This window comes from Heloderma suspectum, chromosome 5 (assembly GCF_057233095.1).
Source record: "Heloderma suspectum isolate Gila_16-S chromosome 5, 16-S_ref, whole genome shotgun sequence".
NCBI classification, from domain to species: Eukaryota; Metazoa; Chordata; class Lepidosauria; order Squamata; family Helodermatidae; genus Heloderma; species Heloderma suspectum.
This window is the reverse complement of record NC_139462.1, coordinates 96,995,913-97,514,530: the sequence shown is the minus strand read 5'-3', so window position 1 is coordinate 97,514,530 and position 518,618 is coordinate 96,995,913. Positions and strand designations below refer to the sequence as shown.

Below are 518,618 nucleotides of genomic sequence, written 5' to 3'. Positions count from 1 at the left end.
AGTGGTGTAAAAAATTATGTATGGTTTGGAGTAAGTTGATAGGGAGACATTTTTCTCCCTTTCTCATAATACTAGAACCCAGGGTTATCCAATGAAGCTGAATGATCAGAGATTTTGGACAGATAAAAGGAAGTACTTATTCATACAGAGCATAATTAAACTATGGAATTCACAAACACATAAGAAGAGCCATGCTGGATCAAACCAAGGGTCCATCTAGTCCAGCATTCTGTTCACACAGTGGCCAACCAGCTGTTGACCAAGAACCCAGAAGCATGACACGAGTGCAACAGCACCCTCCTGCCCATGTTCCCCAGCAGCTGGTGTACATGGGCATTATGCCTCAGGTACTGGAGGTAGCACATAGCCCTCAACCCTAATAGCCATTGATAGATTTCTCCTCCAGGAATTTGTCTAACCCCCTTTTAAACCCATCTAAGTTGGTGGCCATCACTACATCTTGTGGTAGCGAATTCCATAGTTTAACTATGCGCTGTGTGACGAAGTACTTCATTTTATCTGTCCTGAATCTCCCACAAATCAGCTTCATGGGGTTCTAGTATTATGTGAGAGAGAGAGAGAAAAAAAAGTCTCCCTATCCACATTTTCCACACCATGCATAATTTTGTAAACAAGATGTAGTGATGGTTACCATCCTGGATGACTTTAAAAGGGGGTTAGGTAAATTAATGGAGAATAAGACTATCAATGGCCACTACTCACCGTGGCTATATAGATAGCAGTATGCCTCTATGTACCGGTTGCTGGGGAACACAAGTGGGTGGGTGCTATGCATTTATGTCCTGTTGGGCTTCCCCTAGACATATGATTGGCCACAGTGGGCCTATTCACATGTGCAGGGGCAGAGGGTGGTTAGGGTAATTATGAGGGGGGTAGTGAAACCACAACACATGGACCCATCACAAGACTGGGAACCACACAGTGCTGTCTGATTCTGCTAAACTGCCCCCCGCCTCCGTTGTTACTGGACAATCTTACCTGAGCGGTTTGTGCACAACCCAACTTCCTCCGTGGTGTGAACAGGCTCCTGGCAGCCACTCCATCAACCTGAATGGCTGCATGACCATAGAGAAAGTTGGCAGCAGCTAGAGCATCACCTGTAGTAGCGGAAGCTCTAGCTGGCAGACTATGGTCACGGCATGGAAGTCCTCTAGACCCCATTTTAACAACCAGGGAGCCCGACAGATGACATGGTAAGCCTCCCTGGGGCCCCTTAACTCTTTTGCAAGGGGTGGTTACCCAGGGTGGCTTAGTAACCACACAGAATATGGTTTTCTCCCCCCACATGACATGCTTAGCAAAAAAACCCTAACCACCATAGGTTAGTGTTACGTGTGAAAAGGGCCAGTGTGAACAATATAGTGGATTAGACAGGCTTTTGGTCTGATCTATCATTTATTTATTTATTGCATTTATACCCCGCCTTTCTTCCTCTCGCAAGGAACCCAAGGCGGCTTACATTATCCTCCTCCTCTCCATTTTATCCTCACAACAACAACCCTGTGAGGTGGGTTGGGCTGAGAGTCTGTGACTGGCCCAAAGTCACCCAGTGAGCTTTCATGGCCAAGTGGGGACTAGAACCCAGATCTCCCAGCTCCTAGTCCAACACTCTTGCCACTACACCACACTGGCTCTCTCAGCTATCATGGCTTTTCTTATGTTCTCATGATCTTGTATTCTGATGATATGATGTATTCACAGGGTATATATATTAAGAACAACTAAACCCTGGAGGGGCTACATAAGCTGGCTGGCTGAGGTGGCCTGGGAGAGCCAGGGCCTGCAGGAGAAGCCACCACCACCACCACCACCACTACTGGGGAAGAGGCGTGCTTGCTGCTGCTGGGCCTGCTGCTGCCGCCGCCGCCACCAGGCCTTCCCTGTGGACTCCTGCCTGGCATTTTTAAGGGGGTTTTAATTGTTTTGTTTGTTTGTTTTATTTTGTTGGGGGGGATTTTGTTGTGTTTTTAGGGGTGGGTAGCCTGCCTGATAGGCGGGAGCGAGGGGGCATGTGTCCACCTGATGGAGGCAGTGGGGGGAGTGTTGGGGGCCAGAACATACCGAGGCTGGGCGGCAGGCGCTGGCGGAGCGCTAGGGGCAGGCCATGCCAGGTAAGGGGAACAAGGGAGAGATGTGTAGTATCTGTCCCCTGCTCCGGGCCTGTCCAGAGCCAAAGGATGGCTGGGGGAGGCATGACCCCATCTTCTGGCCTTCGTTTGCTGCTCTGCAATGCCAGGTCTGTTACCCAGAAAACCTCCCTCATCCATGACATGATCCTGGATGAGGGTGCAGACCTGGCATGTATTACGGAGACCTGGCTGGCCAAGGCTGCTGCTCCAACCCTTGCAGCCATGTGTCCAGCTGGATTTTCGTATGCACAGCAGCCGAGGGCTGGGGATCGGGGAGGGGGAGTGGCTGTTATCTACCGAGAGTCCTTGGTCTTCACCAGACCCCCTCTCCGGGAGACCAAGGTTGCTGAGTGCATGTACTGGAGGTTGGGCCCGAAGGGCAGTCTGGGGATTCTGCTCGTGTACCGTCCACCCCGCTGCACGACTGACTCCCTGGCCGAGGTGCTTGAGGTGGTCTCTGATGTGCGTGTACAGTCCCCTAACTTACTGGTGTTGGGGGACTTCAACGTACATTCGGAGGCCATCCTCACAGGAGCACCTCGGGACTTCATGGAGACCATGGCCTCCTGTGAGCTGCACCATATTCTAAGTGGGCCCACCCATGTAGCCGGTCATGCACTAGACCTTGTGTTTGTTTCTGGAGAAGCGGGGAGTGATCTGGAAGTCGGGGGTATATCCACCACCCCCTTGTCATGGTCAGATCACTATCTGGTGATGTTGGACTTCTCGGTTCCACAACCCCTCCGCAGGGGTGGAGGACCCATTAAAATGGTCCGCCCCAGGCGTCTTATGGATCCAAATGGATTCCTGAACGCGCTTGGGGATTCTCTGGGGCATGCCAACGGCCACTCGGTCGAGACCCTGGTGGGTGGCTGGAATGCCACAATCACTGGGGCATTAGATCGGGTGGCTCCGAAACGCCCTCTCCCCCTGAACAGGGCTCGGACTGCACCATGGTTCAATCCGCGGTTACGAGCTCTGAAACAGGAGGTGAGACGGCTAGAGCGCCGGTGGCGGAAGTCTCGCTCCAAAGACGATCAGACACGGGCTAGAGCTGTATCTTCAGCCTATCACGTGGCGGTGAAGGCAGCAAAAAAGGAATATTATGCTGCCTCCATCGCGTCTGCAGAGTGCTGCCCCAGGAGGCTGTTCCAAGTGGTCCGGAGCCTGGTCGGTCCTGTGGCTCCGGAACCACTGGAGCATTCTAAGGCCTCCTGTGAGGCTTTGGCAAGGCACTTTGCAGATAAAATTGATCAGATTAGGTGTGTTACTCTGCACACTGTGGATACAGTTAGTGAGCAAGAGGCGGCCTGTGGCAAACCGGTTTTGTGGGATCGGTTCCAGCTTCTTCCTCCTGATGAAGTGGACAAGGTGCTTTCATCTGTAAGGCCGACCACCTGCTTACTTGATCCTTGCCCATCTTGGCTCATTATGAGCTGCAGAGAGAGACTGGGTGAGGGGATCAAGGCGGCGGTGAACGCCTCCCTTGAGGAGGGAGTGATGCCATCAGCCCTCAAGGAGGCAGTGATAAGACCGCTCTTAAAGAAGCCCTCCTTGGATCCTCAAGTTCTGAACAACTTTCGCCCAGTCTCAAATCTGCCATTTTTGGGCAAGGTGATTGAGCGGGTGGTGGCGGTGCAGTTGAAGGCACACTTGGAAGAAACTAATTATCTAGACCCATTTCAGTCGGGCTTCAGGCCTGGGCATGGGACAGAAATGGCCTTGGTCGCCTTGGTGGATGATATGAGGAGGGCTCTGGATAGGGGTGAATGCTCCTTCCTTGTTCTCCTTGACCTCTCAGCAGCTTTTGATACCGTTGACCACGGTATCCTCCTGGACTGCCTGGAGGGGTTGGGCATTGGAGACACCGTATTGCGGTTGTTCTGGTCCTTCCTCTCCGGCAAGTACCAGAGGGTAGCACTGCGAGAGGAGGTTTCGGACCCGTGGCCACTTACTTGTGGGGTGCCACAGAGTTCCATCCTCTCCCCGATGCTATTTAACATCTATGTGAAGCCACTGGGGGCTATCATCAGGAGGTTTGGGGTGCAGTGTCATCAATATGCGGATGACTCGCAGCTCTACCTCTCATTCAAATCTTCACCAAGGTTGGCCGTAGAATCCCTGTCCAAATGTCTGGAGACGGTGAGTGGCTGGATGGGGAGAAATAAGCTGAAGCTGAACCCTGACAAGACCGAGGTACTTTTGGTGGGAGACAAGAGGAGGCTGGGGGATGTTGACCTGGTGTTGAATGGGGTACGGCTACCCTTGAAAGACCAGGTCCGCAGCCTGGGGGTCATTTTGGACTCCCAGCTGTCCATGGAGGCTCAGGTGTCAGCTGTGAGCCGGACAGCGCTGTATCAACTCCATCTGATACGGCGGCTGCGCCCCTTCCTTCCTGACCATCTGCTCCCATCGGTAGTACATGCCCTGGTCTCCTCTCGTTTAGACTACTGTAATGCGCTCTACGTGGGGTTACCCTTGAAGACGGTTCGGAAGCTGCAGCTGGTACAGAACACGGCGGCTCGCCTGATTAAAGGCAGCCGCCGGCGAGATCACATCACTCCAGTGCTGAAGGAGTTGCACTGGTTACCAGTTGTTTTCCGGGCCAAATTCAAGGTGTTGGTTTTGACCTTTAAAACCCTATATGGTTCCGGCCCAGCCTATCTTAAGGAGCGCCTCCAGCAACACCAGACAGGCCGCTTAACAAGATCAGCCTCGGATGGCCTTCTCTCTGTCCCATCAGCCAGGACAGCTAGACTGGTGGGGACGAGGGAGAGGGCCTTCTCTGTGGTGGCCCCCACTCTGTGGAACTCCCTCCCTAGGGAACTCCGTCATGCCCCCTCTTTAATGAGCTTCCGTCGTGCATTAAAAACGTGGTTGTTCAGGCAGGCATTTGGGGTGGGTTAGGGTATTTTTTTAAAAAAAAAATTATGGTAAAATTTTATTGTTTTAAATTGTTTTATGGTGGGTTGTACATCGCCCAGAGTGGCTGGGTGACCAGTCAGATGGGCGATTAATAAATTTAATAAATAAATAAACAAACAAACAAACAAACAAACAATGAGAGCTGTAATCCTATCAATATTTCCCTGGGAGCAAGATCCATTAAACACAGTAAAAGTAAACATGCACAAGATGACACAGCAATTCTGCTATATAAACCCACAATTTCCTGCATATATTCCACATATGCAGTGACATATGCTTGCTATATGAATCAAGATTCCCAACATTTTAAAAGCATTGTATCATGATATAATATCATAGCCTTGTTATTTTGTTACTTTAACCACTTCTGTAGTAATATTTCAGTCACAGTGTACAGAACCAAAAGGGTTAATAGTAATTCTGCTGAGTCTAAATACTCAGGGGAAGCGCTCGATGACATCAGCAATGTTACGCATCCCAGCTAACCTCATGTCCCTTGGCAATATTGTTATAATTTATTACTAGCAAGACAGGAGCAATTAAGGGCAGTGCAATGTATTTCTAAGGGAACAAAGGAGCGGGAAAGGTTAGTCATAGCTCTCAGCAGTGAGGTCAGGAAGGAGCCATCTGCAATACACTGCTGTACTGAGCTAATATGTCAGGCAGCACACTGAATCCAGCAGCCATATAGTTAGGGTGAATAGATGCAAAGGGCAGACTCTTTCACTACTTTTGGCTGTTACGTAGAAAAAGGAATTTTGGCTAGCACAGTTTGTCCTCTAAGGCAAATAAAACTGCACCTGCTGAAATTCCCCCTTCTGCTCGATTATTAAAGCTATAGGAGCTTTGTCCTCCTTTACATCTGGTCATCCTAAACTATGCAATGCAGTCTGTAGAAAGCTCTCATTTTACAGTCATGTGAAAAAGAAAGTACACCCTCTTTGAGTTCTGTGGTTTCATGTATCAGGACATAAAAATCATCTGGTCCTTAGCAGGTCTTAAAATTAGGTAAATACAACCTCAGGTTCTCCATTTTGGCTTTATTTCTGTAAAATAAATAATGACACGGTGTAATATGTCATGTGTTGTTGTTCATCTGAGTTTGTATTTACCTAATTTTAAGATCTGCTAAGGACCAGGTAATTTTTATTATATCCTGATACATAAAACCATAGAACTCAAAGAGGGTGTACTTTCTTTTTCACATGACTGTATATCCTTCATGCACCTTACTGTTTTGCTTGTACACATAGTGTATAGAAATCTAATGTTCTGCTGGTGCAGAAGTCAAACTAGTAAGGGTCCAAAAGAACCCGAAGCAATACCTTCGTTGGACTTTCTCTGCTTTGTACAGCATAGGTTGTCCTGACCAACAGCCCAGATTATCATAGGCTTAATTCTTCTATTTGACAGTTTAGGGCTCTGAACTCGGAGGCAACTGCCTATCCAATGCAGGGCAGAAGAAGCACAGAGGGGATCATTCCCTCTGCACTTCTCCTGCCTTGCATTTGTGGCTAGACAGCTGATTTCGGCTGTTTAGCCGCAGGAAGGCAGAGCGTGGGAGGAGGCTGCCAGATGACACATAGGATGTGTTGTACCAGCATTTCCGCTGTCCCCGCCCCGGAATGTCCCCCGAATGCCCCATTTTGGCTGCTCCATGCTCCTCTTCCACGTGCGGAGCACAGGACCGTTCCATGCTGCCAGGCAACATGGAAAGGGGGGAAGGTCGGTTCTCCAGGAACCAACCTCAGACTGTGGGCTCCGAGATCGGTTCCTGGAAAAACCACATATCCTATGGCTGTCTAGCCGCTGACTAGTGGCCATAGGATCACTCCCTTAATCTGTTAGGGCTACTTGGACTTTTTGACAGCTATTTGGTTCCTGTCTGAGGAAGGATTGGTGTGTCAATTTGAGACAGTAATATGTTCTGATGGCACTTCAGTGATGTTTTGCTATAACTGTAGTTCAGTGATAGGTTAAATGTTTTCTCCAGAATACTATAGTGTTTTGATTATGCCTCTGCATTCCTGCCCATTTTTACTACATATGTGAATTAGAACAGAGGTTATCAATCTGTCTTCATATAGTAAAGGCAGAGGGGGAGACCCAACTTTTTTAGGAGCAACCACTTCCCTTTATAAGAACATAAGAAGAGCCATGCTGGATCAGATCAAGGGTCCATCTAGTCCAGCATTCTGCTCACACAGTGGCCAACCAGCTGTCGACCAGGAACCCACAAGCAGGGCATAAGCGCAACAGCACCCTCTTAACTATGTTCCCCAACAACTGGTTTACATAGGCTCACTGCCTCTGGTACTGGAGGTAGCACATAGCCATCAAGGCTAGTAGCCATTGATAGCCTTTTCCTCCAGGAATATGTCCAACCCTGTTTTAAAGCCATCCAAATTGGTGGCCATCACGAGATCCTTTGGTAGCAAGTTCCATGGTTTAACTATGCACTGTGTAAAGTCCTTCCTTTTATCTGTCCTGGATCTCCCACCAATCAGCTTCATAGGATAACCCTGGGTTCTAGTATGCTCAATTATGTGCTCCAGAGTACGCTCAGTCGTGTTCACTTCGAGTCTTACATCATTTGCACTCTAGCCAATGTCCAGCCTGTTTCATCGACCGCAGCTCCCCAGTATACCAAGGAGCAGAATGGGCTCTACAGTGCTGGAGAGGGCACTCAAGTGCAATCAAGTCGATAGCCCTCCACATCTCACTGTTCCATAGTGAGACTAGGGTCTCGGCTGGATCACCAGCTCTGTCCACTAGAAAATCTCCAAGAGTGTTCAGAAATCCATTGGATTCCATCAGTCTCCTGGGGCAGACCATCTGAACGAGTCCCCCACTCCTGCAGGAGGGAAGTAGTGCCATGAGTCAAATCTCACCAGGAAATCATCTGATCATGACAATGGGATTACTTGGACCCCCCCCCCATATTTTTTTTCAGACTACCCATCTCATAACTTTGAGCAAAAACCAAATCAAGGATATGCCCTGCTTCATGTGTTGGGCTGGTGACAAACTGAAACGGCCCCATGGTTGTCATGGAGGCCATGAAGTCCCCAGCTGGAACCTCAGCATGGAAGATTAAGTCACCCAGAACCACCATCCTGGGCTCCTCCAACACCACATTTGAAACCGCTTCTGCCAGCTGGGTCAGGGAGGCTGCTAGGTAACAGGGTGGGCGGTACACCAGCAGCATCCCCAATCTGTCTCTATGGCCCAACACCAGATGCAACGCCTCAAGGCCTGCTCCAAGGTGGAGTGGTTTCCTGGCGATGGACGTTGTATAAACCACAGTGACTCCCCCCCCCCAGCCCTCCAGCCTATGTTGGTGCTGCACTGAGTACCCAGGTGGGTAGAGGTGAGTCAGGTAATACGTAAAGTCATCTTTAATATAGAAACTATTTTTTTTCTCAAGTTCAATCTTTAAAGTAATAAATAAGCAAACACATAACAACAACTTTCTCTAAGGATGACAATATTACTGGTCCCTGCAACTATATAATTGTACTCCAAACTACATAAATAGTTTAATATAACATCTAGCTTATAATGGTCATTTTATTATAACTTCCGGTCATTTTCTTATTGCAAACTTTGCAAACACTGCATGTTTTCTGTCTCAATTAAAAAAAAACAACTCTTACTAACTTCCGTCTATCACTTTCCATATTATGTACATGTATACTTTTAGAATGGAAGCAACAGAGGGAGCTATTGCTTTACTCTTACAATCTCTTTCAACATTTTTGGTTAAGTAACACAAGATGCTTTGTTTTATTCTTTCAGAGACTGGACACTCTAATTTAATGTTGCAGGTTTTTCTCAGGTTAAAACTTCATCAGAATAATGTGGCCATTTTTTAAATTTCTGTAGTAGCATCAGAATTAATCCTCTCCTAGAAGCTTATTTCTAATCTCAAATGAGGAGGGAGCTTTGTCCAACCCCTTGAATTACAGCTGAAAGTCCTGACTTCGCTCCCATCTGGGTGTGTTTCCTTTCAACTTCAAGGTGGTGGTGTACAGAGGCCAACTGCCAAAACAGTTATCCTTGCTCCAATATTTCTGGCCCTGACTGTACATCCTGGACTTGTTGCAAACTGAAAGGAGGCGGTGTATGGCCTTGCAGAAGCAGAAGTGGGGAACAATGGAGGGCTGGAGAGGAGCAATGAGGAGCCTTGAAGATGAGGGGGTCAAGAGGGAAAAATTAGGGCTGGCCCCAGACATTTTGCTGCCTGAGGCCCAGCAGCAAATGGCACATGCGGCAAACAATCCCACAAACACCTCTCCCTATCCCTGGCAGTAAAAATACAATTACAGCAGAATAAATAGCTAACAATTTGCTGCCTTTTCATTATGCCCAAAATCTTCTGCCTGAGGCAGACACTTCACTCTGCCTAATGATCGGGCTGGCCCTGGTAGTAATGTAGAAGTTAATGGGAAGGAAAAATGACAAGGGGTGATAACGGAGTGCTTTGGGACATACAGTAGGGAAAAGAAAGGTCTGCCTGGATAGAGTTTTGATACTGGTGTGTGTTTGTCTTTGTGTATATGTATGAAAGGTTGGCCCCATCTCTGCAAATCTGTTTTTGGAAGTTCATGGCATTCCCTGAATTTCAAAGTCCCAGTCTTAACAGGACTTTTGAAAGGCAAAATAATAACTGCTGTGCTTTGGACTAAACACATTTCCCTAAATTAAAAAGACACCTGTATTTTCTTGCCATTCTTCAGTGCTACATCCTATGCTTGGAACTGGATCATCACCATCCATCAATTCATGCCCCCTTCCTTGCCTGTAAATCTCTGCTTGAGACCTGCTGCTTCTTCAAGGGCTTTGCTGAATTTCTTTGAGACAAGAGTCATCAAGGCTCAGCTCCAAAGCCTGTTTTCAATGCCAAGTTCCATGCAAGGACATAAAAAGAGAGTTGCTTTGAGCATGTGCAAAGCATTTTTCACTCATCGTTAACTACAAAAATTTGCACACACGTGGGATTTGATTAAATAACCTTGGGGAAAAGACATGTTGCCTTCCATAGGACTGAGTCATTATTAGTGTGTGTGTGTGTGTGTGTGTGTGAGAGAGAGAGAGAGAGAGAGTGTTAGAGTTTACCAAAAAAAGGGGGGGGGGAGAATATACAAGAGATAAACAGATATTCCTATAAAATTATTATGCATTCAATTTCATCTAATGGCTTGAGCCATTCTTATTTCATAAATTAAGCATAGATGTCACTTTATCTGCACAGTCTTCGCCCAGTTTACCCTCCCCTCCTTGCCATTCCTCTGCCAAATCCTGCCTTGCCTTTGCCCTGTTCATCATCTGCACATATAAACCCTGAAGAGTGCCTCAGGGCCAACTGAAGTGTGACCACAACAGTTCTAAGTGTCAAAAGAGAGGCTGGGGTCTGATTTTAACAGAAAAAGGGCTCACAGGTGAGGAATTCCCAACTTCTCCCCTGCCTAAACCTTACCTACCCGCTGCCACCATTCCCAAGCATTTTTCTCCAAGCTGACGTTGCTTCTTGTAGAGCTCAACTTAGCACTTGGGTAGAGAAACTTGTAAAGAGGAACTTTGCCCCCTCTTTCTTCACAACTGGGGTAGTTTTGTGTTTAAATGCATGGAACTACCACTACCGTTATGTCTAGTTTTCCCTCCTGCACCATTGGCTTTTGGTAACAAGTCAAAGTGCGGATGATTATTTATAAAGTGTAAATGGATTTAGACCTGGGTCCCTGAAGGATTGTCTTCTGCTACGCGAGCCAGCCTGAATTCTGCAGTCATCATCCGAGACCCTCCTCCATGCGCCCCACCCTCTGAGGTTAGATGAATGGTGACCAGTTCTAGTGCCCTGTCTGTGCAATGCCCTCCCACCCTGGCACCCACTTTGATGTCATTTCTGTTCCAAAGATGTCTTCATTTGCCCAGGTATTTTAGCATGCATTGTAACCTTGTTCTGATCCTTGTCCTACGACAATGGAATCAATTACCTAGGGAGGCAGTGGGCTCTCCCACACTGGAGGCATTCAAGACGAGGCTGGACAGCCATCTGTCGGGGATGCTCTGACTTGGATTCCTGCATTGAGCAGGGGGTTGGACTCGATGGCCTTGTAGGCCCCTTCCAACCCTACTATTCTATGATTCTATGGTTTTGTCTGTTCTGCAGAATATTTCTAAGTTTGTTTTCATTGCTTCTTCTATTTTTTGTAGTACTTGATATTTTTACTGTGTTGTTGTTTTTTGTATGCCACCCTGAGAGTTGTTTTTTTTACTGCAGGGCAACACAGAAAATTTCAAACTAAATAAAGAAATGTATGGAATAGTAGGACTAGCAGACTACTGTAAAGCCCAGACAGAATAGTTTAGTATGGTTCTGCACAACCTGTGACCCATCAAGCTGAATGCAGCCCACCTGCCATGTATGGTGGTGCAATAAACCTCCTGTTTTTCTCTTTCCCTGGGACTGCAAAAATAGGGGGTTTCTCAGGCATCTGGCAGGTCACAGCTGGTGGGCTGTATTCAGCTTGGTGGATCACATTTGTGCAGGCCTGTCTTAGTACCCTATAAGGAAGAAATTGAGATGCCCCTTTATCATATTGATTGCACAGTTTTGAATGAAACCACCAGGAGAATCTTTGTGAGTGAATAACTGGATCACAAGCTGCGGGTCCTAGGTACAATGTGTCTTGCAAGCTACACCTGCTGAAATTCCCTCTTCTGCACAACTGCTAAAGTGGCAGGATACCTGTCCTCTTTTTCACCTGGACACCCTAAATTTAGCCCAGGCCTGCCTCAACAAAATGAATGCAGCCTATGGGAGAAACCAAAGGTTTATCAAGCCCCTAGTGGGCCACTGTACATGACTGATGGTAAACTTGATAGGTCACAAGTTGTGCAGGTCTGATATAGCCTAGTGAACAAATGACGGATAACACTTGGAGCATATAGACCAGGGGTGAGGAATGTGTGGTCCTCCAGATGTTGTTGGACTCCAACTCCCATCAGCTCCAGCCAGCATGGCAAATGGTCAAGGACTATGGGAGCTGTAATCCAACAGCAGTGCCCAAGGTTCCCCTCATATATATCCCTCATATAGATCAAAAGTTGGTCCTAGGCAGTAACAGCATTCTACTGATGCTGTTACTGATGCGTGAATAAAATTTCTGGAAACTACTGTGTAACCTTATAATTGTGGATCAACTATTAAAGGTAGCAGATAAAATACATTGTGACATTATGGGCCTGACAGAGTCCTGTGCCCAAAGAAATCAGTGGGCATGTGGCCATGGATATAAATGGGAAAGCACTATCAATTGAAACTGACAATACAGACTGTGGAACATTGGGTCCTGAGTCACTCTGTTCTCATTTGCTGATTAATGGTAACATTACAAAACAAAAAATAAAAAATCAGGAAACAGTTGAATACGTGACAGTAATTTTTAGTAGCTGCATATGGATAGAGAGCCAACAGCGTGTTGGGGACTGGGTAGTAAGGTATTAGAACAGAATTCCTCCCCTGAATATATTGTGATCTGATTTTAAATAAAAGAACCACAAAAAAAGAGAAGAGAGTACTGTGAATAAAGTGCTCTGTTATTATTCATGGTATTAGTTAGATGCATAATTTTTCTCAGCATGTCTCCCCTTCACTCTCTTTCCACCACTTTTAGTATAGGTTAAAGCCCAAACTATATGTTACACCTCATTCTTGTTTAACAATCTCCCAATGCTTTTTTTTTTTTTAATGAACAGAAGATATGAGAGGTGGCAAATTTGATCAGGGGAGTGCGTGTGCAGGACGAGAAGTACTGAACCATTTTCCCTCTGACCATTTCCCCATTCAACCCTTCTCCCGGCAGGTTTTTCACTCATGTGGGAGAGGAGTTTTCTATTTCCACAAATGGAAAAGCAGCTCAGGGGAGGATTTAGAGTGGGAAAACTGTTGGAGGGTTAGGGATTAAACAGCCCCTCCCCTCCCACTGCTGTCAGAATCTCCATCTGCTGCTTCACATTAAAAATAAAACTAAAAGTCAGCAAACTGTTACACACATTTGCCATGTAACATCTAATCTGGCCTCACAGTTAGAGCTGATTAAGTTCAGAAACATATCTCTAGGGAAGCAAATAAAGGGCAATGTCCTATCTACAAGTACACTGGGTGAGATGAAATTAAGGAGGAACTTGACAAGAGAATGCAGTAATTCTAGGCCATAAATCTTTGTTGAAAAATCCGCCCACGGTCAAAATGCTCTCAATCTCCATCATCAGAAAAAGAGTAAGTTATGTGCAGGGCCAAGTATGGATGTTCTTTACTGTTCTGTAGCATTTCTGCAAACCACCTGGAGCTCATGGACTACCACTGGTCCAGGGACCACGCAAACCTCTGCACTACACCAACTCTTGATCTACTATACAAATACTCCTCCAGCAGCAGATGGCAAAGAATTTCTCTTCCCAGTGTCACCTACCATGGTGCATAGGACTCCATTACCCAGTGACAGTAAGGAACAATGGAAGGACAGAGAGGCTTGGCTTGATGCTATTAGGACAAGAAATCAATGCTAATAATCGAAATGAATGAATGAATGAGGAGGCAGTAAAAGCCTGGGGTTATTGGTCTGAGCAACAGCTGGAAAGGGTCAAGGGAGTAGTGGGTTCAGGGTTTGATTAGCAGCAATACCCTGCCAGAGGCCTTGGGCTTAGGGCTTCTCCACATGGAACTTTTATCCTGTGATTGAGCTTGGTTACTCACGGAAGTTCGTGGGTCCTTTACATGATGTCATCAACCTCCAGCACCTCTCCTGTGGTTTCCGACCATTTCCACGGCTTAATTTGAAACGGAAATAATAAGCTAATACAAAGAAGCGGTTTGAATCGGTTTAAATTTGTCCATGTAAAGAGGAAGTGGTGCTATAACAACAGTGCCATCTAGTGGCTGTATAATGAAACATATAGGACTTGCTGATAAAGGGGGGAAAGGGAAGAGCATGTATAGGGCCATCTTAATCCCACAAAGAATCCAGAAGGAGAAGCCCTGGTAAAATCGCAGGATAAACAGCCTCTGTGTGGAGAAGCCCTTAGTAATGGGCATGGTGATAGGAATGGAGAATAACTTGATGATCCCAATATATAGACGGTAGTTGGCATATGGAACTGTGAGATTGCTGAGGATTTTTAAAAAGCAATGTGCCAGATGGGATGGAACAGGAGAAGGAGCTGCAAGATCCAATAACTTCATAATGCAGGAGGAACACTATTTTAATATCGGTACTAAAAAAACACACATGCACGTGCACTACAATGCAGGTGGGGAGAGATGGCCAGAGTAAGTGTCTTCAGTTAAGAGAGATCTCCAAGCTATGCAGAAACAATTGTCAAAAAATTGAAAAATGTGGAATATGGGTGCAAATGCATGCTGCCCTCATGCTGCCAGGAAACTCTGGCAGCATAGAGCAGTGCACAAATGCAAGCCCTTGGCTTGCTGGCAGTTACGGAAAGCCTGCTGCTTGCTTTCCTCCATCCTCAAACCCAAGGTAAGGGAATTGGTGTTGGAGAGTGTGTGCGGCCTCTGAGCCAAACATCCTCCCCAATAGGGTTGCTGTGAGGGCAACCACCTAAGGGTGCATGAGCTCTGAGGCCACTTCCCTCCCCAACATTAGGGATTTCTCTATACACCCTAGCAAAATCCTCCTCAATGGCTTTGGGAGCAAAGGGGAAAGTGAGCAAGGTTTCCCCCACTTTGACCCAGTGCCACTGCAGGAGCAAGGCTTGAATGTCTTGAGCTGAGGCAATGAAGGGAGTTTGCAGTGTTCATCTCCTGAGCTCAAGATAAGCTTCTGGGATTACTTTGGGCCAAAGTTGTGTGGGGGTGGGGTGGGGGGAGGAACAATTTCCCACATATGCTTCAGCTCCTTAAGGGGGGGGGGGCAGGGGCTGGACATAGCAAACTATGTAGCGCCTTCTCTCCTTGAAACAGTTAGTACCTCCTTACTGGGCTCCAGAGACAGGCACCACTGCAGCCTCTATGCTTCAACCAGGCTGCATAGAACTGAGTTCTGGTGCAACCCCTCCGCTCGAGCTGTATGCTTCTTAGCTCAAGCAGAGAGTCTTCAGTGGCTGCTCCTGAAACAAGCTTCATAGAACTGGGAAGCAAGGGTGGAGAGGGAGGGTAAAAGGAAGAAATATTTTCTCTTTGCTCTGTCTTTTCCAGGGTCGGCATCAAGGGTAGGTATGGTTGGGCACCTGCCAAGGGCCCACACCCCAGTAGGGGTCCACTGACAAGAGGCCCCTGGACTTACTCCTCCTCTTCACCATTGCAATCTGCTTGTTCACCTGCCTCCCGCTCTGGCCCAGACAAGAGTGGTGATGGAAAGCAGGAACAGTAGATGCCACTGCCTACTTGCTCACTGGTTTTCTGCCTGTCAAGCAAGCAAATAGTAGCAATGATGAGAAAGAAGATGAGGAGCAATAGCAGCTGGTGACGATGGCTGTGAGAAGGTAGGCTTACTAAAGGAGGAGGCCCACTGAGAGTTTCTTGCCCAAAGGCCCTCAGAAACCTGGATCTGGCACTCGTCTTTTCCTCTTTTGTAAAAGAAAAAAAGAAAAGAAAAAGTGAGGGTCCCCACTTGTACCAACATCTAGATCTGGAGCAGCCAACATGGCCAGTTAGCTTATAGAAAAACTCCAAGTCAATATGGGAGAAGAGAGAGAAAGAAGAGAAAATAAAAGGCCCCAATTTCAGGGGAAGGGGTGTCTACTATCCTAGTGCCACAAAAGTATTGTCCTCTCACCAACCACTGACTAGGCTGCACACATCTTCTGCATTTAATTGCACTGTAGCCACCCCCACCCCCCAAAAGTGAATTAATAAGTAAATACAGCTCCAACTGCATTGTGGCATTCTTTTTCCAGAATAGAGTACTCAAACGTTACTTTTAAAAGAAACAGAATCCACAGAAATTAGATTAAGTCTTGTGGCTGCAGCTTGTCTTAGAGAAGAGGGCATCCAAAAGGCTACAAGGTCATTATTTTCCCAGCCATTATGTCTGTGTTTCATGTCCTCTGTCTGGATAGCAGACTGAGTGACAGGAGCAAGTCTCTCCCTACCCACACCAATCTCCAGTGAATCCTATGATAAATTGTTGTAAGAAAGAATTACTTTTGTTAAAAAAGAGCGTTTTTCTATGTCCAGATGTTCAGTGATGCAGATGAGAAGGTAATACTATATGTTTCCCATTTACTTCTGCGAAATAAAGAAAATAGTAAATGTGGATTAGATTTAAGAGCAGCCAAAATCTGACCTCCATTCGAGAAAATGGTGTCACCAGGATCAGGGGTTACGTTTAGCTTCCGCTCTTACAAGGCTGTAATGTTAGATGCATTATACACATTTACCTGGGATTAAGTCCCATTGAACTAAATGGGGTTTATCTCTGAATAGATGATTGCACAGTTAGTCTCAAACTGATCCCTTCACTGTCTGCAAATAAATAAATAAATAAATATAAATGGCTGTTCTTCAGTTATAAGAGGAAAAATAACATCCTTGAAAGATGGACTGATATTTAAGGTTTTTAATATTCTTGTTTTCTTCTTGCGTTTTTTTAAAAATTAAGATATATTATTTTAAATTGTAATCTGCCCTGATGTCTTTTTAGCAAATAAGGTGGTATAGAAATGTTAATGATAAAACATATTTTGCCTCTTTCCTTCACCTTTAACTGGACATCCTTAAATGGGATGGGGGACATAATTTTCAATCTGCATTTATGAAACACCTGTTGCCATAAGTATTATATATTCAGGGTACTTCCAGACAAGACTTTTAAGGTGCCATTGCCCTGCTTCATTCATGAAACTTTACAGGAGGGTCCAGATGTTGTCATCTGTCACTTCTAACCCTCCCATATTTTCCCACCACTTCTTTTATCCTTTCTCTTACCACAGAAAATCTGTTAGGACGTAATCCTATGCATGTTTAGACAGAAAAAAAGTCCTACTTGTTGTAGGCTTTTTTTCTCTATAAACATGCATAGGATTGTGCCCTTAATGAGAAAAAGATGGAATAGCTGCAGAGTGCCTTCTAATTAGTAGTACTAGGAGCCCTCTGTCGGGAAGCACCCTCAGACACAATATTCCCATCTGGTCTACTATAATCCTAGTAGACAGCAGCTACTGAAGTTAAAACAGATCAAAATCTGCAGCTTTGACAAATAAGTTTATTAATTAAAAACCTATCTTCTTGAGTCTGATGTGTCATTTTTATTAAACCTTCCTCAACATCAAAAGGCTGAAAGTGATAAACTGACAAGGGATGTTGATTCGTTAACACACAGTCACCATTTATCACCAAGGTTTTTCTGTTGGTTTCTATAGACTGGACACCAATACAATATTTATAGTAATTTCTCACATTGTTGTCTGTGAAGATGGGATACAAATCAAGTTGATTTATGAAAGCAATAAACACTCACAAGGAGCTCCCCAAATTATTTTCAGCAAAATCCATACACTTTATTTTCCTTCCCAGTATAAGAAGTGAACATACAATAATAAACTGCATTCTGTTGAAGAGAGCTAGGCTAAAGCCAGTGTGTTATAGTGGGTGGACTTGAATCTGAGAGACTTGTGTTGATGTCCTACCTCCTGTGTTGATGTCCTGGATTGACTTTCCTTGGAATGTCACCATCTCTCAACCTCAATGACCTAATTACAGAATGGAAATAACAGTGACTACCTCAACAGGTGAATTGTGGGGGTGAGCACCATGAAGTGCTTTGCAAACTCGAAGTAGTGGTTCTTTTCTCTCTCTCTCTCTCTCTCTCACTTTTGTTCACTGGTGATGTTGCTTTTGATCCTAGGCAGCCTACACATCTCTCTCATCATCTAATTTAGTTTACTCTGATTGTCATTCCTTTGCCTTACTTGGTCTTCCAAAGTTACATTCTGCAGTTAATAAGTCAGTCATTCTACAATTATGTCTTTCTTTCAGGGTCTTTTTCTTTTCTTGATCTCACAGAAACCTGGACTTCCCCCCACCCCGCAGCTGATACTGCTACAACAGCTGCTCTTTCATACGGTTGATCAACTGTTTCCTATTTCCATCTATGCTGCAGTTGTAGTGGGGTGAGCCTTCCCTTCTAATTTTCCTGCCAATTTCAAGTTATTTCTTTTCCCTCTTCTCATCCCTTCTCTGAAATTCCCACTCTTAATGTCTTTGCTACTTTTAATATATGCATTGCTGTGATTTATTGTCCCCCTGGTTCTTGTTTATCGGTCCTTTATGATTTTGAGACTTGGCTTATCTTTTTTCTTTCTCCTCTTCCTACTCTTATTCTTGGTCATTTTAATATCCATACTGGCTCACATTCTTAACCATATGTACAGCATTTTCTCTCTTGCGTTGTTCTGCTTTAAACTTCTCATCTCATACGCCCGCTTAGTCTGCTGGTCACGTATTAGACCTGTTATCTCTTTTCAATGCTTTGTCTCTAATTTTGATTATATTCTTTTTCCTGTTTCAGATCATTATCTTGTTTGCTTCAGAGCTTTTCTACATGAGGCATTTATTGTGCACTCATGACTGTAAACAAGGTTATTTAGATGGCATTGAGATCCTCTAGTTTCTTTTGTTTTTTAAGAGTACTTTCCCAGGGTTTTTTGGAGTGGAAAAAATAGGGTATTATTTCTGAAAGCGAAATAATTGTGTATTTGTGCTACTTGTGTATTTGTGCTATTCCACTATAGCACAGCACCACTTAGAGGTTATGTAGCAGAAAAGTAGGGAAATAAAAGCTCTTTGTATAGAGCTTGAGTCTCAGTTCTGCAACAAAACTGAAAGTAGACAGTGATTGACAGCTTCATGTAGAAAAGCTTTTAGCCTCTTGCATTACATTTTTTTTCCTCCATGAGTTGGCAAGCCTTTTTGAGATCTTCATTTTGTTATATTCTGATTTGTTCTTTGCTTCCCTTCTCATTAAACTTTTAAAATCTCTCTAGAACCTGTTGCTACCTCTTTTTATTCTGTGCTTTCTCACATGTTAAGCGCCTCTGTTCCCCTTTATTTTCATTTCCTTCATCCCACTCTTCCTCAGCCTTGATTGTCTCTCTTCTTATGCTGTTTTCATGCCTGCACCTGAGCTGGTTTCTAGTGAAAATCTCATCTTGTTTGATTTTGCCATTATTAATCCATGTTTTCTTCCTAGTCATCTTGTTTACATCTTACTAAGAAATTAGTATCTTAAGGTGCAATCCTATGCATGTTTAGACAGAAATAAGTCCTGCAACTCCCAGCATCCCCCAGGGGATGCTGGGAGTTGTAGGATTTATTTTTGTCTAAATATGCATAGGATTCTGCCTTTATTCAATCTTCCTCTTCTTGGCCTCAATTTTTTTTGCTACTTTTAGTTCTCCTATTTGATAAGAACCCAGGGCTTATGAAAAATCCAGCATGATATTCCATGGCAGGTTCTTAACATCACAGGGTTCAAAACAATATAGGAAATCATGAATCGACCAGGTGAGAAAGTGTTTTGGGCAGTTAATACAATTGTTCTCAGCAAAGACTCTGCAACTTCTCCCCCAGCTTAAATATAGAGGAGGGGCTGCTAAAGCCTCCCCTCTGATTATTTGTCCTGATTGGAGTCTAGCCCATAAGCCAGCAGTATGTCAGAGAAATCCATATGGGGGGTGAAATTTGCCAAGCTTTCAGCAGCTCAGCCTCCCAGACTTCAGCTCAGTTTCTTGCAAGCTGGCCCAACTCAGTCTGCACCAGACCAGTTGGGCCAGCTCATGGATTTTCCTTTCCCCCTCCATAAAAGACATTTGTGCAAATTGCAGCCACAAATGGCATAATTTGCACAAAATGTGGCTGTAATTTGCTTAATTTGTGCAAATTGTGGCCATAATTTATGCAAATTACAGCTGTAATTTGCACAAATCATGCTATTTGCTGCCACAATTTGTGCAAATGTCTTTTTACAAAAAAACCCAACCCTCTAAGAAATGTTCCTGGATTCTGGGAAAAACCCACATAGCTCAGCTCTCAATGCAAGCTGAGTCGGGCGGGCAATGGGGATCCATTGGGCCTCCAAAGGGCCAGATTTTCAAACAATGGACATCTCTAGCAATACATTAAATAAGGCATTTCTATTCTTTCTACAGACCCTTCAGTTCCCAAGAAACAGGTTTGAAACCGTTCTTTCTTTAGCCCAGTGTCCCCCTGCCTGCTTAATTCCCACAGAGAGGTTATCAGGCTTCTTAGCTGTAGACATGTCGTTCAAGGTTGCAACTTGCAGCTGGTCAGGAGTGGTCAGCTCCTTTGACCTACTCCCCTCTTTGAAACCAGGCAGTTTTATGCTCTCATCATTCTGACATTCCCCAGCCTAAGCAGGCCCAAACCAGATGAGAAACTAGGCAGAGCTAGACTCTCAGGCCCTGTGATTCTCATGACAGAACTGGGTTCTAAATTATCCCTGTCTAGTTCTTAATCAGATTCTGACTCTAAACTATAGGGCCCACAGTAGTGCCTGGGCTAATCTTGACAGTGAGGTAGGTTAGGCTGGGAGTCAGTGACTGGCCCAAAGTCACCCAGGGAGTGTCATGGCTGAATGGGACTAGAACCCAGATCTCTTTAGTCCTAGTCCAACACTCTAGCCATTACGCCAAACTGGCTTCCTCTTGTTGATTCTTTATCTGTAATATTTCTAAAATTAATATTTTTATCTATTAATTGTACTAAAATCCTTATCCAGATTTTCATTCTATCTTGTGTTGATAGAACCACATATTATTGTAATGTTTATAAAGCTATTCTCAATCCTTCGGTTTGTTTTATTTTGTTTTCATTGTGCTTTAATCATGTTTCGCCTCCCAGGTTTCTCTTCACTGGTTTCCTCTGTCATTTCTTATTAAGTTTAAACGTCTTCTCCTGGCCTTTACATCTCTTCATGTTCATGTTCCTTAGTTGCTTTTTCTCTATTCTCCTCTTTCGTCTTGTTCATTTTCTAGTGTTCATCTTCTTATTAAGCCTCTACTCCGTTGTGCTATCTCTCGTCTCTCTGCCTTTGCTCTTGACCCCTTATGCATGGAACTCTAGATATATGGCTGAATTCACTTTAAAGACATATTAAAACTAATATTTCGCTCTCAGTTAAAATTTTAACTGTTTTTTACTCTATCTCAGGTAGTGGAAAGGTTTCCCTTTACCTTCCAAGTCTCTCCTTTTATCTTATGTTGTCTAGCTTTATAGCCTGTGGATATGTAGGTACTTGTTCATTGTTTTTGCATTGCTCCGATGTATGCGTGGGTGTGTTTGTGTACACATTTGTGCTCTCTCTCTCTGTGGGTCAAATTATCATTTTAGGGTGAAAGAGAGAGAAATTCTACTCACAAGTTCCCTCCCATTCTTTTCATAGGGGTTTTGCCCTCAAGCTGTAAATATCTTTGTAACTAATAGAGCTTCGAAGAGAGCTTCGGCTATTGGGCAGTATAGAAATAAATAAATAAATAAATAAATAAATACCTACAAGATCTAAGTGCAGAACATATTGGATTCTTAAATTCCAGCACAAGCTGAGACTTTTAAAGTTTACCTGAGCAGAAAGTGGTACTGCAGAATACAATCAAAGAGCTGTATCCCATTTTACAGAGTAGACACATTGAAATAAATGGAACTTGAGTTAGCCTAACATTGGATGCAACCCACTAAATACAACCCAAACACGGCTTACAACTCACTTTGTCATGGTGATAGCAGTAAAGACCTCTTCTTTGTTACCACAACATCTGCTTAATGCCATTTATTATAGAACTTTATTTGGTAGTTGGGGGGTTAGTCAACCCAGGGTGCTACTGGAGACCTCTTCCAGAGCTACTGCGATGTGTTTGCTATGCACTTTGCAGATAAAATTGCTCACATCCAGTCTGACTTAGATACTACTTTTGACACAGATCTGGGGCAGAGGTGTCTAAGACCAAGGTCACTTGGATAAGTTTTGTTACATTGTTACCTGGTGATGCATAGACAGGGTGCTGAGAGAGATGTGTCCTACATCCTAATTGTTCAACCCTTGCCCTTCCTGGCTTATTAGCTCTAAAAGGGGAAAGATGATGATTCTTGTTCAGTTCAATTTGCTCCTTTTACAGAGGGCAATCTTACATTTATACTTGAAGAAGCAGTGGTGCAGTCACTGTTCTGGGAGGAAGAGAGACTACAGAAACCTGGAGTGGCATCGTCTATTTGTTTCTGGCAGTTTTCCCTCTCTCCTAAGGCTAGCTGTTTCATAGAATCGTAGATTCTTGAGGGACCTCAAAGTCTAATCTAATCTAGTCTAATCCTCTCTTAATGGAGGAAATCGACTACTATAGCATCCCTAATAAATGGCCCTCCATCCTCTGCTTTAAATCTTCTAATAAAGAAGACTCCACCACCTTCTGAGGCACTCATTTTCTCTGTCAAATAGCTCATACTGGCAAGATGTTCTCTCTAATGTTTAGTCCAAATCCTTTTTATTGTAATGTGGACTTGTTGGTTCGAATCCTACTATAAGGAGCAACAGAAAACCAATTTGCCCCATTTGGGCAAATTTGGCAGGCCTTCAGATATTTGAAGATGGCTAGCATATTGCCTATTAATAATCTCTTCTCCAGGCTAAACGTACCCAACACCTTCAACCTTTCCTCACAGGACTTTTTTTCTGGGCCCCTCAGCAACTTTGGCCCAATCTACATGTCCAATTTAGTGTGGAGTGACAGCACATCAGAGTCGTTCATGACAGATGATGCTGTCGCCAATCTGCAGCAACCCCTCAGCTTCCCTCTGGAAAAGGCGCAGTTATGGAGAGTCCTTTTAGTCCTTCTTTTTTCCTAAACGTAGCTCCCATGCGGTTCCACTGCAGTGTGCCCCCTCCTCCTGCATTATCCTGGGCGTGCCTATTTCTGTGACCTGGCTGTGACCTAGTCAAGGCGTGGGGGCACCCCTCCCATTTCCTCTTTTTTCCCATTATCAGTAGGGCTGCTTTCCCAATCACAATGTCTAGCCTCTTTTTCCCATTCACAGTATCGCAGTTGTGCTGTTTCAGGCATTCACAATAGCGGAGTAGCCGCTCTCCCCATTCAAAGTATGGAGCCTGTATTTCCCATTCAGAATAGCACAGGAGCTCTGTTTCAAGCATTCACAATAGCGGAGTAGCCGCTCTCCCCATTCAAAGTATGGAGCCTGTATTTCCCATTCAGAATAGCACAGGAGCTCTGTTTCAGGCATTCACAATAGCGGAGTAGCCGCTCTCCCCATTCAAAGTATGGAGCCTGTATTTCCCATTCAGAATAGCACAGGAGCTCTGTTTCAAGCATTCACAATATCCCAGTGGTGGATGAGAGCGGAGAGGTAAACTACAGAGGCTTAATTCAGCACTTCCATTAAACTTCCCTGAACAGGGGAGTGTAGACAGGGGTGGGGAACAAGCCTCTCTCATTTGCTGAGCAGCACCTATGGGGCTGATGACATTCAGTTCTACTCCCTGGACTCTGCCTACCCAACCCTGAAGTTTCAAGTGCTGTGTGACCTGGGAAACCAGGCTTTTAGGTAGTGTATACTCTGCTTTTCTTGCTTCATGTGCCACTGATGGACCAAAGTGACTTCATTAAAATCTGGATATAACCACAAAATGCTTCTTATTCCTTTTCCATGTAGAGTGGGCCATTGTTACCCTTCTCTGGACACACTTCAAGTTTACTAAGTGAAAAACATCGACCAGGGCTAAAAATGTTAAATGGCATTGCAGTGGGCCTACAAGTCAATGCTTTTGGATCAGATTGGACTTATAGGCTGTCAAACAATACTGCTATAAGATCAAGTACATTTGATTTATATACATTTTTGTACTAATTTACTGATTAAGAATTTAGTACCTTTTTTGTGAACCGCCCAGAGAGCTTTGGCTATTGGGTGGTATAGAAATGAAATAAATAAAATAAATAGATAAATACTCAGATTGTTACAGTGATTATTAAGTCATCACATAGCTTTGTTCTTCAGGTTGCATCACTTTCACCAACGTTCTGTTAATCTGCTTGCTAATTTATTAATGTACTATCATGGCTGAACTGTTTTCTTCAACTTAACATTTTCCTTACAAAAAGCCCAACTGAAAATAACAAGGCTGGAAATGGGAAGAAGGAATTTAAGGAAAACTTTTCCCATTAAAATTCAGTGTAAATGAGTTCTCCTATAGCTAATTCTACAGAATATGGGTGTGTAAATATCTGTAATGGCAGGCTGCATTTTATTAGCTACACTTATAGATAAAAGGGGCTGTACTCCTTATCAGACTAAAGGAACTGAACATGTTTAGTCTAAAGAAAGAAAGATTAAGTGGCAGTGAGCAGCAGACGGGTCAACAATACTTATACATCTAAAAGATTGCTGGAAAGAAATGAAAGAGCAATTTTTCATTGTTTCTTCTGAGGATAGGGCACATAACAGTAGTTTTAAACTGCAGAAAGATAGGGAGGCTTAGATAAAGCCAGGATGATCTGATGTCTGCAATCAAGCATGGCTATTTGCATCTTCCACACTAGATCTTAAGGCTGTTTTCCTATATTATATGCAGCAAATCTGAGTGCCACGAAACGGACACGAAGCAGTGACGTACAGCTAATCCCGACTCACTGGAAAGTGTGGTCATATGAAACACCCGGTTTGCAAACATCTGTTGGTGGTATTCAAATATAACATTTTGGGGTATGAACTTAAGTCATATTAAATGTTCACCCAAAAAACATGACGTATGAAGAGGCCCTGAGGTTACATCTTACATAGCAAAAATCACTCGCTAGGTCCTGAAGATGTGCTGCCATTGATACCAAGGGCACAGAAAGATAGCAGAATCAGTAGGGCACAATTGCCCTCACTGATCTCTAGACTAAGATTTTGATCAAAGCCACAAGTTTCATATGCCTGAAGTGTATACTCAAAATGTAACATGTGAAATTACTAGCAGCAATCTACTAGCACCAATACTGGTGTTGTCCAGACGTGCCTCAGCTTTTCAGAGCACCACTTGCTCAACAATCTCCAAAAACAGAAAGCTGGTAACTGGCTGAAGTATGTATGTATGTATGTATTTATTTATTTATTTCCTTACTTATTTGGATGGACCAAACAACTTTAGACTTGAAGTTGTTTGGTATCTTTCAAATTCAACAATACACCAACCAGTATAGGATCTAGGATAGACCCTCAAATCTAGCCTCAAGACTTTTCATTTGCCCCCAAAGCATAGGTACTAATCCCAAGGATGTTCCCTCACACCTACCATCCAAGCCCACCATCATCACTCTCTGCTTAGCATGGCAATACCAACCGAAACCAGAATACTACTTTGACCCTTCAATTGTTGTTGTTCAGTCGTTAAGTCGTGTCCAACTCTTCGTGACCGCATGGACCATAGCACGCCAGGCCTTCCTGTCCTCCGCTCTCTCCCAGAGTGTGCTCAGGTTCATATTCATTGCATCGGTGATGTTTTCTAGCCATCTCATCCTCTGCCGTCCACTTCTCCTTTTGCCTTCAATCTTTCCCAGCATCAGGGTCTTTTCCAGTGACTTTTCTTTTCGCATTAGGTGGCCAAAATATTTGAGCTTCAGCTTCAGGATCTGTCCTTCCAATGAGCAGTCAGGGTTGATTTCCTTTAGGATGGATTGATTTGACCTCCTTGCAGTCCAGGGGACTCGTAAGAGTCTTCCCCAGCACCACAGTTCGAAAGCATCAATTCTTCGGCACTCAGCCTTCCTTGTAGTCCAGCTCTCACAGCCATACATTACTACTGGGAAAACCATAGCTTTGATTATATGGACCTTTGTCAGCAAGGTAATGTCTCTGCTTCTTACTATGCTGTCTAGGTTTGCCATAGCTTTCCTCCCAAGGAGCAAGCGTCTTTTAATTTCATGGCTACAGTCACCGTCTGCGGTGATCTTGGAGCCCAAGAAAATAAAATCTGTCACTGCTTCCATTTCTTCCCCTTCTATATGCCAGGACGTGATGGGGCCAGATACCATGATCTTAGTTTTTTTAATGTTGAGTTTCAAACCAGCTTTTGCACTCTCCACTTTCACCCTCAACAAAAGGCTCTTTAGATCTTATTCGCTTTCTGCCATTAAGGTGGTATCGTCTGCATATCGGAGGTTGTTGATAATTCTCCCGGCAATCTTAATTCTGACCTGTGATTCATCCAACCTGGCGTTTCTCATGATGTACTCTGCATATAAGTTAAATAAGCAGGGCGACAATATACCGCAATTTTGAACCACTCGGTTGTTCCATGTCTGGTTCTTACTGTTGCTTCTTGACCCCCGTACAGGTTTCTCAGGAGACAGGTAAGGTGGTCTGGTACCCCCATCTCTTTAAGAATTTGCCAGAGTTTGTTGTGATCCACACAATCAAAGGCTTTAGCATAGTCAATGAAGCAGAAATAGGCGTTTTTCTGGAATTCTCTTGCTTTCTCCATGATCCAGCAAATGTTGGCGATTTGATCTCTAGTTCCTCTGCCTCTTCAAAACCCAGCTTGTACTTCCGGTAGTTCTTGGTTCACATACTGCTGAAGCCTAGCTTGTAGGATTTTGAGCATAACCTTGCTGGCATGTGAAATGAGCGCAATTGTATAGTACATTGAACACTCTTTGGCGTTGCCCTTCTTTGGAATTGGAATGTAAACTGACCTTTTCCAGTCTTGTGGCCACTGTTGAGTGTTCCAAATTTGTTGGCATATTGAGTGCAGCACTTTAACAGCATCATCTTTTAGGATTTTAAATAGCTCAGCTGGAATACTGTCATCTCCGCTAGCTTTGTTGTTAGGAATGCTTCCTAAGGCCCACTTGACTTCACTCTCTAGGATGTCCGGCTCAAGTTCAGTGACCGCACTATCATGGCTATCAGGGACATTCAGATCTTTCCTGTATAGTTCTTCTGTGTATTCTTTCCACCTCTTCTTAATCTCATCTGCTTCTGTTAGGTCCCTGCCTTCTTTGTCCTTTATCATGCCCGTCTTTGCACAAAATGTTCCCTTGAGATCTCCGATTTTCTTGAAGAGTTCTCTAGTCTTTCCCATTATTATTATTGTTATTATTATTAAATTTATTAATCGCCCATCTGGCTGGTCACCCAGCCACTCTGGGCGATGTACAACATACAATAAAACAGTTTAAAACAATAAAGTTCTACAGTAAAACATTTTCTAAAATACCCTAACCCACCCCAAATGCCTGCCTGAACAACCACGTTTTTAATGCACGGCGGAAGCTCATTAAAGAGGAGGCATGGCGGAGTTCCCTAGGGAGGGAGTTCCACAGAGTGGGGGCCACCACAGAAAAGGCCCTCTCCCTCGTCCCCACCAGTCTAGTTGTCCTGGCTGATGGGACAGAGAGAAGGCCATCCGAGGCCGATCTTGTTAAGCGGCCTATCTGGTGCTGCTGGAGGCGCTCCTTAAGATAGGCTGGGCCAGAACCATATAGGGTTTTAAAGGTCAAAACCAACACCTTGAATTTGGCCCGGAAAACAACTGGTAACCAGTGCAACTCCTTCAGCACTGGAGTGATGTGATCTCGCCGGCGGCTGCCTTTAATCAGGCGAGCCGCCGCATTCTGTACCAGCTGCAGCTTCCGAACCGTCTTCAAAGGTAACCCCACGTAGAGCGCATTACAATAGTCTAAACAAGAGGAGACCAGGGCATGTACTACCGATGGAAGCAGATGGTCGGGAAGGAAGGGGCGCAGCCGCTGCATCAGATGGAGTTGATGCAGCGCTGTCCGGCTCACAGCTGACACCTGAGCCTTCATGGACAGCTGGGAGTCCAAAATGACCCCCAGGCTGCAGACCTGGTCTTTCAAGGGTAGCCATACCCCATTCAACACCAGGTCAACATCCCCCAGCCTCCTCTTGTCTCCCACCAAAAGTACCTCGGTCTTGTCAGGGTTCAATTTCAGCTTATTCCTCCCCATCCAGCCACTCACCGTCTCCAGACATTTGGACAGGGATTCTACGGCCAACCTTGGTGAAGATTTGAATGAGAGGTAGAGCTGCGAGTCATCCGCATATTGATGACACTGCACCCCAAACCTCCTGATGATAGCCCCCAGCGGCTTCACATAGATATTAAATAGCATTGGGGAGAGGATGGAACCCTGTGGCACCGCAAAAATGAGTGAGTGGCCACAGGTCCAAAACCTCCTCTCCCAGTGCTACCCTCTGGTACCTGCCGGAGAGGAAGGACTGGAACCACCGCAATACGGTGTCTCCAATGCCCAACCCCTCCAGGTGGTCCAGGAGGATACCGTGGTCAACAGTATCAAAACCCGCTAAGAGGTCGAGGAGAACAAGGAAGGAGCATTCACCCCTATCCAGAGCCCTCTTCATATCATCTACCAAGACGACCAAGGCCGTTTCTGTCCCATGCCCAAGCCTGAAGCCCGTTCTGTTGTTTTCCTCGATTTCTTTGCATTGTTCATTTAAGAAGGCCTTCTTCTCTCTCCTTGCTGTTCTCTGGAACTCTGCATTCAGTTGGATATATCTTCCCCTTTCTCCCTTGCTTTTCGCTTCCCTTCTTTCCTCAGCTACTTGTAAAGCCTCATCAGACAGCCACTTTGCTTTCTTGCATTTCTTTTTCTTTGGGATGGATTGAGTTGCTGCCTCCTGAACAATGTTATGGACCTCCGTCCATAGTTCCTCAGGCACTCTGTCTATCAGGTCTAATCCCTGAAATCTATTCATCACCTCCACTGTATATTCATAAGGGATATGATTTAGGTCATACCTGAATGGTTTAGTGGTTTTCCCTACGTTCTTCAATTTAAGCTGGAATTTTGCAAGAAGCAGCTCATGATCTGAGCCACAGTCAGCTCCAGGTCTTGTTTTTACTGACTGTATAGAGCTTCTCCATCTTTGGCTGCAAAGGACATAATCCATCTGATTTCGATATTGACCATCTGGTGATGTCCATGTGTAGGGTCGCCTCTTGTGCTGTTGGAAAAGAGTGTTTGCTATGATCAGCGTGTTCTCTTGGCAAAACTCGATTAGCCTTTGTCCTGCTTCATTTTGTACACCAAGGCCATGCTTGCCTGTTATCCGGGTTATTTCTTGACTTCCCACTTTAGCATTCCAATCCCCTATGATGAAGAGGACATCTTTTTTTGGTGTTAGTTCTAGAAGGTGTTGTAGGTCTTCATAGAACCGATCAACCTCAGCTTCTTCGGCCTCAGTGGTTGGGGCATAGACTTGAATTACTGTGATGTTGAATGGTTTGCCTTGGATTCGTACTGAGATCATTCTATCATTTTTGAGATTGTACCCCAGTACTGCTTTTCCCACCCGTTTATTGACTATGAGTGCTCCTCCATTTCTTCTAAGGGATTCTTGCCCACAGTAGTAGAGATAATGGTCACCTGAATTAAATTCGCCCATGCCTGTCCATTTTAGTTCGCTGATTCCCAAGATGTTGATGTTCAATCTTGCCATCTCATGTTTGACCACCTCCAGCTTACCTTGATTCATTGACCTTACATTCCAGGTTCCTAAACAATATTGTTCTTTACAGCATCGGATTTTCTTTTCACCACCAGACACATCCACAGCTGAGTGTCCTCTCGGCTTTGGCCCAGCCGCTTCACTCTTTCTGGCCCTACTTGGAAATACCCTCTGCTCTTCCCCAGTAGTATATTGGACACCTTCTGACCTGAGGGGCTCATCTTCCGGCGTCATCTCTTTTAGCCTTGTGATACATTCCGTGGGGGTTTCTTGGCAAGAATCCTGGAGTGGGTTGCCATTTCCTTCTCCAGTGGACCACATTTTGTCAGAACTCTCCGTCATGACCTGTCCGTCTTGGGTGGCCCTGCACGGCATAGCTTATGGCTTCACTGAGCTACGCAAGCCCCTTTGCCACAATAAGGCAGTTATCCATGAAGGGGGACCCTTCAATACGTCAACATTTTATTCTGTTTTATACCAGTAGCAATTGCATTACAATTCCATCTCCTTATCCTATCTTCTAGGACTGACCCTACCATTGGGCAGAGTGAGGCAGCTGCTTCAGGTGGCACATACTTGGGAACAGGGAGTGATGACAAAGCATTGGGGGACAGAGCTGTGTGTGCCACACAGCCCCTAACTAGTCTGCTGCCCTCCAATTGCCCTCAGGTTCCTACTTGTGTGGAAACAGCAATGTACAAAACTGGGCCTTATGTGTCCCTGCTTCTACCACTCCTTGACCACCACCCTTCTGTAGCCATTTCAAAAATTGGGAAGCAAAGGGCTTATATTACATAGTTAACTTCTATGTAAATAAGCAGCCACTGACTATATGTAACTCATGCTTCAGTGATCAACTGAAAGGTAAGTTGCAGTAAGTTTCAGCTGATTGGCTACAGCTACACCAGGTTGCTTACTTTTTCACAAACAAATGCATAAAAGACCAGGCAACCTGGATGTTCTTTTGAAGGTATTATTAGTAGAGCACAGTATAATTCTAAAAAATTAGTGTCAGATATTTATAGGATTTTAACTGGCTATGGATATGCAAAGAGCAATCCTGAAGACCTTAAAACAATTTAGGAAGAAGATATTGGTAAGCAAATCTGAGGAAACACGGGTGACAGTGTGGAACCAGAAACCATTACAATTAGTCTCTGCACTTGGAAGGGAATCAGCACTTAAATGAATTCATAGGTGGCATATTACACCAGTAAAACTTTTATGAATAGCGGACACACATCCACTGGAATTCTGGAGAGGGTGCAGCTGTAAAGGTACCTACTACCACATTTGGTGCTTGTGTCCCCTAGCGGAGACCTTTTGGGATACATCTTTAAATAAATTTTGGTTAATTACAGAACAGATTCCCAAAGATCCCAAAATAGCCTTGTTGGGCATTTTTGAAGAAGAGCATAAAGCAATATAGCGTAAGAATGTAATTTTGTTCCTATTAGTGGCAGCAAGATTAGTTTTTGCAAGACACTGAAAAAATAATACTGTAATTTCAATTGAAAGGTTTGGCACATAGCCATTGCTGAGAAGCTAACTTACCAACGTATGCTTTTAAAATAACAAATAAAGGAGCAATCCTATGGCCACTAGACAGTGTCTAGATGGCCATAGGATTTTTCAGTTTCTGGGAACTGACTTCGGAGCCAGGGCTCTGAGCTCAGTTCCCAGAAACCTCACTCCCCACCCCCTCCCCCACCGCCTCATAGGCAGCACGATTTGTCCCCATCTCTGTGCTCATAAGCACGGTGTGGAGCAGGTCAAGAGGGGGTGTTCTCAGGGGCAGGGAAAAGACTGTGGAAGTGTCAGTATGATGCTTCCGATGTGCTGTCCAGCCTCTCTCACCCCTGCTCCAAGGTCCTCAGCTAGGCAGCCAAAATCAGCCGTCTAGCTGCAAATGCAGGGTGGCCAGTGCACAGAGGAAAGGATTCCCTCTGTGCTCTGCCTGCCCTGCATTGGATAGTCGGCCGCCTCCAAGTTCGGAGGCGGCCAATTATCCCCATAGCATTGCGCCCTAAGCCCAGATGCATTTTACATGATTTGGCATCCTTTTATTTCTTTCATGAATGTATCAGAAAACAAGTCTATACCACTGCCATTTATGCACAAATCCGGAAAATTTAATCATTGGTTTGATTCTTACTGGTAATTTGAGTGTACTTGTACTGTGTGTTTTAGTTGTTCTGTTGTAGTTATTTTATTGTGGAAATTTGTAACAGAAAAATGAGAACTATAATGATATGTAAGCTACTTCCTGTTCTTTTGTAGATTCAAAGACTCACAAATAAAGTGTTTAAAATTAAAAAAGAAAGAAAGCTGGAGTTCCCAATTTCCACCCCAGGAGTGCTACAGTATCACCCCAAATCTACCCATCCATTAGCCTTTTAGGCTGCATTCTCTCCCACCCACTGCCAGCAGTTTGATTCTATAACAACTCACTCTTGGGGCCATACATATCATCTGGGAATTAGTGTTTTAAAACTCCCCTCCAGGGGCATCCAAATAAACTCTGAATTGTGAAAAAAAGGAGATAGAAGTTGTTTTTAAAAGAAAAAGCACAGGGTCCCTAGTAATAATACATGGACCAGGACCCAAGCAGCCCCATAGCCTGAGCATTAAGCATTATGGGTTTTCTATTTTCATTAATAAAGATTGTTGTCATTCTTTTTACTTAAGTGAGATTAGGAACACTGTTATTTTGCTACTGTTATGCTAATACGTTTAAATATAAGACAATGACTGTAATCCGCAAACCCCTTAAGCCTATATACTTGCAGTATATACTTGCAGTTTAGCCAGAGGATAATAATTCCTTTGCACAATAGATATGTCATTGTTACTCACTTTATTGTGGGGAACACTGACAACTTTCCTCCAAGTAGAGATTCTGTTTGAGAAATATCATCATAACTTCCCAGCAACCACACCACAATATGTTGCTGGTTGGAACACAATCTTCTCCCCAACTCAGCAAGCACAAAATTCCATGTTGCCTTTGACATGTGGGAGATGACTACATGACTCGACAGATCATGCCTGCACCATGAATGAAGACCAGTGACATCATAAATCCACATCATATTATTGTGGCTTATTTAATTTTTCATTCCTAGGCACAGGAATGTAGGAAGCTGCCTTAACCCAAGTTAGTCCACTGAGCCATTTAGCTCAGTGTTTATATTGGGATGGGGAACCTTCCCCCTACCCACAAGGCCACATCCCCTTTGGGGAAATCTGTTGGAGGCTGCATCCTAGTGGTGGGTGGAGCTGGAGCCAAAACTGGGTTGGGCCAAAGCTACCCCACACTCTCTTTCACATACTCATCTATTGATGCCCCCATCTATCCCACTATCTCTCTCTTCCTCCTATTCTCCCTTTCTCTCTTCCCCTTTTTTCTTTCTCTCTTCCCCCCTCTCTCCACTCTCTCCATCCCTTAGCAGCTGCCTTCCCTCCTCCCCTCCACACGACAATAAGGCTTCCATTGATGCTAATGCAAGCTTTTCAAAAAGCCTAATTGCTTTTATATTAGGGGCTGGCCATTTTCTGCAGGGTTGCAATGCATGGGGAGACGGGGCTTAACCCCTCCCCAGCTGCTACCCCTCTGAACGCCCCCCCCCCAATGCAGTCTTTTGGCTTTAAAAAAGAAGACGCTTACATTGGTATCAATGGAAGACTTAAATAACCCTAACAGCTGGGAGGAGGAGGGGGTGCCATGGGCTGGCTGGGGAAGCCAAAGGGCTGCATTTGGCCTGTAGGCTGGAGGTTTCCCACCCCTCATCTACAGTGATTGGCAAGGTTTCAGACAGGAGACCTGAATGCCTGGGATTGAATCCTGGGATTGTGCATGCAAAGCATATGCTCAGTCACTGAATACTCCTCCATCTCCAAGGTGGCTGATAGGAACATGGTCAAACAAGCTGCCTTGTACGAGCTCAGACTATTGGACCACCTAGCCCAGTATTGCCTACCACTCTGACTGCCACCAGCATACCAGGATCTCAAGCACAAAGTCTTTCCCCTTATCTGATCTGTTGCCTGCTGACTTAACTGAAGATGCCAGGGATTCAACCTGGGGTCAGTGTGCATGCAAAGCAAGGACGTGCTCTACCATTATGCCATGCCTCTCCCCACCCCCTCCATTCTTCAGTCCAAGTGCGGGAGGAAGCACTCATCCGAATCTATGTTGTAAGCTCTTAATGTGTTTTATGCTTAGGGCTGTAGTGCCATACGTTTCTTCAAAAAGACAATTGTGCGATCCATTGTAACAGACAGGGGTTGGGATATAGCCTTGCTGCAGAAGAATCATGTTTGACACTTTTTCCCTGTACACAAGGACATCTTTTGATGGTGTGCATGCACAAAAGGCTAAGAATAATATAAATATTAATATTAAAACAAATGTTTTCAAAATAACATGCAGTCTTTCCAGGCTGGGGTGGGGAAGTAGCATTGCTGGTGCTCAGAATGTTTTGTTTGTTTTTAAAGAGCTACAAGAATCCCTGTGCTTAGCTGATATAGCAGGTAAATGCTCATCCTTAAACAATAAATTAAAAATAAACGGCTTTAATACGATCACAAAATGCTAAGGGCAGAAGTGTGTGTATTTGTGTATGAGAGAGAGAGAGAGAGAATGTGTATGTGTGTGTGTGTGTGTGTGATCACTTGTGTCTATGTGCACAATTCACTACGCAGTTCTTCTGCATGCTAAGTGCTCTTGCAGAGAGCTACTATACATTTCAATGCGACTTGCACATGCTCATGACATTTCTCACTGCTATTGTGACACTATCTGAAGGAATTATTACACTTTCTGCAAGTATAAAATACTGCCATTGGGAGTACTGGAGGAATGCAATATCCCTGTGACGGAAGAGCTGCCTATGCACGAATGCCCTAGAACAAATAAATAATTGGAATTGCTGTCAGATTTTGCCTAAAATAAAATCTGAAGACATTTGAAGGTTCTTGCTTGGGCACGATGTCTGCTTGAAAGAGTCTCCATGTGCTAAATTTTGCGGAGGCACTTGGTTGCCATCGCATTTTGCCTATGTAGATTCGGAAGCAGTTGCTGATGCAAAGCATCTGAAGTCTTTCAAGGGAAGCAACACTCTTCTGTTCTCTTTTTCTTAACCACTCTAGGCCATATTTCTCAGGAGGTTTCACATATCCTTAACTAACAACCATGGATTTGGTTGTTTTTTAAATTTTGAACATAAAATAAACTGTAGAAATAAAATGCACTAGGAAAGACATGGCGCAGGCGCCTGCCCTTTCCGCCGAAGGCGCGCAACAAACGTACTTACTGACCCTGTGAAACGCGCATGGGTGGTCCAGCGCGAGAAATCCCCCGACAGGCAGCCAAGGGCTGCTCATTTGGCGTACAATGAGATGTGGTGGTGGCGGGTGGCTCGCTGGCTGACGGAAGGAGATGGAGAGGCACTAGCTGAGGAGGCGCCCGAGGGTGCCTGCTGGACGTGGCGTCGCTGCAGTCCAACGCCTGACTGACTGACAGCCTCCTCAGCCTCTTCCCTGCTCGCTTGTCTGTCTGTCTGTCTGTCTGTCCCCACCTGGCGGGGCTCGCCCGGCTTCTCCGGCGCTCGGGACTGGGAGGGTTGGCGGAAGGGAGCTGCCAGCGGCAGACGGACTGACTTGAAGCTCGGCGTCTGAGCGAGGCGGACGCACGCACAGAGCGCCTCTGGCTATGGACCGCTCCTGGGAGGAGAATGGCACGAGTAGCCTCTTCCCGTACCCGGAGCGCGGGAATATCGTCGCCGCCGCCAGCCCCACAGGCGGCGCGAGCCCCAGCCCGGCTCTGCCGACGGGGGCGCCCAGCTTCTCGCCCCACGAAGGCAGGAGCAGCCCGCCGTTCTGGGACAGCCGCCTGAACCAGGGGCTGAGCGTCTTCGTGGGGCTGGCCTTGTGCGTGACCATGCTGGGCTTGGGCTGCACGGTGGAGCTGAGCCAGCTGGGCGCGCAGCTGAGGCGGCCCCTGGGCTTGCTGCTGGCGCTGCTCTGCCAGTTCGGGCTCATGCCCCTCGTGGCCTTCCTGCTGGCGCTCGTCTTCGCCCTCGACGAGGTGGCCGCCGTGGCCGTCCTGCTCTGCGGCTGCTGCCCCGGAGGGAACCTCTCCAACATCATGTCCCTTCTGGTCAACGGCGACATGAACCTCAGGTATCCGCGGGGCGGGAACGGAGGGCGAAAAGCGGGGGGGGGGGAGGCGGGAGAGGTCTGGGAAGGAGAAGCCAGAGGCCGCCCAGGGATCTCATTGAGGGTGGGCGCGAGTCAGCGGCACGGTGGTGGGAAGGCGCCAAAGGGGCCGGCCAGCGCCCTCCCTCGGACACGAGCGCGGAATTACACACGCGGCAGGCTGGAGACAAGACCCTCCTCTGAGGGCATTTCCCCTACCTCGGGAAGGGGAACGGGACGAAAGAGAAACTGGCTATCTCCGACGGAAGCCAGTGTTTATTGGCTCTTTCAGCGTCACATCTAAGGTTGCCTTTTTTCCCTCGTAGAGCTCCGGCACCTTTCACAGCGGCGTGACAGGCAGACATTCAACAGGTGTAGCGCGCCCACCAGAACTGACGGAAGATACATCTTGCAGAATATCTGCCGAGCACGCAGCTGCTAATGAGCTGCTTGTCTACTAGGTGAAAAATAAATTAAAAGGTGGCAAGCCTGGCTCCAGAAAGAGCATGTGCTAGGGGGATTATCGTGAAAGAGCTGCCTTTCTTTCATATTAAGAGCTTTCCCCATCACTGCAGCGCTAGCTTGGGAAAGCCACACGTGTTGAACGCCGCCTGCCTGTTAGGCACTTATGAAAGGCACAGGTGCTCTGCCAGGAATCACCCATAACCCCAAGCATTAATTTTTGTGAACCGCCCAGAGAGCTTAGGCTATTGGGTGGTATAGAGATATAACAACAACAGAGAAAGTTTCCATGCAGGATTGAGCCCTGACATCTTCCGCCTCCCATAACAGGCATAGCTATGTGGTAGGTTGGAGGCGAAGCCAAATACCTCCACACACACTTCGAGAAGCCTCCCTCCTTCACATATTACATCTTTTTGTGAGCCACCAGTGCAATTCTCTACCGCAAGATGCAGTGATGGCCACCAATTTGGAGGGTGTTAAAAGGGGACAAATTCATGGAGGATAAAGCTACTAGTCCTGATGGCTATATACTACCTCCAACGTCAGAGGCAGTGTGCTTATGTATACCAGTTGCTGGAGAACATGAGCGGAAGGGTGCTCTCTATTGCTCTCATGTCCTGCTTGTGGGCTTCCCACAGGCATCTGGTTGGCCAGTGCGTGAACAGAATGCTGGACTAGATAGACCTTTGGTCTGATCCAGCGTGGCTCTTCTTCTGTTCTTATGTCCTCTGACTCTCTTTTCTGAGACTCTCAAGCCTGCAAAAAGGGGAAAGAGCTATCTTAAATATCTTTTTGTGCGGGGAGGGGGGGCTTGACTGTCGTCAGACACACCCTGCAGGAGCAGCAGTGCCTAAAAAATGTGCAGGGACCCATGGAGGCGGGGATGGGAGGGAATGATTGTTGAGGAGGCAGGCGTGGGAGAAAAGGGAGAGTGTGAGGAGGAGAGATAATGTGTCCAAATGGAGTCTGCACTGAGGAGATGACGAGGGACATCTCATCATACTATGCATAAGGGTTCCCTCCACTTGCAAAATGACCCAGTGCTGCCCTCCCCAAACATGCGTGCACACACACACACACACACATGCTGGGTATGGGAGAGTGGGGGTGAAGAGTCTGCACAAAATGTAACAGCCAGGAGAAAGGCATAGCAATAGGGAAAGAGCCTGAGAAAAACTACAAGATCAAGGAGGAAAGAGTCTGGACTCTGGAAACAAAATTAAAAGCGGCAGACTTCTGCATCCCAAAGTGATGGCTAAGTCAAATCAAGGGGTGGGAATCGCTCTCCGAGCTGCCCAAACGTGTGAGGGAAACAGAGCGAGCTTCGGCAGTACACACGCCCTGGAGACCCTGGTGTTTTCTGTCGTCCCGGCAGCATCATCATGACCACATCATCCACCTTGCTTGCTTTGGTCTTGATGCCTCTTTGCCTGTGGATCTACAGCCGTGCTTGGATCAACACGCCTCTAGTGCGCCTCCTGCCCCTGGGCGCCGTCACCCTGACCTTATGCAGCACGCTGCTCCCCATCAGCCTCGGCATTTTCATCCGCTACAGGTATACGAGGGTGGCAGACATTCTGCTGAAGGTAAGTTCTGCCCCTGATGCCACTGGTCCTCTCTACCCATACTCCCAAGCCATGTCCATTTAGACAAGCTGAACCCCCTACTGGTTGCCTCTGGAGAAGATGGGGTGGGGACACAAAGGACAACAATTCTAAGGCGCAGCCTTTGCCATTGATAACACAGTTGGTACAGTTCTCCAGAGCATTTGCATTTCTAACCAGCTCTCTTAATTCCACATACTATTAAATGGGCATAGCTATTAGGTGTGCAAGCCACAGTAAAACCCACTTGTATTACAGGTGCAGCGCCTCCATGCAGAGGATGCCAACAGGGCTCAACAGAGGCCTGTTTCCCCCTGCCTCCAGTATCAGAGGCAGTACGCCTATGTACACCAGTTGCTAGAGAACTTGGGCACGAGAGTGCTGTTGCACTCTGGTCCTGCTTGTGGGTTTCCCACTGTGTGAACAGAAAGCTGGATTAGATGGACCCTGGGTCTGATCCAGCTCTTATGTCCTTATGCCTACATGCACAGGCATGTCTGAAGACAGTGTGACAAGGGAAATAGGAGTTTGCATGCCCTTTCTATACCCCATCCAGTCACTCCAATGGGGCAATGGCAGCTCATGTGCCCTGAATGCACAAGGTCACTTTGCATTCTTTGCCAAGTGTAACTGAAAGTCACCAGCTATATTTGCTGTTCGGTCCTTAGCATCTCCAGAGAAAGAGCCCTATATGAGGTCTGGCAAAGCCACTGCCAGAGTAGGCAATGCTGGGCTAGATGGACCAACGGTTTGTCTGAATACAAGGCAGCTTCATCAGCATTCATGTAACTGCAACAGATGTTCGTGAACCACACTATTTATTTGCAATTTAATCTTGAACATAATCAAGAGAGGTCCTTTACACCTTGCTGAGAATTGTGCCTCTGCTCCTTAACACTGTCACCACCAACTCCAGTGGCAGCTGGTGCCAATTGGGGCTGGTGGGGCAGAGGGCAGGGCGGCTAACAGTAGGCATGTCTCCAGTAACAATAGAGGGAGCTAGGGTAGCATCACCTAGAAATTTGTGCACATACACACACTCGTATATAAGTGTGTGACTGACACAGCTACAGAAAACAGCAGTTAATCATGTGTAAATAGGATTTTCAGAAGCGTTTAAAGACCTGCTTCCTGATATGTAATCAAGATCTTTGTTGTGCAGTTCTCCCTCAACCCTGAAAAAAAATGAGCTGAGTGTTCTGTAAGAAACTTGCAGCCCAATCCTATGCAGTGCAAGACAGTGTGAGTAAGCTCCACTGAATAAAATGCATAGAATTGTATTAATAATCACAACTAATTCATACCTCATCAGTATAATTAATAATTACATACAGTGACAATAGAGAAGCCAGCAAATATTACCTGCAGGAACAGAGCAATTTTCCCACATGCAGCCCAATCCTGTGCATGTTTACTTGCGTCCTGCTGAATGCAGTCGGGCTTGCTCACAAAAATATGTATATTTGATTCTCCACTTTTTCTACTGCTCTTGCGCCTTTAACAGCAGCCTGACATACAGGAATTTAAACAGGTGAAGGTCTTCATGGCATAGCTATATTAATGGTGGGGAAAACAGCTTTCAGTTTGAGCTTCTGCATACGTGCTTAAAATGGGGCTTACATCTAAATGCACAGGACTGCAGCACTTAACTGGCTTATTTTTTTGCACATCAGTCTACTGCTAAACTCACAGGAGCAGAACTGTTAAAAGAAGTCAGAAATCCTGCTTCCACCATGAAGTGTAGAAAGATGTTGTGTAGTCTAATAAAGTCAAACATTTGTTAGGGTTTTCAGCTTTCTCTGAAATGGAGATCCCACAAAGTTTTGCAGCCTGCTCCAGGCATCAAAATTATCATTCCATAAAGCTGTAACAAAATGGTGGCAAAAAACCATTTCACAGGAGGGAAACGAATGAGGCTCATAGACCAGTTATTTGTCCAAAAAACAGAGTGCAAGGCAACAAAGCAGTTCCCAGATAGCAAGCCCCATTTCACCCCTTCCTCTTAAAAAGTAATTCTGATTAATATCCTTATTATAATTACTTCATTTCATACTTCTTTCCCCTCAAACCAGGTTCTTCTTTTAATTGGTTTAAACGTAAGAATTCTTTTTCTCCCTCTCTCTCCTTCTCATCTCCATCCCCAAACCAGGTTCTTTTCATCAGTTTAAAAAAAAACGAAAAAAGAATCTTATAAGATCCCCACATCTAGGATCTTATTTTAATCAGAGAGAAAATAAGAATCCCCCCCAAAACCAGGTTCTTCTTTTATCCAGTTTACAAATAAGAAACTTCTGCTCTGCTAAGCTGTCTCTGAGCACTGCTCTCTCCCTCCAATGCACTTAGGCAGGACTCAGTTGCATGTGTTCTGGTCCAGCCATATATTTACTTAATGTTAGTCCTATGCAGACACACTGAAATGAATAGGACTAACTTAAGTCTCATTCATTTCTATGGACCTACTCTATAGAGGCCTAACACTGAATACTACTCCTTACATTTTTCCTGCATATTTGTCTCATCCTTTATATGTCCCAGGATAAAATATACAAAACTCAGGAAGCAATCCTATGGCCGCCAGACAGTGGCTAGACGGCCACAGGATATCTGGTTTTCTGGGAATCGACCTTCGAGCCCACGCTCCAAGGTCGGTTCCTGGAGAACCGACCTCCCCCCAATTCCACGCCGCCTCGGAGGCAGCGTAGAACAGCCCCATCCTCTGCAGTCGTAAGAGGAGTGTGGATCGGCTGAAAAGGGGTGTTCCATGGTGGGGAGGGTGGTGGTGTGGGGTATCCAATGTCTCATACAGCAGCCTCCTCCCCCACTCAGCCTTCCCATGGCTAGACAGCCGCAATCGGCTGTCTAGCTGAAAATGCAGGGCAGGAGAAGTGTGGAGTAAAAGATCACCTCCATGCTTCTCCTGCCCTGCATTGGGATAGGTGGTCACCTCTAAATTCAGAGGCAGCTGCCTATCTGAATAGGATTGCGCCCTCAGGTTGTATCCTATGTCAGTCTAACTTAAGTCCCATTCATTTCAATAGGTCTACTCTAAATAGGACTAACATTGGATACCACCCTCAGCATTTTAAGGGTTTGAATACCAGCTAGTTTTTATTTCTAGTAGTTTATCTCTGCTTTAGATAAATAGATCAAATGTGTTATCTACAATACATTTTTTTCCAGTAATCTAAATACATTTTCCCATGGAGTATTATTGTATTACCTAATAATATAACTTAATGAAGGCTGCTATCAGCAAGAATTTTTTTTCTGAATAGTTTCTTGGCCCCACTGCAGTCTATAGGGCTATTCCAGATGCAGAAATTATAAAGATTCAATATGGGGAAGCAGTGAAAGGTAAAGGTTAACCTGTTTGACTTCTGCCTGTCAAAGTGGCAGAACCCCTGCTGTATAAAAAGTGGCAACCCTAAATATGACAGATTCTGCTACCTTGACAACATACCAAATTTTATTAGAATATGCTTGAAACAAAACAAATGTCTTATGCTGCATTTGCCTTTATCCAGAAACAAAGCCTGCTGAAGGCCATGATCTAATACATAGCAGAATGTTGTGCTTGAGGAAATAGGTGCAGGGATTTCTATAGTGGCTCCCTCACATTTTGAATTAAGGCAAGTAGCTACAAGGAGGAGGACTGATGTTTACTTTTTAAAACTCCGCCTTGTTTAAGGAGGCCTGACAAGCCTGCTCACTTCTTTTCAGGGGCTAGTGAAGACCTTCCCGGTTTTATCTTGGTTGATTAATGCTGTTTTAAACTATTTTAGCTGGTTATAGTTTATATTGTATGTTTTAATGATGCTATAAGCTGCCACGAGAGCCCTTTTAGGTCTAGAAGGTGGTGGTGGGGTATATAAACAAACAGACATACACTTGCTGTAATCTACAAACCACTGGTAGTATGGAACTCTCTACCGTCAGTGTGACCACTGTAGAGCAGATGTTTTAAAGGCTGTAACCTCAAGGCTGTCACAGAACACAGATCTTTCATAGGATACAGATGGTAAAGATTCAGTTTATTAACAACACCTGTCATAACAAATTTTAAAAATGCAACTTAACCATTATAAAAAAAGACTGGAAAAGCAATGGCAATTAATACAGTAATCAACTATGTTATTATTAGAGCATCTTTGACATTGGATTGGTGTTACATGAACAAGCCTTTGGCTTGTACGCTCCCTGCTCCTCATACCTTTCTTGTGTGCTTTGTTTTAATCAGTTTGTCACTAAATCCAAACTGGCAAGTTGTGGTTTGCGCAGTCCCTCCACACCAGGATCCAGATTTAGTCATAGAGCAGACTTATTAAAGTCAATGAGACTCAGTGGTCTGCTCTAAGTATGACTAAATCTGAATCCAACCCTAGGTTTGCAAACCATGGTTTCATGATTTGGAGGAATCACACAAACTATAGTTTGCCAGGTCAAATAACTATGGTGCCCACAAAACCCATTCACGGCTGCAGGAAGCATCCATGTGTATAGAATAATTTTGCTATTAAGCCTATTAGCCTTGGCTGTGATCATCAAACACATACCATTTGTTGAAATAATACCACCACACATGGAGAGATCAATCCTATGGCCCCTCGGCAGCATCTGGGTGGCCATAAGGTACTTTGGATTCCTGGATTCAAGGTCAGAGATAGTGCTCCGACCTCAGAGCCAGGAATCCGTGGTCTCCGCCCTCCCCCCCCCCAGCTGATGCGGAAATAACTGCACAGGCTGCCTCTCTGAGGTCCCAGAAGTGACCTCTCAGAGGGGGTAGAGGGGGTGTTCCAGTGGGCAGGGAGGAGAGGGGACTGTAGAAGCCAGGATACGAGCTATCCCGAAGCTTCTACAGCCTCCTTCCCTCCCCCTCTGATGTGCCCCAGCTGGATTGGCAAAAAAGCCTGTCTAACTAAAATGCAGAATGGGAGGAGCGGTGGAGGTGAAAATTGCCTCTGCTGTTCCTTCTACTCTTCACTGGATGCTTGTAAGCCTCTGAGTTTGGAAGCTTAAAAGCATTGGGTGCAGAAATATTAGGATCGTGCCCTAATACGCTTACTAAATGGGGCAAAGTTATGTGTCTTTTTAATGGTTTCCCCACTTTTCTTGGTGCTGATAATACACTTTAAATAGCCTGTCTGATTATGATCGATACAGTTAAGTGCAGCAGTCCTCCAAACATCAACTCCTTTCTCATCCTTCTTTCATTGCTAGGTTTCCTTGTGGTCTCTCCTGCTGACCTTGGTGATCCTTTTCATTCTCACGGGTACGATGCTGGGTCCTGAACTGCTGGCTACTATCCCTGCCACTGTTTACGTGGTAGCTGTGCTGATGCCCTTGGCAGGCTATGGCTGTGGCTATGGCATAGCAACATTATTTCACTTGCCACCCCACTGCAAGAGGACAGTGTCACTAGAGACTGGCTGCCAGAACGTACAGCTCTGTACTGCTATACTCAAGCTGACTTTCCCCCCACAGCTCATTGGGAGCATGTACATGTTTCCCTTGCTCTATGCCCTCTTCCAAGCAGCAGAAGCTGGTTTGTTTGTATTGGCCTACAAGATGTATGGCAAGGATTTCTATAAGCAAGAACCCTTAGGAAGGGAAGAAGAAGAAGATACAGACATTTCTTACAAGAAACTCAAGGAAGAGGAAGTGGCTGATACTTCCTATGGCACAGTGATTGCTGAGGGTCATGGTTCAGTGCTCATGGAACCCACACAGACCGCCCTCTAGAGGGAAGGAAGGCCTGGATGGGAAATCCCATTTTAGCAAACTGGTCAGCCAAAGCAAAGGGGGTAGGGCAAAACGCAACAATGCCAAGCAGTTGCTGTACATGGTTTGTATCCAATGTTAGTCTTACTTAGAGTAGACCCATTAAAATGAATGGGACTTGCATTAGCTACAACCCCATGGTTTGTAGCCGTGCCAATGTTTTCCTCCACAAAAAAGAAGTCATCTGTGATCATCTGCCCAGATGTGCCATCACCATAAACATGACACAACGTACCCTGAAATGCATGCAAGAAGCAAGGCTGTACATTGAAAAGAGGGATTCTCTAAGGTAATTTTGAAGACTGGTGTGGAAGGGAGGGAAGATAAGGAGAGCAAGGGGGAAACGCAGATTGTATTTGTCAAGTGTAACCAAATGTCACCAACCACACATTTACAGTTTAAAAAACAAAGTTGTGTATCTTGCATGTCATGCAGCTTCTATGTTGAACTAATGTTGTGTATACTTATCAGTGATTAAATTTCTTCTTATGATACCAAGCCTTTAACAGGACGTATGAGAGATTGTCTGCTTCATTTAGTTGAGATCAGAGCTGCCACTCCTTTCACAGAAGGAAGAGGAATGCAGCTTCTCTTTCCCTTCAGAAACCCTCTTTCAGTCCAGTGGTTTAAAAAACAACAAAGTAATAAAAGGATCCCTGGTATTATTAACTCTTTTACAGTAGATGTTGGAGAGGGAGTCTTAGCAAATGAAGACTCATTTGGACCACTATGGTCCACTGCTCCATACTGTCTACACCACTGGTCCGTATTGTCTACACTACTCTAACTAGCAGCAACTCTCCAAGACAGGGGTCTTTCACAGCCCTGCTGCCTTAAAAGAGATCTTTTAACTAGAGATGCCAGGAATTGAATCTGCTGCTATTTGCATGCAAAGTATTCACTCTCCCACTGAGTGTGGCACTTGTTATCCCATTCCTACAGGTTGTGGGGCTTGCTTGAAAATCAAATCTAGGATTTATTGTTCACTAAGGCTGTAATCCCAAGCATATTTATCAAGAAGTTAGTTCCACTGCTCTCACAGGGATTTACTTTACATAACAGTGCAATCATATCCGTGTTTACTCAGAAGTAAATCCCATTGTTTCTAATGGAGCTTATTCCCAGGTAAGTGTGAACAGGACGGCAGACTACATATGTTTAGGATAGGGCTAAATGAGAGTATAATGCCTTTAGACCTTTTCTAATATGGTTAAATATTACTGAAGTCTGAAGACAAGTTTATAGGGCCACTACAAAAGCAAAACTAGAACCAAAATAAATCATTTGTGGTATTTGGCCTAGCAGTGGAATCAAGAAACCACATACTCGGTACACTTAAACTAATGTTAAAGGCAGTGATTTCAAAGTAACTTATTTCCACTTACAGCCAGACCCTATGAATATTTACTCAGAAGTAAGTTCAACTCTGTCCAATGGTTCCTACTTCCATGGAAGTGTGCCTAGGATTGCACCTAGGCCATTTACCTCCCTCTTTCAATGCATGTTTATGGACGCTATGGGACTTTGAATGCATGGTAGTTAATCCACATGACTCATTTTCTGTCTATTATGTACAATTATTTAGCTGTGGCATAAGAACCCAGTAGGATCCTCTGCATGTTTACTCAGAAGTAAATCCTACTGTGTTCAGTGGTGTTTACTGCCTAGGAAGGCTGCAGTGCTATGTACACGCACTTGGGAGAAAGCTCCATTAAACTGTTAGTGGGATTGATGGAAGAGTAAACATCTCTTGGACCCCGCTGTACGTGTGCATAGGATTGCAGCTCCGCAGACCAGTCCTGTGCGTGTTTATTCGGACGAAAATCATCCTCAACACAGCGAGGCGTACTCCGTGCTGAATGCGCATAGGATTGTAAACCTAGGCCTGTTGCACCAAGAGGACCGCGCAGCTGTGCTGAGTGCCTCGTTTGGGAAGAGGGCGGCTTAGTTAGCACGGCCGCCCAGCGGGATATTTAAGCAGCTTCCGCGAAGGGCCGAGCCCGGGGCGCGCATTATGGCTACCTTGGTAGACGAAGCCATGGAGAGCTACGTGTATCCCTCCTACAACCCCTATTCCTACCGCTACCAGCCGCCCAAAGGCAAAGGAGGGCCGGGGCCTTGGCGGCAGCGGGGCGGCTACTTCTCCGGCTATGGTGAGACGGCGGCGGTAGCGGCCGCGGCCGCGGAATACTTCGACAACTACCAGCGGGCGCAGCTGAAAGCCATCCTGTCGCAGGTGAACCCCAACCTGACGCCGCGCTTGCGGAAGGCCAACACCAAGGAGGTGGGCGTGCAGGTCAACCCGCGCCAAGACGCCTCGGTGCAGTGCTCGCTCGGGCCGCGGCCGCTGCGCCGTCGAGCGGCCAGCGCGGAGCAGGAGCAAGGCAGCCCGGTCACCGGCAGCATCCGGCCCGTGCGCTTCCCCAGGACCATCGCCGTCTACTCGCCGGTGGCCTCGCGCCGCCTCACCACTTTCCTCGAGGAGCCGGAGCCTCAAGAGCCGCTGGCCTCGCAGCAGCAGGACGTCGACGAAGAAGCGGCCGCTGCCGTCCGCGCCACCTGGGAGAAACCCGAGGAGAGTCCCGCCGAGGAGCAGCGGCGGCCCCAGAAGGAAGAGCGCGAGGAGCCGTGCCCGGCGCCCGAGGGCGAGGAAGAGCCGCCCGCCAAGCCTCAGGAAGAAGCGCCGCCAGCGGAGAAGCGGGAAGCTGAGGGCGAGCCGCGAGCCGCTGCAAAATCTGCGGCGCACCAGCAGCCTCAGGAGGAATCCGTGCAGAACAAGGCCCGCGTGCGCTTCCAGGTGGGTCCCTTGGCGGTGGCTATGCAAGGCCGCGGCGGAGGGGGCTGTCTCTGCTCTTTCCCCACGCTCAGTTCTTGAGATGGCTTCCTCCCTTAAAAGCGGAGGCTGGCTTTATGTTTAGGCTGCCCTTTAAGCAAATTCTCTTTCAGCGTGGCGTACAGGAACATAAAGTAAACCCAAAATAACAGCATGCCCAACTTGACATAAACATTCAGCGGAGTGGGTAAAAGCTAATCAGTCTGGCTGTTTCTGACCTGTGCTACTGTTCAAGCCCTTCCTCTTCTAGGGCACAATGTGTTGTGTTAGACCAGTGTTTCCCAGACTTCTGATAGCTGAAGCTAACATGCATATTTCTTGCACCCAGAAACTTGGGTTCGAGAGCACATAAGTACTAAACAATAAGTCGACTCCAACCTGGCGCCCCCCAGAGGTGTTGGACTAGAACTCCCATCAATGCACTTACTGGCCGAAGTAATGTGAGTTGTAGTCCAACACATCTGGAGGATGTTAGGTTGGGGTAGGCTGGGATAAGTTCTGTGCAGCTGCATGTATCTCACCTCTGATGTTGGAGGCTGTGAGTTTGAGCAAAAAATAGGACGGACGGGTTACTTAACCTCTTCCCCTCTGGCTTAGAATAACTTTCCCAAACCCCACAGATGGAAGGTAACACCTCCCCAGCCCCCCAGATGTATAAGGCTGAATGTAATGTTAGGTTTAGTATTCAAGGCAAGAAATAGGCGCACCCTATATTTTGGCGTGAGTTGCTGATTTCAGTGTGATCCTTAACTGGATGGAGGTAATTGATTTGTGCAGAGAATCAATGGGTAGATTTTTGAATTGGGTGTAATTGAATAATTAAGCATCTGATTCAAAGAGGCAGGGAAAATATCTGACCAGAAGGAGACAAGGCTTGCTATTGTAGATCATGTTGTGTTTTCCAGAAGAGCCGTTCAGGTCTTATAGGTTGTTGGCTTAGCAAACCTTTAGGTTGGTTTCCACAATGCAGTGTGTGGTTATGTGTATGCATGTGTAATAAGGAACACAGCAGCTCGGTTAATAAAAAGAATCCCCTCATAATTCTAGGTGACTGGTTCCTGAGCACAAGGCATTATTGCGTACAGATAAAGTGGATTAGATGGATTTTGTAGCGCTGTGGGGTTGGAGGGAGGCCCTCAAAACCACTGGGCCCATTCTCCCCATCCCAAAGCATAGGCCCTGCCTCAAATCATAGCTGCATCCCCACCACCCCCTCTGCTGTGGATTGACCCACAATATCCTGAGCATGTGTGGGTCAAATGGTGAACTGAAATACCCCATGGCGGTAATTTGTTTTCAGCCTCTGTACCCTGCCCTTCTATGTCTATGGTAACAATAAGGGTGGCTAACAATAGTTAATCAAAACAGTACAAAATACATAAAACACAGCTCAAGGAATCAACATGGCAGAAGACTCCTGTTATTAAAAGGCAGCATCCAGAAAGCCTGCTGAAATAGAGTAGCCTTTGCGGCTGGCGTTCCAGTCGGTGGCAATGGAGACAAGCAGACCTCTCTGGGGAAGCCGCAGAGGTGGATCATATAGCTTCAGCAGGTTTTGTGTGGACGAAAGTGATATGCTGACCCTAGCCCATATAGAGCTTCATTCAGCACTTTGAATTGAAAGCAGAATTCGTTATCCATGTAGATAGGACAGAACTGGAATAATATGCCTTGACCTCCTAGCTGTATTCAGAATCCTGGCAGCTGTATTTTGTACAAATTAAAGATTCAGAAACTTCAGGCAGCCCCATGTAAAGTTAATTACAGTAATTAAACTAGAGGTGAATAGGGCATGAATGACTGAGACTAGGTCTGGTTGAATTGATACAGGGAGAATGTTTGGTTCACCAGACTGTATTGTTATGAAGCTGACTATTGTGGAAAAGAGAATTGCTCAAGGTCGCACCCCCTCACCCCTACCCTGAGCCTTCTGATGAAAAAATAGTCTGGCTGGAGAAAAGTTTTCGGGGGGGGGGGGGGCGGTGTCAGCAGGTGGCTGGCTAGTTCTGTACAAAAAATAGAATATAATGGGCAGATACACCCCCATCCAGTAAGCAACCTCTCTAGGGGAAAAATGCTTTGGATTGAGGTTTAAAGTGCCAATCATTTTGGAGCTTGGCTGGTTCCTGCAGGAAAGCTGCTGCCACTTGCTCTAAGCCTTAGAGCACAGGCAGTGCTTACAACAGGCTGTTGCCTTAATGTTTGTGCTCTCTAGTTCCTAGAGCAGAAGTATGGCTATTACCACTGCAAGGACTGCAATATCCGTTGGGAGAGTGCCTATGTATGGTGTGTGCAGGGCACAAACAAGGTAGGTATTGTGCCAGAGGTGGTGGAGAGGGGTATTCTAGTACCTTGGTAAGGTGTTGCCTTCATTCTCTCTCCCCCTCCACAGGTTTACTTTAGGCAGTTCTGTCGAACTTGCCAGAAATCCTACAATCCCTACCGTGTGGAAGATATTACCTGCCAAGTAAGCAATTACTCTTAGGAGGCCATGTAAGGCAGAGGTGGGCACAAGGTCTGTTGGGATCTACTGGTAGCTCTGGATGATATGCAGTAGATCTGGAGGGGTTTCTGACTCCCAATTGTTTAAAAGCAACAGCATAGACTCCCCCTCCTAGACTAAGCTGCTAAAATGAAGGATGCTTGCATGGGCAGTCTGTAGTGGTGCAGACCATTCTGTCACCTCGTACTGCTGCTTGTGTAGACCAAGGGTTAGGTTCCAGACACACCTATTTTTTTCCCCATGGGGCAGCCTTAAAATTGGAATCGCTGTTAACTCTTCTGTGTATTTTGAAAGACGTAAACTGTACTTCCATACTTATAAAGAAGGGCTGCAATCTAGAGTCTTCCAGTAATTGAAGGCAATGCTTGAATTTGTTCCAACAAATCATAGTAAACTAGTCTGCAGCAAAAAGTGTTACATGTACAGAATGTGGGGATCCCAGGCCCTACGTTCACTCCTGAAGCATTTGTATCTGTTGAATTTATATACAATTCCCATACAGAATTTTTCCGTTTCTGTGATTGCTTTTGTGTGTCTGTTTCAGAGTTGCAAGCAGACAAGGTGCATGTGTCCTGTGAAACTGCGCCATGTAGATCCCAAGAGACCCCATCGTCAGGATCTGTGTGGAAGATGCAAAGGCAAACGTCTCTCTTGTGACAGTACATTCAGTTTCAAATATATTATTTGAAAAAGATGATAGTGAAAGAATCCTCAGTATAAAAGTGCAAGTAGCAGAGATTTTGTTTGGAAGTAGCAGGCTGCAGCAATTGAAAGCCTGCCAATAAAGCTGTGGTAAAGCAATTGCAAATCATAATGCAACCTAATGTCTACCTCATTTCTTGTAATCGTATTAAGGGGGAGGGAATCTGCTTGGCATACTGTGGCAGAACTATATTTTATTTTGGTATGGAACAACTACTCGAACAGCAAGTTCGGTAATCTAAATTCTTTTTTACAGGGTGGGGAATTAAGCCTATTTAAAACTGTCCTATCCACATAGGTGGGATGGATAATGGGTGGGCAGTCTTCTTGCTTATTAACTTCTTGCTATGGAAAACTGCTTATGTAGAAACCAATGCAGCCTAAGTGATCCAAAACTGGGAAATGCAGCGGTACACTAAAGTTTCACAGTGACAATTGCCCTATGTAGGCAAGCAAAGTTATAGAACATGGTTTTGTTTGTGAAAATCTTAGGCTTAAATCCATCACAAAGCTGCCTCCTTTCCATAGCAGTTAACACCCATTGCCTAATGCTAGAAGCTGTATGTCAGAGCTGTACTGTCTCTTAGATGTGTCCAGCTGTAGTGTATGCTTGAATGTGTTGATTAAAACTAGGCAATTATCCAGGATCTAAGTTGTACGCGTAACTGGATACTGGTAGTTTTAATGAGTACACTGTTTCAAAAGCATGCCTGTTTAAAGGAATAATCATGTAGGTGAGTGGTAGGATAAGTTGAATGGCTGGCCATCATCCCAAATTTTGAGATGTTCAGTTTTTTTTGTCCTGAGCCAAGATGGTGAATGTCATGTATCTAAATATACCTGACACATTTCTTGAGTAAATGTCTCCGTGTACATATAAATAAAGTGATCGTGGTAATTCATCATTTACTTCATTTACGTTAACTTTTTCCTCTGCCTAAGATTATATAAATACTAAACCTAAATAGTCCACTTCAAGTATTCAAAAGTCTTCATAGAATTACTGCAGTAATCCTTACAGGTAGCCCTTGCCCACCCAGGGAATAGTGGCTTGCCTAACGCCACTTACAGTGCAAACCTATATGTGTCTGCTCAAAAGTAAGTCCCGTTGATTCTAATGGGGCTTACTCTCAGGTAAGTGAGCACAGGATTTCGGCCTTAATGTATTTGTGATTGAGGTGGGAATTGAAATGTTGACTTTTGGTACACCTTCTTGGCTATTAATCTGTACCAGCTTTTACGTGTAAGCACATTGCCTGAGGAAATAAAAAATAAGATACATAGTATATCCAGTGGTTAGTAAGATGAGGCTTCAGTGCTTGACAGACTTGTGTTCTCCTGTATGGCAAGCATAATTAACTACATGAAATGAACAAGTATGCTTCATTCACATGTCTTGCAGGAGTTTTGGGGTGGGGAGAGTACGTAAGCCCAGGAATCAGTAACTGATTATGTGGTCTTCCAATCTACACCTCACAGCCAGGACCAGTTTAAGAACAGCTAGGCAAATTTGGTACATAACGGAGTCTTGCTAAAATAACTATCCTGCAACCATGGTGCCAGCTAGATCTAGGTCCAGTTTGGATGTAATGGGAAATGGAAGCCATTAGTTTTAGTAATGTGGCCAACTACAATATTATGAGACACCTTGAAAATCTTACCTTTGAACTGCCTTAATGACAAAATAATTCCCATGCCTTTTATACAACTATTAGATCTGAACCAGGTCACTATATAGACATAGAAAAATGTTAAACCATGGTTTCCCATTACAACAACGTGCCATGGTGAGTCTTGGGCTTGCATGTTCCCTGTTTTCCAAGTATGAGAAGAAGTTTTAAAGCTTCAGTTTGTAGGAAGCTGTAGTTGGTTGCAACCAGAAGCTTTGAACTTTCTAGGAGGGGGAGCATATGAGCCTGAGGCTCACCATAGCACATTCTCATATGAAAACCTATTGCTATTTGCTATTGCAAATACATAGGCTGCTACATAGATGTAGGGTAATTGTTTGATGGGAGGTTAGGGGATTATTTTTTGTAATTGACAGCTCAAAAGTAAGATTTCTAAGGAGTCTGACAATAGACAGTAGGTAATCACATTATTAGAACTGACTACATGTTCCTCTGTTGCAATGATTTTAAATAGTATTCAGTGTTGTCTTGAACTTTTGTCACTTCAAACTTGTTTTGCTTTCTAGTATCCACTGCTTTAACTGAGGAACTTCCGAAGTTTCAGATATTAGTATCTTGAAATGTTTTAGTGACTGCTTACTTCTGGGTTAGACCTGACATGATAGTTAGATAATAGGCTGTAGCATTAACCAGGCACGATACTGATTTTTGTATTTGACTGCCCATTCCTTTGAATCCATGTGTTGCCCTAACCTGTCCCCTTCTACCCTTTACGGTACTGAAACCCATCCCTTCTGTAGTGTTGACTGTAGCCCGTGGCCTGCCTGTTTCAGCCTTTATCGTTGTAACTCCAGGCCTTATGACTAGTCATAAGAACATAAGTGCCATGCTGGATCAGACCAAGGGTCCATCTAGTCTAACATTTTGTTCACACAGTAGCTAACCACCTGTTGACCAGGAATCCACAAGCAGGACACGGGTGCATCAGCACCCTCCCACCCATGTTCCCCAGCAACTGGAGCACATAGGCATAATGCCTCTGATAGTGGAAGGAGCATATAGCCATTGATAGCCTTCTCCAGGAATTTGTCTAACCCTCTTTTATAGCCATCCAAAGCGGGGGCTATCATAGCATCTTGTGGTGGCGAATTCCATAGTTTAACTATGTGCTGTGTGAAGTACTTTGTTTTATCTGTCCTGACTCAGCAATCAGCTTCATAGGTTTGCACTGGGTTCTAGTATTATGAGGGAGAAACATTTTTCCCTATCCACATTCTCCACACCATGCATAGTTTTGTAGACCTCTAACATGTCTCCCCTTACCCTCCTTCTTTCCAAGGTAAACAATCCCAGTTGTTGTAACCTTCTCTCATAGGGGAGGTGTTCCAGTCCCTTGATCATTTTAGTTGCCCTTCTCTGCACTTTTTCCAGCTCCACAGTATCTTAGGTGTGGTGATCAGAACTGTACACAGTATTCCAAGTGTGGTCGCACCATAAATTTGTATAAAGGCAGTAGGATATTGGCATTCTTAATTCCTAATGATGCCTAACATGGAGTTTGCCATTTTTACAGCAGCTGCACATGGGATTGACACTTTCATCGAACTGTCCATCACAACCTCCAGATCTCTTCCTTGGTCGGTCAGGTCCCAGATCTCTTTCTTGGTATAGCTCAGATCCCATCAGGTTATATTTGAAATTGGGATTTTTTTGCCCCGATGTGCATCACTTTACACTTGCTTATATTGAACCATATTTGGCATTTGGATGCTCGCTCTCCCAGTTTGGAGAGATCCATTTGGAGCTCCTCACAATCTCTTTTTGTTTTGACCACCTTAAATAATTTGGTGTCACTGGAAAACGTGGCCACTTCACTGCTCACTCCTAACTCCAAATCGTTTATGAATAAATTGAAAAGCATTAGTCCCAATACAGATCCCTGTAGGACCCTGCTATTTACTTCCCTCCACTGGGAGAATTTACCATTTATTCCTGCTCTCTGCTTTTTGTTCTTTAACCAGTTACTCATCCATAAGAGGTCTTCTCCTCTTATCCCTTAACTGCTACGTTTGTTCAGGAGTCTTTAGTGAGGGACTTTATCAAAAGCCTTTCGGAAGTCCAAGTAAACAATGTCTCCTGGATCCCCTCTGTACATGTTTTTTGAGACTCTCAAAGAACTCAAAGGTTAGTGAGACAGAACTTACCTTTACGGAAGCCATGTTGATTCTTTTTCAGCAGGGCTTGTCCTATGTGCTTACTAATTTATCTTTAATAATGCTTTCAGCCAATTTACCTGGAACAGACATTAAGGCAACCAGCCTGTCTTCTCTAACTTGTTGCTTTCCAGATGTTTTGGACTTCAGTTCTCATTAGTCCCAACCAGCATGGCCAATGGTCAGGAATGCTGCAAGTTGAAGTCCAAAGCATCTGGAGGGCATTAAGTTGGGGAAAGCTGGACTAGTTGATCCCTGTACTTGCCTCTGTCCAAGGTTGTACTGCTACAGTGGCAGAAATCTGCTATTGTGGTGGTTATCTGGATGAAAGTTTGCAGTACTTCAGCTCCCTTTAAAAAGTGCATCTCCATTTGTATCCGCTGTAAGTTGTGGAGGTGTTCCTTGACTTACCGTTTTTTTTTCCAGTTTAGGACTACTTTTTTAACTGTTCTATGCTAACCTGTTTCCACCGTTTTTATTGTGTTGTCCCTTATTGTGAGGCTACCCCCAAGTTTTTTTTAAAAAAATACTACTTAACCTGCTTGTGTCCAGCTGTTGCTTGGTCCACTAGTTCCTGGAAAAAAAGAAGGAAAATATCAGGTTGCTTTGCCATAAGATGGCTGGAGCATGTCTGTAGTAAGGAAATGTAATAAAGAAAATTCCATAGATCCAAGATAGCAGTACCGAACAGCAGGAGGCTGGGGGCAGGGGCAAGCACGAGTCAGGTGTCATCCAGAAGACTATATTTGTATTGAGAAATGGCCACGGGTTGCTAGTGGGAAGCCAGTGAGAGCTCTTAGGTGGTTTGCTCTTTTCTCCATCTGCTGCCTCTCCCCACTAGAGTGGAGCACACTGAAGGTGCCTCAGAATATCTGTCGTAGATTTTAAAACGCAAAGATATAATTTATGTTGCTTTTTTGTCAAATGTATTTTTTTAAAAACCTGACTCCTGACCTCATCATGGGGCTAAGTGATAAGTTGTGATGCAGCTGGACAGACTTCAGTGTGTGGGTTTTGTTTAACAAATGGCTTTTCTTCAGGATAAAAATATTTTGCAATTTGCTACATGTTAAAAGCACATTCCATCTCACAGGGAGGGGTCTAGCTACCCATTACAGAAATTACAAGCAAATGTAATGGAAAGCTGGTATGTTTTTTCCTTTCCAGGCAAGCAACTTCTGAAGCAGACCACTGTGAGAAGGTGATGTGGGAGAGTGCTTAATTTTTGTCTCCCTTACCTGTGAGGCTTCAAATTGAAGGGTGAACATAGTTGGGTGTGTGTGTGTGTGTGTGTGTGTGTGTGTGTGTACTTTGAAGAAGCATAGGGAAGGAAAATGTTCTCTACTATGCTGCTGATTCTCTACTGAATTGTCATTTGAAAGTAGCATTTAACACAAGCCAAACTTTTCCAAATGCAAGAGACAATTTTGCGTGTACACAGACACATTCAAAATGTAGTCCCACTCAAAAAGCCCAGGGCTTGGGGTAGTTGTCCATCCTATACATAATACACATGACAAGGTTTTTGAAAGGATTCATATCTTTATCAGCACCTGTTCCTGGCTCTACATAACGAGTTAACTGTGGAAGAAAAGTATCTCCTGGATTCCAAGACTTTTGGGTTAGCACCTCTCATTGGTGAACAGGCAGTGTCCAATAAAATCCCTCTTCCCCAGACCAGACTGGCAAAAAGCAAGTTAATCCCCAGGCCCCCTCAGGGAGATCAATGAAGGAAAAAATCCAACTTCTCAGCATAAACCTAGTGCTAAGTGTAAAAGAAGAAAAGTAAGTCCATGAGTGACTAGAGGACAGGGAGGAGGTCCTGGCTACCACCCCCACATGTACGGTGAGGCATAAGCCTGGGGAAAGAATAGCCAGTCTTCCTGATTGCAAGGGTCAGTGGAATACCTTCCACAAGATACAGAAAACAGGAATTTGCAGTAAGATAGTTCCCCTTCTCCTGTATCTTCTGGAAGCCATACCAAGACCTATGGGATGTAACAGAGCAGTCGCTGCAACCCTTTTCTGTCAAAGGTAACATCAGCAGAGGGGCAAAAACTCAACCTTATAAGAGCCATTCAAGCATTCTGAACCTGAATAGGGCAAACGCATGAGGAGTGCTCCAGCCCTACCGCCCCCCCCCCCCACAGCATGTTTGTAGCGCTCAACTTGTGGAGGGTGAGTGTCCAGCTGGGGAGCCTCCTGTATCTGCAGAGACTCTTCAAGCAAGCCAGAATGTAGATTTTTCAGTGTTCTGGTTCAGGTGGAGAGCCTCCTTGGATATGGGAAGCTCTTCAGACTGTCACCCTCCATGAGTTGAAGGTGACAAACATGGCAAGGAAGAGGGGTAGGACTAGAACAGTCCTCACACATTTGCCTTAGGTTCAGAATGCCTGAATAGGGCTATAGTGTCTATAGTGCCTAAGTGGCTGCCCTGCTAATCTCCATGATGGTGTTAGCCCTAAAGCCATGGTGGGTAACATGTGACCCACCATGAATGCCCCCAATTCCGCCCCATGCATGCTGACACCTCTGCTACATAGTGTGTGAGGAGAGTCATCCCTGTGTGCTGTCTTTCCCAACATGATCCCTGACAAGAGGGTGAGGGCAAAGCCTCTCCTAGCAATTTGGGGGCAGGGGCAGAAAGTGTGTGTTCATATGTATGCATGTGCAGCTCCTGGCTGCTTGCCACTTGTGGCCATACAAACTGCCTATCCATGCCCTAAAGGCTGCTGTAGTTGCTACCCACTGAGGAAATGAGCTTCCAGAGGGGATTTACCTAGGGACTGATAGGCCAGAACTATATATTGGAGGCAGAAACTTCCCTACTCAGAGAACTATCCTGACTGCATACAAACAAGGCTTTTGACTTGCAAACTGGGGATGTCTGATCTAGATCAAAGTAAGAGCCCTCCAAATTTCCAACTTATGCCAGCCTTTTTTCCTGCGGATGTGCAGGACATACAGGCTTAGGACAAAAGGAGAGCAAGGAAATCTGCTCTCCATGAAAAACAGGAAAAGTCTGTTTGAAGAGCCACTTTGTCCTAATGAAAGACAGAGGTAGGAATCAGAAGATATTGCCCCCAGCTCTGAAATTTGTATAGCTAAGCTTATGGCCGCCAGGAATATCATTTTAAGACTCTTGAGTGGGCATGCGGCCAGCAAGTTCAAGAGGACGGGGGTGAGTGCTATGAGGTCCTGAAGCACCAAATTTAAATTCCAAGTTGGAAAGCTGTGAATGGTAAACAGGTTAAAAAGAACTGCTCCCATAAGGAACCTCCAAGCGTTGAGGGTGACTGGAGGGGGAGCCTCTGTCTCTACACCCCACAACAATGTTCAGGGCTATGACCTGATGCTCAAGACTGGTTTGACTCAACATTAGCAATCACCCACCCCCTGAATTCTCCTGAGAAAATACACGAAGTAGCAGATAGGAGTTTTTATTTTACCAAGCCCTCCCCAAATCAAAAACACAAAAATGAGGCTGATAGATGTAAAAACTATAACACACCACTAAAAACTAAATATACCCTTGTAAAATATTAAATAATTAAGAACACCATCTACAGTACCACAAAGCTTTCAAAATAATTAAATTTTATCAGGGTCAAAAAATACAGTGATTATGAATGTGCCATGTCTAGTTAACAAGTTTTGAAAAGTAACAGAACTTCTGTCAGCAGTCCAATGGTATGCACAGTGCCTTCAATTAATGCATTTCAGCATAATTACACATCTAGTAGGGTCCATCTCACCAAGGAAAAAAAGGCCTCGCTAAGAGATTCATGTCTACATTCTACACTCTGGGTAGGAGAGATGAAAAAAAAAAAAATACAGGGCAATTGTTTAACAGGAATCATGGGACTACATTCATACTTTTTGTGTCTATAAAAATGTTTTGGTTTCAACAGAATCCAGTTAATTTTGTGCTACAGACTTTGACATGGAGTTCTAAAGTATACTGTAGTTTGGTAGTTGGTCCCCCCCTTCTACAGTTTGAAATTACTTAGCTTTAAATATGAGTTATAAAGATACATGTGAGTTTACATCTTCTCTTGAACTTTGTAGAATACACAGATGTATTCTATTAACAGCCAGTATTCTTGCCCCCTCAATTAGCTTTATACACTATTATCATGTAACAGTGCATTGCACAATTGTACAAGAAAAATACTGGACTTTACATTATACAATTTCTAGAATATGTACAGAATAAAATAAGTTAACTTTTCTAGTGGGTTGCTGAAGGACAATATATATCTTCAATATTCATTTTAAAGTCTCTGCAGGCAGCTACTTTTTGGTTAGTCGTAATCAATATTTGTAATAAGCACTGATCAGAGAACTGAGCAGCATTCCAAACAAGTTAGCGATATATTATTTCTTTTTCAAAACTGGACAATTCCAGTTTAAAATATTATTAAATGCCATAACATTTACAGACTAGGAGTTAGAGCTAAAAATATATTCCCCCCCAAATAATCTTGCAGTGCTTTTTTAGGCATGCTCAGACCATATCAAACATCCATACCTTCAAAATGCAATTGTCAGATATTCATTCATTCCTACTTTCACACGTAATTCACCATTAAAGACAAAAGTAGAGTAAATAGTAAATACAACATTGATAAATCAATGAGTTTTGCAGTCCTTCCTACTCCAGGATGAAAGGAAGTTCCTCATGACATTGCCAACTGTATAAATCGGGCATTATCTGATGATTATTTACTTCTTGAAAGCCAAAAAGCTTCACAGGTCTTCAGCCAAAATAACCAACCTTGATTTTAGCCTCATTTTACCTGCTATAAATTGTCTCAGCATGAAGAGGCCATTATTGCAACAACTCTTACATTTCTGCTTTTGAAGAAAATAATGCATTTGTAGGCATTGCTTTTAGCCCTTTTCCTCTAATCCAATTTTGTAAATGGTTATTAAAAAAAGGTGTTCACGCTGCCCATACAGCTACTGTGTAAGAAAACTCTTAAGATGACAACAACTCCATGAGTTTTCAAGACCGTTGCTCCTGAACTACATAGTTTGCTCCCAGAAAAGTTCTTCACTGGTCATCACAGGTATGGTTTCTGCCAGAGAGAGCAAGTTTCAACAGATATGAAAGGTGCTTGATAATACTAAGACCACTTCAGTTCTTTTCTGTGGTATAGCAGTTCAAAGTCCAGTGCTCAAACTTCTCACAGCTGTATGCTTTGCAAGAAGCTGATAAGACTGCACCATGCGCAGTGACTCCCGGATTTCTAAATTCAGTTCCATTAGTTTTGAGCTGGCTTCTGACATATCTTGTTTTGAGCCAACTACTGCAAAACTGCCAGTTTGGCCCAGGGTCTGATGACGGAAATATACGTGCAACAGTGTTTGTATTGGATCATCTTCAGAGTTGCCAAATATATCATTGGGCCAAATACACCTGGGAACACAGAAATTATACATTTAATGCTTGTCTCTTAACAACACCCCCCAGGTTGATCATTTTTACATTTTCATATGTACATTTACATTTACATCATTTACATTTATGTAGGTTAAGATATTCTAAGTTGAACTGTGTAAGTTTTCACATTAGCTGTAAGGCAGGGATGGGGAATGTGTGGTCCTCCATATGTTGTTGGACTGCAACTCCCATCATCCCTTGTCATTGGCTATGCTAGCTTGGGCCAATGGGAGTTGCAGGCCAACAATATCTGGAGGGCCCCACGTTCCCCATCCTTGTTCTAAGATCTCATGTTTACTTAATCATACTGTATTTTATAAAACTGGAAACATCTTTAATATTACATGTATTGTAAGCTACTGCATAAAGGTCCCTCTCATTTTTATCAATTTCAAACTGAAAACGTTCACAGTTCTTGCTTCACTGTACCTGAAAGCTTTGACCTGTGCTATAGCAGACATAAAGCCTTTATTCCTCAAGGTTTCAATAACAGAGTGAATGGCAGTCTCAGTGCTGGCCTGGGAAGCTTCTGTGATTTCCATTTCTTCAGTACCGCTGTCAGAAGCCAACTCGGCTTCCTTCAGAAAGGCTTCTAGCTGTGCAAGCTCCTCTGACATGTTTATTACCTAAAACAAAATAAGATGACCTGAAGTTTTTGTACTAAATGTAATCTTTTCAGGCAATTTAAGCATTAAGGACAGAGAGTTATTTCTCTTTATGATCTGCTTAAGAGGACACTAGAGACAAGGGTGCTATAATCTCTATTCACATGCTCATGAATAAAGTACTGCAAGTGTTCACAGTGAATACTTTGAACTTTTGATATGCATACATCTGAAAGTTTGACACCAATAAAAACATAAGTGGGTGAGGGGTTGAGAAAGTACACTGCAAATTGGTTATGTACCATTAGCGATAGACTAGAAGGCAGAGTACAACATGCGCATAATGGACATCCATGTTTTTTGTGAATGTATTTAACTCTATAAGAGAGCAATCCTACCTCCAATTCCCTCCGCGCTTCAGCTGCCCTGCATTTGCAGCTAGACAGCTGATTTCAGCTGTCTAGCTGTGGGAAGGCAGAGAGAGAGAAGTGGCTGCTGGATGACACATTGGATGTGTCATATTGGCATTTCTGCCTTCCCCACCCCGGAACGCCCTGTTTTCGCTGCTCTGCGCTCCTCTTCCGAGCACGGAGCCATTCCGAGCTGCCTGCAAGGCAGCATGGGGGATGGGGGTTGGTTCTCAGGGAACTGACCTTGGAGCATGGGCTCCAAGGTCAGTTCCTAGAAACCGACATACCCTAGGGCTGTCTAGCCACTGAGTAGTGGCCATAGGATTGCTCCTTAAATCACATTATTTACCCACTTACAGTGATATCTTACAACAAAAATCAAATTTCCAATTTGAAGTTGTGTACCTCTAACAAAAGTAACTAGTACAAACATAATGGTATTTTCTTTACCTCTGCCTCTTTTTTAACTATATCTACTTGGCTGATAAGTTTGCAGTAGGCTTGGAACAGAAGTAGCAACTGGAAATGCAACTTGTATAGTCTCCGACACAACTCTAACTCCTGTAAATGAAAAACAAAGTAATTAACTTAAATGCACTGTGTAGTAGTCATGTACATCACACACAGCTTGTCTAGTGCAGAATTTGCAATATATAAAATAGTTATTTGCTTACTGCAGAGAAGGAAATGTTAAAATTTACAAGCGAATATAGTAACAAGCTGATGAAAGGAAGATGAAAGCTGCAGTCAAGTCTAGATTTATAATTAAAAATAAAAAGTGGCACTGCCCCTGCAGGTTATATATAAGCTTTACCTTTTAAGAAGGGCAATTGTAATTTCAACAAAGAAAAGAGAAAGGGTTTCTTATGACATTTTAGAAATGCTGTGGTCTAGCAGGGATGAAATTGCTTCTATTCCTTTTGGTGATGTCAATTTTAATTCCAGACCACATATCAGAAGATAGCGTTTGCATACAAGCATGTTGTTTCTTCCCATAGATACATTTATGAAAATATATATTCTTTTATATATTCTTTTTAGTTATACTGCAGTGTGACACTTTAAAAAGCAATGCATTCATGAACAGAACTGTATTATTACTTTTCTGCATGTTTTCACATATAAATGTATCCGAGATGGTTGTTAATATTGTTTTAGAGTAAAGAAGCAAAGCAAATGATAATGTAATCACTTACTATTAACTACAGGATTCTACCATCTAAAAAGGGCTGGCAATTCAGGGGTTAAGACTACACATACGTGAAGCAAACACTATTTCCAGAATAATCTATAATGAGACACTGCTATATCACAAATGGACGAGAGACAAAAATGGAAGCCAGATTGCTTACTGGCATGGTTAGGTATTCGATAAATTAAGAGCCATCACTTACTGCTAGAATTTCCAAATGCTAAGCAAGAAGGTGTGCGGGTCACAAAAATACAAAAAGGAAAAAAGATCAAGAATTAGTATAGAAGTTCATTTTAAAGGGGGTCTTAGATGTCCCAGATAAAACTAAAGGAAGAATAACTTCCAAAGAAAGCTTCAATGCATGTGTAAAAATACTTATCAGAGCTCAAGGGTGGGAATATTGGTAGAAATACTGCTTGTTTTTCTATCATGCAATATAACCAAGTTATATAGTGCAAAGCAGCAGGTATTTGTAAAATTCTGACAGTGAACATCAAAGGATGATGGGAGGTACAGAGCTGCAAGCATCTATTCATTAAGACGATAGAAAATAAACTTCATGCATTTTAAGGCATTATAAACTTGAAGCTTCACGCAACCAATTGTTCCCTCAATTAGCAGACTAGAGCGTGCACTGATGCGCTGGGAACCAAAATGGAGTGGGAAGGTGGAGGACAGGAGAGGGTTTCTACAAGATAGCAAGCACCTATCCTTGCAGAAAAGTACTGGGGAGTGACCCCCCTCCTTTCCCCTGAAACACCAAACACAGTGGAGGTGGAGGGCAATGCACGTGAGCTGTGTTTTCAGTTGGCCAGAGCTGGGAATTGGTCTGAATAAAAGAAAGCAACTTGCTTGGGCCCTAAGTAGGGAGCCAGGGGGAGGCTGGGCTTGGAGGATGTGTACCACAGGGCAAGCGTCTTCCAAATCAAACATATCCCCCTCCAAAGGCTCCTTTAAACTGCGGGGGGGGGGGGCGTTCTCTGCTGACTAATGGACTGCAGGGATGTGCTGGTGGAATTTACCTTGGAGGATGCATTTATTAGGGGCCAATTACTCCATTCGTGACTTATTTTCTTGTAAATATGTAGAGCTTGCTCCTATTGAAAACTCTAGCTCTTCTTGTCATGTGTTGTATAGATTGGCACTTTAGTTGCAGATTTGTACCACAGCAGCTAAGACATCTATGCTAATCAGCCTCGAAACACAACTCTACTCCACTATTATACTTTTTTGGCAGTGCAGTTGTGTTGCAATATTAGTCAGAAAGGGCTGCTCTCATAACCATTTTGTGCTAAAAAGCACAAGCAGCCTCACCCCCTTTTGCACTCCTTCTTTGCATTACAAAGAAGCTTTCCCTCCCACAGGGGCACAGGATCAGGATCAGACATACCAGTTTCCTAATAAACATTTTGCAAATAGTGTTTTTGGAAGGGGGGGGTAGAGGAACCAAAACTTTTCAGAATGCAGACTCTTTAACATACATATATGAATGATACCCTGTTTGTGGAGACCATGATACAAATTAGTAGATGACTATTTAAACTTTTAACACTAGATTGTCACTAGCTCCTACATTGTCCAAGCCTGGGAGAAAGGACAGGCAGAAGGCCTCACAGGGAGGAGGCTTCAAGGTTTAACCTTTCTTCCCCTTTTGTCTCCCAATCCTTTAATAAAGGAAAGGGAAGGAAAAACTAGAAGGAATAAAGTTAAAATTTCAAAAATGGCTTTAGAATGCTGAAATAAAGCCTGAGTAGCCCTACAAAAACCTTGCTTGCTTCCTGTTCAAAAGATAGGGCAATCGTCCCACTGGTTGCATCAGAAGATCGAACCTGCCTTCTGATCAGGAAGTGGTGCTGACCCATATGCAAGATTTGTCCCCTGAACATCTTGGACCATCTGTTTTCTATTAAGTCTGCTTATGCAAAAGGACTCAAACAGCTCCCACAGTGGTGCTATACATGCACATCTCAGTTTTTATCAAACCAGTTTTAAATCAAATCAATCATTTACTACCATGACAATAGCAAGCATTTAATTGAAACGTTTTCTCCTGCTTTTGTATACTTAGTACTATTGCACTATCTGGTATTTAGTAGTATTAAAGCCTTACTGAAGATCTTCCTATAGTGCTTTCATACACATATCAGTTCCACGAACTACAGTTGTTTTGTACTGGATAGCCTTTTCCAAATATAAGAGACAAGATTTTCATCACTCCAGTAATTGTTTTAAATGTACCCTTTGAGACAAGTCATAGGTATGTACCCAGAACTAATTAGATTAGATCCAGCATAGCTCCTGGGCCAGACAGTAATTTATCTGATGAGCAGAGATGCAGAATACCAATTCTCTTGCTTGCCACAGGAGCTGCATAAAAGGCAAGCACGTGTCGGTGTGCAGATGTTATCTGTTCTCCTTATCTGTTCAGTGTTATTAAGCCCAGACCCAGAGCCTGGGCCCTCACTTTAATAAAAAGGAGAATCCATTATTCTCGGGCCAGTAATTCATAAAGCTCTACATTTCCCCACAGATAGTTGTGATAATTGAAATGAAAAATTTTACAAGTAATCTTTAATCTACCTGGGAATAGCAATACTACTTTTTCAGCACTCATGGGTTTCATATTAATATATGACATAAAATGGATCCAGTGACTGGAAGCAGATACCTACCTGAGCATCTGTGGTGGTTCCATGAATACCATCATCGGTACCAAATGTCCTTTTGCAGTCTTTTAGCCACTACAAAATAAAACAGAAGCAAGTTAAAAGCGCAACTAGTGATGGCAGCAAAAGCCTGAAAAATGGAGAAAATGTATTTCACATGTATCACAGAATTACAATAAATATAGCCTATTGATTTAAAGGACATATTTGGAAACTGTCTGAGATCCTTATTCATGGGAGTGAGGGAAGGATATATTTAAAACAGGTCTTTTTCTATGCAGTGTTAAATGCATTTTGAAATATAATTTGAAGTTATAATGAAGGAAATAAGGTCACTGGTAGTACAATACACCATATACCATCAAAGAAATAAAAATTGCTACACACAGAGAGATGCACACTGTATATATAGACAGACAATCAAGCCAAAATTCAGCCATTCAATAGAAGAGAATGAAGAACATGTTTAATTCTCCTATATAAATCAAAAGGTTTTAACTCTAGCTGGATCATGCCCTAAATGAACAGAATGCATACTTAATCTTATGAGTTTTATTGGATGCTGTAATGACCTTTCTTTTACCTTTGTACACTAGAGAGAAGAAAAATGTAATTTCCCATCAGCTCAATTTAATAAGGACTACTTAGTGAATTAACTAGGGCTATGTACTTATCTGGAGAACAACTGGAATTTTCTAAACACTGTGGTGTCAGTTTCAATTAGTGGCATAGATCCCAATGCACATTTTCATATCTGTCCCCCACCCCACCCCTTTTAGCTGACAGTATCCATCAATAATGTGGCAGGCTCAATAAGAATGAATTGCATGAAATAGAACACAGGGCATGATTGCTCATGTGCAGAGGATCCCAAGAGGGCTCAAAAGGCCACTGTTTTTTTTCTTGCCCTGTTGTGCATGTCCAGGAAGCACAATGGGATATTAGGGGAAAATGGGAGGTCTAAGACATTCTCTGCTAACATTACTGTTACATTTCCTGTGCATGAACAAGTGTAGACAGAGGAGGAGGAGGAAAACAGGCTTCTATGAGCCCTATCAGGATCCTCCACACCCACTGTACCTGTGGTACACATGGATCATGCCTATCGTATCTTCTCATATTCCCTTATATTTACCCTCATGAAGATTCCTTTATGCATTTGTCAGTATACAAATGGAAGAGATGTATACCTTTTCCATATAATGTAGGCAATGATTCATTCTTATCCATTTTCATATTAGTTACTATTGCTCACTGAAGACAAATGCAAAGAGAAATTCATAATATATGGGAGAAGTAAGGATCTTAGAATACAACACAAAAGAGCCCAAGGAAAAACATATTCTTTGTCTTAGGCATACTTTAGACAAAAAGCACAGGGCCAATAAAAATAAGACAACTTGAAGCTGACCCTAAGAGTCAGACAGGATTCCCTGACACAGCAGATTCCTACAGGCATATTAGATTTTGTATCACCTGCTCCACTCCTGAATGTTAGGTTCAGTTTGAGAGCTTGTACAATAGGGGGCAAGGAGCTCTGGGCTCAATCTTAGCCCGTCTAAGTAAGAGATAGAAATATGAGGGGGTGAGCAACAGTACCAGCCAGGATTCAATTTCCTTCTGCAGCATAATGTATCAGAATACAATATTGCCTGTTTACTGGCTGCAATCCAAAACACTGTTTGTCCATGCTGAAATGCACATGCAAGTCTTCAGTAAGTGAGCTTTGCTATAGTCTTCAGTGCTGGGAGCAGAGGTGTATATGTATTTGTATATGCGTGTACACACACACACACACACACACACACACGGGATGCATGTACAGATCTGCACAACATGACAGGAGTTCTTGGCATATATTGTAGTTCCATCTACACATCTGTCTTCCTAGCTGTGTAAACAGTTCAGTCTTAACCACCTGGGAAAGTAGTTCAGTCTCTGCTCAGACAGCCATCTGTCAGGGAAGCTGTAGCTGCATCCTGCATTGCAGAACCTGTGTTGAGCAGGGGGTTAGACTAGAATCTAGTCTCTAGATAATTTCTAAGGTCCCTTTCAACTTTATGATTCTATGTTTCATAGAACTAATATCTCAATTTTAAATACTTTCCTGGCAATACTTTCATCCTGTTATAACAATTATAGTTTGGGTATTAATTGTTCTGTCTGGATTACTTTCCCCTTCATGGATCACTGCCTTGTTGTGGCGAAGGGGCTTGCATAACTCAGTGAAGCCATAAGCAATGCCGTGCAGGGCCACCCAAGACGGACAGGTCATGGCAGAGAGTTCTGACAAAATGTGGTCCACTGGACAAAGAAATGGCAATCCACTCCAGTATTCTTGCCAAGAAAACCCCATGGAACGTATCACAAGGCTAAAAGAGATGACGCCGGAAGATGAGCCCCTCAGGTCGGAAGGTGTCCAATATACTACTGGGGAAGAGCAGAGGGAATTTCCAAGTAGCGCCAGAAAGAGTGAAGAGGCTGGGCCAAAGCCGAAAGGACACTCAGCTGTGGATGTGTCTGGTGGTGAAAAGAAAATCCGATGCTGTAAAGAACAATATTGTTTAGGAACCTGGAATGTAAGGTCAGTGAATCAAGGTAAGCTGGAGGTGGTCAAACATGAGATGGCAAGATTGAACATTGACATCTTGGGAATCAGCGAACTAAAATGGACAGGCATGGGCAAATTTAATTCAGGTGACCATCATATCTACTACTGTGGGCAAGAATCCCTTAGAAGAAAAGGAGTAGCACTCATAGACAATAAAAGGGTGGGAAAAGCAGTACTGGGGTACAATCTCAAAAACGACAGAATGATCTCAGTACGAACCCAAGGCAAACCATTCAACATCACAGTAATTCAAGTCTATGCCCCAACCACTGAGGCCGAAGAAGCTGAGGTTGATCGGTTCTATGAAGACCTACAACACCTTCTAGAACGAACACCAACAAAAGATGTCCTCTTCATCATAGGGGATTGGAATGCTAAAGTAGGAAGTCAAGAAATCCCCGGGATAACAGGCAAGCATGGCCTTGGTGTACAAAATGAAGCAGGACAAAGGCTAATAGAGTTTTGCCAAGAGAACACGCTGATCATAGCAAACACTCTTTTCCAACAGCACAAGAGGTGACTCTACACATGGACATCACCAGATGGTCAATATCGAAATCAGATTGATTATGTACTTTGCAGCCAAAGATGGAGAAGCTCTATACAGTCAGTCAAAACAAGATCTGGAGCTGACTGTGGCTCAGATCATGAGCTTCTTATTGCAAAATTTCGGCTTAAATTGAAGAATGTAGGGAAAACCACTAAACCATTCAGGTATGACCTAAATCATATCCCTGATGAATATACAGTGGAGGTGAGGAATAGATTTCAGGGATTAGACCTGATAGACAGAATGCCTGAGGAACTATGGACGGAGGTCCGTAACATTGTTCAGGAGGCAGCAACAAAATCCATCCCAAAGAAAAAGAAATGCAAGAAAGCAAAGTGGCTGTTTGATGAGGCTTTACAAGTAGCTGAGGAAAGAAGGGAAGCGAAAAACAAGGGAGAAGGGGGAAGATATATCCAACTGAATGCAGAGTTCCAGAGAATAGCAAGGAGAGAGAAGAAGGCCTTCTTAAATGAACAATGCAAAGGAATCGAGGAAAACAACAGAATGGGAAAGACTAGAGATCTCTTCAAGAAAATCAGAGATCTCAAGGGAACGTTTTCTGCAAAGACGGGCATGATAAAGGACAAAGAAGGCAGGGACCTAACAGAAGCAGATGAGATTAAGAAGAGGTGGAAAGAATACACAGAAGAACTATACAGGAAGGATCTGAATGTCCCTGATAGCCATGATAGTGCGGTCACTGAACTTGAGCTGGACATCCTAGAGAGTGAAGTCAAGTGGGCCTTAGGAAGCATTCCTAACAACAAAGCTAGCGGAGATGACAGTCTTCCAGCTGAGCTATTTAAAATCCTAAAAGATGATGCTGTTAAAGTGCTGCACTCAATATGCCAACAAATTTGGAACACTCAACAGTGGCCACAAGACTGGAAAAGGTCAGTTTACATTCCTATTCCAAAGAAGGGCAACGCCAAAGAGTGTTCAAACTACCGTACAATTGCGCTCATTTCACATGCCAGCAAGGTTATGCTCAAAATCCTACAAGCTAGGCTTCAACAGCATGTGAACCGAGAACTACCGGAAGTACAAGCTGGGTTTCGAGGAGGCAGAGAGGAACTAGAGATCAAATCGCCAACATTCGCTGGATCATGGAGAAAGCAAGAGAATCCCAGAAAAACGTCTATTTCTGCTTCAGTGACTACGCTAAAGCCTTTGATTGTGTGGATCACAACAAACTGTGGCAAATTCTGAAAGAGATGGGGGTACCAGACCACCTTACCTGTCTCCTGAGAAACCTGTACGAGGGCCAAGAAGCAACAGTAAGAACCAGACATGGAACAACCAATTGGTTCAAAACTGGGAAAGGAGTACGACAAGGCTGCATATTATCGCCCTGCTTATTTAACTTATATGTAGAATACATCATGAGAAACGCCGGGTTGGATGACTCACAGGTCAGAATTAAGATTGCCAGGAGAATTATTAACAACCTCAGATATGCAGACGATATCACCCTAATGGCAGAAAGCAAAGAAGATCTAAAGAGCCTCTTGTTGAGGGTGAAAGAGGAGAGTGCAAAAGCTGGTTTGAAACTCAACATTAGAAAAACTAAGATCATGACATCTGGCCCCATTACTTCCTGGCATATGGGAGGGGAAGAAATGGAAGCAGTGACAGATTTTATTTTCTTGGGCTCCAAGATCACCGCAGATGGTGACTGTAGCCATGAAATTAAAAGACGCTTGCTCCTTGGGAGGAAAGCTATGGCAAACCTAGACAGCATAGTAAGAAGCAGAGACATCACCTTGCCAACAAAGGTCCATCTAATCAAAGCTATGGTTTTCCCAGTAGTAACGTATGGCTGTGAGAGCTGGACTACAAGGAAGGCTGAGAGCTGAAGCATTGATGCTTTCGAACTGTGATGCTGGAGGAGAGTGGACTGCAAGGAGTCAAATCAGTCAATCCTAAAGGAAATCAACCCTGAGTGCTCATTGGAAGGACAGATCCTGAAGCTCAAATATTTTGGCCACCTAATGCGAAAAGAAAAGTCACTGGAAAAGACCCTGATGCTGGGAAAGATTGAAGGCAAAAGGAGAAGGGAATGGTAGAGGATGAGATTGCTAGACAGCATCACCGATGCAATGAATATGAACTTGAGCACACTCCAGGAGAGAGCGAAGGACAGGAAGGCCTGGCATGCTATGGTCCATGGGGCCACGACTTAACAACTGAGCAACAACTGGATTACTTTATGCATAGCTATTATTGCAGAATATCTATATATTTTTTATACACAAGAGTTTGGTGGCTGCTGGTAGCTTTAATGACCTGTCATCCTAGTGCTACAGCAGCTCTCAAAATGAATTTTCTGTAGTTATGCTGTAAAGATTGCCTAGGGATCTATTCTTGTATTCAGCCTGTTTTTCATCACAGTATTTGTGAGTGATTGGGGCAGGGCAAGGGTTTAAGTGGGTCACAGGAGTATTTTGAAGCAACTGAAAGTCTTCAGCAGTTTTGAATTAATGTCACTGTTTCCATCCAGAAAAATGCAATGTTTTGTTCTGAATACAAAACCTGTGTGTTCTACCTTTGATATCTCCATTGTATTAGAATTATTGGCTCTTATGAAAATTTTTTCAATAAAACTCACTGTTTCCCTTCAGCACTGCTACTTTTAAAAAGTCTTATGAGATATGATAAGTAAAAGAGACTCAAAATCGTTAGTCATAAAACAATAAAAGGAAATCTTCTATTTATTATTCCTAAACTATTTTTCACATTTTCATCTGATCCAAGCCAGTTTGAATAAATGAGGACAGACTGAGTATTAGAGTAGAGTCAGTTTCACTGGTTCTATTAAGCAGTCAGTTTTCCACCCAAGACCTAGTGGCCATCATACTAGTCCTTGATGTGGAGTCCCCTACCTGAATGTCACATGACCTCTGACCCCCTACCTCAACTTACACAAAATGGTAGGATAGCTGAATCATAGAATCATAGGTTGGAAGGGGCCTACAAAACCATTGAGTCCAACCCCCTGCTCAGTGCAGGAAGCCTAATTCCCAGGCGGTCCCCCATCTGAGTACCAGGACTGACCCTGCTTAGCTTCCGAAATCAGACGAAATCAGGCACATCCAGCCCTTTAAGAGAACATATTTTTTCCTCATTCAATACAGTGAAATGTTGTGCAATACTATACACTTACCTGCTCTGCTGCCTCTCTTTTAGCATTGTAAGTATCCAGATGTTCTTGAAGCTCTAGAACACTGAACTTCAAAGTTTCTAGTAAACCATAGGACATCAACTGCAATATAAAAATAGTATTCAAGGTCCATACTAATTACATAACCATGTATACATTTACAATTTTGTTACTGAATACCTTCAGCATCTAAGATCTAGGTAGATACTGAATGTCTAATACCTTGGCAGGACTCCAAGGGATAAGGAAGTTGCTAACATTACTAATTTGATGGCAGTCCTTCACCCTGATCTTTGTCCAAACCAATACCCATAACAGTGACAAGAACACATTTCTGCTAGAAATAGTTATCTGAATGGCACATGACAAATAAGACTGAGCTCTTGCATCACAATATTAACATGGCTGCAAATTCTTGCATGAAAACACTTAACTGTACCATTAAGACAGGCTTGTTTGTCAATAGCTTAAGCACAACTGCTAAAGAATTCTGTATTGGATAATGGGCAAAATAATTATGAAACACAAATACAGAAGCCATAGCTACCAGGGACATTGGTACACTATTTTTCAACCTTTGTTCAATTGTTTGCACAAGCTGGGTAGGTTTATTAAAGTCATTTGTTATCAAATGCAACTTGATCTGCAGTCATTGTACTACTTAGCAAAGACATAGCCATCATCATTCTGAAGATTATTAGAGGGAACGCAGCTTCATTCAGCACCAAGGATCAAAGGAAAAAGTATCAGGAGCTGGAGGTGATTATGTACAATAATTTGTGAATCATTTTCATGAACATGGGCGCCACACTTGCTTTCTACAATAGTCTTATGGAGATAACTTTATCCTCAGATGTGATCAACTTGAGTCAGTTCTAGGAAGATCCAAGACTTAAAAATCATGACAGCCAAAATAATTATTTCGGGGCAGCACACAAAATTATTTCAAATTATTTTACAAGTACTGTACCAAGGCAATTTTTGCTTACATCATTCCTGCTGTTTCTGAAACTCACAGGTGAGTGCCAGTCCTTATGTAATGAAAAAGGCACCATCCATGCACAAGAGAGAAATATTAGCAGGCTTGGGAGAACCCCAAGGTTTGTAGGAGTACATTTTTTAGAAGAAAAATATCTTAAGGAGGGGGCAAAAACAATGAGGACTGTGTGTGCTCGGTGGCTTCAGAATGATAACTCACTGTTGGGGGAGAAATAGAAAACCAGTTGGAAGAAGGAATGGAATGGAGTATTGTGGAGGAAGCTGTGGCTGAATGGCTGGAATGAACAGGATCACCCCACATGGCAACACTTGGTTGCAGATCCCACTTGTGAGAATTATTCCTCTTAAGTTCTGGCTGAATAAATTTACTCTGCTGAACCATAAAGTACTTGTAAAATATGGATAATGAATACAATGTAATGGGAAGCATATAGGCAGTAAATACAATTTGATATTATTCTATGCATACTGGGCATCACTGGAGTTGTATGCATATATATATAATCAGTTTAAAACTAACGGAACTGATGACTTATCTTTTAACCCTCAAAGGTTATTAAGATAGCTGACACAGCCCTGGACATTTGAAAGGAAAACTGCCCTCTGACTTGGAGAAATCAGAAAGAATTTAGGAGGTTACTGAATTTTAGAAGTTCCGAGTCATGATGAGCCAGTATAAAAAGATCTATATACTGAAGCTAACAAGATTTTTTTTATTTGACTGATTCTTTCCACATTCTGAAATACAGAACATTTTGTACCTTGCTCATAAGAGTCACTAGACAGACAAAAGTTCAATTTGTGTAAATAAATATGAGATATTACCGTTTCTGCATCCACAAAAACTGTTGGGCATTCTGAACACATCATCATAACATCCAATGAACTTTTAAATTTTGTTCCAATTCGTTGTAGATTCTCACCAAGAAAACTGACTGATTCATGGGTTATAGCCCTGAACCTCCTTTGAATGGTCTAAACACAGTAAAAGCAAGGAAAAAATTACTTAGCTTTTACATCCTTTTGTGTAGATTCGTTGACATTTATTTTTGGCTTGGCAGACAACATTGCTAAATAGGAAGGAGAGCCAGAGTTTTTACATTTTTGTGTGTGTGGAGCAAATGAACAGAGAGATCCTTAGAAAAATTCAAACTATATAAACCACTTCTGGCAAGCGTGGACTCCCAAGCATGCACACAGCTCCCCTCCCCTTATGAGAAATCACATATAAGACCAAATTTTTATTTTTCCTGTGCTGCTGGGGATGCTGATGGGATAGACAAATGCACTGTCTTCCTAGGGTAAGGTAAACAGTGAGTTTCACCAAAAATACCTTCTGAAGCATTCTTCTGCTAAATACTGCATCAGCAGAAGGGAACAAATCAATATAGCAACAGTTCCAGATAGTGGCCTTAGAAATGAATAGTCAACTCTTATAAACAGAGGCATGGAGGAACTGTGCTTTAAGGGTAAAATCCAACCGAAGTCCTACTTAAGAGTAGACCCACTGAAATGAATGGAACTTAGGTTAATCATGACTAACTTAAGTCCTGTTCATTCCAATGGGTCTATTCTAAGTAGTGCTTTGTTTGGATTTTTCCCTAAACCTCATAAGACCCATTTATGAAGTCCCTCAGCCACCTGGCAAGACACTATGTGGAAATCCTCACAACTGCCCCTCTGGAGATGGCTAGGTAAAACAAGTAGCTTTCTTCCAGAGGAATCCTGAAGAGGAGCAATTTAACATTTCTTACAAGATGTCTGATACACACAATGTTTTGATGCTACATATTTGAAAACAAAATTTGTGAATGGAGAGGGTGTTATTTGATCATTACCTGAAATAACCTAGAGAACACGTGAAATGTATAGACAGCAGAAGATCCATCTGTGTCTGTCAGCATCTGATTAACATGGCAGCGCCAAGCCTCCTCTTCATCATCGTATGCCTGCGGTTGGAAAGCTGCCAATATAGCAGAAAGAAATGGGGAAGGTGGTGGAGATGTCTGTACTTCTGGAAAGCCATCCTGTTCTTCATCTTGACTGTAAATAAGGGGAATGTAAGCATGCTGTAAATGCTATTTCAGAGCTTTTGGATAATTACTCTCACCTTAACTATACAAGTTACATTGTGCAAGACAGTTTTACATTCTAAAACTGGTATGCAGTTCAATTTTAATTAAAATTTAGATCAGTGTAAAGCAAGGAGCAGGTTAAAGTTTTGCCAACAAAGATATCTAAACCTTCAAACAACGAACACTTTTTACAAATTATTTAACATAAAAAGGATTCACAAAAGGAACATTTGTCTTTTACCTCATGTCTACAGAGATCTTGATAAAGTTACAATAAACTCATTAGAGTAAATCTGATGTCCAGTTTCAGAACACACTGCACTTTTTCCAAGCCTTATTTATATATTGTAGAATATATTGTACAGATGTATTGTTTCCCAATTTTTGTTATATATTATTTTCTTTCCATTGCCTCTCAAGTCAGAGTCACACAAAGCCATTAATTCTAGCTTTTCCCCAGTTTCCAGGGGAGTGGTAACATAGTGGAACATGACTTTAAAAGGATTTTAAAAAATGTTTTGTGTGTGTCTCTTGCAAGTACTCAAATAGTGTGCTCTAGCATCACCCACAATTATGTTTTCATAGATCATAGATCATCATAGATCACAGAATCATAGGGTTGGAAGGGGCCTACAAGATGTGAGTCAGGGGCATGTTTTTGGGGTGTGATATGGTTGAGGGTTTGAAGTAATACATGCATACATTATAGCTACAGAAATTGAATGCATTTTTTCATGCTGTAGGCTAGTTTTTCAATTTAGATACATTTGTGGGAACAAACCTTCAGTACTTCTGTTAGGGGCATGGCAGAGTTCCCTAGGGAGGGAGTTCCACAGAGTGGGGGCCACCACAGAAAAGGCCCTCTCCCTCGTCCCCACCAGTCTAGCTGTCCTGGCTGATGGGACAGAGAGAAGGCCATCCGAGGCTGATCTTGTTAAGCAGCCTGTCTGGTGTTGCTGGAGGCGCTCCTTAAGATCAGCCTTACTATCGTTTGCATTATTCAAATACTTGAAATACCCATTATCTACCATTGCTGCATTATTATTTGTATCAAACAACTGGATGTGGGGGCATCGTGGTAAACCCCCACCTCCATCCGAATTCACTGGATTTCCAATGACGCTGGAAGTGATCAGTTGGACTCAGACTCAAATTGCAACTTTAATTTTGACTTGAATGTAGTTGCTAATAGCAGTGCTTTTTGCATTTTCCACATTCAGGTTAAGGTATTTTTAAACCCAAGATCCTTTTAAATGAACAGACATATTCCACTGTAAGTTAAAGTGACCCCAAAGCAACACTGAAAGTAGAGGCCCAGAAGTCCACTGGCAGCCACTGGCCAGGTACACCTTTGTCAAAGATGCTGGTCTCTTTCTAAGTCAATAACAAGTGAGTGGAGAGAAAATATGTATACTTGACTTCAAATCAAATACATTTTACCTAGACAAACCAGAGAAGTCAGCTTCTTCTTCTTCACATCTTTCATCTAGCTCCTTCAAAGCAAGGGTAACATCATCTTCACAGATTGATTCGGTGTAGCTTTCAGTAGCAGGATGCTCTGGAATTTCAGGAGCCTCTTCCAATTCTAAGGGATCTTGGCATATCAAGGATTCTTGCTGTTCTTGCAATGCAAATGATCCAGTATCTTCACTAGCAGTACTAATTTGTTCATCCTTTATAGGTGAACTGCCATCCTGGAAAGAAAGCAGCATATTTTTACAACTCATATGGAAGGAATGTGTGTATATCAAATACTGTAAGGAACAGGGGTCCAAAATCACAAAATGTGTTTTACATCATCTAATTTAGATTGTCAGAATTTCTTAAATCCCACAATATTGTTTCTCTGTCTAAAAGAAAGTAACATAGCATGTTCCCACTTCAAACAACCTTTTTCTGTTCATCTTCAATATTTAAATTTTCTAAAATATTTGTGAATATAGTTTGTTCTGAAAAAAAATATTCTCCCCCCCCTCCCTCACACACACACACACACACACACACACACACTTTACATTCTCAAGATGACAGGCAGGTCCAATCTAAGAGGTCCTCTTCAGGGAGATAGGCCATCCTTCCTTCCCAGATTGGACTGGAAAAGCAAGTTGCCACTCAGCCCAGAACTCCTAAATAGGAGAATATAGGACGCGAAAAATGCAAAAGGTGCTAACTATAATCCAGTGAGAACATAAACAATGAACAAGAGGGACAGGAGGAACTGACCCAGAGCAGTGCCTTTCCCTTCAGCTTCTCTGAAGGTGCCACAGTGGCACCCTCAAACCAAAAGGAAATGCGAAAAGGGTATCAGAACACCTGTAGTGGGGTAGGAGGGTGGGTTGTATGATAGCACATATGACCATTTGAAAAACTACAGTTACAGGTACGCAGTCTGTCCTTCTTCGTGGTGTCTGTGCATCACACATATGGGTAACTTACCAAGGAGTGAACAGGTGGTCAAGTCAGTACTGAGGAGACCAGTGCCTGTCCAAATGAAGTGTCCCTTCTTATCCAAACATTAAGGCAATAGTGTTTAATGAATGTCAGGCTGTGAGCAGGTGCAGCCTTGCATACATCTTGAAGAGGGATACCTCTGGAGAAAGCCACTGACTCCAATTCAGATGAATTTGACTGATAGCCCTCTGGGTCAGAATCCAATCTGATGGTCCTGTTGGTGCCTTCTGAGTAGCTATGGCGGTCAGGACCAAAGCTATTGAGTGTGGTTCTGAGGATGATTGGACAGAGACTACAGGAGTCACTGGATGTGCTGAGGTCAGTGTGACTAGTGCCTGTGGTGCCAAGATGATCAGTTCAGATGCCACAGGCCAGACAATGTAGCTATGAATGGGTGGGCCCTATGCATAGGCACTGATTTCAGGTTTGCCAACCTTCTGTAAAAAAAGAATAGGGTGTTTCCTGTAGTAGCTGGGTGGAGAATCTCTCCTTCAAGGTGACCGCCTATCCCAGGAACAAGAGGGCAATTGAGAGCATCGACCCCTACGCAGATCATCCTTCTATGCAGGACGATCTGCACAGAGCATCCCGAATAGTATGATTCTGTCAAGTCTCTCCTGGAATCCAGTGAGCGACAGTAATGAGGAAATACAGTGCTGGTCATAATGCTTGGGAGCCCTAGTTACAAACTAGGGGGAGGCAAAGAGTCCCTTATTTCTCCCTCTGATGTGGAGCCTGTAATAGAGGCCTCATCTGAGACCACATGAGACTCACACAGCAATCTCTGCACCACTGGAATGGACAAGAGTAATAATAGTGGTGCTCGGGGGAGTTGGGGCAGTTCTGATTGAGGTACAGCCCTATCCTCTTGCAGGATAGGAGATGGCATGGGTGTGACAAAATACAAATCCCACTCTGCTGTCCTAGACTTCTTCATCTTGGACTCGCTAGCCTGATCCACTGAAGAATGCTTGGACTTCACCCTTTTCGTAATGGACCGACCCGGTGTAGGATCAGGCGCCTGATGGCTGGATCCAGAGGGTTCTATAGTTGCTTGGTCAGACTGCATTATAGGAACTGATGGTTGGGATAGATCTGCTGAGGAAGGTAGTGAAGCTGATGAAGTTGCCAGGGCCATTGTAAGTTACAGTTCTGAGCAAATCAAGAGTGACTGTGACCCCAATTCTTCACCGAAACTGCTACCTGCAAGTCTCACTCCCAGAGTGCTGCATGAAAGCGTGAGGAGCGATTACATCATGCTTGTCTGGTAAAACCTTGGCAATGTGTGCACGACTATACCGCCTGGTCTTCTCCCAAACATAAGAGGTATGGATTGTGTTCATCCATCCTTATGAGATACAAAAAAGCCGCTTTCTTCCTAATGTCAACAGTCCTGTCTATGTATAAACAGAGTGCCCTACACAGGCTTTTTTCCTGGAGATGGACCAGCTTGGGGCAAAATGAAGACAGAGCCACCACCTATTAATGATAAAATCATAGAATCATAGAATAGTAGGGTTGGAAGGGGCCTACAAGGCCATCGAGTCCAACCCCCTGCTCAGTGCAGGAATCCAAGTCAGAGCATCCCTGACAGATGGCTGTCCAGCCTCATCTTGAATGCCTCCAGTGTGGGAGAGCCCACCACCTCCCTAGGTCATTGGTTCCATTGTCGTAGTGCTCTAACAGTCAGGAAGTTTCTCCTGATGTTCAGCCGGAATCTGGCTTCCTGTAACTTGAGCCCATTATTCCATGTCCTGCACTCTGGGATGATCGAGAAGACATCTTGGCCTTCCTCTCTGTGACAACCTTTCAAGGACTTGAAGAGCGCTATCATATCTCCCCTCAGTCTTCTCTTCTCAAGGCTAAACATGCCCAGTTCTTCCAGTATCTCTTCATAGGGCTTTGTTTCCAGTCCCCTGATCATCTTTGTTGCCCTCCTCTGAACCCTCTCCAGTTTGTCTGCATCCTTCTTAAAGTGTGGTGCCCAGAACTGGACACAGTACTCCAGATGAGACCTAACCAGTGCTGAGTAGAGGGGAACTAGTACTTCCCAGGATTTGGAAGCTATGCTTCTATTAATCCAGCCCCAAACAGCATTTGCCTTTTTTGCAGCCACATCACATTGTTGGCTCATATTCAGCTTGTGATCGACAACAATTCCAAGACACTTCTCGCTTGTAGTGTTGTTGAGCCACGTATCCCCCATCTTATAACTGTGCATGTGGTTTCTTTTTTCCATCTGGCTGAAGTGGTGGCCGGTAGAAATTCTGCAGCTTACACAGTGGTCTTAAGAGTCAGGATCTCAAGAGGATGAGTGGCCAGAAGTTCAAAGGGAGAAACTATAAGGGCCAGTTCAAATTCCACATGGGAATTCTATGAAGCATTGGAGGGTTGATGAGTGCCACCCCCTCAGAAACCTCTTCACATGGGGCTGGCTAGCAGAAGACCCCCACCCCTGCATTCTGGGATGCTGTTCAGTGCCACAACCTGGTGTTTATGAATACTGGTACAGAGCCCTTTCAGCAGGCCTATATGAAGGAACTCCAGGACTCCTGACAAGTCATTCTTCCCAAGCTCTGACACCAGAAAAAAAGGCTTCCAGGTGTTGCTGCACACTCAGCTCAGAAGAAGCAGAGGGAATGCATACAACAGCCACATGGGCCATGAACAGGTCAGAGTGTCTATGGCTGCCTCTGGATAGGGATGTATTGCTAGGAACTAAGCCATCTGGGTGTTTTATGGTGTGGCAAAGAGGTCCATCATCGGCTGCCCAAAGTGCTTCACTAGTTACATGAACAACTGAGGGTGAAGTTTCAGCTCTGTAACCTGAATTGTCTACCTGCTCAACCAGTCCACAATGTTGTTGACCATCCTGGCTAGGTGAACCACTGAGAACAAAAGGAGATGCATCTCTGCCCAGGACAGAATTTTGAAGGCTTCTCTATTTAGTCTTCCTGATCTTGTGCCCCCTTCACCCGCTTGTTTATGTATGCTTTGGCAGACATGTTGTCTGTCCTTATGAGCACATGGCTGCTGATGATCTGTTCCTTGAAGTGCCCTCAATTTTATGGCTTTGGTTCCAGCAAGTTGATGCTGAGCAGTCATTCTTGTAGAGACCATAGGCCCCGAGTGTCCCAGTCCTCCAGATGGGCTCCCATCACAGCAGGCTGGCATTTGTAGTCATCACAGTCCTGACATGGATTACTAGACTGACACTCCTGGTGAGCCTCTGGAAAGTCAGCCATCACGCCTGAAATGCTTGGAGAGCTTGAGGGAGAGACACTGGTAGGCACAAGTTGTTGGCTGTCACCTCCTAATACAGAAGAAGCATTCTCTGAAGTTCCTTGCTGTGTAGGCATGCCCAGGTCACCAGGTCCTGACAGGACACCAGGAGTCCCATCAAATGAGCCAACAACTGCAGATCAGTCAGCACTGTCCCCTGCACAGAGTGAATGGCAAAGAGTGTGCTATGCTCCTGTTCCTCTATGAGAAATGTCCTGAACTGGCTTGTGTCCAAGACCACTCCCAGATGTTCCAGGGACTAAGAGGGAAACAATGAGCCTTTTTTCCAGGATGAGCCTTTTCTCCAGGTTCACTATTGGCATCCACGCACTCCAGGGTTACCTCAACTTGCTCCAGCCCCTTCTTCCAGGAGGAAGATTTGATGAGGATGTCACTGAGGTAGGGGCAGAGATACCCCTCATTCTCAGATGAGCCACAAAGGCTACCAGTACCTAAGTGAAGACGCTGTGGGCTCAAGTTGGGCCAAACAGCATCATCCTGTACTGGAAGTGTCTTTCTCCACAGACAAACTACAGGAATCTCCACGTGTCCATCCACAGGGTTGGATGGGCATGTGCAGATTGGCTTCCCAGGGGTCCAGTGATGCTAGGAAGTCCTGCACCAAGATAGCTGCTGAGATGGACTTGAGCGATTCCATCTTGAAGTGGTTGTGGACAAGAAATTTGTTGAGCTATTTCCAGTCCAGGATCACTCTTACCTTCCCATTGTTTTGGGGAACCAAGAATAGAATAGATGCTAGAGGAACTGGCTCAGTCGCCCTGATTTTCAACAGATGACTGATTTTCCCCACGATGGCCTGGTGTTTGAAGAGCTTTTTGAACCTGGGGGAGTTGAAAAACCTGTCCCTGGGACAGAAGGCAAACTCCAGGGCATAGCCCAGAACCACCATCTCTCTGACCTAAGCATCCATTGTGCTCTTTACCCAAATCTGAGCATAGTTGAGGAGGCTATTCCCAATCCTTTGACATGGGCTCCTGGCATCAGGGCAAGGGAAGCTTCTTGGTATCCTTGGTGAAGCTAGATAACATTCTGCCACCAATAGCCTTGGGCCATAACCACTTGGGTCTGTACCCTCCAGAGGATATGGGGTTGTGCTGAATACCTGGTAAATGAAAATGCTGATAAATTCTAGGCTTTTTGTCATCTTTTTTTGATGTGAGTAGAACTTGGGTTTTATCCCTGGTTTTTATGAATACCTTGTTCAGGTCCAAACAGCTTGGAGCCAGAAAAAACTGCCAGCCTAGCTTGGTGACCAAGGTCCATCTCCAATATTCTTAGCCATAAATTCTTCCTAGCCATGACATCTGCTGCAATGGCCCTGGATTTCGGCTGAATGGCATGTAGTGAGGAATCAGCTAGCAAGGCTGCAGAAAAAGCAATTTTCTTAAGCTCATCTTAAATGGCCTTGGATGCGCTTGGTAATCCTACCAGCTTCTCTGACCAAAGATTGACAGTTCTGACAAAGATAAAGTGAGTGAGGCTCTGAAGGACATAGTGGAACCCTTGAATGCTCTGTACAGAATGGCTTCCACCCTCTTATCATAGAAGTCCTTAGGGCTACCCTCATTCTTGGTGGGGATGATAGCGGAGGAGGCCAGTGCAGCCAGTGGGGCATCCACCATGGCTACCTGAAGTGTCTCCATAAGCATTACTCCTCTGGCAAGGAGTAAAGCTTGTTTGGCACTTGGAGCGAAGCTTTGCCTTTTGCCAGGTTGGTCCATTTGCTCGTCTGCAGCCTCTCCATGAACTCAGGTACGCAGAGTTGTTTGGAAGGTCCCTGAGGAATTACAACCTTAGGCCCTTTTGGTGCAGGTTCCACTAAAGGGGTGGCTTTGTCACTGTTGTCGTCCAGATTTAAGGTGCAGATAGCCTTGGTAAGCAGTGTGGGAAACAATTCTAAAAAGAAGAGCCTCTCCTGATTGGATATGACAGAATCTAAATTTTCCTCCAAAAGTTCCCCACCTTCTGTCTCTTCAGACTCCACCAAGACATCAGATGATAGGAAGGGGGAACTTTGTTCCTTCTGTTTGGACCAATCTGCACCCTCCTTGCTACCCTGGGTTGACAGCTGATGGGGAGGGGATGCTGGCTGGCCCCCCTGCTGGTCCCCCTTTTGGCCAGCTTTCTTCCTTAGAAGTGAAGACTGTAGGGAAGGGATGGGCAACATCAGGAGGTCCAGGGGCCATTTTCATCCTATGAGCCACAGTCTACAGGACTCCCCCCCAAAATGGGAGGGGGAAGCAAAATAACTGCTGGATTGCCACTGAAATGCACCACCAATCTGCCCTCCTGTGGCAATGGAATGCCAAAAGGGCCAAATTGCAAACAAGGTAAATTTGTCCCTTTACGCACTCTACAGCCACTATGGATGCCAAATGTTTTTGTTAATTTTTCTGTTAATGTTCAGGGGGGGGCAACAGAGGATAGTGTGGGATACATGGGCCACATGTTGTCCACCCCTGCTGCAGAGGAACACCCCTTGGAAGAGGAGAAGGAGGGATGCCTGCATTCCTGCTTGCCTTTCCTAGGGCTAGCCCTTCCCTTGGATGAGTGGCTGTGTCTCTTTTCCCCCTCTTATAGGTCTTACACGCTCCCCACCCAGGACAGTGAATGGCTGGGCCTCTTGCCCTTCCTCAGACATGGCATCATGTTCTTTATTAATTATGCCACAATTTATCTGATGCAGGTGATGAAATTGGGGTGGCTCTGATCACCACTCAGGTCTGGCGCTCCTTGAGATAAATGAGGGGATGACCACCTTCTAGATTCACCCCTGCCAGTCTGCCTATTGGTCCACTGTTCCATGCAAGGTTGCCTCAGAGGGGCCTTCTCCTAGCAATGCTGATGCCTCCTCATGATCCCCTATAATTGCCCTCCTGGAGTCCTGCTGCTCCCGCTGTGATATCCAAGGGCTGCTTATGGATGCGCCTCACCTTTGTCACAGTTAAGGGAAAGCTAGAGGCTGGTGTGTGTGTGTGGGCAGGCACTGGATCGACTCCAGCATCGCCAGCCCCTGGAGGAGAGGGGTGCTACTTGTTCAGGTGCTTTGTGCACTGAAAAGAAGCACAAGGCCCAATGGCCTGGCTTCCTCCTGCTTGGGGAGAGTGAGGGCAGCGCATCAATTCTCCAGGCACGTTGTACACCAAACAAAAGACAAGGCCCTAGCTCCTTTGCTGTTGGGGACAGCATGGATGGGGCACCAATAGTCCAGGTGGTTTCTGTGCTGATGAAAAGAGAAGGCTCAACAGCTTGGCTTCCTCCTGCATAGAGAGGGCTTGGGGTCTGGCCAAAAATCACTGGCGCATAGCAACTGGAGGTCCACCTACCTGGTTAGGGTGGCATGGACTCCATATTCCCTGGTTCTTCAGTGGCAGCTGTAGGGAATGTGCGCTGGTCTGCTGGTGGGAGGTGAGGGGACCCCTTCCTCACAGAAAACCACTACAGTACCCTAAGTTGCAGACCCTATTCAGCTGATGCTAGGCAGGACTGGTCTGGGAAGGCAGGGTAGCCCTTCACTCTGCAGGGGACCTTTCGGACTGAACCCTACCTGTTGTCCAGGGTGGAAGGAACTAACACAAAAGTCTTGGAATACCCTCCAGAAGACACAGGAGAACCACCCTTTAGTCTCAGTATTAAGATCCAAGCTCCCCTGACCAGCGGCAAAGGCTTCAGTGATGACCGCCATTATTGTCTGCACTCCCAACATGTGTTAATGGCTTCTATTGTCTTTATACAGAGTCAACATTTCAAAAAGGTATGTGTAATTCTACCAAGCAGCATATATAAATTATGGATATCCCTTATAAAAACAGCACTCTCACACTCATGGCAATTCTAAAATCATTGGCCACAATACAATGGGGCACTTACGCCACCACTGATTTTCTTACAACACCCCAATTCTGTTGCGCAGGTGGACCACTCCACTTTCACAATGGAGATTTAGCATTTCCAGGATAACCCGAAAGGAGTAGAAACACTTGTTTCTGGAAGGAGGCAGATTGATGGAGTTCATATAAGGGAGCTCTGCTGACCCACCTCTTTCCAGAAAGTCAGGTTACTTACCTGTAACTGGAGTTCTTCCAGTGGTCATCTGTGCAACCCCTCCCCCACCATCCCACTGTGCATACTCCAGTGGGGTTCTCGCTCAATCCCTCAGTTCCAAGGAGACCGCCAATTGTGGCCCCTTAAGACCGAAGAATCTCAGTACCAAACCAATATAATCTTGACACCGAAACGGGTATGGTGGGTGGGTTGTGTGAATGCACTGATGACCACTCAAAGAACTCCAGTTAGAGGTAAGCAACCTGACTTTCTTCTTCATGGTCTCTGTGCACCACACATATGGGCGAATAACAAGCTTACGTACACAGAACTGGGTCAGTGTCCTCATCGAAGAACCTCTGACAGCACCATCGGGCTAAAGGAGCAGTCCTTTCGGGCCTGAATGTCGAGACAATAATGCTTGACAAATGTGGAAGGAGTGGCCCAGGTTGCAGTCCGACATACATCCGGTATCGACACCCCTCTCTGAAAAGCCACCGACATTGCTTCACTCTGGTTGAGTGGGCCCTCACTGGACCAGGTAACTCCAATCCCTGTAGTTCATAGTAGAGCTTAATAACTTGAACTATCCAGGATGCTAAATGCTGGGATGAACCTGGGAGTCTCTTCTTAGATCCCCCATAACAGACAAACAATCACTGAGATTGACAAAATGATTCCGTCCTCGCTTTATAGAATGATAGAGCTCTATGAACATCCAATATGTGCAGCGTCTTCTTGAATGCCGTTGCGGGTGAGGAGAACAGGCAGGGAGCACAATATCCTGAGCCAAGTGAAAACCTGAAATGACTTTCGGTAGGAAAGCAATATCGGGACAAAGTACAACTTTGTCCCTCTGAAATCGTAGGTAAGGACAGTCCACTCGCAGGGCACATGGCTCTCCAGAGCGCTGTGCTGACGTGATGGCTACTAAGAAAGCCACCTTTAGTGAGAGAAGATGCAAATCTGCAGTAGCAAGTGGCTCAAATGTTTGGTGAGCGCACGTAGTACAACAGACATACTCCATGTCAGTACCAGAGGTTTAACACGAGGAACAAGATTTCTAATTCCCCTCATAAACTGACAGATCAAAGGATGCGAGGAAACCGAGGAAACATTGTAAACAAGCTGGGAAGCCAAAATGGCTGCAAGGTAAACCTTCAAAGAAGAACTTCGGAGTCCTTGCTCATGAAGCAAAAATAAAAATTTCAGAATATCCTGTATACTAAAATGGGCAGGATCAAAGTCATTGTCCCTGGCGAAAAGTGTAAAAAGCGTCCATTTACTGGCATAGGATTTCCTTGTAGCAGGTTTCCTAGCTGCCTCCAGAACAGACTGTGGAGTGATGAAGGTAAGTCTATCCAGTCTACCACCGGATTCTCCATGCCGTGAGGCATAAGGTCGGTTAGTCTGGATGTGACACCTTGTCTTTGTCCCTGGACAATAGTGCTGGTGTCGATGGGAGTCGAAGGTAATCCCCTCTGGACTGCCAGAGGAGCTTGGCAAATCAAGGCTGCCTGGGCCACCACAGTGCGATCAGGATGCCCTCTGCACCATCTTTCTCCAGTTTCGCAACCACTTGTGTGAGAAGAGGAAAGGGTGGAAACATGTACAGGAGATCTCCCCTCCAATTCCTGGCAAAAGCATCCCTGAGAGACCTTGCACTTCTGCCCGCACAGCTGTAGAAATGAAGGCATGCTGCATTCTCCTCTGATGTGAAGAGGTCCAAGGATGGGCAACCCCACTGGCAGAACATGCGATTGCGGATGCTCGGATTGATCTCCCATTCATGAGAGAGTGGGAAAGAGCAGCCCAGATAGTTGGCCAAGATGTTGTCTTTGCCTGCAATATGGATCGCCGTAAAGGTGATGTCCCGTGCAATGCACCATTCAAAGATTTGTATTGTCAGTCGAATCAATGGCATCAAATGAGTCCCACCTTGTTGGTTTAGGTGGAATACCACCGTGGTGTTGTCTGACGTGATTTGGATGCAACGACCACGAAGGACTACTTCAAAAGCCCTCAAGACTTTGTTGACTGCAAGCAGCTCCAGGACATTGATGTGGCTGTCTGCCTCTGCCTTCGACCAGAACCCTTGCACTTTGAAGTGAGTGCAGTGAGTGCCCCAGCCTGACATCGAGGTGTCTGTTGTGACTGTCAACATCGGTGTGGGAAGTTGAAAAGGCAGATCCCTTAAGAGGTTGGATGACACAGTCCACCACCAAAGGGAAGCCTGGACCGCAGGGGTAAGGTGTAGTCTGACTCTCCAGGAGTCTTGCCGCAGGTCAAATGCCCTGATAAACCAGTTTTGCAATGTCTTCATGCGAAGGCAAGCATACGGGACCACTGCAGTTGTAGCCACCTTCAGTCCTACTAGTTTCTGTACCATGTATACTCTTATGGTACAGCAAGCCAGAACATCTGACACAAGTTGCATTAGCACCTGTGCTCAATCCCGAGGAAGAAATGCACAACCTACTTGGGAATTTATGAAGGCTCTGATAAACTGGACAACTTGGGATGGCACTAAGAATGATTTTTCCATGTTCACAAACAAACTGAGATCTCCTAACAGTTCCAGCGTAATTTGGATGCTTTCCAGCAGTCGGATCCTTGATTGAGCAACTAGAAGCCAATTGTCAATGTAAGGATAGATCTGGACCCCTCGAAGCCTGAGCACACACCCCAATGGGCACACACCACAGCCATGAATTTTATGAATACCCGTGGAGCTGTAGTGAGCCTGAACAGCAACACCTTGAACTGGTAGACAAGACCGCCAACTGAGAAGTGGAGAAAGCGCTGGCTGAACTCCTCTACTGCGATATGAAAGTACATGTCTTTCAAATCAATGGTCGTGAACCAATCTCCCATCTGTAGCAAGGGTAGAATCGAAGTCAATGTGGTCATTCTGAACTTTCTGGGTGGATTGAACAGATTGATCCCTCTGAGATCCAGAATTGGGCAAAGTCCGCCATACTTTCTGGGCACTGCAAAATATTGAGAGTAGAAGCCCTCGTTCAGCCTATCAGAGGGACCAGTTTGATTGCTCCCTTCAAAAGGAGCTTGTCTACCTCTTCATGTAGTGGGGACGACGGCGATGTGATGCCTGAGAAGGGGGGAAGTGCGTCAAACTCGATTCTCTAACCTCTACCAATAATAGCAAGGACCCACAAGTCCATTGTTATTTTCTGCCATGATGGAAAAAAGGCTGCAAGGCAGGAGTGGAAAGGGGGAAGATGATCCCAGGAGAGAGGCGGTTCCAGGGGACAGTCAAAGGCATTGCTTCTTCATAAAGTCAGGCCCCTTATGAGAAGACTAGAAACGTGATGTCGAAGCAAACTGGCATTTCTGTTGGAAACCTTGTTGCTGTTGCACTGCTCAATCCTGATGAGGTCAAGATTGAATGAAAGCTGTCGATACCAGTGGCGTTGTCTAAATCGTGTTGGAGCCTGCAAGAGACCCATCTTCCTTGCTGTATTCTTCGCCTTTTGAATAGTGTCCATGGCCTCGTCGGTTTTGGAGTTAAATAAACCCTCACCATCAAAAGGGCGGTCTTCGATACGGGAACGTGCCTCTTGTGCAAGGCCTGCCAACCTCAACCAGGCATGTCTGCAAAGCGTGATAGCCCCTACCATAGCCTTGGCATCACAATCAGCTTGGTGTCTGGCAGTGTTAATTTGTTGTCTTGCTACCTTCATGGCCTCTGCCTGAAAAACTGTCACCAGTTCATGTTGATCATTCAGTAGGTAGTCGCAGAGAAAGCCAACCTTTTCCCATAGAAAAAGCTGGTACCAAGCCATAGTTGCTTGACAATTTGTAACCTGTAGTCCAAGGGAAGCAGAGGAGTAGATACGCCTTCCCATCAAATCTAGTCTCCTGCCTTCCTTGTCTACCAGGGAAGAATGCACCCAATGAGACCTGCCCTGTGACAACTCCACAATGACTTAATTGGGTGGCAGATGGGTGAATAAAACCTTTGCATCCTTCTCTGGAATTCTATACATGGTCTCCAGCCGTTTAGAGGTCAGAATCATGGAGGATGGAGCCTTCCAAGAGAGCTGTACCGTCTGTAATAGAGTCGGGAGAAATGGAATGGCAAGCAGAGTGGTTGGGTCAGTGTGGACGACATCAAACACTGGGTCCTTAACTCTCTCCATGGGCTGTTGAGTCTCAAGACCGAGTGACTGGGCCATTCTAGAAACTTTTTCTGCAAAATGACCCATATCCTCTTGAAGGCAACGATGGGTCCTGGGAGCCCACAGCAACATCGGGTGACAACAGCGACAACAGAATGGATGAGACCGAAGCAGAGTCAGACTGATAATTTGCCCTTGGGGAGCAGGAAGACATTCGCTGAGTATCCTGGTCAGCAGGCTTTGGGGACTCAGCCTGGGGTAGCAGTGAAGGAGCTTTTTCTCCGTCTATGCTCTCCATAACTAATGTTTCCAGAGCCAATTGGTGAGACGACCGTAAGGGACACCTCGTAGCAAGTGCCAGCAATGCAGCTCAGGACGCCCGTACCAGTGGGGGCAGTGGCATAACCATCTCTTGCGGCAGTGGCTGAGCTGAAGCTGCTGACAGATAGGTGTCGCGGTCGCGTCAATAATCACTGGAGTAAGCGTAATGATCATAAGGATACTGATGAGGTCGATAATAGTTCCAATCATCCCACCCGTAACTACGTGGCAGAGGAAGAGGCCAATCTGACCCTCTTTCCCAATCCAAGTGAGGGGAACAAGACCTGTCTCTGTACCAAGGCTGCGGAAACTCTGGTGGCTCGTCACCCCTTCGGGAGTAGGCGGAGTAAGACGAACATGGGGAAAAATCTCCACGTTGAGTATGCATTTGGTTGAACCCGACCTAGCCTTGATCCCAAGTCAGTGTCGAGTCTCTAAGCAACTCTTCTGTCATGGAAGGCATTGGTGGTACCGTGGTTGATACTGAAGGTGCTGAAACCACTGGAATCGGCAAATCTACCATCAGAGGTGGCTCCAGCAGCTGAGCTGTGGTTCCAGGTCAGGATATTTTTAGACTCCTTCCCCTTCTTCTTTCTCTTCCTGACTTTGGATGAGTGAGAAGATCTCGCTTTTTTCGACAACTTTTTGGCGAGAGAAACTGCCAAGGAGCGGCCCAGGGTTGGAGGGTCAGAACGGCCCACAGTTAGACCCGGAGATGACTAGGCAGGCAAATTTGCTGACTTCTCAGGAACCTCTTTTTGAGGGGCCTTATCTGCGCCCTTGGGCCGACTCTTCAGCTGATCTGAAACCGACGCCATAGGCTGTTTAGGGGTGTCCGCCGCTTTCAGAGTCTTTTCCCACAGGATCGCTTTAAGTCTATTCGTGCAATTTTTTCTCACCTGCTTACTAAACAACATACAATGATGACAGGTCTCCATGATATGACCTTCACCCAGGCAGAGAAGGCACAACGAGTGTCCATTCATGGGAGGCAATTTTGCCCCACAATGCACGCACTTTCAGAAAGGGGCCCTAATGGCCATATGCCCAAAGGGGCCACGCGATCGATGATCGCAAGACTGAAATAAAATTGTTACCAAAAACGAGAAAATAGTTAAAGGCAGAAAAACTAGAGAAAGAAGAGAGAAAGCCAGAAAAAAAAATATAATTTCTCCTCAGCCAAAGCCTAATGAGAAGTCCCTTCGACCGAGTGCTACCACAATGGCGGTCAACAAAGAACTGAGGGATTGAGCAGGAACCCCACTGGAGTATGTGCAGTGGGATGGTGGGGGAGGGGTTCCTGCCAAAATTCCTCAGCTATAGAAATTTCCCGAATTGAGGCTCCAGGCAGGCGCAGAGTCCATATGTGTGATACACAGAGACCACGAAGAAGAAACAAGCGTTTCCATTCCTTTCGGGGCTTCCTCTGGGAAGCGCTAAATCTCCCTTGCGTAAGTGGTGGGTCCTGCTTGTGCAATGGAACTGACAGGACCCACTGCTTGTGGAAGGGAATAGGCAAGCTGGAAATGAATCAGTGAGAGTATAACCGCTCCATTGAATTCTAGCCATTGTACTTATCGCATAGACCAATTCAAGAAGAAAGAGACCCTGAATAACCAAGGATTAAAGGTCTGTGAAGGATTCCACAAAAGACACTGTATACTTTAGACTTTCAAGGAAATGGTACTGCTCATCATGCAAAGCAGTGAAATTAAAGCTCCCAAACTATAGCTCTGTGGGAGTCTCTAGCTCTTCATTCTTCTTCTCTGGGTTTTGTGCTACTGCTGTGCTGCCATCTATTTTTATCCTACTTGCTGCAGCTCTCACTCATGTCCCCATCTGGCCAGTTCATCTGGCTAAGCAGAAGGAGGAATAAGTTCTTTACAACTACTGGAAACAGCAGGATGAAAGGTCCTATCATCTTTGGGTTAACTGAAGATGCCAAGCAAAAGGCACTTTTATCCATTTCATCTGACCCCTTAAAATGGTTAGCATAAGCTTAAGTCATGATGGTGGTGCTCAGAAGCCACAGCAACTGATTATTTAGCGCTCCCTACAGCGCTGACCTATATGGCTCTGAATGTTCTCCCCCTCCGCCCTCCCAAAAGGAAAAGGAATGTCTAGCTCACTGTTCTTTCTAATACAAACGTTACACCATTCCCCACCTCCCAGTAAATTAGAGATGAACTGCTTTGTTATCTTTACAGTTATTACACAAAAATGTATGTTTGCAATAGCAAACATGTACATAAAATACTCACTGTTTTTTAATCAGCTACTAGCTGGGAGTCTGGCTTACTCCATATAGGCATTTCCATTTTTTAAAAATGCCACTAGCATATAGAGGGCCTATTCAAAAGGAGTGACTGAATCAACCAGTTGCTAACACAGCTGGCCTGAGGTTCACATTCCAATCAAATCACCAATCAAATGCAAAGCAAAATGTGGGGGCGAGGGCAGGGGAGAGACGGCAGGAAGGGAAATATCATAGGAAGGTAATTACTATACCCAGGAAACCATCTTGCTTATTAGATTATTGTTCTGCACCACAAAATATTATTAGCACTTCAAAAATATTTTTCACCTGTAGTGAATATATTCAGCCCATCAAGGAAATGATCAGTTTGCAGAAAGCATTTTCATTCCTTTAGGCTACCACAACAGGTTAGAAATACTAAAGTTAAATTACATAATCAGTGTAACAGATGAATATTCACATGGAAAGGAAGTAAAAAGCTACTATACAGTGCTAGAAAGAGCCCAAATCAGCCATGCGCCAGCCCACATTGCTCCCCACCTCAGGCAGCTGGTTGCTAGCATTATCTAGAGGGGAAACTTCCAAACTTGGAGTCTCAGCTCTGATTTGAAGCACCTCTTCCATTCCAACACTGCTAGTGGAGTCTTGAGACTGCAGTAATGACCCTGCATGATCTAATACTGTGTCATCAACAGCCGAGTCACTGTTTAGCTAAGGAGACAAAAAAGCAAATAAGCATTAGCAGGTAACACCCACCATATACTCATGCATATAACAAAGCAAGATGCAGACAAAATTTTATACTACCTATGCATTCAGTCCCCACCTTCTGTAGATATGCCATGTTTAAAATGTATGTCAAAAACTAGAAACTTTTTCTTATCAATTTACATGGATAAAGGATATGGGATTGACTAGTTAATCAGATGCATTTTTTCAACATATCCCCTTTTGATCCGCACATATGGGGAGGATGCTCCAGCCTGTGCTGCTCCTCTAGCACCACTTCACAGGACTAACAGAGAGCGGTGTGAGACCAGTTCAATATATGCTATTCCCATGACTGGCTTCTTAACATAGGCTCTCTGTTTCTTGGGCCAGACTGAAAGGTGTTTGCATTCTTTCAGGATACCTCCCTTCTTCCTAGTTGCTCATGACAAGCATTGCATTCTGTGTAAGCTGCTGTTGTCTGGAGGTGCACTATGCTGTTGTCTGGAAGTGTACTGATGTTTCCCAAACTTCAAAATAGATATATCGTGGGGCTTCACATCACTGAGCTCACTGGAGACCTATTCTTCAATCTGAGGCATGTGCCATTTTCCCTGTACAGCTACAAATAAAGTCAGTGTCACCACCTGTGTCCTGCAGCAGGATCCCAGATTTCATATGAGCAAAAAGTGTTGAATCCTTTGGAGTACTGCTTTTCTCATTCTTTGTGTACTATATTTTAACAGTGACCCAGTTTGCATATAATGACAATTCCTGAGCTGTTTAACACAGCAATTGTTGGGGCCAAGCAGCAATGAGCAAGCAGGCTGCCTCCCGTGCAGTTGTTGCTTCTGCAACAACTTAGGAACACCCCCATTCCTGGGTTGTTATTGTGATGTCTGAACTCAGGAATCTGGACTGTTTAGGGGTTAAACAACCCAGAGATAACTCAACAACAAACCATGGGTGATTTTGTGGGGTAAGCTCTGGATTGTTTAACCTCTAAACAACCCAGAGATCTGGGTTTAGACATCACAATAATAACCCAGGATGTTCCCAGGTGGTTGATTGAAAGTGGAAGTGAAGAGCATGTGGGAGGCAGTGTGCTCACTTATTGCTACTCAGCCCCGACAATTCCTTGGTTAAACAACCCAGGAATTCTTTTTACGCGTGAACTGAGTCAACGTGAAATAATTGCCAAACACAACCTTCTAATTTGTCAGTAAAATGATGTGTTAAGTGACTTTTACAGAAATAGCAAACTAGTAAATTTTCTAGGCTGCAAATTCCTTGTAGTCTCAGCTAGCCAAGTCAGAATGTAAAATTTGTGATTAAGAATTCAGCAATTTAATGAACTTATTTGAGTTAAATGTATTTTACCACATTCCATTACTTTCATTTGTATCTTTCAATTTAGTTTTCAGATCTTATTCTACATGAAACTCTTCTATAGCCAATAATGATTTCTGCTGATATGGAAATGATGCAAAGCCACTTAGCAATATCAATGACTTGAGTATGGGCAATGTTCAGTATAATGTTGACAGTGTTTTAAAACATACACATACCCAACCAGAAATACACATTTGTATGGTATTGTCCAAACCACATTGTGCCATTTCTTTTTACACTAGATGCCATCTGCTGACAATGTCTGTGCAATTGTTATTGACAATTTATGCCAGCACTCAGTGGATCACAGCCATTAGTGATTCAGGGAACTATGACGACAGCAGAAAGCTGCACACTTACTGCTGTACTAAAAACCCCATACCTTGCACTTCCTTTCTGGAGAAAAGAAACAGAAAACTCTGGATAATTATGCAGTTGGCAATTCCATTAAAGTAAAGGTACAATTCCATTAAAGAGACCCCTGATCTTTATCTGAGAACAATAAATCTTTTACCATCTGTGTTCGTGATAATATTTGACTTGCAGTCAAGGCTTCTTCTTCTGAGGATTCATCAGTATCTTCCTGATTGGTTAAGTTCAAGCTGGGGGTGCTACCAGAATATTGATATTCTTGGAGTGATGGGGTGTCTCCCTTATCAATACTGTCCAGGGAGCGCCGGCGGACTCCCCAGTTGAAGTTGTCCATGCTTTCACCCTGCAATAAAGAGAAAGTTTATTCTAAAGCTCTCAGAATATACATAATACTGAAATGAACACAGCAAAACAAAGCCACACAAATACAGAATTTCTTGGGAGCAGAGTTTCAATCAGCCCTTCAAGTTAATTGGATATTTAAATTCAGTTAATGTGGTTTGTATTCAAAGGTTTAAGTGCATGGCAAAAACAATTTCCTTACTGTTCTCTTTTTCACATACGTCATGTTCGGAACTATTTCAGTGTATAATAGTCTATAACCGTATATCCTTAGCAGTACAAAATATGGGACTACCAAGCACAGACAGACAAATACACCACAGATGACAACAGATGAAACAAGCCACTGCACCAGGCTGCAACTTACCTGCAGCTCCTGGTTCGCAAAAAGAAAAACACACATAATTAGAACGAGGACAAACACTTAAAAATACTTTATAACGGAAAGCGTTTTCTATTCTGTATGCTTGCCAACAGTAGGAGACTGATTCAAGCTCTGGAAAAGCTTTTGCCACCACCACCACCACCCATTTATTTTTTCTCAGTGTTTTGGTAAAATTGGTTAAAAAAAACATTATGAGACAAACACTTAAAACGAGATGGCTATGGCACATTTTCTCAGTGTAACATATATTAAAACAAATTTAATTGCTTGAGGATAACACAGATGAAATCTTAAATTGACTTTATCTACATTTACTTAAGAAAACACAGAATGCATAAATTTGATTCACAGTGCAGGAAAGCATAAATGCTTTAGCCACTCAGCAACAGTAAGAACCAGACATGGAACAACCGAGTGGTTCAAAATTGGGAAAGGAGTACGACAAAGCTGCATATTGTCACCCTGCTTATTTAACTTATATGCAGAGTACATCATGAGAAATGCCGGGTTGGATGAATCAGAGGTCGGAATTAAGATTGCTGGGAGAATTATCAATAACCTCCAATATGCAGACGATACCACCCTAATGGCAGAAAGCGAAGAGGATCTCAAGAGCCTCTTGTTGAGGGTGAAAGAGGAGAGTGCAAAAGCTGGTTTGAAACTCAACATTAACAAAACGAAGATCATGGCATCTGGCCCTATCACTTCCTGGCATATAGAAGGGGAAGAAATGGAAGCAGTGACAGATTTTACTTTCTTGGGCTCCAAGATCACCGCAGACGGTGACTGTAGCCATGAAATTAAAAGACGCTTGCTCCTTGGGAGGAAACCTATGGCAAACCTAGACAGCATAGTAAGAAGCAGAGACATCACCTTGCCGACAAAGGTCCGTCTAATCAAAGCTATGGTTTTCCCAGTAGTAATGTATGGCTGTGAGAGGTGGACTATAAGGAAGGCTGAGCGCCGAAGAATTGATGCTTTCGAACTGTGGTGCTGGAGAAGACTCTTACGAGTCCCCTGGACTGCAAGGAGGTCAAATCAGTCCATCCTAAAGGAAATCAAGCCTGAGTGCTCATTGGAAGGACAGATCCTGAAGCTGAAGCTCCAATATTTTGGCCACCTAATGCGAAGAGAAAACTCTCTGGAAAAGACCCTGATGCTGGGAAAGACTGAAGGCAAAAGGAGAAGGGGACGGCAGCGGATGAGATGGCTAGATAGCTTCACCGATGCAATGAATATGAACTTGAGCATGCTCCGGGAGAGAGCGCAGGACAGGAAGGCCTGGCGTGCTATGGTCCATGGGGTCACGACGAGTCGGACACGACTGAACGACTGAACAACAAGAAACACGAACGTATTTCCTGATGCCTGTTTGCATTCCTCGGTTGACTTTATGAAGGAAAAAACATTTGATTATTTTTGTGGAGACCCTAGCCAGCTGATAAACTTAAGTCCTCAGTTATTGCACCCTGCCTACATGCCTACGCAGAACACATCATGCGACGTGCTGGGCTTGATGAAGCCAAGGCTGCAGTTAAAATCGCTGGAAGAAACATTAACAGATATGCAGATGATACCACTTTGATGGCTGAAAGCGAGGAGGAGCTGAGGAACCTCATGACGAAGGTGAAAGAAGAAAGTGCAAAAGCTGGGTTGCAGTTAAACCCAAGATTATGGCAACCAGCTTGATTGATCACTGGCAAATAGAGGGAGAAAATGTGGAGGCAGTAACAGACTTTGTCTTTCTAGGTGCAAAGATTACTGCAGACGCTGACTGCAGCCAGGAAATCAGAAGACGTTTACTTCTTGGGAGGACAGCAATGACAAATCTTGATAAAATAGTGAAGAACAGAGATATCACACTGACAACAAAGGTCTGCATAGTTAAAGCAATGGTATTCCCCGTAGTAACCTATGGCTGCGAGAGCTGGACCATAAGGAAGGCTGAGCGAAGGAAGATAGATGCTTTTGAACTGTGGTCCTGGAGGAAAATTCTGAGAGTGCCTTGGACTGCAAGAAGATCAAACCAGTCCATACTCCAGGAAATAAAGCCAGACTGCTCACTTGAGGGAATGATATGAAAGGCAAAACTGAAGTACTTTGGCCACATAATGAGAAGACAGGATACCCTGGAGAAGATGCTGATGCTAGGGAAAGTGAAAGGCAAAAGGAAGAGGGGCTGACCAAGGGCAAGGTGGATGGATGATATTCTGGAGGTGACGGACTCAACCTTGGGGGAGCTGGGGGTGGCAAGAGCTGATAGGAAGCTCTGGCGTGGGCTGGTCCATGAAGTCACAAAGAGTTGGAAGCGACTAACCGAAAAAACAACAAACTACATGCTGGGGCACAGTGTGCACTCCACCAAAATCATTCCTAGATTCAAAATCTGAATGGTTTATAGATTAGTGCTTGCAAGGCATTTAAGAAAGATCTTTTTTGAAATACATTGGAAGGCCATCCACCAGCAAGGACTGGTCCTGTCCTATACTATTGTTGTTATAATAATATTATTAAGAGGCATAACTTTTTTTTTCCCAGACTGCATTTTTCTTTCAAAGATTTTGAGACTGCTGAAGATTTGAAGTTCTAGGCATGAAGTCCTTATCAGTCTATGCACTGATAACATTCAGCCCTGCGCTTCAAATACAGAGTGGTGGGGTGGCTTCTGTTCACCCAGTGCTGGAGGTGGCAATGCTGGCTCCCAGCTTGCTTCTGAATAGTTTCCCATTGATCTACCATTCCCAAGTTACATACTTCCATAGTTTGAGTAACTCTGTTTTATCTAATGAGCTCAATTATCCTACACAACTGCTCAACTGCTACAACATGTGTTTAATCAGCTGAAGTAAGAGGTACATATATGAAAGAAAATGAAAATATCTTCCAAAGCTACTGAAATATATATGCAGGTTGTATGTTTGCAACATTTTCCCCTTTAAAGTGGCTTATTTAAAAAGCGAGAAAAATAATAATTTTTATGAAATTCATTAAACTAAACTAAGTCCTCACTTTTCCTTCAGGAGTCAATGTTAAGAATGCAGCGAGGTAGTGAGAGTTTCACCTTGTATCTAAGCTTTGGGACACTTACACGAAGGCCATTTCCCATGTTCTCTCTGATTTAGGGCTCCATTGCCTTCACTAGAGCTTTGTTGTATGCTTAAACAGGAGCTCCCTCACTGATTTCAGTACTGTGGTGGCTTTAGGCATGCATCCCTGCCCACAGATGTGGAATTACCCCCAATCCTGAAATAAACAGGTAAGATGCACTTTCATGGGAATTGTATACTCAAACTGGAGAGTCCATAGAGTTGGCTGAACTCAAAGCACATAACTTCTTTGACTAAAATGTAATAGAGGAAGGGGTTATATAATCCATTTGAAGCCAAGGCAGGGGTCCTACCAAATTGCTTTGATTACCCATAGGATCCATGTATATAATTTTTTCTTAGGTTACAGTTTTAGAAGAGCTAATTGTTTACAGGATAATTTACAGGCGCATATCTGTAATTTAAAGGTGTGGTGGGGTAGCAGCCCTTTACCAGGGCTATATGTATTCTATGATCAGACTATACAAATGCAGGAATAGCTAATGGGCACCAAACAAAGCAACCCCATCTCTATTAGAAACAGAATTATACAAATAAACAAATATATACTATTTTGCTTATTTTTGCTTAATTTAGAGATCACAGGATTCTTGTTTTTCTGGGACAATACTGATTGATGGCAACTGATTTTTCTTGCAGAATATACATAGCTTTCCTCTTAATCTCCCAATAAGCTCATAATATTTTTATACTAGCTCCTTCTAGAAACATTATGCATAATAAGGTACAATTATAAAAAGACAATCTGAGTTCTCTTTTTTCTGTTTCTGCTTTTGGTCCAACTATTTAACATTTAAATAAAATGTGGCATGACTTTGGTCCCTGGATATGATTTCCATGCACTGCAATTATATATTGTATACCAGAACAGTTAAATAGTACTACTTGAAAACAGGGGAAAATGCAGATAAAGACGACAAATGCAGCATGAAACCAGAACACAATGTGAATGGCTAAAGGTCAAAACAGTTCCAACATAAACCTCGTGCCAAGATATTACAGAATATGATGATATAACACTGCATTTCATTTAAAATGTTCAATGGTATGAGACTTGCTCAGGCTTTGATGTTATCAAAGGCTATACTTTATGCTCTGTGTACAGTTTCATTAGAAACTGTTGCCTACATTTGCAGTTATCTCACCAACTACAAAATATTGACATTATGTTCCTTATTATGAGAATCAGTGTGGAACTGACAAAAACTCAAATAATGCTCCAATAAAGCCCACTGATACTCCCATATCAAAAAGAAATACTAACTCATCTTCCTTCCACGTATTCCAGAAAAATGTAAATGGAGCAGCAACTGTGATACAAATACTTCATGGTATGCCAAAGAGCACAATATGAACTCTTGGAGAAGCTGTTCTTCCAAGAGCAGCGCTTCAGCTTGGTTATGGGTTTGCATTTGCTGGATTTTCCCAAGGTTTTGATTAACCACAGTACTGGCCTATAGCAAACGAGAGTGACTGAGGCCTCTAAACTTTTCTTCACTTGAAGGATAGCCTTACGGAAAGGTCTAAAAGTGGAAGTGCCATTGTACAGACTTACCTCTGCATCTTCCAACTCAACATCTAAAAAGTCAAAGTCTTTAAAAACTCCAAACTGTTGTTCACTGGTGTTGTCTTCTACAGCCACTTCCTCTTCCTGAATTACTTCCTCTGTTGCTGAAATAAGACTAGTTTGTTGGTCCCCAACTTCCAAGTCTTCATTAGAAGAAAACACAACCTAGAAAGGCCATCAATTATAGAAAAACATGATTTTAATTAGAGTACCAATAAAAATATTTGATTGATGTTGCATCTCAAAGATGGGGGTAAGCTGAGGCAACCTATAATTGTATTAGTCACCACGAAGATGTGGAACAATTTGTTTTATCCCACAAAAGCTTCCCAGTCACAAGTTAAAATAACACTGGGTATAATCATTCACTATCTTCATAATGAATTTTAGTTTGCTTGATGAACACCACACTTCCTTCTGGAATCTACAACTACTTACAGATGGATTCTTGGGGAGACCTGATTCCGGACCACACAGAGAAAGAACATTCATTAGCTTCTCCCTGGTTCTTCGCTGGGAAAAAAAAAATCAAGTCACTCACCAGAGACCAAATGTTTTTGACACTAGCATCTTTGATTTTGCCAAATAGCTAATATTCCCTAATATTTAAATCATGCTTGCTGTTATTAGGGATGGATGAATCTGTCAATTTCAGTTTCTGTCAGTTTCTCATTTTTCCAATCTTAAATCCGGTTACTTCTGAACTTTAATCATTTTTTCTTATGTTTGCAAGAAAATATGTAAGCATTTTTGTGTTCATTTCTTGTAATACATACATTTTTGTACATAAAAATATTGCCTAGTACACACATTTTTGCAAGCAATTTTCTGAATATAATGCAATGTTGAATATTATTTTTGTGAACCATCCAGAGAGCTTCAGCTATTGAGCAGTATAGAAATGTAATAAATACAAAAAATAATATACCCATTTTTGTGTGCACGTTTCCCAAATATGTGCATTCTTGTGCACTTTTTTTTGATTGCAGAAACTAAATTACAAAATTTAGAGAAGTGCAAATATCAAAGGATAACAGTTTTGGTTTTCATATTGGTTCAAAAGTGCAAAATTAAGTAGTTCGCATTAAAATGAGAATGAAACAAATTTCTCGCCCATTCCTAGTTGTTACCAATGCATGTTACTTTTGTTACAGAAGATGCTTTCCATATTTTCAAGACATATTGAGATATGATGTTATCAGGTAAAGCACCTGGGATAACTGTGGCCTCTTCCAGCTGACAGGTACCAAGGCATTAGAATTCGATCCTGAGGAAGTTGAAGAAGTACTCCTTGTAACAGCAATGACTTTGGGCTTTCCATTTCTGCCAGCTGCACTGTGCTGATCACCATACTTGTTCCCAATAATTGGTGTCTACAAAATGAAGACATTTTAGTTTATACTTCAAATTCTTTAGTACAAATTCTTCAGTTCAGCATTTCAGCAAGACTGTGTGGGGGCCATCAGTAGGTGGCAGATAAATATGAGAGAGAGATAAAAGTATGTTTAAGCAACTTAAATAGGCAGGAAAAAAGAGCAGCTTCAACATGGGATAAAATTATTCACTAACCACTGAAGTTATAAATGGAAAGATTAGAAGCCAAGCAATGCAGGAGTTTATCGTCTAAGAAAAATGTAAATTTCCCCCTCAATCTGTATGAACAGCATGTTTAAAGAGCTAGCTCTCCTTTTTCAGCATTACCGGACATTGATTAGGACCCAAAGAACCATGCAGTTGCTTCTGCATGTCCAAGGGAGGCTTGTATTTCTTCTATAGTTGCTCCCCATACAATATTACAAATGGCATTTGAAAGAAAATATCCCAGATCCTTCAATGTATTTAAAGAAGGTCTTTGAATCCTGCCCACTGTCATTTCATTTCATTTGTTACTTTTCTATACTGCTCAATAGTCAAAGCTCTCTGGGCAGTTTACAACAGTTAAAACATTAAAAAATGCAATATTGTACATAATATAACATCCATTTACCTTATACCATATACCATATAATAACATATAAACACACAGCACTCACACACACCATATATGAACAACATAATTCAGATTTAGCCTGACATTTCTGGATAAGTAAAATATCTGGGAGGTAGGCCATACAATATTTGTTTGTTTTTACAAAACACAACCCAACACAGAAACACAAGCATGGAAAATCTTATACTTCAGTTAAGATGTCCTTACCTCTGATATGTCAAAATGAAAATCTAAGGTCTTTCCAGGTAGTTCTTTGGAGACATTATTAAAAATTTTTGTGAATGAAATTTCAGGAGAGCTTATATCACCACAGTAAGACTTTGGAATATCATTAGGTACAACAAGACTTGCTGATCGAGACACCACCAGTTTCAAAATATTAAGTGCTTCCTTCCAGTATGGACTCTAATAGGGGTAGGAAAAAGGACATACATACTACCATTAAAGCCAATAAAAAGAACGAAAAGAAATTGATCAACCTCAAAAAGGATTTTCATTTTAAATATAAACCTGATCTGCATTTGACAGCAACAGTTTTGGGAAACTGTTAAAAGTACAATGATATTTTTAAAAAGACTGTATTTATGAAACAGGTCAAAAGACTTTAGCACATATGAAAAATGTGATGTTGAGATTCTTTAAATATGGGGATTTGCCATCTACTGCTGGAAAGGTTGACCAGTATCAATTGTGCATGCTATCGTGTTTAGCATTGTGCATGCCACTGTGTTAGAATTCAAGCAGCTTTCCTACAGTCATTTTAGAAACATCCAGTTTAATTAAACAGTCAGTTCACAACATGACAGCTGACTTAAGTGGATTTTTGGTAGAATTGCTGCTTCAGTTGCCTTAGTGTGGTTTTTAAATGAATATAATAGTTCTACATGGGGTCAGATTCCAAGTTCTCTATGAGTAATCAGGACAAGAGGCGAACGCAATAGGAAGAATCTTGGCTAAGTGCATTCTTAATCTGTTGTGATGAGCTGCAAAACAGCAAATACAGCCAATTGACAGGTCAGTAAAGGGAAAGAGTGGGAGAAGCAAAAATCATACAGTGAGGGGGGGAAAAATAAAAGACAAAAAAGAAACACAGCAGGACTTGCTTTTAAGTTGTTGGAAGATTGTAGAATTTTACCTGATTGCAAAGACTTAAATTTCAGACAGAAAAAAGTGATAATTAACTAAATCCTTTTATCACAGCATGCCTTATCATAACAAGATTTTTTTAAATGACCTGTCACATTTTGTGAGCATTCAGACTGACAAATCTCAGCTTAATAAGCCAAAATACAAATGAGCATTTTTGCCCACACTTGTAGCCCCCTTCATATAAACTGTAATTAAATTGGGAAGTCTCTAACCAGCTTTGGAACAAGAATATTAAATTTAACTTCAAACTGTAGTTACGATCCACACTCTCTCTGTTTCTCAGAGGTGTAAATCCAGAACTGGCTCAATATTAACCAATCGTATCAAAAACATTATTCAGTGTTCTTTAAATCATGAATATAAATTAAGCACATATATTTTTCCTTCTTCCCAAGAACAGATGATGTCCTGATATTTCTTGTCCCATTTAAACAACTTTCACTTTAATGTCACCAATATGCAGATTACCAACCTTTTATGTAGCCATGGTATTGATTAAAAACGTAGCCAATGAGGCAAAAACCCTTAGGATTCCATAAAAAAGGTTAGAGGTCAAGAGAACAGATGGCAGGCTATGAGACTATATTGGCTACACTGATCATCTACTTCGCTTAATGTCTCCTGACACAAGTACAATAACTTAAGTGCATATCTATCAATTGCAAAAATGTACTGAGATGGACACTAACATTTTTTCCTGCTTAATTAGGATTAAGACATTTTTTGTACTGTGGTTCAAAGGTAAAAAATAAAATCAGAACTTGGTGGTTTGAAATAATTGTATGCTCCAGGCTTTCAGAAAAACTTTCTGCAAAAAGCCTATGTATCTTCCAAGGATTATACTTTCTATGAACTATCTCGAAACCCATGTTCCTAAATGTAAAACAATGAATGAGTTACCAGGGGCACAATGCGTATATGTGCACAATCTTGCAAAGCAATACACTCAGGTTTCATCATAAGAATACCAATAGCTATATCTATGTGAGAAATGGCAGAATACAGCAAATAATTCAAGCATGCTATTAACTGCAAAGTCTCTTTTATGACCAAGTAAGCTTTGGAGGTGGGGAGTGGGGAATGCATGATTTGTGTTTATGCGTAATTCCTTTTCCAGAGCTTTGCTGTAACAGCTAATGGTTTATCTCTTACAGCAAAGAACTGCACAGATAAAATTCAATGCTGCACCCATGTGTCTTCAGTATTTATTTGTACTGTCTATCAGATGGCTTAAAGTACATATGTAATATTACTACATGAGATGTTTGTGGAACTAAATAAAATTAATAAAATACGAACATTAATAAAACTGGATGCCCCACTATTTATGAAACTGATACTAGAAAATTCTGCTTATCATTGTTGGTCTAGGTAAGCTCAAAATATCATTATACTTCTCTCAATGAAAATATATAGTTACACAGCATTTTCCGATTAGGCACTTCAAAATACTCACCTGAACATATTTACCAATGACCTTTATGATTTCCAGATTGAACTGTTTCACCGGTGCTGTAGATAGGTCAATGTGACTCAAAAGGCTGTAAATGATTTGCAGTAAAGATTGCTGCATGCTGGATATCCCTTTCTCTAACAGCTAAAAAAAAATGTATAAAACCAGATTTAATCTATTGGCTTCAAAGTAGCAGAAACTGGCATTAAATGTGGCTTTGTTATGTGGTATGAAAGCTGGGGATAAGTCTCATTGACGATAGATAGATAGATAGATAGATAGATAATCAAATCAAATCGAACACAAACAGAAAGCTACTGAACAAAAGCTGTATTCTCTAACCCAATATTTTTAAAGTGCTTAAAATGGGAACTCATGGACTTCACACATAGTGAAAAATCTGTGTGCTTAAGATTGTCTTCCTATAGCAGAGATCCATGTGTCCCTGATTGATACATTACATTAGAGGGTGGGTTTGGAAGCTTCTCAACTTTACAAATAGGTATTAAAAGTGAAGTAGGTTTCCAGACAAAGGCAGGGGGAAGAGGATGAGGAAATAGTAATTCTACTTGGTGTACCATGTAGACAGAAGGGCCCTATCTCTTTCCAAATCATGGAAGTTGGGAAGGGAGGGAACAAATTAGTTCAATCAACAACATGGATCATGATGGAGGCGCAGCCTAGTCTCTTGTACTTGGAGAAAATCCCCTACCAATCCTATTTAACAGTATTTAAGTATGAGAGAGCAAAATGCTAAGCTTTAAGTGAAAAATAGTATACCATGACTGAAAAAGACACTTAAAATTATGTAGAATGAAAGACTATTTTATTACCTCTGCTAGGTATGTTACAAGATTAAAGGTTGTTTCTGAGAAGGAATCGTGCAAATATCTACACACTACATTTATCCAGTTAGAGCAGTCTCTGGAATAACTGTGTGTGCTGTATAAACTCATCATATGAGCCAAATTAGCAAGAGTTGAGGACTTCTCCTCTGCACAAACCTATGAGACACAACAAAACACAAAATATTTGTTATCTGAATACCTGCTGAATTTTTTATTTAAAAAGTCACTGACTTTATAATAAAGTTATGTTTAGTAAAACTGAGGACATTACTATGCAAAACTATCTGCTGTGCAGTAATATTGTTGGACGACTAAGTCATAAAGGCTACTTCTAGGTTTATATCCAATGAAGTGGCATTAGAAACATCTCAAAGATATTAGCATGAGTTTACACAGCAGCATCAATAATTAAATCATTAATGTACACATCATCTCGAATAAACCAATAGTCATGACACTGGAGTCCAGCAGTGACATGAACATGACTCAGATGCCGAAAAACCAGTAGTGCCAACAGAAGCTCCAGGCCCAAACATCACTGTGCAACTAGAGACCCCCGAACCCAAGACCTCCAAGCTCAGACTAACATTTGTGGCCCCTTCAGCGCTGGGCCAGCAGGCCCTTCTCCAAGAGCTCTACATTCCATGGAGCCAATGTGCCAATGCTGGCTATGTGCCCAGCATGGTCTCTTGGAGAGATGGAGGAGTGCTAGGCCCCAGGCCAGAGGGTTGCCCCTTTAAGGCTTCCATTTTGTGGGAAGGTGTGGAGTCTGTGAGGAGGCCTCTGGACTGAAGCATAAAAGGGCCCAGTCTGTGTTCAGACCTTGTCAGAGCAAGCTGCTCACTAAGACCTCTCCTGGGTGCTGTAACATTGGGCCTGCCTTGCATTGAGCCCCTGCTCAGACCAGAACATGACACCAGTTGAGTGCATTTCAGTTTAGATATTTGCTTAGTGTGCCCACATCCCCTACAAATGGTTTTTGAATGCTCGCCTTGTATGTTACATCCAAAGCCTGCTTGTGCAATTTCTCTTCCTCAAAAGAAAGTGCGGGTTGAGAAATTGTGCAAATAGGGCCTCTGTGCGAGCAGATATTGGCATGGAGTGCCTGGTTCATTCATTATATCACCTGCATGATGGAAGACAGGAGGGTGCTACTCCTCCACAGCATGACGAACAGATTACCATTGGAACCAGGGTTACTTTCAATACCACAAAGCAGCCTGAACTACTGTAGTTGCATTTCTAAAATTGAGCTGCACTTAAAAAAAACACTTATCTACAGTAATTCAATTTCCCAATTTGTTGTATTTGTTCATGGTGTTGTAATATTTGCAGGAAGTTTGATTATCTAACATTTTTGTTATCTGAAAAATAAAAATGATCTTCAGAAACCAAATTAATTACACCTTGGCTCTTCATTTAATGTGGTTTCCCACCAGTTCAACCTTCCCCTCACTTCCCTGTGACAAGCAGGTCTGTGTACCTCAGGAGTACTTTCTTATTATAAAATGCATTTTAAAGTTAACTGATTGGATCCAGACTTAGTCATACTTAAGAGTGAACCCACTGAAATCCATAGGACTTACATCAGTCATGACAATGGGTCTACTCAAAGAATGAGTAAGTCTGGATCTATATCTTTATATAATGACTGGGTACACACAACATGACAACCCGCCATGGGCAGCCAGCCTTGGTGGGTTGTTGTGTTTTCTGAACCCGACATGTTTTCTACAGGGCGGCTTATTTTTCATCAACAAGCCATGCTGAAAATGCATAGCTTGTTGTAGGGTTGTTTGTGCCCATGATGGGTTGTTGTGTTCTCCAAACCCAGGAGAGCGATTTCTATCAAGGGTTGCCAGGATCAGCTACAGAGCTGCTTGGCAAAAAATCCCATGCTGCTCTTCACGATCTCATCAGTGAGCCTCCCTTGCCAGTTACTGTCTCTCCACTGATGCCCAAATGGCACTGTAGAAGAACCGTCACTTGTTTGCCACCCTTAAAAAAACAACACACAAATTGGTGCATCAAAATTATGCAGATCGGGTTGTGATTTTTATTTATTTATAGCTGTCTGATATGTGGGGTCTTGCCTGGTCTAATTTCCTTGTATGTTTCAGCTGTCAACAGGAGCAGGAAGTGGAGTAGGTAACATGCAAGGAAATGGACAAGGTGAGGCTGCATATATAGTCTAATTTGCACAGCGTTGCGAAGGACCGGTGGAGAAATAACAGTAAGAAATGGAAGGACCCAGCAGTGCAATTCAGAAGCATCTAAAATGAGGGGAAAAGGCAAATGGAGTAAGTGCACCAAAGGGGGGGGGGGGAATCTCTCTCCCTCTTGGCAATGTAATCCTCTCGCTTTCAAGTGTTGAATTGATACCTGTCAGTGTCCTCCCATTCTATGCTTCCCCAAGTCTCCAGCAAGTCCAGAAAGGGAAGATACAATTTCAAGAAGAAACAGAATAGCTTTTTAACTAGATATCTGACTTGAGAAAACTACAGATATTAAGGCTACGAATATTAAAACAACTATTAATGAAAGATTTTGATTGAACTTGTTCAGGTCCATGGAGTAAGTGAGCTATATATCAAATTCTTATTCTTCAGAATCCAGAATAATCTCTCAATGTATGGGATGAGTAATGTCGCATTAGTTAAAACAGTTCTTTAAATCAAGGTTCCACCACTGCCCTCACTATGGAAGCTAAAAGTCAATTTCTGAACGATTTCAGGTTACTACATACCTTTGCTATTTTGTCAGCTGTTTCTTTACAGAACTGGGTTGGGTTATCAAAATGTTGGATTAGATGAGGCAATAAACACAAGATGTTAAGAGGAAACCCTGCACAGAAAGATATGAAGCAGAATTTATCCATACACAAACAATTTTCCAGTGTTTTCTGACCACTTACTCCAAGCAGTGCTGTCTGGAAATGCTATTTTATTTAAAAACAACACAAAATCTATGGAATCACGACATTACCACAATGCCTTTGCTCTGCATCTCTTCCAAGAACTCTTTTCTTACAGTGCTTCATGACTTTTTCAAGTCAGTTTTACACAGTTCCTCAATTCTAAAATTTACAATTCATTAATTTCACAATTCAGTAAGCATGGCTACATATGCTACATTTTAAAAGTATACCTGATAATTGGGAAGGATCCACTAATGTATGCTTGGAGACAGTGATGAGTTTGCTAAGTAAATGAACTGTCATTTCCTGTGTAGAAACTGAGGTAAAACCTTTCAGGAACAGCTGCTGAAGGCCTGGAAAGTTACTCCATCTTAATTTACTCTGCATCTTTTCAATCTTCTCCCTACTCTCAGATTTATCCAGAGGCAAATGAACAAGAAGTTTGTTGAGCAGCCTGAGGGCCAAGAGGTATTCATATTCATAATCTGATTCTAGCAAAGATGCTGCAATCCAGAATATGGTAGCCATCAGGTTCACAGGATCAGTAGTGGGCTGCACATCGTGCATTCCTCCCTCTTTCAGGGAGGAAAGGCTTCTAGTCCTTGCTAAGCTGCTGGCATGATTTATCCTTCCATCCATTATATCCAGTGTGTTGCTCCTCCGCCGATCATTCTTCCGATCACCTATAAAACTCAGTCTCAAAGAGTTGCTTCTCATGTTGCTATAATAGCCTAAAAAATTGCCACTGCTAATGGGACTTGTGCTTAGGTTTATCTGACCAGTGCTTTTCCTGTTAGCTGCATATTTGTTTCCCATTAATGGATCATAGTATGAAGCACTGAAATGAAAAGAGAATATGGCAGGTAAAAGTCATATTCCATGCACAAAGACATTGAAGAGGGTTAATTCTGATAACATCCTTTAAGTTCAGATACTTGAACAGTACAGTGCAACTTAAATGTTTGCTCCCAACACGCTAAACACCAGCAGGTCCAACATGAACTTAACACATGCAGGAAAAGGGGGAAAAAAACTTTCTTCAGAGCCCTGTTGTTCAGTGGCACTTCAGACACCTTTCTGTTTAGAGGGTTGGCTCCAGTGATCCCCATGCATGAGCAGAAGGCACTTCCACATGTGCAGGGGACTGGGGGTGGAGTTCTATATTAATTTTTTCCCCAGATTCCAGCCCACTGTACCATATCACACCCTGCTATGGATAGTCTCTTGACCTTCTGGAATGATTTTTTAAGACTGTGTGGCAAGATTTAAGTATTTATATCCTTCCTTTTGTAAGCCGTCCTCACAAGGCGGCTTACAAAATAAACACTAAAACAATTCATTATGTAATCTACAAACAGCATTTAATGTAAGGTAAAAAGGTAAAGGTAAAGGTGTCCCCAACCAGTCGTGTCCGACGTAGGGTGTGGTGCTCATCTCCATTTCTAAGCCGAAGAGCCAGCACTGTCCGAAGACGCTTCCGTGGTCATGTGGCTGGCATGACTGAACACTGAGGTGCACGGAACGCTGTTACATTTCCCGCCGAAGCGGTACCTATTTATCTACTTGCAGTTTCTTGCTTTCGAACTGCATTTAGGGCAGCATTAAAAAAATTTAGAAAAGTCATGGCAATTTTTAAAAAAATGTACTCAGGATCCATTAAAACAAACCCAAAGAGGAGTTTGATGAAGTTCTTAGGGAACAGAGTTCAAAAGATGTGGGCCACCACTGAAAAGACCTGGTGGGGAATCAGTTTCTGTTTTACAAATGTGACTGGATACACTCTGAATGCCTAAGGCTGCATTTTATGCACACTTACTTGAGAGCAAGCCCCACTGAAAATAATGTGGCTTACTTCTGAAGAGACATCTTGCACTGTAAATCCCACATTTAGGAATTCTGAGATTGCGGTTTATGTGTATCAATTAAGCTAACTTCAGATGGTTTTTGCACACTTTGGAATATTTTGGCCAGCAGAAGGGAAGGCAGAATGTGTAGCAGGGAACTGTACACAGCAGAGAAACCCAGTTTCCCAAACCACAGATGCTTGGGTCAAAGGTTCCTTTCATTTTTTAACCTCCAAGTTAGGGTGGCCAGGTGAAAGAGAACATAGGGCTGCATCTAACAGTTGTGTAGAAGAGGGAATTTGCATGGCATGCTGAAACTCCTTCTTCTACACAGGAGCCCTGTCTTCTTTTTCATTTAGCCACTTTTTTCAGCTTCACTTTGCAAGCATGACAATTAGGAACTTCAGGGCCCATATATTCCCTTCTCCAAAGATTACAAAATGCGTTTTCTCAGCCTAGACACTGCATGAAGCATATCAAATACACACTAAAACTAGCATAAATTCTTACTGGGAAAGTGCAGTGAGAAGATCATAATGCTTCATGGTGTCTGCCAGTGTATCAACGGCCGACTCCAAAGTAAGAAGTAGTTCTATGACAAAACCCTGTAGGGGGAAAACACACAACAACGGGATTTAAAATTTGAACAGAAAATTAGAGCAGGGGCTGAGGGAACGAACCAAAGTTGGAGCTCCTATGCACACAAAGTATGCACTCTACTACCAAATTACACTGCTTCCTTTCCAAGAGACTGAGATGGCACAGGTTCTCAATTTTTGGTAATCGCTGTTTTCCTTTAAAAGTAATAGGTTAAACAACCACTACAATGTTTTGTCACCGAGAGGTGAATCAACTTGGCACATACACAGTCCAGCTCCCATCCATTTAGGATGAACAGCACACCCTTTGACTTATAGTGTCATGTTTGTGCGTGAAAGAAACCTAGCCATTGTACCCAGGGCTGCTTCACATGAGATTTTCCTATATAGAGAATCTCTGTGTAGGGGAAAAACTACACCTGTATAGGTATACTCAAGTCTTCCAAGACATTATCACACTAAGAATACATATACAAATGTAAGCAAAGAGTGCACAAGAGAAAAAGTTGATGCATTACATTTTATAACTGTTCCAAAAAACAAAATGTGAATACCTGAGCTTCTTCTCCTGCATCTCCAACAGTTTCTACAAGCCTGGACAGAATGTCAGAAAGTGTGGCAGCAGAAAGAGGTTGCTTCAGTGCTCTGAAAATCTGAAAGGATCTCCCAGCATAATGTCGAGAAGAGCAAGAAAGTGCAGTTTGCAGAGCAACTTCACTAAGATGGTGCTCCAGCTGAAATCCAACTGCAAATAAAGTGAATATCCATGAGCATGGATTGAGGACTGAGATCAAGAAAGGTTTAGTATTTTAAACAGTAATGCTTTAAAATTAACTAGCTGTGTTACTGTACACGTTTATTTCAACAGAAATTATTATAAGCATACTGGACATGTCATTATTTTTCTCTCTAGTGCTGCTCCTGAATGAATCTGCCTGGTGCTTAAGTTCTTTGGAGGTCCTTCTCTGCACTCAGAGGTTAGCTTGGGAGCAACCAGTCTTTTTCACTGGTGGTACACCCTTCCGAAATAACTTAAGGAGAGCTCATCACTTGGCATATACTATGTTTTCGTTTAGGCACTAGATTAGCATTATTTTATTTGCCCAAGCTTTTAATGAACAATGATAGTGATTTTATTATTGCTTCTGAAGTTTTACTGTTTCACTTCTTTATTTTTAAATTTTGTTTGTGCTGTTTTATAATAATTTTATGTCGTTTCTATTTTACTGTTCTGTACAGTTAAATAAAGCCTACATACAGTTCCTGTCTTCATCCCTGGGTCCTGGGGCAAAATCTAATATAGGTTTGCAACATGTGCTAACTGGAAGAAAATTGGATCAATAGAAACATGCATATTTTCTTTTTCAGGAGATGTACAGTATTTTTCCCTCTAGAAACTTTTCTTTATTGAAATTGTACCATATTCTAAAGATTTTAAAGCATACCTGAACTTGACTGTTTAAATACCGAAACAACGTGCTTTAGAAATACAGTTAACTGCTCAGCACTCTTTATGCTTGGATTCTTTGCTGAAACATCTTCATGGTTCCAAAGTGGTCCTCGTTTCCTAGGAGCAGCAAAGTAGCAAACTTGAAACTTATGTCAGATATAATAAGGACAAATGCCTTTAAACCTGGTTCCCTACCTATGTGATACATTAAGAGAAAGGACATTTAACTACAGTTAAGTTTTCTCTAATAAATTAAAGTGGCTGTTATGCTGAAGATATTTAAGTCTCCTGGCCAGAAATGGTACTGCTACATTTCTAAACAGCAGCTGACATACTATTGGTACTAGCAATGTTTATTAATGTTTTCGACATTAAAGAGACAATATGAATAGAACTGTAAGACTGCAAAGAGGAAAATACATACCACAGTTAAAGTTGCAAAATTGTACACTATGAGAGGCTTTACTTATGGAAGTTGCTTTCTAATAACTTAGTGTCTTTCTAACAACATTAGCTTTCAAGTCCTAGGAGACACAAGATGGACAGCTAACTGATCAATGCTCAGTGTAAGAGCTTTAAAGAATGATGATGATGATGACGACGACGACGACGATGACAATGATGTACCGACTAAGAATTCAGATGTCAAATTGGGGGTGGGTATCTTCTTTAGCGACAAAATCGTACTGGAAGATCATATAGCTACATTTGCTTAAAATTTTACATGACTGTGACTGGCACTGAAAATGCAGCTACTGGTGGATGTTTCACATTTGTGCAATTTCCATGCAAGAACTGACAGACTATCATATTTTGAAAATGCTCATATTTTCAAACAGTCAAGTAAGAGCACCCAAGTTTTAAATGTTACCTTGATGTAATAAACTCCATAAGTGATTTCATTTTTTCATCTTGCTCTCCTGAAATGTCAACTTCACTGAGGATGGTGCTGTGCATATGAGAAATGGCAGCACTGGTATTTCCTAAGCTGATGCTAGAAGAGGTAGAACTTGAACTGAGCCCTGAGTCTGTCATTGGGGAGGGCTGGTGATCTGGTATAAAATCATTAACACCTAATTGCACAAAAACATCATTACTTCCCATCCATAAAACAAAATCTTATAAGAAGTTATAAGGTATGGCAATCCAGATTTATTTTATTAAAAGATGTGACGAGTATAATTTAGTATAAAATGTTAACCACAAAACAAACATTTCAATGAGATCAGCCATTCTGAATGATCGCACTGTATGGTTAAGTGCTGCCATCTGCTGAAAAATGATACAAAATGCCCATGCATCACAAAAGTGCTTCAGATTGATATTTCTTTATGCATGCGGCATAAATCAAAGTTATGAGCGTGCAAGAAAACATGTCCAATAAAACCAAGAATTCCATTTTAACAATTATGTAGCACACTGCATCTCTTCCTATATTCTGTGCAGAGTGATTAAGTCCTGCAATACTTTGTGTTAAAAATCAACACTAAATATTATTGAAAATCTAGCACCCAAAATAAATCATCCAGAGAAAATGTCACTTTCAGTCTAACCCACCTCAAAGGGTTGTTGTGAGATAAAAGAGGTGGGGGCTAGAGCTATATACCACTGGTCCTTAGAGGAAGAGTGGGATACAAATATATATTTTTAAAATCCCACTAGGTTTGCCTTTGTAACTCTTTGGATCCTGGTCTAAGTTATAAACTCAAAATAATAACTTTGTGGCTTTCTAGATGGTCACTGAATATTAATCTTAATCAATTATTTACTAAAGTAACATGTCTCCATAAACCATTAGGTTATATTTTTGATCAGGTTTGTTACGGAGGGTGTAATCCTATGTCCTTAGACAGCAGCTGGGGGACATAGGATTTCCCCGGTTCTGGGCCCCAAGGTTGGAACCAGGGCTGTGACCTTGGAGCCCAGAAACCACTCTCCCCACCTCCTTGAAGTCAGTGCAGTTCTCTGGGTGCCAGCTATGTCTCCACGCTCGGAAACAGAGTGCGGAGACAGGGGAAAGGGGGCAGTCCCAGGGGCGGGGAGGAGATCGCAAAAGCATCCTATGCGCTGTGCGGCTTCCCTCCCTCCCACTCCAAAGCTCCCCAGCTAGGCAGGCGAAATCACCTGTCTAGCCAAAAAGACAGGGCGGCTGGAGCACGGAGGCAAGGATAGCCTCCGAACTCCAGCTGCCCTGCATTAGACAGTCATCAGCCTCTGAGTTCAGAGGCTGACAGCTACCTTCATAGGATTGCTCCCTGAAACATTAATTAGGTATTGACTAATGTAGCTTTATCAATTTATTCAAAGAGATACAATGTTTACTAACATTGTGAAACTGCTTTTATTTTCAATGGTTAAAAGTATATGTTGTTATGGACAGTGTAACATTTTACATCCCATTACACAATATTGCTTTCTTTCTTTAGAAAATGTTTAGTTAATTAGAAATATTTCTAAAGTACCTGTAAAGATGTAATCCAAATGTGCTGTTTGTTTGACAGTGAGCACCCGGGGTTCATTAAACTCCCTGTTCCTGAGAAGGATAGAAGCCACAGACTGGACATTACTGTTAGAGCCCATCACTATCAATAAATGCAGTAAGAGGCATTTACAGTGTTCATATACTTCTGGATGATGGTGGTCAAGTCCTAGAAGCAATAAATGTAATGTTAGATATAGTACAGCCATGATGATAATATCCCATATGGTCTATAGTATTATTGTCACTGAATTCAAAATGTACTATATGGACAGACCAGAGGTTTGCTATTTGGACAAAAAAGCAGGGGGAAAATGTGCTCTTTCATTCCCTATTCAGTATTGTAATATATTAACTTCCTTCCCGACCATCTGCTCCCATAGGTAGTACATGCCCTGGTCTCCTCTCGTTTAGACTACTGTAATGCGCTCTACGTGGGGTTACCCTTGAAGACGGTTCGGAAACTGCAGCTGGTACAGAACGCGGCGGCTCACCTGATTAAAGGCAGCCGCCGGCGAGATCACATCACTCCAGTGCTGAAGGAGTTGCACTGGTTACCAGTTGTTTTCCGGGCCAAATTCAAGGTGTTGGTTTTGACCTTTAAAACCCTATATGGTTCCGGCCCAGCCTATCTTAAGGAGCGCCTCCAGCAGCACCAGACAGGCCGCTTAACAAGATCAGCCTCGGATGGCCTTCTCTCTGTCCCATCAGCCAGGACAGCTAGACTGGTGAGGACGAGGGAGAGGGCCTTTTCTGTGGTGGCCCCCACTCTGTGGAACTCCCTCCCTAGGGAACTCAGTCATGCCCCCTCTTTAATGAGCTTCCGTTGTGCATTAAAAACGCTGTTGTTCAGGCAGGCATTTGGGGTGGGTTAGGGTATTTTAGAAAATGTTTTTATTGTAGAATTTTATTGTTTTAAACTGTTTTTATTGTATGTTGTACATCGCCCAGAGTGGCTGGGTGACCAGCCAGATGGGCGATTAATAAATTTAATAATAAATACATAGGGGTTTTACATAGGTATTTTCATACTTCATAATGTATTGTGTTATTTTTGAGTTTTTCTTGAATATATTATTCCATGTGATCCTAGTTTTCTATATTACTGTAGAGCTGGGAATTTATTACCTGTTTTCCAAAACTGGGTTTATTTTAATGCAGTCAAGCTACCTCCTTGGCACTAAACCTTAAGAAGGTAAGACCATAAAATAGTATAATAACTACATTGCCTCCCAATTTTAATAAAAACATAGTTACCTATAAAAACCGCATGAAGCAAGAGGTGCAGGTAGCTTCCCCAGTCAACTTTCACACTGTGGTCAATTATCAAGTCAGTCAATAGAATCACTGCTATGTTACACCTACAAGCAAAACAATTAGTACTGGTAAAGAAAACAAAATACTGCAGCAGTGATTGTTTTTTAAAGATGTGATATTTTTGAAGAAAACTTTGTGAGTATTCTAGTTACATAATTATTTATTTTAGAATTACCACCAGCCAAAACAAATCTGATTCTCTTAAGATTGATTGATAAAAATATTAGTGATGACGACACAGGTGATGTTTGAAGATATTTAAGATACACCTTACTGTGATCATAACATAGATGGTCTGCATAACATTTAGGGAATAAATCCTAATTCATTGTTCCAGTCAAGAGATACATAAAGAGATACACTGTGCCTTGTCTTACATATTGCATCAATTTGCAGCTCACAATTACAACTCTGCCATCTTAGCCATCACAGCATCTTAGCCATCACAGCAGTTAACCACAATGTACCCTGAGCATCTACTCCACCTCCAGCAAAGTTCAGCATACTTTGTTGTTTCTGTCTTCCTCCCCTTTTCTCCAGCCTGGCTAGCAAACAGGGGAAACACCCTGGCCCAAAGTTCCCAAATGAGGCTACCACAGTGGTGGTCAAAAGAGAACCGAGGGAATAGGTAAGAACCCGCCACAGACATGCACACCGGGACAGTGGGGGAGGGTTTCCACCAAAACTTCCTCAGCTATAGATGTTTCCCAAAATGGAGCTCCACACAGCAGAGCCCATGTGTGTGATGCACAGAGGCCATGAAGAATAAACAGTTTTTACCATAGAATCACGGAGGCACAACTTTCAAACATAATACTGCCTAGATCAGGCAGCACTTTCTCCATTGAACAGGGATGGGGGAAATGCTTGAAAGTCTTACTGGGAGAGTTTTCTCCAAAATGGAAGATGGAATCATAGAGATGCATCTCCAAAAAGGCAGGGAGAATCTACAAGTATGAGGTTTCACATCCCACTATAAATGCATAATTTGATATACTTGATCCTATTCATTCCTCAGGTGTAATGCACAAACAGCTGATCTCTCCATCTCTTTGTGGGGGAGAAGGACCGTTCTACAATCTCTCCCACTTACGCTGAATGTGAAAGGAACTTGTGTTGTTTTAATTTACTCCTTTTGCTTACCTATGAAGAGACATGCCTGGAGAGGAAGTTTCAGGCAAATAATCCACCAGTGGTGACCAACAGCCCCCTGAAGGTGGAAAAGGTAGAGGCTCTCCTTCATTGTGCTCCATCACTTTCAGTCGCCAGTTTGAATATAGTGGCATTGAATCACCTATCAAAAGTATTAATTTTACTGATATTTCAGTTTAGTGCATTTATGTTAGATGAAATACAGTATTTTCAAGTATGCACGCAGTAACATTTGTATTTCACATGCTTCCAAATGTTTTCTGCATTTAAAAATTACTTAATACATTACAGCCCCCCAACTACTATGTGCTCTGACCTGACTGCACAGAAACATGTTCTTCATGTTCCTGGAAGCTAAAGGCATGGAAACTTCCCCATGCAAAACTGGGCTGGCATAATGAGAAAGTGGTTTACAAACGTTACTGTCCCCAAACGAACCACACCATATTGATGTGGTTGTTCGCTCCTCCAAATGTGGGCTGCAACATATGAAGTGGCCCCTAGACTAAGTGCTAACTCAAGTTGTGAAAAGAGCCATGATATTTTGTGCTCTGGATTCCTGTGACTAGATGAAGGATAGCATGGAAGTGCTTGGCCAGCTACATGGAAGTGAATGTTCCTCCCTCTCTAAGCTGTTGGAAGACAAAAGGGTCACATTAAGCCACTGGCAGGCTGGCCCATAGGCCAAAGTAGCATGACTTCTATCCCCATGTCAGATAAAGGTCAGAGGCTCCTCCATGATGCACAATGCAAAGATTTTTGCCACAAAATCCTTCAGGCTAACATTGCTCTTGTATGTAATTACCTAATACAACTTGCATGACTAAGGGGAATAAAAGAATGTATTACTTTTCTCTTCTTCATATGATCCTCCGGAACTGCTGCTATAGCGAGATTCTAGCCTATGGTGTTGGCGGTTCAGATTACTGTTCAATCCACTGTAGATATCTAGATGTACGTAGCTAAGGCATAAAAAGAATGGAGTTCACTAGACATATACTTTTCTTTCTTAATATTTTGCACGACCCTCTTTTTTTTAGTGTATATAGGTACAGACAGACTATATATAGCTATTTAAAATTATTTCTCATCACACATTATCCCTCCACATAACTACGTATGTGCCCCTTTTCCTTTTGGTTTCTACACTTCTGGCAGCTCACCACAAGGGGCAGTCACACACTGTGCCAAGGTCTCCCAATTTTAACTCTGGCAGCTTTTGACACTGATAGTACAGTTATGCTCAGTCATTATCACTTTTTTCTTCCAACAGTCAGCAACAGTTGTCTCTCATACCCAAAACTGGTTTGTGCAAGCTGTTAGCAGTATTGTAATGTTTCTGTAGCAGAAACTCATTGAATATTAATTATGATTAGAGATGGACAAATCTGTCAAGCTCTATTTCACTCGGGTTCTCATTTTTCGACTGCTAAGTTCATTTCGTTCCACTTTGTTTTTGAATTCGATTGTGAATTGTTGTTGATTTTACTCTGCATAGAAATCTGTATGTATTTTCATGTGTCTTTTTTAAAATACTCTAATTTTTTATACACACACTTTCAGGTGTATGCATTTTTGTGCACACTTTTTCAAGTGTACATATTTTTTGCAAGTGACTTTTCCACTGAATAAAGTGTTTTTGTACGCATTACTCCAAATATTCACATTTTGTGTACACAGTTTGAAATGTACACATTTTTTGTGTGAACTGCATTGCAAACCTCTCAAATGTACGGATATTGGCATTCAACTGTGTTCTGCTTCATGTTCAGGCTTAGAAAGTACACATTTGGTAAGTTCACATTTAAATGTGAACCAAATTTTGCACCCATACTGGAGTCTATATTTTCTGATGTAAACCTGCTACACACATGTATAGTACCTCAATTCTCATTAAAGTCAAGTAAGTAAAATTACCATTACTAGCCAAGTAAAATTGCCATCAAGTAAGTACCATTATCTATGGGTTTGGGGGTTTTGTTTTGAGCTCCGATAGCTAGTTCAAGATTATTTTTCCAGCTAAATCAGAAGTAGAACAATCAGTATTTGGTGTTCTGAAATTGTAGAAAACTCATGGGGGCATGCAAATTCTTACATGAAATCTTAAGAGTTCAAAGATACTTTATGTCTCAGATATGTGGGGATTTTATGATCCGCTAGAATTGCAATTACTCCAGAAAAATTCTAAGCTGTATGGGGAATTCTGAAAGGCACTATTCACGTACGAAATGGGAATCCTGCCTGTTGAAATGGAAGTTCATCTATAAAATAGCTCCCTTAAACAGTGCGCTTGGTCTCAAAAACTTCTACCATCTTCCAGAGGAGCCAAAAAGTCAGTGCCTCCTTGACTTTTTAACAGCTGCCCATTCAACATAACACTCTAAAGAGTGGTAATGTAACCAATGTTAATTAACATAATAGTAATAGGGTATTCTCTTTTTTGTAAGTCTGACACTTTGGGAAATGATTTGGTTGAAAAGCAACTAATATTTATAAAACTAAATTTTATACAATTGTTTAAAAATGATAAATGCAAATACGTAATAAAGATGACAAAATGATGCACACACATATGGTTTTGATCATATTATTATTTGTTTATAAATTAGTTGATTTTCAATATATCTTCGTTGCTGATTATTTACATGGACCCAAGCCCGAAGCAGCAAAAATAGAATGTGAGATAATATATATTATCATGATCCAATTCCAAGATCGTATTCTGGTACACTATGGCCAACTTTTAATCATTGGGTTGAATCTTATTTATCAGTTCTGTGCTAGTTTCTTGTAAGAAAATGAGCAGTTTTTATTCCAAATCTCAGTATTCTTATTAAGATACAACTTACTTTTCATCAATGCTATCTTTCGTGTGCTTACTGTCAGGATTACCATCTGTGGGTGCCACCATTGTATTGCTACTGGAAGTAGTACCTGAAAATTGGGGGGGAAATCAGAAATTTAGGATAATTTAAATAAAAAGCTTGTGATATATTTGTGAATTCCTGTAACAAAGCAATCCTAAAGTCCCTGTGAGAGCGTCCCAGGGGCCATAAGATATGGCAGGTTTCCCCCCACCCCACCAAGCAGAGCAACGACCTGGGGAGGGGGAGATCTGAGTGGGGATCCCCCTGCGCCGTTCCATCTAATGGATGGCAACCCCATAGGACTGAGCCCTAAGTCACATGTTGACTTATTATTAAGATCTGCATCTGAATTCTTGTCAAGCTTTGTGCAAACAGAAAGCTATGGAAGGAATTTATACACAGTACAGAAGGAAAATCACAGCATCAAGAAGGAAGGAGCCATGCAAGTAGTTCTGCACATCCAAATGAACTTTAGATTTATGTTTCTGGAGAAACCCCTCCATGTCACGTGGCAAAATTTCAAAAACAAGGGAAGTTTTAAAAAACAAACAATTTGTAATATGACATTAGGGTACACTTGTTTAAAGGGGGGGAAAAAACTCACCAGGCATGCACAAGCCCTTAGACATGTTGGGCAGCTGTATATTCCAAAATGGAATGCAATAAATACTTTCACTGATCAATGTTCCTGAAATTGAGCCGGGGGGGGGGGGGAGTGTTACTGCCCTTATCTATTATTGTGCTCTCAAAGCCTCCAAACAAGTGTGGAAAATAGCCCTGCCATCTAGAGCTGGCCTTCTTTCTCCCCCATTCTTTTGATGTATGAGGAATGAGGTATCATCAGCTCAGTTATTCCTGTCATCTGAACTTCTAACTAACAAGTATATTTCTTCCCATTTTCAATACTAAGCACTCAGGTTTTTAACAATTCAGATTTTTAAAAGTTTAAAATAAAGCTTCAACTTATTAATATAAACATGCCTATTAGGATTTTACCCAATAGTGACCCAATATAACCACTAAAATACAGCAACAGATTGATTTAATTAATTATCTCACCTGAGGTGACAGAAGGGATTTTGTAACTGGAAGTGATGCGGTAATACGGTGGGTTATCCATATGACTGACTCCAGAACTGACTGGGTCAGTAAGCTGCAGCTCACTCACCAGTTCTTCCAAAAGCTGCATGGTTTTATCTCTACCCAAGTATACAATTACCTTCTTCACCTGCCATTCAAACATTAAAAACAGATCACTAAATAAATCACTAAACATGGTAGATAAAATTGCTTGTGCTTAACATTTTTTAAAATTTCAATTTGGATGTTTAAATGCTCTACTAGCAGTCAAATTACAACAAAAAAAGCCCTCACACAGCTCTTAAACCATTTTATCATATGTAAACATGTTTCACTATATTTGAAGTTAAAGCATGTGTTTGGTAGAGAAATAATAACAGGAAAGGCAACCTAAATAAAATTCCAGGTGTACAATTAAATAATAATGATTCCTTCATTTCTGTATGTTTCACTTTACAGCCACTAGATGATGCTGTGGTTATAGCGGAACTGTGCAATTACACACAGCCAATATATCCTTATTGGGTTATCTCTGATCTTTTAAAAAGAGTGATAAATGTCAGAAAGTGCGGGAGATGCCCTGAAGGTTGAAGACATTGTGTAAAGGACCCACAAACCTATTGTGTAAAGGACTCGCAAACCTCTGTGAGTGACCAATCACAAGTGTGCAATAAAGCCTTGTGTAGAAGTGCTCTTTGAGGAAGGACGTTGTCAAAAGCCTTTTGAAAGTCCAAGTAAACAATATCTATGGGATCACCTATATCCACATGCTTCCTGACACTCTCAAAGAACTCTAAAAGGTAAGTGAAACAAAGACTTACCTTTGCAGAAGCTATGGTGCTTCTTCTTCAGCAAGACTTGTCCTTCTATATGCTTACTAATTTTATCTTTCATATGCTTTCCACCAATTTACTCATAACATACATTAAGGACCAAATTACTTTAAATCCATATCTAGCAACTACTTTTTTCTATTTTTACTCTAGAGTAGGCATGGGAGCCTTGATCCAAATCTTAAAAGTCTCCCTACTCCCCATGCTAGGGTCCTGATCCAGATCAGGCCTCCTGTGCCTACTCTAGAGTAAAAATGAAAAAGATGTAGTAAAAAAATAAGAATTTTAAGTAATGTCTGTTTTGGCCCTGAGTGTCTCCACTAGAGTGACTTTCATACAGCCTCACATTTCACCACAGAAAACTTCTGCTAATAATAGGATTGGGCTGAAAGTCATTCTTAAATCAAACAGGGAAGTAACAAAGGGGTTCAATGTCACTTACATAAGGCAAAAGGCTGGGCTCACTATTCACTCCACAAATGCTGATCAAAAAATGCAGGATTATTTTCAGATTCTTTGGCCAACTGTCTGCTAGAGTAATCCAAACATTCTCGATTTCTGACCATGCTACTTCATCACCATACTATAAAAAACAACAGTAAAACATTTATTCTCATCAAATTCAACAATAGCATATATAGCACAAGAAAATAATTTACTATGAAATATTTCAAAGTTGTAGGCTTTATGTAGCAACTTAAATCCACCAATGTTCCATGACTGCCAAGCATCAGAGAACTTGTTTAGTAGCACAATGTTTCAGTATTAAGAGGATTTTCACTTTAGCTATAACTCTGTCATTATGGACCCTATCTGGTGGTTAATTTCAATGGCTGCATTTAAAATCTCAGCATTAATAAGCTGAGCTATCCGCAATACTTGTGTTTGCACACACAGCTCCTTCCCTCCTCAGAACACCACAATTAAACCTGGAAGTCTCTAATTAACCACAGTTGCCCAATTCAGACGAACTGGGAAAAGACAGGTTACTTACCTGTAACTATAGTTCTTCAAATGATCATACCTGTGCATTCACCTGTGCTTGTGCAGAGCCTCGATTGGGAACTTTCTTTAGCTGAGGAATTCTTTTGGTGGGAACCCTCCCTCACCGTCCCAGTGTGCATAGCTGTAGCAGGTTCCTGCCTATTCCCTCAGTTCCTTGGGTACAGCATTTGAACCAAGAGAACACTCAATATCAATATCGACGCTACAGCAGGGATGGTGGTGGGTTGTGTGAATGCACAGATGATCACTCAAAGAACTGCAGTCATAGGCAAGTAACCTATTTATTTTCTTTGTGGTCTCCATGTGTTACATATATGGATGAATAGCAAGCTGACTTACTGGAGGTGGGGTCAGTGTCCTACTGCAGAACAGCCGATAAAACAGCCCTTCAGAAAAAGCAGTCAGTTCTAGCCTGTAGTATTTGATGGAGGTCGATGAGTTGGACCATGTAGCTCTGCCCTGCACCATCAGTGGTCCACAATATGTGGCCCATCCTGATAAGGAAGCATCCGCTGATAGCATCCAAGATAGGGAAAGCAGGGAGAAAAAGATGCCCTCCAGAAGGTGGCTTCCTTCCACTAAGCCAACGTCACAGCCACCTCTTTGGGGAAATGCAGACATGTCTAACGTGCATCCCAGTGAGACTGAATGCATGGATCAACTAGTTTTGTAAGGTCTTCATCTGCTACCATGCCAGTGCCATCACCAAAGGCGTTGCTACCATCAAGCCTAGCAGTCTCTGTATTTGCGTAGCTCTGACAACTGCTGAGTGGGTAACTCTCTTGGAAGGCATATCAATGCTGACGCCCAGTTCTGGGGGTAGGAAGGCCCAACCCTGAGTGAAGTCCAGTATTTCTCCAATGAACTAGATGCACTGTGTAGGTGTCAAGTGGGATTTCTCCATACTGATTTAGAGTCCAAGATCCAGCAGTAGACGTCATACATTTGGTGAAGACCCTTGGTGCCATAGCAAGATCAAAGGGCAATTTTCAGAACTGGTATGCCTCAGTATCTATCACAAACCGAAGGAAACGCCGGTGCCTCTTGTTGATTGAGATGCGGAAATACACCTTTCAGATCTATTGATGCAAACCAACCCCTGTCCCAGATCAGAGGAAGAATGGAAGTATGTGTAACCACCTGGAAGCATTTGGGGTGATATATGAGTTCACCTCTCTGAGGTCCTCCATCCCATTTTGCACCAGTGAAATAAGAGTAGAACTCATTGTGAAGTAGCTGTTTCGGGACCGGTTCTACTGCTCCCTTCACTGGAAGGGTATTCATTGCCACAAGTAATACCTCAGAAGGAGTGGTGCTCTTGATAGCACTGTTTGGAGGGACTTCATTGAACGCTATTCTGTAACTCTTCTGTATAATAGATAGGACCCAGAGTCCAAAGTTATCAGCTTCCAGATGGGGAAGTAAAGCAAAAGATGAGTGCTGAAGACTGGGTGACAGACAGAAGGACAAAATTAGAAGAGGGGAGAGTCAAAGGCGATGTTTACTGCTGGTGTCTTGTTTCCTCCTGCTGCTCCAGAATTTAGCAGACCGAAACTAGCATCTCAGAGTTTGTATCTGAGATTGACAAAACATTTGTCCAGCTGGTGAATGGAAGTGCTTGTAAGATGGTTGACAAAACCACCTATTCTGTTCACAGGATGGCTGTTAGCTGATATCCATTTTCCACACTGTATTCATGGCCTTCTCGACTGAATCCATGGCCTCATTCATTTTGGCATTAAATTTGTTGTTGTTCAGTGGTTAAGTCGTGCCCTTTCTCCTTTTGCCTTCAATCTTTCCCAGTATCAGGGTCTTTTCCAGGGAGTTTTCTCTTCACATTAGGTGGCCAAAATATTTGAGCTTCAGCTTCAGTATCTGTCCTTCCAATGAGCAGTCAGGATTGATTTCCTTTAGGATGGACTGATTTGACCTCCTTGCAGTCCAGGGGACTCGTAAGAGTCTTCTCCAGCACCACAGTTCGAAGGCAACAATTCTTTGGCGCTCAGCCTTCCTTATAGCCCAACTCTCACAGCCGTACGTTGCTACTGGGAAAACCATAGCTTTGATTATACGAATCTTTGTGAGCAAGGTGATGTCTCTGCTTCTTACTATGCTGTCTAGGTTTGCCATAGCTTCCCTCCCAAGGAGCAAGCGTCTTTTAATTTCATGGCTACAAGTCACCGTCTGCGGTGATCTTGGAGCCCAAGAAAATAAAATCTGTCACTGCTTCCATTTCTTCCCCTTCTATATGCCAGGAAGTGATGGGGCCAGATGCCATGATCTTCGTTTTTTTAATGTTGCGTTTCAAACCAGCTTTTGCACTCTCCACTTACACCCTCAACAAGAGGCTCTTCAGATCCTCTTCGCTTTCTGCCATTAGGGTGGTATTGTCTGCATATCTGAGGATGTTGATAATTCTCCCAGCAATCTTAATTCCGACCTGTGATTCATCCAACCTGGCGTTTCTCATGATGTACTCTGCATATAAGTTAAATAAGCAGGGTGACAATATGCAGCCTTGTCGTACTCCTTTCCCAATTTTGAAACAATCGGTTGTTCCGTGTCCAGTTCTTACTGTTGCTTCTTGACCCTCGTACAGGTTTCTCAGAAGACAGGTAAGGTGGTCTGGTACTCCCATCTCTTTCAGAATTTGCCACAGTTTGTTGTGATCCACACAATCAAAGGCTTTAGCGTAGTCACTGAAGCAGAAATAGACGTTTTTCTGGGATTCTCTTGCTTTCTCCATGATCCAGCGAATGTTGGCGATTTGATCTCTAGTTCCTCTGTCTCTTCGAAACCCCGCTTGTACTTCCAGTAGTTCTCGGTTCACATACTGCTGAAACCTAGCTTGTAGGATTTTGAGCATAACCTTGCTGGCATGTGAAATGAGCGCAATTGTACGGTAGTTTGAGCACTCTTTGGCATCGCCCTTCTTTGGAATTGGAATGTAAACTCACCTTTTCTAGTCTTGTGGCGACTGCTGAGTGTTCCAAATTTGTTGGCATATTGAGTGCAGCACTTTAACAGCATCATCTTTTAGGATTTTAAATAGCTCAGTTGGAATACTGTCATCTCCGCTAGCTTTGTTGTTAGGAATGCTTCCTAAGGCCCACTTGACTTCACTCTCTAGGATGTCCAGCTCAAGTTCAGTGACCGCACTATCATGGCTATCAGGGACATTAAGATCTTTCCTGTATAGTTCTTCTGTGTATTCTTGCCACCTCTTCTTAATCTCATCTGCTTCTGTTAGGTCCCTGCCTTCTTTGTCTTTTATCAAGCCTGTCTTTGCACAAAACGTTCCCTTGAGATCTCCGATTTTCTTGAAAAGATCTCTAGTCTTTCCCATTCTATTGTTTTCCTCGATTTCTTTGCATTGTTCATTTAAGAAGGCCTTCTTGTCTCCCCTTGCTATTCTCTGGAACTCTGCATTCAGTTGGATATATCTTCCCCCTTCTCCCTTGCTTTTTGCTTCCCTTCTTTCCTCAGCTACTTGTAAAGCCTCATCAGACAGCCACTTGGCTTTCTTGCATTTCTTTTTCTTTGGGATGGATATCGTTGCTGCCTCCTGAACAATGTTACGGACCTCCGTCCATGGTTCCTCAGGCACTCTGTCCATCAGGTCTAATCCCTGAAATCTATTCCTCACGTCCACTGTATATTCATCAGGGATATGATTTAGGTAATACCTGAATGGTTTAGTGGTTTTCCCTAGGTTCTTCAACTTAAGCTGAAATTTTGCAACAAGACGCTCATGATCTGAGCCACAGTCAGCTCCAGATCTTGTTTTTACTGACTATATAGAGCTTCTCCATCTTTGGCTGCAAAGGACATAATCAATCCGATTTCGATATTGACCATCTGGTGATGTCCATGTGTAGAGTTGCCTCTTGTGCTGTTGGAAAAGATTGTTTGCTATGATCAGCGTGTTCTCTTGGCAAAACTCTATTAGCCTTTGTCCTGCTTCATTTTGTACACCAAGGCCATGCTTGCCTGTTATCCTGGTGATTTCTTGACTTCCTCCTTTAGCATTCCAATCCACTATGATGAAGAGGATATCTTTTTTTGGTGTTAGTTCTAGAAGGTGTTGTAGGTCTTCATAGAACCGATCAACCTCAGCTTCTTCGGCCTCAGTGGTTGGGGCATAGACTTGAATTACTGTGATGTTGAATGTTTTGCCTTGGATTCATACTGAGAACATTCTATCGTTTTTGAAATTGTACCCCAGTACTGGTTTTCCCACCCTTTTGTTGACTATGAGTGCTACTCCATTTCTTCTAAGGGATTCTTGCCCACAGTAGTAGATATGATGGTCACCTGAATTAAATTTGCCCATGCTTGTCCGTTTTAGTTCTCTGATTCCCAAGATGTCAATGTTCAATCTTGCCATCTCATGTTTGACCACCTCCAGCTTACCTTGATTCATTGATCTTACATTCCAGGTTCCTAAACAATATTGTTTTTTACAGCATCAGCCTTTCTTTTCACCACCAGACACATCCACAGCTGAGTGTCCTTTCGGCTTTGGCCCAGCCGCTTCACTCTTTCTGGCGCTACTTGGAAATTCCCTCTGCTCTTACCCAGTAGTATATTGGACACCTTCCGACCTGAGGGGCTCATCTTCCGGCATCATATCTTTTAGCCTTGTTTTACGTTCCATGGGGTTTTCTTGGCAAGAATACTGGCGTGGGTTGCCATTTCCTTCTCCAGTGAACCACATTTTGTCACAACTCTCCGCCATGACCTGTCCGTCCTGGGTGGCCCTGCACAGCATAGCTTATGGCTTCACTGAGTTACACAAGCCCCTTCGCCACAACAAGTCAGTGATCCATGAAGGGGTTGGCATTAAATACATCCTCGCTATCGAGAGGATGATCTTTGATCCTACAGTGGGCTTCCTGTGACAAGCCTGTGGATTTAAGCCATACATGTCTACACCATCGCATTTACATCACCATCAGCCATGTGCTTGGATGTGTTTATTTGCTAGTGAGAGAGATCATAGAATCATAGAACAGTAAGGTTGGAAGGGGGCTATAAGACCACTGAATCCAACCCCCTGCTCAATGCAGGAATCTAAGTCAAAGCATCCCTGACAGATGGCTGCCCAGCTTCATCTTGAATGCCTCCAGTGTGGGAGAGCCCACTACCTCCCTAGGTAATTGCTCCATTGTTGTATTGCTCTGACAGTTAGGAAGTTTTTCCTGATGTTCAGCTGGAATCTGGCTTCCTGTAGCATGAGCCCATTATTCTGTGTCCTGCACTCTGGGATGATCGAGAAGAGATCCTGGCCTTCCTTTCTGTGACAACTTTTCAAGTACTTGAAGAGCGCTATCCTATCTCCCCTCAGTCTTCTCTACTCAAGGCTAATAAACATGCCCAGTTCTTTCAGTCTCTCCTCATAGGGCTTTGTTTCCAGTCCCCTGATCATCTTTGTTGCCCACCTCTGAACCCTCTCCAGTTCATCTGCATCCTTCTTAAAGTGTGGTGCCCAGAACTGGGCACAGGACTCCAGATGAGGCCTAACCAGTGCAGACTAGAGGGGAACTAGTACTTCATGTGATTCGGAAGCTATACTTCTATTAATTCAGCCCCAAACAGCATTTGCCTTTTTTGCAGTCACATCACATTGTTGGCTCATATTCAGCTTGTGATCTACAACAATTCCAAGTTCCTTCTCACTTGTAGTATTGTTGAGCCAAGCATCACCCATCTTGTAACTGTGCATTTGGTTTCTTTTTCCTAAGTGCAGAACTTGGCATTTATCCCTATTAAATTTCATTCTGTTGTTTTCTGCCCAGTGCTCCAGCCTATCACGATCACTTTGAATTCTGTTTCTGTCTTCCAGGGTATTAGCTATCCTGCCTAATTTTGTGTCATCTGCAAATTTGATCAGCATTCCTTGCACCTCCTCATCCAAGATGCATTGCCTCACCATGAAACACTTGGGTCAAGTTTCATTTGTCCTCTGGGAGATGGTCCATCACTGATCCTACCTTCTCTCATAGAAAAAGCTGGTAGCGGGACATCGCCGCTTGATAATTTGCTACCTTCAATCCCAGTGCAGGGGAGGAGTAAACACATAATCCCATCATGTCCAGCTGTCTACCTTCTTTATCTACAGGCATGGCATGGAGTCCCTGTGACTCACCCTGCAAGGTTTCTGTAATAATGGAATTAAGTGTAGGGTGTTGGAACAGAAACCCTGCATACATTTCCAGAACCTTACACATTTACTCAAGATGCTTAGATGTGGCTGGCACAGAAGACGGAGCCTTCCAAGATTGCTGGATAGTTTGCAGAAGCCCCGGAAGGAGAGGAATTGCTACAGGCGTAGAAACCACATCAAAGAATGGATTCCTTCTGTTGGGTCTCTAGGCCCAGAGATTGAGCCATGCAGAGTACGTCCTCCAAAAAAGGGCCAGTATCTTCAGACAGAGATGGAGGATCCTGATTGCCCACAACAGCATCCAAGGATGTTACAGACAGAGTTATGGAAGAAGTCTGACTGGCAATCCTCTGGTCCTCATTGTGGAGACACTCCTGCTTTTTGCTGGGAGGGGCGTGATCCCCTAAAGTCCAAGGAGGGTGCCACCTTCGGATCAGGTGGAAATGACAAGGTGGTTTCAGTGGGAATAGAATAATGCGTGCTAGTCAATGAGGTGAGCGGTACTGCAGGAGTTGGTGCAAACTGTTCCATTGGTAGCGTTGTGGGAACAGCCACTGACATTGCCCTTGGCACTTACACTGGTGGTACAGTGGACACCTGCTAAACCAGAGGGAACAGTGGTGAAGGAGCTACAAACATTTCTTGAGTCAGAGGCGGCCTCAATACCATAGCCCAGAGGTCCCCAACCTTTTTCGGCCTGTGGGCACATTTGGAATCCTGACAAAGTGCCATGGGCACCAGTGACATCACTAGAGGGGGCATGGCCACTCACAAAATGGCCACCATGGGTGTGTGGCTACTTACAAAATGGCTACCATCAGGGGGGTCAGGTCAGAAAGGTGGGCAAGCAAGCAGGGAAAGGTTCTGGCTCGCCCCACCCCTATAAAATGCCTCCACTGCCACGCACCACAAAAAACGAGCACATGGGGCTAGGTGGGGCAGCCTGCAAACCCAGAAATCTAGCATGCACAAAGAACAAAAATAGTGCAGACATGTGAGGAAGCATGTGGTGAAATCCTTAACTTTGCACATGCTCCCCACATCCACCAAACAACATCCAGAGTGTCTGGTTTCCCAATCCCCCCAGCATACCTGCTCAGGCATTCTGACACAGGACACCTAAATCAGTGAGATTTCTTTATTGCAGGAAATCCCATGGCAAAAGCTTAATGGTTACACTCTTCAGAAATCATATAGCTGATGATCAGTAGCTATAGGCTCTATGTAATTTGAGAACAGTCCAAAACTAAACATTACCACTGTGAGATCCTCATCAACGTGGTTTCCCCATTGCCATCTCCACGGCTCTGAACACAGTGGAAGGGACTCGGATTCCTGGCATATCTAACCCAGGCAATCCATACATCAGGTTCCAAACCCCGGACAAGGAATGGGAAAGATTCCTGGAATGATCCCTCAGGCAATCTAGGGGTAAATTCTTTAAAGGCCTAAACAAAACCGCACCCACAGAGAGTTAGCCCAACTTTGAAACTTGTTGATAACTCCAGGCTAAATGGTCGAGGCCTATTAAGACCAAGGGAAGAGTAAACCCACTCACGCAAGGTATCCCGTGCCATCGCTTTTGTACTGGTAACTCCACACTTCATAAGTCCAGGCAGAGGAAATCAAAAAGTTGTAGCTCAAACCCAGCCTGCCAGTACGCTGAGCTGACAACAAAGACATGCAATCCACAGCAAATAAGAGTTCAAGTCTATGGAATGCCTCACAGTACTTTTCATGGCAAGTCTTTAGCAATCCAAAGTTCCAATTAAGGGACAGTCCATATGCAGAGTGCCTCCAAAAACCCAGCTGATGATGTATCCAAACAGAAGGCTTCAGGCAACGAAGATGAGCTGTTCCTAGCAAAGGCTCTTCACCCTTGCATCAGCTTAAAAGGGGAAGGCATGACTATAAAACACCCCCTCCAGATTCTTTGACAGACAAGGGCCTTTAGCCTTTCAGCAAGGTCCCTGTCTAAACAGGGTGTCACTGCTCAGCCCTCCAGCACTGACACTTCAACCTGGGAGACACTTCTGCAAACCTCACCCCACCTATGTCAGGTTCTCACGGACAGCTTCGAGCCTCCCTGCCTGCCAAGGCCAGACCAGCAGGTGAACAGGGAGTTGGGTGACTCCCCCTGGCTCTGCTCTCAGAACACTGACAGAGATAAGCTCACAGAGATTCTGACATTCCAAAGGCTGAATAGGCGCAAGCATTTTCAGGCTACTTCTAATCAAATCCTGGCTATAACCTACAAGTCCCACTGCAGTGTTGAAGCTGGGCCCTGGCACAGAGTGCCACAGCCAACACAAGGCCATGGGGAAGAATGGGAAATGCCCCTGCATCACCACCACCCCAAACAGAAAAACCTGGAGGTAAAGCAACGTGGGCAGATAAGTGAACATGCTGGAAATTCCATTGCTTTACCCACCTACCCCCAACAAACAAACAGAAGGGCAGAGAGGACAAGCACTGCACCTCCCAAAACACAAAAATAAAGGGTTGGAGACCAAGCACCATCACCCTCACCCCCAAAAATGCAGATAGGAGGATGAGCAAGCAGGCAGGAAGTGCCCTCCCTTTGCCTGTGCTCCCCTCTCAGATGGAAAAAACCCCAGCCCACTTGGTCCCATCCCTGTACAGCCGGTTTGCATTCAAGGGGAACACTTACTTTTCCCTTCCAGCACAGCCACCTGCCGGGAGCGCCCTAGCTGCCTCTTACAGTCCCCTCCAATAGCCAACTCAGGACACAGATGACGAGGATTCTTTCCAAGGTTTTATTCCTTTATGACTCTTTCAGATACTAATCACTAGCGACTAAGCAAGGAACAGCACTGGGGAAAGATAGCAGAGTAGCCTAAGCTCCAGGTAAGGCAGTTGGTCCCCATTTGAAGGGGAGCCATGGGAAGACTCTGAACTTATGGGCTATGGAGAGATCCTCCCTCTTTCCCTTGGGTCCTCAGGACGCGACCGTTGTTTGAGCGCCAAACAAGTGGTACGCCTCCTTTCGGCGCCCTCCATCTGTCGTCGCTCCCTGCGTCTGCGCCGAGCATCCAGCAAGCCCCTCTCCAGTGCTCTCTCACTGCCAGGGTCACTATCTAGCCCAGGAATGCTGGCAGGAGGAATCTCTGCCAGCTGCTATGCTTGTGAGAGATGAGTGAGCTCCTCTCCCACGGATTGCTGTTCCTCCTCAGAATCAGAACTGCTCATGGGCTCAGTTTCCACCCTGACATCATCCCTGCTCCCATGAGGTCCCCCCTCATGCTCCTCCCCTAGGGCCCCAGGTTTGTGGGGGTAAAGCTGGTGGAAGTGCCTCAGCAGCAATGGAGCATGCACATTTTCCACGGGTTCCCAGGATCGCTCATCTGGCCTGTACCCCTTCCAGTCCACCAGATATTGCAAGCGGCCACGAGAAAGGAGGGAGTCCAGAATCTCTGCGACCTCAAACTCCTCCCCCTCCTTCACCAGCACTGGCAGCGGGGGGGAGCCGGCTGAGCGATGAAGGTCTCCAGAAACCAGGGGGGACAGCAAGGACCGATGAAAAACAGGATGGATCTTCGTGGAGAGGGGGAGAGCCAGGCGAAAAGCAACAGGGTTAATTTGGGCCGTAATCTGGAAAGGCCCTGTGCGGCGAGGCACGAGCTTCCTTGTGGGTGAGTGAGAGGGGAGGTATTGGGTGGACAACCAAACCCAGTCCCCCAGTTGCAGAGACGGACCCGGCTGGCGCCGCCGGTCCACAGAGGCCTTGTAGGCTGTCTTGGCTTGCTCGAGGGAGTCCCGTAAGAAGTGGTGTACCGCTCGCAACTCCTCTAAAAACTCATGGGCCGCTGGCACCGAAGAGGGAGCTAGGCTGGATGGGAAAGCCTTGGGGTGGTAACCAAAATTGGCAAAAAATGGAGTTTGGTGGGTGGAAGCATGGCAGGCATTGTTATAAGCAAACTCTGTGAGATGCAGCAAGGGAAACTAGTCATCTTGCTGGTAATTGACATAACAGAGCAATATTGCTCCAGAGTCGCATTGGTGCATTCGGTCTGACCGTCCACCTGTGGATGGTGGGCGGAGGAAAGACGGAGCATCACATGGAGAAGCCCAAGTAGCTCCCTCCAGAAATGGGCAGTGAATTGGGCTCCTCTATCCGAAATGAGACCCTCGGGCCATCCGTGGAGCCGGAAAACATGCGCCAAAAAAAGCTCTGCCATCTCCCTGGCTGTGGGCAACCCAGAGCAGGGGATGAAATGGGCCATTTTAGAAAACAAATCCACCACCACCAGAACAGTGGTCTTACCGTGTGAGGGAGGCAAGTCAGTGATGAAGTCAAGGGAGAGCAGTTTCCAAGGTCCTGAGGGGGTACGCAGGGGGTGAAGCAAGCCTGTGGGCTTGCCTGAAGGGGCCTTCGCCTGCTGGCAGGTTGGGCAGGCAGCAACATAGGACTTGACGTCCCGACACACACGAGGCCACCAAAAATCCCGCGTCACTCCGTGCAGGGTCTTGGCGAAGCCAAAATGCCCAGCAGTGGGGGAGTCGTGGCACTGATGGAGGACCTTCTCGTGGAGGGGTCTAGAAGGCACATAGACCCGGCCGGAATGGTAAAGCAGGCCACCTCGCAAAGAGAAGGGGGTAGAGTGGGGGGGGCAGAGGCTAGCCCCAATTCCTCTACTTTTGTGCAGACAAAAGCATCTTGAGCCTGTGCAGAGTGAATAAGCTCCTCCCAAGAGCAAGGCACTGCAGCTGCCGCCATGCTCTGGGGGGGGGGAGAATCGGGGGGGGGATTTTCCTCATCCCCTGGCTGGAGGTCCGGCTTATGAGAAAGAGCATCTGCTTGCAGGTTGTCGGAGGCCTTCACATGGCAAATCTTAAGGTGGAACCGGGAAAAAAAAGCGACCACCTAATCTGCCGCTGGTTTAAGGCACGGGCTGTCTGAAGATGTTCCAGCTTGCGATGGTCGGTTCTAACTTCGACTGGGTGCTGTGCCCCCTCCAGAAGATGACGCCAGGTCTCCAAAGTGGACTTGATGGCCAACAGTTCCTTCTCTCAGATGGTGTAATTCCTCTCAGACATGTTCAGCTTCCTGGAGTGGTAGGTGCAGGGTTGCAACCCGCTGCCTGTCCGATCTGGCTGAAAAAGCACCGCCCCCACTGCAAAGTCAGAGGCATCATTTTGCACTACAAAAGGCTTCCTCAGGTCGGGATGTAACAGGATCGGCTCAGAACTAAAAAGTTTCTTAAGTTCCTCGAAAGCCTGTTGGGCAGATGCTGTCCAATGAAAAGGAGATTTCCTGCCCTTAAGGAGGTCCGTGAGAGGAGATGTCAGCCGAGCAAAGCTGGGCAGGAACTTTCTGTAAAAATTAGCAAACCCCAGAAAACGTTGCAAGTCCTTCTTGGTGGATGGAGCCTGCCAGGAGAGGACAACCTGGACCTTTGCAGGATCCATCCTGATACCGTCAACTGAGAAAATGTAGCCAAGATAGTCCAAAGAGGTTAGTTAAACACACATTTCTCCAGCTTGGCATAAAGATGGTGCTCGCGGAGGCGCTGGAGGACGGCGGAGACATGGTGCTGATGGGCGTGGAGGTCCTCAGAAAAGATAAGTAAACCATCAAGATACACAATGAGGAAAGTGTCCAAATAGTCCTGGAAGATGGCATTCTTAAAATGCGAAAATGGGGGGGGGGGGGCCACAGGCGAGCCCAAATGGCATCACTAAGTATTCATACGCTCCGTACTGCGTGCCGAAACAGGTCTTCCACTCATCCCCCTCCCGGATGCGAATCAGATTGTAGGCGCCACACAGGTCCAACTTTGTGAAAATCTTGGCTCGCCCCAGGCACTCCAGCATCTCCAGTATGAGGGGGAGGGGGTACTTGTCGGGGATCGAGACCAAATTCAATGCTCTAAAGTCATGCACGGGGTGGAGTTCTCCCGATTTCTTGTGCACAAACATGGTAGGGACACAGGTGGGGGAGGAGGAGGGGCGAATGAAGCCACGTCTGAGGTTCCAAAAACTCCTGCGGAGCTCCAAGTTCCAGCTCCGATATCAAATACAGCCGGCCAGTGGGGATGGTCGCCCCAGGAATGAGGTTAATGGCACAGTCAAAAGGGCGGAGAGGGGGGAGCTGGTCTGCCTCCTTCTTGTCGAAGACATCCCGAAAAGCCGCATACTTCTCTGGGAGGATCACGGTAGCTGAAGAACTGCCAGAAGCAGATGAGGAGGGAGAGGAAAGGGTTAAGGCCTGGGCTGGGACTGGCGCCTCCTCCGGCAGGCAATGCTCCCGGCAGAAGGGAGACGAGAACTCCACCTGCTGAAGCCCCCAAGAAATCTGAGGATTATGCTTTAGAGAGCCAGGAAACACCCAGCACAATTGGGTATTGGGGAACCTTGGCCAAGGGCAGGAAATGTGGGGGAATGGGAGGAGGGAAATCTCGGCCCCTGGCGCCCCGCTGGGTCTGCCGTGCCCCTCCAGCCGACTATCTATCTGGAGGCAGGTCTGGATGGGGTCCTCCAAAGTAGGTGGGCTAGGAGTGCGTGCCAACTCATCCAAGATCTCGTCGTTCAAACCGTCCAACAACTGAGCCACCAGTGCGGCATCATTCCACTGTAAATCCTGCATCAGCAAGTGAAAAGTTGTTGCATAGCTGGAAACCAAGTCCTTGCCCTGCCTGAGGCAGCAAATCTCCCGAGAAGCCATCTGCATGCGCAGGGGGTCACCGAAAAATCTGGCCATCACTGTTATGAAACCTTGTTACTCCCTGAGCATGGGGTCATTAGCGAAAAGAAGTCCCGAAGCCCATCTAGCTGCCACGCCTGAAAGTAGGTTAATGATAAAGCCCACACGAACCTGTTCTGTCAGGAAATCCTCAGGTCGTAGGCGCATGTACAGCTCCGATTGGGCCTGGAAAATCTGAAAAAGTCCTTTCTCACCAGAAAACTTATCTGGCAGAGCCACCAGGCACTTGCAGTGGGGGGGAATCGGAGGTGGTGGGGGCTGAACCGCAGCTTGCAGACTCTGTACGGCAGTCGTCAGTTGAGCCACTTGATCACGAAGAGCCTGGTTCTCTTGCGTGAGAGCTTGCACTGCCGAGTCCATGGCAGCCTCCAGAGGCAGTAGGGGCAGAGAGAAAAAAAAAGAGGAACGGGGACCAAGCTGTCGGGAGTGCCCTAGCTGCCCCTTGCAGTCCCCTCCAATAGCCAACTCAGGACACAGACGATGAGGATTCTTTCCTAGGCTTTATTCCTTTATGACTCTTTCAGATACTAATCACTAACGACTAAGCAAGGAACAGCACTGGGGAAAGATAGCAGAGTAGCCTAAGCTCCAAGTAAGGCAGTTGGTCCCCGTTTGAAGGGGAACCACGGCAAGACTCTGAACATATGGGCTATGGAGAGATCCTCCCTCTTTCCCTTGGGTCCTTGGGACGCAAGCATCGTTTGTTTGTTTGTTTATTTATTTCTATACCGCCCAATAGCCGAAGCTCTCTGGCCAGTTCACAAAAATTAAAACCCAACAACACACAATAAAACAATTTAAAATATATAGAACATTAAAACCACAATATAACAATACAACCACAATAAAACCTGTGGTGATGGGCCACTTCTCCTGGAACCATTGGGAGATGGTTCATCATGCAAATTATGGTACACTAATAAGGTTTCTCAAGATTAAAAAGGAAGGCTAAAACTTATTACAACTCCTAAATAACTTTTAGAACATTTTGGCAATTGAAAGTGAAAAATATCAACGAGATTAAAGTTAAGCAATACAATTCCGTATTAGCACTCCTACTCAATAATTGTACCACATCAAAATGAATAAGCCACTGAAGACCAAACACTTGATTTAGTTTACCTTTGCTGTCATATACATTAGGTTGTTTAAAACCAAAGCAGTAGCCTGTGGGGATCCCCAGCCTTCGCCTCTTAGCCAGCGCCTGCTGTTCACCATAATTTCTCTATCTTTCAAGGGATCCTCTTCATCTTCATCTTGCCGCCGAATTGTGGGTAAAGGTTTCAAATCCACTAATTCAATATTATTCATCCATGGCAGCAAATAGTGTAGCATCACCTGTCTTCCAGAGGGGTGTGCTGTTTGAATTCTCTGGCTTACCTCTGTACTCAAAAATTAGAAGATAAGAAAATCTAAGTATTATTAGAAAAAAGAGATTTTTATTGGTCTTCTTAGCTTCAGAAGTTTATGCTGAACAATGTTATCTACTATGCTAAACAGCGGCAGATTTCTATTTGGCCTGCAAGACTAATTTGTTTTGTATTCCTTGTGAAGAAAGTTCTTCTTGACTTACCCTGAACAGACCATGGAAATAAGTAGCAGTAAAAATGGTAAAACGAAACTACTATAGTAAGATTCTATAAAATATGTACAAATAATAAAAGTCACCATTTGTAGAACTGAGTAAATTAGCCAAACGAGTGACAATCCCCCACACAGTATATTCTATCAGCTGATATGAGCAAACCATATGGAAGCAGATGTTGGAAGACAACGCAGAATGTGCCTGCTTTCAAATGAAGAGTGCACTTCTCAAAAGAGGAGTGCCAACCAACTATTAAGGCTGTACTTAAATTTAAATATTTAAAATCTTTTCACCCAGCCTTCTCACCTTCGTCTTCAAGTATTTTATCATACATCATAAACAGATCAAAAATAAGATCTAACAAACCTCCAACACAGTAACCACATAAAACACAGCTAAGTAGAAAACTGTATAGAATGCAGATAATCCATTTTCATTAAAAGGTATTGACAATAACCTATAAGGTTATTTCAAAGTATTGGTGTTGACCTATAAGGCCCTAAATAGCTCAGGGCCCAAGTACTTGTTGAAGTGCCTCTCCCAGGATATACCAGCCCAGCCTTTGAGATCTTTGGAGGGGGCCCTGCTTGTGGTCCCACCTATGGGCAATGCCCAGACCTGAATGAGGGCCTTCTCAGAAGTGAAGCCCTCATTACAGAAGTCCAAGCCCTAGAGTTGCATCAGGCATCTTCAGTAGTACCCTTTTGCTAGCTACTTAAGACATGCCTCTTCACCCAGGCCTTCAGGTCCTTTTGATGTTCTCGAGGAGACCTTTTGAGTCTTCTTTCTGACCAGTGTATTGTATTTATTTTCTAACTGCTAGCTTGAAATGTTTAGTATTTTTAATGTTTTATTAGGGCTTGTGTTTTGTATTTTTATTTGTAAATCGCTTTGTGGTTTATTAGGAAGAGCGGTATATAAATTCAATAACTATGTAAATAAATATTCAAATATTTAGGCAAAGAGAACTATTTTTACCTGCCACCTAAACACTAATAAAGTAGGTGCCTGGCAGAAAGAGACGTAGGGAAATCCATACTCAGCATACTTCTGAAGGTGGGAGTACCTGAAACAGGGGTTCTGCTGAAGATCTTAATATGCTGACTGAACAGAGAAAATGTTCATTACTGTAAGGTTTCACCACTCATTATTGTTTATATATTCTGTTCTCAGAACAGAAGTTTTTTGTGTGTTGATCGAACTGGTAGTGAGAATTTTGTGCTTTTTCCCACAGAGGAGGAGGGTCCAATCAACTGTCTTGAGTCCCATCTGTCTGAATTCCTAGCCCAGATGAAGGGAGGAAGAAAAGGGCTGGATGTGTGGACAAAACATTTACTCATATCTCCACTTATTAAGCCCACACATGTTTAGCAAAACTGGGCCAATAGCCTATTATGCTACTATTATGCACAATTAGGGATCCATTACGCTATCAGAAATTTATACTGGCTACTGTTAACAGGAAAGAATGTCAAAGAGAGCTTAAAAGCATAGTGAAGTTTCTTCAGATAGTTTAACATTTCTTGTACACAAATATCTTGACATAATCAAATGCTTTAGTATACCTGAAAATATTGCAAGAGTTAATTCTGGGTATGTCCTTGCTAATTCTTCAGAAAGTTGATAATAGGACACAGAATACAGATGTGGCAAAGGTGAAGGCTGGCTCAATATCCCATCAGTTCTCTGAACCTCCAATTTATGAGCATAGCGAAACATCTTCGGCTCTAGAATCTAGAAGAAGAAAAGTAAAACGATCTTGGGAAATGTGTTCAATCATAACATTTAGAACATTAAACAATAAACATGCTAGTCATTAGTTCACAGAATACCAATTGCACAGTACCTTATTAAACATGATTACTAATTACTGAAAGTAAGCAAACTTTCTAAAGGGTATTGTATTGCTTATAGCCTTCTCTCAATTACTTAACATTACAGGTGTGCATCGAGTCCGATTCAACTTGGACCCTAATGCAGCACTTTGGAAAACAGCCAGATTCTGCTCAGACCAAATCTGAGGCGGTGCACCTCCCACTGACAATCAAGGAAAACAAACAAAAAGATATAACTTCTTTCTCTTTGAAGGCATAGTTAGTTGCCCCTTAGGATAGAATTATGCCTGCAATATGTCAGAAAAAATAATGCAGGGTTTTTATGCTATATGGCTATGTATTTTGTTTTTTAAAAGGGAACTACCAATAATTTCATTTCTTGGTTGAAACTGGACTAAATTTGCAGGGATAACTGCCTCTTCTGAGAAGATTGAGCCTGACAAGTTTCAGATGAAAAGGTGAAGGATTTTTTTGTGCAGGAGCAGCCTTGACGCTTTGAAGGTATGCTTTTTCCCTTATGTTCCTTGTGGACCATTCTTCTGAAAATGATAAGTCAGCCTAGTAGTGGCCCTAAGTAAGAAACCTGTGAAGTCTCAGGATAGGTGCAGTGGTTTATGTGGAGGAAAAGTCCTCAAATTGTGGGGGAGGGGAAGAGATTCAATCCTCCTTCCCTCCCTGCTCCTCCACCCCATTTTTTTGTATGAAAATGGCACACATCATAGAGGTGTCCCCAGGCAAGAAACCTGAAATTTCAGAAGGACAGATGCAGGGGCTAGGGAGTTATGATGATTGAAAACCAGTTTAACTCTTTTCATAGCAAAGCCTGGTGGTGTTGGGAGAAAACGGAAATGTGTAGTACCGTGAATTACTGTTCTCAGAGTCACACGGAGGGCATTCCTTTACTTTGAGAATGGCACCTCCTTCTGGAGCATGTAGGCAGGGCCAAACTGTTGCTATTTCAAAGGGAGGAACCATCTAGACCTCCCAGACCTTTCTGGCACAGCAAAGAACTCCTCCTCATATCCCCACTAGAAGGGAAGGAAAAACAGAGAAACTATGCTAGGGACGCAACAATGAAAGCAAGTGAAATACAGTCTCTTGTAATCACAGGGCAGACAAACCAAACTGTAAAAAACAGGACAGGTAGGGACATCAACCCCAGGGGTCCCTAGCTACCTCCCCACATGTGCAGTGGTGGCAAAAGCCGTATCCCACAGCAAACCCTACACTCAATAGAAAAATACTGTTCCCTGAGAAAGGAAGGCAGAATGCCCTCCATAAAACTTGGAGGACAGAAATTCACAGTAAGACCAATTTCTGTTTTCTCCAGAAGCTCACAGAGGGCATTATTTCACTTGCAGATATACTCGAGCACGAAATTGGAAGGGCAAGATGAAAGGGACAGTACTCTAAAGCACGATCATCTTCTGTAAAATACCACATTGGCCGATGCAGCAAGATCGATCTCATAATGTTTTGTAAAAGTGTGGTCCAAGGCCCAGTTGGTTGCCTTACAAATGTCCAGAACTGGAAGGTTCCCTCTTAAGGAGAGCTGCCCCTCTTAAGGAGTGGGCTGTAATCCCCACTGGTGGCTCCTTCCCTAGAGCCTGATAGGCTGGTGCTATGACCTCTTCCAGCCACCCTGAGATAGAGGATTTAGACACCTGGTTCCCCAGCATCTTAGGATGAAAAGAAACAAAAAGAACTGAGGAATCCCTGTGGGCTAATGTCCTGTCAAGGTAGATATGTAGTGCCTTCTTCACATCCAGGGTATGCCAGTTCCTTTCCTTGTGGTGGCTGGGCCTAGGACAAAAGGAAGGCAAGGAAATCTCCTGTGACCTATGAAATAAATAATTCACTTTAAGGAGAAAGGATGGTTCCAGACATAGGTCCACCTTATTGTCAAGGAAGACACACAGTTGAGGATCTGTTGACAGCGTCCCCAGCTCTGAGACCTGGAGGGCCGATGTAATGGCCACCAGGAACACAGTTTTAAGTGTGAGTGGCTTCAGAGAACACATGGCCATGGGTTCAAAGGGTTTCCCCATGAGTGTGGTAAGAACCCAATTAAAGTTTTAAGTAGGGAACCGATGAAACATGGGGGGGAGGGTGTTAAGGAGAACATCCCCCCTCAGGAATCTTTTCAGATGTGGATGAGCTGAAATGGCTGGTTGGCCCTCACACCCCAAAATACTACTCAATGCTGCCACTTGTCATTTAATGGTGTTAGTGCTGAGGCCTTTATCCAAATCCACCTGGAGGAACCCCAGGACTTCGGGAAAGGGAACCAACCTTGCCCTCACATCACTTCAGGAATTTCTTCCATGTAGCATTAAAGACCCTACTGGTGAACCTCCGTCTAGACAACAATAAGGTTTTTAGAACCTCTGATGGGTAACCGAGGTTGGTTAGCCACTGATGTTTAGCTTCCAAGCTGTCAGTTGGAACAACGCTGGATGAGAATGAGGTATAGGCCCTTGAAGCAGAAGGTCTCTCTGCCTCTGGGGCAGCTTCCATGGGTTCTGTATGGACAGGTTGACTAAGTCCCAGAACCAGGGCTTTTTGGGCCAGTGTGGAACGAGTAAGGTCACCTGTGCTGCCGAGCCCTTGATCTTGTGAATGACCCTGGGGAGAAGCAGGATTGGTGGAAATGCATAAAGAAACCCCTGTGACCATTCTTCTTTTAAAGCATTTGTTCCTACAGCCATTGGGCATGGGGACCTCGAGAAGAACTGGGGCACTTGAGTGTTTTCCTGGGAGGCAAAGAGATCCAGGATGGGTCAGCCAAACTGGAGAATCAGTTCCTGGAATACCTGCAGGTTCAGGGCCCACTCAGATTCCCTGAGGACTTGAGAGCTCAGCCAGTCCATGGTCAGGTTGGTTGCCCCAGTGAGATGTTCCACCACTATGGACTGAGTGTGAACCTCTGCCCAGGTCAACAGCTCCTTGGCCAGCTTGTGGAAGGATGCAGATCCGGGAAGGGGCCTTGAGGAAATGTTTCCCTCTGGGGTCCTGGAGTAGTAGTAGTAGTAGGTAGAAGATCGAGACCTGAGTCTATGAGCTTTCTTATGTTTATGAGTATACCTGTCTCAGGCTCTACGGGCTCTCCTCCTTTCCCCCTTCTTCTTCTTTGGAGTTGGGGAAGAATTAGATCGGGGCATCCCATCCCCCTATTGGGTATTGCTATGGTTACCCACTGGGACACCAGGCCCTGGACCCATGAGGTAAACAGTGTAATTGCCCCCTCCCCTGATAAGTTTGGTACGGGGGGGGGGGGCTCATCTCAGAGCCAATGCACCAGTTTATCTGTGGTATTGTGGCTGTGCCCCAATCTGTGGCTGCTTCTCTTACTGAGGAGCCCATCTCTGAGGCCTCTGGGGCTGTTTTGGCCTCCATGTGCCTTTCCGTCATTTTCTTCCTCCACTCCCTTCTTCCCTGACAGTTTGGCTTAGGTGGCTTTGGCTAGCAGCCAAGATCGGCAGTGTTGCATCTCCCACCTACCCTTTGGCAAGGGGAGGAAGATCAGAGCAAAAGCATGATACAGCTAGTTTGTGACAGTCGCCAAAGACATCGTCCACCCAGCACCTGCAGAGAAAGGCCAGGTGTGGAAGAGCTCTTCTTGCCATGCAACGCGTGGTCTGACAGCTGTGGCCGGCCTGCCCACAGGGGAGGGGGGAAACGCCTGACACTCAACCCACTTCCTGGGACTCTAGGTGGGTATAACCCTTGGTCCCTGCCTAGGTTCATTGGAGGGGAACAAGGGAGAAGTATAAGAGAGAAAAAGGAAAGGAAAGGAAAGGAAAGGAAAGGAAAGGAAAGGAAAGGAAAGGAAAGGAAAGGAAAGGAAAGGAAAGGAAAGGAGCAACAGGAGGTGGGCTTCTTAGGAGCACCAGCTCACCCGACCTCGTAGCTCGCTAGGAAGAGCTGGTCTGGGAGATCTAGGTAGCTCCTCCCTCGGAAGAAGCAAAAGTTTGGCTCTGCCTACATGCTCCAGAAGGACGTGCCATTCCCGAAGTGAAGGAATGTCATCCCTGAGCCTCTGGAGAATAGCCACCTCACAGTCCCATCCTTGCCCTCCCCCTAAGCACAGTGATTGCAGCCCCTGGTAAAACATGCCCTAGGATTAAAAGGTACATCTGTTAGTCACTCAATCACACTCCCCCCACTCATCAGAAGTTTAAAGAAACAAAACCAAGAGATACTATTTGGAGTGGAGTCAGAATGGCTGCATCTCCTAGCTAGAATCAGTAATGCAGCCTTGTCCTGGCTCAAATTTGGTTCTGGTGGGTTTGAGGGAAGCCTGCTTCGCCTCAGGAAGCACCAGAAACAGTGCAAAGGGGACCATTTCTGCTCAGGCTTTGAGCTTCATCTGAATCCGATGCACATCCCTATTTAAAACATGATGTGGCTTCTAGGTTTCAGGTGTAGGATAGCCCTAGCTGAAAGGGATAATGTTAGGAGACATAGTAAAACAGAATTCTAGGCTCCAGGAGAAGCGAGAATTCTCATGTCACTCTGCACCAGCATGGAAACACTGATGAGTCTGCCATCTGCTGGCAAGTGAGAGTATTGTCAAAGCTGATCACCACCCTACTGCTTTAAATAAGGGTCACAATACAGATCTATGGAAGCTTCACTGAAATGAGATGGGGTGACATAGGATCATCTTAAATGTTAATAAGTACCCAACGATTTTCTAGATAATCCTTACATTTTGAAAAATCTCACACAAAATTCCGAGACTCTAATTTACAAAACAAAATAAACACATTCCATACAGACCTGTAAGAGCTGCATAGCAACTTCATAGATAGCCCTAGAAGAGTCAGCTGCTTTAAATAATATAAGATTGAGAAGAGTAACTGTATCACACTGGTAATCCCTACGAAGAAAACAAAACACAAACAACTTTGAGATGCTTAGGAGTGAATAAGCAAATGACCTTTTAAAAAAAGAATTTTACAGTGGAAACCTATACATGTCTATTTGGAAGTAAGCCTCCTTTTGAATGGGCCTTACTCCCAGGTATGTGCATATAGGATTGGAGCTTTAATTGATTTTTTGCCAAGTAACTTTCTCTAGTACCTGTTTTGGAATACACTGGCTATGGCTTTAAAACATCCAGCTGCTACCCGCTTAGAGCCTGTATAACAGCGATCTACAGCCCAATACATGAGGTTACTCTGGTCAGGGTTGAGCTCCAACAGCAGCATAACTGCCTCACAGCCAAGCTGATGAACCTGGATAAAATACAGTATAAAACTGAAAGCTGCAGAAAACCATTTTAAAGTTATACACTGTTGCAGAGCTGTACATTCTTTATTTTTATTAATAGTATTCACAAAGAGAAAGGAAATTTATCTCACGGAACCCAACAATGCAGTTATTTGTTCTTAAATAGGAACACTGAAAATTAAGCTACAGACTTCTGGAATCAATATTACAAAGAAGTATTTAGCATTTTCCAGTGCTGTGATAAATTACAGCTTAGACTAGTTTGTATTTTAAGTATGTTCACTTTCACAGTAATACAGCCAGGACCAGAAATATTGGAACAAGGATAACTGTTTTGGCAGTTGGCCTCTGTACACCACCACACTGAAGGTGAAAGGAAACACCCAGATGGGAGTGAAGTCAGGACTTTCAGCTGTAATTCAAGGGGTGTGACAAAAGGGGGGCACTAATCATTCAGGAAGGACAGCCAGTGGCATGCACACACACCCATCGTTGGTGGATCATAAGTAATGGAACAAACCAACATCATTTCAAATGTAAGGATTGCCTTTAATACCTGGATGAAAATCCTTTGCAGTCAATGATTGCCTGAAGTCTGGAACCCATGGACATGACCAAATGCTTAATTTCCTCCCTCGAGATGCTTTGCCAGGCTTTTACTGCAGCTGCCCTCAGCTGCTGCTTGTTGGTGGGTTTTTCTGCCTTCAGTCTTGTCTTCAGTAAGTGAGAAGAATGCTCTATTGGGTGGAGATCAGGTGACTGACTTGGCCATTGAAGAACATCCCACTTCTTTGCCTTGAGAAACTCTTGGGTAGCTTTTGCTGGATATTTTGGGTCATTATCCATCTGCAATATGAAGCGGCGTCCTATCAGTTTGGCAGCATTCAGCCGAATCTGAGCAGGAAGTATAGCCCTCTACACTTCAGAATTCATCCTGCTGCTTTTATCAGCACTCAGGTCATCAATAAACACCAGTGACCCAGTTCCATTGGCAGCCATACATGCCCATGCCATAACACTGCCTCCATGTTTGACAGATGATGTGGTATGCTTGGGATCATGAGCTGTTCCTTTCCTTCTCCATACTTTTCTCTTCCCATCGTTCTGGTACAAGGTAATCTTGGTTTCATCAGTCCAAAGAATCTTATTCCAGAACTGGGCAGGCTTTTTTAGGTGTTTGCTAGCAAAGGCTAATCTGGCCTTTCGGTTCTTGAGTGTTACCAGTGGTTTGAACCTTGTTGTGAAGCCTCTGTATTTACATTCATACAGCCGTCTCTTGACTGTAGATGTTGACAATGACATGCCTACCTCCTCAAGAGTGTTCTTGACCTGGCTAGATGTTGTGAAAGAGTTCCTCTTCACCATGAGCAGAATTCTGCAGTCATCCACTTTAGCTGTCTTCCGTGGTCTGCCAGGCCTTTTGCTATTGCTGAGCTTGCCAGTTAATTCCTTATTTTTCAGGATGTTCCACACTGTTGTATTGGCCACTCCCAATGTTTTTGCTATCTCTCTGATGGGTTCATTTTGTTTCCTCAGCCTAATGATGGCCTTCTTCACTTGCATGGACACCTTTTTGGACCTCATGTTGGGGATTCCAGTGAACAGCTACCAAATGCAAATGTAACACTCATAACCACCTCCAGGCCTTTTATCTGCTTGATTGGTCATGGGGTACCCAGGAAACAGGCCACACCTGGCCATGCAGCTGCTTGTCAGCCATTTGTTCCATTACTTATGAGCCACCAACGATGGGGGTGCGTGTATGCCACTGGTTGTACTTCCTGAATGGTTAGTGCCCCCCTTTTGTCAAACCGCTTGAATTACAGCTGAAAGTCCTGACCACTCCCATCTGGGTGTGTTTCCTTTCAACTTCAATGTGGTGGTGTACAGAGGCCAACTGCCAAAACAGTTATCCTTGCTCCAATATTTCTGGCCCTGACTGTATATTCTAACTGAACCCACTCATTATTTTTAATACTCTCTGAACCCAAAGCTGGATCTGAAATGGTGACAGACAACTCTAATCATATTAATTTCAATGGGGTTAGAAGGAGCAACACATTCCTCAGCTTTCCTAAATCTCATCCAGAGATTATTCGGCTACATGCAGATGTCTTAAAGGTTACTCGTACTGTATACATTACCTTCTTATCTTGTGAATCCAAAATATTATCCAGCCATTTATACAAATAGCCATCTGATGAGAGTCCTACATTATCTGCAACAGGGCCACAACAAAGTACAGCAGACATAGCCTTTAAAAGCGGAGGGGAAAAATCAGACAGATTCAGTTGTTATTTTTGTTACTTAAATTTTATAGTACCCTAACATCTGTTGGATGTAATGATTTATTATTTCATTCCAAAGTCTAAAATAAAGTTAAAAGCTTTTGTCCTTTGTAAGTTAAGAGTATTACATGACTTAGGGCACAATCCTATGCATGTTTAGACAGAAAAAAAGACCCACAACTCTCAGCATTTCCCAGCTGGCCGGGAAATGCTGGGAGTTGTAGGTCTTTTTTCTGTCTAAACATGCATAAGATTGCACTCTTACACAGGAGGCTGAACTATCTGGAACAATAATTAATTCCTGTCATTTTGTGTAACTGGTACCTGATTACCTGGCAACCACTAAAGATATATGCTAACATTAAAGTCTCAACTGAGCTGTAGGCCTTGCAGATATACCACAGGTTATAGCACAATCTTGAAATAAAGGCTAAGGAAGTAGTAGCTGATAAAATATCACTAAAAGCATATTGTAAAAGTATGTTACCTTTAATGCACAGTACTGATGTCTGTTTATTTGCATGTTTCTATCACTGTATCTGTCCAGGGGGGTAAACATGATGCTGAAAGGTCCCGCCCAATGACTGAACAACATAAAAAGGCTGTGACGGAGGCTCTGCTGAGGAAAGACACTTCTTCTCTGGTGCACTATGACGGAAGCATAGATGAACAGAGACCCTTTCACATGCACTAAATATATCAAAGACAGCAAAACAAAACAAAACCCCAAACCCCTGAGTGAACAAACCTAAACATGAAATCTCTTCAGCAAGGTTGACTTGCATACTTCACTCTTAGCAAATCTAAGCTGTGTTCTAGATTGCACAACATGTCCTTTGGTGTCACAAATTTAACATTCCTTACCCAAGTGATCAACTGATATTGCTTTTTGATTTGAGATGGAGAATGTGCCCTGACATAACCCAGGGACAGCATGGAGAAACCAGACAAAGCAAGACCAAGAATTCAATCAGTTCTGAATTGACTAGAAAAATGAATGCCTATTGCCTTTCCCAGTTCCAGTTAATGCACATGCTGTAGTGGCAACTGAAGCTGAGACTTTTCTGTTGCCTCATAATGCTAAACTATGGTAATGATTCACAGCAAGCCTTGGGCTTGTATGCTACCTCTGCAGCATGGCCATGAGTGCGGATTCTTCTACTTCTAGTTTAGATTTAACCACAACTTGCTGTGATGTCCAAACCTAAATAAACTATGCTTAATCTTAACTCTGGTTTGTTGAAACTAGCCAACTTCAAACCATGGGTTATGAAGTTGGCTTGTTTCAATTAAGATTAATCAGAGTTTAGGATCTGGATGTACTGCTGAAATCTGGTTAACCTAAATTGGTAGTGTGCCGGAGAAGGACAGGAGACACTAAGGTTTGCTGCAGGTCATCCTAGTAATGATAAACCATGGATTAGCATTCATTGTGAACACAGCCAATAAGCTACTCCAGTGTTATAGAACATTTTCTACTGAGTCATTCCACCAGTGCCTTCAGTTTCATAAGGATATTTTGTGAGTTTCTGGATTTTTATATAATGTTTGATTATTTAGGGGTTATTTTTGAAATAAAATTGGGCCTGTGTTTTATCTTAGTTGCTGAGTCTATGAAAAGCTAAACTGGAATGGATAGATGAATAAGCCACTGTGGATTTGAAAGCATAGTAAACTTGGTGAAGTCCAGGATTTTGACTTTAAATATGAGCCATCATTCATTAGTAGACTTTTCAAACTACAGGAATAAAAGCACAGTTGCTTATACGCACAGCAATTTCTTGGGCTTGAAGTATTAAAAATGGAACCAATGTGGCCTGTTGTTAATACCTGGAACATTCTGAATGATATTTGCCACTAAGGCACTAAAATGGCATCGGATATCTTTCAGCGTGTCAGAGTCTTTTTCATTTTCTGCTTCTAGGAGTTGCCTGGTTAGATCCACATACTCCAATAAAGTATTGTTGAGGGAATGTGTTTCATTATCAAGGCCACCACTTGCACTATAAAGAAAAGCATGAAAATTACAAGATATACTTTATAAAACACAGTGTTCTGGAATGTGTAATATTCCCCAAATTTCAGAAAACATTTTATGAAACCCAGATAGCATTTGCTGAGGGCAAACCTTGTACAGCCAAGCACCAGAATCCCATATTTAGCATCAGCAGTACGGCAACTAACACCTCTGCAATTAAAACTGGATACAGTGTACTGGTGTCTCTTTTGCTACGCATATTTAGTACCATAAAATGCAGCTCCACATGCCTTAGTATGCTGTCTTACCCTATTGAAAGAGGAAAAGCCCTATCATGCTGAGATGTCAGTAGTATTTGAGCTCAAGCAATGTACTAGAGGAGAGTGGAAGCAAGACAATAAAGTGCCTGACAGGATCTTGCACTCCAGTTCCCATCTGTATTCTCCAAGCCTCTTACAAGAGTGATCCTTGGCAAGGCCAGAGCCAGGCTTTAGTGGGCCCCTTGTCTGGTACTGCCACTGCTGCGAATCACAGCTCCCTCTCCCCAAATGTCTTTACTGAGAGGGTAGTAGTGCTCTGGATGGGGTATGAGTCATTATCTGATACTGATTCATGGCGGGCAGCCACCATCTTAGATGCCCCAAAATGCAATGCCTGACACTGACTTTGGGCATTGCATTTTGGGGGATTTCATCCCACCATGAATCAGAGCTGAGCAGTGCTTGCCTCCCCTCCAAAAGCACCACCTATGTAAATACCTGTCGGGGGTGGGGGAGTGACTCACAGCAGCAGCAATGGTACTAGGTGGGGCCTGATGGTGGGGCCAATGCTGGGTGGGTAGGGACCTGATGGGGGCAGCAGATGGGCAGGCATTAGCTTAGCTGGGCTGCATGGTCCCCAGTAGTTGCTCCAGTTTGCTAGGTGCTGATACCTGGCCTGGTCCTTGAAATGTCTGAATAACACTTAGATATTTGTGAGAGCCACATACTGTTCACCTGTCTAACCTTTATTCCAAAGAAACTTATATGTGTTAAAAGCCTGGGTCCTGACAGCACTCCCAAATTAACAGATAAGAGGAACCATAAACTGTGCCATACTCTTGAGGTCCCACATAACTCTGCCATTTGCCCTCTTGCTGATACAGAAAGGCTGTAAAAAATCAGAAATTTTTTTCCCTACAAAAAAAATGAGGCCATAATCTGTAGCATCAGCATTATAGTTAATTTGGCCTCATTTGCAGAATCTGTTTAGAAACTGTATGCCTACCTGTGACTAATGACACCAGCATCTGCCAACAGTTCAAATATTCGTACAAGCTGTACACGTAAAATATCTCGACGCCTGCGTCGTTTCATATTCTGTTAGAGAAGATACAGAGAACACCACAGTGAAACTACACTAATATGAGAGAATCTTTTAAACATCTGTCAGATACTATGCCACTTTACGATTCAAGCAGGTTCAGGAAAGTATTTATTTCCAGAACCATCCAACAAACGCTAGCAGACAAAACAGATATTGTGCAACTCCTCTCTTGGAGAAGGTAAAAGGGAGGTTTTCAATCAATGTTCCTGATGAAGGACTCTCACAGCTCAAAATACATAGGGTCTTTTGTATACTTTTGCAGCCATAGAAACAAAACAAAAACTTGCCACAGTAGCAATCTCCAACATAATAACTGTACAAACTCCCCTAACTCAATGTTCAATCTATGCTATTATTTAAGGATAATTTAAGTGGTCTGTAGCAAGAATACACACAAACTGTGAAATCCCTACCAGCACAATAGCCTTAACTCTGTATTGTGACAGACAGTAAAAAAATAAATAATAATAGGGACATCCCTATAGCAATGCCTGTCAATCAGGTGAACAAAATCTTTGGGTCTTATAAGGACAAATCAAGCCACATCTAGACACTCTTTGAATGTAGATGCACAAGCTAAACGCTCATCTGCATGTAGAACTCCATAGGCAGTGTTTGTTTCTTATGTTTTGTTATTTGCAAACCTTGACTGTGATTCACTGTGTCAACAATACATAAGACTGGCTACAGACATCTCTGTTATTACTACATATAGGCCCTTCCCCTTGTTAGTACATGACGTAATGTCAATATGCTTAAAATGACTGCAGTACCGCATATAATTGATGTCATCTGTGGCATCCCTCTGCATATCCCAAACAAGTATTTCCAAACGCTCAGTACTCTCTTTTGTAAGTTTTTATCTGGGGATCTTCTCCCACAAGGTTTTGTCTAAAAAATGTAACTGCCAAACAAAGAAGGGGGCTTCAACTTTCCTGACTTAAGCTCGTATCACAACACTTTTCTTCTTTCTGGCACACAAAAGTGGAAGTACCCTACCTCTCCTGACATCTCATCATGGGCTAAATTAGAATATACTTATTTGACACCAGTCCCTCAATGGATGGCACTGGGGGCTACCCATCTATGTAAGAAGAAATAACCCCACCTACTATTACAGCAACTAGGGAAGTGTGGCATACACTTGCCCATCAATTTCATTTTGATCCCTATACACATGCTACATTCGGTGTAATCCAGTTTAAAGAATAGTGGGCCAATCTTTTCTTTGGAAAAAAGGACTAATTGTGGGATATATACATTGGATCACCTCCTATGGAGATTTTCTGCCCTATTCAGAATTACAACACAAATATAAATTGCCAACTACAGCCCACTGGCAATATTTGTAATTAAAGCACCTTTTAAAATCTATTTTTGGTTCATCAGCTCTTAGTGCTTCTACAACCCCCACCCCAAATATTAGAAGAATTAATTACTTTACTACACATTAATAAGGCTACAAGTTGGCTCCTAGATATGACTAAATTTGATACACAGGTCATTAGAGCACAGTAGAACAGGAAAATGGAACATCCCATACATGAAAGACAATGGAAGGTTGCTCTTGCCTTGTCGTGTTCCGTTTCTCTTGATTTGAAAGTAAAACTAATACAACAGAAATTGCTTTTCCATACTTACTGGACACCAGATCATCTTTTTAGGAAGAACATGTCCACAACTGCCAAGTGTTGGCTTTGTGGTATGGATTTCGTTTTTTAGATGGAGATATTTCTACGTATTAATTCTGTACCAGAAAAATCACCAAAATTTACTGATGTGCATGTGCTTGTGAATTATATTCCTCTGCTCTGGGATGTACCAGATGGTCAATGAAAGTTGATTTTGAGAGCGCTCATGGTAGCAAAAAGACTTATACTTTAAAACTGGATGTCCAAGTCCACACTATCAACTCTTCAATGGACAGGGACCTTACTGCCCATTCTAAATTTGAATGTGCAGCTAACTACAGATAGCAGACTCCAGACACATATTTGGTTATTTGGTCATCATACACTGATATGTATGCTTGAGTATCAATTATTTATTTATTTATTTATTTAATTTCATTTCTATACCGCCCAATAGCCAAAACTCTCTGGGCGGTTCACAAAAATTAAAACCAAACAACACACAATAAAACAATTTGAAATATATAGAACATTAAAACCACAATATAACAATACAGCCACAATAAAACCTAGCAGCAGTACAGGAGTTTAAAATACAGATTTAAAACAGCAAAGATAAAAATTTAGAAAGCTAAAATGCCTGGGTAAATAAAAAGGTCTTCACCTGGCGCCAAAAGGAGTACAATGTAGGCGCCAGGCGAACCTCACTAGGGAGCTCATTCCAGAGCTGGGGTGCCACAACAGAAAAAGCCCTCCTCCTAGTAGCCACCCGCCTCACTTCCTTTGGCAGGGGCTCACGGAGAAGGGCCGCTGACGATGATCTTAAAGTCCAGGCAGGCACATATGAGAGGAGGCGATCCTTCAGGTAACCTGGCCCCAAGCCGTTAAGGGCTTTGAATGTTAACACCAGCACTTTGAATTGGGCCCGGAAATGGACTGGCAGCCAGTGCAGCTGGAGAAGTACTGGCGTAATATGAGCTCACAGGCCAGTCCCTGTTAACAATCTTGCTGCCCTATTTTGGACCAGCTGAAGTTTCTGGACCATTTTCAAAGGCAGCCCCACGTATAATGCATTGCAGTAATCCAGATGAGAAGTTATCAGAGCATGGATAACTGTAGCTAGGCTATCTCTGTCCAGATAAGGGCGTAGTTGGTATACCAGCCTAAGCTGATAAAAAGTGCTCCGTGCCAATGAGTTCACCTGTGCCTCAAGTGACAGTTCTGGATTGAAGAGCACCCCCAAACTACGAACCTGATCCTTCAGGGGGAGTGCAACCCCCTCCAGAACAGGTTGAATATCACCTAGCCGGGCAGACGAACCACCCACTAACAGTACCTCCATCTTGTCTGGATCGAGTTTCAGTTTATTGGCCCTCATCCAGTCCATTACCGTGCCCAGGCACTGATTCAGAATAGCCACTGCCTCACCTGGTTTTGATGAGAAAGAGAAACAGAGCTGGGTGTCATCTGCATATTGATGGCACCTCAGCCCACACCTCCGGATAACCTCCCCCAGCGGTTTCATGTAGATGTTAAACAGCATAGGGGATAAAATAGAGCCCTGTAGAACCCCATGGCACAATTGCCATGGCACAGAGCAATAATCCCCCAGCACCACCTTCTGGAATCGGCCATTCAAGTAGGAGCGGAACCACTGTAGTGCGGTGCCTCCAACTCCTAACACAGACAACCTATCCAGAAGAATACCATGGTCGATGGTATCGAAAGCCACTGGGAGGTCCAGGAGAATCAACAGGGTCGCACTCCCCCTGTCCCTCTCCCGGCAGAGGTCATCCCACAGGGCAACCAAGGCAGTTTCCGTTCCAAAACCAGGCCTGAAGCCCGATTGAAATGGATCTAGATAATCCGTTTACGCAAGCCCCTTCATGGATCACTGCCTTGTTGTGGCGAAGGGGCTTGCGTAACTCAGTGAAGCCATAAGCTATGCCGTGCAGGGCCACCCAAGACGGATAGGTCATGGCAGAGAGTTCTGACAAAATGTGGTCCTCTGGAGAAGGAAATGGCAACCCACTCCAGTATTCTTGCCAAGAAAACCCCATGGAACGTATCACAAGGCTAAAAGAGATGACGCCGGAAGATGAGCCCCTCAGGTCGGAAGGTGTCCAATATGCTACTGGGGAAGAGCAGAGGGTATTTCCAAGTAGCGCCAGAAAGAGTGAAGCGGCTGGGCCAAACCCGAAAGGACACTCAGCTGTGGATGTGTCTGGCGGTGAAAAGAAAATCCGATGCTGTAAAGAACAATATTGTTTAGGAACCTGGAATGTAAGATCAAGGAATCAAGGTAAGCTGGAGGTGGTCAAACATGAGATGGCAAGATTGAACATCGACATCTTGGGAATCAGCGAACTAAAATGGACAGGCATGGGCGAATTTAATTCAGGTGACCATCATATCTACTATTGTGGGCAAGAATCCCTTAGAAGAAATGGAGTAGCACTCATAGTCAACAAAAGGGTGGGAAAAGCAGTACTGGGGTACAATATTAAAAATGATAGAATGATCTCAGTACGAATCCAAGGCAAACCATTCAACATCACAGTAATTCAAGTCTATGCCCCAACCACTGATGCCGAAGAAGCTGAGGTTGATCGGTTCTATGAAGACCTACAACACCTTCTAGAACTAACACCAAAAAAAGATGTCCTCTTCATTATAGGGGATTGGAATGCTAAAGTAGGAAGTCAAGAAATCACCGGGATAACAGGCAGGCATGGCCTTGGTGTACAAAATGAAGCAGGACAAAAGCTAACAGAGTTTTGCCAAGAGAACATGCTGATCATAGCAAACACTCTTTTCCAACAGCACAAGAGGCGACTCTACACATGGACGTCACCAGATGGTCAATATCGAAATCAGATTGATTATGTCCTTTGCAGCCAAAGATGGAGAAGCTCTATACAGTCAGTAAAAACAAGACCTGGAGCTGACTGTGGCTCAGATCATGAGCTGCTTCTTGCAAAATTTCGGCTTAAATTGAAGAACGTCGGGAAAACCACTAAACTGTTCAGGTATGACCTAAATCATATCCCTGATGAATATACAGTGGAGGTGAGGAATAGATTTCAGGGATTAGACCTGATAGACAGAGTGCCTGAGGAACTATGGACGGAGGTCCGTAACATTGTTCAGGAGGCAGCAACGAAATCCATCCCAAAGAAAAAGAAATGCAAGAAAGCCAAGTGGCTGTCTGATGAGGCTTTACAAGTAGCTCACGAAAGAAGGGAAGCGAAAAGCAAGGGAGAAAGGGGAAGATATAGCCAACTGAATGCAGAGTTCCAGAGAATAGCAAGGAGAGACAAGAAGGCCTTCTTAAATGAACAATGCAAAGAAATCGAGGAAAACAACAGAATGGGAAAGACTAGAGATCTCTTCAAGAAAATTGGAGATCTCAAGGGAACGTTTTGTGCAAAGACGGGCATGATCAAGGACAAAGAAGGCAGGGACCTAACAGAAGCAGATGAGATTAAGAAGAGGTGGCAAGAATACACAGAAGAACTATACAGGAAAGATCTGAATGTCCCTGATAGCCATAATAGTGCGGTCACTGAACTTGAGCCGGACATCCTAGAGAGTGAAGTCAAGTGGGCCTTAGGAAGCATTAGTAACAACAAAGCTAGCGGAGATGACAGTATTCCAGCTGAGCTATTTAAAATCCTAAAAGATGATGCTGTTAAAGTGCTGCATTCAATATGCCAACAAATGTGGAACACTCAACAGTGGCCACAAGACTGGAAAAGGTCAGTTTACATTCCAATTCCAAAGAAGGGCAACGCCAAAGAGTGTTCAAACTACCGCACAATTGCGCTCATTTCACATGCCAGCAAGGTGATGCTCAAAATCCTACAAGCTAGGCTTCAGCAGTATGCGAACAGAGAACTACCGGAAGTACAAGCTGGGTTTCGAAGAGGCAGAGGAACTAGAGATCAAATCGCGAACATTCGCTGCTAAAAACGTCTATTTCTGCTTCATTGAAATAGAATGAAATATTCATTGACTACGCTAAAGCCTTTGATTGTGTGGATCACAACAAACTGTGGCAAATTCTTAAAGTGATGGGAGGACCAGACTACCTTACCTGTCTCCTGAGAAACCTGTACGAGGGTCAAGAAGCAACAGTCAGAACCAGACATGGAACAACCGATTGGTTCAAAATTGGGAAAGGAGTACGACAAGGCTGCATATTGTCACCCTGCTTATTTAACTTATATGCAGAGTACATCATGAGAAATGCCGGGTTGGATGAATCACAGGTCCGAATAAAGATTGCTGGGAGAATTATCAACAACCTCTGATATGCAGACGATACCACCCTAATGGCAGAAAGCGAAGAGGATCTCAAGAGCCTCTTGTTGAGGGTGAAAGAGGAGAGTGCAAAAGCTGGTTTGAAACTCAACATTAAAAAAACGAAGATCATGGCATCTGGCCCCATCACTTCCTGGCATATAGAAGGGGAAGAAATGGAAGCAGTCACAGATTTTACTTTCTTGGGCTCCAAGATCACCGCAGACGGTGACTGTAGCCATGAAATTAAAAGACGCTTGCTCCTTGGGAGGAAAGCTATGGCCAACCTAGACAGCATAGTAAGAAGCAGAGACATCACCTTGCCGACAAAGGTCCGTCTAATCAAAGCTATGGTTTTCCCAGTAGTAATGTATGGCTGTGAGAGCTGGACTATAAGGAAGGCTGAGCGCCGAAGAATTGATGCTTTCGAACTGTGGTGCTGGAGAAGACTCTTATGAGTCCCCTGGACTGCAAGGAGGTCAAATCAGTCCATCCTAAAGGAAATCAACCCTGAGTGCTCATTGGAAGGACAGATCCTGAAGCTGAAGCTCCAATATTTTGGCCACCTAATGCGAAGAGAAAACTCCCTGGAAAAGACCCTGATGCTGGGAAAGACTGAAGGCAAAAGGAGAAGGGGACGGCAGAGGATGAGATGGCTAGATAGCATCACGGATGCAATGAATATGAACTTGAGCACGCTCCGGGAGAGAGCGCAGGACAGGAAGGCCTGGCGTGCTATGGTCCATGGGGTCACGAAGAGTCGGACACGACTGAACGACTGAACAACAACAATCCGTTTCATTCAACAGTGCCTGGAGCTTTCCTACAACCACCCACTCAAGCACCTTGCCCAGGAAGGGGATGTTGGCCACTGGCCTATAATTGTTAACATCCTCTGGGTCCAGGTTAGGCTTTTTCAGGAGTGGTCTAATTACCGCCTCTTTTAAAGCGGCAGGCACCACTCCCTCTCTCAAGGAGGAATTTACAACCTCCTGGACCCAGCCGGACAACCCCTCCTTGTTTGATTTAATAAGCCATGAAAGGCAAGGGTCAAGCACACAAGTGGTTGATCGGACTTGGCCAAGCACCTTGTCCGCATCCTCAGGCCTCAGTAACTGAAACTCATCCAATAAAACTGGACCAGATGGTGCTCTGAACGCCTCTACCAATGGAGCTGCATTAATCGTGGTGTCCAATTCATGACGAATCTGAGCGACTTTATCCTCAAAGTGCCGTGCAAACTTGTCACAGCGTGCTACCGAGGGTTCCACCGTCTCTCTCCCTGGCCCAGAATGTAACAGGCCGCGAAACACTCGGAAAACCTCCGCTGGACGACACTGAGAAGATGCAATGCTGGTGGACTGTCTCTTTGAGACAGAACTGTCTCTTTGCCACCCTCACCGCCACAGAGTAGGCTCGATAGTGGGCTCTTACCTGTGTTCGGTCAGACTCAGCACGAGTTTTCCTCCACCTGCGTTCTAGCCGTCTCCCCTCTTGCTTCATTGCCCTCAACTCAGGTGTATACCAAGGAGCTGGCTGGGCTCTGCTCAGAGGGAGAGGGCGCTTGGGCGTGATCGTGTCAACCGCCCGAGTCATCTCTGCATTCCACAGAGCGACCTGGGCTTTGACAGGAGCACCAGCCATACCAGCAGGAAAATCCCCCAGAGCCCTCTGGAATCCATCGGAATCCATTAATCTCCAGGGGCGGACCATTTTAATAGGTCCCCCACCCTTGCAGAGGGGAAAGGCCGCCAGGAATCTAAACCTCAGCAGGAAGTGATCTGACCATGACAAAGGGACAGATGTTAATTCCTCCACTTTCAGATCACCATCCTCCTGCCCAGTCGAGAAAACCAGATCAAGCGTGTGTCCTTTTATATGCGTTGGGCTGATGACATGTTGGGACAGCCCCATGGTTGTCATGGCGGCCATGAAGTCCTGAGCCGCCCCGGATATAGCGGCCTCGGCATGGAAGTTGAGATCCCCCAGGACCATCATCCTGGAGGTCCTCAACACCAAGTCCGAGACCACCTGCATCAGCTCAGGCAAGGAGTCTGATGGGCAGCGGGGTGGGCGGTACACCAACAGAATCCCTAATCTGTCCTGGGTACCCAACACAAGGTACAAGCACTCAATATCTGCACTCGAATGAGCAGGAAGCCTGGAGAGGGAGATTGAATTCCTATAGACCACGGCAACCCCCCCTCCCCGACCCTCAAGTCGGTGTTGGTGCTGCACTGAGTACCCAGGAGGGCACAGCTGGGAGAGAGTGACCCCTCCCAGTTCCCCCACCCAGGTCTCAGTAATACATGCCAGGTCAGCCCCCTCATCCACAATCAAATCATGGATGAGGGAGATTTTATTTTGGGCTGACCTGGCATTCAGCAGCAGCACCACCAGACCCGAGGGCAGACTGGTAAGGCTGCCAGGAACCATCAGGTTGGGGGAAGAACCAGAAGATGGGACAGCTGTAAGGTGTCTAGCCCCTCTTCTCCTCAGCTGGCCTGTTAATCCCCCAACGCCATACCTCCCCCTGCCCGTGACCACAGTTATGGTGGCATCTCCCCGACCCCCTGAGTTGCCCAATAGTCCTCCCAGGCACATATTAAAATGTTAGGATATAAAATGCACAACAGTTTAAAAGAATATAAAAGATAAAAAAGATAAAAGAACAGCAGCTAAGAAGGTTAGAGCTTATATGTCTTTGAATGGGTTCCAACTTAGTCCCAACTGCCCAACCCCTCTCCCTATTTTATTTGTACTGTGTGAAAAGAAAAAATCTTATACAAATATTAATATCTTTTTTTTAAATGTTGATTACCTCTGGCCTTCGTTCAAGTGCTTCTTTAATTATAGGATGCAGCTCTTCTATTAATTCCCTGGGTGAAAATTACAAGTCATAACATCAGTAAAAGCAAAAATATTCAGCTTCACAGTAATGTTTTAAGACGTACTTAAACTCATTTTAAGTATCTTTGGAAAAGAATACAATTTAAGGTACAGTTACTTGACAGTAGGATAAAATAGGTATAATGGATCCCTGCAAGCAAAGAATCAAACATGGTAAATAGTTTTTCTTTCCTTTTTCATTTTGATGGAAATGGAGAAAAACAATCTTTTTTAATTCTTTAATTAAAAAAACTTTCAAATTCAGAAAAACTTATCTGCCCTGCTAGCCAAGGCAGACCCAGAGACCTGCATCTGTCTGCTAAGGAGAGAGGAGATGGAGTGGCTCAAGGGAGGAAGAGCGATGCCTCCTACTCCACCCCCACTGAGTCAAGTCTTTTCTTCTGGGAAGCAGCCTGCCTCCTAATGGATGGAGAAGAGAGCACCCCAGAATTCTGGACATCTGGATGGCGACAAGTAGCAATAAACACAACTTATACGTGAAGTGCATGACTGATACAACTAGGGAGAGAATTGGATGCAGTTTAGGCATACAACACACGTTAGGAGGATTTTAACTCCCAGCATTACCTTGCTTCTCCAGAGGCTTTTCTAAACTCATGCACATGCAGGCTAACACCCAACAATATAAGGGATAAGGAACCTCTGGCCCACTGGGTTGTACCATCTGGCCCACGGGACCTCAAGCTAGGCTCTGCCCCCTCAGAAAGAAACAGGAGAGCGACTGAGCCATGGCGTAGCTCCACCTTCACCTTCCTCATGCGGAGAAGGTAAAAGAGGAGTAAAGCTGGCTCAGTCACTTCCCTCCTCCTTTGCCTTCTCCCCGTGGGGAAGGACGAGTGAAGCTGGCTCCTCCCTATCCTGGGTAAGCCAGGGCAGAGCAAAACCAGCTTCCCGACTGAGATTCTGACTGGAGGAGCACTCCTCCAGCCAATACCCTGGTCTGGGAGTAGGCTGCGCTCCACCCGAGATTTCCATGGCTGGAAAAAGCCTTGGCAGAGCAAAACAAGCTCCCTGACTGAGGTGTCAGCTGGAGACGGGGCCCGGCCCACTGACAGCATCTAGCCTGCAGGGGGGTCTGGGTGGGCAATCTATCCCTTGGACACATTTCTGCTCCATAGGATGAACAGAAGACAGACTACGTTGCTAACCAATATGAACTATTCAGTCACCAGTCAGTACTGTCAACTGCAGTATTTCCCATTTTTACAGCACTAGTATTCATTTATAAGCAACATTATCAGCTTTTTAAATGGATAGAACTGTAATGCTTTGCTTCCAGCTAAGTAGGCAACAAAAGTAGACAAAATTAAAAATGATTACCTAAAAGCACCTGGGCTGGTCCTGCCAAGGCCCAGCACAAGGGATTCTGTAATTTCCATGCTCTCAGAGCGCATCATTGGAACAATGTGCTTAAACAAGGATGAAGGGGATGGAACACCAATTATCTGGAAACAGAAACAGAGCATCAGCACCCATTCAGTAGCCTACTTTGATTATGCCAGGATGTCTATATCATTATAATGAACAAAAAGTGATGCTCAATTAAAGGTGAAGGGAGGAAAAGGATTAAGGCCATCTCTCAATTCCCATCTAAAAGGAAATTGCAAGTACAGGATTTCCCAAGTGACCATGAATACTCTTTCACCAGGCTTCACAAGTCTGTTTGGTTTTACTGATACCTCTGCTATTTCCAGTGTCTGCTATTTCCACTATCTTAACATCTTCTTACATGCTTCTCCTATCATCATACAGTCCATTAAGCGTAATGTGCTAACACATTTGCTGCATTATTAAGTCTTCTAGGTTTTATATTTTATAGTAAAGTCTATAGGAGGGAACATCTTTTTTTCTTGTGAAAACTGAAAATAACTAGGAGGGAACATCTTTTTTTCTTGTGAAAACTGAAAATAACTAGATATATACAAATATAAGCCACATGTTGCATTCTGATTTTGTTAGTTGATACAACTTTTAAATGAAGGAGTGAATGAGATCATGGTGTGCTATAAAACCTTCCAGCAAATCAGGCTATGAAAAACTTGGGAAGCAGTCTTCAGTTTCAAACATTTTTTGCTAATAGCCTTGATAGTCCTGGAAGCCAAGAACATATCTAAACATTTTCTGAAACCAGCTATGATATTAACTTACACAATTTCCTATACTGAACAACTAACAATAACTGAGTGTATAATGCAAAGAAGTTATTTTGTTTTATTCCAAAAGACTGCTGGTTGTTATTTTCAAGTTTTTTAGTTTTTGTATTATATAGAAAAGGATAAAGTTAAGCTTGCATGATCTCATAATATGATTATATAGGCAGTTTCTTTCCTAAGCTATAGTACTGGAGAGGAACCAGACACTAAGCTGTGTACATATCAAGTTATTATTTTGTTTCAGGGACTCTGAAAATGCCTCCCCTCCCCCCATCATACAATGAGAGAATTTGTTGATGTTGATTTGTAATCATTTATTTCAGAAAACTGCTTCTAGTGTACTCCACATACGAAATCAAACAAGAGTTATACATTTGCCAGTGCATGCTTTGCGATTTGAACTCCCATTTTGTAAAAAGGGAATGTAATTGATCTAATTACATCAACTGGAGATGTAAAATTTCTGGAAATTTTGAGGCCACGGAATAAGCAACATTTGGGGGGGGGGTTTTCCGGAAAAATCAGAATTTTTTGAAAAATAGGCAATACTTACTTTTTTAGTGCTCTTTACAGATCTAAAATAATTTTGTTGCTTTAAGACAGCCTTTCCCAACGTGATACCCTCCTGATATTTTGGACTTCAGCTCCCATCAGCCTTGGGGCATGGCCAATGGTCAGGAGTGCTGGGCACTGTAGTCCAAAACATCTGGAGGGCACCAGGTTGGGGTGGTCTGCTTTAGGAACATAAAGGAGCCTTTTTGTTCCTAAAGTTATTTTATGTATGACTTAGTTTGCTCATAAAATTATATTTTTAAAAAATGTAAAGTAAACTCAGTAAACTTGTAATTGTCTGAATAGAGTAGAACTACTTTAAATGACTGCTACAGCATCAGAAACACAGGACTCTATAAAACAAAACCCAAGCTGTCAAGAATGCACAATGGTGACTCTACTCACATGTTGCGAAACTGAGCATAAATGTCTATCAGTAAAATATCCTTTAGATCAATAATTTTAATAAGGAATGAAAAAACTAACTATGCTAGGAATCTTATAGAGAGGACTAAAAATTATTTTCCCCCATGGCTTCATTATTTCCAGACATGTTACATCTCTAGTCTTTCTATAAAAATGTTCTTATTACATAGTTTTTAGAAATCATTTTTTTTGGGGGGGTAAAGGCTGGGTAACAATATACAAATACTTTGTCTTATATTCTAAAAGAAAATATTTCATAATCCAAAGCTGATCAATTTTTCCAATTGTTTGGAAAAAAAACAAAAATCATCCTTAGGAAAAAAATGTTGTCGTCCCCCAAGTTTTCTGGGTTTTTTCCGGGCCTTCACATCTCTAGGTACAATCCAGTCCACCAAAGGTACAGAGGAGCCTTGTAAGGCTCAATAAAGCCCTGATTCCCCTCCCCCTTACCGAGCATACGCACACATGCATAGGACAAACGGGAAATCTGTGTGCACCTCCTATATCCCCAGCAAGCCCTTCCTCTCGATTTTGTGCAGGATACTCACACTCCAAAGAATAAACAACTTGCATTGAACAAAGGGCAAGGGCTGGGGAGATTTTGGAAGACAAAAACCTCAACTTCACTCTAACACCCTTTCGGCCACTTGCACATGTACAAGGGTACATGCATAGACTGGGAGAAAAGAGGGCTCTAATGAGCTCTATTAGGATCTTCCATGTACAGATGCTGCACTTGCAATGGACTATATAAAATGACAAAAGACACAAACTGGTATTCCCTTAGACTTCTCACTATCTTTTTGTCGTTGGAATTTTGCATGTTGGGGTGGGTGCGTGGGCTCTAAGTAGTCTTCATGCAACTTGCAGGCATTTTACCTTCCATCCTTTCCCTTCCTGTCCTTCTCTTGTTTATTCTATCCCTCACTGGCTTCTCCACGTCTAAACCATGGACTGTAAATTCTTGGGGCATGTCTGTTTATTTGCTTTTTGTGAAGCATCAGGCACACCTGTTAGCACAGTATAAATAAAAAAAGATTACTATTTCTCTTCCACTTCCTTTCCCCCATGCGACTTGCTACTCTGATTGTGAGAAAGCAGAAGTGCTGCCAGTTGTATTAAAAATAAATTCGTAATGGTTCTTGTCTGGCTAACTATAAACTGGTAGCAAACTACTGGGGATTAGTAGTTCTGGAGTCATCAGCTTACCTACAATTTCTAAAATATTTTACTTTCCTATGTGAATATGCGACATTTATCCAATGCTTTGGCTCAGTTCTGACATCACACCAAACCATGGCTTGAATTTCAAAATGTACAGGCAAAGTCGTGGGATAGAGCTTCTTGTCAACTTTTATTTTCCATCTGCTCAGCACTCCTGTTCTATGGTGCAAAGGCCTCCACAGGAAGAACAACAGCCATAATAACTACGACTCATGAATACCTAGTCCAAACAGACATTTGCAGTTCTGCTTCAAACCTGGTTTCTGATCCTTCCAGCTAATTGCAAACCATGGTCAGTTCAGACATCTCATCCAACCATAGTTAAGCTTCCTTAGCGGTGGACTGGTGCAATGTCTGAACTGAGACTTCCAGTGCAAAGGCCAGCCTGTTTAAGGTTCTGGTTATCTAGAGAGTAGATCTGTCATTTCAAATACCATTTGCAATTTCACTAGCAAAACTGTTGGATATCTTGAAAGCCAACAGGAATGAGATCAAGAAAAATAAAGCCCTGGGACTCTTTTATTTCATCTAGAGAAATAGGTTTGAAAAAAGGGGACCTTCATGTAATGAAAGCTTCAAGTAAAAAGATCAACAAGCCAGATTATTATTATTCTTTAGACAAAGCTACTAGATGTATGGTAACTGTAGCTGGAAGTTGTTAAGATTTGATTGAGAAACTGGATATTTTTCATCTTTCTCAATTATTATATCACATTATTATTATATCTCAAGGGAGAGAGGGCTCAGCTATGTTTTTTATTCCATCTGTGGTAAGAAGGTAGCATCTTGGACAGTGTGACCTCATCCCCTACTAACAAAAGCCAGCACCCTGCCTATTATGAGGAGAAATAATGAACAGACCCCAAAGCATTTGAGCCATATATATCTAGAATATGCTTTCTGGTGGCTTGAGAAGACTGCATCTTATGCTTTTTTAAAAAGGCTTCAGAAAGGGATCAATAAACCACCCTGCACTTTTCCATTTCATTTCTAATCATTTGAAAATAAGGGAATGAGAGATTGTAATTCCTATGCATTTCTAACACAGTAAAATACGTCAAGGTGCTTAGCATTGGATCAACATACTTTTGAATCAATGCTGTAGCCACTATCTGGAGTAGACGCCAGCGTCTCAGGAGGAGAACATCTTACAGAACCTGCAGATGCAGAAAAGGATGCAGAAGTTGCTGCACTGCAGCAAAGAATCAGGTAGTTTCTCCAGAGCCCAATGTAGGAGTCGCTGCTTATAGCAGTATTTACTTTCTTGGCATTGATGGGGCTGCTGTTAAAAAAAGAAAAAGAAGATATTTCATAATGTATTGAATGTCTCTAGTTAATTCAACTACAAAGCCAGGACTGTGCATTGTCTGCATACAAAGACAGCACGAAGTGTGACATAAGATTAGCCTTCGCAGCAAATCTTCACATCATTAAAATATTGTTTCTAGTCCTCAGAGTTGCAGGGGAACATGGGAGTAAAACTATTCTTCTAAGTTCATAGTTTTTCCAAATTCTGCAAAAACTCTGATAACTATATCTATTTAAGTACAATTTATGATCAACTATGTATATAGAAACAATACTGAAAATATGAATTAGTTATACTATTTCAAAGACAATTTTACTTCAGCATTCCACATATTTTTAAAAAACAATCCTCTATCTTTATTCTATCACATAAATCAAATTGAAACAACAAATTAACAATAAATATAAGATGTACTGGATATTCTAATTCCCATATGCATGAGTGCTTAATTTGTTCAGTTATATTAAGAAAGGCACTTACTTTACGTCAACCTGTGGAGACAACAGCTGGAGTCTGGTATAAGCAAACATCCAAGCATAGCTTACGGCCGTAGGGCAGTGCTTTGGAAGATATTCTTGTTTCATAAAACTGGAAAGGCTAATAATCCAAGGGTCTTGACCCTGAGTTACATGTGCAAATATCCATATATGCGATGGACTTACAACATCAAACTGGTGGCTGATAGGAGAGGAGCTCCAGTCAGCTAATGTTTGCAAATCTATTGAACTGGGACAGTACAGTAACATAGTCTGTGTATAAAAACAAAAATAAATTTAGTACACCAGAAACTGTTTCAAAATTTGTCTCTGAGGCTGGGGCTAGCCATAACGCTGCTGCTCCCTTAATCATAGTTAAGGATATAGGCTATAGGGCCATATGCATTCTTCCTTTCCTTTTTCTGCTCCCCTCTCCAACATGTATTCTCCCCCTTTCCTTGTCAACATGAATTATGGTGTAATCTCACGCCTGCAGCAACACTAGACAAGATTAACATGAGGGTGAAGTAGAGAAGGGGGGATTTGCAGGGGGGGGGGCACATGCTAGCAATCTTCTCCTAATCTCTTAATCATAGTTAAGATACCAGCAGCATCACATCTGTACAGGGCCTGAATGGCCAAATATGACTTTAGTAAGAGAGGGAACACAAATAGGTGCACTAACAAAGAATTATTCCATGAAAAAAGTGTGAGGGGGCCCAGAGTCCGTAACTTTTGTAACTCTCACAAAATGATGGCTCTGAGTGTTCAGACATGCAGAAAAATTCTCTCATCAGAACTTCTTAAACTGAGAAGGGATATCCCTCCTTTATATTAGTTTATGAAATTAAATTAATTTGCTTAATAGAAATCATGTATAGCCATGGGTTTTTAAAAATTATTTTATACTACTGACTGTAAAATCATACAAAAACTGGGACATCACATTCTACTGCCTAGTCCTGAGCACTGCTACATTTAACTATGCATACATTTTACATTACAGATGTCAGCAACAAATCAGAATACAACATTTTCATGTCGGTATAGGGACCAAGCCAGAGCCACAGGTACTTTGCCCAGGAACAGTGATATGCAGGCTTGCATCATGCAAGCAAGGGTGAGAAAGCTTTTCTTGGACTGCCTTCTGTGGCATCTTGTATGTACTTGCCAAACAAAATAATAACAAAGAAAGAAATGTGTGTGTGGATGGGAGAACAAAAGTTACTTCATAAGTGGGTCACACCTGACTAGGTCTGCTCTGCTTGCCCAGCAATGGATCCAGCTTGAGCAGCAGAAGTACAAATCACTGTTGGTATTACTGCTTCTGAAGCTTGTGTATATCATCAGACCGATGCATTCTCCAGCATGGTATGTGTGGTGGTACATACAAGTGGTGTCCATCCACTTTGGGCAAAGCTTGAATACCAAAACAAAGCTGGCCAGTTCAGAGGTATTCAGACCTCCTCTAAAGTGAACTGGTCTTCCACAAAGCGGTCCAAACTGAAATGGGCTGGTCCTGAAGCTTCAGACCTACTTCAGAGCTTTGTAGGCTATTGAGGTAGCAGTGTCTCTATTGTCTTGCATCAGAAGAAAGAGTGCACCCCAGAAAACTGTAATGGAGGGAAAATGCATGATTCCCCTCCACCAGCCATTTTTGGGGTACAGTCTTTATTTCCCCAGCTGCCCCCAAACACACCTTGAAAGCAGTCCATGCTTGCACTGACAGCGACAGGAGTCTTATATTAATTTAATGGGGAAACATCTGAAGTTTTGGAAAACTGAAGCGAGGCTCTGCTTCACGTCTGAAGCATAGTAGGTATTGCCCAAAGCAGACCAAAGTGAAGTGGCTCCCTATCTGAAGCAATCCTTTTTCTGTGCACCCCCAAACCCTATAAAATATGCTTGTGCCAGTGCAGATGGTTCAAAAGCTGTTATCTGGTAATGCAAGGATGTTGTGCAGGTACATTTAAAATATTCAGAATGGGCTTATAAGGTATCAGACATTTGAGATTCAAAAGGTATTGCATAGCATTCAGCTCAATATAACCCATATACAATGCGCACTATAGCTAGTAAATAAGTAAAGAGTTACTTAGGGCACAAGCCTACAGCCCCTAGACAGTGTCCAAGGTAGTGGTGATTCCCCCCTCTGAGGCTGGAGACAGCACTCTGGCCTTGGAGGGAGGAGTCTGATCCGCCTCCCCACTCCCCTGCCCCATCGCAGCTGGCATGGAAAGAACCGTGCCAGCAGGCCTCCAAGGCTGGAAACTCAACCTTAGAGAGGGGGAAAAGGGGCATTCTGGTGGGTGGGGAGGAGAGGAGACCAGAGAGGCCAGGATACAATCCTGAGCCTCTTCCAGCCTCCTTCCCTCCCCCTTTGAAACGCTGTCACTAGACAGGCTAAAAAGCCCACTAGCGGAATCTGCAGGGCAGGAGGACGGGGAGACAAAGATCGCCTCTGCCGCTCCTCCTGCCCTGCATTGGATGAGCGGAAGCCTCCAAGTCTGGGGGCTTCCAATCACTAAAGGTGCAATCCATAGGACTGTGCCTTGATCATGTACTTTCAACATACATTATTCTTCAGGAAATTTCAAACACAAACAGAAATTGTTTTTAAAAATATCTTACCTGATCAGCACCAGTGAGATGTATGAAACTTTCAAGAATTGATGAACTCATTCTGTCCATTACATCAATGGCCAACTCATCATCACTCTGAAAATTACAAATATCTGATGCATGACAAAGCCAACGAACATTAAGACAAGGGAGTTAGTTACATATGACAATTAACTTACCTTAGAAATGTCTAGAACTGTGAACAAGGCCCTCATTTCTTTAAGACAACTGACAGCTAGTCTTCTAGTGGCAGGTCTTGTGCTACAAAGAATGACCAATGCAAAGCCTTCTACCACATGGAATACACTTGAATAAGGGGTCTTTTCCAGGGGAAGGATAGGAGCGGTTCCATTGGCTACACCTCGCTAAAAGAAGGGGATAACAAGAATTATTGAAATAATCAGGATCTACTTATTTGTACTAATTATTAGCAATTAGACCCTCAGCATATGTGGCCACTCCTCTTTTAAATATTTACTAGTTTTAGTAAACTCCAAGCATAACAATGTCACTATTTACACTACTGCCATGATCTTCCTGCCAAGAAGCAGAAAGAAGCTGAAGGTACATGAAGCACCAAAGCAGTTAGTGAAAGGAAAATATAAACTACCCACCCAGTACAGTCTTCATATAGCCAAGATATTAAAACCTTTCCTAAATAACCCAAATTCATTCTAAATTTCTTCCCATGCTCCTCCACTCCATCAGTCCTTGTGCCTATAACCTGTGCATTTCAGAAGAGTTTCCCCTGCTTAAAGATTCTTCCATTTTGAATAATCTTTCTCTAGTAATGTTTCTATCTAAATAAATTTGATTTCGTGACACTGCAGTAGGTTGATGAACAGTGAAATCTACTGCCATTAGTTCCTAAGAATATAGTTCCCAAACGTAATATAGCATTCACTGGTATATTAAAACATACCAGTTAACAATAATTTCATGCAGCATGATTATACCTGAGCTTCTTGGTTCTTATTTTGCACTTGGACTGCTTGTTTCCATTGACTGATTAGCTGCACTAGCATCTTAACTGCATTGTCAAGAAGTGTTGGGTGAACATCAGTAACTTCACGGACAATAAAATAAACAAATCCTGACAGAACATCTTCCCGCCAATCTGGAAAATCCAGCATTAATGCTTGCAAAGTATTGAAAGCCAGTGCACGCAGTTCTTCATCCATGTGAATTGTCAACCTGTTGGGAACATAAGCTGCTGTTCAGAATCCAAGTAAAGGGTTAAGCACATTTAGTATGAAGACGACACACATACCTGAAACATCAACTTGGCATTCCCTTGAGTTAGTTATATCTATGCATCCAGTTACTGAGGGCTGGTGCACACAGAATGCTGGGAACTATTTAACAATGGTTGAAAGAACAAAAACAGTTTTCAGGACCACACCTCTGCCCAGCTCTTCTACTTTCCAGAATGAATAAACTACCTCCCATCCTCCCATTGCTGGCATTCACCACAGCTGTGTTACATTGGCACAGACATTAACTGTGGCTAATATCAAGCAGGTTCTCAGCTTTAATACAGCCAGGGCCAGAAATATTGGAACAAGGATAACTGTTTTGGCAGTTGGCCTCTGTACACCACCACATTGAAGTTGAAAGGAAACACACCCAGATGGGAGCCAAGTCAAGTCAGCTGTAATTCAAGGGGTTTGACAAAAGTGGGGCACTAACCATTCAGGAAGGACAGCCAGCGCCATACACACACACCCATCGTTGGTGGCTCATAAGTAATGGAACAAACCAACATAATTTATTTATTTATATATATATTTATTTATTTATTTCTATACCGCCCAATAGCCGAAGCTCTCTGGGCGGTTCACAAAAATTAAAACCAAACAACACACAATAAAACAATTTGAAATATATAGAACATTAAAACCACAATATAACAATACAACCACAATAAAACCTAGCAGCAGTACAGGAGTTTAAAATACAGATTTAAAACAGCAAAGATAAAAATTTAGAAAGCTAAAATGCCTGGGAAAATAAAAAGGTCTTCACCTGGCGCCGAAAGGAGTACAATGTAGGCGCCAGGCGAACCTCACTAGGGGGCTCATTCCAGAGCCGGGGTGCCACAACAGAAAAAGCCCTCCTCCTAGTAGCCACCCGCCTCACTTACTTTGGCAGGGGCTCACGGAGAAGGGCTGCTGATGATGATCTTAAGGTCCGGGCAGGCACATATGGGAGGAGGCGATCCTTCAGGTAACCTGGCCCCAAGCCGTTAAGGGCTTTGAATGTTAACACCAGCACTTTGAATCGGGCCCGGAAATGGACCGGCAGCCAGTGCAGCTGGAAAAGTACTGGCGTAATATGAGCTCGCAGGCCAGTCCCTGTTAACAATCTTGCTGCCCTATTTTGGACCAGCTGAAGTTTCCGGACCGTTTTCAAAGGCAGCCCCACGTATAACGCATTGCAGTAATCCAGACGAGAAGTTATCAGAGCATGGATAACTGTAGCTAGGCTATCTCTGTCCAGATAAGGGCGTAGTTGGTATACCAGCCTAAGCTGATAAAAAGTGCTCCGTGCCACTGAGTTCACCTGTGCCTCAAGTGACAGTTCTGGATCCAAGAGCACCCCCAAACTACGAACCTGATCCTTTAGGGGGAGTGCAACCCCCTCCAGAACAGGTTGATTATCACCTAGCCAGGCAGACGAATCACCCACTAACAGTACCTCCGTCTTGTCTGGATTGAGTTTCAGTTTATTGGCCCTCATCCAGTCCATTACCGTGCCCAGGCACTGGTTCAGAACAGCCACTGCCTCACCTGGTTTTGATGAGAAAGAGAGGTAGAGCTGGGTGTCATCCGCATATTGATGGCACCTCAGCCCACACCTCCGGATAACCTCCCCCAGCGGTTTCATGTAGATGTTAAACAGCATGGGGGATAGAATAGAGCCCTGTGGAACCCCATGGCACAATTGCCATGGCACAGAGCAATAATCCCCCAGCACCACCTTCTGGAATCGGCCATCCAAGTAGGAGCGGAACCACTGTAGTGCAGTGCCTCCAAATCCCAAGCCAGACAACCTATCCAGAAGGATACCATGGTCGATGGTATCGAAAGCCGCTGAGAGGTCCAGAAGAATCAACAGGGTCGCACTCCCCCTATCCCTCTCCCGGCAGAGGTCATCCCACAGGGCGACCAAGGCAGTTTCCGTTCCAAAACCAGGCCTGAAGCCCGATTGAAATGGATCTAGATAATCCGTTTCATTCAAGAGTGCCTGGAGCTGTCCTACAACCACCCGCTCAAGCACCTTGCCCAGGAAGGGGATGTTGGCCACTGGCCTATAATTGTTAACATCCTCTGGGTCCAGGTTAGGCTTTTTCAGGAGTGGTCTAATTACTGCCTCTTTTAAAGCAGCAGGCACCACTCCCTCTCTCAAGGAGGAATTTACAACCTCCTGGACCCAGCCGGACAACCCCTCCTTGTTTGGTTTAATAAGCCATGAAGGGCAAGGGTCAAGCACACAAGTGGTCGATCGGACTTGGCCAAGCACCTTGTCCACATCCTCAGGCCTCAGTAACTGAAACTCATCCAATAAAACTGGACCAGACGGTGCTCTGAACGCCTCTACCAATGGAACTACATTAATGGTGGTGTCCAATTCATGACGAATCTGAGCGACTTTATCCTCAAAGTGCCGCGCAAACTCGTCACAGCGTGCTACCGAGGGTTCCACCGTCTCTCTCCCTGGCCCAGAATGTAACAGGCCGCGAAACACTCGGAAAAGCTCCGCCGGACGACACTGAGAAGATGCAATGCTGGTGGAAAAGAACTGCCTCTTTGCCACCCTCACCGCCACAGAGTAGGCTCGATAGTGGGCTCTTACCTGTGTTCGGTCAGACTCAGCACAAGTTTTCCTCCACCTGCGTTCTAGCCGTCTCCCCTCTTGCTTCATTGCCCTCAGCTCAGGTGTATACCAAGGAGCTGGCCGGGCTCTGCTCAGAGGGAGAGGGCGCTTGGGTGCGATCGTGTCAACCACCCGAGTCATCTCTGCATTCCACAGAGCGACCTGGGCTTCAACAGGAGCACCAGCCATACCAGCAGGAAAATCCCCCAGAGCCCTCTGGAATCCATCGGAATCCATTAATCTCCGAGGGCGGACCATTTTAATAGGTCCCCCACCCTTGCAGAGGGGAAAGGCCGCCAGAAGTCTAAACCTCAGCAGGAAGTGATCTGACCATGACAAAGGGACAGATGTTAATTCCTCTACTTTCAGATCACCATCCTCCTGCCCAGTCGAGAAAACCAGATCAAGCGTGTGTCCTTTTATATGCGTTGGGCCAATGACATGTTGGGACAGCCCCATGGTTGTCATGGCGGCCATGAAGTCCTGAGCCGCCCCGGATACAGCGGCCTCAGCATGGAAGTTGAGATCCCCCAGGACCATCATCCTGGGGGTCCTCAACACCAAGTCCGAGACCACCTCCGTCAGCTCAGGCAGGGAGTCTGATGGGCAGCAGGGTGGGCAGTACACCAACAGAATCCCTAATCTGTCCCGGGTACCCAACACAAGGTACAGACACTCAAGATCTCCACTCGAATGAGCAGGAAGCCTGGAGAGGGAGATTGAATTCCTATAGACCACGGCAACCCCCCCTCCCCGACCCTCAAGTCGGTGTTGGTGCTGCACTGAGTACCCAGGAGGGCACAGCTGGGAGAGAGTGACCCCTCCCAGTTCCCCCACCCAGGTCTCAGTAATACATGCCAGGTCAGCCCCCTCATCCACAATCAAATCATGGATGAGGGAGGTCTTATTTTGGGCCGACCTGGCATTCAGCAGCAGCACCACCAGACCCGAGGGCAGACTGGTAAGGCTGCCAGGAACCATCAGGTTGGGGGAAGAACCAGAAGATGGGACAGCTGTAAGGTGTCTAGCCCCTCTTCTCCTCAGCTGGCCTGTTAATCCCCCAACGCCATACCTCCCCCTGCCCGTGACCACAGTTATGGTGGCACCTCCCCCACCCCCTGAGTTGTCCAATAGTCCTCCCAGGCACATATTAAAATATTAAGATATAAAATATACAACAGTTTAAAAGAATATAAAAGAGATAAAAGAGAACAGCAGCTAAGAAGGAGCAGATAGTCCACGTTTGCCCCTTCCCCTGGTCTTTAAAGCTGCTGCCCTCTGCTGCTGCTGCTATTTGCTGCTGGTGTTGTGGCTGCTGGTGTCTCTGGAGAGGCAGGTGGGTAGATCTTGCGACTCCAAGTGCGACGCTAAGTGCGCACTTAGCGTCGCACTTGGCGCAACGCCGAGGCGCTGCCTCTGGCAGCCCCGCCTTAAGTACCTGTGGGCGGGGGCAGAAGCAGGCTCAGGCTCAGGATCCACCTGGTGCAGCTGCTGGCTGGTCCTCCTTCCCCAGGCTCCTTCCCGAGCAGCCTCTGGCAGCCCCGCCTTAAGTACCTGTGGGCGGGGGCAGAAGCAGGCTCAGTCTCAGGCTCAGGATCCACCTGGTGCAGCTGCTGGCTGGTCCTCCTTCCCCAGGCTCCTTCCCGAGCAGCCTCTGGCAGCCCCGCCTTAAGTACCTGTGGGCGGGGGCAGAAGCAGGCTCAGGCTCAGGATCCACCTGGTGCAGCTGCTGGCTGGTCCTCCTTCCCCAGGCTCCTTAATTTCAAACGTAAGGCTCGCCTTTAATACCTGGATGAAAATCCTTTGCAGTCAATGACTGCCTGAAGTCTGGAACCCATGGACATGACCAAATGCTTAATTTCCTCCCTCGAGATGCTTTGCCAGGCCTTTACTGCAGCTGCCCTCAGCTGCTGCTTGTTGGTGGGTCTTTCTGCCTTCAGTCTTCTCTTCAGTAAGTGAAAAGCATGCTCTACTGGGTTGAGATCAGGTGACTGACTTGGCCATTGAAGAACATCCCACTTCTTTGCCTGGAGAAACTCGTGGGTAGCTTTTGCTGAATGTTTTGGGTCATTATCCATCTGCAATATGAAGCAGCGTCCTATCAGTTTGGCAGCATTTGGCTTAACATGAGCAGAAAGTATAGCCTTCTACACTTCAGAATTCATCCTGCTGCTTTTATCAGCACTCAGGTCATCAATAAACACCAGTGACCTGGTTCCATTGGCAACCATACATGCCCATGCCATAACACTGCCTCCACGTTTGACAGATGATGTGATATGCTTTGTATCGTGAGCTGTTCCTTTCCTTCTCCATACTTTTCTTTTCCCATCATTCTGGTACAAGGTAATCTTGGTTTCATCAGTCCAAAGAATCTTATTCCAAAACTGGGAAGGCTTTTTTAGGTGTTTGCTAGCAAAGGCTAATCTGGCCTTTCAGTTCTTGAGTGTTACCAGTGGTTTGCACCATGTTGTGAAGCCTCTGTATTTACATTCATACAGCCGTCTCTTGACTGTAGATGTTGACAATGACATGCCTACCTTCTCAAGAGCGTTCTTGACCTGGCTAGATGTTATGAAATGGTTCCTCTTCACCACGAGCAGAATTCTGTGGTCATCCACTTAGTTGTCTTCTGTGGTCTTCCAGGCCTTTTGCTGCTGCTGAGCTTGCCAGTTAATTCCTTCTTTTTCAGGGTGTTCCAGACTGTTGTATTGGCCACTCCCAATGTTTTTGCGATCTCTCTGATGGGTTCATTTTGTTTCCTCAGCCTAATGATGGCCTCCTTCACTCGCATGGACACCTCTTTGGACCTCATGTTGGGAGTTCCAGTGAACAGCTACCAAATGCAAATGTAACACTCAGAACTGCCTGCAGGCCTTTTATCTGCTTCATTGGTCATGGGGTACCCAGGAAACAGGCCACAGCTGGCCATACAGCTGCTTGTCAGCCATTCGTTCCATTACTTATGAGCCACCAAGGATGGGTGTGTGTGTATGCCACTGGCTGTCCTTCCTAAATGGTTAGTGCCCCACTTTTGTCAAACCCCTTGAATTACAGCTGACTTCGCTCCCATCTGGGTGTGTTTCCTTTCAACTTCAATGTGGTGGTGTACAGATGCCAACTGCCAAAACAGTTATCCTTGTTTCAATATTTCTGGCCCTGACTGTAAATGACAAAGAAGAAAGCCTGGTGCAGGGTTAACTATGGTTAATGTTAAGGCTAGCAGGGGGAATTTATTCCAGATAGGAGAGTGGCCAGGATGAGGAAGCGTACAATCCAGTGGCCCAGCCATGAATTAGAGATCCACAGCTTTACATCTGCACCACCCCTGAATGTCTGCCTACTATACATATTCTATGTTCACCATGAGGTTTGAACCTCAAACAGTTGAACTGTTAGGTGCAAAAAAACCAGAAGTCATATTCAAAACAAAATTAGCAGTGAGCTCCTTTTCAGTAAGCCAACCCAAAGAGTTTAAAGAGGTTTTATATTAAAATAAAATTCCCTTGCATCTCATAATCACTGAGCTGTTTCCAGGAAAGACATCCATATTCTAATGCTACCGAGCTCTATCTCTCCTTCATTCAATTTATAGGTAGCAAGGAATGTGTTGGATGGGTGCCTGGAGTCAGTAATTGCTTGGATGAGGGTAAATTGAAACTCAGTCCAAACAATACCAAAGTGCTATTGACTGGTGGCCCACTTGACCAAGGAAGGGGTATTCAGCCTTTCTAGATGGAATTGCATTTCCCCTTATGGAACTAGCTTGGCTGCTAGTAGATCTGGCCCTGATTATTGATGCCTAAGTGATGTTTGTGGTCCAAAGCACCTTCCATCACTTTTGGCTGGTGCACCAGCTATGTCTCTTTTTAGGAATATATAATAGTTATCAATGTTTTGATAACATCCAGGTCAGAGTACTGCAATGTGTTATATCTGGAGTTGCCTTTAAAGAGCATACGGAAACTGCAATTGGTTCAGAATACGGCAGCTAGACTACTGAATGGAACTTGCTGAATGAAATGTATTTTACCAGTATTTAAAGATCTTCATTGGCTTCCAGTTTGTTTCCAGGTGCAATTCAAAGTGCTGGGTTTAGCCTATAAAATTCTAAACAGCATGGGCCAGGGTCTCTGAAGAGTCACGTTCTCCTGTATGAACCTTCCCATTCATCGAGATCATCACCTGAGGCCTGCTCAAGATTCTCTTGAGAGATTCAGCAGGTAGCCCTTCTTTAGAGTAGTGTATTGACTGTAGAGCACTTTAATTTAATTTATTTATTTATTCATTTCATTTCTATACCGCCCAATAGCCAAAGCTCTCTGGGCAGTTCACAAAAATTAAAACCAAGCAGCACACAACAAGAGAATTTAAAATATATAGAACATTAAAACCACAATATAACAATACAACCACAATAAAACCTAGCAGCAGTGCAGGAGTTTAAAATACAGATTTAAAACAGCAAAGCTAAAAGTTTAGAAAGCTAAAATGCTAAAATGCCTGGGAAAATAAAAAGGTCTTCACCTGGCGCCGAAAGGAATACAATGTAGGCGCCAGGCGAACCTCACTAGGGAGCTCATTCCAGAGCCGGGGTGCCACATCAGAAAAAGCCCTCCTCCTAGTAGCCACCCGCCTCACTTCCTTTGGCAGGGGCTCACGGAGAAGGGCCGCTGATGATGATCTTAAGGTCTGGGCAGGCACATATGGGAGGAGGCGATCCTTCAGATAACCTGGCCCCAAGTCGTTAAGGGCTTTAAATGTTAATACCAGCACTTTGAATTGGGCCCGGAAATGGACTGGCAGCCCCTTCTGCAGAAACTCTTGTTTGGCACTTGCTCTTATCTGTTAAGCACCAAATGAGAACTGTTTTCTTAGAACTGTGTTTTTCCATTGATTTTTTAATCAAATTTTTTTTTAGATTATAAGCCACCTTTCAGATCTTGGGTGGAAAGGTGGGATACAAATCATTTTTATCAACCCAGTCTCTACTATTGCAAGTTTACTTCAGACAATACATGTATGGTTTTTGTTGCCAACATGTGATAAATGGTTTTGCACAATAAAGGTTTGAGGCTCCCTCTTTACCTTGCAAGCAGTTCAATAAGGTCAGTTCTACTCATGCCATCTGGAATTAGCCTTGGGATAGCAGCAATACAAGTTCTAAATAAATCAATTTTCGGTTTTCTCTCACCCCTATGAAAAGAAAGCAGGTTTAAAATAGTCAAATAGGAGCTTATATCAAGATTGTTGATATGATGTACATGCATCAGAGATTCAAATCATGGGTTTCTTTTCTTTTAATTTAATATTCTGGATATTAAATTAATACACATTTTTAGTGTAATTCGCTATCTATTGGTACAATATAGAATCTGTTAAACATACACAAGTCTTGCTGAAATAAAAAAACATATGTACTTTGTTAAATGTGAAGTCCTACTAAGTGTAATGGGGCTAATAACATTTACTGATGGGGAATCATGCACCATATAAGCATTTCAGCTATAATTAGTACTGTGACGAATTAGATAAAAGTATGATTTTACATACGTGATCATGTCTTCAGGTTCCTTATTAGACATCTGTATACTAGTCATGCACATTGGCCTTCCAACTTCTTTGTCTAGATGCCTAAGGATGCTGTCTAGTGCTTTTCTTACTTGAGGATAGTATATCGACATTCCTAAAGAGGCAAAGTTCAATAGAACTTGATTCTCAAATCTGTGCTTCAGTTTAATTTCCAGTTTCTTGAATTTTACTGGATGCACATTTTTGCACTGAACACACTGCCTGAAACTGAATTACACTGACTTAAAAGTCAAAGTATATTCCAACTAGGATAGAGCATTCGACTAATAAAATATTGGTTAAATAATTTAAGGTATATATTGAAACAACAAATGTATATTTTGATACTAAACCCAAAAGCTGTGGTTGCCAAACATAGGCCCCTCCTTTCAATAGAATGGGGCATGTCCCTGACATCACTTTGTACTTCTGGAACTCAGCATAAGGTCACAATCCCCAGTTCCAAGTTTGACTCCTGGATGGTTCCTGCAGTTTACTGCACTTCCAATACACCCTAAGTGCAGCACACACACAAAAACAAGCCCAGGTCCTCCTCTCGAGCTTGGAAAGGGAGCTGAGGCTTGCGTTTTGCACTACTTAGAAGTACCGCAGAACTGTGTGGATGACATGCTGCTCCCACACAAACTATGAAGTTAGAAGGAAAGCTGGGTGCCATCAGGCTCAGGGGTTGCGTAAGAATTCATGGAACAGTTCTTCTCTTTGGCTTTTATCCTGGGCCACTGAGGTCATCTTAAAATCACAATTTAAAATAATAAAATAAAACTGAAACAGAAATAAAGCAAAGTAACATTATTAAAAAAAACAAACCCAAAGTCCGTTTTTAAAAGCAGCTGTGCTAAGTAGGCAGCACACACCGGTCTCCCAGCCTCATAGAATATTTGACAATTATTGATAGTGGACAAATAGTAGGTGGTCAACTGACAGCACTGACTGACCTATTAATCATCTTGCCAATCCTAATCCTAACTATAAAACAGATACAAAAAAGACCATTGGTCACTTACATGTAAAAGGGATTTCTTTGGGCATGTAAAACAGTACATCAGGTGGGTCTTATTTACCACCTAGTTTTCAAAGGCAAAATCACTGCTCCAATTAAGTCTTTTAACTGCCTTTCTACCCTCTGAAGCTCACTTTCCAATGACAAGCTCAGGAAGTACTAGGATCAGTGAGAACAGCGAAACACAAACAAGAAAAACAGGACATCTCGCACTCTCTGCAGACAGGGCTTGGAAAAAAACCAAGTGCGACAAAACAAGAAAATTAATCCCCACCAGCAGAAACAGCCATAACAGAATCTGAATCTAGGGTGTAGCCCTGATGTACTGTTTTACATGCATAAATAAATCCCTTTTATGGGTAAGTGACCAATGGTCTTTTCTCTTGTGTGTGTAAACAGTACATCAGGTGGGACATACCAAGCTTGACCCATGTAGGGCGGGATTCAACAAAGTAGTAGCTGCTTAATGACTGGGAAGGACATGCTGCAAGACATGCCTTTCAAAGGCTGCCTCAGCAGAGGCATGTAAGTCAATCTTGGATTCTTTAACAAAGGTGCTAGAATTTGACCATGTAGCTGTCCTACAAATCAATACAGTAGAGCATTGAGGGCGAAAAAGCTGCCGATGTTGCAATTGCTCTTGTAGAATGGGCAAAAATTTTGGTAGGCAAAGACAACTTCAGGCAGGAATAGGCTAGGGAAATACACGCCTTTAGGCACCTACTCAAGAGTGGTATTAGAAACCTTCCGTCCCAAGGAAGCAGGATGAAATGACACAAACAGGGAATCTGACTGCAGAAAGTTTTGGTTCTGCTGATATAGGCTTTCAGGGCTCTCCTGACAACAAGAGAATGTCATTTCTTTTCTGAGGGGTGCACAGCAGAAGCACAAAAAGTGGGAAACATTAGCTCTTGTTGACAGTGAAAAGAAGACAGAACTTCAGGACAGAAAAAAGGGGTTAGGACAGAGCACCACTCTATCTTTACGGAATACACATAGGTGTTTATCTGGGCTTTTAGACTGGACCTATCTGGGTTTTTTGACTGTATGCCCCGGCCATGGGCTGCTAAGGTTTGGAGGTACTGAGATAATGATAAGCCAGATCCAGGTTTGCTTACAGGGAGACTTTATTGAGTACTTACAGCACACAGACTTACCCAATGGTTGGACAGCTTCTCTGAACCCAGAGCTAAGGGGCACAATGGGTTTTATATACCATACATGTCAGCAGTGAGGCAGCATGACAGAAGCAAGCATTAATTAGCGTTCACTTTCCCAGCATAGGCTAACAGTACTTGTTCAGAGGGAAAACAATCAGAACTTTCCTAGCACAGCCACCTGTAGCTCAGCATAAACACAGCCTCACTTCTCAGGCACATCCTAGGCCCTGATAAGATACTAGCCTTTGTTAGCATGGAATGTGCTTAGGCCGCACTATCGACTTTTGACTCATCTCACATGCTCAGAGGCCCACTAGCAAGGAAATTGCACTTATAATGAACCTAAGCCAAGCATTATGGATCTCTAGGCCCCTCTAAAACTACAGGTGACTTGGTTATACTCCTGGGGCCATTACACTGACAAAAGAGCAGATAGCATGAAAGCCTGATGCTTAAGCATATTAGGCTTGAGATCCTAAACTCAAACCATCTTGCAGAAATGCTAAAAGGTCTGAGATTCTGGCTTTTTTAGCCCCAAATCCTTTTCCTAGTACACTAAGCAGAGAATATCTTCCACGTACTCTGGTAAATTCTGCAGGTAGATGGTCTCCTAGAGTCCAATATAATCTTGATTACCATGGGGGAGAGGTCTACTTTGGTAAAACGTTTCTGTCTGATTTCCAGACATGTAACTGAAGCCATGCAGGGTTTAGGTGAAGGAGATGGCCTTGAGATAACAGGTCTTCCCACAGAGGGAGGGGCCAAGGACAAGCCGCTGCCAGATCAATCAAGTTGGGAAAGCAGGTCTCCATAGCCAAAAAAGGAAGCCACTAGAATGACTCTCACCTTTTCTTACTTACCTCCACAGAACCCTGGAGAGAAGAGGGAGCAGCAGAAAAGTGTACAGAAGCCCAGTCAACCTCGGAGAAGACAGGGCATCTGTAATCTCTGCTGCTGGAGCTACATAATGGGAGAAGAACCTCCTGACCTGGTGACTGGCTTCTGATGAAAACAGGAACACCTGGACTCTCCAGAAATAGACTATCTCTTCAAAGACTTCTGGGTGAAGCATCCATTCTCAATGGTTTATCCATTTCCTGCTTAGCCAGTCAGCCTGAGTATTCTGTCTCCTGCCTAGGTATTCCGCAGAGAGGGATTCTAGGTGATGTTCCGCCCAAAGAAAGAGGGAGTCTGTCTCTGCCTAGAGGTCTGGGATGGACGATGTATGCCTTTGGCTGTGACATTGTCTGCTTGGATGAAGACTGATCTGAGAGGAAGTACTTGCAGGTTGACAGGAAGCCACGACTCCCACGAGGACTAGGTTCCTTGAACCATCCTCCAGTTGCACAGAGCTCCCCAACAAGAAAGGCTGGCTTCTAATGTAATCACTGTTTTGGGGGGGTCCTGGAGGGTGACCCCTCTTTCCAGAACAGGATGGAGGAGCCACCAGCAGAAGGAGGCTCAAACAGTCCTGGACAGATGAATGTTCAAGTGATATCTTGAAGTTATGTTCTTTTGGAAAGGAAGCAGGGCCCTGTCAGGATTCCCTTTTGTCCCTGCTGAACTTCAAAAGCCAAATCAAAAAACACAGACAAGAGGCTTCTATCCATGGCTCTTTAATCCTTTACTTCCATGGGTCATACAGATGAAAATTGTCAGTAACTCACAGTCTACAAAGGAAAAGCTTTCAGAGAGTTCAAGGGGAAGCTACTGTCAGGGTTGTATCTGAGCCCATAGAGTCCCAAAGCAGCTCTGATTCTGAGGAAGAGAGGCAACTCATGGGGGAGGAATTTTCTCAGACTTCAGAGGCACAGCTGGAGGGGGAGCCCCCCCCTTCACATCCCTGGGAGTGACAGCAAACTAGGAGTAGAAAGGGAAGGACAACCTGAACTTTTAGAAGCGAGGCGCAGACGCAGGCACAACTGAGAGATCGCAGGGGCTGAGCTTTGGCACTCAGCCCGATTGGCTCGATGTCAACAGCTGTGCCCAGAAGCATCACAGGAGAGGGGGAGATCTTCCCCTCCCACCCCTTAAGTTCAGAGAATTGCTGCCCTTTTCCCAAATGGAGATCAACTGACGTACTTTCCCTTTGAACCCCTAGATGGCTGTTCCTTTGTAGTTCTCTGAGTCTCTAGCAATTAGCATCTGTATGTCTCATTAGGGTAAATGGAATTAAAGCCTTTTGTCTGAGTGTTGATTTGGCTATTGGAGTATTCAGTAGGCAACAGGGGAACCCTGACAGCTACCCAGGTTGAAAGTTGCCCACCGTTTGAGAAAAGGTGGGCAGGCTATCCTAACTTAAGGGGTGGGGGGGATCTCCCTCTATCTCGTGAGGTCTCTACGTGTAGCTGTTCCTGCCGGGCCAATCGGGCAGATCGCCTAAGATCTGCCCCTGCCATCTCTCTCTTGGTGTCAGGGTGGAAACTGAGCCAATAGAGCCCCAGAGCAGTTCTGATTCTGAGGAGGAACAGCAATCCATGGGAGAGGAGCTCGCTCATCTTTCACAAGCACAACAGCTGGCAGAGATTCCTCCTGCCAGCATTCCTGGGATAGATAGTGACCCTGGCAGTGAGAGAGCGCTGGAGGGCAGCTTGCTGGACGCTCGGCGCAGACGCAGGGAGCGACAACAGATGGAGGGCGCAGAAAGGAGGCATAGCGCTCGTTTGGCGCGCAAACAATGGTCACGTCCTGAGGACCCAAGGGAAAGAGGGAGGATCTCTCCCTAGCCCATAAGTTCAGGGTCTTCCCGTGTTTCTCCTTCAAACAGGGACCAACTGCCTTACCTGGAGCTTAGGCTACTCAACTATCTTTCCCCAGTGCTGTTCCTTGCTTTGGCGCTAGCTACTAGCATTCTGAAAGAGTCATAAAGTAATAAAGGAATAAAGTCTCGGAAAGAATTCCTCATCGTCTGTGTCCTGAGTTGGCTATTGGTGGGTACTGCAAGAGGCAGCTAGGGCGCTCCTGACAGCTTGGCTCTGTGTCTGCATCTGGCGTCAAAGAATTCAGGCTCTCCATGCTCCACCTCTCCCTGTTCGCTATCTCTCACAGGGGTGTGTGAAGAGAAGCCCTCTTCATCCAGCTGGACTATTGAAACCTGAGGAATCTGTCTCTCCCTGTCTGGAAGAGTCTGGAAAAGTTCCTCCCCAACGTTTTGTGGTTCCTCTTCAGAATCTGAGCTACTCTGCCACTGCTTATGCTCAGAGGCACCCCTGACAGGCCCACTGTAAGGGAAAAGAATGAAGTCTTGCCCAAGGAGTTACCTGGAATGTTGACACCATGAGGCCCAAAACCTTCGTTAGAAGCATGAGGTCAGCTGACTTCTTGAAGCAAATCAATTTGACTGCAGCTTGAATTTTGGATAACCTCTCTGGAGAGATAGCCATGATCTCTACTTGCATGTCTATTAAGGCCCCCAGGTAAAGTATTCTGTGAGAGGGGAGCAGATGACTCTTTGATTGTTCACCAGAAAACTGAAGTCCTTGAGACATTCCAGGATGACTTGCGGGTCATCCATTGCCTGATGATGAGAGGCTGAATGAATATTGTTAAGGGTATACTGAGATCCTTTGCATGTGAAGATGTGCCACCAAGGTGACCATGATCTTTGTAAATACCCTGGGACCTGAAGCTAGGCCAAAAGGCATGGCTCTGTATGGAAAATGGGACCCTTCAAAGGCAAAATGGAGGTAGCGTTGATGGTTGAGGAAGATAGGAACGTGGAGATAGGCTTCTCTGAGGTCCACTGAAGTCATGAAGTCTCCTAGGCAAAGAGCTTCTTTGATGGACAGAAGAGGCTCCATCTGGAATCAGTGGTACCAGATGAAGTGGTTGAGACAGCTCTGACAGATTAATCTTCCTTTGAGACTGTAAAGAAGTGAGAATAGAGCCCTAATCCCTTCTCTTCTACAGGCAACAGTTCCATTGCCGCGATATCTAGTAGAAGTTGGATGGCCAATTTCACCATCTCCCTCTTGGCTGGATTTGCTGGGGCTGGTGATGGGAAAAATTAGTGGGAAGGTCGAGATATCAGCTCTAGATGCAGACCCAAGCAAAAAATCTCCAGGACCCAACAATCTGAGGTGATGGCCAGCCATTTGTCAGTGTACCTCGCAAGATGACCACCCACCAAGAAGAGGTTGGTGTCAAAATTGGTGCCTGTATCCCCTTGACATGGTGGATGAGCCATATCTAGTGGAGAAGTTCTGCTGGCCTTTATTTCCTCCTCGGGAATGAGCTCAGGCAGGACAGGTGGACCAAACATTTCTCCCTTGCCTAGAGATTTTGGAGAACCGAAATGGCTGGCTGGTTTGGTAAGGATGAAAAGATCTCCTAAAGAAATGCCTTTCTTCCTTCTTTCTTGCCATGGGCATAGCCTTTTTCTTATCGTGATTCAACTAGGATGTCCTTTACAGCTTCTTCCCCAAAGAGCTTGTCCCCATGAAAGGCTCTGATGCTAGACTGAACTTTGAAGGAAGAGCAGCTTCCCAATGGCAAAACCAAAGGAGTCTCCTGGCAAATACATCAGCTGCTAGGGATCTAGCAGAGAACTGAGCTGCATCCAAAGAGGCACCAGCAATAAAAGCTACCACTCTAGAGACCTTGAGAAGGGTCTTGCGTAATCTGGCTGGATCATGAAGTGCCCCGTCCAACACATCTTCCAACCACAGGAGGGAAGGTCTGGCAAAAACCGACACTGAAGTTGCCACCCAAACAGACAGGGATGCTGCTTCATGGGCCTTCTTCAAACCAGTATCCAGCTTGCGCTCAACTGATTCCTTGAGCTGCACGTCGGTACCTTTCAGGTGAAGAGCATGATTCACCAGAGCCACCACGGGCACATCAATAAGTGGGGCTTAAAATTTAATCCATAATAAGCTGCTCTAAAACGTAATGTTTGTTAGCAATAGCGATGAATTTCTTGTGCTGCAAAGGAGAATTCAACTCACCTCCAAACACTTTTGGGATAAGAGCAGGCAGCTTCACCACTTTGGTCTTGGGCTAAGGATCAGGACAGTCAGCTGCCATCCTAGAAGTAGAGGGTTTTGAGGAGCTTTCTCTGAAGGAATCAAATCTAAGGTTGCCATAGATTTACATAGCAGGGGAAGATAATGTGAGTCCTGGAATAGGTGAAAGGAATCAGGACCCTTGAGGTCGGACTCACCCCTCCTCTTCATCCAGGCAATTAAGCCCACATCATGCTCATCTGGGTTAGGAGAATCCAGATTTGGGTTAGACATTTTCTTTTTAACACCGCCCCTACGCACCGCCCCAGAGGACATCATGAGGATCTGGAGATGTATGAACCCTGTCTCAAGCTGGAGCTGAAGGAGCCTATGAAGTCTGCTCTGACATTAGGAGAGAGCCAGAGGGTTGTGTGGCATTTCTAGATGTAGCAGATATAGAAACGGTTAAAGGCTGAGAATGAACCAAGGCACCCTTAGCTAGGTCAGCTAATAAAGCCTCCTTCAAGCACTGTAGCACAGAAGGTGGAATTTCCAGAGAAACTGAATCCCCCCAGATTGCTGCCTAATTGTAGAGGACTGACAGGGTTTTGGCAGGAAAAAGCAGTGGGCCTGGAGGATGATACCCCTGTTCCCATAGGGAGGTCTTTGAACCCCCAAAACGCCTCTTGGAAGGCTGCATCGAAAACAGACTGCCCACATTTCCAGCCAAGTCTACGTCTATGTCATCAGAGAGATATTCATCTGCCCTAAGGCTCCTTCTGGCCAACCGCCTGGGAGATAACGTAGCAAAAGCTGGGCTCCTGCGTAAGGCCAGGCTCCCCGCTCCTTGTCCTCCTCTTCTTCTGCTTCCTCTTCGTCTGCCTCCTCTTCCTCCTCCTCCCAAACTCCCATCATCCATACCAGCCAGGGCTATGTTGTTGCAGGCACTTGATCTTGCTCTGAGCCCTGCTGAGGAAAACTCCCAAAGGTGGAGAAAAGGGAGCTCCAGATGTGAGGGAAAGGCTTGCTTTTTCATAAGCTGTAGACAGACAAGCTGCTTCAGCGTGAATGGGAGAAGGGTCAGTAATGGCCGCCATTATTGCCTTTCCATTGCTCACAGGGGCCATGCAGAGGCGGCTTGAGAAGAGCCCAAGGAGACTGCCAGGCGAGGTTTATGAGATTTGCAGGCAGAAAAATACTTTTCTTTTTCTTTCCCCATAGCAAGCAGCAGAGCCGAAGGCGCAAGGGGGAAAAGGCTGGCCAAATTGGAGGGGGGGCAGTTGACAACAAAGGTAGCTGACAGGAATGGAGAAGGTGCAGTGGTTTGGGGGTTTGTTTAAACTGTTTTCCCTGAAAGGAAAAAAGATTAGGAAGGAAGGAAAAGAGAACAGACAATAACACAGAGGCATGCGAAAGTTAGGGAGAGAATGGAAAAAGCAATCCTGAGTCAGAAGAACGCAGAGAGGCGAATCCATGACCACTTCAATGAGGCAAAATTGCAGAACTGAGCTTCAAAGGTGGGAAAGACAGTTAAAAGACTTAATTGGAGCAGTGATTTTGCCTTTGACCACTAGGTGGCGCACAAGACCCACCTGATGTACTGTGGTGGGCTGGCCTCTGTAGCCAGCCTAAATTTGTGCTCCTCAGTGGCCCTAACCCTCCCTGACCATGGGAGGCGTCTTGGATGTTAACATCATGTTGAACTTCAGAAGGACTTCAAGCCATTTGTGTAAGCTCTCCCCAACATCATCCTGAGCCTCTCAGAGATCAGAAAGCAGAAGATGCCTTACTGTTTTCTGAGTTTCTCTGAGGCTAAGCATTATGTCAGGAAGAATCCCTATGCTTCTCTAGGCTCCAGAGAAAGGCTCTCACCAGGTTTGTTTTTTTTTAAAAAGCCTTTTACAAGTGTTGAGTTGGCTGGTGAACACATTTGTGGAACCCTGTACAATAAATTTACAGCAATTCACAATAAAGTTCCATCTACAAAATCTGCATAGATTTAAAATGAAATAAAATTAGGATGATGCATGGGAGCAACATGGTCTTTTGTAACTACAAGTGGGGCCTGCAACAAAATGTTGCAGTATACAGTGCTCCTGCTCAGGTTCCAGGTAGCTAGCTAGCCAGGCTCCTTTCCAAGATATGCTATTCCACACACACCCCTAAGACCCTCAGTATTTTGTATCCACTGAGCATGCTCAAATCTCACTGGGCTGTTTTTGTGTGGTGGGAGGGCTCCCCTTAGGGTTTTTTTAAATTGAACTTCTGCAAACCTTAGGGTTCCTCCAAGCCTGCTGATACCTCCCACCTGTATACAGATGGTGTGGTTTTGGCTACATAAGGATCCACACCCAGAGAATGAGTTTGCTATTAGTATATAGCATTAGTCTCCAACCCTTGTAGACTGGAAAGATTTGAGGAAAAGAAAGGAACAATAGCCCAAAGCTCCTCTTTTCATTATTTGTTTAGTATATTTGTACACTGCCCTTCAGCCAAAGTTTATAGTTTATGCAGCATATGCTCTTGAAACATTAAAAGTAAGGGTCCATAGGCCAATTAATTTTTAAATGCACTATTATATAGTTTAGAAATTAAACACTGTGCCAAGTGCCATCCCTTCCTCTGAATATGAAATTGACTAACCTATAACCTTTGCTTCTTCATCTGTCAGAGTTTTATTGAGAAAAATTTTCTTTACACGGAGAGTGTTTCCTGAGGGAAGTACAACTCCTGTAGTTGGCATAGGTGGTTCACCATCCTTCTGTTGTAAACTGTCTGCTATCACAAGGAAGACTCTGAGACCTATATTCATTCTCTGTAGCACAGAGGGAAAAATACATTAGCAACCCAGGCTAATGAAATGTGACACAGGGCCAATGAAATGTTGCAATATGAATTAGACTTTCTCACCCTTAACAGAATGAGTTCTCAACATTGTTCAGGCCAGCCAAACATTCAAAATCAACATCTCCAATTAATATCTTGCTAAATCAGACACTAAATGACATTTAAAGTTTATTAATCTCTGCAAAATAATATGCTCTAAAGGAGATATTAAAATTCAAAGTGCTACTGGCTAAACTTGTTGAACACTTTTATCATGTTCCTCTCTATAGGTCAATCCCAGAAAAGGATATTACTGGGATGCAGCAATCTAGCATCTGGTAGACATAGGTACAATCAAATCAGTTCTGTCTATATTTGTCAAGACTACACTCTATGGTAGGATGTGCACATAATGCTGAAACATGGTGTAGCGCTGCACTCATGAGCAGAAAGGAGCCTGAGAGAAGCCTCTGGCTAACAGGCTCCCTCTTTCCCTTTCCTCCTGGCCAGGGAGCTTATGTCATCAGCTTCTGAAGGGACCATCAGTGGCCTCAGAGGACCGTTGGGGCAGCCCCTCCTCCACCTTCCCTGGGGCTACTTAAGACCTGTGTGCCCTGAGGGAAAGCAGAAGTGAGGAAGCCCAGGTCAGAGAGCTCATGCCATCAGTTCCTGAAGAGACCTTCAGTCAGCCAGAGAGAACTGTATTCTCATGTTTGTTTGAGTTGGAGGGTTTTTTTGGTAACATTTATTTTCAGAGATTGTAAAGCACTTTGAGTGCCTTGGCAGAAAAGCAGTATGGAAATGTACTAAATAAATAAAATAAATAAGCTAAGGTTTAGTTTCACTTTACCCAATTCCTGGCTTGTTGTTATGTGCAAATCAGAAATCGTGATTTAAAATAAATTCTAGTCAATTGTAAAACAAGCCAACCTGGATTGTTTAGCTAGCTTGTTGAATGAACTAGAGTTTATTTTAAGCTATGATTCCTGATTCACCAGTGACGACAAAGCCAGGAATCAGCTAATAGAAAGAAGAAAAGCAAGAAAGAGAAATGGAATTATGGTTTATTTCTCCTCCTGGCTGCATGGAGGAGGAGAGCGGAGAGAAATGCACACTTGAGCCCAGTGCTTAGTATGGGTTCTTTTCTGCTCATGCTGCAGCACTAAACTATAGTTTAGCTTAGCATTATGTGCAAATGCTGTCTACATCTAAGGATCCAAAGAAGACCATAGACACCAGTATGATTTTAGTCTTTAAGGACACAATACTATGCATGTTTAGACAGAAAATGTCTAAGCTGGCTGGGGAATGCTGGGAGTTGTAGGATTTTTTTCTGTCCAAACATGCATAGGATTGCACCCTAAATTGTCTGAACAGGTGAGTAAAGTTCTAGTGTTTCTAAGAGCACCCACTGCTGTGCACATGCTCATAATCTGACATGTTAACTGACTGCATTAAAAGCAATTAAAAACACAAAAACCATTATTTTTTGCTCCAATATTGTTTTACCTCTGGATTAATAGTGAAGGTTTTAGATGATTTTCCAACACTGAGAAGATCAAAAATTATTTCTTTCATTGCGAAATCCAAGCGTTCCTAAGAAGAAAATAATGTCTACGTAAGACTCTTTGTAAACCTTAGCTCATACCCCAAACCAATGTGGTGAACTTTGTGTTCTATGATAACCAGATCAAAACTAGTTACCTTCCTGCAAAAATCCTACATTATTTCTCAATAATCCAATGTACCAGATGCAGTTTATTCTGCATATTTTAATCTGGATTATTCAAAAGTCAGTAAGTCTGTTAAAAGAAGGTTGCACTGTACTACTGCGGCTATCTTTTTTTTGTAAGCTTACAAGTCAGCCAACTCTTCTGGCAAATAGAGATATGCAAGGAAAGGATTTTGCTCTTGTTCTTCACACAAACCAAGAGCAATAATTCCGCCGGGCTTCAAAACCTGGCTGTTCAGGAGGGCATTTGGGTGGGTTAGGGTTTTTTTTAAAGTAGTGCTGTTTTGTTATGTTGTTTTGTTCAGTTGATTGTGTAAATTTGTTATTAGTATTGTACGCCACCTAGAGTGGCCAGGCAGCTGGCCAGATGGGTGGCTAATAAATCAGAGAGAGAGAGAGAGAGAGGTGGTTTTCAAATTATACTCTGTGGAGCCATGGATGTTTTCAGAGGCTTATTAGGGATTCCCTAGTGAAGAGATCACTAGCGGCACGCAAGCTTTGCTATAAGACAGCTGAATATCATCACTGATCTCCTCTTACTATACAGCCACAAGGGAGTGTTGGGTGTGCCCTATCGCTCTTTCAGTTGACATGTGGTGACTGAGCCTAACAGGCCCACAGGAAGCAAGTGCGCATCCTAGAACATGTTCCTGAGTCCTCGAAATATGAAGGTTTCCTGGTGGACAAGTCAATGAGGAAAGGTGGCAAGTCTGAAAACCATAGAGTTATACTGTAGAGTTTAAATATGGGAAGTTCAGCTTCTAGTCTCCTGTTCATCAGTGATGCTCTCTGAAGAGCCTTAGGCAAGTTACTATGTCTCAAACTAACCTACTTCACAGGACTGCTGAGAGGATAAAGTGAGAACTTCACATGTATAACCCTGAATGTCTTTGGAGAAAAGTGGGATACACATGTGGTAAGGAACATATATTGAAATATTTAACTTGTTGTTGTTGTTGTTGTTGTTGTTATTAGATTTATTTATATCCCACCTTTTCCCCAACACTGGGACTCAAGGCGGCTTTACAACACTAAAACTTGTACAATTAAAACCTATAAATAGAAATATAAATACAAGTGTACAAAAGTTAAAAATATAATTAAATCATCAATATTAAAATTGTAAAAATATCAAAACACTAAAAGACAACAAGAAAAACAGTATTCATCCGTCATATTTTCACAGGTCCAGACTAGTTATCCCCAAAGGCCTGCTGGAACAAAAAAGTTTTTACATGCCTACGAAATCATATCAAGGAGGGTGCCACACTTGCCTCCCTGGGAAGCGAGTTCCAGAGCCTTGGGGCAGCCACTGAGAAGGCCCTCTCCTGCGTTCCCACCAGGCGTGCCTGTGATGGTGACAGGACAGCGAGAAGGGCTTCCTCTGAAGATCTCAGGGCACGAGTAGGCTCACAGGGGACAATACGGTCTTTTAGATAACCTGGACCCGAGCCATATAGGGCTTTATAGGATATGACCAGCACTTTGAATTCTGCTTGGAAACAGACTGGGAGCCAGTGAAGCTGTTTTAACCGGGGAGTTGTATGCTCCCTGTAACCAGCCTCAGTCAGCAGTCTGGCAGCAGCTCTTTGAACCAGCTGAAGTTTCTGAACACTTTTCTGAGGCAGCCCCACGTAGAATGCATTACAGTAATCCAAACGGAATGTAACTAAGGCATGTATCACTGTGGCCAAGTCAGACATCTCAAGGAACGGGCACAGGTGGTGCATTAGCTTTAACTGTGCAAATGCACTCCTGGCCACTGCTGAAACCTGGGTATCCAGGCTCAGGGCTGAATCCAGAAGTACATCCAAGCTGCTGCGAACCTGTGTCTTCAGGGGGAGTGTAACCCCATCTAGCATAAGCTGTATCCCTATTCCCTGATCTACCTTCCGACTGACCAGGAGCACCTCTGTCTTGTCTGGATTAAGCTTCAATTTGTTTGCCCTCATCCAGTCCATTACTGCCAACAGGCACCGGTTCAGCACCCCAACAGCTTCCTTGGAATTAGACAGAAAGGAAAAGTAGAGTTGGGTGTCATTGGTGTACTGGTGACACCGAACCCCAAAACTCAGGACAACCTCTCCCAGTGGTTTCATGTATATGTTAAATAGCATGGGGGACAAAACAGAACCCTGAGAGACTCCACAACCCTGAGAGACTCCACAAGGGAGTCGAACAGAAGTCCCCCAGCACCACCTTCTGGGTCCACCCCTCCAAGAAGGAATGGAGCCACTGTAAAACAGTGCCTCCAAGTCCTATTCCAGCGAGGCGGCCCAGAAAGATACCATGGTCGATGGTATCGAAAGCTGCTGAGAAGTCCAGCACAACCAATAGGGCCACACTCCCTCTGTCTAGTTCCCAGCGTAGGTCATCCACCAAGGCAACCAAAGCTGTTTCTGTCCCATAACCGGGTCTAAAGCCAGATTGAAATGAATCTAGATAATCTGTCTCATCCAGGAATCCCTGGAGTTAGGAGGCTACCATGCGCTCCAATATCTTGCCCAGAAATGGAATATTGGAGACTGGCCAATAATTACCCAATATGGTGGGGTTCAGGGAGGGCTTTTTAAACAAAGATCTCACCACCACCTCCTTCAAGCAGGCTGGAACTCTGCCTTGCCTAAGGGAGGCATTAACCACTCCCCTTACCCACTCAGCCAGTCCACCTCTGGCTGCTTTTATGAGCCAGGAAGGGCAAAGATCTAGAACACACATGATGGCTCTCACCTCTCCCAGGATCCTGTCCACATCCTCAGGCTGTACAAATTCAAAAGTAACCAACAACGCTGGACAAGCAGGGGCCAAAGTTACATCCACTGGGTCTGTATCAACTATAGCATCCAAGTCAGAGCGGATCCGAGCGATTTTGTCTGCAAAGTGCTGAGCAAATTGTTCACAGTGGACTGTCAAGAGGTTTAAATTATCCTCTTGCAGGCTGGTGTATAAAAGACCCCTAACCACTCGAAACAGCTCCGCTGGATGGCTCTTTGCAGACACAATAGTGGCAGAAAAAAATATTTTCTTTGCTGCCCGTATTGCCACAGAGTAGGCTTTCAAATAGGCTCTAGCCCGTGTTCGATCAGATTCACTCTGAGTTTTCTGCCAACGTCGCTCTAGTCATCCTCTCACTCGTTTCATCACTGCCAGCTCCCTAGAAAACCAGGGTGCTGGTGCAGCTCCACTTCGTGAGAGAGGACGCTCAGGAGCAATTGTGTCCACGGCCCTGGTCATTTCTCCATTCCAGAGATCGGCCAGGGCTTCAACAGAATCGCCTGCTGAAGCAACAGGAAAATCCCCAAGAGCCGTCAGGAAACCATTCAGATCCATCAGCCTCCTGGGGCGGAGCATCTTAATCGGTCCTCCACCCCTGCAGAGGTTACAAGTGCCAGCAAGTCTAAACCCCACCAGGTAGTGATCTGTCCATGACAACTATAGAGAGTTCCTCCAGTCTCAGATCACTATCACCCCATCCAGCACAGAAAACGAGGTCTAGAGTGTGTCCAGCAGCATGGGTGGGGCCAGATACCTTCTGGGACAGACCCATGGTTGTCATGGCAGACGTGAAGTCCTGAGCCGCTCCCGACAGGGCAGCCTCAGCAAGGATCTTGAAATCCCCCAGCACAACAAGCCAAAGGGTCTCCAACACCAACCCTGAGTCTACCCTGGCTAGCTCAGGAAGGGAGACTGTTGAGCAGCAGGGTGGATGGTACACCAACGGAATCTCTATTCTGTCCCGGGCACCCACCTTCAAATACACACACTCAATCCCAGCAGACTGTGGGATAGGGCACCTGGTGGGGGGGATCGAATCCTGATAGACTGTTGCCACTCCACCTCCCCACCCCCCAGGTCTTGCTTGCTGCTAGACAGAGAACCCTGGAGGGCATAGCTGAGAGAGATAACCCCCCCCCCCCAAGCTTCATCCAGCCAGGTCTCTGTAATACAGGCCAGGTCAGTGTGCTCATCCAGGATCAAGTCCTGGATAGCAGTTGTCTTACCATTCACTGACCTGGCATTCAGCAGCAGCAGTTTCAACCCAGGGGGTCTGTTGCCAGGGCCATCCATATTATTTGAGTTGGGGGACAGTTTAAGGACAGTCAGCACTTTATTGTTACACATTCTGCCTTTACAGTGTGACTGTCTCCCTGCTCCATATCTCCCTCTGCCCTGTAGAACTGTAGTGGCCGTTCCCTGGCTCCCAACCCCTCCCCGCTCCTTTAAAAAACATATGTCTAGTGCAGGCAGTCCAGCAGGCCACACTGAGGCAAACAGTCAAACATAGTATCAGACTTGGATTGAAATATATTATAAAGGGAACTTACCTGAGCAATGAACTGGATAATTTTTACAAATATATTCAGAGGTGTGTCTCGAGGGACCACACTGCGAGAGCCTTTTGGAAAAAGTGCTGATACAATGCTCATGAGACGGCTGTAGAGGAAAAGATTAAGAAACCAGTATTGAGAAAACCTGCTAACAGCTTTATCAAAGAGCAGTAACAGTGATTTTTAACTTAAAGAAAATGACAAAAGTTTTAGTATGTTGAACCAAACCACTTACCTTTGTGTTACAGTGTTGCTTTCACATTTTATTCTAATAACATAAACCCATAATAATCTATATAATGATTCCAGTGCAACTCGAGACATTTTGGGATCTTTATTCTGTTGAAAACAATTTTAAAAACAGGCTTTAATGCATGTACAGGACATCAGCCTGAAAATACATTTTTAAGGGACATAATTTAAGTACCTTAAACAACTTGCCTATTTTTATTATTTATTAAGATATTTTAAAACCATGACACTCACAAGGCACTGTAGAGAAAATTCCATAACAAAACATAATAATATATAAAACCATCAGATTGAACTCACCTTGCCTCCACTTAAAATGACCAGTAATAATTAAACAAGCACTGCATTTAATAAAATGTGGGCTGAAATAAAAACACCTTAAGACTTCTCTTAAAAGCCAACAATGGTGGGACCATACGGATGTCCTGTGGGACAGAATTCCACAAGTGCAGGGTCACTGCTGAATGACCCAGACCTGGACCCCACCCATCATATCCTCCCCAAAATGTGTCCTGTAGCAGGCATCTCTTTCCACATTCTTCAAGGCATCTGAGAAATGGAGGGATTCTCTACCAACAATCATTTGCTTTGCACAGAGCTCAAGGAAATGATGAAGTGGCCTATGTTTCTCTCCTCTCAAGGTCCCATGCACAGTGGAAGCATCATCACAGTCCCCCTGCTCCTCTGCAACACTCAGTGGATGGGGAAAAAGCCAGGGACACTTTCTTTACTCCATCCCCAACCAAATGCAGAGTGGTGATGGAGGCAACAGGCAAACTGAACTGGGAGAATTTGAGCCCAGGTCCCAGGCAGGCGGGGGTGGAGCTTTATGCTGGCTGAACAAGCCCCCACCCCCTGGCAGTTTGTCTTGGTGTTTTCTTCCCTTCGTTCAGATTTCTCTCTTTCATGAGAGCTGCTGACAGTTGTAGTCAGGGGGGAAGAGGAAGATGATGAGTGTGTATCAGAGGCAGCAGGTCTCCCCTTCTCTTCAAACCTGCTTAAAGAAGAAGCCAGACATTCCTTTTCCAATACAACTACCTGCAGTCTGGTCTTACATATTTTTAGTAGGAACCAAGCACCACAGAGTTCGATGGCACTTACTCCCAAACATATGATTATAGCTTTAGCCTGCAAGCCTGTGCTTGTGCACTTGAGATTGGGCCAGTTCACATGTAATGGCAAATCGTAAATGAATTAACCCACAATTTGCTGTGCACGTGTAGGACAGAGTGGGTATGCTGCTGCAGTGCATCAGCCCCTTCCGTTTTTAATTAACAATGTGGGTTGCTGAGCCTGATGCGTGAACCTGGAGCACTGGGTTGCTTAGGGACTAAACAACCCATTGGTTAACTTATGGTAGGCTAGGTTAAATGCTGGGGTTGTTTAGCCCCTCAACAACCCAGCACTTCAGGTTTGCTTGTCACACTTACAACCCATGACCTGGCTGATCATAGGTTGTTGATTAAAAGAGGGTGTGTGGGAGGCAGCACGCTTACTCAGTTCCATTCATGCTTGGCAAATCCTGAGTTACTTAACCCAGGATTTGCCATTACATGCAAACCAGGTCATTAAGTTCCACCAATGAGTGAGAATTACTTCTGAGTAACCATGTACAGGATCAAGCTATTAGTTTTCCAGGGCAGTGGATCAGTGACCCACCATTCCTGCTTTCCTTTTCAGTCCCTCATCAATAAGGGAAAAAATACTCCAAGGCTTTAACACAAAGGAAACTGTGGAAGGTGGGGGACTCTCACCCAGCAGCCTGCAGAGATGGGCTGCAGGGCATATGGGTTTCACATAGCAATTGTCATTTATGAACCAAACCTTGGCTGAAGGCCTCTAGTCAGAATTATTTCACATGACACATTCACATTTGTTCACATAGCGTAATATCTGAGGCAACTGCACAAATTCTTATTGCTGGTTTTGCTGTTGTGAAACACTATATTATTTACATACTCAAACAGCCCAAGGGTGTTTAGATCACGTCCGTCTGATTTAGATCACATCTGTCTGATTGAATGAACAAAGAATTCAGGGCTTTTTATCACCAGCTAGCTGATCATGTGAAGAAAGAGGTTTACTTTAGGCTAATATTTTAGACTAAAATTACATGAAACATTATTTGTTTGTAAAATTCAATGGAAACTGGTAAGGTTCTCCAGAGTGTTCTGTCAACTAAGTACAGCTGACAGCGTTCCCCTTTTTATGTTTCCCCTCAGGTGTGGCAAACCTTTTCACACAAAAATAGGCTGGTAATAATATGCTTCCACTCTCGTTTGGCTTCTGTCAAAATCATAAATTGGAAAAATATCTATCCCTTTTCTATGAGAACCATTCATATTAATAACTCATTAGAGGCATCACTGAGCATGATATCCAAGAAGCAGAACATGTGTTCCCTGCATAGAAAGAGGGATAATAACCTCTAAATAACTTGCTTTAGAAATGCAACTAAACTAAACTAGACAACAGAACTCCAAGAAGCAGACTTTAAAAGGATGCTGTTATTGTTTCAATCTTCAGTACAGTTCTCATGTTGATGTCTGTTAAATACTTTCAATCACCATGGAGAAGAGCTACAAACGTTAACTAGTTTTCAATCTTGATTATTATCAGTGTAACACGTTTATTTCACGCTCTTGCAATTAAACCAAGCCAACTATATACTACACTGGTTTGCACATAACGCTAACCCATGATTTATTTTACCCATGGTTTGTTGCTCTACCAAGGGTTTGTCTGGGAGACAATCAAATGAACTGTGGCTTATTTTCTCAATCCCTTGGGTTGTTTTTTCCCTCCTCCTTTGTCCAATCCTTCCCTGTATCCCAAATGTCTTTGCAGTGCTGTAGTACTGGCATGTAGAAGGGGTGTTTCTGAGCACAGGGAGTGGGATAGCAGTTCAGATTCTGAAGGAGAACCATCAGACATGGGGGAGGTGTTTTCCCAGGCTAATCCAGAAATGAGTAGGCCTGCTTCTCAGGTTACAAACATCCAGATGGCTGAGCCTGAGGGTCCCTCCTCACCCCTCCCCCCCCAATGAGAGGCAGCGAACAGAAAGATGACCTAATAGATGCCAGATGCAGGCACAGAGCAAAGAAGGCAGGGGCGGAACTTAGACTGTCTACCCGATTGGCCTTGCATGGAAAGCTGCACTTAGAGGCCTCAAGACAAGAGCGGGACCTCCCCGCCCTTAAGTTAGGCTAGCAAGACCATCTCCCTCTTCAAATGGCAGGCAACTCTCGTAAATCCCATTTGAATCCCCTAAAGGCATTCCTTTGTAGACCAAGAGTCTCTGAGAATTTGCATCTGTATGACCCTGTGAAGTAATGGATTAAAAGCTGTAGACTGAAGCCTCTTATCTGTGTATGTTTGGGCACTGAAGTGAAGTGGAGGTTAAGGGAATCCCAACAGAACGCCTGTTGAGTTCTTTTAATCTCTCTTGCCCACCACCTCTGTAGCCTGCCAAAACAACCCACAGTTCTCGGTTCACACATAACAAGAATGGTTTAATGGTTTAAACAACCCAGTAAAAAACCATTCTCTTTCTGTTTGTTAATACAGCCACATTCACATATCACAACAATCCAGGGTTCAGCAACCCATACCAGTGTTATGTGAGAACCAGGCCATAGATGAACTGGGGGTTTTCTTTAAAATTTACATGCTACATACTGGCCATGATCACATAGAATAAGCCAATAACAATCCCTAGCTTATTCTGGTTTATTGTGAATGAGTAGTATACTGGTGTATACAGCCCATTCACTCATGCTTCACTCCTCATTTCACACAAGCTGGAAAACTAACCATAAATAGATATCTTATTGCGATATCTGAGCCTGGGATCCTGGCTTTTTGCTGGCCTAAATCCTAGCTTGACTGGATCAAGCCCATTGTAAGATAATTAATTTGTATTCTGCATTACTAAAACAAACCATATAGTATTCAGCATAACTGAAACTGTTAGATTTAACTATCATGACATTTAAATTATTATCTGAAATTTCTCTATAAAGATAAGAATCATGACATTTACATTATTATTTATTTCAGCACTGGATGCAAAATAATCCTGCTATGACCCCAAACAATCTATAGAATTAACACTGTATGGCCCTTAGTGTAAAACACCCTTAGTGTAAAATACATTTTCTGTAGCTGATTACAAGGCATGAAAATCAAAACTGATTTAACTTTTTTTTTAAAGCTGAGGAAACATGTTTTTCTGTGAACTGACATGCATGAAGGTTTAAATAAGTGCAGTAAGAATATATTTTGCTTTATGCTGTTATCACACACATAACTTTTTCTCTCTCAATTGACACTAAATTACTGACAATGCTCCTTTTGCAGATTAGCTTCTCTTAGTTGCCTGTTGACAGTGTCATTGCTATTTTTAAAGACTCAAACAGGACATACAATGCAACACACAGAAAGACAAGAAACAAAGCTATTTCTTACTTTGCTAGTATAACATATTAACTCACCTGAAGTGTTTCTATTTGTTTTCTGATACTGTTGTTAGATGGCATCTAAATAAAGCAATGCAAGACAGCAAAACATAACAAACATGAGAATGGGAAGCACATGCATGTTAGATGAAAAAATAAAATAAAAAGCACAAAGAGAAAGCTGTTTTCTAGGGCTCTATTCAGCAGAAACAAGATTTTGGCAGGTGACTCCACTTCAGAACTGCATGATTGGGACATCCTAATGATTCATCAAGTTCAGCTTACTATTTTGCCAGTTGCATCTCCTAGCATTCACTATCAACCTCTGGCAATCAGATTTAAGAGCTGAACTTGGCTAATATCTATTAAAAGGTTTAATTTCCTTTGGCCAGGATCCAAAGACTCAAACAACTAATTTCATGGATGGAAGAGGCTTTTGTGTTGAAAAGCAGTACCCTGCACCCACCCCACCAGCTGCATGGAAAATCATTTTTGAAAGTAAAGAATTTCAAAAGCATTCTGGTGTGGCATAGAGGTCTGCTGATCAAAGTAGTAAAAAATCTCTGGCTGTGCCTAAAGTCGTTATTTGGATACTAGCCTTGAAGCTTATCAAATGTTGAGATGTTCTATAACCATTTCTATTAGGGATGTGCATCAAATTCACTTGAACCACAAGATGAATCTGGCCCATTCTAACTATTTCTGGTGCTTCCCAAGGGGAAGCGGGCTTTTTTGCGAAGTGACCAGAACCAAATCTGGACCCTGCACAAAGCTTCGTTCATATTTCAGCTTCGGAAAGGCAGACAGCATATCTCAAAAATTAGCATCATTTGTTTTTGTTTTTTCTAAACACTGATGGGAGTGGGGAGGGGGTCAGTCTCATCAGAGTGACTGATAGGCGTACCTTCAAATCACAAAGCATATTTTACCAGGGGCTCTCTAATCACAGTGCTTTGGGGGTGGGCAAAGATGGGACTGTGAAATGGACATTCTTCTGATGCTTCCCTATGAAAAAAGCTTTAAACTTAAAGTATCTTAACACCCTAGTTCTTAAACCTATCCTCCTGAAACTTTGTAGTTATCTTGCCTGGGGACACCTCTATGATGTGTGCCATTTTTGTACAAATTGCCCAAAAAATCATGGGGGGAGGGGAAGGCTAAGCGAATCACTCACCACCACCACCCCAAAATTTGAGGGCTCTCCTTCCACATACATTACTGTATCTATGCTTCTGAAACTTTGCAGTTTCCTTCCTTATGGCCACCTCTATGCTGTTTGTCATTTTCAGAAGAATAGTTCCAAAGGAGCATGGGGGATAAATGCATCCTTTTTTGGACACCTTAAAAATGTAAAGGCTGCTCTTGCACAAAACCTCAGCACTTATCCATTTGAAATGTGGCAGGCTCAATCCCCTCAGAAGGGACAACTATCGTGCAAATTCCATCCAATTTTTCCAAGAAATAAAACGTCAGGATTTCCTTTTTGCCCAGCTGAGAACTCCAAGAGCCAAATCAACATTCAGACCAGAGGCTGCATTTCCAAGGCTTTAATTCCATTTACCCTAATGAGGCACACAGACGCAAATTCCTAGAGATGCACAGACTACAAAAGAAAACAGCCTTCAGGAGTTCAAAGGGAAACTACAAAAGTTGATCTCCGTTTGGGAAAAAAAGGCAGCAAGCTCTCTTAACTTAAGGGGTGGGAGGGGAAGATCTTCCCCTCTCCCATGAGGCATCCGGGCACAGCTGTTGACGCTGAGCCAATCAGGCAGAGCACTGAAGTTCTGCCCGTGTGACTTCCTGCTTGTGCGTGCATCTGTGTCTTGTGTCTAAAAGTTCAGGTTGTTCTTCCCTCACCTTCCCCTGTCCACTATCACTCCCAGGGATGTGTGAAGCAGGGGAGGGCTCTCCATGCAGCTGTGCTTCTGAAGCCTGGGAAAGTTCCTCCCCCACATGTTGCAGCTCTTCCTCGGAATCTGAGCTACTCTGACGCTCTATATGGTCAGAGGCAACCCTGACATCAAACAGTTATCAGTAGTTCCCTTAAAATAAATCAAAATATAAAGGTGTGTAGTTGCAACCACTGTGCCTATTTTTTGATATTTGGCAGGCATAATCCCCTCCTAAGGGAATGCAAATATTGTCCAATTCTGACTAAGCGAAAAAAGTTTATCCGTTCTTTAATTTCCCATGACAGTCAATCCACAAAGCCTTGTATTTCCAAATCTTGACTCAGGTTCAATACCCTGAGTTCGATGGCCTCCAAATCAGTCCAAGCAGAACTAGGCCTTTTTCCAAAGCGCCGAATCAGGGTCAGAGTAAAATCTTGTGATCTTCTGATTGGTGCACTTCTCTAATTTCTATGATTAGCTTTTACAATTCTAAATCAACAGATGACCTGTATAGTACTATGTGAAAATGTATTGTTCTCCTTATAAAAACATACTTCCTTTTCTCTTTTCTTTCTTAACCCTCTCAAAAATAGCTATTTCTTATACTTTCTCTACCATACCATATCAACCAACCAGGCTACAATCCTGTATACCTTTATCTGGGAGTAAGTCTCATTGAATTTAAAGGGACTTACTTCTGAGTAGGATGCTGGGAAAGATTGAAGGCAAAAGGAGAAGGGGATGGCAGAGGATGAGATGGCTAGATAGCATCACCGATGCAATGAATATGAACTTGAGCACACTCCGGGAGAGAGTGGAGGACAGGAAGGCCTGGAGTGCTATGGTCCATGGGGTCACAAAGAGTTGGACACGACTTAACGACTGAACAACAACACTTCTGAGTAGACATATATAGGATCTACTTTCAACTGAAGATTCTTATCCTATAGTATATATTATCTACCCAGTTACCAGTTCACCTATATCCTGTGATAAGAAGTGTAATCTCAAGCAAGGTACAGCCAAACCAAACCATTGCTTATTGGGGTAAATGAGATTCCCCACATTCAATTACTGGATCTCACAGTTCAGTTGTTCACTTCTCTGAGCAGGCAAAGGAGTACACAAGATCAAGGCCTACTCCCAATCTCTTCCCTCGCACAAAAAAGGAGGAGTGAGAGAAGACATATAATCTGAAGAAAACCATTATCTTATTGCCCTTCATAAAAAAAAAAAAAAACCTCTTCACCATTCTGCCACTCAATCTGACCTCCTAAATTGATATAAACTATCTACTAGTACTTTTATCTCTTCCTGAGGCTTGATATTATAAAACTCAACATTGTTTAAGAACAATTAGGACATTTTACACGGGCACAATTTAACACTGAACTTAGCCTGCAGTTTTATTAGCCAGTATGCAAGTTTGATCAACAATAATTCTCTATGTTTCATTTTTTTTAAATCTCAGTACCTTGTAGTTTAAAGCATAAACATAGCCATCAGTCCTACTCTGGAAGATTTTCTGAGATGAAATCCTAATATACCGATAGTGTTATAACTGTTATTTACACTTTCTATTGAACAGAGCCCCATGATAAAATGTTATGCTGTTAAGGGACAAAAAACCTAAATTAAAATATATAATGCATGCTTTTTTATTATTAATTCAAGTCCCTGGCAATGGAAGTTTTTATATACCATTGTCAGGAGTATCAAATTTCTAAATAAGAGAACTGACAAAAATATCAGGATTCCCTTCTATAATCTACACAGAGAAAGCTTCAATAGCAGGTAGACACAGACAAATAAAAGGCAGACATTGCAAAAGGCCTGCAAATGTGTAAAAGGAATATACAAAACCTGGGCAAAGGATAAAATGATATTGGGTAGGAGGAGAAATATAAATCTATAAAAGAAACGCCAAGCTGCTAGATTTTGCATTTTTCACAATGATTTACATAATTTAAACTGCAGGCAGAATTCTGAAGTTGTTACAATGAAGCCAAGATGAACATTAGTAAGAAGATGAACTACAAGAACTCAACCGTTAACACCAATATACCATCAACAGAAATCTATTCAATTATTTGTCTGAATATTTACAACATAAAATGGTTACTAAACCAATCCTACCAAAGGAATAGATGCATTTGTAAATCAATGAAACCTATATATCCACAATAATTTTTAGAAGAATCAAGCCACGGTTTAGCACTTAAAACCCTTTTAGTTCACTAACATGTGCTTTTAGCTTTCCCATTGAACTCAACTTTTCAAAAGTGTTTAACTGTGGCTGGATCACACCATAAGCAAGGTTTTGGGCCCTGTCCTTACATGATGGGCATTTTTTCCACCCCCCACACCACTCCCTGTAACACAATAAAACAGAAATCATGTGGGAAGGCAGGATGACACTGGAAGAAACATATTACATGAAACCCTTCTGATCTGATGCTAGCATTTTTCTTCCCATCAAATGCCCTATCACCCTTGCTTGCAAGCCTAGATCCCCCCTCCCCAGGGGATTAGCATAAAGCATTTTTGTGCAAGCACAGGTGAGGAGCAATACTCCTCCAGTGGCAATTCCTCTACCTCATAGGGCACACAAGAAACTCCTGATCTTGGACATGGTGGTACAGGGACTTGCCACTGGAAGGGAGCTGAAAAGCTCCTATGCTTGAGCAGAACACCATCAGAAGTCAGATCTTACCTGCACTTTCTATATTCCTAAATTAATGTGATTGGCACTAGGTGGAGCTATCTCTCATAACATAAGGATCAGATCTTAGAGAGACACAACAATTTGATACTCCGATTTGAAATAGCCTTACCTCTATTAGTTAATATATACATAGGTAATGTCATGGTTGATCCACACTCACACATTTTCTCAAACAGATCTGTTTCAATTCATTTAATACACTTTTGCCAGTTTTGCATACATTTGTGTAAAGATTCCCAAAGTGTAGCACAGTTTTTAAAAGTCCCTTTCCAGAGTCTAGCAATTATTTTATTTGGTATTTATTACTCAGAAGCGTTAAAAGAAGGGCCCTTACCTTTAAATGAGACAGACAATTCTGCAGGAAGATATGCCAGTTATTTAAAAAAAACTGCTTCTGACTGACACACAACAAGCAGGTGATCAATGGATACAAAGCCTGAAAGAAGAGGAAAAGAACATTTCAAATCTATGTTTCAGGACTGTGTAAGAAACCAATTAAAATATTTTCACATACTATTGCCACATTGGCCTGTAGTAATAGGCCAAGAATCTTTGCTTATTAAACCTTAATAGGCATGCAGACCACTCACTTGCATGAGCAGGTAAACAAATTAGACATAGACCCAGTTTGCACATAACAGTGGCAAATCATGGGTTAATTAATCCAAGATTTGCTGCAGTGTGTGCCACCACCATTCTGCACATGCAACCTCCAACTGGACTAATCAGAAGTTGCTCCATGTCATCCAACCCTGGGCACTATAATCGTGGGTTAAACAACTCACAGTTAACCTAACAATTAATGTAGTTTAAATAACCCACAGTAAACCTACAATGAGGCTAGACAGATGACACAACAGCCGACCATGAGTTATTTAACCCACAGTGAGGCTGCGGCACATGTGGAGTGCATGAGGCTGCCGTTTTGTATATGTAAGAGTCAACCCTCTATTGCACTAAGAATTTGAATGCTTACTCATAGTTCTAAGAATTGTTATTTAAATCAAGGTATCTTATGTAGCTGGGATTTTCTCTAGGCAGGTAGTTCATGCAGTGACTGATAAGTAGTTTGAATTCAGTAAATCAAAGCCAGCAGAATAGCTATAAAAAAGCTATCATCGTAAGATTTTATTTTTTGTTCACAGAAACCATAGCCTGACCATCAGCATCCAGACCTGGCCCCAATACAACAGTCCTCATTCCTTCTCTTGCAAAGTGAGTGTTTTTATCACTCACGTAGAGCACCTGCAAAGTTGGCCATAGGACTTCATGCACTGCTTTTAGGCTGGGCAGCTTTTCCAAAGTAGCAGCACTTCTGACCTGGAAGATGCCCCGTGCAAAAAAGTATGTATTTAAATAATGTATATGCCATTCTTCAGCAGAGAGCCCCTACCTAGAGTGACTAACAATTGCACAATAAAAATTTAAAACCAACACCAAACATTTAATAATCATAAAAAGTGCACAATGAAAATTATAATAAGGAATAGCAGATGGACAACCCCTGCCCACTGGCATTCACCCAACACCAAAAAGACAACATGTTTGCTAACAGACCAGCCTTTCTGGGGAAAATGTTCTAGATGTAGGGTAGGACAACTAAAAAGACCTCTTCTCCGGTCACCCCTGCCTAAACTCCAAGAGTGGAGGGACTCGAAGAAGGCCCTCTGAGGAAAAGTGCTGAAAATTACAGCATACTTCACAGCGTGCTCCCAGTTGACTGCCCTGCCCTTTACACCCAACTTCTGTGTAAAACTATCAAGCAACTGAAGGCGTTTTCACTTGATAGCTCTCAGGAAAATGTCCCTACACTGATTTAAGCAAACTTCCGTTAAATTTATTAACCTACCAGTTAAAGAGATTAGAGCTTGCAGCCCTAGTTCACAGTCATTCAACTTCCCAGACCGAATTAACTGGCCATCCCAGGTATCTGCTATGACAAATGACTTTGCTGAATAGCATGCACAAGTTCTATTCTGGAGAAATATTAAGTAACTTAAATTATTTCTTAAATACCAATGAGTGCTTCTTTCTTGAACTCAGCTCAAAGGTAGTCTGGTAAAGCATCTCCACGAAGTTTTTCAGACATGGTACATTCACTTCATTTTTAACAGCCTAGTATCAAAATAAAGAAACAGATAAATCTCTTCAAAAAAAGAAGATAAATGAAGACATTCACAAGCACAAAATGATAAGGACCCTGATAATTAAGCATTATACATAATCTTATAAATTTCATTTAAGTCTTGCTGCTCAAAAGAAATTAACATGCAATCAATTATGCAGCATAACACTTGGTCAAGCAATAAAAAATTACAGCTATTTAGATTTAAAAAATAATGAAATCCTGAGGCCTGTTGAGGCATTGCTTAACAGGGAAATATGGGCACCTGGTAAGAATCTTGGGTTCCATGTGCTGCACTCCAACTCACTCACAGGGGTGGGTGGGTGGGCGAGAGATCTTATCCAAGTTGTTTATAAATGTAGTATCTCCCTGATACCCCTGAGTGATAACTGAAAATAATAATTTTGTTCTTGCTAGCAGGGTGATACACAGGACAGCTTGGATCAGATACCACTTTCTCTCCATGGTGATGGCTTCACACATGCCAAGGACTCTTACTAGGTTGAATTTTGTTCTGAGTAAGTAATCTCTGAATATGCTACTGCACTTACAATGGGCCAGTTCGCACGTCACAGTGGCAAATCGTAGGTTAATTAACCTGCAATTTGCCTGGACACACACCATGCATAAGCCACTTCCACTTACTGCAAGCTTCAATCAGCTCAATCGGATGTTGTCAGCAAGATGTGCGAACCAGGACCAAAGGGTTGTTTAGGGGTTAAATGACTCAGTAGTTAACCCAACAACAAATCATAGGTTAAATGCTGGGTTATTTAGAGGCTAAAAAACCCATCAGTCTGGATTTGTATGTCATGTTGACAACCTCCAATCAGGCTGATCAGAGGTTGTTTACAGTAAACAGAGTGAGTGGCAGGTAACATGCATCCCCGCAAATTGTGGATTAAATAACCCATGATTAACCACCATGACATGTGAAACAAGTCAATAAATTTACAATCCAAGTAAAGATCTTTTAGTTGGTTAACCACCTTGTTTTTAACCAAGTTGTCAAATTTAATTGACATATGCTAACACAAATATTTTTTTAAAGATCCTTAAATAACAGGTTTATTTTTATGGAATAAAAATATACAGAGTTTATATAATAGAGAACAAGGTTTTTTAAATACTATTTTGCAGAGATGGATTTGCTTTCATTCAGGATCATCAAAGGGGTGGGGGTTATATATTTTATCAAAGTTGTGAAGAAGGCAATACTTTGACCTTAGGTGTACAAGGTTAACTTATTTGAGACAACTGAACCTACCAGCTATGGTTCTAATCTCCTGCCATACTTCGAAAAACATACACCTGTTTGTTAAGTAGCTCTGTTCAGAATATGAGCAGGGTTGAAAAAATCCTCAAAAAGCACTGATATGTCAACAGGACCAGTTCTCTTTGTCTGAGCCCCATATTCTATTGGAGAGGAGAACACCTCTCTCCCCCATCACACACATCTGTTGTGGAAGAATGAAAACTACTTACAGCAGCAACAGGGATGAGAATTTCTACAAACAAACCAGCAAGTGAGTGCTTTATGTCCTTATCTTTTACTTCCAAGAAGTACTGTGCACATTCCTATAAGAAAGCAGTTGTCAGATTTCTGTTGTACAGCATCTTGTTTAGCTTCAAGAGCCACATGAAAAAGATGCCTAAGGGTTGTAACTAACATACCAACACAGTCAACTAAAATGGCCAATAACTGAACTGGAATAAACTTGGAAACCATGCTACATTTATTCTGCAATTTTCATAATTATGAAGACCATCACATTTTCAAAGATGAGAAATCAAAACACAGGTCTTCTAAATAATGTGATTATTCAGCACCAACGTTTTGTACACACCAGCTGCAAAAGACTGAGCCCAATTATGCTCAGACAAGGATATAGCAGGAATAACAGCTCTAACATGCTACTTTATGGGAAGGTCCATAGCTTAGTATGGTAGAGCAAATGCCTTGCATGCAAAGGATCCCAGGTTCAATCCCTGCCTCTTCAGATAAGTTGGGGAAAGAAATCTGTCTGAAACACTGGAGAGCTTTTGCTGTTTAGTGTATACAATACTGAGTTAGAGATAGATCAATGGTTTGAGTTTGTACAAGGCAGCTACTTATGAAGCTGATTCTCATGCACATCTCAGAAGCAGCTTCCCACAGCACCAATGCCCACTGTAACTCATATCCCTCAACTAGGGCATTAAGATTTCCATACACAGAACTGATATTTAAAAACTAAAACAAACCAACCTCATTGGCTCAAATCCAGAAAACTTAGTCATGCCACTAAAATCAGTAGGACAAGTTAGTTGTAACTAATCTAGATCCCATTAATTTCAACAGGACTTTACTTAGAGAAACTATGGTTACCAGGTTTGGAAACAACTAAGATCTTAAACCATAGTTTGAAGTTGCTTTAAGATCCTGCCTAGTTCCAAACCTGGCAACCATAGTTTTGAAGTTCAGACAAAATGGGAAACTATGGTTAATTAGAAACTTCCTGGTTCAATATGATATGATACAACTTCTTATATCCCTACCCTGGCTTCCTGTTCCCTCCCAGGTACAGCACAATCTTGTTTTTACTTTCAAAGTCCTCTGTCACTTTGTCCACCTTCTCTCTTCACTCCTATACCCCAAAACATTCCTGCCTGTGACCTTCATTCCTTCAGCTCCACCACCCTCAACCATCTGAAGATCTCCCTCAAAAGAATCCACCCTTTCTCCCTTAGTTTCTCATACGCTTTGAAATGCCTCCCAGATGCTACCTCTCATGCTCCCTTCAAATTGCCCTACGAAACCTACATTTTCGTGTAGCCTTTGACTCAGCCTAGTTCCCATGTCCTACTGCAACAGACGTGAGCATGTATAATTGAAACAATTGCATATTCTTTTCCTGTTTATCCCTGCCTCTGCTTCCCCCCGCCCTGTTTCCTCATTGTCTAATTTTAAGTTGTAAGCTCCTCAGGGTCTTGTACTCTGTAAAGCACCATGCACAGTGATGGTACAAAATAAATAAAATAATTTACCTGCATGAACTGAAATGATGCTTCAAAATCTTCTACAGGATACATTTTTACTCTGAAAAACTTCATCCCCATAATTAAGCTGATGATACTTTGTACCACATGAGGACTTTGTTCCTTTTGTCGCAGTTCTTTTAATTCTGTGACAAATTTCTTTCTAACAGCTTGAAACCTAGATTGTGGAAAGACAGACACCAAGGGTCTTAAAAATAATTTAAACAATAATTGTTGCAAAGAGGTTTCCCTATTAATAGTCAAAGAATTGTACGATGCCCCCATTTTAAAAAGATGGATATCTTAAGTCCATATGGATAAATCTGGGACATTCAGACAACATGGATTAGGGCCTAGTGTCACATTTCAACAGTTGCCCTTTCGGGTGCATACATCACTTTCCCCCTAACATTCCTCATGATGTCACTCTTAAAATATCAATTCATAGAATCATAGAATAGTAGGGTTGGAAGGGGCTTATAAGACCATCAAGTCCAACCCCCTGCTCAATGCAGGAATCTAAGTCAAAGCATCCCTGACAGATGGCTGTCCAGCTTCATCTTGAATGCCTCCAGTGTGGGAGAGCCCACTACCTCCCTAGGTAATTGGTTCCACTGTCGTATTGCTCTAACAGTCAGGAAGTTTCTCCTGATGTTCAGCCGGAATCTGGTTTCCTGTAACTTGAGCCCGTTATTCCGTGTCCTGCATTCTGGGATGATCGAGAAGAGATCCTGGCCTTCCTCTCTGGGACAACCTTTCAAGTACTTGAAGAGCACTATCATATCTCCCCTCAGTCTTCTCTTCTCAAGGCTAAACATGCCCAGTTCTTTCAGTCTCTCCTCATAGGGCTTTGTTTCCAGTTTCCATTTCTACCTTTAGCATGGTCAGCTCATCCAAAATCATTTTTCTCTGTTCAAAAGAGGGAGGAGGTAGCACTTTCTCTCTCTCTCACACACACACACACACATACACACACGCACACACACAGTGAAATGATACACCTTGAAATTAGCAAGGGATAGCAATTTATCTGGCAATCTGGCACTGAACTGCTGAGAATGCCAAATTCTTAAATCCTATCATTAAGACAAGGATACATACTACCTGCTCTCACCATTCATGCAAATTTATGTATAAACATGAGCCAAATGAAAAGTTCTGAACCTTGGAAACTTGTTTAAAAAGGAGCAACTTACTTCGATTGTGCAAGAACCCCTATCACTTCTGCATATAAATCTGCAATAATATGCACATTCCCAGTGTTGGTTCCTGAATACCTGTGATGAAGAAAAAGTGTAGAAAATAAAAGCCATAAATTTGTTTTTACTCAATATTACCTACAGTCAATACAATGCTGGACACAATCATAAGAGATGCACCATCTATTAGAAAGAACTACCAAGTTTAAATAGAAAGAAGGGTGAAAAAATCAAAATAATGTTTGGACTGTCACAATGACAACAATATTTAACCTTAAGCATGCAGCTGAAATCTCTATTTATTTATTTGTAATATTTATATACAGCCTTTTGTTAACAAATTCCAGGGCAGTGTACAAGATTCATTAAAACTGAAATAGAAACTTACAATACCACAGAAAATCTAACAAATTTAGGCATTAAAATCAGCAAATGCTTGGGTAAACAAATACATCTTCAACAGGTGCTGAAGCACCATCAGGGTTAGCACCTGTTGTACTGTGGGGGGAGAGAATTCCAAGGGCAGAGCACCACAACCAAAATAGTCTAGGAAAGATATGGGGGAAAAGCACTTCTAGGCAAAATTGTAACAGAAGCATTTGAAAGTGTTTTCCACTCAGAAATGACAGCTGATTAACATATCCAAACTCGAAGCATGGAAATACTCTCAAATTTGCATTTCAAAATGGTGGCCATGTGCTAATCTGCAGGTAAGTGTAATTTCTCCTTAAACTTTTATTTTTCAATGTTGTAATGTCCCAGTGACTAGTAATTAATGTTAACAGTCTAAGAAATATATGGGTCCAGGAATATAGTATTGCAATTATTATACATAATAACCATATTATCCATAATAATAAAAGGGGATGTGTGTCTGCCAGAGCCATAGAGCCAAGACTGTGAAACCTAGACATCTGAAACTTGGCATGCATACTAAGGGGATCTTAGGAGTATAATGTCAGTGTTCTTTGTTTGCAATGATTTTAATTAATTAAAATGTGTCCACGTGTTTGAACCCTACAGTTGCATCTACAGTCACTACGTGGCAACATTCCCCTAACCAGCACATGGTGTTGCAGTGGATACATTTGACACTAGGGGAGATTGGTAGGCCAGGAGAGTGTTACATGGCTTCTCTCTCCCCACTACTGTGGAGCAGCCCCTCTCAGGGCAATTGAGTGGATGGATCCCTCCCTCAGAGGACTGTAGGGATGCATCAATGCAGGGGCTATGCCTAGGGGTACCAGCGGGCATGGTTTCACTCAGTCAGGGTTGGCACAATGTGTCCAGCTCTATTGGCTGTGTAAGTTTCCTTGAAGGCATCTCGGTATTAAACTAAGGGTTATTCCAACACTGTGCAAAGCCAAGGCCATTCACTAGTAGCTAATAATAAAAAAAATACAACTAAGTTAAATCATGGAACTTCTTCCAGGCAAAGCAGAACCTATTCATCACCATCACTGTCAAACCACTGTCACATCCACTGACTTGCCAGTTATCAAAAGCGGTTGAACAAGGCAAGCCATTTTGTTTGCATCCATAGCGCAAAGTTGAATATCCTGTTATACAGTTACACCTAATCACTTTCATAAGTCATTCATGAGCAGGAGCCATATCAAACATGTTTGGCCAGCACATCTGATGTTTCAGGTATCAACCTTCATGCTACATCAAAGCTGTAAAAATGGGAAAAAATCCCACAATAGTATGCAGGTGTGGAGAACCTGGTCTTGTGGTAGGGGCCTGTACGCAACAGCAAACCCATACAGTTTCTCTCAACCTGTCTCTTTGGTGCAGTACTAGGTGCAAACCCTCAAAGTCAGTGTGGTGTAGTGGCTAGAGTGTTGGACTAGGAGCTGGGAGATCCAGGTTCTAGTCTCCACTTGGCCATGGAAGCTCACTGGGTGACTTTGAGCCAGTCACAGACTCTCAGCCCAACCTACCTCACAGGGTTGTTGTTGTGAGGCTAAAATGGGGAGGAGAAGGATTATGTATGCCGCCTTGGGTTCCTTAAAGAGGAATAAAGACAGGCTATAAATATAATAAATAAATAAGTCCACTCCAGAGCAGAGAGGACTCCTGGTGACGAAAATAGTATTCCTATGGACCATGGCGATCCTTCACCCGCCACTGACCCTCCAGCCTAGGCTGGTGCTGCACTGAGTGCCCAGGCAGGCACAACTGGGTCAGGTCCACCTCACCTAGCTCCCCCACTCAGGTCTCAGAAATATATGCCAGGTTGGGTCCCCCATCCATGATCAAATCATGGATGAGGGCAGTCTTATTATGTACTGATGTGGTGTATATATTAAATGCTTCTACGATGACTTCCTAACCAGAAGGCACGTCCACGTAGTAAATAAGCGGAAACTCGTGTATTAACAGTCACATTTGATAGTGTGCACTAGCTTCACAGAACACCGGTGTACATGCCACGCAGCAAACACCACACAGGTGTTTGCTGCAATTCCTTATATGCAAATATTTTACATGTAGAGATTTCATCACATGATTCACAGCTATACTGATTTCAAGGGGTCTTCCTTTTAGGCTTCACATTAACATCTTAAATACATGGAGTAAATTAGCATTAGAAATAGATCTTATTATACAATAAGCAAAACTGCTGCAAGCTGCTTTTGGCTTTATTATAAATAGCCTATTTAATTCAAGACTTACTTGACTAATCCTTTTCTTGCACATTTTTTCCCTTAAGATCTAGGCTTTTTAGACTATAATCTTCTACACACATCCATAGAGATCCAACAGAACTGAATGGGATTTACATCTGAGTTAACATGTATAGGATTGCACGGTTAGTCTTAAAAATATTATTTGACAAAAATGTAATTAAAGTTTAGCCAGCTGATCAAAATAAATATATTAACACCTTAAACCTGAAGATACACACTAGTGTATCTTATCTGCAATACCAGAGTGACCAGTGGCCACTCAGTAATCAAAGCAAAGTTAAGAACTGTTGAAAGATACCGTTTTTAAAATGTACTTACCCTTCCTTGTGTTTAAAGTGCTTAAAAGCCAAATTTAGAACTTCATGAACTAAAGGGTCAGGCACTGGATGAACAGGTATCTGTAACACAGAGGGCACATACTGCTTACTTTTACTGCTTAGATATTGACCTGGTTTGCACGTCATGCTAAGCCATGGTGGGCTGTTATTGCAGGTGGTTGCAGGGTGGCTTAGTGTGACATCTGAACCTGGAGCCGTTTTTCCATCGTGGGTTGTTTTTCACAAATGAGCCACCCTGAGAACTCATGGCTTGCTGTAGGGTAGTTTAGGGTGACTTGTTGCAACGTCTAAACTCAGCAGGGCGATTTTATCCTGGGAATGGCTAGAGAGTCACCTGGCAAGAGTGGCAAAAGCCCCTGTCACGCATCGTGATCTCGCTAGTGCTGTCACCATTCTCCCTCATCCTTTCTCAGCACCCTCCACCTCAGGATGGATTCTTACATTTGTTTTTCATAGAAATCTTGAAGAAAGGACACCAGAGAGAGTTCTGAATGCATCTGCAATTTTCTTAAGTCCTGTGCAAGTACACAGGAGTGAATGTCTGCTGCTAGGAGTTTTGTGTAATTTTCCCCCCAGTTTTACTGCTCTGCCTTGAAATTTGCACTATTTCCCTGTTTTACTGCTCTGCCTTGAAATGTGTGTATGTTTACCCACTCAGTCCCTGCTCTGCCTTGAAATGTGCATATGTTTAGGAATCCCACTGACTGTCATGTAACCCTCATGTACATCTGACAGCTAACAAGGGAGACCAGTGGAGGGAAGCAAAAAGCACGAGAGGGGGAGGAGGAGCCGAAAGTGGTTGGGGGCTGCAGGAGAGAAGGAGCTTTAGGGGTGGGTGTTATTACTTCAGTAGAATGTGAAGCAGGCTTTTTTTTAAAAAAAAGTTGTTAGCTAGAAAGGGAAGTGCTGAGGTGGCAGATGAAATTGACAAGGACATTGACAAGAGGGAGATGCCAGTATGCTTGGCTAACTAGCAGACAGGTGGTTTTGTGCCCCTGCGCAAGACCCTTGGGAAAAAATTACGAGCGCGTTCCCACATTCATAAGGGCTCAGAAAATTACTTCCTTTTTGCAATCTGATGTGGGACAGGGGGGACTTTCCCTCATGAGCCAGCAACCCCAGCAGACCAATTGCAGAAAAGGTGCTGACATTGGAAACAAGGAAACAAGGATTTCTACCGCAAAGGCCCCTGGGATATGCACTGGCTAGGGACTGAGGGGGGGACTGAGAGAGAAACAAGCCACAGCAAGCCGCTAAGAGAGCAATCACCTGTCGGGAGTAATGGACAAGCCACCAACTCACTGTGGCTTGTTCTCAGGGTGGCTTAGCATGACATGTGAACTCAACCATTGAGTTGTATCAGAACGTAACTTGTATGGTAACTGGATAAATACACCCACACTATCGACATAACAAAATATATTTATCTATCTGTTTGGAAAGTGGGGATTTGAGTAAATGAAACTACATTCCAGTACTTGCATTTCTTTTTCACTGAAATAGGAGTCTTCATTTAATGGATCTAGGTTTTAAATTGCAAAGAATAACAGAAAAAAGCCTAGGAAGCAAGTAAAGTTTGGGCAGCTGAAAGGATTACTGTAATATCACATGACCTCTGCTTACGTATGCTTCAGTTTTGTACATAAGCATTTAAAACAGACTACACAAATGTTCAGTTGTTTAAACAATTAAAAGCAAAAAAGATTATTGGACAGAGCACACAGCTCATAGAAATTAAAGGGCTTACCTGTTTTAGAACTTCTACTAAAACTAAACAAAAAATAAAATCTACAGCTAAATCCCTCCTTTCAAGTAGATAGTCCCTCTCACGCTGTTGCTCATCCCTGAAACAAACACAAATATCAAATAAATTTGAGATAGCATAAGTTTTTTTCCCTTAAAACAGAAACTCATATATATGAAACATATAACGATTCAAATTTTTCATTTTTTATAACATAAAAAGAGCCATGTTGAGTCAGACCCAAAGTTTATTTAGTTCAACATTCTGCTCACACAGTGGCCAATCAACTGCCTGGAGGAAGCCCACAAATAGGACATGAGTGCGATAGCACCCAGCTGCTCATTGTTCCCCAGCAACTTGCATGCAGGGGCATACTGCTTCCGATACTTGCATAACAAGTCAACAGCACTGAGCATGACTTTTCAGCTCTTCTGTTCTGTGCCTCCTGGCAACCCTGGAATTCTTTATCACCTTTAGAATTTCAGATTAGCAAAAAGAAAAACTTTAAAAGGAAAAATCCGCTAGGAAATTAACTGCGGGGAACTATTTTTAGAAATAATGTCAGGAATTGATACAGGCGGGTTCGCATGTAACACTAAGCCACCCTGCAAATAAGCCACAGTGCATTGGTTGTTTGTGGAACAACCCACGGCATGCCTGACAGATGATCGGGCTTGCCATGGCTTGTTCTCCCTTCCTTCCCCCTCAGTCCTCCAGCCGGCTCTGGCATGCATCCCAGGTGACTTCATGGCAAAATCTGTCTTGTCTCCCCCTCCCCGCTCTGACCACTATCCCTTTTTATTCCCTGGCTGTTTCTTTTTCTTGTTTTGGTGCCTCAAGAATGCGCAAATGAGGTCGTAATTTTATTATTATCATTATTGACAGTTTTTCGCACGTACACACTTATGGCTGTCCAATATGTGCAGTTTTGCCTAGTCAACTTCTTTGTACATTTCAGCTGTCAATGGGAAAGTGGAGCAGGTAATATACAAGAAAATTGACAAGACGAGGCTCCATATAGGCTAATTTGTGCACAGTTATGAAGAACCGGGGGAGAAATAATAGTAAGAGAAAGGAGGGGCCCAGTAGGGCATTCAGAAGCACTGAAAATGGGGAGGGGGAGTAAGTGCACCAAAAGGGGTGGGAACAATATCTCCTCCTTGGCAGTGTGATCCTCTCGCTTTTAAGTGTTGAACCAACATTTCTCAGTCTCCTTCACCTTTTCAGCACTTCCCTGACTCTCCAGCTATTCCAGAAAGGGGAGATAGAAGCCCTTTTCACAGCTCCTTTTCAGAGCAGTTATTACTGTGGTTCCTGCACTTCAGTGGACCGGCAAAAATAATATATATTTTTTAAAGTATGACCCCCAGTTGTGCATTTTTGAGACACCGATTTTTTTTTAAGCTGGGGAACAAGTGACGGTCCCTCCAAAGTGCCATTTCAGCATCAGTGGAAGGGCAGTCACTGGTGAGATCACAAAAGTGAGCAACATGGGCTTTTTTGCCACCCTTGCCAACCAGCTCTGTAGCTTATTGCAGCAACCCATGATAAAATCAGTGTCCCGGGTTCGGATGACACAACAACGCACCATGAGTACAAACAACCCTACAACAAGCCATGGGTATCTGCGTGGCTCGTTCACAAAAATAAGCCACCCCACGGAAAACGCACTGGGTTCAGACAACACAAAAACCAATCATGGCTGCCCATGGCGGGTTGTTGTGTTGTGTGAACCCAGGCCTGCCCCAACAGGGCAATGTGTTACATGTTATGTTGCCCCCTAGACTCTGCTACTATAACTGCCTCAATTTTCCCGCTGAAGGTCTGTCAGCAACTTATCATAGAATCATAAGGTTGGAAGGAGCCTACAAGACCATCAAGTCCAACGCCCTGCTCAATGCAGGAAATCCAAGTACTAACCAGGGCTAACCCTGCTTAGCTTCCAAGATCAGACAAGATCTGCCTTTGCTCAGGCCTTACTATCTGTTACCATGTGCTGATTTCTAGGTAGAATTCCTAGGTTCCTAGGTAGAATTCCTAACCCTGTTTAAGCAAGTTACCTTCAGTGGCGCAGCTAGGGCTGGACCTTGGAGCTAAAGTAAAGGGCCCCACAGCACAGCACAGCACAACCCACCCACCCACCCCCAAATGACCAAAGAGAGCAGCAGGTGATGGGGCAGCAGAAACAGGCCTGGCATCAACACTTGGGCTGGCATGGGCAGGCTGCTTGCCATAGTGCCCTTTCAACTTATTTTTAAAAACATTTTATAGTTAGGGGCAGCTATGCACATGGTTACAGATGATTATTAGTTTTACTTTTCCCTCGTTCCTTGAGACTTGTAGCCTCAGAACCAAGAAGAAATACCTTCGGTACCCAACACTGAACTCAAGTATGACACCGAACAGGGGACAGTGGGTGGGTTGTGTGAATGAACAGATGACCACTCAAAAAACTAGTTACAGGTAGCAAGCTGTCTTTCTTCTTCGTAGTCTCTATGCATCACACAAATGGGCGAGTAGCAAACTAACTTGCAAGGTGGTGGGTCAGTGTCCTATTACAATACAAAAGAAAGGACAGCATGACCAAAAGTACAGTCAGCTCTAGCCTGAACATCCAGTCTGTAATGTCTAATAAAAGTAGATGGGGTTGACCATGATGCAGTGCAGCATAGTTCAGGGATGGCAACCCCTCTGTCGAATGTGACTGACATCACTACTGCATGAATAGAGTGAGCTCGGATTGGGGCTGGCAGTTTCAATCCAGCAAGCTCATATGATAGTTCAATAGTCTTTACGACTCAGGGCACAAGGCACTGGGCCAAAAGCGGCTGGCCCTTATTCTTGCGCTGTAACAAACAGGTGAGGTGAGAGTTGGAATTGTTCAGTCCTCAACTTATAGAAGGCAAAAGCACGGTGCACATCATGCGTGTGCAACGCAAACTCCAGAGGTATAGATGGGGAAGTGAAGAACGCAGGCAGAGTAATGGCCTGGTTTAAATGAAAATCTGACATGCCTTTTGAGAAGAAGGCAGGGTCAAGTCTGAGTACCATCTTGTCTTGGAGAAAAGTGAAGTAATGCTGGTCTACTCTGAGCATGCAGAATTCAGTGGCACAACATGCAGATGTAACAGCCACCAAGAACGCCACTTTCCAAGAAAAAAAGCATAGGTCTGTAGTCGCCAGTGACTCAAAGGGCTTGGATGAAAGTTCTTGAAGCACTACAAAGAGGCTCCAGCTCGGTACTGTGGAATGAACTGGTGGTGCCAGATTCCTGATCCCCTCCAGGAATCTCTTTGCTGTTGGGCTCTAGTTTCCTGGGGAAGGCCAGCTGACCTCAACCAGGTGGGATGATGCAAGGTGATGAAACAGGAGCTGCAATCAACTTGATGGCAAGACATGTTTATTTGTTGTCTCAATAAGTTCATCACCATGGATTGAAAGAAGCAGCCCAGTTCCTTGTTGTTATCCGGAAGATGCTCAGAGAGGCAGCTAACCTTGTCCCACAGAAGGAGTTGGTGCTCCGACACAGCTGCCTGATAATTCAAAATCTTTAGGCCCATTGCAACAGAGTAATATAATCTCTTCCCAAGTAGATCAAGATGTCTACCTTCCTTATCAGTTGGAGAAGAATGTGCCCTCCATAACTTTCCTTGCGCTGCCTTGACAACCACTGAATTCGGGGCAGGGTGTTTAAACAGGTATTCAGCATTAGCTTCCTAGACCTGATACATTCCTTCCAAATGCTTAATTGGTGGCATAGTGGAGGGAGCTTTCCAAGATTGTTTAATAGTCTCTTCCAATGCCGGAAGGAGTGGTATGGCCACAGGCCAGGATAGGTCTGCATTCACCACATCAAAAACCGGATCCCGTACTGTGGAAGTCACTTGCTGGGTTTCCAAGCCCAGGGACAGTTCCATTCTCAGAATCTGATTAGAAAATTGTCCATGATCCTCTCATGGCAAAATAGTGTCATTTGACCCAACAACCGCATCAGGCAAAGAAATCGACAAAAGGCAGTAAGACTGATTCTGCTGTCAGATTGACAGCCTTCCATACAGGAGGGTCAGGATTCTCCCCATGGAACCTGGACTGGAGCTTGCTTATCACCTTCCTTGCGAGGAAGCAATAAAACATCACCAGTAATGACTTGTGGTAGTGGCTGTAGAGTGGCCACCAGTTGTTCAGGAAGCGGGACGGCCAGTAGATGAGTTGCTTGGTGCTGCTGTGGAGCAGGAGGTGCACTCTGGGTGAGTACATGCAAAACACCATCCCGATCCGGCGGTGTCGACATCATAGTCAATGGGAGCCAATGGTATTGACTCTTCCCGGTATGGTCGATCACAATGGCAACGATAGTAGTAGTAGGGACTGTACAGCTCATCATGGTCTTCGATCCAATCATGGGGTCTCCTGTATCGGACATCCCAAGCCAAACATCTATCCCAGTCATAGAACAGTGACGTGGACCTATCTTGATCATGGCTTCACTCATAAAACCTAGGGGGATGACCTCTGTTAATGGAACCAACCAAGTACAGTGAATCTGGAGACCCCGGAATTTGATCTCAGAATGTTTCATACCCTTGTGGGTGAGAACAAGATGGAAAAGTGGGTGGATTCATAGGGGATGGATCCCGGATCTCACCCTCTGATGTCGATGTGATTGGAGTGGGATCTGTCACAGGAGCTGGACTCACCATAAGAATTGGTGAGAATAGCATTGGTGGTATGGGAGGTACAGTCATTGGTAAAGGAGACTGTATTCGATCCCGGGGCACTGGAGGAGCAGCGGGAGACGCGGCCAGTACTGGAGGTTGCTGTTGATCCCGAGATGCTAGAGCTTAATCGGGGATAGTGGTAGGAAGTGAAGAACATGCTCGATCCCGAGTTGAGGTGCTGGGAAACGCAGCCAGTACAAGAGGTCACTGTCGATCCTGAGATGCCAGGGCAGGATCAGGGAGAGTGATAGGAACCGAAGGATGCACCTGATCCTGAGTAAAGTCATCCGACTTTTTAGAAGTCTTTTTCTGCTTCTTTTTAGGTTCTGAAGAAGATAGACTTGCCTGTTCAGAACCTTTAGCCCTCTTGGTCAGCTTCTTAGCCAGTGTGCAAACATGAAAGACTGGCCCGGAGTAGGAGGATCTTGTGTACTTGGAGGACTATGACGTCGAGGGGAAGATCCTGATCCCCAACACTGGATCAGGCTCCTGCATGGCAGGCCAATCTCCTGATGGGGAACTTGGCTTCTCCGCCATATCTTTTGGCTCCTTACCACTTCCAACACTCGTTCTGACAGAGCTGGTCTGAGCGATTTTGTCTCACCTGCTTTGAAAAAGCTTGACAGCGAGGGCAAGCCGCAACACTGTGGCCTTCTCCGAGGCAAAAAAGGCAAAGAGAATGTCTGTCAGTCGGCAGTAACTTGCCTCCACAATGGACACACTTCCTAAATGGTGCCCCCTGAGGGCCATGAGTCCATGAAGGTGATCACAAGATAGTAAGAAATACAAATACAACACAGAAGAGTAAAGATAGAAAACTTTGATAGAAAGAGGAAAGAAAGAATAAAAACTCAGCTTTTGAAACGCTTTCAGAATTAACTGAACACAGGAGAAGTTCCCTCACGAGGCTACCACAATGGCAGTCGAAAGAGAACTGACGGAATAATTGGGAACCCACTAGGACATGCGCATTGGGATGGTGGCGGAAGGGTTCCCACCAAAATTCCTCAGCTATAGAAGTTTCCCAAATTGAGGCTCCGCACAGGCGCAGAGCCCATGTGTGTGATGCACAGAGGCCATGAAGAAGAAATATATTATACTTTTCAAGAAAAAAATGGTGTCAAATGGTCCCAAGTAAATAAATATATTTTGCATCAAGAAAAGCTGAAGCAAACTTTATTTTATTTCTGTAGTCATGATGTGCTATGATTTGAGTTTAAAATGCAAAACTGCACATGCTCAGAGTACTTCTGTTTTTTACAGGTTTGGCAAACAGGTTTTTTGGGGGAAGAGGTTGCTTTCTGATAGCAGGAATGTAGAAGCAGTTGCAAAGCATGGAATGGAATGGAATGGAATGGAATGGAATGGGGGGAGGGAGAGAAATGAAAGATTATGTGCTTCACAGCTGAAGTAATGCACATGGCTGTCTAAAGGTGGATTTTATATAAGCCCTTTAAGTCCAGGGTCTAAAATTACCTAGCTGCACCACTTGTTATCCTCAGAAGAAGTAAATCCATCCACTGGCCTTGTTCTGTGTCATCTGAAGTTACAGCTTAGAAGGCCTGGCCTTGCACCTCACTTTTCAACTCATCCATATTATGTCTTTTACTTCAATCTTATTCAGCCTTCCATTATTTTTCTACAGCTAAGCATTTGATCCTCTGCACTTATTAGTTGTTGGCTCTTCAAGTTGTGTTATCCATGGAGATTGATTGATATGAAAGCGTGGACTGGCTGTGTGATTAGCTGACTAGACAGACATGCAGGCTAACGTGTTGAGGCCAGAACAATGCTAAGTGTTATTTATGATAAAATGCTAAATCATTCAAGCAGTAAATTTAAGACCACAAATCAAAATATCCTAAAGATGGTGATCACTGACATGCACTCACCCCTTAGATTTTGTGCTAGACCGAGGTCTATACTCATAAGATTCATCTTCAGTTCCATTTTGGCGTTTGTACCAATCAAACAAGGTGCGTAGTAAGGAGGGGAGACAGTGCTCTGCTACTGAGCTCATAGAGCTTATCAACTGCAAAGAGAAAAAGGTTGAGGCATTCCATGGAGTACTTTATCTTTTCACAACATTCCCTCTTATGTATTTTGGGATGTGCCATATGTATCCCAACACACATTAACAATATCGTAGGAGCCTTTGTAATTTTTTCACATGAAACAAAACATCAAGATCCATTCACACATTTACACATACACACAAAGCTATGTACCTTTGGACTAGAGGTTTATGTTATCCTTTAAGGCTGGTGCTTAGCAGGTGGCTAGCCAGCAGCAATGTGGCAGAATCCCAGGTGCCCTGATGCACCCAGATATGAACTGGAAGAACATCTGTGTAGCGCTATCTATAGCAAAAAAACTATAGGTTTTTGTACCCTAGTGTGCACCTGATGCCCTAGGCAACAGTACAGTACATTGTGATGTCATCATTAGGTGCTTTTCAGAGACAATTTCACAAATGCTGTCCATGCTGAGCTTGTTTCACAGTCAGACAAGGAGCATGGTAGATTTTGTTCTAGCTTAGGTATATTGGTTCAAGAGCTGACCAGCATTAAAGCAATGCTTTCAACAGTGGAAATCGAATTGCAAGCTTTAAATGGGGGGTTTATTCCAGTCTTCTGATATTAGCAAGGGATAACCACTAAAGATAGAATTCACAACCACACATTCTCTACTTTTGCCCTATGCAGATATTCAAAACACCACATAGAGGAAGACAAGGATTGCAAACTCACTGCACTTCCAGGTCTGCCCAATATCACACTTGCATAGGGTGATTTTCATGTAGGTGAAAATTGCACATGCATACTCAGACTTTGTGGAATAAGGATCTGACAAAATGTGGTCCACTGGAGAAGAAAATGGCAACCCACTCCAGTATTCTTGCCAAGAAAACCCCATGGAACATATCACAAGGCTAAAAGATATGACACCGGAAGATGAGCCCCTCAGGTCGGAAGGTATCCAATATACTACTGGGGAAGAGCAGAGGGAATTTCCAAGTAGCGCCAGAAAGAGTGAAGCGGCTGGGCCAAAGCCAAAAGGACACTCAGCTGTGGATGTGTCTGGTGGTGAAAAGAAAGTCCGATGCTGTTAAAAACAATATTGTTTAGGAACCTGGAATGTCAGATCAATGAATCAAGGTAAGCTAGAGGTGGTCAAACATGAGATGGCAAGATTGAACATTGACATCTTGGGAATCAGCGAACTAAAATGGACAAGCATGGGCAAATTCAATTGAGGTGACCATTATATCTACTACTGTGGGCAAGAATCCCTTAGAAGAAATGGAGTAGCACTCATAGTCAACAAAAGGGTGGGAAAAGCAGTACTGGGGTACAATCTCAAAAACGACAGAATGATCTCAGTATGAATCCAAGGCAAACCATTCAACATCACAGTAATTCAAGTCTATGCCCCAACCACTGAGGCCGAAGAAGCTGAGGCTGATCGGTTCTATGAAGACCTACAACACCTTCTAGAACTAACACCCAAAAAAATGTCCTCTTCATCATAGGGGATTGGAATGCTAAAGTAGGAAGTCAAGAAATCACCAGGATAACAGGCAAGCATGGCCTTGGTGTACAAAATGAAGCAGGACAAAAGCTAATGGAGTTTTGCCAAGAGAACACGCTGATCATAGCAAACACTCTTTTCCAACAGCACAAGAGGTGACTCTACACATGGACATCACCAGATGGTCAATATCGAAATCAGATTGATTATGTCCTTTGCAGCCAAAGATGGAGAAGCTCTATACAGTCAGTAAAAACAGGACCTGACCTGACTGTGGCTCGGATCATGAGCTGCTTGTTGCAAAATTTCGGCTTAAATTGAAGAACGTAGGGAAAACAACTAAACCATTCAGGTATGAACTAAGTCATATCTCTTATGAATATACAGTGGAGGTGAGGAATACATTTAAGGGATTAGACCTGATAGACAGAGTGCCTGAGGAACTATGGACAGAGGTCCGTAACATTGTTCAGGAGGCAGCAACTCAATCCATCCCAAAGAAAAAGAAATGCAAGAAAGCAAAGTGGCTGTCTGATGAGGCTTTACAAGTAGCTAACGAAAGAAGGGAAGCGAAAAGCAAGGGAGAAAGGGGAAGATATACCCAACTGAACGCAGAGTTCCAGAGAATAGCAAGGAGAGACAAGAAGGCCTTCTTAAAGGAACAATTCAAAGAAATCGAGGAAAACAACAGAATGGGAAAGACTAGAGATCTCTTCAAGAAAATCGGAGATCTCAAGGGAACGTTTTGTGCAAAGACGGGCATGATAAAGGACAAAGAAGGCAGGGACCTAACAGAAGCAGATGAGATTAAGAAGAGGTGGCAAGAATACACAGAAGAACTATACAGGAAAGATCTGAATGTCCCTGATAGCCATGATAGTGCCATCACTGAACTTGAGCCGGACATCCTAGAGAGTGAAGTCAAGTGGGCCTTAGGAAGCATTAGTAACAACGAAGCTAGCGGAGATGACAGTATTCCAGCTGAGCTATTTAAGATCCTAAAAGATGATGCTGTTAAAGTGCTGCACTCAATATGCCAACAAATGTGGAACACTCAACAGTGGCCACAAGACTGGAAAAGGTCAGTTTACCAAATTCCAAAGAAGGGCAACGCCAAAGAGCGTTCAAACTAACGTGCAATTGCGCTCATTTCACATGCCAGCAAGGTGATGCTCAAAATCCTACAAGCTAGGCTTCAGCACTATGTGAACCGAGAACTACTGGAAGTACAAGCTGGGTTTTGAAGAGGCAGGGGAACTAGAGATCAAATCGCCAACATGCGCTGGATCATGGAGAAAGCAAGAGAATTCCAGAAAAACGTCTATTTCTGCTTCATTGACTACACTAAAGCCTTTGATTGTGTGGATCACAACAAACTGTGGCAAATTCTGAAAGAGATGGGAGTACCAGACCACCTTACCTGTCTCCTGAGAAACTTGTACGAGGGTCAAGAAGCAACAGTAAGAACCAGACATGGAACAACTGATTGGTTCAAAATTGGGAAAAGACTACGACAAGGCTGCATATTGTCGCCCTGCTTATTTAACTTCTTTGCAGAGTACATCATGAGAAACACCGGGTTGGATGAATCACAGGTCCGAATAAAGATTGCCAGGAGAATTATCAACAACCTCCGATACGCAGATGATACCACCTTAATGGCAGAAAGCGAAGAGGATCTAAAGAGCCTCTTGTTGAGGGTGCAAGTGGAGAGTGCAAAAGCTGGCTTGAAACTCAACATTAAAAAAACTAAGATCATGGCATCTGGCCCCATCACTTCCTGGCATATAGAAGGGGAAGAAATGGAAGCAGTGACAGATTTTATTTTCTTGGGCTCCAAGCTCACCGCAGATGGTGACTGTAGCCATGAAATTAAAAGACACTTGCTCCTTGGGAGGAAAGCTATGGCAAACCTAGACAGCACAGTAAGAAGCAGAGACATCACCTTGCCGACAAAGGTCCGTCTAATCAAAGCTATGGTTTTCCCAGTAGCAACGTATGGCTGTGAGAGCTGGACTATAAGGAAGGCTGAGCGCCGAAGAACTGATGCTTTCGAACTGTGGTGCTGGAGAAGACTCTTATGAGTCCCCTGGACTGCAAGGAGGTCAAATCAGACAATCCTAAAGGAAATCAACCCTGAGTGCTCATTGGAAGGACAGATCCTGAAGCTGAAGCTCCAATATTTTGGCCACTTAATGCGAAGAGAAAACTCCCTGGAAAAGACCTTGATGCTGGGAAAGATTGAAGGCAAAAGGAAAAGGGAACGGCAGAGGATGAGATGGCTAGATAGCATCACGGATGCAATGAATATGGACTTGAGCACACTCCGGGAGAGAGCGGAGGAGTTGGACACGACTTAACGACTGAACAACAACAACAAGTTCAAGCCTACAAGTGTAAGCACATATTGCACATGATATTCAACACACATATGCTGGGCTGGTCAGCACAATACTGATCTGCTACCATGATCAAATATCTGCAAAAGGTTTTTGTCATCATATCAGTCAAGTAATTTGAAAGAAAGATTTTTTCCCAGAGCAGGGCAGATTGCTGAACTGCTTCTGTATTAATTTTCAAGTAAACTAAGTAAAAAACAAACCCTAATCACTTCATTTTGTAGAGGGTCACAAAACATAGGCCCAGTTCAGATTATCATATTAGGCATTGCACCTGCAAATATCTCCCATTCCTGGCACACCTCAATTATACTCAGAGGTCTCCAATTAACTGTAGTTATGGTTAACTGGAGAACTCTAGTATAATTCAGGGATTTAAAAATATATTTATTTGAATATTAATCTGATCTTCTTCACAAAGAGCCCAAGGCAGCTAACAACCTACATTATACACAGCAGAACACATAAACATTAAAATCATAACTCTAAAATCACAAATATATAATAAAATACAATAAAACCATCAACACAACCAACCAGAAAAGCAAATAGAGCACTTGCCTATACACCAAATAAATATATCTTTAACCGGCACCTAAATAACAGTGTGGGGACAGCCAAATCTCTACCAGAAGGGAATTCCATAGTCAGGATGCCATGCCTGAGAAGGCCCTACCAAGTATGATAGCCCCACAGGCCACATCCCTCAAAGGCACCACAAGCAAAGCCTCTTCAGCTGATCTCAAATACCGGTTTGGTCAGTATTGGAGAAGGCAGTCCTTCATGCACCTGGGTCCTGAGTCATTTAGGGCTTTCTACACCATTGATTGATTTATATATATTTATACACACACACACACTGCCCAATAGCCGAAGCTCTCTGGGTGGTTCACAAAAACTAAATGTGATATGCTCACATATCACTGCCCAATAAACACAGAGGCGGCAGCATTCTGCACCCGTTGCAGCCTCGGGGCCATCTTCAAGGGAAGCCCCAGGTAGAGAGCATTGCAATAGTCAAATTGGGAAGTTATGAGAGTAAGGACTACTGTTGTCAGATTATCCCAGTCTATGAACACCCACAGCTGATGAACTGCTGGCCATAATCACAAAAAAGTGGCTCTGACCAACTCATGCAGCCACACTTTTGTCAACCAATGTCAGCATGTTCCAAAATATTCTTACCAAGTTACATCCCTTAGGATTTTTTGTAAGGAAAGAGTTTGACTTCTCCTGTCTTCCCTTCAACTTTAGAAAAGAAGAACGCAAATGTATTAGTTCTCTATTTAAACTTTCCTTTTGTATGTTTGACAAAATTACTACATTTCCATTTGGCACATATATATATATAAATATTAATCGCCCATCTGGCCGGTCACCCAGCCACTCTGAGCAATGTACAACAATAGAAACAGTTCATACAATAACATTCAACATTAAAAACATCACATTTCTAAAATTACCCTAGCCCACCCCAAATGCCTGCCTGAACAACCAAGTTTTTAATGCGTGGCGGAAGCTCATTAAAGAGGGGGCATGACGGAGTTCCCTAGGGAGGGAGTTCCACAGAGTGGGAGCCACCACAGAGAAGGCCCTCTCTCTCGTCCTCACCAGCCTAGCTGTCCTGGCTGATGGGACAGAGAGAAGGCCATCCGAGGCTGATCTTGTTGAGCGGCCTATCTGGTGTTGCTGGAGGCACTCCTTGAGATAGGCTGGACCGGAACCGTATAGGGTTTTAAAGGTCAAACCCAACACCTTGAACTTGGCCTGGAAAACAACTGGTAGCCAGTACACACAGTGCATACACTTGTTCACCAGTTTTTAATAACTACTGACAAACTTAGGATTTTAGCTGACTCTACTATCAACAACTTATGAACAGAAAATCTATTTTCAAGTCTAGTAATATATTTTAAAAGAAAGCTTTTCCAACCTGGTCAAATTGAAGATCTTCACCTCTCTGAAGAGATCTGGACAAGAGCTTTTCCTAGAATTAGAATAGTAAATTAAAGAATCAAGTCACATCTGACAGTAGATCAAACCGTCATATGCACCCTGAATGTAATTCAGGCTAATCCTTGCTTAGACAGGTTTAAATATTCTAAAAACTAGAAATGATTAAAATGTATCAACTGTGGAGTGAAAATAAGAAAGTTATGTTTACCTACTTATTAGTGCTGCTGAATGTTTTCTAAAATTCCTGAAGCCTTCAGCCTTACTTTACAACGCAAAAGGAAATTATAAGAATGACACAAGCAAAAAGTGCAATGAAAAGAGAGTTATGCTTCATACAATTCTTGAGAATATTGAGCAAAAATGTTCAAATTTAAGGGTAAATGTTAGGGTACCACATTAGCCTACCCCTCCTCTTTTAGAAGGATAGATCTTGGACAAGTTACTTCCATAAAGCACGACTGCATAAATTGTGACCCACTAAGCTTAATAGGCTATTAGCCATGTATTGTGGCTTGCCAGATGCTAAACAAGCCCCTTTCTACTTTTTACCAAACTAGGTGACATATTGTGCACTGTATTTGAATAGGTCAGTCACATGTTGTTGGGCCTACTTTAGAGAAATAGGAATGACTTCCCAATTAGTGCTATGAGACTTGATCCAGCTTCATAACTGAACATCATGGGGGTAGATATCACTCTTTCCATTTTCCTAATTTCCAATTACAGGATAGTCCTTAGTCCTATTCAGATCAATGGAGAGGTGAAGTCAACTACACTAGATAGTGGGCAAATTCTGGATCTGTCAAGTCTCGCTGCAAGGGGGAACAAAAATGAAATGTTCTCTTTGATGCTGGAAAGGGAGAATATACACTGTCCAAAGCAGGACATTGTTGTACAGCAGGGGTGAGGAACGTGTGGTCCTTCAGATATTGTTGGACTCCAACCCCCATCAGCCTCAGCTAGCATGGTCAGTGGCCAGGGACGATAGAAGCTGTAGTCCAACACGTCAGGTTCACAACCCCTGTTGTAGAGGATGTAGACTTGCACTTTTTTTCAACACAGCTAAATCTCTTAGTTACCGACATGATGTTTTTTTAAACGTTCAAAACATCAGCCAAAGGGGATGGGGGAGCAGTAGCTCATCATGTGTATTATCTGAAAGATGCACGTAGTTCTATTGCAACTGATCACACTACTGAGGGTTATTTTTGACATTTTACAGCGCCACCACCAAGTATCTGAACAGCTCTTTTGTATAGACAAGTCTCTGATACCATGCACTATACCAGTATTGGATTTTAAAGGGTCATAATTAGCTTGTGTGTGTGTTTTAGCTTGCACTAGGTTTCATTTCAATGTGTTGGGGCTGGGGGGATCAACAGCACTTATCCTTGTCAGAGGACAGCATGACCTTTCCAATGCTGACCCAAGGAAGAACACAGCATCTGCCCTTGTGAGGATTATATTCCTATCATCCAAACCTTGTACTCCTTTTTCCCCCCTGCAACTCTTCAGCACACAAAAAACAACTCAAAGTATACCTTTCAAGTATCTTGAAAACTCGTCTTTTTCTTCTGACAAGGGCAGTATTTACTTTTCATTATCTTTCTTCATGTTTGTTTAGTAATACATAAATGCAAAAAGGGGGGGATCCAGTATGAATTTGCACATAGCTGTTGAACACACTATTTTGCCATTTGCTTTTCATTATTGTTTTTGTTGCTGACATTCTGCTCATACATTTGCCAAGGTATAATATCCTTTTATGAAGCAACTTTATTGACAATTCTTACAGGAGAACAAGTACTCCCTGCTGCTATCACAGTAGTCAGCACATGCCAAAGCAGCTAGCGGGGAAAGAGCAGCACAACTTGTTCTACTAATACAGCCAATGTGCACCAGATTCCCCCTTCCCTATTTCTACCTTCTGACTAAAAAGTCTTGAAGAAGAAAAAAGATTCCATGCTAGGATTTTGACTCCCAGGACACGGATTCCAATATGCTGCTGCTGATTACTACTACTACTACTACTACTACTATTTTATTTTGCTGAAGGGTACATGTTTTAACAATGTATGAAAAATAAAAGAAATAAGGCAGTCAAAGAGGACTTCTGTTTTAGTATATGTAGCCACAGTTATTTTCTTCTTCCATCTCCCCCAAGGACAAGTGCAGCTGTGACCCTTTCTAATCCTTCTCACAAAGCATGTACAACGTAACCAGGATGATCGAGATGTAACAGAGTCCAGGGACAAAGAAAAACATTTTTGGTTTAAGATATTAAGCAGATAGGAGTAGGATGCATTCATAGTTGCTTAACTGAGACACAGATTGTAGTTCAGGCCTGGGACACATCCGCCTCCCGAGTGGCCCCTGCCACCCACCCCCAAAAGGCATCCAGACCACTATGGAGCACTGAAAGGGTCAAATCTAGCTTGTTTGCAAGCTGAATTTGACCCTTCTAGGGCTCTGTAGCAGCTAACAAACAAGGTAGATTTGACCTTTTGGTGCTCCACAGTGCTCTGGCTCCCCCACCCCTGTAAAATTTAAAAAAAAAATCATTTTGGGGAAGACTGCAGGCCATGCAGCGAGAAGTACAAGGAGCGAACATGGCCCCTAGACCTCTTGAAGTTGCACACCCCTGCCGTAGTTCTTTGTGTCGTTATCTGTGCAGTCACATATGTGGGATCTACACTTGTGCAGAGCAGCACAGCAGAAGCCTCTAGGGCTTAGAAGCGCATGTGGCCTCTGTCCCTGAGCAGGGAAACCCCGTGCCCCTGCATGGTCAACACTCTTTCTTATGCTACTTTGAAATGGGAGCAAGTAAAAAAATTAGGCCTACAGTGAGAGAAGATTGGCAGGTTGTGTGACTACACAGATGACCACTTAAAGGGCCACCATTACATGTAAGCAACCTGTCTGCATTCTTCATGGTCGGGCCAGATGGTCCATGAGCCATGGTCGAGACCAGAGCAGCAACCGAGGCAGGTGGAGCCAAGACACACATCAGAAGGTCCAGAACCATATCTGACGAAGCTTAATATGAGCACCTGAGTCAGACACCTGATGCTCTGGAGCTGTAACCTCAAAGGCTATTACAAGAGTACTAGAGTTGGACTGGACAGACAGAAGCCTCAGACTGATGGAGATGGATACTTGAAGTCATTTAGCACCCATACCCAGAGTATGGAGCCTAAAACTTGATCTTGACATGCATGGCTGAGAAGGCTCCAGCAGTGCAGGCAGATGATGAAACCAAAAGAAGGTAAAAAGAGATGGAAACCAAAAAAAGGTTTTCTTTCCTCATTTTCTCTTTTTAACAATTAAGGTAAAAAAAAAAAGGGAGTGGGAGAAAAAAAAAACCTAAGGAATTCTGAGGCAAAATTTTTCAAGGAGTAGTTATGAGGATACATTTTTGAAGTGCTAGAAAAAGTTCCTTATTGTGCTGCTCAAGTAAACTTTAAAAAGCAACTAAGGAGAGAGCCTTGGCCCCACCACTGAACCATGCAGGATCACAGGGTTTCCCTGCTCAGGGGCAGGAGCTGTAGGATCTTATAAGCTCTATAGGTTTTCCAAATTCATGGGTGCACAACGTGCAGCCCAGGGACCGCATGCGACCCTCTAAAGCCTTTACTGTGGTTCCCGAAGGTGTCTTACCCACCGCTGCCAATTCCCCCCCCCCCGGCCAATTTCCCCACTGACTGTGCTCTCCGCTCCCTCCCTCAGAGTTCCTCATATAGATGACTTCCCCGCTCCCCCTGCTGCTGCTAGCAGCAAGGAAAGAGCAACCTCTACTCAGACCACTGATGTGTGTGCATGTGCGTGCAGGTACATGCAGCCCCCAACCCATGAACCGGCACCACATGTGGCCTTTTAACCAAAAAGTTGGTGTATCCCTAGTTTAAATGAATATCAAAGAACATTAACCAGTTCCTTACTATAACAAAGTTGACAGTGAAGTTAATGTGGACCATGGCTACAAAGTTTATGCACAGTACAGATACATTCATATCAGTCACAATCATCTTGAACACAAAGCCTACATATCCCAAGTCCCTATTCCTTCATATGTTTTGAAATTGGCCTCAGCCTTTAATTTGAACAAAGGCCAAGGTCTCCTATTAACCCATCTGAGCCAATTTATATAGCAATGCTGGTTACTTTTACTTACAAAATGTGCAACCTACCACTTTGCAAGTGTAAATTTTATTATTGACTAAAACATCACAAGATCAAAAAGTTAGTTCCAAGTCCATTACAAAGGGTTGTAATGACGCTGCTTCAAAGGGCTTTGCTTCTTTCTTTGATAAGTGGATTACCCTTTGAAAATCAACATCAAATCTTTCACTTAAGAGAACTGCCAGTGGACACAACTCTCTGTTAACTGAAACAGTCTAAATTGGTCTTAGAAAAATTGAAATAATCTGTAAGATCTTTGCAGCTAAGTAGCATACTCTTAACAGGTATGATAAGTCAAAGTATTTGTTAGAATATTATTCTAAGTTCCTTTTATATGTCAGATTTAGAAAAAAGCTACGTTTCTACATTTGTCCAATAGCATCTCGATTGGCTCTCAGAGTTGTTCTGTTTCTTTCCAAAAGCTACACAGCCTCCCCTAGACCCAAAATAGCTTACTCTTGACATGACACACAGGATGGATTATGGAATAGGTAGGAATTTTAGCTAAACTCCTGACTGTTTACAGACTCCCAAGAAACCCTACCTTCCCAGTTAGAAGGCAACTGGTAGGATGCTGGCAACTAGTGAGTTGAAAAGTGAAAACTGGTTTGCTTAGTTTTTTGTCTTCTTCCTATTAAACACTCACCCAGCTCACATGACATGAGGGTCATTAATAAGCCAAAGTGGCTTGTTTACTGTTGTCCAACTATAGCTACATTCAAATCGTGGATTTCCCCATTGATTTCTATGGGCAGCTCTTTTTTCCCCTAATCCTGGTATCACTTTGAAGAAACGTGGCATAAGCTAGGATACAGTTCACACATAAGATGAAGTGGGCCATTGCCCACAAACGCTTATGCCTTAATACATTTGTTAGCCTTTAAGGTGTCACAAGAGTCTTTGTTGTTTTAGCTGCAACAGACTAACACGGCTACTCCTCTGAAAAGTGTAACTCTGAGCCTTTTTATTTTTCTGGGCCTTTGCTCCCAGGAATGGTTTGATTAGGTGGTGATAATTTAGGCCTTTTTCAGGCAGATCCCGCTCTAGAAGCTGAGCCACAGTGTTAACTTCTTTATTTTTAGAAAACTATTAGCAAACTCATAAAACAGGCAACTTTCTGCTCCCTAGCCCATTCTCATAGTTCTTTTGTATTCCCTCCTCATGTGGGAATATATCCCGCCCAAGTCTGATTTGCATGCATTATAGCACTTTTTCCTCTAGGCAGCTACTACTCAGACTGTTTCTTCTCTCAAACACTTAAAACAAATGACTTTGGACAGAGAAGCTGTCTGAGGAAGAAAGCTAAATAGGTTTGGATTAGGGATGAGCAGATTGGAAGACTACAGTGAGCTACATTAAATCTTTTTCATGTTAAATAAGACACACAGAAAGTAGGAAGGAGTAGCTCTAAATCAGGAAGCCTTTTCACCAGCTTAGATAGCCCAGAGCCAAATAATGCAAAATGCAGAGCACTTATTTGTACTAAATCAATCTCCTTCTCTGCCATGGCTAATAAAGTATCAACGGTGGACTTCTAAACTCTTTTTAAAACTCCATCAACAACTGCTATTAATGTAATCTTAGGGCGCTGTACAATGGGGCTGCTCTACCTCCACTAGTTGCAATGCACTTGTGGGACCCACGGGCTTGCACAATAGGGTTTTTAAACTTCTAAATGTAATGCCAGAAACTAGCAGGAACACTAGTTTCTGGACCAAAACAGGTCAGCAGAGCTCCCTTCTGTGAGCTCAGTTGACCTGCCCCGTTCTAGAAATGAGCATTTCTGCTCATTTCGGGTGCATCAACACTATCAGTGCAAGTGGAAAATATCCCAGAAAGCACAGAATAGTGCCATTTAAAGTTTTAGAGAGGGATTAGTTAAGAGACGACCAAATGTAAAATCCCTTCAGTAAGTATGGAAGTTATTTAAAAACCACTATACTACACAGTCATATTAGATAAATACTACATGTTAGAAAGGGAACAAATTACTGAAGATAAAAACAAGAGAGAAAGAGTAAAGCTTTGCATCAGTATCCAGTGCAGATGATGTTGGAAAAACACCCACAGCTGACACATCTTCTCATGGAATGTACCTACAGATAAAATTACATTTTAACAGACAAACTGGACAGGTTTATGACAAAGCTGTGCCTCTTCACATACACAGATAAAGCATAAGTCAGTTTCACCATTTTCCGAGGTCCTTTTCAGGATCCTCTACTATTGGCCTCTATCTTGACTCTCAGGTGAATTCATTCAACTACCAGTGTAATTATCATACATCAACATAAACCATAAGAACAATTCATATTTTCCTTCTTTTTTTTAAAAAAAGAAAACTGCTGTAATACCCTATGCCTTTTCAAGTAAATATAATAAAGGATGGCACAATGCAAAAACAAGGTCTGCTTGAAAACTACTTCCCAGAATAGAGGCAAGTGACAGATGGAAGCAACACAATGCCCGGATCTATAATATTTTATTACCCTACTATTAAAGAAGTAGGGTTTTTTATGTGAACTTAGGCCATAATGAATCAGATAGTCTAAGGAGTAACAGCAGGTGGGCAAACATTCATTTATTGTACCTATTCTATTTTCCAAGAAAACAGATTAGGTTTTTCTTGATCGCTTATCAGTGAAAAGCATGCCAAAAGCCAATTGTTTGCCACAAGCAAACTACACAATAGGGTTTTTGAGAAAGGGCAGCTCACAATCTTCATGCAAGACAACCAACCCATGTCATAAAATAAATTTCTTATGCTCTTAAGAGTTCTTAAATGTTAGTTGCTGCTTGTTTTAATATATTTCCTCCTTCTGAGATAGAAAAGTACCCCGTCAATGTACTTGTTTCCTCGTATGAAAAAACTAATTATAATACAACCTCAGTTATAAAAATTTAGAGATATACCAGCTACAACCCTATCTGAACAAAGACAGTTTAGCTACTGTTATCCACACTCTGGTAACCTCTCATTTGGATTACTGCAATGTATTATATGGGGGGGCTGCCTTTGAAAATGATCTGGAATCTTCAGTTTGTCCAAAATAGGGCAGTGAGATTGTTAACAGGGACTGGTCAATATATGATCATATTAAGCCAGTGGTTGGTGATCTGCATTGGCTTCTAGTTCGTTTCTGGGCCCAATTCAAAGTGCTGGTGTTAACTTTTAAAGCCCTAAATGGCTTGGGGACAGATTACCTGATCCATCGTTTTCTCCCATATATACCTGCCCAGACCCTAAGATAATTTTCAGAGGCCCTTCTGTGAAGTAGATAACCAAATGAAGTGAGGCAGGTGGCTACTAAAGTAGTGGCACACCTGATGTGGAATGGCTTCCCCAGAGTCTGGCCTGATGCCCTACATTGTCTTATCAGCACTATGTGAAGACCACTTTATTCTCCCAGGCTTTTATTTTATTTTATTTCATTTCTTATTTATTTATTTATTTCATTTCTATACCGCCCAATAGCCGAAGCTCTCTGGGCGGTTCACAAAAATTAAAACCACACAGCACACAATAAAACAATTTAAAATATATAGAACATTAAAACCATAATATAACAATACAACCACAATAAAACCTAGCAGCAGTGCAGGAGTTTAAAATACAGATTTAAAACAGAAAAGCTAAAAGTTTAGAAAGCTAAAATGATAAAATGCCTGGGAAAATAAAAAGGTCTTCACCTGGCGCCGAAAGGAATACAATGTAGGTGCCAGGCAAACCTCACCAGGGAGCTCATTCCAGAGCCAGGGTGACACAGCAGAAAAAGCCCTCCTCCTAGTAGCCACCCACCTCACTTCCTTTGGCAGGGGCTCATGGAGAAGGGCTGCTGACGATGATCTTAAGGTCTGGGCAGGCACATATGGGAGGAGGCAATCCTTCAGATAACCTGGCCCCAAGCCGTTAAGGGCTTTAAATGTTAATACCAGCGCTTTGAATCGGGCCCGGAAATGGACTGGCAGCCAGTGCAGCTGGAAAAGTACTGGCATAATATGAGCTCGCAAGCCAGTCCCTGTTAACAATCTTGCTGCCCTATTTTGGACCAGCTGAAGTTTCCGGACTGTTTTCAGAGGCAGGTTGAATATCACCTAGCCGGGCAGACGAACCACCCACTAACAGTACCTCCGTCTTGTCTGGATTGAGTTTCAGTTTACTGGCCCTCATCCAGTCCATTACCGTGCCCAGGCACTGATTCAGAACAGCCACTGCCTCACCTGGTTTTGATAAGAAAGAGAGGTAGAGCTGGGTGTCATCTGCATATTGATGGCACCTCAGCCCACACCTCAGGATAACCTCCCCCAGCAGTTTCATGTAGACATTAAACAGCATAGGGGATAAAATAGAGCCCTGTGGAACCCCATGGCACAATTGCCATGGCACAGAGCAATAATCCCCCAGCACCACCTTCTGGAATCAGCCATCCAAGTAGGGGCGGAACCACTGCAGTGCAGGGCCTCCAACTCCTAACCCAGACAACCTATCCAGAAGGATACCATGGTCGATGGTATCGAAAGCCGCTGAGAGGTCCAGAAGAATCAACAGGGTCGCACTCCCCCTGTCCCTCTCCCGGCAGAGGTCATCCCACAGGGCGACCAAGGCAGTTTCCGTTCCAAAACCAGGCCTGAAGCCCGATTGAAATGGATCTAGATAATTCATTCAAAGTGCCTGGAACTGTCCTACAAGCACCCGCTCAAGCACCTTGCCCAGGAAGGGGATGTTGGCCACTGGCCTATAATTATTAACATCCTCTGGGTCCAGGTTAGGCTTTTTCAGGAGTGGTCTAATTACTGCCTCTTTTAAAGCGGCAGGCACCACTCCCTCTCTCAAGGAGGAATTTACAACGTCCTGGACCCAGCCAGACATCCCCTCCTTGTTTGATTTAATAAGCCATGAAAGGCAAGGGTCAAGCACACAAGTGGTCAATCGGACTTGGCCAAGCACCTTGTCCGCATCCTCAGGCCTCAGTAACTGAAACTCATCCAATAAAACTGGACCAGACGGTGCTCTGAACGCCTCTACCAATGGAACTGCATTAATCGTGGTGTCCAATTCATGACGAATCTGAGCGACTTTATCTTCAAAGTGCAAACTCGTCACAGCATGCTACCGAGGGTTCCACCGTCTCTCTCCCTGGCCCAGAATGTAACAGGCCGTGAACCACTCGGAAAATCTCCACTGGACGACACTGAGAAGATGCAATGCTGGTGGAAAAGAACTGTCTCTTTTCCACCCTCACCGCCACAGAGTAGGCTTGATAGTGGGATCTTACCTGTGTTCGGTCAGACTCAGCACGAGATTTCCTCCACCTGAGTTCTAGCCGTCTCCCCTCTTGCTTCATTGCCCTCAGCTCAGGTGTATACCAAGGAGCTGGCCGGGCTCTGCTCAGAGGGAGAGGGCGCTTGGGTGTGATCGTGTCAACCGCCCAAGTCATCTCTGCATTCCACAGAGTGACCTGTGCTTTGACAGGAGCACCAGCCATACCAGCAGGAAAACCCCCCAGAGCCCTCTGGAATCATCAGAACCCATTACTTTTTAGTCCCTCAGGGTTTTTTTGTAATGTGTTGTTGTGGTTTTAGAACTTTATACTGCTGCTGACTTTTACTCTGGTTTATACTTTGGTTTTATTCTGTTTAAACTTTTAAAAGGTTTTAATATTATACTACTGATTCTCCCTCTACCTTAGTCTGTGATGCAGGCCCTTTCAGTTTTCTGCCCCAAATTTAAGAATGTAGACTCCAGAGGAAAACATAAAAGATGGAAAAAACGAAAAAGACAGAAGAGGAAGGACAGTCTCCAAATCCTGTAACTACTTCCTATTTGAGCCAGCTGAATTAATATCTCCCTGAATTCCACATTGCAACCAGAAATATTAACATGCTTCAGCTTCAGAACATAAGCATTTCCTTTACTAAGCCAGGCTGGAGGGAAGCTATCAAACCAATCTCATCAGTAGCCGGAGATCAGCAAAAATGGGGAGGGAAGGAAAAACCCCAATTATCAAGTAAAATAATATTCAAGAGGCCCAACAGAAATTGCAGTAGCAAATGAGGTATTAAATTCAAGTATATATTTTTAAATGTTTGGTCAGTAGAATGTTTCTATTTTAGTAGTAATATGTAAACCTTGTATATTTAATATACAATAAGGGGGTATATTTCTATGAATTCTATTTTGCAGTTTCTCAACCTGTACAGCACTAAGTACTTCTGTTCTACAAAGTGTTCTGTTTTATTTAACCACTGTGATTCTACAATATGGGGCGGGGGGGGGGGAGAGATGAGATTAGTTGGTGTTCAATTGCACATTAGGATTCTTCATTCATTCTTTGTCTATACATCCAGTTTCACAGCCTTCTTGTTATCTAAAGAAGGTTAAATCATTTCAGAAGAACATGAACTGAGTGAAGGCTATGTAAGGGAACTCACCAAAGGTTCAGCCATTACAACTTCAATTTTCTTTTCAGCTTGAATAGCAAACTCAGCAAAGAGGCTCTTGATGACATATTCACCAGGTTTGACATCTGGATCAATGGTAATATTAGACATGATGACGTTTCTCTTTTCCCAGGTAGAATTGTTACTGGGAGAAATTCTGCGTTTAGTAACACTTCTGGCTGGTGCAGATGCTTGAGGGAAAAGAAATATGGACCATTAATAATAAAGTAAATAAAAACATCAGCATTTCTCAGAAGGAGCAACACATTTTTACAGATTAATAAATCCCTCTAACAGAAGAAAAAAAATAGTGATCACTTTCTTATGTTTTAGTTAGCAACATACATGTATAAATTCAAGGACATGAATCATTGACAAGATTAGGTACTGAGGAAGTGAAAGGAGGATTTCATACTGACATATTTCCATTTGTCAGTTTCTTTTGTAAATCCCTCCACCACCCAGATCTACTCTAGACTGGAAACAATGAAGCCAGTATATAAATTTTTAATATACGAGTAAACACATTTATGCTATGCACTCTAGGAACATCAAATAGAACTGGCTACAAATTCAAACAAGATGTAAAGACAGTAATGTAATTTACATTAACATTTACAGCTTATTCAAAATGCTGTATACATTCATCCTTTCATCCTTCCCCATTTTTCATTGGGAAACAGTCCCAGAGGCTTTTATTGTACCTTCTGCTTGCTGGAAGCGGGCATGAACTAGAGAAGAGAGGCATGCATTTTGTATACCTTGACAAAGGAGGAACACAACGCAGAAACAAGGCACTCAAAGGGTAGTTCAGAAGTGCCCAAAAGAAAGTCACACTTTAAATTCTTGAAAACAGTGAGGTAGGTAGTGAAGCCTACATGGCATGAAACCAAAGATATCAGGGCCAAAGGCAGGGCAATTTGTGATATCTGTGTTTAGTACAATCCTCCTTATGTTACTTATTCTGCTATCAGTTCATAAAATAAAACAAAAAAGCAAGTAAGAATGATTAAGGGTATGTTTGAGACAGAGAAAGAGGTATAGTCAGGTATTTCCAAACTAAAGGAAGAGGTGACTGAGGAGAATCAAATAGTACATACCACACAGAAGCTAAGATACACTACTGATGCAAGACACACACACACACACACACACACACACACACCTGCATGCAAAAAAAGGTGCTGATAACACTGTTGAGTATAGCCCAACGTGTTCATTAAGGATTTTTCCTCATTACAAATTTCAAAGTATGGAAAAATTATACTGTATGACCTTCACTGTAAGAGCATCACAGAAACTAACACCACTGTGCTTTTCTGTAAGAATCCAAGTCTGTCTGTCAATACAGCAAAGAAAAACAATTCAGCAGAAATTTTAATTTCTAGCCATTATTAAAGAGAATGACTGTTATGAGTACGGGTTGAGTATGAGTTGCTGTTGAATCATGGGTTAACTACAAACAATCCAGAGTTCCCAACCCGACAACAAACCACGGGTTCTCTTCCTGGGTTGGTTGTGGTTAACAATCCATAACTAAGCCATAGTGCAGGGTTCAGATGTAATGACAATCCATGATTCAACGACAACCCACAATTCAATGACAACCCATTCTCAACCCATACTCTGAGTTGTCATTAGGTTACGTCTCACAGTTGCAACAAAAATATTTAAATACTTGGCTCAGATTCAAAGAGCTACCCAATGGGGATTTCACTCTCTCTCTCTCTCTCTCACTCTCTCTCTCTCACACAACACTTTGAACAGCAGACCACTGAGCCAGTATCACAATCTACTTCTAAAATTTCCTCTGTTTCCAAAGCTGTTGGCAATGTGGTACAAGTTGGGGTTTGGTGGGCTACTATTTATCTGGGCATTTATATCCCACCTTTCTATAATAAAATCACACTCAAGGTAGCTTACAAACCATAACAAAAATTAAAATAAAAACCAATCTAAAAATAAGACAGCAGTAAAACAGCATCATAAATCATAAAAATAATTAACTGCAATCTAAAAAACATCAAATTTAATCCTTTTTTACTCTGCTCCTCAGTGTAAAAAACATACCAAAGTTTCAACTTTAAAAAAAAATGCCCACCAGAATAAAATAGTTGTAACAGCCTGTTTAAAAGCTGGCAAAGAGACAAACCTCTCCTGGGAGGCTAATCCATAGTTTAGGCACGATAACTGAAAATGCCCTCTCTTGGAGAAACACAAATCCAAAGCTCCCTGGGGTCATGGAAGTAGTATGGTTCTTTGGATCTTGGCCATTTCTTATTTTCAGTAGTACCTCATAAGAGTAGAAGACTGTTAAGTGAAATAATAGAAATCTGAGTGTCAACTCACTGCAAAGTAAGCAGCCTTCTCTAAAGAAGCATTGTTTGCCCTTCAAAAATGGCAATTTTCAGATGCTGGAAAAACAGTTTTTAAAAGCTGTTTGCACTTGCAGCCTTCAAACCGCTATCCAAGGGGTCAAAGTTAGCATTACTCAGTCTACATTTTATGAGTACTAAGAAGCTCTGGAGGGCACCAGATTTTGCCAACCCAGGTAAGAGTGGTGATGCTAATACATTGTTTTTGCTGACTCCAAAGCTACTGCTGGCAAACAGATGCCTGAAATACAGATAAGCTCTCAATGTAAATTGTGCCTGAAGTAGTTTTGCTGTCAAATACTGGCTTGAGGGCAGTTCTACCGATATTGTCATAGATTTGTACTGGACTGCTTTTTTGTTGTTGTTGTTAAATAGCCACCAACAAAGCCATTTCCCATGGTAGTTTTAACACAGGCACAGTCCTGCAAATCATTCCTGTCTCTAAAAACCTCCAGTTCAAATTAATACAAAAGACATACAATGCGAGAATCTCTTGTGACTCTGCAAGTTGCATACCTATCTAAACTACTTAACTATTCAATCACAATGTTTTCAGATGTGCAAGTGCCCCCTAACTGCAATACAAGAGATATATCTCACTCATATAACACCTTCATAAAACACACTCAAAGATTCAAGGTCAGGCAGGCACAATATAATGGGTTAACTCTTCCTCAAGCTACTAGATCCGTCAAAGGCAACAGACCCTGCCCATATTCTGTGCTTTAGCGAAGCAAGGTTGCCCAACATGAAGGGCCCGCTGCAGTCCCAGGAGGCATCTGCAATACAGATGAGTTGAACAATATGTGAAGAGAAAGAAGCTTGGAGCATTGTAATACAGGTGGAGAAATGGGCCCTATGGTGACAACATCAGAAGTGGTGCCAAGTTCTATATGAAGCAGCCCAAAGTCATTACACAGAGAAGCGAAGCTGGAGGAACAGGCCAGTTCCAAGAGTCAAGAACAGCCACAGTGCACTCAGCAGTATCTGGCCCTCTTCCCACCACTGCAAGTTGGGACATTAAGGTGAGCTTACTCAAAGATATAGGAGTCCTAAGAACAGATGCAATTCAGTGAATGAAGAGTTGCAAATTAAGCCATGAGAGCTGGATTCAAGTACTATATCTACCATACATTTATTACATGGGCAAGCCACACTTGCCCAGTCTGTTTCCCACTTTAAGGTGGAAAACAGTGGTGACTCACTAGTACTTATAAAAATGGATTAGCAGCAGCTGCAGCTTACTATTAAGACCACCTCTCCATCCCAGCCTGGGTGATAACCAGTAATCACCATTAATGGGGTCCTTGGTCATGCAAATATACTCGACAAGAGTTAGTAACAGAAACCATATAATATGAAACTCTGGGCTTTCCTCCAATATTCAAAAGGAACCAATGAACAGAGTTTGGTTTATTTGATATCTTACAGAAAAGAGCTAGAAACCCTGAAGGATATCATCATCAGATACTAAAGTTGTGTCCCCTCTGAAAATAGGCAGCTTTCCAAGAAAATACTTTTTGGCATCTTCTCCTAGTTATGCAAATAGGCTGTTCTTTTGCTTGTGCCTTTTTTTTTTTGTTTGTTTTAATAATGACTTCCTAACGATTTTATCTGTCCTGAACTTACAAAGATAGAATACTTCTCCTTCTCCTCTGAAGTAGTTCACAAATGAAAGGTACTCTAGGAGGACTAATTTATTCTTACTTTGAAATTTTAGTATGTATTTTGGAAATTATTCCCAAAATACAGCTGAACAACGAGCAGTGGCAAAACCAAAAAAACAACACTTTGTTCTCAGAAGTTTAAAATGAGATTGCTTCAGAATGACAGCAGTTATTCATAAAGATTTAAAAGTTAGTATGATAATAATATGAAGCAGCAGCTGGTGTGTGTGTGTGCGCGCACATGCACACGATTGATTATATAATCAGTTATACCAATATTGGAAGACGGTGGGAAACAGTAGGTCCAACACGGTAGCCACACCTCTGCTCTATAAAGATTGCTAGCATAGCCTTGTTGTTGTTGTTCAGTCGTTCAGTCGTGTCCGACTCTTCGTGACCCCATGGACCATAGCACGCCAGGCCTTCCTGTCCTGCGCTCTCTCCCGGAGCGTGCTCAAGTTCATATTCATTGCATCCGTGATGCTATCTAGCCATCTCATCCTCTGCCGTCCCCTTCTCCTTTTGCCTTCAGTCTTTCCCAGCATCAGGGTCTTTTCCAGGGAGTTTTCTCTTCGCATTAGGTGGCCAAAATATTGGAGCTTCAGCTTCATTATCTGTCCTTCCAATGAGCACTCAGGGTTGATTTCCTTTAGGATGGACTGATTGGACCTCCTTGCAGTCCAGGGGACTCGTAAGAGTCTTCTCCAGCACCACAGTTCGAAAGCATCAATTCTTCGGCGCTCAGCCTTCCTTATAGTCCAGCTCTCACAGCCATACATTACTACTGGGAAAACCATAGCTTTGATTAGACGGACCTTTGTCGGCAAGGTGATGTCTCTGCTTCTTACTATGCTGTCTAGGTTGGCCATAGCTTTCCTCCCAAGGAGCAAGCGTCTTTTAATTTCATGGCTACAGTCACCGTCTGCGGTGATCTTGGAGCCCAAGAAAGTAAAATCTGTCACTGCTTCCATTTCTTCCCCTTCTATATGCCAGGAAGTGATGGGGCCAGATGCCATGATCTTCGTTTTGTTAATGTTGAGTTTCAAACCAGCTTTTGCACTCTCCTCTTTCACCCTCAACAAGAGGCTCTTGAGATCCTCTTCGCTTTCTGCCATTAGGGTGGTATCGTCTGCATATCGGAGGTTGTTGATAATTCTCCCAGCAATCTTAATTCCGACCTCTGATTCATCCAACCCAGCATTTCTCATGAAGCATAGCCTAGTGATATATAAATTATTCCAGAACAATTAGAAGAACACACGCAAAGTGCACTTAAGTTGCCACCACCCTGGTACCTGTCCCAAGGCTGTTGGGTGCAAGCATGACAGTGTCCTCCTGCCTGCCCTTCAAAAGTGTAAAAGAATAGAAAGCAAGTGTTGCTGCAATGGCAGCCTCTGCTATTCTGCCACTGGAAACTTTGAACAAATGCCGCTGGAGGTGGGGTGGAGGGAAGAGCGTTCAGCTGAAAACTGACAGTCTACTGGCATTCCCGATTACAGGAAGGGGAGAGGGGGCACTAAAGGAACAATCTCTCCTAAGGCATGGCATTAGTTTCCTCAAAAGGTTAAAAAAAATTAAACCTGTTATTCAACTGTTATACTCTGGTTACATTTACATATACCATTTTTAACCAAGATTCTACTCCTAGGCGAACATTACCTGCTTCACTTCTGTGGTGTGATTTATTTGTGTTTTCCTCTTATCTTTTCTTGCAGTGAACATCCTTTTTTAAAGATGTTAAAAACTATTTCTTGTCTGTACCAGTTGAGACTGCAGGTAGGGCTCATATAATTGAATGTTCCTCCCTACCAAAATGTATCAGTACACAGAAAATTAGTATGTTGTTAGGGAGAAAGCTAGGCTAGAAACCTTACTCTGAACAGCGAGACCTCTATGTAGAGAGAATGTATGACACAATATTCAGTCTTGTGAGCCCCTACCTTTAGTTTGGAATGGAACAGCCCAGAGACACTGGTGCACTTTGCATGATCACGGTGGCTGAAACAAGCCACTGTGGCTTGTTGCAGCTGCTGCACGTGCCAGCCAGATTTCTCTAACTGTCCTCTCTGGAGCAGCTTGCCATGCCATCCAAACCCAGGTGGCATGGTTTCTTTGGGATAAGCATCAACCCTCAAATAATCCAACACCCCATGGGTTATTTGAGGATTGTTGCCCACCCCAAACAAGCCATGCCACGCAGGTTTGGATGACATGGCAAGCCACACTGGTGTGGGTAATTAAGGAAATCTGACCAGCACAAGTCAGGCACGCACAGTGGCTGCAATAAACCAAAGTTTCAGCTTCCATGATCGTGCAAACCAGGTCAATGACTAACTATGACCAAAGCCAGTGAAGACTAATCTATGCTTATTAAAAAAAGCACATGATCCCGTAGCTCCTTCTTGATCCCTTAACTATGTTTAAGGAACAGGCAGTTTTACCTCTTTACCAGTCCCCAAATACTTCCCCCCTCGCTATTTTGGCATCACAATTCAAGAAGAACACTGACTTATTGGAAAATATTCAGAAGTTATGCTACAAGGGTGATGTGAAGTCAAAAAGGAGTCATTAGGCGAGGCTGACAGAATGGGTATGCTTAGTTCGTAGAAAAAAATTGAGGCCATGCTGACAGCTCTGTTTTTACAAAAGTTTTTGCCATACCTGCTAGGACATGTAAAATACAGAACAGGAAATACTGTATTTAGTTACAGGAACAGCCAAAAATAGGTTTATCACTAGGAAAAATATCCTGACTGTAACAGTAGTCACACAAGGGAAATATGATCTCATTCCATGGAAATGTAAACACTACACAGGCATCTCTGAGGTATATTTTAACTATATGGTATATGTATTTCTAGAACTGAGACAAAAGGGGACAATTCTCCGGAAATGTTTTGGCAGCATCAAAAAGCACCCTTCAAACAGTTGCTGCAGGAGGATTCGAATGTATTCACCCATTTAGGAAGTATTGCCCTCACTCAAAATTTCAAAACTAATTTTGTTTGCAAATTAGAAATGTAGGCATGAAACTCTGCTTACTCTGTAATTACTGATTGTTGAGGGTCACTCATCTGACAATTCCCATAAAGTATACTACACAAACAGAAAGATGGTGCCAAAGCAGCAATAGATTGGAGAAACGGCAACAAATATTTCTGCCCTGCAAAAAAAAATATTACTTTTGACCTAAATTAAGATATGAGAGCATTTGGTGCAGCCCTAGTATTTTTTCTCTTTTGCCTCTCCTTTCCTATTATTTCTGGCTTATGTTTTTGTAGACACCAAGTTTGCTGGCAAGGTCCTATCTTTGTTTTAATAGTTTTACAACTGCTTTATTATTAGGATATCATCTTGCCTTTTGAGACTGTGCATGCTTTCCTGATTTTGGGGCATAATTGTTAATTATTTCAGGACAGTAAACATTAAATAACCCTATAAATCATGAGGAGGAGGCAGTCTTCTCTGTAACAGCACCTCTTTTCTCATACTTGATCCTAGGGTCTCTCTTCTCTGTTTAGCTATATGTAATCACAAGCCTTTTCTATGCTTGCCACAACAACTGAAGTTTATAACCTTAAAATTCCAGGTATGCAAATATATGAATATAAAACTTCCTAGCTTAAGCTATACAACATACTGTACTGTAACGTAAGCATGTGAAACAAAGTGGTTTCTCAAAGTGGTTTCACTTGGTTATTTTAAGCTCCAACCCAACATTTAGTATTATATCAAGTTTAATATGCAATACAGTTTAGCTTCAATTTATCCCATCCCGTGTATTAGTTCCCTAGAAATGTTTTACTGAACAAGTTAGTGGCCTTAGTAACCCAAACAGTGTTGTGTTGCTGATATTTCCTGAAGCATTACAGATACTTAATCAACAAACAGGGCTTTCTTAAAATGAGCAATGTTCTGTGTGTTTAAAGAACTATGCACTCGCTGACATTTTTTATGGGCTATGAGCTAGTTGAGCTTGAATATGCAAAATGTAGTTCTCAGGACAATGCCCTTTCTAGTAGAATAAAAGGGTAATAATAACTTTGGAAGCAGAACAAAATTACTTCATGGTTGGAAATAGGTGCCAATATTTTGTTTAAAATTTTAAGTGTGTGGTGGTCTGTTGGAGTGGCAACATGCTTGGCACTGAGGAACACATTATGAAATCATTGTGTGAGCCAGAGAGTGGTATACAACATTTTATTTACAGAGAATATACATTGCACGTTTGCATGGATAATGAGGGTAAATCAGGCACTGGTTAATGAAGTTATTTGCAAGCCAGACTCACTAGGCTTCTTGCATTGAAGGCAAAGAGCAATGAAAACAGGAGGTTCAAGGCTTCATTGTCTCTAATGGTTTGTTGAGAAGTGAACAACATCTATACTATTTGTGGGATCATGGGATCTCTAGCCCAACATAGAAAGTTGGGCTACTGAATTTATTTACTTATATTCATTTAAGCAACCAATTCTTACCCCGATCTTCAAATAAAATTCACCAAGGCAGCATACACTAAATCAAATTCATAAACACAAAGCATCAATATAAAGTACATTAAATGTTCAATGTAAATACAACATAACGACAGAGTTAAGGAGAGCAGTTAAAGGCAGCACAAGCCCACTCAGACCTAAGTTTTAAAAGCCTGCAAAAATAAAGAGGTCGTTATCTGGCATCGGAAAACTCGTAACATGGGCTCCAGATAAGCCTCCATCCAAGAAGCATTCAAGACATATGATACCACTACCAGGAATAGATGTACAGGCTTTGGTGGGCCACATACCAGTAACTGGGACCAGATAGATGGATAAAAGAAATGGTTTGCCAGAGCCACATTGATGTGGCTTTACTGGCTGGGGAATGCTGGGAGTTGTAGGACTTTCTTTTGTGTAAACATGCATAAGGAAAAGGTAAAGGTGTCCCCAATCAGTTGTGTCCGGCTCTAGGGTGCGGTGCTCATCCCCGTTTCTAAGCCGAAGAGCCAGCGCTGTCCGAAGACACTTCTGTGGTCATGTGGCTGGCATGACTGAACACCGAGGTGCACGGAACGCTGTTACCTTTCCCGCCGAGGCGGTACCTATTTATCTACTTGCAATTTCTTGCTTTCGAACTGCTAGGATGGCAGGAGCTGGGACTGAAGACGGGAGCTCACTCCGTCACGCAGCACTCGGGTCTCGAACTGCTGACCTGCCGACCTTCCAGTCTGCAGTTCAGCGTCTTAACCTCTAAGCCACCGCGGCCTAACATGCATAAGATTGCACCCTTAATAACATATCGTCATCATCATCATCTATATATTGCCTTATCTGCTAAAAAGCCATCAAGGCAGCATACAGTAATTTAAAACAATAAAACCTTGCAACAATAAAAACATGAACATGAAAAACATTTAAAACATTTAAAACTACACATTTTAAAAGGCTAAATTGAAAAGATGCACCTTTACATTCTTTGTAAAGGCGAAAAGAGTGGGGGCCAATTGTAGTTCTTGAGGGAGCGCATTCTATAGTTTGGGGACAACACAGAAGAAAGCCCTTTTACAAATGTCCAACAAACAGGCCTCTTCAGGTAACAGCACCCTAAGAAGAGCAGGCAGGTTCCTAGTGAGACAGGCGACCCCTTAGATAAAAGAAAAGAAGGTCCTCTCTCTGGTTGCCACATGCTGAGTCAACAGGGGCACATACAGAAGAGCCCAAGGGCAGGCTGATGTGGAGGTAGGCCATCAGTCAGCACTTAGGTTTATTAGGTAGTTGCTGGGAGTAAGTCCCATGGAACTCAATGGAATATTCTTCTGAGTATTGTACTCTTAAGTGGTTGTCCTTAATATATTTTGGAAGATCTCAATTTGCAGTCATTATGAGTCTGGCACTGAAGTGTGTTGCCAACCACAAAAGTTAATAAACTTTAGGGAATAACTTGTTCAAATACTAACAGAAATCCATAAACATTCTTGATGGATATTCAGTATTATTTGCTTTACAGAGTTCAAGTACACCATTCTGGTGATCTTGTATCCTCAGTTATTACTTCAAATTATTTTTGAAAACTATGTTCACTAAATGTCATCACTACATTGTCTAGGAATATCTATTAATCAAATACGTATCTTTATATCACACAAAAACTGAGGAAGAAAGAACTTTGTTATTTGTTAAACTGTCTTAGGTTATGTACGATTTTGCTCTAGAAAGTTTTATATTGCCCCTTTAATTACATTTCACTGAGAGCACATGATGTAGCCACCTGGCTGCAGTTAGGCAACTTTGGGTCAAATCAGTGCCTGGAAAAGGGACCACCTGGAAATCCTGTGTACATGACCTTGAGTTCCATGATGGACAAAAGGGATACAAATAAAATTAAAATAAAACAAATATATTGGCCCGCTATAAAAAGGTACTGATTTCATGTATTGTAAGTAAATATGAAAATAAATGTGTTAGAGCCACTTCATATATCATAACAAAAACATGTTAGCTGATTAAAACTGCTTCCATACAGTATGGGCTCCACATGGCACATGGGCTCTATGTGGTTAACACTAATATGTGCAACATATCCATGCCAACACTCCAACTTTGTGAATGTTACTGGTATAGGGATTTTACACATAATAGCGCCAATCCACATGGTATAACTCTTAGCCATTTGAGGTTACAGATTAATAATAAAGGAACATTCTCCAAGTAGTGGGGGAGAAGTCATCAGTGGGCTCTCTCTCTCTCTCTCTCTTCTTCTGTCATGCACGTATTCAATTTCCCCTCCACATCCAATGCCTGTGCAGTACACCACTGCAAATAGCCAATCACATTGCTCTTTGCATCTTAGGCTCCTCCACCTCCAGAGCTAATTGGCTGATTGCCTCTGTGTTGTTGAACCTCCCCGCACTCCCACCAGCTGCCTTATTGCTGACAAATGCAGGCCTCCTGACTCCCTACCCCTGAAACTCCCTCTGGTAACCTATATCACAGCAGTTGGTTCACAGCTAAAGAAGGCAAAGTTAGAGAGCCCCTACAGCAGAGCTTTCCAAACTGTGTGTTGCGACACATTAGTGTGTCGGCGGCAGTGTATAGGCGTGTTGCACGAAATGCAGAAAATTTTGAGGAAGGGCACCACGGAGGTCCCTTACTCGTGTTTGCTTCCCTTGGCCCCTCCCCCAGAACTTCCTAAAGCAGCTAATGTTAAAGCAGCTAAGCCTTAGCTGCTTTAACATTAGCTGCTTTAGGACCGTGTGGCATCTTGATGTAGGACGCACGTGACTGGCGGTGTTGGAGCGGTACGGCGAGGAGTGTGGTAACGCTGGCTGCACGAGGAGTGTGGAGAATTCGAAGTCTCATTGGAGACTCCTTTAACGGAGCAATTAGTTGAGCAATTAGCAATCAGCTCAGGCGAGAGGCTTCCCGTGTCCTTGGTGAAGCTGCAGGGCAGCGGGGGAGAACAATGGCCCACCGGATGCCCCTGGAGCAGGGAGGGCCGCACCAGGCAGGCAAGGAACTTCGAGCCTGTGCTCCCCGGAAAGGTAGAGGCGCAAGACAAAGAGAGGGGAGGAGAGGCGCCACCCTGGGAGCAGAGCTCGGCTGATGCCAGTGCGGAGAAGTGGCAGCAGCCACCAGCCCTGCAAGGTTTCGGGCGCGCCCTTCATGGACTTCTGCACGGGCCATCCACCATCTTGGCCAGTCAGAACGGAGCTCAGTGGAGGCCAGAAGCCTCAGAATCAGCGTGCTCCCAATCACCCGGGAGAGCGCAGCTGCAGCCTGTCACCCATTCAACCCACCTGCTGCTGGTTGAAGGGAGGCCACCCTCTCAAACCCAATGTGGCAAACAGCAAGCCACCCACCATGTGGCACTTATAATTTGATTTCTGACATTTATTTTTATTTTTACTCTGCTTTAATCGTGGATTGACCACCCACAGGCAGTGTACCACCGGAGAGTGCTGGAACTGGACTCTGGACATAGGCACTGCAAATATTTGCAGCAATATAGCCTTGTAGTGAGACATATATATTTACACCATTTTTGTTGGACTTTTGCTTCTCTACTTCATGTGTTTTTGCAGCTGAGCTCCTACCTGGAACTCTGTGTCCTAATATGTACTGTAAATACTTTAATTTTATTTTTCACATTTTCTCCTGGTCCTGATTCCTATCTTTATCTCACTTTATCACTGTGGGAGTGGAGCGCAGGTGCTGTTATTTTCATAAGAAAAAACGGAAAAAGATAAGTGCTAAAAACAGTCCTATTATTTTCATATTTAGTTAGTGCTAAAACTTAGAAATAAATTTGCATAGATTTATTCATTAAATTGCAGTTGAATTACCCGTAAAATGGATATGTTTCTAATTAAGAAAAGGGAAGCTGGTGAAGATGACGTTCGCAATGAACAAAATGTAGCCGCTATAGAGGAAACTACGCAAGGATCAACTGTTGAACCGTCTGTACATAAGAAGTGTAAAGGAAAAATTTCCAAGCCTCATTTATACAATAAAGATTATATGAAACTGGGGTTCACATTTTCTGGTAATGAAAACAATCCTTGTCCCCAGTGTTTAGTTTGTGGGGATATACTTGCAAATGAAAGTATGGTACCAAACAAATTAAAGCGTCATTTTACCTCAAAACACTGTCATTTGTCAGAAAAACCAGTAGAATACTTTATTGAGCTTTCAAAATCTAGAAAGAAGCAGTCTGCATCATTCACAAAGAGAATGAAGACATCAGAGAAAGCTCAAAAGGTAAGTTACTTGGTTGCTCAAATAATTGCCAAAAATAAGGACCCACACGCTAAAACCACCATAAAGGAATCTTGCTGTGCTATTGTTCGAACAATGTTTGGGCCCGAATTTGAGATAGAAGTTAATAAAATCCCTTTGGCAGATAACACGATTGGAAGACGTATTCAAGACATGTCTGATGACATTAAGCAGCAAATGAAGGATATTTTTTAAAACAATAATATGATCTTTACATTGCAATTAGATGAAGCAACAGATGTCAGTGGGTTAGCACAATTATTAGTTTTTATACGTTTCATTCATACTGACAGAATTATTGAGCAATTCTTGTGTTGTCTAGAACTTCCAATGAGAACTAGAGGTGAAGATATATTTAAAACTTTTGATTGCTTCATGAAGGAAAATAATTTGCAATGGTTAAATTGTGTAGGAATATGCACAGATGGCGCACCCTCAATGGCTGGTTCAACAAAAGGTTTTATAGCTATAGCAAAGAAAGAGAATGAAAATATTATAACTACTCATTGTTTTTTACATCGCGAAGCACTAGTCACACAAACCATTGGAAATGAATTAAGAAAAGTTTTGGACAAAGTGGTTCAAATGGTCAATTACATTAAAAGTAGACCTCTTCAATCAAGATTATTTGCTCATATTTGTGAAGAAATGGGGGCAAGTTTTAAAAAGCTTCTACTACACACAGAAGTTTGTCGGCTCTCAAGAGGTCGAGCGCTGTGTCGAGTATACGAATTGAGGGAAATGATGCTTGAACTTTTTGAGGAAAATCAGCAAAATGAATTCTGCGATCTAATTCAAAGCAAACTTTGGTGCACAAAATTGGCATATCTTGCTGACATATTTGAACATTTGAATAAAATAAACACCAGTATGCAAGGAAAAGGAGAAAATATATTAACAGCGGTAGATAAAATTTGTGCTATGAGAGACAAAATAGCAATTTGGAAAAGGAAAGTGAAAGAAGGAAATTTTGAAATGTTTTCCAAAACTGCTGAGTGCCAGCTAAAATGTGATATCAGATCGCTAATTATTGACCACTTAACATTGCTCGGAGAGAAAGTTCATCATTACTTCCCAAATGTTGAAATCCAAGACTATGATTGGATCAGAAATCCATTTATTTCAACTACAACGAGGAACTTTTCACTTATTGAAGAAGAATTCGCTGACATAAAAAATGATCGAAATCAGTTAACGATGCATGAACAGGGTGACTTAAGACAGCTTTTGGATTCACATTTCAAAAATGCATCCAAACATAGCTAAAAAAGCGTTAAAATTTTTTCTGCAGTTTTCTACTACATACATTTGGGAAGTATCCTTTTCAACGATGGCAAACTTAAAGACACTGAAACGTGGAAGCTTAAAAATGCTTGATGACAAAATGCGAGTGTCTTTATCTAATATTCCACCAAATATTGAAAAGCTGTGTTCATCCCATCAACCTCATACATCCCATTAAAATGGTAAGTAGTTATTGGTGTTATTCACCTTTTTTAAATTCTTGCACATATTTACATACTGTTACTCATAAATGACAACAATGTATGTTATTATCTTACAAATCACTTATTTTTAAAAATATAAATGAAAGGTTTTCATGAGATATGTTGTATCCCCATACATTTCGTTATTACAATTTATGTATGTGTCCGTATCTCGTATAATGGGTAAGTTTAACCTCCGGTTTGCTAGTAAAACTGAATTACTGTGTCGCGAAACGATGCATGTCTAAAAAGTGTGTCACCAACATGAAAAGTTTGGAAAGCTCTGCCCTACAGAGAGTACGCAGCTACTGTAAAAAGAGAGAGGTGGTATGAGTGAGTGAACAAGGGGGGGGCAGAGACAGGTGGAGAACTGCACTTGAGGTGACTGGGAGACTCCAGTGGCCCTTGGGCCTTGCAGTGAAGAACACTCACTTAGGGGTTTGACAAAAACATTTATTACCTGAAACCTCTCTATGGGTTAAAGACAGAATGGTATATCAAATTACACAGGATGGTGGTAGTAGGTAAGCTGGGTCCTCCAGCTGTTTTAGACTACAGCTTCCAACTTCCTACCATTGGCCATGCTGTCTGGGGGTAGTAGAAGTTGTAGTCCAAAACATCTGGAGGGTACCAGTTTGCCTATCCTTGAATTAAACTATTGGTTCCCATAAGGCCAAATATTATTGAGGGCCTCTTTAGAAAGAGACTGAGAATCACAGTATTAATTTAAAGAATGACAGAGCTGCCAAAAGCTCACATAATAGGCCAAGGGAAGTGTATCCAGTCCATTCAGTATAAAAACTGAAATAATGAAGTGCTTCCTCATCCAAAACTGGGCACTGTCATAAAAAAAAATTAAAAGTTCAGCCAGGGCCACTGAAGTCTGTATCTTCCATGTAAACATACTCCATGAAAAACATTCACAAAGAGAACTAACATGTGCTCCTTCACAGTGTTCTGGGTTACAGAAATGCAAGTAGTGTTTTGTGGTTGCACCAACAGTACTTGAAAAAGAGATTATAAAAAACACACCCACATAACAAAACACACAGGTTAGTTACTTAGGGGCACTTCTATGATGCATGCAGAAAGCTAGAAACATAAAGGGAATACAGACTATGGAAGGGAGAGACACTCCAGTGGTGGTGACCTGCAAGGTGTGTGTAATGTTTTCTTGCCTGAGACCAACATGGCCTACATGTGCAACAAGTGCAAGTTGATTACACTATTGGAAGAAAAAGTAAGAGGACTGGAGCAGTGAGTGTCAACCCTCCAGGGAATAAGAGAAGACAAAGAGTTCTTAGACAGAATGGTGGAACTACAGCAGCAAAGCAAAGTACAGGAGGTAGAAGTGCAACAGCAAGCTGAGACATCAACCTGGCTCACTCATGGAATTTTACAGGGGGTCTAGATGACATCAACATCCACTTGTAACCCTCCTGTGTTTTCCCACACCCTCTTCAATCTTTTTTTCCTTACTGCGGAAAATCCGTTAAGGAAGAAAAGATAACTGTATAATGCCTTCTGATAGTTAGTGCCAGGACCCCTTCATCTGGAAGCACCGCTAGTCAACAATTAAAGGATGGAGGAAAAAAGAAAATACAAGTCTTATTCTTCACACAATCTCTACTCAACATAATTGCCAACAGCTTTGCCCTTGGAGGTAAATTTTCTTCAGCTTCGATAGGCAGCATCTGTCTTTCAGATTCTAAAATCATCTCATAATCTGCTCCACTGACTGCGGATGTGCTTCAAAGGAGTCAACGGGAGCTTGCAGAGCTGAACTAAGTGAAAAAATAGCCAACACCACCAACTGGCATAACGTAGAGAAAAGGAGATTTGTTGCTAAGAGCAGCTACCCACAAATTGTATGAAGTAACAGAAATACCTTGGAACTAACACCACAGGTTACACTCATTTGAAGAAAGAACACATGATCAAATTAGTGATCAAGAACTAGTGTACTGAACAACAACAAGAACAACTGTAAAGGCAGCAGCCAATAGTCCTAGTCCTTGTACACTGCATCAGGTTGTATATCACAACCACATCCAAGCATTTCTGCATGCTCCCCTGTGATGCATGCTCACCTGTGATGGAAAAAATCCGACGGGTGCCACTTTGCATATCCAACCTCCGCTTGGGGGTTGCTGTGCTGTGTGAACCTGGAGAGTATGGCTACAAGGGTTAAATAACCTTCACATTCCCCATAGTCTGTTCTAGGGTTATACAAGGGTTGTTTAACCATGCCGTGTGAGCCTGGAGAGTATGGCTACAAGGGTTAAATAACCTTCGCATACCCCATGGTCTGTTCTAGGGTTATACGAGGGTTTGTTTAACCATCACATAACCCATGCTCATCGGTTTCCCATGACACACAACAACCCCAAGATGCGATTGGATAAGCAAAATGGTGGCCTTTTGCTTATCCAATCGCATCTTGAGGTTGTTGTGTGTCATGCATCACAGTCTTACCATGGGTTAAATAACCCACAGTAGGGTGTCGTGAGAAATAGCGCATTGACAGTTGGCAGGGGCTTCAGTGGTGCACAGTGTTTATTTCCCATATTTACTTTAAATGACTTATCTTTTAAGTGCAACCACTTCTATACTGGATCCTTGCCCCTCTTGACTTATAAAAACCAGCAGGGAGGGACCAGCCAGCTCGGCCAGGGAGGTGATTAATGCCTCCTTGTGAGAGGGAGTGGTCCTGGGCCGCCTGAAGGTGGTGGTGGTGAGACCACTCCTGAAGAAATCCTCCCTAGACCTGGAAAACCTTAATAATTATAAGCTGGCTGCAGATGTTCCATTCCCGGGCAAGGTCCTTGAGTGGGTGATTGCGAGCCAACTCCAGGCACTCTTGGATGAGACCAGTTCTCTGGATCATTTCAGTCAGGGTTCAGGCAGAATTTTGGCACAGAAACAGCTTTGGTTGCACTGCATGATGACCTATGTCAGGAGAAAGACAAGGTGAGTGTGACCCTGTTGATTCTCCTTGATCTCTCAGCAGCTTTCAGTACCATTATCCATGGTATCCTTCTGGGTTGTCTCTCTGAGTTGGGAGTGGGAGGCACTGTATTATAGTGGTGTCACTCCTACTTGGAAAGTCAGCTCCAGAAAGTGGTGCTTGGGGAACATTGCTCAGCCCCATGGATTCTCCAGAATGGGGTTCTGCAGGGGTCAGTTTTGTGCCCCATGCTGTTCAACATCTACATGAAACAGTTGAGTGTGGTCATCTGGACTTTTGGAGTGCACTGTCATCTGTATGCTGATGACACGCAGATGTATTTTTTTCCTGGCTGTGACAATAGAATGGATGAGGGCTAATAAACTGAAGCTCAATTCAGACAAGACTGAGATGCTGTTGGTGGGTGGTTCTGCTGACCGGATGGTGTTCCACCTGTTCTGGATGGGGTTGCACTCCCGCTGGTCCATAGCTTGAGGGATCCTCCTGGAACCATCTTTGTCACTTTGAGGCTCAGGTGGCCTCAGTAGCACGGACTGCCTTCTACTAACTCTGGTTAGTGGCCCAGCTATGCCCCTATCTGGACAGGGATAACCTGGCTTCGGTTGTCTATGCTCTGGTAATCTCCAAGTTAGATTACTGCAATGTGCCCTACGTGGGGCTGCCTTTGAAGACGGTTCAGAAGTCACTGCTCATGCAAAATGCAGCGGCCAGATTGATAACTGGGAATAGCTGGCTGCCTATATGCTTCCAAGCTCAATTCAACGTGCTGGTTTTAACCTATAAAGCCCTACACCACTTGGGACTGCAAGACCTGATGGCATGCTTCCAAAATAAACCAACTCATACTCTACATTCAGCACCTAAGGTTCTCCTCTGGGTGCCTCCTCCGAAGGAAGCTCGGAAGGTGGCAACGAGAGAGAGGGCCCTCTCAGTGCCCCCCCCCCCCAGTGGAGTGAGCTCCCTGATTAGGTCTGCCTGGAGCCAACACTGTTATCTGTTCGGCACCAGGTTAAGACCTATCTCTTTTCCCAGGCATTTGGCAGCACATTATGAGTTTTAATCAGTCCTGCATGTGTCTTTAGTTATGACTGACTGTTTAAAGTTGGTTTTAGTTATATGTTTGTGTATATTGTTTGTGTGCTTTTATGTAAATGGCTTTTAAACTTTGTATATTGTATTTTAATTTTTTGACTTCTGTAAAGCACCCAGAGAGTTTCAGCTACGGGGCGGTATAGAAATGTAATAAATAATAATTTAAAATTGTGTGAGGCTCGTTCTTCTGTTCACAGACCAAGTTAGGGAAAGTAGGTATAAATTGTGAAAAACTAAGAAAGATAATTACAGGTATTTTTTCTCTCCTGTTAACCTCTATGTCACCTATAGGTTATTGCACTTGTGGCAATGGAACCTCTGACACCACTTGGTTGAGCTTGTTGCAGAATAATCACAAACATTTGAATTGCCTCAGAAATAAAGTTTACAGCCTCAACTGATTTTCCTTCTGCTATTCTGCATTATGTATTTCTTATGTAGTATAAGAAGTTATTTTTATCCAAAGAAAACCAATGAACTTATTTACTGCTACAAGGCCTGTTATTCACTACCTGTTTGCAATGAAACATTAAAGACAGAAGTTTCAAAAGCATATTAAAGCAGCATGCCCCAAACTTTATCACAAACGTATCAACGCAATTAATAGCAATAGTAGTCCTTGCGCTATCTACTCCCAAATAATTCTATTGTCTTATGAGTATGAGCATTTTCAAAGTTGATTTAGGGTTGATATCATCAATTGATCACTTTAAGAAACACGTTTCATAAACATGTGAACAGTGGCCCTAAGTGGGGAAGAAGTATTTCAGTTTACATGATACTACAGAATACAACTGGGAAAGAACTATAATCAAATCCATTTGAACCCGCAAGTGGTAGTGCAATTAGATAATTATTAATGACCAACTTTAAGAGAGCAATCCTATGCCTACCAGGCAGCATCTGGGGGGGCGGGGGGGGGCATAGATAGGACAGCTCAGTTTCCAAGCTTGGATCCAAGAAACCGCGCTCCCCCTCCCCCTTGTAGCCGATGTAGAGAGGACTGTGCTGGCTACCTCTCTGTGCTCAGAAAACAGAGCGTGGAGATGGGGAAAAGGGAGCGTTCCTGCAGGCGGTGAGGGAAGGAGACCAGGGCGGCTGCTTTATGACATTTCCTATGGCCGCCCCAGCCTCTTTCCCTCCCCCTCTGAGGCGCCGCTGTTAGATGGGTGAAATCGCCCATCTAGCCGAAATAGAGGGCAGCTGGAGTGCAGAGCTGCTACTCTTCTCCCGCCCTGCATTGGATACTTGGCAGCTTCTGAGTTTGGAGGCTGCCGACTATCTGGATACAATTACGCCCTATAGCACCAGTTGCAAGATGTCATAGCATTTTATATTTAGGCACATTAATCAGACTAAAATACTGAGGACTATGAATGCAAATTTAGGTTGTTCCTTTAATTCAAGTCACCCTTTCAGAAAGGTTAATAGAACATTGTAAGAACAGAAAGACTTCTAATAGAGAAAACAAGCTTATAAAAGTTAATTTCTTCTTTGTACTTTACCTACAGCTTAGATGTTTTTACACACACACACACACACACACACGCACACACACTGCTTATTTTTAAAAGTTGGCACTTGTGGCTTTTGGGCTGGCTTGTATAAATGCTTCTGTCTCTTATAAAAAAAAAGAGGGGACAGATGAAAGCCTGCCAATACTGGTACAGAAATCCTGCAAACCCAGAACCAGTCACAAGGAACAAATCAACGAGTGCTGGTGATGGTGGCAGCAGCAGCAACTTGTTAGAGCTGAAAAAGAGAAGACCGAAAAAAACTAGAGGCAGAGAGTATGTGGCTAACTAGTAAAGGTATATCAATATGTGCATGTCAAAGAGGGAGGGGTCATAGCTCAGTGGTAGAGCACAGCTCATGTTTGCATATAAAAGCATCTCAAGTTAGAGCTAGGAAGGAATCTTGCCTGAAACCCTAGAAGTTGCTGCCAGTTAGTGTTGACAATACCAGGCTAGATAGACCAATGGTTTGACTCAGTATAAGGCAGCTTCCTATGTTCCCAAGACCCACAGGGGTGGCTTTGTAAAAAATTGGACCACGAGAGGTTGAGAGATGTGCTTCATACCTTCCCTACCACCTACCCACACCTCCCTGCTAATGAGAGCTTTGAAAATGGATAGAAAAGTGAAATCTGCAAACAACCCCAGATTTAAACTACTTGTCCTTAGACAAAAGTCAGACTCTCCCAGCCTAAACTACCTCACATTGCTGTGAAAATATGAACAATATTAGTCAAGCACTTTAGATTTTTAAATTTGTTCTTGGTGTGGGGAGGGTGCATCTGAGATTATAAACCACATAAAATTGTACAATGCTTCAGGCAAAACCTATCATAGAATCATAGAATAGTAGGGTTGGAAGGGGCCTTCAAGACCATCGAGTCCAACCCCCTGCTCAGTGCAGGAATCCAACCAAGTCAGAGCATCCCTAAATGGAGTCTAATGAAGTTACACATTTTGTTAATATAGTAGCGAAAACAAACTAGTAAGATTCCATCTTTTGTTAAAGTTATAAATGAAATAAGGGGCAGGTGATCTGCTAAACATCCTCACCACACAGCTGGTTCAACAGAATGTTCCTGACTCAGTGTAAAAAGAATGCCTCAAACTGTTGGCAGAGAAACAGCAACCTGAATCTAGGCCATATGAATGTCATTTCATTGTTGTTAGTGAAAGAAAAAAGTGCAACTACAATCAAACCCTAGCCAGCGCTGCAACAACATTCTGCCAGCTAAGCAAGACTTTAAAAAATCAGATGAAGAAGTATTGCTGAGCGTATATATTCAGTCATTTAAGCATATATAACCATAGAAGAGACACAAATACAATCTGTTTTAATTTGTGTGTGTGTCACACAAGTACTTTGGAATTTCCATTTGTAACAAGAAATCTCACTAACTGAGGTAGCTGGAGATGCGTCTCTCAAGAGGTAGCTAGAGAACATAAATTATAAACACACCTTCATTGTGTACAAATTATACAATTAATGGAAAATGCAACATCATATATCACTTAAATGTAATATCTGTATGAAAATTAAATACTAGTCAACACTACTTTACTGAGCATTGAACAGGAATTTCAGGAAGCAATATCATCACTAGCACCACTACAGTATGTATACTTTCCAAATGAGAAAACAACCTTTGCCATTACAGTGTAGTGGACAAATTAGAGGGAACAAAACTTATTATTTAACATTCATAGTCTAATCAAGTTAGAGGCTTATGATATAGTAATCTAAAGTATTTAAGATGAGCCTCCCTCAGTCAACAAATAAACTATTTACACTTCCTCCTGAATTTAATGAAAACAACTGTTCATATATTTAATTACTAATGGAGCATTAGCAAACAAGACTGATGGAATGGAACCATATGGACCAACAATGTGTTCCAATGTCACTGGGAGGAGAGATGTCAAGGAATGTAAAAGATCAGAACAACAGAAGAGTGGCTCAGTCTCTCTTAGTACCAATAACCAATGGAAAGAATAATGTACACAGCCTTCTGTAATTACTGACTGCAAATGTTAACACTATGCTTCCAGACCCACCTCATCAAGGCACTGGAAGAGAGGGCAGGAAAGAGCTCACATAGCCATCAGGAACTATCCATACCTCTTTAAGGAGACCCATCTCGCAGTGAGAACCACTACTGTATAATCTCTCTTTCTAGACAGCTAATAGTTGAAATATACTATTGACCTGCAATCTCAATGGCATATAGTACTGAATTTTCAGTGTGTCTGTCATAATTACTATTTTGGGTTATCAGAATGACCCTTTTGGATCACACCAAAACTCCAGCTAATCTACCATCTAGGGAAGCCAACAAGCAGAACATGAAGGCAAGGGCCTTCCCCACTGTGTCAGCAGTTTTCCCCTCCTCCCAACTGAAGCAAATTCACAGGTGACTGTAGAATCAGTAAAGAACTTAGCTTTTGTGTTTACTTATGAGGGTACCTATTAATATGAGCTCTAAGCAGCGGCCACCATAAACGGCCTTCATGCAGGTCTTAGTCTCCAACCCAAAGCATATCTGAGAGTCACAAAGTTGTAAAATATATTTAAACACATCAAGGCACAAAAGGTAACATTTATTAAGAATTAGGAACAAATTTAGAACAAACAAGTTAGAATTTGTTTCCAAGTCTGCTTAAATGTGATATACTTTGGCCTTTTCATTTGTAAAAAAAGTGAAAGCAGACATTTTAAATGTTATCAATTTAATGTTATCAACTAATTTAACCCTTCATCACTTTCACAGTTTGCACATTGCGCAATATCCATGGCCCGAAAATTCTAATGCAGCCTGACAGCACATATTCATAGTCCAGAATAATCCAGTACATGAACTGTTGAATATTTCTAAGCCTAAGTAAACTTAAGTACATGGCTCACTGAACAATACAAAACTGTGTGTTTGAATATACTTAAATTAGAGATCATTTTACACAATGCACAGATAATTTACTGCTGGGTTATTTACCAGCGTATGTTAGAGCAAAGAAAAAAGTGTCAGACCAAAATTTAAAATAAATTAAATGAAAACCTTAGCACAGTTAACTGAAGTGAGGCACAAAAAAAGTTTTAACCCTCAGTTTTGATATGCCTCATCCTCCCATTAAAATTTTTCATGTTTATTTGAAAATTACCTATATATCACATGACAGATGGTATATGCTGGTTTCAGACTTCTACATTGCTATCATCCAAATGGGGTTAACTAAAACAGAGTTTCTAAAACTTTTTGAACTCTGTGCCTACTTCTAAAGTTACTTTATTCTCTCTCTCTCTCTCACAATCACACACACACACACACACACACACACACACGAGCACAAAAGGGTCAACCATCTCTTCCATAGGGATGATACTTGAATGCAGTCATGTACATATAGTGCACTGTTTTCATAAAGATCTGTGGCTGGGGAACTAATCCCAACACTGGCATTAGGAAAGGATATCTCTGACCCACTCCTAAAAACATCAACAACTTAGACATCACATAAGAGCAAAGCAGCAAACCTTTCTGAGCTCCCCCCCCCATTATATTCATATGATTAATTTGTGGGGTGACTGCACTCTCACTGTCCAATCACTGCCTGGGGGGATTCAATCCACTTAGATCCTGGCTAGAGGGTGGTAGGCTCCACCTGCTTCAGGTTTATAGCTATCCCAAGAGCCTCACAACCCCCCTCCAGGTGTCCATGCTCCCCAAGAGAAGGGGGGGCTAACCCCACAATATGGCAACTACTGAGTTAAGGACAAGAGTTTCTACTCAAAAGCAGCTTGATTTTGCTCACTTGATTTAAACAAACTAAATACACAGCAAGAAATCCACATGCATCTAATTAAAAAAATTAGTTTACTATTGATAAATTATATGGACTTTGTAGTTCAAATAGAAGCATGGTAATATGCAAAAGAGTTACATCTGCTATGTGACCTATAGTCACCAGACAATTGATTTTGCTTCAAAAGAACATTTTCTGCTGAAGGGAACTATGGAATATTACTGGTCAGATCCTCTGCAGAGCCTGAGATCTAAACTGTCACCCCTTTGCAAGGAACTGTGCCAGATTTAAAAAGGGGGGGAAAATCACACAAAGAAATTAAAGGAATCTGTGTTTTTTAAATGGAACTAGGAAGCAGATATTACAATTGCCTAGTCTTATCTTTATCTCCCATTTGTCATACACAAAATAGTCTGCCTTTCAGCAGCTTATCATTCAAAAATTAGCATGCAAGGAGGACCACCCATGATGTAGCTGTCTCAGCCAAGATAACATACTTACAGCTGCTGCTCCATGACTTTAGCAGGGATTTAATGTTAATTTCAAAAAGCAGAGAATCCTGCAGGCTCAACATCATGTCTCAGGGAGCTGCTGCTGCAGCACCTACAATTGTGTTGGTATGGTTTGTCTAACTGTCATCCCGTGTCTGCTCACAGGCAATAGAGTTTTGGCCCACAGCATCGGTGCTTCATTACCATGCAGTCTCCGAGTGACGCACAACTATAGTAGAAATGCTGCTGAATGCAGATGAACTCTCCAGTAAGGAAAATAAAGCGTATATATGCTTGTCATAAGAGGATGCCCTTCAGGATAATCATATTTCCCTGATGACAGACACCAATCCCACACAAAATAGAAAAAAGCAATTCAAGTCACCTTTTAGTTAGTTACCTTGTTAGTAAACACAGAACAGTGGGAGTTTGGAACTTTGACCTGCAATTTATTGCAGTAGCTCCCACTGCTACTAGAAGAAAGTGGATAGTGGAAAAAAGGAACTTGCCTGTTTACAAACTGCAGACAAAATATTTCTGTATTCTCTGTATTAGATTCCAGCTTCAAAACTGCTTTTCCTCTGGTTATCTGTGGAGCAAATACACTATTTCCCTAATACTATACATTCAGTCAATAGGCAGAAACTTCTCAACATGCTTGTGAAGATGCAGAGTACTTAATCCATTTCTTAATCCATTGAAGATAATGCTAGCTAATGGAATAGGAGTGACAACGTAACTGTGCTCTCGGCTTTCTAAATTACTCAGTGCTATATATCCTGACACTCAATCATATTCTCCAAAGTCTCATTTCGTAAACAGTGCCCACTTAAGAAAGAAAAATTAAAGAGGAGCCAAGTATTTGGTTTGCCTCCACAGAATATCAACATTTATTGTTACTTTGGCCTCAGATAAAACTGACAGCTCTGAAACAAGGTTAAAAATGTAATAATTATTCTGTTTGGCTCTTAGTATGAGACCTTAGCTTATAATCATTTTTTCTTCAAATAAACTTGAAATGTAGCTATGAGAAACTAAATATTAGGATTGCCTTGAAAATTACATGGCTCATCCAAAGAAAAATCTTCATAGATTTCACAATAAAACCCTGAGACATAATAGCCACTATCTTATAGGGCAGAAGGTAGATCCTGAGATGTTTTGGACTTCAAATCCGATAAGCCCCTGCCATCATGGGCAAATCAGGAATGCTGGGGCTTAATCAAAAATATGTGGGGATCTACCTTCTGCCCACTCCTACTATAGGTTTAAAAGGATCAGATTCAAATATGGATGGGTCTTTTCTCAGCTATCAGCCATAATACCCGGAAACACCCTGCTCAGAGGCAATATACTTCTGATTATCAATGTTGCAAGGGAAGAGGAACAGGGGACAGCCATCACCATTGTGCCCTGCTTATCCTGGTCTGCTGATTTCAATTATTTTAGATTTGATAGAATCCTAGACTTAGTCACAGTTGGAATAGATCCAAAGAAATTAAGTTAGTTGCAACTAACTTAAGTCCCATTGATTTTAGTGGGTTCACTCTAAGTAAAACCTAAGTCTTCATCCAACACACACACACACTTTCTGCCCTTCCCAACATTGACCTTGATCACATGTAACAACAACCCAGAGTATGAGCTTTGTATGGGTTGTTATTGAATCATAGGTTGCCATTAAATCATGGGTTGTTGTTGAATCGAGGGTTATCGTATGCGAGCCCTGCACTATGGTTTCACTATCGGTTGTTAACCATTAACAACCCAGAGTTCACAACCCAACAACAAACTATAGGTTCTCTTCCTGGGTTGTTTGCAGTTAACAACCCATAGTTAAACCATAGTGCAGGGTTCACCTGTAACAACAACCCATGATCCAATGACAATCCATACTGAACCCATACTCTTGGTTATCGTTATATGCAACCCAGGCCAGGCTGGCCACTGTTGGAATAGAGAAATATTATTCTTTGAACAGATGCAAAAACAGCCAAACAGACCATTGGCTATTCTTGCCATCTATGTATTTGGTCCAGAGAAGAAAGGCAAGGAAAGACAGTGGCTTGGATCCTAAGTTGCTCCTCCATTTAGGTAAATAAAGGGGTGCAGTGAGTTGGTTAGTGAGCAAAAATGTAGACTTCACCGAGTTCTTATATGTTGGTAGTAGACCTGTGTGATTTGGCCTAAAAAAAGCTGGTAATTCACAGACTACCTTGAAGCTGTTTATGCCAGCTAGATGATGTTATTTTAGACATAATGTGATAGATTTTGCCTCCCATGCTAGACTGTTGGGGCCTCTCTCTCTTAAGAAAGGAAACTAGTTTCCCAGGCTGGGATGCTTCAAGCACCTTCAGGAGAGGGCCCCGCTGCTCCTTCCAAGAGGGGAAAGGGGCACTGCCTGTCAGCTACTGAGCTTAAAGACTGAGAAACCTATAAAATCAAGCAGGCTAGTTTGGGTCCCTGGTCTCACTTCAATGGGCAACGTTTGGGTCCCTCATCTCGCTTTCTTTGCATGTATATTCTGAAACTATTTTCTATCAATAAACTGTCATCTTTTTGCACAAGTGGTTTTGTTAATCTACTTTGACTGGGACCTGACAGAATCCATACTCCAGATCAATAAAAGGGGAGACTTCCCCCCTCCATCTGCAGCCCCCTGAATGTTATCCCACACCATCCCTAAGAGCCCCTTAATTCCCAGGAGTAGATTTTGAGGAGGCTACAGAGACGGGGGAGGCAGAAAAGCCCTGTTTCATGAAAGTTTACAGAAGGAAAGATAAGATCCAAGCCTGTGTAATCCGGATCACATGTACTTCAATTTTGACTAATTAGTAGGTTTTGCCAAACTAAAGATTTCTTTAAAAGCTCTCTCCAAACAGTAACGTAATTATATGGAATGTGTGAACTCCAGATTGTCTTTATATGTGCTACATAAAGATTAAAATTTGAGTGCCCACTATGGGCTGTCAGTTCAAATGCAATGGTGCCCTCTCAAACCTAAGTGCACTCACTGAAATTTTAAGATATTCAATTTTATCTTCAGTGGTACAACACCTATATCTCAAAGTCCCATACTGCATGTGGGAACAGTTCTGCTGCAGAGGTGCACCTCTGCACCAGAGAGGGGAAACGAATGCATGTTCTTCCAAAAGGTAAAAACAACAGGAACAAAAGTGAAGAATACATGAAACCAATGACTTGGCATCATGGGGAGAGGGGGGAAAGTAGCCCTTTCCTAGATGTCATTTTTTTAAGATACACAGAACACAGAGTGGTGCCAGCAACCCTGAAAATATCCTCATATTTTCATTAAAGAAATGCTATCTAGGGAAAAGAACCCTGGTTCCCCCAAAATGAGAACTAATAATTGTGCATTTATAGAAGTATACATTGAAAGTCTGGATAGACTCTTAAATAAGATCTTAAAACATGCAGTGCTGTACAGGGCACTGTCATATTGGGCCCTCGCTCTCTCTCTCTCTCTCTCTCTCTCTGTAGAATTCCCATTTGAGAAAGAAAACATCATTGCTATGAATGAATAGCAATGAATAGCTATAACTGTAATGGTCTCAGAGAGCAGGTACAATGATGCATTTTATTTGACACACCAATTTGTGATGGGATCTGTCTTCCCATCCTTATCCCTCTGGTCCCACCTAGAACACCATATGGCTGGAAACTATTCAAACCTGATTCCCCTTTTTCTGTTGACATGATGAGAGACAGTAATGACAACTGGGGTTCGGGGGAGGGAGGGAAAATGAGAAAAATCCAAAATATTATAAGCAACCATGCTCCTCACTCTAGGCATTGTGCTTGGATGTGCACACACAGTGAATGGGAGAAAACTGTAGCAGATAGGGGTTGAGGGAATAGCCACCTGTACCAAAAAAATGCAGTCGCAGGTATGCTGCTCAGTGAAGCATCTACTGAGTCAGCTGCATCTATGCCTTCCACCACCTTCATTATACAGAGACACTATGTCTGGAAAACAAAGACAGAGATGGGTGAACTTGGCTGGTATTTTTCTTTTTAAGAATAAAGAAAAAAGGAAAGCCTTCTGGAACACCACCTGGTAAATGAGGATGGGAGAAAAGTAGTCTGCCCAGGACAGCCACAGCATTCGCCCCACCAACCGTTCCAGTTTTCCCCCTCCCAGCTTACCAGGCAGTTTTGGAAAGACATTCCTTCTATATTAAAAACAATGATGCAGTGGTAGATGTCCAGTTCAACCAAGAGCCTGCTCAAGTGCTTGACTGGGCAGTGTATCTACCCTGGGATAACTGTCTTTGTTTTCATTTAAGTAGGACAAGTGCCAGCCTGGTAAGCTGGGGGAAGAGAAGAGCAGAGAATAACCACGGTGATCCTGGCATTTGCCCCACCATCCTCCCCATCCCCAGCATACCAATCAGCATCAGGAAGGGGCTCCTTTTTATATTTTCTTTTCTTTTTTTTAAACAGTCCCACAGCAGGAGGTGTGCTGGTTTACCAACCATGCCTGCCTGCTTAGCCCTGTTTTTAAAAAGAAAAGTAAAAGTAATGTCTTCCTGATGTTGCCTAGTAAATTTGGAAGCAGGGCCCAGAATAGCGGAAGAGGGGGAGAATGCTAGTAACTAAAAAACAAAGCTGAATTATAACAGAGCACTCTATCAAATCCTGCCTGCTCTACTGCTTTGTAGGAATCTGAAACAGAGCTCTAGTTTTAATAGCAGACACTGGGGGCCAATGCTCCAATTCAAGTAAGCCAGCCAGTAAAGACTACACAACTGAAGGGAAGCACACTCTGGCCCTATACATCAGCAAGAGGACTAAGGGCTGCTGTGGTGCGTGGGTGCTTATGTACTGTATGTATAGGGGTTTGCAACCTCTTGTACGCTAAGTTAAGGTAATCTGACTGACAGGTGGGGCGGTGAATCTTTAAATATAATCCTATTTATTTATTTACAGTATTTATATACCACTCCACATCAAAGATTTCGGAGAGGTGAACAAGATAAAAGAATAAAACCCCATAATTAAAACATTTTAAAATAATAGATTTTAAACATAATAAACCATGGCTGGTCACTCAGGGAGAGCCTCTTGAAGTAACAATGTCTTCAGGAGGCACCAAAAGCAACACAATGTTGGTGCCTGCCTGACCTCCAAAGGCAGGGAATTCCACAGGAAGGTGGCCACTACGCTGAAGGCTTTTTTCCTGGTGGACTCCAACCAGGCCACAGGTCCATATGGAACCACCAGGAGCAAGCCCTCCGATGACCTCAGTGACTGGGCAGATTGGTAAAGAAGAAGGCGCTCTCTCAGGTATCCTGGTCCCAAGTTGTTTAGGGCTTTGTACACCAGTACTAATACCTTAAACCTGGCCCAGTAGCGAATAGGCAGCCAGTGCAGTTCCCTTAGCAAAGGAGTTACATGCTCAAAAGAGGCAGTTTCCGACAACAGCCGAGCTGCTGCATTCTGCACTAGCTCCAGCTTCGGACCAGGCTCAAGGGCGGCCCCACATAGAGCGCATTGCAGTAATTCACTCTTGAGGTTACTAAACCTAGCACTACTTTTGGAGATTTGTATATATCCCTTTCTAACAGCCCTCACCTTAATGCTACCAGACAAATCTAGATCTGTTTGTCTCTTTAGTTGCTTCTTCAAAGTAACAATTTTTTCTTTGGAGCAAATGTTGATGCCAACTCAATGTAAATTAAGTCTAAATTATTCTTAGTATTTATTTCAGCAATCTGTAATGGAGATGTTGCCTTGCTGTGGCTGGATCTCATGATGTACCAGTAACATGAGAGGATACTAGATTCTTGTGGGATGGGAACATGCAAAAGTTTCCATGCCAGCACCACTGAACTAACAACAGCACAAGAAGGACTTGTATGTGAATCTACTCAGTAGCTAGACATGAGAATGGCAAGAATCCCATCACAGAAGAAACTTGTGGGAGCATTCTTGCAAATTAAAACTTGTAAATATTACCAAAGTCTGCTCAGTGACCCCACAGTTGAGGTAGTATATAGACTTGTAGTTAACCGATTCACCGCTAACAGTGCAATCCTATGCATATCAACTCAGAAGTAAGCTGCACTTAGTTCAATGGAACTTGCTCTCAGGGAGGTGTGTATAGTATTGCAGCCACAGTTATCTTTTCAACTCATTTTGGTATCTCACAATTGAGAAGAAATTTGGTAAAGTAAATTACTGACATCAATGACCATGGCCATTCACATTTGATTTATCTTAAGTGCATAAATTTAGAATGTCTGGATTAATCAATTAATATTTAATTTATACATCCCTTAAACATCCTTACCAAAAAACACACAACCGATATATATATAGCTTGGCTATACTGGCATTACATTTAGCTGCAACTCTTATCTATATATGCAATCGCTGCATGATGCATTTTAAAAGGTATGGCATAAATCCTCCAAAGGACCATTAATTTCTAACTGGGGGTGGGGTGGGGGAAACAGGATTGCTTGTACTGATATAGAGGTTATCTGGTAGCCCCTACAATTAATTTTTTTTAGTAAAATAATTGCGCAGTTGATATATGGGGTAGAGTTGTGGCGTCTGAGCAATATACATCGCTTAGTGATTATACATACATCTCAATTTAACATCTCTTTCTTGTTTGCCTCAAGGCACAGCTTCTGCTATGATGCATACAGAGGTTGAACATCCTTCAGTAAAAGCCAGAGTACATAAGGCAGTACTCTCATACCTGCTCAAGTTACGTAAAGCACCAGTGAATTTGATATTCTGAAAAATGCTTCAAGGAGAAGTCAGTTTCTAGTAACTGGGCAAAGTAAGGCAAGATGCTACTATCAGAGCATCTTATGATAAGCAGAAATCCAAGTGCACTAGATTTAATTGATTAAAGGGGGTTGGGGGTTGGTAAGAATTCCCTAGTAGGTATAGAAATAATTCAGAGTTCTGACTACTTCCAGCGGTACTGCTTTATCAAGGTGGCCCATTCTCAGCAACAATACTTTTAAAAGCTTACATAGCTTCCCTGGAAGAAAACATTTATAATATTACAGTTTCAGCTGCCTTAGATGGCAGATTTACTGGAGTACCAGTAAAATTTACATGTAGCCAATATACAATTGAGGATATCACACATTATACTTTACATCATTACCCTCTGTATAGTGTTCATCAAGACAGATTGGTGTGAAACCCTTGACAGGAAGCTATCAAGGCTTAGAGACTTCCAAGTTACTAGCTACATTCTTGCTGATGTGGCTAAATTTGTTACCTATACGGTAGCAATGGTAGCTGGAAAGATTTGGAATTTTTTATTTTTATTTATTAAATTTATTAATCACCCATCTCGCCAGTCACCCAGCCACTCTGGGCGATGTACAGCAATAAAAACAGTTTATACAATAAAATTCAACATTAAAAACAACATATTTCTAAGATTACCCTAGCCCACCCCAAATGCCTGCCTGAACAACCATGTTTTTAATGCATGGCAGAAGCTCATTAAAGAGGGGGCATGGAGGAGTTCCCTAGGGAGGGAGTTCCACAGAGTGGGGGCCACCACAGAGAAGGCCTTCTCCCTTGTCCTCACCAGCCTAGCTGTCCTGAAGGCCATCCGAGGCTGATCTTGTTAAGCAGCCTATCTGGTGTTGCTGGAGGCACTCCTTGAGATAGGCTGGGCCGGAACCGTATAGGGTTTTAAAGGTCAAAACCAACACCTTGAATTTGGCCCGGAAAACAACTGGTAGCCAGTGCAGCTCCTTCAGCACTGGAGTGATGTGATCTCGCCGGCGGCTGCCTTTAATCAGGCGAGCCGCCGCATTCTGTACCAGCTGTAGCTTCTGAACCGTCTTCAAGGGTAACCCCACGCAGAGCGCATTACAGTAGTCTAAACGAGAGGAGACCAGGGCATGTACTACCGATGGGAGCAGATGATCGGGAAGGTAGGGGCGCAGCCGCCGTATCAGATGGAGTTGGTACAGTGCTGTCTGGCTCACAGCTGACACCTGAGCCTCCATGGACAGATGGGGGTCTAAGATGACCCCCAAGCTGCGGACCTGGTCTTTCAAGGGTAACCATACCCCATTCAACACCAGGTCAACATCCCCCAACCTCCTCTTGTCTCCCACGAAAAGTACCTCGGTCTTGTCAGGGTTCAGCTTCAGCTTGTTCCTCCCCATCCAGCCACTCACCATCTCCAGACATTTGGACAGGGATTCTACAGCCAACCTTGGTGAAGATTTGAACGAGAGGTAGAGCTGCGTGTCATATGCATATTGATGACACCGCACCCCAAACCTCCTGATGATAGCCCCCAGTGGCTTCACATAGATGTTAAATAGCATCGGGGAGAGGATGGAACCCTGTGGCTTGTAGGGTTGTACAAGGAATAAGCTTGTAGAGACCATTCCAGTATCCTGTAGCAGAGGCCACACTATATGAACTGCCCTAAAGATAATTTCTCCCATTGTGCTTGGTTTCCAACACTACATGTATACCAATTAATTTCTGAAACAGATACATCTTTCAAAGGGTAAGAAGCAGACCAAGAGCACAGACCCAATGTTGGTAGATATTTTTTATAACTAAAGATGTATCTACCAAAACAGATAACCAACATGCTTAATTTTCCTGAAGGTACATGCCGTTTATTTGCTGCTTTTAAGGTGCATATCGCCTTTGGAACTAGTTACTCAACTAGTTACTCTGAATTTTGAAAACAATTATCAATTATTACTATGAGTCACTTGATGTGAGTTGTTATCTGTGTGAAAGCACACACACCTCACAAGGACAAATAAGTTTATCTATTGCTATGGAGAAACTATATCAACTTATTAGGTGTGAAAGCCATTCTGGCTTAAAGTTGAAGTCCAACGTTCTTTTTTAAACAAAGGACATATACTTCAGTAAAGCTTTTAATTAAGCACAATCCTATTTTCTATTTTACGAATGCCAAAATTACTGTCATTAATACCTTTTCAAGTTTAGGATTAAAGATCTTGCTTCCCCTAACACAACAGAAAAGATATTGGTCAAGTTTGTACGATACCTCCTTTCTTTACAAAGTACTCATGTCAGAAAAGCATAACTATTTATTACTGTTATAACTTACTCAGTAATCCGATCAGTTTTCATCAACATCTGCTTCAGTAAGCAAGTTATAAATCTAAAAATTCAGCTTTTATAAAAGACAATCAACAGCAAGTTCCCACTGCTTATGAATAACCCACTCAAACACAGAACAAGCAGTCTTACAGCTATACACACTTACACAACTTTAGTGCCAATATCACAGTTCCAACTACTTTCTCACATCAGTAAGTCCTTTAAGTATGGTTCTATGTCCTATTTTATTTATTACCTGTTGCAGACCCCCACCTTCTATTAACATCCCATTGGTAATTCAGCAGTACGCTGCTGTGTGCTAGAAGAGCACTTCATTCCATTATCAGGATACAAAAATAGAAATAAGCAGATAATTTAAAGAGGATTCAGCTGCTGTCTACGATTGCAAAAAGCATGATTGCAGGATACTTATAAATCTGCATTTCGTAAATGACTACCTCAAATAGTTCTGTAATAGTGGTAATGCAAACTGATCTGACGAAATTTCTAATGACATATCCATTTGGCAGCATTTAAACAATCCAAATACAGAATTAATCTTCAACTGAGGGATTAGACTACTCTATGCCGTTATCTGAATTGCTCAACCAGCTAGACTATATCCAACACAAATGTTAAAAGGCCTCTTTCACTTTCGCTGCTGAAGGTTGCCACCTGCCGACTTACTCTGTCACAATAGTACACCACGGTGGCATTACGTGAGTAAAAAAAATTAGCAATACCAACTGTAAATAAGATTCAGAACCAAAATATGAAAATGGAGTACATTCAATGATTCTTGACTGTTAATCTGCCAGTGTACCTCACATACATTGGTTTTATAAGTGGAGCCCTCGATGACTCTGTAAATTATCTGCAGCTGCCAAAGCCTTTTTGTAGGAAGGGTATATGTGGCACAGAATACCATTTAAACTGAGGAAAGTTTTGAGTGATAAATACATCTTTAGAAGCACTTACTTATTTGAACGTCAACCAGTATAATACAGTAAATAGTACAAAGCTCAAATATACCTACCCTTTGAAACCTGATCTCCAACCTCTGATCCATGTGAACTCTGTAGACAAAGAGCTGAGGAAAGGCAACTCTGTGCATGCTCAGAAGTACTCTTTCCTCCAAGTCACCTTGCGTATCCAAAAAACTGTATTGGCTAGTGCAGGATACATATGGCACTGGCTTTTGAACCAGATTCCAGATTAAATTAAGCACTAGGAGAATTTGTCTACTTCTTTTGTGGCAGAAGTGAACTGACAACTTTAAAGGCAACTGGAAAGTATTGTTAAAACTCTCCTCACTTCCTGGAGTGCTGTGATGTTCCAGGGGCAGCAATGCAGAATTTAGTTTCCTTTGGGTGAGAAAGTACTGGAGACTTAAGGTCAAACGAGATGAAACATCAAGTGTGATTACAGTTACACATACTTAATGTTTAATTAAAAACAGCAGCTGTGGACTCTCCCAACACAGACTGAGACAACAGTGTGACAAGAGTGGGGGGCTTTAAGCCTTTACTCTATGTTATTTTCCCAGATAAAAAATTGCCCCCCACAACCTGTTATCAGACATGAGCACAGATAGTTGTTTCCCTCTGAGGCAACTGGGGGTGGGGAGGGAAATCCTTGTTGAAGAAATGCCATGGGGGGGGCAACCCTATGCAATGGTCCTAGTCTACAATGGGTCTCTCTGCAGCTGCTATTCAGTAATCAGGAATGGATCTCCTGTTGCTTTCAAAAGAGTTAGCAGCAGCCACGAGGGTGGGATCAGTATCAGCCACGGTGCTAAAGATGGAGGTCTCCCCATAGGCAAAAAGCAGCATCTGAGGGAGTTGTAATGAGGAAAATGGTGTGAAGGCCCAGTTTAATTTGAGTTCCTCCTGGGGTGGCTGCGATGAACTTTTAAAAAAAGAAGAAAAAAAGACACCATGCGGGAAACCTGTTAAGGTTATTTTTTAAGAACAGCCAATGTTAGTTAGAGAGGGTTAGGAAGAAATTGCAGAACTGGTTAGAGGACCACCACATTCAAATAGTTCGCTTAGGCTCTACAATATGGCAGAATTAACGAAGCATTAGAGCTACCCTCACACATATACTTCTCTCCAGCTACCTCATTAAATTCAAGAACTTTATACATCACCGCTTTCACATGTCTCTTGAATATTCTAAATAAAACGCAAATGTATTAGTTTCACCAAAATACTAAAGCATAATGGCTGGACTGTGAACAACAAAACCCCAGTTCAAATCTTACCTTTGCTTCAGCTCATCTGCAAAAGGAGAATTCTGACCTATCTAATGGGTCAGTTGTAAGGATTACCGACTAGCACATGAAGCAGTTTAGAAGTTCAAAGTGCTATATAAAAGCTAATTTTATCTATCAAGGGATCTGAAAAGTTCTTACTCTAAAATAACTCCACACTTCCAGTATTACATGGAAAGAGAACTCAACAATGGAAAGGAAGTGCTGAAAGTGTCAAAGAGCTCAGTTTATTTCAACTTGGCCAGGAAGACTGTGGTTATTATGGTGAAACAAAATGTTTTATAGAAACTTCTGTTTCATGTGGCTACTAGAAAACACTTATATTGTCAGCAATGCCACTTGCTAAAAGCGTTTGACATATTTAAAATATATTAGATTTGTTTAGGCACTATAACTATACTCGTGGGATGTTTGCAAGTAATGAGGAATCATAGGGTTTGCATGACCCATAGGTTGATAACATGGATTATTTTGGCGAAGGAATGGAGAATGGCCCAATTCTCATTGTTAGAACTATGGAAATATTATGTTGATGAACAAAATATAAACATCTCTAGGAAGGGAAAACCCAGACTACAGAGGCTAGGAACTTGACTCCATACTTGAAATATTGGAAACAGAACAAGATAGTTGTTCTAAATCCAAACATATTAGTTAGGATATTAGCTACACAACGTTGGGTTGGATCCAGAACTCCTATAAGCAGAACTCTACTCAGAAGGCACTCTTCCTGGAGAAAGGGAGGGGCAGCGATTTTAACCAACTCCTCTTTTCCCCTGCAGCCCCCCACAGTCCCGGAAAAGCTCCTCTGGAGGGTTGGGGACCTCTTGCAACAGCGAATGGGAAATTAGCGAAAATCCCCTCCCCTCCCCTCCCTCTTCCTCCAGCTGGAGCCTCCACTGGATTTCTGCTAATATTTGCTGAACTGACACTGAATCCAACCATGTTTTATTATGTTATCAAATTAAATAAAAATGTTTGCAAACTATACCGAGTGAGTTGGAATACTGAAAAAGAAGCTCCACCTGATCTCTACAGACATCTCAGGCTATACAGAACAGATATGTGAGTAAGCCATCTACTAATACCATATTTAATGGTCAAACCTTTGCAAGCATTTGATTCTGCCACCAGCAGATGAGGCTTCATACTGAGGGACAGAGCAGTGAAAGAATGTTGCAGCAAATGAAAGCTAGAATGCTGCAAGCTGAGCATAACTACTATGACAAGAAGCTAGAACCCAAGCAAAAAATACACAAGAAGGATGTATATAACGTGACAAGATTCCATCTTCCACATTAGTCATGCAACAATTTTTACTATATTACCTACAGTACAGTAGAATTGGAATAATTCCTTCAGGAAATTATTCAAATATTCCTTCAGCCTTCTCACACAGGGTGCAGACACACATCCTTTACAATCAGATGCAATATTCTCAGATTTTAATGGCTCTCCAGTTACATTCATGATTTGGGCAATTATTTTAAGTACATTGATCACTTCTACCATAAATGGACACAAACCTCTATTTGGAAAGTCAAAAAACTGTTTACAGCACTCACGTATCACAGCACAGCAGGGAAAGTCTCAACTGACAAGTATCTTTAAGAAACAAAACACTAGCCTTAAAACCTCCAAAAATTGAAGAGTCACACAGATACATACAGTAATCACGATGCACGAGATTAATGTCATCTTCATCTATAGTCTGTCCTAATGAAAGTAGGCTGATGCGCTTTATTTTCAGCAGCTTTGGTGAACTCTCGCAGACAGTACTTTCAACTTCCAAAACTACATCTCCCGACATGACAGAAGGCACCATTCTTTTAAAAAAATCCATGTTTGAGGTTTACCATTCCTCCAACACAGATTAAAGTCTTCAGTTTAGCTGCACCAAATGCAAATCCAGGTGCTTATGCAAACTTCCTTGAAGAGACTTTTAAAACCTGGCCTGGTTGGGCTAATTTACATAATGATGTCATACCAAACTTGGGTGGTGCTCACAAGCCAGCTAACTGCTAACAGGGGAAGTTTTAAAGATATACATTTCACTGACTGAAGCAGCCCAGCCATTAGGAGGAATCTCTATAGGACTGTTAACTGCTATTAACATAAACTACTAAATTTAGCTAAAATTACATTTTAAAGACTCATAAATATGTCAAATGTATACATATATAGGCACAATTTATCCAATGAGTTGGAAGTTTTAGTTTTATCTTGTACAGGGAGGAGTATGCATCTGCACTCAAAGATAACCTTTATCACGGTAAAACTTTTGCTGGCCAAGCAAACGTAGTTACCAGAGTTTCCAACACTACAAGATCTCAATTAGTTCAGTTTTTAACACAACCGAATAGAAATTACTAAAAAGGTAAAAAGCTTAGATTATTTGCCTCAAAAGAACTAATGTTCACGAATGACAATTTAAGTCACAGCATTTTATATAAAAGGAAGCATACTTTTTGTTTTCCACAATACTTCAGTAATTATTCAAAGAGAACATTTATGTGGAAAGTAAAGGAATCATATCTGCAGCTTTTTTCATTATTCAAAGGAACCCATAAAGCAGTGTATAACATTACATTATAACTAATAATTTGAACAGAACAGTATTACTGAGTAGAGGTTTCTTTGAAGAATTCCCCCTATTAATTCCCATCTCCTGAAGCAGCAGTCAAGCAAGTTACCTGTGCTTGACACTGTAATAGAAGAGTTCTATTACCCCATCAAAATGGGCATAACTGCTATTTTACAAAAATGTACAACACAAGTAGAGTTTAGGGTTTTTTTCTATGTGACCTCTTTACAATACTAGCCTTACGCCACTTGCTACAATGGGCAGTATCTAATGGTCTACTTATGCCTCCACCAATTCTCCTGTGCCCCGCAGATTCCCTTGGAACCACTTACACAAGGGAGATTTAGTGCTTCTAGGGCAACCCAAAACAAGCAGAAACACTCATGTCTGGAAGAAAGCAGGCTGGCAGAGCTTGCATAAGGGAGCTCCGTCGACCTGCCCCCTTCCAGAAATAAGAGCTTCTACTTGTTTCAGGGCTTCCTCTAGGAAGTGCTAAATCTCCCTTGCATAAGTAGTGGGTCCCGCTTGAGCAACAGAATCGGAAGGACCTAATGCTTGCGGAAGGGAAATGGTGAGGGAGAAGGGAATTGCCAGGGATGGAAGTGCTCTCTTGGATTCTGCCCTATAAATTGTCCCCCAATATCTGCAGTTTTGTCTATTTAGTTTCTTCACATTCACTCCTTCACACAGGAGGAGGGCTACTAGTCTACTGTTTTGTTCCACAGAAAGTTTAGTCTCTGTATTTAGGACTGGTTCAGAGATGCATGCAGCCCACTCAATTCATCTGAAATATGAAAAGACATAAAGAAAGAATTGTGTTGTTTGATCCTCCACAGTTCGTACACTTAAGTCATCGCTTGGTGCTGCAGTTAACAAAATGAAGACATGTATGTTTGTATTTGCCTTTGCATATTTGAAACCAGCAGTCACATTTCCGTCATGCAATTACATTTCTTAGCCATATTTGCAGGTCTGCCAAGCAGGAAGTTATACAAAAATCTAAATGGATCAGTGAAACTGCAATGTATAATGCAACAACATTGCATGATGCTCCTAGTTTCATATAAATTGCATATTTTGATCAAATCACATTGACACCATATTGACATATATACATTCAGATACACACTGAGTACATATGAGTATTTCACACTTACACACTTACCACAGATTCAGCCAGAAAGCATCTATCTGGATTTGCAAGTGTTGGGATAACTAGCCAAGCTGAATTTTGAGATATACACCATCACAGAAGAAGATGAATCATTTTAACTAAGAAAAAAAAAGAATAACTAAATTGTAATACTTGTACTGAATGGTTAGTAAAGACATATATTTGCATAATTAAAACATGCCATCTCATTTTTTCAAACTTATTTGCCAGCTTTACAATGCACAAGGTTATAAATGTAAAAAACTCTGGAAGCTAAGGCTCCATATGTTGTCTAAAGTTACTCATCTTCCACCATTATATAAACACTAAAATTCAAACAAATTCAATTCAAAACATCTCATTCGAAAGACAAGAGTATGCACATTTAATCACTTCCATGAGAAGGAAAACAAAGTAGACACTGTCTCATTGTGGCTTCTACATTTGGTTCCACTTAATGTAGTACAGATTTATCATTATTTGTGAGAACGATACGGGTATGGGCATCTTTCTTTTGATGCCCAGATATAATTAAGGATCATCCATACTTTCTGCCTGTGGAAGAAGCCAGGTGATACAAAATGAAGCCCTTTATACATTCTTACTATAACAGAATCCTTTCTCCATCTTTCAACACAACCTAGATTTAGCTTCTGCATTCCTCAGACGTCACTCAACATGGTATGCATGCCTATAGCTTGATGTTACTAACACATGCCAGGCTTACAAGCTGGTAACAGTTTCTTTATTTTAACAAATGTTTTATCATTAATTAGCACTAGAAATGTTTACATTCCAACATATACATATAATGAACAATTGAAAGTAGTCCGTGGTATTTTCATTTGTTAATGAAAATTTCAAGCACAATCATTTATCTATAGTCATCTTCCAGACATCTTTATTAATTCAGTGGTCTATGATTACCAATATATTCAGAAACAGCAACTAAAGAGTTTCCCCTCCATGTCGGTAAATGATCATTTATTGTGTACCACCTCCATGGAAGTATGAATGTTCTCGATTGTTACAGAACTCTTCTTCAGACAGAACAGAAAGGTTATCAAGTTATTTATTTAAAAGGTTTTAACCCATCATATTCATGCATTCATCTTGTGAGTTGCCTTAAAGCCAAAGCTTTCAGAGCAACTTAAATAAATGAAAAATAAAACAATAAAATTCAGTTAAATGAAATTTAAGAACTAAGAGCAGCCACAAGCACAGTTTAAAATAGCAAAGTCTAAAATACCAAAAACAAATACTAAAAAGATATTCACAGCGATAAAACAGCTCTAAGATAAAACTTTAAGAGACATTTGAGCAGCAGAGTATATAGCACATTAAAAGGTCTGAAAGAACAAAAAGATGTTTGCCTAGCACTGAAAAGTCAACGAAGTAGACACCAGGCAGACCTCTCTGGGGAGGACATTCCACAATTGGGGAACTACCACTAAAAAGGCCAGGTCACAAGTGGCAAACTGCTGAAGCTCAGTGTGGGAAGGCACCTAGAGCAGGGCCCCTCTGATGATGGTCTCAGAACACAAGAAAGTATGGAAAGAAGTGGTCCTTCAGATACTATGACCCTAAACTGTGAAGGTCTTTATAGGTTAAAACAAGCGCTTTGAACTGAAAACAAACCGGGAGCCAATGAAGATGTTACAATACTGGTATAATATGACTGTAACACCTGATTCCGGTTAGTCTTCTTGCTAACATATTTTGTACTAACTGAAGCTTCTGGCCTGTCTTCAAAGGCAGCTCTATGTACAATGCATTACAGTAAGCTAAATGGAAGGTTACCAGGGCATGGATCACCGAGGCCAGGCTATCATCATCGAGACGGAGACTTAGTTGACGTAGCAGCCTAAGCTGGTAAAAGGTGCTCTTGTAAAAGAACATTTGCGCCTCTAGCAACAGTCCACAAGCACTTCCAAACTATGAACTTGATTCTTTAGGGAGAGAGTGCAACCCCTTCCAGAAAAGGTTGAACGCCACCACCCCAAATAGATAAGTACTGTTGGTGGGTGGCTCATCGCTCCCAAAAATAGTTCTAGGGTCACTGACCAATGTTATTATAAAAAAATTACTCCACACACAAACACCTAGACACACTATTAAAAATGTAGTCCAGAGGGGTAGCCATATTAGCCTCTTTTAGCAAGAAAAAAAGAAGCACCTACTCAGTGTCCTATAACACTTTAAATTCTAACAGAGTCTATCCCCTTGTACTAACAAAAAAAAAGGGGGAGGGGGAAGACTGGCACTCTCAGATTGCCCTTGAAGGAATTCTTCCCTTCGACATTGCCCTTTCAGAGGTAAAGTGCATGCAGTAACCCACTGGTTAATTAGACCAACATCACCCCCGGAAATAAGAGCTGCAGAGCTCAGAACCTATCAGTGCAGCTACCGAAGTCTAAGGGCAGGGCACCTTCCTCCAGGCAAGCAGATGAAAGGTGGCCCTAGCTGCTCACACTCCCAGTGGAAATGACTACAAAACAGGAATGGAGGACAAGTCACTTTGAGAAAGTCTTAACATCAGCTGTCCCTGCCCATCTGCTGCTGCTGAGCTATAGTGAGCTCCAGGTTAGATGCCTCTTCTACAACAAAAAGTTTACCATTGGTGAGAACCAAAAGTGATGAAAAACAAAGGGTAGCAGTAGTTTTGATATATTTCTATGGAGGAGTAAGAACAGAGAGACGTCATTCTCAACAGCAATCACTTGTGATACTGTATTTCTTGCTATGTTATCTAACACCTATACAGGGACAAATACTTTCTGCAATGAGAGAGTTTTGGGAGTGACATAGAGGACTACAGGAGGGAAGAGAGGGAAAACATCCTGTCACAATAGCAGACTTCCACTAAAGTGACATTGCGTGTATTGCACAGTCATCATCACGCAGGGCATCTCAAATATTGGCTTCCAGAATAGCCATTAGATTCTTTTTTCTTTTTTACAAATACATTTGTTTTATATGTATTATTTTTTATTCAGAAAATGAGTGTCTTTATGTGTGTATGTATGTACTTAAATCCATTATAACATTTGGAATGCAGTGGTGAATATACTTAGGGTTGTAACTCCAGTCTTTCATAAAGCATGCATTGCTTCAAAATGACGCTGTGCCACTTCTACTGTTTTACAAGATATTCCACGTTATACAACAGAATATGTTGAAGTATATTGGAAGATTTTATCTCTCATGTCATAAGATTTGCATACTTTCACTTCAACAGAACACAACTTTTAATCGTTTCTTTGTAATTCTAACTTTATCCCTCTCATATACCCATTTCAGAAGCAGAAAACTGGGAGATATTATGCTGATTATTATAATTACAGATTACAGTATGCCATCTGCTATAAAACAGCTCTATAAATGGTACTTAAATGAAACAATCTCAGGTGAGCTTCACCTGATAAAAATCTGGATCTTTGTGCTGATAAAGCAATGTTCCTTATCTATAGTTGGATTTGCCAGTATTGTGCTGATTATACATTTTAAACAAGAACTGCAACTATATCCAGTGCAAATTTTCCATTCAGGAATTAAGGAGAAAATGCAATGTCATATACGCTAGTAAATATAATGCAGAATATGAAAAATAAAGCCTATCTTAAGATTTGCATTAAAGAAGCTAAAATAAGATACATTTGATGGTCTGAAACAGAGCCTAAATATAATGAAATATGAGAATTCATTACTGCAAGTTTCCTCACACATTCCTCGTTTCCAAGAGAAGAATGCTTAACCACCATGCCAATTGTGTTATGAATTTTCTATTTTTAACATTTTGCTATTTATCTTATTAACCTGTTCCAATATATGCAATAAGATTACAGGTTCAAATATCATATTTGCTTTTTAAACAATAAACTGTATTTGAAAGAGTGCAGATCAAAAGACCTTTTTCTTTTTTCCTGGAGGAAAACTACTTCTTTGGAAAACTGATGAAAATATTAAAAAAATATAGAAAAAACCTCTAGAAGACACAGTTGGGCAATACATTTATTAGACCAACCGAAATATCACAAACCAGTGAGCAAGCTTTCAAGTTCTCCAGAGCTGTTCATTGGGCTACATGGCACAAAATACAGGGGCAAAAACAAAAAAGTACAAAAATTGGACCAGATCTGCCATCTACATCTGTTTCTAGCATTGTACCCAAGGTTGGGGACAGATACGAGTAACAGCTGAACATCAGATTTTTAATAATGGAGGTCAGCCATTGCTTCTGTCTCAGAATCTAAGGTATAATCTGAGATCTGCTGCACCTAGCGGTAACTAATTTATTCATTCTGCAATCTCCATCTTAAAATGGGTCTAAAATGCACAACATCTGGCCCAATTTTTGTACTTTTTTGTTCTCCCCACCACTCTGCTTTTTGTATCATGTAGCCCATTGAAGAGTTCTGGAGAATTCAAATCTTGCTCACTGTTTCGTGACGTTTTGGTTGGTCCGAATAAAGATATCACCTAACTGTAGATTTTGCAGCAATGGGTTTTGACTGAAGAGAAAGTCAAAAAGGAACAACCATCACCATTACCACAGGTTTGTTTTAACTGAATGTATTATCTATAGAACCCCAAAAGCCATGTATAAAAATAAGAATATATGTGTCATGTTCACTGAAATGCCAGAATAAAATAAGGCATGACTATGGCAATAAACTAAAACTAAAATTTCACAACTTCAAAAAAAATAAATAAAGCAAGTGTAATTGACTGCATGTACTTTAAAAAAAATCTATATAAGGTATTTCTTAGACTGACACCTACTGGTAATAGGCTGTAATTCTCAAAGCAACTTGGAAATACAGCAGTGCAATGTGGAAGAGAAATTCAGGGAAGGGGCAATAATGGCAATCATTCAAATATAAATATATACAGACACACAATTAGCAATAAGTTAATTCGCATACAATAAAGTTGCCAACTAATAACATTTTACTAGTCTCACACACAGGCCATTGTGTTTGGGATGAAACATTTTTGGGGGGTTAACTCACCCCAAATTAAACTGCAGTAAGACTATATCCATATCTTTGAAGATATGGTGAAGACCTTTTTATTTTCCCAGGCATTTTAGCTTTCTAAATTTTTATCTTTGCTGTTTTAAATCTGTATTTTAAACTCCTGTACTGCTGCTAGGTTTTATTGTGGTTGTATTGTTATATTGTGGTTTTAATGTTCTATATATTTTAAATTGTTTTATTGTGTGTTGTTTGGTTTTAGTTTTTGTGAACCGCCCAGAGAGCTTCGGCTATTGGGCGGTATAGAAATGAAATAAATAAATAAATAAATAAATAAAATCCTCAGACTACTAAATACGTGGAATCTTAGATACAGCTTCTCACTCATCCTTCCTTCCCTCCACTTCAACCGATCTACTTGTTGCAAGTTGAAACTGTCTCAAATATGAAGAGAAAATCTCACTTCAGTTATTAAACTGTCCCTAGCATAAAACCATTAGCAGCATAACTGACAAATACATTTTAAGTATTCTAAAAACTCTTAATTCTAATTCAGCTCTATACTTGGGCATTTTCTACCCACTCCAAGTCAAAGCAGTAAAGCAGGGATGGGGAACTGCCGGCCTTCAGGTTGGATGAGGCCCACAGAACCTTCTGATCTGACCCACAGCATCTCCTGTTTCTCCCTCCGCCGCCCCCACCTCCCATTTGTTGTAATTCAGCTTCAGTTGATTAGCCTTCATCCAGTCCATTACCAATCCAAGATGCTGGTTTAGCACTTCCACTGTCTCATCTCAATTAAATGTAAAAGTTGAATGAATTCACTCAGCAGTTTCATGTAGATGTTGAAAAGTATGGTGGCCAAGATAGAGCCCCATGGCACAAATGTCACACAGCCAAACAACAGTCCCCTACCACCACTGTCTGGAATTGGACTTCCAGGTAGAAACTGAACTACTGAGATACTGCGCCCCTGATCCCTAACCCCAGGAGCCTATCTAGGTGGATACTATAGTCAACAGTACCAAAAACTATCAAGCGGTTGAGAATTAACAGGGTTGCATACCATTGGTCCTACTCCCAGCAAAGGTCATTATCAGGGTGACCAAACCAGTTTCAGGTCTGAAACCAGGGGAAATTACAGGCCAGTTGGTTTAATGTCTGTTCCAGTTCCCAGGTAAATTGGTGGAAAGCATTATTAAAGATAAAATTAGTAATGATATAGAAGGATAAACCCTGCTGAAAAAGAATCAACATGGCTTCAGCAAAGATAACTCCTGTCTCCTACCCTTTTAAAGTTCTTTGAGAGTATCCATAAACCTGTGAACACGGGTGATCCGGTAGACATAATTTACTTGGACTTCCAAAAGGCTTCTGATGAAGTCTCTGACCTGAATAAACTTAGCAGTCATGGATAAGAGGACAGGTTGTGTTATGGATCAGTAAATGGTTAAAGAACAGAAAGCAGAGACCAAGTATAAATGATAAATTCTCCCAATGGAGGGATGTAAACAGTAGGGTTCCACAGGGATTTTTATTGGGACCAATGCTTTCCAACACGTTCATAAATGATCTGGAATTAGGAGTGAGCAGTGAGGTGACCAAGTTTGCTGATGACACCAAATTATTTAGTGTGGTTAAAACAAAAGGGGATTGCGAAGAGCTCCAAAAGGATCTCTCCAAACTGGGAGAATGGGCATCAAAATGGCAAATGTGGTTTAATGTAAGGAAGTGTAAAGTGATGGCTGTTGAGGCAAAAAATTCGAACTTCACATATAAGCTGATGAGATCTCAGCTAGCCGTGACTGACCAAGAGATCTTGGGGTTGAGGTGGACAGCTTGATGACAATGTCAACCCAGTATGGGGTTGCTGTGAAAAAGGCAAATTCTAAGTTAGGCATAATTAGGAAAGGAATAAAAAATGAGTGGAATAGACCCTCTAGCTCACATTCCCCAGCAACTGGTGTACATAAGCATACTGCCTCTGATACTGGAGGTAATATATAGCCATCAGGACTAGTAGCCATTGATAGCCCTGTCCTCCATGAATTGGTCTAATCCCCTTTAAAGCCATCCAAATTGGTTGCCATCACTAATCTTGTGGTAGCGAATTCCACAGTTTAACTATGCACTGTGTGAAAAAGTACTGCCTTTTACCTGTCCTGAATCTCCCACCAGTAAGCTTTGTGGGATGACTACAGGTTCTAGTATTATGAGTGAGGAAGAAAAATGTCTCCGTATCCATTTTCTCCACACCATGCATAATTTTGTACACCTCTATAATGTCTCCCGTCACTCACTTTTTCTCTAAGCTAAGCAGTCCCAGACGTTGTAACCTTTCCTCATAGGGGAGCTGTTCCAGCCCCTTGCTCATTTAGTTGTCCATTTAAAGTTACATATTTACTGTTTAACATCGTAATGCTGAAATTAATAAATATTTATTTATTTTATAAAAACCTACGGCTCATGGCTACAAAATAGTAAAGTAATAGAGAGAATAATACAGGTCAGAATAAAAGCCAGTGTGTTTTCACATCTAACAAGGTAAAGGTGTTGGACCTGAGGTAACAGTTCCTGTGGCAGCTTTACGGGGGGGGGGGGGGAAGAGTTGCCTGCTGTGGGAAAGGCCTTATCAAAAAGGTATTCTCACTGTTAGATAGGTAGGAACACCACAAGAACCATATTTGTGCCCCTGCGCAAACACCAGAGTCCCAAGTGTCCTACTTTTCAAAATAATTGTAAAGAAAAAATATACAATTTTCATTTATTTTGCTTTGACCACCAGATGGCAGTGCAGAGTACGCCATAAACACATTGGGGATCTGCATCTGCCAATGCACTTAACCTATATTTAATCAGTTTTGAATTTAAGAATCCAAAAACGTGGACTAAAACATACTGTTTGAAAGTATGTTAACATCTGAGAGCAAAAAATAGTGAAATAAAGAACTCTTAAATAGCAGAGCACTTGCTTTACATGCAGGAAGTCCTATATTCAATCCCCAGTAACTCCAAATAAGAGTATTTCCCACCTAGAAATGACCTGTCTGAACCTCTGGAGAGTCACTGTCAGTCAGCACAGAGTAGGGATGTACGAACTGTGTAAAATCCACTCCATCTGTGTTTTGCGGATTGTCAGGTACCTTTCATTCTGTCATCCACCCACAGAAGGATGCGAATTTTTTTTTTTTTGGTCATGCGGAAAAATACAGAAATAATTAAATATTTACGTAAGTATTTACAAGAGTATTTACATAATTTACCCCAGTACGTAACATTTAATGCATTGTTCCCTCTTCCATTCTACGTTTCCTCAGCAGAAACTTACTTATTTTTCTATGGATTTATATGCGTAAATTTCGGGAAAGATTTCGGGAAAGTAAAAAAAATCATCCGAAAGTCCACGGACTCCGCAGGGCCTGAGGGGGTCGCTCCGCAGCGGATTCCGCAGGCTGGATTCTTAGAAAGCCAAGCTCATTTTAATCCATCTCGAATTTCTCCAGCATCCCTAGCATAGAGTGACAATTCTGAACTACATAAACCAATGGTCTGACTTTGCACAAGACAGCTTCCTATGTTCCTATAAAAACAATTCTAGATATAGAAAACAGCATTTTAGTACCAAATATTTTCTGTAGCCTGCTTTAAATATAAAATGTTTCCTGTATTTACTGATGTGCTTCTGAAAATATAAAGTCTCTTCAGTCCAGGAAGAACCAGCGTTAATAAGTTCTGCTTTTATAAACTATGGTGCTTTGGAAGGCTAGGGTACAAACATACTCAACTGTGGTTCAAACAAAATGGAACACAGGAGGAACCATTACTGGATATCCTGATTTAAAATAAAATAAAAATCACGAAACTGAAAAACTAGTTGAGGGGGTGATGGAATCAGCTGGGCAAAGTAGGGTTACCCTTTCTCCCCTTGTTTTCAATAAAAATCACCCCCAAAGCTGCTATTGGATCCACTGGGAATAATGGGGGATACCAGATTTTTTTTTCCTTTGAAGGGCTAATAGCTGCTGGGAAGCCATTTTAACTGAGAAAGCAGGGGGTAGGGATAACCTCCCTCCCCCCATATGCTGCTGTTCCCATCCAATCTGGAGACCTCCACAGTTTAAGGGTTTTTTTTAAGTCATGTCTGGTTTGGCCCTGAGAAATGACTAATACAAGAAAAAGTTTGTCTATCCCCAAAGGTACTAAGCTGTTCTCCTTGGTCTGGATGTTAAATTGATACTATAAAAATTGTTCCATGGACTTGGAGGATTGTTTCCACAGACTTCTATTTGCAGATGACAACTGCTGCTGGAGACGCAATGCACCTGGGAGGTATTCTAGTTCATACGTTACAGTTTTGTACTGTCATGGTTCCATTCTGACATGAGCAGCGATTAAGGATACAATCCTATACCTGGAGTAAGGTCCACTGAGACTTACTTCTGCACTGTAACTCTGATCCTGACTGTGCCTTTAAACTGTCTGCTGTTAGCCTAACTTTGGGACATATACCACCTACATGTCATCGTGTCAAACATGACGAACCTTCCAAGTTGCAAAGGTAGCCAACCATCTCAATGATGTAAGGTACTAATCCCACAGTACATTGAAACTTGGGCAGAGGAGCGTCTGGACCTGACAGTCACAGAACAAAGTGTGTTTTATAAGCACTAAATTCAATGATATTTGACCTGAATTCTTAAAACTTTTTGAATCCCGATCTTCCCTCCATTTCTGGGTCTCTCTTGAAGCTCACCTCACATATTTTTTCCTCCCCCCCCCCCCCGCCCCTTTTATCTACATTTGCCACATTTGGGTCATGGAAGGGAGATGATGTGCAGGGAAGATGGATAATATTGTTTGGTATTCTAACATTAAATATTATTTAAATAAGGACTTTTTTTTAAGGGTTCCTCACTAAGACTGTCCCCAGTCAAAAAAAAGTTCCTCCTTGCTGCTGCTGCTGCTCCTACTCCCACTATCAGCAAGGAATTCAGCAGTTTATGCTGGCCCCATCTATTACTTAGCTCAGGGAGTGTGGCAGCATCACCCACCCATTCACCCATGTTCTATGTAACTTTCAACAAAATACCACTCCTGCTTTGTATATTTCCCTCTGTGGAACCACACACAAACCACAACAAACAGGTATAATTATAAATTACTAATTTTCAGGAACACAAAAATAAGCCTGAAAGCAATAAAAACAGGATCCAACAGGGAGAGGACAACAGAGAGATGAGCATTTAAGGTTCTCCAATCAAAGTAATGTTTTAAGATAAGAGCACAGCCTTTGAGAGATAAGCCTTTTAGAGACTTTAGTTTTTAAGTTATTTCATTTCTCTCAAGTAAACAGTGCTTGGATATGTCCTTCTTAGATCAAGACCTCATAGGGAGACTTCCAAATTTCTTCCCCATCCATCCCTTCCTATTAAGGAAAGTTATCTACCCTGTTATGCATTCTGATGTTTTCGCCAGGAAATCGAGAAGCTAAATGTTCTTTCCAAGGAGAAGAAAGGAATACAAAAGCAAAGCTCCTGAAGTCAACAGTAAGAGAATGAGTTTAGATCACAGCAACAGAGTTAACTTTGAAATCCCCATTATCTCAAAAAAAAAGCCCTAGTAAAGCTGCACCATTTAGCTGATCAGTTTGATTATCTATTTAAAAATCTTATGATCGACTAAAAAGTTTTTTGGATTAAATCAGGCACATATAAAAATATTTCTAAAAGATGTGGGCAGCTGCTGTCATATTAGAGGAAGCGGTCTCCCTTCTTTAACACACAAGGAATGCCTCTAAGATGAAGCATGTACATGCCATAACAGGCACTATCTTTAAAAAAGTATGTTTTTTTCCTTCAGAATTATTGTTTTTATGTATATGCATATTTAAACCAGTTGCAACTAATATGATTAATCAACTAAAGTTATTTAATCAAGTGTCAGCTCTGCTTTTTGGTAAGTGTACCTAAGTCCAAAATCCTTGAACTTCACTAGTTGTTCCTCAGGAATAGGAAATGAAGAAAACATCAGTGTACAAATTATTTCAAGCAAAACTAGACTCACAGAAGCAGGCTTGAATATATAATTTCTCTCAAATTCAGCCACTTCCCCAAGTACAGTATTAACAAGCAATTTCTTCAGCAGCATGTATATACAAGCCTATATTGTGTAACAGATAACATTGGACCCAAACCACAGAAGCAGAGGTTCAAACTCCATGTGGTCTGCTCTACAGGTGACCTTGGGCCACTCACTCTCGTTAGGGCTTTATCAGCCCTGTGAAGTGTGGCCAAATCTGTGGTTCTCCTTCATTTTGGGAGCAAAACTTTAAAAAAACCAAGAAAACTAGTGCCTGTCTACAGCTGGGGAGCCGAAGATGGTATGATGAAAAATGATGCACACACTCATCACACTATCATCTCTATTCACAAATCTTCATAAACCTGCAAACACCAGATATGACTGTGAAACGAAAGAAATGAGCATGCTCACCACAGGAAGTGATGCCTCTATCATATTCAGCTCTCTAAAAAAACTATGTCTGCAGCCATTGCTATACCTTCTTCTCCCCCAGATTTCTGCTCTTCTCTTTTCACTTCTATAGTCCCCAACATTCACTCCTGATCTTGTTCACACAAAGGGTATCTCATCCCATATGACATCAAAACCTTAAAAATAGGACTAGGTGAAACAGATGGAAACACCTTTCTAGAAAGGAGACAAAATACAAATGAGAGCTCTTTGCAGAGATCTAACTAAAACTATTGTTTAAAAAACAAACCTTACAGACACAAAATCTTTGTTTACCCAGTGATAGTATCTTGATGTTTTTGTCTAATAACAATTCTAATAATTCAAAGCTAAAGAAAGGGCTGTCCTAAAATATGACTAAAACAAATAAAATTCATATGGCATTAAATACAGCATTCCTATGAAACCAAGAACAATGCCATTATTGAATTAGGCTGCTCCTACTAAATAAAGCGTAGGATACATTCCTCCCCCCGCCACTGCATCAAGCACTCTTAAGTCTTTTGCAAGTCATTGTATGAGGCCAAAAGGCAAAACAAGTTCCCCCACCAATCATTAAAGATTTTCCCTTCATGTGGTCCCCTTTCCTCACATAGTGCTTCTCTGAATTCCGAAGTCATTCACAGAAATAAAGAAACTTAAGATGAAGAACATTTTACAGATGTTCTTCTTAAAAAAAGCAAAATTACAGTTAGCTGGGTAAAGGCCTTTGTTTTGATCCACTGAGTTTTGATCCCTCAGTAAAGGCCTTTGTTTTGATCCACTAAGATATAATTGCTTCTCACTGACCAATTCTAGTTTGTGGAGCCAAGCACTATAGGAATAAAGTTACTAATACAGTGATCTAAAAATCAAACAGAGGTCACCTTATTTTGATGCCTTGGATATATGTGCACCAAAATGAGGTGTCAATTAGACAATACACTTTGGATTGCAAATAAAGGATGACTTTTTTAGACCTTCCTGGAAGTAAAAGACTAGCACATTAGGGAGAAAGGTCCTAGTCCTGTTGTACTGCTTTCTTACTTTCAGAGAAGTTGTTTTCAAATTTAGGGGAGCCTAAAAAAAGTAATCCTCCATCTCTTGTCCATTACGCCACTTGACATCTCTACCATCTCACTCCCACCTAATTCTGGGAGTGTAGACCACGACTACACAGCTGCATGTGTAGCTCCACCTGAGGAAGATTGCACATCCGTGTTTACCACTCAATGAGTGCAACTTCAAAAGGTCATGGAAGCTATCACAGACTGAACTAAAGTTTTAACATCATTTCAAGTGCAATATGCTTACATGAAGGCAAATCACATGTACAAAACTGAATTGAGCAATTTAAGTGCCAGTCAGCCCTGATTCTTTAGTTTCTGTTTAGTGACGAGACTGAATCAGAATTTCCAGACTCAGAGACTCTGTAAGGCCATAGGTGCTGATACTTAAGACAGTGTTTTATAATAGGTTAAAAAAAAAATTCCTCGCTTTCTGAGTGCCCAGTTAAGATACAGTTATTCCATTTAATATGTTTTTAAATACACTTTATTGTAGTTACATGCCACTAACAAGAATAAAAGCCTTAATATGGTTTGTCAAGTGTATCTAGAAAACTTCTGAAGATGCAGAGTAGAGATGAATGAATATACTTGTTTTGTTTGTATCCTTTTAAGGAGCACTGAACATCCACAACAAGCCTGTGAGGTAGATTAGACCACGAGATTGTGAATTGAATTATCCAATGAGCTTCAAAGCTAAGCAGGGACTTGAATATGTGTTTCCTATATAACAGAAGATTCAAGCCACTGCTGTTAAGGCTTGAGTAGGAACAGGTAATCAGAAGAACCATCAATAGCACAATGAAACTTCCATGCATGTTCTGTGGCTGCTTATGTAGCGACAGATAATCAACAGCTTGAGAACCACTGCGATTGATGGCTATATTGAAGAAGCCTTCTTGGAATCCCAGTGATCTAACTACCAGGCAATCTTTCCTTTTTTGGGCAGGTTAATCAAGCAAATGGTGGTGGCTCAGCTCCAGACATTTTGAAATGACACTAATTATCCAGACCCATTTCAATCTAGCTTCCAGTTCCATTTTAGGACTGAAATGGGTTTGGTAGTCTTGACAGAAGACGTTTGCTAGGAGAAGATATGGGGGACAATCCTGTTAGCTCTCTTGAATTTTTCAGTGATTTTGGTACCACTGGTAATAGTATACTTCTGGATCGCCTTTCTGAGATAGGAGTGGGAGGCAGCATTTTGTGGTAGTTCACCCCACGGCAGACAGGCAGATTCCAGAAAATGGTGCTGGGAGACTGTTGTTCTAGACCACGACAAATACTATGGAGTGCTGCAGAGCTCTCCCCACACTATTTAACATCTACATGAAACTGCTGGGAAAGGTCATTTGGGTGTTTGGAGTGAGGTGTCATCAATATGTAGATGATATTGAATTCTATTTCTCCTTGTATTCTAACCCAGGTGAAGGAGTGGAAGTCTTAAATAGTTACATATAGTCTGTAATGGGCTTGATGAGGGCTAGGAAACTGAAACTGAACGTACACTAAGCAATTTAAGATAAAAAATCTCATACAACAACAAATACAACACAAAATCAGTAAAATAAGACAGCCAAAAACTTGAAGATTGATCAGAATGCCATATATAATAACACAAAGCACTAAAACAATGTCATAAGGCAAAACACAACGTAACTACCATAAATATTAATATCAATGTTTAATTGTTAAAACTCATCTCATAATGATGATGTTAAAATAATATTAAAAGGCCTGGGATAATAAGAAAGCATTTGCCTGGTGCTGAAAAGACATCAGTGTAGGTGCCAGGCAAGCCTCCCTAGGAAGCGCATTCCACAACTTGGGGGCCACCACAGAGAAGGTCCTCTTCCTTGTAGCCACCCTCTGTACTTCAGAATGAGGGGACACTCAAAGAAGGGTCTCCACAGATGAACTATGCCTGATGCCTTGAAGGAGGCAGTGTTGTGCCCACTTCTCAAGAAACTCGCACTGGAGCTAGAGGTTCTGAAGAACTACCACCCAGTCACTAATATCCCCTTTTAAAGGAAGGTGTAGCCACCACCCATTAAGAGGGTGGTGGCAACGCAGCTTCGGACACCCTTGGAAGAAACAGGTTAGCTAGGCCCAGCCTGGCTTCAGGTCTAGTTTTGAGACTGAATCAGCTTTGGTCGCCCTGACAGATGACCTTTACTTGGAGAGAGATAGGGGAAGTGCAACCCTTCTTGACCCATTACTGTGGGTAAGGAGTCAGGGGCAGGTTGCTACAGTGGTTCCACTCCAAACTGCAGGGTCATGTCCACAGGATAGCAATGGGTGACCATACCTCACGTCCATGGCAATTAAGCTGTGGGGTCCCACAGGGTTATATTCTGTCCCTGATGTTATTCAACATCTATATGAAGTTGTGGAGGGCAGTCATTAAGAGACTTGGAGTAAAGCATCATCAGTATGCTGATGATAAGGTAAAAGGTAAAGGTGTCCCCAACCAGTCGTGTCCGACTCTAGGGTGCGGTGCTCATCCCCGTTTCTAAGCCAAAGAGCCAGTGCTGTCCGAAGACGCTTCCGTGGTCATGTGGCCGGCATGACTGAACACCGAGGTGCACAGAATGCTGTTACCTTTCCCACCGAGGCCGTACCTATTTATCTACTTGCAATTTCTTGCTTTCGAACTGCTAGGTTGGCAGAAGCTGGGACTGAAGACGGGAGCTCACTCCGTCACGCGGCACTCGGGTCTTGAACTGCTGACCTGCCGACCTTCCAGTCTGCAGTTCAGCATCTTAACCACTAAGCCACCGTGGCCCGTATGCTGATGATACCCAACTTTATTTCTCTTTATCATCTGAGCCTGGAGAGGCTGTGCAAGCCCTAGACCAGTGTCTAGATGCTGTGATGGGCTGGAGAAGGGCCAATGAGCTGAGGCTGAATCTTGACAAGGCAGGAGCACTGTGGATAGGTGGATCCCTTGTCCAGGAAATAGGGAAGTTGTCTGTTCTGGATGAGGTTTCACCCCCTCTGAAGGAGCAGGTGTATAGCTTGAGAGTGTTCCTAGATCCATCACTGTCAATGGAGGCAAGAGTAGCCTCCATGTAGAGGAGTGCATTTTTCACATTTCAGCTGATTCACCAGCTACAGCTGTTCCTGGATAGGTATAGCCTAGCACAATGATCCATGTGCTGGTAACCTCAAGATTGGACTATTGCAATGTGCTTTATGTGGGGCTGCCTTTGAGATTGGCCTGCAAGCTGCAGCTCGTGCAAAATAAAACGGCTAGGCTGTTGTGTGGGACAGCTTACTGGGAACATATTACACCAGTTCTGAAAGAGTTGCATGGGCTGCCAATAAGCTACTGAACCAAGTTCAAAGTACTTGTGCTAACATATAATGCCCTACATGGCTTGGGACCTGGCCTTCTCCCTTATGTACCTGTCCAGATATTAAGATCGAGTGGGAATGCCCTCTTACTGATGCCATGTTTGCCTGGGATTCAATATGTGGCAACTCAAGACAGGGTGTTCTCAATTCAGGTACCCCGACTATTAAATTCCCTCCCTGCTCATATATGGGTGATGCCAAGTCTTAAAAGCTTTCGGTGCCAACTAAAGACCTATTTGTTCACTCACGCTTTTGATTCAATCTGTGTTGTTCCATCTTGTAAACTTATCTGTGTTTCTGTTCTCCCTAATTTTACTGTTTTATTGGTTGTTATTTGTGTGATTTAACTGAGTTTTATTGGTTTTGGATCCTCCTTCTGGGATTATTTTATAATGAAAACCAAGTAATTCATTTTATAAATAAATAATTTTAAAAAAACCTAAGACAGGGGTTGAGAACGTTTTTCAGCCCAAAGGCCACGTTAACTCCCGGGTAACCTTCTGGTAGTGGGTGGGCAAATGCCAGCACTGGGTATGGACAAAGCAACATATTCTCCCCTCAATCTCTCTTTCTCTTTCCCACACTGTGCAGCAATTAGCTTTCAAGAAAATGTCTCATTTATGCCCCCTGATCTAAGAGCTCAGGTAGGAACACATGGAAGAAAGGAATCCTTTACATACTGAGGCCCCAAGTCATGTATGGCTTTATAGTTCAAAACCAGCACTTTGAATTGAGCCTGGAAACAGATTGGGAACCAATAAAAGCAGGGAGAAACAGTGTAATCAGTTTGTAACACCTGTATTGTGGTTCACTTTTTTATTTTATCTGCTTCATGTGATTTTTCTTTTAATCTGCCTTGAGAAGGTTTCACCCTTAAAAACAGCCTAGAATTGTGGTCCCATCTCACAATCCAACACAGACTGTAGACTGCTATAATTCCAACAGAAAGCATGGCTGTCTAGTACTGTATAGCAATGGTAGATCCCGACTCTGTCATGACAGGACTGAGAACAGAGAAAAAGCCAGCATAGCTAATGCTGACAGATGATGGGAGTTGTAGGCCAAAACATCTGGAGGGCCACAAGTTGCCCACTCCTACCTAGTTTAGAGGCAACAATTTCATAACTTTTGTGTGCTTTGGTAGCATTACAGATGATCAAGATAAGAGCAGGTGTTGAAGTACTACTTTAGAAATATAAGATCACATCTACTATAGTAGGCATACTTGGGGAAGAGTTGTAAGCATTTTAGGGAAAAACAAAGATTTAGAGGAGATTATTCAAGGTGATATATATATATATATATAGTCTTACCAGTGTAAATCCACTTCTGATCAACAACATATAAAACAAGCCACCTGGAATGGACCCATCAGGACATTTTTTCCTAGGAGCCAAGCTTGTGATTTCTATCTTCAAGAGTAGGCACAAAGATGAAAAGTATTCTTGGTCACTTGCTGGCCAGAGGTAACAAGGAACTGATGTGTAGGGGGCTAGAAAAGGGGGGAAATAACAGATTAGCTAAAAGAAATATATTCTTTATATCCTACCTTCTAGCCTAAACAGGGCCCTCAAGGCAGCTTCAACTTAATTTCTTTGATTGGTCAACAGATTTGACATCAGCAGACAGATACATCACGTTCAACTTGCCACTTTCCCAAGCAGCAAGGAGTTTGGTCTCAGTCCAACTCAGTTCTACCTAACAATGACTTCATCTATTTTCTTTCCATTTACTCAGTGCACAGAAGGCCATAGAACTGCAGCAGGCCTCCATGGAGATACAGACTTCTTCTTGGGCCTATTTTAAAGACTATTTCATTCAAGACTTTTACACATACTGGAATATTATTTACCCAGCATATAGCTGGCTTCTAAGTTACACTGAAGAGGTGTTAGGAAAGTACATTGTTTAAATAATAGAGATAGCTACGAATATGACATTTCATTTTCCATCTTAACATTAATTCTAAGTGAAGGGTTATAAATGCAGTAAGCCTTCTCAGGAAAACCAGTCAAACTGTGAGCAAGAGAGCAGTAACATCTACTTTTAAAAAAATTGAGTTAACCGTGCCTCATTGGTGACCCACTGGAAAGGTACAAAAGAGCATACTTCAGACTCCATGTCAGTTACATACTAGTTTTAACTTGCTTAAGCTGCAGGGTTCCCCACCCTTCACCCTGCCGATTCCCCTTCCTTACTAGGAGCTGCAGCAAGTATTTTAATGTTTAGGACTTATTAACTTCACCCTGGAGGCTGCTTAAGCACATTTTAACTGTTTACAACAATTCATGTCTCAACATGCAACAACAGAGCTTACATCTCATTTAGTTTAAAAAACAAACTCAGAATATTGTTAGTTATCATAGTATGAAAGACTCTAGACGTAAACAAAGCTGTACTGCAAGTAGTTTTATCAGTGTTCTGATACAAGAGTTTACTGATTTCCTTTTAGCAGTAAACAATGGGAAACCAGTGAAACATGGGAAACCCGCTCCCTCTTAATCATCCTCCACATTTTAGGCACAATTGATTCTACTTCCTGATCAGGGTTGCCCGGAAGAACATGATAAAGATCTGTTTTCAGAACACACAGGACAGGCAAGAGCAGAAAGAAAGTTCACAAAGCTTTAGTAATATGTATGGTTTTGTAATATATGATGTAAACAATTAACGTTGCATACAAGAACGGAGATATACTTCCACAATGAATTATGAGGCACCCCTGCATTGCAAATTCCACAGAACAGAAAGATCAGGTTTTGTTATTTTGTTTGCATTTATCTGAACACTGGGAACCTCTCTTAAACAAGCTATATGGAAATGAATGGGAGCTAAGCCCTTTGCAGATTTGTCAGGTTTGCTTCACCATTTCACAGACTCTAAATTTTAATAGTCTCCTTAATGCCAATACCTTCAGTAGGAATCCTTAAATTCCAGACAATAGACTGAAATTAAGAGTTACGTAGAAATCAAGAGTTATATGTAGCTTATCCAAGTAGCAAGAAATGATCTGACATCTTATTGCTGCATATGTCGCTATTGTATCACTGCTTCATATCTACTGTCCCTCAAACTACAATGGCAAAGCACACAGATTTGTTTCTTAACTTCAGACCTCTAGAACTCAGCTTCCATATTTTATGTGTACACTTTTCTAATCAATCTTGACTAGGAAGGATATTACTTCTATAGGGCTAGCCTTTTTGTTGGTCAGTTGTGGAACAGCTTTGAGAAAAGGCAGATAAATCCAGTGCGTAGGTTAAATACACATAAACACTCAATAACACCATTAAATAGCATAATTCCTTCTCTTGGTAAAGTCCACTACCTTCTCGATTTTCAGCCTCTGAATCTGTTGGACAAGAGCTGTATATTAGAAACAGTTTCTGTCATTTAACCACTGTTTATCATTTCCCCTCTCTACACCCATTCACAGATGTACACACCTACCAACTGATAACATTTCACACATCTGGTGATGTGGTCCATGAAAGTTTAAGTTCTAATAAATTTTGGTGATCTTTAAGGTGCTATAAGACCCTTGGTTGGTTTTGTGCAACAGACTAACAGAGCTACACCTGTGAATTTTGTATTATAGGGCTACAGCTGCAGCCCTATGTTAAGGGCAAGTCAGATGAATCACATTCTGTCATTATAACCAGAAACTGAGGGGGGAGGCAGTAGGTGCTACTGCTTCATACTCAGGAAAAGGCCCAAATAACTGATCTGAAACTTGGCTGTTTATGAGGAATAGGGTTAAGGATAGTCCACGCTGATTTTGAGGTAGAAAGGGTAAAAAATGGCTCATTTATAGGAACTTAAAGTTTAATGAGTGACTTCCGGTAGTTTGACAAATTTTGTCAGATTTTTTCCACAGACTTTGCTGGGGTTAGATATGCCAGCTGAGTTATCTGTTTGTATTGCATCCTTTTAGAAATGGTTTTCTGTGTGAGGTCAAGGGGGTCATCTATGTGTTGTGTGCTAGTAGTAATATAAAGTGCTTGCAGTTTTTATCAAAATGCATTTTTAGCCCATTTTATCCTATGCAAACTCATAAGGTATCCCATAAGTAGGCTGACCATATTTCCTTGAGACAAAAATGGGATATTAGGAAGACAAAAATGGGATAGGGTTATGTAATGTCCCACCGGAGAGTTCCGCTGTAATAAAAAAATAACTAACAGCCTGTTGAACCAAAATATGAGTTTGAAAAGTCCGAATCAAACTGAATGTAGGGCAGAAAGAATCTCTATGGACGGAATGATGGTAGAAATAACAGTAAGATTCACCCTCCTGGCTCCCCCACGCTGAATGGGGCTTAGTGACCGTCTCTTGATTTCCCCACCACTGCAGACAAGCAAGGAGGCGGCGTCTGATCGTCGCTAGCTCGAGAAGCCTGGCCCTGACTGGATAAAGTAAAAGGAACTTCCTCTTTCGTCACACTAGCAGTTTTACTGCACACATTGATTAGCATAGAGCCTTATGATAAACGCGTTCAGTTTTTTACAAAAAATTAGAAACGGGACAAAATTGACATTTATATTAAAACGACGGGGCAGTCAGGAAATACAAAAAAAAACGGTGCTGTCCCATTTTAAACGGTACGTATGGTCAGCCTACCCATAAGGCATGCTCAGAGCGATCCTGTGTTGCCTGTACAGTGAACCTTATGTGGGAGTAGCCAGGAGGGAGGGAAAAGAATGAGGGTGAGTGTGGCTGGTTACTTGGGAGACAGGAGAGAATGCAGGAGAGGAGGGGGTTATGTCAGTTGAGGTGGGCAGTTGGAAGAGAGAGAGGGAAAGTAATGAGAGATGGGGGCAATAGGGGCTGCAGCACTGTACTTTAAGCATACAAGTTATTTATGCTGCTGCTGCTACACTGTTTTGCCTATGTATTTGTTATCCCCCCTAAATATTTTGGTCCTGTTATTAGCAAAATAAAAACTTGAAGCCTGATCTTGAGAAAAGTCTAGAAGTGCACTGTTTTTCAGATAGAACCCATGTTAGTACGGTTTGAATACCAACTCCACTAGGAAATATTGTATTTTGCACCTAGCAAAAGCTTTTGAATGAGGTCCTTGAAAACAGCTAAGGGCTTCTGTCAGAGCTGGTGAAATCTGGTGATATCTGACCATTTTGTGACATGTATAACTCAGTCATTTCCAGCTCTCTCAAGAGGGGATTCCAGCTTCATCCTTGAGATTCCTGTTCCTCTGTGGGTCTACTAAAACATAAGTCCAACAGTTCAAAGTTATTTTCTCCCAGTTAAATGTGCATATAACCAGGGGAAGTACCTCACTGGAGGAACCTTGAGGTTTGCAGAAGTACAAGAAAATAGCAAAACAAAACCCAAGGGGACACAAAATAGAACAAAACATCATAGTGTTCACACATACAAAGGAGGGAAGATGAACACAAAATGAAAGCACACACAGCCTAGATTGATTGTTGACTGAGATTTTTACACCCCTGTACTAACTACTCCTTCTTCTCCTCTCCTGTTATATAGCATGCCAAGAGACAGTTTAGAGAAACACGCACATCCTCAGTTCTGGCTGAATTTCAGATACCCATACATGTCACAGAGGAGTAGAAGTCTAATCCTGTTTCACATCTAAACAGAAGTAAGTTCCATTGACTTTGAGGGGTGCATTCCCAGATTCATAGGTATAAGACTACAGCCTAAGAACACCAAGAATCTGCATTTAAATAAGTGGGTGAGGAGGCAATAGTGTGTCAGTGTGCAGGATAGCAACAGATAAAGCATTCCTCCTCCTGTACATCTCCCACACAGGGTTTTGGGAGTGGGAGGGCGGTGTCATTGTACCGGACAGCGGTACATACTTGCCTGGCAAAGTCTGGCATGCACAAGATTGTTTAGGTGGGGGGCAGGCAGTTATTTCTTGCATCACTATGATTCCACAGAGAATCCTTCCTCCCTAATTTTAGTATTCCCCTATTTTATTATAATTGGGAACATACAAGTGGGGCTGTGCCACAATCTGGTGTTTCCGTAGGGAGGAGCCTTCAAACTATCCCTGCTCAGCAGGGGAGGCTCCCCAGATTCTCATTTTATATGTTGGTTGTGCTGCTTATGCTGAGACTAGGCGTGACACTTCTAAAATGTAACGTAAGTAAAATCTTGTTACATTGCCACTCTATTGCCCCCTCACCCACTTATTTAAATGCAGATTCTTGGTGTTCTTCGGCTGCAGTCTTATACCTACGTGATTTTAATTCTGATGGCCCAAAGCTTGTATTTATTTATTTATTAAATTTATTAATCGCCCATCTGGCTGGTCACTCAGCCACTCTGGGCGATGTACAACAACAAAACAGTTAAAACAATAAAATTCTACATTAAAAACTTTATAAAAAATACCCTAACCCACCCCAAATGCCTGCCTGAACAACTACGTTTTTAATGCGCAGCGGAAGCTCGTTAAAAAGGGGGCATGGCGGAGTTCCCTAGGGAGGAAGTTCCACAGAGTAGGGGCCACCACAGAGAAGGCCCTCTCCCTCGTCCTCACCAGCCTAGCTGTCCTGGCTGATGAGACAGAGAGAAGGCCATCCGAGGCTGATCTTGTTAAGCGGCTTGTCTTGTGTTGCTGGAGGCGCTCCTTAAGACAGGCTGGGCCGGAACCATATAGGATTTTAAAGGTCAAAACCAACACCTTGAATTTGGCCTGGAAAACAACTGGTAACCAGTGCAACTCCTTCGCACTGGAGTGATGTGATCTCACCAGCGGCTGCCTGTAATCAGGAGAGCCGCCGCATTTTGCACCAGCTGCAGCTTCTGAACTGCCTTCAAGGGTAACCCCATGTACAGCGCATTACAGTAGTCTAAACGAGAGGAGAGCCGATGGGAGCAGATGGTCGGGAAGGTAGGGGTGCAGCCGCCGTATCAGATGGAGTTTGTACAGCGCTGTCCAGCTCACAGCTGACACCTGAGCCTCCATGGACAGCTGGGAGTCTAAAATGATCCCCAGGCTGTGGACCTGGTCTTTCAAGCTGCTCTTCAACATGTCCTCTGAAGTATGATGTTGCCTATTCTAGCATTAGGACTTATCTAGATAGCAGCTTCCTGCACACCTAATGTAATGCTGTGGCATTCAGGAGCATTCAAAGTGTTGTGAAGAAAAAAATCACATTTCAGCTGCCTAGGTCACCCCTGAAGGTATGCACATGGCAAGCCAATCAGAAGGACTGTTCAGCCTATGACATCCCCCATGAGCTGTGTTGAAAGGCAGGAAATAATGTGGGCAGAAGTAGTCCACAGGTAAACCATGATGATCACATGCACTGAAACAGCATTCACAGTCCTGCAAATAATTTTCTGGACAAACCCTTATAGTTCCCATTCAGCTGTGGAAGGGCAGGAAGGATATGTAATCCAGGTCTGCTATATCTTCTGGGTGCTCTTACACACAATAGTAAAGCTCAGGACCCAGATTATGGGAAGAAGGTAGGGAGCCCATAATGAAATCCCACAAAATGAAAACCCACAAGCCAATCATTCTCTCCTTGTAGACTCCCCCTGCCCATCTCAAATTGGCAGCCAGAGAATTGTCAGAAAAGGTAAGAGGACTGGGAATTCTCCGGGCGACCTCTAATTTGAGCACTCGAGCATGACTTCCAGCCCAAAGAAACAAAATCCAGCTTTCCTCTATGTGGTTCCCAATTGCCATTAGAGCTGAACTCCCTCTCCTTTCCCATTTGAGATTCAATAATATGCTCACCTTGGAGGCAGGGATGTTTTGGACTCTGACGGTATCCAATGTATAAAGCAAGTTTCAAAACAGTGAGGCTGTTCCACTTGACAGGAAAGTTTCCTCACGTACATGGATTCTAAGGCAACTGGGGACCCTTGGCTGTGGCAGGAGACTCTGATCGACAGAAGGGAGTATCTGACCAAACCAAGTGCAAGTGGGGAGCGGGGCAGATAGTTAGTTTAAGGAAGATCCTGCTTGGAGACATAACATGGGCAGGTCTGGATAGACAGCCTGAATAAACCAAGCAATGCAAAGCTGGAGGCCAGGGTGCCCTCCTCAGACAGACATATACCCAGAGACACATGGTCGAAAGATCCAGTCAAAGGGGCCATGGGGTACCCTTGAATAGATGTGGGGGGCAGATCATGCCTCCAGAGACTTCTAACACACAGTGGCTAAGTGGGCCATCACAAAAGGCAGGGGGACTGGAGGCCCCCAGTCCCCCTGTAATTTGAGCATTCGTGAAGCTTGCTGTTTTTAATGGTTTATACCACAACTAGAAATGTAACCACCTTTAGCCCATGTGCAATATGGCTATAGGATCATTGTACATCAATGGATTAGCCTTTGAATTTCAGGGTCCTTTGCACAACTTGTAGCAGACAGGACAGATGTGGCCATTAATCCGGTACTTCAGTGTGCTTGAAGGCGACACCATTTTTTTCCAGCTCTCAACTTGACTCCCAAATGGGGGGGGGGGGCATAGCACCTGGAAGACTACTTTACATGGTTTACATGCTACATACAGCCCAAGAAGCCATTGATTCAGATATGACAATGGATGTCTTGTAATGGAACTCAACAATGGCTGGATAAAGGCTACCAAACTGAAGCTCAAGCCAGATAAGACTGATGTGGGCTGTCCTTTTCCTGCTGAGTTGCTATGAGCTCACCAGGTGCTCCTGAGAGCTCCAGCTGAATGGGGGGGGGGGTCTGGGTACTCCCAGCAGCTGTGTGGGCAGGAAGTTTCAATCTGTTTCCTGCCTCCCAGCAGAGCAGAGTAGAGCAGAGGAAGCTGCTCCAGCTGGCTTTGGGACTATAGAAGCAAGAAAGCTCCCAGACAGCGAACATGGTTTACATCCCAGATCAGAGCAAGCGATCAGGCAGAGCAAACAGGAGTTGGCCAAGGGACTTCAGCAGGGGAGGTCCCTAACTTTTTTTTTTCATTTTTTAAAACTTTTTTTTCATTTTTTTTAAAATAAAATAAAAAATATTTGTCTTGTTACACACACTTCCATACCAGTGGGACTCTGTTTTTAACCTCCAGTGAGTAGAGGACTAGGCACAGGCTACTCTAGAACAACAAGAAAGCTAGACACAAAAAGGAAAAGAGACTATGGAAGGACAAGACTCTCCAGTGGTGGTGACCTGCAAAGTGTGTGCCATGTTTCTATTCTTGCCTGAGAACAACATGGCCTACACATGCAACAAGTGCAAGTTGATCACACTGCTGGAAGAAAAAGTAAGAGGACTGGAGTGGCGACTGTCAACCCTCCAGGGAATAAGAGAACACAAAGAGTTCTCGGACAGAACGGTGGAACTACACCAGGAAAGCGAAGTACAGGAGCTTGAAGAGCAACAGCAAGCAAGCTGAGGCAGAAGACGAAACTGCTGAGATGAGGGAAAATGAAGTAGAGGATACTCCTTGGAAGAGGGTGACAGTTAGGAGCAGAAGAACTAGAAGACACTTGACACCAGTGGAGGCAGGGGAACTAGGGAATCATTTCCAGGTACTTGAGGATGAGACTGGAGGACAGCCTGCAGAGGAAGAATTACAGGGGAACCTGCATGAGAGTGTGCAAGAGCCTGAAGGTCAGCCAACCAAGGTGATGAAACCAAGGTCTACAACAAGAAGAGAAGAGTAGTAGTAGTGGGAGATTCCTTGCTGCATGGAATCGAAACCCAAGGATGTCGTGAAGACCCGTGGGCTTGCCAGGTATGCTGTCTCCCAGGAGGACAGATTAGAGACGTGACTGAAGGGTTGCCTGCACTCATAACGCCCACTGACAGGTATCCCTTTCTTCTCATCCATGTGGGAACAAATGATACCGCCAAGCGGAGCTACAAAGAAATCACATCAGATTTTGAAGCTTTGGGAAGGAAACTCAAGAACCTTGGGGCCCAGATAGTTTTCTCATCCATCCTTCCAGTAGTTAGAAGAGGGATAGAAAGAAAAATACTCTGGGTGAATGACTGGCTACGAAGGTAGTGCCAGCACGAGAAATTTGGATTCCGGAACCACGGGCTATACTTCCTGGAAGATGAACTGTTGGCAAGGGACAGGTTTCACCACACGAAGGCTGGGAAGAATGTGTTTGGCCACAGCATGAAGAACTTCATCAGGAGGGCTTTAAACTGATTCCTACGGGGAAGGGAGACGTAAAGTTGGGATAACAATGGACGAAGGCTCATGCACCGCAAAGAACAGCTCTAATAGTGCCCCATAATAGTCTTCAGAAACATGTAGGAAGAAAGCCAGACCGTGAAGCACATGGTCTTCGACATCTATATACTAATGCCCAGAGTATGGGAAACAAACAGAACGAACTTGAACTCTTTATACAAGAGGGAAATTATGACTTGATAGGCATAACTGAGTCTTGGTGGGATGACTCTCATGACTGGAATACAGTAATTGAAGGATATCACTTGTTCAGAAACAACAGGAGGAACAGAAAGGGAGGTGGGGTTGCACTATATGTGAAAAATATATATCTCTGCACAGAAATATAGGAGGATGAGCTTGGAAGCCCCATCGAGAGCATCTGGGTTAAAATAAATGCAGCAAAGAATAAAAGGAACATGTTGGTCAGTGTCTACTACCAGCCACCCAATCAAGGAGAAGACGAGGAGGAAACTTTTGAAAAGCAAATAGCCAATGTTTTAAGGAAGTATGATGTAGTAGTAATAGGGGACTTCAATTTCCCCAATATTTGTTGGGAGACAAATTCTACAAAACATGGCCCCTCCAGGAAATTCCTGACTAGTGTGGCAGATAACTTCCTCCTACAGAAAGTAGAGGAAGGAACTAGAGGATTGGCTATCCTTGACTTGATCCTAACCAACACAGATGACTTCGTGGATAAAGTAGCAGTTACAGGAACTCTGGGGGAAGTGGCCATGTTGTAGTTCTTGGTTCTAAGGGAAGCAAAAGCCAAGTGTAGCCAAACACTTACCCTGGATTCTAGGAAAGCTGATTTTAATAAACTCAGAACAATGATCAGTAAGGTCCCATGGCGAGCGACTCTAACAAGAAAAGGAGTCCAAGATGGGTGGGAGTTTTTAAAAAAGGAAATTCTCAAGGCACAATTACAAACAATTCCAACAAGAAGAAAAGGTGGAAGACAACAGAAGAAGCCAATGTGGCTTCACAAAAAGCTTAGAGATTACCTGAAAACAAAAAAGGACACATATAGGAAGTGGAGAGAAGGTCAAGCAACAAAGGAAGAGTACAGGCAGGTAGCATAGAATTGCAGGGATGGCGTCAGGAAGGCTAAAGCTGAGAACGAGCTGAGGTTAGCGAGGGATGCTAAAAGCAACAAAAAAGCTTTCTTCAGCTACGTGCATAGTAAAAGGCAGAGGAAAGAAATGGTGGTTCAGCTATTAAATAAGGATGGGAAAATTATAACAGATGACGAAGAAAAGGCAGAGGTGCTCAATTCCTTCTTTGGCTCAGTCTTCTCCCAAAAGAGGGTCTATGACCCCCCTGGTAAAGGCGAAGTACAGGCTGAAGGGGCAGGATTGCAGCTTGAGATCGATAGGGATATGGTCAAGGAACACCTAATTACTTTGAATGAGTTCAAATCTCCAGGGCCAGATGAACTGCACCCTAGAGTAATAAAGGAACTGGCAGAAGAACTCTCAGAGCCACTGTCTATTCTCTTTGAGAAATCATGGAGGATGGGTGAAGTGCCAGATGACTGGAGGAGGGCTAATGTTGTCCCTATCTTCAAAAAGGGTAAAAAGGAGGAAGCTGGGAACTACAGACCAGTCAGTCTGACATCAATCCCTGGGAAAATTCTGGAGCAGATCGTAAAGCAATCCATCTGTAAGCACCTTGAAAGCAATGCCATGATTACTCGAAGGCACCATGGATTTGTCAAGAACAAATCCTGCCAGACGAATCTGATCTCATTTTTGAATCAGGTAACCTCCCTTGTGGGCTGTGGGAATGCTGTGGACATAATACACCTCACCTTCAACAAAGCTGTCGACAAAGTGCCCCATGATATCCTGATGAGCAAACTAGCTCAAAGTGGGCTAGATGAAACAATGATCTGGTGGATCCACAGTTGGCTACAGAATCGGACTCAAAGAGTGCTTATCAATGGGACCTTCTCCAACTGGGGAGAGGTAACGAGTGGTGTACAGCAGGGCTCAGTCCTGGGCCCAGTGCTCTGCAACATTTTTATTAATGCCTTGGAGGAGGAGGTGCAGGGAATGCTGATCACATTTGCAGATGACACAAAATTGGGCGGGATAGCTAATACTTTGGAAGTCAGAAACAAAATTCAAAGTGATCTGGATAGACTGGAGTGCTGGGCAGAAAACAACAGAATGACTTTTAATAGGGATAAATGCCAAGTTCTGCACCTAGGAAAAAGAAACCAAATGCACATTTACAAGATGGGGGTTACATGGCTCAACAACACTACAAGTGAGAAGGATCTGGAATTGTTGTCAATCACAAGCTGAATATGAGCCAACAGGGTGAGGTGGCTGCAAAAAAGGCAAATGCTATTTGGGGCTGCATTAATAGAAGCACAGCTTCCAAATCCTGGGAAGTACTAGTCCCCCTCTACTCAGCACTGGTTAGGCCTCATCTGGAGTACTGTGTCCAGTTCTGGGCACCACATTTTAAGAAGGATGCGGACAAACTGGAGAGGGTTCGGAGGAAGGCAACAAAGATGATCAGGGGACTGGAAACAAAGCCCTATGAAGAGAGACTGAAAGAACTAGGCATGTTTAGCCTTGAGAAGAGAAGACTGAGGGGAGATATGATAGCACTCTTCAAGTACTTGAAAGGCTGTCCCAGAGAGGGAGGCCAGGATCTCTTCTCGATCATCCCAGAATGCAGGACACGGAATAATGGGCTCAAGTTACAGGAAGCCAGATTCCGGCTGAACATCAGGAAAAACTTCCTGACTGTTAGAGCAATACAACAATGGAACCAATTACCTAGGGAGGTAGTGGGCTCTCCCAAACTGGAGGCATTCAAGACGAGGCTGGACAGCCATCTGTCAGGGATGCTCTGACTTGGATTCCTGCATTGAGCAGGAGGTTGGACTCGATGGTCTTGTAGGCCCCTTCCTACCCTATTTATGATTCTATGTGCTGTTGGTAGATAGCATTCTTGACTATGGCAATGCTATATGATGTATTCTGGATGGGTTTCCACTCTCCTTTGAGAGTAAGGTCATGGTTTGGGAAAGTATTTGCATTCAGTTTCAGTTATGGATCCCCAAATGGCATCTGTGGATCAGTGCCTTTCACCAACTTCAGTCGGTACTTCTACAAAAAGAGTGTGCTACACTTACCCATGGATAACATCCAGATTGGATTACTGCCGTGCAATGTATATGGGGCTACCAAAGAAAAGCATTCAGAATTATTAACTAGTACCTGCCATGTTGCTTCCATTTTGTCAGTGATGAAACATCTTTACTGGCTTCTGGTTTGTTTCAGAGAACAATTCATAGTGCTGGTTTTGACCTATAAAGTCCTAAATGGCCTGGAACAGTATTTGAAGGATCACCTCCTCCTGTATGAATCTGCTCTTATGTTGAGATAGTCAACTGAAGCCCTGCTCCAGATACCCCCACCTTCAAGAAGTGAAGCAAGTAGCTACCAGAGACAGGGGGACCACAACAGGAAAGACTCGATTGTGAAATGACCTTCCCAAACAGAAATCCCTTGATTTCTTTTAGATATCATGGATTGACTCAAATGCTGTCTCTCTGCCAGCAGAACTGAAACTGCTGGTGGAGCAGATTCAATTGACCCCCAGAAGCCCCCCACGCACCCCTGAAATCTTTTCTGGTGGGTTGGAGGACCATCTGGAAGAGATCTGGGGGGCATGGGGGATGGTGAAAGGGGGAGGAGAGCAAGGGAACATGAACAGAAGACAGGTCAGATGACATAGGATGGAGCCCCAGGTGCAGCATATTTTATACTCCCAAGCCTTTAGCTGTATTACCTTTGTTCCATTAGTAAATCAAGTGAGTGCTGTTAGTTTTTAATTCTGAAATTTTTAATTATTTTATTCTGTTTGTATTATTTTTAAAATTCTGTTTTCAAGTCATCTTGTGGACTATGAGCAGAAAGGCAGCGTATAAATTTCTTAAATTAGTCTTGCTACCAAATCACATTCCATCTGATAGGAAAGCAAGTTCCTGTTGGAGAAACCTGGAGAGAATATTATAGACATCTTCCTTGCAACTGCACTTACCGCATCTTTATTCTTTGAAGGCACAAAAGAGGAAACCCATGCTGGTGTGGCAGGCTGCTTGAAGTAATTGATGATCCTGAAATTGACAGCTGCTTGCTTTGTGCAAGCAGAACTGTGTATGGACAAGCAGAACTGTGTATGGGCAACAGTAAGCTAGGGAATTTGAGGGGTGAATGAGGCCTTTGTTTTCAAAATAACAATTGAAGAAATCATTTTAGATTTCAGCACTGAACAATCTTTATTAAATAAAAGAGTTCATACTTAAGTTGTTCACTATACTGATGCACACCATCTGAGCAGTTTTACAGCAAGACAGATGTATTATCAAGCAGTTTAAATAACTAGCATATTGTACTGCAAATATTTTGGGCAATGAACAGCATTACCAAATGCAAGCAGACTACGCATGAACTCTTTCATATAGGTCTACTAATGTCAACATGCTCCGAGCGCGAGGAGCCCCAGTGACGAAGCGTCTCAGCCCCAGTGACAAAGCATCAGCAAACTAGTGACTTAAGCAACTGTATGAGGGAAAGGTAAGTGAAATTACCGAATTATCTACTAAAGTACCTCAAGTAACAATTTAAAATCCATAAATAGCAGCTGAAGCCAAAACAAGGGCACAGCGAAATCCCAGAGGGTTAACCCCTTACAAACTAACGAGAGAGAGAGAGAGAGAGAGAGAGCGCGAGCGAGCGAGCATTAAATATCAGGGGGGAATCTGGGTAGAAATTACAGGCCTTGCAGTCTTGCATTAACAAGGTCCACTGAGTGGTTGAAAAGAACCTCAGCAGCATATTTTAAAGTAACCCCAAGCTTAGAAAGGGAATAAGAGTCGTCTGCTTAAAGCAGGAAAAAAGGGCAGGCTAGCTTCAGATTAGGCTCAGGCTTTAGGCCTTAAAGAACAGTTCACTAAATATAGCAAGTTTAAGGGTTCAGCTTATCATTTAAGTTTTTTAAAAAGTAAAGTAGTGGAAGAGTCCGCTTAAAGCAGGAAAAAGTGCAGGCTAGCTTCAGATTGGGCTCAGTTTAGGCTCAGCCTTTAGGCCTTAAAGAGCAGTTCACAAAATTTACCAAGTTTAAGGGCTCAGCATACCATTTAAGTTTTTAAAAACACACAGGAAAAGGATCCAGACCTTACAAGCCATGGCCTTCCCAAATCACCTACCCTTTGTTTGCTGTCCCCTCCAACGACCCATTGAATAGAGGATCTCCCCTCAATAGGTCTCCCATTCACTATTGTTAAGAGTCCTCCTTCCTAAATAGCAATCACCATTCCCTGGGAGACCAACTGATCTACATTCCCAGCCACTGAAAACCAGTGGTTCACACAGAGCCTCCTTTGCTTTTCAAACGAGGCCTTCCAATCAGATTCACTGCAGCAGTCTAGCTATATAAGGAGGCACGCTTGCAAGGGAGCCAGCTCTCCAAGCGCAAGGAGCCCCAGTGACGAAGCATCTCAGCCCCAGTGACAAAGCGTCAGCAGACAATAAGTTAAGCAACTGTGCGAGTTTAGCAACAGGGCAAGGAAGCCAAGGCAGTCAACTCTTTCCTCCCTATTCTCTACTCCGATTAAGTAACTGTACAGAAATAACTATAATTACCCCACCTTCTCGTAGTAAACAACTAAGTTTTCCAGGGAAAACATGCCCCCCCAAAAAAACAGTTATGAGGGTAGAAAGCCAGCAGTGGGGAGGGGGTTATCCAGTGTATTGCACTGAGTGCCACATGTACGACTATCTACCTGCTGGACAGAAGTTGTGGGTGTGTGCTCGGTGTAATGAGCTCCTGGCTCTCAGGGAACAAGTGTGTTCCCTTGAGGCCAAGGTTGCTGACCTGGAGAAGCTAGAGAGGCAGAGAGGTTGGTGCATAAGACCGTCAGGAACCCAATAGTGGTGTCCCATTCCCAGGGTGACAGCTCCTCTGCTGCCATGGAGAATGCAGGTCTCAGGGAAGGAGGCCATCATTCTGAGGAAGAGGGAAATGATCCCTTAGAAGGGACCCATTCCTCAGAAGACAAACAAATATCCTCTCATGTCGAGGATGTACCTCCACGGGGGAGGGGGGCTTGTGGTAGTGGGAGATTCGATCATTGGACAGCTGGGTTTGTGATGGGCATGTAGACTGCATGTGAACTGGTGTGAAGGTTGCGTATATCACACATTGCCTAGATAGCCTAGCAGATAGTGTTGGGGTGGAGTCAGTGGTTGTGGTCCATGTTGGTACCAACAATGTGGGGAAATGTAGTCATGAGGTCCTGGAAGCCAAATTTAGGTTGCTAAGTAGGAGGTTGAAATCCAGCTAGGTAGCTTTCCCAGAAATGCTACCTGTTCTACACACAGGGCAAGCTAGACAGGTGAAGCTGACGAGTCTCAAATGCATGGATGAGATGATGGTGCTGGGAGGAGGGGTTCAGATTTGTTAAGCCCTGGGAAATGTTTTGGGACAAGCCGGACCTGTACAAAAGGGACGGGCTCCACTTGAACCAAAATGGAACCCGATTGCTGGCGCTAAACATAAAAAGGGTGGCAGAGCAGCTTTTAAACTAAACTCTGGGGGAAAGCCAACAGCAGCTGGGAAGCACCTGGTTGAGGTTAAATCATCCCAAAGGGATGAAGATGAAAATGTTTTTGATTGCCCAAATGTGGAAGGGGAGGAAATAGGCCAGGAGTAGAACATAACAGCCAATCAAAGGGGCCAATGTCCCAGAGCAAAAGATGCACACGCCAGAGGCATCTGGGGAAGGATACTGTGTATAGGTGTTCCTATGCAAATGCTAGAAGCCTCCGTGCCAAAATGGGAGAGTTTGAGTGCTTGATTTTAAAGGAAAACCTGGATATAGTGAGCATTACAGAAACCTGGTGGAGCAGAGAGAACCAGTGGGATATGGTCATCTCTGGATATAAACTCTATAGGAAGGACAGGGAAGCGCGTACTAGGGGAGGTGTTGCCCTGTACGTCAAAGAGGGCATAGTGTCGAGCAGACTAGAACACCTAAAAGTGGCAGACTCTTTCACAGAAGCTCTGTGGGTGACAGTACCAGGCTCCAGAACTAATTTAGTGCTAGGAACATGCTATCGTCCCCCAGACCAGAATGCTCAGAGTGACCTTGAGATGGAAAACCAAATCAGGGAGGCCTCCAAACAAGGAAGTGTTGAAATAATAGGCGACTTCAAGTACCCCCACATTGACTGGATAAATGCAAGTTCCAGCCACAAGAAAGAGGTTACATTTCTAGATGCCCTAAATGATTGTGCCCTAGAACAGTTGGTCACGGAACCGACCAGAGGGGAGGCAACCTTGGATTTAATCCTAAGTGGCGTTGCCCAGGACCTAGTACGAGAGGTAAATGTTGTTGAACCAATTGGAAACAGTGATCACAGGGCTATCAGATGTAAGATATATTTAAGAGGAAAATTGCCCGGGAAGTCCAACACAGTCACACTAGAGGAAACTTCTCTAAAATGATGGAACTGGTGAAACAGAAGCTAAAAGAGGGAGTCAAAAGGATTAAATCCCTTCAAAATGCTTGGACATTACTCGAAACGACAATAATAGATGCCCAGCTAAAATGTATACCACAGGTTAGGAAAGGCAGCACCAAGTCCAAAAGGTCGCTGGCATGGTTAACAAGCAGTGTTAAGGGAGCCATTAGAGAAAAGAGAGCTTCTTTCAGAAAATGGAAGTCTTGCCCAAGTGAGGAAAACAAAAGGCAGCACAAGCTTGCACAAAGACGATGCAAGCAGACAATAAGAGATTAAAAAAAAAAGCAATGTGAAGAGCATATTGCTAACAACATCAAGGCCAACAATAAAGAATTCTTGAAATATATCAGAAGCAGAAAACCAGCTAGGGAGATAGTTGAACTACTGGATGACAATAGAGTTAAAGCAGTACTGAAGGAGGACAAAGAGATTGCAGAGAAGCTGAATGAATTATTTTCATCTGTCTTCACTGCAGAAGATATAGGACAGATACCTGTGCCTGAACTGATGTTTTCAGGAAGAGTCTGAGGAAAATAGTGGTGACAAAAGATGAAGTTCTCAACCTTACTGATAAATTGAAAGCAAATAAATCACCGGGCCCAGATGGTATCCATCCTAGAGTTCTCAAAGAAATCAAATATGAAATTGCTGATCTTCTAACCAAAATATGCAACATGTCCCTAAGATCAGCCTCTATACCAGAGGACTGGAAGATGGCCAATGTAACTCCAATTTTCAAAAAGGGATCCAGGGGGGATCTGGGAAATTACAGGCCAGTTAGCTTAATTTCTTTTCCGGGTAAATTGGTTGAAGGTATTATTAAAGATAAAATTAGTATGCATATAGAAGGACAAGCCCTGCTGAAAAAGAATCAACACGGCTTCTGCAAAGGTAAGTCCTGTCTCACTCTACCTTTGAGTGTGTCAGTAAACACACAGAAAGGGGTGATCTGGTAGACATTGTGTACTTGGACTTCCAAAAGGCTTTTGACGAAGTCCCTCACCAAAGACTTCTGAGAAAACATAGCAGTCATGGAATAAGAGGAGAGGTCCTCTTATGGATCAGTAACTGGTTAAAGAATAGAAAGCAGAGAGTAGGAATAAATGGTAATTTCTTCCAATGGAGGGAAGTAAATAGTGGGATCCCACAGGGATCTGTATTAGGACCAATTCTTTTCAACCTGTTTACAAATTATCTGGAATTAGGAGTGAGCAGTGAAGTGGCCAAGTTTGCGGATGACACCAAATTATTTAGGGTGGTTAAAACAATGCGCCTGATCTCGTCTGATCTCAGAAGCTAAGCAGGGTCAGCTCTGGTTAGTACTTGGATGGAAGACCACCTGCATTGAGCAGGGGGTTGGACTCAATGGTCTTGTAGGCCTTTTCCAACCCTATGATTCTATGAAAAAGAGATTGTGAAGAACTCCAAAAGGATCTCTCCAAACTGGGAGAACAGGCATCTAAATGGCCAATGCGGTTCAATGTAAGCAAGTGTAAAGTGATGCATGTTGGGGCAAAAAATCCCAACTTCAAGTATAGCCTGATGGGATCTGAGCTCATGGTGACTGAACAGGGAAGAGATCTTGAGGTTGTGGTGGACAGCTCAATGAAGATGTCAATTCAGTGTGCGGCTGCTGAAAAAAGGCAAACTCCATGTTAGGCATAATTAGAAAGGGGATTGAGAATAAAACTGCCAACATCATACTGCCCCTATACAAATCTATGGTGTGACCACACTTGGAATATTGTGTACAGTTCCGGTCACCACACCTAAAAAAAAAGATATTGTAGAGCCGGAAAAGGTGCAGAAAAGGGGCTGGAGCATCTCCCCTATGAGAGAAGGTTACAACAACTGTGATTGTTTAGCTTGGAAAAAAGGAGGGTAAGGGGAGACATGATAAGAGATCTACAAAATTACACATGGTGCGCAGAATGTGGATAGGGAGAAATTTTTCTCCCTCTCTCAAAATACTAGAACCCGGGGTCATCCTATGAAGCTGATTGGTGGGAGATTCAGGACAGATAAAAGGAAGGACTTCTTCACACAGCACATAGTTAAACTATGGAATTCACTACCACAGGAAGTAGTGATGACCTCCAGTTTGGATGGCTTTAAAAGGGGGTTAGACAAATTCCTGGAGGAAAAGGCTATCAATGGCTACTAGCCTTGATGGCTATGTGCTACCTCCAGTACCAGAGGCAGTGAGCCTGTGTATACCAATTGCTGGGGAACATGGGTGGAAGGGTGCTCTTGTGCTCATGCCCTGCTTGTGGGTTCCTGGTCAACAGCTGGTTGGCCACTGTGTGAACAGAATGCTGGACTAGATGGACCCTTGGTCTGATATAGCATGGCTTTTCTTATGTTCTTATTCCCTAGACAATGACACAATAAAGAAAACCTTTTTGGTTAAGGGATGTCCAACAAAAAAGCCCTAATAGTTTATCATCATGGGAGACAGGAAGCCCTGGTGTATGGCTTAAAGTTCCACTAGTGGCGATGAAGGCAACTAATCTAGTATATATACACACAGCACATATTGTGTCCCTTCTCATTGTGCTAGGGCTACACATAGCATCAGGAGCACTATCATTTTAAAAACAGGAGCAGTATAACAGAGTCTTAGCCAAGGTATATTTCACACAGCAAAGGTTCCTTGAAGGAACAGTATTTTCAGTTACACAAGATCAAGCCACTGCTGTAGGAACACACTACAGCTCCTACCTACATGCATTCTAGATGCTCCATCAAACAACTTCCCCAAAGTATTAACTTAAGGAAGCTAATATTATGATGGAGTTAGCCAGGCATTGCCTATCTGTGGACACGGCTGGGAGAAGCATAGTACTTAATATCAATTCAGCAGCAAAAGGGCCTTCTCTGAAGTGGCCCCAGACCTTTCGAACAAGCTGCCATCAGAGGTCCGCCATGCTCCATCATTGCAGACTTTTAAGAAGGCCTTGAAAACATATTATTTTACCTTGGCCTTCTCTTGATATGACTGCTATTGTTGCCGCTACTGCTGTTAACATTGCTGATGGTTTCATTGTTGGCTTTTATTGTTGTTTGTATGTTTTATCACTTTTAATATTTTAACTGTTTTTATGTATTTTATTGCTGTGAGCTGCCTTGGGAGGGCTTCTGCCTTGAAAGGCAGCCAAGAAATATTTTGAAGAAGAAGCAGCAGCAGCAGCATGTCAAATGGTATGCAGTCAAATGATTCAAGTAATCTCTGATCTCATGCTACTGCTTCCTGCTTTTCTAGGAGAAAAGAAAAGAAAAAACAAAGACCTGCACTAACTGCTGAAAATGGCAGGCATCCAGGCATTCAACATCTATACATCAAGATAGATCAGTATTAAAGGAAGAGTTGCACAAGTGACAATGCGTAAAAATTGAAAGCTCAGCCTAGTTAAAACACATGACATTTTAGATATGTTGCTCGGGTAAGTTCTATAAGAATGAAACAGAGTTTTTGATTTGCTGACAAAGATCATCACCATGTGTGCGTATTTCTACTTTTTATAGTGAAAACATGTTTAATCTCAACAAAAGGGAGTATCAACAATTTAACATGGAGGCTACTCATGAAGTATGTTGTACATTAAGGAATAAGAAAGGCAAAAAGGCTATTACAAGGAGAAGGGAGGTACTGGTGAAACATGCTGCCACACCCCTGTTTGCTTCCATATCAGTTATTTTGTTTGCGGTTATTAAGTGCCTTGCTTTCCTCCACCTTCCCCTCTTCCCATGCAACCTATTCTGAGCATGCTTGTTCTACTGCATCTTCCTTTTCTCCCCATCCTATTTTATATGCCTCTTTGCTTGTTACATATGAAACCCTGACCCCAAATCAGTCATCTACAGGTTATTTAGGACTCTGCTTGCACCGCACTACAAGCAAGAGGAAGCCCTTCAGCTATACTATCCCAAGATGGACAGCTCTCCACAAAGCCTAGCTACCTGGAGCCAACCAAAGATACACAATACTGCAATATCTGCACATAACAACCACTCAGACTACGGGTTGAGTATGTGTTGCCACTGAATCCTGGGTTGCCGTTACGTGCGAATCCTGCACTATGGTTTAACTATGGGTTGTTAACCATGAACAACCCAATAAATGAAACAATGGGTTGTTGTTGGGTTATGAACTCTGGGTTGTTTGTGATTAACAACCCCATAGTGAAACCATAGTGCCGGGTTCACACGAAATGACAACCCCCAATTTAACAGCAACCCATACTCAACCAGTACTATGGGTTGTCGTTACATGTGAGCCAGGTCATTATGATGGGCGGGGGGTGATATTTTGACTTAGAAGCATTCAGCCATAATCTCACAAATGGTAGCTTTGCTCAACTGGCTCATCAAAATACATACTCCAAATATATTTGTTTATTTCTCCTCCACTCCATCCCCAACAAGCTTGTGTGTGTAGTATTGTTAGATGTGCACCACACACAGAGAGGAAATATGTAAAGTGACAAATTAATATACAGTCTGTTCTCTTGGGCATACAAATATACATATAAGTATAACATTTAAGCTGGTTCAAGATTTTATTGTTTGATACGCTGTATGCATCTCTCATCTGGCTTTTCATTTCCAGAGGGGGAGGGAATCCTAAGGTATTAAGAAGCATGATACCTCCACTCACCAACTAGACTTTCTACCTACGATGACCAAGAGCCCTAACACAATTAGTTTCTAAAGTTTACAATTAGTTTATTGGCTTAAAATCCTAAGACTGTAATACCTTTAGTGTTTTTTATATGTATTCTCTAGTTTGAACCTTAATAACTGTGTACTTTTATCTTTTTTAATTACTTTAATTTTCTAAAAATAATTGGTTTATGCTAGTCATCTTCTCTCCCTCCCCACACCCAACTTCTTTGAATAGAATGGGAGGAAACTAGAAAGGACTGCACTGAAATTAAGGCAACCACGTATCTTTATCAGATGCCATTAAGCAGACAAGTTTATAGTTTAAATCTCTAGTAGTTTCTTTTCTGCTTGTACCCTGCATCCAAAAGCGGCAACAACAGGACACAATAAGCATCTCTGCAATTTTCTAGCACTTGCTCTGTAACTTTCTGTGGGGGTTTTGAAATATTTCTACATAACTTACTTATGCTACAATAGCTGTAGAAACACTGTAATATAGTAACATACTTGAGGAAACTAAAATCCACCAGAGTGCAAATCAGTTCTTGCCTACAGTAATGCCATCTTATTGTGACAAGTTTATTGTTTGGATATTTTTTTTAAATATACAGTTAACACAGAAATTGGGTTATTTCTATGCCATCTTGCCACTGCTTGTAGTACAACATGCCTAACACTAAAGAATGTATTATTTGGTAAATAACTGTTTGTGTAGTTAACTACATCTGCAGTGTCATAAACATAACTCCCTCTTGGTCATCCTTTTTTCTACCACAAAAGAGAAATATCTTCCCCTTGATCAGTGCATTGATAATCCCAGGAAACTGAGCAAAACAAAGCAAAAAGCAGGACCACTCTAACCTGCAGATTAGGGGGTGGGGAGTAGAAAGGGCTTGCAAATATGGGGCGGGGGAGAAAACATGCCACTCAGTTTCAGATCGCAATGAGCATAAGTATAAAAAGTTTTACATTTGGGATGTAATCTGTGTTCCTGAGGAGGATGTTTCACGTCAGAGTCTGGCAGGAAAACAAGAACCAGCTGCCTCAAGAAAATGCTTTTCTAGCTAGGGATGCAGAGATTTAGCTACAGGAAAGCTCATCAAATCTTCAATTCTCACTCCTTTAATATGTTGATCATATAAGATTCTCAACACTGATAATAATGTATTTATTTATTTTCAGTATTTAGATACTGCCTGTCATGTTACTATCTTCAGGTGGTGAACAAAAAGATCAACATTTTAAAAATACGTACATATAAAATTCACTCCTGTATGTGCTTGCCCAAGCATTAAAATTAGGGTCTAAAAGATATGACGCTGGAAGATGAGCCCCTCAGATTGGAAGGTGTCCAATACACTACTGGGGAAAAGCAGAGGGTATTTCCAAGTAGCGCCAGAAAGAGTGAAGAGGCTGGGCCAAAGCCGAAAGGACACTCAGCTGTGGATGTGTCTGGTGGTGAAAAGAAAATCCGATGCCGTAAAGAACAATATTGTTTAGGAACCTGGAATGTAAGGTCAATGAATCAAGGTAAGCTGGAGGTGGTCAAACATGAGATGGCAAGATTGAACATCGACATCTTGGGAATCAGCGAACTAAAATGGACAAGCATGGGCGAGCTTAATTCAGGTGACCATTATATCTACTACTGTGGGCAAGAATCCCTTAGAAGAAATGGAGTAGCACTCATAGTCAACAAAAGGGTGAAAAAGGGTGGGAAAAGCAGTACTGGGGTACAATCTCAAAAACGATAGAATGATCTCAGTACGAACCCAAGGCAAACCATTCAACATCACAGTAATTCAAGTCTATGCCCCAACCACTGAGGCCGAAGGAGCTGAGGTTGATCGGTTCTATGAAGACCTACAACACCTTCCAGAACTAACACCAAAAAAAAGATGTCCTCTTCATCATAGGGGATTGGAATGCTAAAGTAGGAAGTCAAGAAATCACCAGGATAACAGGCAAGCATGGCTTTGGTGTACAAAATGAAGCAGGACAAAAGCTAATAGAGTTTTGCCAAGAGAACACGCTGATCATAGCAAACACTCTTTTCCAACAGCACAAGAGGCGACTCTACACATGGACATCACCAGATGGTCAATATCGAAATCAGATTGATTATGTCCTATGCAGCCAAAGATGGAGAAGCTCTATACAGTCAGTAAAAACAGGACCTGGAGCTGACTGTGGCTCAGATCATGAGCTTCTTGTTGCAAAATTCCAGTTTAAATTGAAGAACGTAGGGAAAACCACTAAACTATTCAGGTATGACCTAAATCATATCCCTTATAAATATACAGTGGAGGTGAGGAATAAATTTCAGGGATTAGACCTGATAGAGTGCCTGAGGAACTATGGACGGAGGTCCGTAACATTGCTCAGGAGGCAGCAACTCAATCCATCCCAAAGCAAAAGAAATGCAAGAAAGCCAAGTGGCTGTCTGATGAGGCTTTACAAGTAGCTGAGGAAAGAAGGGAAGAGAAAAGCAAGGGAGAAAGGGGAAGATATATCCAACTGAATGCAGACTTCCAGAGACTAGCAAGGAGAGAGAAGAAGGCCTTCTTAAATGAACAATGCAAAAAATCGAGGAAAACAACAGAATGGGAAAGACTAGAGATCTCTTCAAGAAAATCAGAGAACTCAAGGGAACGTTTTGTGCAAAGACGGGCATGATAAAGGACAAAAAAGGCAGGGACCTAACAGAAGCAGATGACATTAAGAAGAGGTGGAAAGAATACACAGAAGAACTATACAGGAAAGATCTGAATGTCCCTGATAGCCATGATAGTGCGGTCACTGAACCTGAGCTGGACATCCTAGAGAGTGAAGTCAAGTGGGCCTTAGGAAGCATTACTAACAACAAAGCTAGCGGAGATGACAGTATTCCAGCTGAGCTATTTAAGATCCTAAAAGATGATGCTGTTAAAGTGCTGCACTCAATATGCCAACAAATTTGGAACACTCAACAGTGGCCACAAGACTGGAAAAGGTCAGGTTACATTCCAATTCCAAAGAAGGGCAATGCCAAAGAGTGTTCAAACTACCGTACAATTGTGCTCATTTCACATGCCAGCAAGGTGATGCTCAAAATCCTACAAGCTAGGCTTCAGCAGTATGTGAACCGAGAACTACCAGAAGTACAAGTGGGGTTTCGAAGAGGCAGAGGAACTAGAGATCAGATCGCCAACATGCGCTGGATCATGGAAAAAGCAAGAGAATTCCAGAAAAACGTCTATTTCTGCTTCATTGACTACACTAAAGCCTTTGATTGTGTGGATCACAACAAACTCTGGCAAATCCTTAAAGTGATGGGAGTACCAGACCACCTTACCTGTCTCCTGAGAAACCTGTACGAGGGTCAAGAAGCAACAGTAAGAACCACACATGGAACAACCGATTGGTTCAAAATTGGGAAAGGATTACGACAAGGCTGCATATTATCGCCCTGCTTATTTAATTTATATGCAGAGTACATCATGAGAAACGCCGGGTTGGATGAATCACAGGTCGGAATTAAGATTGCCGGGAGAATTATCAACAACCTCAGACACGCAGACAATACCACCCTAATGGCAGAAAGCGAAGAGGATCTAAAGAGCCTCTTGTTGAGGGTGAAAGTGGAGAGTGCAAAAGCTGGTCTGAAACTCAACATTAAAAAACCAAAGATCATGGCATCTGGCCCCATCACCTCCTGGCATATGGAAGGGGAAGAAATGGAAGCAGTGACAGATTTTATTTTCTTGGGCTCCAAGATCACCGCAGATGGTGACTGTAGCCATGAAATTAAAAGACGCTTGCTCCTTGGGAGGAAAGCTATGGCAAACCTAGACAGCATGCTCATTGGAAGGACAGATCCTGAAGCTGAAGCTGAAATATTTTGGCCGCCTAATGCGAAGAGAAAACTCCCTGGAAAAGACCCTGATGCTGGGAAAGATTGAAGGCAAAAGGAGAAGGGGACGGCAGAGGATGAGATGGCTAGATAGCATCACCGATGCAATGAATATGAACTTGAGCACACTCCGGGAGAGAGCGGAGGACAGGAAGGCCTGTCGTGCTATGGTCCATGGGGTCACGAAGAGTCGGACATGACTTAACAACTGAACAACAACAACAGATACCCTACTCTCTGGTCCATCAGCAAGAGCCATGAGACTTGCAGGTACTGGAGACAGGGCTTTCTCAGTGGTGGCCACTCACCTTTGGAACTCCCTCCCCAGGGAGGCACATATGGCCTCATCACTTCAGGCTTTTAAAAAAATTACACATTTATTATAGTCTACATTTGGTGCATAAAAAACATTAGCTGTTGCTACACGTGTGTTTAATTGCAATTTGTATGCTCATGTTTTTGTAATGTTGTAAGCTGTCTTGTGAGGGCAGTGTACCCTGAAAGTCAAGTTAAGTATCTTTTAATTAAATAAGTACTATAATTCCTGTTTGTATACAAGTTTTATAAAAGGATCAAGAAACTAGCAACCACTACCTACTCCACAGTAGTATCTCACAGCTATGAGATCAGTAATAGCCAATGTCAAAACAAGATTCAAGCCCATATTTGGAAACCTCCAAGACATCCCTAAAGGTGCATTACATTTGACTGTCATGAGGCTTGTTAGTGCATTAGAATGTATATTTTCAGGAACCCATTGGAAAAACTCAGCAATGCTCACCTACTACCGCCAAGCTGATTAGAACTGTTTACCCAGGAATGTGTTTTTAGTTTTATACTACCAAAGCTTATTAGCACCTCTTAAACATGTTTTATTCCTGTACTTTATAAACAGGATACTTATGCCCCCGGACTATACACAAATTAAGCGGTACCCTACACTTTTCACTGCATTTTTTTCAAGCAATAATTGTATACTGTCACTCAAAAGCAGGAGTCCCCAACTTTTTAAAAGAGTTTTCATAGCCATGTTGGGCTTACAGAATAAGACAGGCAGAGCTACCATGCCTAATAAAGAGCCATTGTCTCATTTGTTCCACATTTCTGATCAACAGAGAGCCCTTGTTCTCTCATCACACGTGTAGTTAAGTACTCACGCCACGGGAGGCCCCCCTTCGAGCAATAGCAATCTGCCCCCAATCCTCCCCCCTCATATCCCTTCGGGGTTTACACACTTTCCATCTCCTAACTGCCAACTTAACTCCCTCAGCTCAAAACGAGGCTCCTTCGAGCCACCATTTGGGAGCGGCTGGCCTCGGGCAAAGTAACTGCAGCCTGAACTACGGGCAAGCATACTGGGAGCTGAGGGAAGGTCACGCCCACACCCTCACGTTTGGAGCGCGTGCACGCGTGAGCGAGCGCGCCTCGAGAGAAACGGCTAAAAGAGAGGCTGAGAGCATCGGTGACAAGAAAGTTGCCTACGTGCCTCTCCCGCGGGACAGAAGCAAAGGGGGCCTTTTTTGCCGCCGGTTCCCCTGAGGCGTCACAGGGAGGGAGAAGGCCGGTCAAGCGCGGGGAGGCGTCGTCTTAGCAGCTTTTCTTCCACGTACCGCCCTCGGGCTAGTGAGGAAAGGAAGGGGGAGCGAGTGCCCGGGTTAGCCGAAGGAAGCAAGGATGCCACCGCAGGGTATATTGGCCAGCCGAGATTCCACGTCTGCGGGGATCCTAAGAAAGGGCGGGGGGGGGCGAGCGGGCGCCTGCCTCCTCCCCGTTTCTACGGGCGACAGTTAGGGAGGAAGGGAGAATAACGCTTGGAACGCGCCACACACACACACGCTCCCTTCCGGCTATAAACAAAAGCGGCTGAGCAGCAAGGTGGGCTGAGCGCGTACGTGTGTGAGCGAAGGCGGAGAGCCAACTAGCTGGCTCGCGACAAGGCTTCGCTGCTGCCCTCCCCTGTTTGCAAAGCGGGTCCCGCGGGGGCGGCCTCGTCAGTTCTCCCGGGCGTTCCATTTCCGCTGGGGCTGGGAAGCTGGTTGGCCGAGCCTCCTCGCATCACACGCGCGCGCACACGGCGCGGATGGCGCCGAACCACAATCCCCATCGCTCTTGGCTCTCAGGCGCGCTTACCTGCTGCTGGCGGCGGTCCTCCTCCTCGCTGAGGAAGGCGCTTTCTCCCCGTCCTGATGGGTAGATGTTTCGGACTCAGCCCAGAGACTTTCACCACCGCCCCTACATGCACTTCACGTTGACGACGAGAATCACCGTCCTCTCATACAACAGACCTCTGCTGCCGCGATCCCTTTAAGGACTCAGCCCAGCAGGGACCGACTAGTGACTTAAATCTCCGTCGGCGTCCCTCCCGGGCTTTATCCTGACTTCTCTCTCCAGATAGCTCGGTAGCTCGATTCCTCCTCCTTCTTCCCGCCTCATCACCTTCCCCATTGGCATGTTTCTCTCAAACAGGAACAAACATTTCAGCGGCTAATTCGTCAACAAAAATGCCACTCTTCTGTCTCCGCCTCTCTCTTTCATCCTGACTGGCTCCCTTGGCAATTAAGTTCCGCCCTCGGGCCTATGCGTCAAGGCGGGGAAGCTCTTTCACCAATCACTGTGCTGTGGTGGTAGAGCTCTCTTTCTTATTGGTGTTTCAAAGTCTCTTCCTTTCCCTTCGAGTGGTCAAGATGGAAGTCACTCCTCATTGTTAGCCAGCCTGTCCTCGGGAGCCCTGAGAAGACAGAGAGACCGCCCAGCTGCTGAACGTTGATGCAAAGAATAGAGGTGTCTTGCCCTTTAAATCGCTTCTCATGTGTTAGGGACCATGTGAAGTTTTTTCCACTTTAAATAGGAACGGCACGACATATTTCCTACGGGGGGTAAAATACTTAATAGTAGGTTTTTTAAGTTTCCAGAGGGGTAGTCGTGATAGTCTATCGCAGCAGAAACAATAAAGAGACTTGTGGCACGTTTAAAGGCTAACAAATTTATTCTAACATCAGCTTTTGTAGACTATAGTTGCATCTAGTGAAGTGGACTATATAGTCCACGAAAGTTTATGCTAGAATAAATGTGTTCGTCTTTAAGGTGCCACGTATCCTACCTTTTGCGTGTGCCTGAAGGATAAGGTTCATCCATGGAAACACAATCCAATGAATGTGTACTTGGAAGTGAGTCTCACTCCGTTCAGAGGGCCTTACTCTTAAGTATGTATGGGATTTCTATCTTAAAGCACAATCTTACGCCTGTTTATTTGGAAGTCCCATCTTGTTCAGCTTAGTTCCCTGTATCTCTGTATATAGTGTCCAGATCTTGTAAGATGTCGGATTTTCTGGACCAATCCAAGCAAGCGACCATCTGAACAGAGCTGCTAACCCAGGCTCTCCTCTAGACCAGAGGGGTTGTACAAGAAACTCTAGGAGGAGGCTCTAGATTGAGAGACAAATGTGTGCCTCTCTATATGACATGCTCTCTCGAGAACTACAAGCTAGGAGCAATAAGATGTGGCATTTGAGTGGCAGCAAGAGGGAAGGAAAAGTGAGATCCTGGGATGCTGAGAATCAGTGCTGCCAAGAGGATTTCCAGGCTCCAGAATGAAACGAGTTACTCCTCTGATGTCCAGAATCATAGAATAGTAGGGTTGGAAGGAGTCTATAAGACCACCGAGTCCAACCCCCTGCTCAGTGCAGGAATCCAAGTAAAAGCATCTTGACTTGGGACCTGCTGTCAGTGTAGAAGCACTGACAGTAGGTCCCAGGGAGAGGGAGCACTATCTAAAGCTGGGGTGTGGAACCTCCTGCCGCTGGACCAAATGTGGCCCTCTGAGTTCCCCAGATGGCCACTCCCTCTTCCCCTGGTTCCACCCCCTTTCCCCAAGTACCAATAGCATGGTGGTTTGATAGCTTTTGTGCAGTCCCCCCCCCCTTAAATATTGCAATGCCTCTCCTAAGACTTAGTTACTGGCAGTAAGAGTTTTAAGCTAAAACATGTTGGTACCTTTGGTATGTCAGTCCTTCCCCATTTGCCTTTGGCCTTGTTCGCCACTGGAATGTGGTCTCCAAGAGCTTCTCCAAAATGGAATTTGGCCCTCAGGCTAAAAGAAATTTGACCCCCCTGATCTAAAGCATGTGTCAGTGCACTCATATACATGGATGCTATACTCTATGTCTGGCTGTAATACAAGTCAGGCAGCCTGAAATGAAGGATCTTAAAATATGGAAATAAAAGAAGGTAAAGGACACCAATCAACCCTCCCATTTTTAAAACCAGACAAATCCTTTCTGTAGTCTGGCTCATTCTGGTATCATACATAGACTGGTTTATGCTCCATGTGAGGTGAGGTAATATGGAAGTAATATTTGCAGGGGCTCATTCACATATTTATTTATTGCATTTATATCCTGCCTTTTTTCCTACAAGGAACCCAAGGCAGCTTACATGGTCCTCCTCCTCTCCATTTTAGCCTCACAACAACAACCCTGTGAGGTAGGTTGGGCTGAGAGTCTGTGACTGGCCCAAAGTCACCCAGTGAGCTTCCATGGGCAAGTAGAGACTAGAACCCAGATCTCCTGGCTCCCAGTCCAACACTGTAACCACTACACCACACTGCGTCTCATGCAAGTGATCATGCAGTGCTAGTGTTCACTTGATAAACATGGATGTGTGAACTGTTCCATATCACACCAATAGTAGTAAGCATTGCATTCCTAATAATAATATATCTTATTATATTATCTTTCCTCCAAGGACCATCAGGTGCCAAGTTTTGTAATATACGCAGAGAACTTGTTTTTTATAGTCATGTGAGATGTTATTTATTATATATGTTGTTACTATCTTTATTCCTATAGATATCACATCAAAATATAAAACATACAGAACACATACAACATTATTTCATAGCACCATAAGTGCAGTCCTATCCACACTTACCTGTGAACAAATAACCCCATAACTATTATATCATTTATAGGAAAACAGGTATGGTACAGCCCCAGATTAAAACCTTTATTTGCTACAGAAAAGTTGATGTTTTAGGGTGCAATCCTATACTGATGATCCACCAGCTGAGGGTTATAGGATATGGCAGAAGCACCGCTTTGCTGGCAGAATACCAGATGTGCCACCATGACAGATACACCAGTGGAACACCCAATATATGCTGGTGGAACACTGTGCAGATAGAGCCATTCCACCTGCAAAGATACAGCAGTGGAATGGCTGAAATTAAGGAGTTGTGGGGAGGACATGGCTGGCACAGGGGAAGAGCACACGCCAGATCCTATACCTCTTCAATCCATGGCCACACCCCTATCGATACCACAACTTAATACCAACCCCAGACCTGACACAGGACATTTTCTCTTATTGACCTCAATGAAAAATTAAAACACTTCAAAAATAGCTGTCCCTGTATCAATAGCTGCCCTGCCCCCATATTGCCATGACAGAGCATAGAATATGGTGTAATTAAGCACTCAATCATAGCATGCCACCACCACCCACAGAGGGAGATCACAATCTATTATATAGATCAATATACTATAGGGCATTGCATAGGACTATATCTCTCTGGCTTTGTCTCATGCACAACGTAGGGCTCACAAGGGGAAACTCTGGTGACGGGACATAGGGAGAAATGACACTATCTCCTCCTGACTGCGTATTGCTAGTACTTCTCTGCCTAGAACTCTAACTGCTATCCTGCCTCAAGAATTTAGGCACAAACATCCAACAGCAACCTCCAATCCAACATCTGGTGGTGCCAGGTTAAAGCACCCTGCACAGGCAAGCAACAGATGGGGGACAAATGCTGCCATGTATAATTACTGCAAGTAGTCTCCCGTGTCTCCCCCAACCCTCTACTGCAGGGGTGTTGAACCTCAGTCCCACAGGACAAGTCAGCCATTTGGGTTCCCATGCTGGCTCTCTGGGGTTTCCCAGATGGCCATGTCCTTTCCCCCAACCACCAAACATTTGGTGGTTTCCTGGCTTTTGTGTAGATTTTTCCCGTTCAAAAAGTTTGAAATGCTTCTCCTAAGGCTTAGTGACTGGCAGTAAGAGCCTTTAGCTAAAACATGCTGGTGTTTTGGCCTGCCCCTTTTGCCTTCAGCCCTACCCACTACTTGAATGTGGCCCCCAAGAGCTTCTCTGAAATTGAATTATACCCTCGGACTGAAGGAGATTTGACACCCCTGCTTTACTGCATGTGAAGTGCACACTCGCTTGCCTATGCTGTATTGTTCTAACACTCTTCTTTCCCCCACCCCCCGGCAGTGAAGAGCAGTGCTGCCACACAGAGGAGAGGCACACATCCCTACATGCAGGGAAGCTCTCCGTTGGCAAAGTCCAGGCGCTCTACTCCATCCATTGCCACTGCTGGCCCAACACTCATGAGCACTTTTGCCTAGGGGACCACACTTTGGTTGCACGAAGTACAACAAACAGCCACTGCAGACATAGGGTTCCACTGCAATCCCATGAGGAGGACAGTCATTGCAGTTGGCTCCTCACCTTTTGGGTGGGAGGCTGAGTCACAAGCACTGGCAGTACATTCAGGTGGCACCACTTCCTCTTCTCTCTGTCTCCCTTATAAGCACCTACTGTGCATCCAGGTGCAGGGACGATGTGCTCCATCTGCTTATTGCTTGTTCTTCTTTCTTTGGATGCTTCCAAACAAGACTTTGGTCAGGCAATTGCCCTGCTGCATTTACAGAATTTTACAGAGAATCCAGATGATGACATCTTCAACTTGTAACTCTCCGGTGTTTCCCTCTGCTTTTATGTCTTTTTCCTTTCCACAAAAAAGTCTGGTAAGGAAGAAAATACAGAATAGCTGCTCAATGCCTTTTGATTGGTAATGCTAGGAACCCTCCATCTTGAAGCATCCTCTGTCTCCCTTTGCTTTCCTCAAGCTATTCTCCTATAGGTACAGAATCCATCCTATACCTAATTCTGTGCAGAACAGGAAGGAAGCCCATGCCATGACCAGGGTGCTTCCAGCTCCTCTTCTGTAGGGTTGCCAACCAGCACGGGAACCCTCCTTGGGTGACTGATTAGCAACTCTCTTGATCTTTGCAGGATCCATCTCTATCCTTGATGCTGTTCAATAAAGATTATCAATTTGGTAGATGTGATGTTTCTGTGTTGTGATGGGGGTTTGTGGATAGGGCTCCCTTTCCCCTACTCTAGCGTAAACTGGTTTCAGATGGCTTCAAGATGGGACTGGGGACAGGGAGCTTATCCCCCTTTTGCTCTCTCTGACTCTGGAAGTGGCCCTCTAAGGTTGCATTAGGGGGATAGATGCTGATGCCAGGGTGTACAAGACAGACAGGGTTGTGATTAACAAGGTGCAGTGGTGGGGGGAGGCCTGTTGTGGTGCGGCCATCCACAGTAGGCCTATCAGGCAGACTGGCAGGAATGAGTGGGGATTGGTCCTGTGGGTTTCCAGAGGGAGGCTGATTAGGTCCTCAGACTTGGGAGCTTGTGCACAGAGTGTGGTATTTCAGATCTGAGACCCCTTCCTTCAGGGCTGCCAAGGTTCTCTCAGGAGAGATGTGCTTGTTGTCTATGCTACCAGGGTTCATCTATTATGTGTGCTTTGGCGTCATTGTGTGTGGTATGTGTGTGTTGAGGACCGTGCCACAATCATCCAGTGTAGGATGTCTCCCTCCATTTCTAAGTAGCGAAGAGCGTTGTCTCTGTTACACCCTGGGATTAGCAGGCAGTGGTGGTGTTGCCAAGGATGCTGGCGGCATGGCCGGCATCTTTGTAGCATTTTTTATTTTTGCCGTATTTCCTGCTTCTGCCCTGGGCTGAGCACATATTGGAGACAGTGGTTGTTCCACCAGCATAGCAGTGGCATATCTTTGGCCCCAGCATAATTGCAGGACAGGATTGCTCTGCCTTTTAAAGATTCTTCTTACTTTGAAGCATAGGGCAAACTTCCTTTCCATAAATAAAACTCAGGCGGGAGGAATTGTTTTTTGGCCAGTGTAATGTCAAATATGCGGATATTGTCCTTTGCCAGAAATTATTCACATTGCTTTTTACTCAGATAAAGCATTGGATTTCCCAGGCTTTTCTGCTTCAGCTCTGAGTGTGGTGAAACATAATAGTTTGGAGAAAACTCCTTTTGAAATAGCTTTACACAATCCTCACAATTTCACATGTTATGTATTTTTCACCACCAGGAGGGTACTTTTGGGGACCCTCCGAAACTATTTATAGTATCTAGTATTTTAAGTATCTGTTGGGAGTAGATCTTTTGATTTATCAAAATCAATTTCCTAGCTCTAAAAAATCCAGAAGTTTTCTTTCTAGGACTACTACATTTCGGCCCTGAGAGGTCTTTGGGGAGTTGCATAGAAATATTACATACAATGGAGTAGGTATGTACAGTAGCACCATTGACTTAAATAGGTCTACTTTCGATCAGCCTTCCCCAAGCTGGTGCACTCTGGATGTGTTGGCCTACAACTGCCATTATCCCCAGCCAGAATGGCCATTGCCACACTAGCTGGGGATAAAGGGAGCTATAGTCCAACACATTTGGAGGGCACCAGGTTGGGGAAGAGTGCTTCAGTTAGTAGTTTCAGCAAAAGACTTCTACAGGCATGATGGCTGGGAGATGCTGGGAGTTGTAGGACTTTTTTCTGTCTAAATATGCACAGGATGGAGCTCTTAATGAAGTATAATAGAAGGGTCTCGGGATATGTTTCACAATTAGCATGGTGAACACTGTCTTGGAAAAGGAAATTATTGAGTCATGTTCATATCAGCCACATCTGCCTGCAGCTTTCTTTCTCATACTATTTATAGGTGTTCTGGAAAATACGTCATTGGCTATTATAACTGGTTCCTTATTGGGTTAGTGACCATTTACAGACCTATTCAGCCCAGTTTTCAAACAGTTCCACCAGCTTTATCTGTTTGAATATTTCCAATTTTAGAAACCACAGAATTATGATGATCAGGTACTTGCAGATTTATAAATGGCCACTTGCCATATTATATAGAAACCCACCCCTGGCCAATGATATGTTTACAAATGATTTGGTTTTGACTTAACTGAAAAGTGATGCAGCCAGATTAATGTTATAGGCATATTACAATAATAGTGTGTTGTTCAAAATGTCTTGGGCCAGCCCATGATTTCCAGGACTGGCCCAAGACATTTTGGTGCCTGAGGCAAAGGACAAGATGGTGTCCCCTCTCCCCCCGTTCCATATACAGAAGCTGACTGGACTGGTAGTTGAATCTTACTTCAACACTATGAAAAAGCATCCCCTTCTAAACCTGAAGGCAGCTGACTAGCCTACTGGGCACAAAGCAGGCTGGTTGGGGACTCAGGAAGAACTGTAGGAGGGGGAGCGGGTTGCTGCCACCACCACCCCAGCATCTGCCTGCTGAGGCAGCATCCTTCACTGCACAGTGCACCTGAGTGCAGCAGCCTAGATTAACGGGTGCAAGTCAGGCCATATGGCACACACAACTTTGTCAACCAGATGTGCATGGCTGGAGGGCTTAGGAAGCATGGCATGGAGGTTGCTGTTGCTGCCCTCTAACATCTGCTGCCTGAGGTGATTGCCTCACTGTGCCTAATGGTAGGGCCCGCCCTAATAACCACAGAAATCACTGCTGAGGGCTTCTTCACACTGAGTGTTTATCCTGCTATTGAGATTGGTTACTCATGGAAGTTTGCGGGTTCTTTAGAAGACGACGTCAACCTCCAGGGCGTCTCCCACACTAAATGACCTTTATTCCATTTTTTTAAAGATTGGAGAAAATGATCTATCAAATTACAGGGTTTGAGTTCCGCTTGAGTTCCCTCATAAAAAAGCTGCAATAAAGAGGAGCTAGACCACAGCACCATCTAGTGGCTGCATAATGAAACATGAAGACTCAGATAAGGGAGGAAAGGCGGGGAAGGAGGAAGCCCATATAAAGGGAGTCCATCGTGATCCTGCATTTAAAACGGAGGCAGAAAGCCCCATCCCATCTGTAGAGATGCTCTGGATCAATACAGTTGTATATGTAGATGGGCCCTTTTACCAGTGTTGTTGTTGTTTATTCGGTCAGTCGCTTCTGACTCTTCGTGACTTCATGGACCAGCCCACGCCAGAGCTTCCTGTCGGCCGTCGCCACCCCCAGCTCCCCCAAGGTCGAGTCTGTCACCTCCAGAATATCATCCATCCATCTTGCCCTTGGTCGGCCCCTCTTCCTTTTGCCTTCCACTTTCCCTAGCATCAGCATCTTCTCCAGGGTATCCTGTCTTCTCATTATGTGGCCAAAGTACTTCAGTTTTGCCTTTCATGTCATTCCCTCAAGTGAGCAGTCTGGCTATATTTCCTGGCGTATGGACTGGTTTGATCTTCTTGCAGTCCAAGGCACTCTCAGAATTTTCCTCCAACACCACAGTTCAAACGCATCTATCTCCCTTCGCCCAGCCTTCCATATGGGCCAGCTCTCGCAGCCATAGGTTACTATGGGGAATACCATTGCTTTAACTATGCGGACCTTTGTTGTCAGTCTGATGTCTCAGCTCTTAACTATTTTATCAAGATTTGTCGTTGCTGTCCTCCCAAGAAGTAAACATCTTCGGATTTCCTGGCTGTAGTCAGTGTCTGCAGTAATCTTTGCGCCTAGAAAGACAAAGTCTGTCACTGCCCCCACGTTTTCTCCCTCTGTTTGCCAGTTATCAATCAAGCTGGTTGCCATAATCTTGGGGTTTTTTAGGTTTAACTACAACCCAGCTTTTGCACTTTCTTCTTTCACCTTTGTTATGAGGTTCCTCAGCTCCTCCTCGCTTTCAGCCATCAAAGTGGTATAATCTGCATATCGGAGATTGTTAATGTTTCTTCCAGCAATTTTAACTCCAGCCTTCATCAAGCCCAGCACATTACATGATGTGTTCTGCATACAGGTTGAATAGGTAGGGTGAGAGTATACAACCCTGCCATACTCCTTGCCCAATCTTAAACCAGTCCGTTGTTCCATGGTCTGTTCTTACCGTTGCTACTTGGTCGTTATACAGATTCCTCAGGAGGCAGACAAGAAGATTTGGTATCCCCATACCACCAAGAACTTGCCACAATTTGTGATGATGCACACAGTCAAAGGCTTTAGAATAGTCAACAAAACAGAAATAGATGTTTTTCTGAAACTCCCTGGCTTTCTCCATTATCCAGCAGATCTTGGCAATTTGGTCTCTAGTTCCTCTGCCTTTTTGAAACCCAGCTTGTACATCTGGCAATTCTTATTCCATGAATTGCTGGATTCTACCTTGCAAGATCTTAAGCATTACCTTACTGGCATGTGAAATAAGTGCCACTCTTCGATAGTTTGAACATTCTTTAGTGTTTCCCTTTTTTTGGTATGGGAATATAAGTTGATGTTTTCCAATCTGTTGGCCATTCTTGTGTTTTCCAAATTTGCTGGCATATGGCATGCATCACCTTGACAGCATCATCTTGCAAGATTTTAAACAGTTCAGCTGGGATACCGTCGTCTCCTGCTGCCTTGTTATTAGCAATGCTTCTTAAGGCCCATTTAACCTCACTCTTCAGGATGTCTGGCTCTAGCTCACTGACCACACCGTCAAATCTATCCCTGATATTATTATCCTTCCTATACAGATCTTCTGTATATTCTTGACACCTTTCTTGCACTCTTCTGCTTCTGTTAGGTCCTTGCCATCTTTGTTTTTGATCATACCCATTTTTGCCTGGAATTTACCTCTGATGTTTCTAATTTTCTGGAAGAGGTCTCTTATCCTTCCTATTCTATTATCTTCTTCCACTTCAGCGCGTTGCTTGTTTAAAAATAATTCCTTATCTCTTCTGGCTAACCTCTGGAATTTTGCATTTAATTGTGCATTCTCCCCCTTTCCCTGTTGCCTTTTGCTTTTCTTCTTTCTTGGGCTACTTCCAGTGTCTCAGCAGACAGCCATCTTGCCTTCTTGGTTTTCTTTTTCTTTGGGACTTTTTTGTTGCCGCCTCCTGAACAATGTTTCGAAATTCTGTCCATAGTTCTTCCAGGACCCTATCTGTCAGGAGCGCCCTAGCGGCCTTTTTCAGTACACTCCAATAGCCAACTCAAGACACAGACAAAAGGATTCTTTTTAAGGCTTTAATCCTTTTACAACTTAATTACTCCTTCAGATGCTAATCACCAGCGACTAAGCAATGAACAGTGGAGTAGCCTATGCTCCGGGTAGGCAGTTGGTCCCCGTTTGAAGGAGAAGCACTTGAGGACCCTGAACTTATGGGCTAGGGAGAGATCCTCCCTCTTTCCCTTGGGACCACGGGACGCGGCCGTTGCTTGTGTGCCAAATGGGCGCTATGCCTCCTTTCCGCACCCTCCATCGCTCGTCGCTCCCTGCATCTGTGTCGAGCATCTAGCAAGCCCCCCTCCTGCACTCTCTCACTGCCCAGGTCACTATCTATCTAAGGAATGCTGGCAGGAGGAATCTCTGCCAGGTGCTGTGCCTGTGGGGGATGAGCTGGCTCCTCTCCCACGGGTTGCTGATCCTCCTCAGAATCAGAACTGCTCTGGGCTCAGTTTCCACCCTGACACTATCTACTAAATCTAGTCCCTTAAATCTATTCTTCACCTCCACTGCATATTCATGAGGAATATTAGTGAGCTCATATCTAACTGCTCTGTGGGTCTTCCCTATTCTCTTTAGTCTGATTCTAAATTGTGCAATAAGAAGTTTGTGATCTGAGCTATAGTCAGCTCCAGGTCTTGTTTTTACCAAGTCCGCCACTTTTGGCGACAAAGGATGTAGACAATCTGATTTCGGTGTCGACCATCTGGTGAAGTCCATGTATAAAGTGGTCTTTTTGGTTGTTGGAAGAGAGTGTTTCCTTTACCAGTGTTGGCTCCAAGTTTTTGAGGACCCTTGTGCATTCACTCTCAGTGGGCCTCTTCCTCAGAGAGTTTACCTTCTCACCCCCATTGTCACCAGTTGCTGTTGTACCTATCCTCTTTCTCATTATTGCTACCACTTGCTTGTTAGATAGTCAGAGAGCCTGTGAGCAAATAGGCAGTGGCATCTGCTCCTCCTTCTCACCACCATCATTGGGCCAGAATAAGAGGTAGAACAAGCAGGTGAAGAGGAAGAGCAACTCCTGACAGCTCTTGTCAGTGGGTCCCTGCATGTAACCACCTGCTCAGGACCTGGCTAAGAAACAGGAAGGACTGGAGCCTCCAGCTCCTATATAAGCCCTCTGTGTGAATTGCAAGTTCCAGTGCAAAGCCCTCCTGAAATGGGGAAATGGTCTGTTGTCAACATACTGATGACATGCACCCCAAATCTCTGGATGACATCACTCCAAAGTGTCATGTAGATGTTAAACAGCATGGGGGACAGAAGAGCAGTAGTCGCCTAGCACCACCTTCTAGAACTGACCATCCAATTATGGTTAATTTGTCATTTTATATATTAAATGCCTTCTGCATTGTTTTATGATTGTCTTCTGCTTTGTTTTTATTGTGTATTAGTGTTATTCGACCATTTTGGGGTCTTGTTTTATATCGGCCCTGATATCTTTGGATGAAGGGTGGTTTTGAAACTTAATTAAAACTACGTAGGATTGCCAGAAGTAGCAGCTCAAAATACAGGATGCCAAGAGGGATGTAATGACATAATTACATAAGATTTCATCTTCCTCTTTCACAGTTTTGGGGGAGAGTGCATTGTGGAACTTAGAAGTAACTCAGCTCCGTCAGAAATGGAATGAGTTGCTGTGTCAATAGTTAAGTTTGACAAAGAATGCACTGCTTGTGTCCTTTTCATAAATATGCCATATGCCAAGCCTACAATTCTAAGCCAGTGGTCAACACCCAAGCCACTGGCTTTTTCACTTGTAGGGAAAGCCACATTTTTTCTACCCTCATCTGGAGTCGTTGGTGCTTCAAGACACTGGCAAAAAGGTGTGTCTTGTCCCAGTACAGCTGTGTTTTGTTGTCCTGCTCCTCTCTTCTCAGCTCTCAAGGGGAACTCCCAAGGCCCCTCCTTCTCAGCTGTGAAGGAGAATGAGAATCCTGCTTGGGACTTACTCAAATCTCTTTCTGATCAGGATTTAAAATTAACCCCATCTCCCAAACTGCACATCATCAGACCATTCAGGGGATGCTTCCATATGAGACTTTGATTGTGCAATTGGCCTGCCTCATTCATGGAAATGTATGGGGGGTCCAGATGACATTGTCTTCAATTTGTAGACCTTCCATGTTTCCCCACTGCTTCCATCTTTTTTCTTACCAGAAAAAATCTGTTAAGCAAGAAAGGACTGAATAGCTGCGGTAGCAACATCTGGAAACACCCAGAAACAAGCAGCATTTTGATCAGGTATACCGTTGTGGTATTGAATATCTTAATTATTACCTTATTGTTAACTTAAAGCCCCTCAATTAACTGAGGGTTTTGGAGGTGGCAAAGTTTACATAATATGAACCCAAACATTAAAAGTTAAGAACAATTTTGCATCAGATAGGAAAGGCTTTATTCTGTTTGTACTGATTTGGCCCTGTGTTACAACTAAATGTTGAAATGGAATCAAAACTTTTGATTATGTCATGACCAGTCCTTTTTTAAATTATTATTTGCTTCTGAGGGGAAATATATAAACTATTCCTGTTCTTTTGATTTAGTACCAATTTGAAGCTTCCATTCTTTTCTTCTTTAGCCAAACAATAGCAGCATTTGAAGTTTTCCAAAGGACCCATGCTTATGGAAATGTGAAAGCACTTTTTAAATATCTCTCTCTAATGCCTTGTGAGGACTACTCCATCGTTTTGATAAGAACTGATTCACTGCTATGATTGACCCGGGCTGCTACCCACTGTCTGTATTATCTACCTCACTAGGCTAGGCTGCTCAGAAGTGGCACAGTAGCTAGCAGGCCATTCAGCAGTGACAGCTGACAGTGTGGTCCAGCTTCAGCCAGGGATAGTGAGTTCTTGTGTGCCAAGGGTGACAGTTGTTTTAAATGGTGGACCCAGCCTACCTAGTTGTTTTTATCTTGGGGTCTCATGGTTGAATTCAGACTTAGTCATACTTGCAGCAGACCCACTGAAATCAATGGGACTTAAGTTAGTCATGACTTGGCAACAAAGGAGAAGGCCTTCTCAGTGGTGCCCCCCCCCCCATTATGGAACAAGCTCCCCACTAAGGACCACCTGGTGCCGACCCTGTCATCTTTTCAGCTTCAGGTTAAGTTTGCCCTCTACTCCCAAGCATTTAATGGCATATGATGGGGTATTTATGTCAGCTGTCTTGGGCCCCATTCAGGACATACAATGTAGTCACCATTTTGCAGCCAAACTGTGGTTTACACCCAGAAAATGCAGATTTCCAGAGAGGTGTTTTGCTGCGATGTTTTTGGTTTGCTGTGGGTTTCCCACGGTTGTGAGCTGTCTGTCCCTTCCCTGAACCGACTTTGCATTTTGTGGTCGGCGTGTGGTAGGTGTGCCTAGGGCTTGTGTCACTCTGTGATGCCTCTTCACTCCGCCCTGTTCCTTCACGGCTGCCCAGTTACAGAAGCATGGAGAAGCATACTAATTTCTTCAACCACACCTCCACACACCTTTGCAGCTTCGTATCTTTGCAATGGCTGCTTTGGAGTCAGTGGCCAAGTGATGGGATGTGTGTGTGTGTTGGGGAAGCAGAAGGTCCAGGACCAACTTTGTTCCAGCTACCATTTTGGAATGATGGGTAGGCACGTACCTCTCATGAGCACACACCTTGGTATGTGTAAACCATCGTGAGAGTCTTGGGCTGGAGAACTGCCAAACAGTTGGCATAGTAACAAAGGAGCAGACCACCCACATTTTACCTAATGAGGAACGGACAGACACAAACAAACCTCTGAAAGGCAAAACAGCCACTAAAGCCAGAAGTGTCGCACCCCCACTCTCACATGCCTGCACAGCTGTGCATTTAAATATAATGGTAAAAAAAAAAAGCAGTGCGACTGCCACAGTTTACTTTGCTTCAACAGCTGTGTCAGGTTACAGTGGATTTTCCCGTTGGAGAAGTCCTCAGTAAATCGCGTGTGTACCGTCCACAGCAGAAGCTAATTTGCAGCTGCAATGCTGCACAGTTACAACGGAGTAAAGGCTGAAAGCAGTGCCATGTAGATGGCCCCTTGGAGAGGTCTAGTATTGAAATTGTTTATTGAAATTGTTTTTAGCTGTTTAAATTGTTTTAAATTTTGTACATTAAAATGTTTATACTATGTTTTATTATAATGTTGTACATGTCATTTGTAATTTTTGCGAACTGTTCTGAACCACCCAGAGAGCTTTAGCTATTGGGCAATATAGAACTGAAATAAATAAAATAATAATAATAACAACAACTTACATATTATTGATTTAAGCGGGGTCTGATCTAAGTATGACTAAGGGCACAATCCTATGCATATTTAGACAGAAAAAAGTCCTGCAACTCCCAGCATTCCCCAGCCACCATGAGGACAGAACACCATGTTCTGTCTAAACATACATAGGATTGCGCCCGAAGTCTGGATACAGCTCTCAGCATTTAACCTTTTACTTGTGTTAGGTTCTCAGTATTTAACCTTTGATTTGTATTAGGTAAGCAGAAGACAATATAAATTCATTTTAATTAAAAGATATAGATTCAAACCATTAAATATGCTATGGCAGGCTCCAGAAAGCCTCATTTCTTTTCTTAAAATATACATATATATATTCCGTATGTTTGTTTGGCTCACTTCTTGGCCTGGTTGCTTAATACTGAATGATGGACCACTAGGAACCACAATTTTGACATAACGTGTTGGATTAAATGTCAGGGTTGGTGGAACATTCACTTTGATGAAGTGTAGGAAAGCAAATAATTTAATGGTGTGGGAAGAACATTACCTTATATCATCTGCGGGGGCCCACCTTCTTCTTGAGTTAGAATTCCACCACTGCTCTGTGTATGCCCTCTGTCTTTCTCTCTGTCTGTACCTTTCTCTCTGTGTATGTCTGTGCTGTCTTCTTTTTTCCTCTCTATATCTGCTCCTGGCTGTTTTTAAAGTGGTTGTGGTTGCGTGCTGTGTCATGTATTCTCTGCTTTGCTTGGACAACTGTTATGGAGCGGGTAGTTGTACCAGGAGCCTTGCCCATTCTTTCCACAGGGAGAGGGAGAAGAACAGTATAAGTTCTGCAGTCTTTGCAGGAGACAAGCTGTATGTGGTACCACTGTCTAGGATGGTGGAGACCATAGTCTGTCCCTGAAGTCTTCCCCCCTTGCTTTTATATGGTAAAGACAAATAAAGGATTAGCGGTGGAGACAAAAGAAGGTACTGTAGACAACATCCCAGGGAAAACAACAAGTCCACTTAAAGGTTTGGCTGGTGCTCCTTTAAACTACCTGGAGACTATTTACACTGGTGTCCCCAGTTCCCTCCAGGGCCTGTTACAGTAACTCATCTCTCAGTCTCACTGTTCTCCATCTGTAAAATGAGTAAATATTTTCTAGGAGCTTTTGATGTGTTTGTGTGACTCAGTCTGTAATCTCTGGCTTCTTTTTCTTTCCTGATTTGCCCCCTCTGCATGATAATCGATAATCAACAATCTGTGCAAATTCTTGTCAGGCCTTAGTAAAGGTCAGTCTCTGAGCTTTAGACAATTTGCTGTCAAGTGGGCTAGAAACCAGTGCATAATCAAAACCAGGTAGGAGTCAAATTCCAGCAATCAAGGATCAGAAGGACGATAAGCAGGTGTGCAGTAAAAAGATAAAAGTTCCAGAACAGTTTGCAAGAATCACAAGAGTCAGAGCAGGTGTGTACTCAAAACCAGAAGGGGTTTTCTAAGTTCATACAATAGCATAACAGGGTGTTTTCTGTAGACTTTGCTCCTTGATGTTATCAGGCCTCACCTAAACAGCAGAATGTTCTATTTCAAGAGCTGGCAATCTGAGTCATCAGACTCTGCTCAACACTGTTCTGACCCGTTAAGTAGCCCCAAGTTGGAGGAATAAGTGTGCAATGCAGCATTTTCTAGCTACTTTGTGTTGGAATAATAAGTGCTTCATAATGCATAGTGAGCTCCATCTCACAACACTATATGATTTTCCAGATGGCACTTCACATGCAGCACTAAGAGCCATGTGGATTTTAGACCCTGCTTATGATTTGTGCTTGGACATAACAGGACCTTTAGGATGATACACTCGCTACCCAAACAGAAATGTTTGATATTGGAGGGCAGGATATAAATTTATAAAATCAAAAAGTATACACTTTTCTATCTGGCTATTCCTTCACTGCCCATTTACAACCTCTCATTTGCGTTTCTCTGGCATATCATGTAACCTGAATATGGAGTAAAATGTTACTTTAAATTCTTCCAGCTGGATATTGTTTTTTTGAAATGAGAATATGCACAAAGAACTGCGTTTCCAAAACTCTTACTGTTGCTAACCCTCATTGAAAGTCAAATTAAACGCATTCACTCAATACTTTTTAATTTAAATGTTAATTGTTGCCTTATCTATTGACTGTCTTCCTTTCCACATTTACTTTAGTGCCCAAAAATCTTTTTTATTTTATTTGAAAACATTTTTTTTTATTTTCATTTTAAGAACATACAACATACCAAACATTCAAACATCTCTCCCCCGCCCCCCTGTGTGGGCACAAACGCCAAAACAAGAACGGAGATCTATTTCAACAGCCAGAGGGAGCAAGATGATGCTCTGACTTGGATTCCTGCAATGAGCAGGGGGTTGGACTCGATGGCCTTGTAGGCCCCTTCCAACCCTACTATTCTATGATTCTATGATTCTATGATCATCCAGTCAGCAAAATAACTGGGGGGGGGGGTAGGAGTATGGTAATTTCAAAGCACCACAACGAAAGTGCTTGTATTTCCCTTTTAAACGTCGATTCCTATGTCTCCTACCACTCCTTCCCCGCATGTGGAGAATTCTAATCGCAACCAGAAGTAAGGGTTGTGTGTTTTAAATACGCCTTCGCTGGAGACACAGACTCTACCTCTATGACTGGAGTTGGAGGATTCCTTTCACCGCCTTCCATGTTTCCGGTGTGCCTTCTAGCCGTCTTTTATCTATGGAAACAAAAGTCTCTATGGGAAACCATCGCCTTTCGTGCTCTTCCGGTTAGTGAAGCTGAGCTTCCGGTCTCTCTGTTTTCTACGTGTTTTTCTGGGCACCTCAAAGGTCGTAAGTGGCGACGCGTTGTTATCGCCACACCCCTTCCCTGCAAGCCCATGGAGCCGCCCGGGCAGGTGAGCCGTGGATCTGGCCAAGTGCATTTTAGCTTTCCAAGTGCTGGGGGATTAAATTGAATACCCCGTTACCACACACGCTCTCGTCTAGTCTAGTCTTCAGTGCTGGGCTTTAGTATGTGGGAAATAATCTGTGGCTGGGGGAGGGGGGTGTTACTGGTCTTCCTCCTCTCTCAGCACAAAGTTTTATAGTTATACAGCCCAGAAGGGAAAGAAGGAAAGTAGGGAGTTGAGCAAAGAAACAGTGTAGTCCCAAGTGACTGCGGTATGGGTATTTCTGAAAATGCTGTGCATGCCTTCGTGGTTATATCGCATGAATGGTACCTACACATGGACCTAAGGAACTGAACTGGTAAAAAAAATCTGGTAGCTTCTGTTTACAGGAGTTACTGTATTAACGAATAACTTTACCGTTTGTTTATTTATTACATTTATATCCCGCCTTTTATCCTCTTGCAAGGAACCCCAGGCAGCTGACATGATCCTCTTCTCCATTTTATCCTCACAACAATCTGTGAGGTAGGTTAGGCTGAGAGTCACTGACTGATCCAAAGTCGCCCGGTGAGCTTCATGGCCGAGCACGGATTAGAACATATAGCTTCTCAGTCCCAGTCCACTGTTCTAACCACTGTGCCACATGGCTCTTTTTCTGTTGTCCTTGTGCAAGTTACAATTTATCCTTGCACAAGCCTGTACAAGGATTTTAACACAATGGCCTTTGTGTGATGTTGTGAAAACTGTTAAAGTTTTGGTAGACTGTCACAACTGGGGTGGTGATCATGCCCTCCTCTTAGATTAGGGTACAAGAGTTTGTATGACAGTAAGCCTGAGATATCAGCTTTTAAAACAAACCTGATAACATTATGTAGCTATTGCTGAACATCTCTAGGACAATAATCCCAATGCATGCTTTAGAGAGCAATCCTATGGTCCCTTGGAGAGCATCCCAGGGACCATAAGATATGTCGGAATCCCCCTCCTGAGACCTCAGACACTCCTATGATCTCAGGAGGGGGACTTTAAGATCCAATCCCTCGCCTTGCAGCTACCATGGAAAAAACCGTGGTGCCTGCTTTCAAGGTCACAAAAAAGTGACCTCGAATTGCTTCAGAGAGAGTGAAAAGGGGGCAGGACTGTTGGTGGGGGAGAAGAGAGGCTAGGATCCACAGTATCCTGAGGCCTCTCTGTCATGTGTCCCTGCCCACCACCAGTAAGAAAGTTTGATGGGCATAGTGGCCCATCTTTATTTATTTATTTATTCATTTATTCACTAATTTCATTTCTATACCGCCCATTAGCTGAAGCTCTCTGGGCGGTTCAGAAAAACCTCCATCTAATTGAGGTGTTGTTGTTTTTTAATTTTTGGAAGAACAGAAGGTGATATAGCCTCCATCTTCCTCCCTCCTTGCTTGCAATAGCCCAGCAGGGCATAGGATTATGGAAGCCTCTAAGATCGGAAGCTTCTGTCCAATGGGCTACAGTCCCATAGGATTATGCCCTTAGTTATTTCTGCCAGAACTTCAGGTGCTCTTCCTTCTTTTTTTAGAAGCAGACCCCGTGTGCCGTGTTGCAAACTGTTTTTGAGACTCCACCATTTCAAAAGTGGTTTTAATATGTAGTGCAAGGCATTGCTGTTTAGTAACAAATTAAAAGCTTCACTGGACACTTAAACCTAGTCACACCGTTCCCAGGAATGAAAATCCTATCATAGGATTTTCACTATAATCTTAAATTAAGGCAATTTTGTTAGTATACAAATTCCCAAAGGGTAACTAAATTCATCTGTTATAACAAAAATGGCAGCAGCTTCTGTGGCATATCAGAGACTAACACAATCATCATGGCATAAGCTTTTGTGAGCTATGCCACATTTCATCAGTGGTATGGTCTAGGAAGATGGTACGTATATTTCCATGGGTACAAATGGTGAAAAAAAACCATGCAGATGCGTCCTAAAAGCAAAGAAAATGCAAGAGAGAACAGGAATTACGTTAAAATGGTGTATTCCATTCCCCCATGGGCACACAAAGACATCTATCAATGAGCATTGTTTTAATTTTTCTGAAATAACGTGTCTCGTGTACTCTTGGCAAAATGATAGCAAACATCTGGGTTGAACATTGTACATCATTACTGGTGTATTTCATACACTGATTCTTAACGTTTGATTTTTTTTCCTACTAAAAGAGCCAAATAAATACAGCTTACGTACCCACAGAGGATGAAAAGAGAGTCTTCAGAGAATGCAATGATGAGAGCTTCTGGTACCGATGTAAGTGAAATGTTCTAAGAAATAATGTTTACTTGTTCATGTCTGTTGTTTTGCCAAATGAGTGTCCAACTTTGCAAATAAACAGTGTAGTTCATGCCACAAGATTTGTTCTATCTACTGAGTATACCAATGCCATATGAAAAAAAAACTTCACATAATTCTTCAGATATGTGATCCATTGATGTTAAAAAGCCACTCCCATAGGGCCTGAACCACAAATTACTAGGAAAATTTCCCTTTACAAAGTAATAACTGGCACAACTCTGGTGAACAGAAGTGACTGTAGGTTCAGGGCTGTGTCAAGACACTTTAATGCCCCAGATTGCACAATCCAATAGATGTGCCCCAGGACCTCTTGTGTAGTAACAGAGGATACTGGGGTCAGTGATGAAGGGCAGATTATTTTCCAGTGCTTTAATTTTCCAGGAATTTTTTTCCATTTTATTAGTTAACTAGTAAAAATGAATATGTGACAATTACAAATACAATATTAGGCAAGCTTGGCAGTTTCAAAGTTGTAATCTTTTTTTTTTTTCAGGTAAGTATCCTTAGCAAGTATGTGAGAGAATAAAGATATATAACTGAAATACATATATGTCCCAGTGTGAAACAGAACCCATAGGTAATGACAATGAAACTGAAGTTTCCCCAACAACCTCAGTGGAAGGTAGTTGAACTCCATTGTAATAGATGAGTGGTTGACAGCATATCATGCACAGTTCTTTGGGTAGCTAAATGAATCAGTGTGTCAAAAGTTTTCAGTACCTTTGTTTGTTTGTTTCAAATTTAAACAATGTAAGGGAAGTACATGCTATTGGGACCACTCTGCTTATACCATTGATGTAGTGCTAGTATAAACAATCTCTAGCACAACACCAATAAGGCATGTTGGCATGAAAGGTTTCCCTGGAAAACCCATCATGCCTGTGTACACTATTGGCATTGTGCTGGAGGACACTTAACATTAGCACTCTGTCAGTGGTATAAACGGAACAGCAGTGTTCTTAGAATTTTTACATGTATTCCAATAAAATCTACATAATATAACATTTAAATCACATTAAGTGTTCTTTAATTTCCCCCCTCAAATATGTATTGGGACAACAAATTAACATGGGGTGCTTTTATCTTTGTTTACTAAATACGAGTAAAATAAAGGTTCTGAATTAGATCTCTGTAGGGCAGGGGTGGGCAACCTGTGGCCCTCCAGATGTTTTGGCCTACAGCTTCCATCAGTTCTACCCAGCATAGCCAACAGTGAGGGATGCTGGGAATTGTAGGCCAAAAGATCTGGAGGGCCACAAGTTGCCCACCCCTGCTCTAAGGCATCAGAACATTTTCTGATGCAAACTGATTTTTTTCTTATGTAAATGACCCTGCGGAAATTAACCTAATTTGCATTTGGAAAATTGTCCAGAAAACCCATATGTCTGGACTGCATTTCTCCGTGCGATCTGATATTTGATCCCTAGTATCCACTGTGGCATTGCAGGGAATTCTGAGGTATACTTTTCATATTCCATACTGTGTGATATATTCAGCCACAATGTGAACAGAATGCTGGACTAGATGGATCCTTGGTCTGATCCAGCATGGCTCTTCTTATGTTCTCATACTGAAGTAGTTATGGTAAGATTGACTGCCCCAGGTCACCCAGTAAACCTCTTGGCCAGGAAGGGATTTGAACTTGTTTTTTCCCAGTCCAATACTCTATCAGATATCCAATACTGACTCTCTAAGACAATGGCACATCTAAAAGTATTGCTTCACAATTGCTTTGTGGAATACCACTATGCTGTTTCTAGCATTGATGACTGTTGCCATTGCAGTTGCAATGGCCCACACACTTAAAGGCTGGTGAGGTGTACTGGGTTGATTGCTGATTCCACCAGTTCCTCACCCACAATAATATCTAGTTTGCCTTTCTTAGGAAGTCTTTGCGACTCTAAAAGTAAGACTTAAGTTTTCAGAAATTAAAAAATGAAACACTGAGATCTCGATATGAGAATTCCTTGGAAGGAACAGAGCATTTTATGCTTATCGCTGCATTCATGAGAGCTTGAAATGGCCTTGATGGGTTTTTATCAAATAAGGTGATATATAAATGTTAATAACAAAATAAAATAAACTCTTCTTAACTGCAACCGGGGGTTCTTTAAAAAAAACACACACGTGAGAGTTGCTAACGTATGGCACAGGCTGTACATTGTCCATATTTGTCCTAGAAAGTATAATGTAAACTTATTGAAGGGGCTCCATATTTCCTAATGAAGACATTTTTGCTGAAGTCCCCTTTCTCTTTAAAAGAAAGAAAAGGGGCTTTCTGGCAATGTGTACTTTAGAAAGGAGCCTATGCAGTACAACCCTAAATGTGTTTACGCAGAAGTAAATTCCACTGCGTTAAGTAAGTCTTACTCTTCAGTCAGTGTGCAGGATTGCAGTCTGTTGAGAAGAATAGTTTCAATGCAAAGGTGTTTTTTTTTCTTTCTTTACCTCACAGCCCTGCCTTTTTCTGCTGTTAGCATGCTGGTCACTCAGATGTTAATTAAAAAAGGTAAGTTTCAAACACCTTTGACTGAATTTGGATTTCTGCTGTTTAAAAATTTCTTATTATTTAGAAACCTAATTATGAAAAAAAAGCAATTACATATGTATGGCAGGTGGGGGGAACATTTAGTGTATGAGAGATGTGGGGATGGAGAAGGGCGAACCTAATTGTTAAAAAAATGAGGAAGAAAATTGAGATTAAACGATCTTGTAAATAAGTATATCATATCATAGAATCACAGAATAGTAGGGTTGGAAGGGGCCTACAAGACCATCGAGTCCCAACCCCCTGCTCAATGTACAAAAACTACTAGCCCACAGAAATTATGAGTCATAGTATGTCAGTGAGTTGCTGCCCCAAAGAAAGGGAAATATTGTGAAATATTTTTGTTTTGTTACCTGGTGGTGATTCTACACTCCACAGGAAACCAGGTGAGGGGCTGTTTATGAGCCTGTTTGAGAAGCATTTATAAAGATGAAATATATCTTTGTTTGGTTGCATAGTAGACAGTGTTTAATTTGAAGAAGTAGATTAACTTGTCTTGTCATATTAACTTGTCTTGCATGTCTGTTCAGAAGGAGAAGTCCCATTGCATTCAATGGGGCTTACTCCCAACTAAATGTGTACAGGATTGTAAGTGTTGTCAAATGCCAAATAATAAACATGTAAGGGGAAAAGTGAATTATTCAAGTTTTTATTGGACTCTCGTTCAGGATGTTGTTGTAACTTTTTTAATGTCACTAGATGTCTATATTAGGATATAAAATATTGCAAGTAGTTGACAACAATGCTGTATAACCCACTGGGCTATGATGCTTGATACTCATGAGTATTACTAGAAACTCTTGCTGTCATCCGGCACTATACAGCCCTTTACATGCATAGATCTTCTCTTTATGTTAAAATGAATGCAGCAGTCTACATATACAATTCTTGATCATGCCATAGCATTATTTAGCTTCCTTATCTTAAAAAGCTGATAAGTGATTTTTAAAAATATTCATGTATAATACAATCCATATTATTGAACTGGAGTCTCAGAGGCTACTTTTGTCAAAGCATTACTATAAAACACATAGTATTAGAAAATTGGCTTTACACTGACATAGTATTTAATTCCAGTGGTCTTTGCTGTTACATACCTAGTCAAAAAACCTAAAACCACTGATCATCAGAACCTGAAGTGCCATAAGCATGTTAAAGGCTAAACGCTGTTCTGGTCATTTCTTAATTCATGTTTTTGTATAGTTACTGTCCTTTTTTCCTAATGTTTATTTTCAGGAATTCTTACAGCAAATTCAAGGTTTGGCTCGCTACCAAAAGTTGCATGTGAGTTTTAACAGGATATCATATTTCAGTTGTACTTAATGGCTCACAATTGAGAGTTAGGGTTGCTACCATATTTCATGAAAGAGGCTCTGTGCCTCTTAACAGCTGCATGACAGGTATGGTGGGTGGGTCTTGGGCATCTTGGAATTGTGGTTTTGAGTCCTTGCAAATTAGGGTTTCCCTACAAAAAAAAAAAAAGCAGTTCCTTAAAGAGTCCCTAAGCAAAGGTATCTGAATCTTATGTTATGAGTGTGTAACAACCGTGCACTTATTTCAAGAAAAAAAAAAAAGACTGGGAGGCTAAGCTTGCATTGCAGATATCTAAACCAGAATTTCTTAAACCTTTTCCTAGTGAGTATCCTTGTTAGAGTTCAAGCATCTTGAGATAAACAAAAATAAGGATGGTCTGTTGTACAAGTGCTCCTCCCTCTCTTAATGGGCCTAATGACAGGCAGACAAAAGTAGACAGGAAGCAGGACCATCAGACTCAATAGCATGAAGGTTAGGAAGGTGGGGGCAGGGGGCAGCCTGTGCAAACAAACTATGCTCAATGATATTGTACAGCAGCAAAATGCACACTAAGTAGAGAAAATGATTTTTTTCACCTCTCGGGAAGATACTGATCCAGTCCAAAAAAGATTGGGATGGAGTTGGAGCAAATTTTTGCTCCTCTATAGGAAATCTACAGCACAATCCTATAAATGTATATTCAGAAGTAGGCTCGATTGGGTCCAATGGCACTTACTCTTAATTAAGTGTGTATAGAATATAATAGTGAGTTTCTTTTAGAATAATATAGTCAGGGAGCAATCCTATGGCCACTAGACACTGTCTAGAGGGCCATAGGATATGCTCATTTCCGGGAACTGACCTTGGAGCCCACGCACCAAGGTCGGTTCCCGGAAAATCGATTGCCCCCCTTGTCCGCGCTGCCTCGGAGGCTGCTCGGAGAAGCCCCATCCTCCACACTTGCAAGAAGAGTGTGGAGTGACTGAAAAGGGGTGGGGCTGGGGGACGTTCCAGGGCGGGGAGAGCAGAGGTGCGCATACAACACATCCAGTGTTTCGTACGGCAGCTTCCTCTCCCGGTCGGCCCCCCCAGTGTTAAACAGCCGAAAACGGCTGTCTAGCAAAAAATAGCAAGGCAGGAGAGACGCAGAGGGAACGATCCCCCCCATGCCTCTCTTGCCTTGCTTTGGATAGGTGGTCGCCTCTGAGGTTGGAGGTGGACACCTATCTAGTTAGGATTGTGCCCTAAGTCTTATAATAGTGAGTTCCTCGGGGTAATTATTACTCTGCTGGCCAATAGCTGAAAAATGTAGCTATTTGCTATGAAGTAACTGGGAGTTTATTCTGTGCTTTTAAAACAGACAACTCTTACTCTTCTCAGTTGCTGTCTGGTGATGATCTACTTGCCTCAGCCGCTTTATAAGGCCTCTGTTTTGTTGCCATGGGGATACATGCCGAAAAAATGCTCTAGAGACTTAAGAATTTGTTCTTTAGCTCTAAGCTAAGGATTTGTTTGTTTTTGCTTGTGTTTTCCTTGTATTTTATTTTAAAATATAATGATATTCTTTTTTTAAAAGTGCCATGACATCAAGTGGCTTAAATCAGTGTTTGCCTTCCTTTGTAAATAAGTTGCTGGCTTCTGTGGATACATCGGTGGAAAGATTTCCTATATGAAGACATGTCAGGAGAAGTTTAAACAGCTAGAGAATTCGCCGCTGGGAGAAGCTCTGAGAAAACACAGACCAATTCCACACAGGTAAGTAATGTTATTTACTCAAAATTGTAAATTTCTATAGAGAAAGTTCACTTTAAATATTTGACGGCAGAGGATGAGATGGCTAGATAGCATCACCGATGCAATGAATATGAACTTGAGCACGCTCCGGGAGAGAGCACAGGACAGGAAGGCCTGGCGTGCTATGGTCCATGGGGTCACGAAGAGTCGGACACAACTGAACGACTGAACAACAACAGTGTTCATGAATAGTGTTGTTTGTTATTCCTCATGGAGCAACTCATTGTATACCTCTAGAAAACAGTTGTTCCATATATGAGTTGTACCATCAGCCTGAAATTTTAGGGCTATTTCATTATTTAAAAAAATACTTTTTTTAGATGAATAAAATAATCTCTATAGTTTATACTGTTGGCTGTGCTTGTACACTTTGGTTTTTCTATAGTAACATGAAACATTATTATTGGAGGGAGGGGGAGACTTATACATGAAACTGCTGGGCATTTGTTAGCTATTTTCCAAAAAGTAGGCTTGCCTGAGAAAGAGAAGTAAGGTACAAAGTATTTGAGCATGATCCACCCAAAGTAAAGCACTTTGAAGGCTGGTTGATTTAAAGAGGAGATATTTAAGTAAGTACTTTATTCTCCCATTGAAACTGATGGGACTTCAAACTGTGTAGATTTGCAAGAACATGCTCTTTGTGTGTTACAAAGAGAAAAAGGTAAGTAAAGGAAAACATTTATTTATTTTAAAATAAAATCGGAGCAGTTTTAAATGGACAGATTCTACTTTGGGTTTTTTTCTTTGGGCCTTGAGAAAAGCTATAGCAGTTTCAAACAGTTAACACAAATGTGGAAAACTAATTTCTAAACTATTTCCTGTTCTTCAGCTTCCTTGTTATATAAAGGCACATGGAACAAGGATGAAAGTAGCATTGTGCAAGAATTCATTTTGTTAATCTGTTTCTATTTTAAATCTTTCAGATCTTTCAAAGATACTTTCAAATCAAAGTATTTAGAAAATATTCTAGTCAAATCTAGTGTAACTCTATGTGACCCTGATTCTGCTCCTGGAATAAATTGGTAGTTGATTTCCCTCCCCAGCCCCCAACACACACATACACCCTTGGCTTCCTAGTGGGCAGATGCAGATGTAACATTCTCAATCTCATAACCATTGTTAAGGAAGCAGGAACAGGCTACCTACAGGATCACACCTTCCAATATCTTTACTTTTGCACACAAATTTCTCCTACCTTTAACTATTGTTAAGGTTTACATTGACAGTGGTGTAGATCAGTGGTCTCCAAAGTAGGGTGTGCGCACCCCAGGGGGTGTGTGACATGATCCACAGGGGTGTGCGAGCTGCCTGATCATTGAGCAGCCTCCCACTGCTCCTATGAGGCGGCAGCAGGATGGGACAGAAGCCGAGAGGGAAGCTCTCTCTCTGCTCCTGTCCTATTGAGAGCAACTGCTCAGGTCCTGGTGCCTTCCTGCTGAAGGAAAGGGGGAAGGAGATTAACCCTTCCCACTCTTCTTTCTCAGAACAAAGCCGAGAAGGAAGCGGGCACTGTCCTCACAGCTTCCATCCTGCCAAAGGAGAGCAGGAAGGGTTAACACCAGGTGGAGGTTAACCCTTTCTGCTCTTGCGTGTGTTTTCCTCTCAACTGCCATCCTACCTAAGGAGAGGGGGAAGGAGATTAACCCTTCCCACTCTCCTTTCAAAGCCGTGAAGGGAGCAGGCACTTTCCTCTCAGCTTCCATCCTGCCATAGGAGAGAGGGAAGGGTTAACAGCCAGGCCAAGCCACCAGTCAACCAAGGAGTGGGGACTGTGCAGGGTGCATGCTGGGCTGATGACCAGGACTCCCAGCTCTGGCACAGGCAGGAGCCCGGCTAAGCACGCCTTTCTCCTCCTTGCAAGTTGACAGTGGTGCCCTCGTGGATTTACAGATTATCTAGTTTTAACTAAACTAACCCTCACAAAATGGACAGGTAGCTTAAAAAGAACTTAGAGCCAGACCTTCGAATCGCTGTATCAGAAAGTGTTAAACCAAGACTGTAAAAAATCATGCAGCATATTCAATCACGTTGCTCTCACTAAAAATATTATTATTAATAATATTTTTAAAGTGAGAGCAAAAAAGTTTTTTGTACCATTAATAAATAAACAATAATTTAAATAGTTTTTTATTTTTATTTCATCTTTATCTCATCCTGTTTAATTTTTATTTTTTGTGTATGTTTTATAATGTACATAATTTATTAGTACAATAGTACATGTATATAATTTATAAATTACATATATTGGGGGTCCGTGCTCAAAAATTTTTCACTGATGGGGTGCGCAATCAAAAGAGTTTGGAGACCACTGGTCTAGATTGACAGATTCAGTTTTTAACAAGATTTGAAGCAAGGGTCTGAAGCTGTTAGAAATAGAACCTTGGTTAGCATTAACCATCATTAAGGTGGGTGTCAGTGTAAGATGTAACCATGGTTAAGTTTGATGGGAGAATGTGCTTCAGGGAGAGGCTGGGTGAAAGGAATGTCCAATCCTGTGTTGTGCTCCCATGTTTTGATCCCATTTTATTTACCATTGAGGGGTCAAAAATGTTATATGTGTACCAGCCCTGTCTGCAGGCTGTTTTCCTTGACTTAGGTTCAGCTGAGCCTGCCTCTAAAAGGGCAGTGCTTCAGCAGGATGTGGGTAAGTGTGTCAGTCCTGGAGATTTCGCCCCAAAGGCATTTTGTTCTATAAGCAGATACATACAATTAACTATGAAAAGTGTATGAAAGTTGAGTATGTTCGTGTACATCAAAATTCAGTGTGTGTGATTCTGTTTTTTCCCAGCACCTTGAATTTATTGCAAGAATAATAGTGAGGAAGAAGGGGGTTAGGTGTAGAAGGAAGGGAGCAGAATAGATTTCAAGTTGCTTTTTTTCAAAGGCAGTAATTAACCAAATCAAGAGAGGGCAACTTTTGTGAACTGCTCAGAGAGCTTTGGTTATTGGGTGGTATAGAAATGTTATAAATAAATACATAAACTTGTGACCCTTGAGATGTTCTGACCTGCAACTCCCATGATTCCTCACCATTGCCTGTGCTGGCCAGGACTGATGGGAGTTGTAGGCCAAAACATCTCAAGGGCCACAAGTTGCCCATACTTGCACTAAATAAACATTCCCCTTTTTCTCACCACCTGCTGCCTCTCCTGTGCTGTGCCCCCACCAATTTTGTCAAAACATGTAGGTTAAGCCCCCAGTGTACACACCAGTAACAGTGGTTTTCATACTTTCTTCACTCAAGGAATTCTTTTTAATTTGACTTGTCACCCAGACACCCCTTTGTTGCCTCTGTGTTACAGAGGATCCTGAGGTGCATTCTAAAGCACACTGTCAGTACAGATGGGGCATCATACTCTTAAGATAGGGTACCAGTTCATTGTTGCCCTGGGAAAACTGAAATTCCCCCTGGGGTTTCAGTGCTTCAAGAGAAGACCAGCAAGCTGGTCTTCTGCCACCGCTAATTTCTTTCATGGATTAGCTCTCAAGGAACCCAGGCTTCATTAGAACTCAGATTGAAAGCCATTGCACTAATGTATACATAGCCAGATATAGCCAGAAAAAGTGGCTCTGACATTCATTGATGCAAGCAGGAAGGATTAAGAGATCTTGGGAAATGGAGTTGTATTTGGCAAAAAGTGATTTTGCAGGACAGGCTGGGAGTTAACACTAAGTACAAACTTTATGGTCCTCCAGGCTAAGAAGAGGTGGAAGGGACATTGTTGAGGCTCTGAGAGAAGAGATTTTGAACTCCCAGTTTGGACCATTTATTTATATTATATCATCCCTCTGAAGAGGTGTGACTTTAATTTGGTAAGTCCTTTTCCTTCCTGTAGGAGAAATGAGATACAAACCTAGCTTGTAGTTCACTGTAAAATGTACCACTGGTATCCTTCTCAGCCAGCTCTGTGAGTTGGGAGTCAGCGGGGTGAGGTAGGCACAATGCTACAGTGGTTCCATTCCTATCTGTGAGGTGAGGTGCAGAGGATAGCACTGGGTGACCATATCGGGCCCGTAGCAGTTACATTGTAGGGTCCCACAGGGTTCTCTTCTGTCCCCGATTCAGCTTCTATATGAAGCTGTTAGGGGCAGTCATTAGGAGATTTGGCGTAAAGTGTCATTAGTATGCTGATGATACCTAACTGTTGCTCTGTATCATTTGAGAGGATGAAATCTGTATTCCGTCTTGTAAACTTATCTGTGTTTTTGTTCTCAGCTGTTTTAATGTTTTATAGGTTGATACTGTGTGATTATATTGTGTTTTACTGGCTTGGTATCCCACTTTGGGATTATTTCTTAATGAAAAGCAGGAAATAAATAAAAATAGTAATTGTTTTTTTCACTTAGAAACATGGGCAAACTAACTGAAGTTGTTTCAGAATTATAGCATGAAGCTTTTGTAATCAGGACTTCATTGCATGCTAAACCATTATTATAGTCCTATGGTTGAGCTTTAAATAGCTCTACAAAGAAAACTTTGCCTTTAATTAAAAAAAAGATGCAGCAGAACCTACAGAACAATCTCCTTTGTTTCCAAACCTTTATGTTAAATTAAGGTTTCTACGTGCTCTAACAATGAAGCAAACCCCTCTGCTCTTCCCACATATTACCCTTCTCTACTTCCCTCCTCAATAGTCCTTCCTCCCCGCCCCAATTTTCTTACCTTCTTTCACCCTTTTTCTCTTTCTTTGGTATAATTGGTTCATTTAGCCTGATATAGTTTGCCCCAACTATCTAAAATCTCCATTTATTGTTGTGAGTGGATTGATGGGAAGCACATCCATATACAAGCAATGGAAAAAACAACAAAAGTTCAAATAGTTTGCAAAATTGCATTTTAAATAATTAACTGCTGTCTCTCTCTTTAGGTATAACTCTCAGCAACCAGAATTTTCAAATGTGCCTTCACCCTTTGAACGTGCTCCAGCAGCAGTACCAGAAGCACCACAGTCTTCCAAGTTCCCTGTTGATAATTATGGAATGGCAGATTTTCGCTCCAAGTATGAACCAGTCCCATTTAGTTCTTCCATGAATGAATCTACTCCTACTGGAATAACAGACAGTCTCCCTCAAGGTAGAGTTAGTCTTGAACTTTATAAATACAATGAATGGTATTTTTCCAGTAAAAAATTGAATGCATATAATTCTTCAGGCTTGGAGATGGGAACATCTCAGTTTTAAAAGGGCAGAATTAGAATGGAGCTGCATATTATACCAACAAACCTGTATTTCCTAATACATATGTCTGCCTTTTAATGTGAATGGACTTAAAGGGGAGGGGGCAGGTTTGCAGAGACGATTAGCAGGCACAAGGTGGACACTTAATTCTTTCTGTTTCTGCCTATTCTCCCTAGGAGATGCTTTTATCTTGTCTGTCATTTCTGCAGTTGGGCTTCTAGTCTTAGAACCAGGCTGAGGGTAAAACAGGCCAGAGGGGAATTGGTGGGCGGGAAGGTTTGTGTTCGTTCTCTCTCTCCCCCTCCCTCCCTCCCTCCCTCCCTCTCACTCACTCACTCACACACACACACACTCCCTCCCTCCCTCCCTCCCTCTGCCCTGCAAATGCCCTTTCCCTGCTAGCATTACAAGGAAAAATGTTGTGTTCCCTTGTGATATGTAGTTCCTAAACATCTGCATTGGCATATGTACCTGCAGTGTTATGAATATTATTCCTCTGTTGTTGTGTAATGGCACACGCTGCAGCTATATTATCCAGAGTATTGCTTTGTTGATATCACAAATTCTAATGATTTATGAAAACTTATGGCTCATCTCACAATCCTCAGAGGATTAGATGGAAGCCGATTTGACATTTGAATTTAGACCAGTGTTGCACTGTATACACCATACATTTCATCTAAAATTCTAAAATAATGACAAGCAGGTATGATATTTGAAACTTCATTAACTGTACCTTCAATCATTTTTATTCCACAAAAGTCAAAGCCACTTGCTGAGCTCAGGAGAACGGCTCAAAAATATACGTATTTCCTTTAAAGAGGCATATTCCACCCATGTGTAGTGTTATCTGTTCCTTTACTCCAGGTGTGATTTTTTTTTTCTTTTGTTCCCTGAAGAACCTATACCATCTTCTGAAGAAGGTCCAAAAAGGAAAGGAATCACATATGATGAACTAAGGAGCAGAAATAGAGAGATGTATGAGGCAGGAATAATGCAAAAGTCAGACATTCCATCAAAGTCGTTACAGGAAAGACCATTAAAGAAGGAAGGTAAATTGTGAAATAGCTGAAGTATTTGGTAATGACATCTGCAGCAGTTGCATCAAGGACATGGAGTTCCAGGTTTAATCTTGCCTTTCCATTATGGACTCGCAATACTCTTAAGGACAAAACAAACAGTAGTTTTGCTTATTTTTATGTCTATCACCGCCTTCTGTTGGGATGGTCTGTTTTAAAGTGTGTTGTAGAGCTTTAACGTGTATTTTTATTTGAAATCTCTGTAGCAATTAATGAAAATATCTAATTTGATTAAAAAAATGGACTTGGATTGCTAGCATCCATGGTGAATTGATTTAAATCAAGGTGGTTTAAGTAAATGATTTTAATAATCTTGTCCTGCTGTGCTTTTGTTCCGCTTGTGGGTTTCCCACAGGCATTTAATAGTGGTTTAATCAGCAAGCAAGAAAAAAAAAGTTTCCCATTGATACTTCATATATATCCTAAATAATGGTGCAAATCTGTGGAGTAAACCATATTAACTTATAACTAAATAGTATATTATTAACACTATTTCATTCTCACAATGGTGCATTGTATCTATTTATTGCACTGTATATACTTAGCATGCTTTCTTTTCTTACCTATTAGAGGGAATGTCTTTAAAGGGCTCTTCCTTATGGCTACCAGCCATGACAGTTTTTGAGATTAAGTATGGGAGTCTAGGTTTCTGTATATTAGACAATGTTGTCTTCTCTTCTATGTTCCTATGTACACCAGTTGCTGGGGAACATGGGTGGATGGGTGCTGTTGTGCTCATGCCTTGCTTGTGGGTTCCTGGTCAACAGCTGGTCTTATGTTCCTGGGTTGCTTCTTTCTGCTTCATTCTGCCTTGGCCTATCTCCACTCTCACAAAAATAAAGTACTGAGCAAAATTAAATATTCATGACTGATAGGTCGAAGTAAGGTCTGGCATTTGCTAGGCAAGCTAGAGCAGTTAATTTTCAACAGGTGAAAATGAAATGCTTATGTTTAGTAGGCAAGGGTGTAAATATTTATATTTTAAAAACTTACCAAACTGGTTCTTCATTTACACGAAAAGCTTTCCTTAACGGCCGTGTTCACAGATCACCTTAACCAAAGAATTATAGGATTTCTTCCTCAATAGATAGGAGAATACACAGAAGTAGACCTATGCGGGTGTTCAGCCTGCCCATGTGAGGGCTAAAAATGGAGACAGTATGTGGGCATACATGCAAGTCTTGCCTCAGTGTCCCCAACCATCCAGTGTTGAGGGGGAAGGTCTGAAGAGGGATTCTACTTGTGTTTGCTTGAAGGCTCCACCCAATCAAGAACCCTGCATGGAGGCTTTTACTTGTGTTCATGAGAATACTAGTAGACCCCCCCCCCCCCAGCCGCCCCTTCATACTTCCCTGCTCAACATGGGTTGGTCAAGGTGGACTGGTCAAGGACTTGAGATTGGGGGCAGGGCTTGCATGCCCATTGACATCCCCTCCCCAGTTTTAGACCTCAGGTGATCAGATTGAATGCCTGCATATATCTACAATTTATTTGTGTGTACTATGTTATAAGTAAATTGGAGGAAAATAGGGTAATTGTTGCTGATATGAGGTGTATATACAATTTGTTAAAACTCTGCAAGAAATCATTGGCCAGACTATGAGATGGTCATAAATTATATTCTACAAAAAGGTGTTCGATACGTTGCAGTTCATCCATGACAAGTTTTTACATGTATGTTCATCACTGGATGGTGACAACATCGCAGTCAAGTATGTGTTAAATAGTACACAAAGATTAAAAACCAAAGTCAGAGCTTCTGCCTCAGATGTCAAATCAAATAAGATGCTTTTCAATAGAGGCACTTCACAGGTTCAGCTGAGAGTCCAGAAATAATATCAAATAATGTATGTTTATGTATGAATCGGCTCCAGTCCAGATCATCAGTGTGAATGGCTGGATAAATCATGGATCAGATTTGTAACATATACAAAGCCAGGAGGACTTTATCCAATGAAGCTAAATGGTGAGAGATTCAGGACAGAGAAAAGGAAATACCTCTTCACACAATGTCTGGTTTAAATGATGGAATTTACTTCCACAAGATGTGATGGCCAACTTGGGTGGCTTTAAAAGGGGATTAGACAAATTCATGGAGGATAAGCCAATCAATGGCTACTTGTCATGATGGTTGTATATTACCTCCAATATCAGAGGAAGAATGCCTGTCAGTACTGAGGGATATGAGTGGGAGGGTGCTGTTGTGCTCATGTCCTGCTTGTGGGCTTCCCACAGGTATCTCATTGGCCACTGTAGAACAGAATGCAGGATTAGGCAGCCTTTGGTCTCATCCAGCATGGCTCTTCTTATGACTTGCAAATATTGTAGGTGATAGGATTAAGAGACAATGAACTTTATAAAGTGAAATGCTGGGTTGAAAAAATAAGGTGGCATTCAGTCAAAACAAAACTACACATTGGAAAGATCAAATGCATAAGTGGAAAAGATGGAGACTGTTTATACACCATTACCTTTGAGTCAGTGCTAAGTTGGATCTAAGTAACTGCAGTGGAAGTGAGACAGGGATGCAAACCCCATTTCAGGGTGCATTAAGAGAAGCAATATATGCAAGACATACATGACAGTCACCATTTGTTAGCCCTCACCTGTTTACTGTTGGTTAAAATATTTTAAGAAGGCTTGAAACAAATAGGAGAATTTAGAAAGCAAGACAAGAAAATATATGGAACACATGAGAAAAGGTTAAAGGAAACTGAGCATGTTCCATTTTTCCCCCTGATGCCCCCCCCCCAAAGAAACCTACAGAGGGAGGGGCTATAGCATTTATTTATTCCGGTAATAAATATCAGAAGGGGTGTTGAGACAGGAGGGATAATAACTGTTCACTTAGACCATGAAGGAAGGAAAAACAAGACTTGTTTTGTTCAATAGGAAAGGAATTTGGGCTGGATAAAAAGTTGGGCAGTAGGACATTATGCTAAGGAAAACTGCAAGTCCTCCATTCTGGGAGAAAAGTAATTGAGCATCAGCCTGGGGAAGTTTTCCATTGTGGGGGTTGAACTAAATGAACTCAGAAGTCCTTTTCAGGTCTGTGGACCTTTAAGAAATCAACATAGTAAATAGTTCTAGTTCAGATCATTAGTTCAGATGATTAGAAACAGCTAGCTTTTAAACAGAAGCTTCCTGGGATTTTTTTTCTTTTACTAGTTTATGAGTGCAGAACATAACTCTGAAGGATGTGCTATTGTTTTCTTCTGTTTACCATTCTACTGGAAGGAAACTGTACTTGGCACCAATCATGAGACTGTTTTTCTGATTAGAAACAATACTGTACCAGGAAACAAAGAATGAAAATAGGCTAGGAAGTGAAATTATTTTACTTTTAGTAGAAAATGCTGTCTGAGAACAAGAGTTTGAGTAAGGGTTTATTCTGCCTTTCACTGCTCTTGTCAAATCAGTTGCTGAATATCCAGGCATTGTATTTTCACACAGGAAAGGAATTCTATGAAACAATGTGTAAATACAAAATAAGCCACAATTGAGAACATTATGGAAGATGGGATTTTTGGTTTGCTGTTGAAGGAGGAAATTTACTAGTGAATTGACGGAATAGCAGGATTACTAGAACACTCCTTCCCTGCCCCGCCACAAGTTGGCTTGTTTATTCACCTTGACAGTAGTCTTCTATGTCAACTTAGTGCAGCCATGTAAGATATATTCTGCGACACAACTGCAGCAGCAGCATCTGAGATGCAAATAGAACAGTTCTATGGTTACAGTCCCACCAGTGTTAGCATAGGTGCTCTGCACTGGCCAGACTGCCTTTAAGGTGCTGCAAAGATGAGTATCCACAGCTACAGTTGTCCAAACATGGTACTGATGCATTCAGTCTAGTGATGGTGGGTATAGCAATGGAAACTTAACATTATTATGACAATCTGAGTTGGCTCAAGCCCAGCACTGTGTCATGTGATAATTTGCTGGCAAGAAGTTTGCCCTAGTCTTAACTTTTGTTAGATCAGTACTTCATAGGACTAGACTTTAAGTACTTTTGTGTGTATTGCTAAATTTTTTTTCTTCTTCCTTTTGTAGGTAAAGTCAATAAGTATGGAGATGCTTGGGAAGAGTGAAAACCTTTGTAACTTCCGAAGACATTTCTTCAATCAAATAAGAGCTTTATCAGCATTGGTCAGATATCTGAATATTCAGCTGTACTCTGGAATGCAGATGAATTGCAATAAAAATATTTAGGCCTCCCTTTTTCATTTGGCAAAGTGTGAGAATGGATTGTTAGCCTAAAAATGTTTAAGTTTCAAGAAGTAGCTAATGAACGTATCACAATTTTTAAGCCCCCCCCCCCATATGTTTTAAGGACTGAGTCGTGAGTAAGAAAGAAGGAAGGGTGAGTAACAAGAGTTCACAGAAAGAAGCAGTTAGTATTTGTCTGCATATTGTCTGATTGAGATGTACTGCTGCTGAAAGGGGAGAGATCCAAAGTTGCTTAAGTTTACCCCCTCCACTAATTTAATGTAACATAAAAACAAGGAAGAAACATTATTTTACTTATTCAGATGGTAAAAACTAGGGCTACAACCTGATTAAAGAAATGTTAATCATGAATCATGAGTTTGTCTATTAACTGATCTCCTGCTTAACTTACAAATGTGTAAAAACAATATTTCTGAGGCAAGGATATTTTTCATTTGTTTCTAGATGGTGATACACATCAGTAGCAGGCATCATTATAGAAGACGCATTACTCCTTTGTAATGTGATAGAAGGGAGAATACCTCTGAAGATGGTGCTTGCCATCTGCATTGTATTATTCTTAGAAGCGTTTAAAAAAATCTGCTGCCCAATTAATCAGAGTCATCTTTTTAGTTGTTTTTAATCTTTTAAGCATTGCAGCTCTAGTAAAAGCTAGCAGCTGGACATAAAAAATGAAAACCATGGTGTTCTTTGTTCTCTGTTTGCAAGCTTTATAAAATTAAATTTGGTAAGTCTTTGGAGAGAGATGAACAAACTTAAATAGTACTTGTGGAGGCCCCGCAGCTCCAGCATATGCTTTGCATGTATGAGGTTCAATCTTTAATTAAATAATTGCAGGTAGAAGGGCTTTGAAAAACCTTGCTTAAGTCTGTAGAGAGCCACTGCCAGTCAGTTAAATAATACTGCATTCAGTAAGTCAGTAGCCTAACTTGGTATGTTAGTTTCATATGTTCAGACACCTGTATGCTCCCACTGGGGTGAATTAGAGCAATATTAAGTTTGACATTTTTAAAAAACATTGTAGTGGCGTGTTTGCATGCTCACAACTATCCCATGTTTTGTGATGAGCAAACTCCTCAGTGCAGCCTAAATAGTGGCTTTAGGTTCAGTTTGTTCTTCTACCTGCTTTTGTGTGAAATTGATACAATTAGTTAATCTCTTCCATGACTGAGAAATTCTAAACTTTGTACATCTTCTGTATTTTTCTGGCCTATTTCAGCCCCACCATAGTCTTCTGTTAGAGACTGGTATAAATCTCTATACTTATATTTTATATCTGATCAAAACAGACATTTACTGAGGAAGTTAACTCTTATAATCAACTGAATAATAGGCTTTATTGAAAAATGATGATAGCCTTCTTTTCAAACCTGATCTTTTGTCCATATATACTTAAATGAGTCAAACTTTACTTTAGAGAATATTAGATCCAGAATTGTGTTAAGTAAAAGAAGTTTGAAAAATATTTTTGGTGTCAAGATTTATTTAAAAGATTTATATACTGCCAACAGACCATCAAGGCAGCTGAGTTTTTTTTGAAGGCAGTGATGATTAATGAAGGCCCTTGGTGCTTTTTAAGATTTTATACTGGGAGGCTAATATGCTGCAAAGTGAAGTACTGCCCTCTAGTGCCGTCTTTATTTGGGTTCAAAGTGGTTTTGTGATTTGGAACTCAGACTCCACCCCTGCCTTGTAATTAGGTTCTTGGACAAATTACTTTTCTTGTAATCTCACCAGTTTGCCTTTGGGAAATGAATGTTTTGTGACTGGCCATGCCCACCATGGCAACCATTTTATGAACTGGCAATCCACTTGGCAGGTATTTTGTGAGAGTGCCCATGACACACTCTCAAAATTCGAAAAGTATCCACCAACTCAAAAAGGTTGGAAACCCCTGGAATATAGAATAAACTTATTCTGCCCAACAGGATAAAGAAGCTACAGCACAAAATGAAAAATATGAAATAAATATCTCTTAGGGGGCAAGCTCTAAATGGATATAATTTTTATTTAATTCTTAAGGATATTGGTACTTATGAACAATATAGTGCTGGTCTCTATATTCTATGGATGTTCAAGCCGGTTTCTCCACTTAAATTGTACACTGTTCAGTAATTTAAACTGCTGCCCAAGTAAAGTGGAAGTGAAGCTGCAGTTGCATACACAGCTCTCTTATGTGTGGATATCTATTCTTTGGATTTAACTCCCCTTGATTATGATCAATACAGGGCTGATTTTCATGGGTTACTTATTCCTGATGCCTTTCCAAAAGGCAGCTGCTTTCCACTGTTTAATGGACTGGATTCCTAATGGCCTTCCCTACTATCAACAACTTGCAGCTAAGAGTATCTACGCTGGTTATATGAAAGGAAAAATCTTTATTCGCATATAAAAACATTTACATTCATTAGTGGGAGACTGATGGGCTGTTTATTCAGTATAATAATTAATATCCAGCATTTGTAGTGTAACTCTACAATGCACAACAAATGTACTTTAGCTACTTGATAAATTATATAATTTAATTGCAATTGTAACATCTGCGCCTGAAAGCACATGATGATGTCTGCAATGATAGTGATGCTGTTGAACGCTAAAGATTCTCCACAGCTTCCATCTACAGTTCAGTGCTTCAGAATCTATGGCTAAGATAAAGCATCACAAGGCAACTTTTATTTTAAAAATTAACACTAAGCATAAAACATGAAGGCAGTTTCTACAAAATGGTGAGAAGGTGATTTTGTAGCTGAAGTACCGTGACATCTCTTCCATATTATCTGAAATAGAAAAGTCGTTTCGGTTGGGTTTTTTTTAAAGCATGCATTAAAAGGTCTAAGACCTTTGATAAAGTGACAATACACGCAGTTTTAGAAAACACACACAAATCCCAAGTCAAGCAGTAGTTTTAAATCGTGAAAATGTAATTCCTGGCTATGGCTCAAAGGTTGGTGTAAAATATGTTGCATTTTTATTAGAGAAACATTTCCCTAAATAGGCGTCTGAAAAAATATAAATATGAACTAAGCTAGCTTGTGACACCCAATTCTTGAGAACTGCCTACTTGATCGATGGGCTCCAAATGTATGCACTATATCTCTTTGAAACAGATAGTTTGTTCCATAATGTGAGCAGGATACACTAATCTTCACGCATTGTGTTAAAACAGCTGAATACATAGTTTTGGAACTTGTTTGAAAAGGAAATGTTAAAGGGAAAATACACAGGCTATAGAAGCAACCGGCACAACCCCTTTGAGTGTTACCAGTATAATGATAACCTGAGCATTGAAGTCACAGCATTTTCAACTGCCATCACCTCTTCAATCATGTCCAAGGCTACCGTCAATAAATTGAGGTTTATGTCTGTGTAAATACTTGAAAGGCAAGCAGAGCTTGCCCTCTGTTGCATATTATTTTTAAATTATACTCAAATAATAGCTAGTCCTAAGCATTTTCTCTCCCTCTCTTTCACACACACAAGCCTTGGAGCATGTCAAAACAGGTAGTGTGGGAAGAGGACAAAAACTGCGTGACTCAGACGTTACAATTTATTTATTTATTTCTATACTGCCTAATAGCCGAAGCTCTCTGGGCGGTTCACAAAAATTAAAACGAAACAGCATACAATAAAACAATTTAAAATATATAGAACATTAAAACCACAATATAACAATACAACTGGGAAAATAAAAAGGTCTTCACCTGGTGCCGAAAGGAATACAATGTAGGTGCCAGGCGAACCTCACCAGGGAGCTCATTCCAGAGCCGGGGTGCCACAGCAGAAAAAGCCCTCTTCCTAGTAGCCATCCGCCTCACTTCCTTTGGCAGGGGCTCACGGAGAAGGGCTGCTGACAATTATCTTAAGGTCCGGGCAGGCACATATGGGAGGAGGCGATCCTTCAGATAACCTGGCCCCAAGCTATTAAGGGCTTTAAATGTTAATACCAGCACTTTGAATCGGGCCCAGAAATGGACTGGCAGCCAGTGCATCTGGAAAAGTACTGGCGTAATATGAGCTCGCAGGCCAGTCCCTGTTAACAATCTTGCTGCCCTATTTTGGACCAGCTGAAGTTTCCGGACTGTTTTCAAAGGCAGCCCCACGTGTAACGCATTGCAGTAATCCAGACGAGAAGTTATCAGAGCATGGATAACTGTAGCTAGGCTATCTCTGTCCAGATAAGGGCGCAGTTGGTATACCAGCCTAAGCTGATAAAAAGTGGTCCGTGCCACTGAGTTCACCTGTGCCTCAAGTGACAGTTCTGGATCCAAGAGCACCCCCAAACTACAAACGTGATCCTTTAGGGGGAGTGCAACCCCCTCCAGAACAGGTTGAATATCACCTAGCCGGGCAGACGAACCACCCACTAACAGTACCTCCGTCTTGTCTGGATTGAGTTTCAGTTTATTGGCCCTCATCCAGTCCATTACCGTGCCCAGGCACTGATTCAGAACAGCCACTGCCTCACCTGGTTTTAATGAGAAAGAGAGGTAGAGCTGGGTGTCATCCGCATATTGATGGCACCTCAGCCCACACCTCCGGATAATCTCCCCCAGCGGTTTCATGTAGATGTTAAACAGCATAGGGGATAGAACAGAGCCCTGTGGAACACAATTGCCATGGCACAGAGCAATAATCCCCCAGCACCACCTTCTGGAATCGGCCATCCAAATAGGAGCGGAACCACTGCAGTGCAGTGCCTCCAACTCCCAAGCCAGACAACCTATCCAGAAGGATACCATGGTCGATGGTATCGAAAGCCGCTGAGAGGTCCAGAAGGCTCAACAGGGTCACAGTCCCCCTGTCCCTCTCCCGGCGGAGGTCATCCCACAGGGCGACCAAGGCAGTTTCCATTCCAAAACCAGGCCTGAAGCCCGATTGAAATGGATCTAGATAATCCGTTTCATTCAACAGTGCCTGGAACTGTCCTACAACCACCTGCTCAAGCACCTTGCCCAGGAAGGGGATGTTGGCCACTGGCCTATAATTATTAATATCCTCTGGGTCCAGGTTAGGCTTTTTCAGGAGTGGTCTAATTACCGCCTCTTTTAAAGCGGCAGGCACCACTCCCTCTCTCAAGGAGGAATTTACAATGTCCTGGACCCAGCCAAACATCCCCTCCTTGTTTGATTTAATAAGCCATGAAAGGCAAGGGTCAAGCACACAAGTGGTCGATCGGACTTGGCCAAGCACCTTGTCCGCTTCCTCAGGCCTCAGTAACTGAAACTCATCCAATAAAACTGGACCAGACGGTGCTCTGAACGCCTCTACCAATGGAACTGCATTAATCATGGTGTCCAATTCATGACGAATCTGAGCGACTTTATCTTCAAAGTGCCGTGCAAACTCGTCACAGCATGCCACCGAGAGTTCCACCGTCTCTCTCCCTGGCCCAGAATGTAACAGGCTGCGAACCACTTGGAAAACCTCCACTGGACGACACTGAGAAGATGCAATGCTGGTGGAAAAGAACTGTCTCTTTTCCACCCTCACCGCCACAGAGTAGGCTCGATAGTGGGCTCTTACCTGTGTTCGGTCAGACTCAGCACGAGTTTTCCTCCACCTGCGTTCTAGCCGTCTCCCCTCTTGCTTCATTGCCCTCAGCTCAGGTGTATACCAAGGAGCTGGCCGGGCTCTGCTCAGAGGGAGAGGGTGCTTGGGTGCGATCGTGTCAACCGCCCGAGTCATCTCTGCATTCCACAGAGCGACCTGGGCTTCGACAGGAGCACCAGCCATACCAGCAGGAAAATCCCCCAGAGCCCTCTGGAATCCATCGGAATCCATTAATCTCCAGGGGCAGACCATTTTAATAGGTCCCCCGCCCTTGCAGAGGGGAAAGGCTGCCAGGAGTCTAAACCTCAGCAGGAAGTGATCTGACCATGACAAAGGAACAGATGTTAATTCCTCCACTTTCAGATCACCATCCTCTTGCCCAGTTGAGAAAACCAGATCAAGCATGTGTCCTTTTATATGCGTTGGGCCGATGACATGTTGGGATAGCCCCATGGTTGTCATGGCGGCCATGAAGTCCTGAGCCGCCCCGGATACAGCGGACCATCATCCTGGGGGTCCTCAACACCAAGTCCGAGACCACCTCCGTCAGCTCAGGCAGGAGTCTAATGGGCAGCAGGGTGGGCGGTACACCAACAGAATCCCTAATCTGTCCCAGGTACCCAACACAAGGTACAAGCACTCAAGATCTGCACTCAAATGAGCAGGAAGCCTGGAGAGGGAGACCACGGCAACCCCGGCTCCCCGACTCTCAAGTCGGTGTTGGTGCTGCACCGAGTACCCAGGGGGGCACAGCTGGGAGAGAGTGACCCCTCCCAGCTCCCCCACCCAGGTCTCAGTAATACATACCAGGTCAGCCCCCTCATCCACAATCAAATCATGGATGAGGGAGATTTTATTTTGGGCCAACCTGGCATTCAGCAGCAGCACCACCAGACCCGAGGGCAAACTGGTAAGGCTGCCAGGAACCATCAGGTTGGGGGAAGAACCAGAAGAGGGGACAGCTGTAAGGTGTCTAGCCCCTCTTCTCAGCTGGCCTGTTAATCCCCCAATGCCATACCTACCCCTGCCTGTGACCACAGTTATAGTGGCACCTCCCCGACCCCCTGAGTTGCTCAATAGTCCTCCCAGGCACATATTAACATGTTAGGATATAAAAATGTTCAACAGTGTAAAAGAATATAAAAGATAAAAGAGATAAAAGAGAACAGCAGCTAAGAAGGAGCAGATAAAGTCCACGTAAAATTAATTTTGTAAAATTATGGGTTGTGAAGAAGCCAAAATAGCCCAATTGCTCCTGCTGTAACAACGCACGGAATTCGTCTGTGGATTGGTTTGCATTACATGCGAACTAGGCACTCTGGCTTGTCTGGGGCAAGACAAGCCAGAGTGCTTGGTTAGCATGTAATGCTAACCAATCCACAGATGGAAGGTCTGTGGGTTATTTAGGCATCAGGCTTGTTTGGACATAATCACGATAACCCACAATATAAAACTGTGGATTGCTGAGACATGCAAACTAGGCCAATAAGGTGAAGATACATACCGCGGTTTGGGAAGAGGAACAGAGTGATGCTTCTGACCTGCACCCTCCAACCAAGATGACAAAAATACTCAGGTTTTGTTTTTTAATTAAAACTTTTAACAGTTGATGGCATTGTCTATACTGTGCTTAATGTGGCAGTAACAAACACTAGAAATCCCACAAAATGGCTGTTTGTAAAAAAAATATAGATTACTTGACATCACTTCAGAAGTGAAAGCTTGCCTGATAATATGCAAATGGAGAAAATAACCAGACCTGCCGATACAAGTGTGAAATTTGTATTCCATAGTTTATACTGGTTATCAGCAAGGGGTTAAAGTAGGATACCTCAAATATTATTAACATTTTGTTCAAACTTTGAAGATGCATACCTGTTTTAAGAAGCAGATGTTTCTGGTTTTTCCAATGGGTTTGTTTCACCCTTAGCTTTGCATTCATTGCAAACATGAGGACATAGCCTAAAAACATTGGAAGGAAGTCAAGAAAAAAAGAGTCATTACTGCACCATGGACTCTTCAGAGAAGCGTGTCTGAAAATACAAGTCAGATGTGGGTGCCTCAGTCCAGAGATCTTCACCTATAGATGGTAGGGGCCTTGCACATGCTGCTCCACCACTCTTGAGTCCCACTGCACTTGGACCAAAAAGTCAGCTGCTCTGCCTTCTACACAGAAATTCACACATTACCCCACTACATGCAGGAAAACAAGGAATCTAATACAGTGATTCTACACTTCTGCATGGTCACAGTTCCAGTATGGTGCAGACAGCTACACTGGGTTGGATCCTAAGGTGTCCCTCCATGAAAGGAAGAGCCTTTGATCCAGTGGAGGTTCCCACTAATGGAAGGGAGAGAAGGAGGGAATTTTTGCTGATTTTCCCCTCCTGCCTGGAGCTCCTGCCCAAGCCATTCAATACTGTTCTAGTGGTCCCCCAATGCTCTGGAGCAATGAGGGTGTATGGGGGAGGGGGAAATCTGAAAAGTCGCCTCCCCCCTTCTGTTAGTGGGCACTGGGGGTGCATTTTTCATGAGCAGAATTCCACTTCCAGAATCTTGGGATCCAACCCTCTATCTTCTCATACTGATTTTCTATATCTGATCTTAGGAAAAGAAGTCTGTTCATATTTATTTGATAGTCTCCCTGTAGTTATCCTCATTGGTACAAAACTTTAATGTCCTGTTGTTTACTAATATGCACTCATCTTTTTTATCCCTCACCAGCCTAGAACTAGTAATTTCACAGAAGGTTTCACTTAATATTTATAGTCTGTCTTTATCTAGACAGATGTGAAATCTGAAAAAAAAAATCTGACAACCTGGGTGTATTTAGATGAAATGCTAAACCATGGTTTAGCACTACAAGTACAAGCAGGAATGAATCTTGGGATAGTGCACTCCCTCCACATGCAGTGACAAACTACAGTTTGCTCGCAAACCAAGATCAAATCATGGTTTAGGCAAAATACAGTTTGCTAAGTTCAGGTAAAGTGACATTAAGGGTGCAATCCTATGCATGCTTAAATAGGGAAAAGGCCTATAACTCCCAGCATGCCCTAGCTAGCTGGCTGGGGCATGCTGGGAGTTGTAGGCCTTTTCTCAGTCTAAACATGCATAGGATTGCGCCCTAAATTTCTCACTAAGCCAAGAATAGAAATTTAAGTGCATCATGTGAAGAGAGGTGGGAGTATGCAGTCCAAGGTTTATGCCTCCTTATGATGCGCAACCATTGTTTAGTGTGACTCTTTCTAGCCGCAACGAAGAAGCAAGAGTTGGAATGGTGATACTTATAAAGCCAATCAATTTCCCCTCCAAATTATCTGTATCTCGCTACTAAAAGAGTGCAAAAGGCAAGCAAGCGTAATTCACTTTAAAGTGATGTATTTTTTTTATTATGCATGACTCATCACTTTAAGAAAGCCAAATGTCATCATATATATTTATTCCAAACAAACCTTTTCTGTCCTGGGCCAAACATTTGAAAACCAGCACTTTCAAACTTTTCCTGACATGTTCTTATGTATGACATTGTTCCAATAGCATAACCCAGGGCACCAGCAACTGCAAAGACATATCAAATTATTGCCTTAAGTTATAAAATTCAAGATATTCATCAGTAATCCAGACTTGGCAGAGCATTCCTCAGATCATTTTCCCCCCACACTGACCTGTGAAGAAAGAAACCCATGAAGAGCTGCTGCTTTGTTCTAATGATGTGGTGAGTGGTTTGGAGGGTGGAGATTATTATTATTATTATTGCTACATTTATATCCTGTCTTTTTTCCTCTTGCAAGGAACCTAAGGCAACTTACACAGTCCTCCTCCTCTCCACAACAACCCTGTGAGATAGGTTAGGCTGAGTCAGTGACTGGCCCAAAGCCACCTAGCGGGCTTCATGGCCAAGTGGGGTCTAGAAACCGGTTCTCCCAAGTCCCAGTCCAACATTCTAACCACTATACCACACTGGCTCTTTTGTTAGAACTATCCCGTTCTATTCCTCTTTTAATGCCAGTGTTGGATTAATGCCACAATTTACAGTTCCTTGCCTACAGCAACAGGCTGCACACACGAACAGCTGCATAGGAGGATCTCAGCATCTTTACCCATAGAACAGGTGGTTGTTACCCATTTGGGGAGGCGAAATGGTAGAGTAGGTTTAATTGTGGGAGGGGACAAGTCCAATGAGTTTGAGAAATATTACCTCCTAAGGCAGCTTTCTGCAATCTGGTGCCCTCCAGATGTGTTAGACTACAACACCAAGCATTCCCATTGGGAGTTGTAGTCCAACACATCTGGAAGGCACCAGGTTGGGGACGGCTGCCTTAGGGGGTACTCGGTTTCCACTGTGGTATGCAGCCTGTCCACTTGCTTCACAGTCATCTTCCTATGTGAAGCATGGTGTGAGCTGCACAGGCTGACTTGTTCCTAACCTGCAGCAGGGTATTGGATTGAGTGCCCTATTAATACTTCCAGCTCTACAATTCTAAGAATCTCCACCCCACCACACCACCTATAGTAATTCATGATTATACACTGTATAAAAGGGTCAGTAAAAATTGACAGGATAATACTTGTTTCTGGCAATAACCCAAGTAGAAGAAAACAAAGATGTACAGGAAGCATGGGCAGAAAGTCTGGTAGCCATTGGCAAAGACACGGACCCCTCAGATACAGTAACAGCATGATTTCAAAGTTATCTCTGCAACCATGATGTCTACAAAACTGCTTGAATATAATACTCTCAGGAAGCCAGAAGCACTGCTAGATTCCACCCATTCCAGTAACACTAATTACATCTTGAACAGTTCTCATCTTTTCTGCCTTTACTTTACAAATAGTTTTTAGACTTACGTGCTAATTTAGGGAGGGATCCAAGTTTGGGGTTTGGTTTGAGAACACCTAGAATGAAACACGGTTATTAGAAAAAGCCTTTTTTGCCATCAGTTAAACATGTAGCAAGCTTGTGCATTTCTTCAGAGAAAGATAATGAATCCTTAAAATGCACAAAATGCTCCCAGTATAATTCCCAGTTATAAATGTGATGCTCTGGTCATGCCAGGATAACAATGCCTTGTTTTCCTACGTGAAAGAGCTGAATCTGTTTTAAAGTCTCCCTCCTTCAGTAGAAGAAGCTTGCGCTAATACACAACTGCAATTAAAAAACAACAACATTCAAAAGTATTGCTACTTCTCCCTGGGTGCAGTCATCTTTATCCTTTTCAGCTAAAACTAATGGGTGCTGCCCAGCAAAAATGAAGACCTGAGGAAGGCTGTTATCCTAAAGACACCTATGAAGAGGAAGTCCCATCAAAGTCAATAATGATTACTTCTAATTAAACACAGACAAACAAAGCTCAGAGTGTTAGGTGACAACAGCAGTGATATTTTTAAAGGATAAGAGAAAAGAGAACATTTAAAAAAAATGATAACCATTCCTGTAGACATATCTAGAAGAATGGTGAACAAATATAGAAGGGTACTTATTAATGTTTTTTTTACCTGCCAACATGTTCTCTTCCAATTAACCATGGCACAGGGGTAGGGAATCTCTTGCAGCCTGAGGGCCAAATTTAATTTAGGAGAAGTTCTTGGTGACTGCATTCCAGTAGCGAGCAGGGCTGAAGGCAAGGGGGTGCAGCCAAAGGAAAGCCAGGTAGGGCCCAAATGCAGAAAGTACAAGTATTCTGTATCTTAAGGGTGATTGCTGCCCACTAGGTGGAAGCCTCCAATCATGGGGGCTTTTGCAATCCTATATCCTGCTGGGCTGCTGCCAGCAGGACAGAAGGAGCAACGGAAGTGATTTTTGCCTCTCCATCTTCCTTTTCCATATTTCCCACTAGACAGGTCTCTGAACCTGTCTAGTGGAGTCACGCTGCTGGGGGCTGGCCTGGGGCTTGAGAGGCTTTAGGATCCTGCAAATCCTCGCATCTCCTCCTCCCTCCCCTCCTACCGGGACACCCCTTTTTCCTCTCCCCTTCTTGTCCATTACACTGACCTCAGAAGAGGAGCCACCACTGACCTTTCCGAGGCAGCTGGGGTGGGGGTGAAGATCCAAGTGGGGATTTTAATCTTTGAGGCTATCGCTCTGGCTATGGCTTAGGAGGTGAAAATTCCCCGTATCTTATGACCCCTCAGACAATGTCTAAGGGCCATAGGACTACTCTGCCCAGCCCTGACTGCCAGTAACTAAGTCTTAGGAGAGGCATTTCAACCTTTCAGAATGGGGAAAAAACTGCACAAAAGCTGGGAAACCGCCAAACGATTGGTGGTTGGGGGAAAATGGTGTGCCCATCTAGGGAACTCTGGAGGGATGGATCTTGGCCCTGGACTTGAGCTTCCCCAACCTTGCCATAGCACCATGCCAAACCAAGAAGGCACATTTCACTGCTACTTCATACATTACATTTTAGGTGAACACCTAAGATGTTTTAAATGCACACCTAAAAAAGGTAAAGTGTGAACCTGGCAAACATATACATCCTACAGGTACACTCATCAGGGAGCCATGACTGAACATACACTCAACAGAGAGGTGCAGCAACTGGCAAATCTGGGTTTGGCTCTGCATAATGTGTAAAATGCCTCACTGACTTCACATGTTCTGTTGAGTATCTTTAGATCTCGAGATTTCTCAACCTCACCTAGAATGAGCTTTTCTTTTCTTTTTCAGCATTGATCAAACTGTAGCCGTTAACAATGGATGGTTCTAGAACGTTTTCCACACAGTTTTAGTTTTAAAAAAAAATCAATTTACCTTTAGCAAGCAGTCCTTGAACGACAAGCATACTTCCCAAAGACAAAGGAAGAGCTGCAAACAAACCATGGAACAAATAATTATAGCATTTGCATCAATTCTAATACAACCCCACCCTCAAAGTAGTATTAAACAACGGCCTGAAGATGGTTTAATATCATGTCTTGTTCTGAAGCTGGTAACCATAGTTTCCTGGTTTAGACAAAACTAAACTATGGTTAATTAAATGATTCTGATTTGACTGGTGAAGGGAGAGGCAACGAGCTGTGAGGATGGGCAAAAGGCTAGTTGATATCTCAGCTTACGGCCATCCAAACACAGCCATTGGCTGCTTTCAGACATAACAATAAACCATGGTTTAACTTTGCGAGAATGAGCCTAGGTGAACCACAGACTTGCGTACTCCCTACTCCTCTCTTCTAGTGCTGCTGCAAGGAAATTAGAAATGTTCAGTTTCATTTTTGACTAACTGCAGTTTAGAGTTGTTTCCAAACCTAGACAAACAACAGTTACTCTTAGCAGTGGTTTATTGAAATAAGACAATGTCAAAACTTAGTTTATGACACTGGCTGGTTTCAATAAACCATAGTTTACTGAACTATAGTTAACAATTTAAAGTTTAGATGTAATGCTAAACTGTGGTTAATCAAAAACGGAAGCAAAAGCTTGTGGTCTTCTCCTTATGGTCACACTGGAGGAGGGGCAGAGAGTTTGCAAGCCCAAGGTTCACCTCACCTAAGCTCATACCCCTAACCACTATTTATCATTACCTCTGAATGGAGCCATAAAAAATGGTGATTCTCACTTCTACTCAAGGTTGCAACGGTGACATTAGCATGACATGACAACTCACCCTGCTAATAAGCCATGCAGTGTGGGTTATTTTCAGAACAGCCTCCAGTGGACCCAACAGATGATAAGGGTTACTGTGGGTTGTTCTCCCACTCCTCCACCCGGTATCCCAGTGTTCTGCATGGCAGAACCCATCTTGCCTGCCTGTCCCATCCCTCTCCCCGCTTCGATTGTGACCTCTTTTTGTTCCCTGGCTTAAAAGAACCCCAACCCCCTAGATTTGCACAAATGGGACCATAATATATATACATTATTCAGCTCCAGGAATTTGCACAACTTTGCAGGAACTGCTCCGAATGGGAGGCGCAAAAAGGGGGTGTACCCCAGATCTCTCTTTAAAGGACTAGCTGGAGACTTGGGGAAGTGTGGAATGGAAGCAGGGCATCCACGAGTGTCAGCCCAACGCTTGAAATCCCAGGGATCACCTTGCTATGTGGGTGATCTGCTCCCCTTTTCCCAACATGTCACTGATATATTAGTCTAGATGCAGTCTCATCTTGTCAATTACCTTGTATGTTTCCTAGTACACTTCCTTCTCTTTGACAGATGAAACATACAAGGTCATTGACAAGGCAAGGCTATATATATTTGACAGCTCTAAGTGTGCACTTGTGCAACTGTGAAAAACTAACCAAAAAAATCGAATAAAACGTTACAAAACATTTGCGCAAATCTTTCCCCCCCCAGGGTTGGAAGATGAGTGACAGCCCCTCCAAACTCACTGCAGCATTGGCATGATCGCTCAGGAAGAGTGGCAGGATTTTTTGCCGCTCTTGCCAAGTGGCTCGCTGCCTGATGGCTGGAACCCATGATGGGTTGGCTCTGCCAGGTTTGGATGACATGCCAACCCATCATGGGTTGAACAACCCGTGGAACAAGCTATAGGTTGTCGGGGTGGCTTGTTGCCCAAAAAGAAGCCACCCGGATTCAGACAACATGACAACCCGCCATGGTTTGTTTCAAACAACAGCTCACTATGGGTTTTCATGTCGTGTGAACTTAGTCAATGAATCTTATTGGCAAGTAAGTCAACAGGCTTTAGACACAAAAGCTGTGAAACAAAAGGATGCTCAACTCAGTCCTAACAGTAGTAACTCTCGAGTGGAGTACTAAACGATGAAGCAAATGCTACAAAGATGAGAAACAAACAAAAAGTCCAGTTATATTTCTTATTACATTAACAAAGCAATGTACCTCTGTACCAGAAACTTTCCTCTTTACATTGTTGACGGATCTTTCTAATTTCGTCATTATTAAGATTTGAAATTGGACAATGCAGCAGGCTCTGAAAATTAAAAAAACACACTAGCTGGATAGATGTATACGAACAACATGGTAAATTATAAAGAAGAGAGAATATTTGTTTTATTTCCTTTTAACCCTTTATCTGAGTATAATGAATCTATGGTCTACTATTTATTTGGTTATCTTTGTATATTTGGTTGAAGCCTTGCAAAAGATTATGTAAAATTGTAAAATTCATCTAAAACAATACGGTTAAAAATAAATAGGAGAGTAAAATGTTCTCTTTTGCAAATAATACACAAGAACATTAAAAACGTTCTACCATTGTAGTTAGAGTACTAGACTCACTGCTGTGCTGTGAACAGCAAGCTGAGACATAAATTTAGCAGATGAGGCTCACAGAGACACAATTATGGGGAACATTTCACCTAATAAACATGCAGCGTCAAAATGAAACGACAGAATATACGATCAGGTTTTAAGTTCAGACTACTAGGGCACAAACCATACTTTCCCTCCTTAATCTGCCATTTTCAGCTAATAATATGTGATGGGAAGTGGTGCTACTCTTTCAAGGATCTCTTTTACTGTCTATAAGCACTTTCTTTGTTCAGATGCCACACATTATTCTGTTCCCCCACTCCCTCTAGCCTGTACATATATTTTCCAGGCTTTGTTTTGTAACAAAAGTTGTACAAAGCAAGATCCAAACTTATTTTTTTACTAGGCTTTAAATATATTAACATAGAACAAAACTGAGTCCTATTTAGTCTTACTAGGATTTTAGAGGCACCCTCCCACCCCCTCAACTTTACATTGGATGTAGATATATACTACCTCTTTCTTACTCTTCTAGTATTAGCCAACGAGAACAAGTATTCCTTCTTGGGTTCTCATTAACAGACCACTGGAAAAGTAAGAGATTGAGTGGGAAGGCCCCCTTCCATCTCCATAGTGTAATAGAGGTGACATCAGATCAGCCTCTGCCCAATCTAAATATTAAACTCTGCCTACTGCAGAACAAGAAGAACAAACCTGGCTCTTTTGTTCTACTGAAGACGCCTGAACTTTCCCATCACCTGGAACAGAAGCCATGGCTGTTTTGAAGCTGTCAGCAAAACGGAACCTAGTAAAATGTGAGCACCCTAAAAGAAAAGAACAGTTATAGGAAGAATTCAACATGCACTTTAAAGGAACTTGGTAGATGTTTTATTTTTTACAATATAGACAAATCAAGCTTTGTCATACTGAGTGGGACCATTGGTCCATCCAGCTCAGTACAGTCTACCCTTATTGATAGTGGCTTTCCAAGTGGCGCCCCTTTCCAGCTCCACTGCTAAAGATCTAGTTTTTAACTGGAGATGCAAGGTATTGGATCTAGGACTATCTGCATGCAACATATTGCTCTAGCACTGAGACAGAGAGCTTTTCTACATGAGGCATTCATTGTGCACTCACTCATCATTCCTACTCATGGGTGTTTATCGGTTCTTTAGATGAGGTCATGACCCTCCAGTTTTGCTTCTGAGTTTAAAGAGCACTTTTGGTGAGTTCTTTTAGAACAGGGAAAATGTGGTATTATTTGTGAAAGCGAAAGAAAATGTTTCTTCTACTTGAGTATTTGCGCTATTTCACAGTGCCTCCTAGAAGTTATGTAGCAGAAAAGCAGGAAAGGAAACACTTTGTGCAGTGCTTGGATCTCAATTCTGTGATGAAACCGAAAGTACATACAGCGGATTAACAGCCTTGTGTAGAATAGCCCTTGGTCACTCCACCGAGGTAATCAAGAGTGAGATAATATCCAATTAAGAATGTGCTTTTATTGTTGTGCCTTCATTATGGCACTTTAATTTTACATTGTAAAGTAACCTTCCTCAACCAGGCTCCCTCGTGATATGTCAGACTACAACCTCAATCATCCCCAGCAAGCATGGCTGGCTGGGGATGACAGGGTTGTAATCCAGCAAATCTGGAGAGTGGCCATTTGGGGAAGGCTACTATAAGGTTTTATGGTTTTGGAAGTCACCTTCACCACAACTCTGCAAAAAGGCGGATGGAAAATATTATTGAATAAATATAATTAAATGACATCCAGTTACATCATAGCTCATCTAGAACACAGTCCATAACATAAGAACCAAAAAAATGTAAAGCTTCATTTGAGCCAGGGCTCAGCTACAAAATGCTGCATATCTCAACCCTTGAATGTATGGAATAATAATGAAAAGATAACACCTTTGGTCTGCACAGGCATAGTGCAAAATAAGTAGCTTCGACATATATGGAATGGAGCTGGGGAAGCCAGGCAGGACCCACTCCTGTGCTGTGAATAGCACCCTGAGACATACATTTAGCAGAAGAGGCTCATGGAGATAAAATAAACCACTTAATAAATGTATACATTATCAGGCTGCTGTCCATGGCACAGAAGCACAGCCAATAATAAAGATAGATAGATAGATAGATAGACGCCACCCCATTTCCAGTCACACTGTGTACATTGTCCAATGTATACCAACCAAGCTCCTTGAAGAAGGATACCGTACATCTCTGCTAAATCTGTGATCAGGCACCTCTCATTTCAGAAATTAAGCATTGAAAATGTTAAGAAATAACTGGATTACCCAAAATACCAAATAAAAATTAAAAAAACACTTCTCCCAAACTTTCCCCCCATCCAGCACTGACTTTGAGCCATGGCTCAGCTTCCTGGGTGCGCACATCACAATTATTTGGGAAATGCCAGTGTTCCCTGCAGCAAATATGTGAAGTGTGTAGACACACTAAATACCTGTGCAGCCATCTGGCCTGGACAGGGTTCTGAGATCAACCTACGCAAGTGTTCAAAGATGTGTGCATGTGCCTTTCTTATATCTACAGTTTGCTGCAAGGCACTACAATGCATTTCATTACCATGAGTGATTCCCCCACAGTTATGGTCATGTGTAGAGCTGCCCTGGAATCCTCTTTCAGCCCTGGAAAGTGTGATAGCATATAAGTAACAACTTCCCGGTTGGTGCCTTCTTAGTCTGTTCCAGCAAAAACAACAGAGCCTATTGTAGCACCTTAGCGCACCATCCTATGCATGTTTAGACAGAAAAAAAGTCCTACAGCTCCCTGGATGCCCTAGCCAGCAATGCTGGCTGGGGCATGCTGGGAATTGTAGGACTTTTTTTCTGTCTAAACATGCACAGGATTGCACCCTTAACCAACTGATTACGGCATAAGCTATGGTGGGCTAGAGTCCACTTCATCAGATGCAATTGCAACCTTATAAAACAGCATTCAGCTTTTCAAAATAAAGTATTATAAAATAACATTGAATTAGTTATGCCATAATAAATGTCTTCACGGTACTACTAGACTTTTTATGATATAAAAATAAGGCTGCAATCCCATACACTCTTAGCTGGGGAACAGGCTCCATGAACTCAATGGGTTCCGAGTGGACATGCCTAGGATTGCGATGTTAGTGTCCTAGACTTGAGCAGGTGCAGCGCGCGTCCCACATCGCAGCCCGCCCCCACGCCTTCTGACAGCCACAGCAGACGTTACTCTAAGGGCGCCAGCCTATGCACGTTTGGACGGAACACAGTCCTACAAGTCCCAGCATCCCTCAGCCACTATGAGTGTTCCGTCCAAGCACGCATGCGATTGAGCTCTAACTCTGCGTCTAGCAGCGAGTTATTTCTATTTTTGCTCTAGAGCTGGCGCAGGGCGCGCGGGGTGGGGAGGAGGGCGACTTTGCGGCCTAGCGACCAGACGGGATATCGCGTTAGCTTACCCGAGGCGTCCTCTGCAGGCGCAGCACGCTCCTTCCAAGCCCTGCTCTTTGCGCGCTGCTCGCTTGTCTTCCTGTCGCCTCAGGCGCTCGCTTTGTTTCTCTCCCCGCCCTCCGCCAGCGCCTCTTTCTCTCCCGCAGCCTAGTTCAAGCAGTCTTGTCTGGGAAAACATGACGCTCAGCGTGGCTTGTGGCCATGTAAGATGTCCTCGAGAGGCGGGGCCTTTCCCACTCGGTGCCCGGCATTTCCTACCGTGGTTCAGAAGAGACCGCAGGCCGCGTAGACAGGAGCGGGGGGGAAGCTAGTTAGGAGAGGGGAAGCGTTTGTTTTCTACGGAGCCTTTTCTCAGGAAACAGGAAGCCCAGCCTTGCAAGTTTCGAGATAGCGTTGAGCTTAAGGGGAAGCGAGGGGTGGGCGTCTCGCTTTGCATTAATAAACCCCGTTCTCGTAAGAAACCTGGGAGGAATGTTTTAATCCCAGAATAAACCTGGGAGGAATTTTTTTTTTTTTAAATTCCAGGGAAGTGCTTATGCATCTGGAAAGCAATTTGCTGTGCCACAAGGGAAAGGACTCTACTGATGCTGGCAGAGAACGACTTCCCGCCCTAAGTTTTATTGCCTGCGAACATTCTGGAGCCGCACACCTTCGATCGCCTGTCTTGTTTGTCGTTGCCTTTGGCCTGATTTCTCCCTCACTTCTTGGCAAATCTGGTGTCCCATAAACCAAGAGAACACACAGTGCAGCTGGCCTTGTACTCCACTCCCTGAAGCAAAACCTGCAGAATAAGGCAAAGGTGTGCAACACCTTCCTGTTAGACATGCAGCCTGATCCTGTGAACATTTTCTCAGAAATAAGTCCTGATATTTTCAGTGAGGCTTCCTTCCTCCTTAGAAAGTGTGCAAAGGGTTTTTCTGGTAGGGTCCAATGCCTTGAGTAGCTGCAGTCCAGGAAAAGCTTTACATCCTGGAGCTCTGCCAGAAAAGTGTGTTGTAACATATTGTTTGCATTTAAAGTGCCACAAGGCTGTTAGGTACTTCAGAATCAAGGATGATAAGACTATCAGCGGCTATTAGTCATGCCTGTATATTACCATCCATATCAGATACAGGATACCTCTATATGAATTGCTGGGGAACTCAAGCAGGTGGGTACTATTGTATTTATATCCTACTTGTAGGCTTCCCATAGGCATCTGGTTGGCCATTGTGGGAACAGAGTGCTGGAATAGTTAGGCATGTGGTCCGATCCAGCCTGGCTCTTCTTATGTTCTTATGAACATAATGATAAACTATGACTGTGATCCTATACACAATTTCCTGGGAGAAAACCAATGCAATGGGATGTCTGAGTAAACATACATAGGATTACTCTTACATAGTCAGATATTTTAACCTGCAAGTCCTTGTTCTTTCACTTCTTGTCTTCTTTTCCTGTATGATATCTATCTTCTCATGACAGGCACACCTTCAAAAACAGGGATGTGCAACTCATGAGCCACATGTGGCCCTCCACCACTCCCTGTGGAGCCCCACCCACTTTTCTCCATAGTTTCAGGGAACTATGTTCAAAAAGAACAGGAGGAACAGAAAGGGAGGTGGGGTTGCACTATATGTGAAAAATACATATCTCTGCACAGAAATACAGGAGGATGAGCTTGGTAGCCCCATTGAGAGCATCTGGGTTAAAATAAATGGAGCAAAGAATAAAAGGAACATGGTGGTCAGCATCTACTACCAGCCACCCAATCAAGGACAAGACGAGGATGAAACTTTTGAAAAGCAAATAGCCAATATTTCAAGGAAGCATGATGTAGTAGTAATAGGGGACTTCAATTTCCCTGATATTTGTTGGGAGACAAATTCTGCAAAACATGGCCCCACCAGGAAATTTCTGACTTGTGGCGGATAACTTCCTCCTACAGAAAGTGGAGGAAGGAACTAGAGGATTGGCTATCCTTGACTTGATCTTAACCAACAGAGATGACTTAGTGGATAAAGTAGCAGTTACAAGAACTTTGGGGGAAAGCGACCATGTTGTACTTGAGTTCTTGGTTCTAAAGGAAGCAAAAGCCGAGTGTAGCCAAATGCATACCCTGGATTTTAGGAAAGGTGATTTTAATAAACTCAGAACAATGATCAGTAAGGTCCCATGGCAAGCGATGCTAGCGAGAAAAGGAGTCCAAGATGGGTGGGAGTTTTTAAAAAAGGAAATTCTCAAGTCACAATTACAAACAATTCAAACAAGAAAAAAAAGGTGGAAGATAACAAGAAGCCAATGTGGCTTCACAAAAAGCTTAGAGATGACCTGAAAACAAAAAAGGACATATATAGGAAGTGGAAAGAAGGTCAAGCAACTAAGGAAGAGTACAGGCAGGTAGCACAGAATTGCAGGGATGGTGTCAGGAAGGCTAAAGCTGAGAACGAGCTGAGGTTAGCGAGGGATGCTAAAAGCAACAAAAAAGCTTCAGCTGCATGCATAGTAAAAGACAGAGGAAAGAAATGGTGGTTCAGCTATTAAATGAGGGTGGGAAAATGATAACAGATGACAAAGAAGAGGCAGAGGTGCTCAATTCCTACTTCGACTCAGTCTTCTCCCAAAAGAGGGTCTATGACCCCCCTGGCAAAGGCGAAGTACAGGCTGAAGGGGCAGGATTGCAGCTTGAGATTGATAGGGATATGGTCAAGGAACACCTAATTACTTTGAATGAGTTCAAATCTCCAGGGCCAGATGAACTGTACCCTAGAGTAATAAAGGAACTGGCAGAAGAACTCTCAGAACCGCTGTCTATTCTCTTTGAGAAATCATGGAGGACGGGTGAAGTGCCAGATGACTGGAGGAGGGCTAATGTCTCTATCTTCAAAAAGGGTAAAAAGGAGGAAGCTGGGAACTACAGACCAGTCAGTCTGACATCAATCCCTGGGAAAATTCTGGAGCAGATGATAAAGCAATCCATCTGTAAGCACCTTGAAAACAATGCAGTGATTACTCAAAGCCACCATGGATTTGTCAAGAACAAATCCTGCCAGATGAATCTGATCTCATTTTTGAATCAGGTAACCTCCCTTGTGGACTGTGGGAATGCTGTGGACATAATATACCTTAACTTCAACAAAGCTGTCGACAAAGTGCCCCATGATATTTTGATGAGCAAACTAGCTCAAAGTGGGCTAGATGAAACAATGATCAGGTGGATCTACAGTTGGCTACAGAATCAGACTCAGTGCTTATCCATGGGACCTTCTCAAACTGGGGAGAGATAACGAGCGGGGTACCACAGGGCTCAGTCCTGGGCCCAGTGCTCTTCAACGTTTTTATTAATGACTTGGAAGAGGAGGTGCAGGGAATGCTGATCAGATTTGCAGATGACACAAAATTGGGTGGGATAGCTAGTATTTTGGAAGACAGAAACAAAATTTAAAGTGATCTTGATAGACTGGAGTGCTGGGCAGAAAACAACCGAATGACATTTAATAGGGACAAATGCCAAGTTCTGCACCTAGGAAAAAGAAACAAAATGCACAGTTACAAGATAGAGGATACGTGGCTCAACAACACTACAAGCGAGAAGGATCTTAGAATTGTTGTAGACCACAAGCTGAATATGAGCCAACAGGGTGAGGTGGCTGCAAAAAAGGCAAATGCTATTTTGGGCTGCATTAATAGAAGCATAGCTTCCAAATCCTGGGAAGTACTAGTTCCCCTCTACTCAGCACTGGTTAGGCCTCATCTGGAGTACAGTTCTGGGCACCGCACTTTAAGAAGGATGCAGATAAGCTGGAGAGGGTTCAGAGGAGGGCAACAAGTCCTTGAAAGGTTGTCACAGAGAGGAAGGCCAGGATCTCTTCTCGATCATCCCAGAGTGCAGGACACAGAATAATGGGCTCAAGTTACAGGAAGCCAGATTCCAGAAAACCTCCCTGACTGTTAGAGCAATACAATGGAACCAGTTACCTAGGGAGGTAGTGGGCTCTCCCACACTGGAGGCATTCAAGATGAGGCTGGGCAGCCATTTGTCAGGGATACTCTGACTTGGATTCTGGCATTGAGCAGGGGGTTGGACTCGATGGTCTTGTAGGCTCCTTCCGACCCTACTATTCTATGATTCTAAGCTAGTTTAGGGAGTGGAAGGCAGGCCACATGGCACACAGAATCTGCTGCCTGAGGCAACTACCTCACTTTGCCTAATGGTAAGCTGGTCCTGGCAGCCAGGATTGCTGCTTCCGTGCCGCTAATTACAGCAAGGAAACAACAATCCCTGTCAGGGTTGCTGGTGGGTGGAAGAGGCTTTAACCTTCCCCCCAGCAATCCCAGTGCTACTGCGATCACTCTTGAAATGGCAGTCTTGGAGAGGATTGCTGTGGGGTGGGAGAGGCTTTAACCACACCACCACACCAGCGATCCCACCTCAGCAGGCAGGAAGGGGTAGCTTAACCCTTCCCATCTTTGTCTGCTGAGATATTGGGAGGAGAGTACAGTATGTGTGCCCACACATGCGTGTGCATGTATGTACATGCCTATGTGGCCCACCACTGGCACTGCATGCAGCCTCTGGGCACCATTTGCAACCCCTGTTCTACAGCATTACTATAGGACACTATACTAAGCAGTCCTGATTCTTAGCAATAGCACAGTGGTTGTCAGGGTGGAAACTGAGCCCAGAGAGCCTCAGAGCAGTTCGGATTCTGAGGAGGAACAGCTATCCGTGGGAGAGGAGCCAGCTCATCCCTCACAGGCTCAGCACCTGGCAGAGATTCCTCCTGCCAGCATTCCTAAGATAGATAGTGATCCTGGCAGTGAGGGAGTGCAGGAGGGGGGCTTCTTAGATGCTCAACGCAGACGCAAAGAGCGACGAGCGATGGAGGACGTGGAAAGGAGGCGTAGCGCCCGTTTGGCATGCAAGCAACGGCCGCCTCCCATGGACCCAAGGGAAAGAGGATCTCTCCCTCGCCTATAAGTTCTGGGTCTTCAAGTGACTCTCAAACGGGGATCAACTGCCTACTTGAAGCTTAGGCCACTCTGCTTTTCCTTGCTTTAGTTGCTGGTGATTAGCATCTGAAAGAGTCATTAAGGATTAAAGCTTTGAAAAGAAATCCTTTCGTCTGTGTCTTGAGATGGCTATTGGAATCTACTGGGAGAGGCCGCCAAGGCACACCTGTCAGTGGTGCTAAAATCACTTCCGCAAGCACAGCTGTTTTCTTCACCACTAAGGAAAACACATCCCAGGTTTATCATTGGTGCTATTAAAGATTCCTTAGTTTTCATTTCAGAAAATGCTATTACTGTTATACTTCACTGCCACCTTCTGGCTGCCAATTTATTTATCTCAACATTTATATCTCGCCTTCTAAGTATGATAAAATCAAATTCAGCAACAGCAGACTACAATATAGATAACAGATCCCCCCCCCCCCAAAAAAAAGTTATTATAAATACACCAGAACCATCAGCAAACACTTCTTGCTGTTAGCTGGTCAGTAAGGCTAAAGGAACGAACTGTGACTCAGTTCAGCTGTTGCCCCTCTAAGAGAGAGCAGATAGGTGGAAGTTGTCTTATATGGATACCATACTGTGGTTGCCAAAATGTCACTTATGTGTGTCACTTGGATAAAATGTAATCTGGGCATTGTTTTATTGACTATATAAACTTCACAATGTATATTATTGTAATGAAGAGGGAGCTTTTTTTTTTTCAAGAAATCACCGTGGTAACAGGCAAGCATGGCCTTGGTGTACAAAATGAAGTAGGACAAAGGCTAATAGAGTTTTGCCAAGAGAACATGCTGATCATAGCAAACACTCTTTTCCAACAGAACAAGAGGCGACTCTACACATGGACATCACCAGATGGTCAATATCGAAATCAGATTGATTATGTCCTTTGCAGCCAAAGATGGAGAAGCTCTATACAGTCAGGAAAAACAAGACCTGGAGCTGACTGTGGCTCAGATCATGAGCTTCTTGTTGCAAAATTTCAGCTTAAATTGAAGAACGTAGGGAAAACCATTCAGGTATGACCTAAATCATATCCCTTATGAATATACAGTGGAGGTGAGGAATAGATTTAAGGGATTAGACCTGATAGACAGAGTGCCTGAGGAACTATGGACGGAGGTCTGTAACATTGTTCAGGAGGCAGCAACGAAATCCATCCCAAAGAAAAAGAAATGCAAGAAAGCCAAGTGGCTGTCTGATGAGGCTTTACAAGGAGCTGAGGAAAGAAGGGAAGCGAAAAGCAAGGGAGAAAGGGGAAGATATATCCCACTGAATGCAGAGTTCCAGAGAACAGCAAGGAGAGACAAGAAGGCCTTCTTAAATTAACAATGCAAAGAAATCGAGGCAAACAACAGAATGGGAAAGACTAGAGATCTCTTCAAGAAAATCGGAGATCTCAAGGGAACGTTTTGTGCAAAGATGGGCATGATAAAGGACAAAGAAGGCAGGGACCTAACAGAAGCAGATGACATTAAGAAGAGGTGGAAAGAATACACAGAAGAACTATACAGGAAAGATCTGAATGTCCCTGATAGCCATGATAGTGCGGTCGCTGAACTTGAGCCGGACATCCTCAAGAGTGAAGTCAAGTGGGCCTTAGGAAGCATTAGTAACAACAAAGCTAGCGGAGATGACAGTATTCCAACTGAGCTATTTAAAATCCTAAAAGATGATGCTGTTCAAGTGTTGCACTCAATATGCCAACAAATTTGGAGCCCAAGAAAGTAAAATCTGTCACTGCTTCCATTTCTTCCCCTTCTATATGCTAGGACGTGATGGGGCCAGATGCCATGATCTTCGTTTTTTTAATGTTGAGTTTCAAACCAGCTTTTGCACTCTCCTCTTTCACCCTCAGCAAGAGGCTCTTTAGATCATCTTCGCTTTCTGCCATTAGGGTGGTATCGTCTGCATATCTGAGGTTGTTGACAATTCTCCCGGCAATCTTAATTCCGACCTGTGATTCATCCAACCCGGCGTTTCTCATGATGTACTCTGCATATAAGTTAAATAAGCAGGGTGACAATATGCAGCCTTGTCGTACTCCTTTCCCAATTTTGAACCACTCGGTTGTTCCATGTCTGGTTCTTACTGTTGCTTCTTGACCCTCGTACAGGTTTCTCAGAAGACAGGTAAGGTGGTCTGGTACTCCCATCTCTTTCAGAATTTGCCACATTTTGTTGTGATCCACACAATCAAAGGCTTTAGCGTAGTCAATGAAGCAGAAATAGATGTTTTTCTGGAATTCTCTTGCTTTCTCCATGATCCAGCGAACGTTGCCGATTTGATCTCTAGTTCCTCTGCCTCTTCGAAACCCAGCTTGTACTTCCGGTAGTTCTCGGTTCGCATACTGCTGAAGCCTAGCTTGTAGGATTTTGAGCATAACCCTGCTGGCATGTGAAATGAGCGCAATTGTGAGGTAGTTTGAACACTCTTTGGCGTTGCCCTTCTTTGGAATGGGAATGTAAACTGACCTTTTCCAGTCTTGCGGCCATTGTTCAGTGTTCCAAATTTGTTGGCATATTGAGTGCAACACTTGAACAGCATCATCTTTTAGGATTTTAAATAGCTCAGTTGGAATACTGTCATCTCCGCTAGCTTTGTTGTTACTAATGCTTCCTAAGGCCCACTTGACTTCACTCTTGAGGATGTCCGGCTCAAGTTCAGCGACCGCACTATCATGGCTATCAGGGACATTCAGATCTTTCCTGTATAGTTTTTCTGTGTATTCTTTCCACCTCTTCTTAATGTCATCTGCTTCTGTTAGGTCCCTGCCTTCTTTGTCCTTTATCATCCCCATCTTTGCACAAAACGTTCCCTTGAGATCTCCGATTTTCTTGGAGAGATCTCTAGTCTTTCCCTACACCAGCCTAAAATCCTGTATTTAAAATGGGGCTTTTTGCTTCTGTTTTAAATACAGGATCACAACGACTCCCTTTTTCACATACTTTGTCCCCTCCCCCCAATATCTGGGTCTTCCATTATCTTTCATTGATCTCACTCCTCTTCTTGCTGCTTTTACTCTTTTGACTGAGGAAACTGAAGCAGAATACAAGGCGTAACTTGATAGCTCATTATCTGCAATCTATTTAAAAATGGAACAAAGGGCATTTAGTGCAGGAGACGAACGGCATCATGTAAAGAGCCTACAAACTCCTGTGAAGGAGCAATCTCAATTGCAGGATAGAAGCTCAGTGTGAAGGAGCCCACTGTGAGCGCGAAGTGTGTATGATGTAGAGCCAGGGAGTTTTAGGGTGTTTCTGCATTAAGTAAAAAACCCACAAAAAAATTCGCAACCTTTCCGCAGCTTCCTGCTTTCGTTTTCTTTACAGGATTAGGAAGAGCTCCTTTACACAGCAGACACATAGTTTAAACTGAAGGAGTGCCTTCCTCCCTCCCTGGCAAATGAGCGGGGGTGGGGAGTACTTGTTTCCGTAGCTTAACTTCTGCTGTACTCTTTTCTTGCAGCCTGCAGGAAACCTGACTTACTTCTGAGTAGACATAAAATGTAAGATTGTGCCATAAGTCTGCAACCCTCAGCACACTTAAGTGGGAGTAAGCCCCATTGAACTTAATGGGGACATTGCTTCTGAGCTTGGTGGGGTGGGGGATCAGATGCGTCTGCCGTCATTGCATGGAGGCATTTTACCCTCTTCTCCCTCAAACTGAAAAATGCAGAGGCAGGAGACACAATTGCAATCAGCAGGCGATTCTTGCCCTTGCGCCTGTCAAATCTGCTTCTGCACACCCCTCTCCCATCCTCAATGCCTTTGTCATCCTGACCATGCGCTCCCCCAGCAACTGAAAACAAACGCCCACAGCAGGCAGATAGAGTTGGTTCTTCCACTATTGGAGAATTTCACAGGGAGGTCATGCCCCTCCTCTTCCATGGGGTGGGAAAAATACCACATCTATTGCATTTTGGGAAAACATGGTATAGCCTGGGGGAAATGGCCATCTAAAGGGCCTGCAGACTTCCATGAGAGAGCCATCTCAATAGCAGGATAAAAGCTCCGTGTGATGAATCCCTTAGCTTCATGCCATGCAACCTATCCTCTGGGTTATGATTTCTCTGTGTGTTTATTACTGGCAGTGATGTGCTATGATTGGGTGCTGAGCTACACCATATCTTATGCTTTGTCTTGGTGACATGGGTGGGGTGGTCATTAACATGGGGGTAGCTATTTTTTATTTTTTAAGCATAAAGGATGCTTAATTTTCCCCCTGAGGTCCTAGCCCAGCCGTTTATTGTATACTTCCAACGAAGACAATTCCAGATTCATGCCAATCCAGGAACCTTGTCCACTGATGATCTGATCCTGTAATTCTGAAATGTAACTATTATGATTTCCATGATAATTGATCTGTTTTCCTTACACAATGAATAATGGAGGTCAAGTTCTGGAATAATCTCTGTTTACATCTTGGACTTTGTTTTAGCCTGGGAATTTCCACATAAAAGCTTGTGGTTATGAACTGTGTATCTTAAAGAAAAGACACAGAGAGAGCACTCCACCATTTTTTATTATTATTAGCAATCTAGTAGCAATCTCCTGTTTTAACAGAGCAATCTTACTAGCTGGAGGTGGGGTGGGGGAGATCTGTGGTGGAGCCACTGCTGTATGTTGGCTCACAGTGGCTGGGCCAATTTGGGTGGGCTTTTAACTCCCCCCGCTTCTCCTGGTGGTTCTTGTTTTAAAAACTTCTCTTTTATTGAATCTCTCCATTTGGGGGCCTACTGCTGGTGGTACTCCTACATTCACAGAGGTTTCTGTGGATATACCAGGGACCTCCAGGGTGGACATGTGTTCTGCCCATGGAGCTCCTCTTTGATGACAGAGGAACACATCGGCCCCATTCTAACTTCCTTGAGCCATCTGACTGAGAGGGTTAAGATTGCTCTACGTGTCATGATATAAGGACAGGTTTCTTTTTGTTGGTGGTGGTATTTGCTGTTGCTAGACATTCTGGTCAATGTATTTAACAACTTATTACTGTCAGCGTAAGGCTGATAGATGACTGGAATTTTGTAGCTATTAGAGAGTTACACATTTCTGAGAGCCATTCTTTTAGCCACATCTCTCTAATAACCTGAGGTTAACTATGGGTTTTCTACATGAGGCATTACTGTGCACTTGTCACTCCCTACTCAGTTGTTTATGGGTTCTTTAGACGATGTTGTGACCCTCCACTTTTGCTTCTGTATCTAAAAAGCACTTCTGGTGAGTTTTTTTAGAGCAGGGAAAATGTAGTACTTAATTGTAAAAGCAAAAGAAAACACTTTTCGCTTGTGTATTTGCACCATTCCACTATACCACAGTGCCACCTGTAACGTGGCAGAAAAGGAAACACTCTTTTGTAGTGCTCGGATCTCAGTTCTGCAACGAAATTGAAAGTAGATTAACAGCCTCATGTAGAAAAGCTCTACATATAGAATTTTGGGGATAATAACTGGTGACAGTGAGTTGGGCTTGAAGTAGTTAGTCCCTTTTAATCTTACACATACTTACCAAACACTACATTAGTGTGGGCAAACTTCTGTTTCGTAGCCTGGTGCCCAATTTGTAAAATGGGAGTAATAACTAAAAGGATGCCAGGAATTCAGGATAGTAAAGCATTTTCCACAGTAATCCCCTGCCTAGGATTACTGCCTAGTAACAACTCCTGCAATTTAGCATCCACTTACTTATGCATATATCCAGCTGAAACTGGTGGTGCCAACATGTACATTATTTGGCACATTTGTTGTTGGTATGAAAGCATATGTATGAGATACAGATAAATGCACCTTCCGTGACCCATATCGTTGATTATTTTTGCGGATAGCCTTTTTAGAATTGTTCATGGTGTTTCATTTTTGAGCAAGAAAAAAGAATGCTTGCTGTAGTATGTTGGGTGAAGCTGATAATACTGGTTGTGTCTTCAGATCAGATATTCATTGTGTTATAATCTGATTAAGACACCCAGCAAAAGCAAATGAGGAAATTGGAGCAGCAAAATGCAAGTTGATCTTTGAGGCACACCCTGTATCTGTTCAGGATGCTATAACTGGCACATTAAGGACACAATCCTACGCATGTTTAGACAGAACAAAGTCCTACAACTCCATGCTGGTTGGGGAATGCTGGGAGTTGTAGGATTTTCTTCTGTCTAAACATGGATAGGATTGTGCCGTAAGACAAGTGTTGAGGCTGGGCATGGAGTCTATTTTATATATGGTAGAAATACACCACCTGCTTCAGGTATTTTTCAGTCCTGTAAATCTATGATTCCTTTGTTATAGATGTTTGAAACAGGGCGCAAAAGGTTTTTTTCAAATAATACAGTACATGCAACTACTTCCCAAGAATGGCAAGATTCCAGAAAGTGGTTCAGCAGGTTTTGGAGTTGGTTTCAATATAATTACTTTGTATTCTTTGGGGGTGGGAGATGGGAGTAACATAGACAGAGCTTGCTTATATTTGGCCATATAATGTAGTACAATGAAGTGACTTAGAAAAGATTTGTAAGCAAATAAGGGTGGAATCCTATGCATGTTTAGACAGAAAAAGTGGCTGGGGGCATGCTGGGAGTTATACGACTTTTTTTCTGTCTAAACATGCACAGGATTGTGCACTAAGGCAATTAAGACTGCAATCCTGTATACACTTACCTGGAAGTAAGTACCATTGAATTCAGTTGGATATACATCTGGGAAGACATGCATAGGATTGTGCTGTAAGTGAACGTTTAGGCTGTAATCCTATGCACATTTTCTAGGAAGTAAGTCACATCGAACTCAGTAGAGCTTTTGCATAACCATACTTAGGATGCAGGATCATACAAAGAACATACGAAACAACAACATATGAAAACAACATATGAAGTCAAGAATCTCACGGTCAAGCACAAGAGGGGCTAGGAATTGGAGACCCTATTGTGCCTCAGGAATTTGAGTGTATCCACCACAATTCTTATGACAATGTGTGTTTGTAAGATATCCTATCTTCATACACCTTTTACAAATGAATAAATGGTCAGCATGTTTGCCTAAGAAGCCATGTAAGTGACAAATTTAGCTTTGAAGGCACCTGAGGAGCTTATTGCCTTTACCTTAAATTCCAGTGATCTACCTGCCTTACGCTGGTAAGTTGTTAAGTATGTTGGCTCGGAATGCCTACCAACAGCAAATAGCAGCAGCAACAACAACAGCAGCAGAAAGAAAACCTGCTACAGGTGCGCTTTTTGTTTGTCAAAGAAACCCATCACAAAGTCTGTGAGGTCTGATAACAGGAATGGAAAGAAGGAAGATTCCGCAGCCTGACAAACCAGCTGAGAAACAAACAAGACCAAAACCCCACCCCTGTAATGGTATAAAATAATATGAATTAGTTCATATAAATGGGCAGGGCCTTCTAGAATTAAGGCAAATTGGCAGTATGTCTTTTGAGAATCAGCAGTAAAAAATATAGAAGAAGGTGTATAGCTTACTGTTCCGGTAATGTTCTCAACTGTGCCAAATGTAGCACCTGCTTTGCATTCCCCTACTTAATAGGTGTGTCATCTCCTTACTTTGAGACTAGATTTTGCTCTTGGGTTCAGGTGCTTTTTAGTCAGTCCCATAAGAGAGTAGTTTGTGGACTGGCTGGGACAGATCTAATTTTCTAGCTCTGACATTGTTCACCATGAAAGCATAAATCCATCTTGGAGGAAAGACTTTTCTCCCATCGCCTGGGATTGTATAATCATTTCTGGACAGCAAAGGAAGAGAAAGCTGTAGAGTGAAGCAATGGTTTCCCTTTGGAAAGAAATTCTGATGGAAACATTCCTGGGTATGTATCCAATCTATGTTGCATTCTGAATGGGTTTGAGGTAATACTTGCAAGTGGCTTCCTTTTAATTCACTGTTTTTTTAAAAAAAACGTAACACAAACAAAATACGTTAATCTGGTTTGACACCTCCTGGTAGATATCGGAGTTTAAAATGGTTGCTGTGCTGACAAATTGCTCTGAGACTTAAAAAAAAGAATGCTTATCTAAAAGTTTTCATTCAAAGTTGCCAGTTAATAGAATTTGTGTATTTGTGGACTTCAGAAAGTTGTACATCTCCAGAAAGTTAGTGTGATGGGTGCTAAGTGACCATCCTTAAAAAAGGGGGGGGGTCTTTGCTAATCAGGGTGATGGGTTGCTATTTCCTCAATGGAAATGAGTTGAATATTTTCCTTAATGTGCAGTTTACCTGTAGACAGGGGTCTCAAGCCAGTGCTTTATAGTGTGTGCATATTGGGTGACGAGGAGGGGAAAAAAAGATTGGCAGTGCACATTTGGAGACAGTCAGGTTCAAGCTGCACATAATGGCAGGAGACCTGTTTGTTTAAACCTGGAGCTGTCAGAATCACTTATAAATTAGAGCAGTTTTATAAGTGAAGTGGGCATGTAGTTGAGGGGAGCTGAACCAGTGGCTAAACATATTACCCTGCAGAGCTTCCCACTGCATCACCCGTGGCATTGCACTGGAGTCTGACTGGAGGAGAAAGAGTTCTAGTAACAGACTGCTTCCTTCATTTGAATGTTCCTTTTGCTGTTCAGATGGGACCCAGCCTATTTTATATATGACTGGGGAAACCCAGGTTTCAACAAAAGGGTGTGCTACCCGGTCTTTAAGAGTCTGCTTGTTTCCAATGTGGTCTGCTTTTATACTTGTAAATAAAACAAATTACAAAAACAGCAATGAAGCAAACATATGTTTCCAGTGCTCTCTCATTCAAAGGAAACTTGACCCTATAGTGTTGCCACTGGACTTCTCAAGAAAGATGGGAGCACTTCATAACTATATTTTTCTGTGCCCAGTTCCTGTAAGTACAAGGGATACGTTTCTTTCTCAGTTCATAGCTTGACCTGCTCTTGAGAATGATCAAGGTTAGCTTTTACTAGGAGATCAATGACAGTATGGAGTAGTTTTGTTTGCTTTGGGACCATGTACATTCAGCAGATTTCCGCCCCCACCCCTTCCCCAGTCTGGTGCTGTGACCTATAATGATGACTCTTAGGCCCAGCACCTATTTTTTTTTATGTGCCTGTTATTTTAAATATTGAGTACACAGATGGAATAATCTGAAATTCATATTTTGGGTGTTTGTGTGAAGTTATTGTGATCATTTATCTTGCTTAGACAAAGGAGAAACATGAGTTAACTGCAGTGATTTTTAAATGTTTTTATTCAAATATATCTTGTTTCCTATCATGTGCATTTGTGTAAATACACCCCTCTCACTCACTCCCCCTCCCAAACTCAATGTAAATATAGTGAGGCTATGTATTTTTAAAGTAGCTGCAGGAAAAGTAGCACCAGAAATGGAACTAATCATTTGAATGTAGGCTGAAATCCTATATACGCTTCCTTGGAAGTAAGTCCCATTGAACTCAGTGGAGCTTCTGAGTAGATGTGTATAAGATTGCACTCCAAGATGATTTACACTGTATCCTATACATATCAACGCAGAACTAAGACTAATTGAATTAAATGGTATTTACTCCAAGATAAGTGTGTATAGGATTATAGCCTTTATGAGCTTATTCTCACCATTTCCTAGTTTTTGTTTTTTTTATAGACAGTACAGGGCTGAATATATAAATGAATGCAAATAACATTTCTAATTATTTAAAGGCTGTTTTGGGAGCCAGTTACAGCTAAGTGCCGCCTTGATGTGTGTTCAAATAAAGCACAGGCAATAAACAGACACAGAAGGCCTGGAGGACCAGGCAGGAAACCAACTTCCTATGATATACTCCTTCAGAAAATTCAGTTGTTAAAATTTAAATATATATCACAAAAACTCCCAAATAGTATTATTGGTATTGACTACCCCAAACAGGATGTTTTGTTTTTTAGCTTTCCATGGTTTTGGGAGGGGGTGTGTCTCAAATTTTTAAATATCTGTTTATCAGTCGTGTAGACAAGTGCCTAACAGGGCAATCCTGTACAAGTTTACTCAGAAATACACCCCATTCAGAAGTGGGGCTTACATCTGGTGCCTTGCAGATTTTTTGGACTACAATTTCCAGTATTCCTGACCATTGGCCATGCTGGTTGGGACTGATGGGAGTTTTAAGTCCAAAATATCTGCAGGGCACTGGCTTGGGGAGGGCTGATCTAACTTAAGTCCAATCCATTTCAATGGGTCTATTCTACATAGGACTATCACTGGATACCACCCTAAGCAGCAATGATTATAGTATTTCCTTATTGCGCACATATCCTTCTCTAACATGGGGCTGCCATGGGTCTCCCATTAGCTTCAGCAGTACTGCAGCCTCAGATGCTCCCAAAATATCAATCAAGCCCAATTTCAGTGTGCTTATTTCTCCACTCTCATTTAAATGGTGGAGACTTAAAAATGTTTAGCTTTGGCTGGATCATTCCCCTCAAATATTATATATCTAATATAATCAAGACCATGCTAACTAATATAATAATGGAAGTAATACTGTTAAATGGACACTGACAGCTTGTTAATATTGCCAGAAATAGGAGCAAATAATTAGTTTGATGTATATGTATTTAACCCATGATGACCTATGGCATGTGCTGTGTTCATGTGGCCGCCATTTTGAATATGCAAACCCCAATCAGTGCGATCTGGGTTTGGGCTGTGTCACATGAATCCAGAGAGCTACTAATTGAGGGTTGTATATTCAAATTGGCCCCGCATGAACTGCAGGTTATTGTGGGTTATTTAACCCACAATAACCTGCTGTGTTGTGCGAACTGGGTCACTGAGTACTACATGCATCTGGCAGCAGACTGGGGGCGGGGGAATTCCTTCTCTTTCAGCTCCACCCTTCTATAAGGTAGTTTCATACTTAACTCATGTGCTCCCCAAGCCACCTGCCTAGCACAGTGTCTTTTCGTTTTAGTTAGTGCTCCAACTTTGGACCCAAGAGTCCCAGCTCCGTGCCCCCTCCCCCTCATAGTTAGTGTGGAGAGAACCGTGCCGGCTGCCTCTTTGAGGTTGCAAAAGCTACCTTGGAGGGAAGGTAAAGGGGGCATTCCTGTGGGTGGGGAGGGGGGAGGTCTGGGGCTTACAAGGAATCTTCCACTCTCCCTGATGCCTCAGATTTGTTGTGGTCCCCCTCCCCAATGCCTCAGCTAGACTGGATAAAAAGCCCATCTAGATGAAATGCAGAGCAGGAGGAGCACGGAAGTGAAGATCACCTTTACTGCTTCTCTTGCTCCGCATTGGATCATGTCCGTAAGCCTCTGAGTTTGGAGGCTTATGGCCATTCCCATAGGATTACACCTTAAATAAGTAAAAAGTAGTGATTGTATTTCAAAAGAGGACACACCAAGTTGAAAGTAGTTTCACAGTGAATTCTGAGTAATTTATGAAAACTAAATGGAAAGGTGACCTGGGAGGTATCCAGAGAAAGACTGTTGGCTTGTAAAGCCTTCGCACTTGGGTCAAACAGTTATTTGCATAACAAATAGGTGTGAGTCTATTATTCAAGCTCAAAAGTGTACTTAAAGTTTTAGTTTATCAATTAATGAGCAAGAAATATTGCTCATTTGATATCATATAAGGTATAAATATCATTTTTGATATTTATACCTTATTTATAAGGTATAAATATCAAAAAGCTTGATATATAGCTGTCTATAAAAATGTATATACCAGCCTTCCCCATTTGGGTACCCTCCAGGTGTTTTGGCCTGCAATGCCCAAAATTCCTGACCTTTGGCCATGCTGGCTGGGGCTGATGGGAGTTGAAGTCCAAAACATCTGGTTGGGAAAGGCTGATGTACTTTGGTTTAACTAGTCAATGTTGAGTAAGGAGTTGGTAAGTTTCAGAACTGATATTGATCTAACCTGAAAGGTGCATGTTTTAATTTGTTAGGAATGTTTAGTAATATAATTTTTAAGGGATTGTTTAACAATGGTTAGGAACATGAAATAATTAAGACTGTGAGCCCTAATTTATGGGATAGCAGATAGCATTAGCTAACAGTTAACTGGCAACTAAAGGCTTTCCATATATGGAATAATAGATTGAAAACACTCTGCAAGGTCCAAAATTTGTAACCGGTGATGGGTACATGGTGAGGAACATGGTGGAGAGAGATGGTATCATGGTGATGAATTTGTGAGTGTCCCCTCTGTGAGTGTCACCGTAGTCCACTTGAAATCACCCATGAGTGGATTGTGGTTGACCTTCTGCCCACACTTGCTTTATGAACTATATGCTGACAGATTTTTAACACATTGAAAAGTAATTCTTACACTGATTAATTCAAGTAGAATAGAGACTGGTGTAACTGTCACACTAGAAGTGATCAAAACACTGTTAAGTGGAAAGAAATAATATGATTGTAATGTAATGGGTTTTCACATTTGGTACCCTAGTAGTATTTACAAAATCAAATAAGATCTACTATGGAGGATGTATGGTGCTTATTTCCCTCTTTATTTCAGGTTATGTTTCCTGGTCTCTTTATTATGCCCTTCCACCAATGATCTATTATTTTCCATTACAAACACTGGAACTTACTGGCTTGGAAGCTTTTGCTCTTGCTTTCTTCTCTCCAGTGTTCTTAATCATTGGTCCGTTTTGGAGGTTGGCCAACAAGAAGTACGTTCTAGCTTTGCTAAGGTTGAGTATGATTGGTGAGTATGCTGTCATAAACGTAAAGTGTGCCTGTAAGGAGGAGTTGTCGACAACAACAACAAGGAGTAAGATCACACCTTTCAAATCATATTAACATTTAAATAGCTGAATGTATTCCTACGTGTGGCTACTCAGAAGTAAGGCAGACCGAGTTCAGTGGGGCCTTCTATCAGATAAGTGTGTATAGGATTGCAGCCTGAAAGTATTTTGGAATGGACAGGTCTTTCTGTCCTTCTTTGACCACTCACCATTACCTCTACAACAAAACAGGTCTTATGTATTATGCAGAGAAAAGAGAGCTTTGGCTATTGGGTGGTACAGAAATGAAATGAAAAAATAAATAATAAGGAACAGCTGAAAGTGCAGGAAAGAGAATAAAGGGACAGTTTCAACTCGGCACACTGACTGAAGCATTGCAGTGAAATCCTTGGGATTTCTTTCCAATGTCCAAGTAGCAGGGTTTAGGATTCTAGTCCAATCCTATTGACTTGCATAGGGCCACATCAGTTTGTTTATTTGTTTAGGGCATTACTGTCTTGCATTTTCTTCCATTGGGGAATTGTGTTGTAATTACCTGCTTCAGAATACATACTTATTCAGTTTAGAATGCTCAGCAGTTTTATGAACTGAGCACCATTTCCCTGTTGGATACTTAGGGCAGTATCCAACAGGGCCAAACGCTGGTGTAAATGGCATTGTGCTGGAGTTGACTATTCTAGCGCAATGCTAATAGCATTAGCTATTGTTTCCACAGGAAGTCACCTAATGTTATTGGCTAGAGTAGCTTATATTAGTGGTTGTGTCCCATTGGATGCTGCTCTTGGTGGCCCTCAGCCTAATTTCAAACACCTTCTGCAAGCAATCAGTTGAGACCTCTGGCAAGAGCAGTCTGTCCCTTTCTTGGCAGCCTGTTGGGTAGAAAGGAAGAGGAGGAGAGCAAGAGAACGGGGGTGGCAGAAAGAAAGAGGAAAGACTGGGAGCATGAGAAGAGGGGTGACCTTTGGCCCTACTCACCACTAACGTGTAGCCATTGACAGATTACCATGAGGGAGTATGGCCCTGATATAAGCCATCCTCTGCCTATGCTGTGAAATGGTACACCCCAAGAAGGACTCAGCCATATGAATTTGCTGAATGTGTATCTCAGCTCTCAGAGTATATGGCCCTGAGCAGGTCTTCTTCAATATGGGGTTGTGGTACAACACAGCAGAAGGCATGATCACAAACAATATGATAACTATTGGATTTGGTGGGACTTAATGCTTCTAAGAAAACATGCAAAGGCTGAGGCAATACATTAATATTTGTGTATGTGGGAAAATCGCAATTATATGTTTAGGGCACTAAGTACTGTTCCATTGGCTTCAAAGAGACAGGCATGTGCTTTGTTCTGTCGCTGAAATTAATGGGAGTTCACAGTACTTATGTTTGGCTATATTGTATTCTTAATTTTTTAAAATGTGTTTCTGTTCACAGGAAGCATTGTTTCATACCAAGTTCCAAATGCTTACCTTCGACTTTTGATCTTGGCTATGGGTGTTTCTTCATCGCTGGTCGTTCAAACAGTAACATGGTGGTCTGGGAACTCTTTGCAAAGGTATTAAGAAAATGTAAACCCCTGCATTATTATCTTCTCTGATATTTTAAAAAAACCACCACAGGAAAATGCCTTTACCTTAAAGCGACATTTATCCTTATCCTCTATATAACAGCAAGATTATTTGTATTTACAGGTACTGAAGAATCTGGGGATTTATACTAGGAAAAATTCTTGTTGTTCTTCGGATTTGGTATACCTCATTAAACCCAGTCTGGAGCTGTTCAACTTTCAATACAACTATAGTGATCTTAGGTTTCATAGCAGCTCTTGAGCGAATATGCACAGGTGAGATTTCAAAAGTAACCCATGCCTCTTCGTGTACATCCTGAGCAGAATTCCCACCAATTAGTTAGAATATGTATGTAAACATCTCTAAAGATGGGTTCTAACTCGGGGGGGGGGGGGGCAAGGTTCCCTTCCTGCCTGGGTCTGATTCTACCCTGTTTTAATCCCTCTATTTCCTCATCTCTGTCCTTTAAGACACTTGCTTTTCTCCACTAACTTATTGTCACTCTAAACTCAGGCCTCTGCTTCTTTCACTTCTTTAATTCCTATCAGGCCTGGTATCAGCATGTGGCATCTTCAAGCAGTTGCTGGGGCTCTGGGGCTCCAGTGCCCCAGAAGGCCTCACTAGTGATGCCTTTCCTGTTCCTTCGAATCAGCATTAGGAGTCATTTAAATTTCCCACAATTCCCCTGACATAGCATGACTCCATGGCATTGAGCAAAATTTTAAAAAACCCAGTCCCAATTGAGGGCATATAACCTGCCATGTTAATCTTAAAAAAAAGAAAGATTGATTTGCTGCCAGTTCAATGTTCACTCCTTAATTTATGACTCCAGTTGAGATTATGGGTGTGTGAATGGTCTCTGAATAACTCTCTATGCTGATATAAATAGTAATAATGGAACTGTGTTGTCTCTCAACCAGTTCTCAGAAAGATCTTTTCTGTAGTGGCCACATTGTTATGAAATTCCCTCCTCAAGACAACCCACCAATGCCTCTCCTTTGATTTCAGAAAATGTTGTAAAATTCTTGCTTGACCATACTGTTTTATCTTGCAGCTCTCTCCACTTCTTGTTCTGCGCTGGCAGTATTTACATGTGTTCACAAATAGTAAGAGAGGCTGAACAAATTGTTCTTAGAAATTGCTGAACACCTACTCCTGTTTTGCAGGATTAATGTTTTCCACATTTGTTTGTTATGTATTTGAATATGTTTAGGTGCTGAGAGCAAGCAACAAGAAGAAAATAAGCCTGGAAATACAGCGAAGGAAATTTATAGATCTAACTGGCTTTTATCAGGCACAGCTTTTGGCAGCCTTCTGTTCCTCACCTACTGGATTTTTGGAGAGGTCTCACTAGTTTCTAGATGGGCAGTGAGTGGACATCCACAGCCTGGCCCAGATCCTAATCCTCATGGGTAAGGGTTTCTTATTCTAGTGTTCTTTTAAATAAGTTCAAATGGAGGTTAGAAATGGAGAAGGCTCAAGATAGCTTATATCCTGGCCTCTGCAGTCTTCTCCCCACCCAGCCCACTGAAATGTCCCCTTTCCTTATCCTCTGAGGTTGCCTTCACGATCTCAAAGAGCAGCCAGTGTTGTTCTTTCCACACCCACTGCAAGGGGGAGGGGGATGAAAGCTCCAATTCCCAGCTTTGTCTCTGACATCTGATCGAATCTAGGAATCTGACATTGTCTAGGGGGCCATAGGATCATTCCCTATCTAGTTAAAAAAAAACACAAGTGAGTCATACAGGAGTTCAGAAGCATTGTGTAGAGTCTCCTAGCAAGATCCCTCCAAGGCTAAGTATTGGAAGTCCCAATGGTTTCAATGAGATAATTAAGCACATGTTTAACTCACACCAGTTTAAATCAATGGAACTTTAACAGTGCAACCCTATGCATGCTTACTTAGAAGTCCCACTATATTCAGTGGGGTTTACTCCTACGTCAGTGTTCATAGGATTGCAGCTTTAAATGCTTAACTTTAGATGGATTTTGGCTTAGGAAATACACTCTTTCAGTCCCCATTACTTTCAGAGATTTTCCTTATTTTTATATATCTGCTCTTCCACTGACTGGACACTGTGAATATCAGATCAGCTGCAAATCTGTTGCTGATATAAACAGAAAAATCCTTTATGTATGAATTAAAGATACCAGACCTGGTTCTATAGACAGCTGTGGGCATACAAAGTCCTTGTGCTGTCTGGCATGAGCCTCTCAAGCTACACAGAATACCTGTCCTCTGGGCCCCTGATCTTTGGGGGGCACTTTTGAGGGTGGGGGCTACTGCTGGGAGAAGCTGAAAAATCCCCATGTGAAAGCAGAAACAACTCTGTGCTTCTCTGAATCCAAGACATTTGAGTCTGAAGAAAAACACTGTTTCTCTTACGGGAATATATTTTAGGTAATACTACTGGGTTTTAAACCTTAAGTGTTATAATTTCTCCCCATATTTCTCTGTGTTGAGCATTTAAAAGCTTTATAAGATGGTAGAGTAATTATTATATATAATAAGACAAATTCTAGTATGACCCTGAATAGAGCCCAATGTGGGACTTTGCAGAAGAATGTGGCTCACCAGATTGGAGGAGGGGGGTGAGTTTCCAATTATTTCCGTAAATGGAGATTATTGCAGTCTAGCACACAATTGGCAGAGGAGGGGAACCCCAGACACTGTTGCCAAATGAGTCCTCCTTCCAGCCCTCACAAAGTTGGGTATTTCTTAGGGATGTCAGAGAATTCTGCCATGGATCTTGGTGAGGCCGAATGCCAGTGCATTCGGCCCCCCGAAATCTGTGGCGGAACGGCCTGCCACCCCCCCACCCCCCCGCGGATCCCCCCCGGGACAAGACTTACCTGGGGCGGATCTTCCGGGTGGCGGTGGCTCTGGCGGCGGCTCCAGAGAAGGCAGCGGCCGGGCTTCCGACCAGCTGCCGCCACCATTTCCAGGCTTGTGAAAAGAAAAAAAAAAAGATGTGATAGGCTACATAAAGATTTACGTAGCCTATCATGGTTGGGGGTGGGCTATATAAAAAAAAAAAACAACCGCGTACGCAAATGGTGGCGGCTACGGCCGCCGCCATTTGCATTCCTTCTTTTTGGCCGTCTTAATCTATGTAAATATTTACGAAGACTATGACGGCGAAAATCAAGGGGAACGTAAATAGCGTAGCGGGCACTATTTGCGTCCCTTTTTCATTCACCGTTTTAGCCTACGTAAATCTTTACGTAGGCTAAAACGGAGAATCAAAAGGGGACGCAAATGGCGCCCGCTACGCTATTTATGTTCCCCTTGATTTTTGCCGTCATAGTCTACGTAAATATTTACGTAGATTAAGGCGGTAAAAACAAGGAATGCAAATGGCGGTGGCCGCCATTTGTGTACGCATTGTTTTTTGTTTGTTTGTTTTTTACCCAGAGCCCTCCGCGGCCGGAAATCCGGCTGCGGGTGGCTCTGGCCTGGCCAGCTGCTCCGCGGAGCTGCCGCAGAGCACAGCCGGCCATTCGAGGACTCCAGGGGGAGGAACGGAGCGCCTCCCCCTGGCCAGGATTCCGGGGGGAGGGACGGAACGCCTCCCACCCCACCATCAACATAATCAGCGAAAGGTAAGTCAGTTTCATATATCCGTAGTATTTCTTGATACAATAAACTCTAGGCTTCTTCACACGGAGCTTCTATCCTGCTACTGAGATTGGTTACTCACGGAGGTTTGTGGGCCTCCTAGATGACGTCATTAACCGCCAGGGCATCTCCTACACTAAATGACTCTTACTCCATTGTTTAAAAGATTAGAGATAATGAGCTATTAACCGTGCTTGTGTTCTATTTGAGTACGCTCTGTGAAAAAGAAAAGCTGCAAGAAGAGGAGCTAGATCAATGAAGCATATGGAAAACTCAGATAAGGGGGAAAGGGGAGGGGGATAAGGAAGCACGTGTAAAGGGAGTCCGTTGTGATCTTGCATTTAAAACGGAAGCAGAACGCCCCCTTTTAAGGCCGCGTCTACACCTCCAGTTTATTGCACATTCATGATTGGCCACTCACTGAATTGTGCGCGTCTATTACATGACATTGTCATCATCCAGTCATTATCCCCCCATTTCCACCCACCTATCCCATGTTTTCCTCAAACGGAAAAAAATGTGTTTTTTTTCCAAATATGTGCAAATGGAGCGCGGTGATCTCCCCATGTATTTCTCCCCTAGCGCGAATGAACCACTGTGTGTTGGGGGCTATGGGTGGTTGTTTGGGGTTGTTAGGGATGTGGTCATGATGACGAAGATGGTGACAACGGGCTGTGGGGTGTGTCGCCTTCCTGTGCCTGCACCACTTTGGGTCCTTGCCATTTTTGGCCTGCAGTGTTTTGAACAAGGCAGCAGGTCGGAAGCAAGGTGGCAGAGCGGCAGGTCAGCAGAGCAGCGTGCCGGCCTTCCGACCTGCTGGGACGCCCCTGCTGTGCATTCCCAGTGAGTAAACAGCTGAGTAAATGGCAGAGATTGTCAAAAACTTTGAATGGGGAGGTGGGGGGGGGCCTGGGGAGATTGGTGGGGGAACTGTCTGCATCTCAGTCCCCATCCAGCAGTAACATGCAAGGGGAGGGAAAGGGGCAGGAACCCGGGACGAGCCGCCGCTACACCCCAAACACATGTAATGCTTTTTGCGGAAAGGTGGAGATGCCTCTGAGTGGCGTCACCACCCACATGAGAAGGAAAGAAATGAAAAACAACATGATGGGGACAGCCATCTAAAGAGAACGACCCAGTCCTGCAATGATACTGGATGGGGAAAGAACCGGCATTGATGTGGAATTCTCCGCCCATGTGATGGACAGGATTTGCACAGGATTGCAGTTTTATTTATTTTACTTACTGACAGCATTTATATGCCACTCTGCATCTGAGCAGATTCTGGAGTGGTGAACAATAAGGATAAAAACAATAAAATACCACATTAAAAATTGTTTTTTAAAGACAGTACAGTACTAATAAAAACTGTGGCTGGTCAGCCAAGGAAGGCCTCTTGAAATATGTTTGCAGGAGGTACTGAAAACAATACAATGTTGGTGCCTGCCCACAGTGACCAGGCAGGTTGACAAAGAAGATGCTCTCCCAGGTATCCTGGTCCCAAGTTGTTCAGGGCTTAATAACTAGTTGTTGTTGTTCAGTCGTGTCCGATTCCTCATGACCCCATGGACCATAGCATGCCAGGCCTTCCTGCCGCTCTCTCCCGGAGTGTGCTCATATTCGTTGCATCGGTGCTGCTATCTAGCCATCTCATCCTCTGCTGTCCCCTTCTCCTTTTGACTTCAATCTTTCCCAGCACCAAAACCTTAAACCTGGCCTCATGGCAAATAGACAACTAGTGTAGTTCCCTCAGCAGAGGAGTTACACGCTGAAAAGGGACAGCTCCTGACAACAGCTGAGCTGCTGCATTCTGTGCTAGCTCCAGCTTCTGGACCAGCCTCAAGGGCAGCCACACATAGGGCTCCTGAGCTTTGTCCTGCGATTGAGATTGCTCCTTCACAGAAGTTTGTGGGCTCTTTACATGATGCCATGACCCTCCAGGGCGTCCCCTGCCCTAAATGCCCTTTGTTCCATTTTGAAATAGATCGCAGATAAAGAGCTATCCAATTTCCCCCTTGTGTTCCACTTCAGCTCCCTCTGTGAAAAGAGTAAAAGCGGCAAGAAGAGGAGTGAGATCAATGAAGATAGCAGAACACTCGGATAAAGGGAAAAGGAGGGGGAAGGGGTGGGGGGGGAGAACATGAAAAAGGGAGTCGTTGTGGTCCTGCATTTAAAACAGAAGCAAAAAGCCCTGTTTTAAATGCAGGATTATAGGCTGGTGTTGGGATGCCCATAGAGTGCATTGCAGTAATCCAGTCTTCAGGTTACTACCATCTGTACCACTATGCCCAAGCTATCCCTGTCCAGGAGAGGTAGTAGTTGGTGAACCAAGCTGCCATGGCCACATGGGCCTCTAGCAATAGTGATGGATCTAAGAGTACCTCCAGACTATGAACCTGATCTTTCAAAGGGAGTGCAACTCCATCCAGAACAGGCAATGAGCGTATACTCCCAGACTCAGGAACTATTCACTCACAAGGGATTCTGTCTTGCCATGATTCAGCTTCTGTTTATTGGCCATCAACCGGTACAATGAGTCTAGGCATTGATCCAGGGCTTCAGTCTGAATCCAGACAAAATGGAAGAGTGGTTGGTTGTGGGGTGTGTGTGTGTGTGTGTGTGTGTGAGAGAGAGAGAGAGTTAGAATTCAATAGCAGAGGATGCTAGCTCCCCAAAATGAATTGGCCTTCTCACTGGTGGCTCCACCCCCATGTAGTACATTATTATTAACAGCTTCTCTAGGCCACCTCAGCAGTGTAGTGGTGGCAGGTCGCGCTGGGGCTTTTTGAAGCCAGCCCCCAGCCGGGTTGCAGTCTGCTAAGGAAAGCAGAGGGAGTGGGGGCGGGCTGCTGCCTCTTGGCTGTCTCGTCTACTATGCAGAGCAGACAAAGGGAGTGAGTGAGATAGGAAAGGAGCCTGAGGGAGCTCTGAAGCCTCCTCTCGCCGCCACCTCTTCTTCTCCTCCTCAGCTCTTGGTTTCTCTGCCCAGCCCTGGTCTGTGCCTGCATGCCAAGTGCTGCTTTCGTCTCCTGCAACGCTGGCCACCTGTTCAGGGCTGTTGCTGCCAGTATTATTTACTTATGGGGCAGGGAAGGTGGCTGGTTTGTGCCAGTTTTTAGGATTTATCACACAATCCTAAGCATGTTTACTCAGAAGTCAGTCCCGCTATGTTCAGTTGCCAATTGGGCTTTCTCCCAGGTAAGTGTGTGTAGGACTGCGGCCTTAGCCACCTTCCCAAGATCTCTGTAAATTTAATTCAGAATAAACACCCATTGGATTGCAGTGTTAGTTCTTGAACATTAATTTCTACAATTGGCAGAATTGCGAAATGCAACCTGCTCTGTCAGCTACACTTTTTGGTACAAGGTCGGCATGTATCTTGGCAAACAAACCCTGGTGGAGGGGAGGGAAGGGAAACAGAAAAAAAATCAGTTGGGGGGAGAGGAGAAAGAAGGTGTGTGTGCGTGTGTTTCAATCCAGCTGGGTTTGTGGACATTTCTGTTGTGGGATGGGAGAGGTATAAAGAAGAAGCTTAGGAAAGGCTAATGGGTAATGTTGGGGCGCTAAGGGAATGTGCAAGGGGGCTGTTTAAATGAGAAGGGATCTGTCCATGAGGGCTGAGCTGAGAGGGTGAAGCTTCTATAGAGTATCATATTTTGAAAACCCAACACGTTTGTGTTTGAGTGAGTGAGTGGTGGAAAAAGATTTAACACCCCTGCATTTTTTTCTCAGACATCCAATTGAAATACCACTGCCTTACTCTCAGCTGCACTGTTTTGGGACCCCTGTTGAAGGCTATTTATCTTACAAGGTTGTACAATCTTAGAAGGGGCGTAGCTGTGAGGGGGCGTGGCTGTGACTGTCACTAAGGGACCCTGCACTTCTGAATTTGCCACTACACTACTGGCCCATCCTTCTTGCTAGGAGATTAGGGCAGCAAACTTAGATATTCCATTTTATTCCTCTGAGGTAGGCTAGATGAAGAGATAGTGACCGGGTGAAGGTCACCCAGTGAACTTCATCAGGGATCAGGGATGTGAAAGAGGCCCACGTAAATCTGAACATAAGATATTCAGAAGGGCATTGAGGAACCTTTTATCATTTTATTCTGATTCCAATTTTGCCGAAGTCTGCAATCATCTTTATTTCATGGGAAGGGGAAGAAATGAAAGCAGTGACAGATTTTATTTTCTTAGGCTCCAAGACCACCACAGACGGTGACTGTAGCCATGAAATTAAAAGACTCTTGCTCCTTGGGAGGAAAGCTATGGCAAACCTAGACAGCACAGTAAGAAGCAGAGACATCACCTTGCTGGCAAAGGTTCATATAATCAAAGCTATGGTTTTCCCAGTAGTAACGTATAGCTGTGAGAGCTGGACTATAAGGAAGGCTGAGCGCCGAAGAATTGATGCCTTCGAACTGTGGTGCTGGAGAAGACTCTTACAAGTCCCCTGGACTGCAAGGAGGTCAAATCAGTCCATCCTAAAGGAAATCAACCCTGAGTGCTCATTGGAAGGACAGAAGCTCAAATCTTTTGGCCACCTAATGTGAAGAGAAAACTCCCTGGAAAAGACCTGATGCTGGGAAAGATTGAAGGCAAAAGGAGAAGGGGATGGCAGGATGAGATGGCTAGATAGCATCACTGATGCAATGAATATGAACTTGAGCACGCTCCCGGAGAGAGTGCAGGACAGGAAGGCCTGGCGTGCTATGGTCCATGGGGTCATGAAGAGTCGGACACGACTTAACGACTAAACAACAACAATAGCTTTATGATCTATTGTTTTATATATATATATATATATATATATATATATATATATATATATATATATATATTGTTGATTATGATCCCATGAAATGTTCTGGTGCCATAGGGATCAGAGGGGGAAAAACAATAATTTTCCATGATGACAATGACAACAATAATATCATTTTTGTTGGTCTCTTTGTAGGTGCAGCAGGAGCAGCTGGTCTGCTTGGCTTACAGACATGGTATGCAGCCATTGCTGGTGACTTCCTGGCTGTCTTTACAATGGGCATGTGGCCTCGCATAGCTGGATGCTTTGCTAGCTGTATATATCCTGGAAAAGTCATGAGTACAGCCATGCTCATGTTCGTGCTAGAAGTATTCTTCTGCGTATGGTGTACAGCTTATAAATTTGTGCCTGGTGGAATTTATGCTAGAGAAAGCTCCCACATTCTTTTGGGTATGTTCGCCCTTCTTAACCAAGAGAAGTCATCAAGTTTGCTTTGTTTGATGTCTAACAGCTGTAAACTGTAATTTCAAACAGTTTCACAATCCTTTCTTATTTGCCCTCTCCACTTAATTTAAACCCAACATTTAAAATGGCATGATAATTCCTAAATGCTGTCTTTGTCAGTTATGCAGCTATTTAAAACAGAGGCACAAAGTAAAGCAATATAACAAGACTCTTTCAATGACTTCTAAATGAACTATTGGGATTCATATTACAGGGACTAGCTAACCTAACATGTGCTGTAACTTCAAATATTATCAACTACTGGAAAAAATGTTAGAACGATAAAGAAAAAATATCAGAGTTCTGTTATATGAACCAATGCTGGGAGTACAAATGTTTAATCACTTCTCCACAGAGAAGGATATAACCTGGGCTGTTTTCCTAAAGGGGAAACAAAGCTGGCCATGAGTCACTTGTATTTATTAATAGTGCTGGCCCAAGAGGTTTTTCTGGAGCTCAACTTGCACCATACACATGAGGACCAACGCTTCAAAAAGTCTGCATGGCAGGGTCTTCCTTGTTTGTTATGGCTCCAGATCTGGCAACCTGATGTAACAAGACCTGGAATATACTGGTTCACACTTAAAGCATCCAGAAGTGAAAACTGTCAGAAATTGTATTTTGGGCTAGATAAGCCATTATATGACTAATAATGGCTTTTCTCATGCTTTTACATACATAAGAACATAAGGAGCCATGCTGGATCAGAACAAAGGCCTATGAAGTCCAGCAATTTGTTCCTACGGTGGCCAACCAGATACCCATGGGAAGCCCAGAAGCAGGACATGAATACAAGAGCACATTCCCACCTGTGTTTCCCAGCAACTGATATTGAAAGGCGCGCTTTCTTCAATACCGGGAGTAATATATAGCCATCATGTGTGGTAGCCATTGATAGCCTTATCCTCCATCAATTTGTCTAATCCCTTTTTAAAGCCATCCAAATTGGTGCCCATCACTATGTCTGGTGTTAGTGTATTCCATAGTTTAACTGTATGCTGTGTGAAGAAATACTTCCTTTTATCTGTCCTGAATCTTCTACCATTTAGCTTCATTGGATAAGCCCAAGTTCTAGTATTATATGAGAGGGAGAAAAACTTCCCTCTTGAGAAATACGTTCTCAATTTTTTTCCTGCCTTTTTGGGGGGGTTCAAGAGCGCTAAACACTGTAACCTTTCCTCACAGGGGAATTGCTCCATTCCCTTGGTCATTTTGGCTGTCCTTTTCTGCACCTTTTCCAGCTCTGTAATATCCTTTTTGAGGTGCAGTGACCAGAACTGTATATAGTATTCCAAGTGTGGTCACATGATAGGTTTGTTTAAGGGCATTATTATATTGCCCTTAATATTATATTTTATTTTCAATTCCTTTCCTAATTATCCCCAACATGGAATTTGCCTTTTTGAAAGCAGCCACACAGTGGGATGACATTTTCATCAACCAATCCACCACAACTCCAAGATCTCTTTCATTGTCAACCACCATCAGCTGTGACCCTATAAGTATATATGTGAAATCAGGATTTTTTTTTGTTCAGTGTGCATCACTTCACACTTACATTGAACTGCATTTGCGATTTAAATTAGGGATGTATAGATTTTGTTAAATCCGTTCAGTCTGTGGTTCACAGGCTGTCAAGCGTCTTTCATTCCATTGTCCACCTATTGATAGAATCAGATTTTTTTAAACAAGAATTTCAATCTACTTGTAATTCCCATTAGTGCTAATACGAATTAGTGCACATCCCCCCCAAAAGTGAAAAAACTGGTCTGCAAGCCCCCAGGATCCATGTGACTTGGAAAAAGCTGATCCTCTTTAGAATCCACAGGTTGGATTCATAGAAAACTGAACTCATTTGAAACTGTTGTGGATTTCTCTGACATCCCTAATTTAAATATCCATTTTATTACATGCTCCCCCAGTTTGAAGAGATTTGGAGCTCTTCTCTGTTTCCTTTTGTTCTAACGACCCTAAATAATTCAATGTTGTCAGCAAAACTAGCCTCACCTTTCATCCCATGACTGCTAGGTTTGATTAAGGGTCTTTGGTGAGAGATGCTGTCAAAAGTCATTTGAAAGTCCACATAAACAATTTGAGATCATCTCTCTCCACATGCTTGTTGATTCTGTCAAAGAACTCTAAAGGGTTGGTGAGACGAGTTACCTTTGGAGACGCCATGTTTCTCCTTCAGCAGGACCTGTCCTTCTATATGCTTGATAATTAATTTTATCTTTAGTAACACTTTCCACCAATTTAAGCTAACTGGCCTGTAATATTCTGAATCCTCCCTGGATCCCTTTTTAGAAAGAAAGAAAGAAAAAAAAGCATTATCAACTGATCTATTTGGAATAATTAAGTCCCTAGGATTTTTTAAAAGTATTTTAACTAAAAGTGAAAGATGGGAAGCTGGCATTTCCAAATCTCACTATCACACTGCTCTATTGACTTTTTGATATCATATGAGTCTTAAGGATCACTTTTTTGAGTAATGCAGCAGAAGGGGTTATACTAATGTAAGACTTAGTTATGAATAATTAGTGATTCCAGAACAAATATTTATGTTTGGTAGTCCCCTGGGGGAGAAAATAAAAAGATGGAACAATCCTAGGCGTATCTACTCAGTTCATTGGGACTTTCTCCCAGGTCAATGTGTATAGAATGGCAGCTTAAGCAGTTCAGGATGACATCCTTATCCAGTAGACTTTAGAAAACAGAACAAGTATCCAATCCCGCATGATGCAGAATGTGTATAAAACTAAGTGTTGAAGGGGAACTAGTGTATATCCAGTTCATGTCCAAATCCCATCATCCAAAAATAATCCATAAAAGCTCATCATGAGTCCCCTTTTCTGACAACAATAGAAGTCAAGTAGATGGAATTGTAAAATCCACGTGTAGTTTGTATGGGAGGGAACCCCCAAAAGGGAGCTTCTTTTTCAAGATGTCCACTGTGTCCTACTGTTCACATTTTTGCTATGGTCAATGGGGTCACGAAGAGTCGGACACAACTTAATGACTGAACAACAACAAACCTTTACTTTTAAACTATTATGTAATAACAAGGTAGCTGACTTACGATGTCTATGACTTAGAATATTTATTTTGCTTCATGTGTGTAAGATTTTTCTTTCCATCCATCATAAAAAAAACCTGCAATATTTTCATTACAGGGATTACTATGCTGTTTGTTGTCATAGGCACACTAGTTGATTGCAGGAAGGATCTTCACTCTCTGTTTGGAGTAACAAATAGTCATAAGTCCCTCTTCAAACAAAGTGAAAAATACATCAAGTTATGTAAGTATAAATTTGCTTAATTCCTAAAAACAAATGTCAACTCACTTACAGAACATGAAATGTGCAGAGCTAGGGGACATGTTTGGCGTTTCAAGCATAAATAAACTGTTAGACTAATGTTTAAACAATGCAGTATAGAATTCTACCTAAAGAGAGCATGGTCCCATGTAATAACTGAATTCTTGCCACATTAGTTGCTTGTTAATCATTACCAAACTTCAGTGTTTTGGACTTCATATCCTTCATGTGCATGTGGGGAAAAATAATTCCTACATTTATTCCACTGTTTTTTCCCCCTTCCATAAAACTTTTGGGACCAAAACACCTCAAAGAAGAAGAGCTAGATCTAGCTTCAAAAATTAGTGAGAATTCAAAAATTAGTGAGAAGAGTACAGTGATTTATGCCACCTTCAAAAGGCTTGCACAGAAAATATTGCTGGAGAGTTGGGGGTTTTACTGCAGAGAATTAATGGAGCCGGACCTGGTGCTAGAGAGACCCCTTTTCATGGCCTTGCGAAAGTGGCTAAGTATCTCATTTTGTTAGGTAGATTACTAGTTAAATTACTAGGAAATAGCTTTAAAAGTAAAGGTAGCCATAAATGTTGGCCATAAACTGGAGACTCCTCTGGAAGGTGAGAGCCATTTTGGCCAAAGGGCAAGCCTGTCCCCTTCCCACTGCTGGCTGGGGATGTTGCAGTCTAGGGATCTTAATACTACCCCCCCCCCCGCCCTGAAAAAACAGTAGTGACCAGAGTTTGAGACAGAGAAAGGCACAGAGACAAGAGAGCTGCATTTTGACTCCATAAGCTAACAGCACTTTGGGGTGTTGGGTCTCTCTCTTTCGGGACCTGATATGAATGCAGTGGACTTCGGATGTCTGTTGGAGCTGTGCCTCTACCTGTGCTGTCCTGTATATTTGCAAATAAATGCAAATATTACAAAACTCCAATAAGTCTCAAGCATCCTGTTTCAAACAAACCTGGGTAAGTGCTACACCCTGAAACTTCTCACCCCTCGGAGAAGTGGGGTAAGCATAACAATATCAGAGACCATTCTATGGACTGAAACAATAGAGGGAGGGAAGGAAGGAGGGAAAGAACATAATACTGCCTCTGCAAAAATCTGCCTTGTTTATTTTTTTGTTACATTTATAACCCACTGTTTATCCAAGGGGCCCAAGGTGGTGAAGATGATCTTCCCTCTCCATCTTATCCTCACAAGCCTGTGAGGTAGGTTAGGCTGAGAGTCAGTAACTGGCCCAAAGTCACCCAATGAGCTACATGGCTGAGTGGGGACCAGTCCCAGTCCAACACTCTCACTACTGCACCACACTGGCTCTCTTGTTTATTCCATTACAAAAATTCTGCTGTTAAATTCCTGTTGTGCTGCTGAATTTTTGGTAAGCTAGTATTAATACTTGATATTTGAAGACTCGTCAAAAATCAGTTTCTTGTCATGCTCCTTTAATATTAATATGCTATGTACATTTTTATTCTCTTCTGTTTCTAGTTCTGTGGCTATTTGTTGGTGTGGGCTTACTGGGATTAGGATTGCGATATAAAGTTTATGAGAAAAAACTAGGCCATGGAGTGAGTAATTTTCTTCTTTTGCACCTATTTTAATTATATGTGTCTAATAGTACATTTTCATGTGCACCCACTAGTGCAGAAATAATATTTTGGAATGGAATGAATGGAACTATACTCAGTACTCAACATCTGTGAAGCTTTAATTATACATATTAATCACAATTCCTAGTTCTGGAAGGCTCCAATGTACACTGTCTCTCAGTGGAGCCAGTTCACAGATTCAACCTCAAACCATCAAGTGATGAGAAATCAAGTGATATGTATGATGCATGAACCAGCACATAGAAATCTGAAGGTGGAGATACATTCACTTGATTGAAATAATTTTAAATATAATCATTCCCCTAGGCTTGCATTAGGATTATGTCATAATTTGTGGAAGAAATTCCTATTTTGATTCTCCCATAATTTATTTTTATTTATATCTCACTAACAGCATGTACGACACTTCAGATATTCTCACAAGCAAACAAGACAGGTCACTGCCCCCCAAGAGGTTACAGTGGAGAAGCTAGTAGGAGGGGGAGTTCCAAAGGTGGCACAAAATGAATGTATAGAAATGCAGTTACATGCTTTTTGGCTTACAGTTGGGGGTGAGAATTAGGGATGAGAGAACCAGTGATTTTTTTTTTAGCTTGTCTACATTCTCGGAGGGAGCAATCCTATGTCCCCTAGACAGCATCTGGGGGACATAGGGTTGTTCGGTTTCCTGGTTCCATGCTCAAAGACAGGGCTCCAAGCTCAGAGCCAGGAAACCGTGCTCTCCTCCTCCTCGTGGCCAGAACAGAGAGAACCACACTGGCTGCTTCTCTGCACTCCGTAAACGGAGCGCAGAGATAGGGGAAAGAAAGTGTTCCTGGGAGTGGGGAGGGGAAGAGGCTGGCACGGCTGGCTTATGCCTTTTCATATCACAGCCCCAGCCTCTTTCTCTCCCCCTCCCCAAAACTTTAGTCTGTCTAGCTAAAATGCAGTGCAGGAGGTGCAAGACGCCTCCCTCTCTGCATAGGATCTTCGTAAGTCTCCGAGTTCAGGGGCTAACGAATACCCAAGGCGCAACCCATAGGATTGTGTCCTTAAAATCACTTTGAAGCTCATTTCTGCTCACTCCAATTTTGTTTTCAACCTGGTTTTTTGGCTTGTTTAAACAGGAAAAGTGTGGAATTTTGAATGGTAAAAGTACTAATTCCTGTGTGTATCTTGCAAAAGTGCCCACTTCCCCCCCATGTACTGAAGCATGGAAATGTGGATTTTATTTTTGAAAAATGCGCATTCCAAAAATATCTGAATGCGATTGCAAATTTGGGGGTAAAGTCTTCTTGCTTGTGTTTGAGATTGTGAAGGGAACATATTCACACAATTTGTGAACAAAAATGAAATTCTCATAAACCCTAGTGAGAATTGGGGTTAATTATTGCATTTTGTGTCATTATTTCCTTCCTATTCCCTTTTTGGACACATATTATACTTTTTCAAATTATACTAGCATCTGTAATGCTATCAGCCACTTTGTGTTCTTTGGTTACTGAGAGGGTAATACAACTATATTAGTTAAATGGCATGAAAAGAAACCAATAGAAGTTTTTCTTCCCTTTTCACAATCTCTGTAGCTTCCAAAGAAAGACTTCTCTGCCTTGATTTGGCCATTCAGGTTTGGCTATGATAATAAAGGATGGTCTAACCTAGCTCAATCAGCCATTCTGCTAAATCAAACAGGTACTTTCAACAACACAATATTTTGCACAGTGTGGCTCTTCCATTGCACATTAGTAGGCTCTTCCATTGGTGACAGGGGGAAAGGGGACATTCCCTGCTAGGAAATACGAAGTATTTGTGGCAATGGGAGTAATTGTCCATCAATGGGTTCTGAGATGGGAACTACCTCCAGCTCAAAGGCTAATCATCCGCTATCAAATGCTGTTATAGGAACAAAGAAAGCAGCCTTGTGCCAGGTCAGGCTATTTGTCCACCTAGCCCATGACTGTCTGCTTTGACTGATAGTGGCTCGTCAAAGACTCAGGCGAATATCTTTTGCATTACCTGCTACCTGAAATGCCAAGGATGAAACCTGGGGCTTTCTGCGTGCAAAGCATGTTCTCTGCCGCTGAGCTGTGCTCCATCCTATTTCAGATGATATGGGAATAATAAAGCAGAGAGTGTTGAACTATTGTACAGAGTTCTTGTAAAGATTATTGAGTGTCTTATGTGAACGCTCTGAAGTAACATACAAATGCTATTCCTGGAGTTTATTAATTATTATAATTAATGAAAGGTGGCCTAAAAATATTTTAAATAAATAAAATAATATTATAATGCAATGCCATATTGAAACTTAAGTGGATACTGAACTACCACTTCAGTAACAACCAAGCCCGGCTCAAGGTATTTTGCTGCCTCAAGCGAGGCGGTAGCCTACCTACCTACCTACGTACCTGGCCAGCCGGCCAACCCGCTGTTCTTGCTGCCACCACACATGCCGCTGCTGCCACCCATGCTGCCAGCTGCCGCCACTTGTGCTCTTACATGCCCTCCTCCCTCTCTGCTTGGCTGGCTGGCCTCTCCCTCACTTGCTTGGCCAGCCAGCTCAGCTGGTTGCTTGCTCCTGGTGGTGTGGCTGCTGCTTCCTCCTTGTGACAGCTATCACGAGAGGTCTGGTGAACTCCCGCGAGAGGTCAGCCAGGCTAACCTCTCATGGTAGCTCATAGGAGCCTGTGGGTGGCTGGGGCACAAGACAGGAGTGACTGGGCAGGCAGGACCAAGTGGTCAGCTGGCTGCCTGAGCATCTAAGGGAGCGGCTGACCAAATGAGTAGGCTGGGCAGGTGGTAGGAAGAAGCAGTGGGCCCTCCTGGCAGGGGTGGGGAGCATGGCCAATTTGCCACTATTTCCTACTCCGCTGCCTGCTGAAGTTGCATGACCCCGTGTGGTGCCAGCCCTGGTAACAGCTATGTGGTTTTCAGACATTCCCTTCCCTCTCTAACGCAGTCCTGTCCAGATATGACAGGCCTTGAGCTAATTAATGTATCTTGGGAACACCTGCAAAAACTTCTCAAAACACTTTTCTAACAGAAAGTCGCCAGTTAATTTTACTAGGGGATATTTATTAAAAGAATTTCTGCAGACTTTTTATAAGTATGCATGCAGAGGCTTATCTGCAGTGTGCAATGTTCTATATATTTCTTAATGCTAAAACAGTTATGCTATTTTAGAAATGTGTTGTCTTATATTATTTTACAGCCCCCTGAAGACGGCCTTAACATACAAATAGGCTGAAATGCATTGGGCTTTTTTACAAATAAAATTTTTGTTTCAGCATCCTTCTACGTACCCGTGTCTCTTCTTCTGAGACATGGGTACTGAACTCTAGGAAGTCATCTGGGTAAACTGAATACATGGAAACACTGACGTTTCCTATAAAATATTTCATTACCCTTCACATAAACCAGTATTGCTGATGTTGGGTGGGTCCAGGCTTAGTCATACTTAGAGCTGACCCACTGAAATAAATGAGACTTAAATTAGTATTCACTAATGTCAGTCCCATTGATTTCGAAGTGTGGATCCAACCCAGAATGTCTTCCTTTGCATATTAAAACCTATGAGCCAATGCAGAGGTGGACGGACAAATAATGTACTTTGATGTTCTTCTGATGGGAAGAAAATTAAATGGCTGGACTCCCAATTTTTCACAGTTTACATGCCTTACAGCTCCTTCACACTGGGCTTTTATCCTGGAATTGAGATTGCTCCTTCAGGAAGTTTGTGGGCTGTTTACATGATGCTGTGACCCTGAGGGTCACTCCAGGATGTCTCCTGCACTAAATGCCCTTTGTTCTATTTTTAAATAGATGAGCTATCAAATTTCCCCCTGGTGTTCCGCTTCAGTTTCCTCCGTGAAAAGAGTAAAAGCGGCAAGAAGAGGAGGGAGATCAGTGAAAGATAATGGAAGATTCAGATATGGGGAGAAGGAAGGGGGAAGAAGAGGGGGGAAAGGAAGAGCGTGTAAAGGGAGTCAGTTGTGATCCTGCATTTAAAACGGAAGCAGAAAGCCCCGCTTTAAATGCAGGATTTTAGGCCGGTGTAGAGATGCCCTTAATTTCCACCTAAAGAGAAAGGGTTACTAAAGATGTATTAATATGGTTGCAACTTTTCAAATCATTTTTGTCTCCCAGGTGCAGATTTTATCACCATTGTGGAGAGTGATGCCTCAAAGCCATTCATTGGCAACAATGATCCAACCATGTGGTTAGGAGAAAAACTTGGTTTTTATACAGATTTTGGCCCAAGTACCCGGGACCATACTTGGGGGTGAGTGACTCATATTTGGATAAAGAGGCAGAATAGGCAATTAAAGTCATTGATTTCTTATGTATCGCAATGGGAATGCTCTTCTGTTGTATGAAGTGAAGAAATTGCAGTCTCTCTAGTCTTTGCATAGGTTAACAGCGAGAGATGGTGGCGGTTAGAAACTGGAGCTTGCGACACGGTCCCTAGCTACTTGGCTAGGGGTTGAAGGAAACAGTTCGTTGGGGTTTTATTTTATTTTTTGTTATTAAAAGTTTATTTCTGTTTCTTCTATTTTTAAAAAAAGTTAAACAATGACATTTTCCCATTTACTCCCACCCACCCACAGCTCTCTCTCTTCCTAGCTCTATATTTTGCAATGTTATGTTTTCATTTGATGCACATTGCTTGTTACAGTTGGATTCTTATGAAAAAAGGGGGAAAGGTGAGGTGGGAGATGAGGGAGAAGAAAAAACAGAAAGGGAACTGGGGGAGTTGTTCATTTGCTAGTGTAGTGTGGCATGCTCCAGTTGCACAGGTCTTTTTATAAAGGAGAAAGAAATCTTGCTAGCTGGTAAGAGACAGCTGTGGTGGGCTCCAGGCTATACTGTCCTTAGGGAGAACTGATGCTGCATCGCAGACTAACATTTTCTGTCTGGGTGTCATCTATCCCCTTTAAGTGTGTGTGTATTTAGTTGCATCCCCGCCGCCCCAATTCTTGGAGCACTGAGAAATTTTAGAAGGCAGCCATCTCTGGGTTTGGTTTACTTAGGATAAAAGCTCTGGTAACTTATAGCATTTTCTAATATACATCTGCTACCCATTATTAGATCCCCAGAGAGAAGTGTTGCATCCCCAGTGTGGCTTCAGCCAACTCTCAGCAATCTCTCTGTCTCTTTCAAACTGCCAAATCATTACCTCCTTTTTCTCTCCCCCACTCCCTTTCAACACACACAGACCTCGTTCGCACATAACGAGAAGCCTCCGTGGGTGAATTTCCCTGCAGGGCTTCTCGTTGCAGTGGCAGCAGCCAGCAACCATTCTGAATATTCAGGGCTCGCCATACCTTCTTATTATGTGTGAACCCAGGGAGGGTGGGTTGTTGGGGTGGCTGAGAATTCACCCAGAACCTGTGAGCTAATTTAGGGTTGTGGGTGGCTTGTCAGCCACCCCAACAACCCACAGTTGCTGGGTTTGCATGCAACAAAAAGCTACGGTGTGCCCCTGCTATGCCCTGAATATTCAAAATGGCAGCCACCATGACAAAAAGCCCCACGGGGAGATTCACCCACAGTGGTTTCTCATTACATAAGAACCAGAACCCCCCCTCACACATACACACACACACACACACACACACCCCTCTACCTTTATCTTTTTTTTTTTTTTTAGGGTAGCCATGTGTGCTGCTTTACAGAGGACAGTTCTCTATTTGAAGGCAGCCTCTATTTGAAGGGTTGTCCAATCCAAGTCTAGTTGAAAGATAAAGAACCATCAGAAGGGAGAGCCAGCAGGGGCCTTGAAGTTGCCCATCATCAGTTAGTTCCAGGTCAGCAGACAAAGCGGACACACAGGTCACCTGGTCACATTCTTCCCCACTGTCATGAGATGTATTGTATTTCTGGTTAAATCATAGTAATTATTCCTAAATTTGCATCCATACCTGTAAATTAGCACATGCACATTTTAATGCAAATCTTGTCCTCTTTTGGCAACGTGTATGTGACTGCTCTATCCATTTTTTAAGCTTCGTGTCAAACAGAAGCAGAGAGAATCACCCCAGCCACCCACCCTCTTTGGGTTTGGCCATTACAACAACCCATGCCTGGTGAGCATGCGCGAGGAGGGAAAATAAGCCACCATGTCTTATTTTCGTGATCATGCGAACCCGGTCAGAGAATGAGAGGCTGGGATTCTTTTAGCTATCAGGAAACAATCCCCTAAGGATCATTTCCTGCCATCAGTCAACTCTTTTGAGGTATTAGTGGCTAATAATTAGCCTAACAAAGGTATAGTCAATCAGCAACTGTAATGCCATACTTGTAAATAAACGTTACAAGTTTATTTACAATAAACTGTACAATTACAATATCACAAGTCTACAGTATTCTCTTCTTACAAGCAAACTGACCCCGCTAAAAAGGCTTCCCCCGAAACTTCTCACATGGAAGCATCAATGACAATATCTTAAACTTCACTTGTACTTTTTTTTAAATGAAAAGCAAAATGCATTACTTACCAAATAAAACTTGCAGAACTAAAAATACACAAGCGAGAACTTGAAAAATTTTTACATTTTGCATTGCAAAAATTTATTAAAGTTGTTCATTTCATTTGGGTGGGCTGTTTCTGAACCTTTGTAAAAAAAAACAAAACCCCAACCCCCCCCCCCCCACAAAACACATCAGCTTGCTGAGCCGCTCACTTTGAAAATGTTGCCCTGAATTTATGGCTACAAATTACAAAATGAGGATGCAAAACTCCATTTAGAAAATATAGATGATTTTTGCAGCTCACTGTCTAAAACCTCCCTGCTTTTCCCAATATATGGAAGAGCATTCGTTTTTTAATTTATGGTCAATTTGAAGAGAGGCCTGCCTGGCAATTTCCCCTTCAAATTCTGAATTTGAAAAACATAGTCCAGGCAAAAATCTTACTACCATCCTTGGATGTTAACCTTCAAATAGGATTCTGACATTTAAATAGTTGGCCTAGTGGGATATTTGTAGGGGCCCTGGATAAAGGACCTCTGCAGTATGCGGCACCAATATCCTAACCTAACCAAAGAGGCTCATAACTGCATTTAGTGAAGAGACGCAACCTACTGTTGCTGCTAAAAGCTGCAATCTGGCATTAAGTGGAGCTGGGTGCAAAATGAAAATTACTTTTGTTATGAGACTGTTTTTAAAGTTGGCGGCTTTTTAGGCAGAAAAGTGATTCGTACACATTTTAATAAATAAACCCCAAATCCTCGCCTCGCTTCTAGATGCTTTCCCCATAATTTCATGGATCCAGAGCTTAATATACAAATAATTCCATGCTTTCCCCACTTTTCTTTTCTTGAATCCAGTGTAGGCTTTCCACTCTAGTGAGTCATGAAACAGGCTCTGTTGGCCCTCCGCTGTTAGGCCAGTAAGTTTCCTTCTTGATAGGGGGCAGGAGCAGACAATCATCTTGGGTCACAGAATACGTACATACATACATAACATTTATATCCTGCCTTTTTTCCTCTTGCAAGGAACTCAAGGCGGCTTACATGATCCTCCTCCTCTCCATTTTATATTGTAGTATGATGGTTCTGTCAAGGTACCCAATTGTGAAATTCAGGCATCATCTTCTCCCCTCTCTGGAGGGAGAGATAGCACCAGCCATCTCCATGACTGTGAACTTCACAGGGAAACTGGTGGATTTTGTGGTTGCTCATTTTGGAAATGAAGAGTATGTATGAAAATCACTTGCATGGACAGAAAATGAAAATGTATAAACTAAGCAGTTGAGTTGTACTATTTTTATTTTGTTTTTGTTTTAGCTACATCTGGGAAAATACTTTGAGGTAGGTAATGGATAGATATCACCCGATACTGAAGATGAGAATAAGTACCCTGGCACCATATTCATGTAGTAGTTGATCCCAGCTCCTGCCAACCTAGCAGTTCGAAAGCGAGAAATTGCAAGTAGATAAATAGGTACCGCTTCGGCGGGAAAGGCAACAGCGTTCCGTCGTGCACCTCAGTGTTCAGTCATGCCGGCCACATGACCACAGAAGCGTCTTCGGACAGCGCTGGCTCTTCGGCTTAGAAATGGAGATGAGCACCACACCCTAGAGTCGGACACGACTGGTTGGGGACACCGTTACCGTTAAAAACAATAGTAGAAGTGAGAGTAGGCAAAGTAAACTAAAAGAAATAGAGGATGGTGTTTAGGGACTCAGGTTTGTTGTATGTTCTGGTGAGCCATAGGATTGATTAATGGAGGCTTCCCCAATGTAGTGCCTCCAGATAAGTTGTATTACAATTTCCATCATCATTTCCATGCTGGCTGGAGATTATGGGAGCTGTAGTCTGTCCAACACATCTGGAGGACACCAAGTTGGGGAAGACGAATATATATGGACATGTATAAGTTAACATTTCATCACATAATGATTAGCAGTTGTGTATGGGAACTGATGCCATTTAAGAGTGTTATGTGGCATCATGAGCATCTCTACACCAGCCTAAAATCCGGCACTTAAAACGGGGTTTTCTGCTTCGATTTAAATGCAAGATCATGACAGACTCCTTTTACATGCACTTCCTTTCCCCCACCTTTCCCCCCTTATCTGAGGGGTTAATCACACAGAGCTTTTATCCTGTTTTTGAGATGGCTCTCTCTCGGAAGTTTGCAGGCTCTTTACATGACACGGTTACCATCCAAGGTGCTTCCCAGAATTTTCCCCAGCCTATCCTGTATTTTACCCAAATGCAAAAAATGTGGTATTTTTTCCACCCCACGAAACAGGAGCCATGACCTCCACGTGAAATTCTCCAGTAGTGGAAGAAACCACTGTGTTTGCCTTCTGTGGGCGATTGTTTTCAGTTGTTGGGGGTGCGGTCAGGATGACGAAGGCATTGAGGATGGGAACGGGAAGGAGACCAAAGCAGATTTGACAGGTGCAAGGGCAAGAATCGCCTGCTGATTGTGATTGTGTCTCCTGCCTCTGCATTTCGCAGTTGGAGGGAGAAGAGGGTAAAATGCCTCCCTGCAATGAAGGGAGACACATCTGATCCCCCACCCCACCAAGCTCAGAAGTAACGTCCTCTATTGTTTCAGACCACCCTATTAAATTCAGTGGGGCTTACTCCCACATAAGTGTGCCAAGGGTTGCAGGGTTACTGCACAATCTTACATTTTATGTTTACTCAGAAGTAAGTCAGAGGTTTCCTGGGGGCTGTGAGAAAACAGTACAGCAGAAGTTAAGCTTCGAAAACATGACCCACCCCCCTCCTTTGCACACATGCCAGGGAGGGAGGGAAGCACTCCCTCAGTTCAAACCACATGGCTGCTGTGTAAAGAAGCCCTTCCTGGTCCCGCAAAGAAACCAAAAGCAGAAAGCTCCAGAAAGTATGTGGGTCTTTGCAGGTTTTTTGCTTAATGTAGAGACACCCTAAGTCTTCCATATGTTTCATTATACAGCCACTAGGTGGCGTTGTGGTCTAGCTCCTCTTATTGTGGGTTTTCCTCTTTTCATGAGGGAACTCAAGCAGAACTCAAGCACTGTAATTTGATAGCTCATTGTCTCCGATCTTTAAAAAAAATGGATTAAGGGAGCAATCCTATGGCGCTAGTCAGTGGCTAGGCAGCCATAGGATATGTGTTTTTCCAGGAACCGACCTTCCCCCCATTCTGCACTGCCTTGCAGGCAGCGTGAAACAGCCCCACACTCTGTGCTCCAAAGAGGAGCATGGAACAGCCAAAACGGGGCGTTCTGGGGCAGGGGAGATGTAAATGCTGGTATTCACATCCTATGTGTCGTCCAGCAGCCTCCTTCCCTGCTCCACCTTCCTGCGGCTAGACAGCCGAAATCGGCTGTCTATCCACAAATGCAGGGCAGGAGAAGCGTGGAGGAACAATCCCCTCTGTGCTTCTCCTGCCCTGCATTGGATAGGCGGTCACCTCTGAGTTCAGAGGTGGCTGCTTATCCCCATAGGATTGCGCCCTAAAGGTCATTTAGTGTGAGGGATGCCATGGAGGTTGATGACGTCATCTAAAGGGCCTGCAAAATTCCGAGACTAACCAATCTCAATAGCAGCTCCATGTGAAGAAGCCAGTCTCTGGTGGCTTTGTCACACATGCAGACTCATCACTTGTAGATAAATACTCTGGAAGAAGATTCAGGGGTGAAGTTGGGAAAAAGAAATTATCTTGCTCACTAGACAAAGGAGCGCCATTTTTTAAAATGGTTTTATTTTCACTTTGTCAAATTCAGTGTTGTGACAAAAGTGTTTATGAATGCAGTATTGAGGCTTATGGTGTTTGCTCATGATTAAAGGAGCAGAACATTGCACTTAGATGGTAGAGGTCTGGGGATCAATCTGTACTCAGTCATGAAGATCACCGGATGGTCTTTGACATGTTCTCAGCCTAGCCTACCTCACATGATTCCAATAAGGATTTAAAGTGATAACCTCTATGTATGCCACCTTGAGGTCTTTAGAGAAAGGGTGACACACAAATGTGATCTTTAACAAATATCATGGACTGCAGTTGGTGTTAGCTAAGGTATTTGCCCTCCACTGTACATCATAATTTCTCTAGAAGGAAGACTTTAAAAATGTAATCTATTTGTTTGCAGAGAAGACTTGGACAGAAAGCTCCAAGCAAAAGCTATTTCTGATATATTGAAGATGAGCTCCAGTCAGGTTGGATTTCTAGGATATATCACTTCAGCTCCTGGTTCCAGAGATTACTTGCAATTAACTGAAAATGGCAATGTTAAGGTATTATAGTTCAATTTAAAAAAAAAACCCCAACCCCAAATCAATAACAGTATAGATTGGTGGCATAGACATATATTTATGTCTGAAAGAGTAAAGTAAATTAAATGGAGAGGAGGAGGATTATGTACACCGCCTTGGGTTTCTTAAAGAGGAAAAATGGCGGGATATAATTGTAATAATAAATAAATTAAACTTCGTATGCATAGATAAAAGATTTCAAGACCAGCTCTTCAAAAGTTCAGATTGGTTAATAATAACCTTTCCCCCTATATGTTACCATTAGGGTTGTTGTTGTTGTTCAGTTGTTCAATCGTGTCCGACTCTTCGTGACCCCATGGACCATAGCACACCAGGCCTTCCTGTCCTCCGCTCTCTCCCAGAGTGTGCTCAAGTTCATATTCATTGCATCGGTGATGCTATGTAGCCATCTCATCCTCTGCCGTCCCCTTCTCCTTTTGCCTTCAATCTTTCCCAGCATCAGGGTCTTTTCCAGGGAGTTTTCTCTTCGCATTAGGTGTAGCTGGATGCAAAAGGGATGGGGCTCCTGCACTTTTAATAGTTGTGCGGGAGAGGGGATTTCAAGTGTAGTCGCATGACACGCTACACCTGGTGAAATTTCCTCTTCTACATGACTATTAAAGGGCAGGAGACCTGTCCCCTTTTGCATCTGGTCACCTACTTACCAGTCTTTACACCACAATCTTACACAGGTCAACTCAGAAGTAAGGCTCATTGAATTGGCCTTACTCCCAGGTAGGGATGTACGGACTGTGTAAAAGCCCCTCTGTCTGTGTTTCGCAGATTGTCAGGCGCCTTTTTTCTAGGGAAGTACGAAATTGCCCTTACCTGTCTCTGCCGGGTTCCGCTGGGGGGGGAGGTGCTCCGTCCCTCCCCCTGGAATCCTGGCCGGCTGGCTCCGCTCCGTGGAGATTCCGCGGAGGCGCCGGCCGGCTCTGCCAGCAGCCGGACATCCGTCCGCTGGTTAGCAGGGATGCAAATGGCAGCGGCCATTTGCGTCCCTGTAGTCAGCCGTGATAGGCTACATAAATCTTTATGTAGCCTATCATGTCTGACTTAAAAAAAAAAATAAAATGCGCATATGCAAATGGCGGTGGCTACAGCCACCGCCATTTGCGTTCCTTATTTTTGCCATCTTAGTCTACGTAAATATTTATGTAAACTAAGACGGGCCAACATAAGGAACGCAAATGGCGGCGGCCGTAGCCGCCGCCATTTGTGTACGCGCGTTTTTTTTTTTTTAAGTCAGACGTGATAGTCTACGTAAAGATTTACGTAGCCTATTACGTTGTTGTTGTTGGTTTTTTTTAACCTAGCCATGATAGGCTATGTAAATCTTTATGTAGCCTATCACGTCTTTTTTTTTTTTTAACACTGGAAATGGCGGTGGCGGTGGCTGGTCGGAAGACCGGCTGCCGCAGCCACCACCACCACTGAACCGCCGCCGCAGCCACCACCAGAGCCGCCGCCACCCGGAAGATCCGCCCCAGGTAAGTCTCGTCCTGGGGGGGATCCGCAGGGGGCGGGGGGGTGGCAGGCCGTTCCGACACGGAGTTCAGGGGGCCGAATGCATTGGCATTCGGCCTCACTGAGATCCGTGGCGGAATTCTCTGCCATCCCTACTTTTTTCCATTGTCTGCTCACAGACTGATGTGAACTTTTTTTTTCAGTCATGCAGGAAAATACGCAAATAATTACATAAGAGGTTTCATAGCAATTTACATAATTTACCTTAGTACGTAACATTTAGCATATTGTCCCCCATTCCATTCAATTTTCCCTCAGCAGAAACTTGCATTTTTTCCTACAAATAAATATGCATAAATTTTGGGTAAGTAAAAAAACCAGCTGGGAGTCCATGGACACTGCGCAGACTGAGGGGCTGCTCCGCAGCGGTTTCCATAGATCAGATTCGTAGAAATCCAAGCTCATTTTAGTCTGTCTTGAATTTCTCCAGCATCCCTATCCCAGGTAAGGGGGTATAGGATTGCAGCCTCAGTCACGAACTTCCATGGAGAAATATAACATGTCAACTAGAAGTGTCTGGAGTTCATAAAAGCTTGGAGCTCATTTTTTCCCCCTTTCATTCACCTGCTTACAGCCACAGATACTCAATCACATCCTGATTTACTTCCAGATTATCAGGCTCAGGCTCCAATGGGGTAGTCAGGTTCACACCACTCCTTTCAACTCAGAGATCAGATCGAATTGCATCTTCAGCTCTCACGTTTTAGTTCGCTGGCTTCCTTTACGAGACAGCATGTGGATCTGGGACAAAATTTCAAAGGGTCTCAGGTTTTGAAACTTTGTCCCAGATCCACATGCTGTTTAAAGAAGCTTCTGTTGCTACAGCTTAAACAACATTATGGGTGCTTTGAAACAGAGGGCTCCTAGCAATATCACTTAGAAGTAATTGGGGTTCATCACATGGAACTTTTATCCTGCTGTTGAGATGGCTCTCTCATGGAAGTTTGCGTGTTCTTTAGATGACACTGTTACCTTCCAGGGTGTCTCCTGCAATTTCCCCCAGCCTATCCTGTGTTTTCCCAAACTCAATAAATGTGGTATTTTTTTCCACCCTATGGAACAGGAGCAGCATGACCTCCCTGTGAAATTCTCCAATAGCGGAAGAAACTGCTCTTTCTGCCTGCTGTGGGCATTGAGGATGGGAGTGGGGCATGCAGGAGCAGATTTGACAGGTGTGAGGTCAAGAATTGCCTATTGATTGCAACTCCTCACTCCTGCCTCCGCTCAAGTCTTGCTGAGGAAGGACTTTCCTCGATTCCCAGGTGTCTGCCATGTAAATGCTTGAGCACATTTCTCAGCTGGAGGGAGAAGAGGGTAAAATGCCTCCCTGCAATGAAGGGAGACACATCTGATCCTACACTCCACCAAGCTCAGAAGCAATGTCCCCATTAGGTTCAATGGGGCTTACTCCCAACTAAGTGTGCCAAGAGTTGCAGACTTATAGGGGGATCTTATGTCTACTCAGAAGTAAGTCCCACTGAGTTCAATGGGGTTTACTCCCATGTAAGTGTGCCAAGTGTTGCAGACTTATGGCACAATCTTACATTTTATGTCTACTCAGAAGTAAGTCAGAGGTTTCCTGGGGGCTGCAAGAAAAGAATACAGCAGAAGTTACGCTACGGAAACAAGAACCCAACCCCCACCCACCCCGCTTCTTTGCACACATGCCAGGGAGGGAGGGAGGCACTCCCTCATTTCAAACCATGTGTCTGCTGTGTAAAGGAGCCCTTCCTAATCCCGCAAAGAAACCGAAAGCAGGAAGCTCTGGAAAGGATGTGGTTTTTTGAGGGGTTTTTTTGCTTAATGTAGAAACACCCATTGTGCAGATATTCCATCTGTTTTTTCTTAAATTTTCAGTGGAAAGGAAAAAGATGGAAGAAATAGCTGGAAAAGATGGGAGGGCTATGAGTGAAAGACAACACTGTTTGGACTCACTGAGAATTTCCATGAATGAGGCAGGGTGATGGTGGGATAAAGCTTTGTCTGGAAGTACCCACCATCAACTGTTTTCTCCAAGGCCCCAATGCTTGCCACTTCCCACTCTTAACTTTTCCCTAGTTCTACAAGTGGTACATGAACATAACCAACATCAGTTCCCATAGTTGTGGCTTTGGAAATAGTGCTGCCATTATCATGGATATTGCTACCAACTGTATAAACATACAATCCTGTTTAAATTTAATGCATTTCTTTACTAATATGCAAGCACCTGCATGACCAAAGAGATGGCTCTGATGTAAAATCCCTGTGTGAACCAGCCTCTAGTCCCAGATTTACAAAACCAATATCCTTTATTTACTACCACAAGCTAATATTTAAAAATAAAATAAAAGGTAATACAGCCATTCTATTCCTTAAATATCTAAAACCAGTTGCTTATCTGTATTTTTCAGAAATTTTTAGCTTTGCTTCAGGCATCTGAAAGAATATAGTCATAGATACTTTCGTTCAATCTGATAAAACTTTGTAACAATTTTTCTTCTACTTTTACTGCTGCTTAGGATATTGACAGCACAGATAATGATAGATGGTGCAGTTATATAATGCATCGTGGATTAATAAGGTATGTTAATAGATACCTTAATTATTTGCCTCCAGGCCCTTTCTCTGCTGTTCTTAAGGGCTGCTTATACCCCTTTCCTAGCCTCCATTTTGATACTGTGCTGGATGTAAACAGTATCGTATAAAAACATGGCAGCGAGGATTAGGGAAGTGGTAGACAGTGGGAGCACATGTTGTGCCCAGCACAGCAGGTAGGGACATACGAATCCCTTACCTGGCTCCGCACAGGGGCATCTGCGGTGGGGGGGAGGTGCTCCGTCCCTCCCCCCGGAATCCTCCCTGGCCAGCTCCGCCCCACAGCGGCTCCACCTGCAGCTGGAGTTCCGGCCGTGGCCGGGCTGCTGCGGCCACAAATGTTGGCCATCGTAGCGGCCGCCATTTGCATCCTTGCAAGCAGCCGTGATAGGCTATGTAAGTATTTATGTAGCCTATCACGGCAAAGAGCAGGGCTGCAAATGGCATAGCGGCCGCCATTTGCGTCCCTGCTCTTTGCCGTGATAGGCTACGTAAATACTTACGTAGCCTATCACGGCTGCTTGCAAGGACGCAAATGGCGGCCGCAGCAGCCTGGCTGCGGCCGGCCGAGAGACCAGCTGCCGCCACTGGAGCCGCCGCCACATCTGCCCCAGGTAAGTTCCGTCGCAGGGGGATTTCGCGGGGGGGCAGGGATGCGAGGCCGTTCCGCCACGGATTCTGGGGGGCCAGGGGCATCCAGGGGATTCTCACTGGAATCGATGGTGGAATTCTCTGACATCCCTAATAGCAGGTCAAGACATGAACTAGTCTCTGCCACAATTGAACTGAGTATCACTGCTGTATCTTGCTCAGTCATGGTATAGATGGATATCACTAATTCAATTTGGTAGAGATTTATCTTCATGCTATATGCTTAAAGATCTGCACATGCTTTGCTCAGATTATCTGCTCCTTGCATAATCTGGATTCTAGCAAATAATTCTGCCTAATAAAGGGCTCACTTCTATGACCCAGTCACTTCTATGACCCAGTTTGCATGTAATGACAATCCCTGGGTTGTTATCATGATATCTGAACCCAAAACTTTGGATTGTTTAGGAGTTAAACAATACAGAGTTAACCCAACAACAAACCATGGGTGGATCATTGGGTTAATTCTGGGTTGTTTAACCCCCATTTTTAAAAAACTGAAAAGCGGCATAGACATTTATTGAAATAATAAATAAATAAAATAAGTAACTTGGATGTCATGATAACAACCCAGAAACGGGACATTCCTGGGTTGTTGATTGAAAGCAGAAGCAATGAATGCGCAGGAGACAGCACCCTTGCTCCCTACTGCTCAGCCCCGACAATTCCTGGGTTAAACTATTGGAATTGTCATTACGTGTGAATCGAACCAATGTCTATGGAAGAGAGTACATCATCTTCACTTAGAGCAGATATCAGTGTCTCCACTGTCAGGGGCACTGGGCAGGTTCTGGATCATCTCAACTGTGATATAGGGTGCTTCCAAACAGAAGGTTCCTAGTGCCACCAATAAATTGTGCAGCTATTACATCTTTTTTTTCCTGATGGATTTTCCACAGTAAGAAAAGACACAAGTAGTTGGAAAGCATGGGAGGGTTACGAATGGAAGACGTCCCCTTAACATTCTGTGAATGAGGCAGGGAGATGGCATGATAAAAGCCTAGTCTGGAGGCACCCACAGACTGCATCTTTTTAACATTTTCCCATGTTAATGGTTGCCATTCATTTTTACACAAGAGTGTAAAGTGGATGCAACTTCCCTTAAAGTATTAAACCACATGGGTATTGCTTCTAGGCCATGTGCGTGGCTCTCACAAGGTGGCTTACAAGATTATAAAACACATGAAAATGCAATTACAATTTAAAAAATACAGCAGCAGCTAAAGATATTTTTCAAGTATCTAATGCAGACAAGAATAAATATACCTTCAGAGTGACGTTGTTTTAACCATCAGTGGTGAGGCCATGTGTATCTCCCTGGTGAGGGAGTTCCAAAGGTATGGGGCCACTGCTGTGAAAGCCCTATCCCTAGCACCTGCCAGCCTAATGGGCTGATCTTAATACTTGGGTAAGCTCATATAGGTGTAGGCAGTCCATCAGATAACGTTGCCCCAAACCATTTAGGGCGAAGTCATGTATTACCGTGGCTAGGTTAGCTTTCTTTAGATATGGCTGCAGCTACCAAATGAACCTAAACTGGGGGCTGTCTTCATGGGGGATTTCCTGCAGATTGGGAGCATTTTGAGATCATTTGTGATACATGATGTCATGGCCAGTGCACTGCCAGCTTCTGTCTTGAAAAGTTGCATTATTGGAAAGTTGTTTTACTCTGTTTTTTTAGTTAAAACAGCTCCTAGGCGATTCTGCTGCAGTGTGCCACATTTCTCCACATTAACCCGTGGGCATGCCTTTGTGACCTGGTAGTTACATGGTCAAGGGAGGGCACCCCTCCCCCCCATTCACTCATTTTTCCCATTGGCACTGCTATCCCCAGGGAGAGTAACTAGAGTAACTAGCCTGCATTTCCGACTCATCAAAGCACTCTTGCGTTCTTTCAAGCCTTCAGAATTGTGCTGTGCTTCCTTTTCATCAGTGGGTGTAACTAGTCTCCATTTCCCCATTGAGAGCCATGATTATGCTCTTCTCTGATGTTTGTGTTACTTTGCTTCTCTGATGTTTGTGTTACTTCGCTTCTCTGATGCTTGCAGTAAAAATAGGTTGGAAGCTATAACTCTGTGACAGTTTGCCGGAATGGGGCGAAATTCCGGTGGTGGGGTGCTCTTGTATGCAGCATCTGAAGGCTTCCCTGGATAATCTGGAATTTTGCCTTCTTCATGGAAACGTGCACAGAATGGGGAAAAGGGTGTAGGAATCTTGAATGAGAGAAAAATTATAATGGATTAATGGGATGCTTCACTTCATTAAAAAAATATGCATTTCTGGCAGGTTGGGTTATGCTCGAATTTCTCATGCTCATCTGAGTGATTCTGAACTGCAAATGGCAAGATTTAGAATCCCAGATGACCCAACTAATTATGCTGACAATGACAAGATCACCATTTATCCCAGTGAAGTTGATAAGGAAATACACTTCAGTTCAAGGTTAGTGTATTTTAAAAATAAAACAAGGGGTCTCATTTTCAGTTGAGTTGCTTAGGAATTGCAATCGGAGTTTTCTGAAAAGGAAATATGAGAAATGAATCAATAGAATTTAGCTGCCTGTACCTATGATTTGGAGTCGAAAGTTCCCTTTTTGTAATACTATTTCTATCCAGGGGGATATGGTAAAGCAATATGGAAAAGCATATCTAGTTGTAGTTTTGTGGTTAGTTATTCTTGTGCAACTGTAATTGAAGTCAACGATACATGCAATACTATCATATGCATGTTGACTCAGACATAAATTCCACTTAATTCAGTGGGGCTAACAGTGCAATCCTATACATGTCTACTCAGAAGTAAACCCTATTGAATCCAAAGGGACTTACTCCCAGATAACTGTGTTTACGGTAGAGGACTGCAGCATTAGTCCCATATAACTGTACAAAGACGTAAGTGCATCCGAATGGAAAACTTTAAACATTAGTACTGGGTCCATGAGACAAAAATGAAATTAAATAATCTAATTTCCAAATCATTTATCCTCAGTTGCTACTAATGAAGTATTATGCTTAAAAACTGCATGATTAGGGAAGTGTTGTTAGTAGATCAAATACACATACTAACACTTTCTTCGTTTTGCGTAGGTTTGGCTCCTACAAAGAAGGACACAATTATGAGATGAATCATCACTTTCACATGAGCATGCCAAAATACTTTAAGCAAGCTAGCTAGAAGGATGACCCGCCAATATGTTTACAAAAGGAACAAAAATGCCAACACACAATGATCAGATTCTCTTTAAGCCAAAGGTACATCCATGTTAATGTCTTATGGACCAATCCAATGGCTCCTGTTCATTTCAAGTGATTTATAGCACAATCCTGTTTTCTCAGAAGTAAGTCCTATTTAGTTAAGTGGGGCTTACTCTCAGGTAAGTGAGTATAGGATTGCACACTAATATCAGCGTGTTCCTATGTCTTTTCACTTCCCTTTGAAAAAAAAAAGGGTCACACGTAACATGCACTAGACCCATGTGTGTGCATATATGTTCAGACAGCAAGTTCTGTATTCTGTGCAAGTACAAATATTTGGTGAAGAACTCAGTTTCCATATTGTCTCAAGTCTTACTGTTTTAAAACTCGTGCTTCTAATCCTTATGATTTTGGTATATATTTGCAAATGCATGGGTATTACCTCATAAAATTGCAAACGTCAGCGGGGGTAGTTGAATCCAGTTTCCAAAGCTTCAGTGATATGCATCATCCTTGCTTTGCACAGCAGAAGCAAACTAAATTATGTAAAATATACAAAATGTGCATAAATAATTCAGGTCACAGCATTTAGCATTTCTTGGTGTACAGTTTGGGTTACCTTGGCACAGCATTTTGATGTGTGTGTTTCAGTGCAGAGTACACACAACCAAATTATCCAATACCTTCACTATCTGGTTTTTGCATCCAGTAAAATGTGGTTTGCTTATGAAAATGGTCACCATCTCTCTGCCCTGGATTCCATTATGTGGTCATGCTGGCCATTTGGTGTGATGCATCAGCTTGTCCTCTAGGGGGCCAAGTGTGTATCAGATCTATGGTGTGACCAAGGGATACTGGAAACAATGGGCCAGTTCACACATCACGATAGTGCATTGTGGCTTAATTTACCAACGGGGGATGTCGCGTTGTGTTGGTTGCCCACAGAGGCCAATTTTGCATGGCACCTCTGGGCGCCCAGCTTGCCATGACTTGCCGTGTTGTGCGAGCCCAGGCAGCAGGAATTGTTTGAGGGTTAGCGATTGGTTATTTGAGGGTTGTCTAGCCCTCAAACAACCCCTGCTGCCTGGGGTCACATGACATGACAAGCCATGATAAGCCGGGTGTCTGTAAGCGCCATGCAAAAATGGCACCTGGAGGTGCCCAGCATGACGCAACAGCCTCTACAGATAAATTAAGCCATGGTGGGCTGTCATGTCATATGAACCAGGTCAAAGTATCTCTGTACTGCTTAGAACCTTGCTGCACGCTTGGAAAACTAGGTCATGATGAGCTTCTGTCTCCAGTGAATGGGAGTGGAGGCTGCTCTCTCTGTAATAGGGAGTTGTGAAGATTGCTGGCTGTAAGATAGACAGGATATGTACTGATTTTTCTGTTGTACTTGGTTAATGTTTGTAAAAGCAAGGAATTGGTGCCATGAGCGTGCAACTTAAGCTGTTCCATCTGGTTATGGTCCTCTGGGAACTGCTTGCCAATTAAACGATTCACTCACTCTTGAGTTCCGGTCCTAAAATGGCCTTTTCTGTCCCAGTACAGCCACTGTAGCAACACTTTAATGGATAAGGTCTTTTTGTTCTAGCTATATAGCAGATTCTAAACATTTCCCTTGCCTGCTCTATCCATTTGCAATATTAGTACATATTATATGACATTGCCGTATCATAGCAGTCACTACCTGTCATCATACGTGCTTATTTACTGTAATCCCAGAGCTCTTAAATGGGAGTAGTTATGACTCTACTTGCCTGGGGCCCTGAAAACATCTTCTGAATAGCAGAAGTGTCCCAAGTGCATATCTGTTGCAGTTTCATGCAGGTATTACATTTTGCTGTCATTATGTGAAAGAATTTGTTGAACACCAGCAACCAGACTGAAAGATCTCATTTGTTTGAATAACATGGTACTTTTAGTTGACACCTGAAATTGTTACAAAGAAAGTTGAGTGAGAAATCCTTATTTTTAATTGCCAGCACATTTAACAGTATTCTTATGTGATTCAGAACTATAAATTATACCAGCAATAACCTTAATCACTTGCTTTCACCCATGAAAGAGAACCAGAAGCTCTTTCTGAGAGAGATATTAAGGCATACTATTTTAAAATCTGTGCTATCAACATCTAGTTTTATTGTGGAATTTATAAATAAAATAAACATTGGCATTAAGGCCTCAGTCCCGAAATAGTTGTATGTAACTGTGCTGTTTATGATTATACAGTCAGGGCCGGAAATACTGGAACAAGGGTAACTGTTTTGGCAGTTGGCCTCTGTATACTACCACACTGAAGTTGAAAGGAAACACACCCAGATGGGAGCAAAGTCAGGACTTTCAGCTGTAATTCAAGGGGTGTGACAAAAGTGGGGCATTAACCATTCAGGAAGGACAGCATACCCCGCCCCCCCATTCTTGGTGGCTCATAAGTAATGGAATGAATGGCTGACAAGCAGCTCATGGCCAGGTGTGGCCTGTTTCCTGGGTACCCCATGACCAATCAAGCAGATAAAAGGCCTGGAGGTAGTTCTGAGTGTTACATTTGCATTTGGTAGCTGTTCACTGGAACTCCCAACATGAGGTCCAAAGTGGTGTCCATGCAAGTGAAGGAGGCTATCATTAGGCAGAGGAAACAAAATAAACCCATCAGAGAGATAGCAAAAACAGTGGGAGTGGCCAATACAACAGTTTTGAACATCCTGAAAAAGAAGGAATTAACTGGCAAGCTCAGCAACAGCAAAAGGCCTGGAAGACCACAGAACTAAAGTGGATGACCGCAGAATTCTGCTAGTAGTGAAGAGGAAGCCTTTCACAACATCTAGCCAGGTCAAGAACGCTCTTGTGGAGGTAGGCATGTCATTGTCAACATCTACAGTCAAGAGACAGCATTATGAATGTAAACAGAGAGGCTTCACAACAAGGTGCAAACCACTGGTAACGCTCAAGAACAGAAAGGCCAGATTAGCCTTTGCCAGCAAACACCTAAAAAAGCCTGCCCAGTTCTGGAATAAGATTCTTTGGACTGATGAAACCAAGATTAGTTTGTCAGAATGATGGGAAGAGAAAAGTATGGAGAAGGAAAGGAACAGCTCATGATCCAAAGCATACCACATCATCTGTCAAATATGGTAGAGGCAGTGTTATGGCATGGGCATGTATGGCTGCCAATGGAACTGGGTCACTGGTGTTTATTGATGACCTGACTGCTGATAAAAGCAGTAGGATGAATTCTGAAGTGTATAGGGCTATACTTTCTGCTCAGATTCGGCCGAATGCTGCCAAACTGATAGGATGCCATTTCATATTGCAGATGGATAATGACCCAAAACTTCCAGCAAAAGCTACCCCAGAGTTTCTCCAGGCAAAGAAGTGGGATGTTCTTCAATGGCCAAGTCAGTCACCTGATCTCCACCCTATAGAGCATGCTTTTCACTAACTGAAGACAATACTGAAGGCAGAAAGACCCACAAACAAGCAGCAGCTGAAGGCAGCTGCAGTAAAGGCCTGGCAAAGCATCTCGAGGGAGGAAACTCAGCATTTGGTCCTGTCCATGGATTCCAGACTTCAGGCAGTCATTGACTGCAAAGGATTTTCATCCAGATATTAAAGGCGACCCTTAAGTTTGAAATGATGTTGGTTTGTTCCATTACTTATGAGCCACCAACGATGGGGGAGTGTGTATGCCACTGGCTGTCCTTCCTGAATGGTTAGTGCCCCACTTTTGTCAAACCCCTTGAATTACAGCTGAAAGTCCTGACTTCACTCCCATCTGGGTGTGTTTCCTTTCAACTTCAATGTGGTGGTGTACAGAAGCCAACTGCCAAAACAGTTATTCTTGTTCCAATATTTCTGGCCCTGACTGTAATTATTATCCCAAGTGGCTTCATAAATTCTTTCAAGAATAATACTGCCTCTCTTTGTGCCTGTCTGCTCCCCGCACTCAACTTGTATATTTGTAAACTTATTACAAACTGACTATATGTCTCCAATACTCTCCCTACAAGTGGCCAAGACAACCTTTTTCAGGGTATTTCCACCCATAAATCAATGTGGAAAGTATTTACTATTTAACATACTTACACTCCATCTCATATCTGAGATGCTCAAAGCAGCTAACAATACAACATTTAAAAACATCATGCAGACTAAAACATTAAAATAAAAAAAATGGTTTAACCTAATGCCCCAAAGCCAATTCAAAACTGGGTTATATTGATGTTTCTGTGAGATGCTTACACTTTCCTAATTTGTAAGTTTATTGCAGACTCAAAATAATTTTGCAGAAGACAAAATCTGCAGAATATAAACTCATATGAGTATATAGAATGATCTCCAAAAGCTTATGTTTTGTACCCAAACTTTTACAGTGAGATACAAGTCCAAAACATACACCCAGTGCACAGCGTTCACAATTCTGAGATTCAAGATTGCTGCCACGTTAGTACAGATACATACATTGGATAGATGCCATTCAGCAACAGGGTATTTTGAACCAAAAGGGCCCCTGTAGCTGCATAGTACTCATATGCACTGTGGGTGGATATGACTGATTACAGATGCAGCCATGTTCAGTGCCTATACTGTTACAAGAATGCAGTCGGTATTTTCCAACACCACATCTTTCTAACCCATTAAAGAGGTACAGACCCTGGCAACAGAAGGAGAAGCAAATGGAGGAGTACCGGATTTTTTTAAAAGGAATCAGTTTTGCTGTGATTTGGTCCATGCAGAGCTCCACGAAGGAGTGCTCCACACCAGTAAAAATTGCTTCACAGAACATACTTTTGGTGGGAGTGGGGGTTGGAGTGAATGTCATTGACTGGCAGGGGCTGCTCAACCAATAAGAGAGGTTCCCCCCCCTTTCTCCTTTCTTCTGAAGGTCCAGATGTACCTGCATGTCAGGCACAAGCCTAATTGACTATAGTGGGAATTGCTCCTAAGTAGACACACATATGCTTGTGCTGGGAAAGAGTGTGTGGGGGGGAAACACAGGGATGGGAAACTAGCCCCCTTTTTAACTGCAGGATCTCTATTCGGAAGGTGTGAAGTAGTTACTTCCTCAGGCAATAAACCAAACCACAGAGCATCACAGGTTTGGTGAAGCACTTGACATGCTTTAAACTTCAATTCACAAGGATCTCTGTAAATTCTGATGTGGGCATTCAGAGGGCAAGCCTCACAGAGCACAATGGGAGTTACTTATGAGTACACACACACATGCTTGTGCTGGGAAAGCGGGAGGGGAGAACACAGGCATGGGAAACCAGCCCCCTTTCTAACCAAACTGATACTGTGCAGGACCTCTATAAAGACACTGTGAAGTAGTTACTTCCTAAGGCAACAAATCAAACAACAGAGAATTGGAGACTTTAGAGCATTTAGCGAATGTACTTTAAACTGTGCCATTTCAACTGAGGGGGATCTCTGTAAATTCTGATGTGGGCATTCAGGGGACAAGCCTCATTGAGCACAATGGGAGTTACTTATGAGTAGACATGAATTGGTTTGTGCAGGGAGAGGAAACACCCCTTGAGTGGGGTCATGGTGAAAGGCACACCTCTGGGCAGGGCTAGCATACCCGAGGTAAATGTGGGGGTTGGGGACCACAACAACTATACTGCCGAGAATGCGATTTGAGGAAAAGAATTGGACTTTAAGCAGTCTCAGGAAATCCGTTTTTCCCCTGATAGGCTCTGGGGTAGCTGCTGGATGGCCACGACATCATGTATCCTTAATGACCTCAACATGCAGCCAGCTAGGAGTGGAGACATCCCCATAGTCTGTCCTGTAACCAGTGGTATAGTGGTAAATTTTAAAGTTCAGGAGCTAATCATGACAATGTATTCACACAGACAGACACACATAGCCCAGTACATAGCATAATCTCAAATGTATTAGAATCAACATTACTGCAGTCCTGTGCATTAGTTACCTGTGAATAAGCTCTATTGAACTCAGTGATGCTTACTTCTGTTGCATAGGTTCAACTTGTAAAACACATTGAGCTTTAACAAAATTCTTCAGACAGCTGAAATGGAATATTTAACTTTTAATTAGAAATGCAAAGAAGTGTTATCATTTAATCTGCTATTGTGAAGTAGGAATACCATCTAGACAACATCACTGTTCCTGCTCTGAAAACAGTCCTGGAGCTGCAGTCCCCCATGTTCCTTTTCGGTTATATCACTGCTTCTAATGCTTCCTGTAAACCTGAACTTGCAAATACCAGTGTGCCGCTATAACAGAAAATCATTCATGGAGGCCAATAAGCTCACAGCTTCTGGGAGTAGGTGCTCAGACAGCTCAATACCCCTCTTCAGAAATATTCAAGGTGCAAAATACTTTATCGGATGCATTTCTGTTACCCAGGCTTATACAAACATTTACACTACATAGCTCTCTGTAGTGGTAAGAACAGAAAGACGACTAATTTTCAGCTGTATGTCAGGAACAAAAACATGGAAGGATACTGCCCCATCTTAAAAATTAAGGTTACCACCCTGTGTTGGGACAGTGTAAAAACCAGAACGGAAGGAAGCCGGCCAGAACGGCCCCTTTATTTAAAAACAACAACAACATACTAAAAGCAATGGCATGTTGTAGAGACACATGAGAACAATATTTTGGTACTGAAACCCTTGCAATATTATGTTATTAACCCCATAATGTCCAGAGCCCATTTGGAACCAAACAGAATGGCCTGGAATGCCAACTTCCAAGTGAGCTATGCCAACCAAATTCACCAGCCACACATAACTGCATGGAAGTGATGCAATAAGCCACAAACACAACATTCCAATAACTGGACTTGCAGGCCATTTTTTCCCTTTTGTGGGGGATTTGTTCAAATATGCTTGCAAAACTGCACATTAGCATGAGTGCACATTAACACAAATGTGCTCTTGCACAAGTGTGCAAATGGACATTTGTAAACAAATGAAATTCTCATACAAAAAATCAGATTCCATCAATGACTGGATCACGGAGCAAAAAAATGCCTGAAAATCTGCAAAACACAGATGGAAGGACTGAACAAAATCTGTACATCCTGGAATATGGACAAAGGCCCAGAACAAGTATCAGAATGTGGTTTCTGTGGACAGTTTGTGGCTTATTACATCACCCTGTCTAATTATGTGTGACTGGTGAATTTGGTTGGTTTGGCTCACTTGGAAGTTGCTGTTCACAGCCATTTTCCAGAATATGGTCTATTGCCCAGAACGGCTACCAAAACGTGGTTTCTGTGGACATTTTGTGGCTTATTGCATCCCTCTTATGGGTGAGTGGTGAATTTAGTTGATTTAGCTCACTTTGAAGTTGGTGTTCCAGAATATACCCAGAACAGGTACCAGAACATGGTTTTTGTGGAAGTTTTGTGCCTCATTGCATCCCTCCCATGCAGTCATGCAGGGCCTCGAGGCCACTGAATACCTGAGGATGTGTCACATCTGTTGTGTGTGTCGCTGTTTACTTTTTTCCTTTGTCATGTGTGTGCGTGCGCGTGCACACACAGTTTAGGATACTACTCTATGCATTTGATGAAACGAGTGCTAACCCACAAAAGGTAGTGCCCCGATAAACCTGTTCACTTATATTATAGATGCTACAGGACTCCCTATTTTTACTATCTTCAAGGTACAGCATATGTAGGTACTGCAAATATTTTTAGCTGCGTCAAATAGCGGCTAGTCTACTCATATAACCTTTAACACTTTAAACACGCACACAATAACCGTGTTCTAAATACTAGAAATTACGTGCTTAGGCCTCTCTTTACCCGAAGAGGCTAAAAATGGGTGGTAATAAGTAACCTTGCTTTGTGTATAGGTCACACAATTACCTGCTTTTGTTCCCGATTAAAACATCTGTGTATTTTAAAAGTTCGTTTAATTTTACACAGAAAAAAGTTGGCCAGATAAGGCATATCACGTTGCCTCTTTTATATCGCACTATCATCTGCCAGTCCAGCAACGATCGCTGAAGTCCAACTATGCCACTGACGCAGTGTTCAATTTCTCCCAGCTTTATGGCAAAGGCTAAGCAGGGCCGCCTGCAAACGCCAGGAGTGCCATCTACTGGTTATGTAGTGCTAGCACTTTAGAGCAGCGACGATGTTTGGTTTTGTTAATGCCCCTTGCCCCTTCCTCCGCTACTTATCCGTATACCTTTCACACGGCTCTTAATTGCTTTAGACGTAAACCATGTCTGAAAACGCACCTTCAGCTTATCAGAAAAGATCTCACAACTTAAAAGTATCTCCCACAAATGCGTCTGTTTAATGAACGTTTAAAAGGCTCCTGTCTTCCATACAGCGCAGGATCGAATACCTAATCAACGTGCTACTTCAGTTCTGCTTCTGACCTGCTCTGGTCGGGATTCCAAGCAAGGACGACGGGAAGCCGCACGCTCCCCACCTCCCAGAAACTAAACTCCTAATGCCATCAATGGCTTGCGTTCCACTCCTAACCAATCACTTTACGAGGTGGGCGTGGTCTTGAGCGCGCCCCGTCCAATCGGACTGGGGGCCACGCAACGCTGGCGTTCGTCCTTCGCACGCGCTTGGCGTGGTGATTGGCGGCCGCAGGAGCCCAATACATGCTGCAGAGCAGGTGGCCCTCTTCCAAACCCATTGTCCAATGGGGAGGCGCGAGACCCCGAGATGGGCAAGCCAGGCTGGGTAGGCCGTGCCGGGAGGAGTGGCAGCCGAAGCGCCCCGTTGGAGCGGCGGCGAGAGAGCGGAGCGACGCGGCGCCACCCAATGGCGGCTCTGGGTGGGCGGCGCCGGAGGGCGGGTCTTTGCGTTGGAGAGAGCAGAACGGAACAGCGAGGGAGCCGGTCGGAGCGCCCGCGCGGGGCAGTGTGCGCGCGCGCTACCGCTGCACAAAAATGCACTCGGATGCTGCCGCTGTCAGTAAGTGGGGGAGTGGGTCTCGCGCGTAGGAGGGGCGCCCGGCGGGCCCTCGGCGGCCGTTGGGAAGGGGGAGGGGAGGGGAGGGAACGTTCTCCTCCTGGGAGGGGGCGGGGGACATGTCGAAGGGTGAGCGGGGGAGAGATGGGGGAGCGGGAGGCTGGGGGAAGAAAGGAGGCTAGCGAAGGAAGGGGGTGGCGCTCAGAGGGAATGAGCGGGGTGGGAATGGCTTGTGACGCAGTTTGCCCGGCTTCGCCCAGGGATTCTTCCGCATGGAAAATAATCTCGCTGCCTGGCGGGACGAAGAGGTGGGTTTCCCATCCTCCCCCCCAATGCCAGTCACCTATCTCCCCCCCCCCCGACTGAATTGGAGGAGAAGTGGGAGGAGGGGCGGAATCCTTTATCTTCATGGATCTGGGGCCCGCTGTGAAAGGGAAAAAGGAACACCCCTCTCTCCCTCTCTGTCACTGCATTGTGGGAGTTTGAGTTCCCCACTCCTGGCTCCTGCGCGGCGTGATGGGGCTGCGCACTACAGCTCCCAGAGTGCAGTGCGCTGCCAACTGTCTTTCTCCCCCCCCCGCACCGCCTCCTTCCTCCGCCACCATTCGCCCCTCTTGGGTCAGTGGGGTGCAGCTTGAGAGCGAACCCAGGTACGCAGCCCATTTCTCCTGGGCAAAGCGCAGGTACAGGGGCCCTTGCAGTGGCCCATACTTGGGAGATCGGGGGTGGCTGCTGCTGCTTTGGGAGGTGGGGTGTACCTGTTTTTCTTTTTTTAAGAAAAAAAGGCAGCCCCAAAGGAGGTGGAGGGCTGGTCGCTTGTATTCATGTGATCTTTTGCTCTTTAACTTGTTCGTGTTTTGCTGTTTGTCTAGTGTTTTGCCTGAACTAGGCAAAGTTTCCTATTGCCTGATTGGCATTGTCTGCTTTCTGGAGAAGTCATCAGGAGAACAAAAAAGTAAAGGAGTCTTTGGCTGTGTTCCTAAACACATTGTCTTGGAAGGAAGTTCTGTTGAAGTCAGTAACTTACTTCCAAATAAACTTATTTTGGAATGGATCTGAATAGTTTACCTTGTCACTAGGTAGTGTTTCCAGGAGACAAATACTGCATTTAGTCTTTTATCTATCAGCAACAATCTACCACTTGTGAAGACGGTTATAGAGCAGTGTTTTTTTCTTGAGTCCTTCCTAATTTTTCAGATTTTTAAAACTAAAAGCATACACTATCTCAGCCTTGTAAAGAAGCCCACAAAAGTTGCTAGTTTGCTAAAAGGCTAGTAGCCTGTGTTTCTCTGCTAGACGAGGTGGGATGCCCCCTCCTCCAAAGCCAGCATGAAAAAGCATGCCATTAGTCTCTTAGCATGCCAGGACTTAGAAGCCTATTTTTTTTAAAGTGCCTTTTCGCACACTACCAAGCAGACTGACAGAGAAGGGGCAGAGTCATCTATTCTTCTTCCACCACTTAACTGCATGGAATTCCTGGTCATCTCTGGCTACCAAGTAAGTTTTAAACAGAAGGCTGCATTATCTGCATCACACTTGTCCCTTCAGGATCCAAGACAGCATAATACCCCAATCCTAAGTATGTTTGCTTGGACATATATCTCATTGACTGGCAGTGGCACTTCCAATTAAATCTGCTTGACATGCAGCCTTCATTTGTCTTGTCTTCATTTCTGACTTTTGTAGATTTTTGTCTTCACCTTCTGATTTTTTTTTTTTTGGATGGGGAGGGCAATTCTCACGCACAACTTACTTGTATAACTAAAATGGTATAAGCAGTGGATATTTTGGAACCCAACTCTTTATTTCCAAAGATAGAGGACGGAACAGAACAGTCTTGCTGAGGTGTTGTCCTCCTGCAGATTTGTTGCTGTTCTTTGGTAGTAAGGCAGGTACTACATACTGTAGCTCATAATGCATCTTCCTGCTTAAATGAAATTCAATCTAAATGCCCCTTAATCTCCTCTATGATGAAAGGGCAATGTAAGTTAAGATATTTAAAAGCTAAGGCTGAAAACAAGCTAGTCAAAATGCAGTATAAAACTATGAGAATTACATGTCCCAGGTCTGTTCTGGCTACTGAACACTAGCCCCATAAAAAGGTTTTGCAATGCTTCCAAAAGTGTCTTGAGCTTAAAGTACAAAGTGTATATGTTTTTAGCATACCTGCATGCTTTTAAAACAGTAGGGCAGTTAAGCCAAAATACTGTCTAAAACATAGAAGTCAATTTCCTAGTACCAGATGTGAAAGAAGCCACCACAAGACTAAAAAACAAAAACAAAGCAACATCTGAAATGACATATTTAGCTGATCAAGCAAAACATTTTTAGACTGAACATTGTCCGTGCGAAAGGAAACTAATTAGTGTGCTTTTGTTAGGTCCTTCAGTACAGCTTTACTAACTCATGCTGCAATCCTATACATACTTACCGACAGTAATTCCCATTAACTCAGTGGCACTGACTTTTGAGTAAACATGCATAGGATTGCACTGTTATTTCAAAAGTGTAATCTTGCAGTGCAATCCTATACATGTCTAGTCAGAAGCAAGTCTCACTGAGTTCAGCAGGGCTTACTCCCATGCGAATGGCAATCCTATACACAATGAAACCCCATTAGATTCAGTGGGACTTTCTTCTGAGCAGACATTTATAGGATTGTACTGTTAGAAACCAAAGAACTGTAGTTGGCCATGCAAGAGGATTTGGGGTCAATATGAATCTCTTTGAATAGTTACTGAGCTGTGTTTTCAAACATATGACTCAGCAGTTCCTTCAAAAAGATATACTAAAATATCCTAGTTAGTTTTCCACGTGCAGTGCTGAATGTCTGAAGCATCTCATCCATTCTTCATATTTTTATTTGTTTTTTGACCATGGAGGCTAAGCGGCTTGTAGGAAAAGTCTTCCTGTTATTTCCTCAGAAATTAGGTTCACACCAGTTTTTTTAATAAGATGTTGAAATTGGTCTCTGTGGCCAGTTTATTTTTATTAGCATTGTGTCTAAGGCAGGAGAGGATGAAGAGCTTGGAAAGCTTTTGATTTCCAGCATAAACAGCTGCTTCTGAAGTTCATGTGATTTGGTTTATCCTCCAGCATTCTTCATTCTTTGTACGAATATAGTGAGATGGATTCATACATAAAGCAGAGACACGATTGTATCAGATAAACTAGGCCCATGCCCTAAACACCTTACTCCACAATCCACTGGCTTGGCTGGGATCAAAGAGCAGTGTGGGAGAGGGACTTCTGCACATCCAGCAGGGCTTCTGAGGTCCTTTTCATTTGACCTCCTGATGAGACATTTTTGAAACACATTGGGAGCTGTAACTTGAAAAGGCGGTGGGGGTGGGGGTGGAGAGTGCTACTGAGTGCATGGGAAACGCTTCATATAGCTAAGGAAATCTTTAGGATTGGATTGCAAGGCTAGGATCTAACCATGTTTACTTGAAATATAGATCCTCTGAAACAGGGGTGAGGAACTTGTAGCCCTCCAGATGTTATGGTCTACAACTCCCACCAGCCCTAGCCCATAGTGAGGGCTGATGGGAGTTGTAGGCCAAAAAGTCAGAAGGGCAACAAGTTGATCTCCCCTGCTTTAAAAAAATGTATGGGGCTTGTCTTTTAGTAAATTCTTTTAGGATTGCCCTTGAAGGCTTAAGCCTCAGGCTGCAGTCCCACACATCCTTACTAGGGAGTAAGTCCTTTTGAATTTAGAGGGATTTGGGCTGTAATCCTATGCACGCTTTTCTGAGAATAAGCCCCATTGATGGGACTTACTTCTGAGTAGACATATATAGGATTGCACTGTTCCAAGTAAACCTGTATAAGATCGTCCTGTCAAGCATACTTGTCAGGAAGTAAGTCCCATTGAACTTGGAGGAACTTAATTTTAAGTAAACATGTTTTGAATTTGGCTGTTGGTCTTTAAGGTATCACTGTAGTACAAATTGAGAATCCCATATATTTGAAAGGTTAATAATTTGTTGTGTTATATTTAAACAGATGTTTTCTTTGAAGAAAGTTTAATACGAAGCTTTGTTTTCTGTTGTGTTCGCCTCAGCCCATATACTGTGAATTGTATACAGATGTTACATGAGCAGAAGTCCACTCGTGTACTGGGTTTTTCCTGCTCCCTTTTCCATGTTAATTTCTTGGAACCATCAAGAAAGGCCTGTGATGTGGTGTAGGGGGCTGCAATGGGAGGGAGAAATTGCTAGAAAAAGGGCAGACAGAAATGTGCAAGCTTTCTCCCTCCCACTGCAGCTTCCCACGCCACTTCCTGAGAGTCCCCCAAGATGCTTTTGGGGGACACAGGGGTCTGTAGTGGGAAGGAAGGAGGTGGGCCAGCCCTGTTGTCCAAATTGCCTTCTGCTTGTATAACTTGGATACAACTTTGTGGTTTTCAAATATTGTAGTATGTCATGTTTTAGAAATAGACTTTTTATATAATCCCAAAATGAAAATGGCTGTTCTCTAATTTGGATTAGCATTTTTTAAAATAACCTTTAAAATTGCTATACCCAGATATAGCTCTAGAAGGCATTACTTCTCTGCATGTGTAAAGATCAAAGTTCTTTCAACTTGTTGCTAGACAAGAAGCCCAATCATATACATGTTTACTCAGCGGTACGTTTACTCAGTTAATTAAACTTGCTTGCCAGTCACTAGATAGGATTGCAGCCTTATCGCAAATTATATAAAAAGGTTTAGTGTAGATTTGCATTGATTATCATTTCACCTTAATGCTAGCATCATGGGTACTCCAGCTTTAGACATCTATTCAGTTCTTGTAAATTCGTTGGTCTCTGACTTTGCAATTTTTGAACCAGGAGGGATGTCTGTGTATGTGCTTATATTAGGAATGGAATCATCATGTAGCTCAGCTGCATGAAGCTATATGAATGAGAAGGTAATATTCTTCTTAAAGTGTTCATTAAATTTGTCCACTTATCTAATATTCCCTGGCATTTCCTAACATAATTATGAGTCCAAATTGGAAGACTGGATAATTGTTCAGGCCAAGAGGCAGAGTCCATTAACAGTCAGCAGAATATTCCCAACTTCTAAAAACAAAAGGCTTTGTTCTAGAAACTAAGCAAGCTTCTTGTTTGTCTGTACTTGAAAAGTCAACAAACGGTAGCTGACACATACTGTTGGCCTACATGTACCAATGCAAGTCATTGTGGTACATCACCAGCCCAAAAGAGAGAGAGCCAGTTCACCCAATTTAGAGAAATGTAACTGTTTAGTCACCCAGAGACGTAGCACAGGTGAGTAGTTGGGTGGCTATTACAAGTCTGATCAAGAATGATAACACAGTGGCAAAAAGTTGCCTTGCATTACTACAACACAGTATCAAAGAAATAAGACTTCATAATAATTTACACTTAATTAAAACATCAGTCAGTTCAGGTGCTGGTTATGATCTGTAAATATCTACCTAACTTGGGACCAGGTTATTTGAAAGACCATATTCTTCCATACGAGGCTGCCTAGGTTTTATGATCCTTGGGAGAGGGCATTTTCTCTGTCCTACCAACATTTAAGACACGTTTGACCTTAATATGAAAGATGGCCTTCCTGGTGGCTGCTCCCTGCCAGGGAGTCCAGACAAGCTCCATTTTTGATGGCCTTCTGGTGGCAGACAAAAATGTTCTAATTCGAACAGGCTTTTGGCCTTTAAGCTGACAACGTTTTGCCAAAATATATTTTAACTGGTGGGTGGTGTTTTGTTTTGTTGATGTGTTTTTATTGATTTGCTTATATGCTTTGACTACAATTTTGGATTTTATCTCATATTTTATTGTTCGCATCCTTAAGCACCATTAGTAGAAAGATGTGCTATGAATAAGTAATAAATAAATACATGTATTTTTGACTGAAACATAAGAGCTTTATGAGCTTTGAGAAGATAGTAGGACATGCTGTCTTCATAGAAAGCCGAGGAAATGTTCTAAGTTCAGGTTTTTCTTTTTGTTTTCCTTGATGTAACATAAATTGTCAGCCTGACACCCTAAACTCTGACAGACACATCATGTTGCTGAAATGTTTGATGGTGTTGAACTGTGATAAACTAATAAAACTGCTTGTTTCCAACCAATTTTATCCTGCTTTTCCATCTACAACAAGAGTAGGTAACTTGTAGCTCTCCAGACCTGTTGGCCTAAAAGTCACATCATCCCTCATTATTGGCTATGCTGGTGAGGACTGATGGGAATTGTAGGCCAAAACATCTGGAGGGCCATAGGTTGCCCAGCCCTGATCTAAAAACTGCAACAACAATCCATATAAGAAAAACAGCAAAATAAAACTGACAATACAACACAGCCCTTAAAATACTTCAATAAAAGAGTCAAAGCCTTGTTGAAATAAAAAGGTTATCACCCTGCATTGGAAGGCAAGTAAAGATGGGGCTAGGTGGACTTCCCTGTGGGGAGCATTCCAAAACCTTGGTGCCATGACAGAAAAGGTCCTGTTCCACAACCACCTGTTGCACATCAGACAATGAAGATGGCTTAATATGGGGGTGCTGTCATCTAAGCTGATGACCCCAGGTAATAATCTGGAGGCTACATTTTGAACAGGGTGATGTTTTTGAACCATCTTCAAAGGCAGCCATGTGTGAAGTGTATTATGATAACACAGCCGAGATGTGACTAGGCTTGAATGACCTGAGCCCAGATGGTCATTCAAGTAGCTACTTTTCCTTCTCTTTTTCTTCTCCCTCCTCTTTTTTTATCCCTTGGCACTCCCAGGCAGGACAGGCAGTGTAGATCAGAAAGCTAATTAGTTACTCTAATTTTACTGCTGGTCCCAAACATACCATGAAACAGTAGGTCCTACCACTCAGTAGGTTACTTTATTCACCTAAGATCAACGAATCTGAGGCAGTGAACAAGCCTGCCTATTGAGGTTAATGCCTTTTTAAAAACTTTGCATGAACTCGTGGTTTTTCAGTTCCTTTCTGATCTACTTCTGAAGGACTGTGTTACTTTAAAAGCTTACTCTACAGTGGTGAAGAGAGATGTGATATTATCACATCCTTGTACAATGATGCTAGAGCTGGAAGTGTGTAACATGATGTATCAGTGATGTTGAGTTTTCCAGAAAATTTTGAATTAGAAAAATTTCCTGTGCAATTTAGGCTAATTTGCATGGGGTGCTTTGTATTGGAAATTTTCCAATTTGAATTGGATTTTTTTCTGATGCCCTAGAGAGAAATCTAATTTAGCATGCTTATTTTACTTGTACTTAGTAAACAACAAAGCAAAGCAGAACACCCCATGTTACTTTTTTTTTTGTCTCAGTACACAAATATTTGACCTAAAATATTTAAGGAGAAAAATTAAAGCACACTTAAGACGCAATCCTATGCATGTTGAGAGAAGAAAGTTCTACAAAAAGTAGGACTTTTTCAGTATAAGCTTGCATAGGATTGCCCCCTTAATGTGATCTAAATGGTATATTATGTAGACATTTTTATTAGTATAGCTGTAAAAATGTAAAGACAATAGCAAGTACTTCCCTTACATTGGTTAAATTTAAGAGAGAAAAATAGTACTGAACACTGACATTAATAAATTTTAGCAACTAAGGGCACAATCCTATGGCCACTAGACAATGTCTAGACGGCCACAGGATTTTTCTGTTTCTGGGAGCTAAGCCTGGAGCCAGTGCTCTGAGCTTGGTTCCCAGAAACCCAACTCCCCTCCCCTGCCACCTCGTAGGCGGCATGGTTTGTCCCCAGCCCCACACTCATAAGAGCAGTGCGTGGCGGCCGAAAAGGGGGCGTTCCTGGGGGAGGGGACTGCAGAAGTGCCGTTACAATGCTTCCTATGCACTGTCAAGCCTCCCCCGCCCCCTCCGACGTGGCCTGGCTAGACAGCTGAAATCAGCCATCTAGCCACAAATGCAGGGTGGCCGGAGTGTGCAGGAGAAGATCCCCTCTGTGCTCTGTCTGCCCTGCATTGGATAGATGGCTGCCTCCGAGTTCAGAGGCGGCCAGCTATCCCCATAGGATTGCGCCCTAAAAGAACTGTGCATGATATGCTGACAACCACTCAAATATTTCAACAGAGGTCAACTGTCTTCCACTGCAATTGTTGGGGTACCTTCAGTTTCACTGTCACTATTTATTTAGTTCCATTTGACCCTGAGACATATATGTATTTCACTGACATGCATGTGTTCTCTCACGTACTTGATAGGGATAATCACCTGAAAAACTTTAATTACAACTCTGAAACTCCCAAGGATGCCTAATAGTGTATTTCCAATTGGCATCCATTCATTGTTACCAATGAACTTATGAAATGGAAAAATTTCCACAGAAAAATTAAGGACTGGAGCATTTTCCCCTAACATCACACTTAAATTTGCAAAGCATTTATTTAACAACAGAAGTACAGTGGTCTATAATGAAATTAAATTCTAAGATACTTGCCCTGAGCTGTTACAATAACTAGCATTAGTTGCACACTTAGTCCTATGATTAAGTTCCAGCAATAAAATTTGCCACCACTAGAAAGCAGCCTAGTTTCAAAACTCTTGTTAGCAGGCTAGCTCAGCCAGACAAGTAAACCTGGCTGATACCTAAGGGGGCAGCACAGTTCAAGAGGTCCCAGCCATGCATATAAGCCCATGCTTTCTTACTGCTGGTGGCTAGTTGGCTCCTAATGTGAACTGAAAATGCATTCCAAAATCATTCCTAGTGTCACCAGAGTTTCTGAGGTATGCTCTGGAGTTGTTGTGGGGATGTTCTTGCCCTATCTTCAGCTGTGTCTGCTTATCAGTATCCAGTTTCCTCACTATAGTCAGCCATGGAGAAGGTAAAAGTCTCTGGCTGTTCAGTCAGATCTTACTAACTGAAGATGACACTTGGGTACCTTCAGATCGGTCTTTTATGTGGAATCTTATCAAGCTGTATGTTGAGGCTAGGTCAGATGTGTATAACCCCAAATGCCAAATATCCAGTTGCTCTGTGAAATAGTTTCTAAGAATGAGCACATCAAAAGGCTGGAAAGAACAACTTATTTGAGGAACACTGGTGTAGAAGTAGAAACAGGGCTTACTATATTATGTTAACAGTATAAAGCAGCCTTCCCCAATCTGGTCCTCTCTAGATGTGCTGGAGAGCACAAGGCTGGGGAAGGCTGGAATAAAGAGAAGCTTGAAATCCCTTCCCAGTGGGAACAAAGTCATTTACAAGAGGCCATGACTGGGATTACGTCTCTTTCTAGAGACGTGCCACTCTTCCCTCTGACTATGGTGTTTCTTTGGTTCAAATAATTACCCAATAGTCATGGATACATCTTGTATCAACAATCCCTTTTGCTCTCATTCTTAGCTCCAGATGTTCATGGTGAAAGCCACCACTGCTTCAGTTCAGGTCAGAACTTCCTCTTTTGTGACATCAGCATTGATTTGACCATTCTAATTCACTTCTCGCTGGTCTGCTGACAGGGTCTATACAGGTATTCTATTCATATGGGCATAAAGGAAAGGGTTTTTATTCTAGATCATTTTTGCAGAACCAAGAATAACTTTGTATTACTGAGGATGGAAAACTTCTTTGTGTTATGTTCTACGTTTTGTATGGTTTGAGAGCTGAAGACAGCCAAGCGAAATATCCCCTTTCAGAATAACGTGATGGCTTCTATGGGGGGTAAGTGACGTTAATGCCTAGTGTAAAATAAAAATCCTGATCTGACCAAAAGTTAATCTTAAAATAAATTTGATGTACAATCCTACAAACAACTCTGCCAGCAAATGATTTAATTTGGAAGGCAGAATGTCTGCTGGTAGGCAAACCCAGATTTTGTGCTGGTGCAGGAGGATGCTTCAGTGCTGCTGTGCCAGGAAGAAATATCACTGTCAGAATATTATATAGCACTGTAAAGTTTTTATGGTGGCACCTTAGATGACCTGCCTCTACACAGGTCTAGAAATATTTGTCGTCATGGTGCCAATTATGTTGGCACAAATCTGTATTTTTACAAACTTTTACAGTGGTATTTATTTATTACATTCATGTCCCACCTTTCTTCAATTGTGGAACTCAAGGTGGCTACATGTGGTTCCCAGGTGGTCTCCCCTCCAAGCCCTGACCAGACCTGCCTAGCATCAGCAAGGTGGCTGCCTCATGTGCCTTCAGACCAAGCCCTGGGGCCTATCGCAGTTGATGTCATTATAGTTCTGCTTGTCTTCTACAGGTTTGATCTAGGTATCTCAGTAATGCTGGTCCAGCTGCCCGTGCCTCATAGTTTCTAGCAAGGTTCAGGTCTGTGATGTTTGTGGCCCTGTGCAGGTTTAATGCTGCTAGTTTCTTAACCATGGCTTGAACCAGTTTCAAATGGGATAGAGCCAATTCCTGCAGCAATTTGTAAGTGCAGCTTTGTGACAATTTCCAGAGATGTAGCTGTATTTTTCTGTTGCAGCAAAAATAACCAAGAGTCCTGTGACACCTTAAGTAATAAATTTATTTTGGAACAAACATTCGTGGACACCAACCACTCCATTGTGGTCGATGCATGCATGAAATGTTAACCTCAAGTTGGCAGATTTAGGTACACATGTTGGGATGGGGGAATGTAAACTGTGTCAACCTCTGACAACCCAGTTTACACCCCCCCCCCGCCCCCAGCAAGTATATATAAATCAAAGGTGGGGAGCCTCTTTCAGCCCAAAGGCCAAATTCAATTTTGGAGAAGCTGTTGGGGGCTGCATTCCAGTGGTCGGTAGGCAAAGGGCATGGGGCCAAAAATACAGCAGTAGTTTGTGTCTCCCCACTAAGTTTTTAGCTGTTTAAATTGTTTTAAATTTTGTACATAAAAATTTTTATATATATATTTTATAATGTATCACGTAATGGTGTATAATGTTGTGGTTTGTAATTTTTGTGAATTGTTATGAACCTCCCAGAGAGCCTAGACTATTGGGCAGTATAGAAATGAAATACTAATACTACTAATAATAAATGCAGTTGTGAGCCTGTTTTGTTAGATTAGGTTAGGATGTTGGTGCTCCTGGATCTCTTAAGTACTCCAGAGGCCTTTTACCTAGGATCCCTACAAATATCCCACTAGGCCACGGGTGGGAAATGTATTTGAGCCCAAGGGTTGAATTTAATTTTGGAGAAGCTCTTGGGGGTTACATTCCACTGGTGGGTGGGGCCAAAGACAAAGCAGATGGGGCTAAAGGCAAAATGGGTGGGCCCAAAATACAAAGAATATCAGCATATTCCTGCTTCATACTGCCAGTAACTAAGCCATAGGAGAGGTGTTTCAACCTTGTAGAAGGGGCGGGGGGACTGCACAAAAGCTGGGAAAGCACCAAATGATTGGTGGTTGAGGTAGTGGGGTGGGCCATCTGGGGAACCTCAGAGGTCCAGATTTGGCCCCCAGGAGAAGTGGATTTGGGCCCCATACATGAGGTTCCCCGCCTCTGACACAAATCTACCAACTTGAGGTTAACCCTTCATGCGTCTGATGAAGTGGATAGTGTCTACAAAAGCTTATGCCTTAATACATGTATTAGTCTTTAATGGGCCACAAGTAAAGGAAGCTTCCCTTTAGAGAACACTTGGCAATTCAATTTGCACTTAAAATGGCCATGGGGTTGGCTTTGTGATGGATATTTATATTGACTGTTTGTTATAAGGTGTATGATTTTTAGTGTGTACAAAATACCAACCTTTTCCCCTCCTAGAGTGCACAGGCTTTTAAAAACATCAATGTCAATTTATCAAAGTAGTCCTGCTGCAATTCAGAGTACATATTAATAAAAGGTCAGGGCCATATCAGTTGTCAGATTGTATGCCTTCTAGCAGGACCACACTTAAAATGCACATGTATGAGCGCGCTCTCTCTCTCTCTATATATATATATTATCATGTACTTAGAAATCCTTATTTAATTCTTGTGATGTAGGTTATTTCTCTGTTTCTTTGTCTGTAAAGCAAGGTGAGAAATGATGAGATTTCAGTTCAGGCTTAAATTCATAAATCTGTTTGTTGAAGTGCATTATTGGTGAGTAATGTGTGCCATATTGTGTTGGAGATGTAGTATGCATAATGGAAGTATTCACATTACAGTTGGAGATTTGGGATCCAATTGGCATTCAGGAATGTTGGTGATTGTAGGCATTTTAAAAAGCTAGACATAATTGCTGTCTCTTGTGACAGAAGAAAGGCAATCCAAAATTAAGTGTTTTGGCTTATTAGATGTTCCAGTATAAATCTTTTGCCCAATCTGTGCCGTAATCTTGAAGGATGTTCAGTAAGCATTGTAGTAGGGTGACATAAACAAGATAAGAAAAAACTTTGTTTTATTTTTCCCTCTCTAGATTTTCAGCTGAACTCTCATCTATCAACACTGGCAAATATTCACAAGATTTACCACACTCTTAATAGGCTGGTAATCACCTGCATTTTTTTAATCCGCTAGTTATATAGTCTTAAATGTATATTTTAGGAATCTTCTTCTGTTACTGTGAAAAGAGAAATGGACGACCGATGTAAATTCAAGTGTGTTTAATAACTTCTTTGGTTCCATTCTGTTCCCCCTTCACTTCCCTACTCACCTTCACATGAACATTCGCACTGCTTATACATGCACAACTCACGTATGTTGGTTATATACCCCCACTATATACCTTCACTCACACACACCACCGATGAAGTCCTTCTGCCGTGCTAGTGCCTGTCCTCTCGTACTCAGTACCACGAATAGCACACAGCCCCATCTGCTACGCCCTGTGCCAGTAATTGTAACTCCTGAGCTCTTGGGATAGTCATGATCATTCTGCAAGGGGATGATTTGCCTCCCCAGAGTAACTGTGCAGTAGAGGTATAGCATGCATGAGGATTTTCAAGGCAAGTAAAACTCGCAGCTTCTCCTTTGTATACTCACTCGTTTCCCCTCGCACACTTATGCCACTTCCTCACAGTGCGGTAGATATTTTAGTCCCTATCCCTCCAGCTAAGTCATCCTAAGCCACTCTTGCCACAGTTGCTAGGACTTCCTGAAAGTCTTCCTTTCAGTGACAGGCATTTCACAGGTGATAGGCCATTCAGAAGTACAGTTCTTTTCTAATTCAATCTGAAGGTGGGTAATCCCTTGCCCGTTACTTTGTTGGTCATGCTTCCAGGCGCTCTCGTTTTTCCTGCCATCGGGTAAGGCTCTGAAGGCTATGATCTCCGGCACTGTACAGTCCCAGTGGTACTCTGGCAACCAGTCCCTCATGTTAGAATCTGCTTGAGTTGCTCTTTCCTGCAGGGCTGCTGCAGCCATTCCCGGAGTTGAATCCTTCTGGCCATGCTCACTAGTGTCAGAAGCCAAGTGCTGACAAAGTATTGGCAAGTTTGTGATTCTGGAAATTCTTTCTTAGCATTGGCATCTTCTTTCTCAAATCTGTACTTCAGCAGACCTCAGGGCCTAAATATCATATCAACTATCTTCATCCAGAGCAGTTCTTCATCCAACTGTGTTGTCAGTTACGAGCAAGTTCTAAGTAGGATGTGTCTGGCTGGCTGGCTGGCTCGCTTTGGGGGGCGGGGGAACTAAGCTGCAGATTCTTAGTTATTAAATTTGCATGCATGGATGAGTTATTTGGAATTCTGTGCTCTGAAATCTGTACCTTCATTGCGCCCATACATTTTGACTGCTACATCAAAGGGAAATAATATAATAAGATTTCCTGAATGCTTCTGATTTTGTAAAACAGTTAGATCTTCTTAAGGTGGAAAATCTCATGTACTTTTCCTCAGAGAAAGAGTTACATGGTAAATGTCTTCCTGCAAACCTCTCAGCATTAAGCCATCTTGCAAGCTTTTGCTGAAAGGCAGAATAGAACTCTTTTAAAAAACAACAAGTAAGATACGTCCTGCAAGATCTTTCATTTGGAAATAGTATGTTTTTCAAAGTGTCATAGGTTTCTTGTCTTAATTTGAAAAGCTTACAGCAGGCTTATGAGAAGCACTCTAGATATTCGGAGAGTTTCAGCTATTGGGTGGTATAGGAATGTAATCAATCAATAAATGTTATATTGTAACCGATTTATAGTGTCAAGCGTGTCCATGGCTGTTTACAGAGGGCAGTCTCTAAAATTCGATGCAGCAGAAATAGAGAGAATGGAGGAAAGTGGTAAAATAAAATGGGATAGCTGGTAATATTTGAAAACTACACAGCAATAGCTGAACTCCCAGTTAACTCTATTGATTTAAATGTTTTACAGAATTTGACAGAAGACGCCAGTCAAGACGATTGTCAAACAGGTAGAGCGTATTTTTAAGCATGCTCAGTGTAGGGGAAACATGTTGGGTTGCCATTCTGTAGAAATTAATACCAACAAGAAAAGGGGGTGAACCTTTCTAGGATTTATCATAAAATTGGGGGCCAGTCAATTAGCTTGTAAGGGTCAGTGTTAGGAAAGAGAATTGCCACATGTCTTTCAGTACTATTATATCAATTGCTCTTTGTATTTACTGTTGCAGCAGAACACTAAAAGCCCTGTAGTGTGATGTCTTTCTTTTTTTTAAGATAATGTTAAGGATTCAGGTTCAAATGGTCTATTTCTCAACCAATTTTTCAAAAATGTAGCCTTAACATGTGAATTTGTACAGCATCCTTGATTCAACAATCTCTGCAGTGTTACAGTCATTTCAGTGGCCACCTGTGCTTACTTGATGACTGTATTGTGCACATATTGCAAATATACAGAGTAGAATTTATTGTATGTTTCAATGATATTGCTATTGTTAATTCTATAGTTACACTACCTCTTTTCGAAAGAAACAGCTGCCAGTGACCTGATTTGTACATTATGGTGGCAATTCTTGGGTTGTTTAACTGAAGGATTGCAGGGACGAGTGGAACGCGTGACCACTAGTTGTATCAGCTTTTAGTTAACAACCCAGGACCTTCCTGTTCCTGAGTTGTTTCATGATGTGTCAACCTGGAAACTGGGTTGTTTATGGATTAAATAATCCAGAGTTAACCAATTGCCCATGGGGTGTTCCTGGCTTGTTAATTAAAAGCAGAAACAGCGCACAACTTAGCCAAGGAATTGCCAGTCTGATGTGCGAACTGACCCACTGAGTCTTGAAATATGAAATAATCTTAGAATAGCACCATTACAGTGGAAACTCAATGCTATAAATTTGATAACATCAGTATAGGCATTGGATTGTGTGAATGAGTATCATGGACATATGAAGCTGTATTACAGTAATTCAGACCATTGGTTTATCTGACACAGTAGCGACTGGCAGACATCTATCCCAGGCTTGCTACTTTCTGTATGCAAAACATGTCCTCTGTCAGTGAGCTGTGGCCCTTTACTTGGGCTGCTTATTATAGTTGACATTCTAGGACCAAAACACCTTCAGCTGAAAAACTGAGTTAAAGCTTATGCAGTTTCACTCCTATACCAAAAAGCATAAGAGTTGCCAGTTAAGGCTGTCATCCTGACTTGCATGCTGTGCAAGCTGAAAGATGTTCTGCAGTCTCACACATTGTGCTTGCTTACAGCTTAAGTCTTTACACCCATGCTTGTCCATGATCTTTCATCCACAGTTCTTTTCCACTGTTTTGTGTGTGTGTGTGTGTGTGTGTGTGTGTGAGAGAGGAAGAGGGGGAGGGGGAGCGAGGGAGGGGGAGCGGGGGAGGGGGAGGGAGGGGGGAGAGGGAGAGAACATTGAAGCTAAGGATACCACAGGGACAGTGGCTATCTAGATGTATACTCACGTCTGCTTTTCCTGTAGAATTTGATTTGGGATGGAGGGGGTAGTGGAAATTATTAGTGCTGGTTATATATGCGGGGAACAAAGTTGGTAGATGCAGCATGTAGAGAGGGCTTATGGCTGGGGTCAGATGAACATTGGGGCAAGTGTCTATATCTTCATGAAATGACATGAGTCCACAAGAGAAAGGAGTCAAATTCTGAATTTGAGTTAACTTGCATAGGATTGGGTTTTTGAAGAGTCTGCTAAAATTGATTAATTCTTTAAAATTTGCGATAAGGAACAGAGCATGCCTGATGATCTGATAATGCCTGAATAGTTACTTTGCTAGTTCTACTTAAATAAATAATAATAATCAATATTGGATCAATTTCAGTCTTGCTTTAGGCCTGAGTTTAGCACAAATACTGCTGGGATTGGACAGGGGGAGTACAATCTTGTTAATTCTCTTGGCCTCTGAGTGACTTTTAATACCAGTTTTGAACAGTTGTTACCAGTTTCAGAAGGTAGATGCTGGGGGTGGGGGGTAGAAATATTGTTCTGCACCATGGCATTTATGCTATGCAGTTGTCCAGTGCTCTGTTCCCCACCCCATCTGCCACTATACTTTTCAGCTTCTGCATGAAACACTTGAGTGAGGTCATCCAGGGATTTAGAGTGAGGTGTCATCATTGTTATGCTGATGACACCCAGCGCTATTTCTTCTCTTCATTGGAGTTGGAGTGAGGTGGAAGTACTAAGCTGGTGTCTGGGATCAGCAGTGGGCTGAATGAGGGCTAATAAATTAAATCCAGACAAGACAGAGTTGCTGTTGCTTGCAACTGAGAAGGTGAGGTTCAACCTGCTCTTGATGGGGTTGCACTTCCCCTGAAGGATCAGGTTCACAGTTTGAGAACGCTGTTAGATCTGGCCCTTATTCTGGTTGCCCGAGTGGCATGAGTGGCAACTTCTCCTAGGCAGATATAGTCTGAGCATGGATAACCATGCCCTAGTAACATCCATGTTGGACTACTGCAATGCATTTTTTTGTTGGGGCCCCTTTGAAGATCCCTCAGAAACTTCAGCTAGTTCAAGATATACTAGCTAGATTATGACCTGTGCAGTTTATATGGATCATACCTTGTTGGTTTTAAAAGAGCTTCATTGACTGCAGATGAAAGTGCTGGTATTAACCTGGTCCCAAATTCAGCAGAACATCATAGGTTATCTCTAGGACTGCCTACTCCTGTATAAAACTTCCTGTTTTCTGAGAACATCTGGGGAGGCCTTTCTTTGGGCACCACCTCCTGAGGAGTTTAAGTGGGTGGTGACTGGAAATCGGGTTTTCTTAGTGGTACCTGTGGAACAGTCTCCTTAGGTCTGTACACTTGGCACCTACTTTTACCAGTTTCAGGCACCAGGTAACAACAGTTTCAACAGAACATTGTTGCTGTTCCTTGGAATTGAAAATTTCATGCTTTGGATTCTTCTCTGCTGTTGTTCTAGTGTGGTGTTCTGACCTTTAATGTCCCTCTGCTATTCTGTTGTGGTTTATTGTTTGTTGTTTTAAAGTTTGTGCTTTTAGTTTGTCAGCTGCCTCAACTTCTTTTGAGGTGTGCAGTAGAACTACATTAAATTATTACTGCATCTTTTTGCATCTGTTTAGTCCTTGTTCTTTCCCCCTAAATTATTCCACAGGAAGTCTCAGATCTTGCAGTTCATCAGACTGCTTTAGCAAAGTGATGCCTCCAAGAAAAAAGAGGCGACCTGCAGCGGGAGATGACCTCTCGGCCAAAAAAAGTAGACATGATGGGTACGTGATCTTACTTTGTGCATCCGTCTTTCAGTCAGGAACCATGGTTTTTGAATGGACATCATGTCAGGAGATGTGGACTCAAATTTCAACTCTACCACTGGCTTACTAAGGAGGTAGCAGGTTTATTTCCTTATGTCTTAGAGAGCCCTGGCAGTCTATAATTTTATGCTTTGAGGAAATGATTATGTAATAGTCAAGTATGAAGACAGTACTTTGACTCATAAATTGTTTAGAATGAAGCATTTGTAGAATTGGACCGATGGATTTTACCCACCTTTGATAATTATTTTTTCCTCAGAATAAAGTGGCCTATTAAATATGACTATGGCCTTGGAATGTACACTAGTATCAGATTTTTTCCTCCTCTTGGTCCCTGTTTCTGGAAAACATTCAGTCACTAGAGTTATATAGGCCAGGATGAAAATGTAGGCCCAGCTCAGACACAGCAGCAAACTGTAGCTTGTCTTCATGTGGCCAAGTTGTGGTGTGCCTTGGCTCACCCAATTCCCCTCTTCCCTCCATGTGCAGAGAGAAGGGCATTTAAAGTTTTTCGTCACAGTTTGCAACAAACTGCAGTTTCTAGTTTCATCCAGCTATGGGAAACTGTGGTTTGATGTACTGTAGTTAGTTAACAAACTAGGATATTGAACTATGATCAGTCCTTCATGTTTTTCCTTATATATTCCACAAGTAGAGACTTGAAAGCTAGAAAATTCAGAGAAGTGATCTAGTATATCCCAGGTGTGAACTGTCTTTCCCTCTCCCCACGCCCCTGTGGCTGTGGCCCTGATTATCTCAACAAGGTGAAATCAATTCTGCTTATGGTCTTTTCTCCTGTCTCAAGAGTGTCAGCTATTATGATTTTAGATTCCGATATAGAAATACATAAGTTAAATAAGGATGCTGTGTTTTACAGTTGTAAATTGTCATCTGGCTTGTGCTAGTATTTGTTTAATTGTGTCAAATCTATAAAAATCAGTGGCTTAACTAAAGGCAAGAGGGTATTTCAAAAGCTTGGCAATACATTATCAGTATTTATGTATCTTTTATAGAACTGAGGCATTAATTTTTTGATCTCTTTCTCTTCATAACTAGCATGTACAGAAAATATGATTCTGCTAGAATAAAGACAGAAGATGACATGTTCTCAAGCAAGAGGTGCTTAGAATGGTTCTATGAATATGCAGGTAAGTAGATGTGTTCATTGCTGTTTCCTACTAGACCCGATAATCTTGACATTTCAAGAAAAAAAATCACATATCAGTTCCAATTTGAATAAAAAGATATTTTGTAACAAAGTATCAGATTGTTACATTTTTCAGTTTAAGGAATAGAGTTCAAATGCTTCAACCTTCCAAAAAAAGTGAAGATGTAAGTGAGTACTCATTTTGAATTTTGGCTTTAAGTTGCAGATAGTTTTACAAATACACTTATTAGGTGCATTTATGAAAAACCTGCTTTACCAAATGATGCAAAAGTCTGCAGTTTTTTGAAGTTATACCTGGGTATTTGTCATGAAAGCCTTCCCTGGCCTGGTGCCCTCCAGATGTTTTGGACTACAACTGCCAGCATTCCAGACCACTGGGATAGCTGGAGCTGATGGGAGCTGAAGCCCAAAACATGTGGAGGGCACCAGGCTGGGGAAGGCTGAAGGGGGTGAGGTAGAGAGGAAGCATTGGAGCCTGCTATCCATCTTCCTGCTATTCTGCATAGAGCAGGGTTTGAACAGTCACATACTTGTGGGACTGCAGTGTCTGAACAATCCCATATTTTGGACGATTGGTAAAACGTAATTGTAACTGTTCAAGTGAAAGTAACACACTCTCATTTGTTTGTAGGAACAGATGATATTGTGGGTCCTGAAGGAATGGAGAAATTCTGTGAGGACATTGGGGTTGAACCAGAAAATGTACGTTCAGGTTCATTCACAGCTGGCAGAGAGCTAGTTCACATTCAAATAATGAAAAATGAGGAAGTACGATCTTGTAATTTAAAAAAAAAATCATTCACTTGGGTTATATTCTGCTCTGTCCTGAAGCCTCTGAGCAGTTTATGAATTGAAACTATCATTTTATACTGAAGAGAAAAAAGAGTTTCCTGAGAGGGTGGGGGTAACCTCCCAGCAGCCTTTCTGACTCTGGGTAGTTCCTAGTAAAGTATTACAAACAAGGGAGTGTTGGCACAAATTTTGAAAGTATTTGCCTTTTTGTGTGTGAATCTCTAAAAGGCTGAAACCTGTAGCAACCATAATAAGTGGTTTAACAAATGGACTGAATGTTACGCATTAAGGGTAAGGCAACTTGCTAGCCCAGGAGCACAATTCTATCCTCATGGGCTTCCCATTTGGCTTCCAGTATAGCCCCCTGTCCCAAAGCTTCTCCTTACTTTGCACCTCATACTGTGTCCCACAGGAGAAAGACAAAGTCAGTAGTGCCCCTGGGCATCAATGTGCCCCTGGAGACCTTCATTGACATCCACCAAGTTACCCCGCCCCTCCCATTTTTATTTTTAATTTACACATTTTTTTACCAGCAGCTGGGATTTCTGTGAAATAGTTTTCTGTTGGTGCTGTTGGGTTCAAAGGAGTTGCTTAGTGTGTTGGGGGTCAAACCCTACCTCGGCCTCGTACAGTCTTTTGGACAAATTGCTTATCCTTTGCCATGCCTCCCGTGGTAGACATTTTGTGCTGGTGCCCAGGATAGTTTCTTAAATTGCCAAATGTACCCATGGCCCAAAAAAGTTGCTACCTTTCTTTCCTTCAATGTCAACAGCAAAAAAGGCCTTGGACAGAACCACTTTATTATACACTCCAGCTGCTCATTCCGTGTCACAGGAAGAAGGTTCTTTAATTCTCTTCTCGCTTCAGTGGGATCAGCACTGAGGGCTCTGAGATCCTTTGACAGAGTTCTCCCATTCATGCACATCTGCTGCTTCTTCCTACTTGTCTTTGTCTTGACTTGCAGGTGGGAGTGAGCAGCATAAGGGAGAGACCTGTCAAAGCATTCCAGACACAGCCTCTATTGCTGTCAGTATTCATAGTGGGGAAGAGGAGAGTTCAAGAGACTTGTGTCTTTGTTTTCAAAGCCACTATTGCTGGCTTGTTGATCCTTGCTCAGTATAAAAATATGGCAAACGTACAACATTTAGCTGCTGACCAGTGTTAAAGGCTGCTTGTTTGGGGGCAGAGGGGTCCAGATGTGATTCTTTGCAGATTTGCTTAACTCAAAACAAGTGAGATGCTTGTATCACTTTCATTCTTGTTGTGAGAGTTGGCTGGAGGTTGGGTAGGAAAGACCCAACTAAGGATGCAATCCTATGCCTGTTTACACAGAAAAAGGTTCTGCAGATCCCAGCATTCCCCTGCCATCATGGCTGGCTGGGGATTGCTGGGAGTTGTAGGACTTTTTCTGTCTAAATGGGCATAGGATTGTGTCCAAAGAGCATTAAACATGGTATGGATAAAAAAGGTACTTGTCTAGTACAAAATTGCTAGGATTGGTGTTTAAGGTGAGCCTGTGTGACATTTCAGAAGCATTCAAGAAATCTAGGTTCTCCTGTAATCCAATTTTATTTTTGTTTTATTTTTAAACTAGGTAGTTATGCTTGTGTTAGCTTGGAAGCTGGATGCTCAAAATATGGGTTACTTTACATTGCAAGAATGGTTAAAAGGAATGACATCCCTGCAGTAAGTATTAACTTAATCAACAACTGTGAATAGATTCAGCATAATCTTACACACTTTTTTAAGTTCAGCATTCACAGAAACTGAACTTTCTGTACCTTCTCATCCAGCCATCTTCAGTAGCCTTCACTATATATAAATGATTTCAAATGTCTATAGCTTCTTTTCCTGAATGTCTATGAACTATGTGAAAGAACCGTATTAGGTCTCAATTTGAATAGTATGCTAAGAGTATAAAATTAAATGGCAGGAGAGTAGATTTAATAGCTACTATATTTTTTTTCTGTAACTTCGTGAACTTTTTGGAAAGGCAGTTCATAAATTCTAAAAATCAAATGGTTTAAGGACCAGAAAATTGTATGGTGGTTATAATAGTCCAGCTAATGCTCTGAAACAGAAACTGATTTTTTTTTTTTAATTTTACAGATGTGATACAACAGAAAAACTAAGAAATTCTTTGGATTACTTGAGATCTTTATTAAATGAACCTACAAATTTTAAACTTATTTACAGATACGCATTTGACTTTGCACGTGTGAGTAGCCTGAAGTTCAAATTCTGATCACCCTATTTTCATGACTTCTCATACAATTGCTTTCATGGGGAGAAGTTTCTACAGTGGTGTTACTAGAATCATTAAGGGTACAATCCTGGCTGGGGCATGCTGGGAGTTATAGGACTTTTTTCTGACTAAACATGCATAGGATTGCACCCTAAGTCAGTCAAGCGTCCTTCAGGGTGCAAAATGCCATTTGCGTTCTTATAATTTTAGTCCAATTATATATATTTATTAATCTATCAAGTCACTCCAATGAATAATTTGCAAACCAGCGTTTATTGCTCTTGCATTCATGTTTATGGGTTCCCAGCTTGACTCCTGCACTACTTTATTTCTAGAGGTCTTAGTTCTGAAAACTAGTTTTAGATAGTGGCAGGCTGCCCCATCATAATCTCCCACAAGGGGGTGATGTTAGGTACCCAAAAGACCCAGGGCCCTGAGACAAATTATTGCATACAATTTGCATAAGTTAATTTATATGTATATATGCAAATTTAGAGTTAGAAAAATTTAAATTTTACAAAGGCAAGCCAGCTTCCCATCCAAATCACTCCGAATGCTCAACTTATACCACCTGTCCTGTTAAAATACAAAACCATTTTGAGCCCCTTTTTCCCTGCAAAAACCCAGAGGAGTCTGCTGGCTTTGTGAACCAGTGTGGTGTAGTGGTTAAACTGTTGGACTGGGAGACCTGGGTTCAAATCACCACTTGCACATGAAGCGTATTGAGTGACTTTGGCCCAGTTACTGGCTCTCAGCCTAACCTACCTCACAGGGTTGTTGTGAGGTAAATGAAGAGGAGGAGGAGTCCCAGTCAGTCCCAGTTTAAGTGTGGGCACAAGCAAGGTCTTCCTTGGCTTCTCCTCTCATTTCTCTCCCCACCCATGTCCCAACCCCACCTCAAACAGCAGTGGCCCCTTCTCTCAGCCTCTTCTCCTCCCCCCGCCCAACAGCTGGCCCCAGCAGTGGCAGGATGGGCATCATCTCTCTCTCCTTTTCCTCCCTCTCTCTGACTCAAGCCACCACTGGATTCTCGGCTTGCCCTCCACCCCCCACCCCCGCAGCTGACAGCAGCAGCAGCAGGATGAGGCTTTGCCTCTCTCTCTGGTTCTTCCCAAGATAGTCCAAGAGTCATCCCTGCAGACCTCTTCCCAATTTCCTCTCACCGCCACCTTAGCCAATCCATTTCATAGTCAGAGAATGAGAACCATGGGCTCCCAAATTTCCACATGCAGAGTGAATGCCAGGGAAGAAAAGATGGGGACAGTACAGACCTCTGCCACCTCTTGAGGACATTTGGAATAGAACAATATTCTCTGCAGGAGCAGAGGTACATTAGGTCTTGCTGGTGGAGTTGTTAGAACGGTCTTAGTGCTTCTCCTTCAAAGCTCTCACACACCAAGGTAATGCTGAGCACAGGATGAGCAATTGCTCTGGCCAGCTGATGAAAGTCCAAGCTTTGCTGGGGAAGAACAGAAATGTACTGCCAGGTACCTCTGTGCAGCTGACACAGCAACAAAATCATATGAAAGTGTGAATATACCATTTAGGGTGCAATCCTATGCATGTTTAGACATAAGTCCTACAACTTCCAACAGCTCTCCAGCCAGCCATGCTGGGAATTGTACGACTTTTTTCTCTCTAAACGTGCATAGGATTGTGCCCTTAATTAGTTATCCAGGTTAGGAAGCTGGTATTCAGACTAGAGATGGAACAGATGAATACATCTAACACTGTCAAAAGAATGTAAAAGAAAAATCTCCAGTAGCTCTAGTCAGGAGGTCTGGCTTCGCTGTATTTTAAAATGATTCAAATAAAAAATGAGATAGCACTCAATGAAGATAAACAAATATCATTCATACTTGAGTTACACATGGGGAAGAATAACCTGATTTGGCTACTACTTCAAATGAGAAATACTGAAAGTAAAGTTAACTTTATTTTTTCTCTTTGACAGGAAAAGGACCAGCGAAGCCTAGATATAAATACTGCCAAGTGTATGTTAGGACTTCTCTTAGGAAAAACATGGCCACTCTTTCCAGTATTTCACCAGTTCCTAGAGGTACAAGTAGAAAACCCTTTTTGTATTCTGAAGTCTTGAAAAAAACCCTATGGTGCCAAACATTAAAACTGGGAATTATCAGTGAGTGAGTTGAAAATGCTGCTACCTTACTTGAATATTTGCATTAATTACATGTAAAGAGACTTATATGAACATGATAGATACCAGGCTACACCTGGTTGGCTTTCATGTCTCTAGTATCCTTTATAATTTCTGAAACAACAGATAATGTTACTTGAGTTCAAGTAACATTAGGCATAGAACTGGCAGGGTTGTAAGGATGACACAATGTATCTGAACTGCTTTGGGCACTTCATATTTAAGGGCTCAATCCTATGCATGTTTAGACAGAGGAAAGGCCTACAACTCCTAGCATGCCCCAGCCAGCTGGGGAGTTGTAGGCCTTTCCTCTGTCTAAACATGCATAGGATTGTTCCCTAATAGAGTTTTTTCTAAGTATGATCTAAGTTAAGGTGTCTTGGAGGTGATGATTTATTGACCCCTCTGGATGTTTTGACATGAAAATGGCTTACCTATAAAAATATATACTCTAGTGAGAAGCTAATTTTTTAAAACTTATCCAAGTATAAGTCCACTGGCACACCTTTCTTTTTTAGCTCTCTTTAGCAATACAGGTCAGCTGATTCCTTCTGTGATTCACTTTTACAGGTGTGAAATGAAGTAAATAGGTGTGTGTGCGCATGTGTGAGAGATCTTTGAAATTGATTTGGCTTTCTTTTCAATTCCCACAACAGTGTATATTGATAAGTCATATATCCTTGACTGCCTATAAAAATCAAGTACTTCTTTTATAGTACTTGATTTTTTAAGGAAGGTAACTCCTGACATTTTTCTCAAATATTATAGCTATAGAACTTAAATTTCAGTATATTATGTTCCTTGTTCTGAAATTGACTTCCATAACGGCCTTAAATGCCCACCATTTAACACCAAAGGTTTATCTTAAAATTGGATAATTCTGTTTTCAGTAACTATTTCTCTTGTTTTAAGCAGCAATCTAAGTACAAGGTTATCAACAAGGACCAATGGTGCAATGTTCTGGAATTCAGCAGAACCATTAATCTCGACCTCAGCAATTATGATGAAGATGGAGCATGTACGTATTTGCATGGGGAAAAAAGCCATTTGATACCAGATGCCGTTGCTCCAAATCTGTTTTTTTTTTAAAGATATATAAAGTTTTTTATGTGTGGCTTTCTTTCAGGGCCAGTGTTGCTGGATGAATTTGTGGAGTGGTATAAAGAGAAACAAATGACATAGGAATTTTAACTATGCACAGCCGCTCAAGAGTCTTTGTTACTACAGTTATGTCGACCATTAGCCATAAACTGCTATTTGTATAAAAGCGCATGCTGCTTTTCCTGCACTGTATCCCATTTTGGGGGACCTTTTGGTGTTTTGCTGTTTAACAGGCCAGCTCTGCTTGCTGTGTAGCATTGTTCTCTTCGAAGGCTGCTTTGCATTTTGCATCTACACTACAGATGGTGAACTTACCAGCATCCTCACTGTGATTAATGTGTATATTGCTGTCTAAACTTTGTATATGTGTATAAAAGAAAAGCTTCACATAGGAATTATTTCAGCAGAAATGTATTGTAAAAATAATTTTGTGGCATATTTCTAGTTGCATTCAATAACCATGTAACTTAATTTTTAATTTTCGCTCGGTCTCAGACGTAGCATTTCAGGAAGAGTGATTGTTGGGACGATTACCATGTGGAACTATTGCCAGTTCGCAACATTGTTTAAGATGCCAGTTTTTGAGAGGAGATCTTACATTATGATTTCTTCACGTGCAGATGCCCAACTTCAGTTTTGTTTAGTAAGCGCATCTTTTTTTAAAGTTGAAAGCCTATTAAAATTGTTATAGCCTAGAGTTGTACATGCCACAATAACATCCATTTGGTGATAATGCTGACTTCCTAATACTCAAGACTACTGTAGTTTTCAAATAGGTACAGGAGATCAAATTAAAAATCTGATTTAAAAGGCTTTTAGACTTGTAAATTGGCATATTCCTTTATTTCACTATTGCTGCTGTTCCCAAAGTGTTTCGACAGTCTTGATGACAAAGGCAAAATGAGGCCTCTTGTAGAATTAAACATAACTTTGTGGGTGGGTTTCAGGGTCTGGAATCTTTTGTTAAATCTTACCTGAAAACCTTGCAACGTAGAAATCTGAACGATGGGTACTGGCTTCTTTTATACCAGGAGTTGGATTTCCTGGCAAGTTGCCTGTTGCAGGCAATGGGCACACTAATCACCAGCATTGTCACTCATTTGGGACCACTTTACTTATCTGTTTGCACAGGAACGTTCAAGCCATTGCTTGCTTGAGGAATCTAGATGAATGGGATAAGACGTGAGTCTTGTCATGTTATCTTTGCCTCAACTTTCTTTATAAAGTTCAATACTGATTTTGACAAACTTTTGCTAAGGGGATAGCACACCTTGCGAAAATACCTCCAAAAATCCAGTGGTGTATGTTTAATGAACAGTGTGTTAACTGTGCCGTTTGCAATAAAGCATTAGCAGGCATTTTCTTTTTGTAGGAAATGGGTAAACTTCCTCAGTTCTGAACTCTCACAGCTCAGCATAAACATCTAGTCAATACAGACAGTGTCTTTTTATTTTTAAGTTACTGAAGTTACTGGCAAAACATATATAGGCACTAGCCTTTCTTAGGACTGGGTCCTTTTAAATAATGGGCTGGGATCGAAAGAGGCACATGCTCAGTGTGCTTCTGCACTGAAGTGGGGTGGAGGGGGCTGAACTTTTCCCCTTTCCAGTGATAGCTCATCAAATTATGGAATATGTCCCGCCTGGCCTTCAGATGATGTGCTTGGGGTGGGTGGGTGGGTAGGCAAGCCAGAGTAGTAAGGCTGAAAAGACCAAGTGAGCACAGCTCTCTGTATCCCAGCTGTCATAAGTGTGGTAGAATTCAGTCTTTAGAAAGCTATTTCTTTGAGATCAGTCACCCAAAAATTGTCTTTGTGCGTTATGAATATGAATAAAGAATTGTGTTAAAAATAGTAGCCATCTGTTTATCTTGTTATTGGAAGCAAAGAGTAATAGACCCTGCAGTTGCTTTTAAACAAACATGCCACGTTATCTACAGGTATGTGACATTTCCACAAGGCAATATGCAGCTTGTAGCTGCTTATTAAATCATTCTGTTTCTTAAATTTACTACACGTATTACAATTGGTATAGCCATAGTTGAAAGCTGGTAAAGCTCCAAAAAGAAAAAAATATGGCAAGCCATTTTTCTGAGGTAAAAAGCTTCCGGTAATGGGAGATGGGGGCCAAAGAGTTTGAGATATAGTTTCGATATGAAAATTATCACAAGTAAGGTCAACAAAAAATGTGACTGGTTGGTTCTCAGGACTGATGTTCACTTTATATTTTTGTACTTGGTGTAAATACTAGAGTACAAAATGCAAGCACCCCATCAAACAGATTAGGTATTGGCTTTAGAAGTTACTGATAAAATATGTATAGGCATCAGGCTCCTTAAGATTGTTTAGGGCTAACCGATTGGTTGCGGCTACAGACATGAGACATGGCTCAAGGTGCATGTGCAAAGTATTTCTGTTTGTGCAGAGATGGTAGGTTACTGTCTCCCTTGCTTCTCATGGCAAGACCCTCCTACTTCATGGAATGCCACTCTGAAGGGTCCTGTGATGTGCAGAATTTTATGCTGGAGCCTGTTGCTGCCCAACAGGAGGCTCATGATCTTACACTCTTATCAGTATCCAAGTAAAGAACAAAGTGAGAATTGGCCCTTGAATTTTGCTGTGAGAAGCAGGCTCTGAAACAGAGTTGTGTTCTATATTGATGCAGAATTCTTGCTATTGTTGTTGATGTACGTGCACACATATAAGAGAAATGGAAGGAAGGCCCAGTTGGTTTATGGCCTAGATCAACCTTCCCCAACCTGGTAACCTCCAGATGTGTACTAACTCTGCTGGGTAGGGATGATGGGGGTTGTAGTCCACATCTGGAGGGCACCAGGTTAGGGAAGGCTGGCTAGATTATTAGAAGTATTAACTTTACCACTTAACAGATCTTCATGTCTGCCTTTTTGGATTGCTTAGAATGGCACATATCCTTCAAGTCTTTGACACTACTGGTTTTGTTGAGTTTTCTGTTGGAGAAGAGTTCTGTTGGAGACTAAACCCGTTCCCCTTTCACTTGTGCAATGTTTTCTGAGTGAATAGCAAATTTCTGTTACAGCTGTTCATTTCTCATGTGAAACTTCTTAATCATTGGAATTCTCTAGTATGCCTGATATGCTTTTTTTTAAGGGGTGGTGGTTCCATGAAGTGTTTGATGCAGAAAATGTCCCTGCCTTTTCTACAGAAGTGCTGGCAAGATGTTGTGTGTGCATTATCCTGATGTAAAATAAAAATAATTAATGTAACTAATTTTTTTTAATGACCTTGTCTGTAAACTGATACTTGAGTGGGAAATTGGGCCACGGGGAAATCAGATCCTAAGTACTGTCAAATAGGATCCTTACATAATACCAAAGATTGATGGATGTACTTCATTAGCATTCTTGACATTCAGAAACAAAAACTGAATTTTGGGGCAATACAATACCACCTACCAGTACAGCTTTCTTTCTTGCCAATAGATTGAAATGTAATACTGAAGTTGGGAACTTGGTCCTCTTAATCTGAAGTAGTGTTGATTTGTATAGTGTAAATCTCCCTGCTTTTTGAAAATAAGAGCAACAAAACTAGGAAGGTGTTCCATATTAAAATAATTTACAGTAATATAAACACACCATAAAGCATCTGATTAAATGTGAATAGTGGACTACTTTCCTTTTTAATTAGTATGCATCAATCTCTCAAGCTGAGATCTTACAGATGCATTTTATTATATAACCAATTTATAATTTTAATTGTGTGCCTGCAGTTAAACCTCTTCCTACTTACCAAGCATTGGTAACTTTTTTCTCCCTCTTTTAGAGATACTGGAATGTTATATAGTTTAGGATTTCTCTTCCCCAATCGTGAACCTATCAGTGCTTACTCTGTAGCTGAGTTGTAAGGATTTGCTTTGTGCCTGGGCTAATTACAACTCCTAAATACCTCTTGAAAGCCTTAGACTTTGTCCTTTCATATGATTGTGTATATGCATATAATTAATCCACCAATTTACACAGACTCCTGTAATTTGAGACAAAAATATGTGTTACAATCTCTTCTGTGACACACTGTTGTGGCAGAAACAGCAGTTGACCTGATGATGCTGACTGCTTTTTATGTCTTAGATGTTTCCATATTGCAACCTTGAGGTGTGCTTTTAAAGTCCTGTGGCTCAAATTGACTGAAGTACTGTTATTCCACCTAATCTGAAATTGGTACCCTGCAGTTTTGTGTAAAATGAATATCCCACAAATAAAAGAGTATTTGTGTTTTTGGTTTCAGAAATTGATTTCTATGGCTAACCTCAATTTTGACTGTGTATAATTTTGTACAAGTGCACAATATTTAGTATAACATGTTAGGTTAGTATAACATGTTAGAATAGGTTAGTATAACATGTTAGAATAGAACGTGTGACACACTGTACTGACCACAGTCTACCAGCTAAATATGATGGTCTACTAGAGCTCTCCAAGCTGTGTATTTTTGTCAGAGGTGGTGATGGGGAATAGGCAATCACCTAGCAGACCACCACAGTGACCTAGATCGCACAACATGCCAGGCTCATTGGGAGTTGTTTAACCCACAATGAGCTGTGGTGCATGCTGTGCGACATTTTGAATATGCTACCGCTGATTGGGAGGTTGCCATGTTGTGTGATCCTGGCCCTCGTGGGTTATTTGAGGGTTAAACAACCCTTGGATAACAATTGGTTTGTAGTAGGGTTATGCAATGGTTGCTTAACCCTCAAATAACCCACAGTGGCCAGGTTCGCATGACATGGTTGCATATTCAAAATGTTGTCCGGCACATACCATGGCTCATTGTAGGACAACAACCCCCAATGAGCTCGGCGTGTCATGTGAACCAGGCCAGTACATTGCATGTTCCAGTTTGTAGGTCATTCATTATAAACACTGTAACAGACCTGTGCAATGCTTCTCATATATGCTCAGTAATCATTCAAACCTAAAGTAGGCCAGCATGATTACCTCAGCACTGGGGAGTGGAGAAAGCAGAGTGTGTGGCTTACCAGAGACCACCTAAGGTGTTTACTGTCAGACAGTGATCACATTTGAGGTGGAGGCACTCTCACAGCCACTGTAGTACTCCACTTATGGTGTATGATTCTGTCTTTTAAAAATCTTTTCAAATGTACAACTTCATATAGTTTATTGTGAAGGAAAGTTTTACAAATGCATACAAGAAAACCTTCGGCACCTGTTAGAAGTTCATAAAGCAGAATATGCAGTTTGTATAATCAGAATCTAAGGCATAAATACATTTTTAAAAGTCCTGTCTGAAAACACACACACAAAACAGCACAGCTAGTTAAAATCAAAGTAATGTTTCTTTTTATATAAAGCAACCTATTAATAACTAATGTGCAAATAAATAGTAACAGCACCACAGTGGAAAAATGGCTTTGGGGTATTCAATTCAAAACTCATCTAATTCCTTCATTGCTAATTTATTTGCCTTTTAGACCCTCACTAGAAAGGTTGTCAAAATTTTTGTGTGGTCACAGAGTGCCTGGGATGATCAGGTTAATAGGATCAAAATGATTAAGGTTGCTGGTAGATTAAGTGGCATTGTATCCTCTGAGCCAAACACTTCTTATAAATGAGCTTGCTTTGTAATGGTTCCCACACTGCATTAAAAAAAGTTTGTATGTACACTGGAATTTTAGATGCTATCCCTTCCTATACATGCCTACCCCAAACCTGCTCCTGAAATACCCATAGGTATCATTCATGACATCTGAGGAACCACAAGGGGCTACAGTGGGAAATAAAAATTGAAGTCCCCATGTGCTTGCACACATTTTTTAGGTGCATGCAGATGTATCTGGCTCCTGACCTGTATACATTAGTTTAGTCATACCTTTATCTTTAAAATATTGCCAGTACTAAAAAAACTCTAATACTAAAAGCAAGATAATTCACTGATCTGTTAATATTTACAAATGAAAACTCAAAAGTTCTCTGCCAACCTATGGCAGGAACTGCAATGTAAAATATATTATTTTGTATTTAAACTTATCTAAACAGAAGTTGTTTTAGAGACAACACTGACATGAGTCAGAATTAAAACCAACAGTAGAAGTTTGGTTGCTTTCTCATTCAGCTATAGGAGTAACTACTAGACTAATGTAATGTTCATTCCATTTTTGGTTTCATTACCAAAAGCCTGATCCTATTAATGGGCACCCTAAAAGGTGAGGTCGGGGGAAAGACAGAACAGTTGTTATCAAGTTATTATCACTCCTCAAGACAGGCATTAGAAGCTGTGGCACAGCAAACCAATTGCTTCATTCTTGCTGTATGAATGACTAGACATAAAAGTTCTCACAATGTTTTTTGCAGTTCTTTCTTCAATACATCCACCCCTCCCCACTTTAAGTATATGGGAATTTGAGGTTGTAATGTGCAAGTAAGGAAAGAAGACAAGGGCAACTCTGGTCAAATTCAACAAAACTCTTAGCATGTGTTTAGCAAACAAATTACCCTGTGAATTTAGTTGGGAACTTGCAGGGGCTGAGATGGTACGTATAATATTTAGCACTAACATAGTACATCTTAAGTATTCAAAGCACTTCACATACATTATCTCAATCCTCATAATAGCCCTGTAAGGCAAGTCCGTATTGTGATCCAAACATAAAGAGCTAGTACATAAATGGTATATTAAAGACAAGATTTTTAAAAGCAATAACTTAAAATGTGATAAAGTGGCCTAATATCAAACGTTTAATTTGTTTAGGACAAAGCAGTTAGTTTAATAGAAGCTGCCATAATTCTTTTGAATACCCTACATTTAAGCATATATAGCCAATATTAAAATGCATTATTGGATGCCGCCATAAATCCATTATATGTACTTCTTGTGTTTCATGAGTGATCACAGGGCAATGACTTTGCATTTACTAGTTGCAGTCAGTGATGATGTAAAATATTCCAAGTTTACCTTACAGCACAGCTTTCAATAATAATTCACTCTTACAGATCACAATTTTCTTTCTGTACAGCATTTGTGCACTTTAGAAGTTTGCAAGGTTAGAGGTGTGCATGCGTGTAAGCCTCCACTTAATCTCCAAAATGCCTTTTAAACTCTCCCTACTTTTAAAAGCACAAAAATAGTTGAGTGGACACCTCTAGCATCCTCATGCTGCTTTTTTGTGTTTCCCTTGGCAGCTCTCATACCAACTGTCAGAACATGTTTAAAGTATATAAGAAGCACTTGGGATTTTAGGGAGTACAGGAGGGCTCCTCACTGGGAAACACTGAACATTAATTCATGTAAAGGTGGCTGTAGCTCGTCACCCTCTTTTAATAGGGTACTCAAGATTTAAGTTACATTTTTGTCAGGAAACTAAACTGGGTATTACTACTGTCAAAAGCAGACATTCAAGTTAATTAGTCTACAATTCCAAATAAAAGCCTGAACCTATGAAGAAAATGGGAAAGCACAAGATTCATGACAGTCTGTTCTTTAAAAGTTTCCACAATTGTGCCTGAAGCTACCACTGTAGAGTGTCCTCTGCCCCATGAAGTCTTTGGAGGGACCAATCATACAGGAGAGGCAAAAAAGTGTGAAAAATAGAATACAGCTAACAAGTTGAAGCATTTAAAGATACTCTTTTATACAGTAATCTCAACTTTGGGGATATTTGACTGAATGAAATGCCCACAGATTACAGAGAAATCTGTGCTAATAGTAATTATGAACTCTGCCAAATCCAAATGATTTGAAGCAACATCGTTCAGAGACAAGTCTGATTTTTCACAAATAATGTTCAATTTTGCATCCTCTTATTATGTAGCCGATAATTTTCAGAAATAGTGCTTTGTTGGGAGAGCAATATAGAAAAACAAAGGGCAGAGTATATGTATGCATGCACTCGTAGGGGAACATAACAAAGCAAACAGGAATAACATTCTGCCAAGTAGGCACACAATTTCTAGCAACTTGAACCTTTTACAATTTTATAATTGTTAATGTATAGTCAAAATCTCTATTTTCATAATCATGGGGGCTGAAAAATGCTTCATAAACAACATTTTTCACTGTATATCAGAATGTGGAATTCAGGGTACACAAAATTGCAAAAGACAACTGCTTGAATAAGTTCAGGACTGAAAGACAGAGCAATAAACCTCTGTCTTCTCTTCTAAGGAACTTCTGACAAAACATTTGGGAAAACTATAAGTTTGCAATGCTAAACATATCAGGCCTTTGGCGATTTTTCAGTAACCTTAATGCTGCAGCATCCTAAAGTACTTCTAGAGTGATGTTTGTGCCTTACTGAAATGCAGTCATGTGTAGCAAATCACCTATTTTAAACATGATTGATATTATCAATCTAACACTGTTAAATGTAGTGCCCTGTGTGAAAGGTCCTTCATGTAATGCATCCACAAATTGCTGGTGGGGGGAACCTTGCAAACATGCAATGTTTAAACTTTAACAAATGGCTCCTCCTCTTCCCATAGTGCTCTGCTTTGCCTTCAGTATGTATTACCACATGGGTTAACTGAGGTTTGACAACCCATGTTGCGGCTCTTAACTTGAACACGGAATAGAGTCCCATCAGAGCACATGCAAAGCTTGTAGCGCTCCCATTCACCAGTGTTAAACTGTTCCTCGTGAGAAGAACTTGGCAGTCGAGATGCATTGACCATTACACTTCCATTGAGGACAATGCTGTTGTCCTAAGAAAGAAACATTTATAGATCAAGTTTATTAAAATCAGCTTTCCTAAAATCCAGGGTATGCGTTTGACTACACTCGGCTTTTGCTTCCCTTAGAAACAAGAACCCAAGTACAACATGGTTGCTTTCCTCCAGAGTTCCTGTAACTGCTACTTTACCCACTAAGTCATCTCTGTTGGTTAGGATCAAGTCAAGGATAGCCGATCCTCTAGTTCCTTCCTCTACTTTCTGTAGGAGGAAGTTAACCGCCACACAAGTCAGGAATTTCCTGGAGGGGCCATGTTTTGCAGAATTTGTCTCCCAACAAATGTCAGGGAAATTGAAGTCCCCTATTACTACTACATCATACTTCCTTAAAACATTGGCTATTTGCTTTTCAAAAGTTTTGTCCTCGTCTTGTCCTCGATTGGGTGGCCGGTAGTAGACTCCGACCATCAGGTTCCTTTTATTCTTTGCTCCATTTGTTTTGATCCAGATCCTCTCGATGGGGCTATCAAGCTCCTCCTCCTGTATTTCTGTGCAGAGATATGTATTTTTCACATACAGTGCAACCCCACCTCCCTTTCTGTTCCTCCTGTTCTTTTTGAACAAGTTATATCCTTCAATTGCTGTATTCCAGTCATGAGAGTCATCCCACCAAATCTGTTATACCTATCAAGTCATAATTTCCCTCTTGTATTAAAAGTTCAAGTTCGTTCTGTTTGTTTCCCATACTCTGGGCACTAGTATATAGACATCGAAGACCATGTGCTTCATAGTCTGGCTTCCTTCCTACATGTGTCTGAAGACTATTATTGAGCGCTATTAGAGCTGTTCCCCCCGTTGCAGTGCATGAGCTTACGTCCATTGTTACCCCAAACTTTACATCTCCCTTCCCCATAGGATTCAGTTTAAAGCCCTCCTGATGAAGTTCTTCATGCTGTGGCCAAACACATTCTTCCCATCCTTTGTGAGGTGCAACCCGTCCCTTGCCAACAGCCCTACTTTTAGGCTCAGCTTCACCAGGAATGCAGATAATTTCCCCACCAAAGCATAACTTGGTGATGGTTGGAGCATCCCCAATTGGTCCTAAGTGTTAAATCCATTCACTCAGCTAATTCCCCCCAAAACTAGCTTGTGCATTTGAATCTTTGTAAACCTCATTGCGGCATTACCCTTTCCAACAGTGTCTGAGTGTGAATCTCTTTGGGTGGGAATCACATTCTTAGCCACAGATGCTCTATTGCCAATGTCTAAAGATTCCATATAAGCGGGTGTGTGAGTCTCATTAGAACGTGTGCAAGTTTGTACACAGGTCTAACTACAGCACATCATGTAACACCCTCCTGGCTTCAAACTGCATTGACTGCAAAGCTGTGCACTGGTTGGGTAGGTCTGCCACCTAGTGACTGAGGTTGATATTGCAGGTTTCAAACGTGTCCACATTTAAATTAATGCATTTAAAAAATAAGCCTGAGATGCATACCCTAGAGTCCCCTTAGTATGCTTCCCAAGTTTCAGGTGTCTGGGTTTCATGGTCTTGGTGCTATAGTGATGACAGACAAACTTTCTTTTATTATTTTAGATATATTCATTTAGAATATTTTTGGATCACATTTCTGCTCAATGTTAAATAGCAGGCAGCTCTGCATAACTGTACAAGAAAGTCTGCTCTTATGTTAATAGAATGGAAGGAGTTGCATCCATCGGGCCACTGTTGGAGACAGGATGCCAACCTAAAAACAACAAAATACTTTTCTTCTTTTACTTTCCAGGCAAAGGAGCTATTTTGTTTTACCTTTGGAATATGAATATTCCAATTAAGTTTTTGTTTTAAAATATAAGTAGATGTGTTTATTTGTATATCTAGCTGTCATGTTTTAATTGGAAAATATAACTGTATCATTTGAACTGGAAGGTGTTTATGTGTCGTACAGGTTCCAAGGCTAATCTGAGATATACAAAGGCAAACTGTAATTTAAAAAAAAAGTTATATAAATATGCAAATTTAAATCCATATATTAGTAGATTAACTGACTAGAATCTGATTGATTGACACTTTAATCAGGTTGAACCCCTAGAAATATCTGAAAACCCTGGAATTACTCACTGCTTTCAGTTCCATATTGCCTTTCATATGAAATTCAATGGTTTTGCCCATGATGAAAACTCCTTCATTTCCACGGACAATAGCACGTCCATCAACCTTTATATTTAGATCACTGGTGGCATTGCTGGTAATCTGAGGAGAAACAGCATAGCTGTACACTGTATTTACTAAAAATAGTACTAGTTTACAAGAAAAAAACCCACGTGACTACATTTGCCTTGTCCTTAAACAGTGCTGCTCAAATGTTTGATTAAAACAAAGAACTAGTTATTAAAATAGCTCTGTGACTGAGGCTGCCATCCTAAACATGCTTACTAGGAAATACCTCACACTGAATTCTGTAGGATTTACTTTTAAATAACATACTTAACGACTGGAGCATATGTCAGTGTTGTCCATTCATAGCAATTAACCATATGTTGTGTTTGCAACCTTATTAAGGCTGCGATCATACACACACTTACTTGGGAGTAAATCACATTGAACTCAGTGGGGCTTACTTCTGAATAAACAAAACATGCACAGGGCCAGGCTGCATATGTCCTATGCTGGTTGCATAGGACATAGGGCATATGTCCTATGTAACAACAAGAAAACCAACAATTAATCCTGTCTTGTAAATATAAATTATCAGAACGTGGTCACACCAACTTCTCATTGTTTTCTCCATGCACCAAGCAAGTGAGCCAGGCTACTAATGCAATTCCCTCTTCAGGCTTTAAAAAAGCTGAACTTTTTCCAGTTCAAGAGAAAGCTGTGGCTGTGTGCTGCTTACCACCTTACTCAGCCCACAAGGTAGCATAGGCTGTAGGTATCCGTATGTATGTATGTATGTATTAGATTTCTTAATCGCCCATCTGGCCGGTCACCCAGCCACTCTGGGCAATGTACAACAGTACAATTTAAAACAGTAAAATTATACATTAAAACATCGTCTAAAAATACCCTAACCCACCCCAAATGCCTGCCTGAACAACCAAGTTTTCAATGCATGGCTTAAGCTCATTAAAGAGGGGGCATGGTGGAGTTCCCTAGGGAGGGAGGGAGTTCCACAGCGTGGGGGCCACCTCAGAGAAGGCCCTATCCCTTGTTCTCACCAGCCTAGCTGTCCTGGCTGATGGGACAGAGAGAAGGCCATCCGAGGCTGATCTTGTTAAGCGGCCTGTCTGGTGTTGCTGGAGGCGCTCCTTGAGGTAGACTGGGCCGGAACCGTATAAGGTTTTAAAGGTCAAAACCAACACCTTGAATTTGGCCCAGAAAACAAGTGGTAGTCAGTGCAACTCCTTCAGCACCGGAGTGATGTGATCATGCCGGCAGCTGCCTTTATTGAGGCGAGCTGCCACATGCTGCATCAGCTGCAGCTTCCAAACTGTCTTCAAGGTAGAGCGTGTTACAGTAGTCTAGATGAGAGGCGACCAGGACATGTACTACCGATGAGAGCAGATGGGAAGGTAGGGGTGCAGCCACCTTATCAGATGGAGTTGGTACAGCGCTGTCCGGCTCACAGCTGACACCTGAGCCTCCATGGACAGCTGGGAGTCTAAAATGACCCCCAGGCTGCGGACCTGGTCTTTCAAGGGTAGTCGTGCCCCATTCAACACCAGGTCAACATCCCCCAACCTCCTCTTGTCTCCCACCAAAAGTACCTCGGTCTTGTCAAGGTTCAGCTTCAGCTTATTCCTCCCCATCCAGCCACTCACCATCTCCAGACATTTGGACAGGGATTCTATGGCCAACCTTAGTGAGGATTTGAATGAGAGGTAGAACTGCATGTCATATGCATATTGATGACACTGCACCCCAAACCTCCTGATGATAGACCCCAGTGGCTTCACATAGATGTTAAATAGCATCGGGGAGAGGATGGAACCCTGTGGCACCCCACAAGTAAGCGGCCATGGATCTGAAACCTCCTCTCTCAGTGCTACCCTCTGGTACCTGCTGGAAAGGAAAGACTGGAACCACCGTAATGCGATGTCTCCAATGCCCAACCTCTCCAGGCAGTCCAGGAGGATACCGTGGTCAATGGCATCAAAAGCCACTGAGAGGTCAAGGAAAACAAGGAAGGAGCATTCACCCCTATCCAAAGCCCTCCTCGTATCATCCACCAAGGCGACCAAGGCCGTTTCTGTCCCATGCCCAGGCCTGAAGCCTGACTGAAATAAATTTAGATAATCAGCTTCTTCCAAGTGTGCCTTCAACTGCATTGCCACCCCCCGCTCAATTATCTTGCCCCAAAATGGCAGATTGGAGACTGGGTGAAAGTTGTTCAAAACTTGGGGATCCAAGGAGGGCTTCTTTGAGACTGCCTCCTTGAGGGCTGATGGCATCACTCCCTCCTCAAGGGAGGCGTTCACCACCGCCCTGATCCCCTCACCCAATCTCTCTCTGCAGCTTATAATGAGCCAAGATGGGCAAGGATCAAGTAAGCAAGTGGTCGGCTTTACAGATGAAAGCACCTTGTCCACTTCATCAGAAGGAAGAAGCTGGAACCGATCCCACAAAAACGTTCATCTGGAAGTAAGTCCTACTCACTTTAGTCGGACTAACTCACAGACAAGTATACTTAGGATGCAAGCTTAAGTAAATAAAAGTGTATCATTCCAAGGATTCTGTGTAATGGCTAACTGGCATGCTGGCAGGGTTACAGTATGCAAGTATCTCTTAGGTTGCTACTCTGTGTGCAGAACATGAACAAACAGGCAATTCCTTAGTCACATGATTCTTCAAATGTATATGAATCCTAGCCACAATGCAAATAGAATTACGAGTTTAAGACTACACTGCATGTTATATAATTTGGAGATGGAAGTAAACAGTCAAAAATAGTTCATACCCTCTCTGTAGATGCTTTTTGGACATTCAAAATTTTTACTCCACTTGGCAAATGAAACTCATGAGTATTATAGTCAGTGCTGAACAAAGTGTTCTGAGTCCGTGGGTCGACAAATTCCATACCGATATCACTGGTAATTGAAGTTTTATTCTTTTCAACACTGAGTTTTGTTTCCCCTTGCTGAAACACAATCTTCAGAAACAAAATAGATATAGTGTGTTAAATGTAAGAAAGGCAATTTACTACTTTTAAGATGATTAGTTGGTATTGCTGTTTCATGTCAGCAAGCAGTTTATTTTCTATTTTTATTTAGCTATTTTTAAATCATATAGCCCACTTTTCTTTTTAAATAAACTCAGGGTGACTTACAACAAATCAAATAAATTATATAATAAATAAAAATAAAAACCTTATAGCAGCAGAGAAAATACCAACAGCCCAAAACAAAAACAAAACACCACCCACAGAACAACTTCAACCAATGCAAAACAAAACAAATCAAAAAAAGAAACACCAGGTTTTCATGTAGTCCTTGGAAGTATACAGTGTTGGGGCTAGGTCTGTCTCCCTCGGGATGGTATTCCATGGAGTATGAGAGGGCCACTGAGAAGGTCTTGGTAGACTCCCACCAAACTTCACCCAGAGAAGGTACGTGGAGCAAAACCCAAGATGTTGAAAAGAGCACAAGAGGAAGTACATACTTACTGGTTGGTTTTCTCCAACAATCACCAAATCTTCATTACGCCGACCTCCCACTGTGCTCTTATACAGTGGATGTATAATTCCCATGTCAGAGTCTTGTTTAAATCGCAGTAAGCCACTATCATGAAACTCCATGCTGTCACAGCCATTGGGCCCAATACGAATCACAGCCCAGATGATGAGTGTGATCTAAAAAAGTAAACCAACCATAGCTTCATAGTTCTGAAACGTTAGTCATTAAGGAAATGAATTAATACTTGAACCAAGTACCTTTAAGAAAAGCATTCTTTACTTATATTTGGCTGACACAACCTGTAACACACCAAGCTGAATGCTGCCCACTGATAATGTAAGACAACCCCTAGAACAGCTTTCCCCAACCTGGAGTCTCTAGAGCACCCTTCCCCAATCCTCCAGATGTGTTGGACTGCAACTAGGAATTATGGGAGTTCCCATTCAACACATCCGGATAGCACCCAGTTGGGGAAGGCTGCCCTAGAGGCTCGGAAAACGTCCTGTTTTTCTGGCCAGCTTGGGGCTGCCAAAAAATCAAAACAAAAATGCTGGTTGCCAAGCACCTGACAGGCCACAACGCATGACTAGCAGACTGTGTTCAAGTGGGTGGGTCATGAATTGTAAGTCCTGATATAAAAAGTGACTCTCTGAGAAGATTCCCATGTGTATGGTGCAAAACTCAGCAAACAAATGTAAGGCTGCAATCCTCACTGTACTCATTGGAATTTATTTCTGATTATAGATGTATGCATACAATCGGGCTATAAATCAGGAGTGGGCAACTTGTGGTCCTCCAGAAGTTTTGGCTTAAAAGCCCTACCAGCACTAGCCAGCATAGCCAACGGTGAGGGAAGATGGGAGTTATAGGCCAAAATATCAGGAGGGTCACAAGCTGCCCACCCCTGCTGGAAATCATTTATCTTTAAAAACAACTCTTTTATTATTTTAATTGTCAAGAAACAGAATGACTTAGTCTGAACTCTTGCTCTGTCACAGAATGATTAGCAATCTGTTTAAGGCAGGAATGGGCAACCTTTTTCACCCTCAAGGGCTGAATTTCCTTGGAGGAGAGAGGAGGAATGTGTGGCCCTCCAGAAGTTGCTGGACTGCAACTCCCATCATGCCTCACCCTTGGCTATACTGGTGTAGTAGATTTGATACAGGAAGAAGTGGTGAGGAGTTTTAGTGAGCTCCCACAGCTGCGTGCTGTATGGTGTGTTAAATGCATAGAGATCTGTGTAGTCTAACATAGTGAGCAGATTTTAGCTAACCAAAAGGTAGGCCTCTTGATGGGCAGCTTTTCTAGTGGACCCCTTATACACTCTTAATTGATACCAAGCAAGCACAGCTCTGTATGTCAACAACTGTACATCTGCCTGGTTACCTCATCTCTCTAAGTTAAGAGTGTAGTGTTTTATCTCACCCACGAGCTGGGAGGCTCTCCCTGCTATGCAGGAGTGATGGGGTCTCTTTCTCACAGGAAAGACAATTTCTCAGACTGGGATGCTTTGAGAACCTCGAGAAAATGAGAGAGGGCTACATAAGCTGAGGACAAAAGTGAGCCAATTTGGTCTTGCTCCAAGGGGGAATGCCAGCCTGGAGAACTTTTGCTGGTGTTGGGGGAACCTCTTGTATATCTTGGGGATCCAGATATACAGCCAGCTGTGACAAGGGTGTCTGCTTTGTCAGCTGGAGGGATGCGAGCTTTCTTTGTATATTCTTTCTGCTTCCTTATATCATCTTTGTGTATTCAGTAAACTGTTAAACTGATCTATTTGTCATTTGTCTCACTTTAGCAACCACAAATCCGGTTTATTTGGGACTTAAGTCAATCAGGATCCCATAAATCAATACAGCTGACTAGGACTGTTGGGAGTTGCAGTCCAAGAACATCTGGCCATACATTCCCCATCCCTGCCTTAGAGGTAATTTGTCACGGGCTGCAGGCCATGGTGGGCAGAGGCAGAAGCACCTCTCCCCTCAAGCTCATGACTGCCCCATACTTTTTTCTGTCTCTTTTCCCCTCACACACATCCATGCTTTCAGACACCTGGATGCCTTTTGAAGTGTGGATCCAGCCAGATTCACACTTTCAAAAGCCTTCCCTGCTTGGGTGGGGGAGACAAAACCTGCCAGAGGAGCTGTGGGCCACATGGAATGTGGCCCACAGCATAGGTTGCCCACTCCTGATTTAAGGGGTGAAAAGTAGAAAGGTAGTTAATCTACCCGTATCTTACAGAGGGATAAGTACAGTGGGTAAGAACATTTTAATTGTAAACACACAAAACAGCTTAGCCAACAGTACAGAATGTTTACTAAGGAGTACTGTGAAATTTATTCACAGTTGTGCGTTATTCATATGATCTAATAAGGCCTTTCAGCATATTTTAAGGAATGTTTATTTTTTATTAATAAATCTGAAGTTCATTGTCAACACTGAGCATGCTTAATGCAAATATATTTTCAATTTCTGTCTAGTAAACCTTAACGATATCGCATAACCAAGTGTATCTGTAGCCTGTTGTACTTACAATCAAATTGATGACAGCCAAAATAAAAAGGAGGACAATCACACAAATAGCCAAGTTGCCCTTCCTGCCTCGCAAACCAGTTTTGTGTAGACGATCTTCATCAATTGGAATATACCCAGCCTTGAAGTTACTGTTGTGCTCTTTGTTAATATTCCTCCGCTCCACAGCCTTCTCACGCATTGACTTCTTCACAGGACCATTAGAGCTTTGCTAAAATTTCACCCAAGTAATAAATTAAGTCCAATGTATTATATTTATAACAAAATAATATGAATTTTCATTTCTACCACAATATGACTGTCATAGTAGGAACTGTTGGAAACCCAAGTAGTAGAGAAAACATGCATTTGTAAAGTTATCAGAATGTATCTATCTATAATAAACTAATTTGTTGCAAACCAGTTACGTTCTGGGGAAAGGGAGTTACAGCTGAGGAAGGCTTCAGTTATTATAATTTCCCTGCTATTTCTATGTATGAAAAAGCATGTGTAGGCTTCTATTTTGTTGCACAAAATAGGAGGGGCTCTGCACCCAAAGTGGGTGGGGTTATGTATGTCATTCGCCCAGCATTCCAGTAATTTATTTTTAGCGAACTGTCTTTAACTAATGTAACTAATATATTAAGATCACAATCCTATGTGTGTTTAGCCAGAAAAAAGTCCTACAACTCCCATGCTGGCTGGGGAATGCTGGGTGTTGTGGAAGTTTTTATTGTTGAAACATGCATAGGATTGTACCCTAACTATATAGGTTAATATATAACATACAACATGACTAGACGAACAGCTAGCATATCTCTTAGCTACAAATACTGTCTGTGGTGTACATAAGAACAATTCAAAGCATTCAAACAAGAAAGTCTAGACACAGGTTGAAAGATGAAAGATGACAGCCTAACGGGGGGGGGGGTGGCCCTTCAGATGTTGCTGGCCTACTTCTCTCATCCCTAACCACTGACCATGCTAGCTGGGGCTGATGGGAGGAGGAGTCCAACAACATCTGAAGGGCCATAGGTTCACCACCCCTGGCCTAACCGTACAGTGCCTGTCAATGCTTTGAAAAAAAGGCCAAAATGGCAAACACTGAACTGTTCCTTAACTGAAACAAACACAGAGTGAAATCTCAAATCAAAACTAAAAAAGAAAAAAAAAGTTGGCTGCTTTAACTATGAATACAGTTGAGTTTTCTTTGCTTTTCAAGTGTAGTCCTCTGAGTGCCATAACAATGCTCTCGAAGAGAAACAATTTCACTGTGCAATTCAACTTTACAGGTCTCTGCAAAGGGATCACATTCAGGTCAATTCCTTTGCTCCCCCCCCCCCGTTTAAATCCCTTTATATCAGGAGTGAGTAACCTGTGGCCCTCCATATGGCATTAGATACCAACTCCCATCAGCCCCAGCCAGCACAGCCCCTGGTCAGGGATGATGGGTGTTGTGACCCAACGACAGGTGGAGGGCTCAGGTTCCCTCCCACCACCACCTCTCCTATATCGGTACGGCCAAGCCCACGCCGGGAACCCCCCACGTCTGCCCTAGTCTCTTCGCCGCGCTGCCTCCGCGCGTGCTTGAGGGGGCGCGGGGGGGGGGGAGAGAAGAAGGCGCCCCCTTCCGAGCCCTCCCCTCCGGATCCTCGGCGCGCAGGCGCTGCGGGGCCATCGTGCCCAGAATGTATCTCCGCGCCTCTGGGTGTGTAGTTCTGCTATTTTGGGTTTTGGGACGCGAGGGCTGCGGTCCTGCAACCCTACTGAACTCCGCGGGTGCGTTCTCGCCCAGCACGCAGAGAGGCCAGCTGGCCAGTCGGCGTATAGGCGCCCGTGGGCTTTTCGTTACATTGCAGCGAGCCGGACGGAAACAGAAATAGAGGCCGTGGGGGTGGCCGCACGATAAAGGCCACGGAAGAGTCATCTCAGCCAGGGAAATGGCGCTGCTCCCGGCGAAGACGACCCCCGCCCCGCGTGTCTCGAGGCAGAAGGGGGCACCAAGCGCCGGCGCTGGCTGCTGGCTCTCCCCGGGGCGCCGTCGCGCCTCGGCCCCGCTCCGCCCAGCCCCCTCGGCTGCTGCAGAAGCCCGGGGGCCGCGGGCGCCCCGACAGAGCCGCCGCGCCAGGCTGCGGTGGCTGGACTGTCCGGCGGACGGCGCCTCGGCCGGAGCGGCCCCTCTTCTCGCACCCGGCTTCGCGCAATACGGGGAATGGGACCAAAGCACGGGCTGCCCGCCGCCGCCCCTCTCCCGCCTGTTGGTTCCGACCTGCTCCGGGGCAGTCGCTGCCGCTGCGGCCACCGCCATCTTCGGGTTCTTCCCTCGCCTACCCTACCCAGAAGGGAGAGCGAGTCTTTGCAGCGAGCCTCTCGGGGAGAAAAAAGGGCTGGCACGGGAACCTCCTCCTCCGCTCCGCACCCGTCATGCCGGTTCCTTAGGGACTAGGATGATGAAGAGGAGGGAGGGAAGGCCTCTTTCTCGGTGGCCATGAAGAGAGCCGCCTATTTGGTTGGGATCAAAGCAGGGTGGATATAACGAAGAGAGGAGGAGGGGGCTCCAAGCAGAACTGCACATTTTAAAATCATTCTTACTATTCGCCATCTGTTTACGGAATAACGCAAGAAAGAGTGTAGCTGCAAGGGTGTGGCTTTGCTTTTGTGTGGAGTTACGCCTTTCCCCCTCACAAATGTTTACACCGTTTCCCTTCTCATCTTAAATGCTTTTCCAGCACTAATAATAATAATAGTTAGAAGATAATGTGATTAGTTGTTTTTTGTTTTTTTTTTACAAACTCACTGCTGATAGGAAGGAAACTATCCCCCTTATGTTACAACTCTCATGTACGGAGGTTACGGGAGCCAATGCGAAGTTCACACGAAGTCATGCCAATGCTTAGGGGTGGGCAACTTGTGCCCCTCCAGATGGTTTGGCCAACAACTCCCATCAGACCTAGCCAGCATAGCCAATGGTGAGGGATGATGGAAGTTGTAGGCCAAGATTGAGAAGATAGCTCAGGGATAGGTAACCTGGTGCCCTCCAGATGTTTTGGACTACAATTCCCATAATTCCTGACAGTTGGTTATGCTGGGGCATTGGGTCGCTACTCCTGAGATAGCTTATCTTGAAAGCCAAGAGCGTCTTCAACAGACAAAAATGTGCATACGTCTGAGAGTTACACATCTCTCTATCAGGCAAGATGTTACAAAAAGCAGAGAGGGGGTGGAGAGGAGAAAACAGAGTAAAGATGTTTAAGATCAGAATCTTAAAATGAAATGTGGGAGGAGGCTGAAAACACTGAAATTAAGCTCTACCAGGTGATGTAATGGATTCAGGCTGCCCCTGGAACTGTCCCTAGAACTGCTGGGGTGAAGAAACAATGGCTGAGCACATAAGAAGGATAAACTAGAAGGATCTACCACTTTGCAACCTTCTTTGGGAACTGATGGAGTTCTCAAAAATAGAAAGCGGTGGACATAGACCCCCCCCCACACACACACACATAGACAGAAGCATGCTGTTCTGAGTCTTTGGCTACTGGCAGTTCACATACAAGGTAAACCGCAGCAATGCATTTTTGTTTTGTAGCCACTGAAAGGTTTTAGGGGGAGGTAGCATGTTAGTCTGTTGCAGCAAAGTCTGTGTGTGTGTGTGTGTGTGTGTATATATATATATATATATATATTAAACAAAAACTTTGATGCCCTGCTCCATATTCCTTCAGTAGGGATGGAATCAAGGGTAGGCATGATTGGGCACCTAGTGAGGGTCCACATCCCAACAGGGGCCCACTCACAAGAGCTCTGCTGGACTTGCTCCTCTTCACCTTTGCAATCTGCATGTTCACCTGGCCCAGACAGTGGTGGTGGTGAGAAGGAGAAACAGTAGACACCACTGTTCAGTAGAGACCACAATCTGACTTGGATTCCTGCATTGAGCAGGGGGTTGGACTCGATGGCCTTGTAGGCCCCTTCCGACCCTACTATTCTATGATTCTATGACTGCTTCTATGCTCACAGGCTGTCCGCATGTCAAGCAAGCAAGTGGTAGCAATGGGGAGAAAGAGGATGAGGAATGAGCAATAACAGCTAGTGACAATGGTGGTGAGGAGGTACTTGCTGAGAGAGGAGGTTCATTGAGGGTGGCTAGCCCACGAGCCCTCAAAAGCCTAGGGCCAGCACTGTCCCCTGCCTTAAAAATGGTGTGTGTGTGTGGGGAGAGATTAGGCTTTTTCAGCTGTAGTGCTGTGACTATGGAATGCCCTCCCAAAGGAGGCCTACCTGGCTCAGTCACTTGCTTGGCGAACAGTGAAAACTTGGCTCTTCAGGAAGGCCTGTTGGGTGGACCAATATGGGTTTGGATTGTTTTGTAGTTTTATTTATTGCATTTCACCCCATAGCCAAATCTCTGGGAGGTTTACAACGATTAAAAAACATTTAAAAAAATTATACATTATACATTGTAGATTTATTTATTTTCTGTTATGGTGAGGTCTTCTTTTTCTCACTGATGCTGCAGCATTTGGTAATTATGTTGTGGTTTTATGTTTAATTGTTTGGGTGTTTTGTATTGTTTTAATCTTTTGCAAGCATCATGCGGGGGGGGGATGACACAAAACAGAGTTTACATGTCATAATAAATAAGGAAGAAAGTAAAAGTCTGCACTTTAAAGACCAACAAGTTTATTATGGCATAAGGTTTTGTGGATCAGAGCCCATCTCATTTGTGAAACGTTGAAGATGTGAAAAGTGCCATCTCTCACTCTTTTCTCTAAGGTAAACGAGCTTTCTTTCCCCTTTTAGTCTATCTTCATTCGTCATCATAACCATTTCTGTTTATCTTTGTTGCTCTCCTCTACACCCTTTCCAGATGTACAGAGCAAGGAATATTTCGCTGGAGGATGGGGAGGAATCTCCACAGAGGCAATTCTACTGAACTGCCACAAATGTCAACCTGTTTTCTGGATATTAGTGATTATTTTTAGAAAGTCGACCTAAATCTTTTGGTTTAGGGATGACCTGAGGTACCACACAGCAAAAGCATTCACTGCTACTCACTTCCCCAGTTTTCTGCACTTACATCAAGGCCCACCGTTTTCGATTAGACTGGAGGATGTTCTTTTTCTCCACCTCTTAGATCCTCCTCCCGTCCCATCATTCAGATACAAGCGACGCGAAGACAAGGGAGATCGCAGCCATTTAAGTGTCCAATATACAAAGCCCTAAAAGGGGGCGCTAATTTCTCCCAAACTTAACATTTGCATCTCCGGTGCGTAATAAAGGCCGTTTTGTGGGCTCGCTGCGCCTTAAGGTTGAAAACCGTAATAAGAGGTAACTTGGGAGTCTCATGGGGGAGGAGGAGGCATCCGAGGGGAAGACCATGGGGGGAATCGAGTGATTTCTAAGCGAGCTCCCACGCTGAAAAGCCTTCGAGGTGGCGTGTTATTAACCTAAGGGGACACCCAACCCCGATTTTCCCATTGGAACCCAGTAGAGTTCAAGCGCGATTACTTCTCCCCCGGGTCCTTGAGTTTAGAGAGAAGGAGGAATGCAAGGGCAGGGCAGGGCCAAGGGAGGTGGGGTTTTCGGCGTTGCTACAACCAAAAGGCCCTCTTCGCGCAGCCGTGGCGTCCCTGGCATCCGAGCAAAGCAAACGTCAGTTTGTTTAACAATCGCCGAGTATAAAATGATCCAATCATAGAGGAGGCTCGTGGGGGGGAAAAACGAGGCTGGGCCTAGCTCAAGGCCACAAGCATTTAAGGATATTTCCCTGTCGATCTCCCCCCATTTGGTACCCTGGGGTAGCTAAAAAGCAAAATACACGGGGAGGAGAAAGATCGATGCTGAGTCTTTCGGTAGAAGGGAACCAGCCCCTTCCCAAAGCCTAGATTCTCCATTCACCCTTTATCTCTTCACATTTTGGGAGTTATGGCTGATAGCCTGAGGAGATTAATCAACAACGAGACCTGCAGGATTTTACAGGAGAAGTTGGAGACTTGGTATAAAGACTATCACGTGAGTGTGCTAGAACGCGTGATTTATAAATCAGTGCTACCCTCTGGCAGGCCGCCTGGAGAAGGATGGGAAGGCAGCATACCCGCTGTGATTTTTCACTTTGTAATGGTCTACTGGATCTTTATCGGGCAAAAAGAGTAATCCCCTTTCCGTTCCTTTTAAACCCGGCGCTTGTGAGGTGGAAATACGCGTCCGCCTGAGCGTTGAGTTTCCAAAGGGATGTAAACCAACGAGATCATTTCGGAAACGAACCTTTCTGCCGCATGGACTTCTTAATGGGAAGGGAAGGATAGGCGCTGCAATCAGATTCAGATTGGTGGATTTAGGCTGTTGCGCTGAGAGATGGAAGTTTATGGCTGGAGAGGAATCTGTATTGGGTGGATCTAGTGCTGTGTTGGAGACCTCTAGCGATTTCCCGGGAAAGCAGTAACTAAGGACGCTGGTTTCCAGCGCATAGCAGACGCTGTTGCGGTTGCCACGGTTACAGAACGTAGCGATACTGTACAGGCACGTCATTAAGGGCGCGATCCTGTGCATATTTAGACTAAAAAAAGCCCCACAACTCCCAGGATTCCCCAGCCAGAACATCAGAGATTTGCATCGATACCTTTCATCTTCCCATAGGCCAGGCTGTGATAGGTTCTTCTGCTGCTGATTAGATTAGGGTAAACCTCCCATGAAAACATTATCTCTCAGTTAGTATTCACATTCCTTTCATACACTGTAGAATGTTGTTGTTCTCTAACTCATTGGGTTGTATCCAGCGTTAGTCCCACTTAGAGCAGACCCATTGAAATGAAGGAGACTTAAGTTAGACTAACATGGTACACAACCCATTACTTTCATAAAAACATATGAAGAGTCCTGCTAGATCAGATCAAGGGTCCTCCTAGACCAGCATTCTGTTCACACAGTGGCCAACCAGCTGTTGACTGGGAACCCACAAGTAAGACACAAGTGCATCAGCACCCTCGAGCATGTTCCCCAGTAACTGGTGCATGCAGGCATACTGCCTCAGATACTGGAGGTAGCACATAGCCATCAGGACTAGTAGCCAGTGACAGCCTTCTCCTCTGTGAATTTGTCTAACCCCATTTTAAAGCCACCCAAAATGGCCATCACTACATCTTGTGGTAGTGAATTCTGTAGTTTAACTATGCAGTATTAGAAGTAGTACTTTATTTATTTATTTATTACATTTATTGGCCGCCTTTCAGGGCAGAAGCCCTCCCAAGGCGGTTTACAGCAATAAAATACGTAAAAAACAGTTAAATTATTAAAAGCAATAAAAACATAAAAACAACAATAAAACCAGCAACAACAATAATGGCAGTAACAGCAGTCATATCAAGAGAAGACCATGGTAGAATAATATGTTTTCAAGGCCTTCTTAACAGTCTGCAGTGACGGAGCATGGCAGACCTCCAATGGTAACTTGTTCCAAAGTTGTGGGGCCACTGCAGAGAAGGCCCTCTTGTGTGTCTTCACTGCAGAGAAGACCCACATGACTGCTGTCACGGGTGGGCAAATGATAAGGGCCTCTCTTTCTGATCATAAAATGCTGGCAGGCTGATATGGGTGAAGGCGATCCTTCAAGTAACTTGGTCCTAAACCATTTAAGGCTTTAAAAGTCAAAACCAGCACTTTGAATTGGGCTTGGAAACAGTAATCAGTGCAGCTGGCTCAGTATAGGCATTATGTGATCAAATTGCCTCTTCCCCACCAATACTCAGGCGAATACATCCTTCACAAGCTGGAGTTTCCAAACTATCTTCAAAGGCAGCCTCACATATAGCGCATTACAGTAGTCCAGCTTGGACGTCACTAGTGCATGGATAACTGAGGCAAGGTCTGTCCTCTCCAGATAGGGCCACAGCTGGCATACCAGCCTAAGCTGGTAAAAGGACTCCTGGACACCTTCATTTTATTTCTCCAGAATGTCCCACCAATCGGCTTCATGGGATGACCCCGGGTTCTAGTGTTATGAGAGGAGAAAAATGTCTCCCTAACCACATTCTCTGCACCATGCATAATTTTGTACACCTCTACCATGTCTCCCCTTATTCCCTTTTTTTCATATGTTACATTGTGATCCTGCTTAGGCTAGTGTAACATGGTGACACCCATTTTATTCTAACATCAACCATGTGAGGTAGATTCAGCTGAGACATAGCAACTGCCCAAGGTCACCCAAGGAGCTTCATGGCTGAGACTTGAACTGGTCTTCCCCATCTAAGACGGAATGGAACTAGATGGCAGCTGTTCTAGTTACCCTGTCAGTTTCACTACAAATTAACCGGTGTCCTGACATCATAATGTGGTGCATTTCCTTTATCTCTCACCACTGGCAATCAATGATTCTAACAGCCCTTTCTGACTGACATCCTCAACTACAGCATACTGGGACTCTCCTCCTAATGCCATTGTAATATTTTCACTATGAAGCTTATTTATTTAATTTTTACCTTTTTATTTGGAATTATTTTTAACCCTCTCAAGGAGGCATACAGAATAAAAACCATACAAAAATATACAGATAGGCAAGAAATATACAATAAAATACCATAAAATTACAAAACTTAAGACCAGTTCCAGTTTTCATATCCACATTTTGTATCCCACAGGACAATAATAGCTTTTGAATGCATTTTGTTTAAATGCGACCCTATATGAGCTACATGTAATAGGAATTTAGAGCACCACTTGCTTACATTTGATGACTGATGCTGAATGTGTGAACTGATTCAATTAGAAAGTGTTAAGGAAATATCCAAGGAAGGTTAGGTCGAACAGTCAAAAATGTATTAAAGCACATCACGGCCTTGGGAGAGACAGACAAAACTCTCTCTCTCTAAAAAAAAGAAAACAGGATGCATTTATACAGATGAAAGTTGGAGAACAAAGAAAACACACTACGTGTGCTCAGAAACCAATTACTACTCAGCAATGGTCTTATCAGCACAGCAGCCTTCTTATCTTTAGGGATGAGCTACTTTGGTGGATAGGAATTCCTGCTTATGAGCAAGTTACAATTATCTTCTCATGGTTACGCACGCACACTCAGTCCCATCAGGCACCTCGTCTGAACCAAACTACTTACAAGGTCTAGTCAGGCCTATCTTCACAATACCCCCTTTGAGCCTATTAGGCTCACAATCTATGCTTGTATTGTTAACCGTTGTTCAATCGCTCTCTCTCTCTCTTTCTCTTCACATTTCTCTTTACATTCTACTAACCATCTGGTGCAGTTCAGCTTTATGTATAGTTTTAGCAAGGAATTTGATACAACATTTAATCAAAGCAATGATCACATGGAACAAAACAATATAAACAACAATTATGCTATTACATTGTACATCTTGCTAGGTGGCTGTTTCTGCTAGATCTTGGTAATAGGGTTTGATCATTTTAGTCTCACTATGTGGAATTGGGATCATTGGTATGTCTCCATGAGCATGGACTGGCACATGGCTGCAGATCAGGCAGTTGGATACATTTAAGTCTACTTGAATCTGGTGCACTACTTTCAGGAAAGTGTTCTCCGCTTCCATGCAACAAAAGATGTCAAGCAGGATTAGGATGCAAGTCATGAGAATGTGCCTCTGGTGGATGCTGAGACAACTCTGTTTTCACTAAGAGGTGCTGGGCTCACTGCTAGGCTTATGCTCACTTCACCAGCAAGTGCTTGGCTCATTACTGGTCCTTTAGAGGTGGCTATTTTGTAATTCATAGGAGGCCAAAGTGCCAAAAGTCTAAGAAGATCTCACACGGTAGCAGGAGAAAGGGCAACAAGCCAGTACTACGTTGGCGACCAGAGATGTTCTTCTCTTTCGGGTCCAAAATTACTCAAAGGGCTGATGAACTGAGTTTGGGCACATCCAGTGTTGTCTGATTCTGGGGTACATCGTCTCCAGGGGGCAACACTTTCTTGCAGTGGGATGCAGAGATCCAGGTAGGCTGTCTTTGCAGCTTCATGGCGGTGTGGGTGGTCAACAGCACCTGATGGGGGTCTTTTCTAGTGAGGCTCAGAGAAAGACTTCTTCTGATGGACTTTGATGTAGACTCAGTCTCTAGGCTACCAGTTGTGACACTGTATCGTAGGAACGTCTGGAAGCACTTCTTTAACCTATGAATGGAAAGCCTTCACATGCTTCATTAATGCCTGGCAGTAGTTCTACACAGTCTCATCACTCAAATGTAAGTTCTCATGGGCACTGAGGACAGTCTGTTGGAGTGAAGTGGCACATATGTTTATCAGGGCCAAAGGTAGAGCATCTGGCCATCTAAGTCCCGTTTCAGCACAGATTTTGGCTACTTTGTTCTTTAAGATGCCATTCTTTTCTTTTTTTCTACCGGCCCTCTGGGTGGGGATTGTAGGGGCACTGGAAATGCTGTTGAATTGCAGAGCTTTGTACACACAACTACTAATACGTATTTAAAAGAACAACATTTCTTCATCTGAATGAAATCTATTTGTATGTTAAAAGAAAGCTTACACGTCTCTTAACTTTCAGTTCAGTCACTCTGGTTTCCAGGGGAATGATGGGGCGCCGTACTTTTATCTGAGCAGGTGGTGCACCTTTTCCATCTCTCAGACGAGAACAGGTAACAGGCCAGTTCACTCAGGGTTTTATAGAGTAAGTCTCACGAAGTTAGAAAACTGTCAGAAAGTACACACGCTGCTGCCCCCCTTCTCTTTTGGCAGCAAAATAAGTTTCTCACAGTACCGAAAGAAGCATTCCGTATACGTTAGAAGGTATACAGTGTGAAGAGCGATTACGGTGCATTGTTTTAGCTTTTGTTAGTAGCAAAAAGTGTGGCTTTCACTGTGTGTGAATACAGCTATGAGAACAAACTCTAAAATCATGAAAATTGCTAACTTTCTAGCAAATCAACGTACTTGTGCTATTGATTACTGCATTATTACTGCATATGATTATGGGCAAATTTACACCTGACTGCTTGCCAGTCTTCTGAAACCAAATCTAATACACTCCCCCCTTGAATTCTCACAGATTCTACATGCAGTTGTTTATTAAACAATGAAAACAAACCATATATCTTTAAGCTTGCTAGGCTACATTCAAAGCAAAAAGACAAAGTAAGAAAATATCAATAACTAACACAACAATAGGATAATGAACAACACATAGGCTTTCAAATCCACTGTTACTTGAGTGCACAAATATATCTCACCAGTGACTTTCAATAAAAGTCTATACATACTAAGAGAGAAATCCTGTGGCCACTACACACCGTCTAGAGGGCCATATGATATATGCTCTGTTCCGGAAACCGACCTTGGAGCCTGCGCTCTGATGTCAGTTCCTGGAAATCCAACCTCCTCCCTTGTCTGTGCTGCCTCCAAGGCAGTGCGGAGAGGCCCCATCGAGCGTGGAGCGACTGAAAAGGGGCAGGGCGGGAAGAGCGGAGCTGCGCGTACAACACATCCTATGTGTTGTATGGCAGCATCCGGTTGGCCTCCCTGCCACTAGATAGCCGAAAACGGCTGTCTAGCGAAAAAGAACAAGGCAGGAGAGGCGTGGAGGGAATGATCCCCCCGTGCCTCTCCTGCCTTGCTTTGGATAGACCGTCATGTCTGAGGTCAGAGGCGGCCGCTGATCTACTTAGGATTGCACCCTTAGACTACTTTAAAATCTCATTCTCATATCAACAGCATCATTCTTGCACATGCAGCATCTTTCAACAAACATTCAGTCAGCACCTTCTCATGGTCACACACACACACACACACACACACTCTCAGTCCCATCAGGCACCTTGTCTGAACCAAACTACTTACAAGGCCTAGTCAGGCCTACCTTCACAAAAGCATTGTGTTGTGAGAAGATTTCTATCTATGGTGCCATTCCTGTGATGTCCCATTCAAACATCCAAGTCATCCACTGATGTTGCAGTCATGATGTGAAGAGCATGCTTGGGTGAACGAGGCCTAGCATCCAGCTCACAGGGGTGTTTTTCAATAGATTGAATAGATCATGTGTATTGCCCAAATAGGATGCAAAGGTATCCACAGATGCAAAACATTACACCTGATTAGATCTTTGCGTTAAGCACAAATATATGCTTGGCACTAGGACCTTTTATATTCCATTACATACACACAACAGAACAACAAGAAAAAGTAAACGTAAGCATGTATTAACTGAAAAATAAGGTTTAAATTGAAAATAGCCTTCTATGCTAAGGATCAATGTAGTTTATTGTCAATGTATATCCAGACTGGTTTTTTCCTCCACACCCTGCTATGATGGTCCACTTCACATTGCAACTCATGATGGCCAGTACGATATTTCTTAGGAACATAAGATGCTGCTTTATACTGTCAGAGATTGGTCCATCTAGCCTAGTATTGTCAGCACTGACTGGCAGCTATGGCTCTCCAGGGTTTCTGGCAGGATTCTTTCCTAGCCCAACTTGGAGATGTGGGAGATTTAACCCGGAATCTTCTGCATGCAAACTGTGTGCTCTACCACTGAGTTACAGCTTGTGGGAGCACATTTCCTATGTTCTCATGCAAGAGCTGATATTTCATTATAGATGTACAAACCTTTCCATGATCAGTCTGGACAGAAGTGAGAATGTGTTTAGACTTCATTTCACAGCTTTTATTGCATGCACTCAACAGCTCTGAGCTTGCTTTTTATTCTTGAGAGAAGTCACAATGGGAGTAAAGCAAGCATGAGTCAAAATGCATGAGCCTGCCAGCCACTGCATGCTTTTTGCTAAGTATACATGCTGTTCCCTAAAAAGCTCCATTCGCATGCTACATGCTCGAAGCCATCGTTGTGTGATTACTGAGGAGCACCACTGCTCTCTCTCACCTGTCCTTCACACTGTAGATGTCTGCAGGAGTAAAGCCTATACATGTAGAAATCTACACATATAGCAAGGATGGGGGCCAAATTCCATTTTGGAGAAGCTCTTGGGGACCACATTCCAGCAAGGGCAAAGCCCAAAGGCAAAAGGGAGTGGGGCCAACATGCAACCCCCCCCCCCAGTATATTTTAACTTCAAACTCGTACTTCCAGTAATTAAGCCTTAGAAGCATTTCAGCCTTTTAGAATGCAGGGGAAATGCACAAAAGCCAGGAAACCACCAAACAATTGGTGGTTGGTGGGAAGGGGTGGGGGTCAGGGGAAGATGGCATGGCCTTCTGGGGAAATCTGGAGGGCCAGTTTGGGACCTCAGGAGGGCTGGATTTGGCCCCCAGGACTAAGGTTCCCACCCCTGACATACAGGCCTTCTCCCTGCAGATATCCACAACTAACGTATATATGTCAGGGATGAGGGGTGGTGAATCTGCATGGCTTTGGGGGTGGGGCACAGCCCTGCTTCTTGGTAACAGCGTTTGGATTTCTCCACGTGTGTTTCACATAAAGCAGGGCTATCGTTAAGAGCACATCTGTTGTAGCTTCCCTCAAGGCATTCTGAGAATGTTAGTTTGGGGAGAGTGCTGAGAATTCTCCGTTATTACAGACAAGAGGTTCTGAGTCCCAGTGCTGTCCTGAAGGCCACTTCCAGAACCAAATTTAATGTGATCCCCCACTCTGATTGCCAATGCCAATCAAATAGGGATTGAGCACAGAATTGCAGGAGTTAAGTAGCACTCCATCTGTGTATAGTATCATAGGCAATAATGACTTTCAGTTCCATATCCAAAGTTTAAGCTGTGTGTCACTAGATTTCCTTCTTTAATCTATGGATATTGATCTCTAGATTACAGAACTACTATTCCTAGGGAATTACTTGTTAAATGAATACTATGGTTATGCTTCTGAAAATGTCTTTGAGCAGTGATCTTTGTAAAGAAATAATGTAAAAGAGACTGGTAACGGACCTTGGGCCGCAGATATAATGCATATTGCTTTGTTCTTATTTATACTCATATGTAGGCTCTTTATTTTCTGCTGTGGAATTTTACTTTCCTTGGTCTTCTCTGGTCTCTGCATCATTGATTAGCATAGAATGTTGTTACCTTGTTGCTCCCATAGAATGTAATACACAGAGAAGGTAAAATTACATCTTTATTTTAACTGGTTCTGTTTGTGAGAATGAACAATATGAAGGAGATTATATATATATATATATATATATATATATATATATATATATATATATATATGAGAATGAAGGTAAAATATAAGCAGAATAGGAGTAACCAAGGTGTTTCTGATTTTCAGGTTAACTCATGTGATCAGAACCTGACTCGATGCTGTGAAATCATGGAACTGAACTCTGTGATTCAGGGGCAGCTCTTCACAATCTTCAATCAAACATGTCGAGAAGGTGAGATTGTTCCATGTTCTGCATGTATGAATTATGTGCATATACATATTTCAGGGGTTGATTAGCTCATACACAACCATTTAAAGCATTTTATTATACACATTTTCACTCTTTCCCTTTCCCTTTTCCCCCCCACTCATTCACCCAGGTGGACATTACGCAGGTGTGGAAATAATAAAATCTCGTCTCCTGCCATGGTTGGGGACTTGTTTTTCTAGCCCCACTCCTGGAAGGCCATTTGAAAGAAGTTCTTCTCTCTTGCAGGTACAGTCAACATTTATAAAAAAAATATCTTGGCATAACAAGTAAACCACAGATTTGAGAGGTTTTGATTCAGATATTGCATTTTTATCTTTCTGCCACTGCCTCTTGACAATGGGTCCAGGAGTTGAGCTGGTGTTCAGACTTCAAAAGGAGAATTAGGTTGTAAAGATAAACAAAATGCTCATTCTGATAACTCCGTGTTCAAGGCAGATGTCCTGTTACAGTGCATTTTACACCTGAAGACATGTCTCTTGCTAAGCACCTCTAATAAAATTCTTCTAGCAAATTGTGTAAATGCTTTTGATGATCAGAAACTAACTTATCCATAACTGGTTTGTGGAAGGCCACCCTGGTTGATATCTGTGGCTGTTTTGTATTTTTGTTCAGTATTTTAATGGGGAAAGTAGCAGTATAACTTGAGAGCAGTGGAGGCTGGTGGCTCCAATTTCAGTGGGGCTGTGAATCCATTCTGGGTTTACCTCAGAAACAGTCAGAACTCTAAGTTAACTCTAAAGGAGCTATCCATGGTGCTGAACCTATTTTGGGAGTAGGGTTCAGCACCTTGGATAGCTAGTTCTGACTAAAACCCAGAATGGATTCACAGCCCCACTAAAATCAGAGCCACCAGCCTCTACTGCTTGAGATAATGGATTTGAAGGGATGCTTCAGAGGTAAATTTTCTTAAGGATGTTGGCTGATGTACACATTCAAGTAAAGTACATGGTACAGGACCAGGATTATATTACTTCAGAATGTCAAAGGGGGACTGTGCAAGTGAATGCTTCTCTATCCCACATCAAAAAATTCTTGCGTGTCAATAGCCAACATATCAGAGAGAAAACTCCTCTATTTGCATTCAGAATTATAGTACTCTTTTATAAGACAATGATATATCCACACATTGGGTTGTATATCCAACCCTGACTGCTAGTACAATGGATGGTTTCCTCCTCCTCACTGCAGCCCTATCCCACATCCTACACATCTGTTCCAGAGAGCTGGGGGACCCTGGAGCAGATCTGAGAGGTGCAGGGGGGAGGAGAGCAAGGGGAGGTTGGCTTGTGTAACAAATGGATTTAAGTCATTATGTATTGTAGCATTCCATTGTACCTTATCTCAAAAGAGTATTGAATGGTAAAGGTACAGAGAAGAACACAAAAAAGGATCATAGATGTAGGATGTCTTCTGCAGAAGAAAATGAAAAAAAAAATAGAACTCTTCAGCTATGAAAGAGAAGGTTAGGAACAGGGCTGTTGTTAGCAAATGGGCCACCTGGGCACAGGCCCCAGATCTTTTTTGAGCTGTGCCCCGGATCTTTTGAGCTGCCCTAATTGCCATTTCTAACATTTTCCCATTGACTTGCATTGGAAAACAGAAACAGCTGTAACGTTTTTATTTTGCATGATAAATGCATAGAATTTGGGGGCCTGACAGACCCCATGGAGCTAATTGAACCTGCCAAAGTTCAGACAGCTAGGTCCAGTGGCTTTTGTTCTAGTCACAGGTAGAATTTGCGATTTTCAAGAAAATCTGTCAAAGCAAAGAGCTATATTTTTTTTTTGTTCTTCCACATAAGTGCATGGAATTTGGGGACCTTGCAGCCCCTATGGAGCTGACTGAACCTGCCAAATTTCAGACAGTTAGGTCCAGTGGCTTTTGTGCTAGCCATGCATAAAGTTTCCTTTTCTCAAAGACTAAAACAAAAAGTAAAAAACTGTCAAGCCACACAGGGGATTTGAGATCCTAATCAGAAGGCGTTTAAGGTCATCATTAGGAGGTCACTATCCCTAATCTCTAGTGTAGGCTTTTTTCTTTTTTTTTTAGGTGCAAAAAACCTCCCCCCCGCTACTTTTCTGCTCTTACATGCCCACTGTTGGGAGCTTGCTTGCAATGAAATTTTGAAGAGGGAGAAGGAAGGGAAGAAAGAGGTCCATGTGAAATACTCAGATTTCACACAGCATCTGTTTTTATTGCCCCAACCTAGAACCTTTGACTTCTGCAGAAGTTTAGTAGCTTCAGTACAGCAAAGGATCCAATCAGCCTCCACAAGCTTCTTTCTCCCCCTCCACTTTTATTTCTCCTAAATAGCTGTAGGACTCAACTTTTTCCAAAAGGAAGGTTAGGACTATGTGGCATCATGATCGAGGAATTGCTGAGGCTTTTAAAGAAGTTCTACAGTTTTAAAAAATCTAGAAAAAGCCCTCAGCCACCTCACCTCATAAAGTAAATTTAAGTATGTGCAATCCTTACAAACCTGCACAGCCTCCTAAATTCCTCTGAAGTACTACCTCTCTGAAAGGCACTTGGCTTAGGGAATTCTCTCTACACCTCACCCCTGCACACATTTCCAATCACCATTCTTCTTTTCTTCTTTATTCCACCCAGAGCATATCTTGGGGGATTCTTAAAGAGAATTCTCTTCGGTGGTCAAGAGAAGTTCTGAACTGTATTTGACTTTATACAAACAGACAAGAGGGTTGGTTTTTCTCCTTCTCACTCAAGTCTTTGAGAAAACTGGGTTAACAGCAAATCTGGGGCTGTTTTGTTTGCCATTATCCAGCAATAGGAAGGGCTGTAGCTCAGTGGCAGAGCACATGCTTGGCATGCAGAAGGTCCCAGGTTCAATCCCCAGCATCTCCGGGTAGGGCTAGGAAAGAATCTGGCCTGAAACCCTGGAAAGCCGCTGCTGCCAGTCAATGTTGATAATAGTGGGCTAGATGGACCCAGGGTAGATTCAGTATAAGGCAGCTTCCTATGTTCCTATGAACAGAAAGCTTTAATAAAAATAGGAGTTCGGGGTTTGTTTTTTAAGTGGCTGGGGAAAGATATACTGCTCATTTATACAAGCCCATGTATGCCTATTCAGAAGCCCCATTATGTTTAAGGAGGCTTACCCTCAGAAAAGTGTGCATAGGATTCCAGCACAGGTTACTTTTGCAGGGAGGTTTGCACCCTGACGTTCTGCATGTGTACTCAGAAATAAGTCCTGAGTTGTGAGCATGCTACTGCAGGATTAATTCAGTGCCTGCCTAATTCTGTCTAATGAATTGACTACCCTTTCAGATCAGTCGTATGCATGTTTTGTCATTTCTCTGTGTGTGTGTTTTTATTTTGCATGAACTCTAGCTTCAGTGGTGAGGGAAAGGCACTTAGTCCGTGCTCAGAGTTTCTCCATAACTTAGCCCTAGTTTTGAAAACAGACTCATTGGCTGAATCCTGGTGAAGTCTTAGCACAAATGAAGTTATGGGGAGGAAGATACAATGAGAGCTTGTGCACAACAAGGAGGAGGTAGAGGAGAGTTGCACAAAACAAGACATCTTTTTTTATGAAGAGTTGCTGGAGGATGGTAGAATGAGGAAGGATGGTTGCATGGAGGGGAATAGAATTGGTAGGGGGAGAATGTAAGTGCTCAGAGGTGAAAGAAAGGCATTCTGCATATGCTCAGAGGCACTATCTATTTAAGAACATAAGAAGAGCCATGCTTCATCAGACCACAGTCCATCTAGTCCAGCATTCTGTTCACACAGTGGCCAACCAGATGCCCATGGGAAACCCACAAGCAGGACATGAGTGCAATAGCACCTTCCCACCCATGATCCCTTGCTGCTAACATTGGTGAAATGTAAATAAATTCTAGTAATTTTAAATTTGCATGCATGTATTTCCTTCAGGAACTTTGCAGGTTTCTTGCCTGGGGGACACCTCTAATGACCTGTGTATTTTCATACGAACTTACCCAAAATCTATTGGGGAAGGGGGGAAGGGAAGGGAAAGCAAATCACTCCCTCCCCCAACTCCCCTTCCACATGAACTGCTGCACCTATCCTTCTGAAACTTTGCTGTTTCTTACTTAGGGACAACTTTACGCTGTCTGTAATTTTCAGAACAATGGTCCACAGGGAACATAGAGAGATAAGTATGTCCTCTTTTAAGATCTCAAAATGTCAAGGCCACCCTTGCACAAAAACCCTTGTGGCTATCATTCTGAAATTTGGCAGACATGATCTCTTCTGATGGGACAATGAATCCTGAAATGTTTTTTCCAATTCCTCCAAGTAATAAAAATGTTATTGTCATTTTCTTTAAAAGAAAATAAAAATAAAAACCTTGCACCTATTTTTCTGACATTGGGCAGGTGTAATCCCCTTCTAGGGGGCTACTGTGCCTGAAATTATCATCTAGTTCTGAACAAGATTAAAAAGTTAGAGTTTTTTTTTCTAATTTCCCATGGTAGTCAACAGGAAGCATAAAGACTCATTTTTCCAAACCTTGGCTCAGGTTTGGTGCTGAGCTGAAGTGGTCCGACTACAAATTGGCCTAAGCAGAAGTGGGATGTTTTCCAAAAAGCTGAATCGGGGTCTGAGTTGTAGTGGGGTAGAGGGTCAGTGCACACTTAGTATGTATGTAATCTGTACACACACACGAGCACACTACATGCACGCACGTGCGCGTGCGCACACACGCATATTAGAGGTGCGCTTAGACATGTATATACAGTATCTCATATATATATATATATATATATATGCAAATTTGTGTTATGGGCCTGTGCCCTGGATCTTTTAAGAACCTAGCAACACCCCTGGTTAGGAGGAAATATTAGATATGTGATAGTAGAAATCAAGATGCAATATGTTTAAAACTCACAAAATAAAATGTTTCTCACAGAGTGCACAGCTGGCTTGGTCCTCCTTTGCCATTAGATGTAGTGATGGACAAAAGTATTACTGAATTGACAAAGAAAGACTATGCAAATTGATGGAAGACAGATATGTCATCCTATGCATCTTATCTAATGCAGCCTTCTCCAACCTGGTGTCCTCCAGATGTTTTGGACTCAACTGACGTATGGGGGGCCCCAGGTTACAGAAGCCTGATCTAATGTATAGGATGTCCTAAATGTTAAACTATTTGTACTGAAAGATCAGAGGAAGAAGTGAAGTATTCTTAATAACTTGTACTGTTAAACTTCCTCCTTCATATTGTTTTGGCCACTGTCAGATAAAATATACTGTAGCAAATGAACGTTTGGTGTGATCTAGTAGGGTAGTTACATTGTAAAAAGTCTTTTCTTTGTTACAAATGTTGTTGATTGTGACACTAGGCTGGTTTGCACCATCAGTGGCCAGCAGCATGGCTTAAATAAGCCATGGTGGCTTGCCATGTGTGCCAGCTGCCATTGTGAATATTCAGGCTGTGGCAGGCAGTCCCCGCAGATTATTGTGTTGTGCATACCCGGGCAAGATGGCTTGTTAGCGTGGTTAACAAGCCTCCCAGAACCCAAGCACAGCCCATGGGTTCTGGGTGGCTTGTCAATCATGCTGGTTATTTAAGCCGTGTTGGCAGCCGCCAATCATGCATACCAGGTATTTGTGACCCAGTTTTCACGACATGACAACCCATGATGGTTTATCAGCCTTGTTTCTTTCAGAGTGGCTTGTCGTGTTATCCAAACCCAACACAATGGCTTGAACATGGGTTGTTAACCACGCACAAACCACCCTGAGAACCCATGGCTTGTTGTTGGGTTGTCCAGGGTGGCTTGTTTTCAGAGTGGCTTGTCATGACATATGAACCCAGCACAATTGCTTGTGCATGGCTTCTTTGAAAGGGCTACAGAGATGTCTGGCAAAGGTTGTGAAAAACCTGACTGCTTCTCGCAATTTCGATTGCCGAACTCTGCCTGGCAACAGCATGTGCTAGTCCTCCCTCTCCCCTCCCTCATCAGTGCCCTCCACCCCTCCTCCTCCAGCTTGGTGTTTCATTTGACAGCGATGGGCTTTTTCCCCTTGTGAGCCGAGTTTCTCTTATCTTCACTGAGTGACTTGAAGAAAGTGGCTATTCTTCCTATTTAGGGCCGCGGTGGCTTAGTGGTTAAGACGCTGAACTGCAGACAGGAAGGTCAGCAGGACAGCAGTTCGAGACCCGAGTGCCGCGTGACGGAGTGAGCTCCCATCTTCAGTCCCAGCTCCTGCCAACCTAGCAGTTCAAAAGCAAGAAATTGCAAGTAGATGAATAGGTACCGCTTCGGCGGGAATGGTAACAGTGTTCCGTGCACCTCGGTGTACAGTCATGCCAGCCACATGACCACGGAAGTGTCTTCGGACAGCGCTGGCTCTTCGGCTTAGAAATGGAGATGAGCACCACACCCTAGAGTCGGACACGACTGATTGGGGACACCTTTACCTTTTATTCTTCCTATTTAACCAGAACATGATTCAGAAACTATAGTTATATATTGATGTTCCTCTTCCTAGCACTTCCTAAACATCTCATTTTTCATTTTTTTTAGCCCTCCCATTTGGGGGGGGGGAGGGATTTTGGCATGAACATAGATGGGGAGAAAGCTTAAATCCCTCTTCCTTAATCACCACGGTCCTGAATTGGGGCTGTATGTGCTTATCCAGAAGTAAGTCAATCACACATATACACATAACTGCTAGGAAGAGGAACATAATTCGTCTCCAGCTGCAAGGAGCAACCAAGAAGGCTATTTTTTAAGTATTAAAGAAAGAAAATAAATAAAACTCTCAACCACCTCATCCTAAAAAGTATGATAAGCCCTTCCCTCTCCACTCCAAAAATTAATACATCCGACTTTTTGTGTTGTACCACAAAGATATATGGCATATATATGTCAACACAGGTGCTTTGCAAGGCAAGAAGTGTGTGTGTGTGTGTGGGTGAGAATCTCATAACAGCAGGGGTATAGAGGACTTGTGCCACAAAGGCCCCCAGGTTATGTGCTGGGAGTAGGTGGGAGGACAAAGGGGAAAACAAACTAAAGCAAGTGCCTGATCATCAGTTGGCAGCAGCATGGCTTAGAGAGTGATCAACCAACCCACCATGGCTTGTTTTAAGTGTGGCTTATCATGACATGTGAACAGGCCCTGTTGGTTAATTTATCCAGATATCTGGGTTTCTTCTTTCTGAATTAATGCAATGGCTTTATTTAAACTCAGTTTATGGTATCTACAGCATTTACCAAGTATTTGAGAAATGTATTAACATAACTTCTTTTTTTAAGGCAAACTTTCATTTATAGATCTTAGACTCTGTTTTTATACTTCACTATAGGAGTCGCTTGAGAAAGAGAGATTGCTGAGGGAATTAACCAGCACTCGGAACCAGGAAATTCAACAGCTGGAGAAAGAACTGAATGCCACTCGTTTACAGCTCAGTCTTGTTCAGCAAGAGTAGGACAATTAACTATTTTTCATCAAAAAAATTATTTTATCCTTTCTATAAGAGTTTTGAAAATATTTAATTCTGTTATATAAAAATAGAATTTTACAATATTTGCAGCCCTTAGAATTTATAAATTAAGTGGCAAGTGATTACATTGTATTGTATGCTCATCATACTTATCTGTATGTGTACACAGACATGATGTCTGTGTAAGAACAAATAATAATTTGTAAAGTGATTCTCAGGTACATAACTTCTTAGGCGTAAATGCACTGAGTCTTCTTTCCCCTCAAAGATAGAACTAGGAGTTTAGTGCCCTGTCCCTTGCCTGGAATTTTCTGTCTAAAGCAAACTACTTTTTATTGCTTCATTGTAAGGCTGGACAATCATGTACTTATTCACAGAACACCTGGCCCTCAAAGGTAGTTTATTTACTCACAGTCTGTTTTTGTTTTTTTAGGCATGGGAGCAGTTGTTGAATTATACTTTTTGTATGCAAAATATGACCTAAATGGAACTCAACCCACTCAGACTAAAATTCATTTACAGCTACAGCTGGGGATATTTCAGAAACTTCTATACTCCACAAAAGCTTATGCCGAATGAATTTGTTAGTCTTTAAGGTGCCAAGGGATTAATTGTTGTATTAGCTGGAAATATGTGACCTTTACCATGGTAGTGGTACCTTCTCTGATAGTTTCCATGTGAAATGCAATGTAAATTGTATGTCTGAGTGAAGAGAGCCTTACTAGTTCTGGCCTGCATGTATCTGGGAAGTAGCAATCCATGACCTCCAGCCCAGTGTGTATGGGAGATTCATAGACCTCACAGGAAGATGGCTTCCACTCAGAGTTCATGATAGAAGTGAATATTTTTCATTAGGAAAATCAGAGGTGAAAGGGACCTCCCCTGTAGGAGGGAAGGAAAGAAGAAAACAAAGTGTGTGTGTGTGTGTGTGTGTACGTATATATGTGCATTGGTGGGTATGATTAATTAAGGGTGCAATCCTATGCAGATAGGTGGCTGCCTCCGACCTTGGAGGCAACCACCTATCCAATGCAGGGCAGGAGAAGCACAGAGGGGATCCCACTGTGCTTCTCCTGCCCTGAATTTTGGGCTAGACAGCCGATTGTGGCTGTCTAGCTGCAGGAGGGCTGAGCGGGGGAGGAGGCTGCTGGACGACACATTGGATGGGTTGTACAGGCATTTCCGCCCTCTCCAGCCTGGAATGCCCCCCAGGAATGCCCCTTTTCGGCTGCTCTGCACTCTTCTTGCGAGCGTGAAGCATGGGGCTGTTCCGCACTGCCTCCAAGGCAGCTCAGGGGGCGGGGGGAAGTCGGTTCTCCCAGAACTGACCTCACAGCAAGGGCTCCGAGGTTGGTTCCTGGAAAACCAGATATCCTGTGGCCATCTAGCTGCTGACTAGCAGCCATAGGATTGCTCCCTTACTTAGTTAAAAGCTCTTTCAGACCCTTAATAACATTGGATCTTCTTGAGAACGATGGGGGCTGGTTGATGAAATACTTAGCATCAACCCACAGTCTGCCACATTGAATATGGAACATTCAAGTATGTGCCAATGTTTGGAGCTATTAGGACCACTGGATTTTGGCTGTAGGGGAAGTCCTTTAAGCTACTGCACAGTTGTGAAAAGTTGTTCTTTTTTATCCATTATAAAAATGTCTATCATTCTACAATTCAGTTTTTCTGAACTGGGCTTTACATTCATCTTACCTTTATCTAAGTAAGGCTGTGATGATCCCATAGATGCAGAATAGAAGCATGTTGTATGTGGGAGTGCCACATGCATTTATATAGCACATCTGATTTCCACAGTTCACAGCCATGGGATAATTCAGCCTGCACTAGTCCCCTTCTGTCCACACAGGTGACAGCACTATTTGTGGGACCAGAAAAGGCTGAGCAGCCTGCGTGGGCAAGTGCCTTCTTTCAGTGCAGAACTGTCCTGAATAAAAGGGTGCTTATTTCCTGAACTTCTGGCTGCATGCTATAATGTTGATGCAAGAACATGAACAGTATCTTGACTGATTGGTTGGTTTGCAACATTTGTATGCCACCCCAACTTAAAGTTATCCATTTACAATAAAAGCAAACATTAAAAACAATCTAGGTACAAAATATAACATAAAACCATAAAATCAAAAGCAGTGTAACTTGTATGTTGTGTGGACATGCCCTAGATCAGAAGATATCTGGCCAATTCTTTTATCTCATCATATGTCAGTAGCTAATCCAGGAACCACAGATGAGGAATGCAACATATCCTGTACATCTTCGTTACCTTTTCAAGAGCTTTTCTAAGCTGCATGAAATTAGCATCTTTTATGACACTGGAAATGATTCTTCTAGATCTTACTTTCACTACTGCCATCAAGCAATTCCCCCAAACACAATTTTATTCGTATTTTCTACATTACTGCATACAGCAATTTCATCTCTGTAATTAGCTTTTCAGTCCTGATCTGTTGATACTTGTTCAGACCACAGTTTCAATATCGGGCATTGTTTTGAAACTTGTATTCTGCCTCTTAATAGTATGGTGCATCCACATCAATTACTTTAATAACCTTTGGTGAAATCCAAGGTTGCACTCAGGCAGTGGGACTTCCTTGCAGCCCACACACCCCTCAAAATATGCTCTGGAGAATCCCCTAACCCTCTGAATGAGATTTTGAAGGACGTGCAGGGGGGAAGGAGAATTGCCCCCTCCCCCTTCTGCTGATAGAAGCCATTTCGTCAGTGGGAGGGGTTATTCGGATATCACTCATCGATTTCTACATCTGTATACATTCACAGAGCTCATTCAAATAATCCTAGATATCACAACAGATTATCACGGTGATGCAGAAGAACTGCTTTCCTTTCTCTGTAAAGTCTTAGGTATGAAACAAGACACCAATAATCTTCACATAGTTTGTCCACTGAATTAGGATTTGGGGAGGGAGTCGTGTCTATAACTGTATGTATGAAGATTTTCAGTCATTATGTCAGGACAGTGGGATGCTTTAGCAGTGTTGTTAAACACTGGTGATTTCCAGTCTGTAGGAAGGATTCAAAGTTAGGGAAGCTTAGGGATCAGTTCATATGTTAACAGAGCTTAACAGTGCATAGCTTCACAGACCATGTGCTTTGCATATGCCGTATAAGGTCCCAGGTTCAATCCCCAGTTAACTGCTGCCAGCTAGAGCATCTCCAGTTAACTGCTGCCAGTTAGAGCATCTCCAGTTAACTGCTGCCAGTTAGAGCATCTCCAGTTAACTGCTGCCAGTTAGAGCAGGCAATATTGGGCTAATTGGACCAGTGGTATGATTCAGTATGAGATAGGTTCATACCTTGTTTTTTGCAATTGTGGCCTGATTACCAAATACAAAATATGCTTAAACAACACACATACAAATTTTGGCTTTTACAAGCAAAATACATGTGAGAAGACTGTGTATATTTGGCTGTTCAAAGCTATGATTTATACAGGGGTGTACCATTCATAAATAACACTGCTTGCATATATTGGGTTGGATCCAGATTTAGTCATACTTCGAGAAGGCCTATGGAAATCAGTGGTATTTAAGTTAGTCACAACTAACTTCAGTTCCATTGGTTTCAGTGGGTCCACTCGAGGTCTGACTGAATCTGGATCCAACCCATTTTGTACTTGGAGATAGGTCACTAATAGTATAAGAAGTAATTTATGAAGTTGTCCTGAGTCTGATAAGAAAGTGGAGGATTTGGTGTTAGTTGATGTTTACTGCTGCTTTTGTTACAGTTGATGTGACCTTAATAAGCTATTTATGTGTTGGTGGACTGTCTACGTCATGTACCTATCTTTCCAAATGCAAGAAGTCTTCAGAGATATTGTTTTCTTTTCCACTGAACATGCAAGCAGAATTTGTGCCTTTTACATTAAAGGTATATCTCTGGGTGTTGATTTCCCTTGCAGTCTTGCAGAAGCCCAGTTGGCTCTTGAAGACACAAAGACCAAATCAGCTACCACTCTTTTGGCAACAGAGGATGAAATTGTACAGCTAAAAGCAGAGTAAGAAAACTATTTTGCAGAGCTGCTTTATGACTCTAAGGTGGCTGGCAAAGCTGCTTTTGGATGTAACCTTCTCTGTGTGTTTTGTTCATATTGTGGAATGTGGGTTATTTACTGTTCTCTGTTGCTTTAAACAAATGCTGATGAATCTTCCCACTGGTACTGGTCTCTGAAAATGTGTAAGAAGACATTTGTGATATCTTACATGGACAAAAAAATAATAACATGTGGCTGTCCATGGTATATCTACATTACAACTTTAAAATGGTTACACTCTCATGGCTTCTCCCATTCAATCTCAGCTATGAATGCTTGGCACAAACCTGCAATTCTCAGAATTTTTCAGAAGAAGCCAGAGCAACTAAACTAATTAGTTAAACAAGAGTTAAACTAAACTTGTTTAACTAGAGTTAAACTAATTTGAGTGTAGTGTAGGTGTCTTTAAGCAGGTCAGACATAGTTTTCTGTGGTTTTCAGCCTAGCCCATTACATTGCATGTATTTGCCTGGCAAAATGTACTTTAAGTATGTCCTTCACATGTATAGTCATTTGCCTGATAATGAGTGTATATAGAAAAACCAGTATATGAAGGCTGGTTTTTTTTTTGCTGTTCTTGAAGCAGGAGTTCTCCTGCCCAGACAGTTTGTGGCCAGAAGGGTGGCAGGTGCTGCTGTTGAATCAGCAACTAGCCATGCCTTGTGGTCTGTGATTTGGAATTGTTTTGTGAGCTGTATTCTCTGTTACTCTCCACATCCAAATGCAAGTTCATTCAGGTTACTTCTGGTGATGCTCTTAAACTGGATGAAACTTCTAAGTTATGTTTCTAGAGACTCTTTTTTTGACAAAAACATGACATGATTCTTGTGATTTAGATGTCCTGGCCAATGAAATGAGCTTATTTTTCTATAATGATTTAAACTTGTTGAAGATGCCACCTGATCTCAACTTCCCAATCTTTAGAGCTGTATTTCCACTTTAAACTATACATTTTAGTATATGCTGCTTAATGCTCTATTTTCTTTAGAAGAAATAAATGTTGGCCTTCAGGAAGGTGACCATTTCCCCCCTGATATTCACAGGGTGGTTAGATTGTGCTTGATGGCACACTGTACAATGTATATATTAACTTGTTACATATAACTTGTTACTGCACAAAAAGGATTCAGTAACATATAATAAGTTGAAGCACGGCTGTTAAAAAGTACAAAAAATATAGCAGAAGCTGCAACTCTCAGCCCAACCTATCTCACAGGATGGTTGTTGTGAGGTAAAATGGAGAAGAGGAGGATAATGTAAGCCGCCTTTGGTTCCTTGCATGAGGAAAAAAGGTGGGATATAAATGCAATAAATACATAAACAAATAAATAATTTTTAAAAAGCTTCAAAAGCCCCCACTGTAATTTCAGCATGGAAAGCAGCAGACCTGATTAAAAAGTGTATGGACATAACACAGTGGAAAGCAGCACATATCTTTAGAATACCAAAGACTACACTACAGCCAAGCCTACTATTAAAAAATAATTTGGACCCTAAGGTAAGTGAGCAGAAGGGAATTAACATAAAGAAAGTTTCTTACCCCCTCTTCCTCCCTGCAGCTGCCCTGGAAGACAGACTCACCAGCAATGTGGGATGGGGCATTGGTAGGCTTCTGAGGGAGGAGGAATTGCACCGAATTGGGCAGAGGTCTAACTGATTGGGCAATTCCCCCCTCAAACCCCATTCCACATTGATCAGCAAGGCTTCCTCACCCACCCCCATATGCTTTCGGGAGACACATTAATTGTAGGGGGAAGATGGAGTCAGGAAACTTTCCTTCCTTCTGTTAACTTCTTTCCATTCACTTACCAAGTCATAATCCATAATCAACCATAAGCCATAATCAACAATACATTCCAAAACACTAGGACCACACACAGTGACAGCCACACCAAAACTATGCCCCCAAATGACCTTAGAATAGAAAAGTTGTTGCAACTTAGTATTCAAATTATACTGAGTTTGGATAATATCTCCCTGTATTGCTGCAGTGCAGATACTGTTAAAGAAAACATTAAATTACTTGAAGACAAAGTATGCTGTACATTTGAAAGAAAGGAAATCCAGTGTATCATGGCATAAGTCATGTGAATAAAAAGTGGATGGATATGCAGTGCTGTGTGATCAAGTAGATCTAAGATAATTCATACATGCATATTTTGTTTCTCATTGAGTGAAATTTACATGTGTGAATGAGTAATTATGGATTAATTGCGACAGATAAAACTTTTGTATCATCCTAGGTCAGTTCTGACAGTGTACATTTAAATGGAGACAGTTCACACATTCAGTTGAGAGTAATCAAGTGTAGAATAACTGAGTGATGATAGATCATGTGATATAAATGTATAATCTTTATTCAAATCTAGCACATGTTACCATGCAATTATTTTTGGGTAGACACGATATTTACCTGTATGTTTTGGATATTTTGTAATGTTCTTATAACTATATCTAAGTCTTGCCAAGGATTTTGAAAACTTTCTCTTTCTAAGCAATTAATTATGAAACATCGGGTCACATTGACATTTCATTGAGTTGATTATGATCATACTACAAATGCATATACAAGCACTAGGAACCACAGTAAGAATATTCATCTGAATAATTTCATATAGTTGAAACAAAATGTGTTTGATTAGTTTTTGTTGACACCCCTTTATTGCTGCCAGCCTCATACATTCATACTACTCATGATGAGATATTTTTGCCACAATTTGTAATGTCAGCATGACATGGCTAATCTTTTTAATTCCTGTGATGGGTGTTTGAAATTAGGCAGAAGGTGTGATATATGCCTAATATTGCCACTACATTTTAATTGGTCATTATCTCCAGTATAAGTGAGAAAAAATCCCCACTGGACTTAACTTTGCACTTATGTGTAATCTCAAATGCCAATATATTGACTAGTCATCCAGCTTGGAAATCCTTCTGGAGCTCTTCACTGCCTACTTCGGAATTTGCCTTCCTGAATAATTAACTGGTTTCTGACCAAACCAGAGTCAGGTTTCCTGGGGAGCCAGGAATAGGGCAGTACCATGGAGAGCTCTAAGAGGTACCTGGGGGTGGGGGTGGGGGGTGGGGCTGAAAGCCAGACAAACTTGTCTGTATGTTGCTCTAACAAGCAACAGATATTACTGAGCCTTAACTATGGTTTTGGCTTCCTTTAGGCTGGTTAGTCTCACTTCCACATTGACTAAGGCCTTCTCTCTTAAAGAGGCCTAGTGTATTTTAGCAGCCTCAGGCTGTGTCAATGTGGTGCTGGCTGTGGTGTACAGGTGTCTTCATGGCTTAAATCTTCAGAGTCCAAGAGAGCAATGTGACCTCCTGTGGATACAGGGGACAGGTCCCTGGGGACTTCCTGAGGAACTAGGTCTTAAAAAAGGTGGAAGTCTTGGAATTCCTTTATGTAACCTAGTCCTCTCCATGAAATGTTAACTGGGGAGCTGCCTCCTCCATTCCATAATCCAGTAAATTTTTAGGCTTTGTATAATGGCGTTCCTATGGAATTAGATTCTCTAAAGCAGCCTTCTCCAACCTGGATCCCTCCAGATGTGTTGTCCTACAACACCTTTCCTTGACTATTGGTCATGCTGGGTGGGGTTGATAGAAGTTGTTGTCCAAAACATCTGGAAGGCATCACGTTGGGGAAGCCTGCTCAAAAGGGATCCATTGTTTGATGGGCTCTATTGTACCATGCTTTCATGTTGTATGGTGGCTTGTTGAAAGTATCTTGGCAAGAACTTGTTTGCATGTTGAAACTTGTGACACAATCCTGTTCATGGATATTCCATTTTCTGGTGATTTCAGCAGTGACCAGATCATCTGAATTACTTTCACCCCATGTGTGTGTGTGTCTGTATATTCTTAGCATCTATACTACATACATCAGGGATCCCCAACGTGGCACCCATGGGTGCCATGGCACCCACGAAGCTCTCCCTGCCCTCTTCAAAAAAAGAGTTTAAAAAAACCTTGGAAAATACTAGGGCAGTATTCTCTCTTTCCCTTTCTAGTCTCTAGCCTTGCTCCTTCTCTACCCTTTTGCCTTGCTGTTTCCCCCTCTCTCCCAGCCTCTGGCTTCACTATTTCTCTCCCCATCTCTTTATCTTGCTGTTTCTCCACTTCCCAGTGTCTAGGCTTGCCCTTTCTTTTCCCTCTACCTCCATCCCCAGCCTCTAGCCTCACTATTTCTGTTGCCCACCCTTCTTTAGCTCACTTTTACCTAACCAGGCCCCCATGGTAGCCATTATATGACTAGCCACATCCTCCTTGGGAGCCATTTTGAAGTGGTGCCCACAGCAGTTTCTGAAATTCCCAAATGTGCCAAAAACAAATGTGTCCAAAAACATTGGGGACCCCTGACATACATAATTATATAGCTCAACATATTTTTGTGTGATTACAGCTCATAAAGTAAGATATTAAGAAATTTCGCATTGCCTTGGGTTGACTTAGATGTCAAACCAGCAAGACAACAACCACAATATAGATCATATTGATCTTAAACTGTGTGCAAATGACAAATGTCATATTACATTACTTTTGCTGTGTATTGGTAACTCTGGAGTTCTTTCTGGTTATCAGCTTTCAACATTCCACCTAGATTAGTTAGTATAGTATAAAAACAGGGTATTGACTGTGGTAAATACGCCCCTTGTGATCAAAATTATTCCATGTGGTTAAGTCTAAAGGCTTCTCGGGCAAAAGAAGAATGTGCTTTGATGAACCTGGAGCGGCTGAGTGACTATGAGGAGCAGCTTCAAACACTGAAGGATGAGATTGCTGTGCTTGGTGCTCAAAAATCTGTTCTACAAAGCAGGTAAGGGCACTCATCTGATTCAAAACATACATTTTCTGTAAATGTAGCTCTTTTGCAATGCACTTTTATAATTGTTCAAGCCATTATGAGGCACGTTGAGTTTCTCAAGAAGAAGAAGAAGAAGAAGAAGATCTAGATCTAGATCTATTTCTGTTTGGGAGTCGAAATGTGGAAGGGTTTGTCAATGGCTTTTAAAAATTATGTTGAATGCACAGGGGCAGACAACCTGGCACCCTCCAGATATTATGGATGGCAACTCCTATCAGCCCCTGCCAACATGGCCAATGGTCGGGGATTCTGGGAGTTGTAGTCCAAAATATCTGGAGTGCACAAAGTTGCCTACCGCTGGACCAAACTGAAGAAAACTGCAGCCTAAAGCAGTATAGTATCTCATGATGATTATGATGCCGTCAATATATATATGGTGCTTTATAGAGTAACAAGCAAAAGAAGAAGAGAGGTCTCTCTCCCAAGAATAATGACAACAATAATGTTCTTTAAATCCTACTTCCTAAGAGAACTGTCATGAACAAATATTTGTAAAGATAAAGATCTTCCATTACTTCCATTTTGCAATTCTGTTATAGGCTTGCACGAAGTCCATCTCCTTCCCCAAGATCCATCCGAAGCAGATCACCTAGCCCACTTCCAATGAGAAATTACTCACCTGGCCGAGCGAGACTTACAAATGCTTCCCGTCATGCTCGCCTTGTGGAACGCTTCAGTGACATTTATGCTCAGGAACGCTTGGATGCTCAAACCCTCTTGAGGAGTTACATTGACGATCTGGAGATGGTTCAGAGAATAATCTATGTGGCAGTCGTGGTATGACATATAGCAATATCACTCATATTTCAATATTACTCATGCTCATAAATGAGTCATTTGCAAACAAATCTTATTCTTACATCATTTAGAGTAAACAACAGTCCATTTATTAGCTTTTCTTCCAGGGCTGGCGTTCCTGGTACCAAGTCTCCTTACTGAGGCTTAGATTACAGTTTCAGTTACAAGCATTGTAAAAATTGAATATGGCTGGCAGCCTCCTTTAAAGACTCACTGCACCAGTATAATAGGTGCTGAGGATGGGATGTACCAACAGTTGGGTTAGCATTTCGCCATAAAATGTGAGGTTGAAGTGATAATCATTATAGACAGATATAATGTCTATTATAATGCCATTATATAATGCCATTATAGACAGATTTGGTGCTAATGCTAATGCTCGTCCCGGGTGCCAGGGTTCAAAGGCCATTTATTTGAGTCACAGATGATATCCAGATGCGTGCTTCAACTCTCCAAACACTAATTCCTGGAGCTGGAGCAGGATGGTGCTATATAAGAATCATAGTAGAATAGACAAATTCCCACATCAAGAAGTATGACTCTTCCTGTGACGTTTGGAGTTTGAAGATTAAACAACCTCAGTCTTTCTTGGGCTTCTGTATTTAACTTGTTATTTTATCATTTGTAGGAGTCTTTCCATGCAGCAAAGGTGGCCTTCCGACAGTTCAAAATGCGTGTTAGAAAGACTCTGTCCCTAAATTACCCAGGGCCTGAATCACTTGAAGACATGGTGATGGACTATATTGTTCGCCAGGAGGATCTATATGATGTTCAGTCCAGTGTCAGTGTAAGTCTGTGACAATGTGGTCCTCCACCAGGGTGTTGCTTAGCTTCGCGAAGCTTAAACATTTGAATGTGAATGGATCAGGCTCTGATCTCCTCTAAGGGTGGCGTTAAACGCTGTAATATAACTTTGCTACTCAGTGAGCTTTCTTCTACAGCTGTGGGTTTATGTAACATTATTTCTAATATTTATGCGTCACCTCTCTGCTGAGGCTTCCAAGCTACTTACAACAGTAAACCAATACAAAACCAAGCAAAACACTCTAAAACCAGCAATCTCAACAGTGGAAACATAAAAACCCAACTATTCCGATAAAGTGGTTTGCTGATTTCACTAACGTTATTCTAGGCAGGGTACTGCAAAATGGTCTCCAGCTGAACTCAATATATTGGCGATGCCATTTTAAAAACACTATTTTTAAAAAAGAGGTATTAACCTGTCTGAACACATTGCTTCCCTCTATTGTGTGCTCCTTTTCCCCAAAATTAATTTTCTCGTGTGTGTGTGTGTGTGTGTGTGTGTGTGTATGTCTGCTGTCTTTTAAATGGCCCTCATGTATTATCTCCTATTACAAACTTTTTGTAACTTCAGATTTGTTTTTTTCTAGAAAATTAACACATCTATGTTTCATTTGCTTTCAGGAAGTCATTCGTGCAATGAACATGAATCCTAAGATTTCTTTCCCGCCAGAAGTTGATTTTATCATGATCAGTGGTTTAATACGAGAGTTGTGCCGTGTAGCCTTTTCGATGCAAACTTTGGATCCTCCGCTTGATGTTTCATTTGGTACAGACGGAGAACTTTTTAGCGAGTACAAGTAAGGGAAATGAAATTAAGCCTATTAATTAAGTCCTGTATTCCCAAGGCAAAAATGAAGGGTGCAAAAGACATGGGAGTCAGTCTCCCTGATGGTATAGCGTATTCACACCAAGATTGAGGGTTTCTTATAAATTTTGTTTGCGCAATACTGAATTAAGGCCAATATTCAGTTTCGTATATTATTCAATCACTATAATGCTAAGTAAATACTAACTTGGCAAACTTGTTGTATTCTGTTGTTAGTTACTTGCACACATATGGCCAGAAGTGACCCGTGAAACATAGTGCTCTGCACTGGCCACTATCAAGGAAGGCCCATACACTTCCTGGCCTCCGCTGACAGGAAAGAACAAAGAAAATGGGGAGTGCTCAGTTTGTGTAGTACACCAATAGCAGCCTGTACCTGGCATAGGCCTGTTATGTCAATGGCTTTTGCTTGAAAAGATTGCCATGGCCTTCTCCAAACTGAACCCATCCTCTCCATGGCTGGCATCCAGCAGGATGTATGTGGCTGTGAGCACTCAGTCCCTCCATCACTCAGGGGCATGGTGAGGTTAGCAGACCCTTTCCTAGCAGGCAAAATAGTGACAACGCTATAGGGCACTGTAGGAAGACTGATACATGAAGAAGTTCTAGATCTAATATCTTACCATACCAAAGGAGGATAGAGGAAGAGTGATCCCTTTCCCAGGAATTCCAGTGCTTTGGGGATTGTTGTCATGGTTTGTAACCGCAGATCTCAAGTGAGTGTGTAGTTCCATAACAAACGCTGTCCCATCATGGCTTATGGCTCAGGGAAAGCAGACTGCAGCAGAGGCCTGTACTAGTAGGGCACAGGCATAGCAGGACCCTGGACAGGACACTCCGGAAGGTGCTAGCTGGAGCTGCTGCCTCAGCAGAGTGCAAAGGCCTTGTGAGGCCTTCTGAAGACTGTCTGATCTGGTCCTGCTGTTGACCCCACACCTTTTGTGGCACTCTCTGTGCCTCTAAAGGGCCATTGCACAATTCTGCAGCTGTTGGGTTCTAGAATTTGGGGTCAGTGGGGTCTGCACTGGTCTTCTGAGTCTGAAGAATCTGGCAAAGCTACACTGTCTGGCCTGGAAGGTCAAGAAGTGGGGGACAATGACTTCCGGAGAAATACATCTTCCATGTCTGTTTCCAAGCTTAGGGGGGAATTGAGGCCTGAGAACATGAAAAACACTGGAAATACTTGAAGTTCATTGAGGGTGGCAAACATTTCTAATCTGAGGTCCTCCAATATTTAACCATGTGCGTGATGAGACGTAATGAGGTAATAACTGATATCTTCCTGTACGTCAGTGATGGATTACTAGTGGACAGTCAGAGACACCATTGTGGGAGCCACTCCATACCTTCCTGTTTAGAAGTTTGGGGTGTATTCTTATTCTGCAAAAGTGCAGCTTCCAGTTCTGTCAAAGGATTTCTTTCAGAGCCGCTTTGTTTAATCCTGTTCAAAAGCACTGTATGTTCTTGCAATGTGTTCACTGTCATATTTTAAGCAGTCAGTTGTACTCTGTTTTAATGTTCATGATGAAGCATAAGGAAAGACCACCTTGGCGTGTGTGTGTGTGTGGGGGTACTCTAGTGGACTACTACCTTTTCTCTTGCATTTTGAGATAGTGTGGAGAAGTGGCATTGTAAATAACTGTGGATACTGTGAACATGGCAACAGTATATGGTGCTTCTGTCAGTATTTGTTCTTTCTGTGTGACTTTAACCTATTTGCTCTGGAACAGCCCCTTCTACTTTAATTGTGTAAGTGCACCAGTATGGTATAATGGACAAGAGTGTTAGACTTGGACCAGGGAGATCTGGTTTTTAATCCTGACTTACTTATGAAGCTCAGTGGATGATTTTGGGCCAGTCATTAGGGTTGCGATGAAGCATGCCATGAGGTTACAAAGTTCCCTTCCCAGCACTATGCAGGAATGTTTCAGGAGGAAGGAAAGGCAAAGGGGAAGAATGCCCCTTTTCCTTTCCCATTCTCCAGAACCAGCCCCTCACTCTTATATAGCAATAAAATTCCCAGGTCCAGAGCTCCAGCACTATATAGCAAGCAGGGGAAGGGGGTAGTGAAGAAAGGATGTGGGGGGCAGAGGGAGGAAGAAAACAGTTTCTTTCCCACTGTGAAATTCCCCACCATCATACACATACAAGAGAGACCTGAACAATACTACAAGGCTCCTGTTCAACAGGAGTACTCCTTTCAAAGGCTGGGGATACACTTGGATGTGTAGCTCCAGTTGCCTATTGTCTCTTACCCTATCCCACATCGCAGGATTACTAGGATTAAATGGGATTACTGCTCTGAGTTCCTTGGAAGAAGGATAGGATACAGAGTGATAGATAAGTAACTACAAGGGGAGTACGCTGGAATCTATGGCATATGGACTACTAACTCAGTTGCAAACTAAACTCCTTTGTGTCTGACTAGATACCGTCGCAGCTTTGACTCTGAATTCACAGCGCCACTGGTGGTCTACCATGTGTGGCCTGCTCTTCTGGAAGAAGATTCTGTCATTGTGAAGGGAGAGGCAGTCACAAGAAGAGGTGCTCTGGTGAGGGCTCTTCTTGAATGCTAAGATTTAAGCGTATGGGCTTGGATCCCAAGTTGCTCCATCATTCACATGGGGAGGGGGTGTCTGCCAACTCCCCTTCCATCTGCAACCTCCCTCATGGGCTGGATGAGGGTCAATAAACTGAATGAATCCTGGCAAGACAGAAGCCCTGTGGGTGAGTGGTTCCTGAGTCTGGGAGAGAGGCTCATTGCCTGTTCTGGATGGGGTTGCCCTCCCTCTGGAAGTTTAGGCTTCTAGTTTGGGAGTACTCATAGATCCATCACTGTCACTGGAGGCCCAAGTGGCAATGGCGGTTCAGAGTGCCTTTTACCAGCTTCAGCTGGTTTGCCAACTATGACCTCTCTGGACAGGGATAGCTTGGCTACAGTGGTACAGGTGCTAGTAACTCCAAGACTGGATTACTGCAATGTGCTCTTTGTGGGGTTCCCCTTCAGGCTGGTCCGGAAGCTGGAGCTAGTGCAGAATGCAGCAGCTTGGCTGTTGTCGGGAGCTGCCCCTTTTCAGCATGTAACTCTTTTGCTGAGGGAACTGCACTGGCTGCCTATTCACTACTGGGCCAGGTTTAAGGTTCTGGTACTGGTGTACAAAGCCCTAAACAACTTGGCACCAGGATGCCTGAGAAAGCAAATCCAGCTTTTTCTTCCATATAGCCACCCTGCTTTCCTATGATGTCACCACGACAAATGCTCCAAGCTTCATAGAGATCTGTCTCATCGTCTCCATTTTGTTTCAGTGGTCCCACAGGAGCAGGAGCAGAAGCAGAAGCAGAAGCCGCAGCCGCAGCGTGAGCCCCCTGTCTCATAGCGCAGGCTACGCCAGACACTTGGTAAAGTGGAGTGGCTTCATTAGCGTAACTATCCCAGATAAGATACAAACCCAGGCCTTTGCAATGAAGACAGTGACTGGGTTTGGACAATCATAGCGGGGGAAGCAACCATCGTGGCTGCTCCGCCTGTCCCCGTGTGCCACTGCCATTTGTATTATTCCCCACGCTGGAGCATGGGTTGGCGTGTCGTCGGAACCCGGCACGTGGTGGCCGGGGCGGGGGGGCTTCATACCCACCCTATAACCTCAACTGCACATTGTGGGTTGTAGGGTGGGTATGACGCTGTGACACCGCATCACACGTCGGGTTTGGACAACATGCCAATCTGCGCTGCAGCGCGAGGAATAATGCAAATGGCGGTCGCACGCGCGGGGGCAGGGGGAGTGGCCGCAATGGTTGCTTCCCCCTCTGCGATCATCCGAATGCAGCCAGTATTTAAAACTGGGGGGGGGGCACCTGGTGGCCTTCCAGATGTTTTGGCCTTCAACTCCCACCGGCCCTCATCATTGGCTATGCTGGCTAGGCCTGATGGAAGTTGTAGGCCGAAACATTTGGAGGACCACAAGTTGCCCGCTCCTGCTTTAAAATGTACAAACAAAAACACCCCCAGAGTGCTTGAAGTACGGGGGGAAGATAGGGGAGGTTTTCAAGAAATCCACAAGGCCCTTCTTGGGACTTTCTCCAGCTTTAGTCTAATCACCCCCCCCCCCCCCCCGTAGCCTTCTTCAAACAGTAGCAGAGCGGGCCATCACAACAGGTGAGGGGGTGAGCCCCCTTGTAATTTGAGCACCAGATCGACTGTATTCTCCAGTATATCTATTCTGTCTCAGAAGTGTAAGTTATTTAATGGGTGCTCCTCCTTTTTTTTCCTTCAGTGGTAGGGGTAGACAGGAAAGGGAGTGCAGCTAAACTCCTTTCCTGCAAGAATCCAGCTCTGCTCTTTCTCCCCCTTCTGTTTTGTTCTGGAGGGGTGGCAGAAAGAGGAAGGAAAACCAGGCTGAGCATCTGACTTGCTGTCGACTAATGGTTCAGCTTCTCCTCCTGTGAAACACATCTTTGACACTTGTTTTTCATGCAGGTGCACCACCCTAGCTTTTGGCCAATGGGCTTTACTGAGCTTGCATTCTATAAAGCAGGGGTGGGGAATCAGTGGCCCTCCAGATATTGTTGCACTACAACTCCCAGCATCCATGGCCATTGGTCATGCTGGCTGGGGCTGCTGGTGGGCTGCAGGTTCCCCACCTCTGATATAAAGGCAGTGTAGTGTATTGGACACAAGCAGTTGTCGGGTGTATCATGAAATGAACCAGAACTGCAGAAGCATTGAGTATGAAGACCCCCCCAGTGAAGGCCCCTTCTTAACGCGACACTGGCAGTGTGGGAGTTGCTGCAGCACAGCTCCTTTCTGTGACACTGGGGTAGGGTGAGAAATCTCAAGTCATGTGGGAAGAGCTCATGCTGTGTCTCCTCCCCATGTTGACATCATTCTTCCAGGAAACGGGTAAAATGGATGTGGGATTGAACTGCAGTGTGGAACTTTCATCCTCCCACGTGGCCAGGGCCTTCTCACCTTACCCTAGCAGTGTGGTAAGGAGCCGCACTGCAGCAGCATACTTTAAGAAAAGGCTCTAGGGTTCTCCACCTTGTAAAAGGGATGGAGGAGAAATGTGCTTAGCTTGCATTTTAATATAAACTGACCTATTTTGTGCATCCCAAATTAATCAGCAAAACCAGAATGCAATCCTTTGATTGCATCCCGGGAAGTACTAGTTCCCCTCTACTCAGCACTGGTTAGGCCTCATCTGGAGTACTGTGTCCAGTTCTGGGCACCACACTTTAAGAAGGATGCGGACAAACTGGAGAGGGTTCAGAGGAGGGCAACAAAGATGATCAGGGGACTGGAAACAAAGCCCTATGAGGAGAGACTGAAGGAACTGGGCATGTTTAGCCTTGAGAAGAGAAGACTGAGGGGAGATATGGTAGCGCTCTTCAAGTCCTTGAAAGGTTGTCACAGAGAGGAAGGCCAGGATCTCTTCTCGATCATCCCAGAGTGCAGGACACAGAATAATGGGCTCAAGTTACAGGAAGCCAGATTCCGTCTGAACAGCAGGAAAAACTTCCTGACTGCTAGAGCAATACAACAATGGAACCAATTACCTGAGGAGGTGGTGGGCTCTCCCACACTGGAGGCGTTCAAGACGAGGCTCGACAGCTATGTGTCAGGGATGCTCTGACTTGGATTCCTACATTGAGCAGGGGGTTGGACTCGATGGCCTTGTAGGCCCCTTCCAACCCTTCTATTCTATTCTATTCTATTCTATTCTATTCTATTCTATTCTATTCTGATTTATACATTTCTCTGAATTTTGCAGTGCACTTCTCTGAGCATACAAAAATGCACACGTTAGGGAAAACAGCATACAAAAGGGCATGCATTAAGTGCAATTGCTTGCAAAACGTGTATTTTAGGGGGAAATGCATTTAAAGTTTCATGCATATGAAAATGGGCATGAAAATGTGTACAATTTTTTGTGCAGACTTATAAAAAGAAACATTTGCAACGTGATGCAGAAATTGGATGGAACAAACCTGTGCTTGACAATATATGAGTATTATAGAAAGCAAAACAGATCTGTCCATCCCTGCCTTATACTAGTGTGGTGATATAAGTTGTATTTAGGTTTTACAATGAGATTCTTCTCTAGAACAAAACAAGTTGGGGGGAATCAAACCATATTAATGTTTGCTTTGTTGTTTGTCTTTTAGCCGTCTCGAAGCCGCAGTCCTTCCCCATTAAGGAGTGGAAGCCCAAGTAAGTGGGCGTATTCAGAACTTAGACAATCATGGCTTTAAAATGCTTCAGTAATCAAGTAAACAGATAATATAACAATTTGCAGGCTGTTTTTTCCCCCTTTCCCCCATTGTTCTTCAGTTACTCTTTTTTAAAATAAGGATTTTCATTCTTTTGATGTTGTTAAAAGTTCTGAACCTGGTTTATAGAATTCCCTGATTCTCATTTTATCCACATTCTCACCAATAATGGCATTCTCTTAATAATTGTTGCCATTATACCACTCAATGGCAATGGCCAATTCTCTAGTTTCTTTTTGAGCTGTTTTTATGGAGACTGACAGCAAATGTTGCTGAATAACCATGATCCAATACAGAGCTAACCCCTTTGGGAAAAAAAGGGATTTAAGTGCATTTCATTCTGTGCTGGATTATAGCCATCACTATAATTTTTCTCAGCTTGTTGGAGAACACCAACACCATGGCTATTACTACTGCTCATATTAGTCCCTTGATTGACTAGCAATGCAATCCTATATGTACCTACCCAAAAGTAAATCCTACTGAGTTCAGTGGAGTTTCTCCCAGGTAAGTGGGTATAGGATTGCAGCTTAATGGGATCAGTTTAGACCAGGAATACCCAGAGTGTAAATACAGACCCACCTTGAAGCCCTTCAATGCATAATTTTTTTTTAAAAAAAGAAGTTATATGCTGAAATATATATTCTTCTCCAATAGGAATTTAGGTTAACTGGATATGGTTTTTTGATTCTGTACATCTGGATCAGTCCGCTTCTGTGGTGCTTCCTCCTGTTCCAAGAGTACCTCAAACCTCACTTAAAATAATGTGAACAGCAGTTTTGAATCACTCCAAATGGAGAGTGAATTGGGATTGATGCTTAGTGTGTTTTTATAAATTTAGATTTTTTAAAGGAATGAATGCAAGAAATTTGATTAAAGACTGCATATGCATGTTAAGATCATATTCATTTGATTTTTAAAAAATTGTTTACACAACTCTTAGAGCAGCGCTTTTCAGAAAATAGTTACCGACACAAGGAATATGGTGCCAAGATGGTCTATATTTCCTGATCATACACAGAGTGTGCTTCCAGACAGAGGGCTCCTTGTGTTGATAATCTAAAGGTATTTCATCATTCCCTTCCTAATAGATTTTTTTCTGGTAACAAAAAAGACAGAAAACATAGCAGGAAAGCATGGGAGGGCTATAAATTGATGATGAATAATCTGCACACACACATACACACACGGTAAAATTCCATGAATGAGGCAAGGTGATTGCACAATAAAAACCTTGTTTGGAAGCACCCATAAGAAGGTATTTATGTCTTGAACACTGCAATACCTTGAAGCTATAGTCCTATACACACTTACCTGGAGGTAAGTTCCATTCAACTCGATGGGACTTACATCTGAGTAGGCATGCATACGATTGCACTGTGGGACTCTCAGTTGAAATATAGTAGTCATTTGATGGTGCTTATTTAGGGTACAATCCATGTGAAGTTAAGCACATTAAAGTCCCACTGAAATCAATGGGGGTCCAAAAATGCTTAACATTGGGTGGATCATGCTCAATAAAAATAGTTGTGTCTGCATCCAAACATGATCATAAAGGCATGCCTTCAAGATAAATCCTATTACAGCGTTTCATTTTGATGTAAAAATTAACATCTTGATTTCAGAAGCATATATTCCTGCTGATCTATTGTTTGGTGCTGAGATCAGCATGTTTTTCTTCCAAGAGATCTGATTTTTTTCTCTCCTATACCTCATCAGTAGGGTCAGCCTTAGATACAAGCAACAAAAACGACCTTTTGGGGCCTTGCCCTTTGATATAGACATTAGGATTGGTCCACATGAGTTAGACAATTAGTCTAATGAGGCCAGTTTCTCTTACTTCTGATCCTGAACATGGTGCTTCAGCAGAACATGGGATTGTCTGTACAAAACAGAATGGGCTTTGCATGGTTTTCATCATAACATTATGTAGCCCTTGGGGAAAAACATCCATTCACTTTAATTAGTTTTCTAGCTTTCTTTGGAGAGCATATACAACTTGATAGACATGTTACCTGCCAGTGTAAGTGGACTTTGAAAATGTGTTCAAGATTACAAATTTTACAACAAGGTCAGCTAATGTTTACAACAATGTTGCATCTGTTTTTGGAAATCTTTTCCCCATTGCCTGCTTAAAATGAATGATGGAGTTAGATTTATGTATGTGTCACATGGATTGGCTTGGATCCAGAGAGCTTTGGCTATTGGGCGTTATAGAAATAAATAAATAAATAAGAATTAAAAAAATAATTAAAAGTGCTGGATTACTTAAGTTGTCATTCCACCACTGCTTAAATCTACTTTCATCATGAGCAGCCCAGATCTTTAAAGCTCTCCATTGTATAGGTGTCATTGAAGCAAATAGTCCAAGTTTTAGGGTTGCAATCCTATGTACATAGAACTCAATGGGACTTGCTTCTGAATAGAGATATATAGAATTGCACTGTAAGAGTCAGAAACATTGGCCCTTGTTTATGGTAATCTAAGTGAGAGAAATAAATGGAAGTTTCGATGTTTCTTATTACAGGATGTATTCTCGGATAAGAAACATGGAAAAAAATGTGTGTGTGTATTGTTCATAAAAGGTCCTCTTTGTATTAGTGGTGGTAGTAGTAGTAGTAGTAGTAGTGTTTTATTGTTTAGCTATAAGACATAACAAAACCAAAGAACATTCAAATTTGAGTAACAAAATTAGCTCTCTGTTTCCTAGCTGGCTGCACAAATAATGAAACATACAAGGTAATTTATTTTCCATTATCAAACAGCAGTAATCGTACAAATTTACTAGATGTAACAAAATTCTTCCTAAGCCTAAACTAAGACAGATATTTTTCATGCAAATCCTTATAAAAGAGGACATTCAGTAACATAACATCCTCATTCACAGTCTTGCAAAACACACATCCATGATGTTCCACAAGTAATTTCTTATAATGGTCCTCTAGAAAAAGCAAAGGACATCACATTAAATCTTAACTCTGTAAAACCATTCCTTTGTTGTTGTTCAGTCGTTCAGTCGTGTCCGACTCTTCGTGACCCCATAGACCATAGCACGCCAGGCCTTCCTGTCCTGCGTTCTCTCCCGGAGTGTGCTCAAGTTCATATTCATTGCATCAGTGATACTATCTAGCCATCCCATCCTCTGCCGTCCCCTTCTCCTTTTGCCTTCAATCTTTCCCAGCATCAGGGTCTTTTCCAGGGAGTTTTCTCTTCGCATTAGGTGGCCAAAATATTTGAGCTTCAGCTTCAGGATCTGTCCTTCCAATGAGCACTCAGGGTTGATTTCCTTTAGGATTGACTGATTTGACCTCCTTGCAGTCCAGGGGACTCGTAACAGTCTTCTCCAGCACCACAGTTCGAAAGCATCAATTCTTCGGCGCTCAGCCTTCCTTATAGTCCAGCTCTCACAGCCATACATTACTACTGGGAAAACCATAGCTTTGATTAGACAGACCTTTGTCGGCAAGGTGATGTCTCTGCTTCTTACTATGCTGTCTAGGTTTGCCATAGCTTTCCTCCCAAGGAGCAAGCATCTTTTAATTTCATGGCTACAGTCACCATTCGTACGTACAGCTAAAGTATTAAAATTCTAATAATTGGCTTTCTAATGATCCAGCTTAATAGCTGGATTCAGTCTTAAGAAAATCTGTATGAATGAATAAACATAAACATTGCTGACTTGAAACAATCCCTATCTGAATTCAGCAAACCTACGTATGTGTTTGTTTGTTTGTTTGAACATGTAGGGTGACTAAATACAAACGAGAACAGGGCTTCTGCACCTTTAACAGTTATGCAGAAAAGGGATTTTTAGCAAAGAAATCCCTCTAGTAGCATGGGAGAGCATTTAAATATACAATCCCTCACATGTACCATGTGATTATTTTGAATGGGTAAACAAGATCTAGCTAAAGCAGTGATAACCAGTGTACATGTTGTGGGCTACCCAAGAGTGAATATGGATGCTTAAAGAGGGGGGCTAAATACAGGTGCCAAAGTAACAAAAAAAACCATAGATTCAGCTACCATTTAGCACCTAAGAGAATATATTTTGTTCATTACATTTATAAGACATTTAGAAATTCTAACATGATCCTTATCAAGATCTAAGAGAATCTTCTGTTCTTTAAAAAAAACATTACAGTGCAATCCTGTGCATGGATATTCATAAATAAGTATACATGCATAGGATTACATTATAATATTTGTTTAAAAGGACAGAAGATTCTTGATATACTCCGTAGCAAGGGTGTTTAGGACTGCAGCATTAAACTGGCAAGAAGTCCATTTTCTTGAAAGCCACCGCAGGCTAAAATAAACTTTCTAGTAATACACCATTGGCAGTTGTGTTTCATTAACAGCATGCTCATGTGCAGGTCTACTCAGAATGTCCCATTGAATTCAGTGCACCTTACTTCCAGTTAAGTGTGCCTAGGTTTGCAGCCTAATTCATTTGACATTTCCAGTGGAGTTCATTTGATATTTGTTTTTAATTAGGAAAGCAAAGCACGGTGAAGTTAGTTTAATGTTGAGTCAGACATTTTGAAGTATGTACTGCACTCTGCAAAGTGTCTCATTCTAAACATTAGCAGCTAACCCAGGTTTGCCACCAGTGTATACTAAACAGAAATCTGCAGCCATATGTTTGTATAATATATATATTAACATTCTCGTTCATATGTTGCAGGTTTGGTGGACACTTAAAAAAAATGTAGCTATATACTGTGCACCCAAAATCATAAGGGACCAATTCAGACATTATGGGAAACCAGTTTCCTGCTAAGTGAATGAATTTGCACAAATGTCAGGCTTGCA

General features: G+C 42.8%; 9 protein-coding genes across 48 annotated transcripts; 6 read left to right on the top strand and 3 right to left on the bottom strand.

Annotated features, from left to right (window-relative positions):
* The first annotated feature begins 35,208 nt into the window (after window positions 1–35,208).
* SLC10A4 (solute carrier family 10 member 4) lies at window positions 35,209–44,156 on the top strand. Its single transcript, XM_084856847.1, has 3 exons — window positions 35,209–35,784; window positions 37,640–37,850; window positions 43,086–44,156. Exons 1-3 carry the CDS (start codon window positions 35,315–35,317, stop codon window positions 43,605–43,607), a joined length of 1,203 nt encoding a protein of 400 aa, XP_084712973.1. The 5' UTR covers window positions 35,209–35,314; the 3' UTR covers window positions 43,608–44,156.
* A 1,492-nt stretch (window positions 44,157–45,648) lies between these two features.
* ZAR1 (zygote arrest 1) lies at window positions 45,649–50,590 on the top strand. Of its 2 annotated transcripts, XM_084856848.1 has the most exons (4): window positions 45,649–46,443; window positions 48,695–48,787; window positions 48,872–48,946; window positions 49,527–50,590. In XM_084856848.1, exons 1-4 carry the CDS (start codon window positions 45,661–45,663, stop codon window positions 49,668–49,670), a joined length of 1,095 nt encoding a protein of 364 aa, XP_084712974.1. In that variant the 5' UTR covers window positions 45,649–45,660; the 3' UTR covers window positions 49,671–50,590. The 2 variants fall into 2 exon arrangements, with proteins under 2 accessions (XP_084712974.1, XP_084712975.1); XM_084856849.1 differs by lacking the exon at window positions 48,695–48,787 and having other exon boundaries at window positions 49,527–50,588.
* Window positions 50,591–57,108: 6,518 nt separating this feature from the next.
* Window positions 57,109–318,385, bottom strand: FRYL (FRY like transcription coactivator). Of its 15 annotated transcripts, XM_084856816.1 has the most exons (66): window positions 318,076–318,363; window positions 290,998–291,176; window positions 273,787–273,893; window positions 234,510–234,709; window positions 223,876–223,929; window positions 223,128–223,190; window positions 217,905–218,044; window positions 211,298–211,394; window positions 209,531–209,610; window positions 206,517–206,597; window positions 205,330–205,498; window positions 203,788–203,880; window positions 202,194–202,292; window positions 200,512–200,613; window positions 195,597–195,641; window positions 191,087–191,190; window positions 190,849–190,957; window positions 186,301–186,387; window positions 184,609–184,780; window positions 174,824–174,956; window positions 174,359–174,466; window positions 166,351–166,588; window positions 165,574–165,759; window positions 165,404–165,490; window positions 162,777–163,045; window positions 162,074–162,269; window positions 157,953–158,077; window positions 156,544–156,601; window positions 147,691–147,782; window positions 146,277–146,449; window positions 144,934–145,094; window positions 144,303–144,413; window positions 142,009–142,163; window positions 141,706–141,805; window positions 136,654–136,822; window positions 134,626–134,885; window positions 120,051–120,191; window positions 118,755–118,923; window positions 117,678–117,762; window positions 115,678–115,790; window positions 114,820–114,970; window positions 113,617–113,720; window positions 112,343–112,528; window positions 110,752–110,953; window positions 109,876–109,997; window positions 108,985–109,175; window positions 108,342–108,436; window positions 106,218–106,825; window positions 105,817–105,914; window positions 103,056–103,226; window positions 102,226–102,366; window positions 99,828–100,025; window positions 98,842–99,003; window positions 98,069–98,143; window positions 97,619–97,795; window positions 92,372–92,572; window positions 90,298–90,468; window positions 74,683–74,936; window positions 73,006–73,210; window positions 71,993–72,142; window positions 70,172–70,270; window positions 63,854–63,922; window positions 61,384–61,401; window positions 60,440–60,550; window positions 59,404–59,600; window positions 57,109–58,950 (listed from the first exon to the last, which is right to left on the bottom strand). In XM_084856816.1, exons 4-66 carry the CDS (start codon window positions 234,627–234,629, stop codon window positions 58,695–58,697), a joined length of 9,156 nt encoding a protein of 3,051 aa, XP_084712942.1. In that variant the 5' UTR covers window positions 234,630–234,709; window positions 273,787–273,893; window positions 290,998–291,176; window positions 318,076–318,363; the 3' UTR covers window positions 57,109–58,694. The 15 variants fall into 15 exon arrangements, with proteins under 15 accessions (XP_084712942.1, XP_084712943.1, XP_084712944.1 ...); XM_084856817.1 differs by lacking the exon at window positions 223,128–223,190 and having other exon boundaries at window positions 318,076–318,385; XM_084856818.1 differs by lacking the exons at window positions 195,597–195,641; window positions 223,128–223,190 and having other exon boundaries at window positions 318,076–318,385.
* Window positions 318,386–335,080: 16,695 nt separating this feature from the next.
* Window positions 335,081–355,108, top strand: OCIAD1 (OCIA domain containing 1). Of its 2 annotated transcripts, XR_014792167.1 has the most exons (9): window positions 335,081–335,211; window positions 337,399–337,483; window positions 339,984–340,037; window positions 341,313–341,360; window positions 342,998–343,124; window positions 348,032–348,237; window positions 349,241–349,393; window positions 353,474–353,569; window positions 354,095–355,108. XR_014792167.1 is itself a non-coding variant. In XM_084856803.1 (8 exons), exons 1-8 carry the CDS (start codon window positions 335,194–335,196, stop codon window positions 353,509–353,511), a joined length of 729 nt encoding a protein of 242 aa, XP_084712929.1. In that variant the 5' UTR covers window positions 335,081–335,193; the 3' UTR covers window positions 353,512–354,001. The 2 variants fall into 2 exon arrangements, 1 of the variants encoding a protein (XP_084712929.1); XM_084856803.1 differs by lacking the exon at window positions 354,095–355,108 and having other exon boundaries at window positions 353,474–354,001.
* Window positions 355,109–355,642: 534 nt separating this feature from the next.
* On the bottom strand, window positions 355,643–371,995 carry OCIAD2 (OCIA domain containing 2). Of its 2 annotated transcripts, XM_084856805.1 has the most exons (9): window positions 371,836–371,995; window positions 369,087–369,196; window positions 368,001–368,091; window positions 365,955–366,008; window positions 364,052–364,099; window positions 362,656–362,761; window positions 361,076–361,162; window positions 360,705–360,748; window positions 355,646–356,427 (listed from the first exon to the last, which is right to left on the bottom strand). In XM_084856805.1, exons 2-7 carry the CDS (start codon window positions 369,144–369,146, stop codon window positions 361,081–361,083), a joined length of 441 nt encoding a protein of 146 aa, XP_084712931.1. In that variant the 5' UTR covers window positions 369,147–369,196; window positions 371,836–371,995; the 3' UTR covers window positions 355,646–356,427; window positions 360,705–360,748; window positions 361,076–361,080. The 2 variants fall into 2 exon arrangements, with proteins under 2 accessions (XP_084712930.1, XP_084712931.1); XM_084856804.1 differs by lacking the exon at window positions 360,705–360,748 and having other exon boundaries at window positions 355,643–356,427.
* Window positions 371,996–383,961: 11,966 nt separating this feature from the next.
* Window positions 383,962–425,083, top strand: CWH43 (cell wall biogenesis 43 C-terminal homolog). The gene is given in 16 exon segments (XM_084859775.1): window positions 383,962–384,037; window positions 389,272–389,463; window positions 390,941–391,061; window positions 391,198–391,349; window positions 392,288–392,486; window positions 395,430–395,536; window positions 399,650–399,904; window positions 403,129–403,254; window positions 404,764–404,843; window positions 406,451–406,556; window positions 409,011–409,146; window positions 412,411–412,560; window positions 415,457–415,601; window positions 419,648–419,709; window positions 422,661–422,816; window positions 423,461–425,083. Coding segments are annotated over 16 exon segments (2,151 nt in total). The 3' UTR covers window positions 423,549–425,083.
* Window positions 425,084–432,148: 7,065 nt separating this feature from the next.
* DCUN1D4 (defective in cullin neddylation 1 domain containing 4) lies at window positions 432,149–461,786 on the top strand. 16 transcript variants are annotated; one of them, XM_084856785.1, is made up of 13 exons: window positions 432,384–432,488; window positions 441,835–441,876; window positions 442,019–442,152; window positions 444,831–444,901; window positions 446,721–446,760; window positions 449,905–450,019; window positions 451,118–451,209; window positions 451,861–451,931; window positions 453,616–453,707; window positions 454,131–454,239; window positions 456,221–456,325; window positions 457,340–457,442; window positions 457,551–461,786. In XM_084856785.1, exons 3-13 carry the CDS (start codon window positions 442,137–442,139, stop codon window positions 457,604–457,606), a joined length of 870 nt encoding a protein of 289 aa, XP_084712911.1. In that variant the 5' UTR covers window positions 432,384–432,488; window positions 441,835–441,876; window positions 442,019–442,136; the 3' UTR covers window positions 457,607–461,786. The 16 variants fall into 16 exon arrangements, 15 of the variants coding, with proteins under 15 accessions (XP_084712909.1, XP_084712911.1, XP_084712919.1 ...); XM_084856793.1 differs by lacking the exon at window positions 442,019–442,152 and adding an exon at window positions 442,551–442,710 and having other exon boundaries at window positions 441,835–441,961; XM_084856795.1 differs by lacking the exon at window positions 442,019–442,152 and adding an exon at window positions 433,877–433,982.
* An 868-nt stretch (window positions 461,787–462,654) lies between these two features.
* SGCB (sarcoglycan beta) lies at window positions 462,655–476,710 on the bottom strand. Of its 4 annotated transcripts, none has more exons than XM_084856799.1 (6): window positions 476,637–476,710; window positions 474,390–474,599; window positions 471,847–472,032; window positions 471,142–471,333; window positions 468,306–468,437; window positions 462,655–466,216 (listed from the first exon to the last, which is right to left on the bottom strand). In XM_084856799.1, exons 1-6 carry the CDS (start codon window positions 476,673–476,675, stop codon window positions 466,013–466,015), a joined length of 963 nt encoding a protein of 320 aa, XP_084712925.1. In that variant the 5' UTR covers window positions 476,676–476,710; the 3' UTR covers window positions 462,655–466,012. The 4 variants fall into 4 exon arrangements, with proteins under 4 accessions (XP_084712925.1, XP_084712926.1, XP_084712927.1 ...); XM_084856800.1 differs by having other exon boundaries at window positions 462,662–466,731; XM_084856801.1 differs by lacking the exon at window positions 462,655–466,216 and adding an exon at window positions 467,752–468,166.
* Window positions 476,711–479,524: 2,814 nt separating this feature from the next.
* Window positions 479,525–516,020, top strand: SPATA18 (spermatogenesis associated 18). Of its 5 annotated transcripts, XM_084856777.1 has the most exons (13): window positions 480,100–480,379; window positions 488,584–488,689; window positions 488,838–488,953; window positions 496,032–496,150; window positions 500,101–500,196; window positions 504,923–505,057; window positions 505,645–505,882; window positions 506,532–506,690; window positions 507,329–507,504; window positions 509,962–510,085; window positions 510,840–510,932; window positions 513,699–513,744; window positions 514,461–516,020. In XM_084856777.1, exons 1-13 carry the CDS (start codon window positions 480,293–480,295, stop codon window positions 514,466–514,468), a joined length of 1,503 nt encoding a protein of 500 aa, XP_084712903.1. In that variant the 5' UTR covers window positions 480,100–480,292; the 3' UTR covers window positions 514,469–516,020. The 5 variants fall into 5 exon arrangements, with proteins under 5 accessions (XP_084712905.1, XP_084712906.1, XP_084712904.1 ...); XM_084856779.1 differs by lacking the exons at window positions 480,100–480,379; window positions 514,461–516,020 and adding an exon at window positions 479,525–479,695 and having other exon boundaries at window positions 513,699–513,817; XM_084856778.1 differs by lacking the exon at window positions 500,101–500,196 and having other exon boundaries at window positions 479,989–480,379.
* The last annotated feature ends 2,598 nt before the right edge of the window (window positions 516,021–518,618 follow it).

Excerpts from the sequence above, each read along its gene's own strand:
- OCIAD2 (XM_084856804.1), bottom strand. The coding sequence starts at position 369,146 with ATGGCTTCTGTTCCAGGTGATGGGAAAGTTCAGGCGTCTTCAGTAGAA. Across the intron at positions 364,100-365,954 it reads TCAAGGACTGCTTGCTAAAG|GTGTTCTCAAACCAAACCCC; the intron begins GTAAATTGATTT and ends GTTTCATTCTAG. Across the intron at positions 361,163-362,655 it reads TTTGGCCCAGGACAGAAAAG|GCTATGTCCTCATGTTTGCA; the intron begins GTTTGTTTGGAA and ends CAATGTTTTTAG.
- ZAR1 (XM_084856848.1), top strand. The coding sequence starts at position 45,661 with ATGGCTACCTTGGTAGACGAAGCCATGGAGAGCTACGTGTATCCCTCC. Across the intron at positions 46,444-48,694 it reads AGGCCCGCGTGCGCTTCCAG|TTCCTAGAGCAGAAGTATGG; the intron begins GTGGGTCCCTTG and ends TGTGCTCTCTAG. Across the intron at positions 48,947-49,526 it reads TGGAAGATATTACCTGCCAA|AGTTGCAAGCAGACAAGGTG; the intron begins GTAAGCAATTAC and ends TGTCTGTTTCAG.
- OCIAD1 (XM_084856803.1), top strand. Across the intron at positions 337,484-339,983 it reads TGAGAGCTTCTGGTACCGAT|CCCTGCCTTTTTCTGCTGTT; the intron begins GTAAGTGAAATG and ends TTTACCTCACAG. Across the intron at positions 348,238-349,240 it reads AACAGACAGTCTCCCTCAAG|AACCTATACCATCTTCTGAA; the intron begins GTAGAGTTAGTC and ends TGTTCCCTGAAG.
- SLC10A4 (XM_084856847.1), top strand. The coding sequence starts at position 35,315 with ATGGACCGCTCCTGGGAGGAGAATGGCACGAGTAGCCTCTTCCCGTAC. Across the intron at positions 35,785-37,639 it reads AACGGCGACATGAACCTCAG|CATCATCATGACCACATCAT; the intron begins GTATCCGCGGGG and ends TCGTCCCGGCAG. Across the intron at positions 37,851-43,085 it reads TGGCAGACATTCTGCTGAAG|GTTTCCTTGTGGTCTCTCCT; the intron begins GTAAGTTCTGCC and ends TTTCATTGCTAG.
- SPATA18 (XM_084856775.1), top strand. The coding sequence starts at position 480,293 with ATGGCTGATAGCCTGAGGAGATTAATCAACAACGAGACCTGCAGGATT. Across the intron at positions 505,058-505,644 it reads AAATCTGTTCTACAAAGCAG|GCTTGCACGAAGTCCATCTC; the intron begins GTAAGGGCACTC and ends ATTCTGTTATAG. Across the intron at positions 510,086-510,839 it reads TCACAAGAAGAGGTGCTCTG|TGGTCCCACAGGAGCAGGAG; the intron begins GTGAGGGCTCTT and ends ATTTTGTTTCAG.
- FRYL (XM_084856806.1), bottom strand. The coding sequence starts at position 271,880 with ATGGATTTTTTTAAAAGAATGGTGCCTTCTGTCATGTCGGGAGATGTA. Across the intron at positions 145,095-146,276 it reads TATCATTCAGAATGTTCCAG|TGCACCAGAGAAGAAGTGTC; the intron begins GTATTAACAACA and ends CTTCCGTCATAG. Across the intron at positions 118,924-120,050 it reads AGCCCAGCCTTTTGCCTTAT|GTGAAGAAGGTAATTGTATA; the intron begins GTAAGTGACATT and ends TTTGAATGGCAG.
- SGCB (XM_084856799.1), bottom strand. The coding sequence starts at position 476,675 with ATGGCGGTGGCCGCAGCGGCAGCGACTGCCCCGGAGCAG. Across the intron at positions 472,033-474,389 it reads TGGCTGTCATCAATTTGATT|ATCACACTCATCATCTGGGC; the intron begins GTAAGTACAACA and ends TTACTTTTTTAG. Across the intron at positions 466,217-468,305 it reads GCAATATGGAACTGAAAGCA|GACAACAGCATTGTCCTCAA; the intron begins GTGAGTAATTCC and ends TTTCTTTCTTAG.
- DCUN1D4 (XM_084856783.1), top strand. The coding sequence starts at position 432,173 with ATGCTGCAGAGCAGGTGGCCCTCTTCCAAACCCATTGTCCAATGGGGA. Across the intron at positions 450,020-451,117 it reads AAAAAAAGTAGACATGATGG|CATGTACAGAAAATATGATT; the intron begins GTACGTGATCTT and ends CTTCATAACTAG. Across the intron at positions 454,240-456,220 it reads ACGCATTTGACTTTGCACGT|GAAAAGGACCAGCGAAGCCT; the intron begins GTGAGTAGCCTG and ends TCTCTTTGACAG.